This window comes from Halictus rubicundus, chromosome 3 (assembly GCF_050948215.1).
Source record: "Halictus rubicundus isolate RS-2024b chromosome 3, iyHalRubi1_principal, whole genome shotgun sequence".
Lineage (NCBI taxonomy): Eukaryota > Metazoa > Arthropoda > Insecta > Hymenoptera > Halictidae > Halictus > Halictus rubicundus.
Window position 1 is genome coordinate 17,849,810 of NC_135151.1, and position 572,378 is coordinate 18,422,187.

Sequence of the window (572,378 nt, forward strand, 5' to 3'; positions counted from 1 at the left end):
CCGACGGTTAAACGAAGGACAGACAAAGCCCGGAATATGCCGTGGTTAATTTGCAATTCAATGCTTAACGCGGTAGACGCCGATCGATATTTAAACCTAGCCTTCACTCGCGATTAGCGATGTTCTTTCGCGGCGCGGCCTTCTCAACAGGGAAAACCGACTCGCACGATTTTGCAGAAAGCGACCGAAAGCACTGTTCATGTTCGTAAAGTCCCGTGGAATTTTTAACAATTACTTCCCGTTGGATGTTGATTCAGGTTTTCACTTTGTAAACATACTCCAACTTTACCTTTTCCCATCTGCTTAATTAGGGGCTTGCCGAACTGGCAATCACTTCGCATCCCTCTTGGCTGAAGACGGAACAAGTCTGGGGTAGTTTTAGCTACACCAGCAACCGTTTTTCGTACATCAACCCCTTGCATTACAATTTATTTTACGATTACAGTGAGTCGAACTTTTGCATCGTTGATAATGTCCCGGAAGGAGAAGAGTATAACGACAACAACAAAATAGAATTTTTGTTGCAGTTTGAAGGGAATTAACCCATTTGCATCATTGGCGTATACAGTGACGAGCAAAAGTGTAAACACGCTTCGCTAGTTTTACGTAAAACGTGATAATACCTATTTTTCAATTGAATGATAAAGCTTACGAATAATTATATAGTGCATATGATAAACAAAACATAACAGTTTATGTTAGATAATATTAACAATGTATATAAAAATAAGGATTTGAAGCAACGTTTACAGTTTTGCACGTTTCATCAGAAACGGTTAAGATAGTACAGAAATGCTAGGGAAATGAATCGTCAACAAACACTGATAGCCGACTGCAGTAAAACACGTTTAGACTGGTGTTTATACAGTTTTTGTTTATCTGTATAGCTGTGTTTAGTTTATCTTATTCACTTTGTAAGTATTATTCATGTAAAACTAGCGAAGTGTGTTTACATTTTTGCTCGTCACTGTATATACGCTCAATTTTCCTGGTCGCTATCATTATTCGTTAGCTAAAAAATAGAAATGGAGGGTGTAGGAGAGGGCGTTGGAGATGAAAGTGGTAATTCTGATCTTTTCTTATAATGCTGAATACTTCCGAAGTTCCGTGGAGTGAAAAAAGATTGGTGATAAAGGCCTTCTTTTCATATTTCCTTATGATGCAAAAAACAAACATGAAATGCTCGTAGCACTTATAGTGCTAGGGGTTAAATGGTGTCGGATCGCAGACGGTAGATGGCTGGCACCGATCGAACAAACACTGCCGGTAGTCGAATAATCCATAAATCGTTTATTAAATATTTGTCGTTTGTTTTCTATACAATTCCGTTACGAGGGCAATATGTCGCCAGGTAGAACGGGACGCGTGTCGAAGGGGTTTTTCGGTAGAAATTCGTATCGGGCCGAACATGGCGCGGACACGATCGTTTTACAGGACTGATTCGACACGGTCCGAACAATGGAATGTGTTCTCGCTGTCCTCGGTGGTCCCGCGTCGATATGGTACAAAAAGGGGCCGCGGGGAATCTTTACAGGAGAATCACAACTTGTTGTCGGAACGTTGAATGTAAAAAACCGAAAGGTCGATACACAGAGAGCGATTCCGGGAGCGAAGGTCGCGCGGGAGAGGCTGATTCCTCGATCGAAAATAAGCGGGAAAACCGGCGGCGCCGGTAAAAATGATTGCTCGGCTTTATTTTCGGACGGGGAGTCACGAGATCGTCGCCGGAGCACTCGTTAGCCTGATCTTTGGACGAAATACGTTGCGCCGGTTCGCGTGCTCGACGCGTTTCGAAGCAGCGAGCGCGTACGCCACCCTCTCACCACTTTTTAGAAAAAGAATCTGCTCCTCTCACCGCTCGCTATTTGCTACAACGAATCTATACAGGTCTATGTGTACATTCAGCCTTCCTCGAGGTGGTGCGGTCGTTAATTATACATACAGCGCGACCCGGGGTCGATCGCTCCTGCGAAACCAACCCTCGGGCGAAACTCGCACCGGCCGCATTGCGTTTACGATCATTCTGCAGTTATTGCGTGGTTGCGCCGCTCTCAACGGTCGCTTCGAATTCCGTCCCGGCGAAACGCCGCGCCACAAGCTTATCACCGAATGAATTAATTAGAATATTTCATAATTTCCACATTAATTCACGACCGGCCACACGCAATCGTTTGCGGCCTGGTGCCGGAGCTGATTATACTATCTGCACAGGACACGGAACGATTCCGAATAATATTACCTACCATTTTTCCTTGGTTTACGACACGTATGAACACCTATGTTCAAAGAATGTTTGTCTGATCTGTGCCGAACGAACACGTTCCGTGCCTGTGCGGATAGTGTAAATCGACCTTTAACCTTCGGCATACGAAACGCGCCGTACACGTTCATTCGTCGGTCGTTGGGTGACCGTTTCAAAGCGCATTGTTTTTTCGAAAAAATTAGGTGCGAGAACGTCGATCGTCCCACCTCGGTATGCCAAGGGTCACGCCTCGGAATGTGTTTCAGCTGGTTGGCTGAACAAACTTCGTCCATTTACTTTCGCAGAGGGAATCGCATCCCTTTTCGAGCCGCGCCACGATCGTTCGAACGCTCAGCATTGTTTCCGAGTGCACGTGTGTCGCACGTGTGTACAATCTGCTTGCAGAGTACGCGGCCGCGCGTACATGCGGAGACGTACTGGTCGTGCGAGCGTGCGTGTAGGTCAACGGGGACTCTGAACTTCCTCCTTTTGTCATCCGTCCCGTGTGTGTCGCGCCCAAGGATTCGTCGTCGCGACAGATAACACCGATAAGACAATCTCGCGGACTTCGGACAACGCCGAGGAGAGCCGGGACCACCCGGAAAATCCGTGGAAATCTTCTCGAAGCCTCGCTGTGCAAAAGGATTGGTTTCCGCTGCATGCACGGTTATCGCGGGTCGGGAACGACCCGGTCCCGTTTTGTTACCGCGGCCAACACGGTGTTTCATTAACCCCGTGCATACGACAACGTTGAGTCAGACTCGTGACGAACATTGTAAATTAAGGAATTCAAATAAAAATGCACTCCTCTGTTATTAATGTTCCAGTGAATGTAAGTCATCAGTGGACTGCGGATATTTATTCAAAATAAAAATGCTGTGTACGGGATCTAAATAGAAATTTCTTTCCTTCTCTAATCATTTTATTATGTTGAAAATACTCTACTATTTTAACCTTTTGCACTCGAAGCCATTTTAACTCCAAAACGAAACATTTCTTCCGACCTAGAATATTGCCCTTCTGTATATTTTGATTTTCATGTTGTACATACGAAAATGGTGCAACTTACTCGTACAATACCGAAATGTTTAATAATTTATTGAATACAAACAAATTTAATAGTGTAATAAATTTAATAGGGTTACATTTTACCTATTCCTTTTCGTCATAAATGCCTCTAGTCTAGTCATAAGCCGGGGAGTTAACCCTTTGTTGGGAAATTCTAATAAAATTCTTTTCAGAGAAAATGCAGTCTTTCTTCTAGAAACTTTTGCATGGCGAAAAAGTTGTAATCGTTGCGATCGTGAATCGTAGTACAAGGGGTTAACGAAGGCACTGTTACCGGGGTGTGGGGGGAGGTAAACGACGAGGGTAGGTAGAAAAACATTGAAAATCCGCGACACAGGGAACACACTGTGGTTGATAGTTAGGGTGTCTTGATTGAGAACGCACAGATACAACGTCTGGGTATTCAAATGTTCATACGTAAACTTTATTTCGTCAGATTTCTCATGTTGCGTTAATGGTACGGTATGTATAAATATATACACATATATGTATAACTCTTACGTGTCGGTGTTTTTTCTTTTTTTCTTTCTTTCTTTCTTTCTTTCGTTTACGTTGTTACATTACAAGCTGCAATCGGTTAAGAGATTAGTTTTTTTTGTTTGCTTACGACTAAGGAAAGGAGACACGGCGAACACAATCGGAATAAATAGGCGGGGGGTCGGGGGGTGACGGAGAACGGAAGCGAGAGGCGTCGTAACCGCGTTCGTTGGATATTTCGGTTCCGGCCCGGGTTTATCTTTTTCTCTCGGGTTGTCGTGTGTTCTCTATGTGTGTGTCGACGACGAAAACGGCAGGCGAGAGACAACGCCTCGACCCGTTGGATCCCGATCGTGATCGGTTCGATGATCAAGGGGGTTGGTTCGCTAGGCGTTTGTCGCATCGTCGTCATCGTCGTCGTCGTTCGAAGGGGGTGTCGCAAACGAACTCGTATAAAACGGTGGGGAGGGGGACGGAACGGGAACCAAAATGTCAACGAACCTCGCTGCGGACTCGGGACCCGGTATCGATGCAGGCCCGATCTTCGATCTTCGGCTCGCGACGCTCCGAACGGGCCAACCGTGGAGGAAAACTAATGATCGTCGCGCGGTTCATGTACAAATATCATACAAAGTATGCAGGCGCTTGCTCGCGCTCGCGCAAGCACGTAACAAATAGTAGAACGGGAAGAAAGGGAGACCACACCGAAATACGATTTTTTTCTGCCGGACGAGATCGCTGAACGAACACCGAGACTGGCTGGCCGAAATCAGCGAGCGAGCGAATCGAGCGCGCCGAATCGTGGTACAACAAACAGAGCCATCAGAAAAAAAAACTTTAGCCGATCGTTTGCACGCTGTCGATTCGGAAATGATTCATTTTTTTTTTTCACGGAGCTGACAAGGCGCCGATCGGGTAGAATCGAAGCGCGTGGTCGACGGTACGCGGATAACTAGGGATCGCACTCTTTCTTTCTCTCTCACTCTCTCTCTCTTTTTTTTTCTCGTTCACTCCCTCTCTTTCACACTCACGCGCGCTCTCTTTCTCTGCTTGTGTGAGTGTGCTTTTTTCCCAGTAGATGGGATACAAAATAATTGGTTTCTTTCTCATATTAAACTCTCTCCTCGCGTGTTTATATAAATACTATCGACAATAAGGGGGATACATCGTCTTTCCTTTTGGTTATTCGTTCAGTTCCGTTTCATCTTTCTCTTTCGTTTCCTTCCTTTTTCTCTCTCTCTCTCTCTCTCTCTCTCTGTGTCTTTCTCTACGAAGGATGATCTTGGTCTCTCTCGCGAGAGAGAGAGAGAATACGCGTTGCGTAAATGAATGTATGAAGAAAACAAAAAAAAAATAAAAATTGTGGAATGTATTTTTAAAACTTGTTTTTTAATAATAATGTAACAATAGTCGGGTTAAATATTCATTGAACATCAACATACAGGTGTCCTTATCTACGTTTACAAATCGTCAAGAGGGAAAAACGAAGTCTTTTCTTTGTTCTTCCGTTTCATCTTGTTCACTTTTGTCTAAGAGTATAAAAACCGTAGCAAAAAACCTAAATTCACTGTGTGTGTTCGCCCCCTCTCTCCGAGCGGATACCGCGACCGGCTAGCTTTCGCGCGTGTTTTACAAAACTGAACCTTACGTATGTTACAAAAAAAAAAAGAGAACGCTGTTTTACAAAAAACAAAAAGTGGCTAGTGATAGAATTAGAGTACGGTGGAAGTGGTAGCAGCAGCAGCGGTCCAAGAAGACGAAGAAGTAGAAGTAGAAGAAGAAGAAGAAGAAGAAGAGAGGTACAGCGGAAGATAGAACAATGAAGGCGAGAAGTAAACGAAGTTCGTTTCAACTAAAGCTTTTCCTAAGTCACTCTGCGGAGCGGTCTTTACAACGGGACAATATTTATTACAAGAGAAAAGAAAATACGGTTCGTGTGTGTACGTGTGTGTGTGAGTGAGTGTGTGTATGTATGCGTGAAGCGTATCGAATGCAAGAATGCCGTTCAGTCGTGTTATCGCCGATATACATACGTGTTCTACGTTTCTCTCGTGCGGCGGTAACGACGAAAAACGCCACCGATATAGAAAATAAATAAAGGAACGCGCATCGTTGGAAATATAACTATTTTACAAGATTTATCGTGACCGATGCAGTCTGTTTCTCGGTTTCTGGATGTATCGAGGGGGACGCGAGAGGCCGGGTCGAGAGAGAATGAGAGAGACTCGAGCGACGTATCTCTCCATCCCTCTCGACGCTCTTCTGTTTCCCTTTTGTTGGGAGAACAAACAAAAAGGAGAGATCGGGATCGAGAAATTGGTGTCTGTCTCTGTTTCTCTACGTATGTGTGTTACTGTACGTACGCGTGTATCTGTATGTGGCTCTGCGTGTGCTTTCATCCATTTTTCCACCTGGGAGGGGATAAATGTTACATGTTGCGTCTCAGTAGTCGTTTAATTAGACAATCATCATCGTCGTCGTTATCATCATCAATCATCATCATCATCATCGTCATCCTCATCCTCATCCTCATCATAATCATCATCATCATCATCATCCTCATCCTCATCATCATCATCATCGATTCACTATTTACGAAATGTCATAATAAAAAGTAGTACTCTATAGCTGGTAGCTCGATAATAATAATCATAAGAATAATAATAGTAGTATAATAATAATAATCGTCATTATTATTATTATAATTACGCTTGGTAGTTCTGTGTGTCTGCGATTATCGTCTATCGGATAATTCACTGATTCGTTAATTAACGTTTACTCCTCGTCACGCGATAGAGCCGCGGGCCTACGTATCGTGTTCCGTTAATATAAAAAAGAAAACAAAAATCGTATAATATATATTTCTATATGTATAGCATCGTTATCATTCGCCTCTCGTTACAATAATAAATTTTCGCCGCGAACGCCGACGTGCCAACGGAGCTACGACGACGAGGGGGGAGACACACATCGAAGTCCGCTTCCGGTTCGAGTTTTCCTTTCCCCTCGTCGGAAGCGAATTTCGCGCGAATGTCCTCTTCGTCCGCGTCGGCCTCTTCGATCTCTCTATCGCGCCGCGATCGAGCTCCTCGGCTCAAGATCCATTTTTACACGCGCCAAGAACGCCCCCCGGGCGAGACGCGATCCATAGAGAAAAAGAAACAGGGAGAAATCGAAGGGACAGACGTGGACGTAGACGAAGAGACGCGGCGATCGGTTTTCCCGGCGAACGCGCGGCGGTTGTTAATTAATTTAAAGAAAATCTCACGATCGGTTAAAATCCTCGCGACGGACCCGGCGACCGGCGCTGGCACGCCGACCGGCGCGGCGTTCGAACGTCCGCACTTAAAGAGTTTACTACCGCAACGGGTATACCACTTTCAGATTTACAACACTGCCCTAAACACAGCCATACTAAGCCAAATACTTTTGGGTTTTTTGTCGTTAACGATTAATCCTCCTTCCGACCTATGTGAAACCGCTCATTCGAAACCTACGGCTCTCGGTCACCGTCCCATGCTTCGTTTACACACGTTCTTTCGCTCAGAGAGAACTCCTTATTTCCATCCCCCTTTTCACCCCATGTCGCGGCCGAAATTCTGATCTTTCCCTCGTGAATCGCTGAATCGTCATCGTCGTCGTCGTCATCGTCACCGTCATCGTCGTCGCTGCAAATCAACTCTCTCGTTCCTTATCTTTGGAAGCTCGGACCGAAGACGGCGACGAAACGCACAACGACGCAGCCAGAAAGTAACGAATGAGAGAGAGGGAGAGAGAGAGAGAGAGAAGGGGGCTGGGAGAGAGAGAGAGAGAGAGGACGCACAAATGAAAAAGGAATGACTCCGCGAATGTCGTGTTGCACGTTCGAGCACAAGATGTTCACGCAGTTGCAGTGTAGCCTTTCATTTTGCAAATAGAATGCTACGTATTCTTCGACATTTTGTAGGAAGGCGCGTGTCAAAACAGTTCGTACGACGCAATAAGTTCGAGGGTTGTACGCCGGGTCAGGAACGAAAGAAATATTTTTTGGTTATCTATTTAAAAAAATGTTGCCTTTACTGTTGCTTCGTGTATGATATAAATATGTAGCATTCCGTTTAAAAAATTCAAAGTCACCTTCGTTGTTCGAAGAATACTGAAAAAACACAAGCGATTACAAATACCATTGCGTCGTTTGCATCCCGTGAAGATCCCGTACGCCGTACGTAAACGCGAAAGGAAATCAACAACAAAACAGGGGAGGAAACGCGACGCGATTTCCTCGGACAAATTAATACTGGATACGAATTACGTATGGTGCTTTCCACGCGAGAGACATGAACGCCGACCGATTCCCACGTAACGCGTATCGTCTCGAAACTGTTCCGTCCTCGATCAACACCTCGCCTACCGGAGGTCTACTAATTGATTTTCTAATGACCGTGCCTATGCTATTCGAGATAACTCAGAGCCACGAAATTGTTGCCGCTGTCGAACAATTACTTGAGAAATCCGTAATTATTAATCTTTGATTTTTAAATGACTATTAACTTATCGCCTCGGTAGGTGAAGTGTTAACCCCTGGCTTCCTTTCCGAACCGTGCAATGGCGCCCAACATTATTTTCTGCATAGCGACTTTTATCTGCTGAAAACGCGTATCAATTTTTTACAGAATTTTTAGAACGATTCACGGTCTGAGAAAACAATGTGCCATTGCAGGGTTGAACCGGTTTCACCGCGAAAGAAACAATGTTTGTTCTTCAAAGAGCATCGATGTACCAGCGTGCGGTAATGATAATAACAACAATAATAATAATAATAATCGTAATAATGACGACGTACGATGTCGCGTGTGCAGTTGGCCGGGGCTTGCCGAACGACATCGAATACATTCGCATAACACGCTTGAAATTTCGCGCTCACCGCTGGTGGATTCCATCTCGTTCAGTAATATATTAATGTCTACAAATCACGTGCTATTTTCTCTCTCTCTCCTGCTCTCATTCTCTCTCTCTGTCTCGCTCTCTCACTTCCGTCGACGGAAACGACTCCGCAGGCGATCGAGGATCACTTTTTCTCGTAATCTACACCGAAACGTGCACGGGTGGCCGAGAAAATTGCATCTCCGGTCGTACGAATTTGTTCGAAACGTAATTTCGTTAATAGTTCCGCGCGAATCAAATAGAAATCAGAAATATTATAATAACGTAAACAGAAATCCGACCGGAAGTGAAAACGGAACGCGGTGATGTGCAAGCGATGCAATTTCTAGGACCACCGGTGTTGTAAATGTCCGCGCATCGTCCGGCGGGAAATTCCTGTTGATCGGCTACAGTTTTCATTACAATGACGGACCACATTGTACACCGTGTCCGACACGACAGTGGACAAAAGAAAAAACAAAAAAAAAAGAAGAAGAAGAAGAAGAAGAAAAGTGATGAAACAAACGAAACGGACTCTCCTAGAACCCGCAAACAGCTCGCACGCACCGCGTCGATCGTCCGATCTGTGTGTTCCCCTCTATCGTCTAGACGTCTTAAATAGGTATCGAAGGAAAAAGAGTGAGGAAATGTTACACTTACAATTTACTATGATACAGCACTGGCATAGTCACGTAGTCTCGGCAATAGTACGTGTCATCTTCGCGCGCGCGTGTCTGTACGTTTGCCGCCGTGTCGATCATGTAGTAATGTATCTCTGTATCGTGTATACGTGTAAACATATGTACGTGTACGAGTACGTGTACGTGTACGAATGTGGATCCCTTTCTCGCTTTTGTTTTTTCCCCGAACATCACACTATACCTATACGTTTTGAATTTCTTTGCAATAATATTAATAATAGCGATAATGATAATAATAATGATAATTAATAAGAATCAATAATAATAATAATAATAATAATAAATTTATAAGAGACAGGGAAATTAATAATAATCGTTATTATTATCGTAATAATAGTATAGTATGTACAGAACGCTTTTCATGGGTTGGGACGGACCCTAAGTTTTAGGTTTACGCTTTCGTAGCTACATTTTGATTGAACTGTACATGTCGGGCCCGTCCCGATCGATTTTTGTTGCGAAAGAACTCTTTGTGTTTGCTTTTTTTTCCCCTTCGTCTTTCAAAAAATTAACACGATTCATTTCTCCGTTTTAATCTATAAATCTTCCCGTAGCCAGCGAAACAGCCGCTCGTCGTCAATCTCTACTCATTTTTGGTTGCGACACCGTTAATCCGCGCTTGTCCCGCCCCCGTCCTTTTGTCAAGAGGAGAGAGAAATCTGTCCGCTTCGCATCTCGTTTGTTTTTTCCCTCTCCGAGTCTCTCTCTCGTAGCGAAACGATCCCCCGGGTGGGTGTGTGTGTCCGGCGGTATCAACCGAGGATCGGAATTCTTTTCGCATCGGTTCGCCGCGTACTCTTCGCCAGAATGTGTATCCATAAAATTTAAACGCCGGCCCGAGGATGCCGACCACCTCCGGGGACCAGCCGTAGCGATCTCTTAACAAATTAGCCTAAGTTAACATTACTTAATTTCTTTTCATCCCCCGCTAAATCTCTCTGTTCTCCCTTCCTTACATTACAACGTTGTGTGTCGGGTTATTTATCATTTTTGTTAATTCTCGCCCCACTTTCAATTATATCGTTTCCATCGCTCGCTCTCGCTTTCTCGCAGCTACGCATGCACGCACGCTCATTCTCTCACTTTCTCTCTCTCTCTCTCTGTGTGTGTGTGTGCTCTTTCATACAGTAGTCCACGGCTTCTTCACTTTTCTCGTTTATATATATACTTTTGCATCTCGTCGCGATAATAATAATAGTGGTATATAATAACTGCATATAATCGCTACACTAATAGTATTTGAACTATTAATTATTAATTAACGTTAAGTATACACAACACATTTGTACGATTTCACTCAGCCTGCACGAGCAACAGCAGAGGGAAGGTGGTAAAGATGAAAAAGGTCGTGTGTTTGGATGTATCTCTCTCTCTCTCTCTCTCTCTCTCTCCCTCTCGTTCTTTCTTTCTTTGTCTCTCGCTCTCTGTATGTGTACATGTACTCGTAGGGGATGTAGGAACAGGACTCGAGATGATTTTTTTCGTGTACGCGCGCGAGTTCCAGGTTCTCTTCCAGGATTCTCTGGTGTGTGTATCTGTTTGTATCTAAGGTGGAGGACGTATCAATAGTCTCTCTCCGTCTCAATTTTCGAATGAATTTCCACCGGTTCTCGATTACAGAGTAGTAGTAATAGTAGCAATAGTAGTAGCAATAGTAATAATAGGGGGATGGGGGGGGGGGGTGGAGTGAAGATGTCGATGAGGTACGAACAGTACAGAGTTAACGTAAGAAGTTCAAAGTGTCCATTGAGCCAGCTGTAGCGCGTCATCGCCGGAGCGTCTCCTAAAGCAGCACCACTTGCGTCATCATAATCATCAATCACGCTGTATCTCGCTCCTGCACCTTAACTCGGAGATAAAAAGAGGGAACACGCGTCGTTCGAATCAATTTGGTCGCACCACAGCAGGGGGAGGGGTAGTAGGGTACCATTCTCAGAATATTCCGCGGTACCCTCGGATCTCATGATCATCATCTATCTCGCTCTTACTCTCTCTCTCGCGCGCTCTATCTCTCTCTCTCTCTCTCTCTCTCGCTCTCGCTTTCTTTCTCTCGCTCGCTCTCTCCACGAAGCTAGGAACGCAGAACGGATGGGGGTTGCACGGCCGGCGCCGCCTCATGGCGACGTAGGCTGCAACAGCGACCGTCCTTGAAACGGTGGACGGCATCGTGGCCGCCCGGTCCGTTGTATACGTAGTCACTCGTAGCATCGGCCGACTTCACTAACAGTCACTACAATCCTTCGACGAACTTGGAGAGTTGGTCTTGCGGCGTCATTGGCGTCACTTCACTGGAGTCCGCGCCGCTGGTCGGCGGTGGCGCCGGGGACGGGTGATGGGGCATCGCGGCCGGATGCCCTGTCGGTGCCCCCGTACCGCCGTTCAGCTGCGAGAGCATCATCTCGCTAGGCCCGCCGAGCTCGTGGGCCGGCGAGTGGGTCGGCGTGCCGTGGGCCGGATGATGGTGTGGCGATGGCACCGGCCCCGATCGAGGCGAAGGAACTGGTTGGTTGCGCGGGGATGGAACCGGTCGCGGCGAGGGATTCGGTTGAGGAGATCGAATGGGCGGCGGAGACCGGACCGACTGCATGAGCTGTTGCTGTACAGAGATCCCCGGCGGCCCCATCACGCCCTGCGGGGAGGGTATCGGTGGCGGCGTCGGCTTTAAACCCGGCTGACCGTAGCCTTGTTCGCTAAACCCACCGTAACCTGAGGAAGAATACGCGGAATCGTGGCAGACGTTAGACCACGAACCAACCGGCTCGACGAATCTCGTTTTGTCGGGAATCGTATGGTGACTCTTACCGAGAAGGGACGGCCTTATCGGTCGTTGTTGACCGTAAGGAGGCGCCGGTGGTTGCGTGAACGGTTGCTGCTGCTGCTGTTGTTGTTGTTGCTGCTGCTGTTGTTGTTGCTGTTGCTGCTGCGCCTGTTGCTGCCTCTGCTGCATCACCAGCATCTGCTGTTTGTACCACTGCGGTTGCTGCTGTACTGGCTGCTGTTGCTGTTGTTGTTGTTGCTGTGCCTGTTGCTGGTTCAGCATCGCTTGTATCTGCATTCTACCTTGCTGCTGTTGTTGTTGCTGGTGCTGCTGCTGCTGTTGTTGCTGCTGTTGCTGATGCTGCTGCTGAGACATCATATGCTGCAAACTTGGTTGCTGTTGCGGCTGATTAGGACCCAGAGGTCCGGCGACTCCTCCGCCGTATTGACCACTTTGTTGCTGAAGGGCAAGCGCCTTTTTATTTAAAAAATCACATGGTAATAGAAGTCGTCAAAAACCGAGAAAATATATTTATCGGAAATAATAGCGAACTTGGGGGGGGGGGAGAAGGAGGGAATCAAGGGTAACAATTCCGGCAACTTACCCGTTGCTTGATGAACGCAGCCATAATCGGTGGATTGCTTTTGAGTATTTGCAGTATTTGGTTTTGTTGCTCGGGCGTGTGGGGATTCTTCAGGGTCTGCATCAACTGCTGCAACACTTGCTTGTGCATCGCGGAGTTCTGAGCCTGAGAGCCGACCTGACTCACGGGGGAACCGATTATGCCAGGCTGTCTAGGCATCTGTCCTCCCATTCCGATCACAGGTTGTCCTTGGTGTTGCTGTTGCTGCTGCATCAACTGCTGCGGCGTTTGTTGCCTCAAGCCTGGACTTTGTTGCATCACCGCGTTCGGTTGATACCTACTACGCATAAAAATAGATTTGTATCGGGTGGTCTGCAGATTTTGAGGCAGTTGTTTCGACGATAATTTCGTCGTCGTTGTTGTTGTGGTTGTTCCATACCTTGGCGTCCACTGATCCATTGGAATGAGATGAGTACCACCGGGATTTGGCATTTGGACGGGCATTGGTCGTTGCATCTGCGGCGGAGGCATCACTCCGCCTGTTTGTCCTCCCACGCCGACACCGACGCCGACGCCGCCACCCGGTGTCACCTTGCCATAATTACCATGCGGTGCTTGCTGCCTCGCAGCTTCTTCCTGCACCTGTTTAACCACCTGGAGGACGTGCGCGGGCGGAGTTTGCGTTCCGGGCTTCAACCCTATTCCAACTTGATGCGGCGAAGGTAAATTGGTAGGACTAACTCCTGGTTTCATGGCGACGCCAGTTGGCATAGTAACATTGGAAGTCTGTTGCCCACTTTGCATCGCGCCGACCGAGCCTACCGGTCTCGTATTCATCACAGCCATTCTCCTTCTGCAATAATCAAACACGCGATTTATGCTAAACATGTCTCCAGATAATCTTCGGAATACTCTTAATTACTCTGGCTCTCCACGTACCTTAACAATTGCACTTGCTGTAACCTTTGCTGAAGCTGTTGTTGCTTCAGCTTATGTTTGACATTCGAACAGAATGGGACGAGACATTTAGTCTCCTGGCAGTGTTTGGCGTGGTAACAGCATAACGCGGTCAATTGTTTACATATCGGACAACCACCGTTTGTCTTTCGCTTGCAAATCTTTGTATGCGTCACTACTCTCTTCATCTTCTGACAACTGGGTAGTCGACAGTTGGCGTCTCTGCACTGGCACGCGTGCACCAGCGACTGAATACATCTTTGTATCGACAGTTTACGTGCCTCCTGTTGAAAGATCGAAAACAAAAAAGAAATTAGCGAACGTGTCATTTTTCTACACATTTATATTCAACCTGTACAGAAAAGTATTTTACCAGTGGATTTGCTTGCTTGGCATCGGCCGGCGATGAACCATCATCCAAATCTAAACCAAGTTTCTCCATATGATGAGGATGACCATCCTTTTCTTTACAACTTATACATAGGTCAAAATCCTGTATACACGAAATAATAGTTTAGTAGAAAGCAACGGAAAAAAGAAAGGAAAAGAAGAAGCGTTACTTTCGATACTCACATCACAAACCGTACAGTGGTACCTCGTTTCTACATGACTCTTACAATTATTACAAGTATAAACAAATTTGTCTTGGCCTTGGTTGTGCAGTTCGTACAACATGGACATAGAACTAAACTTCGCGCGTCTCAAGGAAGAGAATTCGTAATGTCTTTCTCTAGCCATCGTGAGGAAAGCGTCGCGACCATCCATGAGGTCGCAATTGATAACGGGGTCAGGATCCTGAATCGGCTATAATGGATAATATTAACATATATTAACACCGCGATGTTGTACGGTTGTATCGTGACATTTTACAAAACTATTTCGTAATACTTACTGCTAAACTGGCTGCACTTTGAGCGCTATGCAACCTGATAACAAAGAACACTTCTTTATGCTTCTCCATGGTCGCAAAAATTTTCGCAGAGAGATCGTTTCCTGTTTGGGGAGTATTAGACTTTTTACTATTTTTCCTTTGATTCGCTTTGGATTTATTCGACTTTTTGGCTTTTTTCTGTCCCTTCTTCTTGCCGTCGGGACCTGTCTCGGAGTCTTCCGACATCGAGAAAATCTGAAACATCAAATTGTCGTTCTAGAAAATCGCTATCTATAGCGATTGAAAAGAAACATCGCACAAAAGTGTACCATTAATTGTTATGATACCCACCGCGTTAGCAGCAGCAGCTTCCGCAGCCTCTGCCTGTTTGCGTTTCTCTTCCTCCTCCTGATCCAATTCTTTGATACTTTCTTCCAAGACATTGGGCCAGAAATCACCTTCGAAATAAGGTAAATCGGCGGCAGACGACAGTTTGTCTTCCATCGCTTGTTTCAAAATATCCTGCAATCAAGGAACAACATGAGGCATGATCCTCCGCTTGAATTATACTTGCAAATGGAAAACAAAAAATTTGCCATTCTTATTCGTGTGTCGTCTGTTTATCCTTTGTTCAAATTTACGTATTCAGTAAGAACATTAGCTTATTCAGACGTTAATGTTAGTCTCGTCTGACACCCAAGAGTAAAGGGTACACTCTCAGATAACACATGAGACTGAATCATGTGAATTTGGTCGAAGAAAAAGGGTCAGCCAAATCAGCGTCTAGCGGTGACTGGGATCGAACCCGGGCCCTTCCGCTTGTCAGGCCGCTGCCGTCGCCATTAGGCTAACCGACTCTTCGATAACTTATTTCTACCAAAATCGTATAAATCGGAACATAGCCAACGAAAAAAGTAATACTAACTTTGTAATCCAGTACAATCCTCTCGACCATGCCTTTGTCCAACATTTTCTTGTACCATTCCTGCAATCTTTTAGGCTTTGGAATCTTTTGCTCTTGAGGATGGCAGTGAAAGATGTAATCATCTCCTTCGGAAGGTGGACAGGCCCAAATATGAGCCATGGTGTATCTGTGTTCAACAAATGTTATGAAACGTTATGAAAATGTTGATCGCGAGTACGCTACGGATCCTCGCGCATTTATTATAGCACGTACCCAAGCTGTTTCGCGTAGTCCAAGTACCCAAGAAGTATCTCGTGGTAGACCGCTGTACGAAACTGTCTAGGCCGGAAAAAGTGTACGGAATCCAAGTACGCGATATAGACCCTTCTGGTGTTAGGTGGCGTGCACTCGCTGCCATATTCCTGCACGTGCATGCCGAAAAAACAGACATCCGTGCCGTCGACCTCTTCAAATGCAAACAACGCTTTCGCTCGGTACGGAAACTCGCCGGGCATGTCACCGTTCTCCACGAATCTGCTTCTCATTCCTGGCTTGACTTCCACCACTTTGTCGCTGGAAGCCACGACTCTGATGGCAACCTCGCCGGCGCCAGCTTCCTTCTTCTTCAGGAAGTTGTTCACTCGTGTCTCTATGTAAGTGCCCAATTTCGTCACCGGCAAACGCTTCGCGTTGAACTTGTTCTCTTTGCGCTTCTGCCCTTTCTTCTTCAGACAATTATCACAAGTGAACCTGCGTCGATAATACACGTTGCATTAGAAAATCTTGTACGATGTAACAGAGGATCTATTGCATCATCGCCTGTGCACAGTGAGTTGGACAAATTTTTCAACGTCTACCCTCGAATGGCGGTGTTAAAATCAAATTTCCAAATCACTGTGCAGCGTGGAGAATTCGTGATTACCCTAGAGGCCAGATGGACTCCATCTGTAGTACGCAGATCTGATGTACTTTTCTGCCGCAATCTGTGCACACAACAAAAGGCTCCAATTCCAAGTGATCGTTCTTCATTTCCTGGAACTGTTCCTTTTTAATCGCACTGAAACAAAAACTGGCCGTTCAGCTACCTTGCTCATCGGGTAAAAGTCGTTCTATCGTGCATAGCGTTTTTATCATTTGAGAATACTCACGTCTGAGGTTGCGTTGGATCATCTCCCAACGTCACAGTGTCGCCAGGAATGTCGTTGAAACATTTCTGACAGAAGGTGTATCTGTCGGAAACAAGACCATATGCCTTTAGACTATCGTGTTCCAATAGTGTTTAGTTCCGAATTGTCAATTCGCCGAATGTTATGCGTGCATCGTACGAGGATCGATATACATATACATTTTTCACGCCCCAATTGATGTATCCAAACATATGTCGAGAATCCAATTTTGATAAGTGTTTATTTTTTGTCCGATTATACACATGCAAATAGTAATGTATTTTTTTTTTTTGCCAATTGTACATGTACGTATACATTTTTACATATATGTATGTGTTCGAGTCCGTTTCATTGAACAGTTTCGATTCCAAAAATTGCGGAGAGTCATCGTGTATTTTTTTTTTGTTGTTGTTGTTTTCATGATTATTTTCGTGTTTATCGCAGATATACAATTTTTGTTTTGTTTTTGTTTTTATTTTTAGTTCGTTTTCGAAGCCAAGACATCAGGTATCCAATTTCGATCGTCCCATATTTTCCAAGTAGCAATTTTCGTGGTACGAAGTGGTAGAGTTGGAAACAAGCAAGGGGCGCGGGCAACACAAGAAGCAAGCAGCAAACAAGGATTTTGTGTGTGCGTGCGCAACCCATGGGTAGAGCGAAGGTAACATACAAAGAAGAGAAGAGTGCCATCGTTAGACACGATATACATACATATGTATATTATATACATAAATTACTTAACACTTTGACTGTCAAACTGGAAACCTCAAAAATTCCATAAAATCAAAGTAAGTGATTTAATGGAATAAAAATTGAAGAAAATTAAATGCATGACATTGAGTAGTCCTCAAACTTTCTTGCATTTTACAGACCCTAATTAAATTTGGCACGATCAATATATTAACGTAAAAATTCATTTTAAAACCTGGACAAATAATTCCGTCACCCACATAGGGGTGATATGGCAGTCAACGTGTTAATTGCATATACCCAAGGGTTACAAACGTGTTCTCTCTTTCCTGCTCTATCGACTAAGCGCTCACCGCTCTGATAAAATGATCCGAGTCAACCGAACTATATACTAGTCGTCTATAAAAGCATCTACCTCTCTCGAACACTAACTACATACAATGTGGAGCGTCTACATATCCCTTAAGTATATGCATAATAAATATCTCAACTTTCACATGTGCGAGTTGTTCGCGTAGGAATATGTTAGTTGGTAAACGTATGTAATCGTAGTATCAAAACTGCTCTCCCTGTCCCATGCTATGGTATACACTTCACTCTTACTTTTATCCTAAACGTTATGGTCTAACGTTATAGAACTTGATTTCATTTTACATTATCCGCACCTTTAACGTGTGCCATAATACGGGACAGAGGGAGACTAATATAAAGGGAAAAACGGAAGTAAAAGAAACATGTGGGTCAGGAGACTGGCCTGCATCGACTGGTACGACCGAAACAGGTTAATTAGCCTGCCAAGTTAATCTGGCGTATTCGGTTGTAGCACATTTTCTCTTGACAAAAATGCACTGTGCGAGTCGAATGCGCTTTTGCTGTACAATTTGAACCGCGAAACTAAAAAACCAACTTCCTCCCAAAATTTCGTTAAGACTCGCCGATTGTTACGTACTCTAGTAAGTAGAAAAGTTGTTGAGGGGGCAAAATAGAGATTAAAAAAAATAAAAAGAAACCTACTCAGTGTATTCCCATCATGCAAACTATTTCTCGACGCGTATCATCGAATAAACTTGTTCGTTACAGATAGTAATGTTCTGAGCAGATCGTCCAAATGCGACACGTCGATTTTGATGGAATTGTGTGTGCAGTTTCATTAAAATCGACGCGTCGGACTGGGACAACGTTCCGTACAAGAAAACTCTTCGTTATACTGACCTATTCTGGTAGGAGTAGTACTTCGCGTCTCTGGGTATCGTACAGAGTTGTTTCCCGTAACAACATAAAACCTGCGCATTGAACGTGTACTTCCTTCCGCAACAATAGCCCAGGGCCTGCATCACAGGGTCTATCTCCTGCTCGAAAACTTCTGATAGCTGAAAACAACATATGAATATTCAATGATCCCATCCTCAATGTTCGATGTCGGTAGACTGCGGATCTTCACGGAAACTTCAAATTTCATAGATAGATGTAGAGAAACTTATAACTAAATTGCGGATTTTATACATTTGCGAGTGGTTGCAATTTAAAAATATAGAACGACCGAAACGATGGAAATAATAAAATTATTAAAGAAAAAGTGAAATGTGTGACAGGCTCCTGTCTTTTGCGATCGGTGCAGAAAATTTTGATTTTGCGTCAAGATCCGCAGTCTACCTATAACTCGTTCGCAGTATAAAGATCCACAGTTTCTCAGAGATTGTTTCGGATCCATACCTTTGTACAATATCTGTACACTCGCGACGTCTTACGATTGTACAGCCACGCGTTGTCGAACATCATCCACACGTCGTCGACGTACTCCCACGGGTCGCTGTACTGACCCGTGTCCAGTTTTCTCTTGATCGTCGATAAATCCATGGGTTTCTTGACGATATCGAAATAATCCGGGATCCCGAGTGCTTGCGGATCGACTGGTTGTCTAAACGGTATGGACTCTGGATCCTGGCGGTACAGTTTCTCCAAGGTCGGCATCAACGCTTGCCGCAGCTCGTCCGGCTTGAACAAGCACAGTCGTTTCTTATCGGTGGATGTGCCGCTCGGTTGTATCGGCTCAGGAACCATGGGCTTGATGTCCGGCGTGGTACCATCCTGGCCCGACATCGGCGTCACTGGTTCCTCCTTGATGCCGGAAGTCTCCTCCTTGACGATACCCTCGCCAGACCCCTCCTCCATCGGTTCTGTTTTGATTTCGGTCTTGATCGACACCTCGTTGTTCACGCTCTTCCCGCCGTCCATCCGGTGGCCATCGGAACCATCCTCCTGCTCGATCTCCATCTTCATGTTCTCCTCCTTGATCGAGTCTAGTTTTCCCTTATTGTTATTCATCGGCGGACTAGGAGAATTATCACGGTCTAAAGCGGACGCGATGGCGGCCATCTGAGAGGATCTGGAGGAGGCTCTCGGGGCGTTCAAGACGGCACGTTCCTGGGACGTCATGCCTTTCCCGAGATTGGCCAGGCCGGCCGGAGAAGGTGTGGTGCCGGGATGAGGCGGTGTTTGGTTGGCGGAAGAGACTGTCTGGTTCGGTGTCATCAACGAAGGAACTAACGGTGTGTTGGGCGTGGAAGTTGTAGACTGGGGTCCGTTCGATGTCGTCGCCGGACCGGGACTAGGCCCGCTGGACACGGGAGGTGGTATCGTTTGTGGAGTCGAGGTGCTAATACCGCCGTCGCTGGGCGTCGACACCGACAGAGGCCGATTGTTGCTGAACTGTTGTTGGTTTTGAGGTTGATTGCTTTGCGGCTGCATGGTCACGCTGAACGGCGACGGTGCTTGCGGCATCGGCGTCGACGCACCGCTCTGATTCGAAGTGCTTGTCGGTTGCTGCGGCTGCGACTGTTGACTCTGTTGTTGCTGCGGTTGCGGCTGAGACGACTGCTGCTGGGACTGCTGCAACTGTTGTTGCTGCTGTTGATGCTGGTGAGCGATCACCTGCGCTTGACTCAGCCGGACCTTCATAATGTCAGAGAACTGGTGCTGATTCTGCACAGGAGAACTGTTAGGCAAACCGGAAGTACCGTTCGAGGTTGGAAATTGACTAGTTGTTGCGGATGTGGTAGTGCTTGTCAGATTCGCTTGTGACAGTTGCGGTTGCCCGAAGGGACTCAGACCAGGATTCGGAACGACATTCGGGTTCGTGGTCGACTGTCCGTTTGGACTAGGGCCCGGAGGACCGACTAAAATTCCTTGTTGCTGCTGCTGCTGTTGTTGTTGCTGCTGCTGCTGTTGTTGTTGTTGTTGCTGCTGCTGTTGCTGCTGCTGCTGCTGCTGCTGTTGTTGCATTTGCTGTTGCACCTGAGCTTGAACCTGGGCCTGGGCTTGCGCCTGAGCTTGTGCTTGAGCCTGAGCCTGGACTTTGGTTTGGGCTTGTACTTGTGCCTGTTGTTGTTGTTGCTGCTGCTGTTGTTGCGCTTGTTGCTGTTGTACCTGTTGCTGTTGGGAGAACGGCATTCTGTTGTGTGAAATATTTATCGCAGGCAAAGCCCCGAGTTGAGCCATGCTCGGCGATTGACTACGTAAGCTAGGCGTAACAGTTCCGACTGGTCGCGAGGGAGGAACGGTCCCAACACCCGGTGGAGCACACGGCCTCAAACTCGGCCCAGCCGCTCCGGATGGTCCCGGTTGAGGCTGCTGCTGTTGTTGTTGTTGTTGTTGTTGCTGCTGCTGCTGCGCCTGTAACTGTTGCTGCTGCTGTTCTTTCCGCTTTTGTCGTTTCTCCTCCAATTCCTTTTGAATCTTGTAGATCTTCTCGGCAAGCAAATGATAATACTCCGACCGGGAGTTGGCCATCTCGTACATGTCGCCCTCGACTTTCCTCGCGTACGAGACCAGATTGTGCATTCTTTTGTCCAGCATAGCGTTCGGATCCGGGGTGGGAAATATGGCTTGCACCAATTTGTGTACGAGGTGATTTCGAAGATCCGGGGTCACGGTTAAATGCCAATCTTTCGTTTCCTGCATCGGTGTCGCTGTCACTTGACTCTGTTGAGCTCCGACCGGAAGCTGAGGACTAGCTAGTCTATTCTCGGCTGCGACGCTCAGCTGTCCGGAATCGTTCAAGCCGAACAGCTGATGCACGTTCACGGATTGCGGTATGTTCGCGGGCGCCGCCGCGGCAATAGGCGTACCTCCACTGGTCGACGTAGCCTGATTACCGGCAACACCCACCGTGTTCGGATTGGAATTCAAAGGAAGAGACACATTTGGTGCGACCACTTGCTGCCCAGCACCGACCACCGATTGGCCGGGAGCAGATTGGCTCGGAGGTTGAACCAAACGAACGTTTCCCATCGTGCCCGTCGCTCCTTGCATACCTGGCGCCGGTATTCTCCTCGTGACACACGGGCCAGGCACTAAACCAGGTGTCGTGGTAGGGCACTGTATACCCAGAGCATCATATGCTCTTTTCACCTCTGTCGGACTTGGATTTGGTTGGCTATTTGGTTGCGATGTGGACGCGGCAGCAGCGTTTGTTGTTTTATTCTTGTTCGCCTGTTTCAACGGCAAACACACCGGACAATCGTTGCGGTTACAGTGCTTCCAATGACTGATGATCTGTCTGGAAGAGCTACAGTGCGGCACCATGCAAGTTTTTCCTGCTTGGCAAGCAGTCATGTGGTTCAGAACGTTCTTCATTGTTTTGCAGTCTGGCAATGTACAGTTCCGAACAGTGCCGTTGTTCGGTTGGTTTTCGCGCCGTTGACACTTGTGCGCGTGAAGCAGAAGAACCAATTGCTGCTGAATCAGTTTTCGCTTTTCAGGATCGGCGGTTGACTTTGTAGCACCTGATAAGACAAACATTCTGGTTAAACGGTTCACCGTTCAGGGACGATTTGGCTCTCGAAAATAGTATACTCACCAGTTGGAGCACCGGTACCGGTTATTTGGCCCTGAGTTGGTTGTTGAGAACCTAGTTGTACACCGGTTGGCGCGCCGGCTTGAGTTTGAGCTGGACTCGGAGCAGGTGGTTGAGTTTGCTGCGCCATAGTACCTTCTTGGCCGCCCACGACAGTGGCAGAACCAATGGGACCCGTGGTTCCACCGAATCTATTAGCAGCTTGCATGACAGTCATATTTGTTCCTACCCCCTTTTGTTGAGGCGTGACAACTCCGACAGGGCTATTCGTACACACTGTGACACCAGGTCCAGGCCCACTGCTCGGAGGTGCTGTTAAATAATTTTATATTCTTATATCCCGTCATTTCGGCTGACAGAGCACATCTATTAACGATCGTATACAAACGTATAAGATAATTACCATAACCGTAAGGACTGGATGCACTAATTTGTCCCATGTTCGGCATATTTGCCATGTTCGGAGGACCCTGCATCCGGGGTCCACCCTGACCGGTACCAACGATACCAACTTGATGTACTTGTTGATGCGGGCTCTGTCCTCTAGTCGCGGCAACCATATGAGCCTGCTGTTGTTGTTGCATCGCTACGGCTCTGGTATTCATTATTCCAGGACCATTTTGCATTTGACCAACTCCGTGTGGCCCGCTAGGATGATGAATTCCTTGAGTATTTGGACCCATCATAGTACCCTAAACAAAGAAGTCTCAGATTATGCATTTTGTAAAACTCGAACGCACACGCTGAACAATCTTCGCGTTCAAACAAAACTTACAGTATTTAATGATTGTTTGTTCAAACTGTTGGTCACGATTAGACTTCCACCTGCCATACCACCCATATTATTATTCCCACTAGCACTGCTGGTCATAACTAGGCCAGAGTTCATTCCACCTGTCATCGACATGGCAGGATTACTACTGCCGGCCATACTCATCGAAGATTGAAGACTACCCATAGAATTTGCGATAGACATTTGATTGTTTGCCAAAGAACTGGCTATGCTACTCGGTAAGTTTCCCAGACTCACAACCATTTGTGGATCGACTACTTTAGACACAGAAACATTCGGTGGAGATTGCATGTTCGGACTTTTGTTACCCAGAGTTCCAGCAGCCATTACCAGAGAATTAGTAACCATCTTGTTGCCCTGATAAAAAAGAAATCATTACGGTCACATTACATGAAATAAATCTTTGTCTTTGGCAGAATTAAGTATTATGGGTACAAACTTGTTGTTGTATTAAATGATGCGAAAGTTGTTGCTGTTGTTGTTGTACATGCTGTCGAAGCTCTGAATCAAGGGCACCGTTTTGCTGCCCTGGTCCTGGCCCTGTAGCTGGCGGTTTAGCACTCTCGGTCGCAGATCCCCAGGAACCGGATGACAACAGATCGTCGGGTAGATCATTTTCAAGATCAAACATATCTGTGTTTGTTATGTAATCTGAGAATAGACATTCGTATTAGTAACAACAGCCGAATATTCGAAGAGCTGTAAAAGTCCTAGTTACTAGAAAAGTAACGCTTTAAAACATATGATCGTCGCACTGATACATCAACACGATATTAAATGGTTTAGTAAGAAATTCATTTTACACTGTATAATCCGTAGAAAATCTAATATACAAGGTTGAAAAAATTACTTTTCTAGACAACCAGTTTAAAAAAAGGAGATCAGATTATGATATTAGATGTAACATGTACCATAGAGACCAAAAAACCATTAGTAATATTATGAAGATAAGATTCAGCACCGTCACCATAGCTTTTATCCAAAGTTTCAATAGTAGGATCTTTTATGTACTACCATAATATCTCTTACACTGTAACATTTTTCGCATGTTGTATATAATACCTGCATGTAAATCTACATGCACATATATATGCACACATGCACACTTTCTAACAAATATGTACATATTTTAAGATACAGAACAAGTAGTATTTTCTTGAATAGAACCAACCTAAAGTATTGAAATACATTTGTTGTGTGAATGCACTTTTCAACTTACTTGATTATATATCCATGATAGACGATACATCAACGGAGAAAAAAGGGGTCGAATGCAATATTAAAAAGATAAAAAAAATAGAAAATAAAACAATGAAAAGATACTACAACAAACTACACGTAAATGTAAACAAACAAATATGTAAATAAATAAGACATGAGACATACACTGCATGAGCATAACTTAAAGGAGTTCATACTACAGCGAATAAAAAATTTATTCACAATAATGTCGTGCTAAACTACTGAAGCAGCAAAGCTACCGATGGCAAACTTTAGAGTAGACAGTCATGCGAAGAAATTATAGTCACTCTAAAGAGTATTTACAACTGTTTGCACATGGAATGTTTTTCAATGCTATAACATTAAATAAAAACAAAAAATTAAAAAAAAGTTTCTGAAACTCGTAAACGTAATGTAAAACATTCTTTGATTGTATTAAATTTTCAAAGCCAATTACAGTGAATTCCCGTTATAAATCAGTGCAAGCCTCGCGTTTAAAAGTCGTTGGAACTACCCACACCACCGCAGGGTATATACCGTGAGGGGCCGAAGCTCGAGAGCTGTCGCCGCCGATTAGTATAACATAACACGATCGGGTATATCGGTGTGAGGCCAGAAGACCACTACTAATCCGATAACAAAACTTCTTTATTTTTCATTAATTTTTTATGGGACTTTCGTGGCTTTTTTCTGATTAAAATGATACAAAACGCGATATAATTCAGATCATATTTACATTAATTTCCCGTTAATGTAATTGTAATGGGAAGTAACTTTTATCGTTCATTACACAAGTAAATATCATCGGAATTATATCGTATTTGGTTTCATTTTAATCAGAAAAATGCCATGAATATGTTGGTGAAAGTCTCGTAAAAAAATAATGAAAAATAAAGAAGTTTTGTAATTGAATTAGTCTTCTGGTGGATGTTACACTCCTCGACGGCGACGGCTCTCGAGCTTCGCTGTCCGTTTCTACGTGCAACATTGTACCAGAGAAAGACATTTTCTCAGCCTTCTTGTCACTATCCGCGAGTATGTCATAGGTTTATGACATAGGGACGGGTAGTAACATTTACGTTTCCAGCGATCGGCGAGAACCTCAGATTTCGTCTAAATGTCTCTCGCCAGAACCGCGCAACTGACTTATAGCGGGAATTCACTGTACCTGTAAAGTATGAAAGTACATAAGTAGAAAAGATCTGATCTACCTACCTACAAAACCTAGTTCGACTTTAGCTCAATGATCATATTGTTCTTTCTTGTTTTAAAATTGACTTGTTATTTAACGTAGTTCCGTCCTAATTTTACAGCTCTATGCATGTGTGTCGCATGTCCATATTACATTTGTTACCCTTAAATGCATTTCAATCTAACAGAATATGTATCCAAACTTTTATGTTGCGTCTTAAAGCAAAATATCCCTTGATACACGTTTCTTCTATAATACTAAACCTGATCCAATTTTTCTCCAGTATCTTGTGGAACAAATCAATGCATCTCAGTACTAAAGTATTCTGTTTACTACAGTCAGATCTCTGTAACTCGAACCTTTATCACTCGAAAACCTCTATAACGGAACAATTTTCATTCTCTTCTGTTTTGCTGTAAAAACCTTTACAAACTCAAGTGTAAGCTTACTTTAACTTGTATCGATTGTCACATATTTAGTATGTTGTTTACTTTTGAAACTTGAACTCTGTAAATCTAAATTGACTTCTGTCAGTCAAAGTATTATCACTGCCTCTTGGAAATAACGATTGTCAATTGTCTATACAATAATGCGTGTCTCCATCACAAAAACAATTCAAAGCAAAAGATTACAGAAACTAATATTGTTTGTTAAACCCCTCTTACACCTGAAGACTTTAGAATCTCTAAACCTCGAGCTTCCCTCGAGATTCGAGTTACCAAGATTTGACTGTATGCTTTTTTATTTGATAATCAATGTACTTAATCGTTTTTGTGTCTAGTAGGAATTTTTCTTTATTCAACCATAGTGACAATATGCCAAAGCTATACACGCTTCGTTTCAATAGTACAAAAGGTAATGAACTCTCTGACAAAATTGGAAGTAATCGAATGACTCTACAAACTTTATGGTATTAATAAATGAGATGAATGGACAAACAAGTTTTGTAGTGCTGGATTGAATATTTTTGAACTTTCTGCTGGGTTTATTTATTAATATTTACTTCTTTTCTGGACGGTATGGTTGTTCCAATGTGGCTGCAGCTGATGCTGTTGCAGATGTAGCTGTTGTGGCGGGCCCTGCATTTGTTGCATGTTACCACTGCCACCTCCCCCGTAGTTTGCATAAGCATGGTGCATCATTACAGGCGCCATACCCACTACATATATTATAGTTTTTATTTTAGACTGTGGAAAATTGCCTATGCTCTGAATCGTATCTTTCAAGTAGCAGAAACAGCCCTGGTCATTCTTTTTTCTGTTTTGTAGCATCGATACCTGTTACCTTAACACATTCAAAACCAAGGATGCGACAAAGACAGTCGTAGAATCACTCTAAAACACTGTACAACGGTTGGTTTGAAACTATGCTGATCTTACTAAAACACAAATAAAATTGTTATTATTTTATCATAGCCAAGAAAATGCTATTGGGGACATTGGTCTCGAATGTGTTAATAACGCGTATCATTGCGAGCGATGGAGACTATGTCTGCTACTTATCTTGTGTAACCTGACTATGTCTTGCACTTTATACATTGAATATTCAAGTGACATGGTTGTTTTTGATTTGACACGGGATTACATGAAATATTATTGAGTTCAGAAACTGTTAAGGTGGTAAGAGTAGCGCTTAAAGAATGTAAGAATAAGGAGAACGGTTAGCGCGTCAATCATGCCAGCAATATGTCTTTTTAATTATTATTGAAAATTTCCATGCATCTGCCATGCACTACGAAAGTAAAATAAGAACTAAATCTAAGAAGAACTAAAAAAAAAACCTTACAAAATACTATTATCTCTTAAACATTAAAAAATGAGATAATCGAAAGAACGTGCAACAAGACAGAAGTTATAAATTGTTTAAATACAAATCATCACTTTTTAAACACTGACTGTTTCTATAACCTCTGAGCAAAATTTATTTATACCACATATGCAAATTGTTTACTGTCTGGCACCAAACAATGGTTCGCCGACAATGGATTATCATAAAACAATGAACAAAGTATAACCTGCGATTAATTGGCTGTAATACCCTAACTAGTTGTCACTAGTGACATTACTGTGCTGCAACACAGTCCCATAACGATTCTGAATCGTAATTTCGTGTTTCTCCAAGAAAACATTTCTCGTACGGCTTTCTTACACGCTAGCAACGACGTGCACCGTTCGTATCAACGAAAACACAACACAATTTGCAGTATAGCATAACCTTCGGCGACGGTATTTCTTCAACGGTTTAGGTTAGTTTGTTAACTAACAAATCCAGAAACGATCTCAATCGAAGCAAAACGGGAACGAACTTTCGACAATCTCGAAACACATTGACTAGACAGAGAGAAAGAGAGTGTGTGTGCCCTGTCAACACGAGTGACACTCGTAACAGAAAATTCGACGATCTACTATTCGACCACAACATTTTCCTACCAGTCCCAAAGGGATCAGAAAATAATCGTGATAAGGAGGAGCGAAAGGGTTCGACAACCGGTACGTGGTGAATCTGTGTGTCACTGGATAGAGAACAGAATTCTGCTGTTATCCTGAAGAAAAACCGAAGCATCGGTCACGAGGTAATTTTGCTCAAAGGTCCGAACCGTCAACAAGCTGACAGTACGCCTTCGAGGTGTAACATCGGCGTTGATCAAATTGTTCGACAAAGTAATTAGAAAAGTGCGTGTATCGCACGCACACTCATACAAAACACACACACACAGCCGCACGTACGCACGCACGCACGTACGTAGGCACGCACGCATACATACATACATTCCGCGCACAGCAGCACGACGTCCAAGAGAGTAACGCTCTTAGGATCGTGCGACTGTGATCTATCCCCTGAAAGGTTAGTCGCTGTATGATGCGACTCGGGCTTGTATATCGCTAAACATTGTCGGACAGGTATCACGGAATGAATTTCGAAGGCGGAAAACTTACCCGCGGAGTCGGAGGTTCCTTGAAAAGGATCTGCGAGCTTCGGCCGCTTGTTCGGTGGGCCGTCCACCAGGTGGTCGGCCATAGTTCCTTTTCAGGGTTAATTATTTCTTGTTTCAGGCTGTTTACTCTCGGTAGCAGTAAGCAGCGGCAGCGGCGGCGGCGGCGGCGGCGGCGTTAGCGAGTCGTCGGAGTCGACCGCACGCACGCACGCAGCACGCAGGCAGCAGGCAGGCACGTATACACGGGTATAACAGACACACACAGACACACGAGCGAACGAGCGAGCGAGTGAGCGAAACGCTGCACTACGCCACTAGAAGACCGCTGCCGATGATGCTGGTTACTGTAGCTGGTGTTGCTTCCTCGTTGAAGCCGCGAATATTCACCAATCTCTCAGCGTACTCGCAGGCATGACAATAACAATGAGAACCGCGGCGCGTAGAGCGTCCCCGAGCACGCTTCGTTACACGATCAACCATTGGGCATCGTCGGGGGGTACGTCGAACCCCGCGCTAAAGCCCACACACGCACACACGGTGAATTTTGTCCCTCGACAGGCGCACGGGCCACTCGCGGCGAGGCACAAACTGGACAGGCCGAGAGGAAGTAACAAGGACTATCGAGAGTAGTAGTATACTCGGTGATCGCGAGGATCACCGCACCGTAATTAATTAAATGCACAACGCCAGCCGAACGAGGTCCGAACGCGTTTGATATCGGTGTTCTTAGCAGTCGGTCGCGCACGACTCGTCAAACACTCGAGTGTGGCGGACTGGCTGCGCGCACGGCGCTATCTCGCAGCAACGATATCGGTCTCGAGGCCCGCTGGCACCATCTTCCTCTCCTCTTCTCTCGCCTTGGCACACTGCGACACGGGGCGCGCGAACGATCACCGCGGACGCGGCTCGCTTTCCCCGAACGTTCGAGGCAATCACGGACGCCAGGAGGCGAGGACGACGAGATGAGTCGGCTCCGGGGCGGCCACCGCGCGCCACAGAAATTCGCTCGAGAGAAGCGATCGCGAGAGTTCCGCACCGCACGAGTATCGGCTAACGTAAAATGGCGGCTGCTGTTGACGAGAAGTTTTTCTACGCTTGTCAGAAAATGTCCGACTGGCTCCGTATGCTCGCCGTGACGCTAGTCCGGCCCGCTGATTCGCCCGAGCGTTCACGTGACCACTAGCTCGACGCCGATTCGCCGAGACGTCGCGAGGCCACGAACGCCGTGGTTGAAGTCACGCCGCCGGCCCAACAGCAACCGAGGACTTGGCTTATTTCGATGCCGCCATTTGATGATGGCCGGTCTCGTACGGTGGTTGCACGAGACGCTCTTTACGGCGAAGTCTTTATTATTCGGTACCGTGATATTTCTTTGTTTCAGGGATTAGCACGCTGTGAAATGCCAGAAAACTAGCCTGTTTTCCTATGAAAATTACAGAAATACTAAACACGCGATTCATGTGAGTTTTATTTCTTCAACTATCAAAACGTCTATACATTTTTTCAAAAGTCCATCTCATTTTTGTGGATGTATCGGGTCTTGTACAACACGAATAGTTCGATTTCTAATCAGTTGCAGATCGAGTGGTTCGAAGAGTTTTACGGTTTTCCGTGGTACATTCAAATTCCTTAGAATTCCCCGTCAATTACCACTATTGTCTTTTTCATCTTTTCGACACCTGTAATTCTGGCAGAAATTTTCTTACGACCCGTGTCAACCGAATGAAGGTGTTTTAGGTGTTTTGTTTTAATTTCAAATTCGTGCCCAGTGTGGCTCATGCTACTTTGTGTTTGTTGTCTGTTGTTGTAAAGGAAGATTATTCACATTATAATTTATATTTTATAAAACTTAATGTCGAAATGGTATTTTAATAAAGATCACTTCCAAATTTAAAACTATTGGATGAACGGAACTCCTCTTGTAAGCCATTTTAAAATATAAAATGATTATCGGACCTTCTCATAGTTTATTTCCAGAGAGTTTAGACCAGCGTTAAAAAGCAGTATTCAATTTTTTCAATTTTACAGTGTGCAGTAAGTCAAGTTTTTGTGTCGAATAGTCGCAGTGCTGTCTGGTGACAGTGGTTTTCGTAAGTCGAGAGATATCGCAAAAATACTGCATTTTCGTTCGTTCAGTGTTGCCAGAAATTGTTGAAACGATATTTCGTATAATTTATGATTCCGTTTTTGGCGGTAGAGATTTCGTATATTGACTCATTCTACGTGCATTATCTCATTCTCATTGCCATATAATGCACCAGGCTTTTAATCTACAGTCGAAAAAACTGAAACGTTTACAAACGTTTGGATAGTGGCATCGTCATGGTAAAAATTTTAGGTTGTATTATTTATTTACATTATATTGTACACAGAATATGTACGCTTGGCTGCTGAAAATGGTCGATAAAATGTCTTCTATTATATAATGCCACCGAATTATTATTGTAATCACGAAAATCCTGTAAAATACTCTTATTTTCATTCATACTCGCATATCGACTACGATCTATTCGATTTTTCGGATTGAAATCACGAATGATATTTCGAAGTTCCTCTGTTCCGAACTATTCGATTTTCAGAAATACAGAAAAAATGCTAGGCTCCGAAAAATATTTCGCTGTGCAGTTAGCAAATTGATTAAAGGCGTGAATGAGCACAGTTTGCTGATTGAATGTTACCAAAATGGCTTACGCGTCGCGGTAGTCGAGTCGGTCTAAAGCAATTTTATTCTCCTGGCGTGCCTCCGCCACTTGTTTCTCGGCTGAAACTCATATTTGAAATCCACGCGTTTGCCCTATCTGCGAACGCTTTCTCTTTTTGATCACGGTGAATCATTGTTATTACCCGATTACGTTCGTAATTAGTCGATACATTCTCCCCCGAATAAAACGGGACCAAAAATCGCGACTCGTCGCGTTCGCCGATACGTTCGCGGAGTTCAGAGTGTCAAAAGGGGGATGTTGTTACAAGATGGCCAGGGATTCTCTCGATCGACAGGTTAAAAGGAAAAATGCACGCAAGGTGGGGAGAGTGCGTTGCGCAGAACGTCCTCTCCTCGAGAAAGAGAATCCGACTCGTGTGGATAGGTGCGAACGGCACGCGACCCATCACACGCATATATTCTGCGTGAACTTGCTTCCATCTCCCTTTTCCTACAGCTTTCTCCGTTACTCTTTGCAACTGTCTCTCTCTCTCTCTCTCTCTTGCTCTCTGTATCTGGTCGTCGCGAGTTTGGCGTGCGCGCGCGCGAGCGCGAACGAATCCACTATGGTGTCAGATACAGGGAATTGTGTGAAGAAAGAGGTGAACGCGAGAGGAGAGAGGGAGTATTGGAAATGGGACGGGAACTGGATGACGGCGTGGCAGCAGCCACCTAGCCATGTCAGTGACAGCGGCTCTTTGTCGAGTGTTACTTGTCCCGCGTTGTTTCCTTGCGACAATGTAATCTCGACTTCTTTGAGGAGCCGTTACTAACTATCGTTCACGTCTAATGTATGCTTCTTTATAGGATCTATTTATACGATCGCCTTGCGATTTCGACCACGAATCTTCCAACTCGAGATCATCGCGCTGTAGACGCAACCTTCGACTCTCTCATAAACTTCTTCGTATCGTTACCATATTTTTTTTCTCTCTCTCTCTCTCTCTCTCTCTCTCTCTCTCTCGAAAAGTATACCATTCATTCTCGGGCCGTGTACGATTGTCAAACGATTCGTCGTTATAGTGAAGCGAAACGTTGCGGGAGATGTAATTACGATGGGAACGAGCGAATTGCAAAAATCTGTTTTGGTACTCTTTATCCGAGTGTTACGTAACTGCTCGCTGACCAAAATGCTCGAGTGCTACGACACCGAGTTTACTCTATTGTGCTTTCCCGTTTCTGATTTCATGTCGCCCGGTTTTGACACTGAGAAATGACTGGAATGTCGGCAGATATCTTTTCGTTGTGTACCATATCGGGAGAAAATAGTCGGTGACTACGAGATTACGGTATCTAAGAAAACTGCGCACCGATCGCCGTATACTTCTATGACCGAGAGTGGAAATAAAAATATCCGTGAAGGGTGCATTGACCGATCTCGAACACAGGCCAATACGTTTAATCTGTTTAAAAATCTGCTCGAAAGAAGAAAACTCACGTCTGCGCGCGTTTTGTTCTGCATTTTGATCGTTACAACACCGAGTGAGCTATTTTCACGCATTCTTTGAGTCACTGATATCACGGTTGTCGTCTGTCACGATAACGAACGCAGTTTTCGTAATCTCGCTGGTCGATACGATACTTACAATCCCGTCCCGTATTATTTCTAATAATTACAATTTCGATTGTTTGTAGGGTTTCAGAGATTTATAAATAGAAGAATGATGTATCGCAAGCGATAGATTTAAATTGTTTCGAAACACAAGCGCGTTTCATTTCAGGGTAAACGATCGAAACGGTGGCCTGCGGTTATTTAATGTCCTTTTATCAATTTATAATCGGATAAAGAAGCAACGTCATACCTTGAATTACGATTTCGTAATTTACGAGTTGCGGATAACGTTCATCTTGTTTGTAACAATATTTAAAACCATTACTTTCTGTAATTATACGTACTATTAAGTAGCAATGACTGTAGACTAAATAACCGAGCAGGACTTTTATTTTTCTTCTAAAATTACTTCAACGTGCACGATAGCATCGCTTGAAAAATATCAAAGAAAAGAAATAGGTGTCGAATTCAAGGGACAAGATCGATTGCATTCAATCGTTCAGAGCTTTAATTATTTTTAAAAGACAAGTCTACTCTGACTGAGGTAAACGTTCCATTGATTTTTGATGATAAATCAAAGGTGACTCTATTTCGAATATGCGCCTAAAAGGAGTGCTATACTTTCTACTTTGCGGCGTACGCGAACGATTATTTCAAACGTGTACGTATATTTCTGTACCCAAAAATAGGACAATTAAATAGTCGATTTCTACACGAGTTAAGACACATTCATGCTTACGTTCTTTTTTTATAAAAATTCAAACTTTACTGCAACACAATCTAAGGACTCTGTAATTACAGCGCAATTGCAATACTTTCCTTTATTTAGATAAATATTTATGTGAAATAACATGGCATATAAAAAGAAAATGTAATAGTACTGTACAAAACCATTTTTATTGTACAAAAACGTTTCTTTTTTCAGTCCATTTAAACTATATATATCTGAATAGAACTATGCCTATGTATTTGAATTCAGGATTGTTACAAATTCTTGTTTTCGTATTTCAACGATATCATTCTATAATGTACAAATAAGTAAAATCAAGTTTTTAACAAGATAATAATCCATTTTTAACAACACATAAAAAAGCAGAATCGTTATACATTAATAATATAATATTCTATAAATCGCTGACAATGTCTAATGTGTATGTATCGATTTTTCGTTTTTAATTATTAAAATATTGAATTACATTACGCAAGAAAGGGTAGGACAAATGAAATATAAGTGAGTGAAGGGACTGGTTTGAAAGGAACAATATTTTAACAATGATTAATATTGTTTGGTATTATAGTATATAATATATAGCAATGTACCCAAACCTGTACCTCAGAAACTGTCCATTCTCTCTTCTATAATAATAAAAGGTACAATTGACAAACAATACATAACAATATTCATAAAAGATTTTACAAAAGATTCGTGTTACCTAATATTTAGTCTAATAATAATGATGCGAAATGAATTTGTTTAATTTTAATTAAAACATTTCATCTTTGTTTTAATGCGAACAGATTTTTTTCGTATAAATCGATGGTTTAATAAATGTATTAAAACATTCGTTATTGTTCATTGTTCAGAGAATAAAAACCAATGAAATGTGAATATTCATAAATCTGTATACTTTTTGTATTAAAAACGTTTTTATTATACAATGAATAAATACCCTCTCTCTCTAACAACACAATTTAAAAACGCATTTCAAGAAAAATCAAATTAATATATTTATCCGAACGGATACGAATTATACATTAGTTTATTACAAAAACGAAACCTAATTAAATTATTGTTGAAATATGTTTAATTACAGAAAATAATTAAGAGACTCGAAGAATACAAGCGTTTTAAAATTACATAACATACGTTCACATGCGTTCAAATAAATGCAAGCTTGTTACTTTGTACAGATTTAAAACGCTTTCCATAAATAGCTTCACAGTAAATGATTTGTTCTGTTACAAACAATATTGCGAACATTAGTCATTTTTAAGAAGCCCCCAACTTTCAAACAATAACATTTTATAATATCGTATTAATAGGTAGAGTAAGATTTACAGAATATACCACTCCTTCTAGTTGTGTAAAAAAGACTAGTAAAACTGTGTGACATTTTACAAATTTTTTAATTGAATTTCAATATAATCTTGTATAAAAAGAATGTTTCATATAATTGGGCCTTTCAGGCTTAATCTATGTCTGTATATGTTTTTAATAAGTATTATTATCAATGAATTTCATCCAAAAATAGAACTTACATAAAAATGGATCGGAGTTTCCGATAGGTGGTACTGTTTTGTTGTTCACAAGTTTAATGTCTTTATACAAACAATTGTTGAATGCTGTTATCACGTAAGTAAATACGTAATGTACTGCATCAACTGAATATTGAACTTCAAATGCATGTAAAATGTAACTTCATTCTATTAAACTTCATAGGTACCAATACATACATATATATATATATATATTATTTTATATTATATATATATTTTATGTACCCAAAATTATTGTGACAGAACGCAAATGATGGACGAAAACGAAAATTTTTGAATAATGGAATACAGGTGAAATCTGTCTTAAGCCTAATGCCAGTTTTAGGATTTGTTAGAAATCTTTTGTACACATATAAGAACATTATACCATAGAAGTATCCGTATTGTTTGGAGAAATTGGATATTCAAAGAAAGTCTTCTCGTGTAACACCGCTTTTGAACAAGTACAAACTTTTAACTCGATCGAAAGATACCACTTTGCCTTTTATTTCAATATCGTTATCATGTAATAAAATATTCGGTTGAGTGTTCTAAAATATATTCATGAGCCACAATTTTTATAGTTTTTTCAGCAACGGTGTGTGCGCAATATCTTTCTGAAATTGTTTTGCGATCAATGTATCATCAAGTGGTCAATCACTCTTGGACTTTGTTTCACTAGTCTGATTATCAGACTTTGTTCCGCTTTCTTGTTGTTCTGATTTTGATTCAGATTCTTGTTGACTAACTTCGTCTTCTTCGTCAGAGTAATTTGTAGGTGCTTCACCAGGTTTCAACAGTTTACCCACATAATCGTACCTTTCTAAAATAACAAATCACGCATTTGAAAAGAAACTGATCCCTTAACTTCATACACATTTACCACAGAAAGGAACATTACAATATCATGTCTTTAGAACTGAATAAATTACCTTTAAATTGCTCTTCCCATTCCTTAACAGAATTCATCTCCGCTGTGTTTAAGTCACTGAGATCATCGTATTCGTCGCTTACCATTAATGAAAATCTGGCCAATCCTCTACTGGCATCGTGTCCGCTAAACTGTTCGTATGGACCACCTATTGTAATATACATACACATGTATATAATAAAAATAATAATAATAATAATTTCGACTGCACATATTTTTGCTGTGATTTTGCATTCAGACTGTACTTACAGTCAAGGGATTAAGATCAGTCAAATATTGTCATAACAACTTAAAAATTTTGAAAAGATAGATCAACGCGGAAAAAATGTAGAAAAAATAAATCCAAAAATTCAAAACGATTAGATAAACAGAGCACACAAAATTCTGAACGCAGGTGTACGCTTTGGGATCTATATTTCGAAAATTAGCTTGGACCTCTTGTATTTTATTTTCAAAGGTTCAAACTAGCGTTCAAACGTAAAGAGAATTTTTTGATTTTTGAAATGTCGCACAATCCTAACCCCTCGAATGTGGACGAAGCTAATCAGTTCTTTAATCTAACAGAGCTACCGACAGAGCTATAACCATACTGTTGTGTTTAGTTTCTGTGAATTACATTGAAAAGATATACATGATTGCATAAAGACCTACGGAATCTAATCAGCCGTTGCGAGACTGATTATCATTATTTCTACATTATCACCGGATTCGCCGATAAGCGGCTCGGCGCCTGACAACGATTGCAACGTGAGCTAATTAAAAATCGGTCGGCAACACGGTAGCAAAAAAGAAGTCGCAATTACTGAGTCAGATGCAAACGTACATATATGACGAAGAAAAACCGTCGGGCGAGCCCTGCGACGTAAGGAAGGAGCGAACCAACCGAATTCTTACCGGGGCCATAGAAATGTGCACCGCGGGTGCAATCGAAAACGTTCCCGTTGACAGCGACCAATATTCGTCCGTCTGGCCCGGTGCCCTTGTACTGCTTCAATTCTTGCACGGTAAAATCGCGACGCAACTTCGGCAGCGGCTTCGCCGCCTGCACGGTTATCTCAGTCTTCGTCTTGCTTTTAACAATTTTGTATACCAGTAAGGTGATCACGCTGACAAGGACAAGATTTACGGGACTCTTTATGATCTCCGCAATAAAACTCGATATAAGCTGATGACCCTCCTGGTCGATGGAAGTAGATGCGGAACCCGGCGAGTCATTCTTCTCCGCCATTTTGACCACCAGTTTACGTGCCTCGCTGGGCAACACGATGCTTTTTCACGGCTCGAACAAAGTCAAACGTGTTCTCGAAACGCGATCAAAACTCCGGCAAGAATCTCGAAACGATCCCTCGAACCAACGAAACAATACTTTCCGAGATCTACGATGAAACGACTCGCGCGCAACCTCAACCATGTACTACTGACGTACCGGCACTGGCCGTGCTGATACCCACAGCGATGCGATTATATAGGTTGTTTAAAATTCCCGGTGGCGCCGAGAAGAAGTGGCAACTCGGTAAAAGAGGTGAAATGAATCTAAACATCGAACGTTTCAAGTTCGAAGTAACACTCCAGATTCCCGTATAACGCGACTAAAAACTGGTTTTAAAGGACTATACATTTACAGCCACATACAGTGTCCAGCCACCAAAATTTAACCATTATTTTTCAAAACATTTCTCGAAAATTGTCTTCGATAAATAATTAAGATCGCTTGACTTGTTCAAATAGTAACGTGTAAACATTCTGGTCTCTGCAGAATTTAACCCACTGCACTATGACCTTCGGATCACCTTGAATTAAGAAATTTAGGTTCTTTCAAGGTCACCCAAAAAGGTCGTGGTATAAACGATCGGTGAATTCGTCTTTACGTTAGTTACAACTCTGCGAATTCAAGGTAAATTTCAATTTTCACACTTTTCATGCTGAATTTCAATGGGACAAGTTCGAAGAAAGCGCTGAAGACGAAGTACCAGTTATTTTGCACGAAGGCATTTTCTTTTGGAGAACACTGTATGTTTTGACACACACTACTCCGCGACAGCGCTACTCATACAAATGTTTCTAATTCTTTTACGTCCTCGGTGGGGTACTCTACGAGCAAGAAGCTGCATGTATAATTCGAAAACTATAAAGACATGTGACATTTAATATTTTTTGCATTACATTGAATAAACTTGAATATGTTTTCCATGCGATCGTTGCAGAAAATAATATTATACATGAGTCACAGATACCGAATTCTGATACTAGTGTTGCTATTTATCAATTTGAGGAGATGCGACCAAAATTTCATCATAAGGTACAGTACATGCGTGTTCTTAATATTCTCGGTTTATAGTATGGTGAATAAAAAATTACGAATTTAAAGATTTTCGTATAGTAATCCACATGATGCTATTGCAGCTATTATTTTGTATCCGTAAGAAATTGCTGTGATTTAACTAAATCAATCTAATTGAATTAACGATTTTCGCAGTCGCGTAGAAACTGTGTTACAAATTGGATTTTGCATAGCCCGGCAGTTTTTTTTTCTTCTGTGGTAATAAATTCGTGCGTGTCATCACTTAATTCCAATTTTTCAAAGTCATGCCGTGCTGTCATTCTTTGCGTACATGTAACATAAGTTTGTGTGCAGTAATCTTGATAAGTTTAGTAGTGTAGATAGAGTACAATTGTAGTTTGTCATGTAGATGTCGCTTTTATCTCGCATAACGGTTTTGCGAACGCTCCCGATTTAAGCTTCCGTTCACGAAATTGTGGATTCGCACAATCTAGGAGTTATCGTAGTTCGATATTTACACGCACCTCGTTTGTACAGAGAGAAAGTTAATTATAAAATGTATAAATGTTATATCAAGGTTACGAAACAGATCTCTTTCTCCTTCTCTCTCTCTCTCCCCCACTCCCTCTCTCTCTCTACGAAGTACGTTATGCCAACAACATACCCGACGATAATAAATTGATTAATTTAGATGCGGTAGCAGTGGTAGAATTGAGTCAATAAATAATTGCTTCAGACTAGTTTATTGAAGACACTATCAACATATTACACTGCTATATGCGTGCACTAGTTGACTTGTACATGATCTGCAGAGTCAATTTACAAGTTGGAGTTGAGCATTGATTAATACGATTAACGATTTACAATTACAATCGAAGTAGGCGTGTAAACATCAATTCGGTTCGCGATTAAATTAGTTGTTCAATCGCTAATTTAATTACGATTAATTTCTTTTTAATCGTAAGCATTACAAATTTTAACCAATTAATGCTCAACTCCGTGTAGAGTATATGTAATAGGCTACTTGTACTTAATTGTGTTGTACTTATATTGGACGGCACCGTTTCATAAGGCTAATTCAATACTTACGATTGTAGACACTTGTACTGAGTTACATCTACCTAGTTCATGTAAAATCCATGATATACTCTCATAAAAAAGAAAACAAGATAGTAAACTAGAAGTGTTGCTTCGAGTCCGTTTTAAATAGACATGCAAGCGATAAAGCTTACAATGGAGCTTTCTCGTCTTGAAAATCCAGATAGGGGCGAATGTTTAAAGAGGAGGAGACCATGTTCACGTCGACTTTTTCCGAACACATCGGACATACTCCTTCGGTCTCGATTATTCTAATGCGATAAAACAAACGGATTTGGCGATTTTACGATAAACATATATGTATATTTAAAGTAAAATATGTGTACCTTAAAAATTCGCTTTTTATGGCAGGGAAATCACATTGAGGACACGTTGTGAAGTCATGTTCAACGATATGTCGTCCCTATAAATAATACCGTGAGTAAATACCGATGCGTGCAACTTATTTGATGGGCTAATTGTCAAAAAAAAAAAAAAAAAACTAACCGTAGCTATACAAAAGGGTATCGTATTTTTGCATTTATCACAGGTGATCTCAGTCTCGGGAAGTTTACTCTTGCAATATGGACACGGAGTTAGAGGCTCTTCTTCGTCCTCGTTATCCTTCGATCTCGGTGGTTTCCTAACGATTGCTTCAATTTTCTTACTATACTTTGCATCAATTTGATTCCTATACTCGGGACGCATTAACATGGCAGCAAAATTGAATGCCGCGTTCTTCAATCCTGCTCTTTGACATTCTATTACAGTAGACGTTAAGATTGGAACAATATCTAAAATCATGATGTATATTATTTGATAGCAGCTTTTACGTTGCAAAATACTTTATACGTTTCTACTAACGTGACGGAAACTTTGAAATGTTGTTGGCCACTCTTATCAGCATACGAGCACCGCGTAAGTGGTCGCTTTTCTTTACGTGTAATCTGACCAGGATATACGAATGTAAAAGTCTTAAATTATTTTGCATATCTAGCGGTATAGTAATTTTGTTCCTTTTCAACTCTTGGTACATACTGAACAGTACATCATGCGCGTTCCTGTAATTTCCTGTTAAAAAACGTTTGTCATATTAGACTGCATACCACATATGTGTAAATTCGAAACACACCATTAATTTGTTCTTCGTTTGCTATTATAATTGCTGTCTTCGCGGCATCCTTGTATTGTTTTCTGGCCATGTACAATCGGAACAGATATTTAGGGTCCTATCAAATTATACAAGCATATTTAACAATTGTTACATCTCTGCACTGGAGAGATTAAAAATTATCCAGTTACCTTTGGCAATCCATCTCCACCCAATAAGAAATCTATCATTTGATTTGCCAGTTTATCATCCTTCGAAGAAGCAACCGTGTCAATAGCTAATGACAGAACCTCGTTTTCGTCTGCCATTAATTGAGCAGCTTTTAACAAATGCCGCAACGCCTTCTGGTATTCTTTCGCGTGAAAATAATACTTTCCCGCTAAGTGATTATTCTTCTGAGACTCAAAGTGCATGGCTAAACTCCTGAAATCTTCCTTTCGCGCATTATCATCGTCGATCGAGTTTATCAAAATTTCTCCGTACAATTCCATCTTTCCGTGTTGATTGGCCAATTGGAAAGCCTCGTCGTGGCAATTCGATAAAATTAAAAATTTGATCGCCGAATTGTAATCGTTCATTTTCTGGAAATATTTCGCCACCATTTTCGCGCCTTCGACGCTTTTCGTTTGTTGTACTACCTCCACGCTTCGAGCTGTAAATTGTAAATGTTTTAAGAATGATTTCTCACAACGATCAGTGTAGAACGCATCGATTATCGAATTACCTGGGTTGTTCAAATGTTCCAGATTAATCCTAATGATGTTCTCAAAATCTTTTGCAGTTTCGTACGCTCTGGCCGCTTCTTCGTATTTGCCCTCGGCTTCCTTCGCTTTAGCATACTGTACGTTAATTTTGGCAGACGATATCTGTGGCAACAGGTGCCCCACCTTCTGCCAATTCTTTAGTTTTATATATGCGGACGCTGCTTTGTCAAAATACTCGGCTTTCTCATACAATAGTGCAGCTTCGTTGAATTGCTACAAAAGCAGAAACATTTAGATGCGAGCAAAACGTGTGTACACGTATATTGTGTGCATATATTTTCCTTGCACGTGTACCTTCATTGATTCGAGTATTTCCGCGCATTCCTTTCGCAACTGTCTTGAACTCTCATTGTCTACAGCTATGCTCACACCCTTTCTACTGTCACCGCATCGAATAGACATTCTGGCAATTCCGGCAAGACACAAGTTCCGATGATGCGGATTATAAACAGTCGTAATCGATGAACTATTCGTTTCCACCAATCCGCGTTCGTAATTCGATAATGCTTTAGGATAATTTCCCCTACAATAATCACGGTTTTAATAGAATTACGTTATACCCGTACGTATCGGATACGAAGCTCTTACGTGAATTCCAATTGTTGCGCGTATTCCCTAGCAATATAAGGAATTTCATCGGGTTTCAGCTTTTGCGCTAGGTTTAATGCTTGTTCCCATTGCATCAAATCTCTTCTTAAATATAATGCTTGCACCGGTTCCGAGGACTGTAGGAAAAACTTTTCCGCTTGATTATAGTTACCGAGTAAGATGCACGCGTGACCAGATAACAATGGCAATTCGTCTACATTCTCCATGCTTTGTAACGCCCACACCATCGAGGCGTCTTCTATGTGTCGATAAACGCGTATCGCTGCAGTTCGGAATAATTGTTCAGTACTAAATATTTATACGAGTCATACGAACTGTAGGAATATTTACCAAAATCGACATTTAAATTTGCAATCGAACTCTCCCCCAATTTTATCCACGATTCTCTTTCATTAATCTTCTCGCAAGTGTTCCACGCTTGTTCGAATCTAAAATGGGATGCACGTTCATAGACTTTATTTTATTTATCAATGGCCAAAAGGCATATTTACCGTCTGCATAAAATTTGATTTTCTAAAACTTCTTTCAGTTTCGCCGGTTCTACAATATTCCCTGCATCCTCGTGAGAAGATAACGTGATCTGAATTAATTTATTACTTATCGAACTTAACGTTAATTCACCAGAGTACAATAATAATGGTAACGTTTCGGATGGCAGCTTCGTCGTACTTATCTTCTCGATTTTTGTACCTATTTGTGAAACGTGTTTTAACATCTCTTAAAACCTTCGTTTCAATTTAATTAAATCGATTTTCAATTACGAGCTCACCTTCGATGAAATATTTGACGAATATGTACGTAATCAGAATGTTCTTGTTGTATACGGCCAATATATTGCGTTCCAATATATTTTGATCCCATATTATTCCCTGTATATAGTCCGGACAATCGGGAATTTGTATAACACTCTCTTGCATAGGATTGTACAAGTATGCGTCCGATTTATTATCTATAAAACACAATTGTGTCCCATTTGCATCTAAATAGATCTCCTTTATACCGTTGTTGTGTGTGTGCTCTGTGCACTGATTGAAAAGTTCTAGGCAAAAGTAGATTATCTGACCCATCTAAATATATAATGAATGCAAATTAGTGTTTCTGACACACATTTTGGTCAGTACGAACGTTTGCTATACATTCCCGGAAACCCATCCTACTTAAACCGCGCATGTCGACTGCAAACGATTTAATTTTATGTATGATCTTAACACACAATGCTATTGAACACTGTTTCGTCAAGTCATGTTCGTTAATGAACTATTTCTTAATGAGGTATCGGAAGCAAATCAAAGTGACGGTATCCGGGATTTTAATGTTATGCGACTCACATCGTTGCCGTAGACTAAGAAGTCTGTGCTAAGGGCATGGCACGTTATTCTGCAATCCGAGACATTTAAATCTGGAAACATTTTCGTGTCTTTTCCTTCCTTGGTTAGCGATTGGTTTTGTTTGATCTGTAACAGCAACGAGTTAACACTCGATCTATCAACGATTTATGGTACTAAGTCTATGCTGAATTTAATGTACTTGTTACCGAGTGTAACTGTAATTTCCCATCAAACAAAACCGAGACGTAGGTCTCATTCAGTCGTATGCTGTCTATTGTTGCTAGATAGTCCCTTTCAAAGTGCGCCGTTGTGTCGTACGGATTTTCCGACATGTCCCAGAGAAGTGCTCTATTATTTAAACCCACTGCTACGTGCATCGGGCCTATTGCCAATACTGACGGTTCTATGATGGTATTAATCATTATGGGCTCTGACTTTTCCTGTTGAGTAGTTCCAAATACATATACACATCTATTGCCTGTAGACTACATTTTCTAACGACGACAGTGTTTGTACCTTGTCCAAAGTGTAAAGGTGTACCGCTACTTCTGTTAAACTAGTAAGCAACGCAATTTTATTTCCACAAACGCTGGATAGTTTTGGAATCTGTATTAGATAGACTAACACATTTCCAGAGTAAGTTACAGCCGCTATCATGGATCCATCCATGGACCATTCTAGCTTGCTGATTCCTGTTTCGTTACTGACTGTAATTAATTTTTCAGTTTCTTCGAGATTCTGTAGACTATGTATCTTTATGGTATTACTACCGCACGTCGCAATCTTTCCTATTGTTTGACTTATAGCCAAATCGGTCAACGAATCTTTGTGGTTTTTAACTTGAAATAGCTCTTGCCCTACTTCCTTTATATGCGTCGAAATTGCAGTAAAATACCCAGTCTCGAAACCTACTAAGATATAACCGTCTCCATACCTAAAAAAGTTGACTTTAAGAAAAAATCCAGTCGCATTTATTTCGATACCACATTGCACAATCTTACCATTTGTATGTAACAATAGGTCCATAGCGTTTTTGAAAAGCTAATTCAATAGGGTTCTCTGGATCCAAAATATTGTACAAGAATAAAGTGGTTTTATTAATAACAAGAGATACCTAATGAACGATAGGAAATTAATAGCATCTTGCATATGCATAGCTACATTTTAGAAAGTAATTTGAAAAAGAATCATACTGTATTTTCACCCCCAATTCTGTGATCCATCTTCATTTCATTGAACTGAATGTCAGATGGATCACCTTGGAGAGGGATTTCACGGCGTGTGTCTCCATCGCTTGTGCTAATAGTTAAAGCTTTGTCTTCGCTGGCAAGAGCCAAAAGTCCCTCGTAAGACCAAGCACCACATGTTATACGTCTTTTATGTTTTCCCAGAATTGGTGTCCTTCTGTTAATTAATAAATCAATATGTCTATTGCTCGGAAAATGTACAACAATGTCTTAATTGTGAGAAAGATGCGCATACTTGGCATTTATATGATCGTAAAGAACTAAATTTCCTTTTTGCGTTCCTACAGCTAATAAACAGGTTCTCTTTGCCCACATTATACATGTCAAGTTATCTTTTACACCGGCATCTATTTGAGATTTTTTTCCAGTCGTTGCGTCCCATAATACGATAATAGAAGAATTTTGTGATATAATAGCCAACAGATCTCCATCAGAGTCCCATCCGAATCCAGTGCACAAACCAGAAATGTGAATACGTTCTTGTAGGTCGCCTTGTCTATTGAAAATAGCAACCGAGGAATCGTAGCCAGTGGTTGCTAAATGAGTACTGTTGCCGGGTCGCCAAGAGATAAACACTGTACCAGAACCATGAGGTTGATACAGTTGGTACAATACCTGCATTTAACAATTTGACAACTGAATATACCATTGAATCAAACAAGTTTATCCTCATTTCATTGTCGATATAAAGATCGATCTCGTAATAATAATAACTTCATATGTCACTCGCAACAATTAAATAACAAGATGAAAAAATAGTTGCTTGTGAAAGTTTGAATAACACATAACCTACCTTCTCAGTCGACATACTTTTAAGGGTATAAATTTTTATCGGTGCAATTGTGATGGCTGAACACCTAATCGCGTAGAAGAATGTTGCGACGGCGCATAGTTGAAATATCGATTCATTAGCTTCTGTTTTTTACGTATATTATTGCGTCCGCCTTGTCTGCCATGTTGTTTATGTTTAGGGTAGCCTTTCCGATCAATTTCAAATCGTTTGACGCTTTGTTGTGATAAGTCGATCATAGATCGCACCACTTATCGATATTGTGGCGGTAGATTTAAATTATTTTAATCGAAGGATTAAGGGCTAGTTAACACAGATTACGTGACCCCCAAAACGTGGGCCACACAAATACATTGGATGATAGGTCTATCCTATATCTCATCTGTGTAAACACTGTGATGGCAAAATAATATAACAAATTTTTTCTACGCTTTCAAAAAAGACTAATTTCCGAACGACGGAACACAATGCGAAAAAAAATTTAACTATTTCCATCACCTATTTATCCTCTTCAAGATTTTTAGAGACATTCAATAAAATCTATTTTTCTGTCTATGATTCTGAATTGATAACTCTGTAAAAACTTCTTTACTGAATTTCCTCTCTGTTAGGATTTCAACAGCAAACTCTTTCTATGTAAATAGCACAGATTGAAGATCTTTGTGATTGAATGGAACTCTGTAGCCATATATGTATAGTCAATGGTTTCATTGTAGAAGAAAATATTGGTTTAAAGTATTGTGTACACAAATATATTTATTTCAACATACAAGTCTGTTGATCGAAATATTCTATATCTAGAATTAATAACAGATTTATGCGTTAAATCATAGTGAGCAGACATTACATTAGTATACAAATCGTATAGGTTAGGTAACAACTGTACGTGGTTCTTCGTTCGTACTGAAATGAAATTTTATACAAAATGTTCTCTTTGATATTCACAAAACGAGCATTTCGCTTGCAAGCACGTCAATTCGCGAGCTTTCTTGTTAGTAGTAAGACTCGAATCGATAAAAAAGTAATACAACATTCTACAAATGTAAATTGTATCGGCTTAATAAACCAGAATCATAGAGCATATAACCGGCCATTCAGTAATGCGACCAACGAAAGTTGTTTTCTACCACCGTTAATGAATATACCGCTTATTAAGTTTCCATCGTTCTTCTATTGGTATAAACAATTCCTATTTAACCTGTACGTTCGACAGTCTCTTGACAAAACGTTTAGCCTTCAGGAGTTTTCGGCTGGAGCAAAGCATGTATGGTACTTTTACTAATTTATTATATCACCTCTGTCCCATATTATTATACACACTCAATTTTTTATTTAGTTCTATATAATTTAAAGTATTGCAGGATGCATTCAGAGCATTTTTGCTACATTCGAGCGACACAGGCAAACTCCCATTGCGACTAAGTTTTTCTTTATTCATATATTAGTACCAATCTGTAATTATGTCAGCCACCTAATCATTCGGTTATATTAATTACAAACAAAGGCTATAGCAAGGATTTTTAAAAATGTGTGCCATAATGTGGAACAAAGGTAGTATACATTTAATATAAAGTTAATGATCAAAGAAGGACCATCTAAATGAAAAACGATTATCGAAACATGTCTGTATGGTTTTTTAATAAATCTTTGGAGTAAAGGAAATTGTGTTTGTTATAGGCGATTAAGATAATATCAGAGGCATTAACTTTACGAAATTATGAAAACCTGCACGGTCTTGTAGATGAGATTACAATAGAAATAATAAAGAAAAAGGTCGATGGCTTGGCAAGTGCACAGAGGAGATTAATTACAGTAAGCGATGCAGGTTTGACATGGTATGTCAATTATAGTTTGGGTGTCAAAGATGGTAGAGTCTCAGGTAATAAGATTAAGCTATAAAAGATATTGTTTTTATAAACATATGTCTCAAAAGAATGATAGTACAGTGGGCTCTCTCTTAGCCGATCCACGTTGGAGTGGACATTGGGCCGGATAAACAATTGGTCGGTTAATTCGAATTATATATACAGTGGATCCAAAAAGTACTTAAACACTTCATTTTCGATTCTTGAAAAATTGCCTGTTTTATGGAAACAGTGAAAACAAAAATGAGGGACAAGTTCGGTTGTGTGATTTAACTTATACTACGAACGTATAAAATATTTATTATTTACGTGTATATGTCTACATAAAATCTAGATATAATATAGTAAAATAACATATAATAATATATAAATATAATGTTGATTGTGTTACATCAAAGTCCGTTATTACTGAAAAATGCGAATCGACATTGATCGGTTAAAGCTAGACCGGATAAGAGGGAAGTCTACTGTATCGGGTTTTAATAGTTTTAATTTTATGTGAGTTTATTGTAGATTGTGACTATATTCTTGAGATTTCGCAATTGGGTTATTACTTGCCCGGTTTACAAGATTCACAGAACTCAGACAATGTAGAAAGAAGAATGTTTATAACCGAGAATGGAGTAGAAAAACTGGGTCTAATGGTGTTTAACTACACGTTTCAAAGGAATTATAAAAATGGAATAGGAGGACCATGGATGGCAACAGTAGTGAATCATTTTTCAATTACGGTACAGCAAATATTGCCGACTTGATGTTTAAAAGTACAGAATTACTCTTTTCTTTTTCTTTTTCAGTCATGATCTTTCCTTCGATTCAAGTTGATGTAGTGTATTACTGCAATGGCATGAAATGTGGAGTCAGAAATGTACGTATTTATTAAGAAATTTAAGATTTTATTTAGTTGCATTTCGATATGATAGCCACATACATTGTTTTCTTTCTAAAAGATAATAAAAACATAATTGTATGTACACTTAAGAGCCTATTAACTTTAGTAAAGGAGGTATGTAATTCTGCATGTGCAATTTCGTTGCATCAAGAGGTGCTCCATTTTTCGATACAGAAATGATTAGCGGCCCCTACAATGGATCAATGTTATGAAAGAATGCCATTACTTATGAGGATTTAAGAGAGAAGCACAAATCACCTTGTTGATTTGAGGATTGTGAATCCAACATTCATTCTTATTTGGATGTTGAGACAAATTGTTTCGTTCTGTAGGGACAGAATTATAGAAGCGTATTTGTAACTGTTGAGGGTTAGCTACTTCGATTTTGATTACATTTAAATAAGGTTCCATGACGGAAAAAGTAACTTCTACGCATATTTTTGTTGTTTTAAAGGTGACATCGAACGTTGTTTTATCGAAATTGATAATAGTAGCCGGATGATCATCTGCAATATTTTGTTATGTAAAAAAAGAAGCAACGATCTGTTCGTAATATAAATAGAGTTCGAATTACTTTTATAAACAGCATCGGTCAATCGAAATGGTTTTGTAATGGAGGATGCAAACATTGGAATTTGTTTTCGTTCCTCATCTTTGAAACAACTGTCTATAGCTAGAATTATAAAGATCGTTAGATACAAAGCGCATGATGTATATATCATGCATAATTGTATATCGACGTACATTTTCCTACTTCTTCAAATAATTTTGTAACTGGTATATCCTTGGTAATGTATTTACTGAGATGAGTCATATATAAACCATATTTACTGTTTAATCTTTCGTAACTAGGTCTGTGACCAGACGTTGAATATGCTTGAAGTAAATTTCGAAGATTTTTCTTACTTTTGTATTCGGTTACAGTCGGCACTTCATTATAAATTCCAGTATTAAATTCCCTAAAAATATTTACATTAATAATGAAACATCGAAACAATAAAATAGAATGAAACGAGGACAGATAACTTGCTTTGAAGGTAATAGTTGGCACATGTCTAATATAACAATTAATAATTCCGGATCATTTTGAAGAAATGACGCTAATAGTTCGCTTTCGCATATAGCATCTTTCCTGAGATATATGTCCGGAGCATCTACTGCAAGCATATAACTCTCTTGCATCTTGAAGCCATGACCGGCAAAATAGAATAAACCTGTCGAAACCGAACAATTGTTTCATGTTGCATTTCTTGTATTTGGAAATTTGTTTGTCTTACCATAGACACCACCGACTAAGATTTTGCTAAATAACTCTATTGCTTTTTTCATTTGGGATATTGTTAAGTCTCTCAGACAAATCACCTCGAAACCGATTTCTTTGAGCAGATCAGCAATATAAGCACCGTCATTTGTTGAAGTTGAAAGAGATTCTTGTCTATGATAGTCCTTATTTACAATAATTAAAGCTCTTTTTGCAACTGCTTTTAATTTCGGAAGCTGCGTCTGTTAAATGACGATATTCAATCATTATATTGAAATATATTACGGAGTCTTGACACGCATCTATAACTATTACCATGATAAGAGCTCTATCTGTATAAACATCACTGACATCGTTATAAACGTGACAGTAATATTTTCCTTCGTGTTTAGAACTAAAATTTTCTATCTGAAATAATAAGTGATTGAATATGCGAGCTAATGCAGTAGAAGTACAGGTACAATACAGCAAACAAATGAACATATCAGCTTCTTTACATGCAGTACGTTAGTAGTTTCTCCTTCTAATTTAAAATTTTCATGGAACCATTGATATTTTGGTTCAGGATTTCCTCCAGCTTTACAATATATTGTAAAATCTTCTCCTTCTTTAACTTCCAAGACTGGCTGTGGTTGTTCTTCTATTGTAACAGGTACAGAACAGATTTGTACATAGACAGAGTTTGAAGTCAAATTAGATATAAGAATTCCATCGTGTCTAATCTGGGACACTTTACATTTATATTCTCCTGCTTGGGAAACACTTTGAAATATATATGGAATCAGATTTGCTACACAGTCCAAGACTACTTAGAGTTTAAGCCTTAAGAACATGAAGATGCTATACCTAACAATGGTAATGTCCAGCTCTGTGGAAGTACAGTGTTGTAGTGGCATATTTTGATGATACCACAAGTAACTCGGAGGTGGCATTCCCACTGCTTTACAAAACAATCTAAGACGACGTCCGAGTGGTATGTTTAATGTATTGGTTCCTGCCTGCTCCATTGGATGCGTAGTAATTTGCAGAGGTTCTAAAGATATGTAGCATTCATTTCTAATGTTAAAGAAAGATTAAACTGTTAAAACTGTACCTGGATCAGATATAACAGATAGAACATTATGAAGTCCACAATCATCTAACAATATACGCAAGATCTCGATAGTGCACATTTTAATATTTAATTCGAAAAGCAGTCTCTCTCCTGGAGTCTGGTGAGGTACTTTTGTTTCCCTCAAAGACTGTACCCACGAAGTACTGTGGATTCATAATTATAATAAAATTGAAATTATTGACTATTGCTATTCGACAAAGTTTTATTGCTATGAAATGTAAAACAACATAAGTCACATGGCCATTTAAAGACCTCGGTTAACGGATGAATTAAAATGTTTCAAAATATGACTTATAAAGTTTTTCCTGTTGACTATAGAATTAATTTCTTATTACCATGAATATTGAAGTTGTTCGGCTACATGGTTCGCTAATGTTATCCATGCTGAATCTTTGTCGAGTGCGTTAATTAAGTCTTTATATACATTCGCAGGTAAACATTCAATAGTGGCGTTTTGATCGAACCGTGTCATTGTTAACATCCTTAAATGTTAAACGTCTCCATTAACATGATTCAGAAATATGTGTCAATATATTTTTCTCGATCGATACAGTAGATATATATCTACGATCGAACAAAGCATCAATTACAAATAAATCACGTATTTATATGTATATACAGCATACAGGAATGAATACTAAATATTAAGTACATTCATATTCTTATATTTAACTTCTCGAAACATTCTTTTCAACTTTTCTTTTAAAAAAATCAGGACATGAATAGACGGGTGCGATACTTGTTGTAAGTTACGTAACAATTCTACGTTTCGTAAATAAAATTTAGAGTTCATTTCAGATAAGGATGGTTGGGAAATACTCGCATTTTATGGAAAAAGAAGTAGATCTTTAATTTTCTCTGAAACCTAGATACGACAAAGAAAAATGTAGCTATACATAAAACAAAGAAAGTATTGTAGCTTGCAGAACCCGCGTTTTATTATCGCGGGTATTTTATCTCTTTCGTCTACCATGCGGAACAGGGAGCAGCGTCGATAAATAGGCGAAAGAGGCTAGCTTTTCGGAACACCCCGGAAAAGCCAGAGAGCATTTTTGTAGATAAGAAACTCTGGCATTTTTCGAGAACCAATCGCCCGCGCGCATGCGTTTGTAAGTACGTCCCTTAAGATTAAAATTCCTTAATATTTACGCAAAATACACATAAAATTCGTTTCAAATGTATACCAACACCCAGTTACATATGTGACACGATGAAATTAATCTCTCGAGTAATATCTAATTTATGAAAACGTTCTGTATTTCTTAATCTCCATGTTATGCAACATTCCGTTTCAAACATTGCCGCGCTTGCCGGCGTTCCAAATTTTTCGCTTGCTGTTTCTTCGTACCCCTGATGTCCAGAGATATCAAGCAGGTTTTTGAAACTGTTATAACATCAATATCGATTCTAAAAACAGTTATTTTTCGACCCGTTGCAAGTCCCGCTGTCAACTCGCAGAAGCGGCAACATTGTCTGCAAGTAGGTCCGTAGTAGGACGCAGCGTTCCAACAAGAGTTTCGCGCGTGTAGAAATGCGACGGTGGTTTCGCCACTAGTAGTTCGATCTGTTTTACCGACCGTGCGCCAGGCGACAGAAGCTAACATTTCGGAACACCCCGGAAAAGTGTCGTTGGTTTTTTATTGCGGGTGCGACAGAGTGGTGGGGGCACGGTGCAACCAATGGGCCCGCGAAAAGCGGCTCCTGCGCGATGCGCGTGGCGCGCTGCGCCGCATAATCTTGCGTATCAGTGATCGGCAGTGCCATCCAGAAGGCAGTGGGTTACGGGTTCTAACGTGCGGTGTGTTGTAAATTAGCGGAGCCCTTATTGGTGCGATCGGTGGGAAAAAGGGAGACGCGCGCGCGACCAGCCTGAGGCGCGCCACGGGTCGAGTGGGTGCACGCATAGAAATATTCGCGAGTGTGTCAGGGGAATCTAGTGGCCCGAGCCATCATGGCGAATCCACGAAAATTCAGTGACAAGATCGCGCTGCACAAACAGAAGGAGGCGCAGGAGAGGGCAGCGTTCGAGGCGATCATGCGAGAGGTTTCGGACGTCACAAGCAGAGTAAGGAAATCCCAGTAGGTCCTTGCCATTGAGGGGGACACATCGTGGTATGCTGCTCTGTGCACTATCCTCGGCTCAGATGTTAAGAACGTAAACAACAACGAGTGCTCTCTCTCTCTCTTTCTCTCTCGCTCTCTATCTCCCTCTCCCTCCTCGTTGCGCCGCAGTTGTCCGGCTATGTGTACATAGCCTATGTCTCTATGTGACTGTGGTCTTCGTATCCTCGGTGTACGGACGTGCGTATACATGAGTGCGTGGCTCGGTTATACACGAACACATACGTGTACTCGCTGGCGCTACCACACTGTTTCTCTCTCTCTCTCTCTTTCTTATCCGACGTCGTCGTCGCCGTCGTCGCCCTGTCCATGTGTGCGTTTACATGTCTCTCTCGGCGCGCGATGCGTGCGAGAGGATGCGTATATGCGTGTGGAAACGGTTCTATAAGCTGTCCGGGTGTATTCTATGCCGAACCGTGTTGTGCGCTTGTCCGCCGTCGTCCGTCCTGCGAGTTCCTAATAAATGCAGACGTGTGCATACATACGATCGTCGATCGCGTCCATCCTGCTGACACGTTCCAGAATCGACCGCAACGGCGCGATACATTTTGCCCGACACAGGGAATCGCCTCGATACCCTCGATCGAAGGCGGATTCGTACCGACGACGTGGCTCGCGCGATCGAAATCCTGTGTGACAGAGGCTGCCGAGGCTCGCGCGAAAAACCGTTTCGCCGTGCACGATGCCCACGGGGCGTTCGTGTTTTTCTATCGGCCGCGACATACTTCGCCGTCCGCGATCGATCCGGCCCGAATGAACTGTTGCTCGTCGAAAATGTGCGCGACCCGTTCGATTCTTCCCGACCATTTGTTATGACCCTATCGTTCACCGGCCCTCGAGGTACATACCACCGACTGCCAGTGTCGGTCAGGTTGGGTTACCAACGATATACATAGTACACGATGTGCACGCTTTCAGCGCTGCCACGAAACCGTTTAAACTGCGTCTTTCGGGATCACGTGTCTCGGTTTCCATTCGGGACAGAGTCCGTTCTAAATGGATTTACTCGCGCGAGAAAGGAACAGGTTGCCGCGACTTTTACGCGTTTGCTTGCACGCCGCGCCGCATCGGCCGACTGGCCCGTTAGCCGATTGGTTATTAGGCGACTCTTATATGGCAACGGATTTGCGAAACTTTAGGACCAAATCAACGGTACATGTACCGCGTGTCCCAGTATTCACAATCGTAAACCGGGTGGTTCCATGCGAAAAAATACGCCGAATATGTCGAGCAAAATTTTTTCGCACGAGACCGTCGAACGCACTCGCGCTAGTAGATTCAGCTAGCCACGATCAGACGGTGTTCGAAGCATGGTCTCTCACCATAATGAAGCCTCGGGCGAACAATTTCCATTCTGCGTCTTTGACTTGTCTTGTGAGAGAAGCGTCTTAAAAATAGCGTCTAAGATCCGTTATTTTGGTCCTAGATAGCAGTCGACTCAAGTTTGAATTTTTGGCGCGAAGTACGAACAAACTTCCCCGTGTGTATTTTGCACCCTCTGCCGATTATAACGCACATCTGTTTGTGGTACGTTATTTTAACCCTTTGCACTCGAAGGTATTTTAACTCCAAAACGAAACATTTCTTCCGACCTAGAATATTTCCCTTCTATATATATATATATATATATATATATATATATATATATATATTTTGCATGTTATACATTTACTCGTACTGTACTGAAATGTTTAGTAATTTATTAAATACAAACAAATATAATAATGTAAAAAATATTTTGGATATTGATACAGCAATTTTCAGTGGCGCCTTACAGTCGCCATTCGAGTGCTAAGGGTTAAGTTTGTACAGTAGGCGATAATTTTTGGCGGGAAATACGAAATCTCTGTGTCAAAAAATGGTGACACGTGGGAGTGAGCACTTTAATACGGGGTGTTTGACACAGCTGTTTAAATACGCTAATTGGAGAAGATTCATAATGTCGGCTACTCGAAGCTATTGGTTCGCCTAATTTCGTTTGCGGCCTCGTTCGATTCCCAAACATTGTGGCTACGTTCTCAGTTTTTCACCTCTTAACCCATTTGTATCGTAAGGAAATATGAAAAGAAGGCCTTTATCACCAAACTTTTGTTTATTATATTTAAGTACAAAAATGAGTACAAGTAAAAGAACTTATTTCAATAATTCGTCTTCGTTTCAGTGGCCTTTCATCCCCAACAGCACCCTCCATTTCTATTTTTTGGCTAATGAATAATCATAGTGATCAACACAGTTGAGCGCACGCATACGGCTCCGGTGATAGTGACCAGGAAAATGGGGCGTATATATACGCTAACGATGCAAATGGGTTAAATAACGCTTGATAAAAAATGTAATAAATGACACTCGCATATTTTGTACGCCACTGTTTACTTCCTCAAGATAAAAAGCTATTATTCGCCAATAACACCGGCTTTTTAGACCAGTTTCCTGATTTTCGCGGATCACTCGAGGGGTCAGATCTCCCAGTTGTTTTCTTATTCGTTATTGTTTCAAGCGGCCCGGCATTTCGAACCGGCGCGTGTGTTTGCTCACCGAATCGGTCCGAATTGAATCGCGTTTCTATTTTCACGGCTGCGTGACCTAACCCAGACCTATCGTCGCGGCTGGTGTAGCCGTCCGCTATTTTCGAGACCCGTTTGCGAATAAAAATGTAGATTTCCTTTTCGATTGTTAACTTGCTCGGGACGGAAAAGTTCCTCCGCTGTTTACCTTTCGGTAGACGCGTCGCCGTCGCCGGAAGCCCACGTGGACGACGCCACGTGTCTTTAAAGGCCGCACGCGAGACCGAGGGCAAACTCGGGTTACGAAACCTTTCGTGGCACGCCTTCTGGGCTGCGACAGGCCTCCGACCATTTCGTTAGGTCTCGGAGACACTTGACCCCCTGCATCACGATTTTCATTGCATATGCATTTACAACCATTCGAACTTCGCCGTTCCTAATTGCCTAGAAGCGGAAGAACATTTATTTATCGTTGCTACAGTTTCGCCAGCGGTTCAATATCGGTCACAGAGAAGTAGAATTTGATTTCAGCAAGGACACTTGTATGTTCCTCTCTACTTATTCGACTGATTACTATTTATTGGAATTGCTTCAGGTGACTTTGATCCTGCAAGATCTGCAGTCCAAATTGCCTAGAAGCGAAACAACATTTATTTATCGTTCGAGTTCCTACAGTTTCACCATCAGTCAATTATCGGTCACAGAGAAGTAGAATTTGATTTCAACAAGGACACTTGTATGTTCCCCTCTACTTATTCGACCGAATACTGTTTCTTGGAATTGCTTCAGGTGACTTTGATCCTGCAAGATCTGCAGTCCAAATTGCCTAGAAGCGAAAGAACATTTACTTATCGTTGGAGTTCCTACAGTTTCAACATCAGTCAATTATCGGTCATAGAGAAGTAGAATTTGATTTCAACAAGGACACTTGTATGTTCCTCTCTACTTATTCGACCGAATACTGTTTCTTGGAATTGCTTCAGGTGACTTTGATCTCGCAAGATCTGCAGTCCAGCGTCGGTTGGTCTTCTTTTAGAGTATGCTTTCTTTGGCAACAACCTGTGACTTCTCTGCGTTCATATCTATACTCGATTTGGCTCTCGAAGGTCTTCAGGGCTCTGCCGTATTTGTCCAACAAGGCCGATACTAGTTGACGAAGTTTCAATAGTTCTCCGCTATTATTTGCAATCTTTATGCGTGATAAAAATTGTTTTAAAATTGATTTCCGAACGGTGTCGGTTGCGTTTTGGGCCCAGAATTGGACCCAGAAGAGGGACGCCGAGGCTCGTGCGTCGAGCGCCCTCTTCGTCGCTGCGCTTCGCTTCGGCTATTACGCCGCGGGAATCGCGCGGAATTGCCGCGTTTTTCGCGCCGCCGCCGATAACCGTGTCGCGATTACGTAACGGCGGCGTGTTCTGTTGAACGCGGAAGCTGCGATACACGTTGTAACGTCGTACTCATTGTTCGATCGTGGCCGCGTTATCGCGGCGCGTGTGCGTGATCGCGCGAGCACCAGCCTCGTCCGCGTCGAATTCCTCGCGGCCCGGCACGGCTCGGGTCGGCTCGGGTCGGCTCGGCCCGATCGCTCGCTTTATTTTTCTTCCGTGGCCCCCAGCGGCTCGCACCGAATTATCCGATGAGCAGCGGCTCGATTCGCTGAAAGATTACACTGCCGCGCGGTCACCAAAAATTCGAATATTTCTTTTGAAAACGCGGAAGATATTTCGTGCGTCAATTCCGCTTGGTTGCGGGACCACGGAATCGATCTTTGATCGACACTCTCGAAACGCGACACCGTTAATCTGTATCGACGCGATCGCAATCGAAATTCGCAGATATCTTTGCCACGGGATTTGCGAGCAGTTCAAAATGTACTCTGTGTTAACCCTTTGCACTCGAAGCTATTTTATCTCCAAAAGGAAACATTTCTTCCGACCTAGAATATTTCCCTTCTATATTTTTGTTTTCATGTTATATATACGAAAATGATGCAATTTACTCGTACAATACTGAAATGTTTAGTAATTTATGAAATACAAACAAATTTAATAATGCAAAACATATTTTGAATAATGATACAGCGGTTTTTAGTGGTGCCTTACAGTCACCATTCGAGTGCTAAGGGTTAATAAAGGACTGCTTTTGGCGACGTTCACGATCATCTTCTCTGAACTTTTACGATTGTTCTCACTCGTTTGTAACATGTTGAAATAAATTGCGAAACAGTTTTCTTTCTTTGTCATTTCCGAAATTGACCTGTCTTTCCGGCGTGTGCGCTCTTGCCCCGTAACGGAGCACGCGACCTTAGAGGAGGCCTCGAACGTTCTGGAAAAATGATCCGATTCCCTTGAAATTATTGGATTTCGCCAGCGAGATTTTCCCCCGCGGCGAACGCGATGTAATCCCCGGCGACTAAAAAGCTTCTAATTAATCCTTTGAGCGCGCGCCGCTTTTAAAATGAAAGTCTCATTACGAATCCGGCGGACCGCCATAGTCCGGGCTCCGTGGAATTTTTTTGTTTCCGACATTGCACAGGAAATATCGGCTATCTGTGCAACGCATAATTCCCCGTCCCGATACCCTCCGTTACATAAAAGAGTATATAAACAATTCCTTGGCGCGGCGTTTCGCTGGACGGAGTATTTGTGCAGTCGGGTAAGGCTGCACTCGCAACGTTAATCGTTTCATTCGATCCAGATGTGTCCATTGTTTTTCCGAAAGAAAAGTAACGTTTCCCGTTCGCGTATTTTCATTGTTTCATCGTTGCCGCGGTGCACGGTAATACGAAAATCGTGTCAGAGAGAATATATATTCGTGGCAGGTGTTTTCATTTAATAACTAGACCGCGGTTTTTATGCGTTTGTGACAGAAATTAGTGGACGAAATTCGGTGAGAGTATTCCAAGAATGTCGAAATATCGTATTATTTTTGATTTAGTAAGACGATCAAGGAATGAAACAAATGTGTACGTATAGATCCAGTATTTTGCAACGCAGACAATTTTTATTTTGCGCGAAAGTCCGCAGTCTATTAATATCCAGATCTGATGCGCTTCGAGCGTGCACAGCGATCAAAGGGTTAAACTTGGGATCGTACATATAAATAAACAGACAAGTCAGTTTAGTTAGAATCGTTTAATTAACTCGTTCACGAATTGGCGAAAGCGAGTTGACTGAGCGGTGGGTCGCAGCCGAGAAATACTTCGATCGGCGAATGTTTGCATTTCGAAACTGTAAAACCGCCAGCCGGAGAGTCACGAATTCGCCGAATGTTCTGCATACAATTGTGCCGGGCGATTTCCGCACGCGCGTCGCGTCGCGTCGCGCCGCGTCGGAAAACTGATATATCTGATATATCCGTGGGCTGCGAGGCGAACGAGTCGCGTGTTTTCCGTTTCGAGATAGCAAGGTCGAAAATTTTGTGCGTCCTATCTGCCCGGAGATTCCCGTATCTTTGCACTGTTATTGCCAAAAGAAAACATTTCTTTTGTTCACTTATCTCCCTCGAACGAAGCCAGCCATTTCTGGCTTCTCCGCGATAGCGTAAACACAAATCCCTCGGACATTCGCGTAATCTCAATTCAACAATTCCGTTCGCGTACTTTTCCCTTTAATTTGCACTCGAAGGTGCAACATTTCTTAGAGAACTCGAGCTCGCGTGGTTGTTTATGCCACTTAGAAATTCCTGGTCACTATCACCGGAGCCGTACGCATACGCTCAACTTTGTTGGTATTCGTTAGCTAAAAAATAGGAATGGAGGGTGTTGTTGCAGATGAAAGTAGTAATTTTGATTTTTTCTTATAGTGCTGAAATATGAAGTTCTTTTACTCGTAGTCGTTTTTGTATTAATATAGAAACACTAAAACGTAGGGAACAAATTCCTTTTGGACACGGCTCTCTCCCGAAAGCCACTCCTCTTGTGTACTAAAACATGAACATAAATATAATAAAAAAAATACTAATACTTAAATATAAAAAAAAAAGTTTGTCGCTAAAGGCCTTCTTTTCACATTTCCTTATGATGCAAATGGGTTAAGACTGTCGAGAATTTCGACGCTTCAATTCTTTCGTTTCTAAAAATAAAAAGAAGATATTCCTGCCTGGTGCTCTTTGATTGAAATTTACACCTAAAATTAGAAGAGGAATTCCTTTCTTTGGTATTCCTGTCCGGTGGTTTTTTCGACACAAGCACGAACACATCTCCGAAATAATCGATATCTGCTGATACCTGTAATCGAAACTATTCGTCCGATAAGTCAGTTTGCGGCCGGATTCCTTGGCGCCTTTCTTCCCGTCGCGGCACGCGTCGGCCACGTGGGGACGCGGCCTAACACCTCTCGAGCACGATCTCTGATCCGAACCGGGATTTTTTTAATCGAACGGACAAACTGCAGGCCTCTGAATCACTGCACCGTTAACGGCCTCGATAACGATTACCGACGCGGCGATTAATCACTCGAATCGATCGATGCGTAACACGCTACCGCGCGCGCACGTTCATCGCTCCAACGGGGACCAGAGAGGAACCGGAAACAGTAGGAAAGTCACGAGCGACTTACAAGGTTCGTCTCCCGAGCGTCGATCACTGATTTTGCCAAAACTTCGCGTATTTATAATTTTGGCCAAAAAAGTTTCCACTCTTGCGTGCAAAGTTTCAGTTAAAATCGGTGATTCATTAGCAGGGGATGTTCCTTGTTAACTCTAAACCTACCATTCAAAGTATCTGGAAAATGTAACCTCATCAAAATGGCTATAACAAGGAAATTTACTCCATTATTTTTCATAAATCAATTTTTAGAATTTCAATAATTGTGAAATAGACAATCGCTGATAGGTCATCCGAGGAGCTCAGGGCAACAAACGGTCAGCTCGATTTAGACATGACTGCCCACGTGGATTTTATAATCGTTCGGAGCAACAAACAGTCAGAGCGACTGTAAACATTCGGGGCAACAAACGGTCAGCCCGATTTAGACTGCTCACTTAGAGTTTTTAATCGTTCGGGGTAACAAACAGTCGCAAACGTCTCACGATATGACCGTTTGTCGCACATTGAAAAAATTTGTTCTTTTACAGTCACGTCAAAATCGACCTGACCGTTTGTTGCTCCGAATGTTTACAATCGCTGAGCTCTTCGTTTGGCCGTGGCAGGTTCAGCGTTAAGAGCCCTCTGGCCCGGAAACGGGATTTTCCTCGCGAACGTCTCGAATCCGGGAATATACGGGTTATCGGACTTTCCAGGGGTGATTTCACCCCCTAAGCCCGGGCGAATAATTTCGGCTAAACGCGCGAAGTTTCATCGGGGATGCTCCTTGTTAGTTGAAACGTCGCCGGGCGGGACGTAAAGATGTTGACCGGCGCAGCGTTCGAACCACTCTGCGAGATTAAAAAATATGGAGAAACACAATTTCTCGGAGCGTGTACGGGTGAAATGGGACAACGACCGGTGCAAGGAACGGAGCGCGGCGCGTGCGCGGAACAGAAACGGCGACGCAGTACGCAAAAATCCGCTTTCCCCCCGGTCTAACCGAACCGAAACCGAAGCCTACGGTTTTGCAAAGGCAACCTTGCAATTTTATCCACGTTCCCGACCGAGTCCTCTATGAACGATCCACCGATTCGATTTAGACGTTTCATCGGTGCATGTGTTTCCGCGAGCTCGAATCGACTCGATTTCTAGGTCGACTCCCCCTCGAATTTGCAAAACGACGACGTCGAACGGACCAGCTCAGTCGCAACCGGCGTACAGGTTGTACCCGTCGAGGAAAAAACGGGTACTTTCACCGCAGAAGTGATGCAATTCGCGGGTCACGCAGACCGTTCTGCGTTTATCGCGCAGCGCGTGCCGTTATGGTTGGCAACCGGAATCGTTCGGCTCCCTGGGACCCCAGGTGGCGCACGGCGGTCGCGAATCCTTTCAACCAAACCCAAATTCGAATGCTCAAATAGTTACCACTAGTGTTCATTTCTCGAGAAATGAGAAATAAGATTATATTTCTCGAGAATTCTCGAGAATTTTTAACCCTTTGCACTCGGCGCTATTTTCATTCTAAAACAACATTTTTTCTTCCGTCTTAGAATATTTCCACATATAATATTTAAATGTTCAGTAATCTATTAAATACAAATTTTGTAATGTAACAAATATTTTGTAATATTTTTTGTAATTTCTTTGAAATAATGTCACAACAATTTCTAGTGGCGCTTCAGAGTCACCACTCGAGTGCTAAGGGTTAATAAAATAAAAAAATATTGGGAAACCTTTACAACCTTTAAAGTTTTAAATAAGAGTTTAAGAGAATTTAAGAATTTATATGTTATAAAATAAATGAAATTCATAAGAATTTTCCTAAATTTAAATTTATCGAGAAATTCTCGAGAAGGAACACTAGTTACCACTATTTTCTCGATATATGTCAACGACACGGGTCTTGCCAGCGACATATATCGTCGAGGAGATACTATTCTCTGACACACGCCGAACACAGAAAAGGACAGCGAAGCTCTAGAGGCCTCGCTCGCCGAGGAGTGCAAACATACCTGTCCTACACGATGTATGTCACTTTAATCTTCCCCGTACGCTGTCCTTCTTTGCGTCCGAAACTTTCATCGTTCGTCACTAGACTGCGGATCTTTATGCAAAATAAAATTTGTCTATCTGAATTGCAACAAACTGGAACGAAGTAGAATGTTATTTTCTTTTTTAATGTGTTTAATAAGCTGAAAATAATATAACAGCATTATTAACCCTTTGCACTCGAAGCTATTTTAACTCCGAAACGAAACATTTCTTCCGACCTAGGATATTTCCCTTCTATATTTTTTTGCATGTTATACATACGAAAATGGCGTAATTTTCTCGAACAATACTGAAGTGTTTAGTAATTTATTAAATACAAACAAATTTAATAGTACAAAAAATATTTTGAATAACGTGTTGCTGAGGGTTCAAGATTTAATTTTTTACTGTTTGAAGTTACGTCCACTCATTTTTGTCATAAATACATAAAATTCGCAGTCTATTCATCACACGTGTAAATTGTCGTCAGAATTATATCATATTTGGTGTAATTTTCGTTAGAAAAATGCCACGAATATGTTGGCGAAAGTCCTACAAAGAAGTTTTGTTGTTGGAATAGTAGCGGTTTGACCGATATACCCGATCCGCATTATGTATGACTTTTATCAGCCAGGTATTTGCGACATATATCGAGAAAAGGCTGTACCGAGGAAAAACTGAATACTTCTTTTAGATTATCCTCGTCACGCTTTAGATAAAACACTAGACGAAGCAACGTCAAAAATAATTGCTCTATTTAAATAGGACGATTAAATTGCACTTTTATCGGCACGAGACGAAAATCGTAGATCTCGCTGGTAAACCATCGAGGATTAAAACTCACAATAAAGAGTTTACCGTTACAATTCGAAAGAAGTTGCAAACGGTGCTCGGACACCCCGTCCCGTACACGTGCCGTTCGCTTTCGTCTCGATCCACTCCGGTCGTCGGGAAAAATTGTCCGAACAAACTTTCGGCTGCTAAAAGTTTTCCCTCTAAACTACCGTCACGAAACTTTTCGGGATCTACGGTGTCTTCTACCGCGGTAAAGGATACACACATTCACCGGACACCCGGTAGAACACGACACAACGGTAACTCCGCGGTGAGCTCGCAATCGATACGCGTTACAAGGACTGTGTAGGCAGACACGTGTTCGTTCGAGACGATACTCGGCGATCTCGAGAGAAGATAAAATCATTTCGAAAAACATTTTTGGTCAATCTTCCTGGTGTCCCGAGGCCAACCGTACGGGTCCTCCGCGACCCTCCCACGTGTCCCGTTACATTCCTCGAAAAATTTATCTACGAGTCTCCGAAAATTTCTGTGGTCGACCGCGACGGGATCGATCGGCCGCTGGAATCCGGCCGTGGAACGAATTCGGTGATGAGAACACGGGACAGAGAGAGAGAGAGAGAGAGAGAGAAATCGAGCGAGCATGAGAGAGACAGTGTGTGTGTGTGTGAGAGAGAGAGAGAACAAGCTACAGAGAGTCGGAGAAAGAGAGAGAGAGAAGGAGAAAGGGACGGAGATAAGAACCTGTTTATCGTGGTTGAGGAGGAATGCCGAGGTTGCGGTAGAAAACGCAACCCGTGCATGAGACATCCTCGAGAACGATCGTGAGCCGAGGAGCCGAAGAAACAACGTCCTACTCATCCCCCATCCCCTAATCGAACGTTCACGTTCCGCGGATTCACGCGGAAACCCGGCCGCTTCGAAGCGCGACCGATTGTTCCAGCTTCTGAATATTATTGATTTCCGGGTGGAAGTTCGCCGAGCGGTTCCCGTGAATCCCGGGGCAATTAGAACGGTTGTTCGAGGAGATGGAAAGTTTCTTGCAGATCGTGTTCTATAATCGTGACCTGCGTACGGTGTGTCCCGTACAGGTCGGCCGATCGATCGCCGGCCGGCTAATTGTTTCCTCGCGTTCGAAGAGAAACGGTCCCGCGATTGTTCGAACGCTTCGGAATTTACTTTCGACTTTTGAACTGCGCAATCCATATTCTTAACCCCTTGCCTCGCAAACATCGGGCTCGAGCGAAAAAGGTCGACGGACTGCGGGTTTTCTGCGTCTGCGACAACAATGGGGGCGTCGAATGCGGAACGGTGAAAATATTACAGTTCTCGAATAAAATTATTCAGTCACCGTGCGGGTCCTGTATCTCGAGAAATTGATGCAAACGTTTGCAAAGTGCAAAAGTTTTTCAACTCCTTTGAACAGTAATCAAATTCTATTTTCCTGTCGCCGATGGATGTTCTAATAGAAGCTTCCGCGCATTACTAAATGCAAGGGGTTAACGATATCTTTGTCGAACCGAAGCCGGCAATTTATTAGTAATGTCGAAGCGGCAGTGGATAATTTTTGTGAAATTTTTTGAGACAAGAGGATTTTTGGGAACTCCCTAGGTTCCAGGGGTTGTAGGGTGGAACAGTTATTTTCGGCGCCGATCCAAGCCCTTCCGATGACTATTGTTTTCTTGACACGGAACAACTTGGTCGGTTCGTCCCCTGCGCCACTGTGTGCGCGGATCAGAGAACAAGCAAAGAGAGAGAGAGAGAGAGAGGGGGTAAGGCGGTGATAAGCGTTATCGCGCGTACACAGGGTGCGAGGACGAGAGGTTGCCGTGGATCGTCAAAGCGAGATACGGATCGTTTGACGATCTACACGTGGTTGAGGAGGAAACGATCTACGGCGGCATGAACGGTATGAACGATGGACCTGCTTAGGTCGCCTCGGCGAGCAGCTCGGTGGGCGCCAGCCCCACGGGATCGTCCGGGGTTCTGGAGACCCCGCTGTCCGTGCAGAGTGCCGGCGCCAGCCCGCCGCAGTCCAGCGGGAAACACCTGCACATTAACCTGGTGAATCAGTTCAGGCCGGGCGGCTCTCTGCCGAACGTAAACAACAACGCGAATTGCGGGAACGACGCGAAAGAGCACGCATCGACGCACACCGCCGCTCTACACTCGATCGACCTTAAGGTATAACTTGCCCATCTAACACCGAGCCTAGTTCGCTGTGTCTAGTAGCTGTTCTGTATAGTTATATCCTTTCGTCTTCTTTTGTTGCGCACACCTTCTGCTCTCCCTTCGCGCGCACACCCTTCATCAACGCACACTCTATCGTTCCCAATTCACCGGTGGCCAGCGACGGGGCAATTCTCCTTTTTATCACCGAATCGTTAATTCTCCTGCTATCACTCATACAGCGAGCAATCGTTCATTCGTTATTTCAAACATATTTCATCTAGGCTAAGTTGCTGTCCTTACTCGATTAAACACCCTTCAATTTCAAGTGATCAGTGCAACGCGATGGAGAAGCTGGACGATGCCCTTGAGATCCCAGCATCCAGTCGTCCAAGCATTTTGCTTCCTATGTTTATTTTCAAAATTTCTTCAGGTTCCTATATTTGTTTTCAAAATTTCTTCAGGTTCCCATGTTTATTTTCAAATTTTCTTCAGGTTCCTATATTCACTTTCAAAATTTATTCAGGTTCTAATATTTATTTTCAAAATTTCTTCAGGTTCCAATATTTATTTTCAAAATTTCTTCAGGTTCCTATATTCACTTTCAAAATTTCTTCGGGTTCCTATATTTATTTTCAAGATTTCTTCAGGTTCCTATATTTGTTTTCAAGATTTCTTCAGGTTCCTATATTTATTCTCAAAATTTCTTCAGGTTCCAATATTTATTTTCAAAATTTCTTCAGGTTCCTGCGAGAACGCTGCCGAGGATATTCATTCCACGTGAAATAATCGATAATACAGAGCAAAAAATGTGACAAGTTTAGTCAGAGACTTAAGACTCGCCGGAAGAAGACCAAGACGGATCTCAAGTCTGTGTCTGAAGGCTGTGAATGGAAATTATTAATTAAAAATTCACGTGACTATCCTGGGCCCTTAAGATGATTTCAGCTTACAGTGTTTCCAACGATGTTAAGCAAACACGATTTTTCTCTGCCGATCCACCTCCCGGTACACCTGGCAGTCGGTGTTCAATTGAACACCTATTGAACACCTATTGAACAATTGAAACGTGGTCATCGCATGGTCAGCGGATTTTACGGTCGACACGTGCGTCTGGTACTCCTCGCGGCAAAAAGTATCGTAAAGTCTAACGAGGCCTCTGTTTTATTTGCAACCCGCCGCGACTGCTAACAGAGTTGATCGTTTTTTTTTGTTCGACTCCAGTTGCGGTAAATGAATTCATAAGTGTCGACGTTTGAATACGTTTCCGCGGTCTAATGATCACCGAGTAATTTACATAGATATCAGAATAGACACACCGCGCAGGAGCTTCTGTAATTTTCGATTGACCGATAAGAAAAATCGTAGTCGCACGCGAGGTCGGATTTCGGAACGGTTAACTCGAAGGGGAACTCTAATTCAGAAATTCTGTTTGAATCTCTTCAAAATTTAATCCTCTTTTCTCCATTTTCTATCGTCTTTCTATTCTCTTTTTCAATTTGAGAAAATTTTTCGAATTGAAGCAATCTCGATGCCTTCGATCCCGGAAATGATTTCGCACGCCGAACTACAGTGACTACCACTAATGTTCGGACGCTTTTAAAAATCGTATATCTTTGTTGATATTGGACCATACGACTTGGATTTGTTTTAAGAAGTTAGCACAGTTGGTTGCTAGATAGAGCGAAAAAAGTTTTTTACAAAAATTGCAATTGATCGAAATTGCGGAGAAAATACTAAAAGTTGTATTTTGCAACTTCTTTATGTGGACTTACATCGAGAATTTGGAAAGTACGACTTGTAGATCTGTATGAATTATACATATTCTGAGAATTTCATCAAAATCGGTCAACGTTGCGATGAGCTACAGATGTTTCAAAATGATCATTGCAACGTTGACCGATTTAGTACTTTTGTACTGTTTACATTTTTAATACAAGCCCGCATAAAAACGTTGCAAAACACAACTGTTAGTACTTTCTCTGCAATCTCGACCTAATTTTAATCAAACATTTGTCCACGTTATGTAGCGAACCAATTGTTCTAACTTCTAAAAAAAAAAAAAAGAAATTCAAGTAGTATAGTCCAATATCGGCAAAGTTATGCGACTCTTAGGAGCGTCCGAACATTAGTGGGAGTCACTGTAATTACTCGAGCAAGCACGTTGAATCCCGACCGACAAACTCTGATTTAATCGGTATGCTATAGTTCGAGCAACTTCTTCAGAAATCAGTGGTCCGGAAGTAACGCAGCTGTAAGCAAGCAACGCTCCGCGGGGATTTCTTTGATCAAAGAACGTTTACCGCAAACGCATTAACGACTTAACCGGCAGCCCGGTCGTAATTGCTTTGATAAAATTGATGAAGTTAACGATAAAGTGTCGCCTCGTTTGAACTTTCCCATTGAACACCGCAGTTTCGCGTGCGCGCACCAATCCGTTACCTATACCGGACGGTCATGTTCGCGGGTACGAGAGAGAGAGAGAGAGAGAGAGAGAGAGAGAGAGAGAGAGAGAGAGAGAGAGAGAGAGAGGGAGAGAGAAGAGAAAAAGGTTGATCGATCGCTCGTCGACAGAGATAAGCGCGGAGATTCGTTTCCCGCGAACTCGACTTCGAGAATCGATCTTGCGCGCGCGCGGGCTCGACCGTTCTACGTGATAGAAGCGACGCCTAATCGACAGATGCGTCAGCCGAGAGTGCTCGGTTAAATGCACGCGCGCGATCGATGAGTAGTCGAATTCGAATTCGATTTCAATATTAATTTCCGGATGACGCTCGTTTAAAAAAAAAAAACAAGGAAATTCTCGTGACGGCAAAGAAACGCTTTCGCTCTAGTTTCCCACCGTGTGCTGGGAAACCGCACATTGTACCAGTCGATAATTAACCTTTCGTTAGACCCAATTGCGTATGAAAACAAAGTAGAAACGATTGTTCCCCTTCCTGTCGCATTTCACGCGTTAACCTATATTCGTTCTCTGCATCACTCTGCGATCGAAGCTCATTATTAAATCCGGATAATTGAAAAAATTCCAGCCCCTCAGCTAAGTTCGAGGCATCGATCTCGGAGATTGACGTGTTTAAAATGGTAATCGCTGTTTCGTCAAACGGTTATTTTCTGCTGTTCGATTTATCGATCGGACGAACAACGCCGAGCCGGAAGTGTTCGATGACGGGAGCGATCATTTTAGGACCTCGGTCCGCTTCCCGGAATCGACGGTTCTTCGAAGATTCTCGTTCGGAATGGTTGCGGCACAGGGGAAGCACACACGCCGAGCCGCATGAAAGATACATTAGCTTCCAGAAATACCGGTGCAACGGAATCAAGCGTCGCTGCTGAATTAATTGATCCACGGCGATCTGTATGAAACTCGATCCCGCCGCCGGCCGCCATCGCGACTCCCCGTCGATTCGTTGGCTGTCTTTCCGCAGAACCGCAGCTCCTTCAGAAATCCCTTGATCATCGAACGATCCTCCCGCAGTTCATGGAACAAAGTTGAATTCATGCGAACGTTGCGCCCAAAGGTTTCCCTCCCCCGAAAAATTGACACGAATCGAAGAATTGTTTTACAAAGACCGAGCTGGCTTTGAGTAAATTTTGTTCGAATCATTTGAATATCGTGCTTACAATGGCGAGCGAGATTTCACGGCCGAGTGCATTCTTTCCGCTTTGTATTCTCGATGTTTATCCGTTTATTTGTCGCTCTGTTCCTTTGTGTTTGCATTCGACATTACAGTGAACATTCTGTTAGGTACAAAGTGGAAAGTCTGTTTGCCCGGAAAATTTGTGCGCGCTATTTGAAATTACTCGAAAATTATCAACTACGTCGTTCGAATACCCTTTGTAGATCCTTCTTTTTCTGCTCGAATGATCTTCCGTTTTGTATTGGTTTCTGTTCGGACTCTTTTCCTTCGGTCGTTTCGCCGGTCAAAGGCATTGTTTTTTTCGGGAAAACATACTACGTAGCCGACATAATACAGTAAATTATCGTTGTATGTCGGTACCGCCGTTCTTTTCACTGACACTCGTACAAAATCGGTGGTTCTCGCCGAGCGTCCCATTTGAAATACGCAGGGCACGCTGGAAACCTAAGAGTCATCCCGCGTGAAAGTCATGGCATACAAACATGACTGACGTTCAAACGGAAAGAATATCTGTCTACGATATAATGTTGCACGGAGAAGCGGACAGCGAAACTCGAGAATCGTCGTCGCCGAGGAGTGTGCCACACATTGTCGGCTATATCGGTGTGAGACCAGAAGACCACTACTAATCCAATTACAAAACTTGTTTATTTCTCGTTATTTTTTTATGAAACTTTTACCAACATAGTCGTGACATTTTTCTGATTAAAATGGAACCATATATGATATAATTCCGACGATATTTACTTGTGCAACAAGCGATAAATGTTTCGAACACAGAGAAGGGCAGCGTATGGGATGGAAAGAGCCGCGAAGAGTCTGCGTGAGCGTAGGACTTTAAATGAAAAATTTAACCTCTTCATTATTAATTATTTTTTTATGAGACTTTCACCAATACATTTGTGGCATTATTCTGATTAGAATGATACCAAACGCGATATAATTCGGATCACATTTACACCAATTTCCCGTTAATGTAATTGTAATGGAAAGTAACTTTCGTCGTTCATTACACACGTAAATATCATCGGAATTATATCGTATTTGGTTTCATTTTAATCAGAGAAAATGCCACGAATATGTTGGTAAAAGTTTCTTAAAAAAATAAAGGAGTTTTGTAATTGGATTAGTAGTGGTCTTCTGGTCTCACACCGACATGGCCGACAATGTTGTGGCCGTCGACGATTCTCGAGATTCGGCCACTCACCGCGATGGTGTCAGGTGTTCCAGTGACTTGAAAACGTGAGATTGCCACTGACGTACAACGATAATTTACTGTAGAGCTTGGTGGCTTCGCGACACACGGTGGAAGCCCTAAATCGGCGACATTAAAATCCCGGCGGTGCCGGCTCCGATCAATTACGGGGGATATTATGGGGGACCTCTACTTGTTGCGGGTTCGCGTTCGAAGCGTGAGTCATGACTGGAGCAACGTACGGGCCACCGATCGCGTGCCTCCTTTCATTAAAACCGACTATTTCCAGTCGCCGCGTAAAAATAGACGTTTCAAGATTTTTCTCCGTGCACGGGACGCGCCGCACCGCTTCCTCCGATTTCTCTGTCCCGCGATCGAAATCTACCGTTCACCGCCGGCCACGTCCACGGAACTCGCGAAACACGGATCGATATCCAGCAGAGTAGACCTCTGAACCTATCGTTATCTTTCTACTCGCGTGCTCTTCTTTCTCTACGCTTCCACTAAGCCCTTTTCCATTCCCTTTCTTTCTCCTCATTCGCTCGTATGCCACATCTCTCCTACATTTCCCTTTCTTCGTGCAGCGATTTCTGTATACAGGGTGTCTCACCTAACCATCTAAAATATATCGCTTGTTCTGATAGAAGGAAATTATGAATTTTTCACACCCAAGATCACGCGAAGGTCATAATATTATGGGCGTTGGATCCGTCTTGCCCTCGGATATCATATAGTAATATTAAAAATATATACAGGTAGCCCTCCTACGACACGGTTTCGCTATAACACGATTCATAAATTGCGGGAACCCTCCTACAACACGGCTACAATTAAATTAAAGTTGCGTTAAATTAAAATAATATTTTTCGTTTTGTATTGTACATACATTTATATTTTTCATAAAAATTAAGTTGTTTATGTAGAATTAAAAAAAATATTTGCTTTTAATCAGTTTTCGGATCGTAACCCCCCTTTTTGTACTGGCTCTGGGTCTCATACAACACGGCATTTTCTAGGAACCTATCTACCGTGTTATAGGAGGGTTACCTGTATATCATTTCATTTAAAAACAACTTCGGTGACCTTGAAATCTCAAAAAATATAACCTTGAACACATTTTTTTGCCTGTCATAATATTTACTCCTCTGAACCAACTAATGTTTTGTTCTGAAATGTTTTTCTATCAAAACACAAGCGAGATATTTTAGATGGTTGAGTTAGGTGAGACACCCTGTATATGTCGCTAAGGCCGGGATGGTAAACGTCGCGGAATTATCCCCACTACCGCGGGGATAATACTCTTGAGGGGCCACGAAGCTCGAGAGGCCTCGGACGCCGAGGAGTGTAAACATAAGGGTCAGATTATACTAGGTAGGTCAGACGATGAGGGTCTATAAACGCTAGATACAAAAACAGGGTAAACAAATTCTGTCGGCAAAATTTGGTTACCCCGTTTTTGTATCTTGCGTTTAGTGACCCTTAGCGTCTGACCTGCCTAGCATGATCTGACCCTAACACGGCTCGGATATGTCTCCTGGACGATATACGACGCTGGCAAGACCCGTGTTGTTGACATACGTCGAGAATTCACTATACCTTTTATCTTTCTCTATCTTCATTCGTATACCAGGTGTACAAATTCGTAGCTCTGTCTTCTCGAATTTGTCGATCATTTAATACAGTCCGAAATAATCTTCTCCACTTTCTATTTATTTTCTTCGTCTCATAGATAATCACTGAATCATTAATTTGCCAGATGAAAGATTTGGACCTAGAATAGGAGTTACTACCTATTGTTTCCGAGGACCGTGAATTAATTTCTCCGCCTAACCATTTGGTTGATAATTTCACTGGTGTACCGTTCCTCTACTCGCAAATACTCCTCAATTATCTCTTCCACCACTAGACTGCGGATCCTGCGCATTAATTGCAAGACATAGAAACCAAATTGGGAATCCACTTTCGCCACGAATGCACAAATGAGTGGGTGCAACTTAAAACGGAGGAGACATTGACACGATTGAAGATGCACTATTCCCAGCTTGTGAAAACTATTAACCCTTAACGGACCAATGCCGCCATATAAGCGACATGGCACTTTTACTTACTATGTCCAATGCCGCGTATATGGTGGCAAAAATTATTTTATTATTTTTATCACTCTTATTCTTGTCATATTTACATAAACGAACTATAAATATTACTATACTTGATATAAAAATGTCGAGTCCACAGTTTCTCTTCGTACGAAAAATAGCTTGGACCTGGTGGCACGTAAACTTGAAATACTTCCGGACCGTTTAAGGGTTAAATAAAATAATGAAATGCTCTCCTGTCCTCTTGCAATCAACGCAGAATATCTCCATAAAAATCCTCGCTCTGCTTATCACCTGCACAATCTTTCCCGTTCCCCTAATCGATCACCCGCCGCAACTACATCCGCTTCGCCAAGAAAACACAGCGATCAACGAACTTCTCTCGGAGCCTCGAAAGTTCCCGGGAGCAACACTCAGTTTTCTTTTCTGCGATGTTTCTGCACGTTCGTAATGCATGACACTGTGTCCTAATTGAAGTCGCAACACGACGCGAATCGAACGAACCACATTCCAACGGGATCCCGGGTTCGAGTCGGCGATTTGATCGTTGCGCGACCATTCAATTAGGGCACAGCCCCGACACGTTTGCGTAGCAGTAGTGTCTCTAGCGTTGTTCGCCGAGAAGAATTACGAGACGGGATCTCTCGTCCCTCGGCGTTTCCTCGAAGATTCGCGTCGCCTCTGGCATCCTCGAGACTGCGATCAACCGGTTCGGTTGAATTTTAACGAGGCTGCCAGCTCGGATCAAAGTCCGATCGACTTGGAATATTGTTTCGATCTGCGGCAACCCGACGACGCAGCAGATCGCCGCGAGCACGATCGCGATTCGTCGCCCAAAGCGGATTTCCCCGACGGTGTAAAGAAGACACGTCGTACATACACAGCGTCTTCTGTATTACGGTGTTGCGTAAGAGCAGGCGTCGCTGTCCGGGCCCGGTGGTTAGAAAATTATCCCGACCGGCTAAGGATACCACTTAGGCTTCCTCGTAGACGACTCCGCGTGTCATTCCCGCGGGACGGCGCGGGGAGGGGGCAACCGGCCCGAAACTCTTGTAAACATGTAATCTGGGCCGGGCGTGCCGGGACAACTCGCGAATTAGTTTGTCACGGAAAATTCTGCCCACCGTTGGCCGTTCGCTGGTCGAACCGGATTTACGTAACGCGGTTGTTAGGCCAAATAAATCGGCCTCTCGAACCACCCTCGCACGCTCCTCGGAAAAATTCGCCCATTTTCGGATAGCTCCAATTAACCCTTAGCACTCGAATGGCGACTGTAAGGCGTAAAAATTGCGGTATCATTATTCGAGAGATTTTTTACATTATTAAATTTGTTTCTATTTAATAAATGACTAAACACTTGAGTATTGTACGAGTAAATTGCGTCATTTTCGTATGTATAACACGAAAAAAAAATATATAGAATGGAAATATTCTAGGTCGGAAGAAATGTTTTTCTTTTTGGAGTTAAAATAGCTTCGAGTGCAAAGGGTTAATTGTTTCGATCCACTGTATGCAAGGTTTAAATATTAGGTCGTTCCATAAGCTCGTGCCATTTACCCTTGTACCATTTAAATTCTAAAAATAAAATATGTAATCACCCTTTCATTCCACAACCACTTTTTTGCAACCTCGTTTTTGGCAAAGACATCATACCGTCACTATAAAATTTCTGCGGTTTTTCATTAAAATACTTCTCAATCGTGAATAATATAAACATATCCACGGCACGAACTTATGGGACGACCTAATGCAACAAGAAATACACGTGCATATGTATTATGTAAAATTTACGTAAAACTGAGTCCATTATTGCTGTAAAAAAATGACCGGTAATTGTACCGGTAAATCAGATATTGAAAATGGTTCAAGCATTATGGCGGACAAGTAAAATAGTATAGGTTGGAACGATTAGTTGGACAGAGGAGCTTATTTAACGCTAAACGTACCACCACCGGTCAAATGACCGGTTCTAGATTTTTGATTTGACAATTTCTGAAATTATAAAGATGCCTTTATGAGCAATGATTCATGATATTGAATGAGAACCGCGTAAAGTCTAAATAAATTAAACCTTGTCATTTTTATAAGGCAACATGCACCTGTTATATTTATAGCTCGGTACGTTTAGTGTTAAAGCGCAATGTATGATCAGCTATTAGATTTTGGATATGGCAGTTGGCGACGTATGTCTCGGCCATTTGACTTACAAAACGCAAATGATATAGGTACTCTGATACTCGTTTACCCGCCCACCTGAGATAAGTAGAAAACTTCAACAGTTTTACTAAACAGAAAACTTCAACAGTTTTACTAAAAAGCAGACTTGCTCGGGGTTTGCACCAAGGTCTTCGTGGGAGCTATTGAATAAATTTCTTTGTTCGAAGTGCGTCAAACAATAACGCAGTTGCGGAGAAACAAAAACTTCAGTAGACAGTAGAACATCGAATAGGCGAGTTTTAGGGCGAAGAGCGTGCCGAGGGTCTTTCTCTACCTCGAAGAAATGATTTGTATTAATTGGTAGATATGGAGGGGGAAGGTGACCGGAGCCGTAAACGCGAAATTCGAGTGATTTGTTGATCTTATGGTCTCTGTTTCATACGTTCGATATTATATTTTTCGATAGTCAGATTTACAGATCGACAGTGGGCCTGAATGGTTAATCCTAGGTGAACTACAATACCTTTACAGAACGCATTGTACGAATAATTGGGTTTGCTTCGCGTGCGCTGATTTCGTTGCCGTAGACGGGTAGATCCTTCCGATCGGTTTCTCGTTTCTCGATCCTCGTGTCACGATTCCAACTCCCTCCTCGCTGGTCCAGACTTAGACGATGAACCACAGCTGCAACGAAACCACCACGGTTTTTTTCTCTTACAGTTCTCCCCCACGTCTTTTCGCGAGACTTTGTTTCTTCCGATCGTTCTAGAACGTTCTGCACGCTTAACCCTGCACAGTTTCGTTTGCGACTGCTTCTATGTGCGACCGTCTAGTTGTTAGTCTGCTACCGAGTGCATGCTACCCGTTAGATTTCTCGTCCGAGATGCACCGACGCGACCGCCCCTTGTTCCGATCGCGAGAACGATTCCGGACAGTTTTTGCGACCGTCGATGCATCTCGATGCATCTCGAAACGGATCGATCGCGACTGTTTTTGACAAAACCAGTCAGAAATTATTACAGTCGAATTTCTGCGATCCAGGCTAGTTGCAATTTCGCCGAATCGTAACGATTGGACTGCGGATTTGAACAAAAATGACTGAAAGTAGAATTTTGCAAAAATATCCGCGGTCTAATGACGATGATTGCAACGAACTTTCAAGAGACTCGACGTCCGACGCAACACCCGATGACTCGGCTCTGCGAGTCCGTTTAATAGCCGATAAACCGGCGATCGTTAGCGGTACGCATCGACAATGTTAATTGCGCGCCGTGAAGCGATATTAATTTCCGTCGAGATGAAAACTTGGCAAAAAGTTATTCGACTCCGATCTAGCTGATAACGGGTCCGTTAATGCGACCGCGTTATTGTGTTAAGACGGTGAATCGGCAACGCGCAGAAACTGGAACATTTGACTCACCTCTGGTACAGCTTGGTGGACGCACACGGCGATACTGTACATCCTTTCGCAGTTGTCGGCGCCAGCTGGAAAAAACACAGTTCACGTTAGAATTTCGAAAAACCGAAATTTGCGCCTTTTCCTGTTCGTCTGTTTTATCCGATTTTACTCGACGTTAACTTTTACACCTATTTTATCGATTTACATTGATCAATAATGCCACAATTTCATGGTATCTAATGTCTAGACGTCCGATCTTTATGCATATTAGTAAAAATGAATAATATTATTATTTGATTTCCACCAGAACGAATCTTTTAGTCCGGGAAAAAAATATTTCCCTCCATTTTCGGAATTATTTCGGAATTCCATTTGATTTCCGTAAAATGATGCGCGAATAATATGCGTATTAGTAAAAATGAATAATATTTTTACTTTATTTCTACCAGAATGAATCTTTTAGTCCGCGATAGAAATATTTCCCTTCATTTGGTTTCCGTAAAATGAAGTGCACATTAGTAAAAATGAATAATATTTTAATTTTATTTCCACCAGAACGAATCTTCTAGTCCGCGATAGAAATATTTCCCTTCATTTGGTTTCCGTAAAATAAAGTGCATATTAGTGAAAATGAATAATATTTTTGCTTTATTTCCGCCAGAATCTTTTAGTCCACAAAAGAAATATTTCCCTTCATTTGATTTCCGTAAAATGAAGTGCACATTAGTAAAAATGAATAATATTATTATTTGATTTCCACCAGAACGAATCTTTTAGTCGACGGAAGAAATATTTCCCTTCATTTGATTTCCGTAAAATGAAGTGCACATTAGTAAAAATGAATAATATTTTAATTTTATTTCCACCAGAACGAATCTTCTAGTCCGCGAAAAATATATTCCCCTCCATTCGATTTCCGTAAAACGAAGCGCGAAAATGGTAATTTGCACGAAGATCTGCGGTCTTGCATTGCAATAGTTCGCAGCCGTTCTAGGCTAACAAAGCTACATATGGGAATAGAATTAAATGATGTTGGAGCAAGTTCTAAAATGAAGAAGGGTAAAATGGACGCAGCACGTACCTCCGGGGGTGCATTTCGATAAAACGGTCTCCGCCGTGTCCTGTAGGCTCTCCGGCAGTAATCCCATCAACATGTCCCCTTCCAAGTTAGCTTCTTCGTCGACCTAAACCGTACGCACGTTTGTGAATCGATCGGAGCGAATGGAATCGTTTCTTTCGAAGGCAAAACGCGATCTTACCAAACTGAACGCCTCTAATAGACAGTACATGTAACACGTGATTGACGGATCGTTCGGTATGTTTCCTGCCGCCACCTGTTGGATTTGATCTGCGAACCGAAGTCACAGATATTAGTCGTACACATTTTTCGAATCTCAATTATCCCGTATCACGCAAATCGGTCCAGGCACCGAGCCTCGAGCCGCGGACATTTAAATGCAAGCTCGCAAGATAATTAGCCCGTTTTCTTCAATTTTGCTTCCCGTTTAATCCTCCAGGCTGTTTCCCAAATTTTCCACAAGGTTCAATAAAGTTTTCCGTGCCTCGAATGCAAGTCAATTTACAATTGTCCAAGGGAATAGAAATCTGTGGAAGATTGAGAATGTGGGCACCTAGGTGTTAACTAGGTGCTACCATACCATTGTTCAAAGCAGTTTCAATATTATTAAATTCGTGTCGTATGAGAAGACAGGCTCAACTTGAGGTGCATAATGCAAAAGAGATTGCACAGAATGGAAATGTCTTGATTTTGGTATTAAAATTTAAAGTTAACCCTTTGCACTCGAAGCTATTTTAACTCCAAAACGAAACATTTCTTCCGACCTAGAATATTTCCTTTTTAAATATTTCTTTTTCGTGTTATACATACGAAAATCGTGCAATTTACTCGTACAATACTGAAACGTTAAATGCAAACGAATTTAATAATGTAAAAAATATTTTGAATAATGATACAGCAATTTTCAGTGGTGCCTTACAGTCACCATTCGAGTGCTAAGGGTTAACATAAGGGTCAAGATGCAGTTCCAGACGATCTGCGCCTCGTCTCCCATTTAAATCCTTGCAAGCCAGATTTTTGCAAACCTATTGCACACCGAAAGGGCTGAACGGTGTATCGACTCGCTAAAATTTTTCCCCTAACTTTTCCATGAAAGTTCTCGGGAAGCTTGCGGAGGACGCTAACGAGTGTCCGCGCGTGTCATAGCTTCGGTCCATAGTACTTGTGGCACTAACCTTCCGTTGTCCCGTGTTCCTCCATGCACCGGTGCTTGTCATCCTGCACCATTTCGATGACTTCTGGAGGCACCCAGTCCGGCTACGAGCAGAATCAAGATAATAGCCCGAGAATCATTGCCCTGGGGGAACCAGGCGCGTTTCCCATCTTCTTGACTTCACTTCCCGGGGCGAAACTAACTATGTTCAGAGCCCGATTTTCCTGGTATTTCAACATTTTTCTTTCGCGATCAACCCGTCGCGTCGCGGCGGCTTCCATTATCTTATCGTCCCCACGTCGATTAGGGCAATCGATCTCTCGCAGCCTGCGCGGAGCTTCTCGAACTCGCGGAGGAAACGTTCCGCTCGAAACGGGGGATGAAAACGAAGTATAACGTGCAAATACAAAAAAAAAGTTTTCTCCACTTCCTTCGAACATTTCAATTTCGCAGGCTCGAATTAGACGCTTGAAAGTATTTCACAGAATTTTAAAAAAATTTTCCCTGACTTCTAAATGTTCGAAAAATTATATCGAACTCGGTTTCCCAGTGTGGTTCGGAAAAGTGACGACTAGACTGCGGATTTGATGCATTTATGACAAAAATGGGTAACCATAGTTTAACCCTAGATTTACGGGACCCGTCAAAATGACGGATTCTAATATTTTTAATTTAATATTATTAAGATTCTAAGGATGCACACATAAGAAATTATTTAGCAAATTTATTTCTTTGGGTATATATTATTTTAAAAATATTGCTAAAAATGTGGGTAGCAGGTTCTTGTTGTTTTTATGAATCAATGCAAAATAGTCGCTTTTAGTGCTCCGTAAACCTAGCGTTAAAGCAGTGGACACATCAGAAAGATTTAAGGATATCAGCGTATCGGTTTCAGCTTAATACAGTATCAGGTCGTCCCATAAGTTCGTGTCGTGGATATAATTTATATTATTCACCATTGCAAAGTACTTTAACGAAAAACCGCAGAAATTGTATAGTGACGGTATGATGTCTTTGCCAAAAAGGTCAGAAGAGGTTGTGGAACGAAAGGGTGATTACATATTTTATTTTTAGAATTGAAATGGTACAAGGGTAAACGGCACGAACTTATGGGACGACCTAATAATTCAAAGAAGAAAGAAATTTTTATTTCGCTCCTGTATCTTGCAATCGATGCGAGCCTTCATTTATTTTGCACAAAGATCCGCAGTCTAGTGACGACTACGGGCTGAATTTGCTAGGATTTACGATCGGTAGGCCCCGTAGATCGGTCAATTTGATCGAGGCGGAAGCCAGTCGTAATCGAACGAGATATACGCTACGGAAACCGTGGCCACGGGTGCATTGGGACGGGCTCGTAATTAAAGAAACGAAAAGCGAGCCCGCCGGTCTAGGCTAGTGTCTGCGTTTCCGGGTGCAGTTTACGTGACGGCGCGCTCCCCGCGTGCCCATTTGAATTTCGATCGATACTCTGGCTCGCGTTCTACCGCGGCCCGTGGCCGGGTAAACATCGGCAAGGAACTACGGTAAAAGGGACACGAAAGAGAAAGAGGAAGAGAGAGAGAGAGAGAGAAAGAGGGAGAAAGAGAAAGGAAGGCGAAAGAACCGGAAGAACAGCGGCGTGCCGATGCAACTGCACCGGCTCGACTTGACACGCTCCAATTAGGGGTTCCCCTCTAATCTCGAATCCACTTGCCCCCGGTTATCGATCGGCCGCGCCGGGCATTCGTCTCGTTATTTCCGGGCGAGCACGCGGCTCGATATTGTCGCGAACGAATCCGTCTGGCGCAGACCGTTTCGTATTCCGATACGTATCCCGAATTAGTCGGCTTTCTTCCCTAATTTCGTTGTCACCTCCGTCAATTAAGACGATCAAGAATCGGATCCTGTAAAATATTAACCCCACACCTGCCGTCAGGAATTTCTTTCGATATCTATTTCTTCCCTTTCAATATTTAACACTAGGTTCACGGGACCCGTCAAAATGACGGGTTCTAATATTTTTAATTTACGATTATTGCGATTGTGAAGATCCATCTACGTGGAGTTACTCAACAAACTTATTTCCTTAGGTATATATTATTTAAAAAATGCCTGAAAACTTGGATAAACATATTCTTCTTATTTTTATAAAGTAATGTAAAATGCTCACTTTTAATGCTCCGTAAACCTAGTGTTAACCTTGCAACGATTATGTACTCAAATAGAGACTTCGATACGTGTTCCAGAATTTTGTTAGATTTTTTGAGAGCCTCGAATAGCCGGATAATTAATCAACGTAGACGTCCCGGGGATTAACCCTTAACGGACCAATGCCGCGTATATGGTGGCAAAAATGAAATTTAAATCATCTTGTTATCCTATTACTCTGAATATGTATATTAACACTAGAACGACCGGAGCAGTCAAAATGACTGCTTCCAAATTTTTTCTTTTACAATTACTGAAATTGTAAAAATGTTTTCATCGGAAATTGTTCAATGAACCTCTTCATTGAAGCACATATTACAATAAAAGTTGTATGAAGACTGAATGGGCACAGTCTTGTCACTGTTACAAAGCAATACACGTCAGTCGCATTTATTGCTCGGTCGTTCTAGCGTTAATAAATTTTCACTAAAATATAAATATTTTCCTTTCTATACTTGATATAAAAATGTTGAGTCCACAGTTTCTCTTCGTATGAAAAATAACTTGGACCTGGTGGGAAGTAAACTTGAAGTACTTTCGGACCGTTAAGGGTTGACGTTAATGTTAATTAACATCGTTTCTAGAATCCGTTACCGATCGTCCTGTGCATTCCAAGAAGTAGATTTATCGAACAATTTCCCCTTTATTGCATCCTTGCAGTCTCAATCGATTTTTATTCGAAATTTTAAAGGGTGTTCTTTGAACGCCTGCCGGTCGAAATAGCGTTAAATAATAAACGCGATAGGAAAGCGTATCGTGACAGGCACTCGGATGATTAACGTCTCTGAAGTAATCGATCGGAGCTGTCGGGAAAACTAAGAAAGTTCGTGCTGGTTCCTGGTTTCGTTATTACTAAACTGCACGGGCACACGCGCCGTATCAATTAAAAGCGAACGAGAGGTTATTTACCGGAGAACTAACGACTCCGTTGAAAATAAACATCGGTAGAAATAATAGAAAAATCCCTGTTTCCAATCGGGAAATCTTTTGTCGTAAAAGTGAAAGAGAAATTGCATTAACGTTTCCTAATGTTCTTCTATTTTACATGCTCGGAGAACGAATGCAACGATCGTTAGATAGTTGAGAAAAGATAATAGAATTCGAGGGCGTGTTTCCGGCATGCGGTATCGTATCCATTGATCTCTATCGATTCGAACGGCACGAACTTTGTCGGTTACCTAACGATGCGTTTAGGCTGAACGAGGGAACGCTCGTTCGCCCGGACGAAAAAATTCGTGTTCGCAGCATTAGGTGAACGGTAACGAACCGCATTCACGGCGAATGATGAATCTAGCTGTACCGCTTGCGAAATATGCACCGGGAAAATAATTGCAAAAGGCTCGCAGCCGAGAGCACCGAGAGTTCGCTCGTTAACACGTTGAACGCCACCATGGTGTTCATCGGTGACCTATGGAATCACTCAAGAATGCTCGCCATTGAATTTTACGACGGTGAAACGAACCAGATTATAGTGTAAGGTGAAAACTTTATGAAACAGTTCCGGATTACCCCTTTATACACCAGGCTATTTTCAGTTTCGAATTCAGAAATTTTAGCGATCACGGTTAACAATGTCGCTTCTGCGAATAAGACAAATTAGTGTTGCGAAAATGAGCTCTGAGTCCTAAGCTTTGAAGGATCGAGTCGCGACTTCAGCCGTAAACTCTGGAGCTTTCCAGGTTTGAACCTTGAGAACCGGAGTCTCCAAAGCTTCAGCTTGAAACTCGAAGACTCTTCGAGTCTTCTCGAAGAGTCTTCTGTATTGAATAGAATTGTAGAACTGTATATACATAGAATTGTTGTCTATTTCTTTTTCGAAGCTTTGACTCTTAAAGCTTTGAAAGCTCAAGCTTTATATAATTGCAGCCTCAGAAACTTAGTCTTTAAGACTGAGCTTTGGAGCTTCGAAGATTCGAGCTTTATACAACTCTACGCAATGATAAAAATCATAAAACGTTCTAATAATAAAAACGAAACCGGACACGTATCTTCGCGTAAACAATTTCCCAATAGAAAAATGAAAGGAACAACGCAACACCACCGGCGGAGAAAAGACAGACCCAGATAAGAATCTTTAGGAAATTTTTATGTTTGAATATTCCGATGTAATATGTCTACACAGCCTGGATTCGACACATACATAGAATTGTAGTCTGTTTCTTTTTCCTATTGGAACGCCAAGAGCGCCGAGAGCTGAGCGTCGAAGCTTTGACTCTCAAAGCTTTGAAAGCTCAAGCTTTATATCATTGCAGCCTCAAAAACTTAGTCTTTAAGACTGAGCTTTGGAGCTTTATACAACACTAAAATAAATTGGCAGTGAACGCGTTGAGTCTAAGCGCGCGGAACGATTCGGTTATTCGCTAGCGCGGTCCCGAGTAAAATTGTGGGTTCCGCGGGGCCCCCCCCCCATAGGGATTGGGTTCTATGGGGGTTCGAGGCGTTGATGAGCTTACCACGGCACGAACGACGGCGGCCTGCAAGCACACGAGGCCGAGCAACAGCAGACCGTGTTTGGTAGCCATCTCGGGTCTTTGGGTTCTGTCTCGGAGCGCGCGTCTCTCTTTTCCGGCTGTCGTCTGACACTTTTCGCGAGCAGAGTATGCGCCGGAGTCGCGTGTCCCGCCGTTTTTATAATGGCCAGGGCGACGCCGCTGCGCGGAGGATGTGGGCGTGCGGTGTAACAGAGGGTTAGTTGCAGTTTGTTGCAGTCGTATCATTCTTCGCTCGTTGATTGAAGCCCACCGCCGCCGCGCCGGCATTCATCGGCCGGCTAATTTTCAACTGCATAACGGAAGTGCGCTTTGGATTACGTGCGCGATTACCCATCGACCGCGACCTTGCCCGTATCCTGTGTCCTGCGTCCTGCGCTCGATTTCCTACACTCGAAAATCCCGGATAATCGGACACCGAACCCTCGACATCGTACTGCTCGTCCTTCCTCCCACGCGACACCTTTCTTCCCCCTCGAGATCGGATCGATCCTTTCGGACACCCGATTCTCGGCAACGCGTGGGAGCAAACTTTCCCAGAGACCGTCACCGATATCCACGGAAAAACGGATATCTTTATTTTAAACTATCCGGAACGAAATTGCATTCCCGCGTTAAATTGTCACGCGATTTCTGTCCCGATTTCGGCTCGAAACAGCGCACAAAATTATTGTCAGTCTCGAGAGCAACTGGTGCGCGTTGCCACATAAAAATGACAAGACCGAGTCCCGATTTACATAATTTTAACCCTTAACGCTCCAAGTGTGCCTCCCAAGCACCACCGATGTGCGGCGTTCTGCTCCAAGTGTGGAATCAATATTGTAATCAAAATTATGTTACTTCTGAGATGAATAAAGGTTGTCTCGAATGACTTTAGTATTATTATTTACACGTTATTGTAGCATTTAAAATCTGACACTTAGAAACTTGCAAGTCGAAGTATGATGAGAATAAGTTGGAGTTGCGATCTTCATAATTAATAGTCGGAGCGTTAAGGGTTAGAATGAAAGAATGAAACTTCAAATTCCAAATTCCAAAATCCCCAAATGGGGATCGTGGCAGCTAATAGGTTAATAATAGCAAAATAAAAAATATAAAACCGGTCGATGATAGGTTTAGCGTTAAGGTTGTGGTAAGTCAAAAATAAACGGTAACATATAAAAGGAAAAATTCTTCACATTCAAGTTTGTAGGAAAGTGAACACTTTTGCTGGACCAACCGAAAATACTAAGACATGTGATGTGAAATTGTCTAGAATACTCGTATTTTTATATAAAATTGGAAACACACTGTGCTGCTCTACAGAAGCAAACCAACACCGCGTGCTCGGTGTTATCGAAAGAATTTTGTAAACGACTCGGAATGTCTGCTGAACGTTTCTACTTGTTCCGGAAGTCCAGAGATTTTCGCTTAATTCCCGAACGGAGCATCGAGGCATTGTTCCTCCTCGGCTCGCCCGATTGCGTCACAAGTTCGAAGACACCGTTCGAGCCGGTGTTCGTTAACTTCTTCCCGGATAGTGCTCTCCCGGGCCGATCGTTCGGGAAAATTTCTTTCCCCGGGAACGCCCCTGGGAAGCAGTAGGAAAGTGTCGTTTCCCGGAACACCGATCGAAACTTGAATTCAACTCGACAGTTTTCCAAGATCGTGTTCGCTAGGAGGCGTTATTGTAAGCGGGATCGTTTCGGAGAGATCGTTACAAAACCGTTGAAAAATATTAGTACAGTAAGACCCCGCTCAACGTGGGTGATACGTTCCAATAAGTTCCAACGCTAAACGAAACAGCGTCAAACGAGGTCATCTTAACACGCAAATCTTTTTGTTTTATTTTGTATCATTTATTGTTAACCCCTTAACTTGTACGCTCGAGATAATTCGAGCGGCGTTGTATTTTATGCTGCTATAATTTTTCACACTCGGATATAATCGAGAATTCAAAATGACAATGTGAAAGCAAAGAAGAAAAATCGTTTTATTGATATTTATCATTCACATGGGATTGTAAGCTATAACATTTATTTATTCAAGAATAAAATACAGCCTTTTTCCATGGAACAAAAGCGCAGTATATCAAAAATTGATTTTTTTTGGCCGGTTTAAAAAAAAAACTGTGCATTAAGGGGTTAAATAGTTTTTTATTACATCAATTACAGACTTATTTATGGCTAATATCCTTTTTTATTCATAAAACATTCGTGAAAATCAAAAAAGTTCGAGCAAAGATGTCATGCTTGACGAGGAAGGTTCTTCCTCATTTGATATTTTTTGTTCTTTGTGACGAAGTCATCTAAAGTCGTTTGTGTTTTCGTTCAGCAAGCTTCATTTGCACGCATAAACGACAAGTACCAATATCGTGTCCGATTTCGAGGAATCCAAATACTAGCGCGTAATACTGAAACGGCGTTGAGCGGAGCAGCGTTAAGCGGGGTCTTACTGTACAATGATATTAGTATTACAGGTCTCGGTTCCCACGGCTTCGGAAAAGAGAAGGAAAATCATCGGTGCGCCGCGCTCTTCGTTATTGTCCCGAAACGAGTGAGCTGGCATATCTGTTGCGACCACTGAAATTACAGCGTTCGCCTCGCCTCCTCTAATCACTCGTTGCCGTGCTCGAGCCGACATGTTCTTCTTATTAAAATGTAAAGCCGTTCGTTAGAACTTCCGAGCGGCCGCGCGCTAATTTGCGATGCCCGGTCGTTATCGGCTGTTCGATTATCCGTATCACGACAATAATTTTCGAGTTAGAATGCTGGTTACGTAATCGCGCGCGCGTATTAACGTTCTCTTGGGGGCCGCAAGAGAACACTTTGTAATTGCGAAACCAGATTGTCTAAGATTCGAAGACTCTCTGTCGCTCGTCGTTCTCGGTGATTTCGATAATTAGTTGTCGATCGAGACGCGTTTAAAATATTCCATAGAGCGTCATGAAAATTTTTAAATCCGGACACGAACAATTCTGTTTCTCATTTCGGGCCGAGGTTAAAGGAAATCGCATGAACGACAGAGGAACGTGAAAATTTCAACGATGCAGGAAAATTGTTGAAAGGTCGAATTGAAAGTTTTCCTTGTCTATCGACCACCGCGGGTATCTATCTTTTCCACGTTCTCGGGGACTCGTTAGGATCGCGTGATTTTTTGCGAACGTCGATCGATCGCGTGCGCGCTATAGAAGCTCACGATATATCACTTATTCAGTGAACTTGCAAGGTTCGCCGGCGAGCGAGCGTAGGTCGTCGCAGAAGTTTTCGAGCGGAACGAGCGTATCGACGCGTAAAACTCGCGCGGAATCTCTACACCTAAACGCTCCCCGGCGAAACAAAAAATATTCAACTTTCCACCAGCCTGATTCCTCAAAAAATAATTTCCCGGGACTTCGAGAAATAATTGTTAATTACCCGAAAGTTCGGCAACCGTTTCCGCGGTTTTCCTGTTGGTTACCCGGAAACGATAAGTCGAATCACGGGATCTCCGATTACACAACGATCGTTTGCAACGATGTTGCCGTTTTGCCCGGCAGACCCGAGAAGCCGTCTGTTTTCAACTTTAACGAAATTATACGTAACGAAGCCCGTGCATCCCGCCGCACACGCGCTCGACGCGAGCAGCCCCGGTGTATCCTGTGCTCGTTCGATAATTTCGTTTTTCCGTTTCTGCCCGCGAACACATCGAAAAGAAGTCTGCATCGTCGGGGGAAAATAGGAAAAATCACACGAGTCACGGAGCATGCGTTGTCGAACGTTTGGCCCGGTCGCTCAAAGGACTGTCGAGCGTCCGCTTTTTCCTCCGTCTAATTAAATTTCCCGCGGAAACGTCCCGAACAACGTTCCGTTGCAATGACCAGAATCCGTACAACGCGAACCTCTTCTGAGAGAAAAAGGAAATTTGTATTCACCGGTTAAATATCTAGATAAACAGTTTCCGCATCGGTTGCACCAAGTAGAAACCGAATAGAAAGCCTCCTCGTTCTTGAATAATTTAAATTAAAACTGGCAAGAGGTTTAGTGGAATTATTGGGAGAGAGAATAAATGTCTGTGCAGCTCCTACTTCTTGCGATTGACTTGGAAAAGTTTGATTTCGCATAAAGATTTGCTTGATAATACGGCGAGGGGTCGAAGGGTGACGCAGACGGAGGATTCATTGGCCGCGATGATACGATTTCACGCGACCAATCGATTGGTTTAGCGAGATCTCGCCGCACCCGGCCGGTTTGTTCTTAATTAAACGCGTGGCTCGAGGTAGACAGCGCGGCGAGGACAAAGGTGGCCATTACTCTTTCCACGGAATCGCTTAACCCCCTGTGCTCGGGTCGATACCGCCCCATCAGGGATATTCAACTTCGTGCCCTCTATTTTCAATCAATTTCCTATCAACAGCCCGGGGATTTCCAAAACTCGACGTTTTCGAAAATTTAAGGAAGACAGATTATTCGGTCGTTTTAACCCTTAACGGTCCGGAAGTATTCCAAGTTTACTTTCCACCAGGTCTAAGCGGAAACAAATTCACAGAAGTGACGTGGCACAATGCTTAACGCGTTCATTACATAAATATGACAACAATAAGAGTGATAAAAATAATAAAATGATTTTTGCCGCCATATACGCGGCATTGGTCCGTTAAGGGTTAAATTTCGCGAGCGCCTCGGAAGAGCAAATGAATTGTTTTTTGGTCCCGCTAATTCTCTCTAATTGGACGCAGGCTTCTCTCCGCGGAGGTCTATATTTGCATAAAGTTTTCAGCCTCTGTATACAATTTTGTTGACACCGTTAGAGTTAAACCGTACAGAATGTTTTACGGAAGGCCGTGAATGACACGTTTTCAAAAGCTTTCGAATAAAGACGAACGATTACGGAATTCAATCTCGAAGACGCGCGCGCGCAGTAGAATCGGACATCGTTTGTCAGACGCTGCTGATACCGCGAGCATCTCTCGAGATTGAATTGCGCGTGTACACCACGAACAGACTGACACGAAGTGTTAGGGGGACCCATAAGTAATCAGTTATTTTGAAATCTAAAACAAACTTTGTAGTAAATTCAAGTTTTTATTTCTTAATTTATTATACAGGGTCATCCGTTTTTAAACGGCCAAACGTCAACCAGCTATAGAGGGCCCCAAATGAAACCACTTTCACCCCTAACACTTTTTTTGATTCGGTCTTGATTTTTAGATAATTGCAAAAACCCGTCATTTTTTGCGTTCACTTAAGATTAAATATATTAGGACTGCAATTATGTATCTTGATGATTTTTCCTTTGTTTGGTTTAAAATAAATAGGGGCATCTTTTTTATTAAGTCAACTTTTTTGTATGACCTTTGGATCTTGGTTTCTTTGACATGGGGCACGCCGTGGAGACTGAATGAAATAACTTCGAATCAAAAAAAGTGTTGGGGTGAAAGTTGTTCCATTTGGGGTCCTCTATAGCTGGTTGACGTTTGGCCGTTTAAAAACGGATGACCCTGTATAATCTCCATCATTGTCAAGGACAGTTTGCCATCTCCCCTGCAAATCTTCAATCCCCCTCTTATAGAAATCCAGGGTTCGTCAAGCAAAATATGACTGAAGGTGCCTCCTTACATCTTCTACAGAATGTTTTATTTCTTTTTTCTTTTTTATTGTACAGTTGTAACCTCCGATGAGAGGTTATTCTGCAGTCTGTATTACATACATAATATTACAATAATAACCTTATACTAATGTGAAGGTAACGCAATAGATACATATCAGTTGAAGTCGCTTATATATACACAATCCACAATATTTCAGGAAGGAGCACAAAATCTTACATAGAGTGTTTGTAGGTCTGTGGAGTAGTACATTGCACGACATGGGAAGCAAACAACCCTGTAATCTCAGGTTATATATAAATTTCAATCTGTGCGTGTCATATAGAGGACATTGCCATAAGACGTGATCAATATCCTGTGTCTCATGACCACATGAACAGCCAGGGTTATTTGCCACATTGATTTTAGCTAATTTTATTTCTTAAATAATGCTCGAAATCTGATAAGATCAGAGGGAGCAGTATCCGGTGAGTACGGGGGTTGCGGTAAAACTTCCCATTGCGATTCTTTGATTTTTTCCTGAGCGAGTTTCGCTGTATGGGGCCGGGCATTGTCAATTTGCAGTTTTACACCTTTTCCGTGCACTAAAGATGCCCTCTTTTTCAATAGTTCTGAATACAGCCGTTGTAATTGTTGACAATACAACCCAGCAGTAACTGTTTCTTCAGGTTTCAACAACTCAAAGTATGCCACGACAGTCTCACCAAATGCACAGTAACACCTTTCTAAGTGATAAGCCAGGTTTCGGGGTTGATATTGCGGTTTGATTTGCAGAAAGCCATTGCTTGGAACGCTTTATGTTATCATGAAGAATCCATTTTTCATCTCCGGTAACGATTCTGCTAAGAAATGGATCTCTACGAAATCTGGATAGCAATGAAGTGCAAACTGATCGACGAATATTCCTTGCCTATATGTCTTTCCCATTTCGTGTAGGTGCCTTTGTATAGTTGACCACGTGGGCCCAAGGCTTCTCGATAATTCTTGTATACTTAATTTTGGATCAGCTTCCACTAGAGATTTTAGGGCGTCATTATCAAATTCAACTGGTCGTCCACTTCGAGGCCTGTCGGAGAGATCACAATCACCAGCGGCAAACCTTCTGAACCAACGTTGACACTTGGTGACTTTCGAAACATCTCCATAAACATCGCAAATTTTCTTTATTGTTAACGTTGCATTAAATCCCGCATGAAAAGTATGCAATGACGAATATGATCCTCGGAAGGTACGGTCGCCATTTTATTATTGTAAAAAAAATTCTACTTTTTAGAATATTTTGACCACAGGCTGGTTTACCGAAAACTGCAAAAGAATTCGTGTTTCCTCTTCAACGATCGGAACAGAACTAAAGGCGAAACAAATTCTTTGCAAATAATTGATGACTTATGAGTACCCCTAATAGATAATTCCGAAAAAAAATCGGAGAACCGGCTCACGATAGCTGGGGAAAGATTTGAATCCTAGCGGTCTCCGGTCCGACACAATTTCCGGGCCGAAGGAGGGCTCGCAATCTGAAGCACATCATCCTGTATCTGGCTCTCGATAGCGGCGGGTGATTGGTTCGATGATCGTGACGGTGCAAGAGGCGTCGTTGCGCCGGTGATGGGCCCAGGGGTGGTTTGCGGGGTCGCGAGCGATGGAGAAGAGGCAGCGGAAGGAGGAGGAGGAGGAGGAGAAAGAGGGGGAGAGGGAGAGGGATGGGAAGGGTGAGCTGCTCTCGAACCCGGGCGCATCGGTCTCGAAGCCAAGGTCGGGTTTCGATCGCGCGAAGAAAACGCAGCCCGGCAGCGATATATCGGGGTCAAGAGACCACTCGGTTTCTTAGGGCTCGCGCTCGATTCTAGGACGGTGCGAATGGCCGGGCCGAGTGCACAGAGTGCGGGAGACTGCAGAGAGTGCGGGCGAGTGCAGAGAGGAGCGGGTAGCGGTTGCCGGGTAGAGGGTAGCTCGATTACACCCGAATGTACGTCGAACCTTCCTCCTTTCGCCGGAATCGATCGAATTTCGCCGGATTTCTGCTGGCCGCGCACGTGCAGTAGCCCACCTGCGGCGCGCGCCCGAGTTTACGTTGCCGTGCAAACTCGGCTTAACCTCTTGGACCCGCACGAGTGCTGCCCGAACATTGATACCGTTGCTCCAGATACAAACTTCCCTCTCCGCCCTCCCCTCTCCGCCTTTCTCTCCTTTCTCCCCTTTCTCTCTCCCTCTCTCGCTCGCGCTTCCACCGAATAACCGTTCCATTTCACCGGGGAGAATTTCATCGGGAAACACATTCCATTTGTTGCTGGCCGTAACGCGGTCCCATTCTTGGACAGAATGACACGCTCCTCCTGGGAGTGTAGGCGAAAGCATCTCGTCGTAACAGCGTTCTCGCGTTCTCCGATTTTCCACGTCCGATTGATAAACGATCGTTCGCCGGCCGATGTGACGATAATTTTCTACTTTGCCGTGTTATTCACGCGCATAATCGGAGTGTCGTCGGTAGATTGCCAAGCCGGTTTTCTGCGTTTACAACCAAAATTGCTGGCTTCGATTTCGAGCGACAGTCGAAGCAGAAGAACATCAGTTCTTGGACCAAAGAAAGAAAGGGCCTAGCCGATTAAGATGGTCAAAACTGCCCTTAGAGGTTTTCCAATGACTATTGAACCTTTCGAAAGCTGATCAGGAAAAACCCGTCTGAAAATATCAACCCTCTAGCTTGCCCGCGAGGGTAGTTACAGGGTAAATTGGATTTCGCGCTTTTCCGCGTATTTTCCGCACTCTAATGCTTCCTAAAATTCTGAAAAGAAATGTGGCATATTTTGGATCCCGAGGCGAATTTTTGAGAATTTTCTCCGATTTTTTTTCATTGCAAACCGTGGCCGTAAAAAGAGAGAAAGGTTAATGTAAAACCGATCGGCGGGGAGACTCGCGGAATTAATGTAAAACTGTTGAGAATGCAGGTGTAGCTGACATATTAATGGCCAGAGATATCGATGCGAGGGGAGACAATTTAGGGGACGAATCGGTTTCTGGATATGAAGCGGATATCGATCACCGGGCGACGCGCGCGCGACTGGAACGGGAAGAAAGGAAAAGCAATTTCCGTTGCGGGTCCGCGTGCACCGAGCTGTCATAAGCTCGCTTGTTTTCGAGCAATTAACATATTCATTTTGCCCGACGCGCGACGATAACGAAACGCGTTCGGTTTATCGCGCGGCAGGGGACGCGGGGGTAACAAGAATCTCGATGCGATTCGCGCGGTGTTCGATGCAATTGTGTGTTGCGAAGATGCATCTTTAATATCTCTGGAAATTATTCTATTGATCGCGGCGCTGCTGGTCAAAGTGCACGTATTCCGAGCGTCCGAGCGTATTCTGGACGCAGTGTTCCAGCGCAGTTGTGCACATCTTAAAATTCCGCTATCGAACCGCGTTAGCACGCACCGAGAACAATTATATCGAATTATGTACACGGAAACCTGCCAAAATGGCGAGAAATTGAACGCAGTTAGGGTCGTATAATCTCGTGGCGTTTATTTCGCACAAAATTATCAAGTCACGGGACAACTGACAATTTAAGACCTTACTCAATTTCAGGCCATATAGTATCTTTGTTGGCTCAGTTATGCGAGTCTTAAGAACGCAGTCTGGGCGCGATGCGACGGAACGCGGCGCGGGAAGAAACGCATCGCGATGCAACGCGGCGCACCGCGTGGACCGTGTGCCGCGAACGGTGCATCGATTGTTCGAGCCGGTATTCGAACCGTTTAATCGAGAGGCATAAATTAACGCGGCAAATTAGCTGTTTAGCATGAAACTGTCCGTCGAGTTAGTTGACCGGCTAATGGACACGGAGCATTGTTTCCGCGGTGTCCTAATCATAATACACCGGGGCTCGACCAACCGAAATGTCACGTACGCGCGTCAAACCGTCGCGCCGCTTACACGCACCGTTCACGCGAACCGTCGCATACTCTTTTCATCCACCGAAACGCTTTCGTTTGTCGTGACAGCTGCACAAAGCCCTGTTTCGATCCTGGGACGCGATTAGGATCGTCGTTGCTGTTAAGAACGCTGTCAAGAATAATGTTCTTATCGATTAACATGTTAGGTGCCAAAAAGCAATCCCAGAGATTCTCGCAAAATCAGTGTAATGTAATTAATGAAACCGAAACTAGAAATGTAAAATGTGTTACAGGGGACGCTGTCTTAACCCTTCCGAATGCTAAAGGTCCTAATCAAATTCGGTTTATCTGGGTAGGTCACAATAAAAATGAGTTTCTAAACTTACTCAAAAATCACTGTCAGTCATATGTGACTGACGTGGCACTTAACATGTTAATTATATCGCGGTAGAAATATTCCAACAAGTAGAAACCCTTTCCTATTTCGTGAACGTATTGTTATGCGCATATATATATTACTGATAATAACAACAACAATGAAAAGTGTTGTGGACGGTAAAATTAAAATATATACATAAGATATATAAAAGTAAAAATAAGAGATAAATTAGAAATGAGATAAATAAATAAGAAAATATAAATATAAATAATAGATAAATAAGATATATATAAATAAGAAATGAGTCACTATTGAGTACGTGTTAATCTTGTTTATTGTAAAAAAAAAAAAACAACAGAGGCATAGTAAAATGACCGACACCGTTTCTTAACAAACTTCATGAATTATTCAAGATAAAAATTGTCCAAGTCAATTGTACGAAACAGAAGTTGCATAGATATGCGTTTCCTCTTTAAGCAATTTTAGCAAATTGAACATGATACAACATCGTTCCGCCGTCTTTGTAGTTTTATATTTGGCCAGTCGATTTTTATCATAAATGTATACAGTCCGCAGTGTACATCGTTGTTCGGTCTTTTCCATACTCTTCCTTTCATTAAACATGTATGTGTGTAGACAATTTCCTGACGATTTTCCCGAGTAAAAAGCACCTTCGAACAAACGAGAACTTGGTTAGAAACGGTACCAGCGGAGAAGCATCGAAGAAACGAGGATGCGGGCGAGTGTGAAAGGGCCCGAGAGAAGGGCAGGAGGGTTAAAGGGACGAGCTGTGCGACAGCTTCGCTCGGGCTCGGGCTCGGGGTCGGGCTCGCGCGAGCTGCAGGGGCAAAGAACAAAACAAACGGGAACACGTGCTCCGACCAGTGTGCTGTGTGCACTCGTGTACGGAGTATTGATCGCGTTCTGCAGGTACTCGTTTGCCCGTTTCGTTAGCGGCACGTCGATGGCTACTGGCCGCCGTGACTGCAGCTGCCGCCGCTGCTGCGACTGCAACTGCGACTGCAAATGCAACTGCACCCGGTTTTCCCCGATTGCTGGCCCGCCTCTTTTCTCTGCTCGCCGTTACTCTCCTCCTGAATTCTAGTTTGAATTATTTTTAACCCTGCTTACGCATCGTAATTGTTCAATTGTTCTTTAAAATTGTCTTTAACCAGTTAGCTGTTGCGACCTCTTTGAAAAATGTGTACCTAAGTTGCGTCGTAATTTTTCAATTGTTCTTTAAAATTGTCTTTAACCAGTTAGCTGTTGCGACCTCTTTGAAAAATGCGTACCTAAGTTGCGTCGCAAAAATTAACCGCTGTTTGAATTATAACTGTTTTGACGAGTATACTCGTCATGACACAAAATATTGCCATTTCTTCATGACGAGTATACTCGTCAAACACAGTTAACTGGTTAAATTCTTTTAAGTTGGTCTTTCAATTTTTTGGACACTTCCAGAATATTTTCACATTTTCCTGATAATTTTTCTTCTATCTTTGAGGCAGTCCTAAGGATTCAATTTTTTTAAGGCATATCTAGAAGGCCCTTATTTTGGTTATATTATTTTAGTAGTTTGCAAATTGACTTTAACTTGTCCGGTCGCTCTTGCAATCGGAAAACAGGACTTCTCGTGCAGAACACACGGCCAGGCCGTGCTCACCCCCGACGTTCTGACCTCAAAACGCGCAACCTTCTCTTGGAATTAATGTAGCAACAACTGGACTGCGGATGTTTATGCAAATCCGGCTTTTCACGGAGTAATTTACGGTAACGGCGATCTAGCGGAAACGTGTTCGCTTTGTCGAGGGCTCTGGCGGGTTTCGAACAAAATGGAAACACCACTACACTGTCGTCCCTGTTTTTAACGCTGCAGTAGAACTACGTTTGTATGAACTTGTCGGGGGCAAGTTGGTTCACATAATCGGGCGGTTCATATAATAGGAGTCCACCCGTCTCCCACCACTATGATTTTTAACCTGCTAAAATTTAGTTCCTATAAACGGGGTTCCATTCTATCTTCTCCAGTCTCTGCGAATGAGACAAACCTATACATACTACCTTTCGTATTTTTATACCTTGAGCCAAAATTTGTTCCTCGAATTTTCATTTCGCTAATACCCGTATTAATTCCAGAATTTAATTGTGGTTCTCTACTTTCACTATCCAAATACAAACGTCCTATAAATTTTCTTCGAAATTTTCATTTCGCTAATCCCAGTATTAATTCCGGAATTTAATTGTGGTTTTCTACTTTCACTATCCAAATACAATTGGATAGCACACAGCACATCTGTCGTCCATCATCGGACATCATCACGGTCTCCCGAAAAATATTTCCAAGTGGCGTCTCTTGATGACGCAACTCCCATCGGTCGAGTTATCAAATTCGTCTGCGGCCGTTTCCATAATCCGCATATGCTTGTCCGGGACATCCGGCCGATCTAGCACGTGTCCCGCCGTTGAAATCCGCAAGCTCGTTATTTATTCTACAGGTGGCCGTGGACGAGGTTTCGGCCGGCCGTAAAGTGCGTGGAAATATTTTCAGGCCGCCGTTCTGTTCTCGGCTGGCACGCGATATCCGCCATCGATTCCGAGCACCGAGAAAACCGCTTCACCGCCACGGAAAGTCGCAATTTCCGCGAGCGGAATCTCGTTCCACGGTCGTCGCGGAATTCTCTTCCGGTTCCGCTTCTACGCTATCGTGCTCGCGGAGATCGAACCCGGCCGGAATTCCCTTGAAGAAACACCATCGTCTTCCAATCTCGCGACTACTACGTGGTTGCACCATAGACTCTGGACTCTGCGGTTTTTCGAAATTGTGTCCTGTCGATCTCCAACTTCTTCGTTTTGTCGAATCGGTAATTGAGATTGCACGTTTTGATAGGAAAAGTCAAAGACAAACCTGACGGACGAATCATTACGTAGAAATAAAAATTATAAATTATAAATTGAATGGGAATGAATTTCTTCTGTTAACACTGAACCAAGCATTAACAGTATCTGGTAAATATTGCCTTGTAAAAATTAAAGCACTACATTTATCGAGATTGTTCGTAATTTTCAATGTAATAAATGCTTGGACAAGGACATTTATTCCACTATTTTCCATAAATGAATTTTTATAATTTCAGTAATTGTAATATATAAAACCGGTCATTTCACCGTGGGAGGTTTAGTATTAATCCTTTGGCCTACAATATCGAGTCATACTCGCGACCGAGATTCTGAACAGAGTCTAATAAATATGTATGTTATTAACCCTTAACGATCCGGAAGTATTTCAAGTTTACTTCCCACCGGGTCCAAGCTATTTTTCATACTAAGAGAAATGTTGTGGAGAAAGGAAAATATTTATATTTTAGCGAAAATTTATTAATATATATTCAGAGTAATAGGATAACAAGATGATTTAAATTGGACCCAGTAAGTAAATATAAATATATGGCGGCATTGGTACGTTAAGAGTTAATTTCCTTTAAAATAAAATTCAATTTAGACGTTTTTAATGCACAGCTGTCGAAGGACATATAGACATACAGTAGATATAAATTTTCTCCTTTTTTAAGGAAATTACGAATTACGAAAAAGTTCTAATCACTGAAACCGAAAAATAAATCGCAGTGCAAGGGTTTAATAATCTTAATAAGTTAAAAATAGCAATATTCTTAAATTCTTCTGACGTTTTCACTATTCCGAGTTTAGTCCACTTATTTTTTGTCGTAAATTAATAAGCCTACAGTAGATGATTGTTTCGAACGACATCGTACGTTAGACAGGTACAAAGTCTGCAATTTGATTCGTAATACATAAAGTATATATCGATAAAAATTCAGGCCAAATTTCACTGAAATAGAATAACTATTTCCGAAGCTGTACCACTTTGTATGACAAGAAGCTCGCTATTTCTCGAATAAGTGTACTTGCTTGCACATGATCCGAGGGAAGTCTCGAGAGCTCAAAGGGTTAAAAAATTGCTCTCCGTTTTTCCGACCGAAAATTGTAGTCTCCGCGAAACAAATTTCACGATGCACCCAGTGCAGTGACTGTGCCTTGGGGAGGAAGCGTTTGCAATTTTTCCGAGCCGCTGGTCGGCGAGTTCCGCCTCTGCACGCCGATATAATTGGACTTTTCTGATCCATAATTCATGGCGTCCCGCGTCGATTCGAACTTTCGATCCTCGGATCTTTCTTCCCGGGCACTTTGCCGGCTGAAAGGGATCGTGGGCGACGGGCATCCGGCCGGTATTTGCGTTTGATTTATCCACCGTATCCCGGGATTGGTTATACCGCAATATCCGGTGTCCCGTGGTCCCATGGTCCCACGGTGGCTCATGGTCCCGACGGATCGCAACTCTCCGACTTCGATATTCCGCGATAACTCCGCGATTCCCGGCGATTTCCCGTCCTCTCCCGAAAAGTCGCCGATTCCTCGCCGCTCTGGAATTAATTTGCGAGTTGGGATTGGCTCGCCGAGTCTGCACGTGATCCTGACAGCTTAAACGTTCTCGCGCGGAGGCGTTCAACCTTGCCTCGTCTTTTTGGATCGCTTCGCAGCCTCCCTCGGGAGACACGTCGACCTAATCCCTATTCTTCTCCCTCCGCTCGGAATTAGAACGTTTTGCTCCCTCGAAATCTGATTAGAACTCTCATTATCCCCCCTTAAAAATTACGAACGGATTCCGCAATTGTAGGATTTTATGGAAAATTTTCTAAATTTTTAATTTTAAATTCTCTAAATTTTCTAAATTTTAAATTTTAAATTATCTGAATTTTCTAAATTTTAAATTTTCTAACTTTTCGAAATTTAAAATTTCAAATTCTCTAAATTTTCTAAATTTTAAATTCTCTAAATTCTCTAAATTTTAAATTTTAAATTCTGTAAATTTTCTAAATTTTAAATTTTAAATTCTCTGAATTTTCTAAATTTTAAATTTTAAATTCTCTAACTTTTCGAAATTTAAAATTTCAAATTCTCTAAATTTTCTAAATTTTAAATTCTCTAAATTCTCTAAATTTTAAATTTTAAATTCTGTAAATTTTCTAAATTTTAAATTTTAAATTCTCTAAATTTTCTAAATTTTAAATTTTTTTTATTTTAGTTTTATTTTTCTAATTTTACTTTTTATTTTATTTCATTTTATAATTGAATCGTATATTTTTATAATTTTATTTTATTTTATATTTTTATAATTCTATTTTATTTTTCCTATTCCTTTGTGTTTCTAGCTTTCTCGCGAACAAGGCAATAAAGCTCGACGATTTCAGAGAAAGGTGGCCCGTAGATTCCAAGCAAGGATCGTCTATTCGCCGGCGACTTCAATATTAATAATAAATTGAATATTCTTTTCCGCGCGACTCGGTTGCAGCGGGATAAATGAAATATCCCATAATGCATACCGTTCCGAGTCTCGGAGATTCCAGCTCCCGTGGAACAATGTTCCCCGGGATTTAGAAAATCGTTCGGCGATATGCGGGAGCATTTATAGCCGGCACATCGTGATGCATAAAAACGCATTATCTCGTAAAGATGTTCGCTTAGGCGCAATAAAACACCGGGCGGGACGCGTGAGCGCGCATCAGGACGCATCGGAACTGCGCGGTGATGCGCCCAGGTACACGGAGATGCGTCTAGATGCACGGAGATGCGCCGTTAACACCGGAGTTTATTATTGTTAGGTTTAAAGGTCGCGATGCGAACGTTCTAGAGGATTGCAGAAACTACGCTGGGTGTCCCGAAAAATGTGTAAACATCTCGAAACGTTATTGAAAAGCTGTGATAAAAACATGTACGAAGAAAAAAAAAAATTGAAACGCATCGGTTGAAACACGGCAAGGTAATAACGTACTTTGCGGAGCAGTAAATTCTGTTTTATTGCATCGCCAAGGAAGAAATCTCGCATTGGGAATTTCGAGAGAGAATATTAGTTGCTTCTCATGCTCACAGAATAAGCATAAAGATGATTAAACTTTTCATTATGTCAAATTATGAGCCCCCCACTACTGCTTCCTTCGTGTTTCTTTCCAATTTTTGCCACAGCTTTTTAACACTTCGATCGCTGCCAGCGGCCTCTATAATTGTATAAAATCAATATCTAACCAGATAAAAATTGAAAATAGAAAAATCGTCTTAAACAGATTTGATCCACCGAATGTATTAGCGTAAAAATTAATTTTCAAATCTGCTCTCGACTCTTGGGTCACCCTGTACGTGGTTCGACTGGAGGAGGCGGGAGCGAGGAAACTGAAACCGAGACCGACCGATAACGCGGCGATCCCTTTGGTCGTAAATTTCTTTGGTTGTTATTATCCGTGTTTATGGCGCAGGGAGGTGGTCACGAAGCGCAAGAAATTCATGACAATCGCGGCGTAAACGGTGATACCCGATAACGAAAGGAAAACAGGACTCGTAGGCGTCGGTCAAGCGCATTCCCGCGTTTCCACAGCCGTTCCTCGGGGTCGTTGAAAGGTCACTTGAACACGGTGCTCGAAGCGTTGCGAAGCGTTTCCGAAGCGGCGTCCGCGTGTCTCCCGTGACCGAGGGAATTTGTTATCCGGTTAATTCGACTCGTCCGCCGACGCGGAGCGAGTCTTCTGGAAGGAATTTGATAAACGAGGGGATCAACAAAACGCTGGAAGCATCGGCGGCTGCCAGCCGATCCCGCGGCCGCGATTTATTAGCACCGTTAACACCGAGCCGCCGCTCGGCTATAAAAAGGAAATCCTTGGCGGGTATCTAGGACCCATTTTCTTGCCGTCGCTAACGTCTCAATCATCTCGGTCCGCGCTGGTCCATCTGCTCGTGGAACAAAGTCAGGCAAGAACCTAACCTGGACGCCTCGGCCGATCGCTTCAGATTTATCGGCATTCCCAGCTTGCCTCGCGAACGCAGGCCTTCGAAGATCCAAGAATTTATTCCGTTGCAACGACCGTTTCTATGTCCGCATTTGTTATCTCGCACCTCGGCACATTACTGTAATATCTCTATATACGTCGCCAAGGCCTGGATGATAAACGTCGTGAAATTATCCCCACTACCGCAAGGTACATCCAGTCAGGAGTCACAAACCTCGAGAGACCTCGGACGCCGAGGAGTGTAAACATAACTCGGGTATGTCTCCTGGACGATACACGACGCCGGCAAGACCCGTCTTGTTGACATACATCGAGAATTCACATATTCGCATATGCGGTTAGGATATCTTTCAAATTCCGAGCCACAATTGCGTTTCTCTTACTTTCTCCATAAATTAGAAGCATCTCTGTATGTTCTTCGAATAAAAATTTCATATTGACTATCTTATGTTCACTAACTGAGAAATTGACTGACACTGAGAGACATCGAAAGCCTACCAATGTTTACGTTTGACGTAGTGAGCGTATCCTTGAATACGTTCCATAATGAAAGCAATAGAATGAAAACAGTCAAATGTCTCAGCAACGGCAAGTTTTAGGACAAATACACTCTAGTACTTTTCTACTCAGAATACGCCAACCTATCGAAATCGAGCATAAACAATTGGACACTCCATTTAAAGAAACAAAGGTGACCTCTGTATCTTCTCTACACTTCCACTTGCAAGAATATCATTTATATTATGTAGTTTCTTAAACCGTACAACTTCTGTAAGTACCATTTTCTCGTATTGTTTGAAATAACCAAGATACTCAAGTGGACAGAGTTCGTGGGACACACTGTATGTCGCTAAGGCCTGGACGATAAACGTCGCGGAATTATCCCCACTACCTCGAGGTACAGTGACTCCCAAAAATATTCGGACACTAGCTATAACTAACTTTACGACTTGATAATTCCTTTGTTAATAAAGCAAACGTCCCGGGAATTGTTTCTAGCAGTAAAAGATCTATTAATGTTGATAAACATAAATAATTTATTTGAAAAATATACATAAATTCCATAATAAAAATTAGTAAAAGAAATAATGTACCATTTTTGGCTCACAAAAATATTCGGACAATATTAATTTTTCAATTTAGATAATGTAATTTAGCATTACAAAGTTTGTTTAATATTTCGTGGCATAACCATTTTGTTTAAGAACATGTCTTAACCTGTTTGGCATATTGTTTGTAATTTTTTAAAAATATTCAACAGTTATATTCGACCACTCAGTTGCAAGTCTTTGTTTTAATTCAGCTATCGACGTAATTGGGGTTTTTCGAATTTTTCTATCCAATTCATCCCATAAATTCTCGATAGGATTAAGGTCCAGTGATTGGGGCGGCGAATGAAAAATTCTTGCACAATACGTGACTTGTGCTTGGGGTCGTTGTCTTGGTAAAACTTAAAAGTATTATTAAGCCCCATTTTTTCAGCACTTAAAATTAAATTATTTTTGAGTATATTTAAATAATGATTTTTGTCCATGATACCGTCAATAAACACTAGGTTACCGACTCCATATGACGAAATGCAACCCCAGACCATTACGCTGCCTCCGCCGTGTTTCACTGTACCTCTTGTATTTCCAAAATTAAACTCTTTATTCGCTTTCGGCCACACCATAGTTCTTCCATCAGAATTGTACAGATTGAATTTGCTTTCATCAGCAAATATGACATCCTTCCACCATGTCTCATCCTTAGAAATTAGCTCTCTTGCAAAGGTTTTTCGTTTATTCCTATTCTTTTCGTTGATAAATGGTTTCTTTCTAACTACTCTTCCATTGTAACCAGCTTGCCTCAGCACTCTCCGAACTGTTTCGGCTGAAAAATTTTTGAGCTTTCTCCTAATAGCTCACTAACTAGTTTTGGAGCACTTAAGCGCGGATTTTTTTCCACTTTCCGAATAATTTTGCTTTTCTCCCTCGTGCATAAGAGACTTGGTCTTCCAGTTTGCGGAATAGAATCAATGCGATTCTCAATATAAAATCGTCGACAGATATCTGCAGCAGTACTCTTATTTATGCGAAGCATTGCACTAATTTCGCGATAGGTTTTTCCTTTTTCTCTATGAAAAATTACAAGCTGTCGCACATCGAAACTCGTATTCTTTCCTTTGCGACCCATTTTGAACGAATTCACGTTTACTACTGACAGTAGTGGGCTGGCATGGACATCTAATGGTCCACGAGATTCTGTTTGTAAACAAACGTTTTCCCGTTCTTGGAATATCGCGTCCCCAGAAGGCGATTACCAGAGAAATATAATACGTGTCCGAATATTTTTGTGAGCCACAAATGGTCCATTATTTCGTTTAATAATATATATTATGAAACGTTTGTATATTTTTCGAATAAAGTATATATGTTTATCATCCTTAATAAATGTTTCATTGCTAGAAACAATTTCCAGGGCGATTGCTTTATCAACAAACGAATTATTAAATCATAAAGTTAGTTATACCTAGTGTCCGAATATTTATGGGAGTCACTGTATACCCCGTGAAGGGTCACGAAGCTCGAAAAACATCGGCCGCCGAGGAATGTAAACATAACACGGCTCGGGTATGTCTCCTGTTCGATACACGACGCCGGCAAGACCCGTGTCGATGACATAAATCGAGAATTCACTGTATGTAGAAAGAAGTCAACAAAGTTCGAAAGTTCCAACGAAGTTCCTTTATCGGTCGCAAGCCGACGAGCGAGCGCACTGCGGATCTTAAAGGCCGTTGCACACTAGACCGCACCGCCGCTTGACCAGCACCGCACCGCCGCCGACGTTTTGACATTCTTCTATGTAATTTAAATGGGAGTGCGCACATACGATCCGGTGGTGTGCTGGTGCTGTGCTGTTGCCGTTATATGTGCGCACTCCCATTTAAATTACATAGAAGAATGTCAAAACATCGGCGGCGGTGCGGTGCTGGTCAGGCGGCGGTGCGGTCTAGTGTGCAACGGCCTTTATGCATTTGCAGTGAGTGCATATTTTGAAAAATTACTAATAATTAACGGTATCTCTGCTCCGTGCTTACCATATGGAAATGACTAGCCGATAAATTGAACATGTCCCTCGTACTGGTTTTCCCGAGCGAATTTGCATAAAGACCAAATAAAAGTCTAGTTATAAGGAGTGCGACGAGAGTCCGGCGTCTGGTTTTCTGGCAGCGTGTTCCCGGGAAAAGTGTTTTCGAGAAGGAGAACGAAATCGAATCTGATCGGGAGAGACGTTTCGCATCGTTCGCATGGTTCGCATGGTTCGCAGCGACCCGGGTCGACCGGTCTTGCGTGTTCCAGTGTCGCGCAGCCATGAATGGCAAGGGGTATCCTCTCGGAAGTGGGTCACCGGTGTCGGGAGACGGTAGACGTTGCGTGGGTGGAGCAAAGTCTTTCTGAAAGGACTATGGAAGAGAAGGAGAGAGAGATGGAGAGAGAGAGAGATAGAGAGAGAGAGAGTGAGAGCAGGAAGCGAGGGGAGGGGCCGCGGATGAACGGTACAGCTAGAGGGGAGGGAGAAGGGTTGAAGGAGCGGCAAGGGAGGCCACCCTCTCTCGCCGCTGATCGGTTCCCGACCTCTCCAACGTCTTCCGCATTTCTCGCCATTCATACTGGTTCCGCGTGTTCGTTTCACCTACGCTCGCCGGGGATCGAATCGACGCGGCCCGTCCTCGTCCTCGCCCTCTCCCTCTCCCTCTCCCTCTCCCTCGTCCTCGTACACCCCCGCTCTCCTCCTCCTCCTCCTCTCTTCCTCTCGCAGTTTTCCGCCCCGAGGAATGGATCTCGTTTAGCGAACCAGACCCTTCTAAATTAGGCACGCTGGCTCGAGCCGGCGAATGAGAAATTACCTCCGGAGAACAGCATCGAGTGAAATATCTTTTTAAACGCTGTACTCCCCCGCCTTTGTTTCACCGAATGGAATATTAACTGGGCCCTCGTGGCGATTCGCCACGTTCGTCCGAACGCTTCATCGACCTGAATCCTCTTAACAATCGTCGTACCATCGCTAACCCTCTTGCAGCTCCGTAGATCCCAACGAACTTGAAGTTGTTACTGCTGTCGATCGGGTTTTATCATCGTGCCCTTCAATCATGAAGATGAACGTTTAAGGTCATCCACGGTAAATAAATCTCTGTTCGCTAGCCATAGTTCGAGCGATTAGTTCGCGCTGGAAATTTTACCACTCGATTTAGCCCCCGCGAACTCGGCTAAACTTTGCTCGACTGCTATACTCGACTTCGTAACTGAAATCGGGTTTGACGCGCGAGCGTAATCAGTTGAGAAAAATGGACACGAACGCGGAGAATTAGCGATGACTCTAGGATCGTTGTCGAAAAGACGGGAGGAGATGCGAAAGGTTGCAATGGGAGGAGGACACTGCATTCCAGAGTGGCGATTAGGCGCTAGCGTGAAGATATCTCCTGAAATTTGTCTGATAGTAACTCTCTTTCCAATTGAATATTGTGTTTTTTACCTGAAGTATTTTTGCGCTGCTATAAGCCGCGTAATAGTTGTGGGCGGCGTGTCAAAAGGGCGATACCAATTAAGAACACGTACACAATTGGACTCGGGCAAAAATATTTTACCTCACAAAGGATGCACGAAACGGAACGGTTGTATTTGATATCGAATTTATTAATCGATTCCGGCGAACTGTCCAATGGTCATTTTTCCCGAAGGTTTGCTGCTCGGAATAAATATTAACACTAAACGGTCGAAATAACCATTTCACAAATTTTTAAATTTATGAAAACGTTTTCATAGGAAATCACTGAATTGACATCCTTATTTAAGCACAAATTATAATGAAAATTGTACAAAGTTTAATTAAATTCAATCTCCTCTCTTTTATAACACGTTTAATTTTTAGATGTTTTGTGCTTTTTGGGTCCAGCGTTAAAGCTAAAAACTGTATGACATTGCGAGGAGCGTTTTCTAATGAGATTGACGATGGTGTTTTATTAACACTAAACCTACCGAGCCTTAAAAGTGACTAATACATGTTGTCTTTTAAAAATGACGAGATTGAATTTATTTGGATTTTGTGGGGTTCGTATTATAACACATGCTGCCCTAAATATATTTATTTAATCATTTCCCGCGAAAGCATCTTCACCATTTCAGTAATTGTAAAATAAAAAATCTGGAACGGTCATTTTGACCGGCGGTGGTAGCTTTAGTGTTAAGTCCACTTTTCCATAGCGGAATTTCTCTCGTTGTTTCGAATTTCCCGGTTTTATTATCATTGAAAGCGCAAAGCGGCTTTCGTGACAAGGTACGCGGAGGAATTCGCGCTCGTGGCCGCGATAAAAAATTGTTTGGAAAAAGCGTACGAACGCGAGAGGCGCTATTGTAATTTTTATAGGACATTAGAAACTGGTCGGGGTTTTAGTGCTCTCGGCGGTGGCAGCGTCGAGGAATGCTAGGCCAATATAATGCCGAAGGTCGTTGTTTTTCCTACGAGAATGTGTTGCGGAGCCCGCGCAAGGGCCTCTCTCCGGCTCTCATCCTATAATTTCTCATTCCACTGCACCGTTGCCGACTCACCGAGCGGTCGATGTGCATAAGGGGTCAGAAGAGGATAAAATTACAAAGTGGAAAGTGTCATCGGCGTTCGATCGGCCCCGGTGTCCTTGAATATCATCCGCGGAAAAGCCGAAGGACACCCGGACTGATGAATATCTAATGCGATCAGATCGCCCGGTGAGCCTCGCGCTCCCAGCCCGCCATTTTTCGAAGCAATCGACAGGCCTCGTTCGATCCACGATGGAACGCAATTCCCTGTTTCACCAAATCACCTAGAACAATAATAATAATAATAATAGTATTGCTTTATTCAGCCTTACAGCCAAGAATTGGGCTCGATTTACAATATCCTATAATTACAACAAAATAATACTATCTTATCCACGCATTCTCTCTCTCCCTCTCTCTCCCCCTCTCCCTTTCTCTCTCTGACTCACTCATCCCTACTCCGACCACTCTACCTATATTCTGTCTATTCCTATTCTGATCCCAATCACCTCGAACAATATTTTTCCGGAAACTTTCGAAACTCCGCTCGAGAGTAGTCTCTTCTACCTGTCGGTCCAGCGAACTTCATTTCGGATTTCATCAACACGATTATCACGGAGAATCGCATACTTTACAGCACCTATGAATAAATCGAGCAAATTAGAACTAAGTGTTCCAGAATTTCGAAAAGTCAAGAAATTATTGTAACGTCTGTAAGATCAACGCGTCGGTCATGCAGAAGCAAACTGGCAATCCATCCTCGTGGCTCGAAGGGTTAAAAGGTCGACCGCGGTTCACCGAGAATCTCGTCCGTTGCAGCCTCATCCATATTAATCGATAAAACTGAATTATAATTGTTATAAGCATATCTGGTCCGATTCTGAGAGGTTTGAACAAGCTTGCGAGAGACCATCTCGTCGATTATCAACATTCAAACCTGTTTCTTCTCGGTAGCAACAAAGAACTCGGCTCTTGGAAGAAATCCATCGGCCCTTGATGGATCGAGCTTGAGAACGATTTATCTAAGCGTGAGAAAGCTCGTCAAAAGTTCAGCCGACACCCACACGCGTTCTTTCAAAATTTGAGCACGTTGTCGAAAAGTTGCGGGTCGATCGATCGATTAATTCGTATCGAACTGAAACTGCGTTTTAATTAAGAAGATCTTGCGAAGTCTAGGGATTTGATTGATGCATCCGCGGAACGAAAATTACCTTTTAGACGGCGAGTCAGTTTAGAGATTCATCTTTTTCCTGAATCGTGCCACGTAATAAGGTCGCAGGGGCGGGTAGGCGACCCAGCAAGATTTAGTCAACCTTTCGGGAGTGCTGCGATCTCGGAAGAGGTCCAGTGACCCTTGAAAACGGGGTATCCGAGCGTGCAAAGGCGACCAGCTTAGGTTCATCGGCTCAGCTAGCTCTCCCCTCGTATTTTGTTTCTCTCTTCGAAGCGTGAAGCACGCCGATGCGAGCGGACCTCCCTTCTGAGCTTTTCCACGGTGCTTGGAGCGTGTCCTTTAGGACCGTTAGGTTGGGTAATAAATCCGATCGCAATTCTTCTAAAAAATCTTACCGTACACTAATTTTGCGCAAAACTTACCCGATGTACAGCGATTTCTCTATATATGTCGCCGAGGCCTGGATCATAAACGTCGCGGAACTATCCCCACTACCGCGGGGTATACTTCACGAGGGGCCCCGAAGCTCGAGAGGCCTCGGACGCCGAGTGTAAACATAAGGGTCAGATTATACTACGTAGGTCAGAAGCTGAAGGTGTATAAACGCTAGATACAAAAACGGGGTAAACAAATTCTGCCGACAGAATTTATTCTGTTGTTGACAATTGTCGAGAATTCACTGCACTTATCCTCTGCATTCGGCTCTTAAACTTATTCACACTTTACCGAATCGTAGTTTAAACCTACTGGCCATAGTTATACAAGAATTTGTGTTGGTTCGTTTCCGAAAGCGGCAATTCTGTTGTTGACAGTTATCGAGAATTCACTGTACTTATCTTCTGCATTCGGTTCTTAAACTTATTTACACGTTACCGAATCGTAGCTTAAACTTACTGGCCATAGTTATACAAGAATTTGTGTTGGTTCGTTTCCGAAAGCGGCAATTCTGTTGTTGACAGTTATCGAGAATTCACTGTACTTATCTTCTGCATTCGGTTCTTAAACTTATTTACACGTTACCGAATCGTAGCTTAAACTTACTGGCCATAGTTATACAAGAATTTGTGTTGGTTCGTTTCCGAAAGCGGTAATTCTGTTGTTGACAGTTATCGAGAATTCACTGTACTTATCCTCTGCATTCGTCTCTTAACCCTACAGTGGTCGCGCCCGGTCTCACAGACCGACTTTATTTACTCATAACCGAAGGAGAGATTGTTTATTCATGAATATGTAATAATTTCCACGATTGTACTTCTATTCCTTCCGAATTAAAAACAATGCATTGTATGTGTCTTGTTATTTGAACCCAGTGACATTTTTGGTGAGAAATAAGGTTTGTGATATCAAGACCACTGGCATTACGAAAATTCGCGCGACCACCCTAGGGCTAAACTTATTTACACTTTACCGAATCGTAGCTGGAACGTACAGGTCATAGTTATACAAGAATTTGTGTTGGTTCGTTTCCGAAAGCGGCAATCCTGTGTCCTTGACTCCAGGACATCGGCGACCCGCATTTCCTGCAACGGAAAGTAACAACACGTTCGGGGCGTTCTCTTTTTTCCCCGTTTCGCCACGCTCATTCACTCGGCCGCCGGTCGATCGGGAACGTTATGCAATGCCGGCGAACACAGCACACTATTTTCGTGGCTCGCGTGCACCTCGGCTCGCCGACAGGTGCGTGAACGCGTTGCGTAACTTCGGACACCTGGATTTCGGCTCCTTGAACTTTCCTGCCCTCAGTGAAACTGACAAATCAACACGGTATCTACTGCAAGCCCATTACAGATTATTTCTCTATATATGTCGCCAAGATCTGGACGGTAAACGTCGCGGAATTATCCCCACTACCGCGGGGTATACCCCGCGAGGGGTCGCGAAGCTCGGGAGGCCTCGGACGTTAAGTAGTGTAAACATAACGGTCAGATTATGCTAGGTAGGTCAGACGCTGAGGGTGTATAAACGCTAGATATAAAAACAAAGTGAACAAATTCTGTCGGCAGAATTTATAGACCCTCAGCGTCTGACCTGCCTAGTATAATCTGACCCTAACACGACCCTATGTCTCCTGCACGATGCATGACGTCGGCAGGACCCGTGTCGTTGACATGTATCGAGAATTCACTGTAATAGGATTTTTGGAATTGTGATTTAGCAGAAAGGCATTTCAGAGCCCGATTGAAATTGCTAAAAATCGGGATGCTTGGTAGCCCGTATGCTAATGCGACCTTTCGCCTACACGAGAAATTTTGCACGGTCAACTCCGCGAAGAGCGTTCCTTTTTCTCGTGCGTTAAGCAGAGATTTCGATACGTTCGGATCGATTCGCGTAGAATAAACGTTGTCGAACGCGCGCATAATGGATCATGTATCGGTTCGTGGAACATTGTTACGCTAGAAAACGCAGAACGCGTGCCGAGCCTCTCGGAATCTGTGGTAACGAGTTTCAGAGCGGAGGCATCATTTCCCGCGCAGCAGGCATTCAAACGATATTCGGTTTCTGTCCGAGCGGGTCGAATCATTTCCGGCGTGATCAACAACAGATTCCATTATCCTTCTGGCAAATAGTTCGCATCGCGGATTTTCCACGGAGGGGAACACTGTTCTTGACATATTTCCCGGGCGAAAATGGATTCCCGTTTGAACTCTTGAATTTACTCTTGTAATTAATGCACGTAATTCCGCCGACTTTCCTCGCACTCCCTGTTCTCCCTCTCTCTCTCTCTCTCTCTCTCTCTCTCTCTCTCTCTCTCTCTCTCTCTCTCTCTCTCTCTCCTTTCCTCTCATCCTTCTCTTTCAGATAGTTCTCTTTGTGCGAGACCCTCCTATTTTGCACCTGGTAGCCTCCACCCATGTTTCACCCTTTGTATCAAAGGGCCCGCGTTAACCTAACTATTACAAATTAACAAAAAATCCTGGAAACCTTCCGGACAGCAATTTTCCCATTGAAACTGGCAAGCGTTCTTCTGGGAAAAGTATTTTCGTCGAATTAATTAGTTCTAGCCCACTCGATAGCTACGTTTCCCGTGTATTTTCCACGAAGCCGTAACACGAGCGTGTAACGTAATTAAACATGCAAATTAAATGAAATCTTGGTTGTAAGATAAATTCGAAAACTCCCGTTTGCATGGGCACCCATGATCCAGTGATGGCGATCTACGGTCAATCGAATGTGGATTGAAAGAAACCGTAAAAATTAATACTGACATAAATATTCACGGTCTGATATTGTTAGCAGCTAGCCGGAGTAGTCCGAAGACGATGTGCAATTTCACGTGCAGCTCTGTCAGAAACAAGTTGCGGTCTACCGTTTCTTGAAGAAGTTGACACACTACCATAGATTTACTCTTGCAACCATCGTATGACTTACACCACATTTTACTGCAATTTGCCGTAGTGAAAAACCTTTATCGCACAATGAAACGATACTGTTTCTTTAATCTGCACTAAGTGGTTTCATCTTGACTTACGCGTGTCAACTAACTTTCAAATAGGAGAAAAACTGTGTAAACACCAGTCAAAACGTGTCTTACTGCAGTTGGCTATCAGTGTTTGTTTACAATTTCATTTCATTGAAACGTGCAACACTGTAAACATTGCTTCAAATCCTTATTTTTGTAAAATATTAAATATATATTTTTAATATTATCTAACATAAACTGTTATGTTTTGCTTATCACATTCATAAATGAATTATTACGCTTTTATTAAGCTTTATCATTCAATTAAAAGATAGGTTGTATTATCACGTTTCATGTAAAACTAACGAAGCGTGTTTACACTTTTGCTCGTCACTGTATGCGCGAACCGTTTAAAAACACGACTCGGCCAAGATTGAATTTCGCGTTAACCGGAAAACCTGGCCGAATGGAATACATTTCCGAGAGAGCGAGAGGGGAGGAGAGGGGAAGCGTGCGGTCAAAAGGGATCCTGATTGCGACTGTGTAGCCGGTGCCGGGTAAATTACGGTTAAATACACGGGTCGTCGGATGAATTGCGGGCGAAATTCGCGGTGCCTTTATTAAACCAGAGGACGAAGAAAAATGCTCATCGAATTAATCGCTCGGCTGGCGACGAACCTTGAGCCTTCGGGAACCTGTAAATCAGCTTGAAACCGCCTCGAACCGTGGCCTAACCGCTCGACGGATTCGTCATAGCTTCCACTTCTGGCCGAGACGAACGTTGCTCGGACTTGTCGCAACCATTTCATTGAGAACTTTCTCAATGTCAGGTTCGTGGACGCCGCGCGTCGAATCCGCGTCGCGTCGCGTCGCGGCTTCGCTCACCTTCGATTAGCTTCGGCGTTAATTAAGGCGCGTTTGCAGGTTCGATGTTCAGCCGTCGCGTCGCTGGAAGAGGCGTTGTTGTGAACGCAGTTCCGTTGAAAACTGCGCAAACAAGTGAGAGATATTTTTTGCTCGCATCGACGTTAACGTTGTCAAGTGATCTTAACCGTGCTAATTTTTATTTTGCAAAGTCAGTTAACGTCGTGACTACATTCGCTGCCGGTAAAATTTCGGTGATATCACTCGATTCCTCGCGAATTTCACTGAATTCTACCGAATACTCTTTGTTAACGATCAAACGTAATTCTAGATACCACATTCGAGCGTAGGGAAAATGAACATACGTTATTGTCTCGATGTGTAACAGTAAAGTGATCATTTCTGTCGGACGTTTTTCGAAACTGAACTTTCGGACGAACCTAATTAGAGAACTCGTCGTCGTACATTTCCCGAGGAGTAAAAAGGGAAATTGATTGTTCCTCGAACAAATGACCAAACATTCGAGCCCGCGCGGCGTTCATATTTACAGACTACCTTTTTTTTTTGTTCCAGCCGCGCCGCTTTAATTAAGAGCGAGTTCCCACGGTTCGCAGGATCTAGAACGGCCCGGTTCTCTGCACCCGTGGCCGGTTCTGTGTCTCGCGCAAAGATTCTCGGCTAATCGCCGGAGAAAAAGAATCCTCCGCGGAAAGAGCATCCTCTCTCGTCCTGGCACGACGGAACTCGATCCGAAGGACGCGCACGTAATGGCGATCGTTGCTTGTAATTAACATATTACGGCCGGTGGGTAATTAAGGGGAGCGAGAGCGACGGCAGACGACGAGGAGGAAGAGCGGTAGACAGGAAACGGTCGTTTTCAGAATCGCTACACGTACCAGCAATTTCAGTCTGGCTAGGAATCCGAGTGTGCGTGCGCCCGTGCGTGCGCGCGTACCGTTGCAGAAGTCCCGACGCGGCTGGAATATTTCCCGCGGCTGTCTACGCCACTGGCTGAAATTCGTGATTCCCCCTAATCACCGAGAACTTTTAATTACCCAGCTAACGAACCCGGTTCTCTCCGGTCCCGGTGCGACGGGACGTCCCGAGACGATGCTCGCGTCGAAAACCACGGTGCAACCCCCATACTTGCGCACCAGCATCGTCGGTTGTCTTGCTTAAATGTGTGCTGGAAGCTGTTCTCTTAGGAACTGTTATACAAACATGAAGCATTGAGGTATTATAGAAGAGCGCCGTAGAACCCCGATAATGGCACACGAGCTTGTTGGTTGTGTTATTTTAATGCGCGGTGGAGGTTCCTTCAGGTACGAATAATACAAAATGGGAGATCAATTGAGGTAGTAGAAACGCACTGTAGAGCCTCGATAATTGCACACGAACCTGGTTGGTCGTACTCTTTCAGTGTTCAACGAAGGGTGTTCTTTTAGGTACGATTATGCAAAATGAGAGATCGATTGAGATACTAGAAAAGTACAGTAGAGCCTCGATAATGGCACACGAACCTCGTTGGTCGTACTCTTTCAGTGTTCAACGAGGTGTGTTCTTTTAGGGATGATCATACAAAATGAGGGATCCATTGAGGTAGTAAAAAAGTACAGTAGAGCCCCGATACTTGCACACGAGCTTGTTGGTTGTGTTATTTTAATGCGCGGTGGAGGTTCCTTCAGGTACGAATAATACAAAATGGGAGATCAATTGAGGTAGTAGAGAAGCACTGTAGAGCCTCGATAATTGCACACGAACCTGGTTGGTCGTACTCTTTCAGTGTTCAACGAAGGGTGTTCTGTTAGGTACGATTATGCAAAATGAGAGATCGATTGAGATACTAGAAAAGTACAGTAGAGCCTCGATAATGGCACAAAAACCTCGTTGGTCGTACTCTTTCAGTGTTCAACGAGGGGTGTTCTTTTAGGGATGATCATACAAAATGAGAGATCCATTGAGGTAGTAGAAAAGTACAGTAGAGCCCCGATACTTGCACACGAGCTTGTTGGTTGTGTTATTTTAATGCGCGGTGGAGGTTCCTTCAGGTACGAATAATACAAAATGGGAGATCAATTGAGGTAGTAGAGAAGCACTGTAGAGCCTCGATAATTGCACACGAACCTGGTTGGTCGTACTCTTTCAGTGTTCAACGAAGGGTGTTCTTTTAGGTACGATTATGCAAAATGAGAGATCGATTGAGATACTAGAAAAGTACAGTAGAGCCTCGATAATGGCACAAAAACCTCGTTGGTCGTACTCTTTCAGTGTTCAACGAGGGGTGTTCTTTTAGGGATGATCATACAAAATGAGAGATCCATTGAGGTACTAGAAAAGTACAGTAGAGCCCCGATACTTGCACACGAACCTCGTTGGTCGTACTCTTTCAGTCTTCAACGCAAGGTGTTCTTTTATGTACGATTATACAAAATGAGAGATCGATTGAGGTACTAGGAAAGCACAGCAGAGCCTCGATACTTGCACACGAACCTGATTGGTGGTTCGAAAAAGGGAGCCCGAACCGAATTCGCAGAATCAGGCCCGGGGTCTCTAAATCGGGAGGATCTCCGGTTCGGACGGAAACGGAAAAACCTTTCGCGAACGGAGCGGAAGCTCACGTGCCTCGGCGCGTGATTGTATTCAAATGGCCGGCTGCGGCGCGCGCTAAAAATCGCAGACAAACGCGCCACGTGCCGGCAATTTGGATACGACGTTCCTTTGTCTTCTCCTTCGGCTCGATTCAGGGAACCGTCTCTTTGGAACGCGTTCCCCGGGATCGATCGGTGGAATGTAGAACTCGGAGTCACGAAGCTACAGGCTGATCCAAGAACAGGTTACCCCGTTTCTTTACCCTGAGACGATACTATATTTCTACCGTCTTCGTCGAGACTAGTTCAACCATTACGATACTTGTCGTGGAAAGTCGCCGTTGCTCGTTCGCGCCTTCTTAACAAATGGAAATGAATTTCGCTTGTTTCTTTCCGTTCTCGCGGAGTAAACAGAGCGCGACTCTTGAATTCTGCTCGAACAATTTCCTGTCCGTGTGGCCGAGGAAAATATGTTACACAATCCGCGTTTAATTATCTTGTTTGTTTCTTTGAAATCCACTCGAACCGACATAAATAAAACCACATGTAACCGGCTTCGAATGAAAATCGTTTCGCTTAGGTTACGGCGTATCGATTGCAGTAGATGCGGACGTGCAATGGCCAGACAAAGGTAGAACGTTTCTACTCCAAAAGTGTAGGTGTCTTTGTATAGTTGACCATGTGGGCCCAAGGCTTCTCGATAATTCTTGTATACTTAATTTCGGATCAGCTTCCAGTAGAGATTTTAGGGTGTCATTATCAAATTCAACTGTTCGGCCACTTCGAGGCCTGTCGGAGAGATCATAATCACCAGCAGCAAACCTTCTGAACCAACGTTAACACTTGTTGACCTTCGATACATCTCCATAAAGATCGCAAATTTTCTTTGTTGTTACATTAAATCCCGCATGAAAATGAAAAAGTATGCAATGACGAATATGATCCTTGGAAGGTACGGCCGCCATTTTATTATTGTAAAAAAAAATCTACTTTTTAGAATATTTTGACCACAGGCTGCTATATCGAAAACTGCGAAAGAATTCGTGTTTCCTCTTCAACGGTCGGTACAGAACTAAAGGCAACACAAATTGCAAATAATTGATTGCTTAATATATTCGAAGAATTTAACATTAAACCAAGCACCCGAAGCGATTGAAATGAATTTCACCTATCGAAAATAACAAGGCTGTATTTAGTTCGATTTTGTGCAATCTGTATTGCAATATGAACAAAGAAATTTTGTCGAATGATTTCCCATAGAAGCCTCGATTTCGATAATCGTCAAATATATGAAATCGGTCATTTGACCGACGGTGGTGGGTTTAGTGTTAAGAACGCCGTGCTATATTTTGCGAGTTATTAAACTTATTAATCTCCAGGCTTTTTTGCCATTGGAAAATGTTCAATTTGCGCAAATATCTACGGTCGAATGGCATCGTAGAGGAATTAATCGAGGAGAGTTTCCCGTGACCCGCGAACTATGAAATTCATCTTAATCGTTTCGACACTGTTGAAAACCGGTCCTTCAGGAATGTTTTTTAGAGGGAACAGTATTTTCCTCGGTCGAAGGTGACTCCGTGCAACCAGATGTTCGTCGTTGCATCGAGCGACACGACTACCGACGCCTGCGTTTTTTGCGTCGGCTCGTTCCGTACGCGCGCAGCGCAACGTCTCAATGTCGGAGCGCCGGAGTTGCCGAAGGATGGCCATGGAGCTTACGTCGGACAGTATATTATCTTTAAACAATCGTTATCATTCGCGGGAATGGCCGGCTATAAAGGGAGCGACGCGGGTTTTACCGAAGTTCGGCGCCTCCGAGGGATGTAGCCGGCCGGAGTTAACATAGTTTTCTGTGACAGCGCCGTGCCATCTGTCACCATTCCTAGAAATCCTCCACCATCATTGGAACGCGAAATTTCACGGTGATCTAGAACAACCGAATTTCCGAAGAACACCAACCCGAGTTTGACATTGCTAAATTTACAGTCCAATTATTGTTGCTCCATTTCATGGTAGAACGTAGCACGCTTAAAACTGAAGATTCGTCGAAAAGATTGAAAAAGTTTGACGACGTTGCCGGAAGTTCGAGTGGAATTTCGCGGAGACAGTTGAACCGTAGAATGGTAGAAGTTGTTAAATTTCACTTGGAACAGAGGCGCACCCCGATCCAGTATTTTGGACGACACTGCGCACTCGAACCGAAGTCCACAGCTACAAGCTTTTAAGTGTGTACGTACAGGTAAACTCGAACGACGGAACTTTTCCGCGGGCCAAATGTTTCCGAAATAATAACGGGGGCCTTTGTGTCGCCATGCTTCGAAACTACGTTAAGATTCGACAGAGACAACCTCGGTACTTCCCGTTCGAGTGCGTCGGAGTCGCAACCTATTTTCGAGTACTTGAACGTTGCTCGCGATATAGTTGGTCCTTCCCTGACGAATTTCAGCTTTCCCAGTGTTTCCGAAAATTTTCCTTATCTCTCAAACCATGAACAACCCTGTTCCGCAATTGTACAGCGGAAGTCGCGCGTTAACGATGGACCCTGAAAAACTAGTGTGCCTCGACCGGAGCAGTCGAGTTCCTCCGATTTTCACCGACCGTGTTATGGCAACGGCCGACAGTAGGTTGTCACGATGACACAGAAACTGCTTTCCATTCACGAGGCGTGCTCGTTCTTTTATTAATTCTCCCGTTCAATTCCCGGCGTCGACGTCGCACGGCACCGCGACACGAATTATCCCGTGTTTACTTATCATTTCGTGTTTGCCCTCGCCGCCGATAATGCGTAAGCGGCCGTTCTACCGTCAAAGTATCCAGAACCTGCTCGTTAATTAGACTCATTTCTCGTCGGATAGCGTTCCTGTTTCGCGCAGGTGGCAACACCTGAGCCAGACCGCGCTGCCGACCAAGTTCTTTACCAATCGTCGGACCTTTCCATTCGACACGACCATTTACAACCTTGTTTCTATTTTACAACCATTCTCTTGTTGCGCAAACTTCGGACCTCGGATTTATGCAACATTTTAGGCACTGCGTCAACGGTTGCAGCTAACCCTACTTGCCGCACGGTTTTCACCAGGGGTATAATCATTAGAATTTGTTTATCCTCGACACGTTGGCTGCCGAACAATCATGCCCCAAAAAATCCCACGAAATCAAAGCAATTTAATTGTTGCAGTGAGACTTGAAAAATTTAGGCTTTCATGTTGGACTCTTGATTCTTTCAGAGCGCACAAATCCCAATGACATTCGGTTGCAGCAGCCCCTATTTCCACTTGATATTATCGATAACATTTAACCCTTTGCACTCGGATGTCCCCTCTAAGGGGACATTATTTAAGAACCCTTAAGAGGACGTTAATATAATAAAAAGACATAGAAATCTTTGTATAGAACTGTCCGCTTCACTAGCGTTTCACACCTAAAATGACCATTCTAGGTGGAAAAAAAACCATAGATCGTTTCACGCTTCTTCAAACCGATTGAAATTTTGTGTTAGCTCATGAAATGAGATTCGCCATATGTAGAACCTTTAAAAATAATATTTGTATTGAAAAATATTATATTAGAAACAGATTTGAAACGCATTTGTCTCAATGCTTAAATATTGGTTACAGAAGGACAAAATTTCGTTTCGTCCCAAAACAACGTTTTCATACTGTCCGCGCAAAGTTTCGTTTTCGCTTTGCTACGATTGGCAGGAAGAGGTAACCTGTCCGCGTCGGCTCGAACGAAAGAAAATGAGGAAGTTGGAAGTTGTTGTTGTTTGAGTTTCGTCGCAAACAATCGGCGAAATCGAGTTTTCGATTGTGGTGGATTCGAGGACAGGCAGGCAGACGGTATGCAACGGTTGCGCGGCCGTTCGCCGAGTCGAGCCAGGCAAATTCAACAGTAATTGTAGGCGTAATCGAATTATCGATAATACGCCGATGCATTTAGGCCCCAATTAGGAAAAGGGAGACGAGCGCGGCCGCGTAGGAGCCCTCTGCGCTCTCCTATTATGTTACGACGCGCACTACGTACGACCGCAGACAAGATTACGAGGTAAATTATCAAGGGACACGGCAAATGCGTTCTCCGACAATACCGTCGTCAAACGTTCCCGTGCGTCGCGACGCTGCTCGTACCCGCGAAGACGCTCTTTGCACACCGGCTTTCAGCTATTGCCACTTTCGAGAGCGTCGCTCCAATCTGGGCCATTGTTCCCGAGCGCGCGTCCTCGACCGCCATTGTTCCCCGCGGGGAACGCGTTTCCTTGAAAAAAATTCATACTTCGTTCACTGGCCAGTCGGTACCTCCAAATATTCCTCCGATCGCGATCCAATTAACTAAATTAGAACCTGTGTCTCCCTTTTTCTTTAAATTGTTCTCTTTCGAGGTGCAAACAACGTTCAAGAAATTCTAGAAATCTTTCACAATTTTCCAAGACTTTCACTGACGTTGTACTTCACCTGACTCAACGCATAATATCATGTCCTAGATTCTAGATGCAAATCAATCAATGTATAATTCTTCAAGAAGTCTCACGGAAATCTACATCAATATTTTGTTGTTAGGTCGTTTTGCGTATGAAATGACCGATTTCGGAATGCGAATTTTATAAAGCGTTTCAGCCAAGAAAGACTATTGCAATCTACAGGTTTGTTGTGTACACCATTTAAAGGTACAAACCTAATCTTTCGAGTCGTACCTTCAGTTTTTGTCTGTATACAGTGAATACTCGATGTATGTCAACAATACGGGTCTTGCGAGGATCATGTATCGTCCAGGAGACATTCCCGAGTTATGTTTACACTCCTCGGCGACCGAGGCCTCTTGACCTTCGTGGCCTTTCATATGGTATCACTCGCGGTAGTGTTGACACTTCTGCGACGTTTATCACCCAGGCCTTGGCGACATATACAGGGTGTCCCAGCTAACTTGACCACCTTGAGTATCTCGTTTAGTGTTAGAATAGAAAAAAAAAAAAACGTTATAGGACAATATTAACCTAACCGAAGGGGCAATATAATGATTCGGAAAAAACTTTTTTCAAGGTCATTTTTTTCTAGATATCAACGTCATCAATCTTTTTTTAAATGGAACTATATATTTTTTTTATCGCAATGTAATAGTAGGGGTGAAAACCTCTTCAATGACATATTATACGATGACCTTCGTGTGACCACTGTAGAGAGACCACTGTGTCCAACTTTTATTTAGAGAAAACTGTTTCTTTAAAGTTACTGTTCTGAATCGGACGTTTTTCATGCAACGACCTAATACTCACCAAAGGGGTCATTAAACAAGTTTCGAGAAGAAATTGAAAGATCAAAATCCGAGTTCCGAAATTGTGGGAGCTCGTGAACAGTTGTTTTTTCGTGGAGAACGATTCCACCAGGCTTTTGCGACATATATAGAGAAACCACCGTATCCAACTTTTATTTAGAGAAAACTGTTTGTTTAAAGTTACTGCTACGAATCGGACGTTTCACATGCAACGACCTAATACTCACCAAAGGGGTCATTACACAAGTTTCAAAAAGAGATTGAAAGATCAAAATCCGAGTTCCGAAATTGTGGGAGGTCGTGAACGGTTGCTTTTCTGTGGAAAACGATTCCACCAAATTTTGGCGACATATATAGAGAAACCACTGTATCCAACTTTTATTTAGAGAAGACTGTTTCTTTAAAGTTACTGTTCCAAATCGGACGTTTCACATGCAACGACCTAATACTCACCAAAGGGGTCATTAAACAAGTTTCAAACAGAGATTGAAAGATCAAAATCCGAGTCCCGAAATTGTGGGAGCTCGTGAACGGTTGTTTTTCCGTGGATTCTTGGGTTGGTTCGAGGAGCAACGAAAGGCTATCGCGGATCCGAGATGAACGAGAGAAAACACGGCCATAACTTCGGGATCGGAACGCGACGAGCACTTCCGAGCTTTTATCGGGGCTTATTTTCAGAGAGCTCGCGTTCCCCGGCACAAGTTTGAAGAGGTTACCGTCTGGGGCCGTCTCGCCGCGCCGCGCCGCGCCGCGTCGGATCGGTATAATGCTACCGCTATTTGCATACGGTAATATGCAAAATGTGTATCAGCAACTCGGGCAGTGACGATGCAAGAATAACCTCGCCGGCGCCTTTTTTACAGCGCGCGCACACGCACACGCGCCGGCACGCGAACATAACGCAACGCGATAGGAAACACGGCGTTCCGTGGCCGAAATCGAAAATGTCTTCGATTCTCTGCAAAAATATAGGCACCTAACTACTGCGGGGGTACCAATTGCTTCTTCAAATAATTCTTTTCAAAGCATAATGAATATTAAAAAAGGGAACCCTTTGCGCTCGGCGCTATTCTAACTCTGAAACTGAATTTTTCTTCCGTCTTAGAATATTTTCATTTTATTCGTACGAAACTGATCCGATTTTCACATATAATGTTTAAATGTTTAGTAATCTAGTAGATACAGATTTTGTAACGTAACAGATATTTTGTAATATTTTTTGTAATTTCTTTGAAATAGTGCCACAACAATTTTTAGTGGCGCTTCAGAGTCACCACTCGAGTGCAAAGGGTTAAATTTTTCCATTAAAATTAGTTAATATAGATGTTATATATCTCTTTTTCAATATTCATTATGCTTTAAAAATAAGGGCACAGTAATTGGTACGCCCACAGTAACGGGGGCCCTTACCCTAATCGAGAGATTCGAAGATTAGAAGATTAGAAGAAAATTTAGAAGATTAGAAAGTTAGAAGATTAGAATCTTCTAATTCGAAGATGTCCGCTCTTGGCAATTCCCGGAGGACCTTCTCAAAGTTGTCGTAAACGAACCGCGACTGTTCCCGCACATCGTGGCATTAGACTGCGGATTTTATGCATTTATTTATTATTAAAACTTGCGGAGACAAGAGAGACAGCTGAAATCTTCAGAAGAGGAAACGCAGTCTGCATATCGTACATAGACTACGATTGAATTTAGAAGAACATCTAAAGATAAAATATTCCCTGCAAAGGTTTCCGTTTACTTTGGAAAATAATTGAACCCTTAGAAGGGAGAAAACAAATTGTTCGCCCGATTGCAATTTTCGTAAACGCAGCTGCGACTGGTCCGAATGATCCGTCAATTGCGTGCTTGTAAACAGGTCTGCCGTTTTGGCGTTAATAAAATATCGCAACTCTAAACACCGGCCGTTAACGAGACAAATGGTGATAGCGAAAACGTCGATGTCTGTTCCCTCGTATCCCCTATAAAAATGTTAGTACCTAGAGACGGAAAGATGTCTTCCTGATCGTTTTATTACACCGCGAAAGGCCGGAACGAGGTGTTTACAGCCTGGCGGTCGCCAAAGCGTGTTAACGCGTTACATTACCGCCGGCTATTTAGCGGACTTTAAGATGTTTACGATCTGCAGCTGAAAATTTCTAGAAAAATCACTCGTCAGCCATGAAGAAATTCCGAAGAAAAACCTCTGGTGGTCTCTGGATCGCTTCCTCTGGAATCGTTTCCTCCGGGATAAAATCGTATCGATAAGTGCGAGCTGTGGGTTAATTGTCGCGTCGAAAGGAAGACCGGTGTGAACCTCGTCTGAATTGGCTGAATGGGCCCGAGAGGAGGGGGCACGGGTGATTTCCGACAGAACAATGCGGGTCAACGTAGAAATCCGTCAACCGTTCAGGCTAATTTACCAAGCTGTTTACCCGCCGCGAAGCTCGTCTATTATTAACAGGGACAGAGACCGATTCGGAAGAAAGAGCGAGAGAAAACGACACGACGCGACAAGACACGACGAGTCGGCGGGGCCTGTTAAAGAATAAGCGGCGTTGTTCGCGAAACCGGGATCCCCAGCCGAGTGTAACATTTCCCTCGGGTTGTAACGATTCCGGCGAGCGCACGTATCGTAAATTACCCGGTTGGACCGGGTCCAATCGTCGCCGAACGCTAAACAATTTGCAGATTATCGCGAGCCGGAATCCCGACGACACCCACGCCCCCGAAAAACAACGATATTCAACCGGGAGAATTATGTTCATAATCATATCGAGAAAATGGCCCGTCACCTAAATAACACCGTCCAAGTTCAGTTGTCCCGTGAATTTAGCAGTTTAGATACCTATTACTCTCATGGTCGACCACAGTGCACGGTCGGCCATTCTTCTTCGGCTCGATCCGGCAAATTTATATCGGGCGTACTTTCCCGAAAGGATATCGGCGATGTATCTAAAATTGTTTGTAAACTTGTCGTCCCGTAAATCATTTCAAATCATTGTACTCGACACGTTCGAAGCCGCACATTTGTCGCGGGTTCGTGTCTCGCGTAAGGAAGATCAAATTAATTTTGCGCACGACGTTATTTAACGTTGCAACGCGCTCTATTCGGAGAGCTGGTAACTGTTCCGTGACATTGTTTTTATTTATATAACAGACTGCGGATTTTCATGCAAAATGGGAATTGTGTTAATTACAAGGTGCCGGAACCGAGTGCGAGCGTGTTTCTTTCTCAGATAATTTCACACAAGCTGACGATATCGACGCTGTTAAGTTCTTTTAATCTGACTAGTGGTTTACAGTATTATCGTAAGTCCATAAAATCCGCAGTCCGCATGAATCTCCATTCTGACGAGACTTTGCGAAGACGCGGACAATATATCTCGTACATCGCGCGTAAACCACGATTTCCCGCGCAGTAGTCCGCGAGGTGTCGTCCGTGAACCGAACCGTGGGAGAGCCGCTGCCTGTTTACCGTATAATTCAACAGATATTAGGTAATAGCCGTGTGAATCGCGCTGAAACAACACATGGCGAGCAGCGAGCAGCGAGCGAGCAGCGAGCGAGTACGAGCGAGTACGAGCAGTCACGAAACTTCTTCGGCGTTTCGGGTGTTTCGTCTCCCACGGGAAATCCCGGTGGCTGGTTCTTCGTCCTCGTCGTTCCTCTCTTCGAAAAGAGAAAAAAATGACTGTACGACGAACCAGAGCCGAGTTTATTTCCGTCCAACGGGGTCTAAAATTAAACGCGAGCTATTCGCGGCGTCGCGGATTCGATTGTACGGGATCTCGCGTACCAGGAGATCGCGAAACCGCAACAACAATCCCGATCCCGAGATGCCGGGGAATTTTCGGGCCTGACCCCCCCCCCCACCCTCGCACGATCTTGCACTTTCGAAAAAAATTCCGAAGATCCTCTATTCACTCGGTTACACCCGACGAATTTCAAACGAATCTCATGCACTTCGCGCGAGCTCCAACCGTTTCACTTATAGACGCGTGTTATTAATAGCGATTGTTAGTTCCCTGATAATGAGGTTCTCAGCCAGTTAATTTCAGCATTAATCAATCGATATTCAGTGGTGTTAATTTTACGACGACCGTTTTTCAGTAGTTGCATAACGCCGCGGTTACCGACGACCCCCGTGGCGTTGAACGTGTTCAAGATAGCGGCGCTACTTTATCAGAGTGCTAATGAAGTCTGTGAACGGTAAAAAATGCCCTCGGTTGCATATTGCACGCAGCCCAAGAGATTGGCTTGAAGAATGTATTAGGGGGGCCCACGAGTAAACAATTGCTTCGAAATCTGAAACAAACTTTGTAGCAAATTCAAGTTTATTTCTTCATTTATTATATAATCGTCCCTGCAAATTTTCAATCCCCCTCTTATAGAAATCCAGGGTTCGTCAAGCAAAATACGACTCAAGGTGCCTCCTAACATCTTCTACGGTGCAGTAAATCCCGCATGAAAATGAAAAGGTATGCAGTGACGAATATGATCCTTGGAAGGTACGGCCGCCATTTTATTATTGTAAAAAAAATTCTACGTTTTAGAATATTTTGAGCACAGGCTGCTTTACCGAAAACTGTAAAAGAATACGTGTTTCCTCTTCGACGGTCGGTACAGAACTAAAGGCAAAAGAAATTCTTTGCAAATAATTGATTACTAATGGGTACTGTACTAGAACTATAATAGACCGAATACTGAAATGAGAAGATCGCAGGCGAGAATTGCTAGAACCGAGTTTCATCCGAAGATTTCTTGATAGGAAAGGCGGCCGGCGTCGATTGCAGCGTAACCCCAGCAGACCGTAACCCACAGCCGTCGAATCGCGCTAATTGCGAGCAACGAATGAGACGATTTAACCCACGGTTCATACCAGTTCGTACCGGCCGGCCTGCTTATTAACTTGCCTCCGCGGACTAACTCGATTCGTTCGTTTCGAATTAAACGGACGCGCGCGGCGACAGTTGCGGTGGCGCGAAAATCGCTGCGCGTTTTTCTGCGTCGCGTCGCACGCCGAACATTTGACGCGCATATGTTGCCTGCGAGCTATTAGGCGCTTTCTTGCTTCCCTTCACATCGCCACGCAACTAGCGTATCGTTAGAGAGTTTTATCAAATCGTCGCTGCCGGTTAAAATCGATGTTAGGCGATTAGGGTTCTTCTTCCCTTAATCCCTTGCCAGCAAGTCGTACTCGTGACGAAGATTCTGAACAGAGTCTAATAAATGTGTATGTTATTAATAGACTGCGGATTTTATGCATTTATGACAAAAATGAGTAGGCGTAATTTGGAACAGTGAAAAGATTAAAAGACTAAAAAGATTAAAAACAGTGAAAAACTAAAAAATTACTAACGAGCAAAATCAAATTTTACTTAGCTCCTATAGATTGATGTATAAAAATTTTATTTTGCATAAAGCAGTATTTTGCATCCGCAGTTTAGTTATTAATTTTCTTTAAACCGAAATAAAATTCTATTTTTGGGCGTTGTTAACGTACAACTACTGAAGCACATATAGGCATACGGTAGATATAAATTTTCTCCTTTTTCTGAGGAAATTACGAATTACAAAAAAGGTTCTAGTCACTGAAACCGTAAAATAAAAATTGCTATATCGTTGTTCAAAATATTCTTTTACATTACTGTTCACATTTAAGAAATTACTAAACATTCTGTTGATCAAATTTCGTTGACATGAATAAATGTCGCGTTCTATATTTATTTTATTTCGCTACTATTGTCATGGGACAAATTAAACTCATCAACTGCTACTATTAATATGGAACACAGGGAGTACAATGTTTTTTAGTTTAAACAATTTCGAGCGCAAAGGGTTAATTCACCTTTGACCGCTGCATTTTTAATGCACTGCTCGTCCCTGGCCTCGTGTTTGTATATTTTTGCGGCACGCTTGACCCAGGCCTGATAATTTCGAAGTGCGATTAAACGAATGTAAATGAACCCTCGTAAAAAGCATTGTTCGTCGCGAGTAGGCGAGACAGTGACAACCTGCTCGGAGCACGTGTCGCTCAGGAATCGGTCGCCGCTACGTCCATGTGTTTACAGCGTGGTCGAGACCGTCGACGACACTTAAAGCCGCGTACGCACCGCTCTGTGTACCGACTAAAAATATATCGTTATGCCATACAATTCTCGCGATGCTAAACTTGGAAAGCCACGGGCAAGCCCGATCGTCGCGACTCGCTAGACGAGCCGCTCGAACGCCCGACGTTTTTCAAATTCCGCGAATTATCGCTCCCCTCCGATCGCCGCGCGTTTATCTTCCTCCGGGCTGCGTCGATCAACTGGATCCACCGTGGATCATAATCTTCGTTCACTCTTCCTTAGAAGAAGTGACTGTTCGGAAACCTGCGCAAAATCAAACACCGTAATTCAGCTGTTAAAATTCTGTAATATATTTAACCCTTAGCACTCGAATGGTGACTGTAAGGCACCACTAAAAATTAGTATCATTATTCAAAATATTTCTTAAATTATTAAATTTGTTTGTATTTAATAAATCACTGAACATTTCAGTATTGTAGGAGTAAATCGCACTATTTTCGTATGTATCTTTAGGACAGAGGAAATGTTTAACCCTTAGCACTCGAGTGGTGACTCTGAAGCACCACTAGAAATGGTTGTGACGTTATTTCAAGGAAATTACAGAAAATATTACAAAATATTTGTTACATTACAAAATTTGTATGCAATAGATTACTAAACATATAAATATTATATGTTGAAATCGGATCAGTATCGTATGAATAAAATGAAAATATTTTAAGACGGAAGAAAAGTTTAGTTTTAGAATGAAAATAGCGCCGAGTGCAAAGGGTTAATTTTGGGGTTAAAATAGCTTCGAGTGCAAAGGGTTAATAAATTTCTTTAATAATTCGCTTTAACATGGAGTTGGCCTTTTCAGTTGGCATTAGACTTGAAATATCTTCCGGCCTCCGACAATGACGATTCATATCTTCGCGAAAATGTTCTACGTTTTCTTTTTCCCCCATCGGAAAAATTCCGGGAATTCCGTCCAACAAAAGTCGAGAGGTTTTCAGGCTGGCCGACGCGAGAGAGGGTGAAAACGAATACAAAAGGGTAATGTATTCTCTGAACCCATCGGGGACTTGGCCGTGATTTAGCTTCGGTTTTCGCGAGCGCCGAAAATCGAGTCGCGTGACCGTCCGATTCCCACCCCCTCGTTCCCAGCCCCGCCCCTCGCGATTCCTCGCTAACTGGGAAACACGTTGGCTTGGCGCAGGGATTCTACGACTCGCTGCCAAATCACGTCGATCGAGTTTATGCACGCTTTATTTGCACAAAGATGCAGCGCCGTCTCGCGAGATTTCCACTTCGCCTGTTACACGAGGCTTGCATACAAAGCGGGGAATGCACGCCCGTCCCCTCGCCCCCGTGTCTTATTGTCCGGTCGTTACTTTCGAGTTTCTGCATACTTCTTCGGGTTCGGGCCGCAGCCCGAAACGCGAAATCGCAGTTGAGGAACGTGGCGAATTCGTGGCAGCGCCGACAGCCCTTGTAAATAATATTATTCCTCGGTTCGGCCTCTATAAACGATTTAGAGCGACGCTACAGACGTTCTTCAAAGAAGAAACATTCGTTTCGTCTCGCGGGAAGTCGTTCGATTCTTGTTACAGTATCTTTCGGTATTTTCTCTCTATTTTTTTCCCAATCGTTTTCGCGACTGCTTACGAAACAGGCTTCTACACTCAGGCTCGAGTTTAGAGTTGTTCGATTAGGCAATACCGCTATTATTATTATTATTATTATTTTTCACGCGTATTCGCTTCAAAGTTTCAGTACAATCCGGCGCTGCGTTTTATCGTTGAAAAATTATCGCTACAAAAGTTCGAAGACGTCTCCTAGCTTCAAGTACCTTCGAAACGAACATTTGTAGTAGGTGTCTTTCTTAGGCCATAACTTTGTCAATTCTACAGATATGTCAATCAAATTTTCAGGAAATATAGCGCAAAGATAGCAGAATAGAACAAAAATGCTTGCAAAAATTCACTCCTTACAGTTTCCATGCAATAAATAAACCATCATCAACGATGAATTAGACGCTCGACAGTCGACCGATTCTAAAACGAACGTTGCAGTAGGTGTCTATCTCAGGCCATAACTTTGTCAATTCTACAGATATCTCAATAAAATTTTCAGGAAATATAGCGCAAAGATAGCAGAATAGAACAAAAATATTTGGAAAAAGTTACTTCCTACAGCTTGCATAAAATTAATGCACCATAATCGTCGATGAACCAGACCCTTCGGTGCCAATCGATTCTAAAATGAACCTTGCAGTAGGTGTCTATCTCAGGTCATAACTTTGTCAATTCTACAGATATCTCAATAAAATTTTGAGGAAGTATAGCGCAAAGATAGCAGAATAGAACACAAATATTCGAAAAAAGTTACTTCCTACAGCTTGCATAAAATTAATGCACCATAATCGTCGATGAACCAGACCCTTCGGTGCCAATCGATTCTAAAATGAACCTTGCAGTAGGTGTCTATCTCAGGCCATAACTTTGTCAATTCTACAGATATCTCAATAAAATTTTCAGGAAATATAGCGCAAAGATAGCAGAATAGAACAAAAATGCTTGCAACAAGTTTCATCAGCAACGATGAATCAGAGGCTCGACAATCGACCGATCCGTGGAATTTTTCCGCGATCGTTTCCAAAAAATCGCGGTATCTGTCCGATGAATGATGAATCTAGTCTCGACGAGTTTCCTGCACAGACACGCTCGCACACGATCGTCCGGTTGTCGTTTACAAATAGGATCGCGCCGCTCGGGGAATGCGGTTTTCCTTGAACCTTGCGCCGCGCGGCTCTGTTCGGTGTTATAATTAATAAACGGCGTCGTCGCTTTTGTCTCGTTCGGAACGACGGCGCGCCTGTCTCGGAAGCTTCCGAACTTCCTCGACGTCCAACGATTTTCATTGATAACGGATCACGAACATCTCTCTCTCTCTCTCTCTCTCTCTCTCTCTCTCTCCTCTCTTCGTTTCTGCTGTTTATCTCGTGCGAGCGGGCGTACGCTCGCAAACGGCGCCCATCGGCCGATGACTCGCTGTTATTCAATCGTGAGCGGGCGCGCGCGCACACGCTCGCGACCCCGAGCTTCCGGTATCCAATGCACCGCGATCTAATTCCTAACTTGTTACTGCTAAACTGCTTTTTCTGGGACCGACAACCGCTTCCGCGGCTCGCTCGATTCCCCCGGAAAATGATTCTGCTGAAACGTTGTTGTTGTGTTAGAACATTAGATAGCGGGAGAATTAATTATCTAGATTTAGGAATTCAGTTTTGGGTCGGTATATTCATTGCGTCAAGACGCAACGAGAGGGAAAGAGTACCGAGTGCTTTTAACACTAGAACTACCGAGCAATAAATAGACGTATATTGCTTTGTAACAGTGACAAGACTGTGCCCATTCAGACTCGACAATGAAGAGGTTCGTTAAAAAATTTCCGATGAAAACATTTTTACACTTTCAGTAATTGTAAAAGAAAAAATTAGGAACCAGTCATTTTGACTGGTCCGGTAGTTCCAGTGTTAATAAACGGCTCGTGCTTTGATAAATTGCAAGTTTTTCCATCTCGCGTGTCGATTTTCGACAGAATCCTTTATTTATTTCAACATTTTGCTCTCTTGTGCTTAACTGCTCGCTACACAATCTTGTAAAACTCGCACCAGCAATAACGCCAGTCTGCAAAGCGTGAAAAGTTGACGAAACACGACAGTTTCCGCAAACCGGGAGGTCGATGAATATTAATCAGCTTCTTTGTATCCGACTCTTCTCGGTAAGAGGTCAATTTGAAATCGCCGATTGATCATCCGCGCATCGACGGCGACAAACACGCGTGCATCTTAAAAAATATATGTATACGCACGGGATTGAACGAAGACCAGGCTAGACGGATTTGATACAACTGTTTCTAAAATTATCAATAGACGACGTACGTCTGTGTCACAGCTGCTCGTGTTTAGGCGCCGAACATATTTCCATTTCGCGTAAAGACGCGCAGTCTGCCGGCGCTGAAAATAATTTCGCACCGCTGGAATCGCGTCCCGAATTACCGCGGCGGTGAGCAGGAGTGCAAAGGACAAAATTAGGGTCAGGTACGAGTCGTGGGCCAAAGTTGAACTCGCGGGCCGGGAATAAACGTCCGCGTGCGAGCAGCGGCTATTAGAAGCGACGCTCGCGGCGATTCCGCGTACACGTTCACGGCCGCTTCGTTTTTATCTCGTTGCACTATAAATCGTGTTTCCTCTCCCACCCTCTCTCTCTCTCTCTCTCTCTCTCTCTCTCTCTCTCTCTCGGCGAGAGAGGAGACGCTCCTCCGCAGCCGCCTTGTTTCCGAGCGAAACGTCGAAGGATATTTTAATTATAGTATCGTCATCGATTGCGCGGCGTCTCTGTCGGCGCTCGTATTCGAAACGCGCGCGCCGCTCTCTCCCTCTCTCTCTCTCTCTCTCTCTCTCTCTCTCTCTCTCTCTCTCTCTCTCTCTCTCTCTCTCCGGCCCTCTCTCTTGTCACGACCGAAAATTAGCGGCAGCCGCGTGTTTATGGGAGCCTCTCATCAGAGCCGGGCCCGATGCGGCGTTATCTAATACAGCCGGCCACGATAACGAGGAACGACCATTACCGCGACCGAGCGTGACATTAATCGCGATTACGATTACGACGATTACGACGCCCGGCCCCGCGAGGAAACGCCAAATTATTTCGCCTGACACGCCCTCCGTGCCAATCATCGGCGGTCCTTGTGATTTTACAATTTTTAAGGGACGTTGTCCGAGCGACACGCGCCGATTCAGCTGCTCATTTGCTAAACTGATTAGCTCCGCGAGGTAAAGAGCGGAGAAGATCGATCGACTATTCAGTTTTGAAAGTTTTTCCAATTTTTATCATCCGGTAGTATCAAGCTTAACGAGCTAGGAAATTGATTTTAAACAGAGAAGGGTTTGGCGTCGGCCAAACTGCAGATCGTCTTTCAATAACGAACCCTCCGGTCTAATCAGATTTTCTCAAAAATAATCTGCTTGAAAATTATATTGGAAGTTGGGCGATTTTAATGAAAAATCGTATGTAGAACGTAGAAGTTTTTCGATAAAAATCTATTTACGTATAGATGTAAAGTTTTTCCATAAATGTCACATCTAGGCGTCTAGATAAAGGATACAGAATAATTGGAGTTGGTAGTAGATATAATACTAGATATAATACTAGACTGCGCATTTCTATGCAAAATGAAAATTGTCTGCGCTAATTTCTAGGCACAGGAACTAGACATTAATTTTCTTTTTCTTATTAACTACAACGAGGTGCAAGTAATGCAAGAATACTTTAAAGTATTTTAAATATGTCCACTGGCTCGCATTAGGTGCACCTGTATTTGTCATAAATACATAACGCGATCTATATATTACATTTCGTAACCACTGATCTGCGACTATATGCACCTATACTTCGCTCTTAATGTCAATTTGTATCACGTTCCAACAGCTGAATTCACTGTGTTCTTACGAACGTGGAAAATTTTAACAAAATACCCGGTCCTGTCTGATAGGTCCCATAAAAAGAAATTTAGCATTAAAAAGTTAGCTGACAATGCTTTAGGAGAGTCTAACAGGTCAAGATCTAACTTGCCAGCGGACGCGTTCCGTACAGTGACGTTAGTTCCGGTGAAGTTTGTTCATGGTATTAAACAAGAGGCAGGAAGTCTTCCCAGCAATTTGGATTATGAAATATCCTGGATATCCCTGACAGGATTACGCGGTGTTCATTCACAAATTACACCTCTCGATTACGGTTACGTTCCAAGACGGTCGGATCGCTGTTGTGTGTACACAGTTTACGTGCGATCCTCTGATAACCCCCTAATCGCGGTGCGCCGTCGTTCATTCATAAACTCGAAATTCATTCAAAAATACGCTCTGGTGGTTCGTAAGCGGTGTATGTGTACGTGTCCTAGGATTTATTCCGCAGTTACTGCGATTAGCAGACCACGGATTCCACGCTTTTATGACAAAAATGAGTAGCAGCAATTTGACAGGGTAAAGACTGAGAGGATACTGTCGATCTAGTAAAATTGTTAAAGCAAAGAAAACATTCCTAAGTGGGCAATTTTCAGGCACTTTTGTCGTCCATAATTTCTTAACAAGAAAAAGGACTCTCCCTCCTAAAATCCATACTAACCCCATACTAGAACATACTAACCCCCAAATCTTATAAAGCCCTTTTCTATGAAATATCCCAGAAATATCCTGATTATACACACATTTTCACCGACGCCTCCAAAAGCAAGAAGGCTCTGGTTGTGCAGTTATCCTCCCTGATGGACATATCTAAACTCCACGACTTATGCTCTATCTTCTACAGCGAAGCGTTTGCTATTAAATCGGCTCTAGAACTTACCATTAATACTAGTAACCCCAAAGTCTTAATTTTTCTTTAAGCGTTATTTCTGGCCTGGCGAATCATGATAACAGAGAACCAATAATCCGAAAGATATTCAATTTAATATCGACCTTATAAAAAAAAATAAAGATATTGTATTTGTATGAATCACCTCACATATGGGAATCGCCGGCAATGAGAAAGCTGACACAGCTGCTAAAGAAGGCATAAGAACCTCACCTCAAAATTTCCCGATCTCTCCCAATGATCTAAATTAAGAAATAAAACCTTGAATTTACTACAAAGTTTGTTTTAGGTTTCCAAATAATTGATTACTCATGGGTCCCCCTAATAAATAAGAAATTAAAAAGAAAAAGGAAACTTACGTCTATCGCGTGGCTAAGTTTTCTTCAAGGACCGGTTTATCCCCGGCACTGTTGAAGAATTATCGTAAGTGTCTCTGATCGACAGCGTTAGCACAAAAGTGTAGTGGTACCGAGCAATAAAAGCGACCGACGCGAGGCTGTCCAATAAAGCATACCGAATTTATTTAGGCTTTGCACCGCCGATTGAAATTTACTCGACCATTTCCGACGGAAGTGTCCCTGCAATTGTAACAATTGTAAAACAAAAAACCGGTCGTTTGACCGTGGTGGGGTTCAGCGTCGGGTGCGGGGTTCTCTGTGTCGATGTCGGTGAGAGGAGGCAGTCGGTGCTCGGTCGCTCGTAAAACGGATGAGACGTTTTATGGGGGCGAGATTCATGAAACGAGAAAATTCTAGGACGATCTCCCCCCCTCTCCTCCTCCTCTGTGGAGTGGTAGACGGGGGTGTCGGGGTGCGAGCCAGGCCAGAATGAAGATAGAAGTGAATTATTTCGCTTCGATCCGGCCCGGAGGAGGACGCGGCGACGGGTCGAAGGGTGAATCCTCCTAGCCCCGGCGAACGAACTCTCGAGTGTCTGGGAAACGGAATGTAATTTACTTCGATTTCATTTCGCCGCGGCCTGATTTTTCCCTCGGCTCTCCCTGAATACATCTTGATTATCCCACGCGGATTACCAACTTTGTTTGCCGACGGATTCAGTTTAAACGCGCGCGCCACCGTATCTGTACCGCCTTCCCATTATCGATCCCCGCGGGCTAAGTGGATTTATTCGGTCGTCGATAAACTTCTGGTCGAACGGGGTCGATCCCGAGCTTAGACCCCCCGCCGCTGTTCCGGGTCGGCTTTGACCCGCCCGACTTCTTCGTTTCAAGACGGCAACAGCCCCCGAGAGCGACAAGGATGCACGATTCTTTATATCTCAAACGCTGCACGAGTAGATTGATTCGGTAGTTCCCCGAGGGAGCGCCATTTTGTTGCTCCCGAGGATGTTTTATTTGCCAGTGTGCGGCAGCTTGTTAGAGATTAGCGAATTTATAGCGCATGCCTCGGTGCTCGGAGAGAACGAGGGCAAATAGAAATTAACCCTTACCTGGTCCAAATGATAGTATAAACAAGACAATTTTATTTGTAAGTTCAACAGGGCTTATTCCCCAAGGGTTAATTTCTTTCCTGAATCAATTAGATTGGGGATCTTCGTGAATGTAAGAATGTTCTTGCGTTATTTCCGACACGTTGAAATGATTCAGAGGAGGCTTAATTCTTTGGGGCTAGGTGGGTTGAAAACTATCCCACCTTTTGCTTAGCTTTTTGTGCATGGTGGGACATAATTTAAGACACCGCGAAAAGTTGAAGTTACTCATAGTCATACAGTTTAATATTTTATTTCAAGTTTCTCATTCAGTTGGCAATGCTATGCACCAATGGTAAATAAGTGGAAAAAAATTTATCATCAGTAAGTTGTGTGTGCTGCTGTGATTAAAGTTGGCGCATTGTCTGACGCACTGAATTCGCAAAATTCTGTGCAACTAAGGTTTTTATTTTTGTTGGAAATGTTCTTTAATAGTACGTTATTCAGCAAACTACACTTTATTCCGTGTATACTTTATTAGTATTATAAAGGTGTTGGTATAAATAACGGCACAATGTTTCCGCGTATCGAGTGTTCAATCCTTATGTAAATAGTGTAAGTGAAAGCTCTTTCAAAAGTTGCGACCTGCACAGGCTAGCTGCTTCTACCAGACTGACTAACAGACTACGGTCTCGACTTTATGACTCCGCCTGAGTTCTTCTGTCCTTGGGAGAACCGCCCCTTACGCCTAAATCCTTATGCCTAAGACGCTATGGTATCGTTGAATTTCAACAATTTTCTTTAAAAGCGTGTGCCTCAAAGAGTTAAGCTCTGTACGCCACTATAGTGGGCTTCCGTGGAAAGCATCGGTTTGAACGGTAACGCCACTATAGTGGTTTTTGTGCCATTCGCGGCCAGGCGCGCCGTCCCTGGAAGGCAGAGTTGCGGACAATCGCGCCGTACCTGGGAGATAGACTTGCGGACAATCACGCCGTAGCTAGGAGTTAATTTTTATCACCTAGAAAATATTTATTTTGCACGAAGATCAGCTGTTTACTCGTAACACTCAACCCCCAATAATGCGCAGTACGGCGGGGAGGAATATTTCGTTGATTTCGAGCCGCAAGGAAAATGATTTAGCATGTGCACAGTAGCGCAGAAAACCGCGTAAAACGAGTGGTTCGGGGTTTTAATTGGTCGCGATGGTTAATTGCAGACGGCGCTGAGCAATCTAGAGGAGATGCAGCACAATTCCATGGTATACCGTGACAACGACAGGAGCAAGAACAGGGGGGTTGGACCGATGCGGGCACGTCCGATGGAGAAGAGGCACGACACCTCGCCGTACAGCGGCGTACCTTACCTGTCTCCACCGCCGCCGGACACCTGGAGGAGAACAAACTCGGACTCGGCTCTGCACCAGAGCGCGAACGAAGCCTGCCAGTCGGCCACCACCATTCCCCATCGACGAGGTAATTAACCCTTAGAGTGCTATGGACGCATATATGCGCCCGGCGAAAGCGATCGGTGTGGACTATCAGCGCATATATGCGTTAGTGAGACAAATATATGTGTTTCTTAGCTATGGCAGTAAAAAACAACAGATGATAGTCGCGACGGAACAGCATTATTAACAGAGAGGAAATGAGAGTGCTCGCGCTCGGCGTTTTAGTGTCCCCACTTTTGCTGCGTCGTCTTTTTAGCCTGGAACAGAACCTGCATCATCTTTTTAGCCTGGACCAGAACCTGCATCACCTTTTTAGCCTGTATTGGAACCTGCATCATCTTTTAGGCGGGGTCAGAGCCTACATACAAGAGCCTCTTTTAACATAGAAGTAGCATCCATTCTGGCATTATTTGGAATCCGCTGCTAATGATGCAGGTAAGATGATGCAGGTTCTGGTTCTCCGTCCACACCGATCACCAGCGCTAAAGCTCCGCATGCAAAAGGTTAACAACCACCTGGAGATATTTTACTCGAGTAGGAACGAACTCGTTGTCGGAGCCGAGTTTCTGTTAGGTGTGATTTTCTGTCCGGTCCAGATGAAAGTGTAAATTTTTGAGATCCTGATGGTCTTTAACTTTCATCAGCTGAAACCACTTAATCTGACATAGATGCAATTGACACCTGTTCCGAACGAACAAGGAAAAGATCGTTCGATTGTTGTCTTTCCCGCGGACCCAGAAAAGGAATGTCAATTCTCCGCGAGTCAACTACGCGTGTCGCAAGGACGGAAGTTCGCTTGACTTTCTCCCATGTAATTGTTAGGTGTGACTGCCGGTATAGTTGAACAACCACGCGGACGGTCGGCCGAAACTTCGGAATCGCATTGCGACTTAAAGAAAACACGGATCTTTCCCCTCGTTAACCAATTAAACTCGAGCGACTGCGGACGAACTTCCGAAACTCAATTACCACCGGCAAAAGCGTTCGGAATGCGATCGCGTGAAATACTTTGCACGGTGGAATTTTTCCGAAAAATCTAACTAGCTGGTCGCGTTGTTGACGGCAATTTCAAGCGGATTGTTCGGTCGATCGTTTAAACCCTCCGTGGGAAGTGGATCCAGACGCAGCCTCCACTGTTCGACGCGTCGCGTCGCACGAAATAAGTCACGTCTATGGAAATAAGGACGTAACTCATCGCTGCTAATTAAGCCTAAATGGATTCCACCCACAGCCTGCTGTGTCTCGTTTAAAATTCCTCAAACTACGTTAAAGTATTTGTTGTCTTCTTTTCGGGCTTCATCCAGCTTCCACCGCTTGTACAATGTTTCTCTGAAGTTTGTTTGAACAATGTTCTGAGCATGGTTCATACGAGCTCTTTGCTTTGGCAGCACTCTGGATTGTCTCCAAGAGTATGATTTTATTGCACATTATATATCGAATGCTCTGAAGGGCGTGGTGAGGTTATCCCCGCTATAGAAAGAGCCCCGAGGGGCGTGGCTTCGGTACTCTTCCTATGTATTTTGTCTTCAAGAGACGGGGCTTCGTTACTCCCTCTTTCTAAAGTACTTGGAGAGGCGTGGTTTTGTTGTTCTCTATTTCTAAAGTACTCGGAATGGCGTGATTTTGTTGTTCCCTATCTCTAAAGGACTCGGAGAGGTGTGGCTTCGTTACTCCCACTTTGTAAAGTATTCGGAGAGGTGTGGCTTCGTTACTCCCACTTTGTAAAGTATTCGGAGAGGTGTGGCTTCGTTGCTCCCACTTTCTAAAGTACTTGGGGAAGTGTGGCTTCGTCGTTGCCGTTTTCTAAAGTACTCGGAATGGCGTGGTTTTGTTGTTCCCTATTTCTAAAGTGTCCAGAGAGGCGTGGCTTGTTGCTGCCTCTACCTAAAGTACTCGGAGAGGCGTGGTTTTGTTGTTCCCTATTTCTAAAGTGCCCGGAGGGGCTTGACTTGTTGCTGCCTCTATCTAAAGGGGCGTGGTATCGTGGCCCCCGTGGTAAGTAGAGTCAGTACAATGCTCTACGGGGCAGTCCCGGTCCACTCTAAAAGTTGATAAGACCCTAATTCCTTGTCCTTCACCTCTCGTCATCTCCGCGTAGTGCATAAAAGCTTCGCTCGTCCGAACACAGCATCGTTAAAAATACCCAAGACGCAGCATAAATCATTCCGGTGGAAATCTAGCGGCGCGAATATATCGCGTTAGTCCGTGGGATTCCTCGAATCAACCTTTTTCCAGCGGACAATCTATTCTAACGAGCGCGTCAGGCGTTTAAAAACGCGTGTCGCTAGTGATAAAATATGCAATCAGACGTCCGCTTGTTAATTCCACGGCGACTCGAACAGCGTCGCGAGATGTTGTCTCCATCCCGGCCGAGAATCTCGCGTCGTCGTCGTCATGGTTGTCGTCGTCGTCGTCTACGAGCCACAAACGGTCAATCTGTCAGACACTCGATCCGCCATCTGTCGCGATCGTCCTCCGCACCGAACCACATAAATAATCAATTTCTCAACTTGACCCGAGCGTTCGCCGCTCCCCTTTCGGCTTCTCGCGTTTTTCCCCGGCTTCGAGAAGTAATCGGGGAGCTGCCTGGATGCTGCTCATTTTTTCCACCGAAATTGCACGCCGGCGTTCCTCGAAGATGGAGGTTAACGCGGTTGCAAATAAAATTGGACGGCTAATCTCGAGCGTAATCTCGCGACCATTAAATCCGTTCGCGCGCGTTGCAGGGAAAAACGATCGTTTAGAAAAATTCACACCGCTCCCGACGCTCTTGCTAAACGCTTTTTAATTCGTTCTATTATTCCTGGTGGAACCCTGTTAAAAACTCTACGCAATTCTTGTTCAGCAACCTGTTGTTACACCCTCTCCAAGCTAAAAATATTAAAAATATTCTTATTCTTCTATTCATTCACTTTTATATTCACTTCATTTCTTATTCTTATTCGTTAAAAATATCCTTTTACACCTTCATTTATTCTTCCACGAAACTGATGTTGGCGGACTGAGTAACGGCACCTGGCCATTTTCAATCTCCTCTCGAAGCAAAATGGACTCCATCCACGGAGGATTCGTAATACTCGAAGAAGATTGTCTTCGATAGAAAGTTTCACGCTCGGCTCAATATTTCGGGAATCGCGGCGCAAAGGGATGCGAATCTGATGCCGCGGAGGTTCGCTCGTCTCAGGAATTCCCTCGTTATCATATTACCTCGTTACCTCGTTACCTCGTTGCACAGCGAAGTAGCGAACGTCGAGTTTCGGTGTAGACGAAGCCTTTTAAGCCTCGAGAGCAGCGCCCGCTCCTCTCGCCTGTTAATCGCGGATCAAAGTTGCACCCGTTCATCATCGCCGTCACCGAAATATCCGGGCTGCTTTTTGACAATGAAAATCCTGGAAATTCTGTCCTACGAGAATCATCAACTTGAATCAACCGCCTCTCTTAATTACTCCAACTTACGGCAAAAGTAATTGGCACGATACGAGGAAGTACGAGAAGAATTATCATTCTCGTGGATTAGCCATTCGCGATTTCGAGACGCCACTAAAAAATGTTTGCATCATTAACGCTGAACCTACCCAGCCTTGAAAGTACACGTCTTATAAAAATGACGAGATTATTTGGATTTTACTAAATATATTCATTTAATCATTTCAAAGCATCTTTACAATTTCTGTGATTGTAAAATAAAATATCTGGAACCGCGGTGGTAGATTTAGCGTTAAATTTGTTTGCCCTAACCATTTAAGTATTGCATGAGGTGTTATATCAGTTTCATATCCGTAAACTGAAAGAAAAGTATAAAATGGAAACATTCTAGGTATTCTGATTTGATCGAGGTATTAACCCTTATCCCTCGAATGGTAACTCTAAGGCGCCACTAAAAATTGCTACACTATTATTTAAAACAATGTTCCCACTGTATTGGTATCTAAGAAATTCACAAAAATTTCAGTGTTGTCAGTACGAGTGATAGAAATGACTGATGCAGAATGGAAATATTCTGGGCCTCGGTTTTGAAACAGCTTCGAGTGCAAAGGGTTAAATTTTATACGTATCCGAGAAGGAACCAATACACCTCGATCGAAGAATCGAGATTAAACGGGCGAGAAGCGGCTTTAGCAGATTTCTTAAAAATATTGCGGAAAGTGGGTATCGGCGATGTAATTGATTGGAAGAGCGAGTTTCGGAGCATTCGGTGCAATCGCATAAAGATGCACGGGCTCGAATCGGGTCGTCGACCCCGGCTCGGCGGGTTTTCCGATTCCGGTCGCTCGGGATATAACGCTCGCGCCTTCGATGATTCCCTCTTAATCTGGGCACCGGCCGGCGACACGAGGGGATCCGAATTGAAACGTTATACCCGCAGCAACGTAACCAAGTAGCATTACATGGTGTTGCGTTACTCCCGCGAAATCAGACGCCCCGACTTGGATTATATGTATGGCCGACGTCGAGGTAAATTGCGTGTCCGGGAGCGTGCGGCTGCCACGGGACACGGTGAAATTGAAACCTTTTCGGATCGCTGTTACTTCGACCGGACAAAATGCTTGAAAACAATTCGGCCCTCTGCAACAATTAAACCGGGCGGCTCGTGTTTTGTCACGCATCCTGTTTCATTGAGCAGCCTCTTTCGCTTCGCGTACAAACGAATTAGCACTCGAACGGCCACTGTAAGGCGACGCTAAAAGCTGCTGTACCATTGTTCAAAATTTTTTTTATTAAATTTGTATGTATTTAAGGAATTACGAAACATTTCAGTATCGTACGAGTAAATTGCATTTTCGTATGTATAACATGAAAAATATATATATAGAAGGGAGATATTCTAGATTGGAAGAAATATTTCGTTTTGGAGTTAAAATAGCTCCGAGTGCAAAGGGTTAACATTAAGCAGTGCGTATTGCAATGCGCGGACTATTTCTTTTTATTGTAACTTTTCTGGCCGAAATGTACAGCGGGCGAACAAATTTTTACAGCCACAGTATGGGAACCATAAGTGTTTCTTATCCACGCAGCGAATAATATTACTTGTTGAACTTTGATATTTCATAAATAGGATTTTATATATTTATGATAAAAATGAGTAGCTACAACTTGAAACAGTGGAGAGCTTAAAAAAATTGAAGAGCGTCAATATATTGCTTTTCAACGGACCAACATTATTGAAAAAAGGAAGACGTTCCTAAGTATCTCCTGGTCCTTGCAACAGTCATTATTTTGCACAAAGTCTCGCAGTTTAGTGGCTCTAACCATTCGATCGCCCACAGTATAAATTGATTTAGCACGATGATTTAGCAGTTCGTATACATTGCACGCGAGTTGAACGATACAATTAATAATCTCAAGATATAAACGTCCAAGCTTCCCGAACGGTGCGCCGAGGGTTTTGGCGCAATGCTACTTGCCCCATAAATTTGTAACGCCGGATCTCTTAATTGTCATTTCGAAACGATCTCTCGCAATAATTTGCTGGCCGAAGCAAGTAGAATGAACCGGTATGATCAGACAAGCGCAGACTTTCTAAGTTACGCGTTTTTTTTTGCTCCGGCTCGCTTTCACGGTGTTTTTTATTGCTTCGTTTGCCATGCAGATCAGCACACCATGAGCGGATCCGGGAGCGACAACCGGGACCTGCACCACGGATTCATCGAACGGCCGAGATCGTCCTGTGAAATGCCCCGAGTCCCCGGGATCAAGTGAGTCCTCCAATCATCTGTCCTCTGAAATTATTTTTTAACACTAGAACCACCGGATGAGTCAAAATGACTTGCTCTCAATTTTTCCTTTTAGAAATATTGAAATTATAAATACTACTACTAGTATGTTCCCACTTTTCCATCGAAGTCGATATTCAAACAAAACTGACACGACATTTAAAGAAATGCAATTTTGTTGTTGTTATAAGCCAACGTATGCCAGTTGCATTTAGTGCTCGGTAGTTCCAGTGTCAAGGCTGCTGACATTTCGCAAATCTCATAGACCTCGATGGTGGTACAGTGAATTCTCGATATATGTCAACAACACGGGTCTTGCCAGCGACGTGTATCGTCCAGGAGCCATACCCGTGTTATGTTTACAGTTCTCGGCGCTCTGAGGCCTCTCGAGCTTCGTGGCTCATCATTATCCGTAGTGGGGATAATTCCGGGACGTTTATCATCCAGGCCTTGGCGACATATATAGAGAAATCACTGTACTAACACGGCATTTGCCAGGGTATTAGCTCTGGGTTAAGAGCCAAGGGTAGGGAAACGTGTTTCAAGTTTTCGGCTTTATTTCGCAGAGAATCAAGACAAAGTATAGCTCGATTTGTAGCTGGAGATATTTTCCAGCGCGCGCTGCTCTCGATTTCATTCAGAAAACTCATCCAATGGCGTAAAAATGCTTGGGATTCCACGGCATGCGCATCGTCAATTTTTTGCTTACTTGTAATGCTTGTAATACCAAATTTCCGCATAATATCTTCAGCTCCATCACCAGCGCGCGTTAGATCGAACCTTCCTCTTTCGAACGAGCCCTTTCCCAGCGAAAAATATTCTCATATAAGGGCGAAAAGTTGAAGCACGTGAAACCATTTTTCGCCTATTTTTGTCGGTAACGTGGTCACTCTGCCTTATCTACGGAGTCTTGGCTCTTAAAAGTGTTCGCATTTGAGAAGTTCCTGCGATAATTGTCGGTAAATTCAGCGTTAAATGACGAGAACGACCTCATTACGGTTTTATGTCGGTTCCCTTTTTTGCCTGCAGCATATACCCGAGTTCCCAGCCACCTGGACAGCAAATCCCCATAGGAAACAACACAGGATCGTTGCCGGACCTGAGCAACGTCCATTTCCCGTCGCCTATTCACACCCCGTTGGACCAGGAGGATCACTCGAGCAGTACACCGTTCAGCAACGTAAGTCCGACCAACTATGCCTCGATCCCCTTCCTTTTCTCTCTCTTTCTCGACATTCTAGAATATCAAGCTGCGTCCACACTGGAATTAACATCGAGCAACTTTTTTGTCGCCTCTCTCGTTGACTTCCTCGAGAACGGAGGCAAACGAGAAGTGCTCGTCTATTAATAAAGCGCGTATGTTTCCTATAACAAGATTCTTAAAAAAAAAAAAAAACAAAAAGTAGAAGGCAACAAAAAGTTGCTCGATGTTTCTTCAGTATGCACGTAGTTTCGCGTTGCTGCGCGCGCAATGTCTGAAACACGTGAAACACGAAGTCTCTTTGCTGAATTGTTTAACCAAGCTTTAGATTCGTATGCGATTTGATTTCCGAAGATGCGCGGATCTCTTACAGAGTCCGCGGGAAATTTTCACGAATTTTCGAAGTTCGGACATTCCACGTGCACCGACCTACAGTATGCATTCTTTCGAGGCTGCACGTGTTTCTCAACGACTCATTCTCGCTCCTCTAACACTCGCGTCTCCCTTTTTCATTCTTCTCGCGCACGCGGGGAAATTTCCGTGCTCGGGGCGAAATTAGCGTTTCGCGCTGCTCGGTGGCTGGCCGAGCGATGATTCATAGGAAACTTCGGGATATATAGATCGGCGGCGATTCGAAAGTACAGAAACTGGATCGATACTCCTTTTTTACTTGCTCTACTGTACCTCGGCCGTGAGTCACTGCTTTCGTAAACTGTTTTCATACGTGCTACCAGTGTCTGGAATCTCGAATCCAAAGGATTTCAGTTTGTGCGTCCTAACAAGTTCAAAGCCCCTCTTAACCCTTTGCGGTCGTATTATGTTTATACATAGGTGTCACGTTGGTCGGAATTAATTTGCGTTGAATAATATGCAAGATTATGAAGGAAAAACAAAATTTATTAATTCTTTTGAAACTTTAGACACATGTAACATGTGTTTTCATTTTATGTAAAAACTATATTTTATATTTTTCTATCAGAATCGCTGGTATAAATATTTTCAAAACAGCCGTAATCACTTTCTATATCAAAGTCAGTGTTCAAAGAGTCAAAATCAAATTCGTCATCGCTACTTTCAATTTCACGGTACACTTCTTTCGGTAACTTTCCATTTGCCATTTTAGAGTATTATTTTCAAAATATTTTAACCCTTTCGTTACCATAGACGAGACATCTCGCAACCACTGTGTCGCGTGTAGGACGCTATGAACGAGACATCTCGCGTCGCAATTTCTATTTCGTGCTACTCATGCGTGGTAACGAAAGGGTTAAGAAGCGAAAATGCCTAATCACGCTTGAACACAATTTGTAAAATATTTTTTCGAATTCTACGTATCTCCGAAGCTTGTCGACTTAATATAATATATGATCAGTATGGTTCTTTGCTGTGGTGGCCGAGAGCAGACATACGACCGCAAAGGTTTAAATTAATTTAATTCTGTTAAATCAATAAAGTGTACCCCACACCGAGGCTCTTTACGCAAGATAAAATTTGTCTCGATTCCATGAAACCGGAGTTGTATAGAAATGTTCTTCATTTTACCATGTTAAAAATATTGTATCTCTTGGATTCCTTGAATTTCTCAGCTGCCATGATTTTCACCACAACCTCGAGACAGGAGATTTCCCCGGCGGTGACAGAGTAAATTGCCGATAGACTTTGACAGTATCTCTTCGATTAGCGGCTCTAGACGGAACGAGGAACAGGTGGACGGTCGAGAAACGAACTTGAAATTGATATTCTCCTTCTGGGACGATCCGGCTGAGTCACGGCAGATCGGTGAACGACATCGCGTCACGAACCGCGCTCGGCACGCGTGAAAATATGCGATTTCCGCGCGCGATCGATATCAACGGCGATCGAGATCGCGATCGCGTGCGTCCTATTTACGGCGCGTGTCTGTGCGTACACTTTTTTCTCGTTCCAACGATCATCCGATACCTTTTCTCTCTTTCTCTCTCTCTCTCTCTCTCTTTCTCCCATTGTTTCGTTCTCTGTCGATCTTGTCTCTGGCCACCTGTGCACGCGAGTACAGGTACGATCAGGTAGCGTCCCGTTCACGCGTAGCACAAAAGCCTTAGGGTAGGTACTCGTCGCTCGACCTTCGAGCGACCTTTCGCAGAGATCGAAATAAATCATCTTTTCTTTCTATGAAAATACAGTGAATTCTCGGTATATGTCACGCGTCAAATATCGTCCAGGAGGCATACCCGAGCCGTGTTATGTTTACATTCCTCGGCGTCCAAGGCCCCTCACGAGGTATACCTCGTGGTAGTGGGGATGATTCCGCGACGTTTATCATGCAGGCCTCGGCGACATATATAGAGAAATCGCTGTAATTGAAGAGCTCGGGGCAACGCAGGCTCGATTTCGACGTGACTGCAAAAGAACGAATGTTCTTCGACAGTTCGGTGCAACAAACGGTCTTATCACGTTTGTGACTGTTTGTTGCTCCGACGATTAAAAACTCTAAGTGGGCAGTCGTGTCTAAATCGAGCCGACCGTTTGTTGTCCCGAATGTTTACAGTCGCTGTGGCTGTTTGTTGCCCCGAACGATTAGAAAATCTAAGTGGGCAGTCGTGTCTAAATCGAGCCGGCCGTTTGTTGCCCTGAGCTCTTCAACTCCGTTCGAACTTCTGTATATCTATTTTGCTTGGAAGAGTATCGGTTCCCACGGAATTTTCGAGGAAACAGATATATCTTACCCGTTCGGAACTTCTTTGAAAAGGCTTCTCTTGTGAAATAAAAGCATTCTGTACCGTGGCGATGTCCGCGGTGAATTATTTCAGAAGGTCGAACCGTTTTTCGAAAATGTTCCACGGGGTCCATCTTTCGAGTAGAACCTAGTCAAAACGCTCCCCATAATTCTTTCGATCCCTGGTTTTTTGAAATGGTCGTACTGCTGGTGTATTCCAGAGCCCTCAAACGAGCAGTCCCACAAACCTGTCGCCGACCAGCTTGGCTCAAGCTGGTAGGCTATCCTTTTCACAGGATCAAAATCCGACCAGCGCCCACGTAAATATCCTTGCGATCCCGGTACTAGTGTTGGGTTTATGCATTGTTAGAGAATGCTGATGCACCCGCGGGGTAGCCGACCACCCGTTGTCCAAAGGAAAACGATAATCACCCTTCAAATTCCGAAACGAAAGCTCAGGGGATTCAGCTCCGATCACCTTGACGTACGCTCTGAAGGACACTGTCCAAGGTCATCGGAGCAGAGCTCGTGTCCCAGAATAAGCAATTACCAAGCTTCCAAAGAAGGGCGATTGTAAAATAATTTTTATCAGACTGATCATTGACAAAAATGAGTGGATGTATTCTTTTCGCGTTTATAAAATTATTAAGAAAACCCTTTTTATTTTCCGTTAACCCTACGGTGGTCGCGCGGATTTTCGTAATGCCAGTGGTCCTGACATCACAAACCTTATTTCTCACTAAAAATGTCACTGGGTTCAAATAACAAGACACATGTAATGCATTGTTTTTAATTCAGAAGGAATAGAAGTACAATCGGTGGAAATTATTACATATTCATGAATAAACAATCTCTCCTTCGGTTATGAGTAAATAAAGTCGGTCTGTGAGACCGGGCGCGACCACTGTAGGGTTGAAACTCCAAAGTTCCTCAAGGGATAACGTTCGTTCGGCTACTTCCAGATTAGAAACGAGCGCGATCGGGGCTAGAGATCGCAGAGGATCTCGATCGATTCCCGAGGTCTAGGCTCGATCGCGCTGATTCGCTGATTCTACGGGAGAACGACGGCTGTGCGTACTATAGTATTGCATGAGGAAAGATACGCTTTTCTGTGCTTAAACTAGTGCGTTCCGAGTACCGATCGGAACCGATCGCGACCTCGACGAAGAAGAATCCATCGGGAAGAATCGAGCTTTCGAGCGTTTAGCCCACGGGAGGACTATTAAAGTATCCTCCCTGGAGCCCGGTCGGCGCAGAATTTCGACGGGAACAACGTCGTTATTGTTGTTCGATCGGGCAATCTCGGGGCACGGTTTGTTAATCGGCGTCTTGCATCGGCGTTAGCTCCAGTCGGGTATCGATTTCGCGTTGCACCGTGCTCGTAAAACGTTAATGCGCCGTGGAATAAGGAGCGCAATCCTGTAAATAATTCGCTCCGCGGCGGATCCTTGAGGTGTCCGCTCGCCTAAACGCGCCTCCGTTCCCGGTTACGAAAAATCTTGGTCGTTCGCTCTCGATGGTCGGCCATTTTCTCTTAACTGCGCCAGTTTTCTTTTTTTTTTATTGAGGAAATCTCGTAAGAGATTTATTACAAGTTTAGAAAGAAAACGAAATATACAGAGAAGGAAACCTATACAAACTAAAAATAAGGTTTCGTTGACGCGAACAACCACGGTCAAGCATCCATCAATTAATAAACCCCGAAGAAAGAATCCCACTGAACAATATTTTTCTCGATGTATGAGCCGTTTATTTTGAAAGTGGCCTAAGTCCATTTGTCAATTATTTTTTGTAGCCTGTAATTACGTGTACAAGTTAGCTGTCATGAACAACATTTGCGGTTGAGTATATTCAGAGTATATACGATAATTTTGGACACATAAGTTTTCGCAGTTCAGTAATGGAAACGATCACTTTGAAAGTGGCCTAAGTCCAATCCATTGGACCCGTTTGTCCGGAGGACATTATCAAAAAGTGCCGGAAAGGTAATAACTTTATTCTAAATGAAGTGGAACAATTGTATTGACACCACTTTATAAAAATATAAGACGAATTACAACAGCGAAATACAAGGACATGATGGTCTCACAACAAAAAGTAGTAAGTCGCATACACAAAATGTAGATGAGCAGTAAATTGTTATGTAATTTATGTAGTTAGAAAATGTCCTGAATTGCATAAATTATGTTTTTGAAGTGTTGTAAAGATATATAAAGTAAATTGGGTATTTTTTCTTCAATTTAAAGCATTTTAAATTATGTCGAATGGATTTGGGCTCTATCAAATTTCATAACGAATCTGGTTGTTAACTTTGAAAGTGGCTTAACACCATTTTTGGTTAGAAAACACATATTATTCGCTTAATAATTGCTATTATTTCAATATGAACTGTAAATTTAGCTCTTTCAGATACACTTAAGCAGTATGACACATATCCTATATTTTTAATTTTACTGAAACACAAACTCAATCTCAATTTAAGTGGACTTAGGCCACTTTCAAAATAAACGGTTCTTAAGGAAATTTCTTGAGACATATTTACACTAACTCGCCTGCATCTTTAAAACGCAGACGAGCAAAGGCATAATTTCCTGTAAAATTGTGCAGGAAATTTGGCGAAGTATGTTCGGATGGAATTGGGCTTAACAATGTGGAAGGGTTAGGCGCTATCGATAACAGGCATCCGGTCGATCGTAAAAGTGTTAAGAGAAAATCTGTCGTGTCGCGAGCGAGCGATCGACGAGGGAAATTACCATTACGCGGAAGCTCGATCGAGTTTGACACGAGTGGATTGGCGGGAGAAGAATAGCCTAAGTTTCTTTCTCCGTCCTCCCCGAACCGACTGTGTGCATTCTAGCCCACCCCCTCCCCCACCCTCCCCTGATCTTTCTCTCTATTTCTTTCTGATACCGCCCTCCCCGTACATATACTGCTTCAGCGGCCACCTTTTACTTTCGTTTCACTTTTTTATTTCGCCTTTGTTGTAGTGTTTTGTTTTGTGTTTGTTATTTTGCAGAACCATTTATCAGTGCCTGTTAACTCTAGGTTTCTTCACACGTGTAAGGTTAGTAGCGACATACGAACGTTTTTATTTTTCGTCGCGTCTCCCGTTCGCTTCTTCTCGTTTCGATTTTGCCGGGTGACTCGCGAGAACGCCGACGAACTCTCTGTTCAAATTTTAATCACGAAAGAAACTGTCCTACGCGAGAATTTTACAGGTTTTCCAAATTCCCACATTTTTGGGGACACCCTGTACGGAGCTAAAATTATCTGACAAAGAATATTCTTGCCACCGTGCTGCATTAACACTAAACCTACCAAGCATTAACAGTATCTGGTAAATATTGCCTTATAAAAATAAAAAATGCTTGGACAAGAAAATTTATTCTACTGTTTTCCATAAATGAACTTTTACAGTTTCAATAATTGAATGTAATTTAAAATATAAAACCGGTCATTTCGACCGTGGTAGGTTCAGCGTTAACCAGTTAACTGTGTTTGACGAGTATACTCGTCATGAAGAAATGGCAATATTTTGTGTCATGACGAGTATACTCGTGAAAACAGCTGTATAATTCAAACAGCGGTTAATTTTTGCGACGCAACTTAGGTACACACTTTATACACTAATCGTGAACAAGTTTCCGAAGAGATTAGATCTTCTGTTCGACAAGAGGAAGTTACCTCTTCGTGTCAGGGTCGTTTCAAGGGCACGATACCGATTCAAACGAAGAGACACTTTCATTCACCCCGAATTGCAACAGAGAGTCTCTGACGTAGTTTCTCGCGCGTCACCCTGTACATTTTATATTCTTTTCTTTCGTTCAATTCTCGTATTATTCCTCGACTCTTTTTCCCCCCACTCTGTTCCCCTTATAGTTTCGCTTATTATATATTGTCGAGCTTGTTGAACACGTTGATAGTTTAGTGTACACGTCGGAGTGGAAGTCACGGTTTACCACGGCGCGAGACGCGAAGCTGACCGAAGATGCGCAACGAGAAAGTCGGCCGAAAAGTGTATCAGTTGTACAAAAAAAAAAAAAAAAAAGACAAAGAAAATTCAGCGGAATTGAGGGACGCGGTGCAGCAAAGAGAAACCGTTTGCGTACAGAGCGAGACTGGAAATCGAGAATTGATTTCGCTGCATGATAACGCCCGTCCGCATGCAGCTTCGGACACAAAGCAAACCATCTTCCGCTGGAGACTTGTCCCGCATGCGGCTTATCCACCGGACAAACCTTCGGATTATCTTCTGTTAGCTGAAAAGAAATTTTCGGAAGTTGAAGAGCCCGAGAGAACGACTCGATGGCCACTTTGCTGCGAAACCTAAATACAGTGAATTCTCGGTATACAGCGACTCCCACTAATATTCGGACGCTTTTAAAAATCGTATGACTTTGTTAACCCATTTGCATCATTAGCGCATATGCACGCTCAATTTTCTTGGTCACTATCACTATTCGTTAGCTAAAAAATAGGAGAGGGGGGTGTTGTTGAAGATGAAAGTAGTAATTCTGATTTTTCCTTATGTTGAAATATGAAGTTCTTTTACTTGTAGTCATTTTTGTACTTAAATGTAATAAAAAAAAAAAAGTTTGGTGATAAAGGCCTTCTTTTCATATTTCCTCGTGATGCAAATAGGTTGATATTAGACCATGCGACTTGGATTTCTTTAAAGAAGTCAGCACAATTGGTTTGCTACATAAAGTGAAACAAATGTTTACAAAAAATGCAATTACTCGAAATTGTTCCTCTCCGTAAGGTCCCACTACTGTGAATTCTCGATATATGTCAACAACACCGGTCTTGCCAGCGACGTGCGCTGTCGATGAATTACACGTTTTACAAATTCGAATAGAGCGAATTCAAGCCTTCCTTTTGTACAGCTAATACAACAAGAACGATTCCGCCAGGTTGGAAGAAGGACGCGTCGACCGGAAGTTCGCGCAAATGGAAAATCTTTGTCGTCCAGTTTCGAACTCGTTTTGCCCGGGAGGAAGATTATGCCGCGGCCGGCTGAAACTTCCGTATCGCAAGTTCGCCCGCTAAATGAATCCGATATCTTTGGATCTTGTTTGCATTTCGCGGGGAAGAAGTTCCAGCAGGCCGCTCCCTCCGCGGCCGGAAGTTAATTGTTCGCTTAAGAACGCAACGCTCCGTTCCTCTCGCGAGCCTAACCGGGGAGCAAAGCGAGCATCAGGTCATCCCCCGAGTAATTTGACCCGCGGAAACTTCGGGAAGTTAAACCCCTTCGAATCCTCCGTGTTAATCTTCGCGTTGAAGTGAAATCATCTGGTTCGCACCGAGAAACATTTGATCGTAGAAAATGAAAGAATGAAATTCTAGATCCGACACAGCTCTGTCACAAACACTTTGCCCCTCCGCAAACCCGACTACAGTGAATTCTCGTTACGAGTCAGTGCCAACCTTACAATTTGGAGTCAGTGGAACTACCCATACCGCCGTGGCGAGGAGCCGAAGCTCGAGAGCCGTCTTCTTGTCACTATCGCCTAGTAGTCATAGGCTTCCATGACTTGTAGACGAACATGACTCTCAGGTTTCCAGCGTGCCCTGTGTACAGTGAATTCTCGTTACGAGTCAGTCCCGGCGTTCTTTTTACTGACTTTTATACGAAATCGGAGGTTCTCGCCGAGCGTCGCATTCGAAATACACAGGGCACGTTGGAAACTAGGGGTGTGCGAGAACCTGAAATATCGGGAACCCGATGGTCGGTGCGAATCGGGTCGGGTCGGTTTCCCGAAAATTTCGAGAATATAACATATGACACTCTTGATAATAACCCCTGATGGACAGCATTCTTTCAATTTACAATTTACAAATTGTAACGTTCGCACTGGCTCGCAATGAGAATGCACTGTATTTGAAATGCGACGCTCGGCGACAACCTCAGATTTCGTCTAAGAGTCAGTCACCAGAACGGCGCAACTGACTCGTAACGAGAATTCACTGTAAATCGACTCGCGAAGAAGATCGTAGAGCCCCCTTCCCCGAGAGGAAAATGGCGGTCCCAGCAGGCAGTCCGAGGACTCGATCGAGAGTCGCAGGGTCCACTATCTTCCTCCCGAAGGTCTCTCTTCCGGTTCCGGTGATCCGGTTTCCGACGTAGATCCGCGAGGCTCGCCTTCTCGACCGTGGTAAACCGCTTCCGTGACTTTGAATGTTCTCGAATCGGCGTAGAGAGATCGATTCGCGCGGGCTCGTTGCTCTGCGGCCAGCGTATCCCATTCAGGCTGGGGCTACGCGCGAACACAAACGAAAAGAAAAGAATATAGCGAGAGAAAGGCGAAAAAAAAAATACACAGGCAACGACGACGACCGAACGAAAAGAAACGAGATAGATAAATGAAAAGAAAAGAAAAGAAAGGCCGGTTACCACCGGCAGCAAACGTACCGGCGACCGATCGTTAATAGCGATGGCTGTGAAACAGGGTGTGGCGCTGGAAAACAGCACAAGTACTTCGCAACAAGATCCTCAGAGCTATTCGCAACAACCGGTGCAGCCGCCGCCGACGGCGACGTCCCACAGTCCGGCTGGCCACTACATTTATCAGCAACCGCACAGTCCTGTGCCACCGCAAAGTCCAGTTAGTATGACACCACACTCTTTCGTGCTTCCTTCATCGTCCCCCGTGAGCCCAACTTCTGAAAACGAACGGCTGAAAATACCGACCTGAATTCGATCGAGCCAACTAATATTCGGACGCTCTTGAAAATCGCACAACTTTGCCAATGTTGGAGTATACTGCTTGATTTTTTTTTTGAGAAGTTAGAACAATTGGTTCGCTGCGTAATGTGGAGAAAATGTTTGACTAAAATTACAATTGGTCGAAATTGCAGAGAAAGTACTAACAGTTGTATTGTGCAACTTTTTTATGCGGGCTTATATTAAGAATTTAAAAAGTACGTTTTGTACATCTGTATCAATTATACATATTCCGAATATTTCATCTAAATCAGTCAACGTTGCACTGAGCTACAAATGTTTAACGATGAAAACTTAAGGGTGAAATCATTTTGAAACATCCGTAGCTGATTGCAACGTTGAACGGTTTTGATGAAATTCTCAGAACATGTATAATTCATACAGACCTAAAAATCGTACTTTCTAAATTTTCAATGCGAGTCCACGTAAAAAAGTTGCAAAATACAACTTTCAGTATTTTCTGTGCAATTTCGACCAATTGCAGTTTTTGTAAAAATTTCTTTTCTCTTTATGCAGCAAACCAATTGTGCTAACTTCTTAAGAAAATCCAAGTCGGTATGGTTCAATGTTAACAAAGTTATACGATTTTTAGAAGCGTCCGAATATTAATGGGAGTCACTGTAGCTTTCGAACAATTTTCATGGACTGGTGTTTGGAAACCCGAAACATGTTTGTCTTTTTCCTGTCACTTTGCTCGGTTTTCCTCGAACAAGAAGTTCCTCTCGGATTTTTCGGTGCACAGTGACCCGTGTTCGTGGAATTTGGAAATTGGTTCCAACGTCCGTCAGAATTTGTGTACAGTCCTCCGGCGATCTTTTCCTGCGCGTTACTGTGCGCTTTTTATTTCTGACTTTTTATAGAACAAGTTTTAACACGTTAACTGCCATATTAGTCACATATGAGCGACAGTTATTTTTGACCAGGTTTAGACATTCGTTTTTATTGTGACATATCCAGATAAACCGAATTCTATTAACCTTTAACGGTCCAGAAAAGCTATTCATACGACGAGAAACTGTGGACTCAACATTTTGATATCAAGTATAGAAAGGAAAATATTTATAATTTCGTGAAAAATTTATTAATATTCAGAGTAATAGGATAACAAGATGATTTAAATTTGATTTTTGCCGCCATATACGCGGCATTGGACCCAGCAAGTAAAAGTGTAAGTGAAAGTAAGTAAGTAAAAGTGTTGGCCCGTTAAGGGTGAAGATCTTTAGAACTCAAAAGGGTTAAAACAGCATCCCCTATAATACATTGAAAATTCCTAGTTTCGCGTTCATTAATTAAATTACTCTGATCTTGTAAGAATCTCTGGGAATGACATTTGGCGCTTAACGTGTTAAAGATTGTTGCTCGAAGAATTGATGTATCCGATTTTCCGCAGAAATCGTCGCAGACGCAGCAACAGCAGCACAACTTAGGTTCGTACAGGTCCTCGCAGCAAGTGAACAGGCCGTCGCCGCAGTCGTCGCCTAGTCTAACCGTTCAGGTGAGTACTAGACCGGAAAATGTATGCATTTTCCCTTGAAATCTGCTTGAGACATCGAACTAAATAATACTCTACAAAATGCTTCCTGAATACACATCCTGAACCGCAAGCTTCGCATTTCCAACGAAGATCAAAATAATCGTTCACCCTCGTGCACGGATAACCAAGTTTTCGAATCTCCATTGTTAAATTCCCTTCGGAAGATGGTTTCATTTGTCTCTTAAAAAATTGCAGATTGCCATCATTCATTCTAACGAACTGCATAGAAGCTCGTCGAGTCTGCCAATGAATAAATGCAGTCGCGGTCCTGTAAAATGCGAATCATTGAATTCCATCGACCAAGAATTTCTCTCTTCGTTCCGCGCCGCATGAAATCAAATAAATTTCGTCCACGTGTACATTTCTATAGATCACAGCACGCTTCTGAAGCGACAAACCTTAAGGTTCAAACGCGAAGCCTTCGAACCTCCTGCACACGGTCGAAAGCTATCTTCTGCTTCGCTCCAATCCGGACTTCGCACCAAAGGAAAATTCAAGCGAACGTCATGCGCGCGTGCATTTAGGTGCGCGAGAAACCTTCGTGCTTCGGAACGTTGCAACCGTGGCAGAAGTATTGACTTATCGACACGAGGCGTTAAAGCTTGACCATTCGAAGTTTCGAAGTTGGCGAAGATCGATGCTGCCGGTAATAGCCCGGAAGGGAAGTTTCTTCGCGAGAAGGGAGTCGTTGCGTGTCAACCCTTTCGATGCTTGCGTCGAGCATACTCGTCTCGAGACGGTGATCTTTTGTTTAACACGTGAAACGCTATGAGTTTACAAAAGAAGATTTTCTAATTCGTATGATATTAAAAATACTCGCGTTGTCTTAACAGATTTTATTGGAATTCCGGAAGTGCACAGAAGTATTTTTGTATTTAAACGTAACTGAAAATTGGAATGGAAAGCGAGACCGTGTGCGTGGAGGGAAAGAAATTCACATCAACACCTTAAGTGCCAAATATGAAGAGAGATTCTTACAAAATCAGAGTAATTTAATTAACGAAACCAAAACTAGAAATTTTTAAATGTATTATAGGGGATGCTGTCTTAACCCTTTTGAATTCGAAAGACTCCAATAAAATTCGGTTTATCTGGGCATCTTATAATAAAAATGAATTTCTAAACCCAGTCAAAAATCACTGTTAGTGACAATCACGTGACTTTTGCAGAGTCAGCAGATCAGTAACTGCTGGAAAATATTAGACAGCTTCGACAATGAACGGGGCTTCCAAAATCGATACTGAAAAGTAAACGATTTTTAAACAACTAAAATCTCTAATTCTGTTTGTTTAAAAGGCGGTATATTTTTCTTGCGAAATGAAAAGAGTCGAATTGTATTCGTGTTTGCAGTCTACTTGGTAGTATCGCGTCTTCTCTGTAACACTAAACCTACCACGGTCAAAATGACCGGTTTTATATTTTACAATTATTGAAACTGTAAACATTCATTTATGGAAAATAGTGGAATCAATTTCCTTGCCCAAGCATTTGTTATACTGAAAATTACGGACAATCTCAATAGGGTTGCCATTTTTATAAGGAAATATTTACCAGATACTGTTAATGCTTGCTAGGTTTAGTGTTAAGAGTCAAGGGTAGTCACGTGACCTTTGCAGAGTCAGCAGGTCGGTAACTGCTGTATAATTTCCGTTTACAGCCTTTAGTCACTGACTCTTAGTCTTGATCCGACGGGTCCTAAGTCTGTGACCAAACTTGTCACATTTTTTTCTCTGTATTATCGATATCATGAATTCTGACGCCAGAAACGTGCTTCAAGTTTTTGTCTTTATTTCGCAAAGAATCGCGACGAAGTATAGCTCGATTTGTAGCTGGAGATATTTTCCAGCGCGCGCTGCTCTCGATTTCATCCAGAAAACTCATCCAATGGCGTAAAAATGCTTGGGATTCCACGGCATGCGCATCGTCAATTTTTGGCCTACTTCTAACGCTTATATTACCAAATATCCGCATAATCTCGTCGGCTCGTGACCAGCGCGCGTTAGATTGAACCTTCCTCTTTCGAACGAGCCCTTTCCCAGCGAAAAATATTCTTATATAAGGACGAAAAGTTGAGGCACGTGAAACCATTTTTCGCCTATTTTTGTCGGTAACGTGGTCACTCTACCTTATCGCGAATCTATCTCTTGGCTCTTAACAGTACTTACTCAAAAATTGTGTAAAATCGTTCCTCGATCGAGGAACGAACGATGGTTGGGAATAATGATGTAGCATCGAGACGAAACGAGTCGCTTAAAGGGTTAACAGAGTGTTTTGTGGGGGATTACAGGGAAGCCCGTTGAGTTACAGCAACAACCCATCGGCGCCGCCTAGTCCGACGGGACACCCGGGTCCACCGAACCTAACTTCGGACGGCCTCGATCAGAACAGCTACTTCCTGAACCAGGCGCAGGCGGCCGCTCTTCAGCAGGACTTCGAGCAGTTCACGATGGTTAGTAGAACACGCCTAAGTTTCCGGTATCGCTCGCGAGCACGCTGTATCGCTAGCTCGCTGGTGGCTCTAGCATCGCAAGTTTGGCAACGATCCAGCGACGCGGTTCGGTCCTCACGGCTCAATCATAGCCGGCGACGTGTTCCGCTCCGCGTTTCTCAATGAAAAGGTCTCCTTCCGAACGATTCCGACGCTCGTCCGGATCCCGAGATCGTTCGATCGACGTCCCTTCCGCCATTTCTGCGGCCCACGCCCACGTCTCGTTTCGCGTCTAGACGACGACGACGACGACGACGACAACGATGACGACGACGACTCGTCTCGTCTTGCCTCGCTAAGTGGCCAACCCGAGATTGCGAGAGAGTCAGCTTGTCAACGACCACCGTTTCTTCAAACTCGATAGCATACCATCAACATCCTTCTTGGTTTCTTTCGACGATCACGATGCTGTCGACTAACACGTTCCCTACCATCACGTGTTTCGATGCTCATCACCATCGTTGAAATATTTTATTCAACGTACCTCCCCCGCGAAATATTACAACAATTTAGCAAAGAATGCCCCCCCCCCCAGAATATTATACTGTGTCCTATAGTTTCATGTAATGCGTAAAATTAATTTGACCAGTTTCGTGTAAACTATCGGATCGCGTGGAAGTGACGGCGGTAGCATATGTAGCAAATTCCATTTCTTTTTAGTTATCAATTATGTCACTAATTACGATTAGCATAAATGTTCCTTTTCTCGTAGAAAATAATCAGCTTCGAAAGGACTTACAGGGCGTATGTTTGCGACAGGAAAGAAGTTCTATATCGTTGATCTGCGATCGATTCGTGCTTGTCCTACGTTGTTCGAGGATATTCGCGCAAGAACGATCTCGGGCCGCGACCGTTCGCCTAATTGCGGCGCGCAGCGAGTTCGCTCGTCGTCGTTCGAGATCTCGAATTCCGCTGGTCGACGCGCGCTGGTTCTCCGCTTCTCCGTACGATTATTCGCGGGGTCGGAGACGCCACCGCAGTCTCTCCCCGCGAGTTTTCTCTTTCGTCCTGAAGAAAAAGCGATAGAGCCCCCTCTCGTAACTCGTCCACGCACGCACACACGCACACACGACCGACTGTCACCCCGGCGCTCTCTCATCCTCCTAATGTCTCGATCTGCGTAACACTGAAATGTTAAGCCTTGATGTTTATCTGTTGCTCGCATCCGTCAGGATTGGCCGAAATTCGCGCAGCAGCTCATGGAACTTGGTTGCACCTGGACCACGCAGATAGAGGTGAAATAACGCCCTTGTGCAAACTCTATATCAAAGCATTCGCTCTTTTTCTATATAACCACCCCACCACCACCAAAACCACCCCCGCCAAATTTATCTATGCGAGCTTCCACCCCTACCCCCCTCTATGAGTTCTCTTCCGATTTCGTTTCTCTTTTGGTTTATTTATGTACGTCACTATCTCCCTCTCTCTCTCTTTCTCTCTTTTAGTCTCTTTCTCTCTCTCTCTCTCTCTCTCTCTGTCTTTATCTCTCTTTGTCCGTCGTTATTTTTCGACGCGGAATCCGTCGACTGAAAACCGTCCGCGCCGTTCAGACGCTCGTTCGCGTCCTGCTCGGTGATGAAATTTGCGAAACGACCTCGGTTTACGGGTGATCCGCGAGAAACGGCCGATAAGAACACGCTCTCGGGTTACGGGCCCGCGAGATTCCGCTCGCTTTTATCGAGATGCAGCATCCACGGTGAACGCCGCTCAAGCCGTCGATAACGCGCGAGGATCATGCCTGCGCATCCTTGAATAATCTTTGCGGGAACACTTGTTCAACGAGCGCGCACCCCTTTGTCCAACTTTCGATGGCCGGTTTCTTGCTGACGTTCGCGCGTACGAACACGAACCTCCGGAAGATCTATCGATCCCCGCGGATATTTTCAAGACTTCTTCGAGGAAGTGCTTTGACGAAATTAATAAGAATCGAGAGGGCCGAATGAAAGATGCTTTCGCAAAGATGGAACCTCGGGAACCTCGTTGGACCAGTGATCGTATATCGAGGATAGAAGCGACCAGCGCGAAACGCGTATCGTTTCGACGCTGGCATTCGAGACGACGGTGATCGGCGTGTATTGCGACTCGAAGCAGCGGCCCAGGCGAGACTAGAGAGCAGAAAGATCGTTCCTTCTCGGCGACGAGAAAGCCGGCACGACGAGGAACCGGCCGAGGAATAGGGAAGCGGTAACAGGCAACGCGGAGAAGCCCGAAAACCGATCCTCCTGCGGATAAAAGCGCTCACGGTTCGATTCGCCTTTTGTTTCTCCGCTTCCCTTGTTTTCTTCCACCCCCTGGCGCCACCTTCTACGGGCCGCCTCCCTTTCGGTCCACCCCCCCCCCAGTACAACCTCCGTACGCCCCCGCGAATCAAACGAGGAACGAACAGAATGAAAACCGCAAGAGGTAATCGCCGCGGTGCAATTAAGCGCGCAGCCCCCTGTTCGCGGTTCTTTCCCGGCTTCCGCAATTTGATTCGACCCCCTCGATCCACCCACGACCCCATAGATCCACCCTCGACCCTTGGTCCATCGAAATGGCGGCCCGTCGACGCCCCCCTTGGATTCGCTCGGTTTTATCTTCTCGTTTTTCTTTTCTTTTCTAACTTCAGATGGACAACCCCGTGCCGACCAACACGATCACATCGTACATCGGATCGCCGAACCACACCACGACCTACACGCAGGTGAGTAGATCCTTAGATCGATAGCTCTGGATCCTTAACACTGGGTCTGCGGACCGCTGAAAGTGACCATTTTGCATTACTTTGCTTGACTTGCGGCAATTTTAGACAGTAGAAACACTAAAAGAATCGGAGAATGTTAATACAGTGAGTTCTCGGTATACAGGGTGTTCATTTGAAAACTTTCCAACCGAATATCTCGAAAAGTATGAAAAAAAAAGTGTAAATCACGTTCTCCAAGGATTTTGAGGAGGAAAGAGGGGGGCAGTATCAGTTTTTCATTTGGGTGGCGTTTTCGAGATCATTTGATGGCCAACTTTGTTTTTACAAATGGAAACCTACATTTTTTATTATGGGATCTTATTGTATGTAAAAAGACCAGCAATGTTCGTAGGATACTTTTTTTATCCGCGTACTAGTTTTGGAGATATTTAAAGGGGGATGCGTTTCCGACTTGTTGAGATAGTCAAAGAAGAAAATGGAGGTCTACATGGTTACTGCTTCTTGCAATTGCAACAATTTTAATTTTCCAAAGAAATAAATTTGTCGAATAATTCCGCTGCATCTTTGCAATCTCGATAATCGTAAATGAAAAATTCTAGAACCCGTAATTTGGACCGGTCCCGTGAACCCAGTGTTAAGAAGGAACGAAATTGGAATTTTTCATCGGATCGGATTCTTTCATCTTTCGCTCGAAGGATCGAGATTGCGGTCGTAGAGATTGCACCGGCTTAAATGTCGGTTTCGCTGCAAGGGCGTATCGGAATCTCTAAAGCGAAATAAAATGCAAATTTTTTCATCGGACGGGGTCCGTTTGTCGGATTTTTTTCGGAAATATCGAGCGGCGATCGGAAGAATCGCTGTACAAAATGTCGACGGTCTTGGCTCGACTCCCACGCGAGCTGCAGCCGTCTCCGTTATCGCATTTATAGCTTGCGAAGATCTTAAAAGTAGAATGAGGCAGAGGCTCACGCAGAGCTTCAATCTTCTTTGCATTACTTTTAGCCTGCCGCGATTATTAATAAAGGAGATCGTCGAAGAAAAACAATGCGGCGACTTCCACACAATTGCAATCCTCTCCACGTTATTTTTAAAATACTGCAACTATCAACACATCCGAGTGCCACGTGTTCCAGGAATTGGTTTCCAGAATTATTTGTTTAGATTTTTATAAATGAATACTTAACCCCTTAACTTGTACGCTCGAGTTAATTCGAGCGCGCTAAACAGGCGAAACTGTGCACACTCGAGATAATTCGTTGTATTTTATGCTGCTATAATTTTTCACACTCGAATATAATCGAGAATTGAAAATAACAATGCGAAAGCAAAGAAAAGAAAATCGTTTTATTGATGTTTATCATTTACATGGGATTGTAAGCTGTAACACTTATTTATTCCAGAATTAAATATAGCCTTTTTCCATGGAACAAAAGCGCAGTATATCAAAAATTGATTTTTTTTCGCCGGTTTAAAACAAAAAACTGTGCGTTAAGAGGTTAATGTATCGAGCGTGATAAATTCACAAATCTTAACATTTCAATTTTTATTTCGCTCAGCGCGTTTCTTGAAAAAACACGTCGGGCCGCGAAGGGTCAACGAACCGAGGATTTTCTACGATTTTCTTAATCGTTCGAAAATTGTTGAAAATTGCGGGCCTGCGGAACGTTGGCTTCTCGCGTTTTCGCCAACAGATTCGACGTCGGTCGATATCGGCTCTCGTGGCTCTCGTGGCTCTCGGAGAGCGCGGATCGATTCGGTGTGCACGGTGTTTGTACATCGGGTTCGCGGGATTTGCCGAATCCCGGCGGCCCTTTCGGCAAAAACGGATCTTCGGTCGAGTAGTTTCCACGGTGGCGAACTTGCTGGCGGATTTAGCGATCGGATCCGCGCCGATCTTGATCCGGTTATCTCGGTGTTCGGACCCCGTCGGATTTCCGTGGAACTTGACCCGTTAACCGGGGGAACGAGGAGTTCGCTCGACGTTCGTGTTCGATTATATTTAGCCGCGGCTTGTCGTGATCGAGTTCGATCGAGTTTCAAAATACGTTTGTCGATCTGTGTGCCAGGATCCGAACGGTTCGTTTTAATCGTGGAAAGACCGAGCCACTCGGTTCGTCGCGGGAATAATTTTATGTGGAACATTCGGAAAAATTCGGAGAGGCGACATTTCGTTCCAACATTTTTCGTTGGTTCTATCAATTTGCTAAAATCGCGAGCAACCGTACGAGTTACACGGGTCGCGGGAGAATATTTGATGAAGAGTGTCGGACCTTTTACTCGCTGTGAAACGCGACGTGGAATTTCCTCTGCGCCGAGATACGTGGTTGCTCGTGGACCAACCGACTCGAGCTTAAAAGAGGAACGATTAATTCTAGCCGACTGATTAAGCGTCTCTCTATATCCAGTTTCCACTGTGGGGGGTTAATCGAATATTAACGCGGTACGAACACACATGCATAAGATCCTTGCTCTGATCTGGTCTGTCCGAATTTCCTTTGCAGAACGACGTGATAAATGTCGGAGGTGAGTTGGGCAGCGGAGACGCCGGTTATTTCAGCACGAGCCCGCAAATGGCATATCAGCCCACGACGACCAACTCCACCAACACAACCACCACGCAGCAGCTCACGCCGCAAACACCGAACACACCGACGATCATCCTCACCGGTGGGTCCCCGTCAAATTCTCGATCGCGTTCTGCCAACAGGTGTTATTTCGGGGAAGCGATTTTGTTCTGCGAAAATAGCACGAACCCTGCAGACACGAAGATCCAATATCTGGCTCGACGAAGTCAAACAGAACTCGAAGAACTCTATGGGAACTCGAGAAACTGAAAGAGGAGGCTCGTGGAACTCAAAAAGAGCTTAACGCACTTAATGGGAGCTCGATGAACGCAACGATGGGGCTCGAGGAACTCAAAGAGGGCTCAGAGAACTCAATGGGAGCTCGAGGAACTCAAAGAGGGCTCAGAGAACTCAATGGGAGCTCGAGGAAGTCAAAGAGGGCTCAGAGAACTCAATGGGAGCTCGAGGAACTCAAAGAGGGCTCAGAGAACTCAATGGGAGCTCGAGGAAGTCAAAGAGGGCTCAGAGAACTCAATGGGAGCTCGAGGAACTCAAAGAGGGCTCAGAGAACTCAATGGGAGCTCGAGGAACTCAAAGAGGGCTCAGAGAACTCAATGGGAGCTCGAGGAACATAAAGTGGAGGCTCGTGGAACTCAAAAACAGCTCAAAGAACTCAATGGGAGCTCGATGAACACAAAGAATGGGCTCGCGGAACTCAAAGAGGGCTCAGAGAACTCAATGGGAGCTCGAGGAACTCAAAGAGGGCTCAGAGAACTCAATGGGAGCTCGAGGAACATAAAGTGGAGGCTCGTGGAACTCAAAAACAGCTCAAAGAACTCAATGGGAGCTCGAGGAACATAAAGTGGAGGCTCGTGGAACTCAAAAACAGCTCAAAGAACTCAATGGGAGCTCGATGAACACAAAGAATGGGCTCGCGGAACTCAAAGAGGGCTCAGAGAACTCAATGGGAGCTCGGGAACTCAAAGAGGGCTCAGAGAACTCAATGGGAGCTCGAGGAACTCAAAGAGGGCTCAGAGAACTCAATGGGAGCTCGAGGAACATAAAGTGGAGGCTCGTGGAACTCAAAAACAGCTCAAAGAACTCAATGGGAGCTCGAGGAACATAAAGTGGAGGCTCGTGGAACTCAAAAACAGCTCAAAGAACTCAATGGGAGCTCGATGAACACAAAGAATGGGCTCGCGGAACTCAAAGAGGGCTCCGAGAACTCAAAGATGGCTCAAAGAAGTCAATAGGAGCTCGAGGAACACAAAGAGGGGTTCGTGGAACTCAAAGATGGCTCAAAGAAGTCAATAGGAGCTCGAGGAACACAAAGAATGGTTCGTGGATCTCAAAAAGAGCTCACAGATCTCGACGGGAGCTTAAAGAATTCAACGAGAACTGTAGGAATTCAAAGGGGGCTCGAGGAACTTAGAGAGGCCTCAGAGAACTCAATGGGAGCTCGAGGAACACACGGAGGAGGCTCGTGGAACTCAATAGGAGTTCGATGAACACAAGGGAGGGGCTCGAGGATTTCAAAGAGGGTGCTCGAGGAACTCGAAGAGGGCTCAATGGGGCTCAATGGGGCTTAAAGAATTGATCGACAGCTCCAGGAATTGAAAAGGAGCTCGAGGAACCTAAAGTTTAATGTGTTGGTATTCGATGGTGGCCTTCCGAAAGAGTTCTTAATAATTTGAAAGAGAAATGGAGAAAGCTGAAGATAAAGCTCTCAGGGAGATCCGAAAAGATTGAAGGATGCTTATCTTCGCAGAACAAAATCGTATCCCCATTGTCACCGGCGAGGTATCTCCGGCGAATCGACGAGAACATTTTTCAGTGAGGAATTTACGAATTGTTGCAGATTTTTCGGCCGCCGACGATCCCGAGTTCGTGAAGAACCTCGGCACAGCGATGATGGGCGAGTTCGACCCGGATCTCTTCCCATCGGACGACGCTCTCAGGCAGGGCCTCGACCCCATCGACGTCGATGGTCTACAAATGCTCACCGACCCGAACATGGTCATATCCGATCCCAACGCCGAGGCCCACTTTAGGCTAGACCGACTTTAAGGCGAGAAAAATAAGAAACACTTTACTCATTTGCGAATTACGCGCTGACTATATTACGTAGGGAATACAAATTCTGATCTGTCCTGGGTGTCGCGCGAATCCATTTCTTGGGACACTTTTGTGACAAACGGGTCGCGACCCGCTGGCCCGACCGGTCGCCGGAAGTCACCGCCGAAGACTGTTCTCGAACGGGAACCGGTTCTTCGAAACGAAAACAGAAAAAACAAAATGTCTCTCAGAAGCAATTCGGACCAGGTGAATCTCGGCCGATCGTTCGCCGATTAGAACGATCGATGGAAACTCCGGAGAGAGAGAGAGAGGGGGGAGAGAGGGAGAGAGAGAGAGAGAGAGAGAGAGAGAGTTTCAGATAACACGTTATCGTTCCCCTAAGCGACACGGGACAAAACCGGAAACCGGTTCCCGTTGAGAAACGTCCGGCCGGCGATCAACGATCGACGACCGACGGGCGCACGCGCCGGTCTCCCGTTCGTGATAAACCGTTAATTGAGGATTAAGTAATACAAATCTTTATTAACCCTTTTTTTATTTTATACTACTTTGTACATTGTATCATGTATGATCTCTAAGAAGCACAAAACAAAATGTCTACTGATTTATACATGCTTTTGTCATATACGATCCTAGTAAGGTAAAACAAACGATCTACTGTTTAGGTGAAAAAGCAAAAAAAAAAAACAGAAATTAACGTTTTAGCGAGTAACGAGAGAAACAAGAGTAAAAAAACGATTGCGAGAAAGCGTACAACGGTAGACGCGGGCTCGGTCGTTGCGCTCTCCGCGATGGAGCTGACGGTTGACGCTTTGGGGACGGTGGATCATTGTGGTCGATCAATTTCGGTAGATTCACAGGCGACGAGGAAAATACCGGTCACGCTTGCCGTCGCCGATTCGTCGAGTCTCGTTCACGACTTTCCTTATCTGGGGGCTCAACGTTACCGCTCGAGTTGACAACGCCGTCCCCAAGGTGTCGAGAAGGACCGTAGAGCACGAGGGACAAGTTCGGACACCGACACGAGAGAGGAGGGAGACACCTTTCGACGACACCCTGCCGAAAACGTTAGGCGAACCCACTCGAAGCTACTTTCCCCTTCCCTTCGTCGAGCGATTTCGTTTATCCTTCTGCGAACTATGCTCAGAGCTTCCGAAAAGCTCCCGGACTGGAAATCAAGTCGACCAAGCCTGCAAGTCGATACAATCGATACAGGAAGCGGCCGAACGTTCACGCTAATTAGACAAGCAAGCAAAATGGAGATCGCACCACCGATACGTCTGAGAAAATTTCCTCCGGACTTTTTGAACGCCCTGAGCAGTGTTTCGAAATTCTTCTCGACGAGGGGAGCCCGATTTTTCGGAAAATTCGCCTGGGATCAGAACTCCCTCGAGAAACTCAGCTGCGTGCAATGCTTGCCATGGCGATCCTCTTCGAAGCTGCAGCTTGAATATCTACCACGCGGGTCCTCGTCGATTCCAAAGGATTTTTAAAATGATCGACACGTTCGCTGCCATCGTCACAGATACGTGACGTCCACAATCTGTACTTAAAGACAGTCAAATTAACTTTAGACACTTTGTCGTTTCAAGTCGTAGCGCTCATCAGAATATACCGACGATCCCTGACTTTCTTCTACCAAATTGTTTTAATATTTCATGAACGAGGTGCGTTGCATTTAATCGAGCATTTCAACATTGAAGATAAACAGCGAAACAAATGCCGGTAGCGAACGTGTGGATCCAATATACAAATTAATGATCGACGTACCACGTGATCTAGTAAACGCAGAATGATTCAAACAAGAGTAAAGATCTCTCTGAGGTTTTTTTAATATTTGTTTAAAGAGGCGAGGGACGTCGAAGATATTGTTTCGCGATTAGAGAGATAGATCGCCATCGCACCGGACATTGTACGTCGCGGTAAATCATTATAGATCGATTCAGTTTCCCTCGTTCGCGGCGTCGACCGTCGATCAAACGGTGAGACGGTGCGCGAACGAAGCTAAAGAGAACGCGAAGGGGGTTGCGCCCTCGACGGTCGTCAATTGTTTTTTGAAAGTAATACGCTGTACTTTGTACGAGAAACGTCGAAATAATTAACCCTGCGGCCGCGCGGCAAACACGTTAGAAGTAATTCGATTAAAAAATTATATAATGTATAAAGGAGAAACAGAAAATCATGGAGATATGACGCTTAATATCTGTATACAGTGTGTACGTATGTATGTACGTAGTGGTAAACCGACTTTTTCCGAGCGCCGTTCACGAGCTCGTCCGCGAACAACACGCAACGCTGGAGAAAGGGCTACACGCAAGCACACGCGTTTCGAGGTGCTGACCTGCGACCATCCGAGAGAATTATCCGATTTATTCGAGCGTTTTATACCGGTAGAATTTTATTCCGAGCATTTGTTACGTTTGACCAGGGAAAGAAACGAGTCTTTAACGCGTAGTTATCGTTGCTGTGATGTTTTAGAGCCGGTCGCCGGAGGATCGGTCGGAGAACGTACAGGGAGTTTCGAAAACTGTATCTTAGGGAAAACCCCAGTATCTTAGGTAAAATCCCTGGATAATTAAATTACACGATTATCCAACATTAACCCTTTGCGGTCGTATGTCTACTCTCAGCCCCCATGAGCAAAGAATAATGCTGATCTTACATTACCCCCATAAACATATGTAAAGAATCCATATAAAGAAGATTAAACGATGGAGAACTATAAAATATAATTTTTACATAAAATTAAAACATATTCTCGTGTTACATATATCTAAAGGTTAAAAAAGCATTAATAAATTTTGTTTTTCTTTTGTATCACTGTTCGTTCAACGAAAATTAATTCTGACTAGCACAACACCTATGTAGAAACTTAATACGACCGCAAAGCGTTAATTGTACATATTAAATCTTCTAATTCAATTTAGTCTTTTAATTCGCGTTAAACGTTCTTTTATTCGTAGACGATCGGTCTGCACAGACAAACCTAAGCATCCTAGGCTATGGAAAGATTTTAAAAAGATCATTTATTGGTGATCAATACACCAATAGCGTGTTTTTAGAAAAACTCTGTCGAGAGAATCTGTAGCGTTCTTTTGTTCAAGACATTTGTGCCTTTTTGATCCGAGACTCCGTGTCTCTGTCTGCCTGCTTGGATGAATTTGCCACTGACGTAATCGGCACACGGTTTCGAAATTCCCTGTACACGTGCCCGCGGTAGAATTGGGCCGGCTTCCGGTAGATGCTGTTCCATTCTACCGCGAGATCATGGTTGCGGGATTGAGCCGAAGATCCACCGTTCGATCGGGCCGAGACACGGCCGTCAAGAGTTTTTAAATAGAGTTTCGACGAGATGAATTTTATAGAGTTACAAATCGACGCGATTGTTGTTGAGAATTTGTCAGAAAGTTTATGCCTCGCCTTGTTTCCACGGAGCTCGCGCGCGCGGTCCACGCCTGAGTATGATTGGGAGTGGCGCCGGAATCAATTGTACAAACGATGAAGTTGCTTGAAACGTTGTTACGAGCGGAAGTCACGCGATCTTCGAGGGACCGTGACGGAGCTGTTAGAAATCAAACTTGAAAAGTGCGAGCGACGAATGCGCGACTTGAAAATTGCACGGAGGATCAAAGATCGATGCGTTGTTTATTTGTTAATCGAGAAAAGATGTAGAGTTCCGAGTGTCATTCGCTCCATTTACCAGGTGTACAAATAAATCTCCGCGGTTTTTCTCGAGAAATGCTTCGACGAACTTCATCACTTTTGCTACCTAAAATCTAAATCGATGAACATCACCGTTATTACAGTCATCTACGCTTGTCCGCGGAGCTTATTTCTACACCTGACGAGTCGAGATAGAATTCTGTTTTGTCTGTAAATTCTGTATGTAACGAACTCGAATTTTCATCGTACTCGACGAGAAAAGAATTCTAACTATCTATGAACGATGTCGTACAGAGGTGGAGGCTTAATTAAGCTGTTAATTGAGGCTCTCTCGCGTGGACCTGGAAACGCGAGACGATCGGTTCCCTCGTGGACGCGAGTGGTTAGCATTGAGGGTTGACTCGGCGACGACTAGACTGCGGATGTTACGCAATTATGGCAAAAGCGAGTCGAACAGGAAACAGTAAATATATCAGAAGAATTTGAATACAATTGAACATCGAAATGAATTGTCATTGGACTCTCTTGAAATTGTTCTGTTGCACAAAGAGCCGCAGTCTAGCGACGACAGAGCGACCAGACCGTTAAAGGTGTACAGAAGAAGAGTCTAATTGTTGTTAGCGATCCGCGGCGAGAGGAGCAGAACGGATAGGATAGAGAATGGTACAAGGGGTAGAAGGAGCTCGCGAGGGTTCGCACCCTCTTCCCTTCGATTCGTTGGTTTCCCCTGCCCGCGGAAGTCTCGTCGAACGCGAGACGGTGCCAAAGCGCGTAGATGTTCGCCGCCTCTAGATTGTAAGACCGTAGAAAAACTGTCGGTTCGCAACGGACGCGTGCCATTTCACCGAATGCGATTTTTGATCTCGTGCTGATCACGCACCGGTCGTCTTGTCTCGATGCGTTTTACCGCGTGTCGCTCGCGATCGAAAATCGGCGAAATCTCGAAAAAGAAAACCGCACCGTCATTCGGCAAGCCGCTCTAGCACTCGAGAGAGCCGGTCACGTCAATTTCCCCGCCTCGGAGAGCGAGAGGATCGATCTCCGTGGCGTGTCTCTCTTTTTCTAAACCGTAGTAGTACTTAAGCTCGCGAGCGAGCGAGCGGGCGTCGCTTGACACCGGACCGTCTTATCGGATAACAGCGACGAGCACGTAGAACCGACCGGAAGCTGACACTGCTGGCCGGAACTTTCGAATCCTCCGCCAATTTGCTGCTCTTTGTCTCGAGCCTAATAGCTTTAGAAATTGCGACTCCTGGTTCCTGGACAGCCTTCCCGAACTAAAATATTTTCCGGTACTAAAATATTAGAAATACATAGCAATATTTGCTGTACATCCAACGCTTTGCCCCGGGAGCGATCTGGATTGCTCGCGGGGGCAACAATTGAGAGAAGGCTTTTCTTGCGTAGATTGCACCGAGTAGGCGTGGCTTCTTCGTGGGAGCCAGGTAGCCACAGTGTCGCCAGACCGGGGGAATTGAGACATTTTAGTCTCAATGTAGTTAGCGAGTCTCAGTTTAGTTAGTGAGGGGGGAATTTGACCCCCTCTTTGCCATTACCGGGTTAGCAACATGACATTATAGCATGTGACCGGTCAACAACGGAAGCGTGGGGATGCTCACCACCGGGGAATGGCGTGTCGCGGAAGTCTTAGTCTGGCAACACTGCGTAGCCACGCCCACTCGGAACACTGTACAGTGAATTCTCGTTGCAAGTCAGTCGCCAGAACCGCGCAACTGACTTATGAGGAGAATTCACTGTACTGTGCGTGCCGTGCAAGATGTCCCGCGAAAGGAATGCGGGCCTGATTGGTCAGGATAGAAGAGGCACGCCTCTGGGTGCTGTATTGGCTGAAACGGTCGCACATACTATATAGCGTTTGATGTCAAACTCTAAGCATTGAACTACGGGAGCTTTAAGGGTGGGGGGTGGGTGTGGGCGGAGCGAACGGGGGCCCTTGTTTGCCCTTGTGCCGTCCCGCGGGACTTCTTGTGCGGACAGTACGCAGGAAGAGGCCACGCCCCTCCAGGCACTTTAACGATTCTAACGAATAATTGCCCCCCCCCCCCCGGGGGGAGAGGAGGCAGTGCCCCATAGGGCAACCTGTTCCCCTGGTCTAGAATTATTCTTGTTTTGTCCTGTGAATTTAGGGTATGGTTCTTGGAAATCAAAATGAATTTGTACGGGCCTTCCAGGTTCAGACCAATCGTTCGCAGAGTTTGTTCAGAGTTTTTTCATCGATTTTCGCGGAGCGATTCGAAATGTTTGACCGGCAGTGTACGTCTATGCGGATCGAGCTCAATTCTAAAGGACTTTGTTGGTGTCGCGTCCGGGTCGATCGCACCGGAAGACGAGCGAAACTGTAGATCGGAGTCCCTTCGAGGTCACGGAATCGATGGTAGAGAGGATCGATCCCGTTCGCGATCGATCTCGCTCTGGAGGATCCTTGAGATTTATTACCGATCCGAGTTCCCGATCGCGAAGGGACTGCCCAACGACCAAAGCATCACCGAAAACAATATGCTGCGAGCGTAAGCGTCAAGTAGATGGTAGAAATGTCGCGAGCCATTTTCAAGACATTCTCACTCTCTCTCTCTCTCTCTCTCTCTCTCTCTCTCTCTCTCTCTATCTGTCTCTACCTCTATCTTTCTCTCTTTTTCGTACAAAAGTACACACACTCTTTCTTTGTCGAGAGAAAGAGAGTGGCTTCCGGATCCTTGCGCACTATTCAGGAAATTGTTGCGTTAGATTTGCCTTCTTCTTTACTCTTACAAATAAGCGTAGTATGGCGGACTGCACGGGATCAAATGAGACCGATCTCCGTGGAAAATCTGAAATTACCGAAAATCGTAGGAATGAAATTTTTTCTACTTTTCTGAGAGAAACGTTTCCGCGAAAGAGAAGCGAACGGATCGTTTCTGCGTCGAAATCGATCGGAACAGTGCGCGAGGGTCGAAGCAGTCGAATCAATCGTCGTACTCGATTAGGATGAACGACAAAAAACCGTGGGAGCGCTGCTCGTCCGAACTCCGCTCGATACTTGCATCGAACACGCGACAGTTTTTGGGGAAGAACGAAGGGAGCCTTGTAATATTTGTATATAGCCATGTTATTGTGGTAAAAAGAAATTATCTTATATTATTATTATTATTATTATCATTATTATCATTATTATTATTATTATTATTATTATTATTATAAATATTACCCGTACATACACACGAGAGGAACACACATAACACACAAGAGTACACACTCCACGCAACACACGTATATATAAATATATATTTATATATATACATATATATATATACACGTGTACGATATGTATGTATATATATATACATAAAGAGAGACCGTATAAATATTAATAAGTCTGTAATGCCGTTACGTTGTTGTACCATATTATTGTGAACACCATTTCTCAGACATCGATTTTTTTAAATAAAAGGAAAGTCTCTATCGACATACACTAAACAAGAAACGACAAAAAAAAGAAAGAAAGTGATCAGAGCAGAGCGTCCGTCGTGAGTGTCCACTGCACCGGAAGAACGATCCGATCGAGATCCGCTCGTCCCGTCTCGTCTAGATCGGCTTTCTCGATCGTCCTTTCGAAAACGGTTCAACGTTTCCACGTTCTCGGCGACGAGCCTTCATTATCTGCCCAATCAACGACCAAATTCACGCATAATCGAGCACCAACTTCGTAGACTGCGGATCTTCGTGCGAGTACAGACACGAATCTGTTTGATCCATACGAACGGGATCGATCTGTAATCGAGGTGCCATCAAATGCAAAAATTCGCAGTCTAGAAATCAGAGACGCGACGAAGGAGCTTCGTCGGTACTCGTGCTGCCACGATGGCTGGATCTCTTCGCGTATATTTCCTCTGGATCGCCAATTCGAGGATCCTATCGATCGAGAATCGACCGGTCGTATCGGTTGACACGATTTAACAAACACCGAGAAGTCAACATTTGTAACGCCAATTGCTGGATTGTGGATCTTTACGCAGACTCTCGTAAACCATTTTATAAAAATCAAGGAAAAAGTTTCGAGAGACGTTTCGTCCTTCTATTAAAAAATGTCACGCATGCCATAAGCGCCGGAAGATCCGCAGTCTATTAATTACCTGATCTGTCCTCTTCAGTTTTGCAAGTTAAAAACAAACTTGGTACACTCCATCTGTCGCCTGGAAAGTCAGTTTACGGGCCCGAACGAATACCGTGATTTCTCTATATATGTCGCCAAGGGCTCGATGATAAACGTCGCGGAATTATCCCCACTACCGCGAAGCTCGAGAGGCCCCGGACGCCGAGGAGTGAAAACATAACACGGCTCGGGTAATGTCTCCTGGACGATACAAGACCCGTGTTGTCGACATATATCGAGAATTCACTGTAACAAGGGTGCGATCAAGGTGTCAACGATCGATCGATCGATCCGAAGGGTTATTCAGTGCAAACTCTGGGAAAGCATAAACAGCGAGGGTAAACGAGAGGAGAGTACGCGAGGATCCAACCGCGACCGATCGAACGATCCGAGGAGCTCGGAGACGGGATCGAGGCGTCGCGATCGTTATCCTTTTTTGTAGCGGGGCCTCGATCCCGGCCGGAAACTCTGCCGGAGGAGGGAAAACTCGGAGAAAGCATAGGAAAACAATACATTGAACCGTCACCTTCGGCATTTCTCGCACGACACCGTGGCCCTACCGCCCGTCGATGTGTAAATAATTGTTTCATATTGTTGTAAAGTAGAACGGCGATCGAGGAGAGTTGGATGATGATGATGATGATGATGATGGTGATGATGATGATAATACAAACAGACAGACAAAACAAAACAAACAAGAAAAATAATAATAATAACAAGAACAACAGCAGGGGAGGGCGGGGCTCGCTCGTGCCGAGAACCAACGTCAATCTCACCCCCCTCCAACCCCACCCCCCTGATAATGTAAGCGCACAAAAAAGAGGGTTAACGATCTATGTGTCTTCTTCGTGTTTAATCGTATCTTTGTTATTAAATCTTGAACGTCTACGAATGCGTCTCTGTGTATTTGCCTGGGCACCTATCACTTTCTCTCTCTATCTATCTATCTCTATTTCTCTCTCTCTCTCTCTCTCTCTCTCTCTCTCTCACACACTCACACACGACACACATACTTTTTCTCTTTCCTCCCTTAGTCTCTAGTGCATCAAAGACAATAACTCCACGGAAAGAGTCGTCGAGTTCCAACGCCCGAGCTGTCATTTTATTTCTTTGTACTATTTTACAATCGCAGAAATTAACCGCGCACTACGAAACTGCAGTTGCAACGATTCCGGGTCCGTGAGGGTCGAGCAGTATGCAGAAGATACGTAGTAGATCGTCGATTGGTCGCTTCACGAACCGCGGGGATCGATACTCTTCCACGACATGCTTGCTACTCGCTTAAATTGTTAATTAAACTAGCGCGCGGTGCTACGCGCGTTTTCTTCATTGGAACGACTCTAGAGCTCCGGGGCAGTCCTCTCTAGAGCTTCGGGAAGCGTCAAGGACGAATCGAGTACCTACCGACCGAGCAAAACCAGCTGGATCAAGAATCCCACTTCGCTAGATCGTTTGCAGGTCTCGAAATTTCTTCAACCAAGATATTTTCACAAATTTACCAAACGCTTCTGCATAGTTCCTCGCGAGAGCGCCGAAGGTTTCTAGATCCTCGAAGTTTAAAGTCGCAGAACTCGTTCGATCCTCCTAAGCTCAACAATTGCAACGTTGCAGACTTCCACGTAAACGAAGACATTCTGCCAGGAAGTTTCTTCAAACTGGTCAAGGTAGGTTCCCCACCAAATCGCTTTTAGATTCAAGATTCCCTGCTGGATCCTCGGAGTTTCAAGTTACTTCGATCATCTCGGCCACGGTTTTCAGCTAGCTCTTCGAGGCTTGGGGACCCAGGACTCGTTTGATCCTCTTGAACCGAGCCAGAGCGATGCCAGGCTCACCCTGAAGGCCTCCGAAAGCCTCGCCGTATTCGCTGGCGAGCGGACCAAGCTCTTCGGCGTTCCCCGTCAACGAAGCCACGGAACCCGACTTCCTGTCCGCAGGAGCAGCCAGCTCGGCCAGTGTCCTTTCGTCCTGGGCCAGGTCTGGCGACTGGGACTGTTGGCGAACAAAAGAAGCCTTCCTGCCTTACTCGTTTTCACATCACTAGACAGCGAATCTTTATGCAACATGAAAATCGTTTATCCGAACTGTAACAAACCGGAGCGAAATAAAAATTTGTTAGCTTTCTTAACGCTTTGGCTGCCGAAGTAGAAACCTCAAAAATTCCATAAAATCAAAGTGTTATTTAAAGAAATAAAGATTGAAAAGAATTCAATGTATGATATTGAGTCCAACTTTCTTGCTTTTACAGACCCTGATCGGTACAATGAATACATTAACGTAAAAATTCATTTTAAAAATAATTCCCACATATGGGTGACAAGGCAGTCAACTTGTTAACATGTTCGATAAGTTGAAAACAATTAGCACTCTTTCCTACTCGTTCCCGTGATTAATGCATAAAATCCGCTGCCTACACATCACCCTCTACGCGTCTAGAGTCCTTCCACTGGACTTACATGCTAAATAGTGATTTCAGTCCTCTACCTTGGGGTCTTCCCGCAAGTTCCCCAGCTCCGAGTCCCTCGATCTTCTCCTCCTCCTCTTCTTCCCTCGATCCCTCCTCACAAGGTACGCGTTTCGCATGACATCGCGTTTCTTCAAGGGCAACGGTTTCAGGGCTTGAACCAGCTGGCTCGGAGCAACCGATCGTTTCCCGACGCTCTGCGCCGACTTCTTCTCCACCTTCGAGGTCAGATCGTTCGAGCTCTTCACATTCTCCTGGTTACCCTCGTTCTGCCTCTTCTTTCGCTTCACCAGTCGCTTGTCACCGCTGCCAGTCTTCTGGGTCTTGTCCAGATTCGAGGCTGACCTCTTCGCAGGATTCTCTCTCTTCTCCGCAGCCGCTGTCTCGGCAGCCAGCTGCTCCTCCTCGTCCTCTTCCTGATCGAGAAGCTCGTCGAACTTGGCGTTGTTGCTCTCGATCTCCTTCAGCTTCTCGCTCTCCGCGATCTCGCGCTTGATCTCCTCCTTGATCGAGTCGATCTTCCTCTGGATCTGCTCCTCCACCCGCTTCTCGTAGTCCTTGTCCGACTGCAACTCCGTTTGCACGTCAGGATTCAAATTCTCCGGCTTGTTGGCGTCCTCGGAGGCCCCTGCTTCGGCGTTGCTGGCCGCAGTCTCGATTTTAGCAGCGCCCGAGGTCAAAACGTCCACCTTCGTGTCCTCCAGCTTCGCAGCTCCGTTTAGATCCGGTGGCTCGTCTATCGACTTCCTGTCGCTCGACAGGCCCGCTTCCTCTTTCACTTTCCCCTCGTCCGTGCTCACTGGACCCCCAATTTGCACCTGATCGTTGGTCAACGAAGATTGCTTGGGGTCAGCCTCCGGAGCAACCTTGAACGCGTCGATCTGAGGGTCGGTAATAATATTCCTCTTCGACTGATCCGTCTGCTCGTTGCTCGCCGGATCCAACTTGCTCTGGTCCTCGTTGACTTTATCCTCCTTCTCTGCTTTACCCGGTTGCTCCTCGGCCACCTGAGACTCCTTCTTGCCAGCCTGATCCTCAACCAAACCGCTGTCCTTCCCGGACTTCAAGGCTGATTCCGAGTTCTTGGTCGGGTCGTTCGACGGTGCAGAAATCTCTCTCTTCTTCGAGGCGTGCTCCCTCTTCACTCTAGCGTCGCTGTGAACTCTCCTCCTGCCAGGATCCTCTTCCAACGAGCCTCCTTCCTCCAGACTATCCTCCGCGTCGTCGGCTTCCTCTTCCAGCTCCTCGTAGTCTTCAGCGACGCCTCTCTTCACCACGTCCTTCGTCTCGAAATCATCGTACAGCATCGACCTCTCGTCCTGGTCGATGAACCTGTCCTCGGTCAGCTTGAGCTCGTTGCTCTTATAGTCCGATCCTCTAACAGCCTCGTCCTCGAACTCGTCGTAGTCGGACCTGTCCTCCAAACCAGCTTCGTAGTCCGAGACCTTGTTAGCCTGCTTCGAGGACTCCCGAGAGGGTCGGTCCGCCCGCAAAGAGGATTTGCTGGCTCTGCTAGCTCTGCTGGCTTTGCTGGCTACCGAACGCTTCTCCGCAGCCTTCGCTCCCTCCTTCAGGTTCTTCTGGTCGCTCTTCTTCGATGGGCTCTCGCGTTTCGCTCGGACGAGCTTCTCCCCTCCCACTGATCTACGAGAAGCCTTGCCAGAGTCTTCGGGTAGCTGCTTAGGCTCGCTTATGGGGTTTCTCCTCTCCTTCGGACCCAGGAAGAGCTGCTCGATCGAAGAGCCCGGGCTGATGCGTCGATCCTCCCCGAAGTCGTTCCTGACGTCAGAGGCACTGGAAACAAGAGAAATCCGTGGATCGTGGATCGATATCGGTAAGTAGGAGAGTCGAACGCTGTCGTGAGATTTTTTGTGAGAAAGTTGTGTGTGACGGCTGCGTAATGTTGTTGAATAATTGTTGTTGTGTTTTGGACAGGGCTCGAGAAGTGTTGCTTGATTTCGGGACTTGAAAGGATTGTGAAGAGACTTTATTCCGAATGGCTGTTATGAAGAACCGTTTTCCCCAATACTATCTCCTTTGGTTGCGGTTTTTATTTCAATGTACAATGTTAATTGTCAACCAATTGTGCAATCGAGAGTGCTTGGAACCCTCCACGGATTTATTTAGAATTTTGTTTAAATATTAGATTAAGAAAGTATTGATTACGTTACTGGGGATGATTTGTTGGTTTACGGGAAATCTGTTAAAAAATCCCCAACAATGGAGCACAAACTTTCAGAAATCATGAAATGGTCGCCGATGTACGGGGTGTTCGTCTACAGGGGCAGAAAATTTAAGGGCTTGTTCTTCGTGACAATATACGACAGAAATGATGCATAACAAATTTGCGATTACGGCTCCGTTTTTTAGTTATTGATAGTTAAAAGTCCGCCTAAAATGCGGCAACCCGACCAACAGAGGTGTCCGTTGTGTACGTTATAGAGGCGCGCGACAGTCACGTGTCAACTGACAAATATACGCTTACCTTGGTTCTTTTGGGGCCCCAGCGAGGTGAAAATATTTTAAGGATTCGCAAATTAAACGTTGGACGACATTGAACCCGCCTACTCGATAAAATCCGTATCCGAACTATGGAATTATCGAGTAGAAAGAATAATTGCCTTTTCACATTACAATCCGGCTCGCATAAATAATTTTATAAAATGGTTTGCATATATCCATTGTGTCCACATTGAATGATATCCTCCCATGTGCAAGTATTCACAAATAGATATATATTTGTTCACGTAACTGTCCCGCGCCTCTGTGACGCACGCAACGTACAGCTCTGTTGGAAGGGTTGCCGCATTTTAGGCGGATTTTTAATTGGTAACTGGCGACTGTAAGGCGCCACTGAAAATTGCTGTATCATTATTCAGAATATTTTTTACATTATTAAATTGGTTTGCATTTAATAAATTACTAAACATTTCAGTATTGTACGAGCAAATTGCACCATTGTTGTATGAACAACATTTAAAAAGAATATATAGAAGGGAAATATTCTAGGTCGGCAGAAATGTTTTATTTTGGAGTTAAAGTAGCTACGAGTGCAAAGGGTTAATAACTAAAAATTGAAATCGAAATCGAAACTTTTGTATTCCTCATTTTCGTTTTATGTCGTCACGGAGAACCACCCCCTAAATTTCCTCCCACTTTAATTTAGGTTGTAATTCAGGATCGCGAGAATTCGAGTGATTCAGAGACAGTTTTAATGCTCTGGGTCAACCTGGATCCAGTCACAGTCGTCGAGGAGTGGAATTTTGAGGAATTGTGTCATGCCTCGATTTTGAGAAACCGTAAATATTTTGCTTCCGTTGACTGTGGTTCCCTAGAAGATTTTCGAGCGAAGCGAAGTTAAATGGATTTCTGTTTGCTGCGACAGCAATTTCGCAAGACGAAAAAGTAACCTGAAATTGTATTAAACTCCACGTCGAACGTGGCGTCACCCTGTCTTTTAAATTCTGGCGCGTGTAGCAACGGGATCGCGTTGGCAAAGGGTAGTTGGTAACTTTAGGCAAAAGGGAAGGAGTACCTGAAGGCGTTGTCGAAGATTTCGAAGGTGCAGCAGGACAGGAAAGAGTGTAGCAGCACCGTGAGGACGAGAACGTAAGCGCGTTTGCACGGGAATCGGTCGTTCATGGTTTCGCTAGCGGGACATCGCGGCGCAGATTGATTTCCTGTGAATGATCTTGCGGATTTACTCTCATATTTTTGTGATTTTTCAGGGGAGAACGTGTCGACCTGTCGACGGCGCCGCGTGAATTAGGCAACGATCGATCGAGGTCGATCGAGAACGCTTTTGTTCCGATCGACGATTATTTTTGTTGCCCCGCGGATCGAGATCGCCTTTGCATACAATTTTTGAACGATCACTGCTGCTCGGAATTGTCGAATCTTTTCCATCTTAATGAAAAAAGTAAAAAACTCAGGGTCATAGTCCAGCGGAATGTGGATTTTGGACTTGGCGAGAGTAGTAAGCTGCATTACAGAAAATAATCTCTTTATTATCGCACGTTAAGCTACACACGACTGCACATCATATGTACACAAAGATTACTATAATCGAGTGGTATTCAAAATGTGATTCTCTTGTAAAAAACGCTTGGTCATCAAGCTGATCTTCGCGGCACGTTACGTCATCGTATCGAAATACATTTCGACGCGAGCGTGCGCGCTACTATGGGCAGAACGGCACAAGTCACGCTTCCAAAAAGGTGCGGTGACAATTAAAATATAGAAGTTTCTATTCTTCCCCGAAGAATCTCGTAGACGTCATTTTTACTTTAAGATGAAACTTGAAAGTATTTTGTTTATGCTTTCGTCAACGTTCTGTACCGTTGAACATATGTTACCATATATAAACTATACGTTTTGCGGTTTACTTTTTAGAAACGTGTGACGTATGGCACTTTGCCTCGTGTCGACAGATATATACGTATCTATATAATGATCGAAAAGTGTGTCCCGCTATTCTACCTTTTACCGTAAAATAGTATTATCCTTCGCTCGATAATATGTAAATCTAGCATACATATACGAGTTACTGTTACCGTCGTTGGTAACGAAAACACAAACACGCGAAGGATAAACGTATCGCTTGCAGACGTACCCATTAAAAATCTAGACAAACCGTCGCAATGCAGAAATCATCGATTCGCAGTCCATAGAGCTCCGTTTATTCGCATCGTCTGCGAACAGCTCCTGGTCGCGGCTATTCTATAATAAAACAATGAAAAATTCGTTCCGTGGGAAAAACCTCTTCCTAACGACTGTTCATCAAAATGTACACGTATGCTACAGGTTCTATACAGTCTACGCCTATGAGGAGTGCTCGTGCAATCGCTGAAAGTATGCAGTGGGTTGCACTGTTTCATATATACAGGGTGTCGGAAAAATGCAGCGTTAAACAATTCTATCGTCAGAAAGACTCGTCGTAAAATAATCGAGAAGAATTATAATCGGTCTACGACTCTGCACCATCAAAATTAGAAATTTGATTCTCCTTTTAAAAAATGTAGCAACTCCAACACAACAACAACTCTGTCACCACATTTTTCGACCATGTTTCTCGTTTTGTATTCCACGCTTATAAAATTCGCAGTCCAATTATAAAACAAGCCTGCATCCCCAGGAATCCCTTCTTTCCAGTTCCAATCGCGCCCCATTAAGTTTTATAGAGACAATAGCGGTAAATAATTCCGATAGAAACGATGGTCTAGGATTTTGCGATGTTGCAAATGTATTACGGTGAACCATAAGTAATCAATTATTTTGAAATCTAAAACAAACTTTGTAGTAAATTCAAGTTTTTATTTCTTAATTTATTATAGAATCTCCATCATTGTCAAGGACAGTTTGCCATCTTTCTTGCAAATTTTCAATCCCCCTCTTATAGAAATCCAGGGTTCGTGAATATTCTTGTTGGTCTCAGATAATTGATGCGGTGCCCATATTCCTTGCCTATACGCCTTTCCCATTTCGTGTAGGTGCCTTTGTATAGTTGACCATGTGGACCCAAGGCTTCTCGATAATTCTTGTATACTTAATTTTGGATCAGCTTCCACTAGAGATTTTATGGTGTCATTATCAAATTCAACTGGTCGTCCACTTCGAGGCCTGTCAGAGAGATCATAATCACCAGCAGCAAACCTCCCGAACCAACGTTGACACTTGTTGACCTTCAATACATCTCCATAAACATCGCAAATTTTCTTTGTTGTCGTCACCGTTGCATTAAATCCCGCATGAAAATGAAAAAGTATGCAATGACGAATATGATCCTCGGAAGGTACGGACGCCGCCATTTTATTACTTTTTAGAATATGTTGAACACAGGCTGCTTTACCGAAAAGTGTTCCCTCTTCAACGATCGGTACAGAACTAAAGGCAAACCAGATCACTTGCAAATAATTGATTACTTATGGTTACCCCTAATATTTCAGGGGTGATTTTACGCACGCTCTCGTTCCATCGTCGTCTGAACCGCGGAAAGAAAAGAAGGTGACGCGTCGCTGAAAAGGAATAATGGAAAGCCAACGAATCGATTGCGAAACATCTTTATTCGAGAACATATAAACCTGGTAAATAAATCAGAGAAACAAAAGTACGGCGAGAAATCAAAAGAACGGAAATAATAATCGGCAACGGCGCCGCCGGGTATAACAAGTTCGTTTTCTTAGAACGTATGTTAATAAGAGTCTCGTGGTGTTAGAGGATTGACGTGGCAGGGGGGATCGGCGCGATACGAATATCAGCAAAGATAGAACAACATTAAATATAAAATCGAAGCGGACAGAGACGCTACAACTATTCTAAGTGTGAACGGGCCGAGGTCCGGGGACCGGGCCCATCCGTATCACGGATTTAAGCTCTAGTTATTGCTTTGTAATACACGTGGCTTAAAGTGATAAACGAAATCCTAAACGAGTTTGATCTGCGCGCTCTCACAGTCCAACGTTTGCTCCCGCCGCGCGTCGATAACAACGTTATCGACGGCGGGTACTCGAGTCTGTGATCGCCAGGCAAAAGTAAAAACGGAAAATCGAAATCGCTCTCGTATATATCTTCGAGAAAGAAGACGCCTGGAAACGGCAATCTAGGCACAGATCGGATACAAACACCGTAAACCTTCAACAATTTGCCTCGCGTTCACAGAAGCATCGTGCGCGGACCGCGGATTCTTATGCGAATGTTGTATCCCATAAATCAACACAAACAGATTTCTGGCAAGTTTAAACAAAATTATACTTCTCCGTTATCGAAAATATAGGAACACAATATAATTATTTTTCTCCTTCAGAGAGATTATAAGCAACAAAGAAGAAACAAGGAGTTAATAATTTGTGGAATGAACGCACAGGATCCGCAGTCCGACCGTCTCCTTTCCCCAAAGGATAAGAGTAGCTCTATACAGGGTGTAAATAAAAATGTCCTATCGACACAGCCGAAATCGTTTAGCGGTTAGGGCTACGGTTCGAAAGACCAGTTTACACCCCGTGTATATGTACGTCCACGTACATACAAGTCCACCCTCGCGCGTTCCTCCCTCGAGGAACGAGCATCGCTTCGTCACAGCCCGCAGTTCCCTTCCTGAACCTAACCTCGAAGACCTGATGAGCTGAGACCGAGAGATTCAACGAACAGTGAAATAAATTGTCCCATAACCGGACCGATGATGAATCGAGACGAAACGGTTCCAGGACCCTCCTCCACGACGGTTTTAATTCGAGACGACCGGCATGTAGAACTTGTGCTTCGGGGTGTCCCTGGTGTGCTTGAAGGGCGCCTGTTTGGCCTCGATTAGGGCCGCGGGGCATGGTCCCTTGTGTTTCGGCGCGTACTCCCTTCGGTACATGCTGGAACTAACGGTGGACCCGTCCCCTAAACTGATGTGTGACACGTTCGCCTGCCTGTGGACTCTCTCGACCTTCTGGCTGCTGAAGTTCCCGTAGTTCTTGGCCTCGCTGTGCGAGTAGAACTTGCCGCCCACCGTCAGGTTGTCCTGCCGCACGATTCTCTGCGGTCGTTCGTACGTGGAGGAGGCCCAAGGGTTGCCGTCCTTGGTGCTCCTGTGAAGAGAGGTCAAGCTCTTTCTGTCGCTGCTCTGGCTCGAGTTGCTGATGTACTGGCCGCTCTCCGCCAGGTTCGAGATGCTCTTCTTCTGGTCCGCGGCGGTCGAGGAGATAGTGTGGAGGGCTTCCGTCGATGTGGTGACGCCACGACGGTGGAGGACCGAGTTGGTCACGTCCGCCGACGACGAGGAGATCACGTTCTTCCGATGATGACTGGTCTTCGTGACGGCGGAGTCGACCTGCGACCGGTCCACCGACTGACCGCTGATGGCCTGTCTGAATTCCGCGCTGTTGCTCTGGCTGGAGTTGTAGCGGGCCTGGCTGGAGACGGTGTGCTGCTCGTAGAGCTGCTTCTGCCTGCTGGAGGACTGCCGCGACTCGAGGTGCTGGGTGTTCACGTAGTCCCTCTTGCTGGACTCCTGGTGTCTGTCGACCTGCCGCTGATTCCGCTCCACGGACCTGTCCGACCTGTCGTCTACGCGTCGAGTCGCGTGGCTCTGAGACGACCTCTGCTGATGATCGTTGAACTGCTGACTGGACCTTCTGGAGTCCGGATGAGGGCCCGGCGAGTCCGCCGGTTGGATCATGCGATGGTCCGAGACGTGGTGCTGAGCATGATGCTGAACGCTTTGGGCAGAGGACACTTTCTCTCCCGAGTGCATGGTCTTCCTGACACTGGTGACCGACGTCCCGTTCTCCATAGTCCTGGACTCCGCGGAGACGGTGCGTCTGCTGTCGGTCTCCATGCTGCTGATCTTCGCGGCCACTTCCTTGGCAGTGCGTTTCGTGAACGTGTTGTAGTTCCTCTGGCTGGTCGTGGTCATGGCCGCGTGATCGTCGCCCAGAGTGATCGAGGACTCCATGTGGTGTCTGCGGCTGACGGTCTTCCCGACCGGAGAGTCCTCTTTTCTACTGGGAGCGAAGGTGTCTCTGTTGGTGGTCTTCGTCTCCATGGTGCCGGTGCTCAGCTTCAGGTTGTCCTCGTGTCGCTTGATCTCGGCCCTCTCGCCGCGAACCACCGTGTACGTGGACCTTTGCGAGGTAGTATCCTGGAACTCGCCGGTCATCCTCAGGTTATCCTCCCGGCGGACCACTTCCACCCTCTCGGCCCTCTTCGGGGTGAAATCGTCGCGAGCTCTTCCCACGAAGTCTCCCTCCGGCTTCAGGTTATCGGAATGGCGAATCGGCGTACGACGCTCCACGGGACCGACCCGTTCAGGTGTTCTCCTTTCGAAGTCTCCCTCCGGCTTCAAGTTGTCCGGATGTCTGATAGGGGTCCTCCTCTCTCCGGGACCCACAGGAGACTTCTGCGGACGCTCGAACTCTCCCTCGGGACGCAGGTTATCGGGATGCTTCTTGACCGGCGTCCTCTCCCCGACGACGCGAACGTAATCGTCCTTGCGTCGGACGTCGATCATCTCTCCCTCGATCTTCAAGTTGTCCTCCCTCTTTCGTATGTCCACTCGTTCGACCTTGGTGATCTTCTTGTAGTCGTCCCTGGAGCGACGCACGTCCATCTCTCCCTCCATCCTCAGATGGTCCTCGTGGCGACGTACCTCGACCCTCTCGCCATTGACGTACCTGTAGTCGTCCTTTGACGACGGACTGACCTCCATCTCACCTTCAGGCCGCAAGTTGTCTTGAGGCTTCTTGACGGGCGCTCGTTCGCCCCTCTTCGGCGTGAAGTCGTCCTTTGGAGACATGTAGAAGTCGCCCTCGGGATGGAGATTGTCCTCGTGGCGAATGGGAGTGCGTCTTTCGGCTGGACCCACCTTCTGAGGCGTCCTCTTCGCGAACTCCCCTTCAGGATGTAAATTGTCCTTCGGTTTCTTGATGTCCGCGCGGTCTCCTCTGGTCGGAGCGTCTTGTCTAGGTCTGCCAATGAAGTCTCCTTCAGGATGTAGATTGTCAGGGTGCTTAATGGGCGATCTTCTTTCGGCTGGACCGACCGGAGTCCTTTCAGGCCTCTCGAAGTCACCCTCCGGCTTCAAGTTGTCTTCGTGTTTGACGATCTCGCTGCGTTCTCCTCGAGTCACCCGGTAGTCGTCCCGCCGCCTGATGTCTACAAACTCGCCCTCCATCCTGAGGTTATCCTCGCGACGAACCACGTCCACGCGCTCCATCTTCGTGATGGTCTTGTAGTCGTCCCTTGTCCTGCGTACATCAATGTCACCTTCCATCTTCAGGTTATCCCTGTGGATCACGATCTCCGTCCTCTCGCCCTTCGTCGGCCTGTAATCGTCCTTGGGCTTGCCTACGAACTCGCCCTCCGGTTTCAGGTTATCCCTAGGCTTCTTCTGGACTGGCCTGTCCGCTCTCTTCGGGGTAAAGTCGTCCTTGGGTCGTCCCACGAAGTCTCCTTCGGGATGGAGGTTGTCCTCGTGGCGAATAGGCGTTCTCCTCTCTGCAGGGCCGACAGGAGACTTCTGAGGCCTGTCAAACTCACCTTCGGGCCTTAAATTGTCCTGCGGCTTGCGAGCCTTGGGTCGCTCCGCCCTCTTAGGAGCGAAGTCGTCTTTGGGTCTTCCCTCGAACGGACCCTCGGGTCTCAAGTTATCCTCTGGACGTCTCACATCAGCCCTGTCACCCTTGATCGGCGCCTCTTCCTTCGGACGTCCGACAAAGTCTCCTTCAGGGTGTAAATTGTCGGGATGCTTGATAGGACTCCTCCTCTCGGCGGGACCTACAGGTTTCTTCTCGGGTCTCTCGAAGGTGCCCTCAGGCTTCAGATTGTCCTTGGGTTTCTTCACATCAGCCCTCTCTCCCCTCTTCGGCGCCTGCTCCTTCGGCCGACCAATGAAGTCGCCTTCGGGCTTCAGGTTGTCGTCGTGTTTGATCGGCGATCTTCTCTCAGCAGGGCCAACCGGCTTCTTCGCAGGCCTTTCGAACTCCCCTTCAGGTTTCAAGTTGTCCTCGGGTTTCCTGATCTCGGGCCTTTCAGCCTTCTTCGGCGAGTAATCGTCCTTGGGACGACCCTCGAAGGGACCCTCCGGCTTCAGGTTGTCTCTGTGCTTGACTATATCCATTCTTTCTCCCTTCACCACCTTGAAATCATCCCTCGTTCTGGTGTCAGTGAACTCGCCCTCCATCTTCAGGTTGTCCTGGTACCTGGTGACCTCGGCCCTTTCTCTGATAATGAAATCAGTATACTCGTCCCTGGACCTATAGGTCTCGATGTTGCCTTCCATTCGGAGATTATCGGTACGCTTCACAATATCAACGCGTTCGCCACGAACGGGAACAAAGTCGTCCTTGGGACGACCTTCGAAGGGTCCCTCGGGCTTTAAGTTGTCTTCAGGTCGTTTCACATCCGCTCGTTCCCCTCTGGTTGGCATGTAGTCGTCCTTCGGCCTGCCCACAAAGTCACCTTCGGGTTTCAGGTTGTCGGCATGCTTGATGGGCATCCTCCTCTCTGCTGGCTTGACAGGAGATTTCTCTGGCCGTTCAAAGTCACCTTCAGGACGAAGATTGTCCTTCGGCCTCTTCACGTCTGCGCGTTCACCGCGTTTAGGAGCCTCCTCCTTCGGCTTCCCGACAAAGTCACCTTCCGGCTTCAAGTTGTCCGCGTGCTTGATAGGCGTCCTCCTTTCAGCAGGGCCTATTTTCTTCGGCTCGGGTCTCTCGAAGTCTCCTTCGGGCTTCAGGTTGTCCTTCGGCTTCTTCGCCTCGGGCCTCTCAGCGGGCCTATACTCTTCGTGTTCCGGTCTCTGGAAGTCTCCTTCTGGACGCAGGTTGTCCGGATGCTTGATGGGACTTCTTCTCTCGGCAGGACCGACTGGCTTCTTCTCAGGCCGCTCGAAGGTGCCCTCCGGCTTCAGGTTGTCCTCTGGACGTCTCACATCAGCCCTGTCGCCTCTGATTGGCGCGTCCTCTCTTGGGCGACCAATGAATTCGCCTTCGGGGTACAGATTGTCCTGAGGTTTCTTGACAATAGGCCTCTCTGCGGGTCTGAATTCTTCGTGTCTAGGTCTCTCAAAGTCCCCTTCAGGTTTCAGGTTATCAGAATGCTTGATAGGAGTCCTCCTTTCAGCGGGGCCGTAGGGTTTCTTCTCTGGCATTTCGATGTCTCCCTCAGGATATAAATTGTCCTGTGGCTTCTTGACTATAGGCCTTTCTGCGGGTCTGAACTCTTCATGACTAGGTCTCTCAAAGTCCCCTTCAGGTTTCAGGTTATCAGAATGCTTGATAGGAGTCCTCCTTTCAGCGGGGCCGTAGGGTTTCTTCTCTGGCATTTCGATGTCTCCCTCAGGATATAAATTGTCCTGAGGCTTTTTCACGACAGGCCTCTCTGCGGGTCTGAACTCTTCGTGTCTAGGTCTCTCAAAGTCCCCTTCCGGTTTCAGATTATCAGAATGCTTGATAGGAGTCCTCCTTTCAGCGGGGCCGTAGGGTTTCTTCTCTGGCATTTCGATGTCTCCCTCAGGATACAAATTGTCCTGTGGCTTCTTGACTATAGGCCTTTCTGCGGGTCTGAACTCTTCATGACTAGGTCTTTCAAAGTCCCCTTCAGGTTTCAGATTATCAGAATGCTTGATCGGTGACCTCCTTTCAGCTGGACCATATGGTTTCCTCTCTGGCATCTCGATCTCTCCCTCAGGATACAGATTGTCTTGAGGTTTCTTGACAGTAGGCCTCTCTGCGGGTCTGAACTCTTCATGTCTAGGTCTCTCGAAGTCCCCTTCAGGTTTCAGATTGTCGGAATGCTTGATAGGTGTCCTTCTTTCAGCTGGACCATAAGGTTTCTTCTCTGGCATCTCGATCTCTCCCTCAGGATATAAATTGTCCTGAGGCTTCTTCACGATAGGCCTCTCTGCGGGTCTGAACTCTTCATGGCTAGGTCGCTCAAAGTCCCCTTCAGGTTTCAGATTATCAGAATGCTTGATAGGTGTCCTTCTTTCAGCTGGACCATAAGGTTTCTTCTCTGGCATCTCAATCTCTCCCTCAGGATATAGATTGTCCTGAGGCTTCTTCACGGCAGGCCTGTCTGCGGGTCTGAACTCTTCATGGCTAGGTCGCTCAAAGTCCCCTTCAGGTTTCAGATTATCAGAATGCCTGATCGGAGTCCTCCTCTCAGCTGGACCATAAGGTTTCTTCTCTGGCATCTCGATCTCTCCTTCAGGATATAGATTGTCCCTTGGTTTCTTGACATCAGCCCTGTCGCCCATCTTCGGAGCTTCCTGTTTCGGACGACCAACAAAGTCACCTTCCGGTTTCAAATTGTCCTTCGGCTTCTTCACTACGGGTCTCTCGGCAGGCCTGAACTCCTCAGGAATCGGTCTCTCGAACTCTCCCTCGGGTTTCAGGTTGTCCTCGTGCTTGATCGGTGTCCTCCGCTCTGCTGGTCCAAACGGCTCCTTCTGAGGCCTCTCGAACTGACCCTCGGGCTTCAAATTATCCTCAGGCTTCTTGATGGGTGCCCTCTCGCCCTTGATAGGAGCCTCCTCCTTCGGCCTGCCGATGAAGTCTCCCTCCGGCTTCAGGTTGTCCTCTGGTCTCTTGACTTGGGGCCTCTCGGCCCTCTTCGGGCTGTAGTCGTCCTTGGGACGACCCTCGAAAGGACCCTCTGGTTTCAGGTTATCCGGGTGTCTCACGATGTCAACGCGCTCTCCCCTGACAACCTTGAAGTCATCCCTGGTCCTGACGTCCGTGAACTCGCCCTCCATGCGCAGGTTGTCTTCGTACTTTGTCACTTCAGCCCTTTCACGAATGAGGAACTGAGTGAACTCGTCTCTGGTCCTGTAGGTCTCGATGTCCCCTTCCATTCGAAGGTTGTCAGTCCGCTTCACTATCTCAACCCTCTCGCCTCGAACAGGCTGATAATCGTCCTTCGGGCGACCTTCGAAGGGTCCCTCGGGCCTCAGATTGTCCTCGGGCCTCTTCACCACCGCTCTGTCGCCCTTCGTGGGCGTATAGTCGTCCTTCGGCTTGCCAGTGAATTCACCTTCGGGTTTCAGATTGTCCGGATGTTTGATAGGAGTCCTTCGTTCACCGGGCGCAACCTTCTCAGGACGCGGACGTTCAAAGTCACCTTCAGGCCTCAGATTATCCTTGGGCTTCTTCACTTCGGGTCTTTCGGCGGGTCGATACTTTTCGTGGTCGGGTCTTTCGAAGTCCCCTTCCGGCTTCAGGTTGTCAGGATGCTTGATGGGAGTCCTCCTCTCAGCAGGACCTATCGGCGCCTTCTCCGGCCTCTCGAACTCACCCTCGGGTCTCAAATTATCCACAGGCTTCTTCACCTCGGGCCGCTCAGCCCTCTTAGGTGAGAAATCATCCTTGGGACGTCCCTCGAACGGTCCCTCCGGTCTCAGATTATCCTCGGGACGTTTAACATCCGCTCGTTCTCCTCTGGTGGGCACATAGTCATCCCTCGGACGTCCTTCGAACGGTCCCTCGGGTCTCAAGTTGTCCTGTGGTCTCTTTACTTCCGGACGTTCGGCTCTCTTCGGAGAAAAGTCGTCCTTGGGACGTCCCTCGAAGGGTCCTTCAGGACGAAGATTGTCATCGTGCCTGATGGGCGTTCTACGCTCCGCAGGAGTGAATGTTGCTCGTGCTCTATCCGGGAAGTCTCCCTCGGGGAACAAATTATCCGGATGTCGCACGATCGGCGCCCTCTCACCCGGTCCGTAGGGAATCAGCTCAGGTCTCTCGAACTCGCCCTCGGGATACAGGTTATCCGGATGTCGGATCGGTGTTCGTTTCTCGCCAGGAGTGTACTCGTCCCTCGGACGACCCTCGAAAGGTCCTTCGGGTTTCAAATTATCCTGCGGCCGCTTTACCTCCGGACGTTCAGCTGCTTTCGGTGTAAAATCGTCCTTGGGACGTCCTTCGAACGGTCCTTCCGGCCGCAGATTATCCTGTGGTCTCTTCACGTCTGCTCTTTCGCCTCTTGTCGGCGTGTAGTCATCCTTTGGGCGTCCTTCGAAGGGTCCTTCGGGTCTTAAATTGTCCTGAGGCTTCTTTACTTCCGGTCGTTCGGCTCGTTTAGGCGAGTAATCATCTTTGGGACGTCCTTCGAACGGTCCTTCCGGTCTCAGATTATCCTGCGGCCTCTTCACGTCCGCTCTTTCGCCTCTGGTCGGAGTATAGTCGTCCTTGGGACGTCCTTCGAAGGGTCCCTCTGGTCTCAAATTATCTTGTGGCCTCTTCACTTCTGGACGTTCGGCTTGTTTAGGCGAGAAGTCATCCTTGGGACGTCCTTCGAAAGGTCCCTCCGGTCGCAGATTATCCTGCGGTCTCTTCACGTCTGCTCTTTCGCCTCTTGTCGGCGTGTAGTCATCCTTTGGGCGTCCTTCGAAGGGTCCTTCGGGTCTTAAATTGTCCTGAGGCTTCTTTACTTCCGGTCGTTCGGCTCGTTTAGGCGAGTAATCATCTTTGGGACGTCCTTCGAACGGTCCTTCCGGTCTCAGATTATCCTGCGGCCTCTTCACGTCCGCTCTTTCGCCTCTGGTCGGAGTGTAGTCGTCCTTGGGGCGTCCTTCGAAGGGTCCCTCTGGTCTCAAATTATCTTGCGGCCTCTTTACCTCCGGGCGTTCAGCTGTTTTCGGTGTAAAATCGTCCTTGGGACGTCCTTCGAACGGTCCTTCCGGTCGCAGATTATCCTGTGGTCTCTTCACGTCCGCTCTTTCGCCTCTAGTCGGAGTGTAGTCGTCCTTGGGACGTCCTTCGAAGGGTCCCTCTGGTCTCAAATTATCCTGCGGCCTCTTTACTTCCGGACGTTCGGCTCTCTTCGGAGAAAAGTCGTCCTTGGGACGTCCTTCGAACGGTCCTTCCGGTCTGAGATTATCCTGTGGTCTCTTCACGTCCGCTCTTTCGCCTCTAGTCGGAGTGTAGTCGTCCTTGGGACGTCCTTCGAAGGGTCCCTCTGGTCTCAAGTTATCCTTAGGCTTCTGAGGCTCCGGCCTTCTGGTCAGAGCCGGGACTAAGTAGTCGTCCTTCGTTTGTGGCACTCCTTCGAACGGTCCTTCTGGGCGCAGATTGTCGTCCCGTCTGATCACCGCCGTGCTTCTGTAGTCCGTCTGATCGAAGGTTCGGTACTGCTCCTGCGAGGTCGTCGTGTTCTCGACCAGGTCGGTCTTGCTGTAGAACCGGTCCTCCTCGTCCGAGGTGTACGTGAGCCGGCGTCGAGGCTGTCGTTCGATCGCGTCGTAACCGTGGAAATCCTCCTTGAGATGAGAGGCACCCTGCAGCAGATTTCGTACTCGATAGCAGATCGGCCTAGCGATATGGGTAATTGGAGCTGGGGCTTGAGACGGCTCCGAAAATAACCGTTTCTAAATCTTACGTGGAAGCTCCGATCCAAACTATACGAAACACCTTCTATTCCGAGTTATTTCTCTAGACAATGCTGTTGCAAGAATCGATTGACTCATATCAATTTTACAATACAGATATAAGGCTCGTAGAATCGATGTGAATTCACAGAGCTGACATCAGTCTCATAGAACTGATATAGATCTCATAGATCCGATATAAGTACCGTGCCTGAAGCCGATATAGTCCGATTTATAAGTAAATTGAATTTGTAAGAGAATTTTAATTAAATTTATGAGAGTAAAATTTGTGAAGAAATTTTATTGAATTTGTAAACGTAACATTTCGGTTTTCCACAACATTTACTCAGAATAAAAGATTTTCATAACTGTTTCAAGGACCGAGGTCGATATCGAAAGAACTCTCAAGCCTGGTTCCCAATAATTATAAGGATTCTTCATGTCGAGAACCGCGATCGATACGTCTCGTCTCTCGTCGTAACAAGCCCCTCTCCCATGTTTTCTTCAGGTATCTGCACTCACCGTGAATTCACCCTCTCCCACCGTGAGGTTATCCGTCCTCCTGATGATCTCTGCCCGCTGCACGGTCCGGTGATCGATGTACTCCGACCTCGAGGTGGTCGCATCGATGAATTCACCTTCGACCTTCGTGTACGTGTTCCGACGGACCGGGGTTGGTCGCTCGCCGGGGGTTCCGGTGAACACCATCTCCGTCGTGGTCGTGCCTAACACAGGAATTCAGACGATGTTACCTTTGAACTGACAGGGCTAACCTTCTACGAGAGGAAACCGAGGCTCCCGTAACGCTCGGTTGGTCCTGGAATGACTGAAGTCGACCGACGACAGGACTAGCTCCAAAAACCAATCATTCCTACGAGACATTAATTAACTGCACTTGAGAGTGTCTATTGGACGAAACATTAATACGTTGAATGCCTTGGGAATTTCGACACGTTCCACGTAAGTTTTACTTATTTTACATAGAAGCGATAATAATTATATAATATTATATAATATCAGTTGCTTAACAATGAGATTTTCACCTTATTTGTTTTTTCAGTATTGATAAACTAATAGTCAGAGGCATTAACTCGACGAGAATCATTTTCAAACCATTCGATAGCGCTGGTCACTGGTGACCACCGTTGATAAAAATCAAACATCAATCTTCACAGGCTTATCGTGTGGACTGACAATTTTTCCTTGTAAAAATAGAACGCTATAAAAACGAGAGGATCTAAATACAGATATGATTTCTCTATATATGTCGCCAAGAAGTGGATGATAATTGTCGCGGAATTATCCCCATTACCGGGGGGAATACCCCGTGAGCGGCTGCGAACTTCGAGAGGCCTCGGACGCCGAGGTAGTGGGGATAATTCGGCGACGTTTATCATCCAGGCCTTGGCGACATATATCGAGAGTTCACTGTACTGTTATTCATTTTAGTGGATCGAACATTGACTAAGCTTACTGTCAAAATCTCCTTCGGGCCGGAGATTGTCCTGCGGCCTCCTGACCGGCGCTCGATCTCCATACTTCGGTGCTTCCTCTCTGGGTCTGCCGATGAAATCGCCCTCGGGCTTCAAGTTGTCCTGCGGCTTCTTCACGGGAGCCTTTTCACCCCTGGTCGCTACGTAATCCGTGCGTCTCTCGCCGATGAAGTCGCCTTCCATTCGCAGATGATCCTCATGGTGGTAGATGGTCTGTCTGTCGACGCGTTTCTCGTCGAACTCCTCGCGGTAGGATGAAACAGCGTGCACAGGTTCCCTAGGAATCTCCAAATGATCCTGCGGCTGATTGTGGGGACAACGATGACGCCTGAAACAACGAAATAAAACGTGGATCGTACGACACTCGTTCAAGAAGACGCAACGTTCAATAATCTCGGGTTTGAACAGGTTAAAGTTCACGATTTACAGTCGAGAGGAGCTTCGCGATTATGTGGGCCTGCGACGAGTAACAATTGGATTACAAAAATATACTTCTATTAATAAACAGTTGTTTTCTATCACCATAGATAGGACTATCTTGCGCCTGATGAAATGCATTGTGTATTCTATCAAGACCAAGCTAGAGAAGAGAAACAATATTTCGGATTGCTCGAGATGAGAACTGGAAAGACAGGATTTAAGAGCCAAGGGTAGTCACATGACTTTTGCAAGTCGGTAACTACTGTATAATTTCTGTTCACAGGCTTCAGACAATGACTTAAGATCGCTTATATTACCAAACATCACGTGAAACCATTTTTCGCCTATTTTTGTCGGTAACGTGGTCACTCTACCTTATCGCGAATCTACGGAGTTTTCCTTCGAGGTGGTTTTAGTAAAATTTTAATAAAAATCGGAGGAACGTCTCGCATTCCCTTAACACTATGTTTAGGGACCACTAGAGATTACTATTCGACATTATTTTGTAAAAATAACAAGAATGTATCTATCGAAATTTTTACCTATTCCTTTTTATACTATATACCGAAAGAAATAAATTTGTTGAATGATTTCTCATGGATGCGGCTTTACAATCTCGGTCATTGTAAATTGATAATATTAGAATCTGTCACTTTGACGGGTCCCGTGAACCTAGTGTTAAACTGTAAATTTATTGCTAGATCAGAGCTTAAAAATTTTAGGACTATTCAAATTAGAAAGAGCTACCTTTGTTTTTTCGCAATGAAGGATATATTAAGTGCAAAAGTTCCTACCTTTTGCATTGAAAGGCAATGTTATCGAAGAAATAATATTTGCAAGACCTAATATTATTGAAGAAATTGATTCACTCGTGTCCATATCACGGTTTAAGGATCGCGCGAGGTCTCAATTTCTCGATTCGGTAATTTTCGCGAAACCTGTTAGAGACGTTATCCTAACATTTTGGTGTTTCCGCGCGTCCGTACGCGCGCAGGCATTCGGGTTATTATAGTATGCGGTCTGGAGTCATCCTTCGGAATTTCATCAAAATCTGAGGTCGGTCGACCTCACCGGTCGCTTACAGACGGCAGGAGACTGCTAATTAGACGTCAGAGAGGCAATTGAACTATCGCTGGAGAATATTCATGATTGTCGGTCCCCGGATAACCGCCGTTGGTTCATTGATAAACTGGCGAGTATCGTAGGGCCGGGCCGGGCCGGGCCGCGTGTTTCTACGCCGTTGCAGTCACGCACGTGATCATTGTCATGGCACGAGTCCCATGTTGTCCCATGTCCGTTATGTTACGTGCACGCCGCACGTTAAGGAAGCCTAATTGAAACACATTTGCTTGGACGGACCGCTCTCTCTCTTATAGGGCACACCGAATCATTCCGCATGGTCACCGAACGACAAGAACAGAAATCATTTTCTGCTCTCGGCTCGTTCTCTTTGGCCGCGCGATCGATCGATAACACCGGGAAAAAACAAGGATTATGGAAATGAGAGCTGTCGTCTCTATTTCCAGCCTCGTCGGCTCCCGACAAATTACCAGATGCTGTCCCAGATTTCTGTCGTCATTCTATCGGCCATCTTCTGGTTCGCGAGAACTATCCGTTGCGTAGAGTATCGCTTACGATTGTCGTGAATAAACTGCGAATATTTTCGCATTTATGACGGAAACGAAGAGACATTTCAAACGGTAGAAAGAAATGTTGATGTATAATCGTCACCTTCTTAAATTACAATCACATTTTTCGTTTAAAATTCAGACAATCACGTGTTCGGCAGTTACGTGTCTCGATGCAGAAATGCAAAGAACAAGCCAGATCTCAATCAATGAGTCAACGCGAGGAGAATGTCGCAAGCCGTTTATTTAGAGTCTCGCATTTCCACATTTCTCAGAATCAGTTTCCCTCCGGACTGATTGCCAAGCAATGAAACAGCGGCGGCAATAATTTCAGCGTCCGATCGATCGGCTTAACAGCTAATAAACAAATAAATCAAGAATTAATCGTCGCCTGGCCGGGCTCGTATCGGCCAGTCACGATGTCAATTAATTCCGCGCGAGCGATTCGCCCGGTTCGAACCTCTCTTTTCTTTTTTCTTCTTCTCCGATTCCGCGTGCCGTCCGGCCTCGATAAGTCCAGTCGACTTTTGCACGCAAAAATCCGGCACGGTTTTAACGAGGCCGTTCGCACGGCCGCGTTAAACGCGATAACGATGTTTTCAAACAGCGAGCGGATTCCATCGACACCGCCGAATAATGCTATTCAACGTGCCGCGATGCTGCAATTGGCAATTAACGAGCCGAGGAAAGCGTCGCAACTTCTCCCCCCTCCCCCCTCCCCCTCTCTCTTTGTCCCCGCGACGACACTGTAATCTACATGTCAATTAGGCCGAGCGCGACCTGCCAAAACGCCAAAATGCCCGTGCACCTTTTCCGCTGTCATCCGACACGTTTGACGACCGTGAACGGCTGTCACGCGGCTCTCGAAAAAATCGTCGAACGTCAAAAATTGCAAGTCTGCCACCCTAAAAATCGCGTGCGATTTTAATGATTCGGATATCGATGCTCTGTTCTCATTGAAGCCGTTTCTGAAAACGAAGATTGAAAATCAACTGGATTTTAAGGGGATCCTTCGACTCAATTTTAGAATGTGTTCCCGCAGGAATTTTTCAAAGTTTGAGGACTTAAATTACGGTTGAAAGACCGCGCTTTGTGATAGAGTCACTTAGGAATAAAAAGAGATACGAGACCATTTTGCAAAAATTGGCAAAACCTGGCCGCTAGATCGATTTTCAGGGGTTCCTTCGAGTCAATTTTAGAATGTGATCCCGTAGGAATTTTTCAAAATTTGAGGGCTAATTACGGTTAAAAGACCATACTTTGCGATGGGGTTACTTTGGTTTGAAAATAAATACGAGACCATATTGCACAAATTGGCAAAACCTGTTCGCTAGATCGATTTTCAGGGGATCTTCCGAGTCAATTTTAAAATGTGATCCCGTAGGAATTTTTCAAAATTTGAGGGCTAATTACGGTTAAAAGACCATACTTTGCGATGGGGTTACTTTGGTTTGAAAAGAAATACGAGACCATATTGCACAAATTGGCAAAACCTGTCCGCTAGGTCCATTTTCAGGGGATCTTCCGAGTCAATTTTAGAATGTATTCCCGTAGGAATTTTTCAAAATTTGAGGGTTTAAATTACGATTGAAGAACCGCACTTTACGACAGAGTCACTTAGGTTTCGAAAGAGATACGAGACCATATCGCAAAAATTGGGAAAACTTGACCACTAGCTTGATTTTCAGGGGATTCTCCGAATCAATTTTAAAATATATTCCCGCCGAAATTTTTCAAAGTTTGAGAGCTTAACTTAAAGCTGGAAAACCGCACTTTACGACAGAGTCACTTAGGTTTCGAAAGACATACGAAATCGCATCACAAAATTGGTAAAACCCGACCATTATTCGAGCACTGTGACGAAACTGACATTTGGAAGCACCTTCTGAATGTAAAGATTGAAAAGGAAACGAATGTAGTTCGTGTTCGTTGATCGAATTTAAGATAATGATTGCAACCAGTGCCAGGCTCTGCGGAGCAATTCGGCAATGACTCCGTTCGTGACTGTCGGTCCTATTCTCCAAGGAACCGTGGAGTTTTCTTGACGAAGATTGCAAAGGAATGAATGGATCAACGGAAAGATTGATAATGGAGCTGGGTGCACACAGTTTTATAGCGACGTTGAACACGGAATACGAAGAATATAATACTCCTGGCAGCGTTGAATGCTTTTCCCTTGTCATCGAATCAATCATTCGCGTCTGCGAAAGCTGTTGTGTTCGAAAGTACATTTCCTTATCGATTCAAGAAACCTTGTACGACGAAATCCATTTAGTAAAATTCGATAAAAATGTTTAAGCAACAGGAGATCAATCGAGGGGTCCACAATACTCGTTTTGTGCGATATTAAAACTCGGTGAAAATCTTAAAGCTGGATCTACAATTTGTCAGCTAATTACACTGGGAAAGTGTAAAAAAATATATTTAATTGGCAAATATTTAATTTTCCGAAAATTTTCTCATTTCTTCAACACTAGATTTACAGGACCCGTCAAAATGACGGAATCTAATATTTTTAATTCACGAATACAGTGATTTCTCTATATATGTCGCCAAGGTCTAGATGATAAACGTCGCGGAATTATCCCCACCACCGCGGGGCCCGGGAAAGAAAGAAACAGAGTGCATTATAAGCATTTGATGCTTTTTCTTCCAAAAGCTGTTGGAGCTTGGTTAGGATGTGCTACCCCATCCACTTTATTAACCAGACATTCCACCCTCACATTTTCATCTCTTTAGGTCAACACAAAATTCCCATAATGACAGAAACTTTAACTGTTTGGTCGACATGAAAAATCATATTTAAAAGTTTCTCGCCGAAAAGCGCAAGTTGCGTGAAAGACGGAGGAAGATTATGGGACAAAATGGCACTTATAATAATTCAATAAATGTATATCGAAATTTAAATGTACAAGGTGTTTAAAAATTATATGTCACGACCACCATAGCATGATTCTACACATCTGGATCGGTGGAAATCTGTTAAAAAAATGCACCGCAAAATTCACCGTGACCTTGGAAATCAAGGTCGAAGTGTCGACAAACTTTCTTTTATTGCATCGTATAGTGCGCATCGCTCAAATTTTTCGATACTTTGACCTTAAGTTTCGAGGTCAAAATAAATTTTGCGGTGCATTTTTTTCACAGATCTCCACCGATCCGGAGGTGTAGAATCACGCTACGATGGTCGTGACATATAATTTTTATACACCCTGTACTGCGTTTGAGTTTCCCTTAAAATTCGACGCGAACATTCCGGACAACCCAATAGAATAATTTTTAGAGGTCCGTAAACCTAGTGTTGAAATTCTGCTACGTGTGGCTGGGACGTTTCCCGTTGGCGTCGTCATTTCCACGCATGATGACTCGCAGTCGAACCTGAAGCGAACGTCTTGAAGCGACGAAAAGCGAGCAGAGGCGTTTTCGCTCTGGTGTAAACCGGGCCGAAGCATTTCGGGATTGGAGAGCGGTCAAAGGGCTCGCGAGGGCCGGTTCGCGTATCGATGCGCTCATAGCTGAATTCAAGGGAGGAAAAGGGAGACCTAGCGAAAAAGGGAGACACGTACGCGGGGGAATTTCAATGGGGGACGACGCTTCATTCGGGGGCGCGACGCGACGCGTTCTGTTATTTCGGCTTATCGGGGAAATCGGGTTGCCGCGGTAATTTTGTTTGACCGGGATTTACCGGACGAAAAAAGGCGAGATAAAAGGGAGAAATCGCGGCACGGTTTCGCACCCTTCGCACCTTTCGCTTCCCCGTCGACGCTCCGAGCCTGCTTGCAACCCCGTTGCCGGATTAATTCTCGCGGCGAATGACACTTCGCGGAATTGCCGATCGCCGAGTAATTATCGATTCGCGGTTTCCTGCGCTCGAGTCGGTTTGAACGAGGATCATCGCGATACCCTGGAAATTCGATAACAATTATACCGAATCGAGCACTTTGATTATCGACGGACGGGACGCGAATTAATGTCGGATTCTGTAATTGCGCTGAATTGTGCATACGATGCCTAGCCGATCGACGAATCGTTTTTCAGATGATCGATGTCTTAGAAACTGGGGAGGCTGACATCGTGATTTTACAAACATTGCGAGTACCTCGAATAGAAATTAGAAAAATGTCTAAAGAACTTGAAAACGCTGCAATCAGACGATTTTTATTCTGATATTCGCAGTTCGATCATGACTCATGATCGATGTCTTGGAAACTGGGGAGGCTGACATCGTGATTTTACAAACATTGCGAGTACCTCGAGTACAAATCAGAAAAATGTCTAAAGAACTTGAAAACGCTGCAATCAGACGATTTTTATTCTGATATTCGCAGTTCGATCATGACTCATGATCGATGTCTTAGAAACTGGGGAGGCTGACATAGTGATTTTACAAACATTGCGAGTACCTCGAGTACAAATTAGAAAAATGTTTAAAGAACTTGAAAACGCTGCAATCAGACGATTTTTATTCTGATATTGGCAGTTCGGTCATGCGTCTTCTATTATATCGTTTCAGTGAAAAGATTATTGCGATATTGTGGGGAGGTTCTCGAGCGATGGTTTAGCAGTTGGCTCGCCGGCGAACGTATAAAATCGATAATAATAATAACGTTAGCCACGAGGAGAGCCGACATTGCGAAAGTTTGAACCCTTTTCGAAAGTAGTCGCGGGCTGCCGATCGGTTTGAAGTGGACTTGGCCGGAACTACCCCGCAGACCGCAGGCATGCAACCAATTTTCCGCGATCTCTCGATCGCGCTCGTTCGATTTAGGTCAAGCGTTTCAATCTAGCGAGAACCGGGATTACATTCATCGGCGCAATTCACCGGCAGACGAGGCCGATCCTGTTTACGTTCGCGGAATACAAATGCACCGGGCCCCGCCATCAAAATCTACCTCGAAGAACCGAAATCGAGAAACCGAGAAGCTCCATACCTGTCCGTCTAAAATTTTTATAAACCGATCTTAAAGTTTCATAAATATCCTCAAGGAGATCCGAATTAATCTTCATTCTACTACTCGATTGCTTCAACGAGGTTTGAAAAAACTCAACGTTGATTTGTTCTGGTAAATTATTCTGACAAAATTTTTTGTTGAATTTATTCTGGGTTACGTTGATTTACTCTGATAAAACCCTTAATTTCACTCTGATTGACGCTAGACCTACCAAACACTAAAAAAGCAATTACAATGTTCTACCTTATGAAAATAACAAGGCTGTATTTATTTGTGCAATTTTGATTACTATGGGGTAGGGGACTGAATTACTGTGCCTATATTAATTATATTTATTAAAAAGTGAATAGTGAATATTAAAAAGGACATATATAACATATATATTAACTGATCTTAATGGAAAAATTGAATATCTCTTTTTTAATATACATTATGCTTTAGAAACAAGTATAATTAATACAACCACAGTAATTGGGTCCCTTACCCTATGTGCCTGAATAGAGAAACTTGGTTGGTGCAGGTTTAGCGTTAAATATGCATGTTATTAATTCTTTGGAACGTCAGCAGCAATTTATTCTCGCTGCCATGACCGACAAGAAAGTTCTCTAAATATTTTCCTTCTGATAAAAATTCCATACGCATTTTCGAAAGGTCAGTGCCGGCTCTGCCCGGAGTCTAATAAGAAGATAGGGAGTTCGAAATCTAGATCGAGCCGGCTTTGTGCGCTTTCGATCCCTTAGGTCGACGCCGGAGTACTCTAAAAGAGCTTCCATGAATGGGGCTCTCTCGTTGCCGAGAAGTAAACCAAACATTTCGACCACTCTACAGAGTTGCGCACCACTGGAACACATTTCCTGGAGTAGGTATAACTTCCCTATACGCTATTCAGAACGTATACTCTCGTCGAATCCCGTCCGCCATATTCACGGCGGACATGCTGGAGAAGTTCAGATTGTACGGGATAAAGGGCTGCAGACTGTGGACCAAGCTTTAGTTAATTTATTTCCGTAAGGATTCACTTTTTAAAAATATGACTGCGCGCTCTTAAAGGGTCCTTTACAATTTTTGTTCAGCTTAAGATACAGTTCTGCCGAATAAGGACACTGAAAAATTAAATGTTTGCAAACTGGAAGCTTGATATGCGTTTACCATTTAAAAATGAGATTCAATAATATCGCTGCGCCGCTGATAGAATACTTCACCGTGCGAATAAAACTTTTCATAATTTTTATAAACCGGGAAATGAAATTCTGTCGGATAACGAGGTTCGAAAATTGATTTCAGCGAGTGGAAGCTGCGCGAGGGTTCAAAATTTACAAATTGAGGTTTCAAAAATATTGTTTGGCATTCGTAGAATACTTCACCGTGCGAATAAAATTTCTCATAATTTTTATAAACCGGGAAATGAAATTCTGTCGGATAAGGAGGTTCGATAATTGATTTTAGCGAGTGGAAGCTGCGCGAGGGTTCAAAATTTACAAATTGAGGTTTCAAAAATATTGTTTGGCATTCGTAGAATACTTCACCGTGCGAATATAATTTCTCATAATTTTTATAAAGCGATAAATGAATTTCTATCGGATAACGAGATTCGAAAATTGATTTTAGCGAGTGGAAGCTGCGCAAAGGTCCACAATTTACAAATTATGGTCTCAAAAATATTGCTTGGCATTCGTAGAATACTTCACCGTGCGAATAAAATTTCTCATAATTTTTATAAACCGGGAAATGAAATTTTGTCGGATAACGAGATTCGAAAATTGATTTTAGCGAGTGGAAGCTGCGCAAAGGTCCACAATTTACAAATTATGGTCTCAAAAATATTGCTTGGCATTCGTAGAATACTTCACCGCGCGAATATAATTTCTCATAATTTTTATAAACCGGGAGATAAATTTCTGTCGGATAACGAGGTCCGAAAATTGATTTCAGCGAGTGGAAGCTGCGCAAGGGTCCAAAATTTACAAATTATGGTCTCAAAAATATTGCTTGGCATTCGTAGAATACTTCACCGTGCGAATAAAATTTCTCATAATTTTTATAAACCGGGAAATGAAATTTTGTCGGATAAGGAGGTTCGAAAATTGATTTTAGCGAGTGGAAGCTGTGCAAAGGTCCACAATTTACAAATTATGGTCTCAAAAATATTGCTTGGCATTGGTAGAGTACTTCACCGTGCGAATAAAATTCCTCACAATTTTTGCAAAGCAGGAAATAAATTTCTGTCGGATAACGAGGTCCGAAAATTGATTTCAGCGAGTGGAAGCTGCGCAAAGGTCCACAATTTACAAATTATGGTCTCAAAAATATTGCTTGGCATTCGTAGAATACTTCACCGCGCGAATAAAATTTCTCATAATTTTTATAAACCGGGAGATAAATTTCTGTCGGATAACGAGGTCCGAAAATTGATTTCAGCGAGTGGAAGCTGCGCAAGGGTCCACAATTTACAAATTATGGTCTCAAAAATATTGCTTGGCATTGGTAGAGTACTTCACCGTGCGAATAAAATTTCTCACAATTTTTGCAAAGCAGGAAATAAATTTCTGTCGGATAACGAGGTTCGAAAATTGATTTTTGCGAGTGGAAGTATCGCGCGTCTCTGCTCCGGAGTTACGGCAATCAGTTTCGCGATCGAGAACGGCTGAACGTTGACCCAATTTGCAAATCCGTGTCCTCGCGTTAAAAGTTGGTCCAAGGAGCAGCCGCGAGAAGTTCCAAAGAAGGAGACACCGGGACTGGTTTCGCCGTCGCTGTCGCCTGGACATCCTTGATTTTCGGCCGAACAATGGGCCTATCCTTCGCGGTTCGTGACGTGGCAGACGTTGTCACGGGCGGATCACCACAAATTTAAATCACGATCGCCTCGCCTTGGGAAGGCTCGGATTGCCTCGACTCGGCTCGATTCATAGCTCGGTTCGAATAAGGAAGATCACCGAACAGCCGATCCCGATTGGCTGGGGACAACCTACCGTAAAAGGGCTTGTCTCGTGTCCCACTTTTCACTCTTTCGCCGGCGTGCACGCGCGCGCGCTCCCTTCGTATGCGTACAGGACGTTTCAAAGCCGGCAACGATTCCAGGAGAGACCTCCAGCTGCAACCTTGCAGGTGTACGTCATCGGCCAAAATTCACTAAATTAGACATACTCTGTACTGTGTAGAAGATTTTGCAACATTTTTTAGCTATAACCTCGAACGCTATTATTTAAAATAAATTTAATTGAGTTCACTTTGCGCAGTAGAAAATGTGATCCCGTAGGAATTTTTCAAAATTTGAGGGCTTAAATTACGGTTCAGAGACCGTACTTTACGATAGAATCGTTTGATTTTAAAAAGAGAACGAGATCATGTCGCAAAAATTGGAAAGACATGACCACTAGGCTCGATTTTCAGAGAATCTTGCGAGTCAACTTTAGAATATATTCCCGCAGGAACGCTATTATTTAAAATAAAATTAATTCAGTACACCTTGCACAGTAGAAAATTTTGCCAAATTTTGGAGCTATAGAGATGCCCGAATTTCCCGTGTCACTTCTACAATTTATATATACGATCATAGCAAACAAACAGTTTCAGAAAAAGGCGGATTATTATATCTAGACTGTGGATCTTTGTGCGAAACAAAATTTTTAATCATCAACTACAGACTACAGAAGTACAAATTTATTTTCCGCATTAATGATTCTAACAAAATAATATATCGACGGCCTTGAGCTCCTCTAATCCCTTTACTGTTTTAAATCGCGTCTACTCGTTTCTGGCATAAATTCATGAAATCCGCGGTCTAATTATAACCATATTATAATCATTTTTAGACTGCTGGTTTCCATGCAAGATTTTGAAGGAACTTCAGTGGGTGTTTGATGATTTAAAAAATGATTGTTATGGAATTACAGTGGGGGTGTCCCCGGAAGAAAGGCAGATGATTTTTGCATCCCGCAGGTAGTTTCTCTATAGAGTCAGGAAGCGGTTACACAAACAGGCGTCTTGTAAGTTATGGTTACGTGGAACCAACAGGTGACGTTCTTATCGGGGGACCGAAGGCGAGCTTTGTGTGGCCGTGTTTACAGAGTAATCGGCGGAGGCATGCATAAGATATCAAGGATTGTTTGTAAACCAGCGAATGGAACTACCGAGCTGACGAGCTCGATCAAAAGGTTCCCTTAAAAGGCAAGAAATAGGGAAGACGCCAACGCGAGATCCGATCGATCGAGCTTCGTACCTTCACCTGGAAGGACGAGTTAACACGTCAATTTATGGTCTACCATAATTCTTTGTTGCGCGCTGCAACATTTCATTGTGCACGCATAATGGGTTGCTGTATTTATGCTTCAAGACTGAAAATGGTACTGCAATCCACGTAAGCATACAACACAATTATTACACCAATATTCACAATGCGAAGACAAGGAGTTTTCATCGAATTAACACTCTATCTAGAACCAGTCAAAATGACTGGTCGATGGTTTCTTCTTTCACTATTACTGAAACTATGAAAACGTTTTCACGAGAAATTTTGTAATATATCTCGTCTTTGGAGTACAAGTTACCATAAAAATCGTATGAAATCTGAGAAAATTCAATCCTGCTGTTATTATAAAGGGATTAGTTTAAGTCACGTTTAGGGCTCGGTAGTTCTAGTGTTAATAGGCTTTTCTATAATGTAGGGCTGCACCAAAAGGAAGTTTAAACGTTTCAAACAGAATGGTTAGATCACATTCCTGGGGGCGATTTGTTGGTTTACGGCAATTCCATTGCAAAATCACGATGCAAAATTATGAAATGGATTGCAACGTAAGCAGGTGCCAGTTTTGGAACGTCCTGTACGTCGGTCACGGGTATAGTATCCGATCTCTGCGTAGGGGAATCTCGAAAAAAGCCGACGCATGGATGGTCACGATGACGAAAGCTCGCCGCAACGCGACGACAGCCCGCGGAACGAAAACCGCGACGGCTGTGCACCGCTCGACCGCTCGATTAATAATTCCAAGCACGTTTTCCCCGTGCGAATAACAACTTTTTCTTTTTTTTTTCGCCCGACTCGCGTCCCTATTAATAGACAAACTCCAAGAGCGGAATTTAATCGTGGGCGCCCGCGAGAAGTATACGCCGCTAATGGATCGGCAATCTTTCCGCTTTTAGCCCTTTGCGAGGCTCACGTGCTCGCCTGGCCGACTTTAAGGTTCTTTGGCGTCGTTCCTCGAACATGTGATCAATGGAACACTTACGTTCGCGTTGAGCAACCTTCATACTGGGTTTACGTTGGATTTATGGGCTGGAACTTCTTAATTTAATCGCTCTTACGTTGCGAGGATTTACGGACGAATTTAGACTGAACGGAGACGCTTCTCATTGATCAGCACGTGATTTTTCATTCTGTTGAAAGCGCAAATTCAAGCCGAGAGATCGCGGTCCGTGATAGGTTCATTCAAGCATGGAAAAAATTTATGTATAATTTGTTATAAAAATGTGGACTTTAAAGGGTTACTTAGAGACAATTTTAGTGGTGTTCGCGTAGGGATTTTTTAAGGTTTGAGGCCTTAAATTACAGCTCGGAGGCCGTACTTTGCGATAGAGTGGTTTGGGTGTAAAAAGAAATGCGAGACCATATCGCAAAAATTGTTAAAACCTGACTATCAACTCGAAAAAATTGACTCGATTTTCTGGGGATCCTTCGAGTCAATTTTAGAATGTGTTCCCGTAGGAATATTTCAAAATTTGAGTGCTTAAATTACGGTTGAAAGGCCGCAGTTTACGATAGAATCACTTAGGTTTCAAACGAGATACGAGACCATATTGCAAAAATTTGCGAAACCTGACCGCTAGCTCGATTTTCCGGGGATCATTTGGCTCAATTTTAGAATGTGTTCCCGTACGAATTTTCCAAAATTTGAGGCCTTAAATTACAACTCAGAGGCCGCACTTTGTGATAGAGTGATTTAGATTTAAAAAGAAATGCGAGATCATATCGCAAAAATTGTCAAGACCTGATTACTAGCTCGATTTTCAGGGGGTCTTTCGACTCTATTTTACAATGTGTTCCTGTAGGAATTTTTTGAAGTTTGAGGCCTTAAATTACAACTCAGAGGCCGCACTTTGTGATAGAGTGATTTAGGTTTAAAAATAAATGCGAGACCATATCGTAAAAATTGTCAAAAACTGACCACTAGCTCGAAATTCAGGGGGTCTTTCGACTCTATTTTACAATGTGTTCCTGTAGGAATTTTTTGAAGTTTGAGGCCTTAAATTACAGCTGTGAGACCGCTCTTTGTGATAGAGTGACGAAGTTAGAAAAAGGAATGCGAGACCATGTCGCAAAAATGGTCAAAACCTGACCATCAGCTCGAAAAAATTGACTCGATTTTCTGGGGATCCTGCGAGTCAATTTTAAAATGTGATCGCGTAGGAATTTTTCAAGGTTCGACGGCTTAACTTAAAGCTGGAAGATGATACTTTGCGAGAGATCTGTTTAGAAAATGGCGGACTCGCGTCGAGAACGGAGGAGGAAGACGCAAGCGCGTCGGTTCGCTTCAAATTGATTTGTCGATGGTTTCCCGGTGGAAACTTTTAAATAGAAAATTCACAAGAGACAGCAATTCGTTCCGAAAGATGAAGTGCTGTTTCGAGAAGGCTCGGGAACGCAGGAATTAATTTACCTCTCTCTCTCTCTCTCTCTCTCTCTCTCTCTCTCCCTCCGGCGGGGATACGTTTCCGTGGTGCGCCGTGACGCGACCCACTTCCAAACACAGTTAACGAGATCGGAATACAAAACACGCCTTGTCGCGAGCGCACGGTGCTCTGTAGAAGATGCAAATTAACATTCCCGTCCGAATTCGGGATCGGGCTCTGTTTTTCACGGCGCGGTGCGGCATCGATACGGAACTCTATCTAATTATCGTCGTTACGTTTGCGGCCTACTCCCTCCTCCGGCAGTAATAACGTTTGCTCCCGAGCACCATTGCCGGCGGCGTTCGAGATCGTTTCATTCGTTTAACCGTGCATTTATGACGCGAGCGAAATAGCAAAATGGTTCTGGACTATTCAAACTTTAAAAGATCGAGTCAACCATCATTAATAGACTGTGCACCTTTTTACAAAATAAAATTTGATCTGGATTCCGACAAACTGAAGTAACATAGCAATTTATTTTCGTTGTTCTCATGTTTGATATTTTCACTGTTTAACACGTTCCGATGAGTTGTACCACCTATGGTACAAATACAACGGTGAACGTTACACCTACTTATTTTTGCATTGAATGCATAAAATCCGCAGTCTAACAATCGCGCACAGGTGAAATTGAAACGAGTCTGACAATGCGACCCCACGAACTCGACATAGTATTTGCGAGACCGTCGATGTTCGGAGTGCTGACAGAATGCAGTAGAATGCAGTAGAACCTCGATTATCCGTGCCAATGGAACAGTTCGAATAATACAACGATCTCGGTGCTGAGCTAAATCCTTATCGAATTCTGCAATAAATCGCGTAGCACTGATCTACATACGCAGAGCTATTTTATTGTGTTTTTTTATCCGTTAAAAACATATACGTATTATGATAATTATTTGCAAGCTTTTACTTGTAGTGCGCCGTGAAATTGTCGCGGAGCACTGGTGTAGCTAGACTGCGGATGTTTATGCAATTTCCAATGTTAGCAGACAAATTTTCAGAATACGGAATGAAATAAAATCCTATTTTTCATGGGAACAGCCTCTGCAGACCCAAAACTGATAAAAATATTGCTAAATTCTATCGAGTATTATATTACAGCATTTTTTGAAAATTTTCATAAGTCATGAATGCATCCGCAGTCTAGGTGTAACATATGAATTGGTTTAAATCGAAATATTTCTTTAAGTATTCGGACAATGCAGAGGATAATCGAAGTTCTGCTGCGCGATGCTTTGGTAATTGTTTTCCGACTTACCCGCAGGTGCATAGTTCGCAGATGCACTGCTCCTTCAGGGGGATCTTGGAGAGGATGTCTGGCAGCTTTCCAGGTTGAACGTCGTCCTCGTCGAGCGAGTCCGGCGTCTGGTCGCCCCTTTTCGGTTTTTCACCTGGCCGAGCCGGTTTCCCAAAGGTTTCCTCCGGTCGAGATGGTTTTCCAGGTGTCGGCCGGTCCTCGGGCCGGCTCGGCTTTCCCGCCGCCGGCCTGCCCACGTTCGAGACATAATCGCGCGGCTTTTCCGGCGATTGTGGTCTGACGCCGGAACCTCTGCGAAAATTCAATGCGGCGTTCAATACGCTTAACGAGGTTTGCTTCCATTTTGCGGCCCCGTGACTTCGTTGGCAACGAGAGACGCAACGCATTAGGCGACTCCGGCGCATAACCCGAACGCGCTGTGCGCACCTAAGAGCGTTCGCTCTTGTCTTATCCAAGACAAACATACTTCAGGCTGGCCTTGGCGACATATACAGGGTGGTTGTTAACTGGTGGTACAAGTGGAAATATAGAATAAAAATGTTTCGTTTGAGGCTTTGTTTTCGAGAAAATCGAATTTAAAGATCCGTCGGGTTCGCGTGCTTTAGTATGCGCAGGAAGTAGAATTGGTAGAGGTCATGGTCAGACGCAGCAAACAATTCCTATCGAATAACACGCGCATTGGCTGCATTTTCAAACTCAATGTTCTCGAAAACAAAGCCTCAAACGAAACATTTTTATTCTATATTCTCGACTTCTTTTTTCGCGTAGAATCACCCCCTTTCCGCTTGTACCACCAGTTACCAACCACCCTGTATATAGAGAAATCACTGCGTCGACAACCGCAAAATGGAATTTTCTTTGGGTTTCGGGGGAATGAATCATTAATATAGATTCTGTTCGAAATCTTCTATCTTTATAGTGCAAGGGGTTAAGGAAGGAAATTGTTTCCTTGAATTGTATCGGGAAGGGTTCCCGATTTGTTTTGAAGGGCCTACCTTTTGGGACTGTCGTCCCGCTGAGGGGGTCGACTGGGTTTCCCAGCGGCTGGGATCGGCTTCGGTCGATCGTCCTCCCTAAGTCCAGGGATTCCACGGGGATAACCTGGCCTGTCCGGCGAGGTTTTCCGCGGAGAGTCCGCCGGTGACCTCGGGGCCGAGCTGGCGAACTTGTCGAACCGGGCGTCGTCAACGACATCCCGCGCTACCATACTAGTCACCTGCTCTTTGTCGATGAATTCGGTCGTTGATTTAGTGACATCTCTCTGGGAACAGAACAACGACAGGGTGAGAACAACGTCATGAAAAATGACAACATTTTTCACGTTCAAATACACGTTACGCCATCGTCGGACTTTATGTCCTTTGTGGATTTCTTTGCATGTACGACGGGCGCAATAGCGTTGACCGAGCGATTGTAATTGGATTAGGATCCTCGTGGTTCGTGGATCTCCCGAGCAATCCCTTTGCCCTCGGCTCTTTGCCCTAGTCATAGTACGCTGGCAGCGTTAAGTAAATTTTCCCGGTAATGCTGTGTCGCGCTTTGCCAATGAACTCGCGCCGTCGAACCTCCTCTCCGAAGACAATTACAGAGGATTCTGCTAATCGGAACGGTTATCACCTTGCTAATTACACGTGCTTTCACGGCCGGTTCAAAGCACTGTTACTTGTCAAATGGGTCGTAACGCTGCAGGGCAACGCGCGCGTTCTGTTCCGCGCAAATGCCTATTCGATATGCCTTCCGGCGAATCATTCGAAATTCAGGGTTCGAGACTCGTTCCTCCTCTTTTCGATGCGTTCGCCTACTTATTTATTTTTTCCGCCGAGGCACCGCTAAGAAGACTAGGATTCAAAGCAAATCCTGCATCGCTGAACGTGTCTTTATAATTAATATTAATGCGTACCCATAAGTAATCAATTATTTGCAAAGAATTTGTTTTGCCTTTAGTTCTGTACCGGTCGTTGAAGAGGAATAAGCAGCCTGTGTTGAAAATATTCTAAAAAGTATAATTTTGTTCGTCATTGCATATTTTTCCATTTTCATGCGGGATTTAATGCAACGGTGACAACAAAGAAAATTTGCGATGTTTATGGAGACGTGTTTAAGGTCAACAAGTGTAGGTTCAGAAGGTTTGCTGCTGGTGATTATGATCTCTCCGACATACCTCGAAGTGGAAGACCAGTTGAATTTGATAACGACACCCTAAAATCTCTAGTGGAAGCTGATACAAAATTAGGTATACAAGAATTATCGAGAAGCCTTGGGTCCACGTGGTCAACTATACAAAGGCACCTACACGAAATGGGAAAGGCACGTAGGCAAGGAATATGGTTACCGCATCAATTATCTGAGACCAACGAGAATATTCGACCAACGAGATTATATAATAAATTAAGAAATAAAAACTTGTATCTACTACAAAGTTTGTTTTAGATTTCGAAATAATTGATTACTTATGGGTCACCCTAATACTTTTGCAACAACGTAAAATCCTAGACCATCGTTTCCATCGGAATTATTTACCGCTATTGTCTCTGTAAAGCTTGAAAGAAGAAGAACTGGAAAGAAGGGATTCCTGGGGATGCAGCCTTGTTTTATAAGTGGACTGCGAATTTTATATATTAATTTTTATATTTTAATAATTACTGATGGGTCCCCCTAATAGATTGCTAAAGGTTCGAGCAGCTCGGATTCTGAAGTCAAAATAGCTTCGAGCGCAAACGGTTGGGAACGAGCTCTCCGTCGGGATCTATCCTCGTCGATCGCACTTCATTGTACGATGTTTGAGACACGCTATAAATGGCACAGTATTTACTCTCGAATCGTATCGGGGAGTAACGTTGCCTCTTTGCCGCGATCGCAGAGGAAACCGGCCGAGGCTGTGCGTTCGTTAGCGGAAAACCGATTAATCCGGCCGGATCTAGAAAATCGCACGGCCGTGTCCAGCGGATGAAAGACACGGCGCGAAATTGCTCGCGCTAACGAGCACCTTCGCTCTTCGGCAGAGGTTCGCGCGATCCGAACCGTAGTTTCGCCGGCACACGCTGGAAAGCCAGCCTTTTGTCCGACTTCCGTTCGTCTCCGATGATTCCCGATTAAATCAATGCGTTCGGCTGTCGGTCGGCCTGCGTCGACTGGTCACGGCGAGTTCACTTAAACTTCGGGTTTAATGGCTGCCTCGTTTTCGACCGATCGAAATTATCGGGGAAGGAAACACGACTTTATGAAGATCTTTATTCGGTGTAAAAGTTTGTGCTCGATTTCGAATTAAAATGCAACAAGGAAACGGACGCATACATTTTTCCGCTGACCGAATATTTTGCGCAAGAATCCACAATCTACTTGCAGGGCTGATTAACCCCCAGCACTCGAATGTCGACACTAAAAATTACTGTATCAGTATTCAAAATATATTTTAAAATATTAAATTTGTTTGTATTGAATAAATTGCTAAAAATTTTAGTATTGTACGAGCAAATTGCACCATTTTCGTGTGTATAACATGCAAAATGTATATAGAAGGGAAATATTGTAGGTTGAAAGAAATAATTGACATTAAACCTACCAGCGTCGAAGTGATCGATCCCAGATCGTTTGTTTTAGAATCGTTGAAATCGCTTTCAAATGTGCTCGGTTTAAAATATCGACTCATCAATTACCCAGAAAATCCATTCGTAATTTCGATGACCGAAAATAATCAAGAACGATGTCGACGATAAACGAAGAGAGAGAGAGAGAGAGAGAGAGAGAGAGAGAGAGAGAGAGAGAGAGAGAGAGATTGCCGAGTGAATCTCGATGCCAAATGCGCGTGACGAGCTGACTCGTTTTCGCCGGCAGGGTTAGCAGGTTAATGCGCTTGTGTATCAACGAGGAAATTAATTTTCGCGGGTGGAAAGGGTGAAAAAGCGGGCCAGGGAACCGCGCTAATCGAAGTCTAATAGGCTACTTCGGGTTTTGCCAGCGCCCGGGACCGGTAATTGGCTGGTTCGGTTCCTCCCTTGTTAATTATCGGATGGCGGGCGTGCAACGAACACGCCGTCTATCCTAGATTGAAAAATCATCGACGGCGCTTTGAGAGGGTAGGACACGTTCACCGATTTCGACAATGTTGCTCCAAAATACGATCTCTTTTCGAGTTCACAGGGTTTTATTCTGCAGGGTGTCCCGGAAGGGGGAAAAAGTGTAGAAAAACGAAAGGGATGATATCTGGGGTGATTTACCGGCCGCTGTAGGTAGGGCAAGATACATATATTTCTTGGGAAAAAAAAATAAAACGACAAATAAATACCGAAAAATACATTGTATACATAGGCATTTGGCCTTGACTGGCACGCTATGTTACGCTGTGCCTTTTTTCTAGTCATTTTACGTCTTAAATAAGTAAGTAATCAATTAAAAATGCATACCACCGTGTTTGTATATGTCTTTGCTACGTCTGTCCAGAGCCTTTTTTTCGATACGAACACTAAATCTCTCGAAATTAAGAGAATCTCTCTGCAATATACGTATATGAACTTGCAAGGGTCAAAATCTTGACAAATTGACGCTTCAATATTCCAATGAGTAGTTTAAAAGTGGTCACTTGTGTTTCCTAAAAGTCCAATCTACGTCTGTCCAGACCCCAAATTGCGAATTTCTACCTGATCGTGGAGTAATTTGTAATATTCGGCAGAAAACTCGCTTTCTGAAGCAAGTATGACGTCACAAGATGGCTGCCGCAGAAAGATTCTCTTAATTTCGAGAGATTTAGTGTTCGTATCGAAAAAAAGGCTCTGGACAGACGTAGCAAAGACATGTACAAACACGGTGGTATGCATTTTTAATTGATTACTTACTTATTTAAGACGTAAAATGTCTAGAAAAAAATGCACAGCGTAACATAGCGTGCCAGTCAAGGCCAAATGGCTGCCGGCCCCCTTAAGAGAAGTCGTAAGGATAAATAGCGACGTGATAATGTTGTATACACGAAAGTGTACGCAGAAGTTGGAAAAGGTCAATTTGTGCTAGGTTTAGGTTAAAGAAAAACGCGGACCAATCGGAGCGCGGCTAAAGCGGACGGATTCGGGCTCGGCGACAGGTCCCGCCGAGCGTGGCGCTGACATTGGCCGAGCCGGAAGCCGTCCGCTGTAGCCGCGCTCCGATTGGTCCGTGTTTTTCGTCAATAACTAGGAAACGTGGCGTTTCGCCGCGAATCGGCAAAGGACAAAGGTGTTTGGAATCACCTCCGAAACGACCCTATTTTACGACACTCTTCCTGGGACACTTTGTACGAACACAGCGACTACTGATCCCCGGGATCGGTAGATCGAAGATCCAGTCTTTGACGCCCGATCCGGCCAACAGCGCTTACAGTGCTTAGCTAAACGGAATGCGGGTAACGCGAGATCGGCGCAGATGGCGACCATGCACACGCCTGCACACGCTTCCGCACAGTCTGCACACGCCTGCACACAGTATCGCATAACCCGGAGCCACTTCTCCCCGAGGATTCTGTTTCGTCGTCGAAAGCCGTCAAATGCATCCTCGCGTGAACGAACCTGGTTTTAACCATGGGAGGTTGACCTGTCCACTGTTAATTCTCTGACGGTCGGACAAGAGAGGATTCCCGCTCCAAATAATAGAATAACGCCATTGTGAAAAAAGACAGAATCTTTCTCAATCCAATACAACGCGTATTTTGTAAATTTCGTGGGAAGCAATGACATACAGCTTCGATTGACTGACAGTGATTTTTGACTAGGTTTAGAAATTCATTTTTATTGTGGCATATCCAGATAAACCGAATTTTATTAGGATCTTTAGAATTCGGAAGGGTTCAGACAGCATTCCCTATAATACATTTTACATTTGTAGTTTCGGATTCATTAATTAAATTGCACTGATCTTGTGAGATTTTCTGGGATTGATTTTTGGCACAGTGTTAATTAAATTATTTTCACTTTGTCGGAGAAGCACTCAAAGAAGAGTATTGAAGAGGTAGGGTGTTCCTGAAGCGCTCTTGGGTCGAGATTTTCGAAATTCCACAACGAAGATTTTGGAGTCCGAGGTTACCCGGGATCCGCGCCATTGAAAATGGCGGGTGAATCGCTATCTTTTCAGAGTTTAAAGCGAGGATGTCGTCCACGAAGCTCGGATTAGTAGAGCGGTTCTCCCTGGTGTCTGCTCCGCCATCGCGCCGGCTTCCGTCATTTTCTGCAAATGAATTTCCAGGTCGAGGAAACGAGCTCCGCGGCGACGACGTTCTTTCTTCGCCCCTCTGTTTCCGGTCAGCGCTACCGTCGATAAGTATCAACGTGACATTTTCCACCGGTTCGTATCGACACCGAGGAATTCATCGAATCATCGAAAACAGCTATCCAGTCGGGTTTGAAAAATGCTCTGATAGCTTCCGTCTGAATTCCAATCTTATATTAAATCCGATACGAGGATCAGCAAAGATAAAATACTCCCTCTGTCCCGTAATAATAGCAGCAGTAGATCAATTTCATTTCTCCCGTAATAATAGCAGCAAACGAAAATAAACATAGAACGCAACATTTGTTATCAAAAAACTGGATTAAACTAAACAATAAAGTAAAAATACTGCTTCTAATTTTTATCTTGAGTGTTCAGATAGTTCCGGGATTTTTTAATAATTTCGTTACTGTATTTTAAACTTGTAGGAAGAATCCCTTGGCTGCGAAGCTTTGCCTTCCCTACAAAATTAACTAATTAATTAATTTAAGTTATTGGAACCGTCGTTGTTCAAACTCTCTTTTTTTTCATCTTACTTTTACAATGGGTTGACATTCGACTGATTTCGATCAGCGGATGAGATTAGAAAAATAGTTATAATTCGTAATAAATAGGTTCACCTAAAAATTGAACGACGTGTACCAAATTAATGACAAATGTCCTGAAACATTGATTTTCATCGAACGCAATTTTGCGCCACAACATAACTCGCAGCTACAGTCGCCAATAACTCCCGTTTAAATGTTGACTTGCTGCTATTATTATGGGACAGAGTACGTAAATTAGGTGCGCGATGACCAGACTGCGTATCTTTATGGAAAATAACAATTCTCTGCCTCGATGGCAACGGACTGAAAATAAAAATGGATTTGCTTCCCTAACACGTTCAATATGTTGAAAACAGTATTTCCATAGTTAAATTTTCTAATGTCTTTACTGTCTCGTGTTCCTCTTATCCGCTTCCGTCGTAAACGCATAAAATCCTTCAAGGCCTTCAATTTCCAAAGATTAAACCGGTAACACTCGCATGATTGCACTGGTCGCGGAAAATCGAGCCACTAATGCGTTTCATTGGTACCGAAGGGGTGGCCGACGGGTATAATCGGTCCTAGGATAAGTTTGCAATGCCAGGTCGCCTTCGCAGGTGTTCCATCATTATTCAGAGCCAGAGAGGCTACGCGTCCTTTATCGATCTCCGGGTTACGCTCGCCGAAATTGCCCGTTGAATTATTTAACCCGCTCGATCGGGCGAAATTCATGGAAATCGCCGCGTTTTTTTGTTTTTTTCGGCGAACCGTGCGTCCGGAGGGTGCTCGAAAACCGAAAACCGTCGAAAACAAGCGAAACGCGACGCGCACACGTTCGCCGACGTCATTGCGAAATGATTGAACAACGTCCCCCCCCCCCCCCCGTAGATAATCCAAAAATAATCACGCTACTTTACTCCGATAATAAGTATAAATATCGAGAAGAAACACCGTGTTGCGTTCATAGCGGACCTTGAACAAGACAAAAAAATCTTTGGACAACGGAATAAATTGCTTTTCTAAACAGAGATGACTCAGACGGGCGATCGATTTAAATATTTACGGATTACACGTTCCAAATTGCACGCGAAACTTTCTGTTAACCCTTTGCACTCGACTGGTGACTCTGAAGCACCACTAGATATTGTTGTGGCATTATTTCAAAGAAATTACAGAAAATATTACAAAATATCTTTTACATTACAAAATTTCAATCTAATAGATTACTAAACATTTCAATGTTATACGTAGAAATCAGATCAGTTTCGTATAAATAAAATGAAAATATTGTAAGACGGAAGAAAAATTTAGTTTTAGATTGAAACTAGCGCCGAGTGCAAAGGGTTAACAGTGCTATCTATAGGACAGCGAAACATGAAGAGTTGGAAAGAGACTTTGTTGCAGTTCGTTTGGAAACTATTAACGGCCCAATGACTCTTGAGAGCGTTAATTAAGTAAAAGATCAGTGTGTTTTCCGTCCTCGTGAAAACTGTAAGAGCATGTTCGTTGAAACTTGTCAGAATTGGCAATTTACAAGACAGTCCTATGAACGTCGAATTTCGAGCGAAAGAAAAATTGCCCGAATCTGTGAGCTGAAAATAATATTTTTCAATTCTTTAAACAGATCTACAGATTTTTGTCATGCAGGTGTAAAATCCGCCTGTGCAGTTGTAGAACAACCGATTTGGGAAGAGTCATTTAGCTCGTCCATCTGCATTAATTACCAAGGCAGAAGCGATGCTCGCTTCCGGGTCGGTTCGAACGTGAACGAGCGACACCGTTCGCGGAAAAACCTCGAAAATTACCGTTCGCGATAATTGCTATTCGACAAAGCCCCCGGAGGACCGGGAACAGTAGGCCCGCGGACATTGTTACCTGCGCAGCGACGCAAAGGTTAATTACGCCGCCGTTTGTCAGGCGACGATCAGACCCGCGCGACGCTTTGAAATAGTCGCACGCGTTTTTGGTTCGTTAACGTCGATCATTATATTTCACGAGCACGCTCGGCCCTCGGCTTAGCGCTCTAATTCGATAAAGAGCCCGGTGACCTTCAGCCCATTGGTTCAACCGAGAGGTTCGCCCAATTGTTTACCATATCGCAAATATCTTGTCACTCGAAAAAATTTCCTTTCGAGAGCAAATCAATTGGACTCTCATCGGAAGTGAGATTAGCGAGAGAATCAGAACCGAAGGAGTAATCACTATGTTCAATTTCGGGTCGGTTTTCTTAACGAAACATTTTTAATTTTCCAGACAATGCGTTTTAGCGATTCCTCCCGTTTCGGAAGTGTATTTCAAGGGCACAGGTTGGAATTTTTTCCGAACCCGTAGAACAACCGCGCACACATGAATATTTTACACGGCTTTCTATGCACCTTTGGCATTGCAAAAATATTTTTAAAACTTGACACCAATCTTCTCCGACCGCTATAAATTTTTCACGTAATCGTTCTCCCGGCGCTGGCTATAGAACGACTTATAGCTGTTGCCTCTCAATATCTCCCTCTAAAAGTTCGCATCGGGCCTTCGTTTTCTTATTATTTTTTAAATGGAATACATCGTCGAACAATCGTAATCAGCCGAGGGATGTTTAGAGAGGATCGTTAGAAAAAGAACGACACTTGTATTTGACTCCTGCGACGAATAGTTTATGTTGACCATTTTTATTTGACACGAAGATCCGCAGTCTAATCGTTGACAAAGGCTCGTATCGGGGGAGGAACGATTTTTTTCACGGGATTTTTCGATGCGACCAGGCCCCAATTACACACCCCAAATGCGAGGAGCACGAAGGTGACGGTTTGCACGCGTTGTACAATCGAAAAACAGCGGCTCTTTGCCCCGGCTTTTAACAAGGACGAGCCCTTTACGCGAGAATCGACGCTTTGTGCGCACACACACGCGAGGACGACACCTCCCGTCTGAAATTCGACGCAGCTGCGCGAGAATATTGCAAATTCTCTAGGACACCGAGAGAACCGGGGATCCTCAAAGAAGATCGAGGCCCTCGAACGGATCCGTAGTCCCTTTTGCGATCGAATGGCAAACTAAAAGACTCCGCTAAACATTTCCGCACCGACGCAATTTTCACAGCAAGCAATTTCGCAGATTTTATCCAACTTTTCCTCACTTTTCGCTTAACAGTTGGATAAACGATGAAAGCACAAATCGATTATAACGTTGACAGAGGCAGCTCGCGTGTCGCAAAGTCGCCCGTTACGCGAACGCTCGATCAGAATGGAAAATTCGAAAGTGCCGCAGAACGGCGCCGACGAACAAAATGTCCACGGAATCGGGAGCGTGGAGTGCAGCTAATTAAAGACGCGCGGGGAATCCAATTCCGATTGTTTCGCTAATTGGACCGGGGAGAAAATAGAAGTCGAGCCCGTTGAATTTCGCCCTCGACTGTACCTGTTGAATTCGGGTCCCATTGAAATCACCGACACTGTTTTCACCGACAACATTTCATCCACTACGGATTTCGCCGACAACAGCCGACGTCAGTGTTAATCATTTTTCTTGCGATGATTCATGTACAGGGTGTGTCTTGAAGGACGGTACCACCGGGCAGGGAATAATTCTAAAAAATAAGTCGAAAATATGGAGTACAGTCTTTTCTCGATATATGTCGCCAAGGCCTGGATGATAAACGTCGCGGAATTATCCCCACTACCGCGAGGTATACCCCGTGAGGTGCCTCGGACGCCGAGGAGTGTAAACATACCTAGTACGTGTAGGGTTCGGCGTGGATCAGAGAATGGTATCTCCTGGACGATATATGTCACTGACAAGACCTGCGTTGTCGACATATATAGAGAAATCATTGTTACGTTTGACGCCTCGTTTTTGAGAAAATCGAGTTTAATTCGCGTCAGATCATTGCGCAATCGCTGCAATTTCAGAATCGATTTTCTGGAAAACGGGACATCAAATGAAAAAATGTTAATTCTTTTTATCGACTTATTTTTACTCATAGAATCATCCCCTGCCCGGTGGTACCAACCGTCCGGCCACACCCTGTATATACACTAATGTTTTCATTGTGTTGATCTGCGTACGTTAACAATTTCGTTGTCTCGATTAATGTGCGCGTATTCCTTTCCCCATTATTGGGACATTAATGGGACTGATAGTATAGTACACTATTGCAGACGAGTATAACACGGCCAGTGTTGTCGGCTGAAGTTGTTGTCGATGGAGACTATTGTCAATGAAATCTATTGTCGGTTAAAGTCGTTGTCGGTCAAATCTCGAGTCGATGGAATGTTGTCGGCGAAAACAGTGTCGGTGATTCCAATGGGACCCGTTGAATTCGCTCCCCTAACCCTCCCCCTTCCCCCGGCGACGAGTGGAATTGATATCTGCGGGTGGGGGGTGTACGGGGGTAGAACGCACTTCGAGGTATTTCATCGACCTCGAAACCAGTGTCGCTGCTAGCACCAGCCTGCATCGACGCCGGAATGCTTGGGAAACATTCCCGTGGGACCATTCACGTGAAGATGAAATAAAATTACGTCACGCAAAACATCAACATAAACTCCCCAACACTTCGGCTGCTCTCGACCTTTAATTCCTGTTCCGAGCTTCTCGAATTCCAATGTGTCTAAAACTGTACGTTTCATTCCTCGAATTGCAAAGATACAATTAAACCACCTAGCCTTAAAATTAACATGTTGTCTTATAAAAGTGACCTGATAAATGATGATGTATTATACTTAGACTGCGGATTTTTATGCAAAATAAAAATTTTCTCCCTGAATTGCAACAAACTGGAGTGATACAGAAATTTATTTTCTTTCTTGGTATGTTCAATAGGTTAAAAATAATGTAACAGCATTTTAAAATTTTTCTAATGTTTTTACTGTTTTAAAATACGCCTAACCATTTTTGTCATAAATGCATAAAGTCCGCAGTTTAATTATAATAGATGTCCTACTAAATAGTAGATTAATATATAGCAGTAGTACATAGCTATAGTATTAGATTAGAATATTAATCATTTCCCACGGAAGCATTTTTATAATTTCAGTAATAGTAAAATAAAAAATCCGTTTAGTGTTAAATATGTACCTCGGTACGCATTGTAACAATTTCTCTAGCCTAGGTTTCTAATAATTACGCTGTACCAGAAGGAAGCTTAATCGTCTTTTATATAATAATTCCAAACGTCAACGTTAGTGTCATTTCGCGGAATGTTCGTGAAGCTTTAAGAATGTTGCGAATGTATCGAGCAATGAGGTAACATTGGCGATTAGCAAATTATGCGATAACGTAGCGCGGCGACGATCCGCGTTTCCACCGAAACGGCGAAGCGATCGAGAGATCGAAGGTACGCAATTTAGATCGAGGGAAACGGTCGCGTGACGATACGTGTGGCGAGAGCGAGTGAAACGACCGGTAACCGGTGTTTACGTCCGATCGCGTCGGCTCTCATAAATTTTGCAATTATGGCTATTGTCGTTCGCCGTTCGGCGCTATCAACGCGAGCAAGGTTACGAGAAAACCGACACACTGGGATACCCGCGCGATCGCGGAGGCCGTTCCGCAAACTCGGCAGTCGATAATTCGACGACTATCGCTCATTACGACACGGTTAGATCAACTTTAATCTGGCGAAATTGATGCGTTCCCGGTGTCCGGTTCGCTTTGGTCATTTTTTCGAGCGCGTTTACACGCTCGTGACGCGGCACTGAACGGCGTCGTCTTGCTCGGAAGAGTCCATGGAACGATCTTACGTAACAATTAATTGCATAACTATCGCTCTTAATGTGCGAGGATCTTCGAAGCTAACGATCCGCGTTCCGACTTTATAAATCGATTGTACTTTGTTCGTTTAACACTAGAACTACCGAACAAAATGACTGATGGATGATTTCTTCTTTCACGATTACTGAAACTATGAAAACCTTTTCACGAGAAATTTTTTGATATATCTCTTCGTTGGAGTACATGTTACCATAAAAATCGTATGAAACCTGAACAAATTCAATCTTGCTGTTATCATAAAGGGATAAGTCTAACTCACGTTTAGGGCTCGGTAGTTCTAGTGTTAATACGTGTATAGTACGTTGAGCTGTGGATAAAAAATATTGACCTATGGAATTGTTGTTTAGCTAGAAGCTGCATCGGGGACCGTAACATTCGCCACGTGTGCCGCTCGAATTTCGACTGCGACTAATAATGCACGGCGAGGGAAAAGTTTGGAGCGTGACGACGACGATCGCGATGATTTAATGGGTTAAGTAAAGCCAATCGGAGATCGTGCCGAGAAATCCGATTGGTCGGGCGCCGAACGAACTGCCAGAGAACGGTGACATCACTTCCAAACTTGGTCACTGTCGTGTGCAGCGTTTCCTTGTATCGATTAACACTAAACGTACCGAGATATGAAAGTAACAGTTACATGTTGCCTTATGAGAATGACAAGATTTAATTTATTTAGACTTTGCGCGGTTCCTATCGCAATAAAAAGATACTTATTGAATCAGTGCTCATGAAAGCATCTTCATAATTTCCAAAATTGTCAAACAAAAAATCTAGAACCGGTCATTTGACCGGTATTGGTACGTTTAGTGTTAACCCTTAGCACTCGAATGGTGACTGTAAGGCACCACTAAAAATTGCTGTGTCATTATTCAAAATATTTTTTACATTATTAAATTTGTTTGTATTTAATAAATTACTAAACATTTCGGTATTGTACGAGTAAATCGCACCATTTTCGTATGTATAACATGAAAAAATATGTACAGAAGGGCAATATTCTAGGTCAGAAGAAATGTTTCGTTTTGGAGTTAAAATAGCTTCGAGTGCAAAGGGTTAATATCGTCTGGCCGATGTTGTTCGAGCGTTTACTATAACTTCGAAGAGAATGATTATCACGGTTTGAGAGAATTCGGGTACACGCTTCGAATGTTGGTTAACAAACGTGCCAAGTTTGGAATTGTTGAGTGGTATCTTTTCTTAAAAATTTCCCAAAATTGCCTAAAAAGTTGCCAGAGTTGACTCGACTGTCGCGAAAATCGAGCAAACGAGCTCCCGTAATCGGAATCAGCCATTTCGCGAGGCAAAATGACAGAGCTCGCGAAACAGGTGTCGCTATTCGAAGAGTCACGGAAGCGGAAAAACCGTCACGTCGCGAGCGAACCGGGTCAAAGGTTGTCACACGTATTAAACGCAGGTTGATCGCGAGATTGGAGACGGCGCACGTGAGACTCGCTCGATCTACAGTGTGTGCCTGCTTTCGATAGTGCAGTCGCAGAAAAATCGAAGCATAATCGCCAGGGGATATTAACAGGTTGACTGCCGGGTCACAAAATCTCCCACAAAATCAAAAACAAAAATTAATCTAATTTAATTCTACACCCTGCGTACCCAAATCCAATTTACTCGACTGTACCGCAATAAACATTATTTCATTAGACTTAGTCAAAGTGTTGCCCATCGACGTGGCATTCCACGTGTTAAGATCATAATGCACCTTTTTTTTTATTGTACAGTTGTAACCTTCGATGCTTTTACTTTTTACAGTAACGTTTTCTTCGAACTGAGTACCCAATTTTAATCGCTTTTCAGGCAACCAATAGCATTTAAAATTTCCGAAGAAACAGATCATACCTCCGAAACCAAGAGTAAAATACTGAAACCTAGAGTAAAAAATAATGGACTGCGACTAAAATGCCGCGCGATGCCACGTAATTTTTGCGGGAATACTTTTCCTTGACCTACGACAGTTCCGTGGAGAATGATCCAGTTCGAGTTGTGAAACACACACACACACTGTAGACACGTTCGGCTCGTGGCAGGGGTAGCACGATGAGATCACTGCCGAACTTGGCAGCGCTCAGCGCAATTGTTGTCGCTTTACGTACTCTCGATTGAAGTCGATTGCAGGTGATTGCTGTTGCGTGCACACGGCACACGACCAGTCGGAGGAGCTCGTTGATTCGCGCGAATTGCCACAGAAAAGAGATACTCGCGCCCATCTCTCGTCGCGACCCTTATTATCCCCATACGGCCGCCCGTTAATGACTACTCGCTCCGATCCGAAATCATCGGTGTCTAAGCATCGCGTTTCTGTGTACGATACGCGCACGCGATCGACCAAGGGAATCATTACGCGACCGAAACGTTGTAACAATCCTCGTAAACAGAGAGATATTTATGTACCGTGGCATAGGAGAGCCAACAGGAAGTCGCGTTGACCTAAACGAGTCCACGACCGTGACTTTATTCGAACACTAGACAACAAAGCCTCGGAGCAAGTGCCAGTGGGGGAAACGATCAATGACTTTCTCCGCGAAATCTCGTCGAGCGAAAATACATTAATTAACACTTCGCGCTCGATTTTGTGACCAAACATTTCTTCCGATCAGAATATTTCCGAGGAGTTTTTTTTCATACTCATGCATACGAAACCGGCGCAATTTACTCGTACGATATTCAAATGCTCAATAATATACGAGCAAGTGTAATAATTTTAAAAATATTTGGAATATTAGTCATTTTTAGTGCCGCCTGGGAGTTGCCACTCGAGGGCAAAGGGTTAACACATGGACTGTCACCTCGGTGACATAATCATTCGTCTGCCTTCAAAAATTTCGTGACAAACTTTAACTCTGCAATTTTAATTCACTGACATTGAAATTACTTTTATTTTGTTAAATTCTCAGGGGACGCTTGCTCGGCTGTCGACGTGTCAATTCAATAAATTCTGACAAACGTATCTCGCTCCAAATTGGTGCATAGTAAAATTGCGTTCCGAAAATCCTGACAGAAAGATCCCAATTAATGAGTATTAAATCGCTCGATCTTGATACGCAGTTGCTCTTCTTAACGACATTAACACATCCATTAAAGATCCATTAAATTTTCCTAACACGTTTCAGAACCAGCAAAGAAAGTGTTCCACGATGAAATAATTACGATGCATGTTTAGATAAAGAAATCGGACAAATCTCGAGTGATCCGAGTTTCGTTTGAACTTGAAGGTGCGATGCTCGATTTGAACAGTCTCTGAATGCAAAAAATGAATATGTTTTGGATAAAATGGAGAACGTATCCCGATCAGGAAGAGACTGTTACGTTGGCGTCCCCCCGTTTGCAAAGAAAACGACACGTTAGTAACCGCGGGCACCGCGTTCTCGGGATAATTGGATCGCGGACGGGATTTATCGGCGTTCGAAACGTGTTTCGCAATCGCAAAGACGGCCCGTGACGCGAAGTTATAATTAGTCGAATACGAAGCACCGGCTCGACAGTTTTTTTTTCCTCCGTTTTGTAACGCGTCGGGGGCCGTCTTACATTAGTAGGTCGTCCGAGAGAAACTCCGGCGACGCGGAGAGAAAACAAACGGCTTGCAGTTCGAAACTTTAAGGAAAACTGCGGACATTGGGTTCGACGTGGACGAGGACGGCCTTCTGTTACCGCTCTCACATCGCTGCCCCATGAACGCACATTAATTATAATATTTCATATACGACTAACCCCTTGAACCCTCACGATTAGCTTCTGTACTCTGAATTCGTTACTATACTGCGGATCTTTGTGCAAAATAAAAATTATCTTCAATAATTTTGACAAACTGTGTGCAATATAATCACGTTCTTAAATTAACGTGAACGCACATTATTTATAATATTTCATATACGACTAACCCCTTGAACCCTTAAAATTAGCTTCTGTACTCTGAATTCGTTAAAACTAGACTGCGGACCTTTGTGCAAAATAAAAATTATATTCAATAATTTATCAAACTATGTGCAATATAATCACGTTCTTCAATTAATGTGAACGCACATTATTTATAATATTTCATATACGACTAACCCCTTAAACCCTCACGATTAGCTTCTGTACTCTGAATTCGTTACAACCAGACTGCGGACCTTCATGCGAAATAAAAATTATCTTCAATAATTTTAACAAACTGTGTGCAATATAATCACGTTCTTAAATTAATGTGAACGCACATTATTTATAATATTTCATATACGACTAACCCCTTGAACCCTTACAATTAGCATTGTACTCTGAATTCGTTATAACTAGACTGCGGACCTTTGTGCAAAATAAAAATTATATTCAATAATTTATCAAACTGTGCGCAATATAATCACGTTCTTAAATTAACGTGAACGCACATTATTTATAATATTTCATATACGACTAACCCCTTGAACCCTCACGATTAGCTTCTGTACTCTGAATTCGTTACTATACTGCGGATCTTTGTGCAAAATAAAAATTATCTTCAATAATTTTAATAAACCGGGTGCAATATAATCAAGTCCGTTAAATTCTCTTCAACCTCCTGCTATTTTCATTTTTATCATAATTGCATAGTATCCGCATGTAAAGCAAAGTCCACACTGAAACAACATCGAGCAACTTTTTACCGTCTCGTGTTTCCTTCTCCTTTGTTTAATTGGATAAAAGAGGCGACAAGAAGTTGCTTCAGCGCATAGCTTTCGAGTCTTCTTAACTGTGCCCGTGTATTCACCGTTCCCACCCACTCGCTTTCGTCATAAGTGCATGAATCGCATAAAACCCGCGGCCCATTCACAAGGCTTTCCAGAAGGGATTAAGCGACCTGTGAAAACCGGAATTTGCATAAAGTTGCACGCGTCGCAGCCCGCTCGTAAGCATCAAAGTCGCGAATTCGACGACGCGATTCAACAGGCCGATGCGTTTGGTTTTCGTCGAAGTTGCATCTCGGTGAGCACAGCGAGAGAATCGGTTTCCTTGAACTTTCGATTCGAGACGTCAATCGCACGTGCACGGATCGAACACGGTCCAGGGACCTGTGGGAACGGATGCAGGATCGATCCCTGCAACACCGGAACACCGGTTCTTGTTCTCCATATTTTCCCTCGTTCGTCCTGGATCGCGGTTACGTCAGCAGCACTTTTAATGCGGATAACGCAGCGAGAACCTACGACCTTCGCCTGGTTTGGAAGTGAAAGTACCGACCGAGCCTCTTCCGCGAGGTGCGCGAGGTGTGCAACTCTCGACTTCGTGTTTACCTTGTTTCCTGCGGAACGTCGACACCGAGCCACTGCTAACTCGATTGTATCAATCGCCACAGTCTGATGATCGTTTATTGAGAAACCGGCGCGGCGAGACCTTGCTCAAAGATGCCGACGAAGCCCACCGCCGAACTTCAATCAACGGTTAAACAATCTCTGCCACTGTGCTGTGTTCCAGAAGAAATCTTGGAAATATCTCGGAAGAGATGACATGGACATTTTTTCTATCGGAATCTGGAGCAGATTCTTCGCTTCGAGAAATTGCAGAGATCTTAACGAAAATCTCGAGTCTCTTCGATTCACTGAATTGGGGTGTTACTGTACTATAGTTGAAAACATATTTTAGTGGTGTCATGTTAACTCCGACTAGGAACCGAAATTCCGTAGAAATTTCTTAAGATTTGTTGAAGTACGAAACACCTGCGATAGCGAAAATTGGTGTATACAGAAATTTTGTTGGGGTCGCGAGAGACCCGAGGACACCATAACAGAGTTAAGAATGCACGTGATTTCTATAAAATAATTCTGTTCTACTCCTTCAAATTTAATCTTTGAATCAGCGAACTCGTATTATAAATATTAGCTTAAGTATCGATGGTTAATTAAAAAATACGAATTTCACGAAACAAGCTAGTGCAAAAACGCACAATCAAATTTATCCCTAAACAGCTCCCTTTTCTAGAGAAGCAACTTTCAAATACTAGAGTGTCTGACCATGGCGGACTGTATCTCCTTCCCGCGCACTTCAAAATCGATTTTTTCTAGAACAAAGCCTCGAGTGCAAAAATTGTTATACACCTTTTCAACTCATCTTGACCCGTACAAGCTAGTGCAAAAATTCATAATAAAATTTATCCCTAAACAGCTGCCTTTTCCAGAGAAACAACTTTCAAATACTAGAGTGTCTGACCATGGCGGACTGTATCTCCTTCCCGCGCACTTCAAAATCGATTTTCTCGAGAACGAAGCCTCGGATTAAAAAATTGTCATACACCTTTTCGACTCGTCTTGTCCCCTCCAATCGCCTAATTTGCATAAATTACCAGCACCGTGTATACCAAGCAGAAAATCGCGACTTAAATGATCAGAAGAACCTCATGCCTCAGAATGAAGAATGCACGTGATTCCTATAAAATAATTCTATTCTACTCCTACAAACTTAATCTTTAAATTACTGAACTGCTATTTGCAAGTCCCACCAATCCGAAATAAACTTTATAAATATTAGCTTAAGTATCGATGGTTAATTAAAAAATACAATTTTCTCGCAACAAGCTAGTGCAAAAACGCACAATCAAATTTATCCCTAAACAGTTGCCTTTTCCAGAGAAACAACTTTCAAATACTAGAGTGTCTGACCATGGCGGACTGTATCTCCTTCCCGCGCACTTCAAAATCGATTTTCTCGAGAACGAAGCCTCGGATTAAAAAATTGTCATACACCTTTTCAACTCGTCTTGTCCCCTCCAATCGCCTAATTTGCATAAATTACCAGCACCGTGTATACCAAGCAGAAAATCCCGACTTGAATGGTCGGAGGGGCCTCTCGGCTCGATGTTTGTCTCGATAAGAGAACAGGCGAGCATTCAACGAGTATGAGAGACTCTTCCGAGGAACAAGGCGACTCACTGTACTTCCTCCTCCATGAAATAAGTAGATTCAATAATGACTCGTCGTTACTCACCACGTCTTCGCGCACGTCCGTCGTGAATTCGCTGATGACGCGTTCCTCGTGCACGTCGCGGACGTCCTGCACCGAGGCGAAGCTGGACGACTGATCGATCACGTAGGAAGATTGCTGGATCACTTCGAGGTCCGTCGTGTCCTTGACGTTCCTGACATCGTTCACATCGTGTTTCACGACGGACACGTGGGTGGTATCATCCTTTTCCGGTTTGTCCTTCGGTTTATCTTTCGGTGCGTCTTTCGCTGAATCTTTCGGCGATTTTTCTAGATCGACAGGTTTCTTGTCTCGATCGGAAGGCTTCTTTTTCTGATCCTGCGGCTTCTCGTACACGAACGAGCCGTCCCAGGTGGAGGCGCCAGGTTTCGTCGGCCTGGATGTCCTGTCCGCCTTCTCTGGACTCTTGGGACGTTTTTCAGGCGATTTTCCCCGATCTTCGGGTTGTTTTCGACCCGGCGATTCAGGCGTCCCTTCTCGAGGCTTTTTCTCAGGTTCTCTCGGGCCTCTTCTGTCCTCTACATCAAGTACAATCGTCGAAGAGACCTTGCTCGAGTCCACGACCTCGGAGTCGGACACGAGTGTCCTCTCGAGGGTAGTAGAAGTGACAAACTCGGACGTCTGGACGTCCTTCGAGGTGTCCGACAGGGTGATCGACTTCTCGGTGAGATAAGTAGCTTGCTTATCGTCTGGAGCCTTTCCATCATCTGGCCGTGTCTTCTGCGGGGTAGAGGTGGCAATGGGTAGCTTCTTGTCAACTTTCTCCGGCGACTCGTACACGAAGGACCCGTCCCAGGTGGAGGCGCCAGGTTTCGCGGGCCTCGCCGACCGGTCGCTCTTCTCGGGACTCTTCGGACGCTTCTCCGGCGTCTTGGCGTCTTCGGGTTTGCCTCTGCTCGGCTCCACAGGCTTGTCAGGAATCTTATGCGGCTCTTCGATGGTAACGGTCTTCCGCGTGGTCGTCGGGACACCGTTGCGAACGATCACAGTCTCCACGGAGCTGGCGGAGAAGTCCAGGTTGCTGGAATCCGAATAACTCTCCCGCAGTATCGACTGCTCCATCGAGACCGAGTTGCTGACGACCTCCGAGGTGCTGGACACCTGGGTGTCACGGATGTCCAAGGTGGAATCGCTGACGTGCTTCCTGGGCTTCTTCGGAGTCTCTTCCACCACCGGTTTGATCACGGACTCCCTGCTGGGAGGTCTCTTCGGCTCCGTTTGCTTCTCCAGGACGAACGTCCCGTCCCAAGAAGAGGATCCAGGCTTGCTGGTCCTGGTGTCTTTGGGCTTCCCTTTCTCGGGGCTTCCGGGTCTGCTGGGGGTGTCCTGGCGCGCAGGATGCACGTCGTAGACGACCTCCACGGAGGACAGGCTCGAGTCCTTGATGTCCCTGCTGTCCGAGAAGCTCTGCTGGCTGGAGGAGTGCTCGACCACGTAGGACGCGGTCGAGATCTCGGCGTCGTTGATCGTGTGATCCTCCGAGACATCCCGGATGATCACGGAGTCGGTCGGTCGACGAATGTCCGGCTTCCTGCGACGCTCAGGAGCATGAGGCTTCTCGTACACGAAGCTGCCGTCCCAGGTGGACTGGCCGGGTCTGTAGCTCCTGGTCGTCGAATCCGGCCTGGTCGCCTTCTCCGGGCTCCCCGGTCTTCTCGGGGAACCACCGTCCCCGGAATCCTCTTCGACAATGGTCTCGGACACCGAGGTCACCTTCTCGACGTTCTTCGTCTTCTCGTCGCTCGAGTACTCGACCACGTAAGACGTCGAAATCGACTCGGACGTGCTGGACACGTGCTCCTCCGTCACGTCCTGCACGTCCACGGAGTCCGATCTCTTGTCGCTCTTCCTGACAACCGTCTTATCCGACTTCCTAGCACCGTCCCGAGGTTTCTCCTGAACGAACTGACCGTTCCAAGCAGAGTCCCCCGGTCGAATCGCTCTGCTGCTCGGCGAGGATTTGTCTCTCGGAGCATCCTCCTTGCTCACCGCTTTCCCATCTACATAGAACTCCTCGGTAAAGTCTCTGCGCTCCTCGGAGATGAACCTGGAGGAGTCGGTGCCTCCCTGGACCACGTGAACGATGTTCGAAGACTTCTTCTCGTAGGAGCCGTCGGTAGTCTTCTCTCTGAAGTCCGACCTCTGCGTGGACTCTACGACATTGTCTCCACCGGGCTGCTGGAACACGCTGGCATCCGAGACGTTTCTCTTCCTAGGTTCCAGGGGCTTTTCAGTGACAAAAGTCCCGTCCCAGGAGGAGTCTCCCGGCCTGGTGTACCTGGTCGAAGCCTTCTGTCGAGTCTCCATCTCAGTCTGTTCCACGGAGGAGTCCGCGATCTTCGAGGTGGAGTCGCGGATAAGGGTCTTCTCCTGGCTGCTCGTGCGATCCGAAGATGTCCTGGCTTCGTCGAGAACGATCTTCGAGTCCCGGATCACCGTGGAGGACTCTCCCGGCCTGGTGTACCTGGTCGAAGCCTTCTGTCGAGTTTCCATCTCAGTCTGTTCGACGGAGGAATCGGCGATCTTCGAGGTGGAGTCGCGGATCAGGGTCTTCTCCTGGCTGGCTAGACGGTCCGAGGCTGTTCTGGCCTCGTCGAGGACGATCCTCGAGTCCCGGACCACCGTGGAGGACACGCGCTGGTCGTGCACCACTTGCTCGGAGGAGACTTCAACGCTGGACTCGCTGGTCGTTCGGGCGGCGGCTTTTGAAACCAGCCGGTCTACTTTCGCCTTGTCGAGGCTGTCCCGGTTACCCGGGGGCGTCGCGACGTTTCTCCCGACGCCCCTGTCCCTCGTCGGCGACGGACTTTCGCTGACGAACGTGCCGTCCCACGCCGATTGGCCCGGTTTGTTGCAGCGGCTCGCGGCGATCTCTTTCGCCGGAGTCCTCGAGCTTTCACCCGCGATCTTCTTCGATTTCATATCACCCTTAGCCAGATCCATCCCGGTTGTCTCTGTGTCGACGCTGCGGCTCTGGGAGCCGGTCACCGTACCATTGTCGTCGAATTTCTCAGCCGCCTCGCGGATCCTCGTCGTGCTCGAAACGGTCTGTCCGTCCTCGGTCTTCTCCTCGTGAAACTCTTCGCTGGCCGAGCTGCTCTCGTAGGACTTGATCGACGCTCGCACCTGCGGCTTGCGATCCCCCTTGACCGCGGCGTTCGCCACGCCGTTCGAGACCGTTGTCTGCGAAAGATGATCGCGATAGTCCTCGACGGACGACGTCTCCACCACGGTGGTCGAGGACATCGACTTCTGCACGGTTTCCGCTCGAGACTCGCTGCGGCTCTGCGACTCCGACAATCTGCTGGCCTCCCCGGAAGCCAGGTCCGAGCGGATCGCTATCTCCTTCGTGTTCCTCGGACTGTCGACCTTCTTCCCCTGTCTCAACATCTGGGTCTGTTCCGCGGCGATGAAGTCCTCGGAACTTTTTCCGGATTTGTAAGTGCTCTTGCTCTGGCCGAACGTACGCGGCGGGCTCTCGATCACCTTGATCACGTTGCCCTTCGAGTCCATGATCACCTCTCTGCTAGCGCTGGTCACCTCTGTCACGCTGCTGGTGGACTCGCTCTCGACGATCTGCGTCGCCTCCTCGACGACGCTCGTCGAGGATACCACCTCGACGGTTTCCATCGTGGTGTCCGTCGAGCTCGATGTTGTCGTGGCCACCTCCTTGCCTCCTTGCTTGCTCCTCGTCTTCGTCCCGGTCTTCGTGCCGGTTTTCTTGTGTAAGGTCATGCCGACGTTGCTTGTCGCGACGCGTTCACAGGCTCGCCGCGAGCTCTCATACGAAATCAACACAACCCGCGATTCGACGCACAGAAGCGATAATGGAACGAACCGTGTACGAGAAACCGAACTAACGGAAAACTGAACGAAACCGAACGAATGGAAAAACTGAGAACGAGACGAAGTACCGCGAGAATGTTTACCAGTCTCGCACGACGCGCGGCAATCTCCCGGGCCAGACTGAGGCTACACCGTGACCGGCCCCGTTTGCAAACTCGTTCCCCTTCGTCCCTGAAGAGAGCTCGGCTCGCACCGACTCTGCCGTACCTGTGCCGATTCGTTTCTGTGTCCCGTCCTCTGTGTCTCTTGCTAACCGTCTCTCTTTCTCTACGGTGGTGTCTCGTCCTTTCGCAGTGTCTCTCAGTCGATCTCGGTCAGCCTGGTTACTCGCCGCGGGATTCTCGCGTGTCGCAGAAGGTAGATAGACGCGTTTACTATACACTGGTCGTTGTCGTTGTCGTTGTCGATGCTTCGTTGGAACCGATGCTCTCGGTCCGGTACCGCGAGTCGATGTGGCATCGGCGATCGCTCGCTGGCCCTAGTGACCACACCACCGTTCCACGTTCTTCCTCTCCGTCACTACCATTGCCAACACGCAGCGTATACGCGAACACGGCTCTGCGCTCTTTTGCCTGGAGAACGCCGATCCTAACCGGCCTCTCCTCCCTCCCTCTACTTCTCTCTCTCTCTCTCTCTCTCTCTCTCTCTCTCTCTCTCTCTCTGTCTCTCTCGCTCTCCTTCTCTCTTTCGCTGTGTTGTCTCGCGTGTCGCGCGGCAGCTCGGCGTGGGATGTTACACACCGCGTGCCCGCGGCCCCCTTGTCGTCGTTCCCCCCCGAAGAGCGCGCATACGATCCACCCCGGGGTCTCATTGTGCACCAGTGTGGGCAGACAGAGATCTTCAGGAGGGAACCCTGCGATTTACCCGAAATAGTCGCCGATTTTTGTTTTCCCCTTTCAGGTGGCGTCGTGGTTATTATCGTTTTCTTTTTTTAACTCGTCCGAGATTAGCCGGGTAATTATTAGGCTGCGGATTTCACGTCAGAGTAAGTGGACTGGGAAATAACGAATATATGAAAAGAATTTACATCGCTCACGACGTATTAGAATTATTAGTAGGAAATCAGGTGGCAAATTTTTATTTCGATTACAGGTCCGCAGTTTGGGTACACCCGATATAAGTATGGGTGGGATTGTAATTCGTTCGGAGCCGTCTCTTTTAAATTATGTTACTTATCAGAGCACCATCGTTTCGAGGAAACTCTGCGATTTACCTCTCCGTGTGTCCAATGTCCCAGAAACAGTCGGCGAATTTTGTTTTCCGTTTCGGGAAGCGTCGTGGTTATTATCGTTTTCTTTTAAACTCGGTCGAGATTAGCCGGTAATTACTATACTGCCGATTTTATGCGCTTGCGTCAGAGGTGAGTAAGTGGACTAGAAAATAATAAATATACGAGAGGAATTTACATCACTTCCGACGTATTAGAATTATTATTACCAAATCAGGTGTACCACCGTAAATATCGGTGGGATTATAATTCGTTCGAAGTCGTCTCTTTTAAATTATGCTTATCAGAGCACCATCGTTTCGAGGAAACTCTGCAGTTTACCTCTCCGTGTCCAATGTCCCAGAAACAGTCAGCGAATTTTGTTTTTCATTTTGGGAAGCGTCGTAATTATTATCGTTTTCTTTTAAACTCGGTCGAGATTAGCCGGTAATTACTATACTGCCGATTTTATGCGCTTGCGTCAGAGGTGAGTAAGTGGACTAGAAAATAAGAAATATACGAGAGAGGAATTTACATCACTTCCGACGTATTAGAATTATTATTACCAAATCAGGTGTACCACCCTAAATATCGGTGGGATTATAATTCGTTCGAAGTCGTCTCTTTTAAATTATGCTTATCAGAGCACCATCGATTCGAGAAAACTCTGCAATTTATACCTCCCTGTCCAATGTCCCAGAAACAGTCAGCGAATTTTGTTTTTCATTTTGGGAAGCGTCGTCGAACCGTCGTTATCGTTTTTTAATGCGCTCGACGTTGCTTATGTATTATACTCGTAAAAACATCGTTATTTTAATTCGTTCGAAGTAATCACTTATCAGTACGAAACAAACGCGCCAGACGTTGCTGCGCTGATAAGGCTTAATTATAATCTCCATATATCTCGTATGTTATTAAGAAAGCATCGAAGCGCTTAAATGCTTACAAACGTTCGCGTTCGCTATGATGCTCCGAAAATATTTGATCACCGATGACCGGCGCTACTACATTGTTTGTAAACATACGAACGGGACGTTATGGCAATATCTTCGCTATGTGTGTAATTATAAAATCGACCTCTGCTTTGCGTAAAACGAACGACGCCGAGAAACTCCAAAGATGATACGGAAACCTAAAAATCCGTTCGGTTCTCTCGCATTTTGGGAACTGTAACGAAATTTTGGCACGCTCGATGCATCGCTATGAAAACGAATCTATTCATCAGAATGCAATCTTGATCGTGCCAGTCGTAAACTGAAAGTATTCGACGAACTCGCGGATGAAAAAACATAACAAGAAACGGAGGTTTACTCTCGTGTTAAATTGTCTCGAACGTACGAGCTGTAATCGCGAGATACTCCACTTACGAAGTACCGGCTAATTACCGAAGGAAACTCGTGTATTCTCCGAGCACCGTGTTACACAGTTCAAACAACGGTGCGCATAATATTAAGTCGACTTTCTCCGGGATGCGAGATCGCAATCGACTGCCACGCAACAACAGCTAAACTGTGAACCCTAGGATCTCGAGTTTTTCGTCCGGAAGATCAAAAACCTTGAAAGATCGGCCCTTCCCGTCCACGTCAGATCCTCTCGATCTTTTAACGACTTCCTCGGAATTGTTCGCGATCGTACGGTGATCTCGGAGGCGACCTCGATCCGTCGATCCATCGATCCCCGACGACCATTTCGTTGGCACGAGTCGCGGTGCACGCAACTCGCTGCACCGGGAGAGCACACACGGCGTGTCAACAGTGTTGTATAACCATAACCGTGTCTCGCGATGCTCGCGAAACATATCTGTCACGCGCTCCTATCTCTCGCCTAACTCGCAACGCGTTTTCGTGGTCTCGCGCTCGAGTTCTTCAGGGCTCGTCGAGCGTTGCGGAGCCGGCTAATTACCGATGCTCGTTCTCTCCGCGATGCAACTGCAGCCGCCGCTCGGCCCGCGGTAATTGCTCGGGACGATACTGAGAGAGACGAGAGCACGCTGATGATCGTGGATTCATTCACGACGTTGCGTAACAAGACGATCCCAGACACTCATTACGAGCTGCACCGTGCTGTGCACCTGCACCACCTCAAATTTATGACAATCTCTCTCGTTTAACCCCTCTGTTCATGCACAACACCTTTCCGCGTTACGTACCGTCTGACGTAGTTACACGAGTCACCTACATCGAGACGACGAATGACTATGCAAATGTCGTTTCCACGTTTCTTATCTGAACCGTGTCTTAACACGCTGCTCGATACGTTTCGACCTTCTAATTAAATCACAGTGAGCAAACATTGTTAGATCATCTGTTAGCTGCGACAAATCTTATTGGTTTTATCAAGTTCTCAGAAATGCGTTGATTCGCATAAACGTCTCTAAAATTTGTGGCTGTCTAGCGTAGGTTTGAACATTGAAATATCCCCTTCGCAACATCCCTAAAAATTTACGATTTTTTTATTGAACAAAAATAAAGCCTCCGAATCACAGTAAAATTGGCACTGTGTCCAAAGTGCTATGAAACGCCGAGAAAAAATCGTACCTCGAATTTTCAAACTTCGTTGCACAGAGGAAGCTTCCCCCTGTACAGTCATTCGGTGGAAAGAAATTTTACAATTTTTTTCGGATTCTAGAAACATTTAAAAACAAAGTCCAACTTCGGCTCTCCATTTTATAATGTCCTTGGAAAGAATGCGGCTTTAAAAAAAAACCTATTCAGGAGTATGAAAGTACAGGCTACGCCCTCTAAAATGAGTCGAAGTATACCTTCGTACGATTTTTTATCAGAAAGTTACAACAATTCAAAGATCAACAATTTTCCAGAGTCCTTTAATTTTTGGAATAGGCAATGAAAACGAACTGTGCGGAGCCGATCAGCCATAAGGGCTCGCGAAAGACGTTCCATCCGCCATTAGGCCGCATCAGCAGCGACTCCGATCGCGCTTATGCTCTTCATTCAGCGAAGCATTCGCTCAGGCCTGGTTTATGGCGTGCGACAGGCGCCGAAACGACGCCGCGTCTCTTCCGCGGTGAACGGTGTTCGTAAACACGCGGCTCTCTCTATTTTTACGCGGCTTGTTCCGCTCGTAAAGACGCGTACACACTCTCCGTGTTTCTCTTTTCAGCTCGTCGAGAGAACTCTCTTACGTGTTCTCCACGCTCGATTCTGTCTCTCTTTCTCTCTCTCTCTCTCTCTCTTTCTCTCTCCCGGTTTTCGCCGCGATTACGTCGGCAACGAGCCCACGTACCACGCGTTACCGACGACGTCGAATGCAATTTCCGCCCCCGCACGCCTCTTCTGTGATTCGGCGCTGAGACACGAGGACTACATTCCCTCTCCCTTGCTCGCTCACTCTCTCCTCCGCCGCTTCCTTAAACAGGAGAGAGCGGAGATCGTTCTCCGTTCGGTGTCGATTAAAACTTTCCTCGCACCTGCCCGAATCGAAATTCGCGAAGCGAGTTCGCCGATCATCGGTGACCACCGCAAACGTGTTGCTATGACCTGGAAGGTTCAACCGTGTCAGATTGCATATCATAGGGGGACCCATGAGTAAACAATTATTTTGAAATCTAAAACAAACTTTGTAGTAAATTCAATTAATTTATTATATAATCTCCATCATCATCAAGGACAGTTTGCCATCTCTCCTGCAAATTTTCAATCCCCCTCTTATAGAAATCCAGAGTTCGTCAAGCAAAATGTGACTCAAGGTGCCTCCTAACATCTTCTACAGAATGTTTTATTTCTTAAATAATGCTCCAGAGATCTGAAAAGATCAAAGGGAGCAATATCCGGTGAGTACGGGGGTTGCGGTAAAACTTCCCATTGCGATTCTTTGATTTTTTCCTGAGTGAGTTTCGCTGTACTGGGCCGGGCATTGTCAATTTGCAGTATTACACCTTTTCTGTGGACTAAAGTTGCCCTCTTTTTCAATAGTTCTGAATACAGCCGTTGTAACTGCTGACAATACGACTCAGCGGTAACTGTTTCTCCAGGTTCCAACAACTCAAAGTGAATTATGCCACGACAGTCCCACCAAATGCACAGTAACACCTTTCTAAGTGATAAGCTAGGTTTAGGGGTTGATATTGCGGTTTGATTTGCAGAAAGCCATTGCTTGGAACGCTTTATGTTATCATAAAGTACCCATTTTTCATCTCCGGTAACGATTCCGCTAAGAAATGGATTTCTACGAAATGTGGATAGCAACGAAGTGCAAATTGATCGATGAATATTCTTATTGGTCTCAGATAATTGACGCGGTACCTATATGCCTTTCCCATTTCGTGTAGGTGCCTTTGTATAGCTGACCATGTGGACCCAAGACTTCTCGATAATTCTTGCATACTTAATTTTGGATCAGCTTCGACTAGAGATTTTAGGGTGTCATTATCAAATTCAACTGGTCTTCCACTTCGAGGCATGTCAGAAAGATCATAATCACCAGCAGCAAACCTTCTGAACCTACACTTGTTGACCTTAAATACATCTCCATAAACATCGCAAATTTTCTTTGTTGTCGCCGTTGCATTAAATCCCGCATGAAAATGAAAAAGTATGCAATGGCGAATATGATCCTGGGAAGGTACGGCCGCCATTTTATTATTGTAAAAAAAAATTATACTTTTTAGAATATTTTGACCACAGGCTGCTTTACCGAAAACTGTAAAAGAATACGTGTTTCCTCTTCAACGATACAGAACTAAAGGCAAAACAAATTCTTTGCAAATAATTGATTACTTATGGGTACCCCTAATATGTCGTCAAGCCCTGGGTGATAAACGTCGCGGGATTATCCCCACTATCGCGAGGTATGTCCCGTGAGGGGCCAAGAAGTTAGCATAAACATAAAACTGCTCGGGTATGTCTCCCGGACGATACCTGACGCTGCCAAGCCCCGTTTTGTTGACATATATCGAGAATTTACCGTATCAGTCCCAAAGCGCGTATTCGCGGAAAAGGAAAAAAGGTTTCCGTGACAAGGTGTTCCCAGTCTTTTGTAGGAAAATAAATCTCGCGGTCGCGTTGGAATACAAAATGAACGAGCTTGGAGGAACTGGAGGCGGGAATAGGGGGGAGTACACCTTCAAGGATCCGGTCCCAGTGATGTCGCGATGTAAACCGAGCGATGACGTACGCCTCAGAGGCTGAAACCAGCTGCGTCGTCTCCTCGAGGTGTCCGAGCAACGAGCGAGCAAATGATTGTTACTGTTTTCCGTGCTCGCCGCTGGTCGTTATTGTTGGATTTCATTGAAATCTCCGCTGACCAGACGTTGGACTTTGCTCTTTTTGATGAACGAAATCCGTCATAATCGACATTTAACACTCTTTCCGACAGTTGACCCTCGTCGTCTCTTGTGTCAATCTCATACTTTCCTCATTGTTTCAGCCAATTCCATTAGTTCCGAAGAAGTAGCACGTTCCGCTCGAGATTTTCTTCTCTAAAATGCTACCGAAATTGTCGAAGGGGATTTTTGCAGGAATTAAAAATTTTTTTCGAAAAAACTGTCGAACCTTCCGCATTAGTATTTCGCGCACATACTTACTGGCGTTTGAAGTACGCGCGTGATTTTTTCCAAGTGAAAATAATCACAGTTACACGAGTTATATAATTTTTCATAGTTTGGAGAAACATGGTTCGACTGTTTCTACTGTCAACAAAAATAAAAATAAAATTGTAGCACGATAGTGGTCTAAGAATCGAGCGTGGCCTGTAATTTCGAAGGACATTCGTCCGCGAAAATTTCGTCGATTTCTGGCGAAGTGAGTCACGCGGGATCGTCGAAAATCAGCGTGTCTCGCCTAACAGCGGAGAAGGACGCGAACGCGAGTCACTGGTTTCGTTTCCGGCGGGAGGATAGAGGATAGAGGACAGAGGTTTATCCGCGTGGTGATGGTTGTGGTTCCGTCGGATGACGCGGCCTCACGATTGCCGGTTAGCGTATACATACTGGTTCGCCTACGGACTTCGACGCATTCACCAAATACGGAGCACCGAAGTTGCTCGGTCGCGAATGGCGGCCTGCAGGCTTTCTGCCCACGCCGTGACCCGACGACACTTTTTACGGGAAACCAGCGTGGACGGGCGTGGTACTTTCGCTCCTTAACCGAATTCGAGCCGCCGGAGATCCAGAGATCGGGATCAATCGCATGCGCTCGCGATGGTACCGATTTTTTGGTGCTCGAGAGTCGAGAGCGAGATGCGTTCTCCGAACACGATGAGGCAATGCCTCCTTATTCGGCGACTCGCGGTTCTCACCGTGAACGGAACGTGACCGATCCAACGTGTTCGAGAACATGATCGCGCGGCTACGTGTCCACGAAGCAAATTCTAACTCGTACAAGTTATTTTACGGTGATTAGAACTCCTATGTCATCGTTTTCTAGGAGAAGAAAGAAGTTTATATTTATATCACATGTCTCTATGTATTCTCCAATCACTGTATATACCGACTACAACAAAATAGATTTTTATTTCGGTATACAGTGATTTCTCTATATATGTCGTCAAGGCTTGGATGGTAAACGTCGCGGAATTATCCCCACTACCGCGAGCTCTACCCTGTGAGGGGCCTCGGACGCCGAGGAGTGTAAACATAACACGGGTATGTCACCTGGACGATACAGGACGGCAAGACATACCGTATATAGGACACTAATAACTGGACATCAGTGCATTAGCTTCGGCTGAATATAATTAAAACACGAAAGACATTTTTATTCGACTCCCACGCGTTGCAATTAATGCAAACATTTTCTAGTTTTGCATAAGTGTCTACAGTCATAACACACAAGCGACGCTGACTCTTGCGCTTGGGATCTTCGTTTCGACGTCGCTAAATCAGCGCGACGATTGCGATCGAAGTTACCTACACATGTTGTTCTGTCGGCCGTTCAAACGCATTTCCTGTTACGTCAGCCGGTGATTTTTCCGGCGGCAAGGTCGGATTCTTTCGCGTATCCTCTGATCTTGGTGCAAACGGCAAAACAAAACGGGCAATGATGTGACCGAAACGAAAGCCCCGTCTGCAATGTTATCGTCGAACGGAAACAGAAATGGTTGCACAACAACGTTACGTAACGGGATCGAGGGGAGACGATCGTCGATGGAAGTTGTACGGTCGTCGTTAGCCAGGGGCCACGGTTTCGGGGTTCCCGGAAACGCGGCCATGACACTGGCAATAAGTCTTTTCGAGCGGGCTGATTCCGCGCGATAAATCCACCGGCACCAGGCAATCTAACGATAATTCCTTCGTGTCTTCTGGCTCGTTAACGGCGCAATCAGCCACGATATAGTGCACGGGAAAATAATGACCGTCGCGACCTGCACGCGAAAACGATGACCGCCGCGCCGTAATCCTTAATCGACAGTGTTGGAATCTTTTCAGTGTTCCCTGTCGACTCCGGGAACATTTCACTCGAAAGTGTTCTTCGGAGATTGCTTTGAGAAACGCTATTTTATTCAGGACACGCCTCCGTGGACCTTTATACAACGGGAGCGACGAAACCACGCCCCCTCAAGACGCTGAACACCGGAGGAGCAAGGAAACCACAAGCTCGATGCTTACCTTGTTTGATAAGACCTCGGTCTCGGAGCAGAAAGAGCAACTAGACCTCGAGACACTTTGTAGTGGTAAAGCAACCAGACCACGCCCCCTCAAGATATTCACCACAGAGGGAACGAAGACATCGCAAGCTTTAAAGCATACTTTCTTTAATAAGACCACGATCTTGGAGCACTGTATGCAGAAAGAGCAACTAGACCATGCCCTCGAAACATTTTGTAGTGGTAAAGCAACCAGACCACGCCCCCTCAAAACATTCTACACCTAGGGACCAAAGACACCACAAGCTTTAAAGCATACTTTCTTTAATAAGACCACGATCTTGGAGCACTGTGTACAGAAAGAGCAACTAGACCATACCCTCGAAACATTTTGTAGTGGTAAAGCAACCAGACCACGCCCCCTCAAAACATTCTACACCGAGGGACCAAAGACATCGCAAGCTTTAAAGCATACTTTCTTTAATAAGACCACGATCTTGGAGCACTGTATGCAGAAAGAGCAACTAGACCATGCCCTCGAAACATTTTGTAGTGGTAAAGCAACCAGACCACGCCCCCTCAAAACATTCTACACCGAGGGACCAAAGACACCACAAGCTTTAAAGCATACTTTCTTTAATAAGACCACGATCTTGGAGCACTGTGTACAGAAAGAGCAACTAGACCATACCCTTAAGATACTCTGTAGTGGAAAATCAACGAGACCACGCCCCTTAGTAGCTTCCAACGAGACCACGCCCCCAGAGCATTGTACACAGAAAGAGCATTGAATCCAGGCTTCTTTAAGGCTCTCTACATGCAAGATAAATAAAACCACGCCCCTTTAACGCACTTTACACGCGGAATCAATGAAAGCCACGCCTCCAAAGCCGTTTATAGAGGAAGAGCAACGAAATGAAACGTCCGAGGGCTTTTCTCACAATGGGAACATTCAGACCACACCTCTTTAACGCTCTCTACACGCGAGAGAAATAAAACCACGCCCCTTTAACGCACTTTACACGCGGAATCAATGAAAGCCACGCCTCCAAAGCTGTTTATAGAGGAATAGCAACGAAATGAAACGTCCGAGGGCTTTTCTCACAATGGGAACATTCAGACCACACCTCTTTAACGCTCTCTACACGCGAGAGAAATAAAACCACGCCCCTTTAACGCACTTTACACGCGGAATTAATGAAAGCCACGCCTCCAAAGCTGTTTATAGAGGAATAGCAACGAAATGAAACGTCCGAGGGCTTTTCTCACAATGGGAACATTCAAACCACACCTCTTTAACGCTCTCTACACGCGAGAGAAATAAAACCACGCCCCTTTAACGCACTTTACACACGGAAGCAATGAAAGCCACGCCTTCAAAACTTTTTACACAGGAAGAGCAACGAAATGAAAGGTCTGAGGGCTTTTCAGACAACGGAAACATCGAATCGAGACTCTTTTAAAATACTTTATTCAGGAGAACAAGGAAACCACGCCCACGAAGTGCTCTATCCAGAAGAAACAGTGTAACCACGCCTCTTTAACGCTCTCCGTCCATGGGCACAACGATACCACGGCTTCTCGCGTGTCTTCACGGCAGCGATAGCAAGATAGATAGCCTTCCAGCTCTTTCTGTGGAACGATTTGCCCGCAGCAACGGTCCCAGGGCAAACCCCAGAGCGATCGTTTAAATATTCAACGCTCGAACGACGCAGCGAGCCCCGGGCCGATTAATCCGGCTCATTAGCGTGTACAACCGCCGAGTATGGGATCGCGGTGAAAACGGTCTGGTGTCCCGCAAGAAGGAAAGATCTCTTTCCGATCTCTCGATCGCGGATTCCCCCAGTTGAGGAAGGCCGGGCCAGATCGGATTCCAGATTCCAGCGCGCCGCGACGCCTTAATCAGGCGAGCTCCCGGGACGCCTATCTGTCGCAACGTTACGTGCGCCGTATCGAAATCGATCGATTCTCACGGGTGGCCGTCGATCTTTATGGTTAACAGGGTTAAGTATATTTGAAGAAAAAGTCAATCGCCTCGCGCGAATCAGGCTACCCTTTTCCGAGAGAGCCCCGAGAACGAAGTATCTCTCTCTCTCCCTCTCTCTCTCTCTCTCTTTTTGTTCCTCTCTCCCGAGGGAATCGAAAGCTTGGCCAACTTGAAAGACACCTCCCTCCCCCCCTCCCTTTGGGACTCCCTTCTTCTTCTTTGGCCCTCTCCACCGATCCCCCTGCTTCATAATGGATCGCGCCATAATGAAGCACGGTACGGCGCGTTCTCTTATTAATTAACGTTAAAAGGGAAACTTTTGTAATTCCGCTTTTAAGACGGAGGCGATGTACTCTGACCCGCTCTCCACGCAAACGCGCCGCCATTTTCCATGGTAGACCGGGATCCTGATGCATCGGGGACCTCCTAAAATGACGCGATCGCGGATAATTGATGCCTTCTTCCCCGGACAATTGCATAATGCTGCGTCTCTTTCGATTGCACGCTGCGCGCAACCTGTTTTCCGAAACGGTGCGACAATCGACTAGACGAAGAAAATAAATCGAGAAATCAACTTCCGTCCCATGCTGGGGCCTGCGTCGCTCATGCTTGTTTGGCTTTGTTTGGATAACTAACCTCGCGTAAAAACGACGATCGGAATGTTTGAATCTTAAGATTCATCGGACAACGCTTGAACCACGTCAGACAAGCATCGACGCACTCGCGGCTACCAAAAGGAGGAAAAAGGAAAAAGAGGTGTGTCGTTGCCATAAGCGGGCACGCTTCTATGAAAACACATGTAAATCGTGTAAACATCTCGACGAGGTTCGAGCGTTGTGTTCAAGGTATCGAATGATTCACTTGCTCTGCAGAACAGATGAAAAATGAGTTGAAACATACTTCTGGTTAAATAAAAATAATGATCATCGCGCGCTTCTCGATCGTGCAATTGATGTCATCCTGACGAATACTTGGCGATGACGCGGCCAGCCGATAGCTCGCTAATCTGGAGTTAACAAAATCGTTCATTATCGCTGATCTTTATTTAACAAATTCTTCACGCGCGAAACTTGCGATACGGTAAAATTTTTCGTGTCTCTGACTCGACTCTGACCACGATTCTCTTTTTAGAGACTGATTCATTGCTCGGCCGCGATATTTGCCTTTCACGGGCGCGAACCGCAACGTTCGGAGAAATTGCTTTTCATTCCCGATACTTAATATGTATGCACGCAAGAGGAGCCCACAGCCTGGAACACGGTCCTTATAGCGCGATTCGAGTCCACCCCCGTCACCGTCGCACAAAGCGAAACGAATGTACAGGTATTGCAGAGCCACGCACCGCTGCCACCCAATACCACGGATCGTTCTCGTGGAGTCGTTAGCCGTCCGAGTACATTGTTATTCTGGAACACCGTCAGAGCGTTAAACGAGCGCGCACGCTATCGCGAAATCCAGCCTGATTCGCCGAGCTGTTTAGAGGGATGCTCGGGGACCCAGGACTTCCGGTTTGGCGGCCGAAATTTCGTTCGCGAACCGAGCCAACGAATTCTTAATTCTAGAGCAATCGGAAACTCTCATCGGAATTTTTCATTATAATTAGACTGCGGGTCTTTATGCAAAATAAAAAGTATTTGCATTGTTTGCGAGACACAGGGGCGAAATAAAAATCTCTTTGTTCTTTTAATGATTTTGTTCAGATGAAATACGCTGGTGGAATTAAATCTTTTTAATATGTCCACTGTTTTAAATTGTGCTTACCCATTTTTGTCATAAATGCATAAAATCCGCGTTAATTATAATATACGCTGAAATAAAGCAGTCCCTTCAGTCATTTTCTATGAAAGCGTTTCTATAATTCCAATAATTGTTAAATAGTAGGTACACTGATTTCTCTATATATGTCGCCAAATCGTGGATGATAAATGTCGCGGAATTATCCCCACTACCGCGGGGTGTACCCCGTGAGGGGCCACGAACATAACACACCTCGGGTATGTCTCCTGGACGATACAAGACGCTGGCAAGACCCATGTTGTTGACATATATCGAGAATTCACTATATTCTGAATACTACATTATCACTGTTTTGCATTTGATCGGCCCAATTTTCTTAGAAACGCACCGCAGTCTAGTAATGAACAATTCAGTGGCAGCAGTCAGCCCACTTAAGGGTTGTTATTGTCAATATTCTGTTTCCCAACTATTTCATTCGGGTCATGAGGTTACACATTGAAAGCGAAGGAATGGAGAGCATTGTGCTCGTTTGCCCTACTTCGGATTGATTTATTTCGTTGAACCACCGAGTAATCTGAATTAAATTGCAAGAGTTTAGGGTTGTAACGCCGCCCCGAATGTCGATCGGGTTACCCAAGGCTCTGAACACATAATAAAGTCGTATAACAGTAACAGATGAAGTCGTCGAAGGCTTCGCCGAGCAATATCGATGCCGATGAAGCAAAGACCGCGAAAATCGCGCAATAACGTGGCCAACGAGGCGGAACGAATGCACGTTAAGCCGACCGAGGAGATAGTTAAGCAGTTTAACCGGCTTAATGAACGGTATAAAGAAGAAGTTGCTGGCATTCGGAGTATCCTTCAACCCCTTGCCGTTCAATGTGACCGAATATAATTACATTTAGAAAACAATATTAGGAATATTTAGTACTCTGAAAATTTCCAGCATGCTGTTTTCATTGCCACAGGTTTTTTGTTCGATGTGACCGAATATAATTACATATAGAAAACAACATTAGGAATATTTAGTACTCTGGAAAATTTCCAGCATGCTGTTTTCATTGCCACAGATTTCATGTTCAATGTGACCGAATATAATTACATTTAGAAAACAATATTAGGAATATTTAGTACTCTGAAAATTTCCAGCATGCTGTTTTCATTGCCACAGGTTTTTTGTTCGATGTGACCGAATATAATTACATATAGAAAACAACATTAGGAATATTTAGTACTCTGGAAAATTTCCAGCATGCTGTTTTCATTGCCACAGATTTCATGTTCGATGTGACCGAATATAATTACATTTAGAAAACAATATTAGGAATATTTAGTACTCTGAAAATTTCCAACATACTGTTTTCATTGCCACAGATTTCATGTTCGATGTGACCGAATATAATTACATTTAGAAAACAATATTAGGAATATTGAGTACTCTGAAAATTTCCAGCATGCTGTTTTCATTGCCACAGGTTTTTTGTTCAATGTGACCGAATATAATTACATTTAGAAAACAATATTAGGAATATTTAGTACTCTGGAAAATTTCCAGCATACCGTTTCTATTGCCACAGGTTTAACACGGAACGAATTAGGGTCGTTGCCCACCTAACAGCGCTGCATCTGAACGACATTAGGCCAGTATCGACCTGTTAATCGACGTGAAGACAATATATTAAGGGCAGCCGTAAGTAATCAATTATTTCGAAATCTAAAACAAACTTTGTCTTGTCTTTGTTTTACCGAAAACTGAAAAAGATTACGTGTTTCCTCTTCAACGATCGGCACAGAACTAAAGGCAAAACAAATTCTTTGCAAATAATTGATTACTTACGGGTACCCCTAATAGTTCACGCCGTACGAACACTATAATACAATGAAATAAAATAATTGAATTTAAAAAAAAAAGTGAAAAGTTTCCGGAATACAAACTTTCTGCTACAAGAAAGAGGAGCCACTTAGGAAGCTCTTCGAGTCTTTTAATATTTCTATTGCAAGGAATCGCAGTTAATCATTTTTGTCGTAAAAATCGGCAGTCTAGCGATCCGGGCGGACACGTAATCAGCGAAGCCGAGTAGGATGGAATTGCGAACGCAGCTCGAGGATATGGTGGACCGTGAAGGGTCAATCGCAAGCTTGCGAATACAAGCGAGGACTTGTCCCCGAGTCGGATTGATTTACGTTAAAAGGAAGCTGGAGCTCGGAGGTCGCGGATAAAGAGGGGAAAAAAAAAGAAGAAAGAGGAACGCGTGGTCACCGCGGTTGCATTCGAGGCAAAAGGTCCGTAAGCGGACATGCGAATTGAAAGCCAGAGGCTGGATGGGGATGAACGCGAATGCATTTGCAGCCCGTGATGTCACGGACCGTTTCGGTTGGCCGTGGTTTTCCACACGGAGATGCAGGCGGCAGGGTAATCCGTAATGCCGTGATAAATATTCGAGAGCGTTCACGAAGCCCATCGAGATATACAGGCGGCGCGGCGCGGCGCGGCGCGGCGCGGCGCATCGCACGAAAGATGCAAGACCCCTAAGTAGACGGGAGAGAGATCGGGATCGTGTTTCGCCGTACACGGCCGTGACACTAAATTACCGAGTTTGTACAGTGGTTGTCAATCGGCGAGGACTGGCGTGGCTTCTGGCGTGGCGGTGAAGTGGCGTGATCGAGCCATATACGTCCGCTCGGACGACGCGATTAATCATCTTTTTCGTGGGCTCGCGAAACCGGAATGCCCAGACCCAATTCCAACCGCAGACAATGGGACCTTGTGTTAAATACATAATGCGAGCGAACCTGAGGGTTGCACGCTGCTAATTGACGCCGGGACGTCCTCTGATGTGTCACTATTACAGCGAATCCTCGCGGGGTCAATTATTATCCGCAGAAAGAAAGTGGCTTCAATTCACGAAATTTAAGTTTGCCTGAAAAATTGATGACACCGCTTCGAAACTTCACGACTAACGCTAAACCTGCCGAGAAATAAAATTGGCTAGTATGCATTGTAAAAATAACAATTTAGTTAGACTTTGTGTTATAGTCATAAATCAATTCCTACGAAACCATTTTTAGAACTTGAATAATCGTAAAATTAGAAATATGGAACCGGTCATTTAGGGTAGGTTTTGGTGTTAACCTGGTGTACTGTCCAGGAAATTCAGTCTTCAAAGGTCTGTAAGTATAGTAGTCTATGAGAATCTAGACCTCACCCAGCCCTAAAACGAAGAACCTAAGTTCCACATAGCCGTGAACGAAGAACTGAGTGAAGAACAAAGCTCCGTAGCTTTGCAATCACAGTATGAGATCATTTAGGGTAGGTTTGGTGTTAACCTGGTGTACTGTCCAGGAAATTCAGTCTTCAAAGGTCTGTAATTATAGTAGTCCATGAGAACCTAGACCTCACCCAGCCCTAAAACGAAGAACCTAAATTCCACGTAGCCGTGAACGAAGAACTGAGTGAAGAACAAAGCTCCGTAGCTTTGCAATCACAGTATGAGATCATTTAGGGTAGGTTTGGTGTTAACCTGGTGTACTGTCCAGGAAATTCAGTCTTCAAAGGTCTGTAATTATAGTAGTCCATGAGAACCTAGACCTCACCCAGCCCTAAAACGAAGAACCTAAATTCCACATAGCCGTGAACGAAGAACTGAGTGAAGAACAAAGCTTCGTAGCTTTGCAATCACAGTATGAGGTCATTTAGGGTAGGTTTGGTGTTAACCTGGTGTACTGTCCAGGACATTCAGACTTCAATGGTCTGTAAGTATAGTAGTCTATGAGAATCTAGACCTCACCCAGCCGTAAAACGAAGAACCTAAATTCCACATAGCCGTGAACGAAGAACTGAGTGAAGAACAAAGCTCCGTAGCTTTGCAATCACAGTATGAGATCATTTAGGGTAGGTTTGGTGTTAACCTGGTGTACTGTCCAGGAAATTCAGTCTTCAAAGGTCTGTAATTATAGTAGTCCATGAGAACCTAGACCTCACCCAGCCCTAAAACGAAGAACCTAAATTCCACATAGTCGTGAACGAAGAACTGAGTGAAGAACAAAGCTTCGTAGCTTTGCAATCACAGTATGAGGTCATTTAGGGTAGGTTTGGTGTTAACCTGCTGTACTGTCCAGGAAATTCAGACTTCAAAGGTCTGTAAGTATAGTAGTCTATGAGAATCTAGACCTCACCCAGCCCTAAAACGAAGAACCTAAATTCCACATAGCCGTGAACGAAGAACTGAGTGAAGAACAAAGCTCCGTAGCTTTGCAATCACAGTATGAGGTCATTTAGGGTAGGTTTGGTGTTAACCTGCTGTACTGTCCAGGAAATTCAGACTTCAATGGTCTGTAAGTATAGTAGTCCATGAGAACCTAGACCTCACCCAGCCCTAAAACGAAGAACCTAAATTCCACATAGCCGTGAACGAAGAACTGAGTGAAGAACAAAGCTCCGTAGCTTTGCAATCACAGTATGAGGTCATTTAGGGTAGGTTTGGTGTTAACCTGGTGTAGTGTCCAGGAAATTCAGACTTCAATGGTCTGTAAGTATAGTAGTCTATGAGAACCTAGACCTCATCCAGCCCTAAAACGAAGAACCTAAATTCCATATAGCCGTGAACGAAGAACTGAGCGAAGAACAAAGCTTTGCAATCACAGTATGATATTCTTAATTGGTATAGAGAAGGAGAGAGGGCCAGACACGGCTGATAGCTCATCGAACCCGCACGCTCGACGGTGATTAGTCTCGCGCCTCGAGCGGCGTTCTAACGCGAACCGATTTCCCTGTGACAGAAGGTGGCAACCACCTGCGACGCCGCGATGTCGACAGAAATGTAATTACGATCTTGATATTAATTACAGCGTGAATTGAATCGCGGCCGCCGGATCGTGCCCGGTGCCGATAAAGAGAAATGCAATTTCGGTCTGTGCACGCGTGTAAGGCGGGATGCGGTCCGACAGGGAAAATTGTCCGGTGCGTTGCCGTATAATAGGGGCGCATCGAGCCCGGTTGCCATACTTAGGCGCGACGACACCACCCTTTTTCAATTAGCTCCTACTCTGGACTGCTTCCGAAAGCTCGCCGGACTTCAAAGACATTTCTGGACCAGAAATTAAAGCGGTTTCTACTTGTAACGTCTTCAGATTTGCTAGTTTAATTTCGCGGATATCATAGTAGTTGTATAAGGTCTCTTCTGAAGAAGCATATTGCGAAGAACCAAAATTGTGTTATAACCAGCCTGCGGATTTTCATGTAAAATGAAAACGTTCGCGGTTTGAGCAACAAAAATTAGATGAAAATCTAGTTCCTTTCCTGACGATTTCAGCAAGACTTTACAATTTTCAATTTTCGATTAATTTTTGTTATAAATGCGTACAATCCTCTACTTGTAACCGTGTTCGTTATCTACCTATACATCCTTTAGTAAACTTACACTTGTCGAATTTTCACCTTACGAAATACATCGCCGATTATCTGATGCAAGATTTAAACAATTTCTCGAGCCTACACACCCCATTTTTGCACGCAGATCTTTCACTGCATTTATCTTCGAAGACCTGGCTCGGAATAATCGAACTGGCGGAAATGCTATTTTCGAGAATGAAATTACAAGATCGTTGAACTTATGCGGCACATAAAAATTCTGGGTTCGTTGCTCACCGTTCGAACAGTAAAATCTTGGGTATGGGTCATGTTACCGGTAAAGTAATGGAGGAATGGTCGTTACCCGGGTAATTTTCGTCTCGGCAGGTATCCTGTGTGGATCTCGCAGGTGCTGGTGCTCGTCCAGTTCGTCGATAGGGTTGATCGATAAGCGGTTGGCACGCACGAAAGGCCGGTTCGCCCGAGGTACGCGTGCCTACGAGTTACGAAGTGAATACGCGGGTTGCTGGCGCGGCTGACGGGTAATCATATTGACTGCTCGCTAATATTGGCATTTTTCGGAAAGACATTCCAGCTGGCGTAGCCTGCTGGCCTACATAGGCGTCACGCGAGCCGCATCTCGTCCGCGAGAGGCGAGTTTCATCGGCGAAGGGAGGAGGAGGTGTTCGCAGTGGCAAACAATCGCGGTTCGCGCCTGTGCGCCTACAAATGCACTCTCTATCGCGATACTGTGCCGCTGCCATAGCTCTGCCACTGCGGATGCGGTAACCAGAGGGAGTATTGATGAAACAGCGGAAGGTGCTGGCACGTGCTCCTCAAAGAACGCACCGCACCGCTATCTATTTAGAATAGCGCACACGGAGAGCCTAGTTTCAACAGCCTCGCTCAAACTTTGTCAATTACACGGGGCCGTTCGCGAGCTCCGCTGTTAGTTGTTACCCGCTGGCCGTCGACCAAAGATAATCTCGTTCGCTAATCGCCGACGTTTTGTATCTTTATTGCTCGCTGTGCATAATGGCCGCGAGCCGTCTCGCTGACGAGTAAACCGACCGCCTTTATGAAAATTCATAAAGACTCTCCCTCTCTCTCTCTTTCGAGAACTAATTAAGGTGAGAATAATGGAAGTCGAATACGGAAGAGAACGACTTGCTCGTTGAGACTGCTAGTCTGTTTTATTGGAGAATGCAGGGGAAGAATGGCCAGAATGGAATTATGGTACCTCTGGCGGTGACAAAAATCGAATTTTCGAGGTTTTTACAGGTAAGAGGTTTATTGAACGAATATTAACACTAAGCCTTTCTCATTTTACAATTAACGAAATGATAAAGATTTCGTTGAAATATAGGCTTGAATAAAAATCGCGAATCGGAATAAATTCTTGGTCTATTGTTGAATTCGTGTCGAATGGCAGTGGAGTTCTTGCTTCTCTTGTCTGTGAAATTCCCAGTGTCTGACCGCAGTAGACCCATTCTACTGAAATTTGAAGCAGTAGTCTGCAGCAAACAACGTGACACGTGGTACAAATAAATTGTGGATCGATTCTAACATTTGCAAAGCGGACGAATAAAATTTGCATCGACGTAAACAGGCATAACGTTCTCGTGCACCGCGCAGAGATACGCATCGACGGACATAAAACGAACACGCTGGCTTCCCGATCGACGATCGCGACAAGCTTGATCCCATCTAATTATAAAATTGTTTAACCATTTAGCGACCGTTCAGCTATGACTGCTCGCGAAGACGCAACAGAAGACGAATAAAATTAGCACGCCAAGAACCACAATCGATGTAAATGCAAGATAAGTTGCACCAGTGTGGATTCCGCGAAACAATAAAATGAAAGAATTATGAAGAGGAAAGAAGAAAATGAACAATATCTGAATGACTATATTAAATGGGGAGCACACGGATTACGTGGAGTGGATTTTCGAAATTTTCTCGAAAACGGTGCTCGAGGGAAAAGGTAGCACACCGGTGCGACAAGAACGGTGATGAATGGTAAGACTCGGCACGATGGATATCGATCAAGGGTAATCGCGTGAATGTGCAGCCCCTGTTTTCAAGGTACCACAATCTGGTTCGAGGAAAACCGATGTCTCTAATGAAATATCGTAACGGCGAGCAATTATGGTCTACGATATATCAAGGTTTACTCGGGATATATTAGTGCGACGATAATCGCGATTTTTTTTTTCTAATAAGGAAAGGTAATAATCACGATTGATCGGCGTTCTTTGGCGGGGCCTTCGAAGAAAGGTTAACGCTGACGGGAAATAGCCGTGTGTAAAGCCCCTGCAAGGAGGCGGCCGTTATTGCACCGCTGTCATGCGAACGGCATTGACAGTGGCCCGACGGACGTCTTACTAGGACGTCCGTGGTCTACTTAGATATCCGTGATTGCGAATTCATGGATTTGCATGGCCCCCACAAAAATTCTGCAAGGTTAAAATAATTTCGTTAATGACACCGACGCTTGAAAGATAAATTTGATCGCAGCGATTGTAGCTTTAAACTTTCTGCATCCTTTCGAGCCGAAACAAAATTCGATTTACGCGAGCATAAACTGCGATACAAAGTTCACTGTTAATTCGTCGGTAGCTTTATTGTATTAAAATAGTTCTTGTACGTATTCGGTTCCTCCCGGCAACAATAAGAATTTCGACAAAGAACTACAACCTCCAGAGTGAACAAAAACGAGCGACTCCGGCAACGCTCGAGTGTACAGAGTAAACTGAACAAAACTGTTTCTTCCGGATGCCGGGTAAGAGGGTTTCCAGCGTCCTGTCTGCTTGCTGGACCCTCTCTGACCTTTTCACCTCTCCTACAAACGCTTTCGGCAAAGTTCTCTTTCTGCGATGTCGCAGAACCAGGAAACTCGGCTCGAAATTGATTTCGGTCGAAAACCGATGGTCAATAAAAACGATGTGCATATTGTGGAAAAATAACGAACCGTCTAAATAAAATGGCGCAAACGTTTCATCGATCTGAAAATAAAATACACCTTACGATTTAAAAAAAAAAGGGGGGCAAAAGAAGGTGGAAGCGCTGTTGTTTATACCGAAAATAAAAAGGCAAATACTGAACACTCGAGGTAAAAATTGAACTATGCGCCAATTATTCTCATAGCAAATTTTCCACGTGAAAAAATATGAAATGAAAAAAATACCATTAGTTGATTTATTGTAATTGTAATTTATTGTAATGAGTATATTATATTACAGGATAACACATCTTTTGCAATCCCGACATCGAAACGATATAAACTCAACATTCTCTTCAAACCTAACCTAATTTTTTAAATCAGTTCTTACCTCTGTACAATACGGAAATACTAAAATATACAATGATCGTATTATACGAGGCTAGCCTATAAAAAAAAAGGAATCTAGGTTCCGTGATTATTACGCATGATTAACGAAGAAAATAAAGAGTTTACTTTGCATTTGTTAATAACGTAGCTTATCGTGTTCTTTGCATGTTAAATTCGAGAGAGGGGAAGGGATATCGATGGAAGAATATGTAGATCATTTTGTGCAACAACGGCGAACCGGAAATGGGGCACACAAAAATTCTGAATTTCCTCTTACGTGTCAGTTCAATGTAATTAAACAATTTTAACACTGGAAATCAATTAACATCCCTCATAACTCATACCTGAGGATTCATCGTAAAAAATGTTTGAATGGCTACGGTAACTTCAATGGACCACAACAAGTAACCGCGAGTGATACAATTAAACAATTTCTACTAAAAAATGTGTCCCGAAGTTAAAATAGCTTCGAGTGCGAAGGGTTAAGAATGAAAATAAATTTCCATTTAATTCCTGCCCGCTTTAGTCGAAGCAGGCCATTTTTATTTTGCATAAAGATCCACAGACTGTTGCAATCTATTTCTATGTGTAGTTTCAGGTGGTTGAAGCATTGACCGCAGTTGATAGAATTTCAAAAAGACTCACCTCTATCTATGTCCTCGCACCGATGCGACGTTTTTGTACGACGCGTGGGACATAGGCTACCGGGGGAACTGACAACGGTTCCTGGATCATTGGCGGTGATCAGGATCGCGAACAGCAGGATCGGAACACGAGAAAAACCGAACAACTCGTTTCCGGTGCATATTCGGTAACGGCGAGACGCCGTTGCACCGACGGCGGTTCGCACCTCACAGATACATCGCGACGTCTGACGTTCCCGCGCCCGTTGGCGTCGAGACGTCATCGTCATGACGACCCGTCACAACAGCCCCCGTGCGCACGCGCACTGCATTCACCCTTTTACGCGCCAATATGGGGGCGAACTGTCTACAGGGTGTTTCATTTGTTTGACAACGAAATTTCGAAATCAAATTAATTTTTTTAAATGGAATCATATATTTTGTCATAACATGACAGCATATTCCATTAGTTATTTACTGTAACGAAACATTCGAAATTATATTGTAAATTTATAACTTCTTACGTATGCAACGGTAGTATCTGGTTGCCGGCTGAATTCATCTCGGAAAATGCTATCGTATTATGACGAAAAAGATATATGGTTCCATTTCAACAAATTAATTTGACTATGAAATTTCCCTCCCCGCCATTCGAGTCCTTGAAAAAATTACGCTATACGATTGTTCCCTTCATACCGAAAAATTTTTGTAAACAAATCTTTTTCGTAACTTCAGTGCGTCACGAGATATTTCCGTTTGCAGATAAACGAAACACCCTGTATATCATGCGTCCTGTTCACGTGAACATTTTGCAATTTTTCTTCCAGTTATTATCATCCACCCGCTGTGACACGTTCCAACAATTCCTCGGGAAAAAGTTTATTACGTATGTCGTTTTACATTGTCATAAAAAAAGGACGCGTCCTTCGAAAAATGTAAATTCGTGGACTTATAGTATAGTATAGTTGTCTGGCGACAATTTATCGAGACACGAGTGAACTTGTTATTACTGAATTTATTAATAATTCAATTACTGATTTCTGATTTTTAAAATCAAGTCTACGGGATGCGTTCTAATATTTTGTAATATACAATCTTATTACAAATTTATTTCTTTGAGTATATATTATTTAGAAAATGCCTGAAAATTTAGGTAGACGAAGTTATACAGCTCGCTCTCCGGATTTAACACCATAAGATTTTTTTCTCTGGGGAGCATTGAAAAATGATGTTTATCAAGAAGTACCCACTACACCAGAAAATATGGAACAACGGATAATTGCAGCGTGTGTTAGAATAATAAAGTTTATTTTACTATTATATTTGACCTTGCATGACCTTCTATGATAACTCGCTGAATTCGTCTCAACACTGGCTATCACATCGTGCTAAAAAAAACATAACATTCCATTTGAAAAAATAGAGTTGACCTTGAAATCTCCTCTATGTCTCCACCCACACAGAAAATGTTTGTGTCACAATATGTCCCCCTCTATACCGTGTAAGTTTTCTATATACCATTTTTTCATATTATTACAAATAACGGCAATATTCAAACTGGACATAGTTATTGCCCCACCCTGTATAAAATAGTCACTTTTGGGTCTCCATAAACCCAGTGGAAAATTACTGAATCATCTCCAGTAGGCAAAGTGTTGTGACTAAACCTTGATGACTAGGAGAATTTTAAGATATGAGACAGCATTTTAGTACCTATGAATGGTACTTATGGTTGATATGTTTTATATGTATGGAACAAATGAGGTGAACTTGACATAATTACAGTTTTAGAAACAGCTCTTACTTCGTAAAATATAATGATCTTTGAATTACTTTGGATATCTTGAGTTTAGATTGCATCTGAAAATTCTTTCATATGTCTGCCTTCAATCAAAAAGAATGCAACAAGTTGCAGTATCTATGTAGTAGATTCAATACAAAGATAAAATAAATGAAACTCATAAAATATTTATCAAGGCAGAGGAAATGAAAAACCTTTTTTACAGTACATTCTATCATTCAACATTTTCTTATTTCCACTTAAATGCATTTCTTAATATTATTTAAGACATGCATTGCTTTCCTTACGATGGTTTATAGTAAGCCAATGTTATTTAACAGTTCTTATCAATCTGTAGTTCTTATCAAATCCCACTCATAGTTGGGTGAACGTGTCAACAAATTGTATGATATAATTACAATTTCGTAATAGGGTTTATAAATACATTGAATACTAAATATTGTATAAATGTTTATTACAAATTTTAATAATTGCATGCAGGTATAAGAATACAAATTTTTAGAAACAGATTGGCATGCATCTTATACAGAAAAATATAATTAAAAGTGTTGAGAATTAATACTTGACAGTTATTCGCGACATCTGCATGAGAATGCGTCTATCGGACTGATCGTCTTTTGTTTTCTTGCGGTGATTCCGTTTTGTCTGCGTTCCTTCTTTTCTGGAACACTCCACATTCTTCTCTACGCGCGAAAGCATGTAATTTTCGTATATCAAATAAAGTGTGTTAAAGTCTACCATTAGATCCACATCCATATAATCCTAACAAAAAGCTATACATATAATAACAAAAATTAGGCCATTGAGGAATATCCTCTTTAAACAACAAGTAACAGTGTACACAGTAGAAAACAAATGTTACTTCTTAAGCAATAAAGATTAGTAGTAATATAATAAAGTACTAATTGCTTGGAATGTCGTAACAACAAGACCAATTGCGAAAGAGATTGCTCGGTGTGGTTGCTTAGATACCACAGCATACGATAATGTGTGTACGATCCTTGAAATCACAAAGGTCCTGATTAAAACTCCAGCCAACCAAACAGGTGGGTTTGTAGTTAACCACAGAGAGGTTACTATGAACCAAAGTGGAATATTTTCTAAATCATTCAAATGGCATCTGCGCACACGTGCGATGTCTGGATCGTTGTCAGCAACTTTTGATCCTTTAATATGAGGAGCATCATCAGGATTCACAAAGATCTACAAAAAAGGATCACGTTATTTCATTTGTTCGTACGCATGGTGAACAAGTAGAAATAAATGTTTACTATAACGGAACTTACCTTCTTTTGAAATCTGTAACGGATAGTCATTAACACCACTGCTACCATTTTCAAAGAAACTATTGCGGTCCAAAAGCCGAAAATCCGGAAAAGTTCCGGCTCGATCCCAAACACATTCTCAACCATGACTCTGCCAATGTTTTTTATTAAACGTTCAACGATATACTGGTCTTATTAATGCGAGTCCCCTTTATATACGATAGGAATGGTGACATAAAAATAACAAGATGGAGATTATAACATCGTTTGCATGAAAAGTGGAAAGTCATTCAAGATAACTGTTTATCCCACTCCAGACTCTAGTTGACTCTAGTCCACTCTAGTCAACTCTAGTCCCAGCCATATCGTATACACCGAGTGTATCAATAGTTGATTATGGTTTCGAAACTAATTATTGAATTTTGATCCACCCTGTATATACTCTGTATATTATGCACTGCATACAGTACAGTTTCACAGAATACGTTTAAATTAGTCCATGAATTATGAACACAAAATAATTCAATTACACCGTAAATAGCAACTCGAATCTTCTCTACTCGATTACATTGTTATTAGCGGACACCGTTTTCTATTGATTGACAGATAGACGACGTCACGAGTTCAGACACCAAGAAGAATACTATTGGCTACGTCATGGGATGGTGGGGGATAAAATGCGACACTGCAAGTAGAAAATATATTAAATATATAATTGTAGCTGTATATTTGCGTAATTGTTAACGTCCTCTTCATAATTTTTCACCTTGTCTAATTGGAGCCACTAGAAACGCGCGACACTGTAGCTCGCGCTGATTGGCCAGCACTGTCGACCTTGTGCCGGCAGCGTCCAACCAGCGTTCGTGTTTAGCAAAGAACGATTCAGGGGGGCCGTTTACGCGGTTTCTCAGTCCTGTCACGTGAATGGGCGCTCGTTCTCCAATCAAGAGGCAGCAAGCATAGAAATTCGTTCTTGCGGATCGAACCCGACGATTGGATCGTTGCTGGCTCGTTTCCACGGTAAAAATCGCCGGAGTTAAATGTAGAATGGGGGAGCTGGTTCGGGCGCATGCGCCGGCAGCAACGCTGACGCAGAAGGTACGTCAGCTGTTTTGTTAGAGTTGCGTGCATCGGGAATGGTGTATTGTTGACTGCAGAGGATATACCTACTTCGCAGTTCGTAGCTCCGACCGTATTTCTTTGTTTGTTTGGTGTGTAGAACCGTATACTGTATTCGTCGTAGAGGAGGTCCAGCCGCGTGTGGAAGGATCACGACGCGACTCAGGCAGGCGCCGAGGAAAAACCACGGTGGAGGCCTCGAATTACCTGGTGGAGAAAACCGTTGGAAAGTGATATTCTCTCCCGAGGAGAGGAGCAGTGTTCGCAAAGGCGTCCGTCCGACTGTGGTGTCCCGTGCTACCACTTCAGGAGGCTTTGGACGTTCCGCGTTTCCGGAGGCAGGCCCGTCATTCCCATCAGGAAAATTCCAAAAATATGGCACAACCGACCAGCTCGGCGCTCAGGGCGCTCGCCCTCGAGTATAAAAGCCTCCAAGAGGAACCCGTCGAGGGGTTCCGCGTGAAACTCGTTAACGAGGACAACATGTTTGAGTGGGAAGTGGCTATCTTCGGCCCCCCGGACACGCTCTACCAAGGTGGATACTTCAAGGTAAATCATCAGAATTATTCTTAGATTGTTTCGCTCGTGCCGGGAACCTTGCTCCAGGAAACCGATGCTTCTTTCTCTCCTCCGATATTCTTCCCTCATCTACCCTCTCCCCTCTCCTTTCCTCTATGTGTGTTTCTCCAGCATTCGCGAGCACAACGCTTTCCATTTTGTTGGTTATGTTTTCGATTTCTCTTTCGATGACGCGAATGTTATACCGTGGTGCGTTATTTGTTGTATAAGCTCGAAAGCTGTTCGGCTTCGCTCGATCGATCATTTCTTTTTTTTTTAAGAGCTTCGTTCTTCTTCGTTTCTATTACCTGTTCACCGGGCGATTTTATAATTTTAATTACTTGAAAGGACGCAGAACTTGACAAGTGAAATTGTTTGACGTAGGCGCTAATCAATTGGCTTGACGCTATATGCGCGGAACGGCAGATGCTTCGATAATTTGTATTATTTATTATTGTTATTATTATTATTGTAATGAAACGTTACAAATGGTCAAGCTTGGCACCCGACACGCATGACGTATGCGAGACGTCATGTTAAACCAGAGCGTCAAGAAAATGAGTATGTAGTTGTTGAACCCCTTGCACCAAGATTTATTTTACGATTAAAATTATTAGAATTTCTTTGACGTTTATAATTTACCAGGAGAGAATGTAAATCTATATTTATTGTATGTGAACGCGTATTCTCCAATGGCTAAACATTGTTTACAGTAAAATAGAATTTCAATTCAATTTAAAGGAAATTTATGACATGCATATTTAGCAGATTTTGTCTTCATCGCGAGTCTGACTCGGCGTTATATCACAAGGGGTTAATAGGTTAATAATTGCGTTTAAGCGATGCGGAGAAATGTCTTAGAGAAACGATCTATCAGCTGTTAATTTTATTTGCAAAGTAACGTCCAGCTGAAAATTCAACTTTCCGACGCAACGGGTGGGAGAAAGGAGTATAGCGTTCAAAAAGAGCGCACGGATATTTTTCGAAGATGGACGCATAGCGTTCTCATGAAAAAGTCACACGGCTATAGCATTCTGTTACCTTGGCCAGCAAAAAGAAAAAAAAAAAGAAATAGCGGCTGACCATCGACTATTCCGATCTCACGGAATTCACCGGACACGAGTATTCGCGCGCGCTACTTAATTACTATCCGACGAATTTTTTTCGCCGGCTCGTAGCCGTTGAAAAGCAACGGCCTCAGCGTTGAGCAATACTGGAAACGAAGGATTGCTCAATGCAGACGGATCGGCTGACCTGCATTCTAGAGTAATTTTAAATTCCCGATGCGGTTTCGAGTGTCCCGTCGAATCGTTTCGCGAGAATCGTTAACCCGGTCGATCGACGGATTTTTCAATCGCGCTGCGCACCGTAATGGCGCGCTTTTTTAAATATTCACGTTATCGTCGAGATACATTGATCGATCGGTACTGCACATTGTGGGGATATTGTCACGCGGACCGTGCCGAACTCAAATATTTATTTATAGCAACGTGCCTTAGCAAACAAATGCTCTATCTACAAATTTCATCTATTTTCTATTCAGTTTGGAGACGGTGGAGCTTGTTGGCTTTATTTTTTAATGTCGTAATCGAGTTTCTCTTTTGTTGTAAACAGATTACAAATTTCAGTGCATTCACAATGAACGCAACCGACAAGGGAATTGCAGTGACCCGGAGAAAAATCCAATATATTTCGAACTTCGCATATTAGTGGGGAAACTCGATCGAAGCATCAGGCGGCTTTTTTTTATACTGAAAATACCACTTGAAGGTTAATTAAATGCTTTTCTATTTTCGCCTGCACCAGCGTTGCATCCACCTGCAAAAAGATAACGCAGAATAATGCATCGAGGGCATTTCAAAAAGAGCGTGAAATTTTCAATTAATTATACTGTTTCTCTTCCGGATCGAAACGCATCAAAAGAAAGTACAAATTTTCTACCTGCATTGCAACAAACTCGAGTGAAATAGAAATTTGTTTTCTATCTTACTATGTTTGGCAGGTTAAAAGTCAAATAACAGTATTTTTAAATTCTTGTAATACTTTTACCGTATTAAATTGCAGCCATTTATTTTTCCTACAAACGCATAACGCCCGCTGTCTACTAATAAAATCGCGGTTTCTCCTCCGGCAAAAGTGAAAAGGAAGTAATAAAGAAAAAAAACGAGCCTATCGTTAACTATCGTTTCCTATCGTTTCGCATTATTTTCCGTTATTTTCATCGTGCGCCCGGCCGGCTGCGGCGATATTCGCGATAGCATTACGCGTTCCGTCTGGTCCGCTCGCGGAAAATGAATCGTGGCGCGTGGTTACACGGTTTTTGTGCGGCGCACAGGGTCCGCTTTCTAAACCACTCACTCTCCGCTTCGTTATGAATTTACGAACGCTTATTCACGTAACGGCGCGGCGCGTCGCCGTGTTGCGCCCCGTCTTCCCACAGCGCAGCGCGTTTCCAGCGCAGCACGGTGAAACGCAGCGTAGCGCGCAACCTACCCAGCCAACACCGTTATTTGCGAATCGTATCGCATCGTATCGTTCCGTGTCTCTCGGTGCTGCACGTGACCCAGCCGCTACGTGGGTGTTTCGAATCCTGTTCGACCGGGTTCCCTGCACCTCTCTTTTTCTCTCTCTCTCTCTCTCTCTCTCTCTCTCTCTCTCTCTCTCTCCGTGCTGCAAGTAAATCGAAAACAGTGTCGTTCCACGTATCAACGAGACTCCTGCGAGGACCTATCGCGATTACGCGAAAGCATGTGGATCCGCGGACCATTGTTGCGCGCCCGCTTGGCAACCATTAGCAGAATTGATCTAATTTTTCCGCGAACCGACCGACCCTGACTAACTGGTTTCAGATTTCCTATTCTATTATCAGTGCAAAAATCATTGCTACTTTATAATCTCCTGTGACGCATAGCAGGACTATTTCGAATACGGTCACCGGGAAACTTTCGGCGAAGGTAGGGTAAGGCACCCAATTACTGTGGGGCTACCAGTTACTGTGTCTATATGAATTACACTTATTTTTAAAGCATAATGAATATTGAAAAGAGATATGTGACTTTTTTAACCCTTTGCACTCGAAGCTAGTTTAACTCCACAACGAAACATTTCTTCCGACCTAGAATATTTCCCTTCTATATTTTTTTTCATGTTATACATACGAAAACGGTGCAATACAAACAAATTTAATAATGTGAAAAATATTTTGAATAATGATACAGCAATTTTTAGTGGTGACTTACAGGCACCATTCGAGTGCTAAAGGTTAATATTCATTATGCGTTAAAAATAAGTATAATTAGTACAGGCACAATAACTGGTACCCCCACAGTAATTGGGTCCCTTATCCTAGAGTCACTCGCGTTCGGGACGCTAGTTTATTTACCGGTGGCATTTTGCAATGTTAATGAGTGTAGTCATCGCTTAGACGACAACACCTCCGCGAACAGTGAAAGACAAAAATTGCATTCCTTCTTTTTCTATCCGCCATTTCTCCAACGTCTCTCGTTGTCGAATAAAAATATAATTATTTCACTTATTATTGAGTTCAGTACAGTTTAAAATTAAAAAATTCACCCAATTCAATAACGTTGTAGAGAATAGCATGTCGCTTCGAAATCTAAAGTACACAACCCTTTCTTCGGCTAATCCCGTTCTTTTCGCGGGTACCAAAAAAAGAAGCATACTCGAAAAGTTCGAGCAATCTGCCGCTGCACGACCAACTTAGGCCAACTTCTCCCATAAAGATCCAGCGATTTGTTTCGCTATTAACACATTCGCGACCGCTGACGTGAATTCACGTCATTTTAAATTCTATTCCTGATTGCCGCTGATGTGAATTCACGTCCTGTAATTTTTGATTCTAAATGCGGCAACATTAGTCGCATTAATGGGACTGGATTTAAATTTAAATTATTAATTAATTTCATAAATTAATTAATCCTTGCTTTAGCGATAAAAGTTCGCGACAACCAGCTTCAGAATTTCATTATTTTCGCCGGTACTCAGTATTAGAAACGGAAAAAATTTGCCGAATGTGTTAAAATCGGTGGGAATCGCACTGCTAGCGGGACAAGGAGATTACCGGAGCGGTTTCGGCATGAAACCGCCACTTTTTCTTGCAACTTCCACTTCTTTTGTCCAAGATTCGTCGATCCTCTTTCGACACCGCCGTCAGCACCGAATAACTTCAGACCGACGATTTCGAAATCGAGTTCGCCGAGCACGACGCTTCGAGACCGTGCGGTTTCGAAGTAAATCGTAAACAACACCGTTGCACGTATCATCGAGCCGTCGCGAGGACTTATCGCGATTACGTTGTACACGTGAATTACCGGCTATTGTCGCGCGACTAGAAGCCATTACGCCGGGTCCTTGAGTTCGAATGGACACGACGCGAAAAGGCAGAACCGTCGGGCCGGTTCTAGTCCGAGGTGGCCAATGAAACTTTTAAACATGGAAACCAAGGAAGCGGCAAATAATTTCGTATAATCCGGCTGTTGGAAATTTAATCCCGCGGCGCGCACTGCTCGGCCTCGTTTTACGATCGCGAATGCGAAGACCTCGTAAACAGTCTCGCTGTACACGCGTGTCGTATCGTTTCTTGCGAATCGCTTATCGCGATTACGCGAACCAGTAGCTGTCATGCTCGAGAAAACCATCGGCGATCGCTTCTCCACTATTATTTTTCAATCGGCCGTCCTTTCTTCGAATTCCGAAGACGCGGAGTCTCCGGCAAATTGTTTGAACCAATGGTAATTTCAGTTTGCGCAATTATCGCGTCGATGGCATTTATTTGACTTTTAAATGCGGCAAATTGTTGTTCGACACGCGTTTTCGGCGAAGCACTTGCGAACATATTCCGTGAACGTCGAAGGTTCGTTTATTTGAAAGTCAAATGGAACCGAATTATTTTTCTAAAATTACTAGAGGAACGTCTTCTATATTAATTATTTAATAGCATCATTGTTCACCATCTGCACGCAAACGAACGCTGCAACTTGGTTCGCGAAACACGTTCAACAGCTATCTCCCTCTCCGCTCTGCAAATAAATCGCGAATATTGTTGTTGCGCACATCAAGCCACATTGTCACGAAGACGTACGGCGATTACGCGGAGCATCTGGATTATCGGAAATTACACCGGCCTCCCTCAAGTCACTACGGTTTCAGCGCGAGGTCGCCATTTCGTTGACCTTTCGTCTCTGAATGACCGCTCTTTCTTGCGCGGATCATTTGCTCGATGATTTTGCACTCGGCGCTATTCTCATTCTGAAACTAAATTTTTCTTCCGTCTTGGAATATTTTCATCTTATTCATACGAAACCGATCCGATTTCCACATATAATATTTAAATGTTTACTAATCTATTAAATTTCGTAATGTAACAAATATTTTGTAATATTTTTTGTAATTTCTTTGAAATTTCCAGAACAATTTCTAGTGGTGCTTCAGAGTCACCACTCGGGTGCAAAGGGTGAACGTGCCGAGCAACCTGGCGTATTGTTCTCTCAGAGAACTTTTCTTTTCCATAAAGATCCGCGGTCTAATTATAACGATTGCAACGTACCGGAGTAAATCGTTACAATTTTTACAAGACAAATCGATCGGTCGCTCTCAGTGTTCGGCGCGTTTATCGTCGATTAGAGCACAGTGAAACTAATCGAAGGTTCTCGACCGGCAGCTGGAAAGCCGACAGAGTGTAGCAGGCTTTGCGTCATTGACTGTCACGGGATGGCAGAGTCGCGCAAACATCCGCCAAGTCCGCTAATGACGCCGTCGTCGGTGATCATGCGAATTCGCCAATTATCGATGATTTCTTTTTCGGCGTACACGGGGGCACGGATAAGACTCGCGCGCGCTCACACACACACATATACATGTGCGAAACGGAAACGATAATTCGCTCCGAGCTGCGAACGAAAGCGTTCGAAGTTTATCATCGATCCCGTTGGCCCGTGATCCATATACGACTTATCATAAAACGTCGCTACTTTCCCAGGATTTACGATCGACCCGGCTCAGGCGGAGGCGGGTCGTAATATGTTCGCCGTGTTACATAAAATGCCATCGAGCATTGTCTCGGTTCTATCTTTGGCCGGCGTACCGCCGAATCACCTGAACGACTTTCACCCAATCCCATTCCGCTCGACAGGGACGCTAACACATTTTTTCTTTGTCAAGACTAGGAAACCGCTCAGAGAGAAGGGAGAGGGATTCCACCAAAACAGGACATGTACAAGTTTTTCTTTAGCGGGTGTGTACTGTCTAGAATACTATGAGTTCTCGATATGTGTCAACAACACGGTATCGTCCAAGAGACGTACCCTAACTCTGTTATGTTTACACTCCTCGGCGTCCAAGCTTCGCGGGCCCTCGCGAGGTATACCCCGCGGTAGTGGGGATAATTCCGCGACGTTTATCACCCAGGCCTTGGCGACATATATAGAGAAATCACTGTGTGTGGTTATTCTAGGGAAAACAGATGAGATTGAAGCGGTATCTAGGTTAGGTCTAATTCACTATGGTTAATCAACACTAAACTTATCACCGTCGGTCAAAATAACCGTTCCAGATTTTTTATTTTACAATCACTGAAATTGTAAATATATTTAGGAGGAATATATCTAGGCAAATGAACTCAATCTCGTAATTTTTAAGGCTCCGGTAGGTTTAGTGTATATGCGAATAATACTGAAAATATTTCTTTTGTCCAAGGTACATAGGCGAAATCGGATACAGAGCGAGAGAGAAATTTTTATGGAATTTTTTTTCTTCATAATTCATGATAGCAGTAATCTAAGCACTGGTCTAAATTAGGCTACTCTCTTCTTCTCTCTCTTATGTCTTGAGAATTAAATTGGATCGCGATTAACATTCGGTCTTAACACTAGATTTACGGGACCCGTCAAAATGACGGATTCTAATATTTTTAAATTGCGAATATTGAGATTGTAAAAATGCATCCATGATCAATTATTTAACAAATTGATTTCTTTGGGTATATATTATTAAAAAAATGGCTACAAATTTTGATCGATACATTCATGTTATTTTTATAAAGTAATGTAAAATAGTTTAGTGCTCCGTAAACCTAGTGTTAAAAGCGATCCTTAATTTGCACCATGCATACAAACTGTTGTTTATATTGACTATATATTTCTGCCAGAACAATGACGAATATATAAAATTGTACAGGTCTTTTAGATTTTTTCTTTGCATCAATTTACTATAGCAAACTTAAGTAGTCAAAAGCAGTAGCAATTTTAAAGAATCGAGTACAGTAGCGATCTCGAGTAATCAGATACAGTATCAGTCTAAGTAATCAATAAACTGCGGATCTTTATGAAAAATAAGAATTGCCTGCGTCGATTGCGCGAGACAGTAGGCACACCGAGGCTTCCTTCTTCCTTCGATGATCCTATTAACTTGAACAATATCGACATTTGTAAATACTTTTACCTTTACCAGCGTTCCAAATTGCATCAACTCGTTTTTATCATAAGTGCATAAGTCAGTCTCACCTAGCTGTTACGTGAACTAGACAATTTCAGAAATTTATGAACACGATAATCCATACAGAGTTTCACATTTCCGCATAAAAAAAAGGTGATCGTATCGACTCGGTTGTTTCCCAGCGATGCACTTTCCCAGAAAGGGTATGCATTGCGCGCGAAGGCAAATAGCGTGAAGATAAGAAATAAAAAGATCTATATCTCGCGCATTATTGATTGGGACGCCACGTATAGAGACGTTAACGATACCACGGACGTCGCTTATTTATAGATGCATCTGATTAAAAGACCGGTGAAACGTTGAAGTATACCGGCACCATGAGTTTTTCCGCGATTTTGGAGAGCCACAGGGAGCCTTCGGCAGCAAGAATTCGCGGTGAAAGTGCGAACCCGTTAACCAGGTGATTTGTATGGATCATAAACGGCCGTGTAAACGCAGTTAGCGGCGGGCAAAGTCAATCTGATGAAGACTTTGCTACGTAAACGTTGAAATACTCGCGGAGGGTGCAGCACGAGGGATCGATACTGTGTGCAATGCGCTCGGTCGCGTTACTAATTGTTAGACTGCGGATAAATATGCGCTCGCATGACACGCGAATCCGGGAGACACGGTCGAATATATGGAAAACGATTATTCGTAATTCAATAATATTTTCGCTCGCCCGGGAAATTGTTCACCGTGGGTAACAGAATTTCTGTTTCGCACCTGCAACCACGGTCAATAATTATTACACTCAGTTCTCGTAATAGTTGAACGTAATTGAAGGCGACCGAACTTTTCTGCACGATGTCTTGCAAGTTTTAACGCGGTTTAGTCTATAGTTTCAGCCGGTGGTTTGGAACGATTTCTCCGTAAATGAAACTTAACTGAAATTATATGAGATTGTACAGTGATTTCTTTATATATGTCGCCTGGATAATAAACGTCGCGGAATTATCCCCACTTATCGAAGAGGAGAGGCCTCGGCCATGTCCCCTGCACGATACACGACGCTGGAAAGACCCCTGTTGATGACATACATCGAGAATTCACTGTAATTCACGCGAGAATGCACTATGGAAGCAGTAAATGGAATTCTATTCAGGTTTTATTCAAGCATATTCTAAAACTTTCCTAAAAAGAATAGCTCACAGTCTTTTTTAAAGTGATCGATACCGCACGACTCTCTCCTTTACATTTCCCCGCGCACGAAAAGTAGGGTTGTGAAGGGACAGTCCAGGTGCAAAGAAAATTGAATGGTTGTTCGATACGGACGTTCGTAAGATTATCGCTAGAGGATCTGGTCCTGGCAAAGTGTTAAACGACTGCTTCTCGGGGCCGTGTAGAGGATCGGAATCAGGAAACGCGCTATTTGTTTGCCGGACGGTTGCTCAACCCGGCTAAAATGAAACCTCGGCAATAAATTGATCGATATCGTTCGGCGAGCAACGGTGAACTTGATCGCAGCAGCAGCGGTGGCCGGCGCTCGTCTCGCAGACAGAGCTATTATTAACGGAACTGTATCGCGGATAGAGTTTAATCGCGATAACGCAGCCCGGTAACGGGGCATTCTAGAGCAGAAGTTAATCCCGTCGGGGCAACCAAGAAAACCATCCGACGAAAGTTTTCGCTGGCTTGCTGGCTGGCTTGCTAGAGGATGGAAGCCGAGGTGCTGCCGAACGCGTGCCTCTCCCGTGAAAAAGAATCGAGTTATTTTCAGCGTCGCAGACTCGTGCACGGACATGCGCTCGCGAATATGCGCGAACCACATTTTCGCTCCCTGCGATCTTTACCGGCTGCCGAAAAATCGAAATAATCCCGCACGGCCGTTGTGCTTCCTTCGGCTCGACCGCATTTCGCAAATTCTTAGTGGAGCTCGCGCGAATTTTTCTGGGCGACAAGCATTGATTTATCGAGGTGCTTTACTTGAAACTCTTAACTTGAAAGCTCGAGAATACTCGTGTGTTATAATATAATACACACTTTTACAAGATAATTGTTAAGACTGCAGCGAACCGACGAAACCCTGATCATTATCAAACGCGTTCTCATACCGTCTATTTGGTTTTCGTAGCAGAGCACGCTTTCGTTAATGTATCCGGCACTTTTCGATTGTCTTCAGTCTCCTAGGAGGTCGTGATCAGTGACCGAACTCGATAGAACTCTTTGGTCAGTGACCACCCAAACCGCTAGAATGTTCTCAGTAGTTACCTGATGGTATATCAAGTATATAGTCGGTCATTGGTGGTCACATGACCACTGTGACCACAGATCGATGACCGAACTCGATCGAATTCTCTGTTTTCAGTGATAACTGAAACTCGGGTGTTATAATATAGTATAGTACACACTTTTACAAAATAAGTGTTGAGTTAAGAGGTTTAGGAATTTACTGCTTCACTTGGAAAGATACAATTCAGCACGATAAGAACCTTGGTTAAGTTTGATTAAGTAGTTCATATGAAACACTGTTAATTCTTCGAGGACATCAGGACCGTGCACCTTCTTCGTTGAAAATAAACAATTTAATGTACGCAACGAAACACCATGCTTTGATCTAAAGGAGCTAATGAATCTAATGATCTAAAGGAGCAGCAAAATTGAACGGTTTGAATTCGATGGAAAAATTTTAATTGGATCAGCTGGAACATGTTTCTGTGCCAGCATGGACTGTTAGAAATTAAAGTACCGCTTCGATGGTAGAAACGTTGTTCGCCTTTTGCCTTGTAAAATCGACTGATAACGAGACTCTCGGCGAAGATCTCCTTTCGAATTCACTGAACACGAACGTTACTCGTTTCTGCGAGGTTGAAATAGATTCGTGTTACGTTACGATCGGCACAGAGCTGTCGGAGACACATTATAAATAACGATTTCGCTATCGAAGACAGAGAGGTTTTAATCACGCCAGCTGCGAAGAAAATCGCGGGGCAAGGGGTTAAGCGATTCACGGATGAATAATGCAGAAATGATTCCCGCGAAGAGAGGAGCGACTCCCTTCGCGGCTTCTGGGATGCGTCCTGAAGGTCGGCTCATTTCGTGGCCCTTATTGTTACACCCGGGACCCCGGGTCTCTCGTATGTATATTCCTTTCTTTCATTTGGGCCGAGTCCACCCCTCGAATCGCAGAGGCAGACGCGCTTTCAATCTCTCTCTCTCTCTCTCTCTCTCTCTCTCTCCTCGCTCTCTTCTCTTTTTTCTCGTTCGTGCAACGAGGTCTGCAATCACCCGGGGATTTCGATGTGCCAGATACTCTGTTTCCCGTCGTCGTACTCGCGCTACCTTCCTTATCCGCGAAACCGCAGCGCCGTTAATAGTTGAAAACATTGTTCCACCTTTCGCATACCTTTCCCGTCGAACCGGGACTCGCAACCGAAAATAACTGTTTGGAACTGCGTAAAAGGGTTCCGATTAAAACTGCTACAGAGAACATTTGTCGCGAATCACTGTCACAACGAAATTTCCAACCCTTAGTGTCTTCAGTTACCTTCTGCGTTAGAATCTATTCTGAACTGCCACTGTAGGTCACTGTAAAGTCGTCGTCGTCAACGATGCTCTAGCGATTCGATTTTAAATGCGTCAGAAGGCAGAACGGAAAGTGTTCGATGAATTTCAGTATGTGTGAGTCGTTGAAACAGTGTAGACTGTGGATTGTATCCATACTTGGGAAAAATTAGTGACTGAACTATGAAGTATTATTATTATAATATTTTTATTTTGCATAAAAATCGACAGTCCAACGACGATCCCTGTAATCCCGAAAGGAAATCGATAAGCCGCATGCACAGTGGATGAAGTCACAAAAATGATCGTGGACCGAATAAGAATGAATTTTCCTTTTATCGATCGATTGAGTCTTGTACTAGGACTTTGCAGTTCATAATTTCCGAAAAAAATAAGAAAATGTCCTATATGTCCTCCAAAGGCTGTACATTAACAAGAAAATAAAATTCAATTTCGATTTAAAGAAAATCAACGCTAAGCCTACCAAATATTAACAGTATCTGGTAAATATTATAAAAATGGCATGCCTAAATTTATTGAGATTGTCCCTAATTTTCAATAGAATAAATGCTTGGACGAGGAAATTTATTCCACTGTTTTCCATCAACGAATTTTCATAGTTTCAATAATTGTAAAATATAAATCCAGTCGTACTGACCGTTATGGGTTCACTGCTAATGAAATACATATTTATTTCGAGTGTTTGTCATGCGAGTACCTAATCTGGGGGGGGGGGGGTGTTCCTAAGTGTCGAACTGCAGGGTACAGTGTTCATGGAAAATCCAGTTAAACGAGCTCCGGAGCAAACAAGCTTGTAGTCCATCTTCTTCCCGATTTAGGTCACCGTGGAAATCCTTGGGAATCAGGCACGGTCACCGGCGGGTCGCGACGTTACCTAGATCGCGACCCGGCATCTCAGGGACGTTGGAGCTGGTGTGTCGGGTCGGCGAAATAGGTCATGAAAATTTGTGGGTCATCCGCAGGCTGCACGCGGCTCGAAATCCGCGGCGAGTTAACGACCGACTGTTTCGGATATCGCGACGACGAAATCGCTTCCTCCTGTCCGGTGCCAATATTTACGCGAGCGACATTGGCGTCGCGACGCCCAGATCTTATTCGTATCCGACGGTCGCCGGTCGTGGCGAAGCGACAACCGGCCACGTTTTTTTTTTCCTCTACCGTCCGTCATGGTATTGTCAAGGTAACAGTTCCCCGGTGACACGCGCCCGAGACCGTTGCATTATTGAACAGAATCGAATGCACACTCGACGCGGTGTCCGAGCGTGTGCACTGCTCGCAAGTGTCTCCGAGCTCCTAACTTTTCCAAAATGTATGAGACCGGCAAAAATTTCCCCCCATTGTTGTTTCCACGTTAATCGCGAATTCGCGTTTTATCCATTCGCGGGGGGAAAACGAGTCGAACATAGAAACTTCGGTGTTACTTTATTATTCATTTATTGTTGCTGACAGTCCCTCGAGCAATTTCACCGTTGTGCGAATGGTCAGGTTGGTGCATGCGAAATGTCCGACTTTAGAATGCAAATGCAATGTGGCTTTCTGATTTCGAGTACAAAGCTGATCTTCGTGTTTTATTTCGATATTTAGCACTAGGTTTACGGGACCCGTCAAAATGACGGGTTCTAATATTTTTAATTTACAATTGTTAAGACTTTAAAGATACATCCGTGAGAAATTATTCAACAAATTTATTTCTTTGGGTATGTTATTAAAAAAAAAAATGGCTAAAAATTTGGGCAGCACATTCTTGTTTATTTTATAACGTAATATAAAATAGTCACTTTTAGTGCTCCGTAAACCTAGTGTTAAGATCAATTCTAAACACAATTTATTTCAATGTTCTGGGAAAAAATAAACAAAAGCGAAGACGATAGTCTTGTGAATGATGAACGTGAACGGCAAAAAAAAAAAATCACTCTCCACTGTAATACATTATTAACACGTTAAGTGTAAAAAATCAATCCCCGAGAATCTCGCAAAATCAGTGCAATTTAATTATTGAAACTTAGAAATTTAAAATGTATTATAGGGGATGCAGTCTTAACCCTTTCGAATTCTAAAGATTCTAATAAAATTCGGTTTATCTCGATATGTCACGATAAAAATGAATTTCTAAACCTAGTCAAAAATCACTGTCGGTCATATGTGACTGACGTGTTAATATAATATTTCCACTAACTAGTGGACTGCGGAGTTTATGCGTTAAAAGAAAATAGGAAGATTCAAAATTAATGGTGCTCGATCAGTAGGTTTTATTCAGAAAAAAGTGTTCGTTCAACGGAACTGTTAAAAGGCGGGTATTTTATGTACAGCACCGTAATAGTTTTAAAAAAATTATTCTGGCGTTTCGAATGTCCGACAGGGGTACGAACGATGCACAAGCGTGCCCATCCGCGACATCATGCGACTTTTCGACGCGAACGGTGCGTGCACGGGCTCCCGGTGCAGTTAAACAGCCGATGGGAATCGATCCGACCGGGAACGCGACACGGAATCCCGCGGATCCGTCCCCATTGATACGGGAAACGCTGAAAATGCAGCGTAATTGCACGAATAATCGATCTTAGCTGCGGTTCTGCGAATGCCTGTCGCCCCGATGTCATGCGAGATTACCGACCGACTGATAAGTGTTATCGATTTCGCTGCGCCGCATCGTGAACCGGAACACGATGCTCCGCGTTCTCTCCGCAACCGAGTGGAAACGAGCTTGATTCCATATTCAGAGACCGCGCGAATCTCCGGCGTATCTCGCCTAAATCGGACGAGCAACGCGGCAAACATTGTGGCCGATAATCCTGGAAACTGAAATCGGCCGATTTTTCGTCCGGGAAAATTCTGCGTTCGAAGTCGCGATAAAATGAGTTCTTTGCTCCCGATACATTAGGAGCTGAGTAATTGAGAGAGATGTTTTTAAATAAACTGTGCAAAAAGTATCGGCTTGAAAACGTCTGTCTGTGAGAAGCCACTCTCAATGCTAACTCGTATCAGAAACAGACTCGGAGACTCCGGTTGAGAGTCCGGTTGCAGTTTAATAATTCATTTGCATAAACGTGTTGGAATCGCCAATTTTCTGCGCACGCAGATCGACAGCGGATTTCTTTCGACGTCGGAGAGACCGGTACGAATTATTAGCGGAACCGGTTTCTGCGTAGCTCGGTGTCTATCACTGTCTTCTGGTCAACAATCTAACGACTACACATAGTTCCGTCAGGCTCGTCGGACGACGTTGTCCGATGTTTGCCCGACGTTTCATGGCCGGCGAACGTGCTTACACGTGTTCCATTTTCTTCAGGTCGAAAAGTTCTCGGGGATGAACGCTGGAACCGGGACAGAGAGCCGGGCCGTTCCCGAGCTGCCAATTAAATATAAACACGCTCTCTCCCGTCCCGGGAACAGGGGAGAGCGCCGCGACGCGTCCGTCGAAACGCGAAATTCTCCGTGTTCTCCCCTCTAATTAATTCTGCTGGACAGACCAGACCCGGAGAATCGTTCCCGGATAGAAATGTAAACGTAAACACCGGCGGTCTCGCGATGGAAAGTAAGTTAATTCTGGGACGCGCTATCCCGGAGGACGAGGTGGATATTTGGGCCATGACCAGGTTGCGATCAATATAGCGTCCCGTCGGCGAACCATCGACGAAAGTCTGCCAGCTAGCGTCGGGACGACCCTTGTGTACATGCTCTCCGCGAAATGGATTCATCCTGCAGCGAACCGGCGAAACCCTGATCATTATGAAACGGGTTTTCATAACGTCTAATCAATTTTCGTAGCAGAGCACGCTTTCGTTAATGTATCGGGCACTTTTTGATTGACTTCAGTCTCCTAGGAGATCGTGATCAGTGACCAACTCGAGAGAATTCTTTGGTCAGTGACCAATCAAACAGCTAGAACCTTCAGGATTGTTAAACATATTTTTATCTCGAATTTTCTCCGTACTTCCCTGATGATATATCAAGTATATAGTCGGTCATTTGTGGTCACTGACCACTGTGACCGATGACCGAACTCTCTTTGACCAAATCTAACCACAGCAAAACTCTAACGATTATATAACGTCTTCTAGATTGATTTTCGATAATCCTGTATATGTTCGTGAACGTATCGAGTACTCCGTTGATCCTTAGGAGTAACTGATCGATGGTCAGTGACCGCGCTGGATCGAATTTCCCGGTCAGTGACCGAAATCGATTAAACTCCTCATCATTAAATCTTGACACATCGAGAACAGAAACTAGTTAGTTCCAAAAAGTTGCTTAAACGCTTCTCCATTGTATTCAACGCCGTTCATACACCGTCACTTTAGTCAATATGATATTTAAATTGGAATGAACTCTGACCACCTCCACGCAATTGTATCCGTGACAAAGTAGGGCTGATCGAAAAGAGTTTCACCATCTTCTGAAGCACGGTTCGCCATTTCGCAAGCACTACGAAGTCCGTGGATGCTTGGAGAACCGCGCAGTCGGTTTCTATACCATCGGTCGCGCTCTGCCGATCTGTTTCATGCACCGATCGCTTCCGCATGCAAAGCAGATCAAATTCTACTACAGAAATCGCACCTACTTCTCGCTATAGAAATCCGCTCCTTGCTCCAGCAAAATTCACCGCTCGACAAATCGCGTTTCGGTTGCACGAGCAATTGTCTTCCGAACATTGTCGGGCTGCTTGATTTGCGACAAACTCGCTCTACGTACAGTCAGAAACAAAAGTATTAGCACGGTACTCTCGCAATTGATACAGAGAATTTTTCTTTTTCACAATTCGCAGTCAAGAAGTAAAATTCCGCGTTTTTGATGGCACTTATATAAGTGAAGGATTTTATGAAACACAATTTATTATTGAAGGAGAAATACAGTCGATGTTGTTATGTCTGCTAGGTACAAGTGTACAGACATTATTCGACATCCAATGTCACGGTTACAGCTATTAGATTGTACGTAATCATTACATAAAATGTTATTCGAATCAGTTCAATAACGCATACCGCTAAACTATGAAGATACAAATTACATAATTAAACGCTCTGGCCGTGCCAATAGTTTTGTTGGCGATTCTATAACAATGTCTCCCGCGGTGCGGCTAGTTCCGATAAGCCCGCCAACACGATTATCAATCCGATACTAACGCGCACGTTCTTCTTTTCCAGGCACACATGAAGTTCCCGCCGGATTATCCATATAGTCCACCGAGCATTCGGTTTATGACGAAAGTTTGGCACCCGAACGTGTACGAGGTGAGTAAATACGGGAATTATCGATCCTCCCTTCATCCCCTTTTCACGTTTCACCCTGCGCCTCGCCCTCGTCCACCTCTCGTCCCTTTCGAATCTCTCTCTTTGTCTCACTCCGCTCTCCCGTCGCATCATCTTTCTCTCTTTCTCCGTCTCTCTCTCTCTCTCTCTCTCTCCCTGCTAGCTCTCCCGTCACTCTCTCTTTCCTCTCCCTTTCGCTTTCTCGGGGGCTCTCTTTGTCCCTCGCCCTCCGCTTTGTAGCTTTCGTGTCGTCGCACAGTGTTTCGCCGGATGGGGAAAAAAACGAAAATTCAACGCGTAAGATCTGCATACATAATTTTATCTTGAAAGATTCACAATAAAATATAGTCCACAATATTACCTGTAATTTTAGCTAAGTACATCTCTTATTAAAATTGGGAAATTCACTCGGTTCAAACGTGTGCTCTTGCCAAACTGTTTCTTAACACTAGGTTTACGGAGCACTAAAAGTGACTATTTTACATTACTTTATAAAAATAACAAGAACATGTGGCGACCAAATTTTTAGCCATTTTTTTCAATAACATATACCCAAAGAAATAAATTTGTTGAATAATTCCTCATGGATGTATCTTTAGAATATTAATTCATTTTGACGGATCCCGTAAACGTGTGTTAAGGTATTGCGAGACTTTGCAACCACCAACAGAATTTTTATATTTCTTTACCAATCGATTCAGATTATTTTGTTTTAAAAAGTATCTACGTATTTTGTTTCGAAATCAACTAGTTTAACAGTTAGGATTTTTCCCGGAACGCCTGTGTGCTCGAAGCAGTGTGCGTCGGGACTCGCGAAACCTGCGGCCTGATGCTCCGGCAGCTTCCCTCTCTCGCTCTCTCCCTCTTTATCTCTCTGTGTCTCCTTGTTTCGCCATGAAAACGCGCGTCTGAGTACACGTGTCTCGAGGGATATTAAGCGACCGTAATTTTGATAATTGACGGCTTTACCGGCGCGGTGAAATCTGCGCGGGCCGCGAAATCAACGCTGCTTTTCGAGGACTTTTTAATTCCCGTGCTTTCTCGGATCATCGGGACACACGAGCGTGCGCGAGCGTGTGCGAGCCTATCCGCTTGGTTTTGCGCCAATCGCCGTCACGGTGATATCGTTACCGACGATTCTCCAGCGAGCACTTATCTCCCCGGCTTCATCCAGCGAAATTCGAATCGAGTGAAAGGTGGAGAGGAGAGTAGAGCCGCCTCTGCATCGAGGATCTTGTTATTTATTACTCCCACCGCTTGTAAATACAGCGCGGGGGAAAACCCGGTGGAATTTTTAGCGAAACGCGCCAGGGGGATGCTCGATGGATTTAAATACCCCGGAACTACCCCTTAAATAATTTCTATCCCCCCGTATTCCAGCGGAACCGGTCCCGGACCATCCTAATTATCTTTCGTCTCACGTTCCAGCTCGTCGCTTCAAATGATTATTTCGGTAATCTCTTCTTGCGGAGATCTACGGTTCTTCTTTTATTCAATTATGCTTGCAACGTTCTTCTTCAATTTCGCTCTGAAATAATTACATGTGATATTCTTATTGCTTTGCTCTAGCATGTGTAAGTATCAGATCTTTAAACATAGTCTTCGTCGATTGCAACAAACCGGAGCCAGATTTTGATTAGATTAGAAATAACATATTAGACGTATCCTCAAAAATTCATTTAACCTTTCCAGTGTTTTAAATTCCACCTACGCGGTCGGTCCTATGAACGCGCAAAATCCGCAATCTAATAACGAACTATTAAAAGCGTTCGAGCGTAGGGGAGCGCAGCGACAAGATGGCGATAGTAATAGGGGCAGAAGAGGGTAGTTACCGAAACGAACGAGCGAGAGAGAACGGGGGAGGGGGTGGGGGGTTGTTCGGAAATGATTTTCGCGGAAAGTATCTCGTTTTCGAAGCGTATCGACCTCTCTCGAGCGAGAGCGCTCTCCGCGTGACCCTTCAGCGCGGGTACGAAAGAGTCAATGACCGTCCAAAGCTCGTTGGACATCGGTGTCCAGTCACTTGTTGTTGGAAGGGATGAGACTAGACTAACACGCCACGGTTAACGGGAATAACGCGCGTAAATTTCATGCGTCGAGCAAGCGCCGCATTAATTACGCGTCCCGGCCGGGACGAACGAACGCGCGATTATTATGAAGGAGACTCGCGCGGTTTATCGGCCGTCTGAAACCGCGGGAGCGGAGCCGTATTCGTCGCTGGCAGCTCTCGACATCTGCCGGGAGTCCCGCTTGTTCATTTTCATCTTGCTCGTTCTTGTTCATTTTCTTAGGAACGCACCGTTGCGACGACGGATTTTCATTTTCCAGGCCTCGTACACCGTTCCAACAAACTACGAATTTCACAGCTTCTCTTTTTGTTTATTTCGATCGTAGCATGGTCCGTTAAAACGCGGGAGATCGTGACTTTGATCTGTTCACGGACATAGCAGAAATATCGCGAACAATGTAACAGTCGTAGACTGCGGATTTTATGCATTTATGGTAAAAACGAGTAGGTGCGATTTAAAACGCGAGACAGATTTTAAGAGTTCCAATTTTCAAGTCCCAGCTTATTAAGATTATTAACCCCTTAACTTGTACGCTCGAGTTAATTCGAGCGCGCCAAACAGGCGAAACTGTGCACACTCGAGATAATTCGAGCGGCGTTGTATTTTATGCTGCTATAATTTTTCACACTCGAATATAATCGAGAATTGAAAATAACAATGTGAAAGCAAAGAAAAAAAAAATCGTTTTATTGATATCTATCATTTACATGGGATTGTAAGCTATAACACTTATTTAATCAAGAACAAAATATAGCCTTTTTCCATGGAACAAAAGCGCAGAAAGCGCAAAAATTGATTTTTTTTGCCGATTTTGTTTAAACTGTGCGTTAAGATTATTGAAGGAACAATGAAATCTCTATTTGGCTCCTGTTCCATTATATTCCAAGCAAACAATTTTTATTTTGCATAAAAATTCACAGATCCACAGGATCCACGCAGTCTGCTTATTATAAAGAGCGCATGAATAACGCGGATATGTTTCACAATTTTTACAAATGTTATCGTTGAAAGGCTGTCGTGGGAAAATTGTTAACCGGACATTGAAACTGTTCTATAAAAAAGTTGCAAGCCAGAGCAAAGAGTACAGGCGTGTGAAAGATATTATCAAAGATCTATTTCCATCTGGTACACGTCGCTACAAAGCAGCTTATTCCTAGATCATCTTCCGAGCTCAAAGGGTGAAAACAACCCCCTAGTCACTAAGCTACGTACAATTTATTAGGGGGACCCATAAGTAATCAGTTATTTTGAAATCTAAAACAAACTTTCTAGTAAGTTCAAGTTTTTATTTCTTAATTTATCATATAATCTCCATCATTATCAAGAACAGTTTGCCATCTTTCCTGCAAATTTTCAAATTTTGCTTTACCGTAAAATGTAAAAGTTTCCTCTTCGACGATCGGTACAGAGCTAAAGGCAGAACAAATTCTTTGCAAATAATTGATTACTTATGGGTGCCCCTAGTACTTTAAATGCAAGATTCTCCCGGAGAGAGTACAAACAAGTATCCAGGTATTCCTAATTATTTTTTTAACGGTCTGATGGAATAGTCGCTAATAGGCAACGCTTTCGACAGCGTCTTAGCGCTGTTCTGTTTAACGCAGGACTCCCGAGGTGGTAGAGGGGCAGAATTAAAATGAAGGGAAATCGCGTACGGTTCCGAGGGAAACGGTTTCACTGGAAAGCGATCGGCCAGACACACGGCGACGGTGTCTTCGATAATTGCTTCGCCCGAGGAAAAGAAACGTGGGGTAGCCGTCGTGTGTCGCGGGGGTTCACCTAACTTTTCCCCGATGAAAGTTCCGCCTCGCTCTCCGTTATATCGTGCGAACATGCTCGGCTGTTGTACGGCCCCGTGTACGCTATTTTCCGCGCGATGAATACTTTTCATACGTGTCGTGTCTTTTCGACCTCGCTCTCCGAGGCCAACATACTTTCCCGTCGTCGCCTCGTCTCGTCTCACGACTCTTCTCTTCTTTGTCTGTCTCTCTCTCTCTCTCTCTCTCTCTCTCTCTCTCTCTCTCTCTCCCTCATTCTCTCTATCGTTCGTTCTTCCTCCTTTCTTCGAGAAAGATTAATCCACCGCGGCAGCGTAACGTTAAACAAGAATACGAGTAATTCGTTTAACGAGTATGCAACGGCCGGACCCGGAGAACCCTTCGGTGTTCTGTCACCTCGATGAACCCCGGCAGCCTCGTGATTATCAGTCAATCGAAGCGTCTTCTCGTCGATACGTTTCAACCGTGTCGGGTCGCGCGGGTCACTCGGGTATGCGCCAGGTTTGCCCCGATACAAGTTGCGCGTTGCCTCGATGCAAGGTGCGCGTCGCCCCCTCCACTCGGCCCCGAAGCTGCTCGATAACCATGCTCGGCTCATTTCGCCTCTGCACGCATAGGCGCGCGAACCTGTCCTCCAACGATTCTCCAAAAAATCACGATCGAAGGCACAAACCACAAAAATTACATTTTTGTGCAAATTTTGTGTACACAAAGACTGCCCTTCGCGGGAAAAATTCTCTCCATCGGAGAGCCTCTTTATAGCAAATTCGAAACAAAAACTCGAGGCACAAGCTTCGTCTCTCTGTTCAGAGAAGAGGATCACGCCATTGTTTCTTCGACGTTAATATTCCAACATGTTTAGAAATCACGAGTACATTCCTCGTTTTAACTAAATTTTCCTCTAGAATTGACGGTACGCAATGTAAACATCATAAGGGTTGACCAGTGGCAGAAACTTCATTTTTAAGTAGAAAATAAATATCTAAAGAAAAATTGCAGTGACAAATTCAGTTGTAAATGTCTCGCTCTTCCGACAAACCAAGCTCGCAACCAGAGAAACGGTGTCCAAGGGCGTAGGTGATAGAAGCGCGGAAAAGAAGGGGGCAGAACGAGTGGCCGCGCCAATGCGGCCGGTTAAACGGTTGCCGACGTCCGGGGGCTCGCATAGGCGGCGGCTGGCTCGGAAATAATAGGGGCACGTTGCGTCGTCGGAACGTGTCGCGTAATTCGTGTGTAAACCGGCGGAATCTACGTAACGCGGGCACGTTCAATGACGGCCGAATGACTTTCCAACGAGGTCCCTTTGTCCGCGATCGTCTCGCCACGTGAGTCACGTGCGTGAGAGATTTGTTGCTCCGCGGGGGATCTTGCCCGACGCCGTAAACACCGGACCGAGAACCATGGGGACAATAACAGGCCGCGGAGAGCCTAAGCAGCGGTTGTGCTAAGTCCGATTTTTTTTTTCCGTGTACGCCGGACGGCATTGTTCCCGCGGAAATTGTTTGTCGAACGACAGGTTGCTTAACAGATAACGTGCACCGCCTCCCGAGACAAAGCGAAACTCTTCCTTTGTCGGCGATAGCTGCCGATTTGCGAAACGCTTCGGGAAGACGTGATCGCGACGATTGATCGAGCGTGGCGATGATCGACAAGTGATTCTTGGAAGAAATTGTTCGTTGAATTTGGGGGAGAGTTTTTGTAAGGATTTTGTATTAGAGGTCGTCATTATTTCGTGTGTTATTTCGGTAAACGCATCGTCGATTTATCGCACGATCTTATTTTTATTTGTCGCGCTCTTGTCTTCGATCATTTTCGTTTGACCTTTTCCAACGAAGCTCCGAGAGGCCTATGTTTATATAACAGCTTTTTATTCCAGCGAAATTAAAGTTGTAGGCTTCAATTAGAAAAGTGCCTCTTTTAGTAATGATTTAAGTGATTTAAGTATTCGTAGCATAACATCCGCTATAACGGAGCCTAGCGAGATCTTCATACAATGTTACTTACATAATCTAACGTCTGGGCGTAATACTTCTTGACCGGGGTATACCATTACATCAGTTATTGTCTAGAGTACTCAATTTTATTCGAGTAAACTGTTCTTACATAACAATAGAAATAACGTGCAAAGTGCTCTGCAAATAGGCTTTGGAAAATTCGTCGGGTCCTCCTGCGTTTGCTCGAAGTAGATTCGGACAGCCATGATCAGACGCGTCAGCCGATTATCATACAGTAGCGCGCGTACGCGACGAATAATCAAATTCGACGTTCTCAAAAACGAAACGTAGGACAACAAAAGTGTGTTCCACGTTTTCGACTTTCTTTTTACATTGGTAAATGCACGGAACGCCATTGAACCAATAAAAAAAATTGTAAAGCACGCTCGTCACCACTGTTACAGATATGTGACATTCTCGGAGTTTACCTAACACTTCATGCACCGGAAGCCTATTAATAGGTTTTTCAATAATCGTACCAAAAGGAAGCTGAAACATCCTCTTTTACAAAATAATCCCAACGGAATTGTTAGATTACGTTATTGAGGTTTCTATAATATTAACCCTTGGCACTCGAATGGCGACTATATGGCGCCACTAAAAACTGCTGTATCATTATTCAAAATATTTTTTACATTATGAAATTTGTTTGTATTTAATAAATTACTAAACATTTCAGTATTGCATGAGTAAATTCCACTATTTTCTTGTGTATAACATGAAAAAAAAATACATATCGAAGGGTAATATTCTAGGTCGGAAGAAATGTTTTGTTTTGGAGTTAAAACAATAGTTAGTTAGTTATTTTAGTGAGTTAGTTTTCATTCTAAAACTAGATTTTTCTTCCGCCTCAGAATATTTTCATTTTATTCATACGAAACTGATCCGATTAGCACATATAACATTTGAATGTTTAGTACTCTATTCAATACAAAATTTGTAATGTAACAAATATTTTGTAATATTTTTTATTTCTCTGAAATAACGCCACAACAATGTCTAGCGGTGCTTCAGAATCACCACTCGAGAGCAAAGGGTCAAATCTATTAAAAAATCCATATCCAAGGACTTCAAAAAATTCTGAAATAATTGCCGACAGACGTGATAAGGTTATTCAAGTCAATATTATACACTTCGTTGTCCAAACTCGTGCTACACGGCAGAGCAGTTCGAGATTGTATAGCCACCTCTTTCTACATTCTTCCAATATTTTTCGAAGGAGGGTTGCATTTAATAAAGCATTCTAATGACGGTAGGGGAGCCGGTAGCGAGCATGTTAATATCAATCGGCGGGGCTAATGATTTCATTCGAATCGACGGGAACCTGGTTCCCTTTTCCTACGGGGGAAAATTGTTCGCCGGAGGCGAAGAACCGAAGATTAGCGTCCCGGAGGTGAACCGGCCGTGCTCCATCGGGTTTCCGGGAATCGTCGACGAATGTCGGTCGATTACTTTCATTTCGTTCTGTTTCTAGAAAATGGACCCGTTAATTGCACCCCCTGTGCCCCCCTCCTCTCCCTGTCGAACGATCACAGGGGGGGAAGAAACGTGTTCGTGTCAGACGGGGCAGGCTCGGGCTTGTGCGGGCTTGTGCGGGCTGCGCTCGCAGAATCGTTGCGAAATCATAGGCTCTAGCTCTCGCCCTCGCGAGGAGGAGAGGTCGACGCCTCAGGATTCGACGAACCGTGAAACGTCTGTGACCGGCACGTTACGTGCGCGTGCACGTGCACGTACACGCGGGGCCAGATCAATCCTGTAGGTGTGTGCCACCGGAGCCAGGTCCGTGTTCCTTCTCTTCTGCGTGGCCGAGGCCACGGTGTCGGCGACAGGAGTTACCGGTGTGCATACAGGCCGTTTCACCGGCCGCGTTTCGCCGACCGATTGTTAGTTTGCAAACCCTCCAACTTGCCCACCCCCTCCCCTCCCCCGAAATCGAAACCTTCCTCCCCGCCTCGCAGCGCTACAGGGTGTGTTCCCGAAATCGTGGTGCAATTACCTGAGAGCTGATTCCATCGAGTTGTCCGGAAGGTCCGTGCCGATTTTTAACACTTTATCTACCGGAAGCCTATTAACACTTTGAACGGCAAACTAGAAACCCCAAAAATTCCATAAAATTAAAGTAAGTTATTTAATGAAATAGAAATTGCAAAAAATTAAATGTACGATACTGAGTAATCCTCCATCTTTCTTGCATGTTACAGATCCTAATTTAGTTTAGTACAATGAATATATCAACGTAAAAATTCATTTTAAAACCTGCACAAATAATTCCGTCAGTCACAGATGGCTGACGTGGCGTTCAACGTGTTAATCGGCTTTTCAATAATTGTGCTATACCAAGTGGGAGCTCACAAATCTTCTTTTACACAATAATTTCAAACGAAATTATTATATTACGCTATTGAGGGCGAGTTGCTGGTTCATTATAGAAGTTTATGATGCTCTAGAAGGAACTGTTTAAAAAATCCTCAGCCATGGGCCACAGACTTCCAAAATTATGGAATAATCGGCCCGGAGATAATTCGTTAAGGGAAACTCAAACGCGGTACATTTAAATTTCGATATGCATTTATTGAATTATTATAGGTGCCATTCTGTTCCATAATCTTTCTCCATCTTTCACGCGACTTGCGCTTTTCCGCGAAAAACTTTTAAATATGATTTTTTCTTGCCGACCGAATCGTTAATGTTTTTGTCATTATGGGAGTTTTGTATTAACCTGAAGAGGTGAAAATCTGAGTGTATACTGTCTGGTTAACACTAGGTTTACGGAGAATTAAAAGTGAGTATTTTACATTACTTTATAAAAATAAGAAGAATGTGTCTATCCAAGTTTTCAGCCGTTTTTTAAATAATATATACCTAAGGAAATAAGTTTGTTGAGTAATTCCACGTAAATGGATCTTCACAATCTCAGTAATCGCAAATTAAAAATATTAGAACCCGTTATTTTGACGGGTCCCGTAAACCTAGTGTTAATAGGGTTGATGGGGTAGCAAAAAAAGCATCAAATGCCTATAATGCACTCTGTTTCCCTCCATATTGAAGAGCGTATGAAACTATCAAAAATTAATGTATCCTAATCAAACGTTTTTCTAAAAATGCCTGAAATATCACCTTTCAGACCATGTACACATACCACTTGTTTTCAATCATTCTGACGTATTCAGACCTGTCCCAATGCCACCTACAGAAAAACGACACGAACTTTCCGGACTGCCCAATACATTGCAGAAATCAGTGAAAAATAAATAACGTTTTTCGGACGCGTCTACGTAGGTCAATGAATTTCTTGTGTCCACTTTCAATGCGATCTTTTAAAATGAAGTTTCCTCTTTACAGTGATCAAAAATTTATCTGCAATTTTTCTCGCGATTTTATAGCGCTCCAACTGCGACTACGAGCAAGTTAAACGATCGTGTCGAGACGAGTCTGGAAAATAATTCGTCAAGCTCCGCAAAGTCATGGTTCCATACTGAAAGTCGAAGGATATGAAAGTAGACACTTCGCCCTTTAAAATGGACGTAGGTGGAACATTGTAAAACCCTTCTACACGAAGTTACGAGAGTTCGAAATCACTTGTCCGTTGTATTTGGTGTGTACCATACTCTTCGTTACTCTTTTCGAATCGTCCGTGCATTAGTGACTTCTAATTAGAACAGTTCTAATCTATCGCGGCTAAACAATAAACTTCGTTATCAAGAAAATTTGAAGAAAAATACACGAACGGTCGCATAAACCTATTCGTTCGTTGTCCGGGAATAGGTCGCCGAGCAACAATATCTTCGAGCGAGAGTCGCGAACCATGAATGGGAACCCACGGTGCAGGCATCAACAGAGCCGTTATTTTCAATAAGAAAAAGACACGTCTAGATGCAAAACAATCGACTGGGGACGCGTGCAATGAAACGGCCTGTAGGTAGAAGCGGCCGTAAGGTGGAAACGGTCTCGGATAAGGTCGCGCTCAGGACCTCCGTGGCATTAACGGGACCTAGGACCCAGGGCCCGACGGTTCCACATGGAACCATCCTCTCTGCCATGAGAACCGAACCTCGAAGTCCTCGGCTCTGAACGGCAGCGTGACGGCCTGGCGGCAGGTTCTTCCGCCATTCGAAAAATAGTCACGTCGCTCGACAGATTCGTGGAAGTTGTTTTACCCGAGACTGACGACCGGCTCTCTCGCTCATCCTCCTGGAAATTTAATTAGAATACCCGCGTCGCGACCAGGCGAACGCTCAAGGATTCCTGGCCGAGCGGGATTAAAATGTAAGTGGGGAATCAGGTTCAAAATCCTCCGCAATTAACAGTCCCGCGGTAATAATTGAGTCACTCGGCTGCGGGGCTTCTCCGCGCGAAACACAGTATCCTCTCCGTAACTGTGAAAAAGATCTCTCTCCGTAACTGGTCAAATTTTATATCCAGCACGTCACCCTGGAACCAGTGACCTAATGCAAGCTTAGCAAAAAATTGCAAGTTTTCCCATTTTTTATCAAACATTTACCATTATAATGATCTCCTGTTTCTGATTAAAACTACAGTGGCAGCCATGTCCTTGCGTACGCTTCATATTTTCACTTTAAAACCTGACTTATTTCTACGGAACTCGGATAGTAGTATCGACAATTTATTTCTAAGAGTGTTAGACCCTGATGTACATATCTGCAGTAGAACTTTGACTTATTTCGAGGAAATAAGTATTTGAAATAAGTATTACTAGTATAAAATAAGTATTAAGCGTGCTGAAGTTAGCAAAAATAAGGGTCTACATACCAAATATTAATATATTATGAGTTCAAGAAACATGTGAAAATATAGGTGTTTCGATGAGTACTTAAGTATGTGTCCGCAGAAAATTTGACACTTCGGTATAAAATTATAAAAAACTTTTTAATTACAGTAAATTAAGGGAAGCTATTTTGGTAACTTATTATATATATTGTAAACTTATAAAAAATATAATTGATTTTCGTATACTTGTTTAACGTATAAGTGTACAAGAAATAATATTTAATTTCATTAACTGTACGTAAGTATATGTCCGCCACTGTACATCCAACACAATATAATTACGATTCTAATTATTCGTGCGATACGCAATTAAACTCTGTGAATGTCAAGTCCACGTTTCATTGACGAAAGACCAGAAATAAGGAATTTTGATTTCCGAATTTGAAAGGCCAAGCTGGCACGATCCTTCTCTACTTCCGGAATACTAAAAAGCGTCTAGTACCTTTTCTGTAACTGTGACTTTGCGGACCCGAAGTTTTCGCAGTGACTGAGAGAATACTGTACTACGTTGGCCTAGGGAATCGTGAGAAGGAACTGGGTCGTTCGATTTTTCCCTCGATGTTGTAACATAACGCCCTCCGACTGTTCCTTCGAATGGCCGAACCCCTCGGCCTGGTTGACCCATTTCTTACCGAGACACGGTCGCAACCGGAGCTTCTCCGGGCTCGTGGGAGCTCGAGGGAGCACCCGGGAGCAATCATTTCAAGTTTCTGGGGACTGTGCAGCCCTTGAAATCGGTCGAATCGCTGTGGATATTAGAGGAATGCGATTCCGCCCGGGGACGAAACCGTCTGTCTCGACGCCGGTATCTCCGGTCGATCGATCGACCAAATCCTCTTCGTGACAACGCACTCGTTCGAGATCTCTAATCGAGATCGATCGGTCCGTCGATAAGGGAAGTGCGCAACGCGAAAATTTCGCGTTTCATCCCGCGTGCGGACTAAGCGAATTCTTTTTTCCAATAATTTGAATGAGTACTTCCAATAATTTTCTCAGTTCGTCCAATCATTTTTACTATCGTTAGGTGTACAAATTAATTTCTGTCTCGATCAATCGGTCTCGAGTAACTTCAAAAATCGCGAAATCTCTGTTCTTCGCAGACCGATAGCAATTTTTAAAAAATTCCTTGAAGCATTATCTAGTAAATCAATTGCTCCAATGTTTCAGAAAGATCGTTCAAATTTTTGAAGAAGCTATTCCGTGTTGAAGGAATCTTTCGTCCACCGCTTTACCGATTTCCTGCGCGTTTTTTGTCAGCGGTTAATCGATTTGGCAAATGAGGGTCTCGGATATCAGTTAAGTAGAAAGAGCGGACATGCGCTCGGGCTAGAAGGAAACGGAGAACGGTCTGATAGCTAGTCGGCGAGCAAGTTCTTTGTGGACAAAAGCACGGCATACCGCAGTGCCGTTGGCGAGCGTCCAGCTCGAATAGAAGAACGTTGCTGGCCGGTTCTCTCGCAGATTTCCGAAATTTCGGGGCCAAGGAATTGGGAGCTGTGACGTCTCTCTGTATCGATACCCGTCGCCGAGCCAATCTTACACGCTTTCAGCCCGTAAAGCCCCGAAGAGAAAGACATCCAAATTGCAGCGACACAGCGTTGCGCGCGGGTTTCCGGAGGAGGAAGGAAAAAATCGGGGTCAAGCAGCGGCGACCCAATTTTTCCGCGTAGAACCGAACGATTTTCCGCGAACTCGGCCGCCGTTTCGCCTTTGATTTCGAAGATCCGACGAGCAGAAAGGGAACCGAACTCGATGGATCGGGCTCGGCTCGGTTTCAATAGCGGCCGGAGCAACAGGTCGCGCGATTTCTTGCCCGATTATGGCTCCCCGGCCCTCGATAAACTTCTCCCTGGTTAACCGAAATGAACAAAATGAAATGAACCCGCGACGAATCTCGTTTCGAAGCGCGTCGTCTCGAAATTTTCTATTTTCCGGAGTACTTTTCGCGATTTTCCTGTCGAGTTGAAAATTTGTTTCGGAAAGTTTATTGTTCAGGCGGGAATATGAAAGGGAGTTTTCTTTAGCAGGGGATATCGCGAAGTTCGAAGCGTGTTTAATAAAGCGACCTTGCAGAGTTTGATAATTCAATCGATATCTCCCCCCTTTTTTTTTGTGGAAAGAATATTATCGAGTTGCCAGATAAAACTATAGAATCACAATTTTTTAAAGTTTGCAATTGTACTTATCGCGGAGCAGAGTGCTATAAATAATTCTACGGGCTACAGACGATGCTCTCTGAGCGAAAACGCTATAGCGTTTCTGTTCGGCTGTGTTAAATTGAAATACCAGAAAATTGATTTTCTTGCAGCATCTGCGTTTAGTTTCGATATTTATTTTTGTAAGTAACACCGTAAAACTGACTTCCTGATCGATTCAATAGATTTTCCACAGTTCCGATTTTATAGTGCCCCGTCCGGCAAGGTATTTTATCTGTAATTTACACGGTTCTGAAAAGATATTTAAAAAAAATAGCGTCGACCTTTTGCATCGGTGACGAAGCGTACAGTTCTATTTCGAGCGTACGATTACAAGTAAGCGTGGTATTTTTACCAAGTTGGCTAACGAGAAGAAAAACTCTGTCGGGCGCACGAGCAACGCGCCGCGTTGTATCATTTTTATTTTTCAAACGAAAACGCTGGTAGAAAGCGAGAAATAGAGAAAGAGAGCATTCGAACGGGCCAGAGAACGTTGCCGAGAGAGCTGGTCAGCCTCGAAAATAGACCGGCTCCTCGCGAGATCAAAACAATGTGGGGAACTATTGTATAAACTAGATCGCGGCTGCCCGAGATCTCTCGCGAATTCGCGCGGAACGGGAGGAACACTTTAATTTCACTGAAAAGTGGAAAGCGACTGCGAAAGAATCGGGGACATTTTTGGACCTTTACCGCGAGGAATCGATAGACTAGATTCAGATCATCGACGGAGGTACCGAAAATTCAAACCAGCTGAAAATTGTCTGAAAAGCGGAAAGCGACTGCAGTAATGCGAATTATCCGAGAAAAATTTTGGACTTTTACCTTGAGGAATTGATGGACTCGGATCATCGACACAGACATACACTAGCGGCGGAAAGTATGTTAACACCTTATCAAGCGGAATAACTTTTTTAAAATTGGTCCAAATGAGTAGAATCTTTTTTATATGATAGACCAACTAGTTTGCTAGAGAATGACTAAACAAACATTTTTTTAGATTACGATTGGTTGGAATGATAAAAAAATGAAAAAATCGTGATTTTTCAACTTTTTCATCTGAGCCTATAACGATAATTTAAAAAATGCGTTTTGTAGATTTCTATAACATATGCATACTGAAAATTTCATAAAAATCGGTCAATGTTGCAATGAGCTACAAACGTTTCAAGATGATCACATAAGGGCGATATTCCCTGGCAAGGTCGAAAATCTGCGACTTTAACCCTTAAACTCGCATCTTGAAATGTTTGTAGCTGATTGCAACGTTGACCGATTTCGATGAAATTTTCAGTATGCATGCAAGTTACCGAAATCAACAGAACGCATTTTTTTAAATTATCGTTATAGGCTACGATAAAAAAGTTGAAAAATCATAATTTTTGTCATTTCTTTATCATTCCAACCAATTGCAATCTAAAAAGATGTTTGTTTAGTCATTCTGTAGCAAACTAGTTGGTCTAACATCTAGAAAAGATTCAAGTCATTTGGACCAATTTTAAAAAAGTTATTCCGCTTGAAAAGGTGTTAACATACTTTCCGCCGCTAGTATAAAATATTGAAATTGAAAAATTCCCTAAACCGTGGAAACCGACTGTAGTAGTGGGATATAATCAAGAGGAATAATTGTCGGAGGACATTTTTGGACCTTCAATTTGTGGAATCGATCGAGTAGATTCGGATCATCGACGGAGGTACCGAAAATTCAAGCCAGCTGAAAAATTGTCTAAAAAGCGGAAAGCGACTGCAATAATGCGAATTGTCCGAGAAAAATTTTTGACTTTTACCGTGAGGAATTGATGGACTCGGATGATCGACACAGACACCAAAAATTGAAATTTAAAAATTGCCTAAACAGTGGAAACCGACTGCAGTAGTGGGATATAATGAAGAGGAATAATTGTCGGAGGACATTTTTGGACCTTCAATTTGTGGAATCGATCGAGTAGATTGAGATCATCGACGGAGGTACCGAAAATTCAAGCCAGCTGAAAAATTGTCTAAAAAGCGGAAAGCGACTGCAATAATGCGAATTGTCCGAGAAAAATTTTTGACTTTTACCGTGAGGAATTGATGGACTCGGATGATCGACACAGACACCAAAAATTGAATTTTAAAAATTGCCTAGACAGTGGAAACCGACTGCAGTAGTGGGATATAATCAAGAGGAATAATTGTCGGAGGACATTTTTGGACCTTCACTTTGTGGAATCGATCGAGTAGATTCGGATCATCGACACAGGTATTGAAAATTGGAGCTAGCTGAAAAATATCCTAAAAAGTGGAAAGCGACTGCAGTAATGCGAATTGTCCGAGAAAAATTTTTGACTTTTACCGTGAGAAATTGATGGACTCGGATGATCGACACAGACACCAAAAATTGAATTTTAAAAATTGCCTAAACAGTGAGAACCGACTGCAGTAGTGGGATATAATCAAGGGAAATTATTGACGGAGGATATTTGTGGACCTTCAATTTGTGGAATCGATCGAGTAGATTCGGATTATCAACTCAGGTATTGAAAATTGGAGCTAGCTGAAAAATATCTTAAAAAGTGGAAAGCTACTGCAGTAATGCGAATTGTCCGAGAAAACTTTTGGACCTTTACCATAAGGAATTGATGGACTCGGATCATCGACACAGACACCAAAAATTAAAATTGAAAAATTGCCTAAACGGTGGAAGACGACTGCAGTAGTGGGATATAATCAAGGGAAATTATTGACGGAGGATATTTGTGGACCTTCGCTCTGAGCAAGACGAATTTGCTTGGTCTTGTTAGCTGGCGATCGGATGATTCCTCGGGATCTGAGTAAGAATTTTGATTTCCCGGTGGAGGAAACTGAGCAAAGGATGATCGCGCGCGTTGAAGCCTTCGAGCGAGGCAAAAGTTGCGAAGAAACGGGTCTTGGCCGCGTTTCCACGAGGCCAGCGTCCCCGGTCCCTCGCGTCCCGATCGGTTTTCTGAGAAACCGGCGATCCCGACGCCGCGATGAGTAGATTTCCCTCTCGCAAGAGCAAGAGCAAGAGCCAACGGGGCAATAGAGTTTAATAAGTTTTCACGGCCGGGGGAATGTTGGACGGTTGCCCTCGCGATAGCGCGGCCAACGACTACCGGGAATATCTCGGCAACTGCGAAAAACCGGCACGCAAACGCCCACACCTTCTGCGAAGATATTTCGAAGCGTTGACGGTCTGCGGAGCTTCCTGTTTGGTACCGAAAGGTGGAGGAGGACTCTTAGAGGTGCCCACACGATCCAACAGTGATTCACCCGCGGACAACGCGGGTCGGGATCGTTCGATCACCTCTTGCGATCGGGTGATCTCGAAAGCTCCATAAAATATCGAACGAGACAAAAATTGCTATTCCGTGTAATTCTGTCCCAGTATTCCTTGGAAACGTGGTGCTGAAACAAACTTTGTAGTAAATTCAAGTTGTTATTTCTTAATTTATTGTATAATCTCCATCATTATCAAGGACGGTTTGCTAAAATAAAATAAGTAAACTCGGAAAAATGTTGTATCAGAAAATGAATATTTCTTTGCAGCATCAAGTTTGTAATTAATGTGAGTGAAACTCCGTCCCCGCAAAGGTTAATCATGCTCGTGGGAGCATCTGGGTCTGAAAAACAAGAGGAATAACAGGTTAAGAAGCACCGAGAGATCTCTCGAGATCTGGAACAATAAAACCGCGCTTAATTGTTATAATAATATTCAACGGGACGGCGTTTCATCATCGGGACAATGCTAGACCTCATGTAGGTCACAAACCGATCGATCAAAGTTATTTAAGTTTAGTTGGGAAATTTCGTTGGACCCACAATGCATTATGAGCGTTCTACCGTGCTCGGAGTGTCGCGTACTTACGCGTGCAATTTATCATCGGATTAACGCGTTAGAAAATGGAGAAATTGAGTGTAATTTACTAAGGAAAAAAAAACCTACAACAAAGCTCAGGACTGTCGTTTAAAAGTTGAAACGGTTTGGGGAAGCGAGAGGAAAAGCAGTTTATTCGATTGACGAGCACGATCGAGAAAGGATAATATTCGAGACGGAAGATGCTTCGCAAAAATTGGGTTAATTGCGATTGTCTAAAAGCGGGGCCATTATCGCGCGACACGAAACGAACTTTCCACTTGACCCAATATTTCTGGTATCAACGAGAATTTTATGTATTCGCCGGGGCTGAAAATAGGGAGAAACGTCGGAGACTGGTCGTGGTTACACTTGTGTGTCGTCTTTGAAACCCGCTCGCGAAAAGCTCCCGGGTCGATGTTGACCCCCGGTATCTGGAGCCTCGTTCGTCTTTCGTCCTGCTTCCTCGACCCCTCACCGTGTAACATCATGTTAAATCCACCACGAAGATGTTCATCAATGTTTCTTAACGCTAGAACTTCCAGACAGGTCGTTTCCGATTTTTTCTCGTGTTAGACAAAAAATTAGATAAAAATTTTCTGCACGTACGTTTCTTGGAAAGAAAAAATAAAAGGAGAAATAAATACTGAAAAATATATTGTACACTTCAAGAAAAGTCGTAAAGATAAATAGCGATGTGGTAATGTATGTACGAAATTGCATGCAGAAGTTTGGAAAGGTCAATTTGACCAGCCGTGGTAGGTTTAGTGTTAACCCTTTGCACTCGAAGCTATTTCAACTCCAAAACAAAACATTTCTTCCGACCTAGAATATTTCCGCTTCTATATACATATATTTTTTTCATGTTATACATACGAGAATGGTGCAATTTACTTGTACAATACCGAAATGTTTAGTAACTTATTAAATACAAACAAATTTAATAATGTAAAAAATATTTTGAATAATGCTACAACCATTTTTAGCGGTGCCTTACAGTCACCATTCGAGCGCTAAGGGTTAATTCGTTGTATCATCGCAGTATCTGTCCGGAATACCCGAAACTGAGATCCACGATTAGATACGAGCATGACTGGGCAAGATATCGGTTTCTACCACGTTTCCCGCGAATAACGATGATTCCGCGTAAAAAGCGCTGACGTCTCCCGCCTCCCGTGCCGTGGGCCATTCGCGTGAAACAGATATTAATATCGTTTCCGCTTAAAACGTGTTAACGGTGTTCCACGGCTCGCGCCTTGTCGCAGGAAGCGTCCCCGACGCGTTCCGGAAAGCCGCGGCGGCACGAACGGTGAAAGTTCGCTCGACGGCGAGCACTTTTCCTCCCAGACGATCCATCGGTCCGATAACAGTTTTCTCGATCGCTTCGTAGATCGCGGACAAACGAAACCGCGTACGAATCGCAAGAGTTTCGCAAAATTCCCGAGACTGAACGAAGAAAATGCTGCGTCACATCGTTAGCCAGAAAATTGACGAAAAGGGAGCCCGAAACTTGACAGTAAAAATTCGTTATTTTCTCGGAGAACGTTTATTAAAGAGACAATTAAGTATGTACTGTCTGTGCCTCGCGAGAAGTCTCACGGCACAAGGGCGAAGAGGGCACTCGCTCGCTCCGCCTATCCCCACCGTTGACGCTCCAGTAGGCCAATGCTTAGGCTCTGACGTCACACACTGCATAGTATGTGCCACCGCTTTAGCCAATAGAGCAGCTAGAGGCGTGCCCCTTCCACTCTGACCAATCAGCTCCGCGTTCCTTTCACGAGACCTCTTCTGCGGCACGCACAGTACTCATTTCACTCTCTGTAAGATTAATTATTTAACTATTTAACTGATTTTATGCGCTTCCGACAAAAACGAGTAGTGGAAATACAAAAAGTTCAAAAGTTCTCGTCAGTATTATTAAAAAAAGAGACCGATTTTTATCCTAATACCTTGCAACTGATGCAGAGAAATGTTGATTCGCCTGTAAAGCTGCAGTCTATTAATTATGAAAGTGAAGCAAACGAAATGAAATGATTATTTTTCTTCGATGTTTGTGTTCATTATTTTCGTAGGACACGGTTTTGTGCAATACCAGGAAGAAAATTACACCGACTTTGACTTTATACTTGACTTTGATGATACCGACTTTCTGGTGCATTAAAGTGCACGCTGTTTGAGCAATTTCCGATCGTTAGGCGAAAAATTCCGGTCAGAGAGCAGCGACGGCTTAATCGAAGGTTCGAAGGGTGGCAAGATGGCCTCTTTAAAAGGCCTCTCATTGTCTGCTGAAACTTGGATGTCCGAAGTGACGTCGGACAGGTTAATTGGACGTTGAAGAGGCGCCGATGGTTATCGGTCTCGCAAAAATACAGTCTGGGACGAGGAGTATGCTAGGAATTCCTTGTTATCGTCGACGGTTGATAGCGAGAGGATGCTGATAGGGCGACGATCAGCTCTTATGTATGTGGGTAGTCGTTTCTCGGGTCGATCGATCCCGGGTTTGTACGCTTCAGCGAACCGGGACGAGCGTTCCACGAAGACGTACGACGATAGAAGTCGCCTTGTAAATGCTAATCGAGATTACCGGACAGATTAGCGAAACGTTTCGACCGACTGGACGCGGAAGTGGTCGCCGATAACGGTCGCCGGACGAGAAACTGTACGACTTCCTCCCGATGGTCACTATCGTGCCCCCTCCGTTCGGCTTTTGCCCGTCCTCGCGCTCTGTCGATTCGATATACACTGAATTCTCGATATATGTCAACAACACGGGTCTTGTATCGTCCAGGAGACATACCCGTGTTATGTTTGCACTCCTCGACGTCCGAGACCTCTCGAGCTTCGCGGCCCCTCAAGGGGTATACCCCGCGGTAGTGGGGATAACTCCGCGACGTTTATCACCCAGGTCTGAGCGACATATATCGCAAAAGGCACGACACAATTCGTACCTGCGTTAGTTGTACACGATTAACACGTTGACCGCCATCTCACCCATATGATGTGGGTGACGCAATTATTTCTACAGGTTTTTAAATGAATTTTTACGTTGATATATTCATCGTACCAAATTTGATTGGGATCTGTAAAATGCCAGAAAGTTGGGGGACTACTCAATGTCATACATTTAATTTTTTTCCATTTTTATCTCATTAAATGATTTGATTTTATGGCTTTTTGAGGTTTCTAGTATGGCAGTCAAAGTGTTAAGAGGATATGCGACCCTGCGAGTCGAATGGAGTAAACTTTTTTTTTCGCGTATAAAGATACCGTGGAAAAAAAAAGATTTTCTTAGGAAACATTAAGTAACATCTAAGCATTAATTCCATATTTTTTCTTTTGTTACATAAAATTTCTAAATGGTGGAGAAATATTGAATTGATGCTCGCCTGTTTTGTTCGAGCTCATTCGGTGGCCTTTTGCTATGAGTTCATAAAGATCCGCAGTTGTTGTTAGTATTATGCTCTGTTTATTACGCAATATCGGAACGTAACGATTATAAGCGCATAATTTATAGAATATTGCGTAACGGAGAGGCGCAGCCGGTAGATGTTTAATTGCCCGATACAGAAACTAGATGTACAACAAAAAAATACCTAATGAATGGTGAAATATGTGCAATTTCAATCTTCTCTGGGGTGATTCATTCCTTAACGCTAGATCTACCGAGCTTGTGAAAATGCCGGATTTTTCCCTTTACAATTATTGTTTTCCGAAGAAATTTCTTCACGATTGTGTAGTGTACCTCTTTATTGTACTTCTAACACAAGATATATTGTATCTTGACCCAGACCTACCCCTCAGCTTCTAAGGATTCGTTTAATCTGCCGCGTCTTGAAGAATGCGTTCGAACCGGCCGAGTTTTTAATGGTGCATAAGGTACCATACCTTTTGTTCATTTAATAGCTATTTTTACTATTTTTTAAATATATTTATAAATTTAACAACTTTTAGAAACACATTCAGCTCAGTAAATATATTATTCCTCTAAATTTTTGAAAAATCGCTCTTCAAATAAAATTTCGTTTAGTGCCTAAAGTGTTTTTTAGTCGTCAAAGAGTCCGGACGAAGAACCCGGGAACCTATGCGCATAGCCGCACGCACGCGGGCAACTTTAAACAATAATAACGCGTGATATTGGACGAGATTGGAAATAATTCTTGCACGATTATATAGAAGAAACTGTGCCGAATATATTCCATTTTGTAAAATTCCATAATCTCTTCTGTCTCAGAAGATATACTGAACTAATGGACAAAGTATACTGAGGTGTCCGAGGACCTATGCGCATAGCCGCACGGACGCGGGCGACTTTAAACAATAATAACTTGTGATATGGGACGAAGATGGGAAATAATTCTTACATGCTTGTGTAGAAGAAAGTATGCTGAAAATACTCCATTTTGTAAAATTCTACAATCTCGTATGATACGGAAGATATTCCTTGCGGAGTCTCAAGAATTTTGAAAATGTTCTACATTGCATTTGGCACAACATGTTTAATACATTATGAATAGTAATTTTTAATCGACAATGGTAATTTACAGCTTAAAGACAAACCTTTCATTTAAAAGAAAATTGGAAGGAAAATATTAAAAAGAATCGTCAGGGCATCTCAAAGAAGAAAAGCAATTTTTTCCATGAGAAAGGCTATCTTCAAAACTTCCAACTTTAACCGTTTATTACAGTAACGGTATTTATTAAATTTTATTAATTTTTTCATTTTCAAGGTTGACGGATATTTAGGAAGCAACGAGCATTCGACATAAGTCGATATGAGACTTATGAAAATATGAAAATGTCACTAAATTTCGCAGTTTTAGACCACTGTGCAGCGGAGAGGAGTACGTCGAAGCTTCTGCGAAAAGCGCGTGTAGTTTGTGTGTGTAGTCGGTATCGAAGATCGCCGAATATGGCGAGCAGAAAGGGGGGTCCGAGCAAGGATCTTTCAGGTGGCCGCGAGGTTTCGTCCTTCGGGCCGCAGACGTTTGTTTCCCCCCGTGGACAACGCGCTCTCAGGGACGATTAACGCGGAACCGAACTCCCCTCTTTCTCCTCCTCCTCCTCCTCTTCATCTCCTCTCTGTCTCCTTTGCCACGTCCCTGGATCGAGGATCTGCTCTTGCGTCTCCTCCGAAGTCGATCGTTGCCCTTGAAAGACTGACTCGACCCGATGAAACACGCGCTCTCGCCGTTCTCGCGTCTAAACATTCGCCCGTTCTACTTATTTCTCGCGAACGCTTTTGTTACACGGCTAAAGATACAGTCGACTCTGCTTGGTTCGCTTGCCAGGGGCGACCCGCGCGTAGGCCATCGGTCACCGACATTGTTTTGCGAGAGTTGACGCGCACTTCTTCTTCTTCTTCCTCCTCCTCCTCCTCCTCCTCGCTCTTCCGCTACCGAGTCCATTTGTTTATCGGCGCTTTGTTGCGACGCGGAGACGAATATTTCGGGAAATGAACAGATTCAACGGCGGGGGGACGTTAGGGGTCGCTGGGACTTTTATGGCATTACCTCGAACACTGAAATACTCGGTCAAAGTTCGAAACTTGTACAAAGATCGGTAGCCCGCGGTCGGTTTGCAAGGCAACGTTTCACTCCACAGATCCACAAACACTCTATGCAAGATCTTATGTTCCTTCCTGAAATATTGTTGCGACGCGGAGATGAATATTTCGGGAAATGAACAGATTCAACGGCGGGGGGACGTTAGGGGTCGCTGGTATTTTTATGACATTACCTCGAAGACTGAAATACTCGGTCAAAGTTCGAAACTTGTACAAAGATCGGTAGCCCGCGGTCGGTTTGCAAGGCAACGTCTCACTCCACAGATCTACGAACACTCTATGCAAGATCTTATGTTCCTTCCTGAAAGATTGTGTGTGTGTAATGTCACTATCATGTCCATTACCAATTAAGCCAACCGATATGTACCTATTACGTTACCTTCAGATTAGTATAAGGTTATTATTGTAATATTATGAATGTAATGCAGAATAACCTCTTATCGAAGGCAGGGCCCGCTCTAGCGGTTACGACGCCCCGGGCAAAAAAACAAATTGCCGCCCCTTTTTAAGCACTAAGCACCGCGCTGAACAAAATGACCTTTTTTTTTTAGCAAAATTGTCTGGCAAGGGTAGTCTGAAATTTTCTATTAATTGAATATTTAAAACATCATTATTTTTCTCACAATTACAGCCAAAATTGCGCCCCTAAATTTTGGCGCCCCGGGCAAATGCCCGGGTTGTCCCCCCCCCCCTAGAGCGGGCCCTGTCGAAGGTTACAACTGTACAATAAAAAAAGAAAAAGAGAGGCAACGTCTCACGGTTTTCTGTCTTTTTGATCGTTACAGAACGGAGATCTCTGCATATCGATCCTGCATCCGCCCGTAGACGATCCACAGAGCGGCGAGCTGCCGTGCGAGAGGTGGAATCCAACACAGAACGTCAGGTGAGTGTCCCGATCGAGCCGTCGTGCGAGAAGCTACCGATCCGATCGAGAGAGTATCGGGAAACACGTACACAAGTTGGGACACCACGGTGTACGTGTAGAAAATCCGCTCGCCTGCTGGCCGGGCCTGCGTGTTATCAGATATCCAGGAGCAAAAACGCTAAACGAGTTCTGGTTTTCGCATAGGACGATCCTGCTGTCGGTGATCTCGCTCCTGAACGAGCCGAATACGTATAGCCCCGCCAACGTGGACGCCTCGGTGATGTATAGGCGCTGGCGCGACTCCAAGGGTCGGGACAAAGAGTACGAAAATATCATAAGGTACGCTGAAGACCGTCAGATATCGATCTATTCCGGCAAACGATCTATCGGTGCAGTAGAACCTCCGATATCCGAAGTCTCCACTCCATCCCACCGATCTAAGTCGATCCATCTGCAAAATTATTGCACAAATCGATAAAGGTTTACAAGACTCTGGGGATATGTAGTGTACATGTAGAGGTGTGTATTACGCTAATTTGTTTTTTGCTGCTGAAATTCGCTTTGAGGAGGTGAAATCGACCCTTGAAAATTCCACTATTTTTCGAGTTTCTTTTCCAATTGTAATAAGCAATTGATAAATGTTTTATCAGACGGTAGTCGTCATTAAAAGGAACAACTTTTGTCTGGAAATGTTGTTCCTATCTCTTACAGTTTGCGGGGTGTAACGCAAAATCGAGAAACAACCGAAGGGTCGGTTTTACGCCCTTACAATGAATTTAATCAGCAAAGAAAAATCGCGTAGCACGTACCTGCCTATGCATTACGTATCCCTAAAGTTTCACAATTAGAAACACTCTAGTGTTATACGAGAGAACAGGTTCATAATGTAGAAAAGATTACTAGAGCGTCTGAAGTTCAAATTGCTCAGAGGTGGTTAACTGTTCTACCGTGGGATCTCTCGCGGTTCGGTTCAGATAATCGAGGTTCTACTGTAAATCGAAGAGACAGTGAACTCTACCGTTGAATTGCTTGCATGTGCACGCCGATGACGCGAAAGGGACGAAGGTGGAATCCTTTGAGGACGAACCTCGCGGGAGCAAAGTGTTTCGGGGAGCCTTCGGGGTCAAGGAGAGGTGGAGTTGTTCGTTGAAAGCGAGGTATAATGAGCGTTGTGCTGTTGGTTACGCAGGAAACAAGCGCAGGCCGCGAAGATGGAGGCGGAGAAGGAGGGCATCGTGGTCCCGGTGACACTCGAGGACTACTGCATAAAGACGAACGCAAGGCCGGCCGAGCAACAGCTGGACATGACGGATTTCTACGACGACGAGTACGAGCTGGACGACGACGAGGACGAACAATTGAGCGCCAGCGAGTACGAGGACGGGGACGACAGCGGCAACGGGGAGTCGTGATCCATTTCCTAAACAGAGGACGACGGAAAGCAAAAACAAAACAAAAGAACAAAAACGGAAAAAACAGAAAAAGATAAACCCGAATATTAACAAAAGAAAGAAAAAAGCAAAAAAAAAAAACAAACAAACATAAGTCGCTAATTATTATCAGTTCTGTATAGATTAATAAATTAACGGGCTTCTAAACCGGACGCTCTCTCTCTCTTCTCTCTCTTCTCTCTCTATCTCTGTCTCTATTCAAGACGTGCCACCTATAAATTCAAGTACGCGTAATCGAACCACATTGTTTCCTCGTTGAGCGTTCCATGTAGCACGTACAAATATTTCAGAATGTCGTCAATTAACGCGCCGTTTCGTCCGAACGACGCTTGGACTCGGACGAACTCGTGGTTCGTCGATTTTTAGCGTTCACCGTCGTCGTCGTCGTCGTCGTCGTCGTCGCCGTCGTCGTCATCGTCGTCGTCGTCGTCGTCCTCCACGTCCTCGTCCCGTTCAGTTCAGCTTCTTTATCTCCGCTGTAGTCGAGTCTACGCTGAAGGGGACTTGTCTTGGTCGAACAACCCACAGACCGTCGACAAGAGCCCCTTCTGCGAAGAACCCCCAAATTCTAGAGACTAATCGAACTCGTCGGGAATGCCTTGTTTACGAAGTCGTTATCGTAAACTGTGTATAATAAGACTGCGGATTCCTATGCTCGATAAAAATTCTCTACATCAATTGCAAGCTACAAAGTTCACGCAAACAGTCTATTGCTTTCCTTAACACGTCAAGTGTCGCCATCGGCCATTTTTCTATCAGCTTCCGAGATTCATTTTTATTGTGACGTAGTCGAGTAAAACAAATTTGATGTGGATGCTTAGGACGGAGATGAATCACAGTAGCGTCTACTACGATAAATTTGAATTTTCCTGTTTCAGTTCCATTAATTAGATTATTTTGATTTTATGGGAATTTTTGGAGTTGATGTTCGGCCACTTGACGTGTTAATAATTTGATGAGTTGAAAGTGTGTTGAAACTCTTTGAATATTTCCACTGTTCTATCGCATAAATCCGCAGTCTACCGATAAGTATACTCGGTTAGGAGCACAGTGCTTGTTCTGTTGTGGTTGGCACGTCTGTCTTTTTAACTAGGCGAAAGGAATGCGTCAGGAGAGGACCAATTGATTTACCCCGCGTCGCCGTTGTCTCTCGACGAAAGAACCCTAAACAAATCTATTGTGAAACGAATTTGACATTACGGTTCGAATGATCGCGAATCGGGCTGGCTCAAAGTGAAAACCCCGCGTGTCGCATCGGCGCGACGACGGTACGTCAATTGATCCTGCATTTCTCGAGACTTCGATGTGTGGGATTTGCATTCGAATAAATTGACATCACCCCGTTTCGTGTGGATTATTATTTATGCTACGAAACCAAAAGCTGGGATGGAAAATTCGATGTGCGAGCGAGAATAGTTAAAACGGAGAAACAAACTGTCGGCGACCGAGCGTTATTTTTCAACGCCGAGGTTTTTTTTTACTGTTTTCTGAAGACAGTGACTCGCGCGCTTGAATCGTTCATTAGTCCCGATCGAGAGGGTTCGAAATTTTACATTGGGGATTAACGCTTTACCTACCTGGAGCGTGTAATGAAGAGAGAAAGTAGAACTACCTAGCACCGAACGATTAGAATTTCAATAACTGTGAAAGAAAAATTAGAAACAATTTAGGAAGTTGAACCGGAGTAGGCCGTTAGCCGTGAACTATAAAACTTTTAGAAGTTTAAATAATCGCCGGTGGGTAATGTGTTATAAATGTGTTATGCGAAGTAGTTAAAAACTATTTGCGAACAAACGCGAGAGCCACTGCGAGTTTTAGGCCGTCGACAGGTTGTTCGACCGCGATTTCTAGACGTAGATGATAATTTTTGCTATGACCGACACATATACCTTAAGTTACAACTTTTGATTTTGTCATTGACATTGCTAAACAATCTCGTCGGAGGGGAATATCGTTTCCCGTCCGCCCGCGTTGCGCCGCATCCACAAACTTAGTTCAGCTTAACGACATTTATTCCGATCTCTCGATGTTTTAAGTATTATCTTTCACACGGGGACAGAAAAAGCTTTGTAGGTGAAACCTGAATTTAAGCTAAACGTAAGCTCTACCACTTAAGCGAAAAAAGGAATAAATATACCAAGGATATAGCGGCCGCTACTCGTGGGGCGGTGTGTATCCGTGCTCGTACGACTGAAAAAATTGTAAATAGCAAACGAGACCCGAGAAGATTTGAAAGACATGAAAAAAAAATGTGTAAATGGTACGTACGTGTCTTGTCTTCGTTCTTCATTTTAGCCCGTTCCATTCGAAAGACCAAAATTGCGTGTTGAAAGTGTTAAACGAAACGAAAACGAAACAAAAAAATGAATAAAACGAAACAAAGATATTGAAAATGGAAAAAAACGAAATAAAAGCAGAAAGGATATTTAAATTTCAATATACTGTCTGAGGGAAGCATATACTCAGCGCTTTGTAGTGGTTAATAGCGGAAAAGAAGTAAATATCCCCATAGTTCCTTGACGTTATCGCCGAGAACCTATTTTTACGTTTCGTGTTTGACCCTCCCTCCCCTAGCTACTTAATAATAGACGGAAAACAACTGTGTAAGACACCGACGTAAAACTAATCATTTGTATACTTCATAATTCCTTTCCCCTTTTTTTTTTGTACATACCAATAAAAACAAAAGTCTCTTCGTACAATTATTAATGAAACTAGTGCAATAATATCACACGCTTCTGTCAACGGATCGCGAGGAAACCAAAAGGGAAAAGAACATCTCCGCTGTTTGGGTAAGAAAAGTTCTCTTTTATTCATTTGGTAACAAGAATAGTATGCGATTTCTGTCAAGTACAAAACAATGGACTATTATAAAAGAAGGAAAGTGTTACAAATCGTGCACGACTCCAAGACAATCGATTTACGCACAGTTTCTTTTCTAGGAGTCTGCTATTGTGATGCGTGAGTGTGTGGATCTCGGATACAAACTTAAATAATTCCTATTCAATCTACTGTACAAGGACTTCTAACTTCGTGCAGGCGTTTTAGAAAGATGCGCCTGCATAAAGTTGGAAGTGCTAATCCTTTGCAATCCTATGTCGAATTTATGTTTAGATTCCTGATTACTCAAATGTAGTGAAACAACCCAAAAATTATTGCGCCCGCAAAGGGTTCCGATTGGTCGTGCAGTGTACTCAGTTTACACGCTCTGCCTCCGCGTGTCTTTCCTGGGTATTCCCACCAGTATGTGGTTCTTGGGCGTGCATGTCTCCGGTACGAATTTCGAGAAGTACACTTTGTACCCGAACTGTTCCGCTTGGATCTTCCTATCGGTGTCGACGATGGCCATGCACTCGTAGCCCTGCTTCGTCTTCACGTTCTTGTCGTCGTGCGTTTGGTCCGCCGCGTGACTGAGCACCATGTAATTTTCCCGGCGCATGTCCTTCTTGAAAACGTCGCTCCTCGGGTAGGTTAGATGATGGCAGTCGTGCAGGGACCCGTAACAGCAGGGACAGCACACGAAGCTGGCCCTTCTCTTGATGCATTGTTGTATAACCAAATCGGTCGCAACGCCGCAAGCATGCAGCGACAGTCCTATGTCAAACTTTCCCTTAAAATAGTCTAAATTGCACTGATAGAACCGAACGTTCGTTAAGCTGAGTTTCTTGACCCTCTCTTTTGCTCTGTTCAGCGACTCCTCTTTATTATCCAACAGTATAATGGTGCAATCAGGCAGCAGATACGCTAATAAGATTCCCAGGTGACCGCTACCTGAGCAGAAATCCACGATCACGTCCCCCTCCTTCGCCAATTTGATAACAGGCTTGCACATGTTCTGCAACTGCGCCTGCTTCCTCTTGAGCCGCGTAGGGGGCAAGGACCCGCCTTCCGGAGTGGCGTGGAACGGTACCAAGGACCAGTTCAGGTTCAATTCTACGGCGAAGGGCTCGGAGTCCAGCATGGTGTCTATGTTCAAGCTCTTGAATACCTCCAACGCCTGCTCTACGTCCTCCTGCCTAGTGAAGATCCTGCTTTTCGGCTTGTACCTCTTCGGGTCGCTCTTGTACAAACTTTGGTTCGGCACTTCAGGAAGAATGTAGTTTATCTCGTTTACAGTCTGCTCATTCGCCATCGGCAGACATTCCAGACAGTCCACTATGTCCTGGTCCTCCATCATCTTCCCGTACCATTTAACAGTCAGTGGGAGCAACCTTAGCGTCGACTCGCCTGAGAATACAGTCAGCAGGATGCGCATGCAGACGAAGATGATTATGTCAGCTAGGGTGATGTAGGAGCCCTCGGCATAAGTGTGCTCCAGCAGGTGACCGTGTTTGAACAACTTCTTCGGCACAGTGTACTTGTTCAGGTTGCGCAGTCTGACTGGCTGCAGCATGTGACACTCGAACCTGGCCATGCTGGAAGGCAGCTCGTCGCATGTAGCATCTTCAGCATGCAGGAATTTCAAGGTAAGGATCAGATCCACCTCGCAGAACTTTGTCCAGACGCTGGCTTCGGAACAGGCGGTCAGGCAAGATTCTTTGAACCCCAACAAATGCCGATAACGGTGCTCAGGACATTTTGAGGCCACTTCTTTAACTATCTGCCGCAATATCGCGCAGAGACCAGCAATGTAACTGGTCCTGTTCAGAGCGATGATCGGCAGCTCGCAAGTAGTCGCGAAACTGGGGACTTTGTTCGCATCCACGACTTCGTATTCGAAAAAGGAGATATCCATCTTGTAGGCTCGCTCCAGAGGCTTTTGTTTGCTAGGGACAAGCTTAATTCTGATCTTGGAGCCGCAGTACTTTATAGTGAACAGTGTCACTATGGTTTCTATAGGTGCCATGCAAAATTCTGTTACAGAGTATACCTCCAAGTAGACTTTGTTCATTTTCATTTTAGCTGCCTGTGAAATTATACAGATCTCAATGAAAAAAATAACCTATTCCAATCGATTGGGCTATCTACACGCTAGCTCTCAATTGCCTGGCCACTTTTCTTATAATTCTCTGGCGCAAGACATTTTCTCTCCAATAAATGCTCATACAGGAACTGAAGGCTAGGACGAACATCACCGCTTCGAACTTCCAGAATGCTTTCTCTTCCAGCCAGGCTACACGGTCGCAACTGAAAACGATAAAAGTTGAAATTACACACTGCGTATCTTTATTGGTAAGTATTTGTTATGGTAATGGTTAAACCACGGAACTTAATAATACAAATGAAAAACGAATGCTGCGTAAAAGCAGCCATACACATTGCGGTTTACCTGCACAGGGTAAGAGTTCACACACGTAAGAGTAAACCGCAGATAAAAAGAATGAATTTTCAATTGTCTCTCGATTGGCTGTACAGGTTGAGATAATTGTACAGTTTTGTAAAAAGTACTTTGTGTAAACACTCCGGTTTATCTTCGCAGATGTGCTGCGCAGGTGAACCTCTCAGGTATACTGCAACGTGTACAGCCGCCTTACCATCCGGCAGTCTAGTAACAATAGTCAAGGTAACAAAACAGAGTTTATCTTACCTTCTCGTTATCGTCTCTCCGCTTTTACATTTTATAACTTCCTTGTATCTCGCGTGAACACACACGTCGATGCTTTTACTTGCTAATTCAAAAGCAGAACAAGGATGACATTCCGAAATTATTTCGTACGCGTCGCCAGACAGGCATGCTGTATTATTCTCATAATTTTCTAGGTAGAGCTTGTTTTGATTGTCTGTCCAATGACTCTCGACAATTAAGACTAACACCGTTAGCCTACGATAAACATAGAACAATGATTTTTCATTAACATTTCGATGGCATCATTATGTGCAGCAGCTTACTAAATGGAACTGTTAAACCTACGAAACTAACCCTCCCAATAGCGTGATGGCAATTAGCATTCGTTTCTTTGTGCACAACTCAATCATTTCACACGTCGTATACCAATACTCTATTTCGCAAAGATACGCTTCCCTGTCAAGTTACGTGACCCATCAGAGAAATTAACTAAACGATTACTAAGTGAGCTAAAAGAAATAGCTCCGACTCGTTTTTCGAGTAAACACTGTTCTTGCTAAATGGATTCTATACTCTGTGCGCATAACACGTGTTTCGTCACCCACGATTAGTTGCACGATGCTACCGCAAGGTGGCGTGAAACTGAAGCGAAGTATGAAACACTTTACAAAATGAAACAACACACGTTGTCCTTCCGGACAGGGTTGAACACGTTTTATTTGAAATAAGATAACAAATAATTATTTGTAATAAGTAATTATTTATTATTTGAATTTTAAAAATAACAAAAAATAATTTCACCTCAAGAAGAGGTGATGAATATGCTAATTTTTCTAGTAAAATTTGTAGATCACAAATTAAGCTGCATCCGCTTTTAAAATTGCTCTTTAGTTCACGTAGTAAATAGAAGAGAGCTCGAATTATTTAATCAACTTAAAGATGAAATAAGGATTATTTTAATTTCAATTGATTTTTAAAAAATTGTTTGGCTGTTCAAATAAACCAACATATGATTTTTTCAAATAACGCGTAGCTAAATAGGATAATATGTTATCTTAACTTATACATTATAGATAACATTATATTATTAATTTAAACATTATATTATTAATGTTATAGATAACATTATATTATCATATGAATATATTGTTTTATTATATTATTATTATTAATATAGTAGATATAAGATAATATATTTTCTTATATTATATTATCTTATTTTTCAAATAATTTATTTCGATAATGCCCAACGGCCAAACCTACTTCCTCTTTGCCATTTCCCTCGTGGCCTTGTCAACGAATAGTCTGATTTATTTTGTATGCTATGCTGGTTTTATGGATATTTATCGAATGATTTCGAAAGACAAATTAATATTTATTAATTTAATATTTTAAAAATAAAAACACTGCAATCCGTTCATGTAGAAAAGTAGATATTAACATTAAGAGTTTTGTAATGCGCACAAGTGTTTATTATATAAGGTAAGGAAATTACATTTAATCAATTTGTTTGTCAGTCTAATGCGTTTTATGGACTATCTCGATATATTTATAACTTGCTGCTTTAGGTAAATCTGTGAAAAATGATCGAATCTGATCAAAGTGATAAAGACAATCTTAACTACTCCTTGGATAGCGATAAACATTTTATATGTTGAATAGACTATTTTATATTATGAATAGACTACGCGAAGAAAACTCAGACGACGAAAATGCACATTCATTTCCGAAAAAGTTACGCGCTTTGGATAATAAAATCAAATTTGAAGTAACAAAATTAGAACGCAAGTCAGACGTAAATGGCAATGTGGCGAATAGAGAAGAAGATACAAGCATCGCCGAAGGAGGTGCAAAAGACACCAATATCTCTAATAGTACAAAAGATGTGAAAGATACAAATATTTCTAGCAGCAAAGAAGTTGCAAGATGTAGACACGTGACAGAAAAAATACTTTGTACTGCAAGATCTAAAAATCAAAACAAAGAAATTTGTATTCTTAATAACATTAGAGAAACTGAGACTGAGAAATCAACCAACAATGAATACAAGTTAGAGAGTTATGCATTTTTCCTTATTCATACAAAAGGACACAAAGGAAGCAATTACGAAGAATAAAGAAGTAGAGGAAGATGGGAAAAACATCAAGCCTAAAACAAAACTTTTTACTTATCAGCAAATTTGTTTGTCCAATAGCCTGATTTATTTGGTACTGACCATTGTTATTGCCCACGACCAAAGACTATGTACGGTGAAAAGAGAATTGGCTCATTATTTATGTGAATATGTTCAGATTGAAATGAATTATCATTACTATGTGTTTCTGCATTACTGCTATCAATATCTTTTTTATAAAGCTGATTAAATGATAAGTGTATTGGACCAAATAATGATTTTTGATCTAATCTTTCTGGTGGCTTCAGATTATGATCATCGCACTCTTTCTCTGGTGCAGGCTATGGACTTTTCGCTAAAGGTTTTACTACTTTTGATAGCTGTGCTCTACGCATTATTTTTTTCTCTGTAGCTTTTGTAATCTTCTTGGGAGGTAGTGTCGTTGATTTAGTTGGTTGTTTCTCAACTTTACTGTTTGTAGGTAAAGCAAATATATTTTTATCAACTGCTCGCTTTATAAAAGGTTGTTTAATTTTCATTTTTAGATCTTCTGGCACAGGAGGTTCCGCTATTTCTAAAATGAAAATATGTTATTATATACTTTATATGAAATGTTATTAAATAAAATTTTTATTTTTATACTTTGCATAAACTATATTTTTAATCATCCCTTACATAATCTTTATGTGGATTAAAACCATGGATCTAAAGGATGGTGGGTTCTGGGGGATTGAAACAAAATCTCCCTGATAGTAACAACACTATCAGCTTAGACTAGCAGTTATTAGCAGTAACTAGTTATTAACAATCATTCTAACTCTTGTCTTCTAACGAAGAATCAATAATAGACACACAGCAACATACCTACAATAATTATTGACAGATTTCCCTTATTGTTAATTAGTTATTAACGAATTTTTTTGGGGACTCATTTTACTTCAATGCCTAGAACGTGCAAGACAAGGATGGTCGAACTGTGCGACAAGATCAGGTGTACGAAACGTGACAGCCTTACGAAATTTGTTAGCAACTAATTAATCCGACATCTACATTCTTCAATCTTAAAAGTGCACTAATCAAATCTCTAAAATAGGAAAAATAATTATTTACCGGGGACTTCCCAAATTTGCACAGATTATATGTATTTATACGACTAACGGCTAGAATAATTGCTAATGACTATTTAATCAGACACAAAATCCGACGTAAAACAATATAAGAAAGTAATAATCAAAGGTTCATCCCACAATCGAGTTATTAATAAATTATCTCTGGAGGGTAACAGGTTTTCGAGAAGCTCTATTTCTGTCTTTCTCTCTCTCCATAAACTGCATTAGTCTGTCCTCGTCGGATACCAACTTTGTTATCATGTTCGCCTGATACCTACCAGGAGATTCGAAGCGTCCTAAAAAAGTAGGTAGCACGAGCGAGACCTCTTCCATCTTTGTCGCACACTATCGCTGTATTGTCTTACGTGTGGGTAAGATAGAGAAAATGAGTTCGCGAACCCGCCGCTGTAGATGGCGCCTCTGTCGCGCGGGTGTCTCCAAAATTGGCGCAGAAATTCAAATTCGCTTAAGGTAAATCTTTTCATACGGAATATATTCTTGACGTTACTTTCCGCTAAACTAAAATAATTTCATTTTTATTGTCCTAGAGATTATCACAAGAAGACCGGTTGGGAGAAGCAGAATGCGACCCAAGATCGTTTAGAGAGGACCATAAACACCGCAACAAATTAAAAATATATTCCATTGTGTTTTACCGTAAGGGATGTTTGAATCTCCATTCTTTAGATGATATAGGCTTTTACGTAAATTTTACACAAGCTTCTCATACACATTGTAATAAAATTACAGGTACAAAAATGTTCCAATTTTTTGTTTTATGTTATAAACGTTTCATAAAAGTGGTATCAACGTAACATAAAATGTAAAGGCAAACTCAATAAGGGGATTTAAAAGGACTCTATTTAATAGACCCCGGACAAGGGAAAAGAGGTCGTTCCATTTGAAAGTGGCTTCATATCGTGCCGCATAAAAGTCACGATTGTTCCAAGTACATCGCATCAACCCGACGAATGGAATTCTGATTGCAGATGAAACGAAAATAAGAAAGACGCGCGGCAGCTTCATCGGACGTTGGCAGACGCGCATCGGAACGGTGATATAACGTTTTTCGCAGGAACGGTGGAGTACGCGAGAAATAGTCGGACGGCAGCAATCAGAGGATGAAGGAAGCAGTTGACGAGAGATCCGGGGGAGGACAGAGTCGCGCGGTAAAATCTTATCATCGACATCCAGTGGGATTTCAAGTGGCGGATAAACAGATCTCGTATTTGAGATTTCCCATGCGGGTCTGACGGCAGTGACGGCGTCGCTGATGCATAGATGCGCCAACGGTGAAGTACGAAAGGGGAGAGAATGCTCGAAGGAAGAGGAGGGCCGCAAGCCGAAAGAGGGAGAAACCGAGGGAGGAAAAAGGTGGTGAACACCGGAACACGTTGGAAGCTGGAAGCGGGAAGAGGGGGCGGGAACCAAAAGACGAAAAAGAGGAAAATCCAGCGAGTGGTCCGGATTCGCAGACGAATGGATTAAAACGAGGAGAGCCCCGTCGTCGACCGTCGGCAGACGACCGACGACCGTAGACCGTAGACGACCGTGGACCGTAGACTGTCGACAGTAGGATGTCTCTCGAGAGATCTTCATCGGGAGAGATTTCGACTGTATAATACCATGAGTCCGAAGCGGCCACGAAATTACATCTGCCACCGCTTCGTTCAATCTCTGGCAGCTCGCCGCACCGATACTCGATCCGTGAAATCATCCCGTAATCGGTTTCATCGACAAAATTTCACTCGGAACCGAGCTCTCCTATCCGTGTTCTCTCTTTCTCTCTCTCTCTCTCTCTCTCTCTCCCTCTCTCTCTCTCGCCGAGAAATTCGGTTGGATTTTCGTTCCGAATTAACGCAATACCATTCCAGAGATTATTTGATACGTTTAATAAATCCGCCATCTCCGGATAGGAATTAGTCTCGGTACGTTTCCCGTGCACCAGCACATATATTAGGGGTACCCATAAGCAATCAATTATTTGCAAAGAATTTGTTTTGCCTTTAGTTCTGTACCGATCGTTGAAGAGGAAACGCATATTTTTTACAGTTTTCGGTAAAGCAGCCTGTGTTCAAAATATTCTAAAAAGTATAATGTTTTTTACAATAATAAAATGGCGGCTGTAGCGGTACGCGATTCGCATCGCAAGATGTTAGAGTTGACCGCCTGCAGATGTTAGGGTCTAAGGTAATAAAACCTACCCTGACTTTTGCAGGATGGCAGAAATTATTTTATTTCCGAATGACTTTACGGGTGTAGAAAATTTAACTACCCCATCATAAACGTTGCCAGCCGAGTACCGCTGGGCCTGTCCGACAAGACCTTTTTTCCAAACATTTGGCGACCACCTTTGACAGTGGCCATAAACAACAGATGCGGGATTTCCTACCCCCGCGAAGCATAGCTCCGCCCTCCTATCTTCGGAAAGGTAACGCCTTTCCGAAGATCAGGATATAAAGGGAGGAAATCCAGAAAACCTACTTCTTGTACCTCTTGCACTTCTCGCGCTTCTTGTCTACGTACTTTGTCTGTCGGTCTCATTGTACATTGAACACGCGATTAAATAAACAGACTATCCTGTTAAATAAACTGTCTCTGTTTTGTGGTAACACAACCACAGCGGCCGTACCTTCCGAGGATCATATTCGTCATTGCATACTTTTTCATTTTCATGCGGGATTTAATGCAACGGTAACAACAAAGAAAATTTGCGATGTTTATGGAGATGTATTGAAGGTCAACAAGTGTCAACGTTGGTTCAGAAGGTTTGCTGCTGGTGATTATGATCTCTCCGACAGGCCTCGAAGTGGACGACCAGTTGATTTTGATAATGACACCCTAAAATCTCTAGTGGAAGCTGATCCAAAATTAAGTATGCAAGAATTATCGAGAAGCCTTGGGTCCACATGGTCAACTATACAAAGGCACCTACACGAAACGGGAAAAGCATGTAGGCAAGGGATATGGGCGCCGCATCAATTATCCGAGACCAACGAGAATATTCATCGATCAATTTGCACTTGATTGCTATCCAGATTTCGTAGAGATCCATTTCTTAGCGGAATCGTTACCGGAGATGAAAAATGGATTCTTTATGATAACATGAAGCGTTCCAAGCAATAGCTTTCTGCAAATCAAACCGCAATATCAACCCCCAAACCCAGCTTATCACTTAGAAAGGTGTTACTGTGAATTTGTTGGGACTGTCGTCGTGGCATAATTCACTTTGAGCTGTTGAAACCTGGAGAAACAGTTACTGCTGGGTTGTATTGTTAGCAATTACAACGGCTGTATTCAGAACTATTGAAAGAGATGGCATCTTTAGTCCACAGAAAAGGTGTAACACTGCAAATTGACAATGCCCGGTCCCGTACAGCGAAACTCACTCAGGAAAAAATCAAAGAATTACAATGGGAAGTTTTACCGCAGCCCCGTACTCACCGGATATTGCTCTCTCTGATCTTTTCAGATCTCTGGAGCATTATTTAAGAAATAAAACATTCTGTAGAAGATGTTAGTAAGCTTGAGTCATATTTTGCTTCGCGAACCCTGGATTTCTATAAGAGGGGGATTGAAAATTTGCAGGAAAGATGGCAAACTGTCCTTATTATGAGATTATATAATAAATTAAGAAATAAAAACTTGAATTTACTACAAAGTTTGTTTTTGTCCCCGTAATGATATCGGGCAATGCAATTCGACCCCTCGTAGCAATTTCTAACGGTAAAAATCATGCGAAGAAAAAATAAAAATGGTAACCGAGAGCGACACGAGGACCAGAGAGAGTGAGAGAGAGAGAGAGGGGTTTTTGATTCTTCTCTTGTTTCGTTTCGCATCGGCGTCGCGCGTCGATCGATTTGAAAAGCAGTCTCCGTCGAAATTGCCGCGTCCAAATTAACGGTTAGAAACTGAAGAGAGTTTCGCGTTGTAAATTGTTCCATTGACCCGATTCCTCGAGCATTCCTCATCCCCCGCAGCGTTCGAGCGCACATACACTCCGCGTCTACGTTCGTGTGTGCGTGTCGGTGTAATTTATCGGTTTCGCCGTCGAATTAATTAAACACGCGATTTCTACGGGACGCGTTAACCTGCAACGTGTTTTTCGCTGTCGATAATCTCTCCTCGCGGTGGCTCGGGTATCTCGGAACCGGAGAATTCCCGTGCACGGTGAAAAATGGCGACCGAGTTGTCGCGGCGTATCAAATACGCCATGGCGCATTTATCGCGCAAACAGTACACCTCCCTGCTAGCACGGCCGAACTGGAGAAGAATACAGAGAAGGGACGACAACATTCTGGTGAGCGATCCGTAGCCTCGCGTCGCCGAAGCAAATCGTCCAAAGACTCCCTCGTATTTTTCTTTATCAGCCGAACCCGTACGGGATCCGGCGAGCAGCGCTGAGAGCTCGCGCCTCGAAACGCATCAAAGTCATGGCTCGGCCGAAGCACGTCAGCAAGAAGTACGATCCAGAGTGAGTATCCTGGGAATTTACGGGTTTCCGAGAGCGCGAGCGATATCGGTGAGCCGATCTCGACTAGAAATCGGTTTGGTTTTCGAGCAGAACCGCGCCGCCGAGCTACCCGCGAATCCACCCGAAAACTCTCGAAGCGAAGATCACCAAACGCATCTTGGACCTGGCGCTGCCTCAGAAAAGGCGAGTAAACTCCGTGCCTTTTCAGCTTTAATCGAAAGCGGCATACGCGGAGATTGTACCTTTAAAATTCCAGAAAGAAATTCGAACGGTTTTCTTTCGATACAAGACGACCGAGTTATTCGCGCAACAAGAAAATCCCCTCTACAGTGAATTCTCGTTACGAGTCAGTTGCGCCGTTCTGGTGACTGACTCTTAGACGAAATCTGAGGTTGTAATACAAAAGCCTATGACTACTAAGCGATAGTGACAAGAAGACTGAGAAAATGTCTTTCTCCGATACAATGTTGCACGTAGCTCGAGAGACGGCTCTCGAGCTTCGGCCCCTCACCGTGGTGGTGTGGGTAGTTCCACTGACTCCAAATTGTAAGGTTGGCGCTGACTCGTAATGAGAATTCACTGTACCCCTTCCGACATTAAAACCAGAACGAGTTGTCATATTCTGTCCTTGTCCTAGCCGTTTTCGGTCTGTCGGACAACTAACTATGGGACCCATAAACTCTCTGACTAACTTAATCCACCATACGCCGAGACAACGTCTTATATCGAAAGAAAACTGTAGTCGTGTGTAAATGACCCGGTATTAATAAAGGAATCTCGAAGATCGTGTTAATAAGATGCTGATGAAGCTCTGGTTTCGCTGTTAGGACGCTGTTGGCGAACATGCGGTTCCAAACGAGCGGCAACATTACGGAGACTCTGTGGAAGGTTCAGAACTCGCGGTACCGGAGGTATCGATATTTCTGCAACGCCAGGCTGCAGCGGGAGGCGAGGAAAAGGTGAGGGTGTTCCTTCAGCGGAGGGGCGTTCGTCGTCGTTTCGTCTCTTCCGAGGGAAAATCGAGAAAACGTCACGCAAACAACGAACAGTAATCGGATTGTCCATTCCAGATGGAAGTTCTCTCACTCGCGGACACGATCCCGTAAAGTCGGATTTGGATCACGCGAGAGCACGATCCCGTTCGCCCTCGCGTCTCGTTCTCTCGCATTTTCAAAACTCGCGACACCGTCGCGGCGTTTTCCAAAATCGTGGATTCTCCTCGATTTTTCCGCCGACAGCGTGGGGACGCGTTCGTGAAACTTTCCGCGGAACTCGCGAATAGCTGGCAGGCACGAGCGACCTCGATGTAATTACTAATACGTAGAACCCAGGGGCGTTCGCCGAGCAAACTCTCGAGTCTCCTGTACTGTTCTCGCGTTCCCGCACGCGACGCATCCCGATTGTTCCCTTACAGAAACTGTAACGAGCTCTCGCGCCCGATAGCAACTTCGATTCGTTTTGTCCGCCTCTACGCGAACGTTTCTTCGCAGACAGAGGATCCTGGCGAAGTTGCGCAGAGCGGTGAAGCCCGAGGAATGGCACCAACACTTGGAGTCCATGGAGAGGCTGGCCACGCCGAAAGTCCCACCGAAACCGAAGCCTATCGTACGTACTCTGCGTGCCTCGCAAGAAGTCCTCTGACAGGAATTCAGATTGGGATCAGAATTCGATTGGATCGTTCCACAGGAACTTCCGGTTCTACCTGAATTATTGGCTAAAGCGTGTGACGTCAAAGCCCAACCATTGGCTGCGAGCGAGGACTCCTCTTGCATCTGTGCCGTCTCAAGGGACTTCTTGCGAGGCAGGGACAGTAGACAGTCATACGTGTGTCTCCGTCAGACTGCGGATCTTCATGTTAAGGAGACCCATAAGTAATCGACTATTTTGAAATCTAAAACAAACTTTGTAGTAAATTCAAGTTTTTATTTCTTAATTTATTATATAATCTCCATCGGAGAGCAGAAATATAAATGTAATATAATAAAGCGTAAACCAAAGGTAACAGAGTAGGAAATGGTGGAATAATCGGGATAAGAATAGGAATAGGCAGAATATACGTAGAGTAGTCAGAGTAGGGATGGGTGAGTCAGAGAGAGAGAACGGGAGAGAGAGAGAGAGAGATAAATAAAAATTCTCGGCATCGATTACAAGGGAGATCAGGATCTAGCGACTAGATCAATGTCTTCTTATACGTCCCTGCAGCTCGTCTTTAATTGTCGGCCTCTCATGATACACTGATTCGCTAGAGATTCATCGGTAGAGATAAGCCTACAATGTGACGGTAATGGATGCGACGGAGGAACCGAATGGAAGTATTTGAAGAGCTACTTGAAGCAATTTATTCTCCATTCATATTTGTTTTGTCCAATAGAAAGGATGGTAGCATTCCAGTTGAGAGAGCAGGGACGACACCAAGGAAATCTCATCTCATACAATTTTTTCCTTGTCATTAATAGACTGCGGATTGAGCGTAATTTAAACCAGCAAAAACAGAAGAGCTTAGAAGTACTGTTATATTATTTTCAACCTGTTAACACTGGAACTACCGAGTAATAAATACAAGCGATGTGTACTGCTTTGTAGTAACGACAAGACTACATCTATTCAACGAAGAAGTTCAGTCAAAAATTTCTGATGAAAACGTTTGCATCATTTCGGTAATCGTGAAAGAAAAAAAATTGGGAACCAGTCGTTTCGACTGGTCCGGTAGTTCTAGCGTTAAACGTACCAAGAAAGGAAGCGAGCTTGTGTTTCGCTGCAGTTCGTTGTAATCCAGAAAATGTTTATTTCGCACAAGGATCCGCAGTCTGATCGTCGATAGCAAATGCGATATTCGGTCGACCTGTTCGAAGCGGTGCACCCTGTATGCATAATAGACAGTGTACACTTCGGTGCAGCAGGTTCCGAAAAATATGTTGATTCGCGCGGCAAAGAGACTGGGGAACAGAGGTCAGCTCATTTGGGACCCGGAGTCGAAGCGAAACCGCTTCCTCGCGTTTGTTTTACGAGAGCGTGCGCGATGCAGGTTCCGTTCGCTTGCCGATTCCAGGGTAAGAAGAAGAAATGGAGACGGGTGAACACGCAAAGACTCGAAGAGCTGTCGACTCCGGTGAGCAGAGAGTTGCCGGACCCCAAGGTTCCACTTATGGTTCCGGTATCGGCCCTCACCTACAACATCACGGAACGTATGGTTGAGCTGGCGCGTCACAGGGAAGAGTCGCCATTGCGTCTGCCACCGCGGATTCTAGGGACTGTGTCCAAAGCGGCTCTCACCGCCGAAGGTATGCTACCTGTGCATCCTAGATCCCAAATCCCAGATCTCCGCTCGCAATCCTCCGCCACCGCGTGCTTTTCTCCGAACTTTCCACTTATCGGACCCTCGACTCGCTTCTCGCGGTTTCCTCGACACGATTTCCACGAGTCTTTCGAGTTCGCGAAAAATTCGCGCCGATTATCCGTCTGCGTCGATCTACAGGGTGGCCCATCCGCAGTATTATCGTCCCCCCAGAATGTCTGTTGACGCTTCGACTCCCCCGAAAATGGTAGCATTAATGTATGCATTAATGTATCGGATATAGCAGATAAATCGTAATATTTCAATTTTTATTTCAGTCAATATACCACTTTGATTTTAGGACTTCACAATTTAAATTGTAAGTAAGGAATGCGACGAAAGGGAAAAAGGGGGGAGATAATAAAGAAGGGCAGACACTGTTTTGACTTTATGGCAATTTTTATACTGCTGGATTGGCATTCGAAGTGTTGATCGAGAAACGCTTCGAGCAGAACTTCAATGCATAATATATTGTGATCTTCCAAGGTCACCGAAGGTCATTCTTCGCCGTTCAAAACATACCTTCATTTCAAAAACACTGAATTTGGATTAAAAAATCGGGGGGGATCTAGATTTCATTTTTGGAATCACCTAGAATTCTAATCATCGAAGGACACGAATCGGATGTAAAACTTTAAGGGTGGGGGCTCGGCTCGAATGGACCACCCTGTACATATCGATTCCTTTAACGTTTCCGAAGAGATAACGATCGCTAGACAGAAGGAATTTCGCGTCTTTTAATTTCGCAGCGACGCCGAGGTTGATTATCCTGGCGAAGCCGGCGGAACGTCCTGCAGGAATAGAAACCGACCTCAGAGAGGACGCGTTCACAGTCTCGCCGAAAGCACTGAAAGCCAGATGCTCGAGACGACTGAAGATCTTGGCCAGACCGAAGACCTACAGAAAATGAATCGTTTCGTATTGTAATTTGTCCCCCGCATTCATCATCGTCCTTGTCGAGTGCAACGTCTTTCATTGCCCATTCAACACGAGTAATTGTCTTTCAGTTTGCCGTTGCATTTCTTTTCTGAAACGGAAGACGTCCTCCGGTTCGAGTAGCCTAGATTTAACTCTTTCATTTAACCCCCTCTCGTACAATTTCCTTCACGGCTACCGGTAATCGGAACTCCTTTGTCTTCGAGAAGACCGTTTACGTTCGCTCTATACCCACGTTTACTTTAATGCTTCGGTATACAGTGAATTCTCGATATATGTCAACAACACGGGTCGTGTATCGTCCAGGGGACATACCCGAGTTATGTTTACATTCCTCGGCGTCCGAGACCTCTCGAGCTTCGGGGCCCCTCACGAGGTATACCCTGCGGTAGTGGGGATAATTCTGCGACGTTTATCGTCCAGGCCTTGGCGACACATACAGGGTGTTTATTTGAAAACTTTCCAGCCGAATATCTCGAAAAGTATGAAAGATATGAAAAAAGTGTAAAACACGTGTCCAAGGATTTCGAGGGGTATCAGTTTTTTTATTTAGGTGGCGTTCCCAAAGTCATTTGAAGGTCAACTTTGTTTTTTTTTTTTTAATGAAAACCTATGTTTTTTGTTATGGGAACATTTGGAAAATTTGTTACAGTTATAAAGAAATTACAAACTTTCTCGCAGTATAAGTATGACTCGCTCTGCTTCTCTTTAACACTTTGAACGCCCAACTAGAAACCCCAAAAATTCCATAAAATCAAAGTAAGTTATTCGATGAAATAAAAATTGCAAAAAATTAAATTAATAATTAAAAAATTAAATCATTTTAAAACCTACACAAATAATTCCGTCACCCACATATGGGTGACGTGGCATTCAACGTGTTAAATATCTCCGGAAACTAGTGCGCGGATAAAAAAAAGTATCCTACGAAAATCGCTGGTCTTTTTACGTACAACAAGATCCCATAATAAAAAAATATAGGTTTCCATTTGGAAGAACAAAGTGGACCTTCAAATGACCTTGAAAACGCCACCCAAATAAAAAACTGATATTGCCCTCCTCTTTGCCCCTCGAAAACCTTGGACACGACTATCTCGCGGAAGATCGTCCTCGCAGAAAAGTCCTCCGCTGTTCTTTCCGCGCAAGAACGCTGAAGAGCCTGTCGCTGGCGGCGACTCCTCAGCCGCGTCTGTCGTGGTTCGTCGTCGGATGTGTCGCGGAAATAGTCTATCATCGAGCTATGTCTGCGGCTCTGTGCCGTGACAAAGCGCAAGTTCGACCGGCAAACACGCTCGCGGTCGGAAGGATACGTTCTGCCTCGAGCAGACACCGCGGCGCAGATCGAACGGGGCGAATGGAAACGCAAAGAATCGGAAACGAGCCGAACCTTCTTACGATTCCGAGCACGTTCGGCCACTTTTGCCCTCGCTGCTTCTTTTGTCTCTTATCCACGAGCGGTCGACGACGCCTTCTTCCTCTCCCGGTTTCGTTACGCGACGCTACGTTTCGCTCCGTTTCGTCCCGCGACCGAGAAAACTCGAAACGGGAGCGGCGGGTTGCGTCGCTGTTCGAAAAGTTGCAATTCCGATCTCCCCGAATGGACGGTGTCCGAGATGCGCAGGAAACGTTGCGGAGATCCTTGCACGTCCGATCGCTATAGCACACAGGTGTTAACTAGGGATGGGATCAAGTTCAATATGTACTCACGAACCCGAGTCAAGTTCAATAACCAAGTTTCATTTCATGGGTTTCGATTACTACTTAACCCTTTGCACTCGAAGCCATTTTAACTCCAAAGCGAAACGTTTCTTCAGAATATTTCCCTTCTATATATTTCTTTTCATGTTATACATACGAAAATGGTGCAAGTTACTCGTACAGTACTGAAGTGTTTAGTAATTTATTGAATACAAACAAGTTTAATAATGTAAAAAATATTTTGATTAATGGCACAGCAATTTTTAGTGCCGCCTTACAGTCGCCATTCGAGTGCTAAGGGTTAAAAGCAATAAATGTTTCAATGATTATACTTGAGAAGTATTCCTTGTATACGAACAGTTATCGAATCTCGGAATGAGTACTTACAAGTTTCGAAAAGATACTTATAAGTAGTTCGATGTTGAAAGGAATCGAATCTTTCACAGGTAGTACTCGAATCTTGGAAATCAGAACTGCATAGTAAGTTTTGAGCACTTTCTTTATTAAATTCGTAACTATTTAAGAATAATATTTCATTTACAATACTTGGTTTTATCCTATTTCTTTTCTTATCGATGATATTTCCTGCTTTTGAAAAAACTCTTTCTGAAGGTACAGAAATGGGGTACTTCAATGAATTTTCACGCCAACATAATAACGGGTCTTCTTTGCGTTCTAAATATTGTGATTTTAGATCATTTTCCGCTTCTAACGCAGCAGACGATGAGATAGGTATCGCATTATACCGAGCGTGCAAGAATACGGAAGTTCGTAACGATATTCATAATAATTTCGAAAGTTTCGAAACTGTACGACCAAGATTCGAGTATACTTGCGGATATTATTTCCGTTTACCACAATACTTGTAAAGGGTTCCAAACTGTCTGGCAAAGGTTCGAGCATACTTTGGAGTACTATTTTTTTTTTTTCGAAGTACTTATAGAGAGTTCGAATTCCATCGATCAAGGTTCGAACCTGTTTGCGAGGAGGATTAAGAGAATCCCTCTGCAATATACGTATATGAACTTGCAAGGGTCAAAATCTTGAGAAATTGACGCTTCAATATTGCAATGAGCAGTTTAAAAGTGGTCACTTGTGTTTCCTAAAAGTCCCAAATTGCGAATTTCTACCTGATCGTGGAGTAATTTGTAATATTCGGCAGAAAACTCGCTTTCTGAAGCAACTGTGACGTCACAAGATGGCTGCCGCAGAGAGATTCTCTTAATTTCGAGAGATTTAGTGTTCGTATCGAAAAGAAAGGCTCTGGACAGACGTAGCAAAGACATGTGCAAACACGGTGGTATGCATTTTTCATTGATTACTTACTTATTTAAGACGTAAAATGTCTAGAAAAAAGGCACAGCGTAACATAGCGTGACAGTCAAGGCCAAATGCCTGCCGGCCCCCCTGTTGCGCCGGCCTTGTGTGCCGGGTGACACGAGTCTTTGCCAATCTTTGGAAGCTTGTGTTGGAAGTATGTTCTATTATCTAAGAACGGAAGTACTGCAACACGCTGGAGGAACATCCAGAGTTTTTCTTGAAAAAAATTTTTTTAATGAAAGGAAGAAGAAAGAAAGTTGCTCTGGGCACAGGTTTGGGTTTACCGAATGATACGAGGACCAAGCATTGCTGTTTCCTCGCTAATAATAACCGATAACGTGGTTCTCCCTCGCGCAACGAATTTTCGAATATTCCTCGGGGTCTGTACAGTGCACAGGTCCCCGAAGGACCTAGCTTATTTCATGGCATATTCATTACACGACTTCGGATTAATTCCATCCATATTATGGAAATGACCCAGCGAGCGTATCAGATACGGTTTAATGGATTTGAAGTTTCTTCGAGAGTCGCGACTATCTCTCGTGGGTACGTGCAGTTTAGTAAGAACGCGATCGCGTAGATCCTCCGATCCCGGTGTTCGAACGAGGGACTATGTAATTATGAATGGACCGGGAAAGACTGACGATAGAGAGAGAGAGAGAGAGAGAGAGAGAGAGAGAGAGAGAGAGAGAGAGAGAGAGAGAGAGAAAGAGAGGAAGGGAACAACGTTGAACGATGCTCGTGTACCGGGATCGGCGGCTCTCGAGCAGATAACCGCGCGAGATAATCGGCCGGAGCTTCTCAAGGGGTGCTTCTGCTGGCTGGGAGCAACAGTGAAAGGGTAACGGCCAAGGTAAAAGTGCTGTCGGCAGTGGTTGCCGGATGAAAGCACCGGGATCCGAGCGTATATTCGTTACACGGTACCCGAGGGGAACCCCGAGGTAACGTTTTTAATCGATTCAGCGATTAAAGGGGCTACGGCAGCTCGTTTCCGTGCCGCGAAATATTTTCGGAACCTCCTTATCGGCTCTCGTCGATCGCCGATGTAACGAGCCCCGTGATCCTCGACTCTCGCGCCGATTAATTCCCGATTTAACGCTCGAACTGCCGACCGAAAACAAATTGGCACTTGCCCGTGTCAGATATCGACCAGCAGGTTTTCCGTTTCGTTCGTCGCGTTAAGAAATTAGTGTATCCGATTTTCTACGGCGCGACGCACAGTGGTGCCAAGGCGGGAAAAAATCCATTTTATAAATTTTCGATTTTTATAGAAAAAACAATTATTTTTGTATAGACTAATAGTGCGTGCATATTGTGCCAAAGTCCGATTTAAAAAGAAAATTTTTTTACGGAGACGTACGCATGGTAAATAACCATTTCTTCGCTCCTGGGAGTTCATCAGTTTTCGGTGCGATAGTTATGTAATTACTCCGCCTATAATTGAATACTTAGGGGTCTGCAAATCATATGGGTCATTGCAAATGGCTTCGACTATTAAGTGGTGAAAAAAATTTTTCAAAAAAAGTTGTTTAACATTAAGTAATATGGGCTAATCTGAAGCCTCTTTGCGTTACGCTCATTTTTTATGTATGGAGGAATACAAAAAATCCTTTGAAAAGCGTCGATCTGGAACTAATCGTTTTGGCAAGTTGTAATGTTGATCTAGCTTTGTGCAAAAAATCATGAGATACTTCGAGATACTTTCGCCGCAATTTAACTTTAAATATCAACTTTCCGAATTTCCAAGAATAAATCGCGCGGAAGTCACGATTATATGATGTTTTAGGTGAAATTTTTAAGGGATACATATCAGATAATAACAAAAAATGTGACATTCGTACATACAAAAAAATATTTAATAACAATTTTTTATGTTAAATAAACAGATTTTCCGTTCACTGGACCACTGTCGCAAAAATGCAACAGGTATTTTTTGGTAGTGCTCCAATGAACGCTACAAAAATAATTTATGTACGATAAAAAAAATTGTTATTAAGTATTTTTTTATACATAAAAATTTAACAAATCATATGCACTTCACATTTTTCTTTATTATTTAGAAATATTTCCAAAAAATGTCACCTGGAAATTCTGAAAGTTGATATTTAAACTTAAATTGCGGCGAAAGGGTCTCGAAAGGTCTCATGATTTTTTGCACAAAGTTAGATCAATATTACACCTTGCCAAAACGATTAGTTCCAGACTAAAATCTATTAAAGGATTTGTCGTATGCTTCCATAAATAAAAAATGGGCAGAAAACAAAGGTTTTCGATTAGCCCATATTACTTAATGTTAACAACTTTTTACAAAAATTTTTTTTACCAAATAAGCGTTATACCTGTGGCAATCTGTCCACAAATTTTCAAACAAATTCGTTGGATAGTTTCGTTTTTACAGATTTTTTGCCGCTTTTTGGCTATTTGGCATCGCTGTGCGACGCGCGGCTCGGTACAATGTTACCTAGGTGTTGGTGTGCAAGACGGCAAGAGAAATGATTAAAGAAAGAAGGAAATTGTGGCACGAGTGAAAATTTTTATTCCGCATAAAGCAGCCCGCTAACGACCCTCCTAATTATAGGAAAGCCCACCGTTTCTGCCCGTCCACGCACTGTGAAACGATTAACATACCTCTTCGACTTGCAATTCAGAAAGATCCCTTTGAGATGTAAAATCATGAACGAGGCGCAATTGATTGAACCGAAGAAGTTGGGAGGATCTTTCGTCGCACAATTATTTTCGAAGAACGTGCCAGGGTTTCAGGGGAAATTGAAACGGCAAAAGACAAGGGTATGAAGTATGTCGAAAGTGGGCCTGCAAGAAACCAGTATAAAATGAATACGAGAGGATCTTCTAAGCCGCAACTGCTTTCGAAGAACATGCAACAAAGGTGACAAAGGTACGAATTGTGTAGAAAGTGGCATTGTGCGAAATTTAGCCTACCGGGAGGCAGCGTTGTCCAAAATTGGATACCTGGGTGGGGGGTGGGAAACGGGGGAAATTGACAATGAGTAGCTGCACTCGGGACGATAACGTTAAGTTCTAATCGAGGATCAAGCGAAGGAGAATGGAGACAAACGACGGTGTTCGGTGCGCAACAAATTGAAAGCGTAAGGGAGGGTAGAACAGAGAGAGAGAGAGAGAGAGAGAGAGAGAGAGAGAGAGAGAGAGAGAGAGAGAGAGAGAGAGAGAGAGAGAGAGAGAGAGGAGAGCGGTGTGTGCGCGTCGTTATTTGCAGTTGGTTCTCGCGCTCTCGCGCAATCTGGGCGCACACGCGCAGCGTCTCGAGAGCCTATTTTTTCCAGTTAGGAGGACAGGCGATGCAGAAACCCGGGAAACGGTACACAAGTTTCATTAGAACGCCGTTCCGTGAGTCGATTGGGGCTTCGCGAGCCCCGGCCAGTCACGGAACACGCGTTTACCCAGGACCACGATGAACTTGCTAAGCAAACGAAACGCGTTCCGCGCGATATACACCGGAAATATGGCCGGAGTACCGTCGTAAAATCGCGGAGTTGCGAGCAGAACGTCCGAGAGAGGACGAGCTTTATTTATCGGAATCGGATTCCGTTCCAATTTTCGTCTCCGCGTACCTATTCTCTCGCTCTCCCTCTCTCTCTCTCTCTCTCTCTCTCTCTCTCTCTCTCTCTCTCTCTCTCTCTCTCTCTCTCTCTCTCTCTCTCTCTCTCTCTCTCTCTCTCTCTCTCTGTTCAATGGGTGCACGGTATCGCTTCAAAACTGTTATAATTTCGATTTCGGTCCTTGAAACGGTTGTAAAGAATCTACATTCCGGGTAACTGTTTGCGAAGAGCCGGAATTTACTACTGTCATCTGTTTCGGTTACGATTCCTATTTCCATTCGCGTATTGGTTCCATAACCATCGCGTTTTCGGCTACGAAACCGTTCCAGGATAAATCCTTGCGTCGTCTTCCTGTATATCTGCGCGAGTCTCTCTCAAGGTCACACTTTTCCAGACCCAATCTCTCCAAACATCTCTCCTCTTCGATTGTGGAAAATAGTCTAAAATTGCTGTGCATATTGCTATCATTATATTGCAATTACAACAGTGTGACCTCCATTTGACATCGAGTACGAAAAATTCAGGTTTAACACCCATATGTGGGTGACGGAATTATTTGTCCAGGTTATAAAGTGAATTTTTACGTTGATACATTCATTGTGCCAAATCTGATTAGGATCTGTAAAATTCAAGAAAGTTGGAGGACTACTCGATATCATACATTTAATTTTTCTTAATTTTTATTTCATTAAATAACTTACTTTGATTTTATGGAATTTTGGAGGTTTCTACTTTGGCAGTCAAAGTGTTAAAATAGTGTCGTAATTATATGTATAATCCTTTGCACTCGAATGGCGATTCGCAGGCGCCAATAAAAATTATTCGAAACCTTTTCAACATTACCTCATACGCACAAAACAATGAAAATTACGTAGAACGGAAATATTCTAAATGGGAAGCAAAACCTTCTGGATCAATAGCTTCGAGTGCAAATGGTTAAGCATTATGAATGTCGCAATTGAAAATAAGCAGGAACCGAGAAAAATTTTCTCAAAGGAACATTAGCAATCCGCAATAATAAAATCCGCAGGCTACTCATTACACAGATATACATATCTAAACATGTGTGTCTGTAGATATCTATACATTCCTGTACTTTTAAAAAATGCACACCTTGAGGAAACCCGGAAGTCTCAAAAACTACGATCAAGAAAGAAATATTTTATTCACCGCAACAATCGTCCCACCGAAACGAACGACTAATTTGGAATTCTTTGCTTCGGAGATGAAAGATATTTCGAGAGATCAAATTATGTTCGGCCAGTTCCGGGTGTTTCGGTTCTTTGGTACAGTGATTGGGAGGCGGAGGTTCCCGAGGACTGTTTTAATCAGGAGCTGTACACAACAGTTTGAAACAGTAATTTTCGGAGCCGTTGCAAGCCGGGTGATACACCGTCGACGGTCGGGCCGGCCCGGGCTTTATTATTTCACCGTTTGCCTTTACGAGACGTAAAAATGTATGTGTCGGGCGCAAACGACCGTTGCGAGAGTACACAGGTCGGAATATTAAATTCGACGGAAACGTCGAAATCGCGCCGCGTCGAGCGTGACCAGAAACGTTAACGAGATCTCTCTCGCGATCCCGTGAAATATCCCCGGCAGCCGCCAGAGTTTCGGCGATTCTTGATTCGGAATCGAACCCGATCCCGGATCGGGATCGAGGTACGATTTTCCATCGAGGAGAGATCCTGTTTGTCCGAGGCTGAATCGCGCGACGGGAGAGACCATTGTATCGCGTGCACTCGGATACGTTGAATCGATTCTGCGATGGAAAGAAGACAGAAATGGTCTCTCTCTCTCTCTCTCTCTATCTCGATGGGAGAACGGGAAACGGGGAGCGAGCTGGATCAGCGGAGACGCGGGAGACTTTTCGAAAATCGGCAGAGTTTAATTACGTTCTCGTTAAGCCCCGCCGATCCGATTACAACGGAAGACGGTTTTTCCCTCCCCCGTTCGCTCGCCTTCCCGAAATTCCGTTTCCAGTTTCCGGGTTTCCGGTTAGCGGGCGCGAGCCGCGACCCGTCGCAGATTATTTCCATGGAAATGAGGATCTGCATTGATTTTACGTCGAAGCCGTGCACAGGTGATAGATTGCCCCGCTACCCGATGTCGATCAACTTCTCTCTTTTCGGGCTGAAAAGCATGCCGCGAAATTCTTCTCTTGCCTTTTCGTCTTCCCCCGCCTCCGCGAATCGCCGTCCCGGCCTCGACAGCCTTCTCTCGCCGCCATCCTTCTCGATTTCGTCGACGAAAACGAAATTCCTCGCGCGAACACGTAATTTTCTACGTGTCGAAACGCGTGCCACTCTTTTCCCGCTTTTCGTGTAAGCGTCTTCCGCATCGACGCCGACATTTTGCGTGCGAACCCACCCTGCTACCTCCGGTCCATTGATTCCCCGTTTGCTGTTTATGCAACGCCACCGATGGAGGCCCAGACGCCGTGTGATATTTCGTCAATCCAGCGGAACAATTGCGTCGAAGGAACATTAATTTCCCAGGCAAAAGCCGCGACTCTCCTACTAATTAAAAGCGAAATATTCCATCGAGCCTCGTTGACGATACGCACGCATTTCAATTTGTGGAGCGGCCGTACCGTAAAATAGCGTAACAAAATTGTTATTCAAATACATATACTCGGAGTTGTTATCGGGCACCGAATTTTCTCATGCATTCCAATCGACCGACTGGCCCAATGATTTTAATCAGCCTTCTAAGTATTCGCAGCAATTAACATTTCATTTGAATTTAATTGCGGTAGGGGTCAGTTTTACTTCCGTGGTTATTAATTTACGGCGCGCTGTACGCCGAAGCGCGGAGCGAAATTCCATTTCCATGGAGAACTGTTTCTGATCGATTGAAATCTGTCGAGAATCATTTTTATACATTTTGCCTTGCTTGTGATTCCGGATTCAAGCGCGGGATTTCGGATTTTTGAAGTTTTGTAAAAATAATTTAAAACAGCAAAAAGATTGGAAGAGTATTGATATATTATTTTCGCTACGTCAAAATTATTAGTGAAAAGTATAAATTTAGCTCGCGTGCCTTGCGATCGATGCAAAAACTTTTTATTTTAGCAGCAATAACTGTTGCCGCGAAGTCATATTTCAAAACTGTATGATAATTGTTACCGCGGTTTCAAACTACCACCAGAATTTCAATTAAAAATGCGAACGAAATTGTAACAGAAGATGAAAACGCATACACAGATATATTAAACACCGCTTGAATGCGATGCCGGGGCAGACAGGAGCAAATGAAATAAACTACGTAATTAGATCCTGCTGGCAGACGATCGCGGGCTTTTTTACGGAGGAATATTAATATTTTCAGACGGAACCGGCGTCTCTCTAATAAAGTGTAACGCGCTTTCGCGCAGCGCTATCGACATTTAATTTCAGCCCGCCAGACTGGTGAAATATCATACTGCGCGTCGGCCAGAGCATCTCCGGCTCGTGAATTCAACTTGCCTTCTCTCGGTTTCGCGATAAAAGAGAGCGCGATAAAAGTTCCGCGGCCCCGTTGCGCCAGCGATATCATCGTTTCGAAAATAAGAATGCCTCGGTGCTCGGAGAAACAAGAAATCTGTATACCCGTTGTTCCCCCGGCGAAAGAGTAAACGACGAGAGCGGACCGAAAGTTTCCCGATAAATCGTACCGGGGAAGAATCGGCCGTGGACAGCTGGTTTCCTAGGGTGAAAAGGGTATAATAAATATTGATACTCTGCGGGAAAGGGATCGATCGATCCGGAAATCGGTTTCAAGAGAGAACGACGCCGTGGGACTCGGAGGGAACGAGTCTATTGACACGATGCAGCAAACGGTAATGGACAAGAAGCCGGCTTATATCAGGGGTACCCATAAGTAATCAATTATTTGCAAAGAATTTGTTTTCCATTTACTTCTGTACCGATCGTCGAAGAGGAAACACTTTTCGGTAAAGCAGCCTGTGTTCAACATATTCTAAAAAGTATAATTTTCTTTTACAACCCTGCAATAAAATGGCGGCGGCCGTACCTTCCGAGGTTCATATTCGTCATTGCGTACTTTTTCATGCGGCATTTAATGCAACGGTAACAACAAAGAAAATTTGCGATGTTTATGGAGATGTATTCAAGGTCAACAAGTGTCAACGTTGGTTCAGAAGGTTTGCTACTGTTGATTATGATCTCTCCGACAGGCCTCGAAGTGGACGACCAGTTGAATTTGATAATGACACCCTAAAATCTCTAGTGGAAGCTGATCCAAAATTAAGTATGCAAGAATTATCGAGAAGCCTTGGGTCCACATGGTCAACTATACAAAGGCACCTACACGAAACGGGAAAAGCATGTAGGCAAGGGATATGGGCGCCGCATCAATTATCCGAGACCAACGAGAATATTCATCGATCAATTTGCACTTGATTGCTATCCAGATTTCGTAGAGATCCATTTCTTAGCGGAATCGTTACCGGAGATGAAAAATGGATTCTTTATGATAACATGAAGCGTTCCAAGCAATGGCTTTCTGCAAATCAAACCGCAATATCAACCCCCAAACCCAGCTTATCACTCAGAAAGGTGTTACTGTGCATTTGGTGGGACTGTCGTGGCATAGTTCACTTTGAGTTGTTGAAACCTTGGAGAAACAGTTACTGCTGAGTTGTATTGTCAGCCATTACAACGGCTGTATTCAGAACTATTGAAAAAGAGGGCATCTTTAGTCCACAGAAAAGGTGTAACACTGCAAATTGACAATGCCCGGCCCCGTACAGCGAAACTCACTCAGGAAAAAATCAAAGAATTACAATGGGAAGTTTTACCGCAGCCCCGTACTCACCGGATATTGCTCCCTCTGATCTTTTCAGATCTCTGGAGCATTATTTAAGAAATAAAACATTCTGTAGAAGATGTTAGGAAACTTGAGTCATATTTTGCTTCGCGAATCCTGGATTTCTATAAGAGGGGGATTGGAAATTTGCTGGAAAGATGGCAAACTGTCCTTGATAATGATGAAATTAAAAAATAAAAACTTGAATTTACTACAAAGTTTGTTTTAGATTTCAAAATAATTGATTACTTATGCCCTAATATGTCCTCTCCGTCGAGCGCAATTTTTTTCCTCGTAAATCGTACATTTTTCCAAAGTCGTCGCGGGGACGAGTGCCACGGACTCGTCGATGAAAACCGAGATTCGTCCAGAACATCGCGAGTCGGGTCGAGTCGGGCCGAGTTCATGCATCCTCGGGAAACAAAGAGAGAGCGAGAGTACGGTGCCACGCAGCTTGTTGCAGCAGATTTCACTCGAAGTATATGCCGAACACACAGCACCAGGCGTATATGTGATTGTTCTCGAAAACGTAGCAGGAGTAGTTGTCGCGTTCCACGTCCCAGAGGCACTGGAAGCTCGCGTGAATGCTCTGATCGAGACGCTGAACGATGCTCACCTGCGCCACTATTTTGTATCTTGCAAGCGAGAAAGCACAATATTATTATGCGACCGCGATTCGAATAGGCGAGACCCGCTACGCAGATTTCGCCGAGCTAAACGCAGTGCCACGCGTGCAGAGTGCATTGCAACAACTCCCGGAATTTTTTCCAGACCCGTCGGTGGCACGATCTTCGATTTAGCAATTGCAATAGTTACCGTGGACCTCTAACTACATCTTGTATTAATTATATCGATTTCCGTCGAGTACTTTGATCATAACGCATTTTTAAGTCCAGTAGGTTTTCACGATTCTTTAAATGAAACGAACCCGTGAATACGGTTCAGTTTCTGAATTTTGTTAGGACGTATTAACAATACGATTTTTATTTTACCGATTGGGATGGTTAGTGTGGACGTTCAGCTTCATCCTGTATTAATCTTATCGATTTCCATCGAGTAGTTTGTTTATGACACATTTTGAATTTAGCACGTTATTTATGACTGCCACGACTTTTCTCTCAGGAAACAGAACCGCGAATAAGTTTTGTTCGGACGCAATTTTTGTCAGAGAAAAATTCAATTTGACAATTGGATCGATTAGCCTGAGCCTCTAGGTATTGTCAAAATGAATTTCGTCGAGTTCTACGAAGTTATTCGTTCATGCTGCGATTTAGTTCCAGCGACCATTTTGCAGCTGTCGCATTTCACGTGAAACAGAGAGCCACGACTGATTTCAAATGTAATGAAACTGCCGCAGAAACGTTTCGAACAACTTGCCAACCAGACCAAACATTCATTGTCTTTTTTCCCCCATCCCTCTAGTAAAAAGTATCCGCCCGATCTCGAACCGATTCGGAGCAAACCGGCAAAAAAAAAAGTCGAACAATACTGAACAAAATTGCGAACGACACGGGTCTCGGTTTTATTTCGTCCAGGAACTTTCCGAATGCACGATGCATGCGTGCACTGGCGCAGCGCCGATAGATTTGAATCTGTGTTCACCTGTCGTAATCCTTCTTGCTGATCGCCTTCTGCACGTCGGACCCAATGTCCTGGCATAGTTTCGCCGCCTGATGCGGATTATAGGCCGTCACCAGTGACAATCTATTCTCCATCGCCTCCTTAACCAACGCGTCGACCACCTCGATGTTGAAGCTGCAGAACGATTCGAGACGGTAGGTGTTTTGGTACTTGGGGATCTGTACGCGTGCGTTCGCCGGATAAAGGACGTTTCGATTAATCGTTTTTCGACCATCGTCGCCGTTTTTCACGGGAACAGTTTCGCGCTCAACGCGAGACGTTTAACGTACTTTCAATCGATCCCCTCGCTTGTGGAAGAACATACGACTCCCAACAGAGCCGACCATCGACACCCTCGACAGCAATCTCTTTTTTGTAGCCTGAAACATCGACGATTTTCACAGCTATGCCGAGATTTTACCGAACGGGCTTCATTAGACTGCGAATTTTATGCGTTCACGACGAAAGTTAGTAAAACACGGCGAAAACATGAGAATTTAGAAATACTGTCATATTGTTTTATTCAGAACTTTTAGAATTTAGAAATACTGCGATATTATGTTATTTAGAATTTTTAGAATTTGGAGATACTGTGATATCATATTATTTAGAATTTTCAGAATTTAGAAATACTGTTATATTATATTATTCAGAATTTGTAGAATTTAGAAATACTGTTATATTATATTATTCAGAATTTTTAGAATTTACAAAATATTGCTATATTATATTATTCAGAATTTTTAGAATTTAGAAATTCTGTTATATTATATTATCTAGAATTTTTAGAATTTACAAATACTGTGATATTATATTATTTAGAATTTTTTAAATTTAGAAATACTGTTATATTATTTTATTCAGAACTTTTAGAATTTAGAAATACTGTGATATTCTATAATTTAGAATTTTTAGAATTTAGTAATATTGCCACATTATATTATTTAGAATTTTTAGAATTTAGAAATACTGTTATATTGTATTATTCAGAACTTTTAGAATTTAGAAATACTGTGATATTATATTATCTAGAATTTTTAGAATTTAGAAATACTGTGATATTATATTATCTAGAATTTTTAGAATTTACAAATACTGTTATGTTATATTATTTAGAATTTTTAGAATTTACAAATACTGTTATATCATATTACTTAGCATTTTCAGAATTTCGAAATATGTACTGTTACACTGAAGAATAAAACTGAGTCCACACTGTTTGAAACAACATAACTTTTTTAGAATTAGGTCAAATGACTTGCATGTTATTGAGAAGTTATAAGGATTAGTTTATTAGACGAGGCGAAAACAATTTTTGAAAGAAAAATTTGAATTAGTCGGAATCGCCAGAGAAATAGTAAAAATTGATTTTTCCAACGTTTTTATCTGTGCCTTGAAAATTTGAGACGTGTTTTATTCACTCGAATAAATTATATCCATGCTGAAAATTTCACAAATTTTGAATAATCCGTTTACGAGTTATAAACGATGAAATATAAGGAAAATTGCCGTTTTTTACGATTTTCGACTTGTAATCGCACTTTTATAACTCGTAAACGAATAAAACACATGTTTTAAATTTTCAATACAGAACGATAAAATTATTTAAAAATATTGTCGCATCGTTCTCAACTCTGCAAACTCACTAAAAAAGACATAAACGTCTATGTTTCTCCTGTACCTTGCAATCAATACAACCTTTATTTTGTATAAAAATTCCCAGCCTTCATAAATGTTCCGAATAATTACCGATCGTTCCGCCGACGAGCTTGTAGTTACGCTTCTGTCCATTTTTTACCGATCTCTGGCAAATTTAAGATTTTTCAGACGAATAACGGCAACAACATCCGTTCACTATTCGATCCAATTAGCGTATCGCGACGACCATTCCGAAAAAATTCAACGCATGTCTGTCTCCGAGTTCGACTGTTCGATAACTCGTACGTCGTACGTACAATGCCTCTGTATGAAACGATATATGGACTGTGCCTTTTGTTTCGAATATGACGACTCGTTCTCGGCTGACTTCGCTTTCGCAGTACCGTAGTCGAGTGCAAAAGAGTTTCGTTCTAGCGTGGTTTCGATAGATTTCGCTTCGGACCATTATCTTTTCAAGTTGATCGAAAAATATCCGAGAAAATGGTAACCGGGCTCTCCGATTTCTTCACGCGTCGTTTAAACACGTCCAAAAGTCTGCAATTCTGTTAAAAATTATATCGCTGAGAGGGTTCGCAGAAGAATTTTATGCAAAAAATGTCCACATGACTTTTACGTTTGAAACAGGAAAAATTTTCAAAGCAGCTAAATCCAAAAATATCGTGCTGGTGCTGTAGGTCTCGGCTGTTTCAATCATTGTTTAACCCTTTGCACTCGAAGCTATTTTAACTCCAAAACGAAACATTTCTTCGGACCCAGAATATTTCCCTTCTATATATTTTTTTTTTTTCATGTTATACATACGAAAATGGTACAATTTACTTTACTAAATTTAACACTAGGTTTACGGGACCCGTCAAAATGACGGATTCTAATATTTTTAATTTACGATTATTGAGATTGTGAAGATGGAATTACTCAACAAATTTATTTCTTTACGTATATATTATCTAAAAGATGGCTAAAAAACTTGAATAGACACATTCTTCTTATTATTATAAAGTAATGTAAAATATTCACTTTTAGTGCTCCGCAAACCTAGTGTTAATAATGTAAAATATATTCTGAATAATGATACAGCAATTTTCAGTGCAATTTTTAACACAGTTGTGTTCAGGAAAGACTAGAATCATCCTATGTAAGAAATATCCGCACAACTTGAATGTTTAAAACTGGAAAAATCGTTGAAGTAACTAAATCGAATGAAACGTCCTAAAAGAATATCCTGTCGTATTTGGGACAGTCTGCAGTCCCATTTCACATAAAAAAAGTCCGCATAATGTTTCCGTATAAAGCAGGAGAAATGTTTAACGGAGCAAAATCGCCTAATACCCACCTTACGCGTTAACAGTGCCACTTCGAACACTGTTCAAACACGCTTAAACTTTCGTAATGTCTTTAAAAAAATATATATACTATCCTATTCAGTGCAGTCTGTAGAATGATTCCGCGGCGAGAAGTATTTAAATAGCCTCGAACCGCGAGAAATCCTCGCAGTTGTAGCGAACGTAGCTTCCTCTTCAAAGTTGAAGCACAATGGCGACAAAATAAGCGTCGAACGACGACGTGACCATTGACAAGCCTGGCGGTTCTTATCGGATCGAGCGGCGAATAAAATGAGAATCGCGTCTTCGTAAAAAGTTCGACTGGATCTCTCGATAAATCCCGACGGGTCAAAGTTTCGAGGAAGTCGGAAAGAAAAGAGAACGGAATGGCACGCGGCGGGGGTTGGTAATTCGGAATCGCGATAACAGAGCCGTTCGAGCTCGTTAACGTCGACCGGGGACAAACTTACCTATTGAATCCGCTCGCATAACAATACCAACAATTCCGGCCGGATTCCTGTTGTCCTCTCATGACCGGGGTTCTCGCGTTAATTCCGGCGCGGCGAACTCGATCGTTTCGAGTAACGAACGCCGCGCCGCCATGCCCCGGATGCGTCTTACAATTTCCATTCGGCGAGATTGAAACAGCGACGGAGGGGCACAGAGGGGAAGGGAAATCCTTTCGAGTGATATTCAACTAGAAAAAAAACGCACCGTTTGCGGGAGCTGCGCAGGGACACAATGGCGGTGAGAGGCTAGGTATTCAAACACGGGGCTGCGATTCGCAGTTTAATAAAACACGCTGTTATATTTCATCATTCTTTTGCGCTCGTTTCTCTTTACAGGAAACGAACAAACTTGCAGATCCGCCGGCGATTCCGGCGGCCGAATCGTGATCGCGAGGGTCCGCGAGAAAAGAAAAGAGTTCAATTTCATCGAGATAATAATTTCGCCCAGGCTATGCAGCGGCGAGCGAAAAGTTTCCTCGGGTGTGTATATTGTGCACGGTGGCTGTGCTGGAAATTCTAGCGGAATTGTAGATTTTCGTTTTCCTCGGATCGACTGGTTCGTTCCTTTTTCTCGTGGACTCCTTCGGTTCGTTTCCTTGGCCGTTCGCCTCGCTGGAAACGACTTCCGGAATCGGTAAAACAGTTCGAGAAAGCTGTCCGGCTCCGCGGCGAGTAGGCCGATCAATCTTTGGGAAACGATGCACAGGATAGAACGCCTCTCGGAAGTCGATCGGAGGCGGAAACGTTGCTTCACCGTAACGTTCTGTCCACCAGTAGGAGCAGGCTGAACAGAATCGCTCTTCTATTCGCGTTGCCGGTGCCACCGTGCTGCATCGCCGCAGGATGTTCACCTGGAAGAACACATACTCGCCGGTGTTCCGTTCGTTCAGAAGGATCGTGAAAAGAAGAATTGTAAAAAGAGTCGTCGCGACGATTTATCGTTGTCGGACGACCCGTTGCAACCTTTCCGCGCTCCCTTGCGAATATAAACGATCTTAGTTGCTGCTACGATTTTTAAACGCGAGAAAACACCCGACGCCCGTAGGCGTCCTCCTCCTCGAATGGTTAATAAAACGGGACTGTAAAAGGAGGAGCGCAGTCTTCTCGGAATTTTCCAAGAAGGAAACTTTGTAATCCGGAAAATTGGAATCTCTTGTTGTTTAAGGGCTGCTCGTATTTAACCGAGTTCATTTTGCAGATCGGGAAACTATTATCCGAGGAGAGTTCAGAGATGAAATCCGCAAGATGAAACTTTGTTTATATTTTTCCGACTCGAGATGACATTATTATATTACGCCGCGTCGTCGAGATCGAGTTAAAGGAGAATTTAGTGGAGTCGAGCAAATAGGATTGGCGAGAAAAAATTCACGGTCTGTTTTATTCCCGGCGGAAAATCTGGGCGCATCAAAAGTTATAAAGCTTGATAACGATCTATCGAGAGTTCTGTTGAACGAAAAAGAGGAACGCGCGAGGTAAGGTGATAAATTCGAACGTTAGACAAACCTAGACCGGAAGCGCTGCCATAAAATCGTTCAACGAGAGGAACATTCCTTTAGGATCGTTATGGGCTCGAAGCTAAACCACGAATTTATATCCTCACCGTTTAACACGTGAATCATGACGCTGGCTGGAGCCACCTTGTTCGAAGCACAGGTGTAATTTCCACTGTCGTTGAGCAGAGCACGGGTTATCAACAGCTTGCTGGTGGTGCCGTTTTTACCTTTCTCCGTTTCCAGAGAAACGCCACCCCTGTCGAACGTAAAGATAGTGATACGAGGACGGGACACGTGACTCTTCTTCTCAAGTGTACTTTCTTCGGAGTACACGGAATCGGCTGGGGCGAAAGGAGAGCAAACAGAACGAACGAAACGGGAGCAAAGTTACGCGAGACGTGGACGCACCTTGGACCATCGAAATCGATCGCTGTACCAGCATGATACCACGTCACATTGCTCGGAGGAATGTCCTGAGTGTCCACGATGCAAGTTAAACCGATCGTGCTGCCCTTCTTCACGTAGACTTCTTCCGGCCCGGTGATCTTTGCTTGAACGTCTTCGTCGATGCAAACAAATAAATGATGTGAACCGATCTCTGGGAATCCGGGTACGGGGGAAACTCACCTAAAACTTTTAGTACAATTGCCCTGTGGATCTTGGGCTCCGTGTTCACTTGGCACTCGTAGATCCCGGTGTCCCGGGGTTGCGCGTAATCTATTTGCAAGTTCCACTCGTCGTTGTCCAAATCGCCGACTATCGTGAACCTCGCGTCGCTCGTGTAGGTCGTGGACATGGACGTCAGGATGTGCAGATCCCTTTTGCGAATCCAGGACACCTGGTGCAGTTCTCGGTGTTTGCAATTCGTTTATGTTAAACCTATCGCAATCGGCCTAACGACCGGTCCTACAGGTAATTGACCAACACGCTGCGGATTTTATGCGTTTATGAGACAAAAATAGGCACGTACTTACAGTTTAAAGCAGTGAACGCATTAAGGGGGTATTCTGGTGTAGACCTTCATTTTTCTGATCTTTTTAGGGAATTTTTTACAAATAAAATGTAAGTTTCTTAGGCCATTTGCATCATAAGGAAATATGGAAAGAAGGCCTTTATGACCAAACTTCTTTTTTATTAGATTTAAATACAAAAATGACTACAAGTGAAAGAACTTCATATTTCAGCATTATAAGAAAAAATAAATTGATGCAAATGGGTTAATATCGGTATTTTGGATACATATTTATTTATTGTCTACGAATGTTCACAATTCTTTTTAAGTAAGAATGATCGAAACTGACGAAGTTACATGTCGTTGAATAAGATTCGTTTAAAAGAAATTTTCTTTAAGAAATCGAAAGGTTTCTTGATTAGTATGATGGTGATTATGGTGTGAACCAGAATTATAGAAAAAGGAAATGTTTCTTATTTTTCTTAGCTCGCTAAATATGAAAAATGTAAGAAAATCAGCGTTCAAAATTGAAAGTGCCATTTTGTAAATTTTCACTCTTTTTTCATTCTGGTTCATACCATAATCACAATCATACTAATTTTTTTGATTTTTTTTTTTAACGATCGGAATCGTGTCAGCCTTTTTTTTAAACGAACCTTGTTCAACGACATGTAACTCCGTCAGTTTTGATCATTTTCTCTCGAAAAAAATTGTGAATATTCGTAGAATATAGATAAATATGTATGCAAAATGCCGATATTAAGAAAGTTATATTTTTTTGCGAAAAATTCCCCAAAAAGATCAGGAAAATGAAAGTTTAGTCCCTTAAAAGAATTCAAGGACGTCGGTGTAAGAACAAAGAAAATTTTAAAGCAGTCTAGTAGTCAAATAGGCGTCCTTTAACACTTCGAGTGCCCAATCGGAAGCCTAAAAAAGTGTAATCAAAGTAATTTATTTAGCGAAATGAAAATTTAAAAGATGAGATACTGAAAGTAACCATTTCTGGGAGACGTGGCACTCGAAGTATTAAAATCGAAGAACCTTTTTGAAACGAACGACTCGACAGATTTTGAGAAGCTAGAACTGCCAGCGTAGAAACAAACAAATCTGTTTTTCTAGATGAAGTGAAAGTTTTGCAACAATTGCGCTTAATTGGAATTCCAAGGAAAATAGTGACTCGCTGTTTCGAACTTTAGAATGATGGCAAAAGTAGAGTTTCCGGTTCACGATAGTAAAACGGACGCCGCCCGCCCGATAAAAGCAACTAATTGCAATTCCTCGATTTACATCTGATTGAAATTGTTTCGAAACTCGCAGGCATCGCAAACTAACGGGTTTCGCTGCCGAAACACAGGACTCACGGTTCTGTTCCCCAAATTCTTGACGCGGCACAACAGCACAACAGTTTGCCCGACAACGGCGGTCACTTTTTGAGTTGGATCTTTGTAGAAAGTGGTCCTCCTCGTCCCCCGATGCGTCCGCCGTTCGGTCCTGCCGATCTCATCTTCGAATCGTTGCGCCGCTAAAATTTAAGGCGCCGGTTAACAGAATTTTTCATTCCCGCCGTTCTGATCATTCCGAGCCGGAAATTCGCATCAATCAAACCGGAAGATGCTGCTCCAAATGCTCATGAACGATCTACATATTTATGATCTTCGCTTGAATACAATTGAAATTATTAGTCCTTTCCACTTCGTTCAGGAAAACGAGACGAAAGCTCCAGATCGAATATCGACGATTCTTTTCGCGATTCTACCTTGGTTCCGATGATCGGAGGCCGGTTCGGCGCGTAACAGGTGACATCCGATTCCGAGCAGTATAAGAGCCATGCCGTGGAACGGTGCCATTTTTTACCTAGGGAATACTTTCATTTTTCTACTCCCCGATAACTGTGCTCTCCGAAACGATTTTATCGGCGATTCCAGTGGCGTTCCTCGAAGGATACACTCCGTTCCTCGTTCCCCATTTCCCGTGGAACTCGCGGATTTATGTCCTCCGGGAATTAATCCGTTTCCCAAGAGAAACGGTAAACGATTAGAGATCCCGACGATACGGTTGACATCGCGCAGAAACGCGCCGTTTCGTTTTGAACTGTGTTGAACGACATTCTTTCGGGAAACGATGAAAAAAAAAAGTAAGATAGTTTCGGCGGGAAGTTGAGAACGCGACGACACGCGAATGATACTTGAGAACGACGCGCGCCGGGAGCGTTCGGAACACTGAAAGCTCTTCCAGTTCTGGAGAAGATGGTAATGCGAAAACGTGAACGCGCTGGCGCCTCGCGATGGCTACGCGATTGCGCGATTCCACGGAAAATACCAAAGTACGCACTGGGTGTCCGATTTTAATGTGTGTATGAATTATTTCTATAGTTCATTGATTCCACCTTTGTCATGTCGAAAATGCCGGAGGAAGAATTCCTTGGAAGATATCTGCTGCATTAGCTTGGACATTTTTCTACGAGAAAATTTAAGGTCACATCATTAAAAAAATTAAGTCACTCTGTATCTCCGGTGCTCTCAGTTATTACCTACCTAGGGCTATCTAGGGCTACCTAGGACTACCTAGCACTAAGTACTTGGGACTCCTTACAGCCGCCTGCGGCTGCGTAAAGCTTCTTACAACTGTCTAGGGTTACTTACAGCTGCCTAGGGCTGCCTGGAACTTCCTAGGGCTACCTAGAACTACCTAGGGTTGTCTAGGACTACTTAGCACTCCTTACAACCGCTTCGTTCTTACATTACAAATAAAACTTGTTCGCATGAACAGAGACAAATAGGGTGCTCTCACGACCGGGGTTTCTGTGTCCCCATTATAGTGCTGCCCTCTAGTCTTATTTTTAGCCTGGATCAGATCCTACATCATCTTTAGCATGGATCAGAACCTCCATCATCGTTTAGCCTGGATCAGAACCTTCAACATTTTTCGCATGGATCGGAGCGACTAATTTTTCGGGTATGAAAGAGGACGGTAAATGAAGAAGAAAGAGAAGCAGAGAGTGGAAAGTTGAAAGACTGGCGTGAACTCAAATCAAACGCAATGTGAACGTAATGACCTATAGGCGCTTTGGATGCCTCGGGCTCACAGCCCCAGCCGTGAGTGAGCCCCTGAGGGACCTCCGATCGGAGGAATACCAATTTGATGCCAAAAATGTTAATTTTAAGGATAGGAACTTTTTGAAAGTCCGAAAGCAATTTTAGAAATCCAGAAATAAGAATTATGACGGTATTCGATGAATGTACGCGTATTTTAAGAAACTGTATATTTGAATTGATACTTACAAAGAGCTGCTGAAAGTGAGCCGAAGTAAACGAAGAAAGCATTCAAGAACCTCTGGCACACCCCGAGCTAGCTTAAGGTAGGCCAAGGAATTTATAATTGACCCTTGGTCCACCCTAAGCTAGCTAAAGGTAGACCAAGGTAGACAAGTGTAGGCCAGGGTAGCTCTGGAGGACCTCTGATCTTCGTTATTTTTAGTAAAAAAAAAATGTTTCAGGAAGGCAATGTTTGGTTCAGTGAAGCATTTATTGCGACGGAGAAGTTTGTTTTCTCCAGGTCATACTTTCCAATATTTAAAGGTCATCGCCTTTTTTGATAGAATAAGGTAATTTAATTTTTGTGACATTATAGCTATGAAAAGACAAATTCATCCATGTATAATATGTTGACCTTCAAATGACCTACGGAGGAGTTATTCTTCAAAAAGCATAACTTAACGTACGGAGACCATGTTTGTGTTTACCGTACTCCACTAGGGTTTCGTTTATGTGAACACCGAAACATTGTCGAAAGTTTTATTTAAATATTCATCAAACTATGTACCAAAGACTAAAGTATTATATTTATTTATAAAGTATTATAATTATCATTTTTTTCGCATTTTTGCTTAGCTTACCCATCATGCCTCCCCTTTCCGTTTTATATGACACGGATTGCACAACGCACTAGAAAATGATCGGGAACACTCTCGGACGTTTATGTAAGAAATTCACGGTAAAATCACGGTAAACGTAGAAGTTGCACCCACGCAGAATGATGCGAGGATCATTAAAAGCATCGTTGCGAGCACGCGACAGCAAGTCTCCGGGCACAGGGTGATCATTGTCGCTTACATCGATCCAGTATCTACGGCCATCGATCAATTACAAGGATATACATATGTAAAAAAAAAAGAAATATTCTTGCGCGCACGCTCGTAATATAGAGAACGGCCCGGTGATCTCCTCGGATCGAAGGAGAATCTTCTTCTTCTTCTTTTGACTCGTCTCCTTGAGCCGTTCTCCCTACCAGAGACTGTTGCTCTTTCGGCAATTAGCATAAACGATCGGTTTACGTAACTGTGGCGGTTTTCTTTCCACGCTTTTGTACAGATTTTCTATTGCTCTGCGGTTAGGGTTAGAGTATGGTAATGATTTTCGATGCTCTACGCAAAAGAATTTTTAAGAACTTTGGAATTAATATTTACCGGGAAGGCCGAACTGATACGATCTGGCTACGAACATTATTTCTCACGTCAACGGCACTGAATACATTTGCAAGATTTAAATGTTATGCTGATTCTACCAAAAAAACATGTTTCGATCTCCGTGAAAACATTACCGCGCACACTGTCATCGCATAATTAAAGGCCACGATTTAGTAATATTCTGCGATAAAAAAATGACTAAAGGTTAAAAATAATCCATGGAAGGAAGGGTGTATCGTTGCAAAGATTTCATAGAAATCGTCAATGTAATCAATTCGTGTGGATAAATGTCGCATTTATATTAGTTAGATAAACTATACATTACAAAATCTTCTTTATAACAGAGAATTTCATTGTAATAGGAGAAAGTCAATTGGGCGTTATTAAAACATAAAATAGTAATGGTCATTTATTGACAGAATATTTAAATTGACCAAAAATTGCATATATCAAATAAGTACCAGACTATCGTTTATTTCTTTCGTCACACAATTTAAAAGGATTAAAATTAAAAATTTGGAAAGTACACACCTCCAATTTCGAATTTACCAGAAAGATGACAGGCAAAATATCTCCTAAAGTAATAATTTTTTTACGTAAATAGCTCGATGCTTTTCAGTCGAAAATGTCAAGTTTCGCTCAGGGCATTCAAAAATATACGATTCCATTAAAAAAAAGAAACGCGTATAACCTTCACGTGACCTTTACGCGTCCGTCTATGAAGAAACTGTTTACCCCAACCTGTGAACCCCTGAAAACCGTTCCCTTCTTATCTAAACTATTTTGTTTGTTCATGTAATTTTCATTTCATGATTAAAATCGGTCACCCCGTGTACATGTATGAAGCGATTTGAATCGATTGCTCCGGGCAACCGTAATATACTAAACTGCAGCGGCTGAGCTTTATGGAAAGTTGCTTGCCCATTGTCTCATCCTCGTCTGGCATTCCCGGCGAGGATTCGAAGAAGATGCGGCCGTGGTGAAACCACGGTTTTCGCCGTCGGTTACTCTTCCTCGAATTCCTGTCTGACATTCACCGGTTGCTTCTTTGTCGGTCATCGTTCTGCCACCGCCACCCAGCCAATGCCACACGACGATTTCGACACCATTGCGGCAGAAATTTCGGCTGTGGTACGGCAGGAGGGGGCAGAATTCGTGTCGAAATCTGTGTATATAATCCGCCTGGACCAGCATCGAATCAGTATCGTGATCTAACACAACTCTTCAGTTCTCTCATCTTCCTCGAGAAGCCCAACGAAAAACCCAACCATGAAGCTGGTGCGTGCAAACATTGTCTGCTGACGTTTTTCTTTATTTTTTTATTACCGGACGTCGAGTGTATTTGGTATACAATATCGAAGAAGACTCGGGATTCTTCTCGTCTACGATCGCGATACAATTGCCAGTGATTCGAGGAGCAACACGGTGTGCGATTAACGTGCACTGGTATCGTCGAAGACGCGACAATACGCGGCGTAATTACTTAGTAGACCCGGTATTATAAATTAAATTTGTGAGAAAATTGCTCTCTCTCGTTCGAACGCAAATACGCTGTTAATCGATTTCAAGTAAATCCGGATCCATCGCGAAAATTATCGAGCTTGCAGTGCTGGTCCGAAGACGTAGACGAGCGTTAGTGTGTTCACGTGTTATGCTATTTTGTATTGCATCATTGTATTCGCGACAATCGTCGGTTACCGGATGTTACATCTTGTTACCTTCTTGTTGTATTCGTGCAGATTCTTTTCGTTACGTCGATACCGGTAATCGCCGTGTATGGTTTAAGAATTAGCATTGGCTTAACGAGATTTCTACGACAGCAATGCCCACGCCGCTGAATTCTGATCGAGGTGTTAATCATTTGACTTTCTTCGTAGATCCTCGCTGTCGCCCTTTTCGTCGCCGCCGCATACGCCGCCCCCCTCGAGAACGACGTAGTGCTGCTGAAAGAAGTACCTTCTGACAACATCGGCGTCGGTGGTTACAGCTATGGCTACGAATTGTCCAATGGCCAGACCCACCAGGAAACCGCTGACGTAATTAACCAAGGAACCGAACACGAGGCCCTCGCTGTTCGCGGCAGCTTCAGCTGGGTTGACCCGCACACCAACATCAGATACAACGTCGACTATGTTGCCGACGAAACCGGTTTCCACCCCAAAGGAGAACACATTCCCGCCTAAATTGTATATGACCTAGCTTGAATAAATTTTCCATTCAAATCTTTCGTTTCCGATTCACTCGCCGATTTTCTCCGAATCATCTATTACCTAGACCGCATTTATACACACGGGCATTAATTAAGCATTCGACACGCGAACTTAGTTATCTGAACGCGCAAACGTTTCCGGAAACCAAACTCGCTTTCATTCTGTACACCGTTCTGCGTTATTGCATCCCACGTAATTGAAAGTACGACATTTTGTACACTTTTCTTGGGTCAGTGATCGTTCCGGTCTTAAACAGGATGATTCAGCTAAGCGAGCCTCCTGGATTACTTGTAAACTATTTGGAATATTAAAAAAATGGTCGAAACGAAAATCGTATGGTTTTAACGCTTACCCCTTTCACTTGCTATGAAAATTTGGAGCGTCTTGCCCTAGGCGCTAGGATTTTATTAAAATATTCGTTCATCCTTTTTAGTAAATACACCGTCGTCGTTAATGACCAAGATGTCGGAGCGACGTTAAAGAAAGAAAAAAGAAGAAGAATTGCTAACTCAAACGGATGTAAACTTATTCCGTGACCAATTACAATCAATCTTACTACGAGATATCTCGTCTCTAATTGGTTAAACCATAGTGTGTAGTTGTTTGATATGACCGCTACGTAGATATTTCTAAATGTTCCACGTTTTTTACAATATTTATTCGAGTATAACAATCGTTTATTACGAGTATAACAATTGGTGCAAATGCACGCGATATGTAGCTACCCAATAATGGCAACAATGGTGCGGTCCGGCGGCCCGCAGGCATTCGGGACAAAAATCATAACTTCTAAACTAATCAATTTTCGACACAAGTACCTTGATACTTTTCTTAAACACAATGCAAGAATATATTGATTTGCATAAAAAAAAATTATATGATTTCATAACAAATCAGCATGTTGTCACCTTTATTTTTTGTCGAATAAAAGCTTTTATGCAAATTTTCATTAACATAATTTATGGTCAGCTGAATACTGAGTAACTTTTGCTGGAAATATTTTTACAATATGTTATCTAATAATAAAAAATAGTAGATGAAATAAAGAAACGTTTTATTGTAAATATATGTAAGAAATAAGAAATACATCCCACACACTAAAGTTATTTGATTAGTATGTTTAAGTGTTTAATATTGCGGCCCGCGCGTGGTACGATTAGGTTTCCATTTTTGGCCCACTATAGTCCGCGGTTGCTCGTCGCTCGGTTAAAGCGATCTTATTTTTTTACGGGATTATCCTAATCTACAACAATGTTCGAAGAATATCTATTACTCGCAAGTAACATAAACGTTATATTATTAATTAAAACGTAAACATCAAAGAGGAAGATCGGTACTTGAAAATCTTGAAAAACGAAAGAATAACGATTTTTCGGAATAAAAATTTGAAAATTATGTATCATTTAATGCCACGAGAATTGTAAATATTTTTGTTATAAATTATTATGTTTGTTTAGTCTTTTCGCTGTGATTTATTTCGCTTACGTATATTTACATTGAAAACCAATAAGAAATAATTATGCAATTTTTTTCCTTGGTAAAACGAAGAGGGAGAGATTATAAATGTATAACGATGTTCCACGAAGTGTCAATTTCACCTATTACCACAGAGAGTTCGATGATGCTACACCGTGAAGATGATTACGTCTCTGACAAGGACAGTTTCGTAATGATTCGTGTCGTAAAGGATCGTCAGATCGTACATAACCGGTTTCTCCCGATTCATCTCTAAACGAGATTTTGAAATCGATTATTCTTCCGGTGTCCCACTCAGAATCTCTACTAGGTATTCTTAGCAGCAGACATCGATTAAGAATCTAATGTTCAATTAGAAGCTGAAATGTCGATCAGCGCTTCATAAGCGAATTTATGAATGACACATCGTTATATACATATATGTATAATGTACAGTGGATCCAGAAAGTGTTCGAACATTAAATTGCAGATTCTCGAAAAATTGTCTACGTTTGAACTGTAATAATTTCGTTAAAATAAATAGTACAACAATAAAATTCCACTCATTTTCGAACTTACAGCCGTTTCTTTCGTAGAGCATCCTCCATTGTTTCCTGGGATAATTTTGCATGATACGGCACAGGGTTTCCCAAAGTGCGGCCCGCGAATTATATTTTTGAAATGTGTTAATAAAGAGTTTGCAACAAAAAGTAATTATTGTCATAAATAAAATCGATTATACCATAAAATTAGTATAAATCTTTCCCTTATGTCTGACTTTTTACCTTTTCCTTTTTTTTTTACAATTTTAGAATTTACAATTTTCTCCACCCAGCTAAAACGTCGGGAACCTATGATGTAGCAGATAAAAACCTGAGGACACGTTTTTGGTCGAAAATGCTACGAATTGAATCGTCTATCAAAACCATGAAAAAATTCGTTGTCCGAATGAATATGTATATAGCCTCCTCTCTACAACGATTCATAAAAACTTGATCTACGATTTTTTTTTGGTTGTTTTATAGAATACAAATGAGGAACACATCTGGTCGTGTAAAAACCTTCACGGTGCACCTTATAAATAATACATGTACATGTCATAGCATTGTTGATAATACACCTTTCATTCAAAACTTGAATCAATCGGAAGTAAATAGGAAGCTACAATCTTCAAATCTGTGGTGGATTCAGTCATAAGAATAATTTTCTAATCTTTTTCATGGACGTTTCAATTTGTAAGATTTTTTGCTAAAAAAGTGTCTTCAGTTTCCTAGTCGCAGTGTCATGTAAAAGTATGGTAGACAAGTAGGAACGATGGATTATAAAATTGCAGGTGTTTAGTTTTAAAATGAGTCGAAATTTATTGTCGCACGGTGATTTTTTACGAAATTATCGCAGTTTAAATATTGACAATTCTTCGAGAATGAGAAATACTTTTTCCCCCTTTTCCTTTTTCAAATACTTTTTGAGTCCAGTGTACATCGCGAATGCTACTCTACAGATTACTGTGTTCTAATGGCTACTTCCAACAATAAGATTAATGGAACCTTTTCTGCGTGCGTCGCGCATCGAAGAAGTGGTACAGGGACGAGGAGGAAAAAAAATGATAGAAAGCTTAAAAGTTAGAGTTTCGTCGATGTGACTGGCAAAAAATCTTCGAAATTAACATTTACGTTAGATGTCTCTATACTGATAGTGACGTACTGATTTTCTAATCGAATTTATGTGTTTCTATTTTTAACTCCTATTTATAAAAGTAATATTATGAATTTATAATGTTATAACTAATAAAAGTCATAGTAACCGGAATGAAAATCAACTCTGTTTATGGAAAGTCGTATCTAGCTTCAAATAATTATTCTTGAATAATTTTGCGATTAAAATGACTCGACAATATTTCAAAAGATTTCTATCAATCATAGTTCGCCAACATCGGTTTGTGAACTGAAATAGTAGTCACTGATTTATGCCTTAAATCATGCCTTGCGAAATAATGTCTTTCATTAAATAATGTTATTTTATAATATATTTTCAATTCCCTTATATCCTATATGTATGTATAGTTATCAGTTTCTTACAGTTACTGCAGATGGTAGATTAAATTAGGATATTAATGTATAGAAAGTTTATATTGTTTTTACGTTGGAATAATATTTGAAATTTTGAAATTCGAATAGGAAGAAAAGATGCTACCATTTATACTTGTTTATTATGGCGTGATTTCTGCACAAGTAAGTGTAGTTCTAAATTTTGTACTGAACACAAATGTCATCAGTACATTGAAATCGAATGTTATCCAGGTATGATGACTGAATTTTTTAAAATGACTGAAACAGATGAAATCCTATACAAAACCGAAAACTTCAATTTCGCCGGAGGCTCGCACAGGTGTATAATGAAGGTCGACTCATCAACGATTCTGTCTCTAGTTTATCGAGGGAAAGTGAAAGGTGAATTTATCGTGGATTCGGGCAAATTTTGGCAGGAGGAGAACCACTATAAAATTGCAGGCATCTTTGAGAAATCACATCAGTCTTCCAAACGAGACTAGCCGCACACATCCACTTCCAAAATGAAAACCGTACGTATCACCGAGGATAACAGAGTTTCCTATTTTATGGTGTTCCTACTATTAACAGTGAATTGATTTTTTACAAATCCGAAATATTTTCATAAATACTTCTATAAAATAAATTATAGATTCACATTTATCGTGTTCTCTATATTCTGTAAACATGACCAACTTATTTTGTATTATCTAGCCCTACGTTTGAGACAAAATAGCTGTGAAGTATAATAAATAGATATAATAATGTTTGATTCTTTCTAGATTATTGTCTTCGCTGCCCTCGTCGCCATTGCTCTGGCTGCTCCCGCCGTACAACAACCGCAAGTTGAACTCGTTCAAGAGACTCCGTCCGACAATATTGGTCTCGGCAACTACAATTATGGTTTCCAACTTTCCGACGGTTCATTCAAACAAGAAACAGCTGAATTAGTTAATGGCGGCACCGATGGCCAATTCCTCAAAGTTCAAGGCAGCTACTCTTTCGTCGACCCAGCTACCAACGTTGCCTACACCGTTAAATATGTTGCTGACGAGAATGGTTTCCACCCTGAGGGAGAGCATCTTGGTCGCGTCTAAATTTGTTCAAAACACTGTCGACTGATCTTGCGAATAACGTGCCAACTGCCATACCGGAACATGTAATCAGTTCCACCCCCACTGGAACAGAAGCTCAACTTACTTTAACATCTTCTATCGAAGACATTTGTATATAACGTTTCTTCACCGATATCGAATCTTGTACAATAATTTTGTTAATGTTGAATAAAGCAGAGTTGAAGAAGTTATGAGACATTATTTTTCATCTTTATAGGAAAAATGATTGGAACCCCGTGTTGTTTATCTTCATTATAAAAAGAAGACCTTGACGGTCACAAACAAATCTAACAAATCGATTTTTGAAAAATTGTAACAATTCTCAAGCTAGAATAGATTTTTTACCAAGAAGAATTGTAGCAATTCTCAAGCTAAAATTTTGTATATGCATCGTTGTTGAATTGACAGTGTCAACATACATATGTACCAGAGGAGCTCCTCTCTGTGTGTACATATGTATTTATCTGACTATTTATAGCTGTGATAACGACAATCCTTATCTAAATGCAAGAAGAAATATGTGTAGTATTGATTGTTTAAAATTCAGAAAGTTTCATGTTTAACATAAAATTACTGAATTTACGAAACAGTACAGCGGCAATTATTTGAAAGAAGAGGCGGAAACATTTGAATTGTTTGGACTTAAGCACCATCTAGAGATGATTTAGACAAACATGTGTACAAACGACTCCGCGTAATCGTCGTGTCGTGTTTGACACGTTGAATCCCGTACAGTACCGTATGTACATTTGAACTATTACAATGTGAACAGTTTTTACGTTTGTTTTCATAAAATTCGTTGACTGAACTACCAAGTCTGAAAACTTGATATTATACGGATCCTGACAATGTCTTTCGTAAACGTTGACATGACTTTCGGCAATGTAATTATTTAACAAACTTTTTCTACTACGTGTCGTTTAAGGTTAGGATCAGCCAGGGGATCTGTGCGATATGACTGAATAACTATAAATTTAACTATGCCGAAATTTCGAATGCTTCCGCGGACATCGCGGATTGTGGCATTATGCTCCGCCGCGAATTTTATAAACGCGGCGGATCGAGTTATAATGCCTATTGCGATCGTCACAATGACCGAAGAGTATAAGTGGAGTTTATATTGGCAAGGTTGGATACTTTCTGCTTTTGCCTTTGGTTATTTTACTAGTCAGGTACAATGGAATATTCAATATTTATATTATGCATTGGAGGCTACAGCCATTGGGATATCATTGCTAGTTACCATATTGTAATGCTTGTCTAAAAATATCTTTTTTGAATCAGATTATTGGTGCAAATACAGCGAGTCGTTTTGGAAGCAAAACGGTACTAATGTTCGCAGTTTTATTATGGTCTATTAGTACAATTATAACTCCGATTCTGGTACAGTCAGTTCCATTACTCATTATATGTAGAGTGGTCCTAGGGTTGGGAGAGGGTTTAGGTAAAGTAAAGTTTCTCATGATCAAATTATATCCTACATTTTCGACATGCTTTTATGTAGCGTCATCTGACTTCATTTTGTACCATGATTTGTAATATATCTTGTATATAACATTATATTGTTTTTAGGTCTACCAGTTATTTTTCACTTGTTCGCTCATACTGTTCCTGTAGAGGAACGGTCTCGTGCATTTGGGTATCATGTGGCTGCTGGTTCAGTTGGACAAGTAGTTGCATCTATTGTAGGTGTAACTTTTCTATAACTTAATTTTGCTTCATAGGTTGGTTCAAGTGATTTCAATTAAGAAACTTTTTTTCAGTTGTGTTCGCGTGTAGCATGGCAAACTGGATTTTATTTATTCGGAGGAATTGGAATTGTATGGTCACTTTTATGGTTATTACTTTATCAAGAAACAAACTCTCAGGATGAAATTCCTTTATTTGTACCCAAGGTAGATATACCTTATTCAGTTGAAATTAAAAAGTATAATAAACTTGAATCTAATCAAAATTTTGATTGATTTTGAGGTGGCGCAGAATAGGAGTTTGCGGTGGACTGAATTTATCACTCATTGGCCTTTGTGGGCACTGTACATAGCACATTTTGCAATGAATTGGAGTAATTATATAATAATGCAATGGTTGCCAACTTACCTGGCAAGAAATTTGTCTGCTAATAAAGAAAGTATTAGTTTGACAGCTCTTCCATATATTGTGAATTCTCTTGTTGGAATCGGTAGGTGTCAACTAACAAGGAAACGATGCATAAATATGTATCCAGACCTAAGAATCTTATCATAATGAACTTTTCTATTAACATCGATTATACGAATGATTAAAATGAATTTATTTACAGTTGCTGGTCACAGCGCCGATAATCTTATACAGAAGAGGTGGACTGTTTTATCTGTAAGAAGATTAATGACAAATATAGGTTTAATAGGGCCTGGTGCATTTTTATTAGCATTTTGTGCCGTGGATAATGTACTTTCTGCAGTAATGTTAGTATAAAAATTCATTTCAAGAAAGAGTTGTACAGCACATAAAATTTGTATCATCCGTTATAACTTTTTGTTTATTGTAGCTTTGTTTCAATATCCATGGGACTTTGTGCGTGTAATGCTGCTGGCCATCTTAGTAATCATGCAGACGTGGCACCAAATCATGCAGGAATCACATTTGCAGTTTCTAATACTATCGTATGTTTCAGTTGTCTTTTATATAAAAAAAAAACACCACGATGACAGTTGAGAAAGTTGTACGTACTTTGAAACAAATTTGTTCAAACAAATACATAAGTTTCAGATTAGCATTGCATTGCATTGTTTTCTAGAACTACTTTGATACTGTTGGTGCACTTTCGCAATGTTAATTTAATTTTGGAAAATACAAAGAAGACAGGAGATAGATTCTTTAAACTTTCATTGTGGTGTTTCTTTCCCACCGATGCTGCAATATAGAAAACAAATTACTGTTCACTTTCAGGCGACAATACCGGGTATTTTATGTGGACCATTGACGGCTGAATTAGTGACAGCTTCGCATGGTCGTTGGATGCCTGTTTTTGTATTGGCAGCGGCAATCAATTTCACAGGAGCCATCATATACCAAAGTCATAGTTCAGCACTTCCTGTATTGTGATATGCTCCGATGAAAAACAAACTCACAAGTGTTTATCGTCGAAGTCAACGAAATTGTACAGTCGATAAAAACTTGCCACGAAAACGTACCTTCAGATCGTGTTCGTTGCACACGATTTTTTTAAAACAAATTTCTATCGTGAATACAGGGCACTAGCATGCACTTTTGTACATCACGCATCGTTTAGCTGAAAACATATCAAAATACAAGGCATGTACACTGTAAGCAAGTTTCGTACTGTTGTTATTCAGTAAGCACTCGTCTCAACGTTAGAGCAGTTTAAAGTGGGATTTCCTATGCAACCAGTCGCAAGCGTCAAGATGTATATGCGTTCGTCGTTTGCAGCTAGACACAGTGCTGCATGCGGGTGATAGTTTAATTAAGCGTGAAAAACGTGTGTTTGTTGTGTTATTGTTTATTAAAAGAAAAGGCCGAAATGAACCAAAACTTATTACTGTCGTTGTTTAATAACATTGTGTATTATAATTGTAACACAAATGTATTACCGTCCATGTGTAGCACAACGTCTAGCCGCCAACAACGTTTGTATCTAGTGACTTAGGAAATCTCGCTTTTATTCGTTACGAATAGTGCCATAATTTTATGCACATGGAGGAATTGGTGATAATTATTTAGGACAGATCTCGTCGATTTTGTTAACCAAGGAAATATGTTATTAAAGACATCATTCTGAACAACTTATACCTATACGCGTTACCGCCGCTCGACATTAGTTTCCGTAGTATTCACGAGGAACTCAGATTCTGTTGTTGTTAACCTTCGATTTATGATTGTAAATTAATATTTTTACATTGTACAGATAAATGTAATCACCCCGTTGCGTCGTTCCACAACTTCTTCCCACCTTTTTGGTAAAGATTCTTAACTTTTCATTTGTTTTTATAGATCTGACATTAGTAAATTTTTTCTGGCTAAACATATCCTAGACATGAAGTTTCTGATTCTAATACTTTGTAATTACTATAAACGTGTCATTGTTAATATCTTGCGAGTAGTCTTGAATCGCTATAAATATAGTTATAAGGTAAGTTCGAAAAAGTTTTTTGCAAATATTAAGACCGATAGACGGTAACATGTAGGTACAGTAGATCTTCGCAGTTCGAACATAATCTGTTCCAGGAGGTCGTTCGAAATGTTTGAATCTCGAATTATGTTCTCCCATTTGGAATAATGTGAATTTAAGGGTGAGGCCTCGAGCAAGCGTTGAAACGGCGAACCAATTTTGTTTTCCTTTCTTCTTAGCTCTCATTAGGCTTGTCTGACAAATGACTCTGCTTCTTTTTTCGAACTACGCGTTTCTGGTCGAATTTAAAAACGGATGTTTTCACTCGATCTCGGAATCGTTCGAACCTTGAATGTCTACTGTATAAGGAAAAATTGTTCAGAATCATGCTCCTGATAACATATGCCAAGGTCAGGGTCATCGAAACATCCTCCCCTAAACGTAAGTTTTACCATGATTTTTTTTAATTTGTATGTCTTTTTACCAACACGAAAAAGATATATTGTGATACGTATGTATAAAAGATAACGAAGTTCTCGTTTTTCATATAGGGAAAAAATGTATATTCTGTAAAACATAGACTTATACATATATATACTATGCCTATACATGTATGTATAAAAAAGAAAGAAATTTAACTTTCACATGCTACGTTTAAAGTTTATTGACCATGAAAATCGCTACACAACATCGTGAGACATCATCGGGTATTATCAATATTAATCCACGGATCTAGGTCAAAGGGCCCCCTCCACGGTGAAAAAACTAAAAACAATTTAAATAAAAAACTTAAGGAAAAATAAATTATACAAAAATTGCTGGTATTTGAGTTAATTTGGGTTAATTGGGTAGGCCCCCAAACTGAGTTAACCCAGGGCCCCAAAATTAACGGTCCGTCGCTGTCCACAGCATCTCTACAGGAATGAGATTCAATGACTGACCAGACCATTTTGCGATATTAAATTTTTCGTTCTTCAAAAATGTTTGCATAACACGAGCTATACGCTTTCCTCTGGATCGATGAAGATCTGTAAATGGAAGTTCACCTTGAATTTCAAGGTCAAATTCTTTTTTATTGCATCGTATTTTACTCACCACAAGGATAAAAATTTTAAAGAAACCGTGGGTTGAAACTCATTTGCAAAAAAATATAAAAATTCCATTGGTTGCCGAGTTCATTATTTTCGTAGCTTTTCCATAGTTTACAAAAGAATCAATAAATAATCTGGAACTACCATTGTACAGGATGTGGCCAGGCGGGTGTTCAAATCGAAAAGGGGATGACCCTACGTGTAAAAATAAGTCGGAAAAAAGGAATCAAATTTTTCATTAGACGCCCCATTTTCGAGAAAATGGAGTTTGAAAATGCAGCAGACGCGTGCGCCATTGGATGCAGGAATCGTCTGATCATGACCAACCAATTCTACTTACTGCATGTACTAAACTGAAACACACGAACTCGACGATTTTCTCGAAAAAGAGGCGTCAAACGATAAAATGTTATTCCTTCTTTTCGACTGATGTTTACATGTAGAATGATTAGACGAAACTTCAAATAATTGTCTTCTTTACAAATCTCCCTAAACATTGATAATTTGGGGAACTTTCACTTCCTCTACTATCAACAGAATTTGGAACTTTCTCTTCAAACAACGAATATTTAGTGTATTTACGACTTCCATTTCCATTATGTTAATGTACCGAGAATTAAATCTGTCTCAAAAAGTGAAAAGGTATTAAGCAATCACTTAATCAATGATTCTACATTGTATATAAAGTCTCACTGCAGCTTTAAAAGTGTCATAGAATAATAATCATTTTATTCAATTTTAATCATATATCATTTTTATACATACCTAATCCTTTATGAAGACTCCACGATAAAAGTGTAACTACGAGCCTATAAATTTTAATAAACTGATTTATTGTCTGTTTTTTATACAATACGGTTTCCTAGTGTCCTCATTTACATATTACTGATTCACGAGCGTACTTTCCTTTTCTTCTTGCTTACTCTCAAAAGATAACACTTTTGTATGTCGAAACAGGGTCGGCACACAGAGATCCAGGAAAGTGAATCGTCGATCTATTTGAGCTGACGGCCGGTATTTGAGTTGACATATCGTTTCGTCAGTTTGTTGTAAAAATGAAGAGAGGTGACCGCATTTCGACGTAAACGGATGCCAACTTTTCACCCATCAGAGCTTCTAGAAGCGTTCATGTTCCGATGCACTTTCGTAACTTTCTGATCATAATTCCTCTGTCCTTATTCCGACCGCCTTTGCTACATAGATCGTGTAATCCAAATTCGGAGCCACGATGTCGTCAACACATACAGTAAACATTATTACCCGCATCTGATCCTTTACATTTATATGCGATGACGCCGAACGAAATTATGCAATTATGCTAATTAATTGGTACACCAGCATCGCTCATAAAATTCCCACAAATCTAAACCCCATTTGTAATGGGACCGTATAGAAGAAAAATCGATCTCAACCGCAGTCGATTTTCAGTGATTAGTAAACATTAGGTCGTCCCATAAGTTCGTGCCGTGGATATGTTTATATTATTCACCATTGAAAAGTATTTGAATGAAAAACCGCAAAAATTTTATAGTGACGGTATATGATGTCTTTGTCAAAAAAGTCAGAAGAGGTTGTAGAATTTTATTTTTTAAATTTAAATGGTACAAGAGTAAACGGCACGAACTTATGGGTCGACCTAATATATTTACAGATTGTGTAACGCATATGAAAATTGCACTTCAGCGATCATAATAAAGGGGTTTCCCTCTTTCCTGGTACACGCACCGGTTTGGGTGTCGCAATGCCCTCACATCGTAAACAACTAAAACATGGGAGGACCCTGATCATCGACCTTGACACTATGCTCACGTTTATCGTCGTTTCAACTGGTATCGGCGGTGATCCGCGGGACACTTCTCCCTCCCCAGGGTCACCCAATTCTCTAATAGTCATCGGCAGGTGAAAAAGGTGGGAGCCGAATGAAGAACAAAACGGTGTGCGAAGCATTGTCACGATCAGTTCTTCTGTCGCGTGCTTAACGAGCAGGTCTCGTGTTTCTTCGACGTCGAGATGTTTCCGTCAATGTTCAAGATGCTGTTACTGGCCACGTTGCTACTGCTGGATCATGTCTCTTCGAAGAAGCCGCATGGCCCGATCCAAGAAGCGATTCAGAACGGCCTCGCGGCGGAGTACGATCGACAAAAGTGCGTTTGGAGACGCGGGAACGATAAGGATTTGTGTCCTGATCCCGATATTCGGGTCTTCCTTTATGCGTCCGATCGGCCGAGACGAGAATTGGACTCCAGATCGTCGGATTGGCTGCGTCGGGATTATGATCCAACCTTGGAAAATGTTCTGCTTGTGCACGGATATGCGGGTACGTTTTGACAACGAATGATCGGTAATATATCTTCCAATAATTTGAGCAGTTCATTCTATAAAAAATTTTATATTCTGTAAAAAAGTTTTGTGTAAATATTACGTTTAGCGGACCCAGCACTAATGACCTTGACCTTGGACATATGTTGTCCAGGACGTCATTTTCGCTCCGTCGCTTGGTCTTTGTTTTAGAGATAATCGCGAAAAAACGTTGTGGATTCGTGGGTGAAACTGCAACTCCTTCTGCAAAACAATAGACGAGTTTCTAATTTATTCAGTACAAGTAATTTTCAAAATTTCATAGAGAAGGTATAGTTCAAGTTGGTTGGAGTTAGCGTGGTGAAGGGGCGAAGAGGATCGGCTCGACCATACATACAAAAATTCGTGCAACATGCGGAAGAATGCAAGCGTAGCCGGCCCGGCCCGGCCCTCACCGCCCCTCGCCATACTAATCCCAACCAACTATACCTTCTCTTTGAAATCTTGTATATTAATTGTAAATTTCATATGTGAGTCATACCTTTTCGACACTGGCTGATTCAACGAAGAATATAAGCTTCAGACTATTGACATTTTACTGTCCACACAGACACAAAAGATCCGGTCGATATCTTGCCCAAATACATCGATCCATGATATATCGAGTTTTACGTCTTATTTTCTGGAAATTTGCGTAACATCTTTGAATTTGCATACAGGGTGGTCCTTTCAAGTAAGGTCATCTAAATATCTCGTCGAACTGTGATGATGTAAAAAATATTTCTTACGTAATGCGAGTCATATTGAAGAATCGAGTTGTATGTAAAAGAAAAAACATCGACAACATTCAAAACTCCGAGAAAAACTTGCGTCACTTTACCGTTCAAAGAATATTTAAAAAATTCATCTTTCTTCTAAAATCTTTTTATATGACTACAATGATCGAAAGCACCCTCAAATTAAAAAAAAAAGTAATATTCCTAGACCCTCTATTTCCCAAGATATAAGCAAAAATAGGGTACACACCCCCAACTTTTCGGAGTATTTTCACTCCCTAGGTACGTAAAAAAAAATACGAGTCAAATATTTTTCAACAAACTATATCCTGTATAAATTTCATTAACACTTTGAACGCCAAACTAGAAACCCGAAAAATTCCATAAAATCAAAGTAAGTTATTTAATGAAATAAAAATTGCAAAAAATTAAATGTACGATACTGAGTAATCCTCCAACTGTCTAGCATGGTACAGATCCTAATTAAGTTTAGTACAATGAGTATATCAACGTAAACATTCATTTTAAAACCAGCACAAATAATTCCGTCAGCCACGTGTGGCTGGCGTGGCGTTCAACGTGTTAAAATCGGCGAGTTGTACTTGGGTGATGTCCCTTGTTAGCCGAAGGTCACCCTGTGTGGTCGAGTCTCGCGTATACCGGAAATACATAAGAATTCACGGTCTACCGATAAGACGGATAAACGAAGAGAATGTTGTTGATGCTCTCAGGTGGCGACGACACCCTCCCCATAGCGGTGCTGAGAGACGCGTACCTGCGGAACGGTAGCTACAATGTTTTTCTGGTCGATTGGGGCGCGCTATGTTCGCCACCCTGTTACCCGGCCGCGGTGGCGAATCTCCGGCCAGTGGCTAAATGTCTAGCCGGCACTTTGACGACATTGAGGGACCTCGGTTTGCCGATCGCAAGGACAACCTGCGTGGGACACTCGCTGGGCGCGCACATCTGTGGCATCATGGCGAACTTCTTGCTGTTCAGGATGCACCGAATAATCGGACTGGACCCTGCGAGGCCGTTGCTACGTCCTGGTTACGTGAATCGTCTTGACAGCGGGGATGCCGACTTCGTCGAGGTGATTCACACGAACGCCGGATATTACGGGGAAAGCGGCCGGATGGGCCACGTGGATTTCTGCGTAAACGGCGGGAAGGTGCAGCCGTTCTGCGAGGACAAATCGAATTCGCAACTGTGCAGTCACGTGTGGGTGGTTTGTTACATGGCCGAGAGCGTAGACAACGACGGCCAGGAACCAATGGCGGAGCCGTGCTCCAGAAGGTGTCCGTCCGGTCCCCGAATCGAGAGCAGGCCGGGCGAGTACGTGTCCATGGGACAGCACACGCCGATCGGTACCATGGGCTCGTTCTGTTACACCGGAAAATATCCTCCGTATTGTCCTAAATACAGAAACGGACGCGGCGACGAAAGATGCTGCCTGCCGGAGGGCAAACCGTTCTCTTTGTCGCTGTGAGGAGAGGGTAAGTCGCACGATATCGGACGTGTAGAAAAGTTTTGTCAGGCTCTAGAGCCAGTGTACAGATCTAGTAAACGATAGTTCAGTGAATAGGATGCGGCAGCACAAGAGGAAGAGGACCTTCCAAGCGTAATTTATAATTCGTTGCCTCGAATCCGGTCATTTCAATTTTGTAACTCGGACTAGTTTAGCAGCGACATACCAAATGCCAATTTTCCAAAATTATCGGTACACGTTATCTATAGTTTGGTATGAAAACTGAAGTCGTTTGGTCCATTAATAACAGAGTTATTCCGACGTAAAGCGTGTGACTTTGACGGATGTTGAGAGTACTCTCGGTGCATCGGGGTCAAAGACAAGGTGGAGACAAATCGACAATGCCGGCGATCGATTAATATAGGACACCCGAATCGGACAAACAATTGGTCACCTGTTGTCTAATCGAAAAGACACAAGTGTGCGGTGACAAGTGGATCTTCGTACGGTACTGCGAACCGTGCAGTCCGATTCCGGAACGCGATTGCGTATTCAGATAGAGTACACGTCCGGAAAAATCTTGCGTTCGTGATCTACCATGCGATCAATCCCGTTAACCGTTCCACTGAACCACCGTGAACGTATTCTTGACAATGTCCACTGACAGAGGAACCGATTTCTTTCGATTCTCCTGCGCGAGCAAAGTCGCCTGATTGATTGGTTGACGGTGATTCGAGTATGTTAAAACGCCGACGGTCGATTTCGTTTCGCGCGAGCGTTTCTCATTCGCCGTTTCCGTTTCCGAATTTCGATGGTCCCAACATTAACCCTCTGATGCGCGGGTTGGGTCTACGGGAGCCATCATGAAAATTACGTAGTAGCTTGAATAAATTCGCTTCCTTTGTTTGCAGTAGCGTTTTGTGATAAAGCGACGACCTCAAGATTTTCCATCTAGACATTGCACATTGTTCTATTCACCTGTGCACTGGAGGGTTAATTGTCTGGTGATACCTTCACCAGTTGGAGCATCGAATTTCAATTGAAAGAGCAATCTATAAGGGAAAGAGAAAACAAATTGCAACTATCACAGTATTTCACTGTTTATTGATCACTGACTCCTCACAATGTATAATATCCAATGTAATATATGTAATTAATTAATATATATATATAATAAATGTATTATTAAGTACAGGGCTGCAAATAGTACTTTGGAAACACGCATCTGTTTCTGCCATACTTTCCAAGCTTCGATACATACCTGCGACGAATAATGCAACTTCAACCCGTCGATTTCAAGGCGCTCAACATTTTCTTGATTCCAGATCTCATAGAAAGTTCAAGACTTACAGTCACATATAAATTAGATGCGAGCGTCTAACGGGTGTTCCACAATTTTGTACATGAGAAAGTTCATCCGGCCATGTTTTCTCAACCTGTACCCCGAACGAAAATTGTTGAGGAACATTCCGAGTTATAGACCTGGGCACTTCTGAAATAACATTGTTCAAAATATTATCTCAAATGTCATGTTATTTATTTATTATTTCTTTTGAAATAACATTCAAAATATTATCGCGAATATCATGTTATTTAATTTTATACTTACTTCCGCGCCTGTGATCACTTCCGAAATAACATTACTTGAAATATTATTTCAAATGACATGTTATTCTATTCTATAGTTTTTCTAAATAATTATTTCAGATAATTGTGAAATTGTTCTTCAAAGTTACTTATCAGCTAACCGCAAAAACTCCTAAAACCGTTCCGGTTGTAATTACCAATTAGAAATACATTACTAATTACTGATTTGTACTAATTAGTAATGTATTAGGGGAACCGCAAAGTATCGTTTTGCGCAAGTCAATATTTGATTGATAATGACAGCTAACTTCTATTTAGGAGAGACTATTTAGTACTTTTTTGTACAAAAATAGTTTTTTAGAGGTTATGTTCGAAATGCCCGATTCAAATCAGGAAAAATTGCACATTCGGCATTGTATACTATACAAATCTCGAAAGTGTAGCAATGTCGCAATAGCTACAAGAAACATTTATGATGTTTATCCGGAAGTATTGGCTATACGTAAATGCCAAAAATGGTTTGCCAAATTTAAATCGGGCAATTTCGATCTTTCGAAGGCCAGTGGCACTCGATAATGACATTTTGCCTCGACAGACGATTGAAGAACTCTCGGAGAAGCTTCATTCAGCATGGTCAACCATACAAGAGCATTTATATATGTCAGATTAAAAATAAAATGTCAATAAAAAAACTATTCTACTTTAATTTTAGGTAATTACTTTCCGGTCCCCCTAGTATTTCATGAAAGACATGGTCCATACGATTCTAGCCCACTGTGCGTCGCGTCGTTGGCAACAACTTAACATTTAAATGCAAAGAGCAGAGGACTGTCAAGTGTCCGCCGCGCCGTTGCGAAACATCTTCTGTTGTCCCAGCTTCCGTTCGTGATGTCGACGATGCACTCGTGGACATCGGAATTCCAAAGCTTTCGAGATTCTCACGAACAACGGGGAGTGGTTCGTCGAGAAAAAGCGGCTCGGGGGCATTACTATGGGCAATTTCGCAGGCTTGAAAGGGAACGTATTGAGAGGGCCAATCGTTATACGGAAGCTGGCTGTCGAATCCAGATGTCTGCGAACGGCCGACGAACCGTCGCGACGCCCTGCTGATTCCAAAGTGTTTCAGGAGACATCGATACTGGATGCTGCCGGGATCCTCGGGAAGGCGACGTTTAGACGCGACACGGTCCCTTACAACAAGAACTCGTGTCTTTACAGACACTTCCTCTTGAGGGCAGCGGTTTCTCAAATTTGCCTAATAACTATACCGTTCTCCGATGAACATTCCCCACTCGACAGAGTATTAAATCATTCATCATTCAAGGATATTAGCGATAGATTACGAGGCAAACTTCTCCACTATCGAATACGCGGTATAGTACTAATTATGGTAATATATTTTCCAGTCAGAATATTCTCTAACTTAATATTCTTAACTTAATATTCTAACTTAATATTCTCTAACTTATTTATGCAGATACGACTCTTGACTGTCTCCGTGAATTTTTGGATGGATTTAATATCTATTTCTCAAGAAGTTAATCCTCTGTGATATACTGTATGTAGTACGATTATGAAGTCGCTCAGCCACACGTTTGCACCTTCTTTGATCTAGCGCCACTTCAGTATCTCCAGTAACACCGAGATCAGAACAACTCTCGATACCTCTTTTTTAATTAACCTACATTCCTGGTTTAATATACAGGGTGTCCCACCGCTAATAACTTTGTTATTTTGTACGGATACAAAGAAATATTTGGAGATTAAGTTATCGTATTTGGAGGGGGACACAAGTCGGTGTGGGTGAAGTTCATCTCAAGGTCATATTTTCCGAGATCTTATAAACAGTAAGTATTGCTTTTTCGAAATCATTTTCAATACGTACCTACTACGTGCAAGCTAGAACTGATGTCCTTCAACTTGAATATGATAAGTACATATATATGGAAAATTATTTCGACAATACCCCAACATCCGATGTCATCTGATGTCACCCTGTATACATATCCGGTCGGTTTGTTACGCAATGTTGGTCAGATAAGGATAGAATCAGGTTCCAGTTGATTATAGAATGCCATAACACAAGTGCATTCGTTGTTTTCCAACACTCTAATGTAACTTTATATTTTTAATGAGAAAAGTGAATATTTTTCATCCGACGGTACAGATTTTTGAAGAGAACTTATTTTATTTAAACGTCAAATGAAAATAGATTTTTGTATGTTATTTGTACAATTACAAATATTTTAAATAATTATTTGCTATCTTATTTCAAATGAAATGTGCCCAACCCTAACATGAAACATGTTTCAAGAATTTGTCAACGATTTCTTAACATTCTTAAAAGAATTAAAATTGTTTGGAAAAGGGTGACAACAACGTTAGGAAAGGAATTAAAAGGCACGAGTGTACAAATAAGATTGGTGTAAAAAGTGATTTATTACAACGATAATACCAGTAAAAAATCGTCGATTTCCTTAGACTATGTATCTTAAGTAACGATATCGTCGATAAAAAAACTATTTAAATTTTCTCAAAAATCGGTGCATAAGTTCTGGTGTAAAAATACATGATATAAACAATAGACAAGTATAATCGATTAACAATTACTCGAAAGATGTGTTTAATACTGGCAAAACCATTTTTGTGAATGTTCTTCGTCCAGAGGATCGAGTACATCGAGGAACCCCACCGTATCGCGAATAACAATAATCATTGCGCTGTTAATGATTAATCATTTTCTCCCATTCTTTCTCCATTAAGGCACTAATAATAAATTGTATTTATTTAAATTCGAAATATATTCGCAATATCAGGCACTTATTTCCAGCACCTGTCTTTGTATAGAAAATACGTTATTGCCTTCGGTAACTTTTCGAACAGTTTAATTTACGTGAAACATCTTTGGTCGCGTATCGTATCTTCGAGAGCATCTCCCTAACACTCATTTCACATTGATCGATAAAAGATGCTTTCGAGCAAGGCACCAACACGTTTCTTTAAAAGCTCGATATTCCAAAATACCCTATGTACACCTACCAGAAGTGTAACCCTTTAAAGACGATTATTTCTAAGCCTATATCGAATGTCATGTAACAAAATACAAACATGTCCTCTCCACTGCTCGATACTCGTTCTCAAAGGTAACTTTTCACCACACGCACGCACCCAGACACACCCACACACACACAGCAACCATCCAAATATCGACTGGCTTTCACATTTTTACATCATAGAACTATTTAGGTCGGACCGCATACTGGACCGGCCCTCTATCATCACTAAATATAAGAAATCTTTGGTGCATCGTCCACAGTAACCAAATCGCTGCTGGACGTTATTTGTATTCTTACTCACAATTAGAAATTTAATCTTACAATTAATTCACATTTAACAAGGCGAATTTTCATAAAATACTTCAGTGTAGTGGAGAATACTTATTATAATGAAGAATTTACAAACATTACAAAATATTAGGGCTGTGCGGGTACCCGAAATGTCACGGACTGCAATCACACGAGTATGACGCTTTTTCATGACCTTTCACTCTAATTTTACAATTTAACTTTTCGATTAACCGAATATTGCCGAACCGACTACAATTTCGGGTACCCGAGATCGCGATTACCCTAACTTTAGAATCTTTCGCATACTCCTACAAAGAATGTTATCTGCAGATCTTGAGAGTGTAGATACGCGATTATTATGCCTAATAGTGTTTCGAGAATTGTGGCATCGATTGGTACTGTAGCCTAATCAGGTCCTGTTGCATCGCGAGGGAAGGGTGAAGTAACCGGAAGTAGTGCGCGGGGAAGTTCAAGAGATTCTCGTGTCTGGTCAGACTCGAGGACGAGGGCGACGAAAATTTTGGTGTCGAGTCGACCCAAGGTCGGTGCAGACGAGGTTGCGCGTCGCGATCTTCGTCCTTGGATAATGAATTTCCATTGATCATGGAGGGAGGCAACGGTGGACTGATTCCCCCGCAGCTACTGACGCCGCTGTCATCGAGACTTCCGGTTTCGCTGGATGCAGTTTTCGGTCTTTGAGCGACAACATCCAAATGATTCGTTCTGTTCGACTCGGACTCCGAGGACATGTTCCCCTCTTCGTCGTCTATGCGATTCGATCTGTCCCCTTCGGTTTTCTGGAACTTTCTCTTGCATCGTGATTGGCCGGTCTCCCGGAACCCCTTCGCGAAAGGGTTGTTGTCGATCTTCAATTTGGTGATGTTCTCGTTCTACAACAGACAATACAATACGATCTATGTTCACAATTTTGTCTTTCTATCCATACATTAGTACAGTTTCAATCGTAATTGTTCAAACGACAGAGTTTGAAATCTATAGTTAGGTTGAAGTATACAAGGGGTGTCCCAAAAATGTACTTCCTTGAAAGGGATGATCCTGGGGTCGTTTGAAGTAACTTTCTCCTGTGCGAAACTGTTCTCCGCAGTTTTGTTAAGGAGTTATTAACGAAAAACACGGACCAATAGGAGCGCGACCTCAACTAAGCGTGCAGTTGGCATTGGCCGAGCCGGAATCCGTCCGCTGTAGCCGCGCTCTGATTGGTCCCTGTTTTTCGTTGATAAATCGTTTACCACGCCGCGGAGAACAGTTTCGAAAAGGAAAAAGTTACTTCAAATGACCTCGGAAATCACCCTTTTTAAGGTAGTACATTTTTGGGACACCCCGTAGGTAAAAGAGGATGTTAACAAGTGGCCAAATTTTTGGTAGCTCGAGCACTTAAAATATTGATAAGATTTTATTCTTTATGTTCTAAAAAAGTCCACCGTTATTTGTCGGCAAAATTATGGAAAAATTGTTAAAAAGAATGTAAGTCATTGTTATGGAATGTAAGAACTAAACAATGGTACCGGTCTCCTTGTAGAGGTAGCACTCAGGAAATGAAATAACGATTTGCGAGTACTAATTTTGTGAGTACTAATCGTTCATTCATTGAACAGACAACCCTATCAAAAATTTGGCCATTTTTTAAAACCTCGCTTTGTAAATTGTTACCTGATAAGCGGTCACAGCGATGAATTCCGTTTCGCTGAATATGAACGACGAAGCTGGATGGGAGTACAAATCGCTTAATCTTGTCGCGTCTTCGCAGCGAATGATCCAAATGCGCGGAATGTATTTATGCATGGATGTCAGAACCACCTGCAAAATCAATGAAACGCGTCGCGTAAGTATAAAAGTAAGTTAAAATGTAAAAAGAGAACTATCTTGTTAAACAACGAAGTCACGAAATGGCGAAATCACAACATTTTGTGCCATTTCTTGTCATTTTGATCAAACGGAAAAAACAGGAAAATATAAACAATTTCAAATGTACATTATTATAAAATTAATGGATTATTTATTCTTAGATTTGGATATTTGGATATTTTATTCTTAGATTTATTATTGGAGTTTCTTCTTAGACCCACAACTTAATCAATTTGACTAGACTGCGGATCTTTATGCAAAATAAAAATTATCCAAGTCGATTGTTAGATACCAGAATTAAGTGAACATGTATTTTCCCTTTTAATCATCTTAAAAACAAAAAACAATAGGGAAACAACGTACTTAAATTCCCTAATAATGTCTTTACAACTTTGAATTAGACTTAGGGTAAGGAACCCAATTACTGTGGGGGTATCAATTACTGTGCCTATATTAGATATACCTATTTTTAAAGCATAATGAATATTAAAAACGAGATCTATATAACATATATAGTAACTGATTTTAATGAAACAAATTTAATATCCCTCTTTTAATATTCGCTATGCTTTAAAAATAAGTATAATTAATATAGGCAATAATATAGGCCTAAGTATGATAAATGCAAGTGGAGCATGCTGTTTTATTACTTTTCTTTAAGGAACGACAAGGCTAATACTGCACCAAGACGATGAAAGTTATCGGCAAAAGTTTTCGGCCGATATCGACGACTGTTAATTATTTTTCCATTAGGCGCTATCGATAGGATTCGCCGCAGCACAAACGAATTGATGGGCACATCTCCGTTACTTTTTTGTGTTTCACCGCAAGCGAAGAAGAGATTCCGTTCACTGTGGTCGGTGCTGCGCGCGGTAGAGAAGGAAAGGGGAGGAGAGAATTTTATTAAATTCGTAATTAGTTTGAAGAATCGGATAAAAGGGACGCCGCTTCGTCAAGATAAGTTGGCGCCTCGCTAAGAACGCCGACGACGGCGGGTACAGACGCGATTCCCGAAAACCAGACTGGCCCTTCAACCTTCCCGGAATCGGGCGCTCCCGGCCCATTCAAAATCTGCCGCGCGATACAAGAACCGAAATCTTTTTGCCATTTCTTGAAGCGTCGAACTATGATCGACACCTGCTGCGAAACTATCATGAATCGTAGGAACTTCGCATCGAATAAAAAAGAAATACATAATCGGAGCAGAAACATCATTTCACTTGATCCTCAGTGCACTCGATTCTACAGGGTGTACCACCTAAATTACTTGTGAACTATTTGGTGTATGTAAAAATGGTTCAAACAAAAGCTGTTCGGTTTCAAGGGTAGCATAAAATATAATTTTTTTCTGTTTTGCTTTTTTATCGAGATACGAAAGACTCACGTTGAGAACTTTCTTCAATTATTAAAATTTACCCTTTACAATGAAAGTACGCACTCAAGGTGAAACTAAAGTCAAGAACACGCGTTTGGGATGCGAGACCCAATCCGACGATCACGGTGAGAATTTTTAACTAATTATTATTATTGTAGCTGCGCCAAGAGGGATGAGGATCCGCGCAGAACGGGGAGTCTTTCGTTGAAATAATTGGACGTTCGCGCGCGTTCCTCGAGTATACTCGAGGCGACGCAGATCCGCAGAAGTAATTTCCCTGGATGTTCGTGAAAAATGAAAGGACTGGCAAGGGGCGCCTTGCGGAAGGCAGCTGTCGGGACTCGTTTCTGTCAGGGCGTAAACAAACCCACTAGTCGAGAGAAAAGGTAGGTATATCGATTACAGGGTGTCGTGGAGCGTGTTAATCTCCGTTCTTCGCGGACAACGCTCGAAACCGATGTACCCGGCACCGTTTTGAGTAGCTTAAGTCTATCCCCCTCCGAAAAGTAAGGAGAATCTACACGCGGCCTCGACCTTTTCCCTTTTCTAGATTTTAATCCGGACCCGGCTTCCGTGTACGGGGAAGCCGAGTTTTCCTCGCTTCGGCCATTCGACAGGGCCCCGGTGTTAGCGGGCGAACCCATTAACCGAGGCATCTAGCACGACCTGACGAGACCGGGTGCAAGTGGCAAACGTTTACACTTTCTATTCAAATGATCAATTAGCATTTGGTTCGTATCTTCTATTTAACGTAAATCGACGTAACGCGGAATACCGATCCAGCAACAGTTTCGTGATAATTTAACGAGAAGATTTTAACCCTTAGCACTCGAATGGTGACTGTAAGGCACCACTAAAAATTGCTGTATCATTATTCGAAGTATGTTTTGCATTATTCAATTTGTTTGTATTTAATAAATTACTAAACGTTTCAGTATTGTACGAGTAAATTGCATCATTTTCGTATGCATAACATGAAAACAAATATATAGAAGGGAAATATTCTAGGTCGGAAGAAATGTTCCCTTTTGGAGGTAAAATAGCTTCGAGTGCAAAGGGTTAACACTTGGACTTCTGTGAGATCCACGTTAATCTTCTTCTTGGACTCCCTACAAATGGCTAACACCGACTGCTGAAAACTTCAAATTTTGATGGACGTTTATAACTCTGGGTCAAAATTCCGATTTTCAAGTTCGGTAAAAGAAAATTTTATATTGCTCGTCTAAGACCGACGCGAAGTGATGCTCAAGGTGTTGATAACCGCTTTTATCGCAAGTGAATTAGTAATTAGGAATTAGTCTGATATTAGTATAAATATGCTAGACTGACTTGAAGATAAAAATATTTTTATGTAGAGAAAAAACTTCGGTTAAGGGTTGATAAATAAATGGCAGCGTATTTGCGTCGCGTATTTCTGTGGGAAGTATACCTGTCCATGAATTCACGAGGATGTTTCGTAAAAGTTACGCGCAGAAATCGAGCGCGGCAGAAAATTGGTGCTAATTGGCCGAAAGTGTGGGTATGTAATATCGTTCGGAAGCCTCTAACAGGCGGCTCGTTTTTTAAAGCTGGAACCGGATCGGAAGTGAGAGGAGCAGGCTAAGAGGGTGGATCCGTGTGTGGCGACCTCCCGCATGCGACCCGAGCGATGAGAAGAGTAAGCCGAAACCAGAGACACGCATAGAAAGGGAAAGAAGGAGCATTTAAGGACACGCCGGCCTGTCCAAACATGGAACATCTAGATAAATGGAACGCTACCGCTTCCAGCCAATTGGTAGTTTCCTTTTCCCGAGCTTCCGCACGCTTTCCACGAGCCCTTTCGTAGAAAAAGGCGTGGTTCGAAAACAGTTAATGTTTAAAATGCCCGAAAGAAAGCGCTTGTCCCGCGATAAACGCCTCAAGATGCTCGCCGCTTTCTTCTTTCTTTCTTTAATGATAAGGTAACAATTATCGATGAGCAGCTTACGTTGCCGCTTTTCTCTACATAGGCACTACATATGCCTATTCTACATTACTTTATAAAAATAACGAAAACGTATCTGTCCACATGTTTAGCCATTTCTTTGGCAATATATACCCAAAGAAATAAATGTGATGAATAAATTTCTCATTCGTGCATCTTTACAATTTCGATAGTTGTGAATTAAGAATACCAGAACCCGCCATTTTGACGGGTCCCGTAAACCCAGTGTTAAGCGACAAGTAAAAAGATTCAGTGGAACAATAAAATAGAACAATTTCAAAATATTTGGTAGATGAAGTCTACTCACGTTGGTCCTAGGATCGACGGCATTGTTGGTCAGCTTCAGCTTGCAGAAGCTTAGGGGATGTTGCATCCAGTGCGCTCCAGTCGCAGGACTCTCCGGATGCAGATACATCCTTCGATCGATTCGCGGCTGAGGCTCCGCTGGACCAGCCGATGTCCAGCCCATAGCGTTCTCGCAATGATCCTCGAAACCACCACCGCCGATGACATACTTGTGCCGGCGATCAGACGCCGGCTCCACTTCGAGGAGAACGCAATAACGTGTGCGACTCTCCAATCCGCTGACCTTCAGCTGAATAGACGGGAACATTCGTCTGAAACGACACGATGCACGCTTTGATCAGAGATGGACGCAGCTTTGCTGTCACAGTATAATAGATAGACTGCGGATCTTATGCATTTATGACAAAAACGTGTAGGTGTAATTTAACGTTGACGTTTGACGTTAAATGCCACGTCACCCATATGTGGGTGACGGAATTATTTGCGCAGGTTTTGAAATGAATTTTTACGTTGATACATTCATTGTACCAAACTTGATTAGGATCTGTAATATGCAAGAAAGTTGGAGGACTACTCAGTGTCATACATTTAATTTTTTTCAATTTTTATTTCATTAAATAACTTACTTTGATTTTATGGAATTTTGGGGGTTTCTAGTTTGGCGATCAAAGTTTTAAAACAGTAATAACATTAGAAGAATTTAAAAGTACTGTTATATTACTTCCAACCTATTAAACATATTAAGCGGAAATTTTTATTTTGCATAAGTATCGGCAGTCTGATAATAGACGAATATTTTTCGAGACCAAGAATTCCCCCCCTAAACCGCCCGATTAGGGTGACCCTGTCCGGCGAATGAACGCCAGAATTGCGGTGCCGTCTTCCTGTTGAAAATGCAGTGATTTTATTGTAAATTCACGGATGTCTCGCCGAGGAGATCTAATTTTGTTTTCACAACCTGTTTGGCGCTACATTAATTTATTCGACAGTTGTTCGAACGACGGACGCCGTTACGAAGAATGTCGAAATCGTTTTACTGCCGCACCGGTGCAAATGCATCCGGTAACGCATCTTCGGAACCCTTCGGCGTCGTCGGCGTTGCGTTAAATGCGCATTTCGTACAGGTAGCGCAAGCAAACCGAACACGAAAACGAAGGGACAGAGAAAATTCCCAGTCATTAACGTCCCTGGCGACGAGTGGGCGTCGACGAGGGAGCGACTCCGAACCTTCTCTCTCGCTTCCTGCGACTCTTTGAGTGCATCACCGGCCGCTATCTTTCGATCCCAACAGTTAGTTTTCCTCCCTCCTCCCCCCGTGTAAACATTTCAAACTCGCGGATAATCCCGTGAGCAAACCACCGAAAGTCAATCTCCGGTGGTTCGGACCGTTTGCATACCTAATTGAGGATTTCCCGATGCCGCTTTGTTCCGCGCCTATTTTAACTCATTCCCCTCGCAAAGCTGCGGAAAAAGACGGCCAACAGGACGAAAGGTGGCTGACGTTTTTCATTTTTGTTTAACCAGGAGTTTAATTTTAAAAATCCCTCACGGACGCGGAATTAAAATCAAGCAATGACCAAGGCCAAATCACCAGGCCATATGCGGCTATTATAAACTTTACGAGAAAAGTCAAGCAAAATGAGAAATAATTACATCTTTATTCGATAAGAAATTAACGATTCATTAACGTCAACCGCATCGCAATTTTGGTCCGACGTGTATACACGTCAAACGCGCTTAACTGGTTAATGAAACGGTAACAATATAAGAATGAACGCGATTTTCACCTAGTTTAGGTGCAATAATTTGTTTATGTTGAAATTCTAGAGTCATTTTGGGGAACGTTTTCACACTTTATCGCAACCGTGTATAGTTAGATTTTGCGCCGGACCTTCGAGAGAAAATTGAAAAATATTTTAGAATGCATTAGTTTTTCCGCACTCTTTAAACATTGTTCAAGCATGTTCAAATATTTATAATGTTGTAGAAATCATTCGTACAGTCTTTACAATTCAAGCAGAAAAACTTGATGAAGTTGAAAATCTGTCCTATTTACGATTAAATTTCTCGAAAAACAGGACGATGAAGAACGATTTTCAAATTCGTGTCCAACGCAGAAAAATCTCTGAGAATCGTCTATCGGTTGTCGAAATGCGAAATTGATGTCGCCAGGTGTAATTAAGAGTCTTGAGAACAAAACCTTTCGTCCCTAATATCACGTAAACACACTTGCCGAGAAGTCATTAGAAGCGGAGACCTGAAAGGGTTCAGTACTACCTGACTTTTAGGTATTTCATAGTTAAATCCGCAGAAGATACGCATCTCGACGGACGTAATTAGCAGCGGAAAGTCCAGCTTGCGTCTGTGCAAGCTTTTCCCTAATCGTCGTTCTTAAAAATGTCTGTGACTCACTGCACGTTCTTGATGCAGTGATCGACGGAAAAACCAAACTATCGTTGATCTATCATTGGCCGTCGGTTAATATCTCGCAGGCTATCATTAGTATTTCCAAATTCGCGTAAGATTGTTACTTTCGTTAGCGAACCCTCAATTACCGAGGTGAGCCAAAGTTTCTTTCCTCATTACTGTATAAATTTGACAATTTATATTTAACTTATTTTATTATAGTTTATTTTAATTTATACTACAATTTATTACAGTTGATATTTTACTTGTAATATAGACAAAAATTCGCGTGCTTTCCGAGATTTTACTCCAACACCAGATCCTAAGGGTTCGATCCGCCAATGAATAAAATAATTGCAACATAATTTTAGCGTGTATTGCACAAGTCAAACGTAACGTACTTCGATATTATTGTGTTTTATTTATCAGTGTTTATTTACTTGCAACATTCTTGCATTAAATGGCTCATGTACTAATTATATAAATATGTCAGCAAATATTATTTGAAAAATCTATTCCACTTTTCTTTATACGTATTTTTTACCTATCCGGTGTTGCCCCACCCTTGACATATTTAACACTAAACCTACCACGGTCAAAATGACGGGTTTTATATTCTACAATTATTGAAACTATAAAAATTCATTTATGGAAAATAGTGGAATAAATTTCCTTGTCCAAGCATTTATTGTATTGAAAATTACCGACAATCTTAATAAATTTAGAGTTACCATTTTTATAAGGGAATATTTACCAGATACTGTTAATGCTTGGTAGGTTTAGTGTTGACGGACCGTATTGAAAATGTCCACCACTAGTCCGACTCGACAGTTAGAAGGCATTAGAAATGCTGATGGGACTTCAAGATCGTTCGCATTTCCGGTAAGTTCGAAGTGCGTAACCCGGGAACCGGTCGGCTTTCGAACGATTACCATACGATCTATTCGACGCGGCGGCAAAAAGAGGAGACTTTCTCAGGAGACGTACTCGTGAACGATGAAGAATATCGACGCCATGCCTCTGTTGTTGAATCCACTAAAAGTGGCGCCCCTGTAAGTGGAGGATTACGCCGTCGCGACGGCTGCGCGGCTGCTCGAACGCTGGAAGAAGGCCCGTGCGCCGATGATTCGAGCGCGTCTGGTCCTTTTAAAAAGCCTCTCGAGAGATTATCGAATCACCAGATAATGCTGTAATAGCGTGATAGACCATACACCGCGTGCAACCGCAGCACGCGCCCCGCTTTCCTTTCATCTCGCAGATTAGGTGGATCGAAAGTCACGTGACGCGTAACAGAACCTTGTAAACATGATCTGTGACGCTCCACGATCCTCCTGTTACGAACACTAGTTAGCATTACTTTCGGTCTTACAGCAATATCCTGCATACAGGTTTAGGAATGGTTAAAAATATTCTGAAATTCTATTACAATAAATTAAGGAAACTGAATCAAAAATTTGTATATAATATAAATAACACTAATAAAAATTCGAATCGTATTTCGGTTTAGAGGAGACTATTAATAGACATATTTAGTTCTGTTCGAAATCTTCATCGCGTGTCTGTTAATAAATTGTAGACTCGTATCTGTTCCCTGTGAAAACTAACCTCTATATTCCATCGTGCAGAAGTCGTTTGGTGGAGTAAGCTGAAAAGGGTCCAACAAAAAAAAATGGAACCTTTTGTTTCGTATTACGAGAAAAATGTCACGGGAATTAGGTGCGAACCGTTTTATAAAGTATTCTCAACCCTTGAGACGGCGCACAGTGGGCAATTTGGACGAAATCGGATTCGAAATCAAAGAACTTTCGATAGAAATGAGGTAGAGCGATGAAATTTTTTTTAAATCAAAGCTGAAACTTTGTAGAATATGGGAAAAATGGGGAGATTATCACCATCCAATCATTTCAACGAAAAAATGATTTCATTAGTTTTTGTCACAAAAATCTAGTTTTCGCACAATCCTGAGGTCGTAGACAAATTTTGAGACCAGATTTGAAATCAGCGTGAAAAAATCTATGGGAAATGATGTACAGCATGTTAAAAAAAAATTGTTTCCGCGCGTGGTATTGGAAAAACTAAAATTTTCTTGAATTTGTGCGCGTTTAACGAATTTTCTCGAGGTTAAAAAACGTTCGTACCACAATCTCTCTATTTTTCCCATATTCTACAAAGTTGCAGCTTTCATTTAAAAAAAATTCCATCGCTCTACCTCATTCCTATCGAAAGTTCCTTGATTTTGAATCCGATTTTGTCCAAATTGCCCACTGTGCGGCGTGGACAGTCCGGATATCGGTAACGACCGAATCACAGCCGAACGTGAAATTAATTAGCTCCGGTTAGAGAGACCGGCCCCCGACGAGGGTGAAGATGAAGCACGACGAAAAGAGAAAACGAACGCGTTCGAGATGGTCCGTGTTGCGCTTCTGGACGGCACATTTTCGTCGGCTATTCATCGGTGACGCAAGGTCACCGAGAACGAGAACGCGGGGGGTAAACGAGCCGCAGAGGAAGGAAGGTGATAGGGGATGGCAAAAGTGGATAGAAAGAGCGGATAGGCTCTCGCTGTGAGGAACGAGCAGCATGAAAGTGTCGATCGTGTCACGGAATACTGATTGCATCGCGGTATAGCCACGCACAGCCCGAGGCGAAGCGTCCATACACGTGGTTGGCACGTGGTGCAGTTCTCAAGGCGCAAAACGCAGGACCCGCCGTTCAACCGGAAGGCACGAATATGCGGACGGACAAACACCATTGTTACTGTTCGAAACTGAAGACCGCCCACGAGTTACCTACCTGAGACTCATCATCCTCTCTTGAACCTCGTTCTTGACGGTGGTTCGCAAAAATTGCTTCACTCATCATGTCAACGCAGATGCGCTAACTTCGGTTCTTGATAACATCTCCTCGAAAAACTTATTACAGAGGAAACATGTATTGTATCGTGATTTCGAAAATCTTTTTTTGATCATCACCAGTTCCCCGATTAACCGTCGAACGACGGCGCCTCGGTTAATTCTGAAACGCCTTGTACAGTATGCAATAATAAGAATTTAACTAAAAAGGAAAAGCTTGTACTTCAATACTGTTTGCATCGCAAAAAGATCTAACTAAATGTATGCAACAGTTATTAAAAAAAAAATTCTTAAAAATCTGTTTTCACTGTTCTCGTTACAAGGGAAACCCACCCTTACGTGAATTTTCAAAATGGAGTTTAACCCATTAGCGCCCATTGTACTCGCTTGAGTACAGGATAACAAGATTATATTTGTTTGCTTCTAGCGCCATCTAAGATTGACTAGATGTTTTGTCCATCGTTTGCTAAAATTAAAAAAAAAATTCTTGGGCGTTAATGGGTTAAAGTTGCGGCGGTGCGCGAAGAAAATGTTATTGGAAATTGAAAAATGAAGTTTCTGTCGGCGTTTTGTTGGTTCGTGTGCGCGCCTCCCACAGCTCTTCTCCGAAATCAACCCTGTTATCGAACCGCGTGGCGACGAACAATTCTCGGCAATCTTATCTAAGATAGCTACACTGTTGTATCTGGGAAAGAGTAACTCGATCGCTTCCGGCACAGAGCCACCGGAAATTGTGATTCGCCCTGTATCCGTCCGGTCGTACGACTTTTCCCGCAAATCTACTTTCGTCAAAATGATTCGGAGATCGGTGGCGCCGATAGAGGCGGACACGTCGTCACGACCTTACTTTTACGACTTTCGTTGACCACCTTCTGTGAAACTAATCGGGCTGTCGTCGCTCGGAGGCATTCCTCGTTAAGGGCCGGTCCACTGACCTGGCCACGGCGGACGTGTAAATATTTCATACGGAAACTCTTCGCTCGAAGAATTTCACTCGAACGACAAACGAATGGCATTCGGATCTCTATCTCACAACTTCGAATAAACGAGTTTGCGCACATTTATTGTGACTAAGACTGCGGATTTTATGGATTTATGACAACAATGGGTAAGTACCATTTAAAGCAGAGGACATATTAAAAAGATTTAACGGCACCAGCGAATTGGTTTGAGCTTAATAAAATAATTAAAAGAAGAAAGAAATTTTTATTTCGCTCCTGTGTCCTGCAATCAATGCAAATATTTTTGATTTTGCATAAAGATCCGCAGTCTAATTATAACCGGTGATCACGACCCCAGGGGTAAGTTTGAACGACTCGAAAAATATTTAACACTAGGTTTACGGAGCACTAAAAGTGACTATTTTACATTACTTCATATAAATAACAAGAATGTGCTGCCCAAATTTCTAGCCAGTTGTTTTTTAATAACATGTACCCAAAGAAATGTTTAATAATTCCTCATGGATGTGTCTTTAGAATCTTAATAATTGCAAATTAAAAATATTAAAACCCGCCATTTTCGTTACGTTAGACTTTGTCAAATATAAATAATACTTGTTTCGTTCGAAACTATTCTGCCATCTTTTAGTAAAGATTAGTTTCGTTTAGTTCTTTTAAATAAATGGACTATTTAATGAATAAATGGTCTACCTAATTCGAAAGGGTGGAAACGAAGCTGTCGCATTAATATTTATCAACTGTTGCATAATTTTTTGCTTCGAATTGTGAACATTTATTTTCTTTCATAGTACTAACCCAGACCCCTAATTAACGTTTTTAATCTGTTTTGCTCGTGTCGAGAGCAGTGAAGCGATACAACTAATATTGCTTTTATAAACGACCTTGAAACGTTAATGAATTAGAAACGTAAGTAGAAATACATAGTAAGGCTAGAGCAAAGAGCTTGCAGGGTCTCGCTTCGGGTGTTGTAAACCAGAACCAGGTATTTGCCGGGAGGTAGAAAGAATCGAAAATGTAAAAACAATTTCGGGACAGATCGTATTTTTTTCTTCAGGCGGGGACGCTAAAGGTTGCGGCAGCGACAGAGGGTGTGGTCGCATGGCGCCTGTCGGACTATTCCATCCCCGATGGAATCCGAGGTAAAAAAAAATGTTCGGCAACGATTCGTCAAAAGAACTATTCTCTACTGTCTTACGTAATACGTAAGAATTCTTGAAGAATTTTAACGTTGGTATTAAAAAAATCACCCTCTACAGTTGTTCACCCCTTCGTATTTTAACAAAGGGGGACTTACATTTTCTCAGAACCTAAAAAGTAACACCTTCGTAACAAAACTTTGCCGCATCCTCCTTTGTCCCTAACTAAAAATGTAAATTTTTACATTTTTAAAAATGTAAATTTGCCAAATGTAAATTTTTTATTGGTAATGCATAGCACTACCGATAGAGTTCGTATTGTGTTTAGGAGTATCAAAGCGGATCAGCTTTGTAATATTTTAATTTGCGTGTTTATATTGTCCAAGAAGCGTTCAGCTTCTCTCTTCAAAAAAGCTTCTTCAGCTTCCTCTCTCAGCAAAATCTTTCGAATCGACAATAGATTAGAAGAACATAATCGATGCACTCACCGGCCCAGCTTCGTGATTATCATCTCAGTTGTTTCGGCATGGAATTGCCGCCACAACTCCTGATTCTGGAGTTCTACCTTCACCCCAGGAGGTAGAGGAGGTCCTCCGCCCGGAGCGGGTAGCGTCCACGTGTTTGGATTCGGTAGATCTTCTGCAATACAACGAAACAAATTATGGACACATGCAGGAACACAGAATCCTGCTCCAGAACTCTTCTACCCTAAATCGCTTGAAAGAAACAAATCAGTTTTTTTTAAATCCGTGCATACTTTTCTCAACGAGTGCAATTTCCACGAATTTGCTTCGAGCGTCGTTAAAAGCTCTCTATTTTTCAGTTTTCTCTCTAATGAAACTATTCGTAATTGATCCACAAATCAGTTTGAACATTTCTAACGTTATTGGCTCTCAAGGTCATCGGAAGGTCACAAAGCATACCGTATTTTTCCGTTTTCCCGTTGTTATTGCTTTCGGTGAATTACAGGAAAGATGTGACTGCATAAATTTCAATCGAATCTGCTTTATTCCTTGAAGAATCTCAACTACTTGTAATATTTATGAAGTTCCGCAAACTAAGGACGAACGGCAAGAGACACTTCTCTATTTGTGCGAGATAAGTTTGTCTCCTCTCGATTGCTGTCCTTTGATGTCCACCTAGACATTGGCCGCCGCGCCGGATAAGCCGAGGGAGGATAAGAAATTGCGCGGATGAGGTAACTCGAATGCCGATGAGGACACACCTTTTGCAAGTGGATCTATAGGGGATCGTCGGTTGGCCGCATGAGCGATTCGCCCTACACTTGTACCGCGGTTCTGCGGTCGGGGTATTATGTCCCGGACTAGGATAATTGCGGGCATCGACTCGTCTTCTTTCTCTTCCTGCCGGGAGGACACCGGTGCCCGGGGCCATTCTGTAGGCCAGATAACGATTGTCCTCGCTCGACCGAAAGCCGGCACCTTTCATCTTCGCCGAGAAAAGCGAAGATCTGTGTCACCTCCGCGGGATTTTGCTCGCGTTTTACACGCGCCCTCCCTCTTTCTCTCTCACTCCTTCAATTTTCCCGTGGGAAAACGGCATCGAAAGCTTTCTACACGGAATACGTGCAAATTTTGCTAATTAACCCCTTGCCGACCCCTACAATATTGAGTCACACTCTCAATGAAAATCTCGGACATACGGTGGATCCAACATTTTTCAACACTAAATTCCCCACTCGAAAAATATCGATATCTAGCCTACTTTAGTTATTTTAAAGCTTGGAGCTTCATTTTTTGAAAAACATTTCTCATTTCCTGCTGAGAGGTTTGGTAAATATCTAGGTAAATTATCGTGACTCAATCCGCCATTGATTTCAAGCTTAATGCCTCCCCTTTGCTACGACCTCTTTTTCTTCACTATTTTCTAGAATAAAAATGAATAACTAGTTCTAAGAAAGTGACTAATAAGTAATACTGAGTCTGGTATGTTAACTATTCATTGCAATTATTGCTAAGTATGGACACTTTCTTTATTGTCTATTGCACAACAAAGATCAGGTCTAGTTGAGTTGTTTAATACAAATTATGGAATTATATAGCGATTTATAAATACGATTAAAACGGTCTGCCATGTTTATTCTACTAATTGAATCGATCTGTGTTGTAATTGTTTAAATTAGAAAACCAAATTAAATTTAAGAGAGGAAGGGTGTCCGGCGTAGTGTGCGTATTCAGATAATTTCAAATCAAAGCATAATATTATGTAAAGAGGTTACGTCGTTTGTACAAACTTCGAAGACAGACTGTTAATTATATCGAAATATTAACACTAAACCTACTACCGCCGGTCAAAATGTCCGGTACCAGATGTTTTATTTTAGAATTACTGAAATTCTAAAGATGTTTAACACTAGGTTTACGGAGCACTAGAAGCGAATATTTTACGTTACTTTATAATAATAAGAAGAATGTGTCTATTCAAGCTTTTTAGCCATTTTTTAGATAATATATACCTAAAGAAATAAATTTGTTGAGTAATTCCACTAAGGTGGATCTTCACAATCTCAATAATCGTAAATTAAAAATATTAGAATCCGTCATTTTGACGGGTCCCGTAAACCTAGTGTCAATAATAAAATATATTTAGTATTATAATTAGTATTTAGTGTTATATTTATAGTATAATATTTAGTATTTAGTATTATAATTCGAACCGCACAAAATCCAAATAAATTCAATCCCGTTATTTTTATAAGACAACACGTATCAGTTACTTTGATCACTCGGCAGGTTTAGTGTTAAAGAGATGATCTTGAGAAGATACAATATATCCTGAACAACCGAAGACGGGTGTGTGAAAAAAATAAAAAGTTGAACGCAGAATCGAACAAACCTGGTCGGTGTCTCCGGAGGGCGATTTGTTGCTGATGGTAGAGCATTTGTTGATGTAATTGGAGCTGCAATTCCATGGGTAACGCCATCATTGGATTCATCTTCCAATCGATGCACTGTGAGACGGACGGGGATTCCGGTGTCACTTTGTCACGCGATCGCGCCGCAGACGTACGCGCGAAAATTTCGTATCGTCGCCGGACGACGTCTTCCGCGTTGCTGCTTAGCCGCGACTGATGATGCGTTTCAGAGTTGCAGAAACGACTCGGTTGCAGTGATCCATCGCTGCACCCGAGGGATGTCTCTCGCCATTGGCCGAGGTCCCCGTCCCACCAAGGAATCGCCGCGCCCTCGGCAGGTCCGATTGGTCGATGCGATTCCAACTTGCCGGCGAGAACTGCACTTCCAACTGCGCCCGATAGCGATCGCAACTAAACCAACAGAAATATTAACGGATCATTAGAAACGACGTTTCGAGATTCTGAAACCTAAGTGCAGCTTCAAAAAAAAAAAAAGCCAAGCTCAAACGAATTTACACGGTTGCAGTGAAACTCACTGTGTTAATCTTATTGTTGAGAACCGATACAGGATTGAAAGTTGTCATCCAAATGCACATTTTTATAGGAAACAGAACAGACATGTATTTAATCGTTGGAGGACTTTAACAATACGGTTTTTATTTTGCGTATCGCATATGTTTCCCATAAAATTTAGCACATGGATTTTGCAGGAGTCCATATTCGACTGATCATCTACAGAATATTACTGACCGACAGCGCAAAAGCCACGAACAAAATTTAACAAACTGTCGCATTATTTCCTTGAAATCGTTGTGAAAACAACTGGATGTCTGTATAGCTCCTGCGTCTTGCAATTTATACAGAAAATTTCAACAGAAAGATCGAAGGAAATGCCTATGAAACCCGACAAATCGAATGTTTGTAAATTTCTAACAGAGTGTGTCAAACTCGCTTTGGCGACATTTCGATGTTGTGTTCGATTGGATTTCGGAATTCCGAACGTGGTCGCATGCGTGGCAAAACGCGCGAGATCCGCAGCCGGATCGTGGCCTGCCTGCCGACGTCTCGATAAACGTTTTCCGCGAGATGTAAAATCGCGTGACAAGATCCGACATATAGATCTAGTAAAGTAGTCGACTAGGCGGCTGCTCGGATTTATACGTCGGCGTATTTGACGCATGTCGCGGCACACGATCGCATTAAGGAACGAGCCGCGGAGCGCGTTAGGTACAAGAGTGGAGAATCGTCACCATAAATTACGGAATCCGGCGGGCAGACGGCCGTTAATAGTTTGTTCTCGAGTCGAGACGGGACGAGGCGAGAAGATAAAATCAAGAATCCGTCCGCGGTGCGTCGGCGGTCAAAGAGGAACGACAGAATGCGATGCGTAGCGGAATGGAGCCGAGCGAAGCGCCGCGAGATACGAATCTACGCTTTTCTCGCTCCCTTATTGTGTCCCCTTTTCTCCTGGCCACCGTTCCTGTCGACGCTTCTGCTCCTTCCCCTTCTCCTTCTCCTTCTCCCTCTCCCTCTTCTTGGTCTTCTCCTTTTTCGAGGGTAGAAAGCATCTCTGCGCCGCGCCGGTCATCGCACCATTGTAGTGGGTTCCGGATTGCGGATTAACTGTAAGCGATACCCACAACAAAAGCGCGCGCGCTCTACCTGACAGCTCTGGCTACCTGTATTCTACTATTTTATGGCAGCATTACTAATGCCTCTCGATCGTGTCATCCTGACCGCTCCTCAGTGTCTCCGGCCGAATTCTTCAAGACACCCCCGCGCCGGCCCGCACCGGCCCGCTCCGATCAACTTTCTCACGGGATCGTACAACTTTTGATAGAAATTAGATAATCCGATAATTCCTGGACGAGGTTGCAGCTGAAAAATTGCAGAACAAGGGACGATTATAGAGACAACGGCATAAACAATTTTTTGACCTGGAAAAACGACGATGTGACATCTCTTACCCAATCACTTTTGATCTTGCGAACTCAAAGGACGTAGGTAATAATGAAAAATAAAAAGATTTTATAGTCATACAGTAAGCAGAACCTTTTAGCATCTTCATTGTTGCAGCTGTTTTGTGAAACGCTACAATGTATTTGAGTATGCAGGGCGAGTCTGATAACGTGGCGATCTCAAATAACTCGTAAGTTATTTGTTGTATGACAAAATGTTTCGAACAAAAGTTGCATGGTTTCCTAGTGCTCTAATCTGGTTTTATCACTAATTTTTCATCGACATACAAGGGTTGCCTTCAGTTTTTTAAATGGAATGATTAATATTTTTCCTTCATTTCGGATTACACCAAATACGGCTTAAAATTAAATTACAAACATGGCTTTTTCTTTTTATTCACGATTAATGAGCATATGAAATATTTCCTAACAGAAGTTTATTAATTTGAGAATATCTCAGTAATTGTTAATTTTAAGCCCTATTTGGTTTAATACTTTTTTAAGCATAATTTGCTGTCCTATAATATTTTTACTGTTTCGAATTGGATCTACTCATTTTTGTTATGAGTGAATAAAACCCGCAGTTGTACCGATTTATATCTTTGACGTGAAAATGTTTGATTTCTATCTAGTAAAAAATTAAGATCTATTCCTCAATATGTTTTAAATCAAATTGTATCTTTTCTTTCAATCGATACATATTTGTATCTCTGCAGGGGTTGTAGAACGTCCGTGTAGACGATGTTTCAGATGTTGTATTGTTTAAATAGAAGGGACAGAAACACAGGTGGTCGAGAGAATTGTAAAAGTTGCGTAGCACATAAAACAAGGAAACGATCTCTAATAGAGAAAGCTGGAAAATGCTTTCGTAAAAGGACACAGCTGTTTTCGAGAAAAGGAACAGAACCTCGATACGATGGAGTCCACGGTTTGTTTACCAACGAAGTGTTCTAACGCAGACCAAACCCGCGAGTTTTTTTCGTTTCCATCCCTTTCGAGAGATGAAGCCTTGCACATGAAGCTGTTACACATTTGTAAAACACATTGTACGAGAAAGTTTGTAATCGCTCTCTTTGTATTGGTCACAATTCCCACATCAATAACAACCTTGAGATAAAAACGGGAAAGAATTGTCTGAAATAATAAAAATAAATGTGTGATTGCAGTAAAGGTGAACAAATATTATGTTTATTTAAGATTTCATGCACCGTACATTCCAATTTAGTTATTCTCAACCGCAGTACATCTCGTTCCATAAAATTCGCCGAGTCTTAACGGATGCTCTGCGAACAAACAATGGTATTAAAGTAATATCCTCGCGAAAATTAAGACAATCTCTTTTAAACCATAAAAGCTCACGCCTGCTGGCAAATCGGTTTTGAGTCCCGTCAATGGGGAGTCCCAAGGAATTTTCGTCCGCTGTCGTCCGACCATTTACCCTCGACGATTAGTAACCCACACCCATTCTCCGTTTTCCTTTTAATCCTAAGTACCTAATTAGGTGTCAAGCGCTATTACCCCTAATGAAGAAAAGTTATGAGCGGTTTTCAAACCGAAACACAGAACGAACTGCACAGTTTCTGTTCGCATTGTACATGTTTTCAACAATCTTTTTTCCTTTTGCCACACTTTCAAACGCAACGGCTTATCTGTTGCGTTCGGTGAAATTACATGTTAGACATTTATAGTCAGAACCATTACTTTCTGTAATGTCAAGGGCCCGGGATAGTCGCGTGACTTTTTAATTAATAATTTCCATTCGCAGCCTTCAGACGATCCGTCTTGTAAAACCATTTTTTGACGGTAATGTAGTCACTCTACCTTATCGCAAATCTTCGAAGACTGGAAAAAAAGATGGTTGCAGAAATCCTGAAAAACAATGGCGGATTATGCATTTGCGTATTACATAATAGCGTTGTAATATTTTGTGACATCAATCATTAAAACGGACGAAACGCGAACCGTTGTTCGAAATGCAGTTTACCAGTCCTCTTTGTCGAATTGCAGTTTACCTGGAGTCGATGCACCTTCGAATACAAAAATCGTCGTCCTCGATAGCGGCAAAGATTTGTACGCAAAGCGATAGAAACGCATGTAATCCCGCAGCCTCCGCCGCTTAAAGTCTGGAAGCTTTCGACGAAGGAAAAGGGTACGGCTGTTATGGAGGAAACTGGATAAGGAGAAGCCGACAAATAGGTTTTACGGCTCACTTCCTGTCCGTCGCACGCGACAGTTATGCGCCCCATAATAAGACGATGGTTACTTTCCGAGCCTGCTTAGATTATGAGCGAACAAGTGAAATCATTCCTCACGTTTAACCAGTATCAGAGCAATTACTTCCGTCCGGGTAATTCGTTTAAAATATTAGCGAATTTAATCCAAGGTCAGATTTCTAACCACAGAGTCGTCTAAATACTTATTTACAATTTCTCGTTCTAAAATGCGCAACAAATAGATCTATTATTATCATGCTCATGGTTTTATCTTTAGGCAAATGCAATAACATTTGTGCCAAATGATAGATTTTCGCGTCTATTCGCAGCCAAATAAGCTGTGCCCTAAAATGTTGTCCGAAACCGGTTCATGTTTATATTTACACCTCTAACGTTTTCTGGAACTTGTGGAAGTTTGTGGTCTGAACCATCGATCTGTATACAAGGAATAATACACTTTAATAAGAATACCTTTATACACGTGTTTACAGTACGACGGACTAGACAAGGAGGAAGACTCAACAAAGACGCGCAATACCGCTGCTCGACACACACACGCCTCGCGAGTGCCCCCACACTAGAAGGCACGTACAATACAAAACAGCTTGTACATACAGTCCATAATTCGATTAAGAGATTAGTTCGAACTTGACGTTCTAACATTTCGTATGCTCATGTGGAAATAGTACGCAACAGGTAGGATGTATAAAATGTGCAACGTTTATCCTTCGAATATGTGAAATATACAAATACATGGAGTTCATTGAGATTATTTTCTTAAACGACAGAATTTCGAGGACTTCTTAACATCCCGTTGGAGTGCCGTCCCCGTAGGGTTCCCTGCAACAGAAGCCTTTCGACGAAGGGATAAACAAATCGAAGGATAAGTAGACTTTCTCTCTTGCAGTGCTAAAGGACGAAAGAACGAAGACGTTTATTTTCAAGTGGCCACTTTAACGGGAATGTTTGGCATACGAACGGAAGTTCTGTACGATCGTTCAATAACTACTTATTTACTTGTTTTAAGTAACATCTTGCTGCGAGAAGGGCACGGAAAAGGCTCAACGGTGTTGGTAGTTACCAAACTAAGATTCTCTGGTTATTCTTCTTCTTTTATTTAATTCTTCTGTAATAATAAAACTTGCAGTCGCAATTTACAATTTCTTCGTCAGACATCGTTAGTGTCACGAGGCCGAGAAGTGCCAATAATTCGTCCACGCTCTTTTAAACATTCGCTCGTGTTCGACATTCAAACGAGCACGAATTTGTTAAAGTTGGGGGACGGGAGAGGGCACTCAGAAGCATTCGTACGATTGGCCTAAACTCTAAACGAACCATGATGCTGCACAACTTTATTTTCGAAGGATTACAACACTACGAGCATATGATTTAGCAAACACCTGGAATCACCGAATGTAAAATCGCTACTCGTTAAATAAACTGTTAGATAAGCTATGGCTGTCCGCCGAAGCGGTTGGAAGGTATTGTTAGTTCAGGACAGACGGGAATAAACATGTTCGGGACATGAATTTTTTGTTGTCAGAGATGCGACGAGATAACATCTCGACATGTGAATGCACACCGGACATTTACAGACGGCTCGTATTAAACTAATATCTTAGCTTGGCCGGTAACTCAACGAGTACATGAAAAATGTGTCAAAAATAAGGACGAAAACTTGAGGCACGTAAAATCATTTTTTGACGGTAATGTAGTCACTCTACCTTATCGCGAATCTACGAAGACCGGGCCCTTAATTTCTGAATGATCACGTCGAGGACATAAAGTAGCGTTTCCGGGCAGATTTTCGCGCGTGGGTATCGGCACGCTTTGACCGTTCGCATTTGTGCACTTCCCGCTGCAATCTTCGCGCGTTCTTTTGACGAACGCCGCGCCGCCGGCTACGATTCACGTGTCAGATTCGCATCATCTTCCGTCCACACCAGGAATTTTATAATAGCCCCCTTGTTTCCTGTCTATCGATCACGATTGGATGATTAGTCACTCGAAAGTTAACGATTCTACCCTCTCAGTCTCATATATTTATTTCCGCAAAAGTCTATTTTCCTATGCAAAAATATATGAATAAAACTACTTTTTTGTCGATAAAAATGACAAATTAGAAATTAAATAAATAATAAACTTCTAATGTTTCTTTTAAATCTAGTATAGTTTCTTTCGAAATCTAGTCCCTACAGTTCAAACCTATCGAAATCAACACAACTTTGACTTTCTTTTCAAAATTAAATTTCTCGAAACGTGAGAGTGATGGAAAATAAACAGTTTCATAATATGCGCATGCAACTCAATAAGATTTCTCTAGCGACCATAAAGAGACTACTAACCATACTAAGAGACTACTACCATAAGAGACTAGTGATTTCTATATAGACGTCGCCAAGGCCTGGATGATAAATGTCGCGGAAGCTCGAGAGGCCTCGGACGCCGAGGAGTGTAAACATAACACAGCTCGGGTATGTCTCCTAGGTGATACACGACACTGGCAAGACCCGTATTGTCGACTCCAAGTATTCGGAATAATAAAAAAATGTAAATACGAGATGCCGAGGAGAAGAAATAACATGATCGTAAGTTTCTTTTGCACTTTATTTCGTAATTTATACATTCTCTCCCCGTTGTATCCTAACAGTTTGAAGTAATGAAACATTCGATATGAAAACGAACCGTATACAAAGTACCGGCCGTTTTTTGTAACACGAATTAACGCGGCGATGTGTATTTTCCCTTCATTTAATTGACAGGCTATAGCACAGAGATGCTACTGTTCACTCTTTCGGTGTTGTGTCGAGTATTCGTGCAATATCAGACGCGGTATTGAAATTCAAATAATTTCTAGTTAGATCGTCTTAGAAAATATCCTGCATTTCGAGGTCAATATATTAACACGCCTAAGCGCGGAGCTTGAAAGTTTGATGTCGGTCCCCAGGGACCGGCGTAGCGCTTAACGCGTTAAGTCGCTAGTGCAACGAAATATAATTTCGGTTATTAAAATAGGTACACGTATCTTCGTTTCTATACTGAAAGACAAATTTTTCTAAAAGAAAAATTATAGATTATAGCTGCAGACAGAATATTTTCTGAGACGACCTATATCAAACAATATTCAATTCGAGTACAATTTCTGGACGAACACTGAAAGAGTTCGCAACGTGTGGAGACTATCGCGACGAGAGATTAACAAATAGATCGTCTTTTAGTTAGCACACATGAGGCTGAGTATCGTCGATCTGTGTAAGATGTTGTAGCCGACCTCCGCGCGGTCTTACAAAGCGTACCGGGATAAAACATTGATAATAGTATCACGTTGCCGTAAGATATTGTTTGTATGTTAGTACGAATAGCTTATAGCATTATTAGACGAATAAAAACAGTATCACATAATATCGAAGACTATTTTACGTAGCTACATATGTATAAACCTCCCATGAGCAGGTATCTTAATCATCGATCCGTTCATCGAATCTTAATTCTTCTTCTATCAAATCGCCATTACAAATGTGTCGTATCAAAGTCCGTTCTCCTCTAATTCCATTCTGACATCTATCAACTATGGTCGAGTGTGTTAACATCAATCGTGAAAATCGATAAAGGGTGGAGGGAGATCACTGAAAACCGGCTCGCTCAAATTCTCCGCCTTCACGTTTTCAGTATGCACAATCATGCACGCGCGCGCGCGCGCAAATACACATACATATATAATCGGAGTACATACATATATCGCATGTAAGTTTGCCACACAAAGCCCGAACGATTCTTAGTTTCTGTATCTGGCCACTCGCGCCGAGAACAGAGGAATAGTATTAAGATACTATGCTTAGAAAATTGGGAAAGTTGTTGTCTAAATACAGAACACCGATAACGAAGAATAGATAAAAGATTGTTACTGCACACTATAATAAAACAAAAATAAGATTTCATTCTCAATGAGTAAACATACAACATGTTCCACTTATTTATATCTTATTATTGTATTTTTTTTTCTGTTAAAGATCGTTTAAAATATTAGGTTTTTGCCATTTATCTTGATTGATCTCAATGCGATTAGTTTAGGCATTCAGTCAAAAATATTTCTGTGAACTTAAAATTAAAAAACATACTACAATTAGTCCGGACAAGTAAAACATCTTGTATTAATGCTATTCCTGTTTACTACATGCTATTCAAATTAATTTGTAGATCTGTAATCATCGCCGGCTGCTGATTTTTACAAACAGTTTCACAACATAGTAAGACTCACTCCACAAAAATGAAGGAGGCGTTATTATTATACATAATGAGTCATCTAAGGCTGGAACGTAAAATATCTTCGTTATTTTTAATATCATAAGGAAATTAATAATTAAGCTTTTAAATTCAAGTATCTCTTGAACCAATTGTATTTGATTATGAACAGCTTAATGCCTCTTCTTATAGGGAATAACAAGTTACACGAATGAGTGCGTTAAAAATTATATTGTTCCATTAAAGAGAATAAAATAAAAGCATTAAAACCAACGGATACTTGAGTTCCAGTTTTAGGTGACACATCTTGTGTGCTGGATGATTTGCAATTACAATATATATATATATATATATATATGAGATTTACTAACAGTTTCAATGGAACTAAATTGAATATATAAATCAGCGGGAACCACAGATTAAATATCTTTTAAATCTACACAGAGTTACCCTGAACTTCCTATTTGATCATACATAATTCATTATTAAATTGGACACAATGTTAATAATCGTGATATTTATATGCAACAATCGTTTTTGATCAGCATGATGACTTATTTTTAGTATGAAAAAGTATGTACAACATCGAATATATTTTTCAAATGAGTCCTCTAAATGAAAATGGTACATAATTATGAAATTAGAATACACAGGGCCACCAATTACACTACTGTTTAGAAGCATAACCGGAACTGTGTACTTAATTCATTATGGCACCGGTAAGAGCTATTCCCGATTAATCTCGAGAACTTATAAAACAGAAAAGGAAATGTGAAAGTAAAACATTTTGACTTCGAAATCCTTTTTACATATGGCATGGTTATATGCATTTACTAAATATCGTTATATCTATAAGTGCTAAAATCTTATTAAACGAATCGATAAATCACATTCTCTGTCTCTCCATAATACAGGCAAGAACATAGACTCTTTAACATGCATGCTGATTTTACTAATAATGCACCATCAAATAATCAAATCAGTTACTAATGATATTACGTTATTCTATAATTGATTGTACAAATTGAAAATCTATATTCTTGTCAGTAATACTCCATTACATAACTGAATATTGTACTGAGAATTTGTTTCAGGATTGTATACAGAAAATAACATGAAAGCTTGACTCACAAACGCATAAGACTAGTATGCTAATGAAAATATTGTTATAGACACGTAATAATAATAAAAACTTAGGGACTGTGATATTATACATATAATTGAGAATCGTATATAACATGTTCGCCAAACATACAGACTAAACTGACTTTCTAAGTACAGAGAAACTCATGCCGAAGAGAAATATTTACATAAACATATTATAAAGTGGCAATTCAGTTATTCCGCTTAAATAAACATAGAAATGTCTGAATTACATAATTTAACTGAAGAAGAATAACACGGAGCGTATTTCTAACAATTCATGAGCAAATGACTTTTTGGAGGTGGCACAATGAATATATGTACTTTGTAATATAGTTCTTAAATGCTTCCCAAAAAATAGGTAACGAAAAAATGTTTAAAATCCTCATTACTAACGTCTTTCAGTATTATAATAACGTGCACGATATACTAATAATTATTCAATTGAAAATGTTAAAGTAACTATTCCTATACCGCAAATTTTATGTTGCCATCTTAGTATAATATACATATGTATATACATAGTAATAAAATAAATACGTGTCTACAATAGAATTAATTTCACAACATAACACGTTAACATAGAGCTTCGAATTAAAACTTAACATACAAGCTTGATAAATACTGCCATCGATTTTTGTACAGAAGTATATGTATTTTACAAAACACGTAAGTACGTTCTTACATTAATTACACGGAGCGAAAAAGATTCCAATGCTTAAGTTTCATAAAAAGTTTTAGCAGACGCTAGTGTAATATCAATAGTTTGTGAATAACATCCCGTGAATAAAAAACTGATATTACATTTTTATTTGAATTAACATAAACGATGGTTAAAAAAAGGAAACACAACATAGAAATATCTGTTAAACGATTTGGAAGATCCTCTGTAAATACTTTTATATTATCCAGTAAGTACAGTTACGATAAGTATGCTAAGATATTAAAATTTACACTATAGCACCACACGTGGGTGTTTTACTTTGGATTTTAAGATATTCTTAATAATATTAATGTACATATAATATTCCATTTTGTTACATTACAGGTTTTCCAATGTGTCCCATTGGCAAACAGTGTTGCTATCGTTTTCAATTAGCTTATGTTAGTACTTCGAAGTACTTACTTCAGTCCATTTAACCCTGTACCTCAAATACAATCATATTTTTAAAATATTTTAATTTTACAATACAAGCTATTTAATAAAACTGAAATTTTTAACCAATTACTTTTTACTATCTACGCATGCAAAGATCGCATTTATCGATAACTTTTCAAATAATGCATCAGGCAACTGTACACATCTTCTGCACTATTACGATAGTTCCAAAATACAAAAAAAGAGCATACAAGTCACATCTTTATCTTGACTAGACAGAAATAAAACAAAAGAGAAAATAATGAAATCTACATATTTCCACAAGGATAATTTTGAAACTTTACGTTCTGAAAAATGTATAGCTATCTTTGGCTAATTCATCTTCTTTTCTTTCTATTTTTAGCCAAAGAAAATTGATTACATAAATACGTTTCTAATAGAAATAATTATAGAACATTTTATAAAAATTGACACGGAACTTAATTTTATAAATTATTATACAATATATTAATCCATTTAGCATCTTCAACATATATAACATTCAAAAATAGTTTATAGTGAACTAGAAAAGAGGTACTTATTTATACACCAGTATTTTATAAGTAAATCGTCTTACTATGTGCTAATAATTGTTCAATCAGCTGCCTGATGGTTATACAATGAAATAAATAAATCTTTTGTTTGGTATTAGGAAATGTTCAAGTAAAATTAGGTCTATTTAAAAAAGAAAAACGGTTTAAAATAGTATGGATTTGACTTGAAGGTAAAATTTTAAATGTCTGTCTTCATCACGTATTTTTTTTTTTTGTAATTATTTAATTCTACCAAATTCATTTTGCGTAAGTAATTAATAACATATTTTTTGCATAAATCACTGTATCTTTAAAAAAGAATTATTGCTTATGCCAAGTACATTAAGATTCCATAATATTACAATTAACAATTGAAAAAGTACTTAAAAAAAAATATATATCTTCCTAAAATATATCAGAAGTACATACCGCTGTTTGCAATTCTTACAGCATTTCGCACTGAAGTATTAACGGAGTACAATTCACTAATTCACATTTCGCTGTATCTAAAGCAACTCTTATTATAAATGATTCAGTTATCAATGTTATAGAAAGTTAGTTATGAACTCGTCGAATCATATAGGAAAATGTAGAATACCAGCCTATCTTTACAACTCTTATTTATCAAAACGTCTGTAACCATTTACCGATAGCTTCTTTGCTTACCGTGTTTTAGAGCAAAGAATTACCTAACAATCTCCAAATTCTTTTTCGGTTGTTTATATCTTTGTACGTTTCTGTATAAAAACATCTGCACCTTGTACTTTATACAATTGTTTCGACAATTTTTACGTTACGATGAAGTTGTTCTTGATTTACGTAAACGAAACATAAAAAAAGATCAAGACTCATAAATCAATCTTTGATAATGTGGAAATATTTCCCATGTTGGAAGATGTAAGCCAAACTCTAAGGCCACCAAAACAGCAAATTCAGATGTTATCAAATCCTTGCGATTTAAACGAAATATACCTTCAATTCTCTGGAAATTATTTAAAAATTGTACTTTATATAAAGTTCTTTAACATATTACAGCAACGTGTATTGACATAAAATTCATATGTTTTTAATAAATACCTCTATTAATGATTTAAGTACGTCACCCTTTACGTCATTTAGTTTCGCTGCCAAAAGCAAGCATGCACCAGCACATAATTTTCGTGTTTGTTTCGTGACAACATTTCGAAGAATAAGTTTCTCAAAATATACGTAAGCCATTGCCACTGTCAGCAGATCAATCCCGTACTCCATTTTTGCTATCTTTCTCATTTCTCGCTTCAAACTAAATGTAACATTATCAATTCTTGCATTAGGCGAATTTCTAAATACTAAATTATTATAGCTTTTAATACTAACCTTCTTAACTTGCTCAAAGTAAGTTGAATATGCGGGAACTTCTCTTTAAATTTATCATTCAATTCCTTTTTTAAGTCTGATGGTCGTACATAATCAATAACTGACGCCTATATAAAAGGCAGTAGATATTTAACAGTCAAACATTATTGTTATTCCAAAAAGTAAGTTTTTAAATGTATTTACCATATATGATGTAAACGTGAGTAGTGTTCTATGCTTTCCAGCTATAAGTTCTGGATCATCTAATAAATTGGGATTATATTGCAACGATTGATCATCCCAGTCATAGACTACAATATCAAAAACATTATTTTATCATCTTGTGTAATAATTTATATTTCATTATTTAATTATGTACCTTTTGAATCAGTATTAAAAGACAATGGAGGGGATTCAGGTGTTAAATGTTGAGCACGATGCGTGGTTGTATCATAAGACAAGCACCTGTAACAAATTACTCTCCACTGAAATACACCAGTCAAGTTTCCATTCTAAGTTGCATGCACTAAATAATTTATTTCACCATTATTATTTATATTAAGTGCATAATGCTAAGTCAACTAATACTTCGTATGAATTATGAATACGCATGTATGTGTGTAACAATGAAAATATGATAATGTGTGTACGTGAGCAATAATGCCTAAACGTTTTATTTATATTATTAACGAACTTTGGTTTTGACAAAAATATTACTTTGACTCACTCTAAAAATCATATTAATAATTTTTTCAAATTAACGATACCAGCACACACTACTAAGTTTTCAAAATAACTTTTAATCATAATAATTACTACCTATTCAATTGTAGGTTCATTTTTTAAAATTTGAATATGCAATTATTTATTTATGCGATCACGAGAATAAAAATTATAATAAAAAAAGCTTTATACATACACATAATATTATATCTACATAATACAAAATATACAAAACGTACAAAAGGTAATTTTATCTAATTACGTATTACTCAAAGTTATTTGTCATGAAACAAAATAAATAAAATTTCATATTTTGGCAACATATACCTATGTAAATTTTTTTAAGTACAATACTGTTACAGTTTTTACCATTTAGAGTGATCCACATTCCATGTAATAGTTTTTGTCCTGCAAAACATGGTTAAAACATCTTGTTATAAAATAAACAAATAATGTAATGCATTTTCTGTGAAAATACATTAACAAAATACATGATACACGAATGAAAATGAAAGTACAATATAAAATGTGAATGGTTATAAGAATGTTAACTACTAATTATTTTATAGCCTCTTTTGATTTCTAACTAAATTTACAAGTTTAAGTGAAATATTGAACAACAATAGCATATTAATTGTTACATTGAATACCTTGAAACCATAGGATGCTTGTTAGGCATAACATGTGTAAGCTCTATTGCCTCGTTATCGCTAAAATGTAATTTTTTGTCCTTCTGAAATTGCCTAGATGGTACAAGCAACTGTCCATAAGATATTTCCTAAAAAAGAGAACATTAAGTTTACTTGTGACAAAAAGGTTTAAAGTTATTATACGTGTACATTAATTAGGTACCTGGCCGTCTTTAGCACGTTCTATACCCAACAAACCAAACGGATCAATGTTATCATTGATTGCAGATAATGGGCGCTGTGAAGAAATATTTTTTCTTCTTCCTGTATCTTTGCGCAATTCAGACCTGTAAATAAAAGCAGAAATGTATAATGGCAATAATATTTGTACTATTTAGCACACTTAAAACAGATGTTACTATATACAGTTTATTTACATACCAACTAGATCTTTGTCCTTTGTTATATGGAAGAGCAGAAAATACTAAGAATGGTACGCGTTTGTTAGAAACCAAAACTAATCTATCATCTCCAAATTTGTAACCATTTATAGGATGCTGCATTAAACGCAATTCTCGTGTGACTTCTGGTATTATACCACTATTTGTACATCCAGATTGCGTACTATTTGATACTTTTGTTTTACATTTAGAAGATTGTGATTTAGAACGTACAGAGCCAATGCTCTCATTAGAGCTATTATATTGGTGCTTAATATCTTCAGAAAGCGTAGACGTTTGGTGAGTTATACGTTTCTTATATTGTAGTGAGCCCACTCGCCTTTCAGGTAAAGAATATTCACTGCCAGTAGTGCCGGTACTAAGAAACAGAAAAAAATATCTTTATCCTACCTACTATAATAATTGAAAATAATTATTTTATAAAATGAAGGTACTAAACTTGCTTTACTTTATTACTTAAGACTTTAATATATAAATACAAAAAGCATACACCTTAAGTAGAATATCCTTTGTTTGTACATTTCTATAATATAATAATGATAACATTTAATATATGCATAATAATACACTCAATGTATTCTACAATGCCATTAGAATATCTGTTCAATTCAATTAGTATAATTAGATATATATATTTACTAAAAAGTAAAATAATTATATTATTGCGGAGAGTATTTATATACTCTAAACTCTACAGCTTCTTTACAATATGTAAACCAAAACATGAGCAAACAAATACAATCTTTTATGTGGTATTTGAAAGTGTTCCCTCATTATTTTATTCTGCTTTATTATTTGCCAAAATGATAACTGCTCCTGTACTTATTCTAAATGCAAAGTATCCACGTGAACTATGGAATAAAAAACTGATAAACACATTAAATCAAGCACAACAGACAGACCAAACAGACCAACGTACACGTAAACAAATGCTTACCGTTCTCTAAATGAACTATGAAATCCAGACGTCATGTGTGGATAACTTCTTTCCTGTTCAAGAAAAGTAGCTACCACTGCCTTCGCAGGGGTCAACACTCCATCTGAATTTGAGCTAAATGAATTGTGTTCAGCATTCTTTTGCACCAGTTGTGGTGACGATGATTGTTTTGTAGATAGATGTATTAAGTGCTCTTCTGTACCGTCATCAAGAACTTCCTCACTGGAAACGTCCAGATCGGTTTGACGAGCATCTGCCTGATGAGCTTGACTGTCGCTCAAAGTACGAGTATGAGCAGGACCATTTCGCGATAGAACGGCTAACTTGGTATCCCGGTGGCTGCCATCAAGGGAGATGTTCGAAAGAAACGTTAAGGCGGCCAACCTTCTACGTGAATTATTCTTTTTTAAGGCTGCTGCCATTCCACGGTTGACCGTGTCGAAAGACCGGTGTTACCGAATACCAACGCAAACGACCAGGAAAGGGACAAGTGTCCAACAAGGACTCTTTTATCAAACGAGGACAACTACTAGGATCACAACTCATTGTCACAGCTCGTACACTTAGTCCTGACATTTTCCATCAATGTGCTTACACAATGCACGTACCAACGTGAACCGGTGTCACTCGTCATCATACCGTTTTCTCTCATAAGATTAAAAAACAATTCCTGCCACCAATGAAACAACCTTCCTTCCTACTACGCAACACAACGACCCATCCTCCTCTAAACAGCAAAGTGGTATCTTATCTTGTTCTGCGACTGCGCATAATAACCCTATATTAATTTAGGAATATATATATACATATACACATATATATAGCATTTTCTAGAAAGTTAACCCTTCTGTTTTAGTAAATCAATCATATTTTCCCTAGGAAAATTTTTCTATACTATAAATAAATATTTTTTTAATATGAATTTTGCATAAGTACACATATATCATTATATTTAGAGGTTACGACGACAGTTAAAAATTACTACGCATTACCGACTATCATTTTATCTATATAGTCAATTTCTTATATCAAAAAACAATATAACATCACAGACAAGGTATAGGAGTAGACCAATCACCATATGGGGTTTCGTGTCTCGCGATCTGAAATACCGACATCGTTAACAACAACTATATTTCCTACGCCATCTACTCTGAAGAACAATAAATGTTGCAACTAGATCCACGTGAACCTTAGACCATATATACCCCCCGGCCAGTGTTATGTTCATACCGCGGTAGTGGGGATAATTCCGCGACGACTAGCTCAGAAATCTCGATAACATATGTCCCAGATTGCATTGGGTGATTGGTCTACTCCTATACCTCGTCTGTGATAACATTATGGTACTCAATCCTTGTGCTCTCATGTAGTATATAAATATCTTTTTAATATAAAAGTATAAAAAAAGGTAATAATCTTATAATTAAATTAGAAAACAATATTTTTCTTGAAATTACTACTTAATCATTTACATTATTTAGAATAACAAAACCTTACCTTTTTGATGGTGTTTGAAGTTATTAATCGATGATACAAAATTTTTTAAAATTTGCTAATGCGGTATAGCGATTGTAAATTAATTAAAGTTTTAGAACAAAAATAGAATCATACGTTTTAATAGAACTATAGTTATTTTATTTCATTTGATAAAAATTATTTCTTTTATATATGTGTATATATATATATATATATATATATATATATATATATATATATATATATATATATATATATACTTTGATATTTAAAACAGATATTTCATTTCTCCATAAATATTTCTTATTAACATGCGACATACATCTGCGTTACGCAAAAAATTATAGAAATCATATTTTCATATGTATTAATATTATTTTTGTAGCACAATTTTTTTTCAATTAAATATAAAACAAATATAACAGTAATATATTAAAATACTTAAATTACGTACTATTTGCATCAATTTAACAGCAACTCTTAAAATATCTAATTTATTATAACAAATAAGCAAACGATATCAAAGATAATAAATAAAAATGAATGAAGCATATTTTTCTATACAACATTGGAAGTAATTCAGGTATAAAACGCGTATAAATTTGTTTAAAATGCCACTGCATTCTATTATTAATAATTGAAAATATTTGAACCACTTTTTTAAACATTGTACATATAATTATTCTATCATAAATAATCATTGTTATATTGTTTATTAAAATGTATCATACATAAACAAGGTTGAAAATATACATACCCTTATATAGCAATGTAAAGATATTCAAATTTTTTAAATGGATTAAGAATTATTATTTACATATTTTTCTGATATTATAAACCTATATGCAAAGAAATCTTAAGTTTAAACCATACAGCATACAAGCTGATACGACGCTGTAATGAAAGCAAAAAACTAATGTAATAGATATAAAAACGTTATGAAGTATTATATGAGAAGAAAATATTCTTCATTTAAATATTTAGTTATTGAATTATATTGAACTAAAAGACTAGCAATGAGAAAACAAATACCATGTCACATTATTTATTGTGATTTTTAAAAATTATTTAAATATTTACGTTTCTTCCGTTAGGTTCATGCATTATAATATCTTATTGTTTACAGATCTCTAAAATTGAAATTTTCAGTTAATGTTAATGTATCCAAGTATCAATCTTGCATATTCAATTTACGACTTGAAACATTTTTAACGTTGTCTACACTACTCGTGTAAAATAGAACTTTCTTAATATTTAAAAAAATTGATATTGAGTAATGTTCTTTTAAAACAAAATAAAAGTCTTTCATTTATGTAAGTTGAGTTAATCATAGATCCTAAAATTCTTTAAACAATGTGACAATGAGTTGAATGACATTAGAATCTAATTTCTACAAGCAACAAAGTTCGTACAACATTTTGTTAATAATTATAAAGAAATTTATATTTAATTTACACAATGATAATAGAAAATTCCGTAAACTCTGAAATAATCTAAAATGACATCGCAACGGAAATAACATCCAATTGTTTCAAATATACAAATCCATCCGCACTGTATTCTTAAAATAAATAATTTTATCAGATTTTTTTAATAATCAAACAGTTTAATTGAAATTCATAATGTTAGCTGCTATGGTAGCTTATGCTAAGTATAGATTTAGTATCTTTAACTAAATGTCCAGGCTAGATTGTATAGGAAAATCCTAAGATGGTTATAGACGTTGCCATCGTATCAACATAAGACTATTCGAAGATTCAATAGCCCTTGATATGGAGTCATATAGTCCATGTCCCAGCCACAATTGATTCAACTGCCTGTATTTTTCATGACACAGCCGGAGGGGATTTCCTCTTCGTAAACCTTGATCCGTTTCTCCGTATTCATCAAAATAAGGTGGACAAACAAACGATCCTCGAATTGGACTTCTCAAGAAAAGTATTTCACATTTTCGTACTCGTAAAAATATTCCGACTCCCGCACCGCACGTACTTGCGTGATATGTACACGCACCGACAGTCATCTTATCCAGTTCAGTTTGGCAACAGTAACTTTGAGAACATAACATTTCTCCACAAACCAGGCACATCGTTGGATTCTTCAAGTGCTCTTGTTCGCTATTGGAACATGTGAATGATGATGTCATATTTATCAATTCACTATAATCTTCTGGAAGCTCGACCAATTTATTAACTTTCAAAGGTTCTTTATATACTATGATCGCACTAGCACCAGCCAAATGCATTTGAACAATGGGATGACTTTTCCAAACATTTATCAATTTCATAATTACATCTAAATTTGGCTTCACTAATTCATCACATGTTGTGGGTAGACCCAAATATGCACAGATGTTTTCATACGTAGCTCCTTCTACTTTAGTTAATTCCTCCGGAGCTGGAACATCAGTTACATAATGAAAATAGAGAGCACAACATCTAAGGAAAGGCATACAAGCTTCCTTGACTCTTCTCCATATTTCCGAAACTGTTTGCGTCTCGATATTCACGTTTAAAGCTTGAACCAATATGAGGATGGATTCTGCCGACCTTTCAGTCATTTCTTGTCCTTCTGTATCCATTCCTTCGTTGAAATCTGATGTTAACAATATTTTTACTATAAGAGACAGGAATACAAGTTGCAAGGCGTAAAAGTCACACATTCCACCTGTAATGATTTGTGGTGGTGTATCATCTTTCGTATTGAAAAGATTTGGAAGTGAATTAATTAAAGGAACGAGCATTCCAAATGAATCCCAATCTAAGATACTTGCTGAATCATGTGGGTTCTTTAATAACAACGTCAAATAGGAGAGAGCATGATTTCTGATGTTATCTTTGTTCGCCCACGTCAAATTTGTACCGCTATTAGCCGTACACGCAGACCCCAGAGTAGCTGAAATTCTAGCAAGACCTTCTAAACTATCCCTTTGCCTAGACGATAAAGCACCCAACAATGGTTTATCCATATCACGGAGGATAAATTCTATGGCATGAATAGTGTATGCTGTTGATTTCCATACTGATAATGGGACTGTGGGATCATTTTCACGCGGTTCTGTTCCACAACCTACTGTATACGTTGCCTGTGCGAAAAGATGTATCATCGATACCAAATTTTCAGAAATAGTTGGTCCAGGATGACCATACGTTGATGCTAAAACTTCCACTACCGGATCTACAAGCGTATGAGAAAAAATGTTAGGACCACTATGAGATCCATGTTCCAAAGGATTATCTTCTTCCATAGTCTGATTATCTTGAGACTCGGTGTTTGCGTAATACCGACGATATTCTAACTTGGATTCTGTTACCCTTAAACCTTCCAACCATGTACTGAAATCAAGCTGAGGCAGATTTTGAGGTGTTGGTTGTAATATGCCTAACGACGGTAAAAGAGGTAAAACAGTATTACTAAGACACTCGCAAAGTGGACAAAGATATTCGTGTTTCTCCACGTCAAAACTTGCTGGTTGCCGTAAACGGAATGGCCTCCTATTCTCTTTAGCGAGAACATTATTAAAGTACTTTTGCCAACAATTTACATGCATCACATGACCACACGTACCAGTATGCGGTGATGCACCTAATTTTGCCGAAAGGTACAACGGATCAGGTTCGTTAAGTGAATCGCCTCTATATTGGCATAGCACTGTAGACTGTTGCACACAGGCAGCCAATACCATTGCTGGACCAGCTGCAGTTACAGTTTGGTTTTCCTGGCACAAGATGCAAGTATAAGTTTTCTCTTCGCACATTCTTGCTGTTTGTTCAGTACCAACGGCAACGGGTGTTTTTTGAAAACATTCATTCAGATCTATAGTAGAACCTCGATCATTAGACTTGTTGGCATCTATGTCAGCTTCCTCAAACAATTCGGCATTCTTCTTCATAAAATGTTTCTGCATAGCAGCCATTTGTGCCATTACTTTTGCACGTTTCTGGGCTGCCATTTTTGTTCTCCATTCTTTATCATTTTTATTTCTTTTAGCGTAGCTCGCGGGTCCTGTTTGCGCTACCAAAGGTGTACTACTATCTTCTACAGTATTTCCAGCAACTTCTCTGTATTTTAATAAAACCCACATTAATAAATCTTTATGTGTTTCTACCCGTGGACTGATGTAGAGATCCTCCAATAATTTGAAAATGTTCCATTTGACAGCTCTGGCAGTAAATGTAAGAAAAGGATAGTAGCCCGACTCTTGTTCTTGAAGCGCGTAACCAATAAGATGTAAAACTTTATGCACCTGCGGCTCTGAGAAAGAGCAAAGTCCACAATTAAGTGCTCTTTCCAGTACAATTTTCATAATATGTAACATAACATCGCATTGCAGTAAATTAGTAACTAAACTAAATAGTTCTGACAGTCTGGGAAGTTTGGGAGGTGGACAACATTCTAATTCTCCAAGAGCCTTTCTTCGTTTTCGCTGTACCTCTTCAGATTTGCTTAATTCCTCCTTTGTGTAGTGATAGAAAAAAATATTATATTCCGAGTAAAATTCTGGTTTCAGTTGATATACCCCCTTTCCTCCTGATGCTTGAGAAGGTTTTTTGAAATCTGCAACTTCATGGATTACTTGTTCCATTCCCATTTCTATGTTTGGGTCATCCGGTAATGCCTTACTAAGTTCTGAATGAGAAAGTGGTTTAATACATAATTGTTGTATTATATCTTTCTTCAAGCGGTCATCAGGAGTGACTTGCCCTACTCCAGGTACATATCGTTCACCAATTATTATTATCAGTAGCCCTAGGAATTCTTCAACTAATCTAATTTCTTCCAGATCTAAAGCAGTATTTCCAAAATCTGAATTCGCCCAGCGCAGTAGATTATATTTGTTTAGAACGTGAATTAAAAATTCATTACTCTCTATTAAAGATGCTCCAGCTTGAAGTAATATAATGTCTGTGTCTAACATTTCGGAACGACATTTCACATTATGATAGAAATACAGTTGATTTACCAAAGAATATCCGTTCCTCCTCCACATACCAGCATGTGCCTGTGAAATCATTACTTGCGCAGCCAATACAGGTTCTATAATTTCTTCCGGTGTCGGTTTTGCTTGGTTAATAAATTCGTCACATTGAAAATGTAAATTATGTTGTTCAAGGTACAAAAAAAGCCCAGCTAAAAATCTGGATAGAGGAAGGTGTATAGATACTGGTTCAGATGACACGTCGTACAGAATACATGTTGCACTGTGATCTACTAATTCTCTCACTTGTGTTGGACGATAATCGATTCCTGCCTGCTTGCTCAATCTTCTCAAAACCAATCTGAAAGCTTTTATCAAGACAATTCGATCTGAGCCACACCATTGTAGAGCAAGCGTCATAACCGGAGATAGCCTAACATGTAAATTAAAAGCAGATTCCCATTCAGGTTCGTACTCTACATGTTGGCCAACTTGTCTCAGCACTGCATCCATGCATTGCATACTACAAAGTAGAGTCAGTAAAAGTGAAAGTCCTTGTAAGAATCCTTCCCTCAGCTCATCTGTCCAAACGGTTGGTTTGGTGCTTAGTAAATATCGTAAATCATGGAGTATTTGTTGTGCTCTTCTAAAAGAGGAATGCGGAGGATCTCTTTCAAATTCCAGCTTTCCTGCTGCGTTACATCTTCGAGAGCTTTCGGAAATAAACGTATTCAACAAGATAAATAACACATTATGATGTGCAATGAGGTAGTGCGCCAGTGTTGGAACAGTAAATAACTGCACTGAAAGCGAAACAATAGAAAATGGATGATCATGATCGTCTCTTATGAAATCCGTCATAACACATCCATAATTATTGGTGAAGACGATTGCTAAAGCTTTCTTGCTTTCATACTGCATAAGCATTCCAGACATGAATAATCTGTGCCAGGCAGTTCTAGCAGATTTCCACAACTCTGAATCTCTCATAAGCATACCTTCTACAACGGAAATATCTGGTAATTTTGTATTTAGCGCAACATTACTGAAGAGCACTCTGAAACCTTCACTGAGACTTATAAATTGTTGCAACCAATTTAAAAGTTTCATAGCAAACGTTTGATGAGCAATTACATGGGCATGAACTACGAGAACTTTTAATGCTCGGCTGCTGTGTCTTTGAGTAAATTTTTCAATATCAAACTTTAAATCTTCGCAAACTTTAAACCTAGAACACTTCACAACAGCTCTACCTTCTCTATCGACATTTGTTACAAACTCTACCGCATCTTTTTGCGAGCACTTCATAACACGCATAAGTGTAGTGATTACCTGATCAAATGTATGTGTCTCATTATTAAATAGAACTGTACAATAAGAATCCAAAGAAGATAAAAGCGACAAAGGATCTTCATCATTTTCTTTGATTTGTAAGTCAGGAGGTACGCTTGTGTGTTCTAAAGATAACATTTCGTAGCAATATCTCAGGACTGCTTCAAAAGTTACGACCGCTCTTTCTGCAACATCACCAGGCAACTTGTTTCCGCAAGATTCTTTAGCTTGATTTCCAGCTAAATGTATATTACAAAATGGTTCTCTTTTCCAAGCTTCTGTATCTCCACAGTCACAACATCCTCCGCCGCTCGATGTACCCATTTTGTATTTATGATTTCGATGAGCTGACTGTTTAAAACAATCCACGCACAAAACACAAGTCATATCCATACAACATTCTCTGCAGCTATATGTTGGCTCTCCCATCTTGAATACTTTACCACATATATTGCTATCCATTTGACTTAGTTGTTTTAAAACATTTTGTGGATCACCATTGCAGATGAATTCTTCTAGTGTATAATATAATACTTTTTGCGCTGTTTCTTCGTCAAAACTCCAGTCCAAACAATCGCTATTTGGTTTAGGACTATATATTTTTGGAACCCAGATTCTCCAGTGTTCTTTAAAATGAGTACCCAACAATATTCCTTTACTCATTTTCTCCATCCACATGCTAACGCATGGTTGGCTATCGGTTGGTGGTTCGTTACCCATTATGGCAAGTTTAATTTTTCAAAATAATGTGCACTGAAATAATGAATATTAGAAAATTAAACTGAGGCTTCTAGATTTTTTAATATTAGAGATTCTATTGCATTATTAACTGTTGTTAACAGTATTCTCAAGAAATTTCCTATAAGAAATATAGTTTATCACATTAAACATTTATTTCCTTTTTAATAGAGACACGTTTACAATATCCATTATGTGTTATACATTCATTTGCAAGAAATATAAAAGAATTTTTTTGTTTAACCTTTAAACATCAACAATGTTTTCTAACTTATAATATTGTATAAATCTCTTTTATAAACGTAAATACTCAATAAAGATTATTATACTAACCACAGCAATACACAGGATCAACACGGTTTTCAATTTAATGGACCAACGGAAGGCAAATGCAAATTACTATACTTCTTACATTGTTGTTTAATCTAGTGTACAAATGTAAGGTGTGCTAGAACCATTGGTAGGATTCTACTACACAAAAGCCTTCGGTTCACTTTGACTATATAGTTTTATATCGAGACTTTTATTTCACGCATATTTACTCATTCTCTCTCAATCATAATCTGAAAGTGATAGGTTACCAAAAGTTTATAAAGAATAACGTATGTATGGGACATAATCCTGCTTTTTTTTCAGTTTAAGCAAAACATGTTTGTAACTGCGTATATTCACGTATCATTTTCATACCGTAAAATAGAATATTAAAGTGACGTTTCGAGAACCAGGAAGCAGGTTCAACAGTGTCGTAAGAGACAGAAACTAAACGTTACATTACGAAACTTGATATCTTATACAGATCGAATAACATTTCGATTTGAAAAACTATTTCATAAGTGCGACGGAGCTTTTACTAAACCAAACTATTTTTAACTTCCTCGGAAGACGATACTTACTATTATGACGACCAGGCCAAGGTTAATAAAAGATATTGAAAAGTTCTTTGTTTCACAAAATCTGTAGGTGATTCTTGATTACGTATATAATAAAGATTCAGAATCGAGACTTCATATGATGATCACAAGTGCGCATCAGAGATGCGTATATTGGGAAACAGCAATCAGCCAAGTTTTGACATTTCAGAACGAAATGATAAGTAATATTTTTGCACAGCTGCTTCAACAATGCACAAAATGGCTTATGAAGTTTAGAGTCTAAAACCATATGCATATTAGACGTGTTTTTGTGTTGATATCCGCTTTTGATTGCAGCGCCAAAACAATTAGTTTAAAACATTGCACATTTCCAAGAATTAAAAAATGAAGAGATTCAATACTATGTTTGCACTAGGAAGAAGTATCTTAATCCAAGGGATACTTTTAAATAATAACTTACGCAATAAATATATTTATTTGATCTTTGACCATTTATTTATTATATATGTCATTAAAACCGAATAAATTATACTACGCATTGTATAACTTTAAGAAACGAGTAAAACATGTTACACATTTATTTTCGTTTTTATGGAAATGTCTGTTGCTTATTTGAGATGTTATATACAATCTTTTGTCTATCAATAACGAAATATCGTTTTTATGATAAAATAAAATCCAATTAATAAATAATATTTAATGCCGCCGAAAGTTTTCTCCAACCAATGATAATACACATTTCGTCACTATAAATTGTACTGTCGATTTAGTAATATAATCCTAATAGGTTGCCTGCGATAAAGTACTAGTAGAGATTTTGTTGTTGTAAAGTTTGTCGCAACCTGTCCTTTTCAGTTCATAACGTTGTTATGCGAGCACGTGTTAAAAGTGTAATTGTTGAATTTAGAGCTAAATAAAAACACATTCACGTAAGTAAACTCATATAATTTAATAGTAATATGTAATGTTTATGGATATAATGAAAAAATGTATTTATCCCTTCTAAATTTTTTGATATTGGTCTATATCCATACGGCTTTCAGTTACGCAGTGATGTATTGCACCGTATTACACCCGAATAAGAATGCATGAAATAATGTGTATAATTATCGCAAATGTGTATAATTATGCATCTTATTACCACTTTTTATAAGTTAACTATAACGATAACTATAGTAACGTTAACTACAGTATAACTATAAAACGATACATGTAAATAAATACCATTTTCTTAATTTCTACAGAATGCCTCTCGCCAAGGATTTCCTGCATCCAAGCCCAGCGGAAGAAAAAAAGAAACATAAATTGAAGAGACTTGTACAAAAGCCAAACAGCTACTTCATGGATGTCAAATGTCCTGGATGTTATGCCATCAAAACCATATTTTCACATGCACAAATATCGGTAGAATGTGACGGTTGTCGCACAATATTGTGCAGATCTACGGGTGGCAAAGCACGATTAACTGAAGGTTGTTCCTTCAGAAGAAAGGTCCAGTGCTAATGTAACAATGGTTAAGATGACATAATGTATACACTTCTCTTTATATGCAAGAAATAAACACAACTACTGGACATTTCTTTTCTTTTAATTTATATTAGATCCTACTGTTATACTTTCATTGCATAATCTTGTGCAAGGGAATAGGAATTTTTATTCCTGTACTACAACATTATTATAAAATTCTATATAATAAAAGTTCATGTTCACATATTTAAAAGCATAATTAATGTATCGTTCATCCACGAGAAGAAGGCACAGAGAAACTATGCTCCAATATCTGATATCCCTATTTCGCTTTAAGAAGAAAACAAATAAATCTATAGAGTATGACTGAAAGCTGCGCCCAAAATTTATAGTATAAATCATAAGTCCACTATGCTTTTCGGAGTCCCCCGTTGCCCATCTGTCATTTCGCGTGCAATCTTCTCGTGGACAAACAATACAAGTAACATTAACGTATTTTGTCTTTATTTCAATTTTACATTCAGGTTCTCTATGATAAATTTAACAGTATCTTAAATTTGTTTGTTTATGATAAAATATAAACAAATGGTTTGAGTAACTTTCAATGAGATAAATTATATGCACAATACATAAGGGTCGTGCCACGTGAAATCGGACACTTTTCGAAATCCTTTAATTTTCGAAAAATCCTTTGAAGTGTGTTGTTATGTATAAATTTCAACAAAATTCGAAACAGTACTCCAAAAAGTGTTTGGTGTCGCGTGGAATGAACCATAATTGTTTGTTAAACAAATTATCAGATATTATGATTGTGAAATGTAATAATTTGAATAAATTTAATCTTAAACGACTTAATTTGCTACTTATGAATGCAAAATTGCATTATATGATTGGAATATCCCTGCTGCAACTTCCACAGTTCGTGATTTCAGAGATAACTGCAATGACAAAACAAAAGAATTAATTACATTGAAAAGTAATGATAAGTATTGAATTTAAATTTAAGCTTACAGTGACATCAGGATTTCCTGGCTGAATTTTTAATTCATTTAATACCCAAACGTTGTTTGTTAATTTAAGTGATTGATACAACATATCTTGACCTTCTACATTTCTCTTGGCTATTGTAAATACATTGTTCTGTTGCATTTTTTGGACAACTTGATCTGCTGTCAACATTACTCCTTTCAATGTATACTGTACCTGTATTATTCATATAAATGTTGTAAATTATATTATATGATGCTTGATAATAAATTTAATTATAATTTTAAAGAAGCAAGAAATACCTCATTTTGGGCAGGTATTTCTTTCCATGTACTAAGAAATACTCTTTTGTCTAATTGTCCATCTTCCGTGAAATATACATTCATGGGTACAATACAAGCGAAATAAAATATATCGATATTATTTTTTATTGCAACTTGAAGATTATTCAAAGGTTCCATGCGCTGCACTGCACCAGCTGTAGACAAGATTACACCGGTATCTACGCTAGCTACAGGATTTAAAGGGCTTGGTACTTGTAGTGGTGCAGCAGGTGTTAAACCAAAACTATTTTTATTCAATTGTATTGCAAAACCTGTCATTGGTTGCATTGTTTTATTTGTGAATGTCATATCCATACTAATCTGTCCATTCCTGTTCGAAAGAAAATATTAACATTTTCAAGATATTTTAAATTATGTATTTGCATACATAGGCTATACTTATACTATAATAGGTTTTTTATCCAAGTGGGGTGAGAAAATTAAACTTAATGTTACTTACTTTCTCGAGAATGTTCCCCATATGTCAAGTCCTTTGCCTTTTACTGCAGGTAACCAATTAACTTTAGGTAATATGTAGGAAGTAGGTCCTTGATTAAAACCAAATATGTCACCAAGAAGCCCGGTAGTACTTTGAGACACTACCGGTGCACTATTTGCCGAATCAGTACCACCCAAAATTCCATCTAAAACGCCTCCTAATAAGTCCAAACCTGCTTGAGGAGTCGGCGTTGAGGTAACCATAGATGGGCCACCTATGAAAGATTATATATATGGTATAATTTATGAATAATCAATAAAAATATCAATGTAATAATTAATTGAAATACTTACCAATATCCATACTGAGCAGATCACCTATTAAAGAATCTTGTGCAGGAATAACTTGAGCATGAAGCTGTGCTGCCTGTTGTCCTGAATCTTCATTTGAATTACTTCTAGCTGGTAATGATTTTCTAGCACCGGCTGATCTACCTTCAACGAAAGCAGTAGGTGGTTTATGATACACTGATGCCAAGCTTGAGATATGACATATTAACTCGTCTAATAATGTTGGCTCCAACAGATCTGTTTCTTCTGAAATTAGTGGTTTCTCAGCAAGCACAACTTCCTTAGCAGCTGCTGGGTCAGTGCTAAGTAAGCGCCAGTAGATAAATCCTCGATCTCTCAAATCAGGATTATCAGAATCTTGTGTTGCTAGGCTAAGAACTTGTTGAACCAATTCTTGCGTATCTGTAGGTCGTTTAAGGAACAGTTTAACAATCGCTGTAAGTAATTGTAATTGTACTTGTGTGTTTTCATCGTGAAATCCTTCTAAGAAGCTCTCAAGAAGTTCATCTGCATTGTCAATTCGTTCTGCATATTCTCCAATGATCCATATCATAGAAGCACGCGCCTCTGGTTCATCCAGTGTATCCAAATTTTCACAAAGAGTTGATATAATACTTTCATATTTATTTGGATACTTTCGGAAAATATCTTTTATAACAACAATTGCTTCCTGGACGACATAATTTACTTTCGTCTGTATTAAATCAAGCAGCGTTGCAACACATCGTTCAGCAGAAGGTTCAACCTTGATGGCGCAACGGCCGATGGCTCTTACAGCCTTACGTACGAAATCTACATCAACTTCAGTTGCATATTCTTTCAATTCAGATAAAACTTGAGCTATGTTAGCTTGAGAGGCTAAGCGAATCATGATGTCCAACTTTTCAAGTTTCACGTAAATTGGATCGTTGTACTTGACAAAGAAAACTTTCATTTCATGCTTCAGTATGTCTGGGCGTTTTTGTACAATAAGATTTATATTTCTTAATGCTACATATTGAACTTCTGGTTCAGAGCTAAGTAAAGTTACAAGCGGTGGCGCTAATTTTTTAGTCAAGGTGCCAACAAAATCAGACTCTGATTGTAGCATTTCCATTAATTTCATTAATACCTGAATTTGGAAAATGTGATTTTTAAATTTGTAACAAAGGTGATATAAGACTATAAAACACGAAGAATTGTATTTGATACACAACCTTAACAGCAGATAGAACAACTGCAGCATTAGCATGAGCTAAACGTGGAGTAATTCGTTCGCAAATACTTTGCGCTTCTCGTTCATCTTTCGGTGAATAATTAGCTAGTGAGTCCAAAATGAAAATCTGTCCCCATTCTGTACATTCATTGAGAGCTGTCAATAATTTGTTAATGGTCTGTGCATTCATTTCAACTAAAGGTTGACCGCTTGGACTTGCTTCATTGATTTCAGAAAGAGCAGCTACTGCATTTGCAACTACCTAAATGTGATTAAACAACAGTTAACGATATGTGTGTTTTACGTTAATATAAATATAATTGACATGGAAATTTGAGACATTTATTTACCATGGGATTACTGTCCGACAGAAGATCTTTTAATTGATCCAAAAATCCCTGATCCTCGACTAAAGCTGCATTAATATCATAAAGCTTGGCCACACATACAGCTGCAGTCTTACGAACATATGGATCCTCATCCTTCAGGCATTTTCGCAGTGGTTCACAGAGGTACTCTGTAATCTTGTCCACGCGTATACATCCCATTGTGCGAACTGCTAACGCGCGAATCAGTGGATTTGGGTCCTCGCAATCCTGCGCAAAAATCGGGCAAGCCAGGGATTCAAGTCTAGTCACAGCAGTGGCTATCTATCTCAACCCATGAATTTTAACGAAGTAGAAAGTGGTATGGTACCTTTATCATCGGAGATGTCGCTTGCTCCTTTTGCGTGTCAGAACGAAAAAGGTCAAATTGGTCACCGTCACCATTTTGATTAATGATTAAATATTATACTTATCAATCATTTAATGTTATGTGATGCAGAACTGATTATTTTTTAAAGAGCACGAGATATTCTTGTTAATTTCTCAATTTATAGTTCTTTTGTTTCTGATAATAATTTACAAATAGAAATTAAGAGGCAAGTTTCAAATTAAATTTTGTATCATGCACATAAAAATATGTTACATGTTATCTATTTAAACATTTAAAAGATGTACATCTATATGTTTATGATAATTGCATTGAGAAATATTAATTTGAACATTGATTACACTTATTTATTAATTAACACTAAAGTTCTGAAAAGAATAAAACACTTTGCGTGCAAATAGTGTAAATATGCACTGCGTACAAGCAGCAATTTATTGTATAATGCAGTCATACATATATGAAATGAACATTTAAGGAATTGGTTTGTTCATGCTGTTTACACATTAGACACTATGATTAAGGAATAAATTTGTTCTACTGCTGAGGTTTTTCCAAACATATTTTGTTGAGGACCAATTATACCTTTATTTTCAGTATAGATATAGCTGTATTGTTATTGTACATGTTTCTATAAGCTTTTTAATGGTATGTAACATTTCTATGACTTGTAGAAAAAGATTCATGCTTCATTTTGAGAATAGCACAAAATATACTAGTGCATTAATATTAAAGTACTAACACATATATTATTGAGTTCTTTACACACTTCCTTAATTATTCTGCTAAATGTTACAGCTTTCATAATTCCATTCCTATTTCTGATGCTGAATTAAACTGAAAATGGATACTGGAATTTGGTGATAATAACACAATAAAACGATGACAGATTAATGATTGAACTTTGTATTATTATATTATTATATATAATTTGAATTATACTTGATTTAGCCAAATTCCAGTCTCGTGCCCTTTGAAAAATAAGCAGTTCGTTTAAAGAGAACAAAAGGTACATTCCGTCTCATAACGCAGACAGCTCTGTGCAAACTGATGTAATTTGCAAAGCACGGTCTGTACATGATGTGAGGCAGGCTGTAAAATTAATGTTAAATTTATTTAAAAAAAAAAAAACATATAACTTAAGAAAATTTCTACGCAGAACTTTTTCCAGCTTGCCTCCTTGCAGACAGAGATTCTCAACATCATCCAAGTGTTATTAAAATATATAGAGGGTAAAAGTGCATTAATAAAACATGATAAGCATTTATTGAGTTTCTATATTACGTTACCTTGACAAATGTGTTGACAGCCATGATGGCCATGTCCGGTTGACTTTTGGCATAATTCATCAGGTACAAATACACCAGCTTTTTCAGTTCCAAATTGTCTGTCTGCATACAGTTGACTACATCTGGGAAGAGTGCTGATACATCTTTACCCACAGTCATGGAAGCAATCACCTAAACATAATTAACATTGTTTAATGAATTAGTAATTGATCAATCTGCTTTGTCAAACACGTGGATAATAATAATAATAATAATAATAATAATGACAATAATCATAATTATCGATTATACAAATCATGAAAATAATAACGTTGGTATTATATTTGAAAAAATAACAAAAGCATAAATATAATATATACATAATTGATATTAATAAAATGAGTTTTATAAAAAAGTATTACAAAATATGTAACAAATGAATATAAATATCATTTAGATATCTTGATTTATCAAATTTTAATAAATTATTTCCAATCATCCTTTTGTTTGTGCAGCATGAAACAGATTTGTTGATTTGATGGATTTATATCGATAATGATGATACTGCAATGGAGAATGCTACTTTCAAGATCAGATGTATTAGCATAAGAAGTATTAGGAACAAATTTACAATATTATTTTCAAGGCTTACCTTATATACAAAATGTATTACCTTTTAGTTGTATTAGATTGCTTATCAAGTATTAATGAGATGCATGTATGAGAATGAATAGAATGGGTAACCAATATTAAATTATTAGATTATTATTTGATAGTTAACATATATTAATTTAGAAACTTTATCAATAAAAAACAGTATACCTTTTTCACAGCTTCTTTCTTTTTCTCCTTCTTCTCGTTATTTAATTCTGACTTAAGTTCAAATATTTCACCTTTTTTTGTAGTGGTAAAATACTTTGAATCTGTCATCTTGAATTATTTAAATATTTTACAAATTTCTTTTGCAAGCAATCAAGTATACAATCTGAAAGAGAGAGAGAGAACTACATATTGTGACTGTAAGACTGTAGCAAAATTAAATAAGGTTTCAATATAGCAAACCATGATTGGATCAATGTTCAACATATATGGTATAATTCTACTAACTCTAACCGGATTGTGAAATATTCGAATAAATTGTATTGTAATAACAAATAGAAATATCTATGAAGATTATTTGTGGAATATAAATAGATTCGATCAGAATATAATATGATAACGGTGTACAGTTGAAAAAGTCAATATGTACACACTTTTTACATACTGGCTATAGAATTATAATCTCATTTTCCAAGATTGACAAGAATCGAAAAGACAAAACAGTAATATGATTTCAAAGTATTGTAGTAGTTTTGAAGTACCTCAATGGTGTGAAACAATGAACAATTGTAAAAAATTATTGGTTGACAGAACATTGACAGCTCCTGAAGCAAAACGCCCCTCAACCATGGACTAAACACTCCAATGGATCCATACTGATCCATACATACATCTATCCCATGTTAATGTGTGGGGTGTGTATGTAGTTGCGTCTTCTTACATCCAATGCATTTAGCAGGTTAGGGATATCTTCTCTAGGGAAAAACTTTACTCTAGAACCATGAAATATGTACCACCTAGTTTGGGAATTCGTGGGAACATGGTCCCATGTGTAGGGAGGAGAGTAGAGATGTTCGATTCTCTCGAAAGAATCGATTCTTGAAAATAATTTGAATCTAGGCTAGTCTATTTCTAACTTGTAAAAAAAGAGGTCGATTCTTTTCAGACCGATTATCCCAAAAGATCGAGGTGTGGAGAATTCTCAAAGAATCGATTCGAAATCGAACATCCCTAGATATATATCCCTATATAGTGACGCGGATAGCACGTTTTTGTTTCTAGGCTTCTAGTTTCTAGGTTTTGTTGCTCTCGCAGCTCTCTTCACCGCTTCACTACATATATCCACTCGCACTTATTACATTGGTTTGATTTCGCCGCTTCATTATATTTATACGTCATGTGTCATGCATCATACCGTTATACGAGAGAGGATATATCCGCTGTTTTGAAACAGCGCCCCTTTTCGTAGACAACAGTAGACAAGCGTCATGACATGCGCGCATTCGAAGAGAGCTACCAAGGGAACATACTAAACTCAAACACAACGATTTCAATGAAATTTATATGAGCTAGTTCTTGAAAAAATATTTCGCATGTATGTTTTTATCGGCAACCGATAAATATCTCGAGAAGTAGAGGGTATAGAACAAATTTTTTTATCAAATTGCGTGGTTTTCAATTACAATTCCAACCATGCAAATAAACAATTGGATTTGTAATTGAAAACTTTTTGTCTACACCCTCTACTTCTTGAGATATAAAAAAGAATACGTGTCTAATATTTTTGCGAGAACAACCTCTCACATTAAATTTCATCAAAATCGGTGTGTCTGAGTTCGGTATGTTCCCAAGTAAGATTAAAAAGTACGTTTTGTATTACTAATCGGTATAGTCTCTTGCATCTCCCGTTCTCTTTATGTATCTGTTATATTTATTACACCTAAGCTGAGAAAAATTCAAACCGTTCGAAAAATAATTAGTCCTTCAAATGTATTTGAAGTAAAAGGATGTAAATCGTTATTGAAATAAATTAAATAAAAAGAAGTATAAAGAAATATGTACGTTTGTGTTATTAAAAAATGTTTAACTTTATTTTTGTTTAATTTTTGTAGTGATATTAACAAAGTATCAAATAAACTGTGATAGAGTATAATTTGTTCAAAATATTTGTTATGTAATTTGTTTCCGCTGAAAAAAGTTTAGTTAACAGATATAAGAAATTAATAACATATTTTGCAAAAGAAAATTTAAATTCTACAAACATTCAAGTAATTTTAACGAATAATTAACAATATACAAGATTTCTTTTAATGTCAGTTTTACTGATAAGCGTAGCAGAATCATCGAACAAATATTACACGACGTTATTCGATGAGAAAACATACTCCGTTTTTGATCACGCTTCATATTCGTAACAAGCGAGATCGCGACTTAGTCGACTAAAACTGTAACTATACTAAGATGACAATATCATAATAACTCGCAGATTATCCATTCAACATTTCAACACATTTTACTCACAATTTAAAATAAAAAACGATTTAAACAAAATAAAAAAAGAATTTTAACATTTACTTGAGTACGTAGCGATCTTTCATCTTCCAGCTGAAATAATACGAATTTAACATAATTATATAATTACAATATACATTTATATAATAATGCTATGTCAAAGATATGAGTACATCACATTTAATTTATGATACTGTTCTCAGTTCAACGACTGTTGGTTTTCAAAATATTTAAAGCAAAAATTATTGCAGTCTATGATACGTACTATTAGACTATACAATAGTATGTAACAAAATTAAAATCTGTTTTAATCTATCAGTCACTTGCACATTTTAAATTAGAGATATAATCAAGCTATTGTAAGCACGCTTGAACTTTTTCGATCCATTCTTGCGCAGTTGCTGCATCACCAGCACAAAAGTTATATGTCCGTCTGTTTGTACGAAGCTGCAAATAAAATAACTGATTAAAATCAATGTTTAGAAATTGCTAAACAATATAGAAATTAATTATGTTTACGTCAAAGAATGATTTATCGTCAGTTTTCTTTGGTGGTCCTGGCATTGGCGCAGCTGGGGTTACGGACACTACTTCAGCTAGATCTGCAAAATAAATAAAATTATTTTGAATTATAAAATATTTATTGTTTTTTAATTATCTATTATGTATCTTTTATGTTTGTTACATACCTATGTATCCTTTACAATGAGAATCTTCCATTGCATCGTAATATCTTAACTGGTGCTTTATAGAATCTAATACGAACCATCTTTGTTTCCAACCTTTAAGCAAAGCACCTCGCTTATAAAGATATCCTTCATGGGTTCTATTTTCTGCAACATTACTAGAGAATTGCTCATAATATTGTTGCGAGGAAGTTTGTATCGTTGCTACACCTATGGGATATATTTATTTCTTAAAGTAATTGTTTCACAAAATTTGAAAACATATAGAGTAACGTAAAATTCATACTTGAGTTTACGCTTCCGTTATCACCACCGCTTCTTGTAAGTGTGTGTGTTTGTAAATTGTCAGTCACTGTTTTGTATTTTGTGCAATTTTTTGGAACTGCGTCAGCACACTTGTCATGGCATACATGACCGCAGTCTACACATCGCAAACCAGCTTTCACAGGTCCCCATAAAACACCAGAGCAAGCGTCACAATGAGTTGGTGTTGCTGAATCTAATCTTTCGAATCTACAGAAATATAATATTGGAATAATTTTATTATATATTCTGTTAATAAGCAAACCGACCCTGAAAAATTACCTATGTGGGTGTGCGTAAACGGAACCATCATTTCCAGCATTATTTCCACCTGCGAGTTTGCCTCGGAGAAGTAATTCCAACGTAGAACGCTTATGAATCAATCGACCATGATATCTGACCAGTGTAGTGCTAAACGATGCGTGACGCTATATTAAAGAAAAAATGAAGAAATATTTTGTTTTAAATTCGTTATTATTTGAATAATTGAACAAGCTCATCTTACTAACCGCAAGCGAATCCGTGTTTGGCAGTTCAAGCTTATCCCAAAGAACTTTCCATTTTTGTGGTAAATGACCTAACTCTGTTTCCAGTTTATGAATTTCTTCTAAGAGATAGGAAAATTGATCGGGTATCATGGTGCTTATACTGTCATAACTGAAATAATATTATTAATATTACCATTAATATTAATATGGTAATGACCGAAGTGAAATACAATTAAACTTACCCTTGTGTAATCACTTTGCGATTACTTTTAACAACGCCATCAGCAGCTTCTGCTTCTTCTTCTTGTTGTGAATCTTGTTGCAGTACTTCTAAGTCGTACGCAGGCCCATGAGCTAATTCTTCTTCTATATAATACTGCCAAATATCAAGACTCGGCAAGTGAGACACAGGTCTTAATACCGTGTGTTCCGTATTAGGCGTATACATAAAATTATAAAACAATGGACATCTTGCATGTTGTTTCTCAATGTAATCAAATATACTTTGACCAAGATTACATCCTGTATTTGTCCCTGCTAATCTGCCGCCTGGATAAATGGTTTCATCGTCACTTCCGGTATCCACTCCCTTATGATGACTTGTCAGCGAGCCTCTTTTATCTTCCACGGCAGTGATACCACATTCTACCCTATCGAATTCACAGTCCAACAAAAATGTACGGAAACGACATGAAACCGAGTGGTATGCCAAAAACTTTAAATAGTACTCATTGAATTCAAATGCTAATGGAAACTGTTTTTGGATTTGATGCACTATGTCAAGAAACTGTAGGAAAGTAGGCGTAAAATTAGTAGTTTGCGAATTCGCCGCAAGGTTACTTCTATGCCCGAATCTGTGGCCAAATCCAAGCCATTCTTTCTCAATCAGAGTTCGGAATCCATCGATAGTTCTGTAATGTGGATCAAGACACACTTGAGCAACAGAACAAACTGTTGTTGTGGTATCCCAACCCTGTTCTAAACAAACGGCCACTGATGAGCCTTGTACATCCATCAAATCAATAACGGCACCAGACAACTGCATTAAATTTTGAAGTTGCTGCAACCATTCTGAACTCTCGATCAATCTGAAATCAAGGATTTATATAAATTATTTACAAAATACCTTCAATTACAATATAAATAAATTAACGATTGAATATTATTATTAGACTGTAGATCTTATGGATTTATTACAAAAACGAGTGGATGAAATTCATAACGGTAAAAAGATTAAAAGAAATTATGAATGTCAATGTATTATATCCAATGTATTAAAATTACTAAAGAAAGAATGGAATTTCTATTTGGCTTCTAAAAATCCGCAGTCTAATTATTCCTCTTCAACATAGGCGTACTTATAAAAACTTTGGTCAGGCTCTACATTTGGAGAGCTAGGAATACAAGCCCGCATGAGTTTCTTAAAGGCGGCTTTAGTATGTCTTGCATCATAGTATTCAACTGGAATAAAGTCGGTTTTCGGCGCTGATTCAGCTTTAACCCCCTTAAACATTACGCAAATTTAATTTATAAAAAGCTGAAGTCATTTGAAATCATTCTATTTTAAAATAAAAAATCTCACTTTCATATGCGCTTTTTCACCAAGAATATATAATACAGCCCGTTGGAATGTATGAACACATTCTGTACCACTGTCCGAATCTGCAGAATGTCTTACAGTTCCACGCTGATGAACTGATGTTAAAGAAGCCTGAGAATTGTGTCTCTTGTCTTTCAATGAGCCCCAACGTCCGAAATTTTTAGGACCTTTACCACCTGATGAACTACAAAGCGTATAAGGCACATATTACTTAATTATAACATATCCTTTTTCACATTATACACAAGTATGTACTTGTATATGTAAAGCCAAACATATACCTTAATGTTCCAATGGCTTTATTAAATGGATTCCGCCGTGATTGCTCAGGAGTAGCGTTACGATCTTCAGCGGCTAGCAATAAAGAATCAATACTGAGTGAACTATCAGACATTCCCCAGGCAGAACCTTGTCGCAAGGCAGATAATGGAGTCACAGCTACAAGCGCCATTATGTATTTCTCCTGTTCTAGGGAGGACGTTGTTTCTGAAGATGTTGCTGTCAACATAAAATAATACTTAAGTATTATGACCAAATAAACAATCCGTAAAGATTTTTGTTATTGACATTATATACCTTTTAAGTTAGCAGCGGAAGCTGGATGAGCTTTTAACATGCCTATGACACCCTTTCCATGGTAACCGGCACCTCTGATGAGAAGCGCTTTTGTTCTGGGGTGCCTCCAGGTGACAACTGGTATTCTATTGTGTCTATAAAGCCGACAAAATCTTCGGATACTTTCATCCGATACCGACGAAGGAACTATAAGGAGTGCAGGATAACTTCTACAAATCATATAGGCACAATTCACCGAAGACAACCGAAACGGTTCGTTCCTACGATTGCTATGTGGACCGTTTGAATATAATCCCAAGCGATACCAATCCCTGACGTAACTACGTTCCGATAATCGCTCTAAGGTTTTTGCGTCAGTTGGTGGCTGTGGTTGAGCTACGATGCCCGGAATTTCGAAGTCATCTACTATGAAAATTGAATGTATAAATATTCTTTGAAATGAAAAAGAATTCTATCGATATAATTCTCATTTCGAACTCACCACTGAGATCGTCGTCATGACTTAAATCATTATTATCTGTTACTGGTAAACTCATTCGACCAGGTGATGTCATAAATTTGTTGCTAGTAATCATGTTCATATTTGGCAAGACGTACTTTTGCCTTTTCGACGACTGTTTCGGTTTAAAACCGGCCTTGCGCGCAGTTTTCAGAAGAGTTTTCTTGGCAAATCCTCTGAGAAGAAAGACAACAATCATATTGTAGTAGGTAGCTGGTAGAGTAATGAGAACATACTGTAATAAAAGCTGACATACTTGAGGGTAGCATTCTTCTCTTTTCCTTTATGATGTGCAGTTGGGGTCACTAATACTTGTCCATTAAAAGCAAAATGATGAAAAATATGTGGTGGATATCGAGCTTTATGGACTAGCTTTCTTAATGTTTCAATATTCTCAGGCGTAACTTCTTCGTCGAACGCTAACTTTATTAACTGAAAAGTACAAGACCGTAATTGAAGGCCTTCTTGCAAACACTGGTCTAAGTGCGCCAAGTGTTGTACGGCGACTCGTTTCTCCTTTGTCAAGGATGTTACAGGAAATGCGCGAACTACTAACTGTTCACAGGCAAATGGGTCACAAGGTATTCCTTTAAATACAATTCTGTAATTAGTGAGGAATATTGCTCCTTCCGCTGGCAAGAGTGGTGGTATCTTTGGTAATCCTGCTGGGCTTTCTTCTCTCCCGTCCGGTAGAAGGTAAACACGTAAACCATCCATGATAACTTCTTCACCAGGCAACATATTAGGTGTCAAGATTTTCGGCTTCTGTATTGGAGGCAATCTTTTACTTTCTCTATGTACAGCTTCGAGAGTCTCAATGTGCATATGAACAACGCCAGGAACCATTTGATGTAGACATCTCACGTGCTCGGTGCTTACGCCACCTTCGGTGCAAACACGGTCCACAAATCGTGAAACCATTCGAATAACGGCACAACCAGTTTCTCCAGGATCAGTTTCCTCGAAACCAGACTCTGCATCGCCACTGTCGCTCGCCACACTATTCGTGATGCTATTACTTGCTCTTTCATCGTCGTAAATGTTATCTTGCCGATGAGTCTTCGCTCCTATGTCTAATGGAACTAATAAATACACCATTCTATTTGCATAATGAATTGCTTGGCTGTACATAGTACTTTCTTCGCTTGCAATAAGCTCCCTTTGTTTCTCTGGATCAATCGTTGGCCAAATCCTCATTTGTTCAGCAGCTATTTCAAGAGCTGATGGTTCTTGAATTTGATAAATCGAGTAGCGATCACGGAAGGGAAATTCTTTTCCGTCCCGCGGGCTTATTGGACTCAAAATACCATCACTGATCAGCCGTGGCGGAGAGTTCTCCCCTGGGAGATATAATCGTTTAATATCTTTTTGAACGTCCAAATAAAATGCGTCTTCCCAAAATTGCTGGTTTTGCCATACAGGATGTTCCTGAATGCACGTATAAGCAAATTGAATCACTCCTGTGCAAAGTTTCCTACAAAATGCAGTCGCAAGTGGAAGAAGTGCAGCGGCAACTCCGTGTTCATCCATTGACGAATCGTCTTGCAACGCACAATTCATCAAACGGACTACAAGATCAAATTGTTGATGTTCCAACATGGCTTTGTTCCCAACAACGTGTTGTGATAACTCCATGCAAAGCGCTAGCCGAGCAGCTTTACTCTTTAGCGTCCTTAATACAGCAGGAAACGTTTTCCGAGCATCCGATATTTTATTTTCAAATATACAATTTATACAGTTACGAAGAACTTCAAGTCTACGTGCAGAATTGCTGACCAAATGTCTAGTGTCATGAACAAATGAGATATGTGGACCCATAGGTACAATACGAGGTTGCGACGGCCTCAACGATGATAATCTATTTACAAACAGAATTCAAATTATATACGATATGAAATGTATTAAAGTAACAGGATATGTAGCAGCAACATCTAGTACAAATACAAACCTAACTCTGAGATTATTCTTGGCAAGACCTTCATCTATAATTGCTTGAACTTGCTCTGGATTAATGCGTGGCAAAAGTGGCTGATGTATTCTAGCAAATGCTCCTTCGGGTGGTTTCAAAATCTTTTGTACGTATGGCTGAGGATTTGGATTTTCATTTGTGTACAATTGTTGTGCTAATTCTTGAATATGCGTTAAAATAAGTCCTAGCAATAACATACATTGAAAGAATCATTTATATAATCATTTATATAATATTAGATATGCACAACAAGACCATGATACCTAATATAAATATCATTTTCATTGGTTATTATTGGTTATTATGTTGTATTATTGCTACTTACTATGGTCTTGTGCTTCCTGTTTTAATTGGTCACTCAAGTTGCTATACAATTCATCCCACACGTCGCAAGCTCTCCATGGTGGTCCCCTTTCTGCAATAAAGGAAGTAAAAAACATGCAGTCCAAAACTCTAGTCGTGAAATCACAATCTGTCAAGCCTCGTTCCCCTAAGAAAGCTGCCTAGAAATATGAAAAAAAAAACACAATTATGATTCAAGTTTAGTCTTCGTATACAGTTAAAGAAAGAGGGAAAATAGTAATAAAAACCTTGTGAAATGTTATAACAGGCTTGGGATGAATTCTTATTAGTGTTAAACAGCTTCGATAGCCTTGTAACAATTGAGCAAATGTTCTCATAAAAACTGCTCTTATTTCTTTGTCTAACATAGGAGAATGGGGAGCTCTCGTTGCAAGTGGTGGAAAGGCATAATCTGCACAAAGTAATTCAGGCTGCAGTACTAAGGACAATGCGTCCTGTGTTTGTGAAAGTAGTGGTTCTGGGAGTAATGGAAGTGAAACACCGTCTGGAACCATGATAGAACCTCCATCTAGATCAGCAACTATTACATCCATCTATAAAAGAAGATAACGATTGAAGAAGATAACGAATCTATAAAAGAAGATAACGAATATATAGAATCATATCTTACAAGTTCTGCAACTTCATATTTTAACGAGCTGTGTACGCCCATAATGAAAGGAGTAGGTGTGCTCAGAACTTCGACCAAGGCTGCTGGCAAAAGAGGAATGTAGACATGCGTGTATCTGAACGGATACATTAGTGCAGTAAGAGCACGACATCCTTCAGTCAATCGTGAATAACTCGCAGAGTGGAAAAGTATTTTATGTTCCGTCATAACAGCACAAAACAATACTAATACATTACGAATACCTGTACAGTATAAAAGCATACATGGATAAGCGTAAAATCGTAACAACAATATTTCTATATCAAAGTTGTATAATTCTTACCTAACTGTTGAAATAAAAGATTTACACTAGTATGAGTTAATGGAAGAGAAGGACTAATTGGAGGTTGAAGCGCTTGACGATCACCTGCGCCAATGCTGAAACGTACTTGTGGCCCACCAGCAGGTGGTACTTGTATACAACCTAATATATTTCCTACCAGAGTTTCTAACGGTATACCATGATTTTCTACATATACAGTGTATATAATACCAAGACAATTCTGAAATAAAAATACCAAACTATATGTATATGTTGTATATAAAAATATATGAATGCTTAATATACGTATACAAATGTTGACATACTCTAAAAGTTTCAATGTAATCGAGTCTGGAAACCAGCACCAGACATTTGGGTGCGTACATAATGCTGTGATGTGCAATTGTAGGTATTGTTCTAACCAATGAACGACTATCACCATCTACGGGATCTTCTTCTTCATCTACAGGTTTACTTGGCACAATCGACACTGTCTCATTGAAACACATACAAGCACAGTAATGACGATTTGCATCAATATCAGTTAAAATAGACACAAAAAAACGTGGTTCTTGTCTTTCTGTAGATAAAGCCCATCCTTGCGGTTGACAAAACTATAAAGGAATACAAAATTAAACATAAGGGGTATTACTTTGAAGATACTGTGATATCTTACCCATTCTATTCCTTCAATAAACGGTGTATCTGGCCAATCCTTTTCTGGAAATCTTTGTAGAATAATTCCATTACTTATGCCTCCTCCTATGGTAACACAGACGAATACATATAATTTAGAATACTGTTCTTAATAATGTATATACCCTACCTAATGTTCTTCATATGAAGAGAACTTTAGTGTTTTGACATTAGCTATTTCTGCACTAAGAAATAAACAAACAAAACAAACGATAAATAGTGAAATAATAACAAATATTAATGTCTAAGATTGGTAAGTTAAATATTAGTATTTCTTTTGGGAAGATCATGTAGCTATTGTATATTTAATTGAGACATAATTTAAGAATTGTTATATGTAGACTGCGGATTTTATTAGATGGTTTTAACTTCTTGCAATTGATGTATGCAATTTTTATTTTGCATAAAAATCCGCAGTCTAGTTACATGTAATATACTTTATTGTAACAGTGTAGAATGACTGTCACATATCATCAAGTGTTTATGAATAATGTGCGTTAATAACGCTGATCTAATTTAGGGGTATAACTGCTGTGATAAACAGTGCTTACTCTCTTTTTCGTGGTCGTAGCCGACCACAACAAAGTAGTCGGCTAACCGGGACATTTCGGTGTACTCGTGGGATTGCGTGGGGGTGATAGCGCCCAACATCCCACGTAGATTTTAATACACGTGATTTCATGGACCGTATCCTATCAAGCAACGATCAACTACCTTGTGTCAACGTTTCACGTAAACACTCATCAATATGCAAATTAACGGACATGTATCATAAGCATTTTGAGATATCTGTTCCTTCATTAAGATGGGAACAAATTTCAGAACAGGGCGCCAAAAGTGCAATGCCGTTGTAAATACATTTAAAAAATTTTGTATCCTCCAAAGAACAATGTTTCAGAAGATGGTTGCTATTCCAAAGACACCTCACAGGCTGTTCGATGGTAATCCTTCGCATTAGTCACGCTCAGAGAACAAAGTCACCCCGCATTAGAAATGCACGATATTCCATTTATTTTATAAATCACAATATGATGCCACACCCCGAAGCTTTAATCCATAACCTTCCAAACTCAAGCGCCACATTGGGTGTTTGTTGAACCGCGTACGAACGAAAACGCGCCACGGATATACAAACGAGGAGACGAACGCGCTATAATTCGCATTTAATTTTACTTTTTTTTTTGTCTTCTGCTTGGGTCACTGTGACTACCCTAAATCTGAAAACATACGCATTATTATAGATGCTGTTTCCATGCAGCTTTATAGTCCGTTCATAGCGAAGCCATTGCATAACATATGCACTGTAACGATTCACATGTGCCAACATACATATACATATATATATATATAGGTAAGCACATATTTTTAATACTATTGCCAGATGAAAGCAGAATATAACACTATGCAGCGTGCACTTAGCGCGCGTTTGGTCATGTTGCGATCCTTTTATTGAACTGTTTGATTCTGGATATGATTCTATATGTCTTTACAATAATCCTCGCGAAAAACTGTTGGCAAACTTTCATTTTTTTTAAGCAACGCTTTTAAATGAGGTCCATCAGTGCCGGATTAAGACCTGTAGAGGCCCTAAACACTTCAAAGTTTTTGATGCTCCCTTATACAGGATCACTTCAACGCAATGTAAATATGAACACTTAGCAATATTATTACTATGTAAAAGATGTAAAATTCATAAAATTTCCATGATGCCCTAAGCCCTAAACATGTGGTTACATTACATATCTGAAAAAAGATAGTTTTATGTTTTTTTCTCCATATCTAAGTTAAACATACATCAATTGTGAATATAATGATACATTCCATTTTGGTTCTAAACATGATTTGTATATATAGTTCAAAGCTCTATATGCACATACAGAGTGTTCCAGAGAAAGTGTAGGAAAAAGAAATGGATGAATCCTGAGGTGATCCTAAGCAACTTTTTCATTTGCCAATTCGCGCCGAAACGGTTTGTTTTCGAGTTATTAACGAAAAAACACGGACCAATCAGAGTGGACCAATACAGCGGACGAATTCGGGCTCGGCAATAGGTTTCACTGAGTGTGGCTTAGCCGCGCTCTGATTGGTCCGTGTTTTTCGTTAGTAACTTGGAAACAAAGGGTTTCGGCGCGAATTGACCAAGAAAAAAGTTGCTTAGAATTACCTCAGGAATCACCCCTTTCTTTTTCCTACGCTCTCACTGGAACACCCTGTATACATGTATGATTTGTGTGTGAATGAACTCTCTGAAACACTATATACGTATACATATTATATTATGCTTTATTTATACTATACTATATATAAGCAAATCACATAACTGTGTGGTGCACACCTTATAGTGGTATCTAACCTGGGTAATAATCGGCACGTGATATAAATTGGAATTATTTACACAAAAAAGAAGAATTATTGGAGAATAAAGAGTAGCCAATTTTTTAAAAGTTATTCTAATGTAAGTACAGTTTTTCTGTGAATAATGAAATTTTGTAAAACTACTTTTAAAAGTATGCATTCGTATTTGCACTAAATAGATACATAATTATGAATAAAAATGTTTTTTACAGAAACACAATGAATTCCGATGAGATAAATTTTTCTCAAATGTTTCTTGAAACTGCTTTGGATGCAAAAGTGGGATTTACTGTTGCAGCAATAATAGGTTACTGTTTATATAGAATGATGGCAATATCAAGCAGAAGAAGATTAAAAGAATCTGAAGAAACAGATGAATCTTCAAACGATGTGGTAAAGAATATTAGAATAAAATAAAAAGATTAGTTAATAAACGTATAGTATCGTCTTTTTTTTTGAATAGGTATTCACTGACGAGTACGATAATTATAAACTTATCTTAGTAATCAGAACTGATTTAAAAATGGGAAAAGGTAAAGTTGCAGCACAATGTGCTCATGCTGCTGTTGCTGCATATAAGGCAGCTGTAAAACATCCTAAAATTTTACAAGCTTGGGAAGAATCTGGACAGGCAAAGATTACTGTCAAGGTATTTACGTATATTATTTAATTATCAAATGCGATAGTATTAATATGATTTACATTGCATTGTTTGTATTAAATAAGTAAATTATTTTAAAAAATTGTAGGTTGACAGTGAAGATGCTTTAAAAGAAATAGCAAAACAAGCAAGATCTGTAGGACTTTTGGCAAATATGATACAAGATGCTGGCCACACACAAATAGCACCTGGAAGTAGAACTGTATGTGCAGTTGGTCCAGGTCCAGCTCCATTGATAGACCAAGTGACTGGACATTTAAAATTGTTTTAAAAAAATTCCAAATAAAGGTATATAACTTCATATTTGGGTTTTATATTTTTATAGTGATTTTTTAAATGTCTTTAAGTCTCATTGCACTATATACAACATCAATGGAAACACATTAATTTTTGTTAAGAGAAAGGACCGTAATATTGAAGAAATGATTGGTATATTTATCAAAAGTGGAAAAGTACAATTTATTGAAATATATTTGAAAATTTTTAGATTCTTTTTCAGATTGCAATGCATATCTTTTATTCGGTAGTAACGTTTTTCACATGGGAATATGCGCTTGCATTACTAGATTTCAATATAACATTATTTTACATTTCATCTTAATAATAATATAGTACATTTTTGCATTAACAAGTATAGGTATAGCGTTGGGTGTTGTTGCATACAGTATGCTCTTAACGTTAAATTTTATTAACGAAATACGTAGCTTTAGCCGATAACATATTGAAAAATTTTGTTCTGTAAAAACATCAAACAATATTGTGTGGATAGAATAACTTTTTTTAATGTAAACAGTTACCATGAAATATGCCCAATTCCGATCTCAATGCACTGAAAATTTGTTTCCAATAAAATAACTTCCATTCTTTGGTACCCAGTACTATTATTATCCACATAACATGTCATTTAATACTTATAAATATTATATAAATAATCTATACTGGAGGAGGAGGCGCTTTACGGTGGATTTTGTTAGAGCTAGTAGCACTGCATTGCGATTCAGCAATAGATCTACCATCAGCTTCGTCCCTTCGACACAATTCAGATTCAGATTGTATCCAATTTTGAGTCTGACTGTGATTTGCACGCGTTGATTGAGGTTCTTCGTTTTCAGGAACAGAAGCGACTTCTTCTAGTAATTTTGATAAAGACGGTGCTAATCCTAGTCCTAAATTTCGTTCATGATACACTTCCGAAATTGTAGGTGTTAATTCACGCGTAAGACTTGTAAGAGACGTAGCTACATTTCTTAAATTTTGATTATGAGTTTCTGCAGATTGCGTAGAATCGGACTGCGAGCAAATATCTTCGGTTGTTGTAGGATGACGCGGTTTTCTTGGCGAATTAGACCCAATTTCTGTTCTAACGCTTAACCTCTCTAGAATTGTTGCTGGTAAAGGTGGTAATGGCTGCTTTCTTAACACAGTTGCATGGCCACTATCCCAATCTGTTACCGAACTACTTGAACTAGATCCAGGTCTTATGCTTTGATCAGGATAAAGATTTCTAATATGTGCTTGATGATTTAAATTGAGTGCTACTGGAGGACTTGGAGTAAAAGCAACATCCGATTCACCTATAAAACATACATAAATTTTTCATTTTATACCCATACATACATTTTATAAACATACATATTTAAGAAAAATTCGTTTTTACCTCCACCATTTTGACATGGCTGACGAGATGTAGGAATTTGAACATTCGGTGGTTCCATAGTTTTTCCATCTGGTTCACCTCGATGCCGAACATAATTTGCAAATGCACCTCCTAGTCGAGGTCGTTCTATAACATTTTTCTCAGTATGAGCAACAGAAGCTAGGCTCTCCATTGAACTGCTGGAATCTAAACTTAAACTTTTCGGTGCCTCTTGTGTATCTAAGAATACATTTATAGATTAGAATATTTGTATTGTATTAAAGGGTACTTCTATTTGTATATTTAATATATATTTACCAAACAAAGCAAGGAGAGCTTGCAGAGCAAATTGAACAGCTCTTCGCGATGCTTGTTTTCCTGTTCTTAATATTACTTCTGACTGACCAACTTCCATAAGATCAAAGCCCAAACTCGCAAACAATTCATGAGACCCTGAAACTCTCCACACTTGCACTGGTAATGTAACTTCTTGACCTTCTGTTGCACAACTAGCTCTTCGCATTGCTGCAATGACATCTTCTGCAGCCTCAGGTGCCTGTAAAGTAAAGAGATTAAGATCCACTAAAAATTGCTATATTATTATTCAAAATATTTTTTACATTATTCAATTTGTTTAGATTTAATAAATGACTGAACGTTTAAATATTACGTGAGTAAACTGCATCGGTTTCATATGCATAAAATGAAAATCATACAGAATAAAAATATTCGAGGTCGGTAGAAATGTTTGGTTTTCGAGTTAAAATAGTTCCGCGTGCAAAGGGTTAATGCATATTATCGTTACTTATTGTAATACGCTCAATATACATATAATTCGTACTGAAAAGATTTTTATTTCTTACCTGTAACAGTCTAGCAAGTGCATGTAAAGACGATGGCCCCAACCCTAATAATGCTTGTAAGCTAGCACTACATCTGGTTAATCTCTCTTCAGGATCACTTTGTGGGAAAAATACAGAAGACGGTATACCGTTTCCGGCAGGCTCAAATCTGAATCCCACTGACATTAAAAGTTCTCGCCAACCTGAGGCTGCACCTACTTTATTTTCAATGCTACGTTGAGTTGTATACATAGCATTTTTCTGTCCCCGATGTATTCGCTGTAATGATTTTTCTACTAAATGAAGCGTAACACGTAAAGCATCACGGCTTTGTTCAGGACCGCCACGTAGTAATTCAGCAAGCGCTTGTCCCATCAGAGCAACCTAAATGAATAATAATTTATGGATAATCATGCGAATATAAATATTTTAATTGTTATACATAAAATATAAATTTTATACTTTGTTTGATAATCTCGCATCTCCACCAACAAGTAGCCAACCAGCCCAATTTGCAGGATGAGCAAAGTGCCTTGTATGTTGGACTGTTTGCATTGCTTCTGCTAATGCTCTTGATGCTCTAGCACCTTGCAGCATGGCACTATAAAATGCTCGTAATAAAATACTGCCAGCTGTGGGTGGAACGGCCCACATTCCAATAAGTATGCATTGTGCTCCTGCGTTTAATAAAGCTTTAGCTAAATTTTGTACACCATCTGCTGTAGCAGTCGTATTATCAGTGTTATTCCAACAGTGACCACTAGATATTACAACTAATCGTGCAGCTATTCTCAATCTTGCAATATCCATATGACTTAATAAATATTCTGGTCTTTCAGAGGTCTCTTCACATTGATCGGCAGTTAATACCAAACTACTGGAGTTCCAAAAGACTGGCACTGTCAAGTGTACACATTCTGCATCAGGTAATGATCTTAAAACAGCTGATCTTGTTGCTTCTGCCCCTGTTCATACAAATAAAAGAAAATATAAATTCGTGTTTTTATAAGCGGATTTAGAATAGCGAATGTTTCGCATAAATCTATTCTTACTTCCAAACATTTCGATTGAAAATTGAATAAAAATATGTAGTATGGAAATATTTAACTATCCTAAAACGGATCTACTTATTAGTAAACAATAAATAAATATTTACCAGTCAGTGCACGGGCTTCCAATAGCTCAGCAACAATCTCAGATTCCGTTTCGGTAGAGGATACATTTTCAGTCCAGCCATATTCTTCTCTAAGTTCTTCAGAAAGTATTGGGTTTCCTGCAACTAATGCGGCCACCGTGGCGCCACCCTCTGGCATAGGAGTTTTTGATCGTTTTCTTAAAGCTGCGAGAGATGGTACGACTAATAAAGAAAACCTTTCACACAAATAATCTTCCCCAGGATTTGATTGTAATGCTGGAAGTGGGGCCAAATATAGTGACTTCTCCACTACCATGATCAATTCCTTTCTTGCAGGCGGTAAAAGATCTTCGAACGGAGCCAAAAGTAAATGGTAAAGTACTTGAATTGGCAGTGGTGGTTGCCATGTAGGTCCCTTTGTTCCTCGTCCCCAACGAGCACTTCCTGCTCGAGAACTAACCGAGCCCACGCTAAAGAGGCTACTTAAACTATAAGAGCTAGCATTAAGATGATGTCCACGTGACGGTATTTTCGCTTCTTCAACAAGTTCACTAGTTTCATCTAAAAGAGCTTCTCTTGCTTGTAAAACTCGTTTTTCTAATCCTACACCGTCATCCAAAGTAGCCGAATGAAACCGCAACAATCCCCGACCAGGAGCAAGGCACCAAGCGTGTAATTCGCATCCCACCTCACTGAAATGTTATACATAGCATGTTTATCGATAGTTTTTTTTTCTTAAAAAACATAACGATTCAAGAATGAATATTGTTAAACATAAACTACCTATAATACAATATAACTCCGCGTTGTCTATCAATGATTTCTGAATAATGCGCAGCATCATCCAAACAATTACTTTTAGAACGTCTCGATCTTTCTGCCCAATTTAAAGCCTCTTCAGCTCTGTTTAAATTGATTAACACTTTCTGTAACATTCTATACGTTTCTGATAATAATTCGGACTTGTTTGGTTGTCCACAAGTAAGGATAGGAGAGGTGCCGTCTAACGATTCTAATAAATTTGCAGCTTTTTCTAAATGTTCTACAGCAATAGTTGCTTCACCGGCTTCCCAGTGAACAAGACCAAGTCTGTGTCTCAATCTAGCTGCTTCTTCTCTTCTTCCCAATCCTTCAGACAATGATAAACCAGATTGCAAGTAACTCAAGGATCGTGACAAGTCACCGCACAAATGATGAAGTCGTCCTAAGCTGGAGAAAGCAGCCGCCCTCGCTGGTTGGTCTCCAGCTGCTGCTGCAAGACTTAGCGATTGTTCTTGCAATCTTATAGCTTCTTCAAATTGTCCTAATGCTTCTTGAGTCACACCTAAATTCGCACATGCTCTGGCTTGTAATCCAGCTGCATCTAAACTTTCGGCGATCGATAATTCTAATTGATGGTGTCGCAACGCAGAGTTTGGATCGTCCATTAATAAATGAACTGCTCCTAATCCACTAGCAGCTTCTGCTTCAGCAGCTTTATCCCCAAGTCCTCTAGCAAGAGCTAGTTGATGCGACAGGCAACTTACAGCTTGTTCATGATTACCTAATGCAGCATGGACTCTGCCTATATAATAATATTAATTTTGATCAATTCGTAATATACGTAACTGTATTTATAAAATAGCGGATTATATGGTTCACCTAAATCTCCATAAGCAGCACCTCTCGACTCTGGACTGTCAACTTCGTGTGCAGCCACCAATCTTTTTTCAAAGCAAACCAATGCTTCTTGCAAATTTCCAGTCGCTTCGCGAGCTCTGCCCAATCCTCGATATGCTCTTTCTTGTTCTCTTATACTTTTCAATTTTGTAGCAGCCACCAATTGTTGTTCGTGACACTTAATGGCTTCTTCCGGGTCTCCTAATGCTTCATAACAATCACCTAGATTCCCAAGAGCTCTGGCTTTGTCTAACAAAGCAGTGCCCATAGTCAGAGGTTCTAAAGTTGCTAGCTGTTGTTCAAAATATCCAATTGCGTCTTCATAATGTGCCATATTCAGTCTAGCTATCCCTAAGTTTCCTGTTTAAAGACAATAAGAAAGTTCTTTTAAATATTACTGTATAAACTGACAGGATTTTGTGAAAATTTAGCATGTCCGCGTATAAGTTTTACCTAATGCTTGGGCCTCGACCCCTGAATCGGCTAATTCTTTTGATCTTTCTAGTTGTTCCTGATAACATTTAACTGCATGAGTATATTGACCCAATGCCATGTGTACTGCACCTAAGTTTCCGTGAGCTCTACACTCGCCACGCAAATCCCCGGCTTCTTGTCTTAAAGTTAATTCTTGAGTATGAAATCCTAGAGCCTTATCAAGATTTTTTATCGTCCGATGAGCTATACCTAATGCTCCATAGGCAGCAGCTTCTAGACTCCGATCACCAGCTTGACGAGCCAAATTTAGTTGTCGTTGGTGCATTTTTATCGCTTCTTCAGTTTCGCCGAGACGCAAGAGACAGTCACCGATATTTCCCAACGCTCGAAATTTTCCAGCTAAATGCTTAGTCATATGTGCAATAGCTGCATACAAACATATAATTTATAATATGTATTCTTAAGTTTTTGTTGTTATTCGAGTATGTAACATAATCTCCTTACCTAAGTAATATTTTTGGCATTCTAGTGCAGTATCTAAATTTTCAAGAGCTAAATGTGCTAATCCTAAATTACAGTATGCTCTTCCCATTCCAGATTTATCCTGTAAATCCTTAGCTAATGCCAAATCTTGATCATAATATCTAACAGCTTCACGATGATTACCTAAACAATAATGAGCGTAGCCCAAAAAGTGACATGCTTTTGCTTCTCCTTCAACGTCGTGCAATTCTTGGGATAGCATAAGATAATTTTCGTAATATGGAACTGCTTCTTCAAATCTGCCACGAGATGACAAACAGTTGGCAAGATTTAGCAAAGCACATGCTTCACCCGCGGTGTCTTTCAACTCTCGTGCTATAGCTAAGTGAGCTCTATAATGCCTCAATGCTGCCTCATGACCTTGTACAGCTTGATACGCTACTGCTAAATTCCCATGTGTACTAGCTTCTGAACTACGATCATTGACCTATATTAAATCGTGAAAAGAGTTTTTTATGCAATTGAGGTAAGTAATATTATTTTTTTTTATTAAATACGTTGTATAATTGACCTCTTTACTTATTGTTAATTCTTGTTTATGATATTTAATAGCCTGTTCATAATATCCTAATGCATTATAAGCGTTTCCGATGTTTCCAAATGCTCTGCCCATGCCAGCTTTATCTCCCAACGATCTAGCAATTCCTAAGTGAGCTTGATGCAATTTAAGTGCAGCTTCATGTTCACCAAGTAACTGATACACTATGCCTAAATTGCTGCATGCTCGTCCTTCAGCTACTTTGTCTTTTGTAGCTAATGCAACGTCAAGTTGTCTCTGGTGCCACAGCTTGGCTTGTGCGAGATCGCCTAAATAAGGATATATTTGAAAGAAATTTTACAATAAAATTCATTTCTTCGCCAGTTTCCTCATTAGTTTTCGTTCCGAATAAGTTTTTCACCTGCACATCTTGCAGCATGACCCAATCCAGCATATGCTCTCATTTCTATTGCTCTATCGCCGAGTTCTTGAGCTATTCTTAGAACATTTTCGTGATAAGCCATTGCTTGACCAAAATTTCTTCTATAGTGATGAGATGATCCCAAGTTACTAAAAGCTCTTGCTTCCTCTACACGATCTCCTAGTCGTCTTGCTATTCTCAAATGCTGGGTGTGACAATCAACAGCACTTTCAAATTCTCCCATTGCTAAATAAACGGCTCCCACATTACCTATTTCCCGTGCTTCCTGAAGTCGATCTCCCATTTGTTTCACCAATTGTACACATTGCTTATGGGAAGCAAGCGCATTCGGTAAATCACCAATAGCTGTATAAACGTGACCTAAGCTTGTTAAAGCAGAAGCTGCAGCCTGAGTGTCTTTGCACTTCATAGCTAAAACCAATTGATACCTATGCGCTGTTAAAGCTTCTTTGAAACTGCCTTTGCTAAAATACGCAGAGCCCAAATTTCCATGAGCTCGACATTCACCCTGTGTATCTCCTAAAGATCGTGCCACCCCTAAAAATATTTTTACTCACAAGTTAAAAAACAAATTTCATCATATATTTAGGTCTGTTATTATATTAAGTGCTTACCTAAGTCTTGTTGCATATAATTGATCGCTTTATCCAAGGAATTTAATGCCCAGTATGCACTGGATAGAGCCGAAAATACAGAACCCCTTAATTTTAAACTACATGAGCCAATGGTTAGTGCAGCTTCCAGTACACCAGCTGCAGCTTTATACTGTCCTGCCCCAAGAAGTTCTTGACCAACAACAGAAATAACAACAAAAGGAGATTCATCAAGTTTCATTGCACGCAATTGTTGGAACGTTGGTTCTAATGTTGCACGTAGTGGAGATTTTAAAGATGCCTCTACCAGACCAGATAATAATTGACAATTAGAAGGATCATGTGCCAGACCTGTACTGAAAGCCACAAGGGCCTCTCCATGCCTTCCTAAACATTGCAATGCTACTCCTTGGCGGTAATATGCCTAAGTAAACAAAGACATTTAATCAATTATTTACAAACAGTAAGCAAAATCTTTAGTTATACCTTTGGCCACTGAGGGCTAAGTTCAGTAGCTCTAACTGCATCTTGAAGAGCAAGTGCAAATAAACCCATTTTAAGCCGTGCTGCTGATCTATTTGAGTACAGCACATGACTAAGAGGATCCAAGGCAAGAGCTTCTGTGTATAAGCTTGCAGCAAGTGCGTAATCACCATTTTGACAAGCTGCATTGCTACGACAAACTGTCTCTAAAAATAGAGACCTTGATCCTGCAGCCAAAGCCGATGTACCTTCGGGCTCCACCTTAAACATTTATAACAGTTTTAAGTGACCATTTATAATAGAGAAATTTGCAACATTGTTTATAATATTACTTATCATCAGGCAATCATATACATATGAATAGCAATAATTAGATTAATCAAAAAATATTATCATAAAATTGTGAAAATAATTACTTTATATTTATTTTATAAGTTTTAATTGCATTTTAATTGTAGAAAAAATATATATATAGTTCGAATGTTTTTCTAATAAACAAAAAATATGAAATACTAAAAGCTATAATGATTTTTAAATTAAATAATATAACAACAGTAGTACCTATTGGGACATGTAGTATAAAGAATCATACTGTTACCTCAGAGATATCCCTATGAGACATTGCTTAAGTCGAGCAGGTAGCATCCTCCTGCATGAGCATTATCTGCGGCGAGGGAGCTCAATTAGATAAGGCCATACATTTTAGAATATAAGGCTTTTCTAGGACTTCCTACACCACTTCCTTTTTCTCACTCACATTTATCTCTCACAAAGTTCTAGTTTCAAATTTTTACGACACTAGTCAAGTAAACATTGACATTAACTACTTCGTCCTAATAATCAAAGTATTTGCTAGGATGAGTGAATTGGTTCGATTAATAAAAAGGGAGGGAGGAAGGCGTCTTAGGGGGGCACCCACTGCATTCCTCAGGCACAGCCATCTTGGAATGTGACCTCAGGTCCCCCCTTAGGCCCAGAGTGGGGCCGGCACTGTCTACTTCTCTACTCTTCGCATATTGGGCCTCACGTGCATGTACTTAGATATAGTATTCTTCGTATGTCTGTATCGCAAATAATGTACATACATATATAGAAACGAGGAAATTGTGTATTTGAAATAAACATATGTACTTTCTTTCTAGCAAATTATGTAACACTTTGTTTAATATTACATGGTATACACTGCACGGCTACTGGGCAACTATAAAATGATAATATGGTATATCTGTTACATTGCTACTACTGACAGTGAAATTAAAACTAGACATAATAATGTATTAAATATTAAATCTATACTTTATAATATAACGAACTAGAACTAATAAATATATATTCTTTGCACACGTTAGAAACATATTTTATTGAACAATTTACAAAAATAACATTTGTAAAAGATAACAAAGTCATTTATTTTACTCACTTGTACATACAGAAGTGTAAGTGGCTTTTCATGTACAGTTACTATTAAATATTATAGATTTTCTGACCTTCTATAATAGAAAATCTGCGAGTACAAAATGCTTTTGCAAGAGGTATTCCTTTAAAAGGTAATCTTTTGACACATAAACGATGTAAAATGCTATAAATTGTAGTGATGTTTGTTATAAACGTAATAAAATAAACCTTTTGCGTATGCTATAAAACTATGAGGTCTCTATTTTGAAGGAACTTCTCTAAATTCATCTATTTCAATATCATAGCTGTTACAGCAAAATTTGGATATTTACCAAATTTTGTAATAAATTATGGGATCTGAGCGAAGATCATCACGTTTAAAAACTACATATATACCTCTCTTATTTCATATACATACAGGTTTAAATTACATTATATATTTCATTATTAAAAACTGATAGTCATTAACTTTTTACATTCTTTCTTCATATGTATTGTACTGTTATTTGAACTCTATTATTGTCTACACTTCACATAATAGTTATTGAAACAAAATAATTAAAAAATCAATTTATTTCCTTTCGCTCAGCCATTAAACATCACTTTATTTTGTACAAAACTGTACACCGCTATTTATTGGAATAGATGATATACATATATACATAACTTATGTATACCATGTACAAAACGTTATCGAAATATGAACATTTATTCGATTATTCGAATGTGAAGGAATGTTTAATATTTAATAATATATTAAATTGGATTATAGAACTGATGCAACACCAGTAAACAAATTTCTAAATAAAATTGAAACGTCTGTGAATTAAATTCACTTTGCTCTATAAATTATATATTAAATAAAAATTTTTCTTAGAAAAATATATATTATGTAAACGAATTTCTATATAATGCAACTGTAGCTTTCAATATATTAAGCAACTGATAATACCCAAAATGCCCTTAATATAACCCATTATTTTATTCGCACTTTCATCGACTAAAATCTTCAACGAAATAAATATACTTTTAGAAGCTACTGCTACAAATATTTTATACAAATGTAAATTAATAAATTATTTATGAAAGCTACATTTGCATGGATGCTCTCAAATATATAATTAAAAACATTTAATAACTCTCATGGCCAAAGCCGATTGAAAACTTCCATAAAGGAATCATATATCATGAATGTAATTGCAACATCTAAGCATACTCTACTTAATCTCGGAAGAGTGCCTTTATAAAATGCACTTGGTCCTTCATTCTTCCATATTTGAATTGCACAGTCAACACTGTTTTTATATTTTGCAGCCTCCAACCCCTATAAAATGAGACAAATTAATCATTAAATTAATCATTTTCAATAAAAAAAATATCATGATTCAATAATAACTTCTAAAATTGAAATTCATACCTGCATCTTAGTCTTAATAACATCCAAAGGAGTATTTCCAAAGACTGATACTGCACCAGCACATGCACCAAATGCACCAACAATTAATTTTGGTATAGCTACATCTTTGTTATCACCCTTATACAAATCCTTTAACACGTTCATAACACAAAACCTGATGGCTTGGTTCGATCCTTGCTTTAAGATTGTAGGTGTTAAACCTTGATATACGCCCCTGAATCCTAAATAACAATGATTATATACAAAATTTATGATGTATTGTAACACAAAATTCAGAATTGTGTTGTTTATGCTTGCATTTTGCATTATCAGACATCTACTCTATACCAGAATACTATGGAAAATGTACGTAACAGGATAGGACTGAATATCATAAAGGCTAATATACTCTAGTTGCTATGTTGTCACATGAGTGAATTGAGAACCATTTGCACTGCAACTTGACCTCTTTACAAAGACAATTAGCTTGATTATACATGCAATTCAAGACCATTTTTGTCCAGACGAAAAAGAAATAACTAGAAGTTTAATTTCCACTTCTCCGTATTATATTACGATCTATATAGAATTATTAATATAACGTTCATTATATTTAATTTCAAATATTATTATGATATATTATACTACTCACCACTTTCTTTAACAATCATTCTCACTCCATGGAAAAAACCCTTGTATCTTGGATTAGGAGATCGTTGATCATTAATGAATTTCACTTTAACTGTCTCCATTGGGGTAACTACAAAAATAGCTTCAGATGCGCCAGCACATAATCCTGCTAAGAAGCTAGTTTGAGTAGTAAGTCTGCCATTTTCATCCATTAACAATCCCTTCATCGTTTCAAAAGAACCAAAACGTACTGCTGATTTAGGTATTGAGCCATAAACTAAGACCGCAAGGCCTCTGTAAAGGCCTAACACTCCACGGGTTTGTACAGTTTTCGTTACACAATCCCATATTCCTGTATATTGTTTGCCTACTCCAGCTTTCCCATCAAGTTGCAATTGAGTTTTTACATATTCTGTTGGATATGTAATGCATATTTCTATACCACCAGTAATTCCACCTAAAAAAAATCCATACATTATATGTATATGTATTATATATTATTAATTAATATCATGTATTAACAATTTTTTTACACACTTTGTAGTGGAAGAGAATCTTCTGATAATCATTATTCTATGTATTTAAACACGCAATACAGATATACAAAATACCGTATTACATGCCTAAAACTGTGAGGATATCGAAACATGTGCCGTATAATCAAAAATACGTTTACTGTCTTCTCAAGGTTAAATATTTCTCAACCTTTGAAACTATCACGCGTCACGCGTTAAACACGTTGACTCGAAGTTCGTTTATCTCTCTCCCTCTGTTAACTTTACGCATTTGTAGATCTCTCTCAATCTCTGTGAATATGTTTACACTTCACCGTTCTATTTTGACAAGTGGTAAAGGATTTCAAGCACGCGACATTTAACAGGTTGCCTAATCCGAATAGTATTGAAAGAAAAAGCAAAACACAGAAACACTAAATAAAATAACATACCAGCTATTATTCCCTTTAAGCCAGTATTACCGGCAGCAGGCGCTGCAACTCCAGAATCTTTGAGCCAAGGTCTACAGGGGAAAGGATTATTAAATGTTGACATTTTGTTTGATTCTTGTAATGATTTACGTATTAACGAATGGAAATCCATTTTCCAGATTTTGATCTGAATGTTCGTAACCTTGTCCCGTTAGACGTCGATTCTGGACTGAATCGACTAATATCCGTCTGCTTGAATGCGCGTACCAATGTTCCCCTTCCTCAAAGAATTTCTTTTACTCACGCGTTATTCGTCCAATGTAGAAAATTATAAACATTAGAATGCTGAAGATATTCGAAAGGTCCATAATGAACGAAACAAAGCAAAATTTGTAATTTATGTAAATATTATCCAAGTGTGTTTATTGAATAAAAGTATTTACATTTTATCATTTAATCAATCAAATAATAAACCACTTTTCTATTTTTAGTTTTTAAGTAAGTTATTTTTATTATTTACTTTTAATATATTTCTTTCTTTTTAAGCAGAAGTTGCTATTCGAGTTACAACATTTTTTCGACAATTCAAGTTCTTTATGTAAATAGATAAAGGTATTTCATGTTTGAAAGCAGGTGTCATTGAATGGTTGGGTAGAAACAAAATTGACATCAAATTTCGGCTTAATTTATTATAATCTGTTTAAATTTGGTTAAATTTCAGTAGAACGTTCTAACATTGTTAGATTGATAGAAATTATCAAACCTCTTATCATCATTCTGACTATCTCATTATATTATCATATAGTGTGACTTATGTTTCATAAGCCATTGGAGTATGGTACATTATCAGGAACTTTTTTACTTCCTATATTATGTAACAGTAGTAATAAATACAATTGTGCAAATAAGAATTCACAAAATAACCAATTCTTTAGAGATGTGAACATTTTTTTAATGGAAAATCATATAGATATATTTTCACATTAATCAGTTGCATTTGTATTTTAGTAAATGTATAAATATTTATGAGAATGAGTTTTATTTCTTTTCTTAATCTTAACATAAAAATTATATTATATATATTTATATATATAGTTTTAAAAAATGTCTTAAATGGGCAAAGAGAATGAAAGTCCTGAGCAAAACAACTCAGTGAAATGTTTCATGATATTTTCTGTTGTTTCTTATTACCATTGTAATTTACATTTTTTACCATCCAGGTGTTGTATTTGCTAATCGTCTCATACGTCTGAAATAAAAAAAAACATTGTAATTAATTGTTAAGTTTTCGGAGATAAACATAGCATAACAATACTTACCTCGTATTTCGATCTTGGTCACGTATTTTTTTCTCCATTTCCGCATCTGTTAATGTCTCTAAGAACGGTGCCCATTGGTCCGCTTCTGACGGAGGTCTAAAAGGTACTTCCACTGTAGGTAAAGGGGCTTCAGAAAATGCATACGTTCTTTGGTGCCACGACAGCTGTCCTCGAACACTAAACAAAAGTTTTTTCGTATCAAACTGAGTAACGATAGTTTATGTTTGAAAATGAGTAAATATATATTATGAATGCAGACCTGTATGCAATAGCAGTAACAAATTCTCCGCCAAGACCTAATTCTGCGCAAAGTTTCATTGCAAATTTTTCTGGATTGTTTTCTTTTTCAGACATATCCCATTCTACTTGGTCTACTAAAGATGTATTGCCCACATGTATATTTAATTTAATTATAACTCTCTGGTCACATTGATCTTCAAGAATTGTTTCCTGAGGAAAAGCTTCTATTTGTTGTCTTATAGCTTGAGCGATAGCTGGCACGAAAGTGAGAGGATTTAAATCTAAATCATCGCATAATACTTCTGCAAACTGTTCTGGTGTTATGAGACTCTCTAGAAAAAGTATCATTGTTTAACGTGCGTGTTCGAACATATTATTATAGATACATTCTGGTATTAACACTAGAACTACGGCACCCGTCAAAATGTTTAAATCTACAATTATTGAGATTGTAGAGATGCATTCACGGGGAATTATGCATTCAATTTAATTCTTTGAACACATATTATAATGAAAATTTCTAAAAATCTGAATAAATACACTGTTGCTATAGAGTAATATAAAATGGTTAATTTTAGTGCTCCGTAGATCTAGTCTTAACCAAATTATGTGAATGAATATACCATTTTTATTCCATGTAAATGTATCTCTTAACTTTTGACCTTCAATTTCCATATCTAAACGAATTGGTACTAACATTTCTTGTTGTGCTGCATTTTCTAAGTTTGCTGATGGATCTGTATCGTCGAAACTAGAAAAATAATTTATATTTTTAATATAACATGTTAATTAAAAAATATACTAGCAAAACTATTAATTACAAAATGTGCAAGATTAAAACACTTACCATAAAGGAAACGTTCTAACTTTTTTATTATGTACTCTGTTACGGTTAATTGGTGTGGCTTGAGGCACAGCATCTAGGTGTGAACTATTCGGTAAACTAGGTACCCATGGCATTGATTTCTTTGATTTTCCTTCTCTAGGGGCTGGAGGTTCTGTCGAATGTACTGATACAGCTTTATATTTATCGTCATTGCCTTCAATAATATCTTCAACTTCACTGGCTCTTAGGAGGGACACGCTGGATGCAAGTACATGTTGACTTAGTCCGAGTTCAACCAGCTTTTTACGTTCATCATTCGTAATAGATCTTCTGAACATTCCAGGATAACGTTTATATAATGATCCTCGAAACAAGCGCAAATAATTGCCCACTTCTGATCCAATACAATAATATTCTCCATTTTCTTCCACTTGGAAGCTTATAGGTTTATCACCATATGTACGTAAAGCCATGTTTATATGTCCTATAGAAGTATATAATACCAATAAAAATATCTTAAAAATAAGATATAAAAAAATAATTCATGTATAGCATTCATATCTTAATAGAAATAAAATCCTATAATATAAAATAAAACAGAAAAAAAATGTTTAAGTAATTACAACGTCTAAACAGATCTGAAGTTAATAAGATCATAACCAAACAACACAATACAATTCATTTTTGTTGTTCACAATACAGTACATACTTTGTTCATCATCATTAGTATTGTTTATATATTTCGTTTACTTACTTGTTTTGTCGGTTACTTATCAATTTCATCTGTCACACATTTATTAATATTGGCATGGACGCAGTACGAAGCATTTTATACTTCAAAGCATACACTATGTTTTCGTTCCACCGAATAATATTTCAGTAAAACTATGTATGTAACACTCGTATCAGATATTTATATAGATGAAGCTTACCTCCAAATTGAAATAAACAATCGTTTAAATATTTTGTTGATTATTGCTTAGTTGGTGTTCATTAAATACGAGAATTAAAGATATAACATAGCCATCAGCATTCAAAGAATCGGTTCGGCACTGTACACTATATGTATAGTACTTACATACACTGCATTGCATTGCATATAGTTCCGTATACATATATCAAAGATGATATCCTCTCTGCATATATGTACCGAAATAATTTATATATGCATTCTAGTACATAGTATTTTATGATTGAATATAAATATATAATAAATAAACATAAATTGACAGTATCGAACATACGAATTAATATTTCCTATGTAAACATTTCTGTACTTGACATTTCCCTAAACATCCCTAGGAAATTTTATCTGCTCTTTCTTCCCCCAACAATTATTCCGGAATGTGGTAACTGGTAACAAGACAAAGGGGGTGGGAATAATAAACGTTAGGCGTGTCGGCGTCTGTTTTTTTAATATATTTTAATAGAAAATTATATTGATAAAGCAATCTTACAGTCATACTTAGTTCTGTACGGTATGATTTCAGCTTTTTGAAAAATTAATTACGTATCTTAAAATGTCGGCTGTGCAAAAAATTTTATGCACAGAGAATGCCCTTAAGATTCTTCATCCATAGCGTATCATTTTATAATTCGACAAAGTTCCGACTCTGCGATTGTGATATAGCACTAAGTATATGTGCCTGGCGTTCGGATACGAGTGGAAGAGGGTATGTTCTTATGGGGTAGCTCGAGGGCGGTAACCTTTGCCGGGGAATGGAGACTGAGAGCGTAAAATCGGGGGCTAGCGAGCATAGCCATAGCCATCATAGCAGGACTTCTCAAAAACATCATAGAACTCATAGTTCTAAGTCTCATCACAGACAACATTCTCATAGAAGTACCAGGTATTTGAATTTGATGACTGGAATGTCATTATGTAATAATGACAAAACTTGTAGCTAAATTCTCTGTCTTTTTTTTATATTAATACTCTTTTTGAAAGGACCAGTCGCAGTCAAAGGAAGGAACGACATCATTTAGATACAAGCGAAATGGCTCCTTTCCAAACAACTGTTAACGTAAGAGGCGATAGCGTGGATAATTTGGGTCAAGAAGTTATTGAAGTACAGATATTACCCCAAGATGAGAACTGGGGTGAAAATACTACTGCTGTGACTGGAAATACTTCCGACAGATCGGAATCAACCGAAGATGTCAGCCACTGGCCACATGAAAATGATGGATCATTTAGTTCCTGTAATCGATTTGTGGGTCCTGTTATAGCAATGATAATTGGATTAAGCGCCTTTCTTAGCCCTATAGCTATGGTTATACTGCCCAAAGTAGGATTTTTTCCTGATTCAACAACTGTACTAACAATGCAACAAAAGCTTCAATTGCTATCATGTAATGCAGAATGTAAAGGCCAATTGTTAGGTTTAGCCTTTAAGTTGGTGCTACTAGGTATTGGGAGTTGGGCTGTGTTTTTACGTTCACGAAATGCTACTATGCCTCGTATATTCTTATTCAGAGCTGGAGTGTTACTTCTTACCATGTTGTGCATTTGTACTTATTGGCTATTTTATGTTGTTCAGGTAGGTAATTTCTTCAAACACTCCTACATTTCTTTTCAATTACAATATTGGTGTACTATTATCATAAATTTTAGGTCACAGAGAGTGCTAAGACTGCTGCTAATGGTGAAATAACAGAGTACAAAAATTTAGTAAATTATGCCGGTACTCTCGCAGATACTCTACTATTCATACATTATATTGCAATATTACTTATTGAAATCCGCCATCAACAACCCGTGTTTTATCTTAAGGTATGTCAGTTTAATTTTCATACAATACTGTTTACTTTTCATACAATACTGTTTACTTTTCATACAATACTGTTTACTTTTCATACAATACTGTTTACTTTTTGAATACATTGTTTGTAACAACTTAATATTCAAGGTTGTAAGATCACCAGACGGTGTATCACGGTCTTATGCAATTGGACAGTTATCGATACAACGAGCAGCAGTATGGGTGTTAGAAAGGTATTATACAGAATTTCCAATCTACAATCCATATTTGGAACGACTGCCTGTATCAAAATCTGGCAGAAAACAGTCAAGCTTCAAGTTTTATGAAGTTGATGGTGGAGTCACTAGTGGTGTTCAGTCTCGAGGAGGTAGCGGTGATAGATCAGTAATGCCTACTCAAACTCGTCGTAGGGATTCTAGCCATAACGAACGTTTTTACGAAGAACACGATTATGAACGTAGAGTTAGAAAACGTAGAGCGAGATTAATCACTGCCGCTGAGGAAGCATTTGCACATATTAAGCGTTTACATTCAGAAGTAGAATCAACTCCAAATCCTGGTCCTATGGATCCTATGGAAGCTGCACAAGCAGTATTTCCATCTATGGCGAGAGCCTTACAAAAGTATTTGAGAGTGACACGACAGCAACCGCGTCATTCTGTAGAGTCTATTTTAAATCGACTTGCGCGGTGTCTAGCTCAAGATGCAGCACCGCGTGCATTTCTAGAACCTTTTTTCGTAACAAGTCCCGTTTTTTCAAATGAAAAAGAGAGACAAAAACGTTCACATCATTGGGCCTTAGTCTGCGAAGGCGAGTTACCATCGCGACCTCTTGCTAATGGTTGCGAATTTCAATTAAGACAAGGTGAAGTAGCTCTTTTATGTACAGCATATCATTTACCCCATTTTCATCTTACAGAACAACTTGCACATCCGAAGTCTAACAAATTCTTATTAAGATTAAACTCTGAAACGTCGGTCTAGTAACGTTTTAAAGTTAACGAAATTTTTTGAGATAATTTGCAATCAGATGCTTGTATTTTTATTGAATACAGAACTCATTAAGAACAAGTAGTTTTTTACTGTATATATAATATGTATAATTGAGAAAACTCCACAGTAATAAGCTTGTAAGTATTGTGAATTAAATATAATTATAGCAAGCAAATAATACAGAAGCCTATATTGTTATATACATATATAGCAATGATAAAGTTTTTATTAGAGTATATTTTCAGATAAACAGAAATTTTTGACCGCATCAAGATAGTTTTTTATAATGCTATCACAAAAAATGTTCCCATTAATGAAATTATTTATATTTCTTCTTTGCTACAAGCAATTGAAGGATGAATGGACAATGTAGTTCTTGCATTTACAGATTTACATGAAATACTCAACATTTATAGTAATTTATACTATGCACGCACACATTTATTTATTCCGTTATCTGTATATCTTAACTTATAGAATCAAAATTCTATAGCAGTATTGCCTAAAAGTATTAGATTCTTAAGTACTTTTAGGAATATAAATACACGATAGAACAAAACGACATTAATTTCAATTGACCCACGCGATAGTTTTTATTTAGTCGAAATATACAAGCTACAAATGCTTCTTTGTTGTTAAAACAATAGTGTTCCAAAAGTGCATTAAAACTATTATACTTACAGCAACGATAACTATTATTATATACATATACTTAGGACCTATCATATACTAGGCTTTCATTTCATGAAATATTTTTTTATTTATTCTGAATAGGAAAATAACTACATTCCTACAATCTATTTATACAATGTTCTATTTGTGCATATAAGTTTGCATTTATATGTATTGTACATAGAAAGACATATGGCATCTGTACTTTTTTAAAAACAGTTAAATGATACAGTCTCTTCCACAACACCGGTTTTATTAAGTTTTTCTTATATTTTACATTTATAATATATAATGTATAATTAATATTTTTATAATTTATACATTTGTTTATTTTTACAATACGTGTATAGCACCAATAACTTTGACCTTTACATAAATTGTCAAGGTCATACCTGAGTTATCATCAAGACGTTTCAAATGTCTCTCGTTGTTCATTAAAAAGTTACTAACAAATAAAGACACTGATACTTTTACTTTAAAAAGAATCTTTCTAACCCAGACCTAACTCAAACCAATACTGATACTTTTAAAACAAAAAGGTTTGGATTAGGTAAATCCCCGGCCGGTCGGCCGATAAGGCTATCACCACTTTGAAAGAGAATCATAGTCCTGACAACATATCACTACATTTCGTTTAACAAAATTTTTCTGTTAATAACTTTTTATTGAACAACGAGCAATGGCAATAATCTTTTGGAGGATATTCGGGGACAGTGTCATTGAAAACATATGTGAAGCTCAAGGACATTTGCTGAAACTGAGTCTCTTTTTCTCAATATTTACCATAATAACTTTCATTTGCTAGGTATTTTAAGTACTTACTTAAAAAAATTGTATTCTTAAAGTATATGAGCAACATACAGATGTGATGAAAGATCTACTAAGATTTACAACGCTTTAGAAATCACAATTGTATTAAATATGTTTTATATAATAAGCTAGACTAAAGAAATAATCTTTCAGTAATATCTAAACTAGTTAAAATCATAGTATTCTTTACTATGACAAATATTGGTACTAGCTCTCTTTAAATTTTGATTAAATATCTTCTGTTTTTAGAGATGTTTATACTTTAAAGAAATTTCTGTTGTGATTATGTTTTGATTTGCTCATTTCCACCAGTAGACATAGTCTCATACCACCTCTTTTAAGTATTTAAATTGTTTAATAAATAATTTTATACATTCATAAGTATTGAATGTATTAATTAAATGTAACCATTGATCTTATATTAATTTTTATATAATTTTTTTATATGAAATTGTTATTTTACATTTCACTTTGCAAGGTTTATGGTACTTTTCTGTATTTGTGACTGAATTTACTATTATAAATGTGTACAGTACGTGATAAGAATAATACACATCATAATATGTATGTATATATATGACATATTCAATATTTGAACATATAAATAAAAGAATGATCATTGTAACAGTGAAATTTGTTATGCAGAGAAGTTATAATATACTAGGTATTCTCATTTTTATTCTCTTTCACTCTGCTGATCAATCTTTCAATTCAAATGACAAGAAGTGTAAATTCATCCATATATGACTAGGAAGTATATACTTAACATATCATAATTTGGTAATACAAATATACATCACTTGCCTCAGCTTGTAACTGATTATTTAAGACTATAATAAGTTAAAAATACTTACATTAAAGTATACAAAATTTTTCATAACTTTATATTCTTGCAAGAATTATAGGTAATGTTGCAGTTGTGAGTAGCTTTATTAACTACAAATTTTTTTTTATTTATGTGTGGGCGTGACAAATATATTAATTGGTAAATTAAACATACATATTTAGTATATACATAAATATTAAGTTTCTGATATTACTTCTGCATGCATTGTACTGCGATTCTTGTATTCTTTGTAGAATATAATATGTTAATAAGAACTTTACTTTAAATTATTACCATACTTTGTAAAGAATTGTGCGCACAAAATAAATAAAATTCAAATAGTATAAGGAGAAACCTGAAAAATAAAAAAATAAAATTGTTACTTCGTTTTATTTATAAATCTCGTTTTACAAAAAGTCTTTGAATGTATACAAGCTATATGCGGTTATGATATAATACAAGGTATTTACATGAAGAAAACAAATGAAATTTTTATTCTTTATATTTTATATATTGGCTACATTTCCTTTTTCTCAAAATCTTGTTTAAAACAATTTATCAATTCATCTTGTGTCAATTACCTTAAGGAAAAGTTATCTTATTTAAAAATATGAAAAACAATCTTGGTGTTTAATTCATTAATCCAATTTTTAGATATACTATATACAATCTATTTAATAAATTCCACAAAATATCAATGTCAAGTATCAATGTAATCTATATACATATAAATCCATTCTTGAAGTAGGAACTTCGCGCATCGCATGACACGCACACACACATGCATACATAGATCGGTTAATCTCGCGCGTGTAGAAGAAAGTAATGCCAAACTCCTAATATGGCTAGCGATAAAAAATCAGGAAAATCTGCCAAAGGCGCAAAATCTACTGCAGAAATACTGTCTGAATTTCAAATGCTACGCAATGAGCAACGATCAATGGCTAATAAATTATCAGAAATGGAGATGGAATTAAATGAACACAAGTATGAACTCCATAACCTATACTAACTACTTTTGTATTTTATAAACATAATCGTATTTTAACATCAGAGATAAATGGCAGATAATCGTTAACAAATCTTAATTTAACAAAATTACAATGCATTTCTTGCAATAAATAAAAGTATAAATTCAAAAGTTTTCTATGTATATGTTATATTAATTCTATAAGCTTAATGCGTTATAGAAATAACTTCTCAATATTACAACAAAGCATTTTAAATTTTAGGATCGTAATTGACACATTAAAACATGTTGATCCAAAAAGGAAATGCTATAGACTGACAGGAGGTGTATTATGTGAACGCACTGTAGAAGATGTAATGCCTGCATTAGTAACAAACAAAGAACAGGTAAAAGTTTTTTTTTAAGATATACCATTGTAGTACTTGCATAATATATATTTTTTGGTTTGCAGCTAATAAAAGTTATAGATGGTTTGAATGATCAGTTAACAAAGAAAGGAATTGAAATAAATGAATTTAAAGAAAAACATAATATTAGAATTAGGGGAGAACAGGATGTGCAACAGCAACAGCAAAATGAAGAACCAAAAGAAACAAAAAGAAGCACAGTTGTTGTTAATTCATTGTTAAGCAGCTACGACTAAAATCAAAATTTCTGCTTTTAATATATGTCGCATTTTGATCTAAATCCCGTTTTGGCATTTATTTTCACAGTTTTCTGAGATATCATTCTATCCATACGGTTATTTAATATTTAAACAACGGTGTATTTTCCATAAAAGGTATTTATTCATTCTTTATAAACCGTAGTATACAATTTTAAGTAATTATTTCAGTCTTTGGAACTATTAACAGTCTTAACTTAATTTAGTATTACAAATTGTAAAATACAATACATTCGATTAAAATTAAAAAATTATTTTATTCTATGTTTGATTTGTAATGAATATTTTTCTGAATGTTTCACATTTAAACAATGTAAGATTTTTATACTTACAAAAATATTAACCCAAAGTTATAATAAAGGAGACATACACTAAATAATATTCTTTCTTGCTAAGAAATAAAATTCATATACAAAATGCAAATATTTACACTTCTTACTTATTATTAAATGTTACATTATAAGATTGTAGTGTATTACATTTTTAATTTTTTCATAAAAATATGAAGATCATTACTACAAACATACACAGAAACTTTGTGATTTACAATTACTTTGCAGATCACTTTGATAAAAGTAAAGATAGCTTTTTTTTAAGTTCTTTCTTTTATTTCAAAGAATAAAATCTTTTTAGACATGTAAGTATATTAAATACCTTAAATTATTTTAATTTGCATTTGACACTTTTCATAATTGTTTTGAAATAATATTGTATTACCTTTACCAATTAAAAGTACTTACAAATAAAAATGTGATGATTATCATGGTGCATGTATAGTACAGTTTGTCTTTTGTCATAGATATTGCATATGAAAGGTTAAAAATATGCATTCTTTCTAGAATTACAATTATAAATTGCCTATATGATATATACAGGCTTGAAAGTAATTACATATGTGAAAGTGTGACGTACACTAATAATAGTATGAATCATGTAAGTCTCAATTTCTTCATAAATTATTTATGAATTAAAATTATTACAAGATAAGTATTTTGTAATAAATACACAACCTACTATTGATAAGAGTTATTTTACGATGGTCAATATTAAAAGGCAGTAAGCACTTAGTGCAGTACATTTTGTAAGTGCGAAGGCACATTTGTATATATTATGTAATTATTAATGTTCACGGTTCCATCTCCATACAGTGGCATCATCACAAACACATAATAAAACTGAACCATCTCTACTTAAACTTGTTTGACGTATGGGTGCAGTACATCTAGGATGCTGAAGTGAATGACATCGTGCTTGTCCAGGTTCATCAACCTCTAAATCCCATACATATGTTCTGCCAACTTGATTTCCTAAAGCTATTGTGCGTTGCCAGAAATCCATTGAAAATCTTATAAACCATATATCACATTCTTTAAATTCAAATCGATGTAAAACCGTAGCACTTGTTTCTCCGTTACGTAGTTGAGAATCTTCAAGACGTCCTGGTTTCCAGCATACAATACAGTTTTCACAAGATTTGCTTAAAATGAAGTCACCATACCATTTAACACAATCAACATAGTTGCGATGTACATCTCGTGTAGTGAAGTCTGGAAAATGCTGAAGTATGGAATCAAAGGGTCTTCCATTACGGCTGGGATTACAGTAATAAGATTGTTTTATTGCTTCTTGCATATCTGGTTTATCTAATGTCCATAATTTCAAAGCATGATCCATGCCACATGAAATGATTCGTTCCCCTTTCATATCAAAATCAGCACTTAAGACTTCATCTCTATGACCTTCGACTCCACCAAAAATTGCTATGCAGACATCAGTTTTTATATTCCATAGTCTAAGAGCATGGTCCTTCGATGCTGAGAGCAATATATTTGGATCTTTAGGATGAATTTTTAATTCATTTATTGCATGACCATGTCCAATATAATGTTTAATGCAAGTCATAGTTACAGGACTGATGACTCTAACTACACCACGTGATCCTGCCACTGCTAATAGAGGTTTTCCAGAGTCATCATAAGTCCAAGTACAAGTATAAAAATTTTCTTCTGGATCAGGATCTGCATAGCACTGACGTAGTCTAATGTTACCCCCTTCAGGACATTCATAAATGCTAACTCGATTACTTCCTACAGAAGCAAATATTAATGGTTCACCTTCCTTTAAATGATGATTGAATTGTACACCAAACAATGGTTGTCCATGATCTTCTTTAATACTGCAGCAATATTTATAAAGAGGTTTATCCGTGCATGACTTACATTTAGCAGTTTTACTTCTACGCCGACCTTTCCTTCTGTAACGTGCACTGCGTGTAGGTGTATCACTACGATGTGTACCCGCTGTGGAATTGCTACCAATGCTGCATTCAGTTTCATCACTATCATTTTCACTGTCTTCTTGACTGGAGGCATATGTTTGACCTTTGTTACTTGTCTTTTTCATTTCGGTATTAGATATACAACTTTAACATAAGTGTTAATTAAATATATATTCAAATCCCAATAATGGGAATTCCACTAGTAACGCCTAGTATAGCCTCTGTTAAGTTCAATATTCTGTTGCCTAATTGAACACAACTTTGTGGTTTCTAAAAAGCAGAAAAGACAGTGCAATAAAAGAAGTATAAATTGATAATAGGGAAGATTATAAGAACTTACAGAAACGTTAGCAGATAGAAATCTAATATTATACTTGTTCCGTATCTCTGCTGATTCATGGGAAATGAATCCTATACTACTTGAAATTTCCTTGCAATTTACTAAACATACTGCTCCACAAATTATATAATGTTCATCTATGAGGCTTATATTTGTTTCTACCTTAAATAAGAATTGATTTATATAGTAAAGACCATCGTTGTAAATTAATGTAATCTGAACTATTTAACCCTTTCGATAAGAACAGTGACTATAGTCATCCCACAGCTGATGTTCGTGGTATAAGAACAGTGACTATAATCACCCAACGTCTATTGCTGGCTGTACTGACAATGACTTTAGTCACCTTATAGAATTTCTAATTAATTCTTATCTTTGGTAATGCTTTTATTTGATGTTATGGTATAATTTAAGTACATCCACATTGAAATTGTCCTGTACAAACAGTTAGAAAAATTGTCGTATCGAAGGGTTAAAATGGATTATAAACTTACTTCGGTTAAAGAATGGGATCTGCGATCATATACAAAGATAATGAAATCAACTGTGATGTGAAATTGTAACTTTACTATATCAGTAACAAATTCACACTGATGCACTACAATATTCCATTGTTTTACTTTTGCACTTTGATGTAATCCTTCAGAAACCTTTTGACATAAGTCTGCTGACCCTACAACCTGTAAATAATATTTAATATTATCAACTGAATGTTCAAATATGTATCATTTCAAACATTAGCATAACCTACAAAATCAGATCCATAATATTACCGTTAATAGAATAGATACATGCAAAACCAATTATTCATAATTTTATATAGTCACTAAAATAATTACATAGATAAACTATAGAACATGGAAAATGAATTAATACACAAACATCATTGTGCACTCTCGAAAACATAATACGATATTACTTCATCTCAAATTGAAATATAGTAATGAACTTTAGTTTTTGATATCGAAATGAATATAAAACTTCTGTTAATTTATGTATAGATAAATAAATGTAAGATATAAAAGTATATCATTTGATTTTTTGTCAACAAAACAGTTACAAGTTGTTTTATAAGTCAGCCACTTGCTTCTACGAAAATTAAATGATATATAAGATAGCGTACAATAAAAAGATCTAAGTATTATAAACGCACCAAGAAGGAAATTAAAGATTCATATCGGTGTTTACCGAACTTAGTAAGAATGCCCGCCATGTCACATCTTTAACTCATTATAACACAAAATTTAAAAGTCAGAAACAGAAATTGTATATTACTTGCAAATAAAACTTAGAATATGCTATTCCAATACTGAATGAGGTTAATACAAATTTTCTCTTTCACTCGTGATATAAGAAAACATAACTGAGTTTATACTGATCTATACAGTATTTCTTAATTTTTTGTGTACAGTCAATGCACAGTTCACTCCAGAGAGGATACCCTCGTTAGCACAGCCTGTACACTGTAGGTATGGGGCCTACCATCCAGGTAAAAGAACTAGGCACGTGTATGTTGGCAAGAGGAACTTTATTTGTATCTGCACGTGGCGGCAGACTCAGTGCGACTGGTGCCTAGGGAGGACGCCGAGCGTGTCTCGGGGAAAATCCCTAGATACATAGAGTCGTGCTCCTATTTATTGGCGCCCGCTGCGTCGCCTAGCGGATGCACTAGGGAGTCAACGATACTCCCTACAACACAATAAACTGTAAAAAGTTTACCTATATACATAGTCCCTCTACTGGACGAAAATGTTTAGCTTCTTCTAGCGGCCGTTTATAGCGTGACGGTCAACTCCGTCAAGGTCAAAACTGAGCGCCTCCTCCCTGCACAGTGATGGGACAATTGGGACATGAGCAAAGAAGATAGAAGAGTGTTCACGCCCGGGTTTCCTGCGTTCCCGATATAGTGCTGACATCTGCTCAGCCTTAGCATGGAACAGAACCGAGCAGCTTAGCATGTAACCACAGACGAGGTACAGGGGTAGACCAATCACCCAATGTATTTTTTTTGTCTTACGTCCGCGGGGCTCCAGAGCCCCCTTACCATTTTTGTGTCACATCCTACCGTATCGGTCGGAACTAATATCACAGACGAGATGTAGGAATAGGCCAGTTCAGTCATCTCATCTTATGCTGTTTCGTGTCGCACGACATGAAATACCGAATAATCTTAATGAGAATCGAGTATTTTGTATACTTCGAATAATCATGTATAAAAGTTGCTTTGACATGCTTTAAGAGATGCTCAAGAAATGTTTTAAAAGTTACTCTGTATCTCGAGTTTTATTAGGTATTTTTACTAAAAAATTAGATGGCAAGATGGCCAAGGGAGCGCTTGTTGTTACCATTACCAAAAGAAATTGTTATAAACATATTTATCAATAATTACTATCGCGGCGATCGAAATCTAGCAAGTATACTAAATTAACAAGACTTTATTACCAAAAATAATATAGTTTCTCTTACGAATTTGTATAGGTGAAAATAATAAAAACGTAATAGAAATTGTACATTTCTTTTTACTTAGGTTCTACGTTTTTGTGTACTTATATATAATACATTATTACCACGAATGAAAGCATCACCGTACTTGTCTTTCAGCTGACCGTTTACGTACTCTTCCGTTTGTTCAAGTGCGATATTCATGTAGCCATCAAGACAAGCTAAAACACCTAATAAAATGTGAAAGGTTAATAACGCATAAAATATTAAAAACAAATCTTTCACCTCTATAATCCACGCCGCTATTTAATTTTACAACAACCGGGCGTCCGTGAATTTGTTGTATAAACTGAGATAATGCTTCCTTACGACTCATCTGTAAATTAATATTCCATATAGAATGTTATTTACAAATATATTTATGAACAAGTATCTGTAAACGAGGTTAGAATATATTGCTAAAGCGTTTCGAGTCGTACTTTGTAGTTATTCACTTCATGTGTGTATTTATGTAACCTATGTATTTTATTTATAAAACTTAGAGCACTATCACTACTACTTAATGTTTATAGACAGTAATCAACTGACTAGCAATACAGTAAGCCATAGCAGTGATGGATTGAACTTATTGGACGGGCTTCTCACACATGCGCGACAATTTTGACATTGGTAAAGTAAAAAGTTTGGCTCAATTGAAATGATTGAAAGGAGTGATTCATGAGGTGATGCTAAGCAATGCTAAGCACCTTGCTCTTGTGCACCTTGCTCTAAGCACCTTCGGCCCTTCGCGCCGAAACGCTTTCTTTTCGAGTTATTAACGAAAAACGGACCAATCAGAGCGCGGCTATAGCGAATAGATTCCGGTTCGGCCAACATCAGCGTCACACAGCACGCAACATGGTTTACGCTCAATGGGACCTGTCGCCGAGAGGTAGTGATGGGCATTATCGACTAAATTCAACTATCGACTAATTACTATTTAGTTACTACATACTATCGAATATTTAGTCGATAGTTTTTAGTCGACTGAAATTTCGTTTTAGTGGTTACGTCTAGATTGCGGGCTATAGTCTATGCCTACGTATATCACATATATAGTTTATATCGCATAAATAGCAATAAGATTTTAACATCTAATATGAATTAAAGTATTGAAATATCTATTACATATTTCATTACTTGCATATTTGCACGTCCTGTCATAATCATGTATTTCTATCCTTTTCGTTTCATCGTGTGACACTGACATTTGAAATTTCAAGATGGCGACGTGTAAAACAGTTGTGACGTCGCCCTAATCGAAACAGGCGCCATCTCGGTAATAACTAGACATGATACCGCGCGTATTCGAACAGACACGTATTCTATAAGGATAATTTTTAAGAAAGCGCAGTTAGAAAATGTTATGTTAAGTTAAGAGGTCACTCGAGTAGGGAAAGCGAGACGCAAGGAATGCCAGCTGCAAGCGATAACGGAGCGGAACCACTTCTACTAGGACCAGGCCCGCTTAAGCGAAGGACAACGAGGAAAAACAGACCCGAGAGAAGACAGCTCTACAGCCTCCCTCAAGGACCTGGAAGACATAAATTAGTCACCCCCGAACAAGAGGCCACCTACGAAGACATCGAACGGCAATCGAAACGCACGTGGCATGCTACACGCGAGTAACCCCCCAGATTACGTCCCCTTGGGCCACTCCTTCGAGGCCTTACGCATTCCAGGCCCACGCAACTTAGGGGAGGAGACTACCCTTCTGATTGGACCTCACGACGCCCCACCATCAACGCATCCTGGAACCGGAGGTCCGATAAAAGGAACAGAGCAAAGGCCCGACACACTCGTTTTTGATCTCGAAAATCACTTTGTCGACCCATCAACATTATTTGAAATACAGTAAAGTTTTCCGACCAAGTTACGTTTATAACATTTTATATCCATTTTCCCTTCCCAGATAAAGCCGCGTTCGGGAGTTTAGTACCTTAGTACTTTGAGGCGTTTGAACTCATGCCGCGAAATTGATAGATTAACCGGTTGTGCCATCTGCAGACAAGTATCGTAATTTCGGGTCCCTAATACGTACATAACAGTGGTGACAGCGGTGGGATACGCCAACTTTCGTGCGCGCTTTTTCAAAAGAACACATTTGTGACTTAGAATTCGAACTGAACTAACAGTGTATTTTAATTAAATAAGGACAATAAAAGAGTGCAGGTGAACATTGAACTGTGAATTACAAACTGAGTTTTCGTGCCACTCTTCCCTCCTGGGTTTTGGCGTGGTTTCCCCAGGGAGCGACGGGTGAATACCGGAAGAGGTGATTATCAGCGGCCACGCAAGCTAGCCTAAAGCAACCCTGAAATCACTGGCAATCACTGGATACCTGCTGCGCACCTGCCATCCTGATAGCTGCACATTCAACGTCCATTTGAAGAAGGGAACAACATCTAGTAAACGAACCTACCCTTCTGGAATTCAGTAGCAGCGGACATCGTCAACTCATCAGCAGCTCAAGTGTAAGACACACGTTCATTGTTTCTATCTCGAGTGACCAGTCAGGATTAGATTAGTTTGGTATTTAGATTAAGATAGATAATTGTCTAGTGTAAACATGAGTAACGATAGTCGATCGACTAGCTCGTGGGTTGTCGCGTGCCCGCAGGGAACCTCACGGTCTGATAGCTCCTCCGATTTCTCTCTTATCCCTTGGCGTGACCCTGAGATCATGCGAAATGAAATTGACAAACCATTTGTTCGGCCACCGGGGTATCAACCCCCATCGATTGTGTCTGAACAGTACGAAAATTCGAATATAGAGGAATTATCTTCTGCTTCCGCCGTCTCTAATGTCGAATCCGTCGGCGGATGCCAAATCTCTTTAAAATTAGCCTCAGAAATTTTGCCTGAATTTGATGGGAAGTCTACACCGGTGAAAGAGTTTACGAGATTATGCCGCGATATTTGGAAGGCGGTAAAGTTGAACGAACGGCAATTTCTTGTTAAAATAATAGAGAAAAAAGTAATTAAGGACGCGAAAAGTCATATCCGACGACAACGAGATACGTATAACCTGGAAGAATTACTAAAATCTTTGGAACGTGCATTTACCCCAAGGCACACTCTCGACACCCTCCAAACGCGTATGTCGAATATGTATCAAGAAATCGGAGAATCTGCACTCCAGTACGGGAATCGAGTCAAAGAATTATTAGACGATATACTTGACGCGATTGATGAAGAATGTGATCCGGACGTCGCATATGGAGTACGGACTAGGGCCATAGACAACGCCTGCGGTTGTTACATCACGGGATTGAGTAATACAATCGAGACTCAGGTTCGTCAAGGAAAACCCGCGATTCTCCAAGCGGCCATTGATTTGGCGATGGACGAGGAGGAACATCAAAAGAATAGAGCTCGTGTTCGTCGGGAAAAAATCGTGCGATACGATCGTCGCGAACGTGGGCAAGAACGAAGATTTGACACGAGACGTCCTCGCGAAGAAATAGAGACAGTCCGGGTAAACGAAATCCGGGCAACACGAGGCGGTGATGATCGTCGTTCACGCCTTTACTGCCATACCTGTCGGAAACCGGGTCACGCGTCAGAAAACTGCAATAGCTTCAAACGGCGGGAAGCCCTTATATGCACTTATTGTAAACGGAAAGGTCATAACGAGTTTAATTGTTTTACTAAGCGCGATCGGGAACGACGTAGTGATAATCACCCATCATCATACATTGCACCTGGGCGTAATTTAAACTCCAATCTCGCTCTTCGAGACAGCGCTACGAAGAGTGTAGCAATAAAAGCGCGACCCGACTCTGCCAGGTTAACTACGATCTCAGTCGAAAGCGAACAACCCAACTCCCCGTCATAATTATAGATCATTGTTTTTTCCATAACAACCAGGGTTATTTCCTCATTGACACCGGTTCACAATTGAATCTAATTAAAGAAAGTGCGATTTCTCCAGAGGTTCATGTTAACACTAAAATTTCGTATCATTTGAGAGGCATTGGGACAGGAACTCGTCGAACCTATGGAGAAATTACTCTCAATATGCTGAGTGTCGAAATAAAATTTCAAGTAGTAGACCATAGCTTCCCCATAGAACAATCCGGAATTATTGGAATGGAATTCCTTACTAAACAACAGGCTCTTCTAGCTTTTCGAGAAAAATTGTCAAGTTCACTAATCTTAGGGAATAAAGAAATTCCGTTTTGTAACCACCCTTCGTTCGACTTGCCGCCGCGAACTAAAACGTTAATTAAAATTCCTACTAAAACTCCAAATTTAAGGGAAGGTTACGTTAGGAAAATGGATTTCGGACCGGGAGTGTACGTAGGAGAAGCAATTGTTTCGCAAGATCAGGGTCATGTAAAATTGTTCGCCATTAATTGTACGTATGATCAGGTCAATATTACTCTACCTCCGGTCGAACTGGAAGATTTCGAGGCTCAACCCCCATTAGCCCGTTCTGCTCGAATCGGTAACCCAGGTATAGACAACCAACGCTCCTCTGCCGAGAGACTTTCAAAGCTTTCTGGCCTTCTTAAATTAGATAATTTGAACGAGGAAGAAAGAGTTAGTATTCTATCAAGTGTTGCTACTTACGCATACCAATTTCACTTACCTGGAGATAGATTAGAGTCCACCACCACCGTAAAACATAAGATAATTACCACCGATGAGAGCCCGCTACACACCAAACAATACAGATATCCTCAGATCCACAAGGCAGAAATTCAGAACCAAGTCCAAGACCTTCTTAACAATAAAATCATCGAACCCTCCGATTCCCCATATAATTCACCTGTTTGGATCGTGCCGAAGAAGCCGGATTCGTCTGGTGAACCTCGTTGGCGAATGGTCATCGACTATCGCAGACTCAATGAAAAAACAATTAACGACGCTTACCCACTCCCTAATATAACGGATATCCTCGATCAACTAGGAGGTGCTAAATATTTTAGCACGCTCGATTTAGCCTCAGGGTTTCATCAGGTATCTATGGACCCCTCTTCTAAATCAAAAACCGCATTTTCAACCCCTTTTGGACATTACGAGTTTAATAGAATGCCCTTTGGTCTTTGTAACGCACCAGCCACCTTCCAGAGGCTTATGGATCGTGTCCTCGTCGGTCTACAGGGTATCGAATTATTCGTATACATGGATGATATTGTCGTCTATGCTAATTCACTCGAAGAACACTCTAGAAAACTAAACACTCTGCTAGGTCGCTTGCAAAACGCTGGGCTGGCACTTCAACCGGAAAAGTGCATGTTTCTTCGCAAAGAAATAGCTTATCTAGGGCATCTGATCACTAACGAAGGAGTGAAGCCGGACCCCGGTAAAATTAAAGCCGTGAAATCGTTCCCGGTACCCTCGAATAGGAAAACAATTAAATCCTTTTTAGGATTAATCGGATACTACCGCAGGTTTATCAAGGACTTCGCGAGACTCGCAAAACCCATGACTCGATTGCTAAAAAAGAGTACTCCATTCTTCTGGAACCATGCTGCGCAAGAAGCATTTGAAAACCTAAGAGACACTATCTGCCGGCAACCCCTCCTGCAATATCCGGATTTTCGCAAATCATTTATAGTCACTACCGATGCCTCCAACTATGCCATCGGTGCCGTCCTCAGTCAGGGTGATATAGGCAAAGATCTTCCTATTGCCTATGCATCGAGAACACTGAACGACACCGAAACAAACTATTCTACTACCGAAAAGGAATTACTCGCCATAATTTTCGCTGTTAATCATTTCCGCCCCTATCTGTACGGCCATAAATTTACCCTTGTCACGGACCATCGACCTCTAGTTTGGCTCCACAACACCAAAGATCCAACCTCCAAATTAATGCGATGGAGAATCAAATTGAACGAGTACGATTATAATATCGTATACAAGCCAGGACGCGTAAATTCCAACGCGGATGCTCTTTCCCGTAACGTTCCGGATGAGGTTTTGCAACAAACGGCAGTGGAACTTCAAAGGGATTCTCACTCTAGATGTCAGGAAAAGATGCTTGTCCGCGCGGACAAAACACCGGTTACTGATATCGAAACGGGTGACGATCCTGGCAAAGTATCTCAATGTCTCGAATGTGAAGCTTCCGTTGCCGCCTGCTTCTTTGCTAGCGAGAAGTTGGCGGAAGAGATAGGAAATCTACCCCAGATAAACAACCAACTTGTATCCACCCGAACACCATCCACAATAACATCGAAATCCTGCAACAACATTTGCATGACTACTCAACAAGACAAGACAGTAGATCGTGTCCCGGGGAGTAAAGTGTGGACCCTTCTTCCTGCAACGCTGGAAAATTCGCCTGCACGCTATGTCGGTAGTTCCGGTTCTGCGCGCAAATTCCCAGACCGTCTCCAAGGACAAGCTGCAGTGCAACGAGAAGCGACGATAAAACCCGTACTCGCAACGAGGGAAATCTCGCCTGTACGCCATGTCGGAGTTCCGGTACGCGCGCAAATTCCCGTACCGTCTCCACGGACAGGCTGCAGTGCACGCATCGAGGGAAGGTATTTATGGGACACGGTTGACTCTGACGCTACCCAACCCGACGATAACCCTTTTTCAGAAGAACGAAACATATCGAACCAAGATCCACCGATCGCTGCCCGATTCAACACTAACGAATTATACACTTTAACCCATTCATGTTTTACCTACAGTAAAGATTTCCTATCTCTGAGAAAAGATCACATAGTTCATTTCATTTCGGCAAACTATGAGTTAACTTCTGCAACTAGTAATGAGTTACTCGAACAAGGGAGGTTCTCCATCCATGAATTGCGCAACGTGGATGCCAACGTAGGTGAAGCCATTGCCATCCGATCCGGTCGAACCAATATTTTCCACTTAATTACTCAAGAAACCCCCAATTCACCTACCAGCCTTACAAACATCGAATTGTGCATTCATAGTTTAAAAAATTTAATGAAGGGACTTGGCCTCTTTACTTGCAGTGTATCGAAAAATCGTAACGACTTAGATCAAATTCCTTGGATCGATATAGAAAAACTATTCAAGGCTGGTTTCTCGACGGAAGGGTATACTATCACTATATGCTCAAACGAACTAAAATTTCCCCCAAAGGACGACCAAAGTCGTATCCTTAAAGAATACCACGAGTCTGTGGTGGGTGGTCACAAAGGAATTACTAAGTTATATAACCGTGTTCGTGAAGACTTCTATTGGAAAGGAATGCGAAAAGATATCGCAGACCTCGTAAAAACCTGCCCCAGTTGTCAAAAATTCAAACTAGTAAGGAAAGGGATTAAACAACCTCTTCGTATTACAGACACCCCTCAACAGGCATTCGATAAGGTACAGTTAGACATTGTTGGACCTTTACCAGTAACCGAATCAGGTTACAGATATCTCCTCACTCTCCAAGATAATCTGACAAAATATTCAGATGCTATCCCTCTCCGAGAAATGGATGCAGTCTCTGTTGCTTCTGCACTTGCAGAACAATTTATTTCTCGTTTCGGATGCCCAAAAACCATCCACACTGATCAAGGTAGAAATTTTATGAGCCGAATAATGAAATGCTTTTGCCGCATCTTCAAAATCAAACAAATTAAATCTACAGCATACCATCCCCAATCATTAGGTTCGCTCGAACGCGCTCACCACGTCTTCATCGAATATTTAAAACACTATTGCACTAAGAGAGATTGGGATAAATGGATACGATTCGGCATGTTTTCCTACAATACATCGGTTCACGAGTCTACAGGTTTCACTCCCCATGAACTTATTTTTGGTAAAAAGGCCCGCATCCCTTCAGAATTTGCCGACGTACAACCACCCCGAACGTTTTCTCAATACTTCGACGACCTTTTCTCTACAATAACAACCGTACAAGCATCTGCCGCCCAAACCCTTAAGAAAGCCAAGGCTAAGTGTAAAAAACTTTATGACCGGAACGTCAACCCACACAAGTTTAGGATCGACGACCACGTGTACCTGCTTCACGAACCTCGAACTTCCAAGTTTGACCCCCAATGGAACGGACCGTATAAAATAACCCGATTATTTGATGATTTCAATGCCGAAATCGCAATCAACCAATCACGTATGAAGATAGTCCATACCAATAAACTTAAATTAGCCCATATTAGGCCTGAACCGCTACCCGATCCACAACCAGATCCTTGATATACCTGTAGAATATCGAGTCGAGCATTATAGCAAGGGTGCTTACGTATGTATGCATATGTATCATGAATGCGGAATATAGGCGAATAATAATATATGCATATATCTTCTAAATAAGCTGTATCGTTAGTAACACCTATTTTTATACTTAGTCATACCACATCCTTTTATAATTATAAACATCATTATTAAGATCGCTATTACTATTGTCATTTAATTTCTTTTGTGTTTTTGTATATATGCATACCTTTAATATGATTATGTTACAGTAGTTATTTTCTCTATTATTCTATATATCAAAATAAAATATCTGTCTATGTTACTAAGCATTTTAGTACCTCTGCTTTCTATAATAAATATTATTATAACTACCCCCTTTCTATACTATAATCATACTATACTATATTTTTTTTTTTTATTGTCATCATTATTATTATTATTATTACTACTGTAGCAATTGGCGCTTTGCTATTATTTTTCCTTTTGCGTTTACCGCTAATTTTATTATTAATCTATTATTATTAATTATTATTGTTCCGCTTAGTTATAAGGTGTTCTACCTAGTATTAAAGTAAAAGTTGTTACTACATGTAACATCCTTTTTATTAAGGGGGGAGGTGTGACGTCGCCCTAATCGAAACAGGCGCCATCTCGGTAATAACTAGACATGATACCGCGCGTATTCGAACAGACACGTATTCTATAAGGATAATTTTTAAGAAAGCGCAGTTAGAAAATGTTATGTTAAGTTAAGAGGTCACTCGAGTAGGGAAAGCGAGACGCAAGGAATGCCAGCTGCAAGCGATAACGGAGCGGAACCACTTCTACTAGGACCAGGCCCGCTTAAGCGAAGGACAACGAGGAAAAACAGACCCGAGAGAAGACAGCTCTACAGCCTCCCTCAAGGACCTGGAAGACATAAATTAGTCACCCCCGAACAAGAGGCCACCTACGAAGACATCGAACGGCAATCGAAACGCACGTGGCATGCTACACGCGAGTAACCCCCCAGATTACGTCCCCTTGGGCCACTCCTTCGAGGCCTTACGCATTCCAGGCCCACGCAACTTAGGGGAGGAGACTACCCTTCTGATTGGACCTCACGACGCCCCACCATCAACGCATCCTGGAACCGGAGGTCCGATAAAAGGAACAGAGCAAAGGCCCGACACACTCGTTTTTGATCTCGAAAATCACTTTGTCGACCCATCAACATTATTTGAAATACAGTAAAGTTTTCCGACCAAGTTACGTTTATAACATTTTATATCCATTTTCCCTTCCCAGATAAAGCCGCGTTCGGGAGTTTAGTACCTTAGTACTTTGAGGCGTTTGAACTCATGCCGCGAAATTGATAGATTAACCGGTTGTGCCATCTGCAGACAAGTATCGTAATTTCGGGTCCCTAATACGTACATAACACAGTCGACTGAAAATAGTAACCCAACCACTACTAAATTCAGTCGATAGTTTAAAAAATCAGTCGACTGAAAATAGTAGTTGGGTACTATCGATTTAGTCGATAGTTTGTAGTCGATGGTGCCCATCACTAGCCGAGAGGAATGCGCGATATGAGGGGGGCAATACATATGTATTATATTTTTTAAAAACGTTTGTATTTGTATATTTCAAATTATAAGTTGTATAAATGTTTATCATTACTCTCGAAATTTAAAACATTTGTTTAATAAATGTATTATTATATCATATAAATATAAGGCAAACGCCATGAATATGTTCATGTGTGTCTAGGTTTGGTTGTAAGTTCATGGTACACATCATATGCGACTATAGCCAACTATAGCATAATAACAGAATTATACGAAGTGAATACCGGCTAGCATAAAACACTTTATAAATTAACATTTATTTTAAGAATTGTTTGATGTATTGCTTAGACATCGTTACTCCTTTGACTTGTAGCATTATTTTATAAAAAAATAAGAAGATGTTCAAAAAGTATGTGCGTCATTATGTCTGTTAAGAATACATAACCTCCGTTCGCTAATAAATGATGGTTTTATTTAATATTTCCTTAGATTCGATGAAAAAGACAGTGTTTCTGGAATACAACAATTAAAATCATCAGTACAAAAAGGAATTCGTTCCAAACTCTTAGACCTTTATCCTCATTTGGAAAGTCACGTGGACACGATCATTCCAAAGAAAGATTCCTTCCGAATTGTAAAATGGTAAGGCATCTTAGAGCGAATATTTTCTAAAATTAACAACTAAAAATATTCATATCTATTTTTACATGTCAGTCACGATCATATAGAGATTATTGTAAATACGGCAGGAGACTTGTTATTTTTCCGCCAACGCGAAGGACCTTGGATGCCTACCTTAAGATTACTACATAAATGTGAGTAAGAAATGATTTTTAAACATTTTATAGAAAAGAAATTGTAAAGAAAGTTCACATTCCGTTGTATATTTATATTAAAAACTTTCAGATCCATTTTTTTTACCAATGCAACAAGTTGATAAAGGTGCTATCCGGTTCGTTCTTAGTGGAGCGAATATTATGTGTCCAGGTTTAACGTCGAAAGGTGCAAAGATGACACCTGTAGAAAAGGGAACAGTTGTTGTATCCTTTGTTAAAATATTTTAAGCTACATATGTTGTTTACCAATCTTAATATTTCTTAGTCTATTGAATTCTTAATCTAAGATGTAGGCTGTTATGGCAGAAGGCAAGCAACATGCTTTAGCTATCGGTGTTACTACATTATCAACAGAAGACATGTAAGTAAATGGGACACATGATGTTTTATATACAAAATGTATAAAAAGTGCTGGGTATACTATAATCATGTAATTTACAGAGTTAAAGTGAACAAAGGAGTGGGCATAGAGAATTGTCATTACTTGAACGATGGATTATGGCAAATGAAACCTGTGAAGTAAAAGACTGATGTATACATTGTTCAAAATTTAATCATGTGCGAAAACATCTTGTTCATTGCACAAATACGTTTTCTGGAACTTTTGAAAGTTACATGTCATACTGTGAAGCAACAGTTCTAATCACAGTATTGCTACTCAAAATAAAAAAAATTAATAATGCATTTTTATTGTACAAACTGAATGAATATGACAATTTTATTATAATTGTTTAAATGCATCAATATTATTCGAATGTAATGTTCTACAGTTTACATAAATTGAAAGCAATTCTATAAATAGAATTATGTAATTATAAAAATATAATTAACCAGACCCTGATTTAATATCTACTTGACCTTCTTGATTGTCTGAGGAAACAGAACGTTCGTTTTCGCAATGTCCTGATGCCGGAGAATAAGATGAATTGTTAGCATCGGATGTTGGTGCAGAAGCAGTGTTTGAACCAGGCACACTGTTATTAGTAGTATTATTTTCTCCGACGGCATGGGGAGACTGTGGGTGATAATGTGGACTGTGCGGACTATGGGGACCATGAGCATGAGGACGGCCCATTGCGTGTGGTGAATACTGTGAATATGGTTGATGATAATAGGGATGTGCATATTGAGGGTATGGCTGATGATATGGTTGCTGCTGTGAATACGTATAAGATGGATGTGGAGGTCTCGGAGTTAATGGGACATTTTGAGCTTGTTGAGTTGGTCCTGGTTGATATTGTTGACCATAGCCTTGGTTTGGTGGAATCATCTGAGGGGTATGTGGATTAGAAACAGGGCCTTGTGGTGGAAGCACCTGTGTTCCCTGAGTTCCTTGGGTTCCTTGGTGTGGTGGCATTGAATGATTAGCTAACATTCCTTGTTGATGAGGAGTATGCTGCACAGGAGGAGCTGGCGAAGAAACTGGAGGCATAGTAGGCGCATTTGCAGTGACACTTGCATTTGCAGGTGCGCTTGAATTTATGATGGATGGTGCTGCTGTTGTCGTAGTAGTAGATTGTGGTGGTTGTAAAGGAGATGGTTGCGGTTGTGGAGCCGCTTGTTGTGGATGCTGTTGATGTGGCTGAGATGTCGGTTGTTGATGTTGTTGAGTTGAGGGAGGCTGTTGGGATGGTTGTGAAGGCGGTGGTGGTTGTTGGGGTTGTTGCTGCTGCTGCTGTTGCTGTTGTTGCTGCTGCTGTTGCTGTTGTTGCTGCTGTTGTTGCTGTTGTTGCTGCTGCTGCTGCTGCTGCTGCTGCAGTGGAGGTGGCGGCGTTTGTTGTTGCTGCTGTATTGGACTAACTGTCCCACAATATATTCCAGAGCTAGATGTATGTTGATTTGAATTCCCTTGAACGGGTGGAAGCTCAGGTTTGTTATCAGTGTACGGCGGGGAAGACGTTTCCTTTTTTATTTCATTCGTAGCCTTTTCTGTTCCATTTGATTTTTTATCTATTGCTTCGTGTTCGGGAACCTATAATAAATAATCATGAGTGGACGTCTAATGATAAGTACATAATTACTTACATCAGAAGGAGTTTCATCATTGACTGGAGCAGGGGTAGGAGTAGGCGTTGAGTTTGGAGTTGATTCACTCGATGCTGGTCCATCTGAACGATTTTCTTCCGTTCCTTTCAATCTATCTCGTCTAAGTGCTTCATACTGCCGCTCTACCATTTTATTGAATGTTTCTTCATCTACTGCAGGTTTACAGTGCTAAAAGAAAAGTTTGTTTTTATTTTATTAAAGTTATACTTGAGTAAACAAAAATTGATGATTTACTTTTTTCAATTCTTCTTGAAATATTTCGCTTGTTTCAATAAATTTACGTTTCTTTGCTTCAAACTTTTCTTCTATTTGTTGCAATTCTGCTTCCAGCTTTTTCTGTAAGTTTTTAATAATTTAACGTAACAACTATTAATGATATTGTACTGCTTAAATGATAATCAATGTTTAGAAAGTTCTCATTACATTACCTGATGCATAGTTAACGATTGCACTTGACGTCGCAATACTTGCATTCGTTGTGTAGTAACAACAGAGCGAACATCAGGAACCACAGTATCACTGAATATTTCATTAATAAGACGATGATTTCTAGTATACCGAGAATATGCAACATGTTTTACAGAATATCCATCATCCTGATCTATAAAATAAAATACATATATAATTTTATATAAATATATACATAATATATATATATATAATTTTATATATATGTATACACGTTTGCATACCATCATCATCTTCTGCAGGTAAGATATCTATTCTTCTATCTTGAGCTGCTTGACCTTTAGTACTGCCTGATGAACGTTCATGACTTTCTCGATCATCATTATTTTGTTGTGCAGCACACATCGCTATTAAAGAAACGAGACATAATTAGGTTGTATATAAATCTAAATATTTTTATCTATTTGCAATGTTTACCTGATTTTCCTCTATTCTTAGCAGCAATGTAAGCTAAATATGCAGGTGAATTGTGGTAGGTTTTTAAACTTTTTTCATATTCCACCTGTTTTGAATAAAAAAGGATAATGTTTCTTGTTTGTTCAACAAAACATTCAACAAAATTATCAATGTTCTTTATACCTTTTCTGCTTCATACATCTCAATAAATTCTGTTTTGTCTTCTTCTGGTAAATCTCTCCACATTTGACCAATAATCTTTCCTATTTCCCATAGTTTTAATTCTGGGTTTTGAGCTTTTACTTGATCCCATACTTTTCTACTATATCTCATGTAAGGCATGAGAGGTTTTTCTGGAGGTTTAGGTGGTTTGGGCATGCGAGAATCAGCCTAATTGAACAATAAATAAACGAATTTTGCAAATTTGTAAAAGTTTCACTGTGCTTTAAAATCACATTATTAAAGATTAAGAACTTTGTTTTAATTTTGCCTATGACTAAATACATACATTTGTGTTTTTTCCAACCTTCTGTGGTGTAAATCCTGGATGGCTATGAGGTGTTTGTATAAATGGGCTTTGTGTATCTTTCTACAAATTATCACGAAAATTAATTTTTTCATTATATGAATACTTATTTAATGTAGATTGAGTATTTACTTACGCTATTTGTGGAACTATTGCTAGTTCCACCAGAAGCTCTAAGACGTTCTGTAATATAAATATTTGTCAAATTTCACTACCTTTAAGAAACATATTAAATAATAATGCAAAAATAAATTAATAATGCTTACGATTTGATGCAACGATGTTTGATGTAGCCATTGCTACTTGTTTATAGTTTGGTGGCAAAGCCATTTTCTATACACGTGTAGAAAAGTTTTACTTTTTTCACAATCCAGCAAATGAAGCTAATAATAAACAATTATTAATGGCCGTATATCATAAATAATTATAAAAATCCAGCTACAAGCCTTCACGAGATGCTCCAAATTGAGCTACTGTGTACGCGACCGTTACAATGGCCAATTCTGATATCACGGTATCAGATATTATTTTTATTTTAGTCTTAATTTGGAACCATACTTTTATTGCTTTTGTAGCTCTAGCTCATATTTGATCACATCAACAATAAAATTGTTAAACAATCACTCCGGCGTTGTCATCTTCTTGTGATGTACCACAGAATATACTTTAGTCAGAGAGGAAATGAGAATGCTCAGGTTCAGGGTTTCGGTGCTTCCGACACAGACGAGGTATACGACCAATCACCATAAAGGGTTTCGTGTCTCACGATCTGAAATACGGACATACATCTACGGGAATCTTAGACCATATACTATATACTTACATATATGGCAGGCTTCGTAATTAATAGCTATACTTGAGGCATTTTCGATGGCTACGCCTCCTTTAGCCGGCCGCGCGTCTCGCTCCCCGTGACCGTCGTAGTTCTCGAGTCACCTCAGGGCCGTGCTATATGAACTGCGCGTGGCGCATTTAGTGATGAGCACTATCGACCTATCGACTTAGTCGATAGTAGCGGTTACTATTTTCAATCGCTGGTTTTACTGAACTATCGACTGAATTTGCAGTGGAAGAGCGGGTGTAGCTATATAGGGTATCCCAAAAATATTGTATTTCCTTTAAAGGGGTGATTCATAAGGTGATTTGAAGTAACATTTTCCTTTGCGAAATTGTTCTCCGCGGCTTTGTTAAAGAGTTATTAACGAAAAGTATAGACCAATCAGAGGGCGGCTACAGCGACACGCACTGATCCTGGTGTTGGCATTGGTTGGGCCGGAATCCGTCAGCTGTAGCCGCACTTTGATTGGTCCGTGTTTTTCGTTGATAATTCCTTAACAAAGCCGCGGAGGACATTGTCGAAAAGGAAAAAGTTAATTTACGTCAGACTAATTAATTTTGGAATTTGACCTTAATTTAATTTTATTACTAATCTCTACTACGAAAAATGTAAAATATAAAATAACACGAAATATCTTGAATTTTAGAAACCTAACAATACTAAATAATAACTAAATAAAAGTTAACAACCAGGCAATAATAGATATACAACATTTTTCATCAACGTCGTCGAACACCGCGAACATAACCAGTAAAGCAATTCAGTCGACTAAATAGTCGATAGTATTCGCGATTAAATAGTAAATAATCGATAGTTGAATTTACTCGATACTGCCCATCACTATATAGGTCGAAACTCCTTCATTTGAAATCTCACCCGAGGACACTCACAAACAGTAATAATTTTATTTATTTTATATAATAAGCGTTTCAAATATACATTAAAAAAAAAAAATAAAATATGTTTTAATTTATAATATAATTTGTGTGCATACAAGCATTTTATACTTTTATCAATTACATATGTAGCTAGTTTTGTTTTATGATAAGGTCACTCTTGTCAGGTAAAGAAATTACTTCTAATGACTATTCATTTGCTAAATGTAGGAGAGACACAAAGGAGATTGGAAACTTAATGTTTCCGTGTTATTTTTTGTTAATAACGTTGGCAATGTTTTGTAGATTTTGCTGAAACTTTTAGTGCCATTCTACTTCCATATCTTGTTTGTCACTATCTGCACATAAACATTTACAAATAAAATGTTTCAATTGTTTCATATTAATTTTTTTTGCATGTATACAGTATGGAATAGTTGTTTTACTTATTAATGTAGGCATGGCAACTAAAGTAGTACCAGTTAAAGGCTGTATACAGTAAATAACCACTTTATAGAAAAATATATTATTTTATTAAATTTATACAAGGCAGTTATAACATTATCGAACTCAGTATACAATTTGTACATTTCCTACTTCTTCGAATTATTCAGCGTCAGTGTTGCGAATCATTATACATAATTGGTATTCGATATTATTATTCAGAGGTAAATTTAACTAACAGGTCTAGCATATTAATCTTACAAACTGGTGTACTATCATTGGTGTTTCGAATTTGGAAATCGTACTATATATTTCAATTGGTACATGTACTTATTCTAGGATTTAGAATTTATGCATTGTTAGTGGAATAAAGATATGAGCAGCACCTTAAGTTCGATATCACAGTTCAGTATGAACATTTTACGATTTTAAAAATTCTGATTTCGAAATATTGATAGTTTTTGTTTTGGCGATCAAATGTTCCTACAGTAATAACATTTGATTTAATGTGTCTGACACTTCGACTTTGGTGTTTTAAAGCTTTCTACGTAACAGAGGTATTTCATTATTGGTGTTTCAATACCCTGAGTGTGAATGACCTGTTCATGCTGTATTTTGAATCTTAGTATTTTATTTTTGTTGTTGTAGTTTCCTTAGCATTAGTGTCCAAATTTTCTTCAATATTTAATCTTCATAACTCGTGTTCCTGATATACAATTGCTCATTTTTCTTGTATGATTGCTTATTTCTGGTTTCTCAATTATTAGTTGCTACTAATATTTATATGATGGCTTACTTGTCGTGCTCAATGTACAATCATGCATTGTATATAAACGAATTTAAGTATTTACAACTTTACTATGTGGAACTTCAAAAATTACCAAAAGTTCCTGTTAAATAATTATTTTAAACTTGTAGTTTTTCATGCAGCATGAATTCTCTTACGTATCATATTACGTAATGCTTGGATATATTCCACAAGTCAATATTCCTAATATGATAATTACCTACTGTAAGTATTTTTTTATTGCTAGGAATGTATATCATTTGAATATAGTCACTATTTTCTCTCTGTCGTTGTTGCTGTTTGTGCTAAAGCTTGTTGCTCCCGTTGATAGCTAAAAGAATTTTGTCTATTTAGTAAATAATAGTCGTCTTTTCTAATGATTTTAATATAATAAGGTAAAGTACTTAAATATTAGTAGATTTAGTAGTAATTAGTATAGAACGAGGCTTTGAAGATCATCTATGTACTTTCAAATAAGACTACTGTACAATTTTCAATAATAGTATACAAACTACATGCTCAAAATTATTTTTTACAGCCTCAAATAATATGAAATTCAGCTTATGCGTTCAAGAAAATAATCTCGGGTAAGATTGATTACATACATACGCAGTGGTCAATGAATAAAAAATGTATACAATTCATATTTGACTCCAAATGTATGTAGGTATTTAAATTCTATTTTATAGGATAACTATGAATAATCGTCGATTAAAAAATCATCTAATTTCAATAATTATTTGCAACACTATGTGCACTAAAATTTTATTATATGAAGTAGTGTGCATATGCTGATTTGAAACTTATTCAAAATTTATTTTTCAAAATATGAGTAAAAAAGGAGCCGATAATTATTTGAATTGTTTCACTACATACATCGAAAGTAATATTTGAAAGAACTTTTATCGAATCGCATTTACGAAAAGCGCAAACGCATTTCTTAGAAATAGTGCATTATGCACGCACGAGCGAATGGAAAATAGAGCATTCAAGACCCTGAGATGCTTTGTTCTACAAATAATTCATTCCGATTTTCCGTATTCGCTCGGTCGATGTTTTTTTACTGGTTACTAATTTATGTCTTTGTTCAAGCAGAGGATTTTAGGAAAAAACTAATACTGTCATTGAAATGGAAAGAACGTTTTATACAACACTCTTTTATAATTCGATTATCAGTTATATTTAAGCTACGGCATTCTAACTTAGGAACATAACGTATAAAATCAAAATTTAAACAAACGATTTTTTTCTTCAGTGATTTCATATTACTATAAATTAGAGCTGTAAAAACAATTCATTCCAATGTTCCAATTCAAATACGTAATTGAAAAATTAAAAAACTGCTATGAATGAGTAAAAACGTTTCATTACACTTCAATAAAATTGCTACTTCGTTGTATCAGAGAGGAAACTTGCTCTCTGGTTGTATCTAGAGCATATTTAATAGTACCATAAATGCATAAAATCCGCGATTCGTTTACAACGGAAAATATTTGTTCCGAAAGAACGATACTTACTTTATCGCTCTAGCAATTTGATAGAGAGACGTTATCGCAACGAAGAGATTTACGCTAAAAAGACTCCAATTTTTCGGGGTGATTGCTAGGGAATACCTGGTCCAGATCACTCCAGTTACGGCTAAAGCAGATGATTGGCCAACAGATAGCTGGTTCGCTGGCCTCTGTAAATCACCGAGGCCAGCTATTACAAGTCCCTAAAATGTTTGAACTTCGTTTAATAATATGGTTATTGCCGATAGAATACCACAAACAAAAGATGGCAATCATCAACAAAGGAATAAATCTCTTGCATAAGAAACAAAAGAACAGAAAAGTAATAGTTAGTTTTGCATTGAGATTATTTACTTCAAGGTTAACCTATTTCCAGCTAGGTCGATCACAATTTTGTAAAAACATGCGCACGATTTTAATTTTAACAAATATTCGGTTTTAAGATTTTCCAGACTCCTATAGTACCAGTCAAATATAGGCGAGACTTTTATCCGAAGTAAAATTTCCGGACAAAAAATACAAATTATGATACTTTGTATCTATAGTTTATACATGCAGTGGGTATAAAAAGTATTCGTATACCGTTTAGAAACGAAGAACTTTTTTAAAATTTTAAATTTTGCAGATGTTACAAGGTTTAATTCACTAGGTAATGTATAAATAATTTTTTCAAACAATTGCTATCGGTCGCAATTACGAAGAAAAAAGTAACGGTCACGATTTTCAAGTTTTTTTATCTAGGCCTACAATAGAAATTTAGAAGGTGCCTTTTATAGATTTAAATAAGTTATATACATGTACGAAGTTTCATCGAAATCAATCAAGATTGCTATAAAATATAATTGATTGAAAATAGCCAAAAAAACGCAAACCCTGAATTCAAAGATTTTTTATTCCGATGAAACTGTGTAAGTTCGTGACCTTTACTTTATTTGTCATCATAATTGCAACCAATAGCACTTAAAAAAAAATAAAATTATTTACACGTCACTTGGTAAACTAATTCTTTTAATATCTCAACAAAAATTCAAATCATTTGCTTTTTAAAAAAGTTATTCGTTTTTAAGGGGTATACGAATACTTTTAACGCTGACTGTACAAGAGAATCGTAATTATAAATTAAAATAATTACTAAAAAGCATTAATATTATTTTATTCATTATCAATTTTATACGTGACCTTTTATAAATATAATCTTGCCCGTTTTTGATAGTAGATCACGTTACAGAATCAACTTTGTACACTGTTACGGAAGAGAATAAACTGTTACGGAATCGGTGAAGGTCGCACGAGCGACGACGGTCGTTTCAAGATCTACGACCTCACGTGTCATCGTCGCACTTGGATCAAGTCCATCGTACGCTAATACAACTACCTCGCGACACGAGAAATATTTCTGCTACGTATTTATTGGCGAGCGACGTAAAGTCCGCACGTTATCCGCCTTGAAGCAAAATTAATGCGCTTCTATCAACTAGAAAATGTTCTATACACACGTATAGGGTTGGAAAATCTTATTATACGTTCATTGATTCGTTTCTTCTGTCATAATTAGTCCAAGTACTGTCACAGTTATGGGATTATGAATGAAGAGTATTTACAAAACATTCAGCAAAATGTTAGAAGTTCAATATTATTACTGACCCATTTAAAAGCTGGTGCCCAGAAGAATATAGTCTGCGGACCTGAAAGGGGAAAATAGGTCGATACTGCTCTTACGTTTCTCTTTCCTTGCATTTTTTTGTATATCAAATGGGGTACAGTATAAAGAAAAGAAATAAAAATGCTATTCATGTCCCAGCGACAATAGTCACGTCAAGTTTCCTTTTTATTGAAATTTATTTTAGTATGCAGTCAATTACACAGTAACAGTTATTATAGTAGTATTAGAATTACTAGAGTTTCTAAAATTATTAATATTGGATGAGCGACAGAACTTTGTATTATTTCTTCATTGGCACGTTGATACACTTTTGTCATGAGTCCTTGAATGCTGATATTCAAAAGATATACAAAGAGAACTTACAGATACAGGAAAACCAAACGCTAAAATCTAGAGCAGTGTGTCGTGGGATAAGATTGATTTACGTGAGCAATGCAACGGTCAAGTCCACCAAGATAACAGCACATGTTACGTGAAGAGAGATAAGAGAAAAAGCGCGGTGCTGGTGCTCCCTAAGGCGATTGTCTCTTTTATTAATTCATATGCGGAAGCTCACAATTCCGAGTGTCACGTAAGTACCATGGTACATACGTAATGTGTCGACACGTGTACAGAAATTGAAAAATTCGTAGGTCCTGGACAACTTACTAACCAGCTGGGTGATTCCACAATGGCTGGAACTTCTGGGGCACGCACTTGCCAATCGTTAGCATCGACTTTTTGTAGATTGCAGACATTTTTTTGTTACGTGTTCACCAGTCGATATTAGAACCGAATTCTGAGATACCACACGAGGACTGAATGAACGTGGAAATGACAAGCGGTACGACGATCCGCACACTGAGACTGAATATCGTGATGTGCAACGATTGGTAACCGTGCCCGTGGCCCGTGCCGCATTTACGGACTAACGGACTACGGATAGACAGTTCCGTCCCTTCCCCGCTTCGATTTCCTGGACCTACGGTGCTCTCAATATGTGTGTGACATATTTGTCGCGCGCGCCCTCACATGCGCACATAACGATAAACTATTTAAGGCATTGTTGAACGTACATGCTCGCGCATAGATTGATTTTTAAATGTAACAACGATACAGTAATCAGCGCGAGAATATTCACGGTTGAAAAATGTCTTCGACGATTGTTATTTTCAATTTTGCATTGGTCAAATAACAATCGAATGTCTGCGGATAGTTTGGAAAATTTTAAATCTTGGAATCTTATCATCAGAGCGGGAATCTCTGTTATCATCTTCATCAATCAAATTCACAACGCATAGCTCAATCATTACGATACGGGAACGTATCTATATTTATAAATTAGATCATCAAAATTGATATATAAGATTATTTTCCCGTTTATGTATCATACGTATCGTGTCTCTTTGAATGAAGTTGAAGTGTGCTTTTTATTTTTGGCAATACACTTTCAAGTGTATTGTATTTTAATATGATGTATTTTTGAAACGTTTTGTTGTATTTGATTTTATGATACGCGTATGATACAACAGAACAAAATTTTGTTGATAATATTTTTCAACGCCTAGTTCGTTACCAATCTATTTTCGCTATATTCGCGTATTCCTAATAGAAAATCCTTTGGTAATTATATTAAGGAAAATACGGCTAGAAATTTACTGGTGTCGATACTATCAATAAACATGCTGCTACGCGATAATCGACATTGACCTAGAGGATAAATTTGGACATAGAGTACTGTGCCAAATCGGAGATCGCAAGATCAGACGTTCCAATCAATGTATTAACCACGTGCGATTGTCAACGGAAGCGTGCTCTTGCAAATGCAATTCCGGCTTCCGTCCGTTGATCTCGTGGGAACGAAGCATGGGAGGTGTATTTATGTACATGGCTTTATTGCAATTAAAATGTGTACATTCTCCTTTTATGACATTGAGTAAAATACATAAATTGAAAAAAAAAATACAATAAATGCTATTAAAAATTGAGCTCGACGAGAGATTGCAAACATATCTTATTTTTTACACAAATACATAGGTTTGGCTAGCGCAATCGAGCATATTGGTATTGTTTACATCTCTCATACATTGCACCGCAGTTGACGAATACATATTGAGCATATGTATTCCACATATCACAATATTTATAAATGCTTTGACATGGTTAACACTTTGAACGCCAAACTAGAAACCCGAAAAATTCCATAAAATCAAAGTAAGTTATTTAATGAAGTAAAAATTGCAAAAAATTAAATGTATTATACTGAGTAATCCTCCAACTTTCTTGCATGTTACAGATCCTAATCAAGTTCAGTACAATGAATATATCAACGTAAAAATTCATTTTAAAACCTGCACAAATTATTCCGTCAGCCACATATGGGTGACGTGGCATTCAACGTGTTAAAACCACATCTGATTACACGAATACGTGTTTATAACAAATCTGTAATGTTTTATCTACTTCTTATAAAACACCTGCAAGGATATATTATTTCTCCTTTATCATATCGTTCTTTTATTTTTTGATGCTTTTGTTGCACTTGAACGTTCAGAATAGATAATGTAATACGAGATCGAATAAATTGAATAAAGTCGAAAATATCAATGCATACGTAAGTGTTCTACATACAAGAAATTTTCAGAATGTAGAAGGTATAGTAGTTGATTTGCTCATTAAGGTACCGTAATGTGATGCTGCCGAAATGTTTAAAATTGTTTTAGTTTCACATTTTTTATATGAGCTAAATGAGTAAGGTAAATATTATCTAAGGAACGCCATATTGTACGATGATAGTTAAAGGTAGAATTAGTATATATACACATACTAAAAGTATACCACAGTTTATGAACAAATTTTCACTTCCTTTTAAATATATGTATAATATACTTAAGGCACATAGTAATAGTAATGGTACTATCAAAATAACGATAAACATATCATTCATTTACTAGCTTACTAACGAATGAAATTTAACGATATGGAAGCTTTTGATAATTTGTAAAATATCAACAATTGACAAAAGTTTTAACATTGATTGTAAATTTTGAATATACATAACGATACAAATTGATTATACTTATGAGTCATTAAATCAAATAATCGTTAAACTTATAAGTACCTAATCTACACTGAGTTAAGTTATTTTTTGTCTTTTCAGTTATGATGTTATATTAGTAAACTTAAAAAGAAAATAAGTCTTCCATATCAGTACAATTTACAATTTACTAATTAAATAATTTGTTCGTTTTGCACTTTAATGCAATTTAAATATCTTAGCTATTAATCCTGTATATAATACAATTTTTTGTGATTTACTTCTCAAGATCCGAGGATTATTTTTTATCTATTGTAATATTTAAAATATACACACATATATATATGTATATATATATATATATATACATACATGCGTAAATCATAATACTAAATTGTCATATATATATATGTAATAATTCTTCAATGTAAATAAAAAAATATTTGTATAAAAGTGAAATTGAATAAAATGTTTGAAAAATATGTTTAGCAACTTGATAAAAATTGTTTGTCTGTATGTAGATGTAGAGTATGTAGATGAATAGATTGTAAAACGGTGAGAAAATTTGTTTTAAAGAGAACTGTATAAAAAGAGCAGTTATACATGGAACTATTATGGTTTTGCATAGTTATAAAAATATGTGAAAATAAGAGATCCTTTCGTTTACTGGTAAATGCAAGTGGCAGTGGAGACAGTAGTACTATTATAAAATGTACATATTTTTCATATGTAGTCTTGAGCTTCAGTCGGTAATAGTTGTGTAATAATATACTTATCTTTTAACTTAAACTTGTTTCGTCTTGATTTAACTATAGCTGTATCCATGATTCACAAACTTCAAATTGACATCAAGGTTAAATATAAATAAACTTTACGTAATAATATATACTATTACTCTAGATAATGTCTTCAGCTGATTTTAGTTCAACATTATCCAGGTTTAAGATTCAATTATAAGAATTATTATTTAAAACAGCTATTATTAAGTGTATCCATGTATTGAAAAGGTACTAATTGACCCATACATGTCAACTGTTACGAACTTTGTGAAATCTGGAGATACGCAGACTTTTGCAAGAAAATTCGATGCTAATTCTACTGCGGCTAATAGTGCCGGTTGCTTTGTATCTTTACCTTCTTTAAGTTTCCAGTACTTGCTTACATTAGATACTCCATTCGTGGTAGTATTATCTTCTAACTGTTGTTGTGCACTGTAGAAATTCGAGTCTGCACTTTGACTGGAAGACATATACAAGTTATTAGTTGAACGTTTGTTGTCTAATGTAAAACTGCAACTAGGACGTAGTTTTTGTTTTCTTCTCTTAGTTTGCTTATCCCCATGTGTGTCCAAGGTAATGTTCCACCATACCAGTTCGTCAGAATTTACAGAGAGCAAAACAGGGAGATCAACTGCAGAAGGTGCCCAATACAATTGAGTAATAGGAGTTGTATGAAAACATAGTTTATGTTCTTCCACTTTTAAAGATATATTAATAATCTGAAAATCAATAATAAGATAATATAGCATTTGTCATATACTTCTTGGAATAGCAAAATGTTTAATAGTAGCTTACAGAAATATCTCCATTTCCGCAACCAATAGCCAAATACTTTTCTTTTTGTGAAATTTCACAGCATGTTAATTTCTGCGTATACTTTTTTCTATAATAGTCACTTAATCTTATACACACTGGTAGCGTTATTGTATCTTCTTGTAGTGTATATAAAACTACATCCCCATTTTCATTCAACACAGCCAAAATAGCTTTCCCATGACTTAAACAACTGAAAGTAGTGATTGTGTCTGAGCCTCCAATGGTTACTCTATCTATTCGTAACCAGTTTGTACCATTGATAATCCAAAGTGTGATTATGCCACTTCTTGTTACTGTTACAATACATTTTTCATTTATTTCGTGAATTGAAATAACGAATCCTGTATTTTCAACTAAATATGTTACATCTTTATTTTGCCATACCTATAAATCATTAAATATAAATTTACGAAAATACGTTAAAAGATAGTACGTTAATTATGGTTATTAGTTCTTAATATAGAAAATTTCTCACCCTCAAATGATTATCTTTTTCTCTACAGATTATTACATCTTTGTTTTGTATATTAATCATTTTTATTAATTCTGTATTTTTCAAGACATTTATGGTTTCTTTTTGGTCAATATCAAATAAGGTGACAATGCCTTCATCTGTAACAAATACTATTTTCGATCTATCAGATGAAAGAATTAAATTAGTTATTTTTCCATTAACTGGTTTAGATTCTGCTACTATCTTATCACCAACTAATGTAACAACAGTATTCGAGAATGTTTCTGTGATAATAGTATCTGATTCATATAGTGGTTGCACTGCTGCATCGAATAAAGGTTTTTTCATTGATTTGCTAATTCCTTCTACTGGAAGTATCCACTTGTGAAGTGACTGGTTTTCACAACCACAAATAATATGATATCCTTCTTCCTTTAACCAGTAAGTGTCCAAAGACGATACACGACTTTTATACGTAGCTATTGGTTGCTGTCCAACATCTGCTTTCCATATGTTTATAAAACCACTAGAATCCGCCAAAATCAGGTACTGGCCATCATATGTTAAAGCACCGCAAACGAAAACTGTGTTTTCATTGTCAACGCTTGCTCTGATTTGTTTTTTGTAGCTGTGCATTTGATCGTAGCTATGATCATTGCTTAATTGAAACCATTTTAAGTGTACAGCTTTATCCTCGGTAACAATGAATAATGAATTATTTTGTTCTGGCTCGTTACAGAAGAATATGATCTTTTTGTTTTGCAAACCTGGATTGTACTGTGATAAATATTTATATTCCGAACTATATCTACGATATGATATTAAAACTCCATTTGTTTCATCCATTATATGTAGCAAGTTACTTCCTTCCGAAGATACTATGCTTTTTAGCTGACTGTAACAATTTTAATAACATTGTTGTGAAAAATGTAAAACACGATATAGGTTATGCAATATACACATAATAAGTGAAAAGTAACTAACCTATCGAAATGATGTGTGTGGGTTGATATTATATGTCCATCACGATCCCAGACCTACAATAAGAATAATATTTTATCCTGCTTACTTAAATTAAAATACAGTTCTTATATGAACAAGCGTTTATACCTTTATAGTTCCCTTGTTTGTACAAACTGCAATATAATTATTATTCTGCGCAAATGTCATATCCAGTATTATTTCACCATCAATAAAGAATACTTTTGAACTGTCGTCGTGAGGAACCTCACTGGTAAAAATTTCACTCCAATAAGATTGTTTTCGTTTTGGACTTAGAACAAGATTGTTTTCATCATAATCTTCATCATCATCAAGTCTAAAAAGTTTAACTATACCGTGATCATCTAATGATAGAAAGCAGTCACGTTCAGTAGATACAACAATTTTCTTTATTCTACGGCTTCTGTCGTGCCCACTGAAGGTCTTTCGTCCTTTGGAAATACTATTACACAAAAATATTTCACCAGTTCCGTTTCCAACCAAAATTAGATCTGGATCATTTGCAAAACAAGTTGTACAAATTTCTGTCAACATCTCTTCGCTCCATGGTATATGCATTTGTCCCATTCTTTTCTTGTGAAGAAGGTATAAATTTTTAGACCTCTCTTTTGCAAGTTTCATGGCAGTATCTTTAACAAATCCTTCATAAGGATGATTCATAGCAACTTGTACTATATCCAGACATTTTTTGTATCTATATTTTGCTATGACACCTGCTTGTTCTTTTAAGAACCTTTCAAGGTCAGTCAGATGCATATCCAACAATGGATCAGAATTTCTAGTAACGTACTCTCTGTAGTTGTCCAAATCAATTAACAAGTTAGTTAAACCACTATGAATTATTGTTGCCTGAATAAAATCAAAATTCAAATATATTTTAGGAAATTCGTCATATAATTTTGCTTCTTTCAAGTGATATCCAATGTATGAGTAACTATAATTATCTGCTGGTAGTTTTGAAAAATCACCATTGCATTTTTTGCGATATTTTTCAATTAATGATTTATGCATTTGCGTTAATTTATCCTCAGAAATTTTTTTTCGCAAATGGCAAAGTAATAAGTCATGCACACCATATATGTAACTACGCAGTTCATTGTTCCATTGTTTGGCAGCTAATGATTTGTGACATAGTTCGAGCATCATTTCTTCAACTCGATGAACCTGCTCATCCCAAAGAATTTCCAATGTCTATAAAGTAAATAAAGCACAAGGGTACAATACATAAATTGTAATATATAATTTTGGGTTATTTGTAGTAAGTATACAGTATACAAAAAGTCAGACATTTTACCTGAGGTGTTATATTGATATCTTCTCTAAAAATGACTAATTCCTGATAATGTTTTTTCATTTCATCAGGCAATTGTTCTATGCACATATTAAAGATGACTTCTTGTTTTTCTAGAAATTTTTTAATAACGCTGAAAATAATTAAAACTGAAAGAATTATTTTACTCAAGTACATGTAATTAAAGTTCTTACATACTTAAAACGTACCGATTTTCTACATCTTTATTTTTCAAGGAATTTAAGTAATATCTCCATCTATCTGGTCGTAATTTCATGTCGTGTTTGAATTCTTCAAATTGAGCAGAGAACATAGCTATTAATAAAGGCATTCCTTTGCATTCAGAATGAATTCGTTTTGCTTCTAAAGGAAGTTTATCCACTTCTGTACCTAATACTTTAGCAAAAAGACCTAAAGTTTCTGCTTCTGTGAAGCCATCACTCATCTACAAGAACATACTTTGTTATAAGCACATTGGTTATCTTTAGTATTTGTAGTATGAAGGTAAAAATACCTGTGATTACAATTTACCTCAATTACGGAAGGCCGTTTATCCCACACAATATCTAGATCAGCAGTTGTTACTAACGTTTTACATTCAAAATCAAATACTTTAATTATTTTACTATTGCAAACATCATCTAAAATTAATAATGCATGAGAATTTTTTTCTTGAGCAAAGTGATGTTTTAAAAAATGAATCAATGAATTTTTTAGAGATTCAGGTTTTAACGTCTCAGGTAACATTTCCATGTTCTTAACTTGATGGTACAATTTATTTAATTGAATTAATATTTCTTCGTCTACCGAACACGTGTATCCAAATTTGAGCCAGTAAATTTCATTCTAAAAGGAGTTTACCAATTAGTTCATATTGAAAATCTAATTTTTTGTTTGAAATCTTTTGTAAAATGAACCTACATTAAATGTATTTCTTACGAATTTTGTATCCTTTAATGTACTAGCTGTTAAACATGATTTACCAAATCCTTTTATTCCATGAAGTACAACGTATTCATTTGGTTTCAATTTTTCCAGATGATATTTCAACTGTTCAATCTATAAATAGAGTGCATTAATTTAACTTTTTATATATATATATTTCAAATGTACAGTATTAATATTGTAAAATATTTAACAACTTTTTTTTAACTTACATGATTCATATCCATAAGCATACACATAAAATAGTAAAAAACTTAATTGTTGATGCATTTTTTTATCTATACTTCAATACATATACATACAAAATTTTAATAAAAAGATCATATATTTCGTTATCTGTGCTAATTATATTTACAATATTTGATTTATTTGTGTGCCGTACCTTTTGTTCTCTGCTCACAGTTAAAGGTGAAAGTGGTGGAAGATTTGGTGGGCTGACGTACTTAATATCGGTCACAGTCTTTCCATTTTCTTCTCGTTGGTCCATCTCTAAGCTTATCCATTCATAATGATGTCGTAAGGACTGACGAAACTTATCAAAGGCATCGGCTCCTCGACTATAAAATACAACATAATATTCATTTAATATCTATATCTTTATAAGTTAGTTTCATCATACAATTATGGATTCCGTTCATACCTTGGAAGTATATCCAACAAGATTTCAGCTCGTTCTTGTTTATTAATGCCAGCTTCGATGTTTGCCACATCTTCTTTGGACAATATGTATTCTGATTGTAATGGTTGTATTATACCATTAAATATGTCCACATCAATAACTATATTTGAACGTAGCTCTTTAAGGATGTTTTTATGTAACCTATCCATTTTTATGATTTCCACATGCTGTAAAGTCTATAAAAAAAGAAGCAGCTACTGTAGCAAAATAGTTCGTAAATAGTGTACATAGATGTGGTTACCACATTTTTTAAAAGAATCTGTCACTTCACGAAAAATAAATGTATTAAAAAATTTTACACTTTTTCTAGTCCCCTTCAGGTAATTTCTGTAATGCTGAGAATCCTACGAATATACTACTTAAAATTATTTATCGTCTGATATGTAGATTTCACTAAACACAATTTATAGTAGTGCATCCCATCCAAAATTAAAACAGTAAATAAAAATCATGGAAAACTGTGTAACTGGACTATTTTATAATCTATTAATAAATTTGTTAAGTCGACTTTTAATGGATATATACGGTCATGTACAATTAAAATTTTGAACAAGGTATTATTAATGTAAAACAATAGAAGAGAGAAGGTTCATTGTTACTTGAATTTATATACATTTTTTAGTGCAACAGGTTTTTATTGAATGACAATAACAAGGTCGTTTATGTACAATACAGTATATATATATAAGATAATTGCACGTATGTAGATGATCAATTTCAAAAAATATATATACACTGCGGTCAATGACTCTGAAACAAAGTTCGCAAACAATTCCGTAGTCTTTGGATAAATGGCAAAGTGGTCAAATCGACCCTTACCTTATTGATGTTACTCACTAAAATTACGCGGAACCTCTGCTTTCTGCGAGGCCTTTGTTTAAAAACCTCTATAATTGTCCCAGTACACAAATCTCATTCACGTTCATCGCTCGCCATTAGGAAAGCAACTGATTGTACTTGCGTCGCGATGAGTCAGAATGCACTGTTGCCACTGTTGTCAAATCAACCAACCAAATTCGAACGTGATTGGATTTCAGTATCATACGAGGCAATTTTCCCGCCATTTCTTTATTTCTAGAAACAACTATTGTTTCATGAGAGATCGCGCCATTTTTAGGTTTTATCATTACCTAATTGTACAACATATATACATTTTCTCAATTAAAAATGAGATTCTGTATACTTAAATGAAAGCTTATCCAACTATTATACATTTACGAAATTGGCGCTTCTAAAATTAACAGGACGTCATCGGAAAGAAGTTGAAACATTTTTAATACAGGAGACAAACATGGCAGATCAGTCGGAAAAGATAATACCTGGAAACTTTTGCTATCAGATTTTTATATAATTATATTTTTATATAACTTTTTGTAATTGTAGACCATATCTTTTATTTTTAATTAAACTGGGAATATTAATACCTTGTATGGAACATTCTAAAAAGTTCTTCCAATCGACTCCGGTATGGTCTAGTGGCTAGGATACCTGGCTCTCACCCAGGAGGCTCGGGTTCGATTCCCGGTACCGGAAAATTTCTTTTTGATTTTTATTTATTTAGTCAATAATGTGTGCATTTTAATACATCCATATATTCATAAAAAAAAATTGTGAAAAAGTATCTACAATATATTATAATACATATACATAGTGTGTAATATTTACTCGGTTATAAGTATACAGCAAAACATTTATTGTAGATGTTTATATAAAATTTATTTTGAATTTTTATGTGAAAAATAAACTAATTTAGTCTATCGGTGTCAGGCCAGGATAACTTGTACACACGCTGTAACAAAGACAAAAAATTGTTGATTCCGATGATAGCTGAAAATATGAATGTTCCGATTAAATATTGTCTGATGTAGACGGCAGTTTTGTTCGAGAAATACAGTAGAGGTATATCAATTAATTCCGAAGTAATAATATGGATTTAATTGTGACCAAAATAAAGTCACTGCGATGGCCGGGAATCGAACCCGGATCAACTGCTTGGAAGGCAACTATGCTGACCATTACACCACCATCGCAGTTTGATTCCAGTAATTTTAAATAGGTATATAAGAATTATTGTATAAATCATTTCTGAAGTAAAAGCACGCAATCGCAGACGAAAAAATAAATCCACTGCGATGGCCGGGAATCGAACCCGGATCAACTGCTTGGAAGGCAACTATGCTGACCATTACACCACCATCGCAGTTGAGATCTGTTTCTCCTTACCGAGTAGTAAGGCTGACACGCTATCAGGAACTGTTCTTGTACGTGCGTAGATGGAAATGATCAGTAAATTCGACTTTTCTCACATCTGTCACTCCTGGTCAGAAATTGGACAACTTGTTGGTAACAATAACTCTTAGTTTAATTATATCGATTGTACAAAGTTGTGGCTTAAATGAAGACTAGCTGAAGACTGAAGACTCGCACGCAGAGATGGTTTCTAAGGGATGTGAAATTGGTGGTGGAGGTGGTAAAGAGTAGTGGGAGAAAATTGGGGGTGTTAGAAGTGGTCCAGATGCTGTCTTAAATTGTTAATGTTATGGCGGCGGAAAGTCGCAGAAAAAAAATGGGAGGAGTCCCGTCGCTTCGGGCTCAAGAGCCTTCGACTCTTAGGCTAATTTATTGCCTCTAGTCGGGTGGTCGAAGTGTTTGGAAGAGACCCTTTCATGGGTCTCGCATTGCGTTGCGTCTCAACAGTTCTACTGTAACTATTTTGTATAGCTATTCACGTATAGCGCGCGAAATTACACTAGAGACGGATAATTAAAAGTTAAGTTAAAAGTTAATCAAAATCAATTTTTAATGGAAGGATTTAATTTAAAATTTTCTAAATGCTGCGATTTAATGCACTAGGCATTGTTACCTGTTAGTCGATTAAGCGGCATTATCCTTACAAAACGATGCGTTTTCTTCTTAAACCTCGGAGCAAACTATGCTTTATCCCTAGAAATGAAAAAAGTTTAAAACTTTCTATCAACTGGTGGGTAAATTCCCTTCAGTTACACGGGTGCAGCTATTCATTAAACGTTTCATTGCTAAAGTTTAAATCCTCGCTCGGTTTTCAAAATATAAACGATTTATTGTTCATCACACGCTACCTCGAGATTAATCTATTTTTGTTTAAGTTAATACAACAATTTTCTATTTTTGATACTCCAGTCACTTGTTTCAAGGTTTTGTTGGACACGGAGTTAGATAATGGTATACAACTCCGCTGTTTTGTGATTCTATGTTATAAAAAAAAAAAATGAAAATAAAGCTGAACTGTTGTCTAATCCCCCTCCCCCAGAAAAATCGTTTTTTACAGTAACTTCATATGCGAAAAAAAATGTTAGATTCACTTAATTTTCTTAGGCCTACAGTGTTGCATACCTTCTAAATCAATGTTGGGGTAACGTACCTGGGTGGTGTCAGTCAGTCAATAAATTGCGTGTAACATACGCACTAATAATCACAATAATAACAACATCGATAACAACGAAAACAATAAGAAATGTCGATGCGAACGTGTCGACTCTCTCGGAGGAACTTTGACGTCAGGTCAGTGACGTGTCTTTCACTAAAGTCGTTCCAAAAACAAGGGGGCCAGGAAAACTCCAAGCGTTCCACGGTCGGAGGGGGGGGGGGGTTTGACCTTTCCAAGAAACGTACACAGACTGTAAGAAGTCTTTCCTTGTCGACCGAGGCTCTGGCAATCGTGAATTTTATTGCCCGGACTCAAGTTCGGCCGCACATGGCCGCTTCAAAAAGTGAAAGTATCCTAAGAAAGGTCACCTTTCCCATGCTAAAAGAATACTTCGCGTCAACGATTAATCCGATAAATGGGCATCGGCATTTCAAGCCTTCTCTCCATTAGACATCTCAATTACCCAGAATTTCATTATACCGTGAAAGCTGCAATAACGCCCTCGAACGGTCATAACTATCGGTGGATCGGTATTCTATTCGATCGACACCTGTCCGCTGAGAGATTAAATTATTCTTGAATAATGCCGAGCCGGCTGGCCAACCGAAGTCGTTATTGTACGTGACACGAGATTGCGGAAATGAATTATTTGATTAGTATAGTCAGCCGGCCATTTGACGGTGATGCGTATAGGTGAAGCCGGTTGTAGCCGGTGCATAGTGCGCGGGAGACAAACTGCAAATTCGATTACGTTAGAAACAGCATTTGGCGCTCAGCCTACATTAGCCGTGCATTGGTTACTTGCCCGATTAATTTGTCGCGAATTCACTGTTGCAAGCAACTGTGCCATTTTCCCGGCGTCCGGATCACGATTACAAACCGCGGCGAGATCGATAGAGCGTTGTCGGTCGTAAAGGTGGCACGTTCCTAATTCAATGGAGGAACACCGGCATGGAACAATGCGCCATGATAACAATTACAATAACAATCGGAATTGATGGTTGACAGAGGATGGGTGTGACGAAAGTATTTCTCATCAACGTGGGGCGGGTCCGGTGCATGAAGGCGCCGAGGGCCAATCATTATTATTTCGCTGGATCGTGACGATGAAGTTATGACGGCATTAAGATACCGGCGGCTGCATCCTTTAATTAAAAGAATCTCATTAGAAAAAAAGCAGCGTCGCGTGATTTACGGGGACACAACCGGCTGGTCGGTTGGCTGGCGAGCGTTGCATTTCGCATCGAGGATTTGCATATCGCGTGTGCCGGTGGCCCTGTACACACGATAGACACGCCGGTTGCCTAAAGTGCAGGCGCAAACACGGCTCGTATTGTTCGACCAAGAATTACGCGACGGCCCCGATGACTATTTGCCTTCTTCTGACTACGCCACTGTGTCGGCTAGACGTTTCTTCAAAAACTGTAGAAAAACTCCGAAAATAACAGGCATTAATAAAGAATTTCTTGAACGATTTGTTTAATATCTTATCTGTTCTTCCTGCAGGTCACAACATTAATTTTCTAAATTTCGAGAAATTTGTTCGCGAAACAAAAGATTTGTATTTAAATTTATATCCATGTTTTTATATGCCCGTTACAGCGCACAAATTATTATTTCATAGAGTAGAAATAAGTAAATCATGCCTATTGCCAATTGGCATGATGTCTGAAGAGGCTCACGAAGCTTGCAACAAAGACATAAGAAGGTTTAGGATTGGCCACACAAGGAAGAATTCTACGACTTAACAGCAATGCTGTTGATTACTTCTGATCCCATCATAAATTATTATAGGGTGATACCGCAAAGAAATACAAATTCGCTACCGAAAGGTGTGTTAGATACTGTCCGGATGTTCCTTTTTCCATCGTGGACTTATATCCCGGCCGATAACGTGAAATTACTCGGAAGTTGTGCAACGCGAGCACCGTTCGGGGCTGGTTCTTTTCGGTCGCGACAGCTGCGCGCACCAGTTTCGCGAAAGTTCCGCGGAAAACTTGGCGAACACGGGTTTGTTACTCCCCCTCCAATGTCGTTGTCTATTTATATTTTATATTTATATGGAATCGCCAAGAATCCGCGAGAGCTCTCGATAAAGGTTCTCGGCGGCGTGGGAGATCAGGACCGAATAAATATCATTTCGGTTTAATAGGATATTTCGGTGTCGAGAGGTGCTTGCCCATTGTCTGATTTACTCCCCCGCCCCGGCACCGTGCCTGTCCCTGTTTCTCCTCTTCAAAGCCGAGGGCGATAGCCGGAGGGTAAATTCGAACCTCTTAGGGGCTGATCGATCGGCACTAGTCTAAGCACTTCAAATAGTGTGATCGTGGTATGCGAGCAGGAATGGCAATAACGTTGATAGGATAGTAATATGATTATCACCTGCGCAAGAGGACACATAGTGGTGCTACACGTATAATTAGAGATGGGATTGAAGAGCCGGATAAGGGGCGGGGACAGGTGGGGGGGGGGGTGCAAGGCGCAAGTATAATGCCATGCAAATACATCTCATCACTTGGTCCACCAGGAATAGAGTGCATTAATCCGCTAATGCACATGGGTCCCGTAAAATTAGATTCGGCCAGATTTAGTTGGAAATGCGATATTTCAGTGTCGAGTGAATTCCGAACGACTCTCTTTCTCTCTCTCTCTCTCTCTCTCTCTCTCTCTCTCTCTCTCGCTCTGTGCCGACGAGAGGATATCTCGTTCCTGCGAGGTTCGGCCGGCGTAAAACGTTGTTACTCGTGAACCAGATTAATGCCGACATGCACGCTCCGGTGCGTCCTCGATCGATAGAACCCGCGCGTCCTTAATGCGGCATTAATTCAAAAATTTACGATCACCGATACGTGCGCGGCCATCGCGGACTCTCGCATTCATACGAACTATCATCGTTATCGTTCTAACGCGCGGATATTCCACGCTCGGAATACTAGCCTCGCCGTGATGCCAGTTCAATTTGAACCGGATCAACGTACACATTTATAAACCGACGATTAATCAACGCTATACCTACCGAGCACGAAACATAGGTATAAAAGTGAAACTTCTTGTATGTAGAAGGGAGAAGATCGAATTTACATAAACTTTGTACGATTTTCAATATAACATGTGCTCGAACAAAGAAGTCGATTCAGTAATCCCCTATGAAAACGTTTTTATAATTTCAATAATTGTGAAATAGAAAATCGGTCATTTTGACCGGGTTAATCACTTTCGCCGGAATATGACGCGGCACAAGTATTGCATTTAACCCTTAACGGACCGGAAGTATGTCAAGTTTACTTCCCACCAGGTCCAAGCTATTTTTCATACGAAGAGAAACTGTAGACTCAACATTTTTATATCAAGTATGGAAAGGAAAATATTTATATTTTAGTGAAAATTTATTAATATATATTCAAAGTAATAGCACAACAAGATGATTTAAATTTCATTTTTGCCGCCATATACGCGCCGTTAAGGGATAAATTGACTCGTGTGGATATTGCCCGTTGCTTTCCTATAATTGCAGTAATAACAATCTTTGTTGAAGCTCAATCAACGACATTTCCTTTCCGGTGCATTCTTTGCGATCTTCAAAAAATCCGTCGATCCTTCAACGCCTGTCGCAGCGACTAACGCGCGCCCTTCCCCCGAGTTCGTTCCTCCGGCGATCGCGGTGCCGCGTGATTACTTGCGTCCAATTAAATTTAACGAATTTCCACCGGTACGAACGGCTTTATTGGTTTCATTAATTACGCATGCAGCGTGTTGTCCCGTGGAGCGGGCTCCTCCGAAATGCACGCACGTTCGACCAGTCCGGGTTTCGCGGGGTTCCGATCGCGGCGCGCGTTTCGCATTTCGCGAAATCGAGAGAGGCGAGAGAACGATTAAAGGCCGACGCGACGCGGCGCGGCGCGACGCGATGCGTCGGTTCGGTTGTCCGAGGGACTATGCCCCGCGGGACCTACGCGCCGTATCGGCCGACGTGCCGATATTCAGAATTTGGTAATTAAATCTCGGACGGCTCGATCCAACGGCTCTGTCGATTTACTACTTTGCCGAAACATCCGCGCAGCATTGTAAACCGGTTGACCCGTCCGAACGGTCTAGTCGGATTCGCTGTAACGCGTTAAGCTCGATTCACAATGGATTCTTTCGTTTCCAACCTTCCCGAGAAGATCTCTTATCGGTGTACGGGTAGGTTGCGAGAAATCCGAATGAATATAGGTATCATCGGAATAGTTTTGTTGTTCGACGAAATTAACCCTTTGCGCTCGAAGCCGTTTTAAATCTGAAACGAAACATTTCCTCCGACCTACAATATGTCCCTTCTATGTATTTTAGTTTAGTAATTTATTAAATACAAACAAATTCAATAATGTAAGAAATATTTTGAATAATGATACAGGAATTTTTAGTGGCGCCTTACAGTTGCCATCAATGTGAGTAAAATATATAATATTGTTTTAGCTATTTAGTTTGTGGGTTTGTGGGAAAAGATTAATCCGTTGATGCGCAGGTGCGTCCTAAAATTAACACTAGAACTACCGAACCAGTGAAAATGACTGGTGGATGATTTCTTCTTTCACGATTACTGAAACTATGAAAGCGTTTTCGCGAGAAATTTTTTAATATATCTCTTCTTTAGAGTACAAGTTACCATAAAAATCGTATGAAACCTGAGCAAATTCAATCTTGCTGTTATCATAAAGGAATAAGTCTACGTCACGTTTAGGGCTCGTTAGTTCTAGTGTTAAGGACTAATAAAGCAAAACTTTATCAGTATTTCCGGATATCTGGAGGAAGATTTGAAATGTCGTTTCTCGAGATGACGGTTGTTCGAAGGATGAAAGAACTTTTGCCGAATTTTGGAAATTTTGAGCGCTCTCCGATGTGAACCAACCTTTATCGTTTGTTTTGGGAGGTGTAACGTGTTACAACACCCGGTAAACCGAGCGACAAAAAGAAAAAACGAGCAGTTCGTTACGCAGTGTCGCATCACTTTGTCATCGAATTCGCTCGCCACCCTTCCGTTTCGTTTGTTTTTGTGCCAGCAGCATCGATTCGAACAATCCCCGTTTGTGAAATATCGAATTGCCCCGGGTTCGTATAATCTCGACGCGTGAACGATCGAAGGGTAGCGACGGAAACGGTGTCGAAGTTGACGGGCGCGTGCATGCGACCCGATGCGACGGCCCGGGAAACGATATGCAAAGTGACCGAGCTGAATGCAGGAAAAAGGATGTTTCCTGGGCATGATCATTTCGGGCCGCCGCATCGTGCCGCGCCGCGCCGCGCCGTGTCGGCAGAAGTGCGGGACGAGCGGCTGACATGCGAGATCCCTATATGCCTATCGACACGAATATGCTAATGATCCCGTGGCGCGTTAATTATGCTAATTCCACTATGATTCACCAGGGCAAACATATGCCGCCTTGCATTTTACACCGACCACCTGCGGCGCTCTAATTGTCCATGAATTATTAATTCACCAAGGAATGGCTCTCCTTGCCCGTACTTCCGAGCTTTCACTTTTTTAAACGTTATTAGAGGTCCGTTTGTCCAATATTAATCATTGTGCTGCGAGTACGATGACAATAGTAATTTTGCTCCTCGTTTCTAATTAGTAGCATTACGAGCAGCACTGTCAGACCACATCCCCGATGGACAGGGTGTCAGAAAATTATATGTCACGGTCACCATAGCGTGATTCTACGCCTACGATTTGGTGGAAATTGACATGAAAAACTCCCCGCAAAATTGACCTTGACCTTGAAAATCAAGGTCAAAAAACAACAATTTTGTTTTGTTTAATCGTGCTCTACTGGTCATAACGATCAACTTTGTGAAAGAAACCATGGGTCGCATCTCAACCGTTCTCTTAAAAAATGATGTTGCATTTCTTATAATTTTTGCAGCTCCTTTCTTTCATTCTGTAGTTAGGGAAATAGGAGTATCATGATTATGATAATCTCGCACCCAACGAGATAGCTTACTGATGGTACCCGCTGTATGATAATACGCTACTTACTTATATATTGGCGCTGGATGTAAAAAATTTACAAATAAAGAAGCTGCAAAAATTATGAGAAATGCAACATCATTTTTTAAGAGAACTGTTGAGATGCGACCCATGGTTTCTTTCACAAAGTTGACCGTTATGACCAGTAGAACACGATTAAACAACAACAAAAATTGTTGTTTTTTGACCTTGATTTTCAAGGTCAAGGTCAATTTGGCGGGGAGTTTTTTTATGTCAATTTCCACCAAATCGTAGGTGTAGAATCACGCAATGGTGGCCGTGACATATAATTTTTCGGCACCCTGTACATGCGTGTCTAAGGCATTGGCAATAATCGCGTCGAACGACGGAAGTACGGTCGCACGGTCGGCCAATTCACCTTGTAAATCTTCCAACGAACGTTCTCGTCCAGACGCCCCAACGGCGATCTTTTTCCGTGCGAATGCTAATTAACAATTGGCAATTCGCAGGCGATGCCGTTCCCGGGCGAAACCGTAAAACGGTCCGTTGGCAGAGGCTAACAAGGCGTGAAGGGTGATTTAACCGGTGACGTCACGGTTCTACCGAAAACGCTTGACGTTCTCGAGGAGGTCGGGAACGAAGACACGCGAAGAGTGGTTCCGCCGGGCCGGGCCGGGCCGGGCCGCGCCGCGACGACAGGCAGCGTGAAGGGCGGAAAAGAGGGACAGGGATCCCCGCAGGCTCGTAAACTGGCGCAATGGCCTCGGGCCTCGGGCCTCGGCGGCGGGGAAGGGTAGCTAGCCGAGGCCAAAAAGCGGACGGAGGTCGTCAATGTTGATGATGCGTGGATCACGATGTACTGACGGCTCCATCATAGCCTCGGTGTTCTCTCCACCCCATCGGCGATCGGCGTGCACTTTGCCATTCTATGGGAAGATATACCACCTCCGCGAAGCCTATTCCATTTGCTTTATTGAAATAACTCGGAGGACGCCGACACGTTCGCGCACACGAGGGTGGGGCCGATCCTACCGAAACGATTTTCAACGATTTACTCCCGGGGACGGTCCCTCGTAACCGAGAACAAAAACGGAATAGGAATATTTGTCGAAGAGGATGAGCGAGAAACGCCTGCTGACCGATGACACGTGAATAATCTCGTTGCGGCCGTGTACTACCCCGGAATGAGATGTTATCAGTTTAGTTTCAGATTTAGCGCCTATCAGAAAATTAGAACACAATATCCAAGAATTCTCACCCAGAAATCACCTGATGTAGGAAATAAATGTTTCATAATAAACGGACTGCGAATTTTTGTGCAATATAAACATTGTTTGCGTTAGTTATAAGGTACAGGAGCTACATTTATTTCTCTCTTTTTGATCATTTTAATGACTTGAAGGTAGCACGACAGTATTTTTAAATTGTATTAATGTTTTTACTATTTTCTATTTGATCTGCTCTTCTTTGTCATAAATGCATAAAATTCGCATTCGAATAATAACTTACACATTTCTGATCAGATAGAATACTAAAAATATTTTAACACTGATTACTCCTGTTACGTCCCAGGCAGGACTAGAGGGAGTACTTTACTCTTATTTTTGAAAAAGAACAAAAATTATCGATATATTCAAAATGGAGAAATCAGTGAGTCATTACAAAATTGATTTTACAGGCATTATTCGATACATTTAAGCACATATCCGAGAGTACATTTTCCAAATAGCAATAATAGTAATGAAAATACTAAAAATACAATTATTACCGTTGATTCGGTCTTGAGGGTTGGTTCACAAAACTGTCGAACAGAATTCTCGGCGACGCTCAACACGCAACAACTCGCAAAAGACTTTGTAATTCGCGAAAGACTTAATATATTCGTGGTTTAATGCGCGAATGTTTGTTAAAGATAAAGCGACTAACCGACTGACTGACTGACAAAAAGCTGGCCCTTATTTATAGTCTGGACAGACGACTGTTTTTCAAAGATGCTGGCTCAGTAATTTCAACAGTAATTTTCATCTACTTGTTTTCCTCTTGGTTACTTATCTTTTATGTTGGTAGGATCCTTTTGTTATGAGATTGGCATTTTTTGCTGTTGGTCCACCGGATGTAAACCGACCTCAATTCCTGTCTCCTCGCCGACAGATAAATCAGTGTCATCCTTATCGGTTCATTGTTGTTCGCTCCCATTTACTCACGGACGAACCCGTTGGCCTCGTGTTACATTTTCAACGATTAAGAAATAATCTCGCAGGTATTTAATTTACATTATTTCCTTAACACGTTGAGCCCGGCGCCGATGTTGCAGTCGCGAGGTTCATTTTGTGTTAAACATCTGGTACATGCAACTGGATACAGCGATTTCTGCTAATACTCGGGTGCCCTTTAAAACAAATCAGCTTTTAACAGGTTTTGTTTACGATTGTTTCCATGGTTACAAAACGTTATTTTAAAGTACTCGATACACAAAACTTACCAAGGAGATTTTAGTTTCTCACAGAAAGTCCTTCGATCGGATTGCGTTGTCGACTTGTCCACAATTTTAATTGCGTGACACATGTCGCACGCGACCCAGCCATAGGATTAACAGAAGAAACAGAGTTATCGAAGAGGACACGGCATCTGTTGTTCCGTCGGTGGAGAAACGAAGAGTTCGAGGGCAAGCTGATGGCTCTATTGGCAACGGAAAGCAATCGATGGACGTGTCTGTTGGTTTTTCTATACGAAACCAGGTGACACGTGGGGGACTGGCAACGAAGGTAAACGACGATTACCCCCCCCCCCCCCCCCCGTGCCATTCGCGCACCCGTTCCGTCGCTTGTCGAGCTATTTACGGGCTGACGATGGAAACGGGTTTCGCCGCATTACGATTAACTTGGACGCAATTATAATGGACCTTGAACGCGAGGCTCGACTATCGGCGAGCTTCCGCGGTCTAGGAAGTACAGCTGCCGTTTCCTTGCGCGCGTACATATCCAGCCGTCGTTAATATCCAGCGGTAGCAACCGCGAAACCGGAAATGTTGGAACGGCGTGTCAGCCCGGGAATCGTCACTGTTGCGAGAAGAACTGACTTCGTGCAAACAAACTGTATAACTTCTGGCGTGGACGTAGCCTCGCGGCAATGCTGTTTGAGCGACTCATTGTCGACGCGACGCTCGCCGTCGTAGAAACGATGAAAATGGCGCGACGCGCGGTTCAGCAAGATTACTCCATATACAAACGTGACTTGCGATTCAACGTTTGCGGCTCGCCTATGCAAATAATTATCGATCTTATTTGCCGTTATTATTATTTATATGTATACACTATTAGCTATTCTCGGTGAGGAAACTTTTGTAATTCGTAATTGGTGGGCTGGAGTCTATATGTGTAAGTGATAAGTCGGCTTATAATAAATAAAATATTATTGGTGTTAATGGTTTCGTTATATTTGGAACAGTTTAATGTTGTAGGTTTTAATCTGAAAAACATTTCAAACGGTGTCCAATTTTTAATTTTCAGGGCAATTTTGATAGTTTATATCTCGGCAACGGCTTATGCTAAAATTACGCTTAGATAGCGTTTTAAAAACACAATTTGTATACAATAAATGATAACACAAGTATACAATAAAAAATGTGGATCACAATTTAAAAATTCGAAGCTGACCTCTTCAAGGTCATACGAAAGTCGGATAAATAACAACGTAACGCGTTCCTCGCAAAACCATGTAACTTCTAACTGAAACATTTTTTCATATCATTCATATTTTTCGAGATATTTGCCCTGGGAATTTAAATCGAGACATCCTGTATAAGAAGAATTGACGAACAAACATTCTACGCATGCTTTTCTATTTTCTTCTATGGGTAAAATAAGTGTTAGGAACAAGATTGGTGTGAATCATTTGTTGTTCTCTGCAAGCGTTATTACTTGCGGATACTCGATGACTGTAAAAAGTATTTCTACATTCAAATAACGTGTCGTCTGAATGGTTTTCATCTAGAATAAAAATTTCGATTGGAAATTACGGACGACGTAATTTAGGCAAGTCAACGAAATCTATAATTCGAATGTAATGCTTCGCTGTATTTCTTATCTGAATTTCTTCGCTGAATTTCTTATCGTGGGAGTAATCGACGACAATAAGCCGGGCGAGAAAAACTTTGGCGGGGAGCCGAATCGATATAGTATCTCGAGGGTTTCCCGTCGACTGAGCTGTATCCTACTGGCGTCACATATTGACGCCTCCACTTTATTCAATTGCTCATCCAACACAAGTCCCCCGGACACTTTGGCCCGGGGTTCAAACATGTTTTTTCGCTTTGCTCATTTCCGGGCGGAACGCGGCGCGTCCTCCGCGGTTCCGGGCGAGCATCGTGCATCGTGTGTCTTGTCGACGGGGACGTTTAGTCTCTGACCATGCCACACGGGGGGTGAAAACACTCGGAAAGAACGGGAAGAGGAGAGACAAAAAAAAAGAAAGAGAGAAAGGTAGGAGGAATCAATCTAACCCGGAGGGTGAACGACCAACGTGCTCTGGTAATTTTTCCCTCATCAGGCATCGTTCGGGAATTTTATTGATAATTAAAAGTCACCGGGCTGTGTGATTGGAATTAATGGTCAAATGGTCAATCCGCCGGGAGGGAAAAACTGATCTGTAAAATCGCCTTCGTTTGTTCATTCGACCATGCTGCGCATTTCGTGGGGCATACGTAGACAGATTTAATCGCAAGGCGGTGAAACGGCAAAAAATTTATTTTATTTTACCGCCTACTTACCGCCTGCATTCGAGGCGGCCTTTAACACTAGATCGCCGAGCAAGTCAATTTGATTCATTCACGATTTTATTGCTATATATACATAGAAAAACATAAATCATTTTTTTTAAAACATATGTTGGTTTTTAATAGCATTATGAAGGTAGGTATCTGATCACCCTCATTATCATACACTACCACTAATCTGTCAGAGGGAATCGCTAACTGACCAGATACTTTCTTTTTCATCCGGCAATCTAGTGTTAAACATCGTTGGAATGCCATGATTTTATATTAATCTTCGGAACTCAACACATTGTCTACCGGCGGTTATAAATTTTGGACGTCTATATATACAGGGTGTCCCACGTAACACTTTTCACGATTGTTCAAGTACTTGCGACAATCTGACAAACAAATATTTTCAACAAAAGTTGATCAGTTTTCGATTGGCTATACATTGCAATAAAAAGAGTTAGGAAAAAATTACTTTTTAGTATTGCCAGGGTCACCTACAGTTTTTAAAATGGCACTTTGTATTTATGACTTAACAGTATTATAGCCCGTATCAAGACGCATTCAACGACCTAGCATACCACGACCTTCGGATGACCTTGAAGGCAAAGAAATGAAGATTTCAACAAAAAATTACAGTCTTGTAAATGGCAAGTACTTGAAAAATCGTGAAAAGTGTTACGTGGGACACCCTGTATATAGCCTTTGGAGAAAACATATACAATAAACATAAACTTTCTTTTCTGTACTCACAAAATAAAGAGTAGTGCAAGGGGTTAAAGAAACAGAAAACGCTCCCGCACAAAACCAACTCCGATAAAAAAGAACTTTGCGTGTATATGTGTCTCTACGCGACTATTCGGTGAACCCGATACCGAAATTCGCGTAGATGTGCCATGAAACTAGACCTTTCGGGACGCGGTAATGGTCTTTCCTCTCCGTCAGATTTGCGGCGCGGCGCGGCGCGGTGGGTAGCGTAATCGCAGACAGAAAGTATATAACAATTCCGGAGGCATAACCGTAGGAAAAATACGAAGGTATAAACGCGGCGAGCTTCGCTCCGGAAATGGAGAGAGTAAAGTGGAGACGATATCGAGGAAACTAGGAAGAAACGCGATCGCCGTCGTAAGTGCCGTTCGGCGAACGCCCAGGACCATATGGAATTGTTTATGAACCATGCAACTTTATTTTCTTCCTTCCTGCCCCCCTATTCGTTCCTCTCGATATTTCTTCTTTGTCATTCCCTGGCAGCGTTATTGGCGCGTGACGGGTGGATCGTGCATTAACCCTGTATCGCGCGCTCGCATCTTCCGTATCCTGTTCGTCCGTGAAACGACCCCAAGCAAGGACAGAATTCTGGGAGCGTCGTGGAAAATGACACACAGAAACAGCGCCGCCAGATGAGGGGAGTGGGGCAAAAGAAGAATCGAGGAGAAAAAGTTACCCCCTCTCCTGCCAGCAACGGGCTAGTCACGTGACACTGTGACACAGACGAAGCGTGGGGAAAAACGCGGTAGAAGGGGAAGTTAGAGTGGGGACACAAGTCTCGATCCATCGACACTGCACCACTGCTGCCAGATCAAGACTCGTTCCCCCACTCTAACCTCCCCTTCTACCGAGATATTCACCCGCCGCGGCACGGTCACTGTTGCGTCACAATGTCACGTGACTAACCCGGTACTCGCGGAGAGAGGGTAACTCTTTCCCCTCGATTCGTGCTCCCTCCCCTCATCTGGCAACTATGCCAGAAAGAGGACGAACTCGGCTAAGAACGAAGACAAATTAGAAAAGACTGGAGCTGTCGTAAAGAGAGATTGTAATTTGCACGGTCTTTTATGCACTTAGCTCGCAGTGTACTACGCAATGTGAAATATGGGATGGAGAAAGGCGGCTAAAAGGAGGAAATTAATTTAAGGATAATAAGCAGGTTTATAAGGAGAACGATACAACGGGAAATATTGGTTATCAATTTCCAGCCGATTGAAATCGGTAACGATCCCCGAGAATGAATGATAGCAGGTTAATGAGCCCAGGCTCGGGGTAATCGTATTTCGAAGAAATTTCCATTCGGAGACGACGGAGGGACGCTGAGAAACGAGGAAAGTAGATAACTTACTTTCCTCGTCAAATTCATTCTTGTCAGGGCAAAGTGAGTTCGACTTGCGAGACAGCGAGGGGGGAGTATGCACATAATATTGATGGACAGTGACTCGGCTGTTATCGGGCCGGGAGTAGTTTATCATCCGGGAACGAGCGCATTATGGCTCGATTAATCTTCGATATTTATATTAGAGTATCATTAAATAAAATATTCGACGGGCGAGAGCACGCGAGCTCGTCGCTCCGAGCACTTTCGTGAGAAGTTTGCTCTTAACCCTTGGATTGATGGGCGGAAAAACTTTAGAAACTGTAAGCTTTTCAATTGACATTGCTGTGACATCGTTATTCTGGTTGTTACAATTTTAGGTTATACAATATACCACGAAATATAGTTGTCTTTTAATTACATTCTTAAATGCTGTGCTATTAAGTGTCCTAGTCAACGAAATTTGATATCTAACCTCTTAACTTAAGAGTTTTTACAGAACAATTTTTCTATACTTTTACAAAATAATTGTTAAGTTGAGAGGTTAAGTATTTCTATTGTACACATGGCGACCACATTTTTGGTAACATCGTTATTCTTGTTGTTACAATTTTAGGTTATACAATATACCACGAAATATAGTTGTCTTTATTAGATTTTTAATTACATTCTTAAATGCTGTGCTATTCACTCTCCTAGTCAACGAAATTCAATGTTTAACCTCTTAACTTAAGAGTTTTTGCAGAACAATTTTTCTATACTTTTACAAAATAATTGTTAAGTTGAGAGGTTAAGTATTTCTATTGTACACATGGCGACCACATTTTTGGTAACATCGTTATTCTTGTTGTTACAATTTTAGGTTATACAATATACCACGAAATATAGTTGTCTTTATTAGATTTTTAATTACATTCTTAAATGCTGTGCTATTCACTCTCCTAGTCAACGAAATTCAATGTTTAACCTCTTAACTTAAAAGAGTTTGTACAAAACAATTTTACAACACTTTTACAAAATAATCGTTAAGTTGAGAGGTTAAGAATTTCTATTATACACATGGCGACCACATTTCTGGGAGCGAAACAGGGGACAATAAAAAAAAATATATATAAATCTTAAAACGAAGAATTGTTTAAATAGAAATTTCTTACAAACAAGGACCAAAAATATAATCTCAAAAAACATACGGAACATTTGCTTAGCTTTATTATGCTCAGCGTTGTGCAAGTGTGGGACGTTTCTTTTCGAAATGAAACAGTTGCAAGGAGAACCGCTTGAGCGGATAGTGGTCAGTAACCTAAGGGTTGAACGACACGGAAGGGGGTGAAACTTTTCATTACCGTTACCGGGGAACTTTTTCACGGATCCGGTTTATTGAGTTCGCTCGCCGATTATCGAAGTTTCCTCACTGTCGCATCTTTGTTATCCTTTTTATATCTGCCGTTCTCGTAGTATGTCACTTTTATCTGTCGGCGCCGGAAGCGATCTGTCCGCTGTGTAATTCTAAAGCATATTCGATGGTATCCTCGCGGAGTAGAATGCACCCGGAGTCTTGTCGAACGGAGGGAAATAAAGTCCGGGCGTTTTCGAGCATTACCCCGGAAAAGTTTACGCAGTCGCGGAACGGCGAGATTCGCGGAAGAGGGAGGACACGATAAGCGTAATCAATAAAGTACGCGGGCGTGTAGGTGTATGAAAAGTTGGTGCGACGGTGGCGGTACGTCCCAATTTCCCGTCGGCGACGGCGACGGCGACGACGACAACGACCACGACAACGACGACAGCAGCGTCGCGCTCCTTTTTCGAAAACCGTTCGCCGGCCCGAGACTCGAAGCCGAATATATAACCCATTGATATGCAAACTAAGTCCCGGATCGTAAAATTCGCGTAATATCACCGAGACTTTGCAATCCCCTCCCTCTCCACGTCCCAAACTACCTCGTTTCGAAGCGTTCGCGGAATTACCGGCTGATCGTCCGACACGATTTTATCCCGCATTATCCTGAATGATACGCCAGTTTAAACTTTAAGTTAACCATAATCACGGCATAAAACTGAAATATAAATGCGCCCCGGAGAGCTGTTATCCGCGGGAGCGCAGAAAAAATCTGATCGATTTCTACCGATCGCTTACCGCGTTTAACTTCCGGTTAAGTCCGTTGTGACGTCCCACTATCAGTGACGTGTAATAGTCACTGGTTACTATTTATTGCCTTCTACTGCCACTTGTATGCGAGATAAACGGGGTCTGCATTAATTTCAAGCCGTAGGAGCCACATAGACATTAATTTATTTTCTTAATAATGGTAACCAGCTCAGAATAATAGGCATATTTAAATTGTTTAACCCTCGGACTCCCGCGAGTTCTAGGCTTATGCCGGAGTCGTTTCTGACCCACGCCGATATTTCGTTTTCCTTCGATATAAGGCGACGGCTCGGGACCGGCTTTCGTCCTATTTCGAATGAAGCAGAAAAAGAGGAGATTTTCTTATACCGGAATAAAATTGTTGGAGATGAAAGTAGTAATTCTGATTTTTTCTTATAATGCTGAAATATGAAGTTCTTTTACTTGTAGTCATTTTTGTACTTAAATATAATTGAAAGAAAAAGTTTCATATTTCCTTCTGACGCAAATGGGTTAAAATGTTGGTATCACGATCCCGCTTATCGACGTCCAATTATCAATTACGGTATTCTCCAACAGTTTTTCTGCACAGTCGGACCGTTTCAATGTTACACAAAAGCCTGTCCAGAATCTCGGGATCGTTTTTCCCCCAGGAGATACACCTTTGTGTAACATTCTCACCATTCCCATGCAAATGAACGAGATCGCCGGGCCACGTGAGATACCGAACGGTGTTCGTACCTGCGAGGTCTGCGAAAACGGTCGTTGCGACCTACGGAGGAATCACGACCGCAATTGCGTGACCTTTGTCAAAGAAGATCGCTCGCCGGTGGTATTGTCTTCCTGTCCTGCGAATTTATTCTCGTTACGGAGAGGCGCAGGGGAGAAGACGAAGAAGTAGAAGAAGAAGAAGAAGAAGAAGAAAAAAAGGGAACATGTCGGGAGAAGAGAAAGAAGCGAGTCTGAACGTTGAGGAGGAGGTGTAGGGGAAACGGCCGTAGAGAATCTGCTTTGCATATCGACGAATTTACGACCCAGTTGAACCCGTCCTGTCACTCAATCCCTTCGTCCTCCGTGCTCCTGCTCTCTGAACTTTTCCATCGCTGCTCGCGCTCGCAAAGGGAAGTTCCAACCCCCGAACGGTGGTTTATGATATCGACGAAAAGTCGTCTCTGTCCGGCGTTGCTTCCTTCTCTGTTCCCCGTACGGCCAATCAGCGTCCTCGATGCAGTTCCTCCTCCCCTGGCCTGTTCCGCTCTCCACCTTTCCCCATCTCGTATCGACGAATTTATTGTCGGCAACGCTCGGTCCATTGTAACGAAGATTGTTTATGATATTGACTCTTCCTTTTATGTTAATCCCGTGTCCGAACAGTTCCGCTTGACGCGATGCGTACGCGACCAGCTCACGTTGCAACACGAACACGAACACGCACACGCACGCGCGAGTCCCGTGTTCGTGCACGCGTGTACGTGCACACGCGGTTTCTATGGAAGAGCGTTCCTACAGAGAGCCAGATCATGTAAATTCGTGTGCGAACTTCTCTGCACACCGTGGGGACCCGGGGGACGAACTATCGACGAATTTACGAGGAAACGGACGAGTTCTCTGGAACTCACGATCCTCTCTCGCCGCTATGCTAATTGGCGTAATTAGCATAGGAAGTATCGGCAAACGAGTACGAGCCGCCGCGACACCCCGGTGACGCGCGGTATTGGCGGAGGGTAGAGCCACGATATTTGTCGCGACACAGACCGCAATTAAGCCCTCGACAACCGACAAAAAAAGCGTTCTTTTATCTATCTTTTTCTGCCCTCCGCATTGTCCTCTGATTAACGGCGCCGTGCACAATGTGGTACATTCCTTTATGAAAAGAAACGAAATAAAGAATGATGCTCTGCTGCTCGTCGCATTATTTCTTAAACGTTACACGAGACGATCGTAACAGTATATCTCGCTGAGAAAGAGAGGAGGAAGAGAGAGAGAGAGAGAGAGAGAGAGGGAGGGAGTATGAAACAAAAAAAAAAGGTTGAACTGGCATCTGGCGGACGCGCACGTTCCGCCATTGTAATTCCCGGCTCTTGTAACTCGGTGATAAGCGAGACACCCCGCTTCTGCTAGAGCTCTTCAGGCTTTGTTCGCCGCCACTCAAGAACACCGTCGACTCTCATCAGGATTTTGGGGTTCCCCGTGTATTAGGCGAGCAAGACCGCCCCTGATTTACCTAATTGGCAGGGATAATTAGCGGGGCAACCGGCACGATAGCTCGTCACTTCCAGTCGGTCGCGTACCCGTCGTCCCTCGCAGTTTCCCCCGATGGGAGCGTTATACACGGAAATCAGACATTCGTATGTAAACTTCTGGCGATCTTCCCGGTCGTCCCATCCTCTCTATCTCTCCTCTCCTCTCCGGCCCCTCGCGCGGTTCTCTCGATTTCGTCGATGGTCCGGCGAGTATCGAGGCTCGGCGATGCGTACTCTCGATGACTGAGAAACGGTGGCCGCCGAGGGACACTCCGAGTGGTTTACGAGGTATATGGCTGCTCGAACCGCAGGACCCAGACCAACGTAGATTGCATCATGGAATATAGATGGGAGAATAACTTCTCGACCGTAGAGAGGTGAGGTGACGCGCGCGCTCGTATAGGGGTTCGCGATTCGATACGGACCGTTCTCGGTCTGCGGGTGCGTTTAGTTAAGTCATTCGCGGGGATTACGTATCCGCCACGGGTCGTGATCTCGGGCCGGCCTCGGGTCTCGCCGTTCGAAAATAGAGAGAGCACTTCGCTGGATGATGGACGCGCGATGGATTCGGGGAATCTCGACGGTCGAGTGCACACAGCCGCGATCAAGTTGCGGGCATTATTTCGATTTGGACGGGGATAACATTAATCGTGACCGTCATCCCTTTTTACATGGACATTGCAGCAAATATACAAAGAAATGGACATTCTCTTTACTGACGAAGCTACTTTTTCTAACCATGGACAACTGAATACACATAATATGCATTATCGGTTCACTGAAAACCTGAAATGGAGTGTAAATGTATGGTGCGGAATCAAGGTCACGCGAAGGTCATAATATGATATGTCGTTGGATTCGTCTTGACCTTGGCTGTCATATAGCGATAATAAAAATATATCATTCCATTTAAAAAAACTTCGATGACCGTGAAATCTCAATAAATATAACCTTGAACAAATTCTTTTGCCTATCGTAATATTTGCCCTCCTGAACCGACTAATGTTTTCCTCTGCAATTTTTTTCAAACAAGCGAGATATTTTCGATGCTCGAGTTAGGTGAGACACCCTGTATATAGACCATAATGAGTTAATAATTCCGAGTTAATATTATTAACCCCTTGCCCTACGATATCGAGTCATACTAAGATTCTAAACAGAGTCTAATAAATATGTGTGCTATCTCCTTTAAACCGAAATAAAATTCTTTCTTTGGCGTTGTTAATATACAGGGTGTATAAAAATTATATGTTACGATCACCGTAGCGTGATTCTATACCTCTAGATTGGTGGAGATCTGGTACAAAAAGGCACCGCAAAATTGACCTTGACCTCGAAAGTCAAGGTGAAAGTGTGAAAAACATTTGTTTCCATTGCATCGTATAGTACTCATCACTAAAATTTTTTGACACTTTGACGTTGATTTTCAAGTTCAAGGTCAGGGTGAATTTTGCGGTGTATTTTTTTCACAGATCTCCACCGATCCAGAGGTGTAGAATCACGTGGTCGTGAATTTTGATAGTCCCTGTACAGCTATTGTAGAACATATAGGCATGGATACTTTCCTTTTTTAAGGAAGTTACGTATTACAAAAAAGTTGTAATCACTGAAGCAGTAAAATAAATCGTAGTGCGAGGGGTTAAGAATATACTTGGAGAAAGATTATTTCAGGTATTTAAGAATTATTCTATTTAACAGCATGTTACAAGCACGCCGCGGAATTTCCGCGGAAACATCGGAGAACACGAGCGCGAAGGTAAAGGGGTACGGAAATTAAGCTTGACTTCGGTTAAAAGGGAAGTGCTTTTAAATTTTACACACCACTCGCGGTAAACTTCCCGCCGCTGGTATTACGCCGGCATTTTTCCCGGATTCCACAATACGTTGGGTTAATTATTCCGGCCCGCCGACGGCGGCGGTCTGCGAAATTAGAAATTAAAATTTCACTGTTTACAACGGCGCAAAGTGTACACGCCGTTCCCGTAAATACAGTACCCGATGCGATTGCTCATCATAAACGATCTTGGTCGAGTTTACATCGGTTTTACTACTTTTATTTTTCGTAAATTTACAACGAAATTTACTACTTTTACCGTCGGGTCTTATAACTTCAGCACGAGCTTCCTCGTGTCTAATTGATTCATCAGGTACGCGCGCGTGAATTGAAACGATAAACGAGAACGGACGTTTTCTTTTGTTCCAAGCTAAAACCGTGTCTTTCGCAATCTAAAGTGTAGTCTCGAGAAACCTTGACAACTGAAAGTACCGATAGATGACTATACGATTATGATAATACAGCTTTTGTCACGTTTATCTTGAATTCTCATCGGTAATAGGAAAGTTGTTCCACATTAAATCAATGGCGGCCTTTATACTCGTCGCGAAGAGCGAGTTTCAGAGAAGCAGGTTTCGCGGCAAATCGATCGAACGTTTTGATACGTTTCAGCAGTATATTTCGAAGCTGTTCAAACCGATCCGTGCCCTAATAATAAAGGGTGTCCCAAAATGACCTGAATTTATTAATAAAACGTATCTTTTTTTAAGTATGAATGTTTTTATTTGAATGTAACGTACAAACATGGAGGTTATGTGTGGAACACAATGTCTGATAAATGGCCGTCTCGTCCCTGTTTGCAAACGTTCACTCTTTCGACGAAATTTTCGATAACAGTTTGGCATAATTGCGGACTAATTTCAGTAATGCTGCGTCCAATTGCTTCCTTGAGTTCCGGAATGTGGATCATTGGCATACCTTCCTTTCAGAAAACCCCAAAGAAAAAAGTCCAATGGCGTCAAATCGCAGGATCTTGGTGGCCAATTCACATCGCCGCGGCGCGAGATAACACGACCATGAAACTTCGTCTGCAGTAACTGCATTGTTTCGCCCGCAGTGTGGCATCTTGTTGGAAGACTGTGTCTTCCAAGTCCATGCAGTTCAATTGATTCCATAAAAAAATTGTTTATCATGTCACAATAACGAACACCAATGATGGACTCGTGGTGGATGCATGGGAAGCTGTTGAATCACTTGTGGATTTTCGGTCCCCCAAATTCATCACTCGTCGCTGAAAATGAGTTTGCGAGACGGTGCGTTATGACCAAAATCCGTGCGGACTTTTCGAACCGTCTCTGCAAAGTTTTCACCATTTTCCTAGTGAATTTTCCCAATTTCTATGCTCGATCGTGTAATTATCCATGACTAAACCTCAATACTTTCCGATGCCAGTTGCCAGGTGCTCTATGTTCACCACAAAAAAAAAAAAATGGCGCGCAATTTAAAATGTCAGGTCACTCTGCGTCCGCAAACGACGCGTTCACAATGGCCGCGTTCTCGTTTCGACGGAAGGAGAGACAGAAACAAAAAAAAAAAAAAAAAAATAAAACAAAAATACAGCCGATTCTGTAGAGTCATAATTTCCAGGGTAGGGGGTAATGCATTTCAGGATGCGAGGTTGGACAAATTGGGGGGGAAATGGCCGGCGACACCGGGGCCGAGCGTAAATAAACAACGAAGTGCAACTGAAAAATAAAATCTGTGTAAAAGCGGGCGGTGCGCGGGGACGCGCGTGCCATATTCGCGTGATATCTTGATGGACGATGGCGAGAGAGCGATCGCGGCCGGTCCGGTTACAACAAGGGGGACACTTAACAGCGAAGTACCGGTCGAAACAGCGGCCGTTTCATTGCGAAACGCGGTACACCGGTATGCGGCTGCATGCGCGTTACATTGACTGATTGAGTGGCATTGAATTGAATCGAGGGTGGGCGTAGGAAGGGAAACTGGCAAATGCCTGCCCATTGCAGCATTGCATCGGCCCCGGTCTCTACCGTCGAATCCCGGCGTCTCCATGCCGATCTGTTCCCACATGTGTGCGTATATGGGCGCGTTCGTGTGTGTGTGTACGTGACACGCGTACCGCACGCGTTTTTTTTTTCACGCGCGCGAGGGTCCGAACGCAATTACACCTGAGTAATTGCGGAAGCGAAAGAGAAAAAGTCCCACCGGCCAGGAGAAACGGAGAGAGAGAGGGAGACAGAGTTAGTTCAATGTGTTACAACAGACGCTTTCATTCTCCGAATTCACGCGTTCGGGTTGATCTACATTAGGGGCACGCTCGCGCGTTTCGAACAGGAACTGCCGCGTTCGAGGCGAGGCCCGACGCAGTTTGCACTTACGAGAGCGCATACATTCTCCTTTGTAGCATCCTCCGTGTGTCCTTACCTCGAGTAGAGACAACATGGAGGACTAGCTACGAGCGAAGTTGTCTTACGAGGCACCGCATCGACTCCGTCGAAATCTAGAGCACCACATTCGCTTCAAGTAGTCTAACACGTCATTTCCTCCCGTGCACTCAGCACGCTCCTGGACAGGCTGTTAACCCCTTCCATTATGATTTATTTCACGGTTACAGTAGACCGGAGCTTCTATGTCGTTCGTAATTTCCTAGAAGACACTGAAAGTTTATATTTGTCGTACGCATGCATATATTCAATTATACGTACAAAGCCAATTATACAATGGATATATACAATGGATATATATCGACAACCCCTTTCATTATGATTTATTTCAATTTCACCAAACTTACTTGATATCATCGTCATTCATTTTTTTATAGGTGGAGACGTCAAGGAGATATGAAGGTCAACTCTGTTTTTTTAAATGGAACGGTATGGTTTTTTATTTGCATTCTGATAGTGTGCTTCAAGACGAATACAATGACCTATTATGAAGGTCATTCAAAGGCGCCCCTCGATATATATCGACAACCATTATGGATGGTTATCCATTGTATATGTCCATTGTATATCGACATCAACCAAATAGAATTTTATTCTGGTTTAAAGAAAATGAATAATGTACACGTTTAGTAGATCCTGTTCGAGATCCTCATCAGTTTATGATTCGTCAGCACCCGAATACAGTGTTTTCTCGATACAAGTCAACAACACGTGTCTTGCCGGCGACATATATCGTCCAGCAGGTATTATTTTTTGATCCACGTGAACGTCGTACCCGACCGGTATAGTTCTATAGTGGGAATAGTTCTGCGACTTTTATCAGCCAAGTATTTGCGATATCGAGAAAAGACTGTATTTTCTATTGCGGCGCGTACAATAGAAATATGAAGGTATTCTATGCTTATCGCGAGCACGATATGAATGTACAACTAATTAAATTTGAGATATCAGTCGAGATCGATAACCAATCGACGAGTTGGAGATTAATCGATCGCGATAACAGGTCGAAGATAATTTGGTAGTATCTCTCGAGCAGAAATGCGTTGTTAGCTCACGGAAGTGCCGTTCGATCACAGCGTCCATCGTCGAGGGATTACGTATCAAAGTTCTTAGGACCCTCGTCGGACACTTATCGGAAACAAACAGAAACCTGTGAGCCGCGAACACGTGCGCTGCTTGAACGTGTGTCCGATAACATAAACAAGACACTATGGAGAAGGATAGCTGGCCTACGAGTAAAACGAACCAGTTTCCGACGAGTATGACACGTAGTTTTCTTTTTTCTTTTTTTTTGTATTACATTATTAGTCGGTTTACCGAAGTTTCCGTTAGGTGCGAAAGGGAAAAATATTTTGCAAGAGAGAAAAGACAAAGATATTGTATAGAAAATTCTTATCGTAAAGATTGTACCGTGATTAACACTAGTACTACCGGATGAGTCAACATGACGTACTCCTAATCCCTTCTTTTAGCAATAATGAAATTATAAATATGTTTTCATGAGAAAATTTTTTGATAAACTTCTCTGCCGAAGTAAATTAAGCAAAACTGGTACGAAATCTAAACAAATTTTGTTGTTATTATAAGGCAATGTATGCCAGTTGGATTTACTGCTTGGTAGTCCTAGTGTTAATTTTACATAATCGTACATCAGTGTGCCTCGTGATCATTAGACAGCGGATTTTATGCATTTATGACAAAAACGAGTAGGTGTAACTTAAGACAGTAAAAACATCAGAAGAATTAACCCTTTGAAGCACCATTCAGACTCTGAAGCACCACTAGAAATTGTTGTGGCATTATTCCAAAGAAATTACAAAAAATATTACAATGTATTTGCTACATTACAAAATTTCTATTTAACAGATTACCAAACATTTACATATTATATGTGGAAATCGGATCAGTTTCGTATGAATAAAATGAAAATATTCTAAGACGGAAGAAAAATTTAGTATTAGAATGAAATAAATAGCGCCGAGTGCAAAGGGTTAAGAAAGAAAACAAATTTCCATTCCAGCCCAGTTTGTTGCAATCCAGTCAGAAAATTGTTATTTTGCGTAAAGCTCCGCTGCGTAGCGATCGCGCGCGTCGGGCGACCTTTGAAAGCCGTATTGGAATATTGGAAAATCGTTTCGAGAAAACTGATTGGAAAGGATGAGTCGCGCAACGGCCGCGGAGAAGATTAGACGAGTTAGTAGCTCGGGTGAATCGGAGAGTTAATCAAAAGATTGCACGTCGATATTTCAAGTAATTACGGTCCGCCTATCTTGCCGCGAGAACGGAGCGGAGCAATGGTAATTAATCACAGCGAGCCGGGGCCATTCACGTACCGTTGAATACCGTCTAAAATTCAGTGAAACAATCGAGGGAAGTTGCACCCCCGTATATGCAGAAGTGCCATCCACAGGCGAGCGGGGCTTCCAGCGGGCCTTCCAATCCATCTGTAAACTGTCCACTTTGATGGGACGACAATCACACCCTGTTGTAACGAAGCTCCGCGGCGGTATTGTCTCGTTTGCGCGAAATTGTAGTACCTGGCCGTTCGAACGGTATCGGGGTGGGTCGACCGTTGAAAATAAAGATCACTCGGCGTTGATTGCGCCATTGCGAAGTAATCGAGGCACCGGCTGGCGATGGATACACCGCCACCACCCTTCGCTACACACCCCGTCTCCCGTTCGACGCGTACGCGCGGCTCCGAGCGCTCGTTTTTTTTTTTCCTTTTTCCTTTTTCTCCGTTTGTTTTTAGTTTTCCCATTCACTTTGTTTTTTCTCCCGGGTGAAGGACGTAGGCGTGGAGACGGCCCCGGCGTCGATTAACAACGACGAGCTACAAAAATCAGAGATATTGCCGTTGGGGGCCGACAACCGTCGATGAAAAATAACGAATAGGTTCCGGCTGACGAATTCGAAAATCAATTTTGAGCCGCATTTGCCCTGGAATCCCCGATAATTAGAATAATTTAGGGACGTAATTAAAATGCGCCCGTGCATACGGACGCGGGGGTCGGTGCAAACCAAATCGCGGCTCGGACAATATGCCGCCCTCTATTATTTCGTTCGCGGCGCGGCGCGGTGGTGAGCGTATGCGCGCGCGCGCGCGCGCCTCCGCCCCGAGTCGAATTCATTTAATTAAAAAGAGAATTAATATGAATGTCGGTCTATTCCGGACGGAACGGAAATAAACGATATATCGGTTGTTAGCCGGGCATCGTGGCTTCATAATCGTATCGAATTCCTAATGAACGGAAAAACAGAGTTTGCGCGTTTTACCATGCACCGCGGTCCGGCTCTATTTTAACGAAGTTTTCCGAATATAACTATAATTTCATCCACTTGTCGCTGCGCCCGATACCCATTAATTTGATTCCCATACAAAGAGACGAGAGCACAGCGCCCGCGAGCTCGTGCGTGCGCTCTCTCTCTCTCTCTCTCTCTCTCTCTCTCGGGCAGGTGTTTACCGGCGCGATGCCCGCCACGATAATGCAACGCGCATCGGCGGATACGTGATGCCGGCCGATCGCTAAATCAAAGTGATCGATACAGGCGATCGGACGAGGTTAGGATTACGCCGACGCGATTTGTTCGGCAAATTATACTGGCAATCACTGACTGTCCCGCTTAATCGAGTCGTTATGGCTTCCTATATAACGCTGAAAGCCAATAAAATCGTGGCCATTCGTTTCGGGGATATATATCTCCCGAACAGAGAGAAAGAGAGCAGAGAAAGGGGGAAGGGGGAAGGCTCTTGCAATCGAATGTCCGGCAGGCACGCGAAAGATATAAAAATATGTTTAATTGCAGTTCTTTACGACCGCGTAAACCGAATTAAAACGCAACTATCCGTCGGAAAGAACACCGTCTGCATTGAAAATGGATCAACCGGCCCCGAAGAGCAGCCGCGGTTCCCTCGGAAAATATTGAAATAGCTCGACAAGATTTAGGGATTAGCTGCGATCGCGCAATATCCCTATACGTCTTGAGCCGTTGCCAAAGTGAAAGCTTTTTCTAACGGGAGCAACAAGTGTCGTATTCCTCTTATTTTCGCCGTCCGGAATATAAGAATATATATGTACCTACCTAGAGGAGCTAGTTGAAATTTAGTGGGCAGTAAAACTTTCGGCGTATATCTCGCAAAGTGGCGGCATCCATCTTGGAAATGGCCCGGACGGCGCGGCGGTACGGTTGCCGCCGTAGGAAAATGCAAATTGTCGAATATTTATACGCGACGCTCTTCGGGAATGATTTGCATGGCAGGTCGAATTTCTCGACCGTCCTGCTCCTTCCTTACTCTTGGATGCAAACTAGCAGTGTCCAACCGTCGCACAGAGGAATATCTTCCTGTCGTACATACACGTCCGCTATCGAGTACGTTATCGAGTATATGAATCCATTTCGAAACATTTGTCAGCCACTATGCCGAGACGAATATTGCAAGTGACCTCATTTGCAACATTGAACATTTGAAAATTCATTTTCATTTGGCGTTCAAATCAAATCATTTTTTATTTCAGTTACATTGTTCAAATAAAATGTTAAACAGTTTCCCCTTGAGAAGAGTTTATCGATCTAACTAAATTAATTGTTAAATTTATATATGCTAATTTTTGTAGTTTAATGATTAAGGTTTACCTGCATTCGCTTCACAGGTGGGCGATATTTGGCGAAATAAATACTTCAAGTACTATTTAATATTTTACAGTAAAATATTTACATTTTGACAATCTAAACCATGAAATAAAATATTTGTATTTCAAAAATCTGAATCGTAAAGTATAATATATCCAGTTAACAATCTGAAACACAAAATTTAATATTTTATTCCAATAATCTTGCATAAAATAAAATACCATTTTCAGCAAGAATATTTAAAATAAGAGGAATAAAATATTTCTAGATGAAATCAAAATATTTTTGATATTCTTCAAATAAAATACTATTTTAAAAATTTACGGGATCAAATAAAATATTTTATTTTCAAAGCTGTACGCATACTTTAAAATAAATAGGATTACTTACTATTTACTATTTAAAATACTATTTTACCCAGCTGTGATTTGCTTTTAAAATTGCCAACGCAGTTATGTTTTATTTATTGTCAACAGAGTTATTTGATCAAATGAAAGACGAAATGAAAAATTATTTGAAATGAAAACTGACTGACACGATCGTAAATAATATTAGATAGTTGGCTGTATATGGACACCGTACGACATTTAATTAGGGCATAGCGTAGACATAGTCTGCAGTACGCAGACGTGTAGGATAATTTTTTCTGTTAATTCTTTTCGGAAACGGGGCCACGAAGTTGGAAGCTTTCTGTACATAATATTGTTTTGCTAGAGTTTTCCGGTCGAATCATTGTCGAATCGCGGAGCGGAGAAATGCCGTTGACCTTCGGCGTCGCCCCAGCATTCATATCTTATCGGTCACATAATTTCAGGTAGATTGCCGTCGATTGCGTAACACCGGCCGCGTTACAACCGATTCAAGGAAACGGCGGGACCGGTCGTTCCCGCAATAATAAACTATCGCCGCGCTGCGCCGGTAGACAGACAGGCGCGAGATAGCGGGGGACCGAGTGCAACAGTTGCATTGCCCCCACGACAAAGGCTGCAGCCGATGTGGACAGCGACGCCGAGTAAACGGAGGAACGTGGCACCGATGTTGTGCAGCAGCCGCTGCGGCTTTTCCATTTTCCGCGACACTATTTCCGCCGCAATATCGCCGACACACACACACACACACACACACACACACACACACACGCACACACACGCGCGCGCGTTCCATGCATTATGCAACGAGTGATGTACGCACGATATCGCGTATTATGCGAGCGACAGATGTAACAGTCTGTTGCACTCGTTGCGCCCGCGACTTACATTTTCACTAAGCCGTACACGTGTACACACGGGAATACTCGCGCTACCGAAGTACACGGTATACTTCCAAGGTCATAATTAGGATTTTAATTATTCAAAGTATAGCTCTAATCGGCGGTTTTGATCTAGATTCTTAACCATTTCAACGTAGAACCTTCGCAACTTTTTGGACATCGATACCCAAGTGTCCTTGAAAATGGCGAAGAGGTGACGTCATCGCGGCGCGACTGGTCAAAAGCGCGAATCGAGATTCCTCGAAATTTGCATTTGGCTCGCGTGACATCGCGTATCGGCTGGTGCAAATAGGTTTGCATATGCAATAGTACCGTATGTCGCGACGGATAACGCGAAGGTGTGCGTGTATACGTATGCGTATGTATATAATGTATATTTACATTTTTTATGCACATGTATACACACAAAAAACCTCACACTCTTACGAATGATAGCTGTGTACACCAAGCTGTCACAACGAAAGCGTTTCCTTAGCAATATTTGAATTAAAATATCTGCTAATCAGTTTTCGACGTGGGTTAATACTTTTTTTTTGTAGAGAATAAAGAATTGCATCGATTGGCGCATAACAGAATATACGGTTCCATTTAAAAAATCAAAGTTGACCTTCAAACTGAACGCCTCCACTTATAAACAAGTCACGTACACCACATCGTGTCTCCTGAATTTTCTTGTACAGTGCATAATTTAGAAGTTCTTCTAGGTGGTCAATTTAGGTGTCTCACCAGCTTCCAGAGAGTAAGTACACGTTACAAATTATTTCATCAATACCTCGTTGACTATTAAGTTCAGGACGCATGAAGGTCAACACATTTGTACTCAGAATTTAGGTTAGAAAACTAGGTAATTCCATTGGAATTGAGGTGTGACCTTGGATTAGAGGTGACCTTGGTATCTCTGAAACTCCTCCACCTACAAAAAAGCAAGTACCGTATAAGACGTGTCCCTCGATACCATTTAAATTCCATGTCTCAACATTTTCATAAAGCTTACCGTTAATTGGCCGAGACACCCTGTATACGTGCAACACACACGGCCATAAATAGTTTCAACGCATTGTTACAATGCGCAGAAATACGCGAGAACAGTCAGATACATAATTATATCGAATATACACGGATCATTTGTCGATGTTTGTCACACGTCTAACGTGGATACGTACATGTGTGTAAATATGAAACCAGACGAGGCACACGCGTGCACGCCGGCGTACGCGTGTCCTGTATATGCATAACGATTATATGCCTATTAGAGGAATACAGGTATGTATACGTACATACAATATAGACACAGGAAGGAAGGGGCGGGTGTATGGGCGGAGAGGAGGGGGAAGGATGGCACCATTAGTGGTATTGATGAGCAGCTGACCAGAGGAATTGGTTCAGCTTGTGTGATCGATCTAGCTAATCTCCCTTTGCGGACGGCCAGATGCTAATCTTCGATCGATAACGGTCCAGAGGTGGTGTATCCCGTTGGTGGGCCGCCGAAAATCTGACACTGCTCGGTACTGTTAAAACCAAGACGTGTCCGTTGATCGTGCTGGATTCATCACTTAATGAGATGTCGATCAATCTAAGACGGCTTTTGTGCGACTGTACCGTCGCGCGTTACTTTGAAGCCATTCAACGGCTGTGTCGCGTTAATAATACCGATACAGGAAGTAATCGCATCGAACAGGAGATGAGTCCGGGTTTCAAAGGACGTTTCCAAGTGGCGTGCACGCGAAACATTGCGTTTCCTGTTGCTGGATATACATGTATATTGCAGCCTTTGCCGCAGTGATTGCTCGGAAAATTGGATGCGAATATTGCACCGTGCGGCGCATCAATGAACCTTTGTTTCACGATGAACTCCTTGCCAGCCCGGAACCGCACCACTCGAACAGATACACATCGTGGGATCTGTATTTGAATTTACACCGAGCACGCACAGTTGCTCCAGAGGATTAGACCTGGTCGATCGAAAAAGGTACGTAGGTGGATAATAACGGCCAGGCTGATAACATAGATGATCGATTTTCTCTCGAGTATACACGGTGTTTCAACAGTTTCTATCCTAACCCTTCAGGTTCGAGTTTACTCTTCTTCCTTTCTCTTTCTAGAAACCGGGATCATCTACCTGAGGTATAGATCAAATTTGAGACTCGTATACAGGGTGTTTCACCTAACTCGAGCATCTAAAATATCTCGCTTGTTTTTTATAATAGAAAGAAATCTTCATTCCTTCTCTCCCCACTCCTTCAAGCTAGACGAATTTCAGACACACCTACAAACCATCTCTCAAACTCTAATACGACCAAGGAATGTGGAATACACACGGTTTAAAACAAAGTACAGTGACTTCTCTGCATATGTCGCCAAGGCCTGGATGGTAAACGTCGCGGAATTATCCCCACTACCGCGGGGTATGTACAAAGGTCGAGAGATCTTGGGCGCCGGGGAGTATAAACATAACACGGCTCGGGTACGTCTCCTGGACGATACACGACGCTGGCAAGACCCGTGTTGTTGACATATATCGAGTACTTGCTGTATAATCCAGCAAGCCTAATAACATGCTCGATTTCGAGGTTCTAGCGCTAAATGTTCTACGCGAAGTTTTACGACAGTGTTTTACAACGCCTTCACGGCGGTTTCTTCTCGCAAGAAGTCGGAGATCACGAGTGCGTGAAAATGCAGCGTGACGGTGCAGAAGGCGTGTGGAGGTCGCAGTACCTCTTAAGGTCATCCGCGGCAGAAGGTGATGAACGTTCCTCGGAATGTCATCACCGGTGGTTTCCGGCACGGTCCGATCGGGACCGCGTTGCGAAGTCATTAGGCTTGCTGTTGTCCACGTGCTGATCCTGGCAGGCTTCTCACCTGGGTGTACATATCGTGCGGGTATTATGCAACGGGTGCGTGAAGGATCGCATCCACGCAGGGTGCACCCTCCTGCACTTTTCACCGAGCGGAACGGACAAGGTACTTCGCTAAATTAAAGCGCGAACCTCACGCAACTCAGACTCGCGCCTGTGCACGCCACGCACGCGCCAGACACACGCTCGTGTTTGTCGGCGCGCGTGCATGCATAAACGCCGGGACAAGCAGGAGAAATTTCGCGGTTCGAGCGCATCTCGGCGTATTAGCGCAGCTCTGCGCATTCTTCACCTTGTAATCGGTGCTCGCGCGCGGACACACGGTTCCGCGATCATCAGATAGCGCGACTACTTTGCTAGGGCGAGGGCAGATGCTTGTCAGAGGTTGATAGGTTAAATGAAATCATTAGTTGGCAAGCAGCGCACTGTTTCGTCGCGTGCTCGCTGTTCCGCGAGTTTCCTCTAGGAATTATTCAAACAGAATATTTTTTCATATAATTATTTAGCGAAGAAAGAGCAGCAAGAAGGGGCCTGCGCAGCGAAGCCCGGCTTCTCGTGTAACGGCAGTGAGAATGAGCGATTTTTAAGAATTTTTTTCGGGACAACTATTGGGCATACGGGATTAGACATTTTGGGGACACAAACTGGTAGTCTTGAAGCACAAGAGGTTTTTTTTTAGTTCAATTCTTCTTATTATTTATTATATAAGCCGAACGTTTCTCGAAACTACGTCTTTAAGAGCGGCGTGCACGATAATTGAAAAACTAGTAAAGTAATCAACTTCGGACAAAGCTCATTCATTTCTTTACATATTTCATATTCGATTTGTTGTTTATAATATTTTTTTGAACAATATAAATTTAACTAACGGGCCGAAAGAAGTAGTTTCCTTCCGAACCCTAGAATTTTTCAAACTTTTCAGATTATCTCCTAAAATAATAATTTTTTGACGTAAATAGTTTAATACTTTTTTGTAAAGAATATCGAGCTGCGTCGATTAGATCATTAAAAAATATACGATTCCATAAGAAACACGCGTATCGATTTCGTGTGACCTCTACGCGACCGTTCATGCAGAAACTATTTACACCAAATTGTGGACCTCTCAAAGCCATTTAATTTTTATCTAAACTATTTTTTTTTATACAACATAGCATATTATCTCCTAAAACATTAATTTTTTGACATAAATAGTTTAATACAAAGAATATCGAGCTGCGACGATTAGATCATTAAAAAATATACAATTCCATTAAAAACACGCGTATCGATTTCGTGTGACCTCTACGCGACCGTTCACGAAGAAACTATTTACACCAAATTGTGGACCTCTCAAAGCCATTCATTTCTTACCTAAACTATTTTTTTTATATAACGTGGTATTCCAGTAATTATTATTTAAAGATCAAAACCGGTAACCTTGTGTTTTGATTTAGGGAATAATTCTAATTTGGGTCGATGACGTGTTAAGTTCTGCTCATGTTTGACTTGCCGTTTCGTCTTGCTGGCTGGCGGAGCAATGGATCGTATGATTTGTTGCGACCGAACGAGATTACGGTTAATTTATACGCTCTTGCGGCGGCGATAGGTTTCGGCACAATTTGTCTCTAATAGAGGCCCCGGAGGATTTATTAAAAATTCATGTATGCGATCGTTCGCCGGTGTATCGCCGATCGTGCTTTTATTGTCGGCTAATGTGGTGTGCGTTCGAGGCGGCGAGCACGAGGGGAGGCCGCGCGGAACAATGAAATGAAAAGCTAGATTTACTTTATTGCGCGCAGGTGTCGTCGCTCGTAAATTATCCTCTGTATTAATGCCATTATACGCCGCGACGGATTCATGAAAATAAATAGTGATCTTCCTTCCGGATGCGTCGTTCGATCAATTATCATATTTTCGCTGTTAAGTGCCCATCGAGTTTGCGCTCGTCACGAGAATATGACGGCACGATATAAACGAAATTTTTCCTTTTCCTTTTTTCTCTTTTTTGTGAACAAATAGCCACGATGGCACAGGTGAACGGAGATACGGTATAATTACGGTCCCATCGTTTACCATTTAAATTGAAATGCACTTTGTTGTATTTGTGGACTTTAATCGAATATCGCCGGGGCCCTTTGTCCGCTTATAAATCTATCGAGCCCTCCTCGGTCGAATTTCCGACGGGAGGAATGAACTTGGCAATTGTACGGCAATCGATTAAAATATTTTCATTAGGGGCGCTTGCAGTTGGACGTCGTATATAACGAATGAGTCGAATCGGGTCTGATTGTAAATTGAGCGCGAAACCGCCGTTGATTGGTTTAAAATCAGATCACTGCGATTCCGTCCGTCCGTCGGGTGCATCTATCGTTTGTGTGCATCGGCGAGGAGCGGAAGAGTGGCAGGAGTGCATTGCTCGCGCGGGGGTGAGTTGCAATAGAGGGTTGCATACGCGTACCCCAAAATGAATTACGCCGAACGCAGGACCGGTTGCCAGGAGACAGTCTCTTGTAACCGTAATGCACCGGCGGCACCGCCCGTTGTCATTTTTGTTTGCATTACAAAATCACCCTGTCAACCCCGCGTGCCACCGCCGGAATTCGGTGGATTTTGGGTCGCGGCGAGGCCGCACGATTGACCAGCGTCACGCGCGCCGCGGTAATGGCCGCGTGAAAAATGTCACGGCGCGCGTAATGTTTTTATAACGCTTCCGTTTCCGCGCCGAATCGCCGCGTTCGTCACCCGGCGTTCGCGCGTCAACTCCGTTGACGCGTGCAATTACAATCCCGTATTTGTACTTGGCAAAATTAAAAGGAATTACATAGAAAAATATCAACGAAGGAGCGGATTTTGAGTGGCAAAAATGTCCAAGTCCAGTAGATCGTCAAATTCAATAAAATAAGAATTCAAAGTCAAAGAAATAACCCATTCGTTTTTGTTAAATAAGAAGGAAAACACGATCTGCGACATATGTAAAGTACCAGTTAACATAAATCATCTAATAATAGAATGCAAAAATATGAGAATGAAAGGAAAAATGTTCTGTTAAGCTCTAAGGAGTATATCGCCGGTGTTGCCCAGTATGTCAAGGATACAAATATGTATAAAATATTGCAAGAAAATGTACCGTGTTGCTAATGACCTTTGATGTTGAAGCAACATTAAATAAATAAATAAAAAAAAAATCCCGTATCCACGTACAATGCGCCGCCGGTTTCATAATTTCTCCGTTGCGACCGTGTAATGCGCGATATTAAAAACCGGAAAGTATGACAAACACTCGTGTTAACGTTGCGTCCAGGTGACAGTGTCAGCGACAATCGTTCTCGCCGCGGCACAGGTATGTTTACAGAATTTTTTGATTTTTTCTTTTTGTCCCCATTGATCCCAAAGGTTTTCCGTTGACCGAGGCAGAAAGAAGGATATTGGAACGTGCGAGGGGTTCGAAATGAATATCCTTTCGGTTCCGGGTGCACTCGACGTCAAGTTCCCACCAACCCACTCCACCCCACTCCCACCCCTTTTCCCCAGTTTCACGGTTGTAACTGCGATTCGCTCTTTCGCGAGCTGGCCTTTAAAGTTTCAACCCTAAAAGTGTTTCACGCTTGGTATCACCCATTGATCGAATTTAAAACTGATGCGTACCCGGCCACCACCCGTTCGGGTGACATCGCTTTGACACCCGGATGTGCTGATTTTACAAGCAGGCACGCGGCGGAAACGGATTCTGCCAATGAAATTTAGGGTTCAGACGAGGACAGAGAGAAAGAGTCGGTGAAAGAGTTTCGACCGAAGGGTGGAAACTCCGGGGACTCTAGGGGCCGTATTTATCTGTCCCGTGTAATGTCACCGATGACGAGCATGCCGAATTTCTTGCCATTTACTTCTCGTTGCGCCGCGTTAGTTTAATTAGTCGTGTCGAAATTAGTTGTACAGCCTCGAGCACCGAATTTTCAATCGTAGTTTACTATCATCATCTGGCAAACTGATCCATCCAGCTAGGCAGAAACACTGAGGTTTGCTCCATTTATAAACAAGTTGTTCTGATTTAAAATGTGTGATTGACTGCTCGTGAGCACAATTTTCTGAAAAAACAAATGCAAATGTAGGAACATTAATATGCAGTCTGAATAGTATTTGATACTATCAGTTTAAGTACACAAAAGATTTTTAAAATAATGCTAGTCCCAGATATACTTGAATTTCTGGTTTTGAATGAGTTTCCGCTACTGGTCCATTTAATGCGGCCTTCGACAGGTGTAGGCCCACGCGTTCGTGATTCTATTAACGATGGAATTACAACAGGCTATCTGCTAATGAACTGTTGCCGACGATCCGGTTTCGGAGGTCGGTACTCAGAAGGAAACTCAAGCTCCGAAGGGGTTGCGCGCAGGGACTTCCGTCAGAGAACTGGAACTAGGTTTCCAGGTACAGCTGCGATAGAGTTCCGCAATGGCAGTCGCATTCCTAGACGTTCAGCGATTTCGGTGAATCGAAAACATTTTCGAGAAACAGGAAAGCCTAGCAGAAGGGTAACACTGGTATCGCTTTACCAAGCTCTTCCGTGAGAATTTCGTTGAAGCAATCCTGGGAACCGAACTGTAGAACGCTAAATCAATCTGACGACATTGTTGGGCGATTAGCTGTCCATTGGTAATTTATTTCCTACAGTAAGGACGTCACCGACTTCAACTCTTCGTAGCCTTTGGAGTCACTCGTTTGAAAGCAGGATGCGTCGTAACACTCATCCATGACCTTGTTCCTTCGACGCTGTGCGTGCGAATCCTTGAACAATCGCGAAAGTCTCTAACGAGCTGAAACTCGAGTACAGTGAATCTCGATGTATGTCAACAACAGGAGACATAGCTGAGCCGAGTTATGTTTACTCTCCTCGGCGTCCGAGGTCTCTCAAGCTTCGGGGTAGTGGGGATAACTCCGCGACGTTTATCATTCAGGCGTTAGCGACATATATAGAGAAATATTTGCGCCATTAAAATTGGAACATTTCGTATAAGACCTAATGTATTAGGGGGGCCCGTAGGTAATCAATTATTTTGAAATCTGAAACAAACTTTCTAGCAAATTCAGGTTTTTATTTCTTCTTTTATTTCTCTCTCTGTACACGAGAGAGTGCCTGCGAAATAGTTTATTTCTCGCTAGGACAATTACGCTTCCATTCATTTTGTCGTAGCGAGCAGAAGTTGTAACTGTTTTACTTTATTACTTTACCGCGTGTACTATTAGTTCAAATAAATTATTTTAGTTCCCAACCGATTCAAAATTTAATCCTACAATTTCGTTCCGTTTCGATCGTCGCTCCCCGAATAGAATCTTTTTCGAACTGGAGAGATCTCGCAGAGTTGGTCAATCGCGACAGCGATCGGTACACGCGACATAATCAACGGCGTTTGCGCGATAAACGCAGCCAGGGATCGGCGACGATAAAACCGAACGCAAAACGGCTCGACGAATTCAGCGGATCACCGATTATTCACGGCGCGGCCGTTTGTTATCGCGAGATTACCGGCACGACGTATTGACGAATGGATTAACGTCGGGTTGACTTAGCGCCGCCGATAAGGAGTCGATAAGGGCTACGTAATTGCGGCGAAACGGGTGCCGACGACGCTCGCCTCGGCGGGTGGTCTTTATGCGACGGGTCGTTCGCTCGCGTTTATATCGGCACGGCAACGAATCGTAAAAAAAAAAAGAAAAAGGAACTGCCGCGGGACCTCTGACTTTGCATACGGCACGTCCAATCGTGAAATCGGATGTCACGTCTCTATACGGCCGGGAATATTCCTCTTATCGCTTTCACCAGAGCTGTTTCGCTTGTTACCGAGTTCGCGTTTATTTTGACCGACGCGACGCGACGCGACGCGACGGGACGCGTCGGAATACGTTTCTATCGGCGGAGGATTAAGTGAATCTGGTCACGTCGAATAGACACGCGGGCGACGCGTGAGTCAGTGCCGATGCTCGTCCGCTGATACGCCGGGCCTTATCTTTCCGATTTCCCTCGCCTTTATCTTCCGTGTGCAAAGAGACGAGCGGCCCGCGGCGCCGATACCGAATGGAAACTCGAAGACGGACTCTCTTTATTTACAGAGAACTTTTCTCGAACCGGTGCGCACAAAGGGCGTCCTCTCCTTGCCCGTCGCTGCTGCAGGTTACTCTCGTGTAAACAAGACCGATCCAGGAGCTGGTTTATCTCGGGATTATTTCTTTCGTTCGCACCGCTCCTTTAAGGATACTAAGAATAAAATATGCACGGACCGGCTGTTCTTCGCGGGGGGTGGGGGTCGGTTACTGCGATTCCTCGGGGTCGGCCGTTTTCTGGTAATTAGACCTGTTAATTGCGAACGGTCGCCTTCTCCTTTCTTCCGGCCCCAGCATCTCTCGTATATCTCCGTCCCCGCTGAGCGGTGGCATTAAAAGAATGTTTACGGCAGGCTCGCCGCCGTTGGGTGTTAAAATATAATAGGACGTGTATGCCTTTGGGCGGCCGCTCTTTAGGCTTCGGGGATTAATATCGCTAATTGTTTGTCTCAAAGGATGCGAATCATGTCGGGACGAAAGTCTGCTGGGGAGGCAATGACTTGGAAAAGTGGGGATTAAGACTTCGAGGCTAATATTGCTTCGCGTTACACGGAAGACGATGGATGGGGGCAGGGGAGGGGGTAAGGAGACCGGCGAAGGCGCTTTGCCGGTAATTCGACGAACAAAGGGGTTTTTGTAGGGTGAAAGGGTTCGCACGGCCGAAGGATTAACTTTCGAGCTGGATGGTTTAAAATAATCATTCTTTCACGAGTCTTTCGTGTGTCAACAACGGAGGCTGCCGTGTGTTTCCCCGTTTCTTTTTTGTAATGGATACATCGGTTCATTACGTTTTAACTTGTTAACCCTTAGCACTCGAATGGCGACAAAATATTTTTTGCATTATTAAATTTGTTTGTATTTAATAAATTATTGAACATTTCAGTACTGTATGAGTAAATTGCACCATTTTCGTATGTATAGCATGAAAAAATATATATAGAAGGGAAATATTCTAGATCGGAAGAAATGTTTCATTTTAGAATTAAAATGGTTTCGAGTGCAAAGGGTTAACTCGTCGCGAGAAGATGGCACTTTTTGGTGATGAGTATACTCGTCATGCAGGGAAAGAATTGTATTCGCTGTTAGATACGATTGAAGAGAGTGTAGCACGAGAAAGGAAGCAGAAAAATAATTAAGCCCACAAATGCACGTTCTGGAAATAAAGCAAAACAGCTGAGGGGTTAAGGATGGGCTCGAGCAGATTGTTTTAAAACACCGCCCTATCATTCTCACGTTACTGTTTGCCTTTGAACTCCCAAGGAGGGAGATTCTCGGATTTGGACGATAAGAATGCCCGTTCTTAGTTCTCTGCCTCTAAAATATCGCATTACCCGCGTATCGGGTTACGATTTATCAAGTTTTTAGGCGCACAGAAAATTTAAAAGGGTCGTATCGAATTGCACGCTGCTGTTATCAATAAATATTGACGCCAGCCGGGAATATTGTTGACCGGAGATCGATCATCGATCAATTGCATCATTTTATAGACTCGCTGTCCAAACAAACTCGATTTTACACAGCATTGCAAACAGAGTTGAGATCTCTCGAGACACAACGATTGCAATTCTTTCTAATTCTGAGACTTCCAGTTAAAAAAAAAAATAGTATAATACAATCACACAGTTGCAACACTGTTACAGACGCCATTAACACTAGGGTTACGGACCACTAAAAATTACTGTTCTACATTATGTTTTAAAATTGAAATTTTTAGCTATTCCTTTTTATACCCAAAGAAATAAATTTCTTGAATAATTTCTCATGGATCTGTCTTTACAATCTCGGTGATTGCATGTTAAAAATATTAGAACCCGTCATTTTGACTAAGGAATAAATTGTTGGTACTCGGTTAATTCCACCAATGAAACGTTCTACTATCTCCTGCACGGAATTACCGTAATTTATTATAATGCACAATTCAGTATCGTACGCGTACGCATATCGATTCATAGAAAGCAGAGGTAATGGTTACTTTCACTCGCACCTGTTCTACATGCGCTCGCTTGTTTAAAGAGGTAGCAAAGAGATGTTGAAAAATGTCATAGATGTTCCTACCGCAACTTTGCTTTCAACTGTGTTACGCAACGAAATTGCATTTCAACACTTTGCGCTTGCACGATGTAAAACATTACTAAACGCAATACATAAATTATTCAGTTGGTTAAAAAAACCCTTACGCATTTTCACAAACGTTGCAAGAAAACTTGCACTGCTCGTGTTGCTAAATTCTTTGGCATCTTTCGAAGCAGTTGTTTATTTGTACGTACAATATGTATCAGCTCCATATTAAAAAAGAAATGAAAAAATATGTATAATAACTAGACTGCGGATCTGTATGCAAACTAACATTTGTATACATCAATTGCAATCTATGGACGCTAAGTAAAAATTTATTTTGCTCATTAATAATTTTTATATGTTAAAAATGGTATATTGACATTGTTAAATTCTTTTAACATCTTCTTTTTACGCCTACTCATGTTTGTCATAAATGCAGTCTAATAATAACGCAAGAAGTACAGCATATGTGTATACGGTAATGGAAAAGTCACTTTAACGTTTAATTTTTTTTTGTCATGTCGGAAAACTCTATAGCGTTAATTGTCGACAAAAGAAGCACTTGGAAATAGCTCAAGTGAAAACAATTCAATTATGATTCGTCAGACTGACGCTTTTCGGTGTGCACAAACAGCCGGTGCAACAAACAAAGGTGGCGATCCACAGGACGATAGATCTTCATTAGAAGTTTGTGCTGCATAAGTCACGCGACGGGGGGTCAGTTTTAGCCACCCTCGTAATACTTCAGCACGAACTCAATCCCACATGAATGCATAGCAATAATGCTTTGCAACTGTGATAAATGATTATCGATTTTTCCCTCTACCCTCTCATACTTCGTGTAACAGGTTGTGATATGCGATTGTGTAACGATACGCGAACCCAATTCCATAGCAGATCATTTTTCTAAAAAAATGACAAGATATTTCTCTTCAGCTTCGTCTAACGTGCATAATTTAAATACAGATATGTATTTTAATGTGTCTTGAGAATATCTGTGGTAAGATTCCGATGTATTTAACAAATTTATAAATAAATAAATTTTGACAATATTGTTCGTAATCTCTCATGGTGTCAGTCACTATTGTACGCTATAAAATCACAGAGAACTCGTCGCGGGGATGTAGCTCAGTGGTAGAGCGTTCGCTTTGCATGTGAAAGGCCCCGGGTTCGATCCCCGGCATCTCCAAACTTTTTTTTTAATTTTTTATTTCTTTACCATGTCACCGTAATATCTTTATTATGCCACCGAGTACATTTACGTACATATTAAAAAATTCTTTACAACATTACCTAGTAAAGTAACCGTTCTAACATCTGAAAAAAAGCTGAAGTCGTTTGTTCGTTTTTGAAAGGCGTACAAATTTAATAAACTCGCGCACCAATTTTTAAAAATTGTGTCACTTTGCTATAACATCTTTGTTGATAACAGATTGAAAGATGATGGTACTAATTATTGGTTCATACTTCTTTTTAAACCTAAGATGATTTCTCCAGTGATCAGCAATAATATAATCGAAGAAAACAAGGGAGGCCCGGTGAAATTCGATATTTTTGTAAAACGCGTAGAAATAGATTGCGGGACATACACACATACATATAATCATCGAATCCCCTCGAGCGTGTGCGTCCGTTTGGCAGCAGCAATCAGAACCTTTTTCCCTTTTTTTAGAAACCCCGCAACTGCCGTCCGTCGACCGGACGGATATTTTACGTTTCGCGAAGCCGGAAAATCGCTCGGAATTCGCAAAGATTTTATTAAGGTTTCCGTGGTTAATTTCCCAACAATGTATGCCGATTCCGTCGAAGCTTCTTATTGCACTGGACCTGTCGCGTTGACAGAGGCATTCTTAGGATTTCCGGAAACTACCGAAGTCTGACAGGAAAATTCGCGAGATTCGCCGGCGAGTCGCCAAAGCCAAATTTTAATTATACGCTCGCTAGGAGTTCCTCTCGGTAATGAAAACGTCGAGCACAAAGGGACCAGGGAATTCCTGAGCGAAAGCTGAGGATATTTTTGAAGTGGACAAATAATGGGCTGAGAATCATAGTGGTGTAGGTCACACGTATTTCGAGTCAAATAATGTTTTCCGATGTCTCGCAATTGATGAAACTTTTTATTTTGCACAAAGATCCGGAGTCTGCTCGTCCGTATTCATACGAAACATGAGTGGATCATTTACATTCTTCACGTTCTTCTACATACATTCTGCAAACATCCTAATTCTTACGAATTTAAACAAACATTACTGCAGATATGTGTTTTAAGAAAACGCGAAAGAAGAAAAATCGATTTATTTGAAAGTTCTAGACCAAAACACGTATCGCGTTAGTTTGTTAACAAATATAGAGAGGAACGAAAATATTCGCATAAATTGCCACAATAAAAGGCAAACGATATGGTAGTCTAACCCCGAAAAAAATTAAATAACGAGAACAATTCCTTCGGGACGCCCGGTCGCCTTTAATTTCTGAGTTTCAGAGATTTTTTACAACATATTAAAGAACATTTTTTTATGTGATGGAGAGGAGCCGGATAAGAAAAGTTTCACCTAGAAAAGATGTCAGAGATTTACGAAACCGCGAGAAAGTGCTTTCCAAACAAAATAAATAATTAAATTACACATGGAAACATTGAAAAAAAATCTAATCTCTCATTTTAAACATGGAGAAATTTTCAAAATCCACATAATTCAATGCTACTCGTCGCAGTCCAAAACGCGCATGTTCTTCTGATGAACTGGTTCGAAATCGCTTTCGTCCCTTGAAGATATTAGAGTTGATTTATTTTTTGTTACCATGAAGTCAGCCAGATAAGTTCTTGCGAAGATTGTCGTTTGATCAGCTGCTTGTAAACGTCACGATAGCCATATATACACGATCGAAGCTCTTTTTGGAATTTCAAACTACTTTCGGAATTGTTATCTATTTGAAGAAAATGCTTTTCCAATTTGTTGCAAAGCTGGATCCCTTCAGGGGATCCCCATTACAAGGGTGTCATAATGCCAACACCGTTGGCATTCGTATACCGCAATAGAAAAATATCGCACAAAACAAATCGCATAGAAAAGGACCGCACAAAAACAGGTCTGACTGTATAAAATGACGACGAAGTGCCAGGAACTCGCGCGGCAACGGCATCGGAAAGCGAAGAGAGAGAGAGAGAGAGAGAGAGAGAGAGAGAGAGAGGGGGTGAGAGAGCAAGAGGGGAGGGTTGGAGGGGCAGAAGGGAAAGGAGGGACAGAGAATGAACGCCGATCGAGCGTGCGTAACACGCCTCGAAGGGGTAGCTGGTTTGCTGGTTGCTGGTTGCTGGTTGCTCGCTTGCTCGCATGCCTGTTCGCTTCTCCTCCCGTTCGCTCGTCTCAGAGACGAACGGACGGATCGAAAACAAAAAAATTGCACGTAACTGCAGAATCGTGTTAACTGCAGCGGAATAACACAGTTCCCGTGCCGCGTTCGCGTTTATAATCCACTTAGCGCTGAAACTGCATCCGAGTGCACGGGACGCGCAGGAACCCAAGCGAGCGTCGCGGGCCGTGCGCGGTGTTCTCTCTGCCGGTTAAAAAAAAAACCGCGTGGCGAGGCTGAAAGATCTCTCTGGTCGCAAGCTATGCAGTACTGAACCTAATGCATTTATCGCTGATGCACCGAGGGAGAAAATCAGAGCCCTCCGGTTGCTACCGGCGAGCACCATTGTCCTCGGCCGTACATCGGCGTTGTGTTAGAGGACGCTGTGGAGGTGGCGAGCAAGGGGTTGCGTCGGAGGGTTCCGAGTGGAAGGACAGGGAGAGAGAGAGAGAGAGAGAGAGAGAGAGAGAGAGAGAGAGAGAGAGAGAGAGAGAGAGGGAGAGAGGAGGGTTGCTCGCCGTTCCTTCTGCATTACGTCATACGTCAATTCTCCGGGGATTCCCACGGCGTCAACCCGCGACGAGAACCTTCGCCGTGCTCCACACCACCCTTGCGCTCCCCTGCACCAGGTAAAACCTCGCCATTTTGTTTGCACGCGGTCAACTTCACCGTCGCGACCTCGCTACGACTATCTCACAAAGGAAACTCACGATCGGCCGAATCTCTACAATTCCCAGAACTTCCCCCAGTTTTACCATTTCATTTATCAACTACTGCAAACTGACATCTAAACTTAACGTCTACACTTGTTCGATTCTAACATTCTTCTACTCCGTTGCAGAAACTCATTCTTACCGCTAGACTGCAAACCGCGGGTCTTTATGCAAAATAAAAAATATATGCATTGATTGCAAGACTCAGGGGCGAAATAAAAATCTCTTTCTAACTTTATTTTATCATGCTAAAACCAATACTCTGGTGCCCTTAAACTGCCCTTTTAACACCAAACCTACCGACACTTCTTTTATACCTACCGTGCGTGGTCTAAACGACCGGTCCTTAAAGAAAGTTATTGTTAATACACTAAACGTAGATAATAGTCGATCTGCTATAAAACTGCTATAGAACTTCCATAAAACGACGATACAAATTTATTTTTATATAATTGCAATTATACAAAAAATACTGCGACGCTCTCTTCTCGATTTACAAAATTGTACTGTGTCGTCCACCTTTGCGGTTCGGATGCATTTGCCATGAAACAGTATTATCAACCAGGCACGTGCGCAACTTGATAGCGTCGCATTCAATAAGGCGGCTCATTTATTTTTAGTTGACCATGCCACATTGAGAATAGCCTTTCTTTCATACTGATTGTTTAGGTTTAGAAGAGTAAACACCATATTATCTCGTGCGGCCAAATTGACCGGCCGCGGTAGGTAGGACAAGATACATATATTTCTTGGAAAAGAAAAATAAAAGGAGAAATAAATACTGAAAAGTACATTGTATACACACTTTAACACTAAACCTACCGACATTTCATGTATACTTAATCCTACCACGAGCGGTCAAATGACCGCTTAAAAAAAATATGCATCTTAATATAGACAAACATGCTATGAAATTTTTTCGGAAAGTAAACAATAAAGAAAGTTGTGAATATTGAAAAATGGGTTGTATGTATATTATAGGAAAACTCAATAAGTTACTCGGCGATACAGTAACGTTGTAAACAAGAAATTCTAAACGAAATTTCAAAAACGGTCATTTGACCGCGCGTGGTAGGTTTAGTTTTTCGTATGCACGAAATTGTACGTAATGTTTGAAAAGGTCAATTTGACCGGCCGTGTTAGTGATAATATGTCCACTGCTTTAAATTGTGCATACTCATTTTTGTCATAAATGCATAAAATCAGTCTACTTATCACTTTTTAATAAATCGAGCTTTGGAGACTGAACTTCTATCGAGCTCGTATCACAGCGTTTAATCTCTTTGTTCGTGTTGAGTTATACGACCGATTCGATCACTGTCATCGGACTCGTTACACGCGTAAAAGCGTGGAAGAAGATAATAGCATCCGTTTAAATTAATTTCGCTCGGCCGACAGAGGAGGAATTCGTTCGGCGGAAGTCATCGACCGGCAATCGGCGCGGCGCGGCGCGGCGCGTTCCGAGCGTTTTGCCGTGCGGATTAAAAACAGAGCAGAAAGAGGTAAATGGAAGCGGTGTCTCTCGCTTAGGGGTAATCGTCGTCGCGTGCTCCACGCCTAAAAATGGGGCTGCCGGGGCTGATTAATCATCGGCAATCTCGCGAGAGCGCCGGCCGAAAGGACGTGGCCATTAAAAGCAAACGACGAAAACTTTGTCACTGCTCGCGTCCGATGGGCGCGCGGCGTAATCGGGCGCGTGTTATTTTTTCCCACCGGCCCGGTGGATACGTACGAAGGAGGAATACAGGCAGGCCGAGTAATTTAATTGAAATTCCCCGCTCCCCTCCCCTTCTCCCTTCTCCCGTGCCCTTGAAATTGTGGAAAAATCGAGTCATACGATCGCCGGGGCTTGCGTGAAAATAGAATTACACCGGGAAACGAGGTTTGCCCGATGATGCAGGTGAGTGCGAGCTCCGCGAGGGATTGGCAAGAGATAAGAGCGAAGCGGAGAGGGGCGGACCGCGCGGCGGGTGCGCGAGCTCGGTCGGGAGGGTTTGCCGGGACAAATTTTTTGGTTTGAAATTTCCGCACAAATTGGCCCGGCTAAATTACTCTCAATTACCGCGTCGTACTCTCGCTAGCCTGCCTCGGTGCCCTGTTCGCCGCTCTCGATGTCTGGTCTCGAGCAGCCAGCAACTCGACTGCAAAATATCCTATCTACAGTGCACCGGGCGCGCGGGGTTTCGGCGTGTGCGGAGAGCACAAATTGCTCGGCACAAATCGATCGATAATCCCACCGGTAATCGAGAAGTTTTCCAGACTCGCGGCTCGTCGTTCCGGCTGCGCACAACCCGGAAATTTTAGCGACCGGACCGCTCGCAAAATATCAATGCCACGCTCGAACCACTATACAACCCTCTATACAACCTATAACTAGTTTGCGGACTTTTATTATAACCCACCGTCTTCATAAATTGCTTTACACAACTCTGAATAAATGAACAATTTCTGTCACGCGCACAACGCAGTTTCGCTCCAACCCGATTAACTCCTCACAATTTTGAACTATCAGCGGTACGAGACACATTTTTTTTATTAAGCATTTGAAACCCCTCTGGGTTTGTTTCGAGGAATAATATAAGTGGGTACAACAATATAGAATACAGAAATAATACAAGAAGAATGCAATAATAATACAAGTGAATACAATAACAATGTCCGTTAACACGAAATACGCAGATTGCAATTTTTGAAAAAAGAATGAATACAAGCTTCAATATTTGGCTTCGCTGTGAGTGTGTCTACATTAAGAGGTAGTTGAAGGCCGATACTAAGTAGGGCATTTGTTAGCTTGCGTCTTCGTGGATTATACAATTCGCATCGCCATATTATATGATCAAGGGTTTCGCAGTCCCGATTGCATTTGCACTGGCTATCATTGATGATACCTACCCGCGCTAGTGAAGCAGCCAGGTTATAGTGATCGGAACGCATTCTGTTAACTGTAACGTTAAAGCTTCTCCCTAGTTTTAAATGGGTACGAGAAAGTTCTGTCGTTTCGTATAAATTGAAAGTCGTTTATTTAAAGTGTAACAATGTAAGATTTCTGAGAACAAAGGTGGTAAGAACTATTGATCACTCACAGGCACAAAAACTCGAATTGAAGACACAGAACAGGGCAACGAAAGACTACGCACAACCGAATAGACGCTCGAACTAACAAAATTTGCCTCCCAAATGGGTACTATACCCAATTTCAATTGGGTTGCCATCCTTAAAAATATAATCATTTAAATATCAAAACCCTCGCGAGCGGAATTATCGAATACATACAGCTATAAAAATTACTCAGAATCCGAGCAGCCTTGTTATTTTCATAAACTTGTTACTTCTAATGTCCCGGCGTTAATAAAAAAAAACCATCAGCACTTATCGATATGAAATTCGCTTGGCACGCATCGCGTCCCGGGGAAATTCGTTCGGGGCACGGGACCGTTCAAAATTCCTCTGTTAAACCTATCTCTCGAGTTAATTATACATGACAGAGCGCGAGAGTAGATCGAACTTCGGCCTCATTTCGGTATGCACGTTTTAATTAGTATGCCCGGGGAAAGAACGGGGCGTTCTCGCCAGAGAGATAAACAGAAACGGTGTAATTCGATTCGGAAGGCGCAAATATTTGAGCGTGTGTAACGTTGTGTTTCCACAGGTTACCCGAGGCGGAGCGGAGCGAGGCCGCGGGCCGCACCGGAACCGATGCAACGAAGTGCATATAGACACTTCATCAACGCACATCCGGGATCGCCGGAGGTCAGTTACGTGAAAATATTGCCGTTGTAACATCGTGTTTCGGGAAACTCGGTCCGTTACCTGGATTCGGAAGCGGCGCGGCCTGCTTGTTTCACCTGTCCAAACTCGCTGTTCCGGGTTCACCGGGCCGGTGCAAATCGGCATCGGAACGGAGGTCATTTGCGAGAAAATATTGACTGATCGCGCGTAATGGTACATCTGAGCGGCAACAATAAAATGGTCGTGTCTGCCCGCGCGCCGTTTCCGCCTATCGGTATGCGTGGCACGCGCGACCACACAGATAACACAAGCCCATGGTCAAGTTGGTTACGTTGTTGCCCACAAGTCTCGGATATAGCCCGCTAAGCGTGGACACGCTCGTTCCGACGTGAAAGCGCGACGCATTTCCCGGGTCCTCATCAATTGTCATTAAACGACATGATTATTGCGCATGCTGACGATTATTGCGGCGATAGACCGTTACCGGAATACCCGGCGAAGCCTGCGGCCCCATAATGATCGATGTTCGATACGTACTCATCGTGCGTTTCGTTAATGGCGGGCACATTGTGTCGGCCTCGTACGCACCGTATCCTGAAAACACTGAATACCCCTGCGGGCATTTCGACGATCAGCCGTTCCGAGAAGCGCGTTTTATACGGTTCGAGCCCTCTGATTAGCTCCGGATCGAACCCTTCACCGCCAATCAATCCTTTGTCATTAATTCGCCAAGTTACAATCAAAATGTTGGCTCGCTCGGCGATCGTTTCAATTTTTCTGTTGTTTCGAGGAGCCATTAAGCTGGTCGAATTGGGCCGGGCACGATCGTTTAACGCGCGACCCTGAAGCAATCGCGTCACCCGGTTAATTGCATATTCGAGATGACTCCGCGTTGCCCTGGCACACGAGCTCGAAGTCACGAAACGAACACCTGACCGCGAGTCGGGCCGGGCCTGCGGTGGCGTGTCATCCTGCTCTTCCCTTCGCCAGCAGGCGGATGATTCGCTGAAAATAATAGATTTATCATCCTCAATTGGCTTCCAGCAGTTTATTTCATGGGAATCCATGGGCGCACGCCTCCCTCCGCGCGAGCGTACACGCGCACACACGCGTACGAGCGCGCTGCGGGCAGATACATGTACGCGCGAGGATTTTCTCCGTAATATGCGACATGCGGGACGTAATTCAGTCGGTGCAAGTCATCGAGATCATCTATACGCGGGCCCCACGGCCGTCGCTAACGATCCATCATTTACGGGCGACAGCCACGAGTATTAGGCTAAAGTGCCGGCGTGATTCTGCTAAACGCGATGCTAAACAGGTACCGTACTCGAGTCCCGAAGTAAAAGCGACGACGAAGACGAAGAGGACGACGTGGCCCAGACGATCGCGCGAGTTTCGCGAGAACGCGTCCCCGAAGCCACGAAATACGATGGACGAGGCCGATAAAACTCGGCGCAATCAGACCGGTCGATGAACGCGATAACAAAAATCGAGGAACAGAAAAAGAAAAAAGAAAGGAAAGAGGAAGAAACAACGGGAAATATTGAATGCAAGCGGAGGCGAGGTTATAAAACACGGGCGTAAGGAATACGAAACAGTCAGATTTATCTTCTATTTTCTACCGTCGCGTCGCCGTATCTCTCCGGCACCGTAACGAGGGGATCCTCGCTCGCAAGACCGATTTCGGCTTATCTCGCTGGCTTATCAGGTATGCGAATATTCACGCGAATTTATCGATCTGTCTGCAGCCATTTCGGCGCGGTCGGCCGTCCGTTTCCTCTCTTTCCCTCTTCAGAACGTCAGTTTTTTTACGCTTGTCCCTTGGGTGACGTGATAAGGGAGGAAGAATAAGAGGAGAGAGAAAAAAAGAAAGTATGGAAACAAGAAGACACTACCGGAGAGTCGAGTTATGAACATGAATTTTTATATTGAGATGTTATCGCGTGACACGTCGCTACCGGCGGCGCGACGCGGCAGGGGAAAGCAAAGGAGGGAAGAGAAGAGATCCAAGATCATAATGATGTACGCACTGTTGTTGCGGGTACCGTAGTCCCCGGTAATTTTGTTGGCTTTATCCCCCTCGCCTCTATAATCCAAACCTGTAATAGCTATTATATGGAAAGAGATTTTTCAGCGAGAAACTCGATCGAAAAACATTTGAGCCGTTTATTTCGAAAGTGGCCTAAGTCCATTTGTCAATTATTTTTTGTTGCCCGTAGTTACGTGTACAACTTCAAGTTAGATGTCATAAACAACATTTGCGGTTAACTATATTCGGAGTATACAATTTTGGGACACACGAGTTGTCGCGGTTAGTTCAATAATTAAAATTGTCACTTTGAAAGTGGCTTAAGTCCATTTGTCAATTATTTTTTGTTGCCCGTAGTTACGTGTACAATTTCAAGTTAGATGTCATAAACAACATTTGCGGTTAACTATATTCGGAGTATACAATTTTGGACACACAAGTTGTCGCGGTTAGTTCAATAATTAAAATTGTCACTTTGAAAGTGGCTTAAGTCCATTTGTCAATTGTTTTTTGTTGCCCGTAGTTACGTGTACAACTTCAAGTTAGATGTCATAAACAACATTTGCGGTTAACTATATTCGGAGTATACAATTTTGGACACACGAGTTGTCGCGGTTAGTTCAATAATTAAAACTATCACTTTGAAAGTGGCTTAAGTCCAATCCATTAAAAAAAAATGCTGAAATGAAACAAGAGGGTTTGATATGAACAAAATTTTTGGAGGACGCAATTTTTAAAAGGGTAAAGAATTCTAACGGAGAAACAATATATTGGTGAAAAATATGCTGGATGCGTTTTTTGAGAGATGAACCATATAAAATTTTCTGTAAGATATCAATGGATGAGTATGCAAAGTTTAAAATCCCGGATTTATTAGCACGTCGGGGTAGACCAAGAAAGTTCGAAAATATTGTATTGATACCACTTTATAAAAATATAAGACGAATTACAACAGCGAGATACAAGGACATGATGGACTTACTACGATGCATATCACCGGAGCACCATGACTCCTTCAAATCCCTTCCCCATACACAAAATGTAGACAAGCAGAAAATTTTTATGTAATTTATGTAGTTAGAAAATGTGCTGAATTGCATACATTGTGTTTTTGAAGTGTTGTAAAGATATATGAAGTAAATTGAGTATTGTTTTTTTAATTTGAAGCTTTTTAAATTATGTCGTATGGACTTGGGCTCTTTCATATTTTATAATGAATCTGGTTGTCAACTTTGAAAGTGGCTTAACTCCACCTCTGGTAAGAAAACACATATTATTCACTTAATAATTGTTATTATTTTAATAGGAACTGTAAATTTAGCTCTTTTAGATACACTTAGCAGTATGACACATTGGTATCCTATATTTTTAATTTTACTGAAACACAAACCCCTAAATACGTTAATTTAAGTGGACTTAGGCCACTTTCAAAATAAACGGCTCATTTTTCTTTCCTTCCGTATCGAGTTTCTGCGGATTTAATGGCAACATGATTTTGTCCTGATTTATTGCGTAATTTGCGCGCGAGTTGTTAGGGAAGTTGGCGAAAAGTAAGAAAAATTGAGAAATTCGTGTAACGGAGACGGTAATATGTACGATTCGAATGCAATGCGATGTGAGATATACGCATGATTCATGAATGAAATAACGATCCACGATACGTGCGGTGACAGCACGGCTTTATATCAGTTTAGAGAGACACATAGCCGAAGGCAGCGTGGCCGAGCGGTCTAAGGCGCTGGTTTTAGGCACCAGTCCGTAAGGGCGTGGGTTCGAATCCCACCGCTGTCAAATTTTTTTTTCTACTTTTTTCTCGGCAATTTGTTTTCTACGAAGCGTTCACCAACTACACCATAAGTATTGTAAATTAAAAAATTGTTTACACCTCTGAAATATCGATTTTCTGATACATTTTTGTTTGCGAGTCAACATCGATATTCTGTACAAAATAATGTCTATTATACATATAGATATTAATGTTAATGATGCTGTTGTTAACTTTTTTAGAGTAAACTAAAGATGTATCGAATTTATGCAATGTTTACAATGCAGTGTAGTGTAAACAGAACACGCAATGCTTGCACATATGTGTGTAGAATCGAATGTGTGTAATTATCACTAATATTTTAAGTGGTATAGTATTGTATTAAATATAAATTTATGTATTTTTTGTCATTTGACTTACTGCTTATGCAAAAGTATTCCACATTGCGCACTATCTTTCGAATAAAGCGGATGTGAAAAAATAGAAAAGTGGCGGTTCGAGTTTACAGACCCGACTAAAAATATTGTTTAACAAACTCCAAAAATACAAGGTCCCACCGAGATTTGAACTCGGATCGCTGGATTCAGAGTCCAGAGTGCTAACCATTACACCATAGGACCTTCAAGGATATTTGGTAAACATTACTGTAAACTGGTGTCGTCATAAACAAACTATGTCACAACAGAAACAGAGAAATTAGGAGTTAGTTGTCGCACCAAATTAGGCCAAAGCCAAACATACAAAAGAACTTCAGGCAAAACCAGTATGAGTATTGATATTGTTGATAAGATGAGATAAGATAAGATGATATTTTTGATAATATATTTTTAATTAACCAAATCAGTTCTGTAATCGATCGAGATTTAGTGCGCTGATGTAGAAACGACACAGGCACGCATACGTTGTTCTAAGTAGGATTAATTTCTTCCATACTAAATCCCAACTATGTTCAGTTAAGTGTTTCCAACTTTGATCGATATAAACAAAGAAATGTGAAAAAATCAATAATAAAGGGACGCGGAGGGACTTTAATCTATAACCGTCCATCACAAAAGGGGATGTAGCTCAGTGGTAGAGCGTTCGCTTTGCATGTGAAAGGCCCCGGGTTCGATCCCCGGCATCTCCAATTTTTTTTCTTTTTCAAAATCATTTTATTTTTTTTCCTCTCCACTTCAAATTCTCTCGTAACGCTGCAATCGCATAGTTTGCGGTGTATTGTTGTTGTTTGCACGTGTTTGACGTTGCTTCGTGTATCACATTTTCTCTATTAACACGTTGACTGCCATGTCACCCGTATACATATGGGTGACGGAATTATTTGTCCCGGTTCTAAAATGAATTTTTACGTTACTATATTCATTGTACCAAATTTGATTAGGATCTGTAAAACGCAAAAAAGTTGGAGGACTAGAAAATACGATACATTCAATTTTTTCAATTTTTATTTCGTTAAATAACTTACTTTGATTTTATGGAGTTTTTGAGGTTTCTAGTTTGGCAGTGAAAGTGTTAAAGTCTGAAACACTCTCCAATTCTATCGTAAAGTATGTCATATACATTCTTCAGTTAAAGTTACTATTGTACAACTCGGCTAATTGATGAATCTAGTTCAATAAAATTTTATTCGAGTCAAGTATATAAAAATAATTCGTTTGAATTAAAGACTAGAAATAACAAAGCCCTTGAAACTAATTCATTCGAATTAAAGACTAGAAATAACAAATCACTCGAAATAATTCATTTCAAACGATTACTTGTTACCTCATTTCGAATAGAAATTTCATCCTGCATAGACGGTAACATTACACGCAACTCGGGTGGTGTTCGCAGCAATGTTTTCTAAAAGCAGGAGTACCGTGCGTTGTGATCGATGACCACAATATCGACACAACGGCGTATCGCGAAACAGCGGTTTATAGAAACACGAAAAAGAAAGAGAACCCCCGTTGGCGGAGGGGGAGGGGGAGAAAAGAAGAGGGGAGGACTACGATAAAAGTCGATGATGCACAACTTAGTTGAACGATGGCCGTGACCGTATATGGAAAACGAAACACACAGCGGAGATGATAGGATGCAAACGAAGCCAAGCAGAGAGAGAGATTGAATGGTAATAGTCCCCGATTCGTCATATGCAAAAGTTCCGTATATCGCAGTGAAAAGCGGCCCCGAGGTTGTCGTCGCCGGCTGGGAGAAAGATGGTATCATTTGAATTGCCGTGCTCATCGCGCGGCCAGAAAGACACACACACAAACACAAACACACACACACACACACACCTCGGTTTCTATTCGCAACGAAAACGCGGAGAGAATAATCGCGCGAAATATCCTGTGACAGGCTCCTTTTTTTTTCTTCTCTCTCTCCCAACGCTCGTTCTTTCTCCCCGCAGGGTACGCGCGCACCGTCGCGGTCGAAGAGAGAGAGAATTAATCATCGACGATGGAAACGACGCAGTAGGCCGGGGCATAGCTCAGGCCTAACGTAATAGAACGCCGATGAGTTGTACGCCGCGCTGCAAGAAACGTACGCCGTTGTGGATAAAGGCCTTGATTGATCGGAGGTAAACGTGACCGTTTAATGTTCGCCGCGGAACGAGGGAAAGACAGTCGATCGCGAAAAAAGATACGGTTCACCGTCGCGCGTTCTTTTCCATTGTTCCCGCGACAAGAAAACTCTTATTATTTCCTATGCAAAGTCAGGCGTCGCGCGCGCGCGCGTGCGCGTTACGTAAAAGCTGTTTGGCATTCGCGCACGATGCGTCTCGAGGAACGAAAAAATGCGGCGATCTTCGTCGTTTGTACAACAGGTTTCCGACTGCGACACAAAAAGATCATCCAAAGCGAAATTCTGGCGTTGCCAGAAATTTGTCGCTCTTCAAATCCTCTTTTAATCCTCAAAAATTGTAGAGCTGGCAATTCTTAGGTCTGTTTAGACCGATTCTTTTTTTCATTTTCAATACTCTGCCATTTTTGAAAATTTTAAAGATCTGGCACCTTTTCTGGGACACCCAATTCCTCAAAATGGCCAATAGTTTTCCGCACTCGTGCAAGTTCCGCATCGTGGAGTCTTCACGACCGCAATGAAAGGGAAGAGAGATGAATATAACTTTTGTCTAGAATTCCAACAATAGAGTGCATCTCCGGAGACTCGCGGAACACCGATTTCTCGATGCGTCGAATACATGGATATAATTGTTGTAGAACATCATTGCTTCTGAAACGCGGATGTTGAAATTAATTCGGATTCGAGAGTGCATATTGCACTTAATCCCATTTCTAACGATATTTCAGCGGAATGCTTTGAAGAGTAATTCCGAGAAAATTAGAGGCCAAAGGCACACAGTTCGGTTCGCGAATTCGGGATACACTTTGGAATCTAATAGAGCCGGCCAAACCAGTTGGGTTACTCCCACTCCGAAGGAAAAACACCGTCTCGGATCCCCTGTCAGCGAACCGTTATAATATTCTGTCCGGCAATCCCATATCTATGTTATTCTGTCCCCGAAAGCAGCGGTAACTACGTGAAAACAACATAAAAAAAGAAAAGAGAGAATCTCGTCGCATAGATATCGAGTTTTGACCCGGATAGGGTCAGCAGTGGAGCGTATGACCATTTTGTCACCCTCGCGAAAATTTTATTTACGAATCTCCTTTGGCGGACGCGGAGTGTCCGAGCGGTTCCCAGCATAAAAGCAGAACCGCGTCGGGGCGACGCTGGCTGGATTTCTTTTCGCGTTGGAACATCGACACTTCCGGCTGAATTTAAATGTCCAATTGAACCGGGACGGTTCCGTTCTCCCTCGCGGGCGGACATGCTACTCGATGCGCGGAGGTGTCTGCCACGGGGGAGTAGACAATAGAGAAAATGCCTCGTCGTCGTTCCATAAATTCGTTTCTCCGGGGCCGGGGAGGTATTCCCGTCACGTCGGGCTTCACTTCGCGTGATAAGTCTTCTCGAAGAAATTACGCGTTAATTCGATGCTCGCACCCGCCCCGGGTACGCGCGTACCACTGTTCGTTCAGGCGGAGGGTACCAGGGAACAACCGGGAACGAGCTGAATGCCGAGGACGAGAAAGAGAGAGAGAGAGAGAGAGAGAGAGGAAAAGGATTTAAAACAAAAAGTCAGTCGGGTGTCCAATGGCACGAAGCGCAACGGGAAGTGACGAGCCAAGGTGGTTAGAGGTGACTGCAGCAGAAATCCATCAGATGGAAGAGATCACGCCTGTCTCCATGCCCGGGACAATAACGCGGCCCGCAGACGGTTTTTGTGCTCGTGCCTCTTTTTCTTGTTTTTCTCCGTTTTCTATTTTTTCCTATCTACCTCTCTCTCTCTCTCTCTCTCTCTCTCCTCCGCCTCTTTTCCTCGATTCTGCGAGCACTGTTGTCGAGAGGGGAGGGGGGAAGAGGAGGAGGCGGAAGGGGAGCTTTAAATATTTAGGCGGCTAATTTTCACGGAGGATTTTTAAGCCGACGAAGGAAAGTGAGAATTGAAAAGAAACGCGGTGACGCGGAGGAGGGAGTAGAAGACTGGGCGAAATGTCCTCCAGACTGAAATAATAATGAGAGGCGCCAGCGCCTTTAATCACGATATTAAACATTTACGATTGCCATGCCGTCCTCTTCTTAAGACTATTCTTTCTTCTTTTTTAACGCGGCCCCGATCCGATCTTCCCTTCTACACAAAGCGACTTTCCCCTCGGAACAACCACCCCCGCGCGCTACCCCGCGCGCCCGCGTGCCACCTCTTGTTGATGTTTATGTACCTCCTGATAACCTTGCGCGGAGATCAAGTTCGTTCAACGGCAGTTTCCTTCAAGGAAAACGTTGCGCTCGGTGAACGATGCGACCGCACCTTCGCGAGATTATTGCTGGAGGTCCGGTCGTTTTATCTCGCAGGGGTAGTCGCGGAGCGAATTCCTGCTCAAAGGGATTCTGGACAGCGGCGAAAAGGTCCATTTTTCTTGGCGAGCGCGCCAGAAAGAGAGAGAGAAAGAGATTATGTCGCTATATTGATGACAATGGCAAAGCCACCGAATCGACCCGGGCCGGGCCGGGCTCAATCTAGTCCTCAGTTTGTTTTGCTTTCGCGCAATTTGTCATCCATTGTCTGACCGCGCGCAGGCCAGGGCCGCCACGAATCGTTATTTATGGTTTTCGGTTGATTAATTTTTGCCTCACCTTCGTTGTATTTCGGAATTGTCAGCGTCAACCGCAGTCTTTGTAACTGACACTCGATTTGCTATTTACAAGCTTCCCCATTGTGGTTCGCGAGCGAAAGAAATTTGCAATATGATTTTTCACTTTTTAACACTAGGTTTACGGAGCACCGAAAGCGACTATTTTGCATTACTTCATAAAAACAACAAGAACGCGCTACCCACATTTTTAGCAATATTTTAAAAATAGTATATACCCGAAGAAATAAATTTGCCAAATAATTTCTTATGCGTGCATCCTTAGAATCTTAATAATATTAAATTACATATATTAGAATCCGTCATTTTGACGGGTCCCGTACATCTAGTGTTAAAATACAACGGTAGGCCGGAATTTCGTTTCGAAATAGGTAATCGCATTCGGACGGAGTGTTATCCGGCAGGCGGCAGTTGAGACCGTGTTTTAGGGTTCGATTGTAGTGACGATAACACGAGGCGATAGCCTGGGAAGACAGAGACGAATTTAATATTCCGAATCCCGGTAACGCGATTTCACGGGACGTCAGGCTTGAAATGCGTAAGTATTATAAATACGATTTCCCTTTCGGAATCGGCGGAACCTTCGGCAAGGGCGGCGGATCGCGTCACGGGGAAGTTTCGCCAGACTTGTTTTCCAATTTCTTTCTTACTTTTACGCCCCGGTGGTTAAAATTGAATTACCGTGACACGGATCCGGAGGCGGTCGAGGAAGAAATAGAAAACAAATCGTGTGAATTTGTGACGTTCTGCTGTGACCTTTACCGCGAGACGTTCTCAGATGACGGTTGCTCGATGAGCATATTTTAACATTGGCGAAAGGACTTGAACAAGTCAGAAGCGCAAGAAAGATCGGACACCTACCCTGCTGCCCCCCATTCTTCTCCCTCTTCTTCTTTCATAGCGGACCTTTTTATACGTCGACCACAGTATCGACAGGAACGGCACCCCTCAGCTACAGGGGGACCTGCCCTGCTCTATTGTACAACGTTCGCGCAAGGGTTGCTTGAAATACGCGCGTCTGATATTTTTTTCAACGCGACTACCTCTCTCGGTCGTGTGTGTGTGTGTGTGTGTGTGTGCGGGCCCTCCTCTTTCTCCGCTCTGTGCACCTATGCGCGTAACGAGGAAAGCCGAAATACTGGTGGCGGTAACGTGAGAATGACAACAGATGCGACGGAACGAAATTACAAGTGTCCCGGTTTATTGTGCGGCGGGAGTTGCGCTTTTTTTGGCGAAATTGTTGTGACAAGCATTTCAACGGGCGGCTGGCACTCCTAAATGGGGAAGGAGGCCCCCGTGACACGTTTACGGTGTCAAGTCCTGGTCTTCTGGGAAAAGGGCTGGTGTCCTAGTCCTTTTGCGCCTCCTGCCGGCTCGGTAATCCGATTTAATCGGCTCCTTTTCGTTCCCGGTAACGACGATTCGAACGAAACTGTTGGTCAAACTCGGAAACGTCGATAAACGCGTTTGCCAGGGGATTCCGCCATGATCGTAAGGTCTCCGTCGGCCGGACAGAACGCGCGCGAATCACGCTCGAACCACGGAAATATTAGTAATTACGATGTTTGCGATGACTCGATCGCACGGGGTTATGTAAATACGCCGAGGCGAACGCGCTCCCGCTACTCGCTAACGGGATCAACGGGCTAAAATTGCTGGCGCATAGTTTGCCGGCTTATCTCGGCCTCCCTAATTGTCTATGACTATTCATCAAGTCATTTATACTCGGCTCTATTATCGCTGCCATCAGTTACGAGGCCCCGAGTCACTTCGGATCCAGCCACGACGAAAGCCAGAACCATTTATCTCCTCTTCGAGATGCCCCGTAATTGCGAATTCAGCTTCCACTCTTTTAATTAATGACTCGTTAACAAAAACATTTTCCGCGTACTAGTTACGTGGGATCGTGGGTGAGTTTTTTCCCCCGATGTATTGACATGCGTTTATGGAGCACCCTGTATACGTAAAATTTGACAATAAGAAAACGAATTTTTTGTAAGAAAAATGTTGCTCGAAACGATAACTATACACACAGATTTTAGCATTAGGATCGCGGTGGAAGATTCGGAACGACAGGAATCGGGACATCCGAGGACACAGGATATATTTTGCCAAATAGGTTTACAAACGTTGTACGTTTATAATTTCTAATAAAATATAATTGATCAAATAATCAATTATCATTCCTCAAATAATCGAAAACACTTTGGGACATCAAAGGAAAGGTTAACAAATTTTCAGTGCTGCTATACGACAAGCTTTCTGTTTTTATTGTCGAAAGGATCCGTAGTGTACAATTTTGCCAACAGGTTTTAATTTTTCTTTCACTTGGAATATATTCAATTTCAAAGAAACTCAACGTAATTGAAGTTAACGAACGTCAACGAACGTAATCAACGTCAACGAAATTATTTGAAGCTAAAAGGGATCCTATTGCAAACATAAAAATATTTTTGAACTTGTATCTTTTCGAACTTTTTAAATTGCCCTCGCGCGTCGTTCTGTACGTATTTATACGTCAACGATTAATGTAATTACCCGTAATGTCATCAGTAAAATTGAATAGTTAAGGAATTTTAAAAGTAAAAAGATTTTGCTAAGTGTGGGGTTCGAACCCACGCTCCCAGACGGGAACCAGAACTTAAATCTGGCGCCTTAGACCGCTCGGCCAACCTAGCTTGCTTGTAAGGGCTCGTATCAATTCGGTATATAAGGTATAACGCGTATTTTTATTGCAAATAAATACAGACAGATGTCACTAGCGCCTGGGACAAGATATACGAGAAAAAAAAAAGCAAAAGAAAGATCTTGCTAAGTGTGGGGTTCGAACCCACGCTCCCAGACGGGAACCAGAGCTTAAATCTGGCGCCTTAGACCGCTCGGCCAACCTAGCTTCGGTGAACAGAGCGGTTTCATTTCAGTATATATGCTACGCTATCTACTTCTTCGTGAGTAAATACGAATATACCGATGGCACTAACTATTCTAGACTACTGTTGCCCAACTATCGCTCGTATGGACAGAGTATTTTACTTCTTCAAATATAAACAAATCGGCTGGTAATAAACATTGCATTTTCGGGCAACGTTACATGCATCCGTCGCACGCATTGTTGTTATTGACTGGAAATAGTTCGGCCGCTCGATCAATTTAGCTGAGTTTAGAGAATCCGTAGTATAAAAATTAAACAAATAAGGCAATGTTAACCCGTAATCACAGACTTCGGTCCCTATATTTCTCCCGGGAAAGGCTGATAATTTTCAAACATAAATATATCAATACACTGATGTATAATCTTAATAATTTTATTTATATATTATAATAATATAATATTATAATATTATTTATATCGGCACCTGTGATTCCGGATTAACAATTCTTTTACCATTAGTAATCTTTTTTGTATAAAAAATTCTATTCCAATATATGAGTTAATATTATTTTAAAATATTATGCAATGATAACTTTTGGAGTTCGAATATTGGAACATATGAAAATATTACGAAGCACGTGGCGACGTACAAAGAACTATTAATAAATCCTGAGAAACTATTCTATCGAAAAAACGTGTCAGCAGATAACCTTGCTGACGCACATTTTTTTTTGTAAACGTAATCAGAGACTGCCATCTAGCCGACTTCAATTTATCTATGTGTTATTAAGGCGCAGGCGCATCGAATTGCACAATACCAACCTAATTCGCCATAAAGTGCTAATGAACTTTTCCGCCATGCGAAATGAAAGAAAAATTACAGAAGTTGTAAAAGGCGAAAGCCGATTTGAATAATACTGTGATTATTCACTCTCCCTCCCCTCCCCCTCTCCCCCTGTTCTTAGCGTTGACTAATGATCAACTCGAAACTTGATTGCCCGCAGGTAAATCAAATGTTCTCTGTCGCGCAACCGTATCGCGTGTTTTTGTGCATGTAATTCCTTTCATGATGGTAATTGAAATGATTTAGTTCGAATCCTATCAGTGCTCTTTTAACGATCGTAACAATGAACTCCGTTCATTATCGAACGCACAGCTGATGGGCCCGTTTTCTGTAACAAAATCTGTTTGTTCAAAATAAATTTCATTCCATCTATTTGCGTCCACAATTTTCGGTTAATGCCCGTGTAAACAAAATTATTAAATTTCCGCATTGCGGAAATAATTAGAAATTAGTTGATTCTATTAAGAATTCTGTCAGATTTCAAGTAAAACAATAATTTAAAGCGATCAGGGGCCATAATTGTTTTAACCAAAATGAGAAAAAGTCATAAGATAAGATATGTTGTCGATTAAAATATATTTGTTTACGAATAATAATAATAATAATGGGCCGACAAATTTTAGTAGTTACTGGAACTGAGTAGTTGCAATTTGAAACAATATTAAAATTAAAAAAATTGGAGAGTATCAATGTATTACTTCTTATTTATTTATTTATTCAATTTATTACTTCAATTTATTTCTTCCAATAAACGCGGAAAATTTTGATGCCATATATTAACATCATATACGTTTAATAACCACTACTTTGTTTAATACTTACGCTAAGTATTACACCTAGTATTTACACCATTCTGGTCAACCAAAATATCGTAATTAACATTTCGAAGAATTACGAAGCTAAATAAAGATGATCCACGACCACCACTTGCAATTAGTTGTGCAGCACTGACAACGAGAGGACGACGATAATGCTGTTATTAGTCATGCTGATAACAAGCACGATTCTGCGACTCTGAATTGAAATTTGTATACTTACCGAAACGCAGGACGCAGGTTTCGGCGATGATCGATAATTGTTTCGATCCGGGTCGAAAGACCAACGACCCATTTCCATTAGTCGGTTTAACACTTAACACTGGATCCTGCAGGTTTATGCACGCATCATTCACGGTACTTCATCGACGTAACGAGCGTGCATTGTGCACACAATATGGTGGCGTGCTGCACCGTGAACGTGGACAAGTCGGCGCTGCGGTCACGTTACAGGTTGATGGCACGGTAATAAAACCGAATCGTTCGATTCGACTACAGTTCGCCTCGTAAAAACGAAAGGGCTGGTGGAATAGGAAATCTACGACGAAAACTGCGTAGGTATATAGTCATGCCAGTCGAGTCACTGTCAGTACATTTCTACGGTGCACGGTTGATGTCGTTGTTGATGTTGAGATCGCGTGCCGCCGATGTCGTACCAGTCTGCACCTATCCAGCTGTTCAGCCGTACTCGCTCGTGTCATTAACGTAATCACTCTTCGTCACTTCGAGAACTTCAGAGAGCACTCGATACTTTAAGCAGCCTAAACTTTTCGCGTCACGAGCGACCCGGCTGCTCGCGAATTTCCACTTATGCTTCGTGTTCCTCGACGAATGTAATTCGTCTTCAGGACTTTCGGAGGACGCACGAACTTCCATCCGATAACACAGAGCGTTCCATAATACGCGCACCTAATTGCAATACCTAACTGAATACCATTAGCCTTACAGGGTGTCCAACTGGAAATGATTCGAATAGAAAGCGCATGTACTTACAATAGAAGCACTCGGAGATACTGTTGTTGCATTAACGCAATTTCTTTTTAATAAATGCGATCTAAACTAAACACCTCTGCAATACTACTCGGGATGATAATTAGACGTTTTATGCATTCATGACAAAAATTTGTAGGTGTAATTTAACACAGTAAAGACACTAGAAGAATTTAAGGATATTGTTACGTTATTTTCGACCTATTAAACATACTAAGGAAGAAAATAAATTTCTGTTTCGCTCCAGTTTGTTGCAAATCAGGTAGTAAATTTTTATTTTGCATGAAGATAGACATTTTATGCATTTATGACAAAAATTTGTAGGTGTAATTTAAAACAGTAAAAACTCTAGAAGAATTTAAAAATACTGTTATATTAGTTTCGATCTATTAAACATGTTAAGTAGGAAAATAAATTTCTGTTTCAGTTTGTTGCAAATCAGGTAGAAAATATGTATTTTCTCCGCTGTGTAGTGATAACCTTGACAATATAGATATTAGAAAACTACCGAAATCGGAGGTGGCTCCAGTTTTCTAAATATTTAGTAACATGACTATTCGGTTACTATTTCGGAAATCCGAAAATTTGGATTTTTTGAAACTTTGCAGGCTTGCTTTCGCATTTGAATTTTCATGCATCTCGAGTTACATTCGATTTAGAAAATACTAAATAAATCGATAATGTGTCGCGTTCTGCAACGTGACAATGAATTCGCGAAAACAAATTGCGACAAATGTTTTTACTACGGATATACCGCGCAAATGCTACGTTCTACTTTTCCACAAAGCTGAACGTGAGATGTTGACATTCTTCTCGCAGCACGAAGTAGTTCTCTTGAGAAATAGTCTGAAATCGACATGGTGGCTGTTAGGTCATCGAGAGGCGATCGAACCGACACCAAAAAAAAAAAAAAAGAAAAACTGCTACAATCCCAGGAGAATGAACGAAGGGCTTTATAATCGAAAGTCGGTCGTTCAATTTGTTTGTAAACACTGATAACTACGAGTATCCAACGACTCGTAATCGTCTTCGGCCCACTAGGTTATCGCGCCAAACGAACAACGTCTCGTTGTGACTTTTATCCTACACATTTTTTCACACTATCGCTCTTTGTAAATATCTTTTTATTTGGGGCCATTCACAAAGATGCACGACGATACCGGTTAACGGAAATTGACACATCATTCAACTTTGTTGAAAAAATCTAGTTAGAAGCTATACCCTAACTGTATTTTTTAATTAAAATACAAAAAAGGAAGTTCCACACGCTTAGAATTTTCTTTATTTCAGCAACTTGTATCATAGTTTCATATTTTAGAATTTTCGTCATATTTTCTTTCAAACAATTAATATTTTCAGTCTCTTTTCATTGTGTCATACATTTTTAACCCTTTTCACTCGACGCTGTTTAGAAATCATTGCACACGTTCGAAACCCATGAAAATTTAAGTGACGCTACAGTTGCGGTGCACCGCAGTGTATTCGTAAACGCTCGAGGAGCCTTGCATCCTCGACGAAAGAAGCCTCGCGAATAAAGTGCTTTTTATTGTTTAAGAATTGAAAAAATTGTTTAATATCGAACGTGTAATTATTCAGCACGACGCGACGCAGGAAATCAATTACCGTTTGAGCAATCTATCCGCAAGCCCTGACAATGACACACGAAGAGAAAGGCTCTTTCCGCGGCAGTTCGCCGCGCGTACCTCTTCTCTGTCCGCGTGCTCCTTTATTTGCCTCTGCTCCCTGGCGAGCGGGAGAAGAGAGTAACCCAGCCATAAATATCCCGTAGGGTAATTAACCCTTTGAGGACTTTGAAGCTCTGACGATTTTAATAATCTTAAAAGACACCGGGCCCCGTGATTAGTGTTCCTGCCGGCGCACGGCGGACGCAATCGGCAGTACACTCTATCTTGCGTATTTCGTCCTGGCTGCTCAGACCGCTTCGGCAAGTACGTGCACATCACAGAGTTCCGCGTTTCACCGTTGTACTTGTAGAAAAAAAAAAGTCTCGGTACACGAACCGAACGGGAATTAAAATGAAAGAACCGAGTAAACGCCGTTTCTTTGCGCGGATTTCACCCCTTCGTGCAACTCGCACGGGTCGTAACTTTATTACACTGAAAAATTCGAATACAATAAAATTACTATAATTCTATATGCATCGCAGTTAAGCCCAAAAAAATGTTATCTTAACATGTAGGACAGAATATGAAATCCGAATATGAAATGAAATATGAAATCTTTTTAAAAGGATTTTCTTGTTTTCGTCCCGCTACAAGTATAGTCCAAGAACACATTTAACACTAGGTTTACGGGACCCGTCGAAATGACGGGTTCTAGTATTTTTAATTTAAAATCATGAAGATTCTAAGGACGCATACATGAGAAATTATCTAGCAAATTTATTTCTTTGAGTATATATTATTTTACAAGTATTGCTAAAAATGTGGATAGCACGCTCTTGTTATTTTTATCAAGTAATGCAAAATAGTCACTTTCAGTGCTCCGTAAACCTAGTGTTAATAATCCAACATTGCTAAAGTTCCAAACATTTACAATAGTCGTAATTCTACAATTTAATTTTTAAACGCAAGATTCTTGTCTACTTGTATGTTCGAACCATGTCGCATCTATCCGACTTTTTATAATGATTTTAAACGATCATACAACGAGTGGGGGCAAGAAAATAAATCTAACAATAGCTTTTTCAATTCTGAAGCCAATGGTCTTCCATCTCCGTAAATTCGCCGTATAAAATTGCGACTCGTCGGACGTTGTGATTGGCGAACTGCAACAGAAAGTTTCGAAGATGGCGGCGATCCGATTCCGGTTCGTGTAACTTTTGCAACGAGTACAGTCCTCCCCGAGCGTCGGTTGCATGCCACTTTGAAGTATCGGCATAAAAGCAGTGCTGCGTGGTACGACGAAAACAATGCGCCGGTATACATGAAACGACCCTTTTTAGCCAATAACACACGTGGATTATTTCAAAAAGCTAATTTTTCTCTGTGATCGTGCACAAAGCCAGAGGGCTACACATCATTATAGCGTCTCCGTTTTCTAGAAAGCGGAAGTCTCGTCGTACTTTCAGCCGCGCGCGCGCTTTGCCAGACTCCGAACAGAGAGAACCACGCAAACAATACTAATTCATAATCTCAAAGCTGCAGACACGAGTGCAAAGAATTATTAAACCCTCTAACCTGTGGACATGCCAACCGTTGCGTCGCAGAATCCGCTAACCCGACAAATACGTATCCACGCCACGGAAATTTTATTGAAGAACAAACGACAATACAAAAACATGTTATATTAACAACTGGTTTTCTATGTGTACCGCTACATATACTTTCATTAATTTCACAAATTATTTCAAACAATACGAGAAAATGTTACGTACAGAAGTTGTAGGATTTAGGAAACTACATAATAAATGATATTCTTGCAAGTGGAGGCGTAGAGAAAATATAGAGGTCACCTTTGTAGTAGACAGAGGTCACCTTTGTGGGACACAATGTATATATAATAATATACAGTAAGGAGCAAAACTGAGTCCACACTATTTGAAGCAACATAACTTTTTTAAAATTAGATCGAATGACTTGAATGACGATTAAAAGTGCGATTTTAAGTCGAAAATCGTGAAAAATGGCAATTTCCCCACTTTTAAGCGTTTATACCTCGTAAACGAATTAACCAATATCGGTGAAATTTTCAGCATGGATATAATTTATTTGAGCGAATCAAACACATTCTTTAAATTTTCAATACAGGCTCAGATAAAAAAGCTGAAAAAACCAACTTTTACTATTTCTTTTGCGATTCCGACCAATTCAAATGTTTTCCAAAAATTTTTTACACCTCGTCTAATAAACCAATCCTTCTAACTTCTCAATAACATTCAAGTCATTTGATCCAATTTTGAAAAAGTTATGTTGCTTCAAATAGTGTGCACTCAGTTTTGCTCCTTACTGTATATGGAAATATGGCAAGAATTCACCCGGACAAAACGATAGCAGGTGCTGCACAACAATGAAAATTGACTAGCATTTTTGAATGGGCTTTGAATCGCGTTGACCAGTAATATACACTTCATAAAGCCGTCGGTGGCTTCGGTTCTGGTTTTCACCGGGGAGTATGAATTTTTCGCGAGACGAAAAAGCAACCGCAGCTTAGGAGGATCGTGTTGATGTGTTGACGCGTTACCGTGTAACATTGTATAAATATTTCGCGGTTCGAAGGCAATAAGAGGATTACCGGTACTCTACCGCGGCCGACGAAACCGGTAAATGGTCCGCGGTGGAAAAAAAGGCACGCAACTAGCCGAGGAAGCGTCGACGAGACGCGACGCGACTCTCGAGCAAGGTTGCAACGGGTTGATATCTGCCCGTTTATATCCTGTTGCGAGTGCAGTTACACAAAGTACTTACTCGAAATCGCTTTAAGAGCAGCAGCATGCCAACTATGAAAGGTGTTAAGAGGAACCGTGAGCGGCCTAGCCGCGATAATGCGCTCGTATAAACGTCAGTACGCAGCTCTGGATTAACGGCGAGAGAAAAAGGTTTCGGTCCCGCTGATGGCCGCCGTCGTCGTCGCAGTTTAAAAGACCGCCTGCCATGGCTGTTACGCGACCGGTGATATGATCAAGTAGCTCACCGTGGTCTTTCCTCTTTAGCCCCGGTCTCGCATTAAGTATTCATACGTTCACGGTATGCGAATGCGTGAATCGCGAAAAAATAACGGATACTAAATGCACGCAGTTTCAGCTACCAGCGAACCGTTTTAGTTCCCCGGCGGAGGATGTGGTATCGTTCTCGGAATGCCGTGACAGGTTCGTATCGCATCTCGGAAATGGACTGAAGTGACGCGTCTGCTTTTAGTCGATATTAACAGTCGCTCGCAGCACGATGCTCGCGAAAATGTTCGCGGACGCTGTTAATCGGATTCGGTATTTATGCCTGGCGAAAAATATACGCCCGCTTCGTTACAATTACGCTCTCTTCGTTCGCGAACCGTACACTTTTATTAAGCTACTCCAACGTCGGTCTTTTTTAAATGTTTTTTGAAATATAATAAGTAACTGATATTCATGCGAATATTCAGCTTTTCAAGGTGACCGGAGAACTATTTAATCTCGGTCAAAATTTTATATTCTATGTGCCCTTTGAACGTCCTTCAAAACAGCATAACTTTTCTCAAAACCAAACGACCTCGCTCTTTTTTATTAGCAATGAGAAGTATTGGTTACAAAAGAAATTTCAATTGGCAGGTTACATGGAAATATTAAAAAGGCGCTTTTTAAAACTTTTTCATTTGAAATATGCTTCTTGTAGATCTCGTGCACATTCTGAAAAATATCACGGAAACGCATGTCTTAACATTTTATTACGGTCTCAAATGAAAGAGTTTTGAAAAGTGCCTTTTTTCTGAAAATCGTTTTTGAATGTTCCCAATTGTTAAAGTCAGGTCGTTTGGCGCGATTTAAAGAAAGTTATACTGTTTTGAAGGGCGTTCGAACATTTTCGCGAGCCACCGTGTATTGCGAACGAGTGAAATCACCCAATTGCCGATTCCTAATCGATGCCCTGATCATTCCCGCGCGTAATGGAACACATCGGCACGGTTTATTGGTTCTATTTCGTTTGCTTGGTATAGCAGCTTTAATGTAATAATTTCAGGGTCCCCTCGGTTAATCGATTCGTGCTTTAATTTCGTAGTAGAGCAAGTTATACGACCCGAAGCGATGACGTTAACGAGACGACAGAATTGTCTTCTGTTCTGTAGACGCGTTTCAGTAACTTTAACGCGGCACTAACTTCGGAATGACGTGAATTACGTCAGTGGTGTGCTCCCCTACAGGTTCGTTCATAATGGAACCTAATTTCCCGACGGTTCTTTCTCGGAAGAGAAACGGAGCAAGTGATTGTTTACCGAATCTGTAAAATGAAACAACTACTTTTATACGATTACATTTTTATATCATTTTTATATAATTACAAGAACCTTCTTTGCTCGTATACAACATTCCAACACACACATACGAAATACGTGAATAGAATAATTATGTAAAAAGCATTTGCATCTTTATGTAATATCGAAAAACCAACAACATATTATCGATCAAGTATCATTTTTTCTAACACCAGCCTGCGAATCTTTATGCAAAATAAGAAATGTTTGCATAAATTGCAAGACGCAAGTGCTAAGTAAAAATCGCTTTCTTCTCTTAACCAGTTAGTTGTTTTTGACGAGTACACTGGTCACGAAGAAATGGCAATATTTGGTGTTATGACGAGTATACTCGTCGACAGCTATACTCGTGAACAGCTATACGGTTCATTTTTACGACTCAATTTAGGTAGAAATTTTTCGAAGAGGTCGAAACAGTTCACTTGTTAATTACTTTATCAAGCCGAGACTGACCGATGTCCTTAAATCGTTTTAATACAACCACTGTGTTAAATCGTACGTCGCCTTTTTCGTAATAAACGCATAAAATTCGCAGTCTGCCTAACGCATATGGTCGGGGGGACATACGTGTTAATACGTCGATGAGAAGGTAAGGTTCTCGTGTACGGTTTTACGTGTAGCCGGCGCATTTTGCCCGGCCACGTTCCGCAATTTGCGCAAGCCCGTAAGCATATTCAAACTCGCCATTACGAAGAAACGTCTCTTATCGCGTAGCGAGCAAGCGAGACCGACGCGACGCGACGCGACGTAACGTTCGGTAACCCTCGTCCGTCGTACTAAACGTTCCTAAATGAATCGTTAATCGTTAACGGCGTGGCGTTACGACTCTCCGGGCTCGCTTATAAACCGGAAATTCGTCGGTCGAATGTCCGACTGTCCAAATCGTTCGGCAGCCTAGTCTTCCGGTCAATAAAGCCGGGCAGGAGCTTTATTGCCAAAAGAGAGTTAGCGCAGCGAACAAGGGCCCCTGGTTCTTGCTGGCCTATCATTAAAGCGTACGTTAAGCTTGTTTCTACTTTTTTTCTTTTCTCCATCGAATCGTATCTCGTACGTTTTTTTTTTTTCCCTCCTGGTTATCTCGCTCGCTGCCACGACCTTTTCGGTTCGCTGGTGAAACGAGACTCGCAGGACCCGTCGAAAGGTTGTAAACGGTCGCTCATCCAATACGGAATGTCGACTGCGAACGGAATAGTCCGGATTCCGGGCTTTATTAAGCCTTCGGTTTATGCGGGACATTTTGAACGTTGACCCACGACGCGCAGCATCGGAAACAAAGGCCACGCGCGAGAGAGACGCTGCCGAGGTTCAAACGGCACGCCTTTTGACGAGCAGCATAAAAGCGAAGGCGGTCGAGGCCCGGATGATAAAAACGATTACGCTCGCGGAAAACGGACTAAACCCACCCCCTCCCCTTCCTAACCTCCCATCACGCAGGTCGACCGCCACTATTCCCGTTTAATCGTCGCGCTTTAGCCTAACGCGGCTTACAATTTATCTGCGCCCGGTTAAACGCACCGTGAAAAGTCTAACGTTTCCACAGTTAATTCATCGTTCGAGGTGTTCGCTTTTACGGCTCGCCGACTCTATATAACATATATTATTTCTTTTTTTTTTTCAAATTTGAGTCGTTCGAAACGACAATACGGCGAGAGGACGTATTAATACCATTTATGGGAAACGGTAAGATCGTAGATTTATAGCGTTGTTACGTATTGTCCTGTCGGCGGCGGACAATGTGACCGGCACCTACCGACAGGTTTTTATAGTTTTATTAGCGCGTTTTACTGCTACCGGCGAAAATTCTAATTCGCTTTTTGCATGCCGGAACCCTCCCGGTGTTTTTTGCTGCGTTTCGGATGGTCCCATGGAAGCTAGCGCATTCGGCTCGGTCGCGCCCCAAATAATCGTAAAATTTGATAATTAAATTTAATCGCGCCTCTCTTTAATGGTCCCGCGTTCCCGCCATTGTGTCCCGACGGCCGAGCGTCTACTTTGATGGTCGATTACGCGGAGCTTTAAAACATATGCTTTATGTACCTTGTCTTCGCACGATGATACGCCATTATGATTCTGACACGTCATTAACTTCGTTAGTACTCTCGGACGGCCTATGCCTGTTCCGGTTTGCTTTGAATTTCCTGAATCGATACGGCTGCTGCTTCTTTCGCAGTCTCTTCGCCGTGACAAAACCTTTCATTGAATCGGTAAAAAGCGAGTTGCGTCACAACCGATAACAATGAACCAACCACCGTATGGCGTTTCAAGACAGTCTGAAAAGACTCCCAACAAAATTTTCCTCCGTGTATTTGCAGTGGCTGTACGAAGATGTTCGTACAACTTTGGAAAACGAATATCTTTCTCAAAATCGGACTTAGTTTAATGAAACGTACAGGGTCAGTCACCTAACCTTTTTACTTGAAATATCTTTGTTGTTTTCGAAGATATGTCTTGAGGACAAAGTTGAATGGTAAAGTGGGGCTCATGAGATACCAAAAAACTTTTTGTTTTTATGTCATTTTTTCTAGAGATATCAAGGTCACCTTCATCTTTCATCATCAAACGGGACCACCCCTTTTTAAACACCTACGACGATAGTCCCTTTCAATTTAGGAATTCAATCATTATAGTCACTGAATTCGCACTGAAAGGGACTATTATTATAAGTGTTTAAAAAAGGGTAGTCCCGTTTAAAAAAATAAAAAAAAAATAAAATAGAAACAAACATTTTTTTGCTACCGTCTGAGCCTCATTTTACCATTCAACTTCGTCCCCGAGGACACTCAACGTACCCCCGAAACCAACAAAGTTATTCGAGGTGAAAACGTTAGGTCACCCTGCACACGCTCAGCATAACGTTCTCTAACAGGCAAGGGTGTAAATCTGTAAAGTAAGTCGCCTAAAACTTTGGCACAGTGCTGTACAAGAATCTGCTGGTCGACGAGCGTGTACCAGGGAAGCTGTCGACTGATTCGTCCGTGTCTATTCGTCCACGGTAACACGCGTCTACCTTTTTGTCGAAACGCTTCGATCCCCTGTCTAAATTCGTACTCCAGTATTCCATTAGACAACGCCAACAAGCCGATAACTCGGGAATGTATATTCTCGCGTGACGCCGGTCATCCGTCTTGAAGGACGCGATCATCTCGCAGGGTGCGGCGGTTGTCGCGGGCAAGCGAGCTCCGATTAATCGACGTCCCGGGATTTTCCGGTAAAAATCGGATTGGAATTGCGTGTAGCTCCTCCTCCTCGGCACCGAGGTGAGAAGGTGGTCGAGGTCTCGCCACAATGTGGCAAACGGAAGTGGCCGGACGGCGAAAAAGAACTCCGGGGACACGTTATTTGCAGTCTGTCATAGACGCGCGAGGGCACGCTGTATCAGCGACGGGCTACGGAAAACTTATCGTGTCGCTTAAAAGCACTAGCCGAACCGGGGGGCAGGGGGAGGGAGGGAGGGAGGGGGGGGGTATTAAGCGTCGCGATACCTAGCACCGCCTGGCACTCCTCGCAATCTTGTCTTGCTAAATGCCGGAGAGTGCACGTAATTCCACGGAAGATATTGGATAACCCTCGAGTGCATCGTCAACCGTAAACGGGCACCGGAGGGTTAACTACGTGGAATATATCTTTATCGTCGGTGAAAACGTGCGTATCACGGTGATGGTTCATTTTCGACGTGGAGGAGTGTGCTTCATCGGGGATCGCCAATTAAAACGTCGTGCTCTCGACAATGCCGGTAGAATGGAGCCCGCAATTCCGCGCTTCATCGACGTGGGTTTTTGATGCCGGAGCTGCGCCGTTTCGTCTCTACGATTCCCCGGCCTGTGTGTGTGTGCGCGCGCGCGCGCGGGCACACAGATATGGAAAACACGGGGAAGGCACCCGCCCCGTGACGCTGGTGGTTGTAAGAGTCGGTACAATGGAGCAGAAAACAAGAGACGGTCGGGACATCAAAGTGCCGGATGTTATGGAGTGAGAACGCTGCTGGATCCGGCACAGACTGATAATCATCTCTACGAAATACTTCGTAATCGTTAATTACGCCATAGCATCGACGACGCTTTGGGCAAAAGATCAGTCAGCCGCCCGTTGGGGTGGGGCGCAACGCAGAGTAGGGAGAATACGCCGAAAGAGGGGTTTTATAGTCTTTTATATCGCGAAAAGAACGCCGCGGTTATATATATATATATGTATACGTATGCGTGTATTACGTTCCTCTGTAGGATTCGGGTTCCGATCCTTTTGAGTCGGAGCAACCCCTTATTCAGCACTACGGACTTCTTAACCGACGGGTATTACCGATTATTTCTCTCGTGAGTCTATTTTCCCTCCGAATACGCGTTTCCATTCCGCGATCGTAATAAGGTGCGCTTTGTTGGCTCGTTGACGAGAGGAACGATTTTCTGCGACGAGAGAGTCAAATATGTTCTGCTTCCCGCCAGGCGAGCCACTCGTGTATCGAGCTCTCCATTCTTTTGTCGTTCGTGAAGTACGCGTGGACGCGTTTAATTTCCGAGTATGTTCCCAGGCAGTTTGAATTTATAATGCCGTGAAAACATTGCGCTCGAGAGTGTAGAAATATTAGATCGTCGCGTATAAAACGACGCACCTCATCTTCAATTTTTATTTAAACGTGCAATTCTAATTTCGAACCACGTTTATCTTAGTGTCGGTCGATGAGATTGTATGCTTTTTATATAAGTGGGAAAAGAATAAACAATTGTTGCGTATAAAACGTCCGGATCTTAGAACGCAAATGCTACGAAGCGTGTTGAGCTTTCATCAAGAAATTCTATTGTAGGATTTAAATGTACGCCATTTTGGGACGATGCTGATCTTCAATTTTTATTTAGACGTGCAATCATACTTTTGAATCCCGTTTATTTTAGTGTCGGTCGATGTGATTTCTTGATTTTTATACAGCGTGTCCCACGAGCTCTGTCCACTTGAATATCTTGGTTATTTCAAACAATACGAGACAATGTTAGTTACAGAAGTTGTAGGGTTTAAGAAACTATTCTTGCAAGTGGAGGCGTAGAGAAGATATAGACGTCACCTTTGTTTTCTTAAATGGAATGTCCAATTTTTTATGCTCCGTTTCGATAGATTGGCGTATTCTCAGTATAAAAGTACTAAAATGTATATGTCCTAAACACATTATAAAAATGGAATGTATAAAATGGAAAAATAAAAAAAAATGTTGCGTATAAAACATCCGGATCTTGGAACACAAATGTTACGAATCTTGTTGACTTTTCAGCAAGAAATTCTATTACAGGATTTAAATGTTTACCATTTTGTGGGACGAAGCTGATCTTCAATTTTTATTCAGACGTGCAATTCCACTTTCGAACCACGTTTATTTTAGTGTCGGTCGATGTGATTGTATGCTTTTTATATAAGTGGGAAAAGAATAAAACATTGTTGCGTATAAAACGTCCGGATCTTAGAACACAAATGTTACGAATCTTGTTGACTTTTCAGCAAGAAATTCTATTACAGGATTTAAATGTATACCATTTTGAGGGACGAAGCTGATCTTCAATTTTTATTCAGACGTGCAATTCCACTTTCGAATCACGTTTGCTTCGGTGTCAGTCGATGCGACTGTATGGAAAAATAAAAGAATGGAGACGACAGTATCGTAAACAAAGAGGGCGAAAAAATGCCATTTTTACAACTGTCGGTGGATTACTAAAAACTGTTGGCGGATCCGTAGACAAGAGCCGAATTTATCGCGGGCGTTTAAATCGCGTGAGCTGTCGGATCGCGGGATCGCACGGTGCGTCAAACCGTGAGCCAGAATCAAATGAGGCGTCCGACGATTCCGTGAAAATTTTCTCCGGACCCCGAGCCATGAAAACTTCTCTTTTTCTTTGTTCGTTCGGAGGGGGCGGGAACGCCGGTGGTAAATGAAGCGCACTGGAAAAGGAATCGCCGTACGAGAGAAAGCCTCTGCTAAATATTCGAATGCTCGAGTGCATCCGAAGTGGTGCTCAGACTCGTTGCGCGCGTATCATTTCTCTCTATATTTCCAAGGTTTATGCGAATGCATTATCCTTTATCGCGGTGTACATTACAAGCTATCTTTCAGTCGTGCATATCGTGCAACGCTCTCGCGGCGCGTTAAACCACCATTAAAACCAGCATACGCGTTCTATTCGCGTCCCGCTCGACCGTTTAATTCATCGAATTAAATGACCCCGTTAACACTTATTAGGCGCGTCACGTTTACGAACCGCGAATTATCGTGTTTCGAGCGGAAGACGTTCGGTAAAAAAAAAAGAGGAGAGAAAAGAAAAAACGAGGTATCGAATCGAGGCTCTGTCGTTTCGACGCAGAAAATCGATGTCCGGTTCCAGGTATTCGCTCCAGGCCAACCGAGATGCTTTCTTGTTTGACTTCGCCACCGGTTATTACTTACCGACGATTATAATTATTATGGTCGGGCTCCGAGGAGCTGCTATCGCGAAAACGGTGCTCCGAGCTTCCGAGTTTCGCGCGACCGCGTTAATCGTAATCGGTTCCCGGAAGATTTCGCCCCGTGGCCAAGGCGTGTCGTCCTCTTCGTTCCATGTTTCTTTGTTTCGCGTCTCGTCCATTAACCGCGAACGACTCGCGAAGGCTCGTGCCGCGCTGACCGCACCAGGAAATCAAGACGAGTTATCATTACCGTCTAAAGATTACCGTAGACCAGTACGCGCGCTACCCCACTGTTAATAAGAGCAGCATAAACGGCCGGAGTAACGGGAGGGAGGACCGAACACACCGGGGAAACGTTATAAAATCCGAGCAACCACAAAAACCGCATCGCCGCGCCGCGCCGCGCTCTTCTAGGTTCAAGTGGCAAGTTCACTGGCCTTGATACACGTTGCACTATTTGATCCCCATACCTTCGAATACGACACGAGCTGCAGGTGCATCCACCATTTCCGTATCGCTGACGTAATGCCTGTTTTTCGAAAGAAGATACCTGAACTCGCTAACAGCAGTGCTGGACGAAGTAGTATTTGAAATAGAAAACAGTAAACAGTTTATTTTATTTTTAAATCGTATCTATAGTCATGCAAATAAATTGTTTTATTTTTAAATCATATCTATAGTCATGCAAATAAATTCTTTTATTTTTAAACCATATCTATAGTCATGCAAATAAATAATTTTATTTTTAAATCATATCTATAGTCATGCAAATAAATTATTTTATTTTTAGGAAAAAGTTTTTGGAGCACTAGTTAAAAATAGTATCGTATTTGGAAAATATTGATAATAGTGAGACTTGTTTTTTGGAGACTGTGTAAAATAGCATTTCAGATAGTTGATAGTACCTTATACTTTTCTGATATTTTGTTGCGTGTAATGTCCCACGGTATTATCGCAGCGTGTACGTTACAATTAGGCTCTTTGCGCAAAATAAAAATGGCTTGCACTAATTGCAGGACGTAGGAACGAAATAAGGAATTTATTTCGCTTTTTAGTGAGTTTGTTAAAGCTCAATGACTGTTCGTTCTCACAATGCTTCCAGTAGGTGTTTGTTTTCAACACTTACAGATACTTACAAGTGTTAAGTAACAACGCGCGACGCGACGCTACGCGCGTCGCATAGTACGCGTGCCCGGAAGGTGGTTGATAGTTGACAGCCGCGTACAGGTGTGCGTACTCGTTAGGGAAATAGAAAGTAGGTGTATGTATACCTGGCTGTGGACTGCTAAGCGATAATATTGATTGCCCACAGCCAACAGTTTTTCCAGGCTCCCGTCGATGCAATCCGATCGATTGATTCGATCAACGATTGTGCGAGATCATGGTCCCGCACGAGCGCCGCGCCGCTGGTTGCGTTCTAAAACGTGTATCTGGCGCGAGAAAAAAGATGCTATGATTACCGTCTCTTGTAACAAAGAACGTACCCGGAGGTTATAGGTCGCTCGATGATTTATCGCGCGCAATATTCGAATTCGTTTCGCTGGCCACACTTTAGCAGTCCGGGTAGGTTCGTTAATAGACTCCAAAGACAATTACGCTCGTTATCGTTTTATTGACATACTTCTGCTGAAGCTAACAGTTTTACATTGACTTCATCTTTATCTAATTTAGCGGCGCAATCGAAGCGCCAGCTGTTCTATCGTGCAAATTGTGGAGGAGCAAAAACGAATGATAATCGCTAGACTGTTCAATGGCAAGAAGCAGAAAACAGATTCTTAATAAACTGAGAATAATAGATCCACGTTCTCGGACCGTTTCAATTTCTTTCTCGTTATAAACTGTACCAACAGTTTTTGTTTTTGTTTCTTTTCGCTGTCGAATTGATTGTTGCCGGCTGGCAAGAACCCGGCACATCGTACAAATTATAAACTATTATCTCTAATAGTGCGAGTAGAGTTATCGTGAGTATCCTTCAGTATTTTCTTTTTATACAAGAAACATTTCTTGGTTGGCAGTTTGGTCCGTCGTAAAATAGAGTAGGAATAAAACACTGTAACCACTAGATTAAATGTAATTAAAATATTAATCGTTCAATAAACAACGATTTCTTGCAAAAAAAAATTTCGCTCCTCACTGTACGTTTATGAGTATAGTTATTCATCCCAGTTAAGTGTCCTGAATTGGTCCTCGCTGTGCTTCCCACGCGTTCCGACCTACCGAGTACAATTAACCATAGTGATTTTTTGTTCCTGATCGAAACGCAATTCGGACGCTGTTCTGCGATTTGATCGCGTGTAATTAAGTCGCTGCCGCATATGCTTAAATACGAATCAGTAGTCGGGTTCAGGTAGAATCGGATATCTAGACGCGTCTAGTGGACGTTAACGGGCGTCAGGTGCGTCGAGACGCATCATCAACCCGTGCAACCTGGCCGGGCTGCGTGCCGTGCGCCGTAGGATACACGTGCAGTGCGTGCACACACACTCGCACGCACGAAGCTGCCGGACCAGTAGGACGTACTACGGCCACTCATGAGGCACTACGTTCCCCGTGAGCTGTGCCACGGGTTTGCCTGTGAATTAGGGGTAGCTTGCTTTGGATTATTACGTCATAACAGTACGACCACCTGGATGCAATTGCCCGTGTTGCTGATGCGACGAAACCTATCGTCCTATTTATTGGCCGTCTGCTAGCTCCCGCATCTCAAACACGATTGCGTGCCTATTGCTTGCTCCGATCCTTCGCTAATCACCGATTCTATCTCGTCGGAAGGAAGTTTCTTTCTTCCTTTTGTTCGAGTATTTTCTGTATCATTCTTTGGTCACTTTCTTTCGTTAATAATCTTCTTAACCCTCCTATGTCGGAGCGACCGTCAATATGTACAATTTTATTCCGATATAAGACGACGCTCTTCATCCGAAATACGACGAAAGCCGGTCCCGAGCCGTCGCCTTATATCGAAAGAAAACTGTATAGTGAAATATTGGCGTCTTCGTCTTGATCCGACGGATCTTGAGTCTGTGATTAAAATTGTCACATTTATTGTGATTTCTCTATATGTGTCGCCAAGGTCTGGATGATAAACGTCGCGGAACTATCCCCACTACCGCGGGGTGTTCCCCGTGAGCGAAAAATATTCTTACGTAAAGGCGAAAATTTTCCTTCCGCGAAACCATTTTTCGTCTATTTATGTCGGTAACGTGGTCGCTCTACCTTATCGCGGATCTACGAAGACTTGACCGTTCCACACGGTTTCTGAAAATTTCCCTATTATTAGGATATAATCGGTGTCGTTACACTTGCGAGACCGTGACATTCGTTCGAGGCGCGATAGTAATCGCCGTCTACAAAGTTATTCGGACCCCGACAGTTTATTTTCATGGCCTATCAGCGAAACTTGCGCAACGCGTGGCGAGGAAGTAGTTAACCGGACTTGTGCGTACAGAAGTGCATCGACCCGCACCAATCTCTTTTCCCTTCGATTTCAACCCCGAGTGATTCATTCGCGTGGATCGAACCGGAGGCTCTCCGCGTACCGTAGGTATTGCCCGTTTAATGTCCGCGGCGTTATTCCCGTTATTTATATGCGTCATTCGGATTCTGCCGCGACAATACGACACTACGTACACAAAGCGAGTCTATGTAATAAAACGGAATTTTCTCTGCTTGCGTGCTGTGTATGTGATACAATTCACTTTAGGAGATTTGCTCGCATATTGTAATTAATATTTCAAAGAATTACGAAACTAGCTAAGATTAGCTGATAACCAGATTATTTTCGTCTACAAACAATTTTTATCTTACATCAAGGTCCGGGGTCTACCGATAACAATTCCTATTAACCCTTTGCACTCGAAGCTTTTTTAACTCCAAAACATTTCTTCCGACCTATAATATTTCCTTTCTGTGTATTTTTTTTCGTGTTATACATACGAAAATAGTGCAATTTTCTGCATAATTTAATAAATACAAATAAATTTAATAATGTGAAAAATATTTTGGATAATGATACAGCAAGTTTTAGTGACGCCTTACAGTCGCCGTTCGGGTGCTAGGGGTTAACCACGATAAAACTATGAGACGATCTTTGTTAAATAAACAAACTGAACAGGGAAGAGAGTTTGTCGTGTAGACTGGCTCACTCCCAAGAAGAAATCATAAAATATGAAATGTATTAGATTGATAAGTCTCGTCGAATTCCGTCGGAACGTACTGTTGTCGAAGTGAGTAAGCACGGGAGGAGGACAGATAGATGGGAGAAACAGGAAAGAGAAAAAGAGATGCGAGGAGTATAAACGTATTTACCCTGGCTCAGCATAATATCGCGAACTTTTATAACCAATAAAAGTTACAGCTGACACTTCTCGCCGTGTGGCGATATCGCGTTACGCAGTCGAATGCACGGACACGCTCCCTTTTCGTATGCGCGAGCGGGCCAAAGGAGCGCACAGTGTCGCGAATGGCCATTTTAGGTGGAAAAAGACATGTCAGAAAATAGATATAACATTTATATATTCATCTTTCGGAATGTTTACTAATTATACCCATAATGATTCATTTAATAGCGATATGAGTATCGAAATCAATACGTGAAAATTCCGAACCGTAATACGGCGAAATCGTACGTTTATATTTGTTCTAAATTCTATGCACGATATTCAATATTAACATAAGTAAATATTTACACTAATGTTTACAAAGTTCGTTAACAAAGTCCTTTACAATAATTTTTAGAGATTTCTTAACCAGTTAGCTGTTGCGACCTCTTTGAAGAATGTGTACCTAAGTTGCGTCGCAAAAATTAACCGCTGTTTGAATTATAGTTGTTTCGACGAGTATACTCGTCATGACACAAAATATTGCCATTTCTACATGACGAGTATACTCGTCAAACTCAGTTAACTGGTTAAGTACCAGTTTTCTATGCCAGTTAGTTGACTTTAATAGAGCAGAACTAGAAAGTCTAGAAAGATCCCATCTTGAAATCTTTATTGCATTAAGTTCAAACTATATAGAAGGGATTCTGACAAAAATCAGCTGCAAATATCTGCTAACCTGCCTGTCACAATTTTTTAAAATCTTTGTAATACCGTACGGTGGACCGATTGGCCATTCTAGGAAAGCAGGAGGAAATGGCTCCACAAATGATGGTAACACGGCGAGACGTTTCTTCAAAAACTTTACAAAAACTTCGAAAATAACAGGCATTAATAAGGAACTTCTTTCTCTGGGTTACAACATTAATTTTCTAAATTTCGAGCAATTTGTTCGCGAAACAAAAGATTTATATTTAAATTTATATCCTTGGTTTTATATGCCCGTTACAGTGCACAAATTATTATTTCATAGTGTAGAAGTAAACCATGCTTATTGCCAATTGGCACGATGTCACTGGCATCGAGAGAAATGGTAACGAAGTCTCGGCGACGAAGACAATTCGTGACCCGTTGCATTCGATCGCAGTGGCGAACCTTGGCTCGTTACCTGCCGTCTCCAGAGCGTCGCGGTCTTAATTCAATTAAGCCTCCCTCCCCCCCACACTCACATTAAAAGCACGCTCGTCGGACGAGTCACACTAACGATAAGTTCCTCGGAGCTTCGACCCCCGAACGGAAAAGCTTCGGATGACGGATCGCGGCTCGATGGGTGGACATTTTTCTACAGCGGTGTCCAGATTTTACGCCGCGATAAAACCGAAAGCGGCGGGTGTCCCCGCGCAATTAATAACGCCCGGACATATACGTGAAAGGAAACGAAGAGACGAAATGATCGTGTGCGCGCGTCCTCCCCGGCGCCGCGTGTATTCTTCTCGCATGGCGGCCCGAAATCCGTGTTACGATCGTTCCTACGGATTCGCCATTGGCAGTCGAACTCTAAATATCAGGACAATAAAGATTTTATGAAAGCGACCGGCTACCTCGGCAGGAGGCACGGGGCAAGAGAGCAATTAGACATATTTGCTCCGAGACGGTTAATGTCTTCATACTAGTCGGTCGTCGTGTCCCGTCGCCGCTGCGTCTCGAAAAAAATTTTATCGTCGTAAAAGAAAGAAAGAAAAAAAAAAAGGAGAAATGAGAGGAAAAAACGGGATCATTGCGGGAGGGCTGGAGAAGGAGGAGCCGATTGCCAGGATCGTGAAAAAGAGGGAGACAGCAGGAGAATCCGGGAGCTAAGCCGGCATCGAAATGCTGCCCGCGCGGACCCGTTAAAATTACGACCTTATCCTTGCTGCCGGTTTCTCCTCCCAAAAAGAGGAAGTTCGGAATCGTTCGGGATCCTGTTCCACGGTACAATGTACGCCGAAACGACGGGCACCGGCACCGGAAAACGGTCGAACCTTGCTCGTCTACGAGCCCCGGGGATCACCGTGGAACTGCCGCCACGAAATGCAGTCTGATGCCCCCGCGATCCCAGTTCCACCGGAGTCGTCGCGCTTTTACGGTGCTTTTACGGCCCGGAATTAATCAAACGGAATAAAGTAAACGAGAATGACTCACATAGCCGAGTTGCGAATGGGATTTATCGTCGCGCAAAGTGCCTTCTGTTTATAATTACGGCTGCGCGCAGCTTTATTGCCGATGCCCGTGTGAAACTGCGATCGACCGGCGCGGCGCGGCGTTACGCTAAACCTGCTCGCTCGCTCGACCGTTGTTCATTCGTTCCCGTGCATCCTTGTTCGCCTAGACGTTTAGGCGTTTTAGACGATTGCCCGAGCACGGAAACGGCCGATATTTCTCCGGCACGACCTGTTCTTGCGTTCCTTCGTGCTTCGTTGCTGCTCGCTGTCATCTTCAGGGTCGTACACTTACATTAGCGTTGCATTACACAGAAATTTTTACGATTTTTATGCGAGTGATAAAGCAATGAAAAAACAGTTTTTGAGTCAGTAATTTTGTCGACATATATCTTAAGTCTTCAAATACAAGAAAACATTTTTATACAATTTTGTAAATGATTTTTTATACGGGTTTTCTTTGCAGCCTTATGGATGCCATTTTATAAATTTTGATCCGCTGCAGGATTGCGGCTCACTGGAACGTCTGAAAAAAAAAGAATTATCCTTAGAGAAAGTATGGCTATAGTCTGGAGATATATGTAGAAAAAATTACGGACTACAAAAATGTTTTTTCTGTTTCTTATCAGTCCCATAACAATTATTAAAATTTCCGAACCGAGAAAGTGTACCCTTAAGGCGGATTTACACTGTTCCATTTTGGATGTACAGGGTGTTTCAAAATTACATGTCGCAACCACTGTAGCGTGATTCTGCACCTCTTCTCAGGTGGAGAATCGGGTCAAAAAATGCACCGCAACATTGACCTTAACCTCGAATCTGAAGGTCAAGATATTTTTTGTTGCATCCTGTAGTACTGATCGCAAGGAATAAAAGTTTCAAAGGAATTATAGGAACTGTAGGTCTCGAGTGAAGTATTCTCTTAAGAAACCAACTTTAAAATCTACAGGGTGTCCCTAAAATGGTATAAACGTGTTCGTCGAATTTTCAAACTCAGATTTTTCGGAAAGTTGGAGACAAATGAAAAGTCTACAGGGTGTCCCTAAAATGGTATAAACGCGAGGGGGGTGGGGGGTGATTCTAAATGGGAAATGAGTTCGCCGAATTTTCAAACAGAAATTTCTCGTGAACCTGGAGGAAAATAAAAAAGAATTTGTTCTATACTTTCTCATGTCACCCCTTCCAGGTTTATACCATCTTGGGACACACCCTAAGTTCGCCTTGATTACTTTCATGAAGTAATGGCCAATAAAATACCCCGGTAGCATGAAACGTTATTTTCTGATAAATATTAATGTCTCTGTGGATGCATCGACGTTCGCAGTTCCAAGTGTGCGAGATAAGACGCGCAGTATCGTCGTGTATCGTCGGCCGTCGGTCGTCGCGTCGGGAGGAAATTGCCGATACGTTGTTTCATTAAATCCGATTAATGATGGAAACTGTCTCGACCCAGCAGACGATGGAATCTGGTTTTATTGCTTGTCATCAGTGCATGCTTGGGGTATCAATTAATATGGAAACGGGCGTCTGACTGAAAACATTTCCGCAACGCGATACCATCACTCCGATCATTTAAAAGCATCAGAATAGACGGTCAATGTTTGAACAGTATTTTCCTTATTTGTTTCTTGAAGTAAAGAATCAAAGAGAAAGAAAATATTATGTACAAAATAATATTTAGAATGATTTTAAAATAAAATTTTATATTATTATGTATAAAATGACCAGAGTTATATCTTTCTGAAAACGCGGTTTTAATTGTGACACTCTGACAATCCCATAGACTTGGGATTACGTTATAGACTTAGCCTTGGAATTAAAATCCCAGATAGACTGCGGATTTTTATGCATTTACAACTTCCGAAAATTTGCAAGAAATGTTAAAATATAACATTCGACAGAATTTAGTACAATTTTTATTCATCTCAGATCTGCAAAGGCTAGCGCCACTGAAAATAAAATTATATTTGACGTGTACAGATCCAAAAACAATATTAAAATTCCTACAGTAAATATTTGTTCTTATCAAACAACGTCGCGCATTACTTAAATAGTAAAAGCTCCGAATGACCACCCAAGCGTTGGTGTGTTACACGAGATTCTCCCGTTAACACGATTTACATTCGTATTTGAGTGTGTAATTACAAGGCTACCATAAATTCGGTCAGGAGTGCTGATGTAATAAAAAATTGCGTGGGCAACCGCGGGTTAAAGGAATTAGGGTGATAATTGGGACGACGGAATGCGGTTCGTTCGCCCGCGGATTTCACGGATCCACCTTGGGCGTATCTGTAATTACGTTGACTGACTTGCGGATACTTCCTGCACGTACGCGTACGCCATTAACGATCATCTTTCGTTCGAAAAGTAATTAAAGCGTGAAACAGCTTCGCAGCGGCGTACGATATGAAACGTCTGTTGAAGGGTTGATAAAGACCCGCGTCGCTGGTTAACGGGAAACGCTTTATACGCTCCTATACCCCGGAGAATATCCGAAGAAGATAGCGTTTGATATACGATTCTACGCTGGTATAAATTAACTCCTGGTGACATTTAGATTAATTGTTCGAGTTCGCGTTGCCCAGGGGCCGCGACGGTTCTTTTTCGAGGGCGAGCAATCGCAATAATTATCGCAGCTGCTTTCTGTTCAGCTATTAATATTGAACGCAGAATCGTCCACGAAAGTTCGTGCCCGTTCTCCTCGAATAAATTACAGACGAGAAATTAGCCGACCGTTCGGAACCACGTTTCTCGTGTTTCCCGGTGTAGGCGTCCACGTTCCATAATTCAACCGGGACCGAGAGAAATAGAGATTTTTTCGAGCCGCCGCGGAACAATGTAACGCGGTGGGTGGTATCGTCAACCGGGAAATCACGATCTCGCCGTTTTTCGGTCACGAAAGCCACGCTCCGAAGATGCTCGATTTCATTTCGTCCGGCGCCCGAAGGGGGATGCGAACGAACCCCGTGGCTTTTCGTCGGCGCGCGAGTGCGCAACACGGTCATTAGGACAAAGCGTTCCCTTTGATCTCGTCACGATCGCCGTGTCCCGCGGCAACCTTCCCCAAACGATGTCCGAGACCTGCGGTTCTGTCCCGTTTGACTCTTCTTCTTTTCGTCGTCCACTTCCTCTTCCTCTTCCACCGCCGACCAAGCTGTTACGCTCCTCTTTTCTATCTTTATTGATATTCGACGGTCTTAGGCACGAATAGGGCTGCGGTAAGGCGCCCGCATTGTGTCAACAACCCTCGACAGAAAACCAGAAGCTGCGAATTATGATAGGGGCTGAAGCACCCCGGTGTTGTCATTAGTGGCGGGCGAAGGGCGCAGGGAGGGCAGCGTCATAACGAATCTCATCGAGCACGTTTTCAAACTGTCGCCGCGACGCGGTCAATTGTAAACCTGCCGTTACAAAGTTTTCCCTCCACACTTCTAGATGTTTCTTCTTTTTTTTCCATTCCGAGCTTAATTCGGACTTTAAGGATTTTTTTTTTGTGGACTCAGTTCGGTTTTCCTCTGAAACGTTGATAAGTCGTCCTCTTTTATGTCCTCTAAATTGTCCTTGACGACAGGTTTTAATCTACAGTGTGTCCCACGAACTCTGTCCACTTGAACATCTTGGTTATTACAACAAATTACCTCCCTTCTGCTTCATGCTTCGACAAGGATTTATTTTCACGCGTAGTCCGACTTTTAAGCATTTGTACTACTATCGCTGAGCCTGCAGTTTTTCTCAATTAGCTCGGACATTTTTGTTTTGGCTCCCAGTCACCCGACGTACGAAAAGACGGAAATCCAAGATTTACTAGATTTTGTATCGTTAACACTAGATCCACCCGAACAATAAATAGACGTATGTTGCTTTGTAACAGTGACAAGACTGTGCCCATTCAGACTTCGTACAACTTTTATCGTAATATGTGCTTGAATGAAGAGGTTCATTGAAAAATTTCCGACGAAAACATTTTTACAATTTCAGTAATCGTAAAAGAAAAAATTAGGAACCAGCGATTTTCACTGGTCCGGTAGTTCTAGTGTTAATACCGTTCAACACTTTGACCGCCAAACTGGAAACCTCAAAAATTCCATAAAATCAAATTAAGTTTTTTAGTGAAATAAAAATCGAAAGAAATTAAATGTGTGATATTGAGTAGTCCTCCAGCTTTCTTGAATTTTACCGATCCTAATCGGTGCAATGAATATATTAACGTAAAAATTCATTTCAACACCTGGACAAATAATTCCACATATGGATGACATGGCAGACAACGCGTTAAATTATACCAGAGAAGTGTAAACCCGGGAAGATCAGCGAGGTTGAGACAAATGTTTCAGTGCAAAGCATGCTTGACCTTGACTGTAAGTTACCAAGGTTATCGTTTCGAGCGGCCCCCGAAAAACTGAGCAACCTATTGAGAATCGCTTTTTCGATCGTTTCGCTTGAACAATTACCTTTGGATTCGTTTAAAAACCTTGCCGAGTGTTATCTGTATCGAGCGCGGTTGTTTGGCTTCTTTTACCGTCAGAGTTCGGAGCCAACAGACGACGGGGAGGAGCAATTTCCTCGGGTATATCCGGATTTACGGTACTCCGCGAAGATATCGAACAAATTTAGCGCGAAACACGTAACGAACGAGCTTCGGAGTGCTACTGGCTGGCGACGACGACGAGGAGGTGGCGAGCGTATACATATATACATACATATATATATATATATGTACGTATACATCGTGGCGGCAGTTGAAAACTTTAACTACCTCACAGCTCATAACCCCGTTATGATCTCCGTGCCCATCATGTAGCCAGACGCACAAGCGAGCGAGCGCGCACACGATCATTTCGCGTATCTTTTCTCTCATCGCTTATTATTTTCTTGTCCGGGTCAAGACAAATATTGTCTAGACATTAGTGCCCCCGGTTAGCGAGGAATCCTCCGTGTTATTTCAAGCGAGATACTCTTCTGTATCCGGTACGAGCAGAGATACGCGCGGGGGGTGGCATTGAGAGGGGGTGGGTTAAGCCGAATCTGAAGGGCTGGGCAATTTCGTGCTGCTATCGTTTACCAGACGATGGTCACTTTTGTGTCGATTTCACATGTCGCGCTTGCCGGGAATCTCTGATCCCGTTCCCTAAGCCTCGAAAGGAAGAGATGTTATGTCAGGACTGGCCTGGGTCGGGGGTGGCCTCCCCCTGTTTCCTCTCAATGGATTTTTCTCTGATCTCTGCGGCGCCGCGCAGATCCTCCGCGTGGAAATAACAAGCCCCCGGCTGCCGAGAATATCTTTGGTAAATTTATCGACCGACGGCGACGGTGCCGAGCGGGGACCATGCGCTTATTGTGTATCTAAGACGATCTCGAACGAGGTGCGTCGGTGTCTATGTATTATTGCACGGCGAACGTATTCGTAAGAGGACTTGGACGCCTGCATGGTTTACAATGTCACTCGTACGCGTTGTATCATAGAAATTACAATACTGAATTTATTTAGATGCTTCGCAATTGTTCATAGCAATATATACTTGAACGAAGACATTTATATATATATATGTAATTTAATTGTTTAATGTTGCTTCAACATCAAAGGTCATTAGCAACACGGTACATTTTCTTACAATATATTATACATATTTGTATTCTTGATATACTTGGGAAGACCGGCGATATACTCCTTAGAACTTAACAGAATGGGTAAGGATCTAGGCAACTTAGCATTTTTCCTTTCATTCATTCCTATTGGTTTATGTTAATTGGTACTTTACATATATCGCAGATCGTATTTTCTTTCTTATTTAACAAAAATGAATGTTTCACAATTTCTGATGGAAACATCTTTGTGATTTTAATGATTATCTTGATAATCGAAAAATGTGAAATCATTTGACCGCTCGTGGTACGGTTAGTGTTAATTAGTTGAGATTTTCTTAACACGTGCACGGACAGTAGAGATGTCAGTGAGCTGCAAAAATAGACAGGCAATTTTTTTTTAAACTAGTTGTACTATCCGAAATCTGATTAGAAAGAAACAATAATAATACGTTAAATGGCATTAGTAATGACAAATGAAATGTATATGAATTACAAAAACAAATTGCAATTTGAAATGTATATTAATTACAAAAACAAGTTTCAATTTGAAATGTATATTAATTACAAAAACAAATTTCAATTTGAAATGTATATTAATTACAAAAACAAATTTCAATTTGAAATGTATATTAATTACAAAATCTTAAGGTTGTATAAAATTAAATGAATAAAAATTGGCTTTAAAATTTGAATGCTACAGCATTCATGTCATTTTGCATTACTATGAAAATGAATGCTACAGCATTCACGTCCGCGAACGTGTTAACCGCCCCATAGCCTCCGGAAACCACAATTTGAAAATTCTTTTTCTGATTTTAATTTTCTGAGTTTCTGCGTTTTTAAATCTGATAAATGCACTTGAAATTGCGACTTTCTCATTCGAATTGATTAAGTTTTGAAGGTAAAATGGCGGCCGACACTAGAAACTCTATAAGTTTGATAAAATTTCCAAACTTCTGGCATATTTTTCGAATGTCAAAAAAGAAATCGATTTTTTCAAAGATCGGTGGCCCCCTGAAACGGCTGATAAATGGAACACGTCAAGATTCGATCGAAAGCGCGCGGTGTTCCAGGCTGTACCTCTCGTTCTGTTTACGTTAAGCTAACGCGACATCCATTAATCGTCTAAAAGCATGAACCCTGGGTGATTCGTTCTCGGTGTGTTTTACGGCAACAGCGTTTATCCCGTCTCCGTGTCTAGCCGGCCGAAACGAAATGTTTTAAACGATGATTCAGCTTGAGGACTCCGGTAGAAAGAGACACCCCCCCCCCTTCCGCCAGTCAAGGAAGCGTCAAAAGCTGCGATCACCCCTTGACAGCCACTTTAAAATTATACCGATAATGAAATCCAGTCTCGACCCCTAATTCCTAAGCTAAACCCCGCGGACCGACCGAGGAACAGATGCAGGGACAATGGCGAGTCGATCGTCGGTACGAAATGAATTTAGAGTCGGGATTTAAAGCCTTCGGAAACACAAAACATTCCTCGATCTCCCTTTCTTCCCCCTCGCCGCCGTTTAGCGTGCTGCCGTGCAGTCGCAATTATTACAAGCCGATCATCCGTGAGAGATATTGTTAGTCTTCGACGAGGAAAGGGCTGTTGCTTGGGGATGGAGAGTGTTAATGGTGACTGGTTACAAGCCTGCTCGTTGAGAGATCCCTCTATGATTTTATGGTCGACGGCTCTTGCAACCTGTAGGCTAAACAATACAACAATATTCTTTTGTAGCGCTTCGAGTTTAACTTGCGACCATTTTACTTTCAATTTCTTTAACCGCTCACAAGTGTCTTATTTTTCTCTTTTATCGACTCTTCTGATCTTCCATCGTTTTAAAATTTCTGAACCAATTTATTTTTCGATGTATGTCAAGTTCTCGATGTATGTCAACAACACGGGTCTACCCAAAGACATGTATCGACCAGGAAACATAGCCGTGTTGTGTTTACACTCCTCGGCGTCCGAGGCCTCCCGAGCTTCCTGGCCCCGCGGTAGAGGGGATAATTCCGCGACGTTTATCATCCAGGCCTTGGCGACATATATAAAGAAACCACTGTATTTCTCCCTCCGTCTAAAAGTTTCTTTTACGACTATGATCACACGTAGTTGTCAATATTGTTCTGATCAACATCTCGTATATCAGAGTTAGAGTTTAAAAATCTAAAAGTATCGAGAACTATTCCAAGTTCTAGTATTACTAGCACAGGTGTTAGGAGACGCGTTAAGACTCTCACTGCCATCCTTAATGCCCGCGAAACGCGAAGTTCGAATTGTTATGGTACGGTATAATGTCTATTTCAGTTGGTAGCCGCTTTTAAAGGTCGAAGTTCGGTCTGGCTGGCAAACATATAGCAATGTTTTTGGGTAAAGATGGGCATTAGGAGTTACGGTCGGTGCATAGACGTCTCCGGCGCTTTTCGCAAGCTTGTACATAAAAGCGAGCACGAGGTAAGCATGGTTCAGAAGCGCTACGATTTCCCAAGTTTCCGCGTAAGTTTGTCCTCTTCCATTTAACGCGGAAGATTTAACACTTCTACTACGTAGTTTACGATATACATATATGTATATGCATGTATGTACATAGATATATATCTTTCCTGCTATATACAATAGATACGTACATACATACACAATGGTACCTGGAACGGTTACGAGTGGGAGGAAGCTGGTGTACACTGGTTCTAGATACATACATACATATGTACGTAGAAGCGGCAGGCGTTGTGCATGGGGTGCCGTTCCGGCGCGCTTTAACACCCGTATATAAGGGTGAAATTACACCTCCGGCCATTCCTGTATTTTCGGAACTTGATTAACGCCGCCGTCCGAGACGATTATGGCACTACGTGACGGGATTAGTTAGGACCGTCTCGAAGTTTCCTTCGTCCTTGATTACGCTTTGGCTAATTCCGAGCTTAGCTTTTTTTCTCCTTTTATAATCAACCATTACGCTGGCTCAACTTTATGCCGATGGCTTATCCACTTCAGAACTATCACTTCAGAACGTCTTTCGTGATCACCAGTTACTATGGAAGCTGTTTTACGGGGGGATTCTGCTGTAAACTATACCAATATTTATGCGAATCTTTTTACAAAAACAGCATTCAATGTTCACTCTCGAAACTTTCGGGGCATTTTATTGACTCATTAGACGGTATAAAGCATTTCTTTATTCCAAAAGAATTTCTTTATTTCTTTTTATTACAAAAAAAAGTATAAAGTTCTAAGCGGATGGGATCTTGGCACCGAAAGCGTTCAGCTCCTTTCGTGTTCGTCTGAAACGAAAAACCAAAAAGCATTCTTACTCTCTACGAACGCAGTTTGTCGAGGAACCTGAAAACATGAAGAAAAAAAAAAAATTAATAAATTAACGAAATGGCGGCAGCAGTTCTCTTCGTCTCGTTCCTTCCGCGTTTTAATAAACGCGTGTCTAATTTAACACTAAACCTACCCGGTCAAAATGACCGTTCCAGATTTTTTGTTTTACAATTACTCAAATTGTAAAAGTGCTTCCGTGGGAAACGATTAAACAGATATATTTAGGAGAGAATGTATTATAATACGAACCGCACAAAATCCAAATAAACTCAGTCTCGTCATTTTTCTAAAAACATGTATTAGTTACTTTTAAGGCTCGGTAGGTTTAAATCTGTTTCGATTCCTTGACGCGACCCCGTTCGCCTAAACTGTCGGACTCTATTCGCCATGGTGCGCGAACAGTGGTGTCCTCTTTCGTTTTTTCGGAGCATGGAAGCGCGGCAGGCATTTCGAGTCATAACTTGTTAATCCGTTGATACGCAGCTGTCGAAGAAATGAGCCGCAACGAAGTGCGAGCGTTACTGTCGCGACGGCCGTTCCAGACATTCCGGTGTCGATTTTTGACGACAGCATAAAATCTTTCATTTCCATTTCGAAATTCGACGTGCGTAAGCGGCCGTGTGTACGCGGACGCGCGGCTCTGGTGTGTCGCGCGGCAAGTTTTTTAGTGCCGCCACGGGGGTGACAGGGGGGGTGGGGAGAACGATAAAAATCGCGAAACATTATACAGATTTGTCGGTCGGGCTGGTTTTACGATTTTTCTTCGCGAGAAACGAGAACCGTCCCGGTGGCAACGCGACGACGCTCCGACTTCCACTTTTTATTCCCATAATTTAATTATCTCGGCTTTACGGCCGGGGACTAGCTCTAGTGGGTTAGATCCGTCGGCTATAACGCTTCGCATAAATTTCGGGCGCGAGATACCGCGGTCGGCCTCGCACTCCCGACTTTTCTCAGGAGCGTTCCCCATAAACGCGCGTTCCGCTCGAGAACGGCGTGTGATAGTTTCCCGACCTTCGTCCGGAACTGCTCCAATTTATCGAATGCCGTCTGGCACGGTCGAGGCCGCCGCTTTCGATATTCAATTATAAAGTTACACTGTGTGCCGTGACTGGAAAAGGTACACAGCTCGCTACCAATTCCGTCCGCATCGATTTTGCGGAACGCAGTTAGGTCGATATTCGGATAATCGGGTCTCCCGCGGAGATACACTCGCTCGCAATAATAAGTTGGAACAATCAGTTTACTACGTGACGCGGAAAAGAAATTTTTAGGCAATTCCAATCGGTTCGAATCGCACGGAAAACGTTGTTTCTCACAACTTTGTTTTGTGTGGGCCTGTATTGAAAAATTAAAAAACACATTTTGTAGATCCCGGTCGATCATATGTAAGTATTGTAGAACGTGTAAATATTTCATCTATAGCTACACAAAATAGTATACACTTTCAAGTTATTCCAATTTTCTCCAAAAGTCACGAGGCGAATTATTGAATATGCAGGAGCGAATTAAGATAATCTCAAGATTAACACCGAACTTACCACCGCCGGTCAAAATGACCGGTTCCAGATTTGTTATTTTACAACCACTGAAATTATAAAGATATTTTCGCGGGAAATGATGAAATAAATATATTTCGTAGAGCATGCATTATAAATCCAAATAAATTCAATCTCGTCATTTTTATGAGACAACGTGTACTTTTAAGGCTCGGTAGGCTTAGTGTGAAGACAAAATGAATTTGAGTAGTATTCACTTTGAGTGTGTTTTCTCCCGTACAACTTAAACTGTTAGTAATTTGTTAAATGCAGACGAAACTGATGCAAAACTTGTGAATTATGATATCTCAAAGGGATAAAAATCCGCACTCACATATTAATTAGTAGAATCTTTGAGAAAATGGGCTTCCCCGTTTCGCATTTGACGGTCAATCCATTACACGCTTGACTCGGGAACTTGTGAATGTTACTGAATTGAAAAGATTGCGTTGCGTACTCGCGTACCGTCATGATCATGATCACGGGTTAAGCCGCGGCGCGACGGGTGGCGCGGCCCATAGTTCGTGAATAATTAAACACAGCGACGCGGCGACAGCTAATGGTCGCAGCACGTGTTTCGTGGCGTAAAAAAATGCCGCACGGCCGGAGTTTCGCACGCGCGCGCGCGCGCGCTCTCGTTCCGATTTCGTGTGTAGGATAGAAGCATGTAGTAACCCCGTGTAACAGCACGGTACGATGGTCATCGGCGTGGCCAGGTGGTTGGTTCAGCCGGAAATGGGATTCTGATATCTCGAGGATGCTCCCTTCCCGTAAATGTTATGGAAATAAGGTGAAACCACCGCGAGCGGTCGCGTGGGGGCCAGGTGAAGGATCGAGGGAGAATAGGTGTACGGAACGGAGTGGAATAAGGTGCGCTTGGAGAAACAAGAACCATGATCCGCATAGGGAATCAGCATGGACGCGGTGCAATCGTTGGTACGATGCCCGGGCAACACGGTACCGTTTTAAGTGTGCACAGAGGGTGCGACCGGCCGTCGTACAATGCGGCGAGGGCCACGGAAGGTTGAAAAAAAAAAAGAAGAAGAAAAAAACGCTAACAACATAACGCGACACAATGGTCGTCAGGTTCCGCGTCACAGTTTCTTGGGGTTCGAAATCAGCGGGGTGGCTCTCGGGCAAACATTCGTTGGATAATTAGACAACGCGGGGACGAGGGGAAAACGTGTTTCTACTCTTTGATATTTTGTTTTGCCTGTTTTCTCGTCTTTTTCTTTTTTACATCGGTGAATGTGATAAAAGTTTGGAAAAAGCTGCGCAGCCTGTCCGACCGCATCGATCTGTTCCACGGCGATTTTTTTGCAGGTCCCCTGACGGAAATCGGAGAAGGCTCGTTAGCAGAAATAGTTCCTTTTAGATTAAGCGGCGTTGCGCGTCGCCCATGGTTCACTGTCAGCGTATTTGCTCGGAGCAATTTGTTAATTTGAAGCGGATAAGCATCGGCTATTCCCAAAGGGGAAAGCCGCGCTGGCATTCGGGGTGAAATTGCGTATTTATGCCGCGCATAATCCGACCATTCTCGAAATGGTGGCGAATCTATCAATGCCGTCGCATTACCGGTTTCATTTTCCTACGTCGATGGAGACACACAAAGTCCTAAAAAATAGATCCCGTCCGGCCATTCCGAAGGTCGCGCTCCCTCAGGATATCGCTCAATTTTTTACCTTCGTCCCGCGTCCGATTTCGTCGGCCGGAAAGGTCCGCACGCCGCCCGTTTATTCATGTTTTTTCCCTCACTTCCGGTCTACACAAAGCGACGAGTAATCGAATGTTGTCAATGACAACAAGAATGCGGCTTTCACGATCGACTGTGACCGCTTCATCGATCGAAGCACTGGACGGAACAGATACGTATTTCAACGAACAAAGTGAATGATTGATCCGTTTTTGATTATTACGGCTTCTATATGGTCATTACATAATACACATTGTGTGCACAGCTTTTTGCCAGTCCTTTATCAACTTTTCTATTAACACTAAATCTATCACGGTCGAAATGACCGGTTTTCTATTTTATAATTATTGAAATTATAAAAATGTTTTCATAGGAAATTACTGAATTGACTTCTTTATTTAAGCAGATGTTACGATAAAAATTGTGTAAAGTTTAAGTAAATTCTGCCTTGTATAAGACGTTTCACTTGTCTATGTTTTGGTAGGTTTAGTGTTAATATCTTTTATCGTTTAATCAATTGGCCGTGCTCGGCTCATTCTAATTGATCTTTTTTTCAATTTTTGTGCGCGTCACATTCCATTTTGAATCTTCCATTTTGAAACAGCAGATAGATGAAGAAAGTTAGGGGACATCAGTTTTTCAAAATTGTTAACACTAGGTTTACGGAGCACTAAAATTGCTCCATTTTGGATTATTTTATAAAGATATCAAGAATATATTCAGCCAGATTTTTAGCAGCTTTTACCATAACACACAGGCTTGCGAAAATATTCGAACGCCCTTTAAAACAGTATAACTTTTTTTAAATTGGATCAAAAGACCAGACTTTTTGTGAACAATTAGAGGAATTGGTTTTCGATATGATGTGCAAAAAAGCTTTTGAGAAAATTGCAACTGGGAGGAATTACATGAGAAAATAAAAATGGCACTTTTTACAATTTTTGTATTTGAACTTGTAATGAAAATTTAAAATATGCGTTTTGTAGATTATATTACTTAGTTATACACATGCTGAAAATTTCATCGAGATCGATTAATAGACACACGAGCTACAAATAGTTAAAAGCGGTGAAAATCGTAGTTTCTGCTTAAAATTGTAACATCTATCGACGTGTGCCGTTTTTATTTGCGTCAACCGATTTCGATGAAACCTTCAGTACCTGTATAACCAACATAGATCTACAAAACGTATATTTTCAATTTTCATTACAGGCTCAAATAAAAAAGTTTCGGAAAGTGCCATTTTCATTTGCTCTTATAATTCCTAGCAATCGCAATTTTTCCAAAATCTTTTTTGCACGTCATTCGGTAAACCAATTCTTCCAATTGCAAAAAAAATCAGGTCGTTTGGTCCAGCTTAAAAAAAGTTATACTGTTTTAAAGGGCGTTAGACTACTTTCGTGAGCCTGTTCCAAGGAATAAATTCCCTATAAATGCATTTTTACAACCGCAATAATTGCAAATTAAAGAACGTAGAACCAGTCTATTTTGACGGGTCCAGCGAGTCTATTGTTAACACTAAACCTACCGAGCCTTAAAATCAACTAATACATGTTGTCTTATAAAAATGACGAGATTGAATTTATTTGGATTTCGTGCGGTTCGTATTATAATACATGCTCTCCTAAATATATTTATTTCATCATATCCCACGAAAGCATTTTTACAATTTCAGTAATTGTAAAATGGAAAATCTGGAACGGTCATTTTGACCGGCGGTGGTAGGTTTAGTGAACTTTCGCAATTTGGGCTCTGGACAGACGTAGATTGGACTTTTAGGAAACACAAGTGACCACTTTTAAACTGCTCATTACAACATTGAAGCGTCAATTTGTCAAGATTTTGACCCTTACAAGGTCATATACGTATATTGCAGAGAGATTCCCTTAATTTCGAGAGATTTAGTGTTCGTATCGAAAAAAAGACTCTGGACAGGCATAGCAAAGACATGTACAAACACGGCGGTATGCATTTTTAATTGATTACATACATATTTAAGATGTAAAATGTCTAGAAAAAAGGCACAGCGTAACATAGCGTGACAGTCAAGGCCAAATGCCTGCCAGCCTCCTTAAAGAAAGAAATTCCCGAGTGGCTGGTGCAATCGATGCAGACAATTTTGATCTTGCACGAGGATCCGCAGTTCGGCGATGGCATTGGGTGCCGTTTAAATTTGACTCGTCGATTACCGGTGCCTAGGCCCAGGCGGAGATACGATTTCCTTTCAATCAGCAGTCGAATCCTTACGAGGCGAAGTTTACGCGGGGCAATAAAGCCCTGCGTTCCTATCCCGATCCGGGGAGGAAGGTACGTCTCGGAAGTCCTGTATCGGCCGAGGGAAGAAAGGAGGAAGGCTGGAAGGTGGCGGATAGCGAACGGAAACCGGCGGCGAGTAGGCCTGAGAGGCGGAGGATGATTGCAAGGAATAAAAGTCGCAGGGTGTGACTGATCGTTTATCTTGCGACGGGGGCAGAATGTTAGGTTAGGTAATGCGTACGCGAAAGAGAGAGAGAGAAAGAGAGAAAAACGCGAAGAGGAGGAGGGAAGTGGGAGAAATGAAACCGTTACGCGTCGAGGGATATTAGGGTGTTCCGAAGCACCCTACCCTCGTCTACGCTCGACGCGCACGCACACGCGAACGCGCGTGTGTGTGCGCGTGCGAGTACACCGGGAAGAAAAAGCGTGGAATTTGTTCTTCAACGATACTCGTCTCGCGATAACGTTTTGATGCGCTCGTTGCCGCATTCCTGTCCTGTCCTTTCATTTCGACTCGAACGGAACGGCTGGCCTGATATCGATACCGTCGAGGTCTCGAACGAAACACTGTTATTAGGCAGAATTTAATCTTCTCCGGATATTCGTTGCTATCGCACTGCTCCTCGGACCGCGCGTTCGTGGAAAGCAGTTTGCTCTTCGTCGATCGAACCACGAAATTCTGCGAAACTCGGCGATCTAGTGAAAAAGTCAAGCAACAGTGAAATTTAGGAATTCGCGTGTTCGCAGTTTTATCTGGACACAATTTTATCTGGAAAGTAACGATGCTCGTTTTCAGCACAGCTGGGTAAAATAGTATTTTTAATAGTAATGTATGCGTGCAACTTTGAAAATGAAATATTTTATTTGATGCAATAAGTTTTTAAAATAGTATTTCAAAATAGTATCTTATTTGAAGAATATTAAAGATATTTTGATTTCATCTCTTCTTGCTGAAAATAATGGCTCGTATTCAATATAAGTATTTTATTTCATGCCAGATTATTGAAATAGAACATTATATTTTTTGTTTCACATTGTCAACTGGAAATATTTTATTTTATGATTCAGATGTTCGAAGTACT

General features: G+C 41.7%; 40 protein-coding genes, 1 long non-coding RNA gene and 9 other non-coding genes across 74 annotated transcripts; 18 read left to right on the plus strand and 32 right to left on the minus strand.

Annotated features, from left to right (window-relative positions):
* Nucleotides 1-5,748: 5,748 nt before the first annotated feature.
* Nucleotides 5,749-29,398, minus strand: LOC143352870 (histone lysine acetyltransferase CREBBP). Of its 6 annotated transcripts, none has more exons than XM_076785808.1 (21): nt 28,317-29,397; nt 26,384-26,539; nt 23,407-23,618; nt 22,950-23,324; nt 22,578-22,866; nt 22,178-22,486; nt 19,033-22,103; nt 18,532-18,689; nt 16,612-16,722; nt 16,386-16,520; nt 15,737-16,213; nt 15,485-15,650; nt 14,911-15,081; nt 14,581-14,814; nt 14,262-14,492; nt 14,062-14,181; nt 13,671-13,972; nt 13,171-13,584; nt 12,753-13,068; nt 12,193-12,622; nt 5,749-12,096 (listed from the first exon to the last, which is right to left on the minus strand). In XM_076785808.1, exons 1-21 carry the CDS (start codon nt 28,396-28,398, stop codon nt 11,621-11,623), a joined length of 8,235 nt encoding a protein of 2,744 aa, XP_076641923.1. In that variant the 5' UTR covers nt 28,399-29,397; the 3' UTR covers nt 5,749-11,620. The 6 variants fall into 6 exon arrangements, with proteins under 6 accessions (XP_076641923.1, XP_076641922.1, XP_076641918.1 ...); XM_076785807.1 differs by having other exon boundaries at nt 12,753-13,071; nt 28,317-29,395; XM_076785803.1 differs by having other exon boundaries at nt 5,749-12,622; nt 28,317-29,398.
* Nucleotides 29,399-34,271: 4,873 nt separating this feature from the next.
* On the minus strand, nt 34,272-37,172 carry Msbp (membrane steroid binding protein). The gene is made up of 3 exons (XM_076785933.1): nt 36,650-37,172; nt 35,757-35,903; nt 34,272-35,647 (listed from the first exon to the last, which is right to left on the minus strand). Exons 1-3 carry the CDS (start codon nt 36,981-36,983, stop codon nt 35,478-35,480), a joined length of 651 nt encoding a protein of 216 aa, XP_076642048.1. The 5' UTR covers nt 36,984-37,172; the 3' UTR covers nt 34,272-35,477.
* A 179-nt stretch (nt 37,173-37,351) lies between these two features.
* On the plus strand, nt 37,352-48,034 carry LOC143352897 (m-AAA protease-interacting protein 1, mitochondrial). Of its 3 annotated transcripts, XR_013082013.1 has the most exons (5): nt 45,659-46,226; nt 46,640-46,841; nt 47,341-47,558; nt 47,625-47,695; nt 47,894-48,034. XR_013082013.1 is itself a non-coding variant. In XM_076785921.1 (4 exons), exons 1-4 carry the CDS (start codon nt 38,031-38,033, stop codon nt 47,628-47,630), a joined length of 450 nt encoding a protein of 149 aa, XP_076642036.1. In that variant the 5' UTR covers nt 37,352-38,030; the 3' UTR covers nt 47,631-47,803. The 3 variants fall into 3 exon arrangements, 2 of the variants coding, with proteins under 2 accessions (XP_076642036.1, XP_076642035.1); XM_076785921.1 differs by lacking the exons at nt 45,659-46,226; nt 47,894-48,034 and adding an exon at nt 37,352-38,054 and having other exon boundaries at nt 47,625-47,803; XM_076785920.1 differs by lacking the exon at nt 47,894-48,034 and having other exon boundaries at nt 45,660-46,226; nt 47,625-47,803.
* Nucleotides 38,988-45,129, minus strand: Oseg6 (intraflagellar transport protein Oseg6). The gene is made up of 19 exons (XM_076785811.1): nt 44,966-45,129; nt 44,408-44,787; nt 44,119-44,329; nt 43,927-44,039; nt 43,442-43,859; nt 43,132-43,365; nt 42,926-43,051; nt 42,367-42,664; nt 42,089-42,287; nt 41,928-42,025; nt 41,577-41,859; nt 41,283-41,511; nt 40,949-41,201; nt 40,416-40,876; nt 40,246-40,342; nt 39,978-40,184; nt 39,621-39,907; nt 39,461-39,537; nt 38,988-39,385 (listed from the first exon to the last, which is right to left on the minus strand). Exons 1-19 carry the CDS (start codon nt 44,978-44,980, stop codon nt 39,265-39,267), a joined length of 4,107 nt encoding a protein of 1,368 aa, XP_076641926.1. The 5' UTR covers nt 44,981-45,129; the 3' UTR covers nt 38,988-39,264.
* LOC143352884 (mucosa-associated lymphoid tissue lymphoma translocation protein 1) lies at nt 47,716-50,585 on the minus strand. The gene is made up of 11 exons (XM_076785890.1): nt 50,430-50,585; nt 50,074-50,237; nt 49,827-50,013; nt 49,478-49,742; nt 49,296-49,388; nt 48,997-49,222; nt 48,750-48,933; nt 48,464-48,678; nt 48,294-48,392; nt 47,978-48,225; nt 47,716-47,909 (listed from the first exon to the last, which is right to left on the minus strand). Exons 1-11 carry the CDS (start codon nt 50,573-50,575, stop codon nt 47,805-47,807), a joined length of 1,932 nt encoding a protein of 643 aa, XP_076642005.1. The 5' UTR covers nt 50,576-50,585; the 3' UTR covers nt 47,716-47,804.
* Nucleotides 50,586-52,024: 1,439 nt separating this feature from the next.
* Nucleotides 52,025-167,344, plus strand: Crtc (CREB-regulated transcription coactivator). Of its 4 annotated transcripts, XM_076785891.1 has the most exons (13): nt 52,027-52,159; nt 64,006-64,257; nt 132,270-132,525; nt 138,091-138,196; nt 139,244-139,394; nt 145,127-145,174; nt 148,560-148,715; nt 150,225-150,329; nt 152,656-152,817; nt 154,029-154,091; nt 155,465-155,539; nt 158,041-158,206; nt 159,962-167,344. In XM_076785891.1, exons 1-13 carry the CDS (start codon nt 52,046-52,048, stop codon nt 160,168-160,170), a joined length of 1,863 nt encoding a protein of 620 aa, XP_076642006.1. In that variant the 5' UTR covers nt 52,027-52,045; the 3' UTR covers nt 160,171-167,344. The 4 variants fall into 4 exon arrangements, with proteins under 4 accessions (XP_076642009.1, XP_076642006.1, XP_076642008.1 ...); XM_076785894.1 differs by lacking the exon at nt 64,006-64,257 and having other exon boundaries at nt 52,025-52,159; XM_076785893.1 differs by lacking the exon at nt 154,029-154,091.
* On the minus strand, nt 73,762-81,766 carry Obp1 (odorant binding protein 1). Its single transcript, XM_076785931.1, has 6 exons — nt 81,605-81,766; nt 76,984-77,065; nt 75,990-76,078; nt 75,812-75,914; nt 74,752-74,816; nt 73,762-74,015 (listed from the first exon to the last, which is right to left on the minus strand). Exons 1-6 carry the CDS (start codon nt 81,671-81,673, stop codon nt 73,998-74,000), a joined length of 426 nt encoding a protein of 141 aa, XP_076642046.1. The 5' UTR covers nt 81,674-81,766; the 3' UTR covers nt 73,762-73,997.
* Nucleotides 166,058-174,095, minus strand: LOC143352220 (uncharacterized). The gene is made up of 3 exons (XM_076784549.1): nt 173,989-174,095; nt 170,474-172,247; nt 166,058-169,981 (listed from the first exon to the last, which is right to left on the minus strand). The coding sequence occupies exons 1-3, from the start codon at nt 174,093-174,095 to the stop codon at nt 169,751-169,753; spliced, it is 2,112 nt and encodes a 703-aa protein (XP_076640664.1). The 3' UTR covers nt 166,058-169,750.
* A 2,401-nt stretch (nt 174,096-176,496) lies between these two features.
* Sdb (SAXO downstream of blistered) lies at nt 176,497-226,033 on the minus strand. The gene is made up of 6 exons (XM_076785801.1): nt 222,190-226,033; nt 203,716-203,981; nt 202,721-203,011; nt 187,772-188,118; nt 186,820-187,022; nt 176,497-186,207 (listed from the first exon to the last, which is right to left on the minus strand). The coding sequence occupies exons 1-6, from the start codon at nt 225,919-225,921 to the stop codon at nt 177,676-177,678; spliced, it is 13,371 nt and encodes a 4,456-aa protein (XP_076641916.1). The 5' UTR covers nt 225,922-226,033; the 3' UTR covers nt 176,497-177,675.
* Nucleotides 226,034-229,132: 3,099 nt separating this feature from the next.
* On the minus strand, nt 229,133-248,295 carry LOC143352907 (uncharacterized). Of its 2 annotated transcripts, XR_013082017.1 has the most exons (3): nt 247,835-248,295; nt 245,852-246,863; nt 229,133-229,550 (listed from the first exon to the last, which is right to left on the minus strand). It is a non-coding gene; the product is annotated as an uncharacterized LOC143352907 (long non-coding RNA). The 2 variants fall into 2 exon arrangements; XR_013082016.1 differs by lacking the exon at nt 229,133-229,550 and having other exon boundaries at nt 245,834-246,863.
* A 1,755-nt stretch (nt 248,296-250,050) lies between these two features.
* On the minus strand, nt 250,051-251,193 carry LOC143352905 (microsomal glutathione S-transferase 1). Its single transcript, XM_076785937.1, has 2 exons — nt 250,900-251,193; nt 250,051-250,816 (listed from the first exon to the last, which is right to left on the minus strand). Exons 1-2 carry the CDS (start codon nt 251,023-251,025, stop codon nt 250,493-250,495), a joined length of 450 nt encoding a protein of 149 aa, XP_076642052.1. The 5' UTR covers nt 251,026-251,193; the 3' UTR covers nt 250,051-250,492.
* A 784-nt stretch (nt 251,194-251,977) lies between these two features.
* On the plus strand, nt 251,978-293,528 carry LOC143352900 (ubiquitin-conjugating enzyme E2 R2). Its single transcript, XM_076785930.1, has 5 exons — nt 251,978-252,546; nt 268,716-268,802; nt 291,846-291,943; nt 292,130-292,264; nt 293,115-293,528. The coding sequence occupies exons 1-5, from the start codon at nt 252,373-252,375 to the stop codon at nt 293,335-293,337; spliced, it is 717 nt and encodes a 238-aa protein (XP_076642045.1). The 5' UTR covers nt 251,978-252,372; the 3' UTR covers nt 293,338-293,528.
* Nucleotides 293,529-295,343: 1,815 nt separating this feature from the next.
* On the minus strand, nt 295,344-298,273 carry Gstcd (glutathione S-transferase, C-terminal domain containing). The gene has a single exon (XM_076785905.1). It carries the CDS (start codon nt 298,271-298,273, stop codon nt 296,576-296,578), a length of 1,698 nt encoding a protein of 565 aa, XP_076642020.1. The 3' UTR covers nt 295,344-296,575.
* A 55-nt stretch (nt 298,274-298,328) lies between these two features.
* Jtbr (jumping translocation breakpoint protein JTBR) lies at nt 298,329-299,498 on the minus strand. 2 transcript variants are annotated; one of them, XM_076785936.1, is made up of 3 exons: nt 299,237-299,498; nt 298,904-299,137; nt 298,329-298,503 (listed from the first exon to the last, which is right to left on the minus strand). In XM_076785936.1, the coding sequence occupies exons 1-3, from the start codon at nt 299,290-299,292 to the stop codon at nt 298,341-298,343; spliced, it is 453 nt and encodes a 150-aa protein (XP_076642051.1). In that variant the 5' UTR covers nt 299,293-299,498; the 3' UTR covers nt 298,329-298,340. The 2 variants fall into 2 exon arrangements, with proteins under 2 accessions (XP_076642051.1, XP_076642050.1); XM_076785935.1 differs by having other exon boundaries at nt 299,228-299,498.
* Nucleotides 299,499-300,172: 674 nt separating this feature from the next.
* LOC143352274 (uncharacterized) lies at nt 300,173-301,566 on the plus strand. Its single transcript, XM_076784602.1, has 2 exons — nt 300,173-300,364; nt 300,451-301,566. Exon 2 carries the CDS (start codon nt 300,534-300,536, stop codon nt 300,996-300,998), a length of 465 nt encoding a protein of 154 aa, XP_076640717.1. The 5' UTR covers nt 300,173-300,364; nt 300,451-300,533; the 3' UTR covers nt 300,999-301,566.
* A 4,715-nt stretch (nt 301,567-306,281) lies between these two features.
* On the plus strand, nt 306,282-310,822 carry Theg (Testicular haploid expressed gene). The gene is made up of 7 exons (XM_076784550.1): nt 306,282-306,404; nt 306,475-306,578; nt 306,669-306,761; nt 307,406-307,537; nt 308,069-308,183; nt 309,628-309,859; nt 310,662-310,822. The coding sequence occupies exons 1-7, from the start codon at nt 306,282-306,284 to the stop codon at nt 310,820-310,822; spliced, it is 960 nt and encodes a 319-aa protein (XP_076640665.1).
* Nucleotides 310,823-322,722: 11,900 nt separating this feature from the next.
* LOC143352222 (dynein light chain Tctex-type 5) lies at nt 322,723-324,262 on the minus strand. Its single transcript, XM_076784551.1, has 3 exons — nt 324,164-324,262; nt 323,856-324,052; nt 322,723-322,888 (listed from the first exon to the last, which is right to left on the minus strand). The coding sequence occupies exons 1-3, from the start codon at nt 324,260-324,262 to the stop codon at nt 322,723-322,725; spliced, it is 462 nt and encodes a 153-aa protein (XP_076640666.1).
* A 3,487-nt stretch (nt 324,263-327,749) lies between these two features.
* Nucleotides 327,750-332,117, minus strand: LOC143352275 (kin of IRRE-like protein 1). Its single transcript, XM_076784603.1, has 6 exons — nt 331,565-332,117; nt 331,170-331,330; nt 329,484-329,694; nt 329,265-329,415; nt 328,964-329,112; nt 327,750-328,214 (listed from the first exon to the last, which is right to left on the minus strand). The coding sequence occupies exons 1-6, from the start codon at nt 331,653-331,655 to the stop codon at nt 328,114-328,116; spliced, it is 864 nt and encodes a 287-aa protein (XP_076640718.1). The 5' UTR covers nt 331,656-332,117; the 3' UTR covers nt 327,750-328,113.
* A 3,354-nt stretch (nt 332,118-335,471) lies between these two features.
* Nucleotides 335,472-336,456, plus strand: LOC143352276 (flexible cuticle protein 12-like). The gene is made up of 2 exons (XM_076784604.1): nt 335,472-335,551; nt 336,151-336,456. Exons 1-2 carry the CDS (start codon nt 335,543-335,545, stop codon nt 336,454-336,456), a joined length of 315 nt encoding a protein of 104 aa, XP_076640719.1. The 5' UTR covers nt 335,472-335,542.
* Nucleotides 336,457-340,510: 4,054 nt separating this feature from the next.
* On the plus strand, nt 340,511-341,083 carry LOC143352277 (endocuticle structural protein SgAbd-6-like). Its single transcript, XM_076784605.1, has 2 exons — nt 340,511-340,519; nt 340,769-341,083. Exons 1-2 carry the CDS (start codon nt 340,511-340,513, stop codon nt 341,081-341,083), a joined length of 324 nt encoding a protein of 107 aa, XP_076640720.1.
* Nucleotides 341,084-341,738: 655 nt separating this feature from the next.
* On the plus strand, nt 341,739-345,861 carry LOC143352846 (uncharacterized). Of its 2 annotated transcripts, XR_013082011.1 has the most exons (9): nt 341,739-342,273; nt 342,386-342,545; nt 342,674-342,786; nt 342,865-342,996; nt 343,073-343,280; nt 343,401-343,545; nt 343,629-343,743; nt 344,030-344,519; nt 344,570-345,861. XR_013082011.1 is itself a non-coding variant. In XM_076785754.1 (8 exons), exons 1-8 carry the CDS (start codon nt 342,082-342,084, stop codon nt 344,183-344,185), a joined length of 1,221 nt encoding a protein of 406 aa, XP_076641869.1. In that variant the 5' UTR covers nt 341,739-342,081; the 3' UTR covers nt 344,186-345,861. The 2 variants fall into 2 exon arrangements, 1 of the variants encoding a protein (XP_076641869.1); XM_076785754.1 differs by having other exon boundaries at nt 344,030-345,861.
* Nucleotides 345,862-348,047: 2,186 nt separating this feature from the next.
* On the plus strand, nt 348,048-352,378 carry LOC143352847 (phospholipase A1). Of its 2 annotated transcripts, XM_076785756.1 has the most exons (3): nt 348,048-348,617; nt 350,106-350,901; nt 350,932-352,378. In XM_076785756.1, exons 1-2 carry the CDS (start codon nt 348,311-348,313, stop codon nt 350,861-350,863), a joined length of 1,065 nt encoding a protein of 354 aa, XP_076641871.1. In that variant the 5' UTR covers nt 348,048-348,310; the 3' UTR covers nt 350,864-350,901; nt 350,932-352,378. The 2 variants fall into 2 exon arrangements, with proteins under 2 accessions (XP_076641871.1, XP_076641870.1); XM_076785755.1 differs by having other exon boundaries at nt 350,106-352,378.
* A 3,644-nt stretch (nt 352,379-356,022) lies between these two features.
* LOC143352895 (T-box protein 2) lies at nt 356,023-371,850 on the minus strand. Of its 2 annotated transcripts, XM_076785917.1 has the most exons (5): nt 371,499-371,850; nt 369,131-369,281; nt 361,288-361,597; nt 357,448-357,594; nt 356,023-356,666 (listed from the first exon to the last, which is right to left on the minus strand). In XM_076785917.1, exons 1-5 carry the CDS (start codon nt 371,596-371,598, stop codon nt 356,139-356,141), a joined length of 1,236 nt encoding a protein of 411 aa, XP_076642032.1. In that variant the 5' UTR covers nt 371,599-371,850; the 3' UTR covers nt 356,023-356,138. The 2 variants fall into 2 exon arrangements, with proteins under 2 accessions (XP_076642032.1, XP_076642033.1); XM_076785918.1 differs by lacking the exon at nt 357,448-357,594.
* Nucleotides 371,851-381,128: 9,278 nt separating this feature from the next.
* Nucleotides 381,129-387,612, minus strand: LOC143352848 (CDK5 and ABL1 enzyme substrate 2). Of its 2 annotated transcripts, XM_076785757.1 has the most exons (10): nt 386,830-387,612; nt 385,873-386,250; nt 385,655-385,778; nt 385,453-385,580; nt 385,172-385,210; nt 384,459-384,544; nt 384,284-384,390; nt 384,101-384,207; nt 383,822-384,026; nt 381,129-383,726 (listed from the first exon to the last, which is right to left on the minus strand). In XM_076785757.1, exons 1-10 carry the CDS (start codon nt 387,249-387,251, stop codon nt 383,586-383,588), a joined length of 1,737 nt encoding a protein of 578 aa, XP_076641872.1. In that variant the 5' UTR covers nt 387,252-387,612; the 3' UTR covers nt 381,129-383,585. The 2 variants fall into 2 exon arrangements, with proteins under 2 accessions (XP_076641872.1, XP_076641873.1); XM_076785758.1 differs by lacking the exon at nt 385,172-385,210 and having other exon boundaries at nt 386,830-387,608.
* A 1,390-nt stretch (nt 387,613-389,002) lies between these two features.
* On the minus strand, nt 389,003-396,581 carry Ubr1 (Ubr1 ubiquitin ligase). Of its 2 annotated transcripts, XM_076785759.1 has the most exons (3): nt 396,190-396,581; nt 395,630-395,859; nt 389,003-395,311 (listed from the first exon to the last, which is right to left on the minus strand). In XM_076785759.1, exon 3 carries the CDS (start codon nt 395,276-395,278, stop codon nt 390,023-390,025), a length of 5,256 nt encoding a protein of 1,751 aa, XP_076641874.1. In that variant the 5' UTR covers nt 395,279-395,311; nt 395,630-395,859; nt 396,190-396,581; the 3' UTR covers nt 389,003-390,022. The 2 variants fall into 2 exon arrangements, with proteins under 2 accessions (XP_076641874.1, XP_076641875.1); XM_076785760.1 differs by lacking the exon at nt 395,630-395,859.
* Nucleotides 396,582-396,976: 395 nt separating this feature from the next.
* On the plus strand, nt 396,977-397,744 carry Rps27 (ribosomal protein S27). Its single transcript, XM_076785763.1, has 2 exons — nt 396,977-397,097; nt 397,413-397,744. The coding sequence occupies exon 2, from the start codon at nt 397,414-397,416 to the stop codon at nt 397,669-397,671; it is 258 nt and encodes an 85-aa protein (XP_076641878.1). The 5' UTR covers nt 396,977-397,097; nt 397,413; the 3' UTR covers nt 397,672-397,744.
* Nucleotides 397,745-398,117: 373 nt separating this feature from the next.
* On the minus strand, nt 398,118-404,413 carry Ap-1-2beta (adaptor protein complex 1/2, beta subunit). 2 transcript variants are annotated; one of them, XM_076785761.1, is made up of 11 exons: nt 404,270-404,413; nt 403,731-403,893; nt 402,930-403,100; nt 401,626-401,652; nt 401,280-401,525; nt 400,931-401,191; nt 399,738-400,845; nt 399,406-399,658; nt 398,925-399,276; nt 398,647-398,838; nt 398,118-398,573 (listed from the first exon to the last, which is right to left on the minus strand). In XM_076785761.1, exons 2-11 carry the CDS (start codon nt 403,836-403,838, stop codon nt 398,499-398,501), a joined length of 2,793 nt encoding a protein of 930 aa, XP_076641876.1. In that variant the 5' UTR covers nt 403,839-403,893; nt 404,270-404,413; the 3' UTR covers nt 398,118-398,498. The 2 variants fall into 2 exon arrangements, with proteins under 2 accessions (XP_076641876.1, XP_076641877.1); XM_076785762.1 differs by lacking the exon at nt 401,626-401,652.
* Nucleotides 404,414-405,589: 1,176 nt separating this feature from the next.
* Nucleotides 405,590-415,418, minus strand: Sbf (SET domain binding factor). Its single transcript, XM_076785766.1, has 21 exons — nt 414,662-415,418; nt 414,091-414,176; nt 413,741-414,028; nt 413,436-413,655; nt 413,114-413,355; nt 412,731-413,036; nt 412,466-412,643; nt 412,120-412,324; nt 410,428-412,029; nt 410,154-410,347; nt 409,673-410,077; nt 409,378-409,594; nt 409,079-409,280; nt 408,855-409,000; nt 407,739-408,584; nt 407,518-407,665; nt 407,291-407,436; nt 406,992-407,218; nt 406,709-406,915; nt 406,539-406,621; nt 405,590-406,466 (listed from the first exon to the last, which is right to left on the minus strand). The coding sequence occupies exons 1-21, from the start codon at nt 414,759-414,761 to the stop codon at nt 406,374-406,376; spliced, it is 6,141 nt and encodes a 2,046-aa protein (XP_076641881.1). The 5' UTR covers nt 414,762-415,418; the 3' UTR covers nt 405,590-406,373.
* Nucleotides 415,419-416,243: 825 nt separating this feature from the next.
* On the plus strand, nt 416,244-427,080 carry LOC143352856 (peptidyl-tRNA hydrolase 2, mitochondrial). Of its 4 annotated transcripts, none has more exons than XM_076785771.1 (5): nt 416,244-416,565; nt 416,678-416,858; nt 416,929-417,114; nt 417,215-417,414; nt 426,515-427,080. In XM_076785771.1, the coding sequence occupies exons 2-4, from the start codon at nt 416,685-416,687 to the stop codon at nt 417,395-417,397; spliced, it is 543 nt and encodes a 180-aa protein (XP_076641886.1). In that variant the 5' UTR covers nt 416,244-416,565; nt 416,678-416,684; the 3' UTR covers nt 417,398-417,414; nt 426,515-427,080. The 4 variants fall into 4 exon arrangements, with proteins under 4 accessions (XP_076641886.1, XP_076641885.1, XP_076641884.1 ...); XM_076785770.1 differs by lacking the exon at nt 426,515-427,080 and adding an exon at nt 419,635-419,749; XM_076785769.1 differs by lacking the exon at nt 426,515-427,080 and adding an exon at nt 418,239-418,342.
* LOC143352853 (uncharacterized) lies at nt 417,559-426,519 on the minus strand. The gene is made up of 15 exons (XM_076785765.1): nt 425,971-426,519; nt 425,376-425,633; nt 424,911-425,313; nt 424,276-424,833; nt 423,888-424,183; nt 423,338-423,803; nt 422,852-423,259; nt 422,381-422,758; nt 421,523-422,303; nt 420,761-421,431; nt 420,067-420,569; nt 419,626-419,988; nt 419,081-419,318; nt 418,784-419,002; nt 417,559-418,700 (listed from the first exon to the last, which is right to left on the minus strand). The coding sequence occupies exons 1-15, from the start codon at nt 425,992-425,994 to the stop codon at nt 418,060-418,062; spliced, it is 6,207 nt and encodes a 2,068-aa protein (XP_076641880.1). The 5' UTR covers nt 425,995-426,519; the 3' UTR covers nt 417,559-418,059.
* Nucleotides 426,757-429,979, minus strand: Sea (mitochondrial citrate transporter scheggia). Its single transcript, XM_076785767.1, has 4 exons — nt 429,740-429,979; nt 428,816-429,250; nt 428,185-428,405; nt 426,757-428,091 (listed from the first exon to the last, which is right to left on the minus strand). Exons 1-4 carry the CDS (start codon nt 429,888-429,890, stop codon nt 427,909-427,911), a joined length of 990 nt encoding a protein of 329 aa, XP_076641882.1. The 5' UTR covers nt 429,891-429,979; the 3' UTR covers nt 426,757-427,908.
* A 408-nt stretch (nt 429,980-430,387) lies between these two features.
* On the minus strand, nt 430,388-433,199 carry Snr1 (SWI/SNF related, matrix associated, actin dependent regulator of chromatin, subfamily b, member 1). Of its 3 annotated transcripts, XM_076785775.1 has the most exons (7): nt 433,036-433,199; nt 432,858-432,951; nt 432,125-432,587; nt 431,901-432,028; nt 431,297-431,609; nt 431,038-431,214; nt 430,388-430,967 (listed from the first exon to the last, which is right to left on the minus strand). In XM_076785775.1, exons 3-7 carry the CDS (start codon nt 432,574-432,576, stop codon nt 430,928-430,930), a joined length of 1,110 nt encoding a protein of 369 aa, XP_076641890.1. In that variant the 5' UTR covers nt 432,577-432,587; nt 432,858-432,951; nt 433,036-433,199; the 3' UTR covers nt 430,388-430,927. The 3 variants fall into 3 exon arrangements, with proteins under 3 accessions (XP_076641890.1, XP_076641887.1, XP_076641889.1); XM_076785772.1 differs by having other exon boundaries at nt 432,858-433,199; XM_076785774.1 differs by lacking the exon at nt 432,858-432,951 and having other exon boundaries at nt 433,036-433,196.
* Nucleotides 433,200-433,457: 258 nt separating this feature from the next.
* Vang (Strabismus domain-containing protein Vang) lies at nt 433,458-438,688 on the plus strand. Its single transcript, XM_076785776.1, has 4 exons — nt 433,458-433,953; nt 434,052-434,643; nt 434,718-434,876; nt 435,013-438,688. The coding sequence occupies exons 1-4, from the start codon at nt 433,823-433,825 to the stop codon at nt 435,847-435,849; spliced, it is 1,719 nt and encodes a 572-aa protein (XP_076641891.1). The 5' UTR covers nt 433,458-433,822; the 3' UTR covers nt 435,850-438,688.
* A 252-nt stretch (nt 438,689-438,940) lies between these two features.
* Nucleotides 438,941-439,823, plus strand: Pfdn2 (prefoldin 2). Its single transcript, XM_076785779.1, has 3 exons — nt 438,941-439,153; nt 439,399-439,522; nt 439,588-439,823. The coding sequence occupies exons 1-3, from the start codon at nt 439,008-439,010 to the stop codon at nt 439,777-439,779; spliced, it is 462 nt and encodes a 153-aa protein (XP_076641894.1). The 5' UTR covers nt 438,941-439,007; the 3' UTR covers nt 439,780-439,823.
* A 23-nt stretch (nt 439,824-439,846) lies between these two features.
* On the minus strand, nt 439,847-442,203 carry LOC143352859 (polycomb protein EED). The gene has a single exon (XM_076785777.1). The coding sequence runs from the start codon at nt 442,201-442,203 to the stop codon at nt 440,920-440,922; it is 1,284 nt and encodes a 427-aa protein (XP_076641892.1). The 3' UTR covers nt 439,847-440,919.
* Nucleotides 442,204-442,209: 6 nt separating this feature from the next.
* Nucleotides 442,210-443,833, minus strand: LOC143352861 (uncharacterized). The gene is made up of 4 exons (XM_076785778.1): nt 443,572-443,833; nt 442,913-443,098; nt 442,419-442,580; nt 442,210-442,348 (listed from the first exon to the last, which is right to left on the minus strand). Exons 1-4 carry the CDS (start codon nt 443,629-443,631, stop codon nt 442,253-442,255), a joined length of 504 nt encoding a protein of 167 aa, XP_076641893.1. The 5' UTR covers nt 443,632-443,833; the 3' UTR covers nt 442,210-442,252.
* A 1,004-nt stretch (nt 443,834-444,837) lies between these two features.
* LOC143352278 (U6 snRNA-associated Sm-like protein LSm6) lies at nt 444,838-445,559 on the minus strand. Its single transcript, XM_076784606.1, has 3 exons — nt 445,340-445,559; nt 445,146-445,236; nt 444,838-445,090 (listed from the first exon to the last, which is right to left on the minus strand). Exons 2-3 carry the CDS (start codon nt 445,234-445,236, stop codon nt 444,942-444,944), a joined length of 240 nt encoding a protein of 79 aa, XP_076640721.1. The 5' UTR covers nt 445,340-445,559; the 3' UTR covers nt 444,838-444,941.
* A 9,254-nt stretch (nt 445,560-454,813) lies between these two features.
* Mcts1 (malignant T-cell-amplified sequence 1 homolog) lies at nt 454,814-456,113 on the plus strand. The gene is made up of 6 exons (XM_076785782.1): nt 454,814-455,006; nt 455,087-455,239; nt 455,312-455,412; nt 455,504-455,637; nt 455,727-455,794; nt 455,875-456,113. The coding sequence occupies exons 1-6, from the start codon at nt 454,996-454,998 to the stop codon at nt 455,954-455,956; spliced, it is 549 nt and encodes a 182-aa protein (XP_076641897.1). The 5' UTR covers nt 454,814-454,995; the 3' UTR covers nt 455,957-456,113.
* On the minus strand, nt 455,969-459,816 carry LOC143352863 (uncharacterized). The gene is made up of 11 exons (XM_076785780.1): nt 459,726-459,816; nt 459,136-459,638; nt 459,006-459,052; nt 458,852-458,932; nt 458,527-458,733; nt 458,365-458,449; nt 458,172-458,294; nt 457,908-458,080; nt 457,714-457,815; nt 457,459-457,647; nt 455,969-457,405 (listed from the first exon to the last, which is right to left on the minus strand). Exons 2-11 carry the CDS (start codon nt 459,197-459,199, stop codon nt 456,260-456,262), a joined length of 2,217 nt encoding a protein of 738 aa, XP_076641895.1. The 5' UTR covers nt 459,200-459,638; nt 459,726-459,816; the 3' UTR covers nt 455,969-456,259.
* Nucleotides 459,817-461,092: 1,276 nt separating this feature from the next.
* On the minus strand, nt 461,093-465,885 carry LOC143352906 (uncharacterized). Its single transcript, XM_076785938.1, has 4 exons — nt 465,640-465,885; nt 464,969-465,009; nt 463,331-463,527; nt 461,093-462,144 (listed from the first exon to the last, which is right to left on the minus strand). Exons 1-4 carry the CDS (start codon nt 465,722-465,724, stop codon nt 462,087-462,089), a joined length of 381 nt encoding a protein of 126 aa, XP_076642053.1. The 5' UTR covers nt 465,725-465,885; the 3' UTR covers nt 461,093-462,086.
* Nucleotides 465,886-466,102: 217 nt separating this feature from the next.
* LOC143352871 (apoptosome protein Dark) lies at nt 466,103-474,928 on the minus strand. Of its 2 annotated transcripts, none has more exons than XM_076785810.1 (12): nt 474,789-474,928; nt 473,931-474,145; nt 473,673-473,847; nt 473,267-473,395; nt 472,877-473,191; nt 472,555-472,790; nt 472,349-472,478; nt 471,163-472,245; nt 471,037-471,089; nt 470,074-470,947; nt 469,578-469,982; nt 466,103-469,501 (listed from the first exon to the last, which is right to left on the minus strand). In XM_076785810.1, exons 2-12 carry the CDS (start codon nt 474,116-474,118, stop codon nt 468,986-468,988), a joined length of 4,104 nt encoding a protein of 1,367 aa, XP_076641925.1. In that variant the 5' UTR covers nt 474,119-474,145; nt 474,789-474,928; the 3' UTR covers nt 466,103-468,985. The 2 variants fall into 2 exon arrangements, with proteins under 2 accessions (XP_076641925.1, XP_076641924.1); XM_076785809.1 differs by having other exon boundaries at nt 473,267-473,404.
* Nucleotides 474,929-475,430: 502 nt separating this feature from the next.
* On the plus strand, nt 475,431-475,502 carry Trnae-cuc (transfer RNA glutamic acid (anticodon CUC)). The gene has a single exon. It is a non-coding gene; the product is annotated as a tRNA-Glu (tRNA).
* Nucleotides 475,503-475,927: 425 nt separating this feature from the next.
* On the minus strand, nt 475,928-475,999 carry Trnag-ucc (transfer RNA glycine (anticodon UCC)). Its single transcript has one exon. It is a non-coding gene; the product is annotated as a tRNA-Gly (tRNA).
* A 98-nt stretch (nt 476,000-476,097) lies between these two features.
* On the minus strand, nt 476,098-476,169 carry Trnag-ucc (transfer RNA glycine (anticodon UCC)). Its single transcript has one exon. It is a non-coding gene; the product is annotated as a tRNA-Gly (tRNA).
* Nucleotides 476,170-516,817: 40,648 nt separating this feature from the next.
* Trnaa-ugc (transfer RNA alanine (anticodon UGC)) lies at nt 516,818-516,889 on the plus strand. The gene has a single exon. It is a non-coding gene; the product is annotated as a tRNA-Ala (tRNA).
* A 10,347-nt stretch (nt 516,890-527,236) lies between these two features.
* Nucleotides 527,237-527,316, plus strand: Trnal-uag (transfer RNA leucine (anticodon UAG)). Its single transcript has one exon. It is a non-coding gene; the product is annotated as a tRNA-Leu (tRNA).
* Nucleotides 527,317-527,838: 522 nt separating this feature from the next.
* Nucleotides 527,839-527,910, minus strand: Trnaq-cug (transfer RNA glutamine (anticodon CUG)). The gene has a single exon. It is a non-coding gene; the product is annotated as a tRNA-Gln (tRNA).
* Nucleotides 527,911-528,344: 434 nt separating this feature from the next.
* Nucleotides 528,345-528,416, plus strand: Trnaa-ugc (transfer RNA alanine (anticodon UGC)). The gene has a single exon. It is a non-coding gene; the product is annotated as a tRNA-Ala (tRNA).
* A 6,663-nt stretch (nt 528,417-535,079) lies between these two features.
* Nucleotides 535,080-535,163, minus strand: Trnal-uaa (transfer RNA leucine (anticodon UAA)). Its single transcript has one exon. It is a non-coding gene; the product is annotated as a tRNA-Leu (tRNA).
* A 131-nt stretch (nt 535,164-535,294) lies between these two features.
* Trnal-uaa (transfer RNA leucine (anticodon UAA)) lies at nt 535,295-535,378 on the minus strand. The gene has a single exon. It is a non-coding gene; the product is annotated as a tRNA-Leu (tRNA).
* Between the last annotated feature and the right edge of the window lie 37,000 nt (nt 535,379-572,378).

Coding starts and splice junctions, on each gene's coding strand:
- LOC143352275 (XM_076784603.1), bottom strand. CDS start 331,655: ATGGCACCGTTCCACGGCATGGCTCTTATACTGCTCGGAATCGGATGT. Junction 329,695..331,169: donor AGAATTTGGGGAACAGAACC/GTGAGTCCTGTG, acceptor GAACTGCACCAG/GTGTCCTGGATTCGCAAAAG. Junction 329,113..329,264: donor ATCGATTTCGATGGTCCAAG/GTGCGTCCACGT, acceptor TACGTTCGACAG/GGGTGGCGTTTCTCTGGAAA.
- Mcts1 (XM_076785782.1), top strand. Junction 455,413..455,503: donor CTTAAGATTACTACATAAAT/GTGAGTAAGAAA, acceptor AAAAACTTTCAG/ATCCATTTTTTTTACCAATG. Junction 455,638..455,726: donor TAGAAAAGGGAACAGTTGTT/GTATCCTTTGTT, acceptor TCTAAGATGTAG/GCTGTTATGGCAGAAGGCAA.
- LOC143352848 (XM_076785757.1), bottom strand. CDS start 387,251: ATGGCAGCAGCCTTAAAAAAGAATAATTCACGTAGAAGGTTGGCCGCC. Junction 384,208..384,283: donor TCACGTTTACATCATATATG/GTAAATACATTT, acceptor CCTTTTATATAG/GCGTCAGTTATTGATTATGT. Junction 384,027..384,100: donor ACTTTGAGCAAGTTAAGAAG/GTTAGTATTAAA, acceptor TGTTACATTTAG/TTTGAAGCGAGAAATGAGAA.
- LOC143352900 (XM_076785930.1), top strand. CDS start 252,373: ATGGCACAACCGACCAGCTCGGCGCTCAGGGCGCTCGCCCTCGAGTAT. Junction 268,803..291,845: donor GGCACCCGAACGTGTACGAG/GTGAGTAAATAC, acceptor TGATCGTTACAG/AACGGAGATCTCTGCATATC. Junction 292,265..293,114: donor GAGTACGAAAATATCATAAG/GTACGCTGAAGA, acceptor TTGGTTACGCAG/GAAACAAGCGCAGGCCGCGA.
- Obp1 (XM_076785931.1), bottom strand. CDS start 81,673: ATGGCTACCAAACACGGTCTGCTGTTGCTCGGCCTCGTGTGCTTGCAG. Junction 77,066..81,604: donor CCGCCGTCGTTCGTGCCGTG/GTAAGCTCATCA, acceptor TTCTGCTCGTAG/CCGGACTGGGTGCCTCCAGA. Junction 76,079..76,983: donor GGAACACGGGACAACGGAAG/GTTAGTGCCACA, acceptor TTCGGTTCGCAG/ATCAAATCCAACAGGTGGCG.
- LOC143352884 (XM_076785890.1), bottom strand. CDS start 50,575: ATGTTAACAATGACACGGTTCGATCAAAACGCCACTATTGAATGTTTA. Junction 50,238..50,429: donor GAACAACTTCAATATTCATG/GTAATAAGAAAT, acceptor ATGAATCCACAG/TACTTCGTGGGTACAGTCTT. Junction 48,226..48,293: donor GACCGATGCTGTTTATAAAA/GTAATTCGAACT, acceptor AAAATATTGCAG/ATGATCATCCGGCTACTATT.
- LOC143352863 (XM_076785780.1), bottom strand. CDS start 459,199: ATGGCTTTGCCACCAAACTATAAACAAGTAGCAATGGCTACATCAAAC. Junction 458,734..458,851: donor AGGTTGGAAAAAACACAAAT/GTATGTATTTAG, acceptor TTGTTCAATTAG/GCTGATTCTCGCATGCCCAA. Junction 458,450..458,526: donor AGATGTATGAAGCAGAAAAG/GTATAAAGAACA, acceptor TATTCAAAACAG/GTGGAATATGAAAAAAGTTT.
- Sea (XM_076785767.1), bottom strand. CDS start 429,890: ATGGATTTCCATTCGTTAATACGTAAATCATTACAAGAATCAAACAAA. Junction 428,406..428,815: donor AATGATTGTTAAAGAAAGTG/GTGAGTAGTATA, acceptor ATTGTTATTTAG/GATTCAGGGGCGTATATCAA. Junction 428,092..428,184: donor TTATTAAGACTAAGATGCAG/GTATGAATTTCA, acceptor CTCATTTTATAG/GGGTTGGAGGCTGCAAAATA.
- LOC143352847 (XM_076785755.1), top strand. CDS start 348,311: ATGTTTCCGTCAATGTTCAAGATGCTGTTACTGGCCACGTTGCTACTG. Junction 348,618..350,105: donor GCTTGTGCACGGATATGCGG/GTACGTTTTGAC, acceptor TGATGCTCTCAG/GTGGCGACGACACCCTCCCC.
- LOC143352274 (XM_076784602.1), top strand. CDS start 300,534: ATGTTGAATAGACTATTTTATATTATGAATAGACTACGCGAAGAAAAC.
- Oseg6 (XM_076785811.1), bottom strand. Junction 41,512..41,576: donor GCGCAACAATTGGAATTCAC/GTAAGAGCTTCG, acceptor TGATTATTGTAG/GGGAAATTATCCTAAAGCAT. Junction 39,386..39,460: donor ATAAAAAGCGAATTTTTAAG/GTACACATATTT, acceptor TTATCGCATTAG/AATAATCGAGACCGAAGGAG.
- LOC143352897 (XM_076785920.1), top strand. CDS start 45,888: ATGTTCTCTTTGATATTCACAAAACGAGCATTTCGCTTGCAAGCACGT. Junction 46,227..46,639: donor TTTCGGCTGGAGCAAAGCAT/GTATGGTACTTT, acceptor TGTTTGTTATAG/GCGATTAAGATAATATCAGA. Junction 46,842..47,340: donor CAAAGATGGTAGAGTCTCAG/GTAATAAGATTA, acceptor AGTTTATTGTAG/ATTGTGACTATATTCTTGAG.
- Vang (XM_076785776.1), top strand. CDS start 433,823: ATGGAGACTGAGAGCGTAAAATCGGGGGCTAGCGAGCATAGCCATAGC. Junction 433,954..434,051: donor CATTCTCATAGAAGTACCAG/GTATTTGAATTT, acceptor TCTTTTTGAAAG/GACCAGTCGCAGTCAAAGGA. Junction 434,877..435,012: donor AACCCGTGTTTTATCTTAAG/GTATGTCAGTTT, acceptor TTAATATTCAAG/GTTGTAAGATCACCAGACGG.
- Msbp (XM_076785933.1), bottom strand. CDS start 36,983: ATGGCGGAGAAGAATGACTCGCCGGGTTCCGCATCTACTTCCATCGAC. Junction 35,904..36,649: donor TGCACATTTCTATGGCCCCG/GTAAGAATTCGG, acceptor ATATTACAATAG/GTGGTCCATACGAACAGTTT. Junction 35,648..35,756: donor ATGGGAAGAGCAATTTAAAG/GTAATTTATTCA, acceptor TTGTTATTTTAG/AAAGGTACGATTATGTGGGT.
- Rps27 (XM_076785763.1), top strand. CDS start 397,414: ATGCCTCTCGCCAAGGATTTCCTGCATCCAAGCCCAGCGGAAGAAAAA.
- LOC143352905 (XM_076785937.1), bottom strand. CDS start 251,025: ATGGTTGAGAATGTGTTTGGGATCGAGCCGGAACTTTTCCGGATTTTC. Junction 250,817..250,899: donor GTTACAGATTTCAAAAGAAG/GTAAGTTCCGTT, acceptor CCTTTTTTGTAG/ATCTTTGTGAATCCTGATGA.
- LOC143352222 (XM_076784551.1), bottom strand. CDS start 324,262: ATGTTTCAGGCTACAAAAAAGAGATTGCTGTCGAGGGTGTCGATGGTC. Junction 324,053..324,163: donor AGCGAGGGGATCGATTGAAA/GTACGTTAAACG, acceptor GCACGCGTACAG/ATCCCCAAGTACCAAAACAC. Junction 322,889..323,855: donor AGCAAGAAGGATTACGACAG/GTGAACACAGAT, acceptor CTCGCTTGCAAG/ATACAAAATAGTGGCGCAGG.
- Theg (XM_076784550.1), top strand. CDS start 306,282: ATGGCGACCGAGTTGTCGCGGCGTATCAAATACGCCATGGCGCATTTA. Junction 306,405..306,474: donor GAAGGGACGACAACATTCTG/GTGAGCGATCCG, acceptor TTTCTTTATCAG/CCGAACCCGTACGGGATCCG. Junction 307,538..308,068: donor CAGCGGGAGGCGAGGAAAAG/GTGAGGGTGTTC, acceptor GTTTCTTCGCAG/ACAGAGGATCCTGGCGAAGT.
- Jtbr (XM_076785935.1), bottom strand. CDS start 299,292: ATGATTGAGTTGTGCACAAAGAAACGAATGCTAATTGCCATCACGCTA. Junction 299,138..299,227: donor CTATTGGGAGGGTTAGTTTC/GTAGGTTTAACA, acceptor TGTTTATCGTAG/GCTAACGGTGTTAGTCTTAA. Junction 298,504..298,903: donor GGAGAGACGATAACGAGAAG/GTAAGATAAACT, acceptor TATCGTTTTCAG/TTGCGACCGTGTAGCCTGGC.
- LOC143352859 (XM_076785777.1), bottom strand. CDS start 442,203: ATGAAAAAGACAAGTAACAAAGGTCAAACATATGCCTCCAGTCAAGAA.
- LOC143352278 (XM_076784606.1), bottom strand. CDS start 445,236: ATGAGTCGTAAGGAAGCATTATCTCAGTTTATACAACAAATTCACGGA. Junction 445,091..445,145: donor TAGCGGCGTGGATTATAGAG/GTGAAAGATTTG, acceptor ACATTTTATTAG/GTGTTTTAGCTTGTCTTGAT.
- LOC143352906 (XM_076785938.1), bottom strand. CDS start 465,724: ATGTCTGCAATCTACAAAAAGTCGATGCTAACGATTGGCAAGTGCGTG. Junction 465,010..465,639: donor ATTGTGGAATCACCCAGCTG/GTTAGTAAGTTG, acceptor TTCCCCTTTCAG/GTCCGCAGACTATATTCTTC. Junction 463,528..464,968: donor GGGCACCAGCTTTTAAATGG/GTCAGTAATAAT, acceptor CAAACATTTTAG/GGACTTGTAATAGCTGGCCT.
- LOC143352861 (XM_076785778.1), bottom strand. CDS start 443,631: ATGGCGGGCATTCTTACTAAGTTCGGTAAACACCGATATGAATCTTTA. Junction 442,581..442,912: donor GATCCCATTCTTTAACCGAA/GTAAGTTTATAA, acceptor TTCTTATTTAAG/GTAGAAACAAATATAAGCCT. Junction 442,349..442,418: donor TTCTATCTGCTAACGTTTCT/GTAAGTTCTTAT, acceptor TCTGCTTTTTAG/AAACCACAAAGTTGTGTTCA.
- LOC143352871 (XM_076785809.1), bottom strand. CDS start 474,118: ATGGATAGGTTACATAAAAACATCCTTAAAGAGCTACGTTCAAATATA. Junction 473,405..473,672: donor CTGTGAGCAGAGAACAAAAG/GTACGGCACACA, acceptor CTCTATTTATAG/ATTGAACAGTTGAAATATCA. Junction 472,791..472,876: donor AACGGCCTTCCGTAATTGAG/GTAAATTGTAAT, acceptor ATGTTCTTGTAG/ATGAGTGATGGCTTCACAGA.
- Sbf (XM_076785766.1), bottom strand. CDS start 414,761: ATGTTGGGCGCTATCACCCCCACGCAATCCCACGAGTACACCGAAATG. Junction 408,585..408,854: donor CCTGACCAAAGTTTTTATAA/GTACGCCTATGT, acceptor CCTTGATTTCAG/ATTGATCGAGAGTTCAGAAT. Junction 407,437..407,517: donor CAAACACGGATTCGCTTGCG/GTTAGTAAGATG, acceptor TCTTTAATATAG/CGTCACGCATCGTTTAGCAC.
- LOC143352220 (XM_076784549.1), bottom strand. CDS start 174,095: ATGAACGACCGATTCCCGTGCAAACGCGCTTACGTTCTCGTCCTCACG. Junction 172,248..173,988: donor ATCTTCGACAACGCCTTCAG/GTACTCCTTCCC, acceptor TCTTGTTTCCAG/TGCCTCTGACGTCAGGAACG. Junction 169,982..170,473: donor ACTTGCGGGAAGACCCCAAG/GTAGAGGACTGA, acceptor GTTCGCCAACAG/TCCCAGTCGCCAGACCTGGC.
- LOC143352895 (XM_076785917.1), bottom strand. CDS start 371,598: ATGAATCCAATGATGGCGTTACCCATGGAATTGCAGCTCCAATTACAT. Junction 369,282..371,498: donor CCTCCGGAGACACCGACCAG/GTTTGTTCGATT, acceptor GTTGTATTGCAG/AAGATCTACCGAATCCAAAC. Junction 357,595..361,287: donor CCGTCGATCCTAGGACCAAC/GTGAGTAGACTT, acceptor TTGATTTTGCAG/GTGGTTCTGACATCCATGCA.
- Ap-1-2beta (XM_076785761.1), bottom strand. CDS start 403,838: ATGACAGATTCAAAGTATTTTACCACTACAAAAAAAGGTGAAATATTT. Junction 401,192..401,279: donor TGTCGGACAGTAATCCCATG/GTAAATAAATGT, acceptor AATCACATTTAG/GTAGTTGCAAATGCAGTAGC. Junction 398,574..398,646: donor CAGGAAATCCTGATGTCACT/GTAAGCTTAAAT, acceptor TTGTCATTGCAG/TTATCTCTGAAATCACGAAC.
- Sdb (XM_076785801.1), bottom strand. CDS start 225,921: ATGACCTTACACAAGAAAACCGGCACGAAGACCGGGACGAAGACGAGG. Junction 188,119..202,720: donor TGCGAACTATGCACCTGCGG/GTAAGTCGGAAA, acceptor TCGTTGTTTCAG/GCGTCATCGTTGTCCCCACA. Junction 187,023..187,771: donor GCCCGAAGGAGATTTTGACA/GTAAGCTTAGTC, acceptor TTCCTGTGTTAG/GCACGACCACGACGGAGATG.
- Ubr1 (XM_076785760.1), bottom strand. CDS start 395,278: ATGGGTAACGAACCACCAACCGATAGCCAACCATGCGTTAGCATGTGG.
- Pfdn2 (XM_076785779.1), top strand. CDS start 439,008: ATGGCTAGCGATAAAAAATCAGGAAAATCTGCCAAAGGCGCAAAATCT. Junction 439,154..439,398: donor ATGGAATTAAATGAACACAA/GTATGAACTCCA, acceptor TTTAAATTTTAG/GATCGTAATTGACACATTAA. Junction 439,523..439,587: donor TAGTAACAAACAAAGAACAG/GTAAAAGTTTTT, acceptor TTTGGTTTGCAG/CTAATAAAAGTTATAGATGG.
- LOC143352870 (XM_076785802.1), bottom strand. CDS start 28,398: ATGGCCGACCACCTGGTGGACGGCCCACCGAACAAGCGGCCGAAGCTC. Junction 16,521..16,611: donor GATCCAACGCAACCTCAGAC/GTGAGTATTCTC, acceptor TTTTTGTTTCAG/TGCGATTAAAAAGGAACAGT. Junction 16,214..16,385: donor GAGTCCATCTGGCCTCTAGG/GTAATCACGAAT, acceptor TTATCGACGCAG/GTTCACTTGTGATAATTGTC.
- Snr1 (XM_076785775.1), bottom strand. CDS start 432,576: ATGGCTTTACGTACATATGGTGATAAACCTATAAGCTTCCAAGTGGAA. Junction 431,215..431,296: donor GTTACTGCTATTGCATACAG/GTCTGCATTCAT, acceptor ACTTTTGTTTAG/TGTTCGAGGACAGCTGTCGT. Junction 430,968..431,037: donor GACCAAGATCGAAATACGAG/GTAAGTATTGTT, acceptor TTTTTATTTCAG/ACGTATGAGACGATTAGCAA.
- LOC143352856 (XM_076785771.1), top strand. CDS start 416,685: ATGAATTCCGATGAGATAAATTTTTCTCAAATGTTTCTTGAAACTGCT. Junction 416,859..416,928: donor ATGAATCTTCAAACGATGTG/GTAAAGAATATT, acceptor TTTTTTGAATAG/GTATTCACTGACGAGTACGA. Junction 417,115..417,214: donor AGGCAAAGATTACTGTCAAG/GTATTTACGTAT, acceptor AAAAAATTGTAG/GTTGACAGTGAAGATGCTTT.
- Crtc (XM_076785891.1), top strand. CDS start 52,046: ATGGCGAATCCACGAAAATTCAGTGACAAGATCGCGCTGCACAAACAG. Junction 64,258..132,269: donor TACACTCGATCGACCTTAAG/GTATAACTTGCC, acceptor GGTTAATTGCAG/ACGGCGCTGAGCAATCTAGA. Junction 155,540..158,040: donor ACACCACGACCTACACGCAG/GTGAGTAGATCC, acceptor TTTCCTTTGCAG/AACGACGTGATAAATGTCGG.
- LOC143352846 (XM_076785754.1), top strand. CDS start 342,082: ATGCCGAAATTTCGAATGCTTCCGCGGACATCGCGGATTGTGGCATTA. Junction 342,274..342,385: donor TTGGTTATTTTACTAGTCAG/GTACAATGGAAT, acceptor TTTTTGAATCAG/ATTATTGGTGCAAATACAGC. Junction 342,546..342,673: donor AGGGTTGGGAGAGGGTTTAG/GTAAAGTAAAGT, acceptor TATTGTTTTTAG/GTCTACCAGTTATTTTTCAC.
- LOC143352853 (XM_076785765.1), bottom strand. CDS start 425,994: ATGTCTCATAGGGATATCTCTGAG. Junction 424,184..424,275: donor TCATGCTGCAAGATGTGCAG/GTGAAAAACTTA, acceptor ATCCTTATTTAG/GCGATCTCGCACAAGCCAAG. Junction 418,701..418,783: donor GCCATGTCAAAATGGTGGAG/GTAAAAACGAAT, acceptor TATGTTTTATAG/GTGAATCGGATGTTGCTTTT.
- Gstcd (XM_076785905.1), bottom strand. CDS start 298,273: ATGAAAATGAACAAAGTCTACTTGGAGGTATACTCTGTAACAGAATTT.